This window comes from Hemicordylus capensis, chromosome 5 (genome assembly GCF_027244095.1).
Source record: "Hemicordylus capensis ecotype Gifberg chromosome 5, rHemCap1.1.pri, whole genome shotgun sequence".
Taxonomy (NCBI): Eukaryota; Metazoa; Chordata; class Lepidosauria; order Squamata; family Cordylidae; genus Hemicordylus; species Hemicordylus capensis.
In genome coordinates, this window is record NC_069661.1 from 223,717,181 (window position 1) to 224,276,370 (window position 559,190).

At 44.1% G+C, this 559,190-nt stretch overlaps 4 protein-coding genes and 1 long non-coding RNA gene across 13 annotated transcripts; 3 read left to right on the forward strand and 2 right to left on the reverse strand.

The window, feature by feature from the left end:
* Positions 1 to 22,707: 22,707 nt before the first annotated feature.
* ABTB3 (ankyrin repeat and BTB domain containing 3) lies at positions 22,708 to 471,026 on the reverse strand. Of its 7 annotated transcripts, XM_053258099.1 has the most exons (21): positions 470,793 to 471,026; positions 411,634 to 411,730; positions 373,733 to 375,026; positions 160,229 to 160,378; positions 134,351 to 134,555; positions 103,216 to 103,368; positions 83,357 to 83,522; positions 75,450 to 75,539; positions 63,459 to 63,560; positions 59,697 to 59,790; positions 59,427 to 59,562; positions 55,090 to 55,128; positions 54,498 to 54,718; positions 51,559 to 51,737; positions 47,554 to 47,625; positions 39,098 to 39,203; positions 36,385 to 36,487; positions 34,990 to 35,071; positions 32,871 to 32,939; positions 31,903 to 32,016; positions 22,708 to 24,117 (listed from the first exon to the last, which is right to left on the reverse strand). In XM_053258099.1, the coding sequence occupies exons 3-21, from the start codon at positions 374,994 to 374,996 to the stop codon at positions 23,908 to 23,910; spliced, it is 3,555 nt and encodes a 1,184-aa protein (XP_053114074.1). In that variant the 5' UTR covers positions 374,997 to 375,026; positions 411,634 to 411,730; positions 470,793 to 471,026; the 3' UTR covers positions 22,708 to 23,907. The 7 variants fall into 7 exon arrangements, with proteins under 7 accessions (XP_053114074.1, XP_053114078.1, XP_053114076.1 ...); XM_053258103.1 differs by lacking the exon at positions 63,459 to 63,560; XM_053258101.1 differs by lacking the exon at positions 55,090 to 55,128.
* On the forward strand, positions 212,729 to 220,254 carry LOC128328276 (uncharacterized). The gene is made up of 2 exons (XR_008309110.1): positions 212,729 to 212,961; positions 219,754 to 220,254. It is a non-coding gene; the product is annotated as an uncharacterized LOC128328276 (long non-coding RNA).
* LOC128327449 (disks large-associated protein 5-like) lies at positions 420,584 to 421,746 on the forward strand. Its single transcript, XM_053256248.1, is given in 3 exon segments — positions 420,584 to 420,804; positions 420,973 to 421,265; positions 421,268 to 421,746. Coding segments are annotated over 3 exon segments (993 nt in total).
* Positions 465,144 to 465,370, forward strand: LOC128328275 (guanine nucleotide-binding protein G(I)/G(S)/G(O) subunit gamma-12-like). The gene is given in 2 exon segments (XM_053258110.1): positions 465,144 to 465,236; positions 465,239 to 465,370. Coding segments are annotated over 2 exon segments (225 nt in total).
* A 22,482-nt stretch (positions 471,027 to 493,508) lies between the features above and the next one.
* On the reverse strand, positions 493,509 to 532,103 carry CRY1 (cryptochrome circadian regulator 1). 3 transcript variants are annotated; one of them, XM_053258106.1, is made up of 14 exons: positions 531,158 to 532,091; positions 508,290 to 508,398; positions 507,464 to 507,606; positions 506,219 to 506,403; positions 505,113 to 505,201; positions 504,203 to 504,343; positions 502,947 to 503,258; positions 500,662 to 500,813; positions 500,360 to 500,562; positions 499,328 to 499,417; positions 498,886 to 498,981; positions 496,538 to 496,609; positions 496,347 to 496,454; positions 493,509 to 494,178 (listed from the first exon to the last, which is right to left on the reverse strand). In XM_053258106.1, exons 1-13 carry the CDS (start codon positions 531,313 to 531,315, stop codon positions 496,351 to 496,353), a joined length of 1,854 nt encoding a protein of 617 aa, XP_053114081.1. In that variant the 5' UTR covers positions 531,316 to 532,091; the 3' UTR covers positions 493,509 to 494,178; positions 496,347 to 496,350. The 3 variants fall into 3 exon arrangements, with proteins under 3 accessions (XP_053114081.1, XP_053114082.1, XP_053114084.1); XM_053258107.1 differs by lacking the exon at positions 496,347 to 496,454 and having other exon boundaries at positions 531,158 to 532,095; XM_053258109.1 differs by lacking the exon at positions 498,886 to 498,981 and having other exon boundaries at positions 493,509 to 496,435; positions 531,158 to 532,103.
* Between the last annotated feature and the right edge of the window lie 27,087 nt (positions 532,104 to 559,190).

A 559,190-nucleotide genomic window follows, 5' to 3' on the forward strand; every position in this document is an offset into this window, starting at 1 on the left:
CAGCATCCCCAACTGCAATGGCCTTTGGCTGGGGAGTATGGGAGTTGTAGTCAACAACATCGGAATCCCTGTTACAGGGAACACTGAACTGGTCTCCCCCTGCCCAAATAAAGGGTACCAGCATAGATAATAGTTTCTGCTTTTTATATCTAAACTGATATTTAGTATGGAAAATGTTGACAGTCTCAGCTTCAACTGCAAACTGAAAGGTGTCGCTATAATACTCTTTTGGCGTTAATGATTTTTTAGAAATTAAGTCTAAGGCACCCAAAAAGAATGTTATCCTGTGATGGCTTTCAATGTGTAATTGAAGCTGAGACTATTATCCTAGTCTTTCTGAAGCACTATGTTTCAGCAACAGCAACTGTTCAGCCTAAGCTGCCAATATCACCTACAGGTGAAACTCGGAAAATTAGAATATCGTGCAAAAGTCCATTAATTTCAGTATTGCAAATTAAAAGGTGAAACTGATATATGAGACAGACGCATTACATGCAAAGTGAGATAAGTCAAGCCTTAATTTGTTATAATTGTGATGATCATGGCGTACAGCTCATGAAAACCCCAAATCCACAATCTCAGAAAATTAGACTATTACATGGAACCAAGAAGACAAGGATTGAAGAATAGAACAATATCGGACCTCTGAAAAGTATACAGTGTACTGTGCTTGATTGGCCAGCAAACTTGCCTGACCTGACCCCATAGAGTATCTATGGGGCATTGCCAAGAGAAGGATGAGAGACATGAGACCAAACAATGCAGAATTGCTGAAGGCCGCTAATGAAGCATCCTGGTCTTCCATAATACCTCATCAGTGCCACAGGCTGATAGCATCCATGCCACGCCGCATTGAGGCAGTAATTGCTGCAAAAGGGGCCCAAACCAAGTACTGAATACATATGCATGCTGATACTTTTCAGAGGTCTGATATTGTTCTATTCTTCAATCCTTGTCTTCTTGGTTCCATGTAATATTCTAATTTTCTGAGATTGTGGATTTGGGGTTTTCATGAGCTGTACGCCATGATCATCACAATTATAACAAATTAAGGCTTGACTTATCTCGCTTTGCATGTAATGCGTCTGTCTCATATATCAGTTTCACCTTTTAATTTGCATTACTGAAATTAATGGACTTTTGCACGATATTCTAATTTTCCGAGTTTCACCTGTATAAGAAGAGAAGGCAGTTGCAGATAGATAGGACATGTTGGTCTTGCTATGCTATAGTCCATTGATAGAAGAAGAAGATAGTACATGAGCTGTCATAGGTTCTTGGGTGTTATTGAGATTTGCCTTGCTTAATATGTAGACAGAAGCGGTAGAGTGAGGTGATAAGAGTCCTGAGATGCTAGATTGGGTTGTCCCACTTTAGATGTAGGTGGTGGATGCATTAATGTCTTGCATTAAAAATATATATTCCCACATACAGAAAGGTAGCCAACGAAGGAGTGGAGGTAGACCTTTCTTCCCTATATATGAACTTTTGACTTGCAGGGAGGTCACTGGGTTTGGTTTGTTTTTTTAACCCAAAGGGTGAATAAAGATATTTCCTGGCCTGCACACTGAAGTGACACAATCTGTTCTACCACCACATTCTGGAGGATAAGTAAAGCAGGCTTCACTTCCAAGTAAATGTGCCTAGGTTCATACTGCACTCTTGTGAAAACTGTCTGCTTCATAACTTCCAGAGGGGAAGTCCACATTAGTTAACTGGCTTGTTGTGAACCTGGCTTACTGTGATATAGCCAGAGTTGCCATTCCTTTCCTGACAGCAGCTCTGGGTCCTTGCACAGCTCTGCAACATTCAGCACTTGCTGCTGTCTTGCATCACTGCAACTCCACAACAAAATCAGCAAAGTCTTGTGGTATCTTAAAGACCAACATATTTAATGTGGCAGAAGCTTTCATCAGACATTTGAAGTGGCTTATGACCAAATGTTTAAGCCACAATGACTTTGTTAGGAGTGCCACAAGACTTTATCATGGTTACAGAGTGCTCAAACCAGATTTACTGTGGCAAAAGCTTTCATCAGATGTTTGAAGTGAGCTTGAGTGGCAAAGATAAATGGCACAATCGTTATTATTATTATTATTATTTGCATTTATATCCTGCTCTTCCTCCAAGGAGCCCAGAGCGGTGTACTACTACATACTTAAGTTTCTCTTCACAACAACCCTGTGAAGTAGGTTAGGCTGAGAGAGAAGTGACAGGCCCAGAGTCACCCAGCTAGTATCATGGCTAAATGGGGATTTGAACTCGGGTCTCCCTGGTCCTAGTCCAGCACTCTAACCACTACACCACACTGGCTCAGAATACCCCAAGAGTGTTGTCATTTGGATACATAGTACTCAAGCCAGATTTAGGTGTTCCTGCATCTGTAATGCACATTGAAAACCCAGCTGCTGCTTGCAGTAGTTTTTAAATGGTTTCTTTTCTGTTTCACATTAATATGGGGTGGCCAGCACGCGGCTGGTCGCCTTAAGTGGTGTAGTAGGGAAATGGTTGACTAACAAGCAGAAGGTTGCTGGTTTGAATCCCCGCTGGTACAGCAGCGATATAGGAAGATGCTGAAAGGCATCATCTCATACTGCACGGGAGGAGGCAATGGTAAACCCCTCCTGTATTCTACCAAAGAAAACCACAGGGCTCTGTGGGCGCCAGTCTGAAGTCAAAATCGACTTGATGGCATACTTTAGCATGAGGCTATCAACCCAGCCATAATACAAACATTGAATGGGGGAGGGGGATTATGCCCACCAGGGATGCAGAGCTTGACTTAAATGTGTGTGTTGGAGAAGAAAGGCACTTTGTCAGACAAGGGGGGTACTCCTCAAAAGCTGCAGGGGGATCGGCACCTCTGATGCCCACTTTCTCCCTCCACACTTGTTGATCCAAAGGTCTGCATCGTTTCAGAACTAGGAAAAGAACAATGCATGGAGTTTAGAGAGCAAGGGCAGCAGATATGATCCTGCCCTCTTCTCTTGTTTCATCCACGGTTCCCAAATGTCTGGACAAGACTAGAATTCACAATCTGTTCCAAGCATGACATAGAATCCTATACAGATTTACATACTCTTGTTGTGTTTATGTGGGATTTGTGTTATGTGGGAGGTAACCATGTATAGGTTACCTCCAGTGAGCCCTCACTGCCATTGCTTCTGGCTGCTTGTTTGCCTGGAAGAGAGCTGATGAAGAAGCCGATGGCAACAAGTCTCTTGTCATCACAGGATTCTTGAGATCATATGTGAAAGGAGTTGCAAAGCATTTTCTCCATAGCAAACGGCTATAGAAATTATTAACAGCCAACATCTACCAGATTTCCTTTGTCAAATATTGGAAGGCATGCAGTTGCATAGATGTGGCTGATTAATGAGGATCTGGGCTAACAGAAAAGACCAGATGAGCAACAGGAGTTGAGCCAAGAGGCAGGAACTGGCACATGATTCATTGATAAAGTATTTGAAGTTGGATCAGCCTGGGATGCAGAGGGGAAAGGGGGGGCGTGTAATCCTTTCTACTGGTGCCATAGCCACAATCTAACTCACTTCTTCTCGAAAGGTGCTGTTAGCCACAGAGGGGAAAATATGATGCTCACTAAAATGATGCTCATATGTTTTTGCCTCCATGGATAAGAGTTTGGAGGGGAGTGTGGTTTAAGTTAGAAAATTGGCATGGAGAAAAGGGCTAAAAAGTTAGCAGTCCCACTAACTGGGCAAAGAGGCACCTTTCAAATGGTGGCATTCTTATGTTTGGCAATAGGAGGAATAACTGTCCCTATTCAGCCCACCACAGTGTGTCTTCCCGTGGCTGATGCTGTTATCTCCCTTGTATATTATTTTGTAAGTCTCTTGGGGCAGGATTTTCATTTTTCTTCTATGTAAAAGGCTTTTTGAACTTTTTGTTGAAAAGCCATATATAACTATTTTAAACTAACTACATTTAAACAAACGTTCCCCATCATAGTCCCACAGATACTTGGGGGGGGGGGGAGAAAATGACATCACATCTTCTTTAGCCCTCAGGTAGCCAGTCCTCAGGTAGCCAGCCCAAACAAATCTCAGACTTAGCTCAAGAGCACCACCAAGAGCATCTAAACATTTATTCCCCACAGAGTGCTCTGGATAAGTTCATTTCATTTAGTAGATACACCCTTAATCCTTTTTTCACAAAGGATAACCGGTACTGTCCAGACACACCTTGGCCACTTCTATACTGCAATAAAGTGCAGGATATCAAAAATGTTTGCACCTACTCCTTTCCCCAGTGGCCACAAAAGTAGTAATGAAACTGTATGGTCTTTCTTGCAATACGAGAGCTGGCCAGCAGGAGGCACTGTGAAAAATGTGCAAAGTCCCTGCTTGGCATGTGAACAGAGGGTATGATTGCACTAGGACAGGGTTCCTACCTGTGGTATTCCAGATGTTGCTGAATTACAACTCCCACCATCCCCAGCCACAATAAATTGAAGCTGGGGATGATGGGAGTTGTAGTTCAGCCACATCTGGAGTACCACAGGTTGGGAACCCCTGCAGTAGGAAGTAGCAGAGAAGCTAGCAGCAGTGTGTATACGGGGAGTAAGATTGCACTTGGAAAAGCTATGAATATCCCACCCTTTATTGCCAGTTGGAAATGGCCCTTTAATAAAACAAGTCAAAATCCATTTAGGAGGAGGAACCTAAGGTTTGGAAGGAAACTCCTAAATTCAGATTGTCCAAAGACCAGGGTCATATCAGTGATGCACCGGGCTTTCTCATTGGACCTAGGGCCTGTTCATCCCAGAAAAAGATGTGGAGCTTTCCCCTCTCTTTAGTTTCTATAAATATTTGAGTCTAGCACAAAGTTGTCATCACTCCTCATCTCCAATCTGGTGTCCAAAGATGGGAGAAGCTACATGAATTAATGTCTCCTTAGCTGAAGACTAAGCTAAAACTCAGTATTAGTTAGCTACTCTTTTGTGTTTTAATTCTTAATTCCTGCGTGCCTTTCTTCCCTCCCCTTACCCTATTTTCCAAATTGTATGCAACTCTTTATTAATACAAAACTTGTGTACTTAGAACTGGCTTCCATCTGGCTTTAAAAGGTTCCAGAGGAGTACTTGCAAAACTGTTCCCTGTGTGCTAACACATGGTAACCATGCTACTGTATGCAATTGTCTTTAGACTCAATTTGCCTCTAAAAATACTATCTAGAGCTGGGCGTTGTAGTCTCCAACTGCTGTGTCAGGAAGTCTCAAGCCAGACAGTTCTAGGATTGTTGGAGCTGTGCTGAGTCTGAGGAGTAACTCTGGCCCAGTCTTCAACAGGTGATACCCTACCTTGAAGGAGTGACATGTTCCTAACATAGGATCAGAACATCTCTCTACTGAGGTTGGATCCCAGGGAAATGTAACAGCCCTCTTCCGCCCAGTGTGTCACTGTCACCCCAGTATGGACTTCAGCCCAAGTGTGGACTTCCCCCCAGTGTGGGCTTCAGCCCAAGTCCCTGCAAAGCTTCTGCCAGACCAGTCAAGGGAGTCATTGGCAGGAAGTTTTTCTCACTTGGCTTTTAGTTCACATCTCCTCCAAAATGGAGGGGGTGCATTCACATGTTGGCCAAATTTACCCCAAATCCCTGTGAGCTATTGGGGAGCACTTCACACACAATGCAGGTTTTTCATTGCAGGTTTTTCATTGCATGAGTGTAGCCCAATTTATCTCCTGGGAGGAGCAGATTCAAGGCAGTTTAATTTGGGGGATTAGCAATAGCGTTTACATTTATATACCGCTTTATAGCCGGAGCTCTCTAAGCGGTTTACAATGATTTAGCATATTGCCCCCACATTCTGGGTACTCATTTTACCGACCTCGGAAGGATGGAAGGCTGAGTCAACCTTGAGCCCCTGGTCAGGATTGAACTTGTAACCTTCTGGTTACAGGGCGGCAGTTTTACCACTGCGCCACCAGGGGCTCTATTAGATGGACCGTCCACGTAGCTGTCAGCAACTCCTCACATTCCCTGCAATCTTTTCTCCTGTGTGCATTCCCACTGCTTACTCCAAGTTTTTTCTCCCACCAATCACATCCCAGGAGGAGGCACGAGATGCCTTCCGTCATTATTACTTTTTTGTTGGTTTGACAGACAGCCGGATTTCCACAAAATGGGCAAGTCAAAACAATAGAACCCTTAACCCAATAGACCCAATAGAACCCAATAGACCTGCCAAATCTTAGCCAAATCTTTGCTAGTTTTTATAATGAACCTGCCCTTGTGAAATCATTACTTTTTCTCTGTGATGAAGAAAAATCAGCTCAGACATGAAGGGCTCAGGTTACATCCAACCTGCAGTCTCCATTGTTAAGTTTCCACAACATCTGCATATGTAAAGGTGTGTTCCTATGATGACTAGGCTTCAATAAGATGAAGCTGAACTTGAAAACATAGGAATACCCACATTTTGCATGTGCTTGTGTTTAACTCAGGAATTTCTCCCTCCCCCACCCTCTTCTGGACTCCCTCCACAGAATTGCATCAATCTGCCACAACCCCTCCCGCGCCTGCAATTGCAAATAACTCAAGGAGCATACCAGAACGAGCTGTCAAACTATCCTTTGCTGACACCTGTGTTATGGAAATCCACCCAGCAAACATAAAGAAAGTAAGTAAGTGTGAGTTTGGAAAGAAGCTGAATTATCGGCAATGGACCCTCCACACATCACAGAAAAACTTCAGGGGATAACAGAAGCCTCAGTTGTTGTTTTTTAAAAGCCACTGAAAAGAGGATTTTTTAAAGCCGGACATAATTCAGAATGTGCCGCCATGATTTGGGGAGAAAGAGAGTCCTTTCTGTACTGGTTCCTGATAGCCCGCAGCGACTTCGGGGTAAATGCAGCTAATATGTGGACTGGCACACTCTATTCCAGAGGAGATTCGAACTAAAAGCCATGTGTGTAAAGCTCCCAGGGTTTTGTCTTTTTTAAATCCACTTTTTGTGTTGGGTTTTGGTGAGGTTTTTTTTTGGCAACTTTGAACTCACCGTAAAGCCTCACAGTGAACACGCGGTAAATCCTGCTGACTGGGAAAGCTCCTGGCCATGGAAAAAGGCAGCTGCATGATGAACAAGTTGACAGAACAGCATGAGCAACCATATTTGTGGGCCCAATTAAAATGAAATACATTTGGAGCCCCTCCCTCTGCAACTGCCTTGTGAAACTGTGTGTTCTACAGTTGATGCATGTCGAGTTCCACCTCCTCCCCAGCACATGGTGACACGTTTATTATCCATAAAAACATCTTTTAATGCCAACAACTAATTAAAGGTCATATTCCAATGTTGCTCACAACAGTAATTTACAATTTGCACAAAACATGGCTGTCTGACAAGAATGTTATGCAGGCTAACAATATATAGAGATAGATAGGTGTGTATATATTGGTATAGATATCTGTCTTATTAAAGAATGTTTTATGCCAGAAGTCATGCAAATAATTTCAGAGCAGGAAACACAGGAGGAACAATCACGTGTTGACATTACCAAAACCATTCAAATACAGAAACTTTAGGCTATAGATAAATATATACATAAACTGTAGTTTGTTTGTTTGTGGTCCCCTTCTGTGTTATACTGAAGCATTGCTCCTCCCCCCTTCCCACCCCACCCTCCCCTCCCCCTACTGAGTCCTTATTAAAGAGGAGCCCCAAAATGGGATCTGGAGTATTTTCTGCCAGATAGAGACCACCAATATAAACTCTTAGATTTCTACCTTAGATCACTGTAAAGGAGGCACTTAACCATTGGCTGAGAGTGGGGGCAGGAGTCAGGGGCACAAGTATCCATCTCCAAAGCCAATATTAATATCTGACCCAAAGTCCTTGGATCGTTTGAAGTGAGAGGTGGTCATGCCATACTCCTCTTTTTTGCCTGATCCCAAGCATGGCGTGCTTGGGTTCGAGCGCCCTTTAAAGCAGTGGTTTTCAAACCATGTTCTGCGAAATCTCCAGGTTCCTTTGAAATTCGTTCCTCGGTTAGCGAATCAGCAATGGCAGATATGATTTTCCCTGAATGACAGCTTTGTCCACCTCTAGAGAGCTTCCCTTGAAATCCAGAGTTGTAGGGTGTGTTCTAGGGTCCATTCTCAGTTGACATAGAATGGCAGTAAAGCCCCACATGAATTAGTGTGTGCCCTAGAACATGTCCCCAAATCCTCTGCTGGTTACAGGGGCTCAGTGGCAGATGGTCAGGGGTTCCTCAGCAGACACGTTGATGTAAAAGGAATTCCCTGAAGGCAGAACATTTGGAAACCACAGCTTTACAGTCACACAAGAAGCTGGATCCCCTAAAGCAGCAGTGCACAGCACCATCACCAAACTATCCCAGTATGAACAGAGGATGACTCGTATCTAACCTCTGCCCTTTAAATGTGCATATTAATACATACAAACAAGCTTTTCTTTTTTAAAAGAAAAAAAATTCAAGATGCAACACGTTTTACTATTTTATTTACCCTGGTATATTCCAAAGAATGTTTTGTTCTTTGCCTTATTTTATTGCAAAGTCACTAAAGCCATGATCCACACAGCAGTTAAGCCAGAACGCTGGAACCTGAAGCAGACAGGACCAATTTAGCTTGAGCCCAGCTCTATAAGCTTAACTGGTTTGTGCTGCAAGACCATTTACAAAATGCAGAGCCAGCCACCTGTTGGCCTACCTACCAGTACAAATCTTTTGAAGCAACATGCTCAGAGATGTCCCCCAAAAACTTTCTACGAATGCTGGATTGGATTGAACGGGCCACAGTAACCTCTAATGCACTCAGCTGACGCCCTTGTATGTATGGACTGGAGTGAATTGGCACAACATTGTGTTTCTGTAGGAAGAAACTGATTTTTCTGAAGCTAACTGATGGTTTGTGAGCGTGTTCATACCTTAGTGGCTGTGAACTCTACAGGCCAAATCTCACTCACCAAAATGTTGATGTTGAGGTAAAGCAAGTTAGATTTCATCTCAATGAGTCCATTGACCACACAGCAAAACTCAGACTGTCAAGTGTCATTTTCATCCTTGTTCCTGGCCTAGATAAGGTTTCAAAGAAATAGATGTTTGCCCCTCATATATTAATATCAATAATATATTGAAATATCAGTTAGAAAATAGACCAGCATGAAGTCCTAATATTATGCTTATATTCTCTCTCTCTCTCTCTCTCTCTCTCTCTCACACACACACACACACACACACACACACACACACACACACTCAGGTTGCTGCCTGTCTTTATTTGGTAAGGATAGCCCAGAAAATCTCTGAAACATCCTGAATAAATAACTATGGGTTTCAAAACAGATTGACATTTTGAATTGGTAAGGGAAATGCAGAAACTCCTGTTGTTTTCCACCTTCTTTAACCCAGTATCTCTCTGTCACTTTCCATAATATGATCAGAATTCTAATAATCTTATGTTCTGAATTTTGATGTTTGCATGTTGGTAAAAATGCACCGCCTCACTCTACACCTTTAATTGTTTCTATGCCACTAAGTTGTACGTAGGGATGATCTGACCTCCTGGGAAGGTCTAGGAGCTGAAGCAGAGTTAGTTGAAGTATGAGCATTGTAAGTGTGCGCTCATTTTTAAAACATTAAATAGCAATCAGACACACACACACCCTCACTGGTGCCAGGGCCTGCCCTCCCCTATCCAGCTGGTGCTCTTTAACATTAAAGACAGAAACAAACACAAGAAAGAGACAGAGAGACTGATGGAGAAAAGGGGAGAGGGAAGAGAAAGGAGAAAGATAAACATTTTTTGTAAATGTAGAGGCTGGATGCAGGTGAAGATAAATGGTCTAAACCAGGCCTGCTCAACTTTGGCCCTCCTGCAGATGTTGGCATACAACTCCCATAATCCCTGGCTATTGGCCACTGTGGCTGGGGATTATGGGAGTTGTAGTCCAAAAACAGCTGGGGGGCCTAAGTTGAGCAGGCCTGTTCTAAACTAATAGCAAATTGCTTTCTATATCATACTCCTTGTTGACTCAAAGGCTGCTGCTGGTTCTCTATGGAACTCTGGACCATTCCCAAAATATATTAGGATCTTCCTGTTTTGTTCACAAGATCACACAGAGACCCTTTAAACATGACCCTAGCCATGTGGAAGCTGTTCTGTGAGCAGCCGCAGCATGGCTAGAGTAACATTTAAAATGACCCAGCCATAGACCAGTCCTGATCACTGACTCAGCATTTCACCAGGAGTGGAAGCTATAGATTCCATAGGAAAGACCTAAGAGGTTTGTCCCTATCCATATGTATGGGTCCTTTCATGAGGCAAAGTGAAGCCGTTGCCTCAGGCAGCCGATTATTGGAATGCCAGCAGGGCAGCAAAATGTCCTCTGCTCCCACCATCAGAGCAGCTCTTCGAGACCCATCTGATCCTTGCAGACTTTACAAGGAGTGCCTTGCAAGAAGCACGAGGACAGAAGAGGAAGGCTGTTGGCAACCTTCCCTCCTCCCTGCCACTTCCAAAGCTTGCAAGGATCGATTTTGAAAGAGGGCTGACCCTCATCAGGGACGAGGGGCAAAACAGCATTTGACGCCCCACCTCAGATGTCACAATACCTTGGGCTCCCTCTGACCTTGAGGGGAAAAACTCAGTAACTTGCATGCCAGCCATACCACTCCCCTGCAACTAAGGTAATGTCTAAAGAGGTCTCTTCTATGATGAAAAAATACGGCATCAATATGGGATCCGTCTGTTAATGATTATATATAGGATCAAAGTTTAGCCTCTCTCAGCTCTTTTTTCCTGCTACTAGCTTTGATCAGTTAAGTCACGTAGAGGTGCTGCATTACTCTCAGGAAAAGAGCAAATGATTTTCCGCTTGAAGAGCAAATCAGATTAGCCCCCCTTTTAGCAAATGCAATTAAAACGACAACTTGCTTGTCTGAAATGTTGCTGTGCATTTAATATAATGTGCAAAATGGATTTGCAAAATTACATTTGGCAAAATATGGATCCTAATCTTAGTGGGAGGGTCAAAAAGAATGAGCAAGAGGGAGACTGGAATTTAAAATATTCCAAGGTGTGTGCCTAGAAAATTGCGTTAGAAAATGACCCGAGACATCCAGCATCGAACTGCGTAACGGAACAGATGTGATTCACTTCATGCCGCCTGCTGTATATATTATTCTGAAAGCAAAACCTTTGTTTTGACAGTTTAAAAAAGGCAATTCAATACAAACAAATGCTAGCATGACAGCAATAGTAAGACGGCATTCATATGCTAGATCTGGCATCCTGTACACAGTATCTCCTTTCTGCTTTAAAGGGGCATGAATAGAAGATATTGAATGCCATCTCTATTTCCTTAGTGCAGCCAGCTCATTCAATTACACTAATTCCATTATTGTCATTCCATTCCAATATCTGAAAAAGTCTATTCATTTAGAACATAACCTTGCAAATTCCACCTGCTTTCTGTGCAATGGACAGTACTGCACAATAACTAATGTGCCTCAAGCCTCAACATGTTCACTTAGAAGCCAGTTTTATGAGTTTCAGTGGGCTCTCCCCACTCCCACCCAAAAGGCAGTCCTGAAGGTATTCTAACAAGCCAGATCTGTTTTGCAGGATCACCAAAGACTGCAGTGTGACACTTTTCTAGCAGAACACCTCTGCACAGAGCGTTTGTTGCACTGGTGCTATGACAGGATTGTGATGGGGCTGCAGTCAGATACGCCACTGCAGATGTTTACACTTTGATGTCAGACAGAGAGCATTTAGAGGAAGAAACCTCCTCCATGCATTTTCCAAATTCTAGATTAAGTCTCTAATCAAGACCCCCCTTTGCTACATTAGGAATGGTGATCATGTTTTCCCACTCCCCATTCCCAATATTGGCATTGCCCCACTAAGATGCTGGCAGTCACTTCCTTGGAAATGCTGAATGGGCCCTCTTGCTTTCATACTGTGATCATAATCTGCTTGTAATGCCAGTGTGACAATTCTACAATATTGCCACATTTGGCAAGACTATGCTTGCACAGTCATCAATTGCCCCTCCAAGCACTTAATGCATCAGCAAGTAAAGTCCTAAGGTGCAGCGAGACCAGCCCTCTGCAATTCAATTTTTATCTATCAGTTTTGCCTTTCACTGTTCCAGAAAACAAAATGAACATGTTTGCCATACATACAGCACACACTTCCTCCTTTTGGATTTACAGTCTTGAGGGTGTCCCCCCCCCCACTTTAGAAATACTGTGTTTGCACAATTGCATCTCTCTCTCTCTCTCTCTCTCTCTCTCTCTCACTCACACACACACTTCAGTGTGCCAAAAAAAAAAAAAGCTCCAGTAATGACAGTAAGGAGTCACTGGCCAAGATTAGGAATAGCATCAAACATCTCTCCAGACCAATCACAGAAAGCCCTGTACCATTTAAAGATTTTTTTTTAAGAGGTGTGAAATAGAACAGGAATTGGGAGTCTCTGGATGGAGTGAAGACTCTGCTCCTTCCTCCTGAATATATCAACAGCAGAGCTGTTATCAACCAAAAAACAAACAAGCCTGCAATAAGGACTGAATCCATATATGACAAAATTTAAAACTAGAATTCATTAATGTAGACACCTAAGCTTTCTATAAAGAGACACATTCAAATATACGTTCAAATTGATAGGATGGCACAGTACCTATGGATATGGAGCTTGGCATTTTTTATTTCATTTACAGTTAATTTCCTCCTAAAATTAAGCAAAAATCTAGAATTTGTGTAGTCAAGTGCAAAGGAAGGATGCATCTCCTACATGCTTTTTCATTAATCATCATCAAATGGGTACTTTTCCAGTAGCTTTCAGCTGTAAGCACAACATAGAATTAGTTCTTCAAAGATCCATGGATAGTTGTAGGCTTAAATTTTTTTTTTAAACAGATGGAATCTGTCCGCTAAGTCACTGCAATCCAAGAAAGCTATGTGCATGCATGGGGGAGAACTGCTCCCCTCTACCTGGAGGTGACTTCAGAGTTTCTCTCAGTTTCCTGCATAGCTGAACAGGCAAGACATTCTTCTAATCTGAGACTGGATTGTCACTTCCGTCCAGTGAGTGGCTGCAGAAGAAATTCAAAGACACTGCCTGGGCGTTTTTCACACAGGGCTGTTAGCTCACTTCTCTAATGCCTTTTATAATTTTTGCTTTTATTGCTTTTTGTAATTTTTAAACTGGTTTGCTCAGTTTTATTAATATTTTATGCCCCCCTATTGATCATTTTCTCAGTTTTAAAAATCCTTTATAATAGAAATAGTATTTGTTAATTATTATCTTTTTTAAGTTTTTTTACCCTTTTAGTATTAATGCGTATATATGTGATTATTTTATAAACATAATCATTCTTAGTTTTGGACTTTTAATGAATTTTATGATTTGCAATCCGTAATTATTATCAGTCCCTTTAACACTAATCTGCATATGAAATTTTATGCTGGTCTATGACCGTAATAAAGGTTGATTGATTGACTGATAGCTCACTTCTCCTCTAGAATGGAAGGTGTGTGCCCACATATCGGCCAGATTTACCCCGAAGTCCCTGTGAGCTATCAGGGAGCACTTCACGCACGATGTGGGGTTTTTTATTGCATGTTTAGCCCAAGGTATGGCCAAGGTATGTCACTGAGCACCTTTCTTATGAAAGAAGAAAGGCTACAACACCTGGGGCTTTTTAGTTTAGAAAAAAAGATGACTATGGGGAGACATGATAGAGATATATAAAATGCATGGAGTGGAGAAAGTGGCTAGAGATAAATTCTTCTCCCTTTCCCATAACACTAGAACCAGGGGTCATCCCATGAAATTGATTGCCGGTAAATCTAGGACCAACAAACGGAAGTACTTTTTCACACAATGCATAATCAACTTGTGGGATTCCCTGCTGCCACAAGATGTGGTGACAGCCAACAACCTGGATGGCTTTAAGAGGGGTTTGGATAACTTCATGGAGGAGAGGTCTATCATCGGCTACTAGTTGGAGGGCTATAGGCCACTTCCAGCCTCAAAGGCAGGATGCCTCTGAGTACCAGTTGCAGGGGAGTAACGGCAGGAGGGAGGGCATGCCCTCAACTCCTGCCTGTAGGCTTCCAGCAGCATCTGGTGGGCCACTGTGTGAAACAGGATGCTGGACTAGATGGGCCTTGGGTCTGATCTAGCTGGGCTGTTCTTATGTTCTTAAGGTTTAAAAAAATCAACTTTTTGCATCGTTTTTTTTTGGCAACTTCAAACTTGTGGTAAAGCCTGCTGTGTGAAAAACGCCCAGGCTACATTCATGTCTCTGCCTCCTGCGCCCTCATCTTCTGGGAGAGGAAACTTTGGCTTCTGTGAGGATAGTAGAAGTCTGACTGACTGGCAAAGTTACTTACATCCCTTTATTATCCTCTTTCGTTCAGATGCACCATGTTTTAAAATGGGAAAGGTTGCTTGTCAATTGTTCAGCCTCTAAATGGAAACAAAAGTTTGGGTTGTTGGTTTTTAAAAAAATGAACAGCTTTCTTTCTTAGAATACCAATGCTTATCTTGTTCCTCATGCCTCATCTAAATTCCGACTTATAACTTATTCATAGATATTAAGTGTTAACACAATGATACATCTTTGGGGAATCATGGCCAATTAATGCTTATCATCAGGGCAAGGCGACTGCACTGAGATGCAGTCTCACTAGAAAACATAATTGCACGTTTCTAACAACTATCATATACCTTTTCCTATATAGGAAGAGATCACGGTTTATAAGACGCCCTTTAGCTTTGGCATGGTTGGACTGATCTTTAACAAGTGCTGCTAATTAATGGCCAGCCATCGTAGCAAATCATCTCAGCCAATCAGATGGCCAGTTCACATTCACATATAGGAGACTGTGATACCAGTTTGCTCAGGCTGAGCATAGGGTGCAAAGCAAGGACAGCCAAAAGCAGCCACATTTGAGTTGGGAGCTGGCAAAACTGCAAAGAGATTTCTGGGGAGAAGCTATTTGGGGGCTTTAGGGATTGTTGCTGCTGCTGCTGCTTTAGGACTTAGGCTACTATTCATCTGGCACTGTCTACTTCTACACCCCTGCTCTGTCTGGAAATTTCTACACAAAGAGATTATTGCAAAACACTTAGCTCTCTCCTTTCAAGAGGCTGCCTTGATCACCACTTCTGTTCCACTCACTGGCAACATTTCTGGGCCCTTGAGAACACAACAAACAGCAAAAGCAAAAACCTGGAATACGTTCTTGGTGTGCGCTCACAAGTCATATTTTGGTTGGCAGGGCGCTTTCCAGACTAAGCTGCTCATTAGCAGCAAAATGCCTCTGTTCGGGCAAGTCGCATTTGGGCCATAAACAGCAGGGGAAGCAGTCTCGCAGCAACGAACAACCCGAAAAACCAGCAACTTCTCCACTCCGGATATGCAATGTCCTTGCTCTATATTGCAGCGATAAAATCCGCAACAAGGCATTGGAAATGTGAACCCTGCTGTCCACGTAGAGACTGCGGTGTCACAACACAGGAAATGTGGAAGCACACTTCTGAGATTCGTCCTGACCCCATTGTAGGGTCTAGTCTGGAAAGCGCCCAGGAGAGCTACCTGTATATCTTTTGCTAATATAGTATACCCTGATTGATCACAGAAGGAGCCCTACAGTTCAGGACCATCATATGAACACATGAAGTTCTCTTCTACTGAGTCAGATCATTGGTCCATTTAGCTTGGTACTGTCTGACTGTCAGCAGCTCTCCAGGGTTTCAGGCAGGGGTCTTTCCCAGTCCTACCTGGAGAGGTCAGGAACAGAACTTGGGATGTTCAGTAAGCAAAACAGGTGCTCTACCATCCGCTATATTATGGGTGGTCAAGCATGAGTAACAGGGAGCTGTGGCACTCCTAGATTGGCGCAGGAGGCCCCATGGTCTTGGTTACAGGCTATTCCCCCCACATCTAATTGCTGTGTGCCCTGCATCTCATTAGGCCAGAGAGAAAATCACACTGAAGCTGAAGCAGGATGTGTATTTATTATAGTGTTCACTAGTAATTGCAGCATTTCATACTTTACTTACGACACACTTATCAGGAGAATTGGCCACCACTGCATTATGGACAGGGGATTATGATTATGAGGGCTGCTGCTAAGCAGTGACAAGAGCATGGAAGCAAAGCCCCTAAACTCCTTCCGTAACCTGGCTGCTTTAGGTGGAGCCATCCCACCTCAAGTGGGATCAAGTGCATGTGGTTGCTCTCACGAGCAAGGCTGGGTTGTTTTGGTGGTAGGAACATAGGAAGCTGTCATATATTGAGTCAGACCATAGGTCCATCTAGCTCAGTATTGTCTACGCCGACTGGCAATGGCTTCTCTAAGGTTGCAGGCAGGAATCTCTCTCAGCCCTAACTTGGAGACGCCAAGGAGGGAATTTGGAACCTTCTGCTCTTCCACAGAGCGGCTCTATCCCCTAAGGGGAATATCTTACAGTGTTCACACATCAAGTCTCCCATTCATATGCAACCAGGGTGGACCCTGTTTAGCTAAGGGGACAAGTCATGCTTGCAACCACAAGACCAGCTCTTGTGGTATTTAGGCACCCACAGATTCAAGATTGGCTATGCCCCAAATAGGCACAGTTGTTAGTTAGTGAGGTAGGTTGCTATTCCCATTTGAGGGAAGTGAGGCTGAGAGAGTGTGCTTTGCCCAAGGAGACAGTATGTCCACGGCAGAGGTGGCCCTTCAGACCAAGTCTCCCAGATCTAAATTCAACTCCCTGTCCACTGGACCACATTAGCTTAACAACCATGCATGTATCCAAGTCATCAAGGCTGGGGGCTGGGAGGGGGCTAGATGGGTTCTAAACTTGGCAGATTAAACTTTACTCACCAATCCATCATCAGGTTGTCTAGTGACAAATAAATGATCACACTGTAAAACAGGCTCCACGTGTCCCTGGCTCCTGGGATGAGCCCAGACTACTTGGTGAGGAGCTATGATAATGCCAAGGTGATCCTCAAGCAGCACATTATCGATATGGAACACCAGATAGATCTAAGCCGGGCATCAAGCTACATGTGGTTTGGAGCTGTTAAGCCCTTGCAAAAACCAACTAAATACCTGTATAATCTGACATATTCAACACAGAGAAGAGCCCTGACATTAGCATGGCTGGATGTGCTGCTCTTTGTGGTATTAGAGAGTAGGTTTAGGAGAGTCCCCTATTCAGAGAGACTAGGTCATTGTGGGAATGATGATGTTGAGACAGTTGGCCATGTGCTTTTGTATTGTTCCTTCTACCGTGATTTGCGTTTTAGGTACATCGCTCCTCTTGTTTTTAGTAAACTTATTTCTTTCTGATAAATATACCAATGTCTCCCATCTGGTGGCCAAATTCTGTATGGCTGCAGTTAAGATCCACACATGATGTGTTAGAAATGGTTAATACTGGTTTTTAGTTTTTCTCATCCTATTATATTTTATTTAAATGTTATGTAATAAGGACCCTTTTATCTGGGTTTGGACTGTATAATTGATCAATGATCGTAATAAACTGAACTACTTGGTGAGGGATGTAACTCCCCACATAGAATGACTCTTCAATTTTCCAGTAATCGCTCCACAGAACATTCCACAGACCCTTAGAACAGAACACCACAGAACTCCAGAGAACACATAACAAAGTCCGTTCTTAGACCTCCATGGAAGAGAAGAAATGAGATGAATCACAGCATTCCAGTAGCAATTTACTCAGTGACTCCATAGAATGCAAAAAAAATGGTCCTCAGCAACACAGAACCGCACACAGTACTGCTTTACACATTTCCATGCAACAGAATGTCTGCACAGAACCATGGTATCTATAACAGAATCCCTGAGGGGATGGCAGAACATCACAGACAGAATATAACATATAATAGGGCCATACACCTTGGCGCAGTAGAATTCCCCAGAAAGTGAACTCCACAGCTCCTCTGTGTCTTTTAAAAACATTTTGAGCTGAAAATCCCATTTGGAACACAGCCCATAATAAGGGTTTAATGTCCCGCAGCACTACACAGAAGTTAAAGGCAGGAAATGAATACAATCTCTGTGGAATTTTGCTGAGCACAGTGTAACTATTGCAGCTGGAATCTGGCAAAGACGGTATGTTGACAGCTTTAACCTCTTCCAGTCGAAAGGGTTATTTAATTGTGACAAGGCCTTGAAAGGTGTCACCTTCAGCCATCTCTACTCATGTGCCTGCACAATAATCTGATGCCACAAAGGCAGCAATGCCACCTTCTGAGTTAACTACACTGATAGCGTACATGCATCTCTAGCGGCTGGCTTAGCCTCAGGTTCCCGATAAAACAAACCAGATTGTGAGATCGTTTTACCTTAATATAGTGCTTTCATTGTGGGGGAACTCAAATGGGAATCCCGAACTGAAACATTTAACAGCACGAGTGCAAAACAGAACAGCTGCAGTTCACAGGCGATTTGCTTTGAAGTGGCACCACTGAAGCACTAGGTTGGCGGCCTGTGGCCAGTCAAAACACAAGAAGCCCAAAGGAGTACAAAGACTGGGATGGTTGGCTATGAATATTCATGACACAAAAAACAGCTCACTGGAAAGTAAACACAAAACTCATTTAAGTGCCCTTGAAAACAAACATTTCAATATTTAACATATCCAAAGAAGGGTGCAGGAATAGCCATGCTAACTGAGCAAAGAGGCACCTTTCAAAGCATTGATTCTCTTATATTTAGCAGGCAGAGAGCAACAGGCCCTATCCAACCTCAGCACAGCATCCCTTCAGTGGCTGTTGTTGGTTTTTACCTTATATTTCTTTTTTATAAGGAAAATATACTGCCATACACTGAGTCAGACCATTGGTCTATCTAGCTCGGTATTGTCTTCACAGACTGGCATTGGCTTTGCCAAGGCTGCAGGCAGGAATCTCTCTCAGCCCTATCTTGGAGAAGCCAGGGAGGCTGGCGCTCTCTCTCTCTCTCTCTGAAAGCCATTTCACAAATTAAATCATGGAAAGATGGGTTTGCCACAGAGTGTACTCAGCAGGGAGCTGCAGCCAATCATAGCTCCTGACAAGTACCATACATGTGTTCATTGCATTCGTACTTCATATTGTTATGTGTATGCTTAAAACATTAGGCATACTCCTAAAAATGCAATGTGTGGACACATTCACCTCACCAAAGCATCTTTGCCCTGCCTAGGCATTCTGATGGCGCCTCCGTTATTTCTAGTTTGGACTGATCATTCTCAGCCAACTTTCTGGTTCAGCTGTAATTTTTAATCTTGTTTTTAAATGAGGCCATGTTCCTTCTGCTCCCGCCAACACAGAGTATTTCTATATGTATTAGTAGATTGTTCAAGGACTCCCCCTTTTGCTTTAGAAAAGCAGTGGGGAAAACAGGGTGTCACAAGGCAATGGAAATGTCACCACGGACATACCAGTTGCAGTGAAAAAAGGCTAAATGGATGAAGCCAGTCACCAGACCAATACATTCAAGGAAACTCACTTCCACTCACACAATGGAAATATTTAGATAACTCAAAATGAATTGTTGTATTTCATCTGATGCAGAAGTCTGTGCTGTGAAAAAAAGCGAACGTTTAACTTCCATGAACAGAAAAAGGAGAAACGAGGAGGGTGGAAAGTAGTTGGAAAGGGGAGTGCTCCGTGTTGCTACTCCATCCCTCTCTGCTATCTATTCAACGTCAAGAAAATCTATAGCTTTAAAGTGAGTAATTTTACAAAGGAAGTAGAGGGGAAATATTGCTACTAGAATTTGGATGAATCCTGCTGCAGTACAGTTGCAAAATTGTTTTGAGGATTTTGAGTGTAATTTGGTTACATCACAGGCACTAGCCAATTGACACCATCCAAAACTGGCTTTGCTAAAAGCTCATGGAACTGTTTCTCCTTCAGACCTTAATCCAGGGGCAGGGTGGAGGTGAGGAATGTACGTTTGTACTGAATAAGAGACAGATCTGGCCTTGCTGCTTGACAATCTTACATCTGTCTTCACTCAAAGCTTTTCCTAGGCTAATGTGATCTCCCTTTTTCAGACCTGTCTACCCTTCTGGGTTTACCCTCCTGTGCCCACTCCTTTATTTAGCCATGTCCTTTCCCTTACAGGACAAACTATCCATTATTTTGGAGCTTCATGATTGCAACTCCCAAGGTATCCCTCCCCCCGCCTTGTAAAAGCAGCTGTGGGAGACAGGGATTTGGATCAGGGCCATTTGGATCTAGGAAGGAGGGTTCAACCCTCCCTTTCCCCCATTCTGTGATTCAAATCATTCCCCAGAACTTCTGTTGGCCACAGGGATGAAAAATACAAGCATAAAATTGTGCCTATATGTTTTCTCCTCTGCAACTAATAGGAGCTTCGGGTGGGAGGGTTAACTTAGGGAACCAGTGCAGAATGGAAGAGCCAGACACCTCCCCTGTTCCCCCAAATTATATGAGGAGTTCCAGTCACAGAGCTCCAACATAGCCTGGAGTCTGGTGAAAGGATCTACTTTTGTTTTCTATATGTAGCTGTAGCATTAGTAAAGATAACCATCAGTGATCTTTCATGGCTCTGTTTTTCAAGGCTGTGTGCAACAATTTTCATCTTTAATTATAGTTTTGCCTAACAGTCATTTAAGAATGGAAAACTGGAGAATGGCACACATCCTCAGGGAAATGACATCTGGCAACCAGCTGTTATAATGATAGTTCTGGAACACCGAACAAGGGGCATGGTCCTTTTTCCTGAAAGACTTTGTGCTAGGCCCTTGAGAGGAAGCCATGTTCTTCTATCAAAGCACCTCCTCTACCTGACAATTTAAGGATAAATTGTGAAACTCTATGTAACCTTTAAAAGATACTCTTTCCACTCAGAAATAATAATACAAAACTTAAGTTTAAAAAAGTATGGAGGAAGAACTCTTTTATTGGGAGGCTGGCTAGAGAGACCACCAAGACATCTAACAGAGGTGTTTGAATAGGAAGGCAAGTGGAGAGAGTGAAAGATGGCAACATATTTTTCTAAGGGTTTTTCTAGGTTTTCGGGGAGTGAGAGAGAGAAAAGCTGAAACATAGGGTTGCCACCTACACCCCACCCCACAACAGAGGCAATGTGACTTCACAATGGACACAAATTCACAGGGTGCCACATTTGTTATCAAGGAAAAGCATTTCTATCCTGGGATAAAGGGCTGTATCCTGCCATGTATCCATCAAAGATCCAAGGTTTGCCAGAAATTTTTTTTTGCAAGCTTAACTATAACTGTCAGAAGCACTTATGCACATGAGATGCATTAAAATAACCTCTGGATAGTTACAGGGGCTTCCAAAGACCAACAGTTTGTCTTTGGGGGAAATATAACCTCTTATCAAGATCTTTTACATTCTAAACATCTCGGGAGATGAAATTCACTCAAACCTTTGGAGGAGGGAGGGAGAAAAGAGATATCCTAAATTGTCCTGTGACAGTAAACAAAGAGGCCTAGCAGCAGATTAGAATCGATCAGTTGCATGCACTCTAAAGCTAAGAGATTTGAGGGAAATGTCACATCTCTTACAATTTCTTGTAAGAACATGGAGAAAGCTCTGGAAGGATAATCAAAAGCATAATATGTTGCTGTAGGAAGTAATCAACCAATCCAATTGTCATGCAATGGCCTCTAAATAAACAATTAAGGATTTTTAAACTTCTTATTAAAGGGACTCACCTATAGATTTGTTTGTTTCCCTTTGGTACTGAAAGGCAAGTCCCACTAACATGAAAATCCTTGCCTATGCCTTAGGATGTTTTCACAAGTGTGATTAAAACAGCTTTTTGCCCTGGAAAGTTTCACAGAAGCTAAATTGAATGAAATGTGCACTCAGTTTAAAAATGGCCTGCTTCCAAATTCCCATTAATAACATTCAGAAATGATACATTCCAGAGTCTTGGTGTCACTTGTGAAAAGACCCATAGTCCTTTCCACTGCATTATTCTCAGTGCCCACAAGACACTCAAATGTCACAGATGGGTTACAGCCCATCTTTTGAGTTCTGCTGTTTTCAGTGACCATGGAAGCACAGCAAATATAATGGAAGCACCCCGGAGAAGAACAGCAATAATGAGAGTCAGCTTCTTGCCCCTCTAAATACTGCAGCATTCACAGAAAGGCAAGCTGTCATTGGAGATGTACTCCACACTACAGTCTTAGATGACATTATCAGGTGCAGGGGTGGGAAGAAGAGTGTTACTTCATTGAGTCACCATGCTGTGTCTTTATAACATTACAGATAGTTGAGGCAATTTTGTAGTGTTGCTGCAGGAATGGTTTCAAATGACCAAGGAGGATTTGCAGTTTGTCTAATACAAAAACTGGTTTTCTGAACATTTCAAAAATCTTTAAATATGAAGTAGCACCTTAAAAAAGACCTAAGATTTACATTGCACTGTCATCATGTCAATTTTTTAAAGTCTATTAACTGGCCATGATTTCCCCAAGGTAGGCTAATCAACACAATTTTGCCAAGGAAAACGTAGAGTGGAAAAGATTCTGGTGGAATCTTTACTGCAATTCCTGCATGAAACTGTCTGATCAAATGTAAATTGTCAGGAATAAGTGTGGCACTTAACAGGTTTGTTGGTAAAAATATGTCGCTAAATAACTTGAGACCTATTACAGACCTCCATAAGCACATAATCTGCACATTCTCAATTTACGGCAAGAAATCAGTCTATAGCACATATTTAATATATAATTAAAATAAATCATCTTCATCATAACCTCTGCCCAGTAGCAAAATACCAACATTTCCCTTGAATAAAGACCCACCTCTCTCATATAATAGCTAGAAATCATCCTCTTTAAAACTCTTCTATGTGGGAATTGTGGATGCACCCAGAAAATAAAACCCTGTAATATGATAATTTCACAAATGGAGTTTGACAAAGAACTAACATTGCATTTTTCTTCTTCTTGGCAAAATGAAGCACAAACGTAACATTTCACAGGTACCATTACCATGCAAAGGCATGTTGAATTTTGTTGCTGTTTTAAACCCCAAACCACAATTAGCATGCAGATTTTTTTCCACCCCAAACGATGGTAATATAGTCCTCAGTAATGCACCTCTTTGGTGTAAACACAGCCCCGTGGGCAAGATCACACCACCTTTAAGTAAAGCATATGAACAGAACCTTTTCAGATGTATGTTTACACAGTGTACATTTTACCATTAAAAACAATTAAAAACAAAACCCTAACTTAACATGTTACATACATTCTCAAATACAACTTGATTGAAAATGAAATTTGGAGCTTAAGAAATATTTTTAAACTACAAGGCCACCCCATTGTTATGAACAATTTTAAAAAGTTCCCACTACTAAAAAAGTTGCCAATATCTCTCCCCCCCATTATAACAGTCTTACCAGTTCTTTGACTCTTGCTAAAGAGCAACTATCAGGTCTTATGCTTCTTAAATGCATAATACAGTGGACTGTGGGATAGGGACAGTACATGTCTCACAAAAAAATATGACACTGTGTAACAAAAACAACCTGACATGTTGATTTTGTCAACTAATTGTTCCATGGCATCCTTGCTCTGTTAGGGGCTTCTGCTGTTTACAGGTACATGGCCCATCTTCTGTTGGCGTTACCTGCACGACAGCACTTCCTGTTCACAATCTGAACAGCATTTCACAGAACAGCAATATGTCCTTGTAGTTCCAAAAATGCATAGGTGCCACATCTACCACAACCTCTTGCCGAAGAGAAAATTCAAGTAAGTGACAGCACCTTTGGCCCACAACCGCAATATAATACTCCAGTAGGAAAGAAAAAGCATGTGGTATATTCACTTAAGAAAGGGCAACCGCAAAATTCCACTTGCAGCGTCTTTTCCAAATATCAGATCCTTCTTGAACTTTATACAATAGAGCCTTTTGAAGACGACAAATGAATTGACTGGATCCGTGCTGCCAACGTCCTCTGTAAATCTTGTAGTACGTTTTGGCCAGATGAGTCTCCATTCTTGTCATACAGTAGCTGTTTGAAAGCTTCGTTTTCAATTAGTACCATCATATTTTTTAGAAAGTATCCTTCACAATAGGAAGCTAGTTCTGTGACTCCAAGGAACTGGAGGAGAAAAATAACAGAAACACATTTTAGTCAAGTAACAGCCTGGGACCAAAATGACCACATGAGACTTATTCCCCATGCCTAATGGGACTTTGGTCTTGAATTTCTAAAATGGTAGCCCCATCATTCCATGTGACAAACAGTGAGTGAAACAGAGGTGACTTTCAGAAGCACCTTGTGATTTCACAGGGAGTAAGTGTTACTCAATGAAAGAACATCAGAGAATCCCACTGGACCTGTTCAAGCCCTTGGGTATGCCTTAAAGTAGCTCTTTTGATCCTGGCCACAGAGTTAGAGTATAACAGCTTAAGGGTCTACTTTTGCAAATCAAGGTTCACAGCAAGACATTTTGCAGATGGCTGTCTGCATCATTCATGAAGGAATTTGCATGCACATAAATCAGACAGCAATATCAAAAGATATTTCAGACAACTAAATCTATATACTTCAGGCTACTAAAATCGAATGACATGAGCCTACTCTACACAGGCTCAATCAAGATTCTCTTGGAATAAAGATTCAATGACTTTACTGCAAACATGTACTCTGACCCTTTCACACTTACTATCAGCAGTGTGAGAGTTGCTTCCCTGTGGTGTCTTCCCACACACACTGCAGAAAGCATTTGGGAAGAAGGGCAGTGTCAGCGTGGGAAGGACCCATGTAACTGACCCCACACACATGGTTCCTTTAGTGAGATGCTTCTCATAGTGGCATGGGAAGATGCAAGAGATCACCACATGCTAGTGCTGAGCGTGAATGAGGCGCCTGACCCTTACGCTAGCTTTCATGCATTCAAAAGAAAAACAGGTTGCTTACCTGTAACTGATGATCTGGTAGAGATCCGTCGATATCCATAAGAATGGGTTCTGCGCCTGCGCAGGAACCACACGGTAGCCATGCCTGAGCTCGTCGAAGCGTCTAAGCCACGCCCCACGCTGCTGCGTGCTATTTAAGGCGCGGCTAAGGCGCGTAGTCCCTCAGTTCTTGGACGACCGCCGCAGAGGACGATCATCTATCAGGTGAGTTCATCCATGACACAGGACAGAAGATCCGAAGAGGAGAAGCCACACACCAGTACGCACAGAGACGTAGCACTACTGCAGAGGGGAAGGTCGGGAGGGTCTTATGGATATCGACGGATCTCTACCAGATCATCAGTTACAGGTAAGCAACCTGTTTATCTGGTTCGAGATCCGTCGATGCCCATAAGAATGGGTGTTTAGCAAGCTCCAATAGGAGGAGGGAGCAGTAGTGGCTAATGTAACACCTGTTTTAATACACTTCTCCCGAAGGTAGCCTCCGCAGCAGAGCGTACGTCTATGGCGTAGTGTTTTATAAACGGGGATTCTGAAGACCAGGTAGCAGCTTTGCAGATGTCCCCAAATGAGACCCCAGAAAGGTGAGCAGCAGAGGAAGCCTGAGCCCTGATGGAGTGGGCTTTAATGGCCTCAGGAGGTGATTTATCCTGTAGACGATAAGTTAGCAGAATGAGTTCCACTAGCCATCCGGACAATCTTTGCCTGGAGATAGGAGAACCTTTGTTCGGTCCCGTATAGGATATGAATAGACGAGAGGAAAGTCTAAAGGGTTTCGTGCGATCCATGTAGTATAGGAGGGCACGACGCACATCCATAGCATGTAATGATTTTTCCAAGGCAGAGGAAGGGTTCCTGAAGAAAGTAGGTAAGATGATATCCTGGTTTAAGTGGAAGTTAGAAACAACTTTCGGTAGAAACGCCGGATCGAGGCGCATGCGGACTTTGTCTGGGTGAAAAACTGTGTAAGGCGAGTCAACTCTAAGAGCGGTCAGTTCACTAACACGTCTTGCTGATGTGACTGCAATCAGGAAGGCTGTCTTCCAGGAAAGTAGTTTGAGGGAGGACGTGGCCATGGGTTCAAACGGAGCCTGAGTCAGTGAAGACAGGACCAACGATAGGCTCCATGGTTCTACCGGTATCTTGACTGCAGGATATACTCGAGACAGGCCTTTCAGGAAGGCTTTACTTAGTGGATGTGAGAACAACGTACTTCCATCGTGTCCAGGATGGTATGCGGATAAGGCAGCCAAGTGGACCTTCAGGGACACGTTAGCAAGACCCTTGGTCTTCAAAGATGTAAGGTATCGTAGAACTTCACGGATTGAAGCTCGCCGAGGGAGAAATCCCTTGGTGCGTGCATAAGACCTAAAACGGTTCCATTTGTGTTTGTAGTTTTGGCGCGTAGATTCCTTACGCTGATTGAGCAGAATGTGAGTTAACAGATTATCCTCCATACAGTCAGATGAAGGGTTTGAATGTCTGGATGCAGAACGAGACCTCCATCCTGAGTGAGGAGATCTTGATAATAAGACAGGTGCTTGTAGCAGTTCTTTGCCAGTCTGCGTACTTGAGGAAACCAAGGTTGTCTTGGCCACCAAGGAGTTACTAGGATGCAGTTGGTCGGGTTGGAAAGAAGGCGGGCTACCACCCTGGGTATTAACGGCAGGGGGGGGAACATGTATGGCGTCTCCAGAGACCAATCCAACTGAAAGGCATCCCCCAGTGAAAGATTGTCGTGGCCTGCTCTTGAACAGAAGCGGTCGCATTTCGCATTTTCCAAACAAGCGAACAGATCCACAGAGGGCCTCATCCACTGGTTGAAGAAAGGAGTTATCACGTCTGTCCTGATTTCCCATTCGTGCTGGCGGTCCTGCAAGAAGACCCTGCTGAGGTCGTCTGCCAGAGTGTTGTCCAGACCCTTGATATGTACAGCCAGGGGATAGATGCGGTGTAGAATACACCAGTGCCACATTTGTACACTGAGAGCACACAGACTGCGGGAGACAGTTCCTCCTTGTCGATTTATATAGGCTTGAGCAGTTGTGTTGTCCAGGTGGATTTGGACAACCTTCCCTCGAAGTATTGGCAGGAAGGACTGCAAGGCCTGGAAGACAGCCAGAAGCTCGAGGAAATTGATGTGCAGCTTGGACCGTTGGAGGGACCATTTCCCTTGAATCTTGTGGCTGCCGCAATGGGCTCCCCACCCTTGGAGAGAGGCATCTGTGGCCATCCACACCGAAGGGGTAGGAGACTGGAAGGGCACTCCTTCGAGTAAGTTCCTGTGGTTTGTCCACCAGGTGAGTGATTGAAGGACTTCTGATGGAAGTAGAAGGCGTCTCGATTGATTGTCTCTGATAGGGTGAAAAACTGAAAGAAACCAGAGCTGAAGTTTCCTCATTTTGAGTCTGGCAAAGAAGATCACCGTATTGCAGGATGCCATCAGACCCAATAGGCGTTGAATCACCCTGGCCGGTTGTAGAGGACGTTCTTGAATTTGGAAGATAAGATTCTGGATGCAGGTGAATCTGTCTGCCGGGAGGAACGCCCTTTGTTGCGCCGTGTCTAGGAGTGCTCCTATATAGGAGAGTACGGGTGTCGGCGTCAGGTGCGATTTCTTCCAATTTATTTGGATACCCAAGTCGTGGAGCAGGTTCACTACATAATGGACGTGCGAAACTAACTCGTTTTCGTCCCTTGCAGACAGGAGCCAATCGTCCAGGTACGGATAGATTGACACACCCCTGGTCCTTAGATGTGCGATCACCACAGCCATACATTTCGTAAAGACCCTTGGGGCGGTGGACAATCCGAAGGGCAATACATTGTATTGAAACACTCTGTCGCCGACAGTGAATCGCAGGTATTTGCGATGACATGGACGTATATTGATATGAAAATAGGCGTCCTTGAGATCCAACGTCGCAAGCCACTTTTCCCCCTGAAGCAGCGGGAGGATCTGTTGCAACGTCATCATACGGAACTTTTTGGTGTGGATAAATTTGTTCAGGCGTCGGAGGTCCATGATGGGGCGGAGACCCCCATCCCGTTTCGGGATCTGAAAGTATGTTGAATAGAACCCCCCTTGCCTGTCTGCCCATGACACCGGGGCGATAGCCCCTTTCTCCAGAAGCTCCCTCACTTCCTGAAGCAGCGGCTCCGAGGCCGGAGTGAGTTTCATCCCTGTAAAACGTGGAAGAGTCCTGAATTCGATCGCATAGCCAGAGGATACTATTTTTAGGACCCACCGGTCCGATGTTATATGGTGCCACGCAGGGGCATGGCCTGCCAGCCTGATTAAGGGCTGGAACGGAAGGATGGAGAGATCCGTCAAGGCAGATGGAGGTGCCCCTGCTGGCGGGAAAGGGGGGATATGAGGAGAGAGGAGGCGGGCAGGTGTCAATGGGCGAACCAAAATTTCAAAGACGCTTTTGGGCATCTTGCGTCTTCGGTCGCTGGGATTGAGGAGTCTTCTTTCTCTGATAGAACTGGCGGCGTTGGTAAGAGGAGTAGGGCTTCCTAAAGTCACGTCTATCTTGAGGTTTGTAAGAAGATCGGAATCTACCGTAGTTGTTCCGGTATGAAGAGGACGACGTAGAGGTAGAGGTAGAAGGATGAGAGGCAAAGGTTTTTGCAGTGAATTTAGATTTTTTAAGCTGCTCCATCGTAGAATCAGTTGTTTCACTGAAGAGACCAGTGCCGTCGAAGGGCAAGCCTTCTATCTTTTCTCTCATGTCCATCTGGAGGCTGGTAGATCTCAGCCAAGCATGTCTTCTTAATGTTATTGCTGCAGTCATTGCTCGCGACTCACTCTCAGCCAAATGTTTGGCAATACTGAGCTGTCTGCGCGTTAAGTCTCCGGAGTTCTCCAGGGTTTGGCGGAACTTCTTCTTAAAGTCTTCAAAGGAGAGGCAGTCCATATCATTTTCTAAATCTTCCCACAGGCCGTGCGAATATTTAGCAGTGCATGCTGCATAATTTGCCACCTTGATGGAAAGGCAGGAAGTCGAATATATCTTTCTTCCTAGTAAGTCAAGTTTCCTGCCCTCTCTGTCTGGAGGCACAGTGAATCTCTTGCCAGATTTAGATGCCGCTGCGCAATCGATCACCAATGAATTAGGTGCCGGGTGTTTAAGGAGATAGCCGTTATCTTTGTCCTGAATTCTGTAGAGGTTTTCTAGTTTTTTTGAGGTCGGGGTAGAGGTATGGAGTACATCCCAAGCACATTTAGCCGCCCTTGTAATTACAGGTAACATTGGTAGGGCTACTGGAGCAGTTGATTGTATTTTCAACATGAAATTATACACAGGGTCATCAATAGTGGCCAGCTGGGAACGGACATCCAAGCCCAGCGCATCGGCCATGGCCCGAATTTGCTTGTGGTACGCTTTCATTTCATCGTTTGGAGAAACGTAGGTCACCGGAGCCACGTCAGTCGGAGGTTCGACAATAGAACCAGCGTCTTCCGGATCAGATTCGAAATCAGAAGATCCATAATGTTCTGAGGGAGAGGCAGGTGGCGGTTGGTCACCCTCATCGCGATGACGGGCAGTTTGAGTAGCAGCAGTAGTCAGAAGCGGCAGTAGATTCGCTTGTGTGGACGTAGACGCAAACTGGATTAACGACGTCTGTGTGGCACGGTGGATCACTGCGAAATGGTGTGTTTGAGTGGACACTGTCCCAAAGGTGGTGAAGGGGTGAGAAGGTGTAACCGGTCTCCAGGGCAGGTTCGTCTCATCTCTATAAGGACCAGCTGGAGAAGAGACTCCCAATGAAGGGTGGCGGTACCCACAAGAATGCCAAGGTGTCTGAGGTAAACGGCTGGAGGATGAAGAAGCAGGAGGTCGTGACGAAGGAGCTGTCACTTCTTGAGCATCTAAGCCAATTGACGGGAAACCAGTGAATGTCGAGCGGCCGCTCGATGTCGAGTCCAAAAGTGATAAAAGCGACCGGGTTGCAGCTGGTAAAGATTCCTCAGCTTCAGCATCGACCACCTGGAACGGTGGTATCGGCGCTCGATACCGAGGAGTGATTTGAGTTGAAGTCGAGAGGACTGGAGTGTGCAATGCTGAGGGAACAAGTATCGAAGCTTGTGGTGTCGAAGGCGAAGCAGAAGATGCCAAAGGCGTAGGAGCTGGAGAAAGACTCCTTGCTGTCGGCATCGAAGGCTGTGAAGAGTGAGGAAGGACCAAATCTTGTTCGACGTCGCATGAGGTCGATGCATGTGCAGAGACAGTCTCGGCGGATCGCTCGGCGTCTATTACTATCGATGTCGACGTGTCCGAAATGGGAAGCTGGAGAGCCGGGGCATCAATATCGATGACCATCGATGCCGAGGGAGTCGGCAATACCTGTGGGACCATCGTATGCGTCGAGGAGTCGGTCGATGTCGATGTCAAAGGTCTCGGCGTACTAACCGGTATCAATGGTTGAGCCGAGGAGGGAGACGGCGTATGGCCCCGTGGGCTCTCCCGGGTTCTCTGACGTTTAGAACCACTCGGAGTGGAGACATCTTCGCGTCGATGTTTGGAAGCCTTGTCACGTTCTTTAGAGTGACGGGAGGACTTCGAGGTGAAAGAGGAATTCTTCGATGAAGACCGTACCGACACCGAGCCTTTCTCTGATGTCGAGGGGCTTTTCGACATCGACACAGTTTTGGCGGGAACCGCATCAGAAGGTTTACGCGCAGTCGACGTCGATGAGAGTTTCGGCGTTTTCGGTGTCGGAGTGGCACGCGCGGTAGACGTCGAAGGTCGAGGTGTGCCAGGTGTAGAAGGGCTCAGAACATTATCATAAATTGCCGCACGAAGGCGAAGAGCCCGATTCTTTCGTGTCTGTTTTGAAAAGGACAGACAGATTTTACAGGAGGAGACGTTATGCTCCTCACCAAGGCACAAAAGGCAGAGGTCGTGGAGGTCTTTAGAAGGCAACTTAGCCCTGCAACCCTCGCACCATTTAAACGATTTCTTTCCGTCAGCCATAGTCAGTGGTCAAAGCCGTTCCGCGTCCGCTCACCAGAAGTCACCAAGAAAACAGTCCGAGTCAAAGCCAGAGAATCACCGTATGCCGTTCCGTAGTCAGAGCCAACGAAGTCCAAAATTCCAGTCCGTGGTCAAGAGGATAGATAGGATGAACGAAAGAGGTACTATGTACGACGAAGAGGCACAGACCGCAGGTCCAAGACACAAGGCGGTCGGAAAAGAACTGAGGGACTACGCGCCTTAGCCGCGCCTTAAATAGCACGCAGCAGCGTGGGGCGTGGCTTAGACGCTTCGACGAGCTCAGGCATGGCTACCGTGTGGTTCCTGCGCAGGCGCAGAACCCATTCTTATGGGCATCGACGGATCTCGAACCAGATCTGAAGTCTCAAAGCAGCAGGTCTTTAACAAGATAAAGGATGCACCGTAATCCAGGTATGAAAAAACTATATTGGGTTTATAGAGTATTGGACTGGTACAGAGCAATGTAGGCAGGGTCTATAAAACTATCACAGAGGTGAAAATGAAAATGAAGAAACAAAACTCTTCCTTATAAGTACCAAAAGTTGTAAATGTAATGTCGTTACAGACCATTGATGCAGGCAGATTTGTTGAGCATCCTCCCACTAAGAAATCACAAAAGTGCATTTTTGTTTCTATACAATGCTTAACATTTTGGTGATGATGCCAAAGCACAGAATGCCCATTACTTGCTGTGGTTCTCCATACTTCATATGTGAGGAGGGCAGTACTGGAGCTGAGCCTGAAAAAATGGCAGTCTGCCTCAGGCTCACCTAGTGGGTTCATATCTAAGATGAGCCTTTAACTAGGGTCTTCCTGACTCATGGCTTATACTCTCAGCAAACTGAATATGGGTTAACAATGTAAATCAACTCCATTCCAAAGCAAAGGCCCATCATCTTGATATAAAAAGAGGCAAGACAAAAAAAGACATGAGTGCCTAAGTGCAAGAAGTTATGTCTTACCTTGGCATGATTATAAATATCCACACTATTTTCTGTGTTGATACTTTTTGCACAGATGATCTCACAGTGTCGCTGCAGTGCTTCAAGCTGGAAAAATTTAGCAGCAGATAGAAGCTGAAAAGCAGGAGGAAAGATTATTACAGGATCTTGGGAAAGAGGGACAATAACATATTTTTAGTGTCTAGTTATTCTTCTCACCCTTCTACTTCCTCTTCTTTTTTGTACACCTATTCAGTCCAAAAAATAGAGCTCAACTAAATTACCAATTGCCATAATCTTTGCATTGTGTCATCAGGAACATTTCCTTGCAAATTCCCCCTCTGGCTACTACAAAGAGGAAATGGTATTGTGAGACCAAATGAAGAGGACCCATTATCAATGAACGGCAACCAGAAAACAAATAAGATCAAATGCAAAGCTTCAGTGAGGTAAACACAGAAGTTAAAGAGTGTATCTAATCTGTGTGAGAAAACCAGAGAGTCCGTTTCACAATTATTTGTGGCGTTCTGTACCAAAATGTTTCAAGTGTTTTCAAAACCTGCAAAAATTGTTTAACCAGACACCAGTGTGGGTCAGGAAAAAATGAATGTGTAGGTAATGACAGCTCCATCACACTGTTTCCAGGTCTCTGAAAAATTGTTGTACTTGCACAAAGTATCAAAGCCAGGTAAGAAAAGGATTAAGTGGGACTGTGGTTTCTTCTTTAAATTGTGTGAATGAAGCTTTCTTTGTTTAACTCCTATTGAATAATCTCTACATTATTTTCCTGCAGTTTTTCTTTCTTTCTGTAATGGGAAATTACAGCACTTTCTTAGACTTCAGAGTGCAACAGAGGATATTTATTTGTTTGTTTGTTTGTTTGTTTAAATAACAAAATATATAACAAAAACAACAGCCTGAGGAAAGCTTGTTTTTTGTTCCACGGTCTCTTTGCACATGTATACATTGTTGATGCTAATGCCTCTTACCTCCATTATTTCATTGTTTTTAATGAGAAGTGACTCTGAGCCTCCATAGTAGAGATACTGCATAATAAGCTGAAACAAAAATAAAGAGTCCACTTGATCACAAAAATACCACTGTAGATTCCTGTACCCCCATTTGCATCACCTATTTATTACTCGGACAATCTTTGCTTTAGATGTTGTAGCGCACCAAGAGAAATGCAAAAGAGCTTTTATAGGCACATCATTCCAAAATGGAAGTGAGAAAAGAGCATACAGTATTTTTAAAAAATGAATGGTGATGTCACACTGTGACCTTTGTATTAGTGCCAAAGAGCACTTAAAACACCAGCAGGCCTTCTGTGCAAGATATACGCATTTTGGTGGAACAGAATGACGAGCCCATACAGCTCAAGTTAAAGATGGGGCAAGGCAAGATGGGGCGGGGGCAGCTGGGTGGGAGGGAGGGAGAGAGAGGCAGACCATTCTGCACCTACCCAGCCCATTCTCCGCCCCCCACCCCACTCAGCCCTGATGGCATTGGCTGCCACCAGTGTTCCCTGTAAGAGGGAATCCCAGATGTTGTGGACTACAGCATCAGCAGGAACAAGCAAGGGACAGGAGGAATGGCAAACCCAGATGCATCTGCATCCCGTCATCATATCTCAAGAACACTCAAAATTGGAACTGGAAGCAGAATTCCAGCTTTCACTTAAAAAAAAAAAAAGGACCCTTGGGGTTGCTGTGCAACATGAAAGGCAGCCCCTGTCAGTGTTACATGGCAGGGCAGTTTATTTTATTTATTTATTTTTCAAATTTATAGACCACCCCAAACCTCCATCTCTGGGCAGTTGAGCAACGGCTTTAAAATAGTGTCCAGACAGCTGCACACCGCCACTTCTCTTGGAAATAATCTGGACGCTGCTTAAGCATGCAACTTCCCTGTAGCACAACACTGGGGCTTCCCCAGAGGATCCCTTACGCCAGCATTCCACGGTCTAGAATGTCAGCCAGGGTTTCTCGTGATCACATGAGTGGTACTTCAGTGGCCTGTCTAAATTGCCCCTTTAGTTTGATAGATCTGCATAATGTATAATGGATGGGTCCCAGATTTCCATTTTCCTTTGCAGAGCTAGGTCACTTTAATGCAGACTGCTGTTTTTTTCCAGCTCTCTGCAAATCCTGCACAAATGTTACACAGCTGCACTACACAAATGGACCATAAACCTAGATAAATACCATTCACATATGATTTGGCACCAGTCAGGCCCTGTGAAAGTACATGGTACTCTTGGGTGCTCAAACACCCTAGAAGGGGCCCACTTTGATGCCTGCCTTGGGACAAGCTGGGAGGATTGGGCTCAGCCGATCAGCTGTCAGTGGATGCCGGCTCAGTGGGCTACATTTCCCTAGCCTTGGGGCAGTGGTTTGTTACTTCCAGCTCTGGCAGTGGAGGGCTCACAGCAGCAACAATGGTGTCTGAGCCAGCAAGTCATTAGTTGCCATCCGCCATGTTGATGCTACATGGAGCATTGTGGGGGGGGTGGGGGTGGGTGGGGGTGAGACATGGTGGCTGGCAGCCAGCAACTGCTGGCTAGATCATTGTTGCTGCTGCTGGCAGCAAAAAGCAGCAACAAACTGCTGCGACACCAGCTACCAAAGGGGATACCAGGAATATGACAATGAATACAACAAATATTTATAAACCGCTCTTCAACACAAGTTTCCCAAAGCAGTTTGTTTAGATAGATAGATAGATAGATAGATAGATAGATAGATAGATAGATAGATAGATAGATAGATAGATATGAATGAATAAAATGGCTCCCTGTCGTCAAAGGGCTCACAATCTAAAAAGGAAACATGAGGCAACAGCCACTGGAGGGATGCTGTGCTGGGGATGGATAAGGCCAGGAGGTGCCCATCCAGGTAGAAAGGGGGCCATTAGAGGGTATCTTGCTGAGGGTCCCCTCAGACCTGGAGCTGGCCACGACTTCATCTGGCAACACAAATTAACAGTGCCATTTAAGCACAGGGAAAACTGTCCTCATCGATCCCTTATAGGATAAGATATTATTTCCCCCCACCAATTATCTTCTGTTTTTCTTGAGCTGCTTAAAGTTCTAAGAGCACTCCATTTTACCTGGAAAATGGGATACTTCACATAGCTGATTTCAATGCAAGTGCTGTCAGATGCAGGCTTGCTGGACAACAGGGCTTTGAACCTAGGGAGATATGCAAGTAAATTACTTTTATTATGAACATATATAGAGATTCTGAAAGCAGCACACCCTCAAATGCATCCTTAGGTTGGAGCCAACCAGCTTGCAGAGCAACGTTGCATGACAACAGCATTACAAGGATGTGCGTATATGGTTAGAGGTTATGTTGTTATGATGTTTCAATTGTGTTATTGTGGGAATAAATTCTGTAGAAAAGGAGATAAAAATAATTCAAACAATTTGCTACACAACAGTCAGTCAAAGACCACAACAGTTAACCAAAGGTCAGTCTAAACAGAAGGGTCTTAACTAAACTAAGAAAGATGGCAGGTAAGTAGGTGTGGAAAGCCTCCTTAAGGGCAAGGAGTTCCACAAGGATGGGAATTCTAAAGAGAAGGTCTTGCTCCTTTCAGCTTCCCACCTACGTGCTGGATGTACTTACACAAGACGACCTCTCTTTGATGACCTCAAATTCTTGCGGCAAATAGCAGCCACGAAGCCTCCCAATCTAGACTGGGAACATGATGAGCACAAGGGATAAAGCCCTTCTCCTTGCCACTACACTCCCAGTTCAAATCAGGGCCCTGCATGGCTGCTATTTTTATTGGAAAAACAAACATGCAGACCTAGATCACAAAATATCACCTAGTTTGACCTTAAGAGAGGCATCTTTGAGGCGGGAACTACAGTTTACCTGTGTCCTGACATCATGGTGATGTATGTTTCCCTACCCACCCTAGCAGCAGCAGACTAGGAATGGAGCATTGAACTATACAACACTGGAATGTCAAGACACAAATAAGTTATACCATGTCTATGTCACAGGGGTGTGTGGGGGGAGCTAGTACATGGCTGCCACTATGCATATATTGCAATGACTACTTCCTAATTTGGAGGAGGCTAATATTAGACCAGGGGGCAGAGGAAGGGTTTGGCTGATCAGTAATTCCCTACAAAACAGCCCACCTAAAGAGAGGGTTTGCGAATGGGGAAGAAAGTGACAATTGATTCGTGCACATCCCTAGTAGCAATCTCCAAGAACATATATCCTCTCCTGCCGCCCCTTTGAAACCTCTACTTTCATTTCAACCGGATGTTTCTAAATCTCATTGTCTTTTCTGAGCAAGACTTGCCTATTTCTATTATTCTAAGATACAGTCCACTGGGAACGTTTCCTGCTTATGAAGCATTTCATACTGGTGAAATATAACCTCCACTGTAAGTTCCTGTAGTGTAACCTATAAACACTTCCTGCTTCATACATCCCCCACTAATCGAATTAGTATTGTCATGCTAATTTATAAATATATATTTACCTTGGGGATGCAGTGAACAGTAATACTCTGTGTGCATAAAAAGGTCTTCCTTCTACAAGGAATGTAACATCTGACATTTCCTTATTGTTAAGAAAATGGGGATCTGGAATTAAAACAAGAGAAAGTGGGTGAGAAGAAAGTTTAGTTGAGAGCAAAATAAAACGTTGGCATTTTTGATCCTAGATTCACGGTAAAGGTCAGTCGTTTTAGGAGATAACTGGAGTGTGCCTTTGAAATTATTCTGAAGAAGTGATATCCTGCTATATATTTTAATTTGTACCAAGAATCCCCTAGACCAGCCACCTAATGGTGCAGAGGGGAAATGACTTGATTATCAAGCCAGAGGTTGCCAATTTGAATGCCTGCTGGTATGTTTCCCAGACTATAGGAAACACCTCTATCGGGCAGCAGCGATATAGGAAGATGCTGAAAAGCATCATTTCATACTGCATGGGAGGCGGCAATGGAAAAACCCTCCTGTATTCTACCAAAGACAACCATAGGGCTCTGTGGTCAAAAGGAGTCAAAACTGACTCGACGGCACACTTTAGCTTTATCCTCTAGAGCAGTGGTTCCCAATCTGTGGGCCTCTAGATGTTGCTAAACTACAACTCCCATCATTCCCAGCCACAATAAATTGTAACTGGAGCTTGTGGGAGTTGTAGTTCAGAAACATCTGGAGGCCCCCAGGCTGGGAACCACTGCTCTAGACCAATGAAAAGCAACATATATTTATCATATGCAGTGTTTTTGTCCAAAGAAATGCATAAGAATCAATGCAACTCAGAGATAAGTATTTTGAATCAATAAGAATCTCTTCCTATTCTTCAGTAGCTATTCTTGCCTTGCCTAAGCATATTCCCAGAGATCAGATTCCTTTTATACACCATTTCACTTTCCATTACTATGGCAGAATAAAGGAGCTGTAAATCTGGTGCCACTTTCATGGCAAATAAAATCCTGGCCCACTTGTGCACAATTAGTATGGACAATTGCTTTAATTTGCTCTGCTTTGTCAACAGAGTGATGCCATAATTGAGAAAAAGACCCCAAAGAGAACTTCATCTGTAGTCAACCCCCTTCATTAACTGTAATGGAAGTGGTGGGTGGAAAATGCAAGACTAGTATTTCCTGTTTGCTCTGCTAGTTATTCATTTGGTTCCTCATGCTTCCATGTTCTGTCTCAGGTACAGAATAGTGGTGTGCACGGAACCGCACCTCCGTGGTCCGGAACTGGGGAGGGTGGATCTTCAAAAGCCTCACTGCGTGTGCGCATGTTGTATGCGCCACGTCCGTGCATCGCACGCACACACGACACAAGACGTGATGCACGCACGTGATGTGAGGCTTTTGAAGCCATTTGATGAGGAATGGGGGTGGGGTGGCAGGAAGGTACCCTGCCACCCCAAATGCTTACAAAACGGGGAGTGCTGGAGGGGAAAAGCGGTGGGAGGGGTGAGTGCACCCTCCCCCACCCTTAAAGATCCACCCTCCCCAGTGCCGGATCGCTGGATCGGCCCGGAGGCCCTTAGCATGGGCTCCGGACCAGTCCGTGTACATCCCTAGTCCAGAACAAGGTGGTAACCAAAGGTGCAGGACAATGTCCCTATAGTATCAATTTCAAAAACAAAGAATGGAATCCCATCATCCCCTAGATGTTTCTTTCTGGTCATTTTTTCAGACAAAGAGAAGTATGCCACCCAAAATCAGCTCCATCGTTGCTTTTTGATGGCTGGGAATCAACAGGCATGCTATCAAGATGCTGCACTAATCATACAGACCCTCCTCAAATTTCCACACACTAAGGCCCAAACTACAAAGGACATCAGTCACCATCATTAGCCCTGCCATGCTTTTATTTTCTGATGGGAATCATGCAAGGGGGAAATGATCTGGACTGGGACCATGGCGAGAAGAGGTTTTAACTCCACTCCTTACCCCACTTTGTAGTATAAATCTGAATTGCGCCTAAGGGAACAGTTTTTGTGAGGGATGCAGGGGCCAGTCAATCAGCTAGTCAATAATCAGCTACCCCTGCTAACTGAAGTGGTGACTCAGGGGGAGAGCAACTGGCCTACCCATCCCTAGCACATCATCACTCCAGTGGCTGTTGCTGGTATATGCCTTCCGTTTCTTTTTAGACTGTGAGCCCTTTGGGGACAGGGGGCCATTTTATTTATGTATTATGTATTATTTATGCATTGTTTATTTTTCTATGTAAACCGGTTGTGAACTTTGGTGGAAGAGCTGTATATAAATATTCATAGTAGTAGTAATCAGTGCTGTACTGTCCCACACAGGATGGTGGTGGCAACAGTTTCGTGTCAGTCCAGACTGAACTCCAGTCAGTCAGAGTGCTGTCAAACAAGAGTGCTGTGCAAACAAGGGCACTTCCAGAGAGAGCTTACTATGCTCTCTCCAGAGAGAGCTTCACAGTGCATGTATGTACACACCTTATATGTATGTACACACCAAGTAAAATGCTAAGCGCATCCAATTTTGCTTGAATGGCAACAGGAAATACAAACTTTGACTCCGACTGCTAGTCCTTTCTGACTTTGGATTGTATGAAATTTCAATCATGGTTACGCCTCCTGCCCCTGTAGGAGCATATATTGTTATCTTTGTTTCTCCCAGTGGCCTTTAACACCAGAACAAAAGCATAGCCTAGCAAATAGCACCACAGGCAGCCTGCAACTCACTGCATACTTACCTAAACGAGAGGTCTGCTTGCGTTTGATTTCAACAAGTTTTGGAATAGGATAGGGTCCATAGCAATGAGTGAAAATGACAGCCAGTTGTTGACTAATCACTTCATTCTAAAACAAACACAAAATAAAAACACAGGTGACATTTGCATGCTTGAAGAGTCACTCACAGTAGTTGTCGGAATAGTATACATGCTCATATGCTCCTGAAAAACTAGTTTACAGGTACCCTAACTTCCTCTGGGCTGATTCTCACAATATTTTTAAATGTTAGAAGGAGTGGAATCTAGAGCTTTCTGACCCACGCATGCTCCTGTTTTGCAATTATGAGAAATCATAAAAGATTACTGCCAATCAGTTGGCAGCATCATGCTACTGAAGCTCCTCCTCCTCTTGACCATCAGTAAACTTAGATCTGATGTCAGGAGGAGATGCTTAGGTTGGTACATTGCCAACTCAGCATCAGCAACCTTTCCTGAGTTCTCATAATCGCAAAACAGGTGTTTGTGCGTCTCTGGAAGTCCTAGATTCCACTCCTCCTGACAAGGAAAAGATCGTGAGAACCAGCTCTCTGCCAAAATCCTAAAGAAGTCTGTTCTTAAACTAGATATTCCTGTAGCTGCTGAAGCTGCTTGACTGGAGCAACAGTAGATGAACTGTGTAAGTATCCTAGGTGTGGAGTTGATATTATATCCTTCATCAGGCAGGCTAGCTTTATGTTGAAGTATGATGGGCTACAGAAAACTGGTTTGAGAAGTCAATCAATCTTGGATTCATATTCTGGTTTATTCCAGAAAAAGGTTGCACAACTTCAACCCAGCTGTTTTTGATCTACAACTCCCATCATTCCCAGCCACAGTAGCCAATAGTGAGTTGTAGTCCAACATCTACAGGAGGGCCAAGGCTGTGCAGCCCTGTTCCAGAACATTGACAACAATATGCCAGGATTATTTGGTTCATTCTTAATGAGTGAACCTGGTTAGTTCCTAACCAGAAATTTGAGGCAGAATGCTTTTTGACTTTCACAGAGGTAGAGAGGGAGAAGAGCATCCATTCGAGGCTTGGGGACATTGCATGAAACTAGGATATAATCCTGACTCTGCATTATGTCACAACCAGCCCATCATGACAACAGCTATACAGTGTTTCCCGAAGTCTGTGAAATGATCTCCCCTCTCTTAAATTTAATAGAATTTCTGCACACAATTTTTTTTAAAAAACCCTCTTCCGATAGACTTGTGAGAAGGAAAAAAAATCCTTTTTTAAATTTATAGTTTAACATCTTTCTATAACAGTTTCTAAGAAACATTAGGTATACCCCATGGAGCCTGCCTCAGTTGCTGTGAGACAGGCTCCCTGTGAAACACCTTCTATTGCTTGGATAATGGGGCTCTCATTATCGGCTTGAGCCCAGTCTTTTCAAACGCAATACGTTTTCTCCCAGAGTGATAAGAAAGCTGATTAATAGGTGTCCAGGTATATGGGGATCATTAAGGGACATTTTAAGCTGCGTTCATGCACATTTGCTTTTAGTGATTAACAATGAAGACCTGGCAGAAACAGCTTCAAAGCTAACTTAGTTGGACCCAAATTGGCAAGTGACACTAAATTTCAGTCCTCCCCAGACAAGAATCTCAAACCAAAATTTTGCCTCCTGAGCATCTCTTTGAAAAAAGAGGTTTGCCTACTGTCACAAATCACCCATACAAAGAAGTGCTACCATTGTTACCGAGCAACAGTAATGCAAAAGGATTTCCAAATGCCCCGCCATGAATTCCTGCAGAATGCCCCCCTCTCCGGTGGTCTCTTCACTTATCTCCTTGAGTCATGCAGCAGATACAATAGCAGAAGCAACAGTGGGGAGGAGATATGGCGGTCTGAAAGGCCTCCCTTCCCCCTTCTACTTCAGATATCAGTGCCCTGGGTTCCAGGGTCCCTGGGAGATGCAGTCCTATGAACTCCTGTTCCTTAGGGAAATTATGTATATCTCCTAGGGTCCCTGGCACCTGGGGCATTAATGTGCCAGGCTCCTGGGGGCAGGCTTTTCAGGACTCCAAAACTATTACCACTGCTACTACTGTTGTTGCAGAGCAGAGGAGTAAGTGGGAAGACACAACAGGAAAGGGTCTGTGGTTGGGCCATTCTTCTCCAGGCTCAGATTACAATCCAAGCTGAGGAAAGGGCGGATGGTGCTTGGTTCAGAAAATGGCAGAACACAACAAGCTGGGCAAATTTTCATTCCAAACAGCCCACCCCACCAAATTTCAGTAATATCACTAGTCATCCTGTTCCATATCCAGATGTGAGCCCTGTTCACTTGTTATGGAATCTGCGGACACTGCCTTTGTGTACAGCATCTCCAAAAGCATGACTGCCAGCACCACCCCCACCCTGATGCAGTCTGAAACCCCGCCCCCAGTCTCCACAGTTACAACGCTTTTGCGCAATTCTCAAGGATGTGGGAAATGAGCACAAGGCCCCCAACTTCTAACAACTCAACAGGGTTTAGGCTGACGGTCAATCTAACAACTTCTAAAGCTTTAGGGCTGGCTCATCAACTTTCATCAATTTAGAGCCAGGGTAAAGGTTAGAGTTGCATTTGTCTTTTGGTTTCTTTTCTAAATTGCCTGCTTTTGTAGATGCTTTTCTCTCTCTGCGTTTGCCACTATTTTTTGTTATATGCTGTACACTGGTACACTCCTACAAGCTCATTAACACCTTTTCAGCCATAGATGCTCAAGTAATGTTACTGGTGTGGAGGCTGGGAAGAGCCTCAACCCCTGAAATACGGCATCTCCCCCCAAATAAGAGGGAGCCATAAACCTATATTCAGAATATACTGTTCTAGAAAATATTTTCAAAGGCAAACCCTGCTTTTGAGTGGAAATCAGCTTGACCTACACTTGCAGCATAATGAGGTAGCAAAGTCCTGAAATACAAGAAAGTTCTGTGTCATTTGAGACTGTAGATGTGGGGTGCCATTTCTAAATGCTTTGCCTTGTCAAATCTCCCTGCAAATAGAGAGGTGAGATAATGAACTGAGATCAAACTTCTCTTCCTGATGTACAGCTTTTTAATTCCTATTTGCTGGGAATGTTTGTTTCTGGATGTGATTCTAGATGCTGGCTATTATCTTTAAAGCCTTTTCCAGCTTGGTTACTTGAAGGATCACCTTCCCTTGCATGAATTTGCGTGCCCTTTAAGATCAGAGAGGGAAGGCCCTTTAAGACCAGACAGAGTGGGCTTTCTGCATGTGCCACCCATATCTGGGGTTCAGTGGCCACAGAAGATAGATCCTTTTCTGTGGTGGCCCCCTCCCTGTAGAACTCCCTCCCTTAACAGGTCCATTTTGTCTACTCTTGTCTATGTTTTAGACACCTAGTAATGGCATTTTTATTTAATGAAGTCTTTCTGCCAATAGGTTAGTGTATATTATGTTTTTAAATGATTTAATCTCTCAAATCTGTGTGGTCTTTATCCCTTGAATAATGACTAGGGTTTTTAGATTTTGTGGTTGTTTTTAGTGTGTGTGTGCATGAGCGGACGAGTGTGTGCATAAGAGAAAGAAAGAGAATGATTGTAAGCCTGAGACTACAGTGGAGGTGCAGAATAAAATATCTGAAATCTCTTTTTTAAAAGTGTGTGTGTGTGTGTGTGTGTGTGTGTGTGTGTGTGTGTGTGAGAGAGAGAGAGAGAGAGAGAGAGAGAGAGAGAGAGAGAGAGAGAGAGAGAGAGAGAGATGGATGGTGGGAGTGGGGGAATGAATGCCATCAGTCCAAACTGATACAGGCTACTTTACCACCTTATAATTCTCTAAAAAAGAATTAGAAACCTCCTTCTGTACTATGTGTAGACCAGGCCATAGTCTATATGGATTTATTGGCAGTGAAAAAACTCTATGGCGAATCCCAGAGGAAAAGATTCTAGTCAGAAAAATCACAAGTCCACATTTCCTCAGGTGAGCACATTTGTGACATCACTCTTGCTCATCTTGGTTTCTACACCTCATATGCTTATTCTCCCCTTCCATTTATCCACACTCTCAATTTATTTATTTACCCATACTCTTTTTAAATTTATCCACACCTCCCGTATTCTAGTTATCACACACAGATGGCGACACTTTATCTCTAGAGTGAGCAATCAGGTAGCTAAACTAGACAATGTGCGTGATTGAGATCTACGTACTTGATTTTTCTAATGCAAATAGCAGAAACAGAGAGCAATCCAGACTGGAGCTGTGAGAGGCAAAGCGTTTAAGCCTCTGTTCCTCCATGCTCTGGTCCCAATCTGGATTGTCTTCATCCCATACTGTTGGAATAAGAAAAATGAAGCATGGTTTTTGCAACACACATATTGAGGCTGTTGTCATGCACAGTCTAACTCAGGCTAGGGAAGCCAAGCCTGGGTTAGGCTGCATGTGAGAACTGGGATTGGGCCCAATTCCTGCTGGGCAGTCCCATCTAGCCCGGCTTTTTAGCCTGGCTGTTAGCCTGGGTTAATGGCGCCAACGTGCTGTTAGCCCGAGGAGAAATACGATTGTGGAGCCTTGGTTATGTTTAGCCTGAAGAGACACAGAGATGGACGTCTAGAGCAGGGATTCTCAACGTTGGGTCCCCAGATGTCATTGGAATTCAGCTCCCATAATCCCCAGCCCCAGTGGCCTTTGGTTGGGGATTATGGGAGTTGAAGTCCAATAACATCTGGGGACCCAACGTTGAGAATCTCTGGTCTGGTTTGTCCCCTCTTTTCACAAGTGAAGTTGCCACTAGGCATCTTGAAAACCTTTGAGCCTTGACCATTTTATTGGTTTTTTACTCATATGGCATGTAAAAATGATTGTGCCATTGCTCCCATTTTGATTCACACTGATCAGCTACATCTAGAGCTTGGCCACTAGCCAAACCAAAACCTCATCACTTGCCACTAAGCAGGAGAGGAAGCCAAATGTTTAATCATTTACTGGAAGTAAGAAAGGGCAGAGGAGTGACTGCATCTAAAGGAGCTGTGCATTCCTCACAAGCATCTTTCCTCAAATAAATCAAATGATAAATGATAACATGGCTGTTTATTTACATCTGGTAGTGAAGTTTCACATGGACTGACAAATATGCAAGAGAGCCTACAGGAGCTGTTCAACAAAGGGATGAGAACAAAAAGAAAAGCCGCCAAGATGTTAAGCATCTTGGATTTTCCACCCAAGACTTGGAAAGAAAAGAGGAAAGTTATTAAAAACAGCGCATTCTTGTTCTCACACACCTGCAGGTCTTGGTGGACTCTGCATACTGGATGTGCTTTATTGCAGTCTGCAGATTCTAACAAAAGACCAGGCCAACAGAAGCAGCAGCAAAGGTGAATTAAACAGAAAGAATTCTTTGTTGCTGCTAGGAGCCTCTTAACCCAAGCTGCTTGGCGAACAGAAAGGTGGCTTGTAAGAAAAGAAAGTTGGGCCATATTCTGCCTGAAATAGTAGTAAATAGCATGGCAAAATAGCAGCCACACAATCAGTCAGTCCAGATTGGGAGTGTATGTGTGTGGAGGGTGGGGTGGGGTGGGTGTTAAGCTCCCATTTCCCTCCAATTAAGTCTCAAATCAAGGGCCCCCAATTTGGTTGTTATTGACTAAAGACCATCTAAGTCCATCTGGGAAATGACACTTTAAACATCACATGTAGAGGCTATTCCCACGATCACTGGAAACTGGGCTTAGGGAGCCCAGTCCGGATTCCACTGATTGCCAGTTCCACGGCAGCTAACCCACCTAACAACCCTTCCCCTTAAACGAGGTGAATGGAGCAAGCTCTCCATTAACCCCATTGGCTCATTATGGATTGTCTTCATCCCATACTGTTGAAATAAGAAAAATGAAGCATGGTTTTTGCAACACACATATTGAGGCTGTTGTCACGCACAGTCTAACTCAGGCTAGGGAAGCCAAGCCTGGGAAAGCTCCATTAACCCCATTGGGGAGAAGGGAGGGGGGACCCCAGGAAGGCACCGCACACTCACGCAGTGCCTTCCTGGGGCTCCTAGGCAACACGCAGCGGCACTCCCCTTCCCTTGACCCCCCCCTCCCGGAGCACCACGGCTGGGCACAGGAGCACCCGACTGAAGCCACCGCTCATCTGGGCAGCCAATCTGGCCACCTAGCAGCAAGCAACTGCTCATGTGCGGGGAGAGAGGACTAAGCCTGCTCTCCCCGCTGAACCCTCCTCGGCTCCACACTTTGATCATGTGTAGAGTCTCGTAGTTTGCTCTTATTTTTAATCACAATCACTTGACTGGTAACTAAGGAAAGTTTGCACCTAAACCTAGGGTTGCCTATTCTGACTGAAATTATTCTTGGAAGGTACATACGAAGCTGGGCTTTCCCCCAACATTTTCTCCCAGTAATGCTCACAATATCAAACCATTCAGATCTCCAGGATCGCTTTCAATAGTCGCCTGGAGACTAAGGCTGATTCCTAGAAGCTCTAGCCAGTCCTGGAGGCTTGGCAGGCAACCTTGCCTGCACCTTAACGTATACCAAAGAGCACAGAGAACTCAGAAGACTGTTGCTGCTATCCACCTAAGCAATAGATGCAAAATAGAGGGTAGACAAGCATATTCTAGAATAACCCTCAGTGGAGAAGTTATATATACGTTCAACAAAAGATGTGTTATTCACAGGAATACAGTTGTGCATTTTTATGAGCATTAGAAAGAAAACATTGGGCAGAATCCAGCCTAAGTTAGTCACGACTAAGTCCTACTGAAATAAATGAGACAAGTTAGTCATTTCAGTGGTGCTCACTCACTAAACAGCAAACTATCAGCTAGTTAAAAAGAGCTGCTCTTTCTTCTTCCCTCTTCATCTTTTCTTTCCCTATACCTTAGGACTCCCTTCCCTCACACTCTCTTCCTGGGAGCTCCTTCACTTCTTGTACCATATTTTTTGCATTGTGCCTCTGCTCTGTAAAAAAATAAACGTTATTTCTCATTTTTCAAAAGTCTTTGCCCCTGGGTCTTTAGAGTACCCCTTTAGGGTACTCGGTATCTTGCCACTGTCTGGACTGCAATCCACATGTTATCCATACTTGCAGATATGATATGCGATAATTCCCCCATTTTGGTCTCATAGCACAGATCAGGGTTGCACAGCTTCAGCCCTCCAGTTGTTGTTGGACCACAACTCTCAATATCCCCAGCCACAGCAGCCAATAGTAATGGATGATAGGAGCTGTAGTCCAACAGCTGGAGGGCTGAAGTTTTGCAGCCCTGGCATAGATGCATGTGTGTGGGATACATGGGTTTGAGCAAGCGTGGTAACAGACCAGAGAACAGAAAAAATGGACTTGCACGAATATATATATATATATATATATATATATATATATATATATATATATGGACTGTAGTGGTGACTGAGGTGGAGGAAGATCTATGGATGTCTTTAGTGAACTTGTGTAGAATTTCCTTCCATGTTGGGAGGGGAAGTGATTCTGAGGAACTGATCTTTCACCCATGCTACATTCTACATATACAGCCAAAGAAACTCTGGCTGCTAACAGCTGTTTTACATAGCTCTGTGGAACTAAGGTATTGTGATGTAAAGTTCCTTACTAATGTTGCATGCTATTCTTAGAGGAGGAACAATTCTTTGAAACAAGATATGCTCTTTAAAACAAGTGGGATTGGACAACCATGATTCTTCTGGCAACAGCATATCGCTGAGCTTCAGAAATGGACTCTAGGAATCCAGCTTGACAGTATACCTCTGTGCTGCAAATAACTAACTTTTGCAGTTAGTTGCACCCATGCACTAAAATGGAGGGCAAGTGTGAGGGCACTCTGAGAAGCCTTCTGCACAGGAATTTTTCTCGAGTGGTGAGATTCCCATTGACATTCTTCTCATATGATGTCTCATTCTCAAGGTGGTTCTCTGATTTGATTCACATATGAGCTGCGTGAAAACTGATAAAACATAGCGTTGGAAGCATGTTCTTATAAGACCAAGAAGCATGTATTTCATAAATAGTCAACATTTGTGTGCTAGGAAGGCCCAAGAAGTTGGAGATAACAGGTAATCCACAAATTGTCCTTTGGTGGCAACTGAGAATAATATAATGCCAAGACTCTGTTCTGAAGGACTTTAAAAACCACTTTGTGTACTGAAAGCATAGATCCAGGAACAGAGTCTTATTTAATTCATGGGTCTCAGAGCAGGGAGAAGGTACCCAAGTCCTAGCATTAATGAACCCTGGTTCCAATAAGTCTCAGCAAAATTCCCTTTTCATGAAAAACAGTATGTATTTGTGACTCCACTGTAGAAATATCCCTTGGGAGAAATTATGACTAAGAATGTAAGTGCAACATCATCCAGTCAAATTCAAGGTTAGTCTTCAGATGAATCCATGCTGCTACACACAATCTCTGTGACCCTTGTTAATTGCACATCATATTAGTATGCCACTCGGGTGTACCTGATATTCACTTCTCATGTGGAGAATGCAAGATGCACATGTATGAAGAATTCGGGTCTTGGTTATCCTGAACTGTTTAGACACAGAAGTACTGAAAGTGATGACCGGGAAGACTACATGCCTTAACAGCAAACACAACCTGCCTCTGGGAGAACAAGAACACTCCAGGGTGAAATGAAAAGCCCAGTTAACTGGCAGGGGTTGCTCTATGTCTAAAGTTCCAACAATGTTGAGTTAGACATTTATCCAGATTCCAAAGTAACCAGGTTGGCACATTATGTCCCTGGAGAGGTCCTTCCTGAAGGCCTTTCCTCTGGACAATGCATGCTTCAGTATTATAATGCATAAAATGAACATTTGGACAACACATATACCTTGATTTTCCCTCCTTAAAAACCTAATCTCTTAAAAAAACCCACAACACAACCATTTTTTCTTAATAGCAACACTGTAATTGCATGTAAGCAATACTATAAAAGGAATCATGAGCTTTTAGTAGGGATGTGCAGAACGTTCTGTCAGTGGAACACTCTGGCTGGAAACAGGGTGTTTCAAGTGTTCCGAGCTCAAAACAGAACACCTTTCAAATGAAAGGCCTTTTCCAAGCTCGGAACAGAGTGACCCTGTTCCAAGTTGGAATGTTCCGAGTGTTCCAAGAGCCATTTTGGACTCCAAAATGGTGCTCTTCTGGCCTCTGCACATGCAAGGCAGTCATTGGCATAGTCAGCACCACCACACCAATGGCTACCGCACATGCACAGAGGCCAGAAGAGCGCCATTTTGGAGTCCAAAATGGCACTCGGAACGTTCTGGATACTTGTGTTCCATTTTGTTCTGAGCTTGGAATGGAACACAAATAGTATCCCACACAGTATCCCTAGTTTTAAATGACTTTTTAGTAGGGCTGTGCATCACAAATGGGTTCTCTACTTTTTTGTAACCTTTCTGTTGCAAACATTCACCATAGATACCCCATAGACACACATTGTCTATGTGTGTGTGAGAGAGCGAGAGAGCACATGTGTGTTTGTGTGTAACACACACACGAGTGCACGCACACACACTTAAATGTTACAGTTATGAAACTGGCTACTGCAGTTACTGGCTTACATCCATACTAAGTTACTAATGAGTACTCCCATTAAAATGTATGAGACAAGTCCAATTAATTGTAATGGGAGTACTAATGGCTAATTTTCGAAAATCTATCAGTCAAGCTGAAGGATGGGGCTTCAGCATGTAGCCAGCCAATCAAGAGCAGAGGAGGTGGGTCTACACCCTTTTCTGTCCCTTTCTGCAGAACACGCATAATGGAGGGCGCATTGGCTTCAAGCCGGTGATCCTCAGATGGGGAACAAATAGTGTGTCTGCAATGTGGAGAAGCAGGAGGGCTCTGAGTACCTCCTGAGAGTCCTTTAGTTATCCCTAGTGGTATACCCACTGTTGAGAAACCCTGGCTTAGAACAGAACCTCCAATTCCGATCAAATACACCTATTCACTGATGCACCAGGGAGCACCTGCATCGAACTGAGCTGATATTGATTATCAGAGGCCTTACCTGGAGGCAACATGGTTGGCTCTCCTTTCTTTTAACTTGAAAAACGCTGCTGCCTCAACAGGTAGTGACAGCAGCATTTAAAAATCCCTCTTCCTTCCCTGGCAGCTGGCCCATAAAGTTCTGCAGAGGGAAGCAATGTCTCATCCTTTCCTCATGACATTACTGTGGGGAAATGGCCGACACAACGTTGCTTCCTTCTTTGGAGCATTATGGGGCAGCTTTTAGAACATTAAAAGCAATGTTTTTAAACTCTGCTGCTGCCACCTATTAAGGCAATAGCTTTTCCCCCTGAATTTTTTTATTTTACATGTTTCAGTTTTTCATACACATGCACACATACACAAATAAATAAAAATACAGGAGGCCCTCATTTTTTGCGGGGGTTATGGTCCCACCTACAATTGCAAATGCCAAAATGGTAATATTGGAAACCTTGTACCTATGGGAATCTTGGTGTTGGATTCCACAGCAAATTTTAAAGTGCTAAAACTTCTCCCCAAAAGTGGGGAAAGCAGAAACAAAAGAAGTACAGCACAGTTTGTTGAATTCTCCAGCACCTCCAGTAATGGTCCCACAAGCCCCTAAATCCTCTGAGTTTAATTTTTAAAAAACCAAACAGGTGAAAAATCCTCTAAATACTGAGTGAAAAGCCCCATCATGTCCCCAAGCGGGAAATGACACCAGAAGTGTGAAACATACATGCAGGAACCACGAATAACCAAAAATTGCCACCACAATAATGACAGTCGGGTGTCTATAGCCTGACCACGAATAGTTGAAACTACCATGGGATAACCTGCGGAAAACTAGGGTCTCTTGTATACTATATGAAGCAGCAGCGTTTTCATGTTAAAAGAAAGGAGAACCCACCACGCTGCCTCCAGGTAAGAGGCATTCTCCACCAATCCAATCTAATTTGATACAGGGTGAATTGGACATCCTTGTATCTGATCCAATTGGCTCAGACCCTATCAGGCAACTTTTCATTGAACACAATCTGATGAAAAATTGTTTAATAGTTTCACACTAAATCAGGTCTGATCAGTGATTATCAATTTTATTTGATGCACATCCCTACTTTTTCGTGATCTTCTATGGTCGCATTTTAAGAACTACTTAAAAATATGTTTTGGATATTTAACTAGAAAGAAATACTTTTATTTTCTCACTGTAATTCAGTGAATGCATATACTCCCTAAATTGTACTACTACCTTATTAAATTATTTTTTATGAACAATAATATGTGCAAAACTAAAGCAGACTTTGCCAAATATAGTATGCTGTATGGCACTTCTTACTATGTCAGGAATGGAGAGGGGTAAACAATGGACATAAGGAATTTACATCCCAGTTTGTGTGTGCCTGTGTGTGTAAAAAACATACTTCAGTTCCCTGATATTCTATGAATCTGCTTTCTTCATGTGCCTTAGCAAATAGAGATGTGAAAGCCCAAAAAGGTTTAGGAAAACACACATGGTACAATTAATCTCCTCCCACACGGACAGAACATAAAGTAGCTATTTCCTTCCCTTCCCATTTTAATGTACTACTAAAGTGTCAAATGAAGTTTAAGTTGGATAAATTAATCAGTGCTGTATATATCTCAGTTTAGCTGCAAATGCTGGCTTTTGGGAGGAATATTATATGTTGGCAACACCCACATTCCTTCTCATATTATTGTACTTCCAAAGGAAATTGTTCAGGTGATACCTAAGGAAGTGGTTCAAAACCTGAATGCTTATGTCTGTCTCTAAGTCTTTAGCAAGGAATAGCAAATGGCCCTGGATAAAGATTGCAATAATCTTCTAAAAGGTGATTTAACAACAGGACCAAGGGAGTTACATGAATCTAGTCTACTCCCAAGATCAGCAAAACACAATATGAGAGAGGATACATTTTGGATCTGAAAACTGCCACAGAAAATTCTAAGTAAATATGCATAAAACGTTGCTTTTGTCATTCTAAACTGCCAGCTAGATAAAGTTGTTCTCTTAGCTCACTTCCTGATGAGCCTCTCTTGTCTGTACTGCCTCACCTGAGCGACTCCCAGTTTTACCACAAAACTTCTGTTCTCTCTCGAGCATACTTGGATTTTTAGACATGGCTTGTTCCCGAACTAAACCAGTGAGGGAACAAGCCAGGATATGAATCCATCAAGCCAGGATATGAATCCACAATCAGTTTGTTTTTCCTAATTGTGGTTTGAACTAAACCTCCCCCAACCCCAAGTAAAGCTTTCCTTCTCTTCCTCATGCATGCAAAAGAGTTGGGAGCATGTCAGCCTGCACCTTGCAGAGGCTCATTGACATAATGGGAAACTTGTGTTTCTTGTTACATCTGAAATTCAGCCAGTATGTCTGAACTTCAAATATCCAAATACTACAGCTAGATGAGGGAGAAAATTGTCTTTTAATTGTGGTGCAGCAATGCCACCATTTCACCTACCTTGCTTGCCTTCAGGATCTCAAACATCAAAGGCAACCCCTGTGTGATAAGTTCTTCAGTGTATTCCTCCTCCTGAATAGATTTAAATTCTTTTAGTAAACACTGGATGAGAGGTCTTCTGTGCTGCTGAAAGGCAGTTCGCAAGGACTCTAGCCATGTATGGAGAGTCCATGGGACACCTGTTTAAAATAAAAGCTGAGGATCAGTATGTATCATCGATGCATGCCACAGATATCCCAAACTGGACCATATTCTGGGGACTAGTCTTTCTGCAAGGCTTACCAGCTTACAACCAGCCTTAGATCCCTTTGCATGCAAGACTCTTAAAGCAGAGAAGAGACTCCTCGGTGCTTCTTCCCTTATTTACTCCCCCAGTTGTTATAGCATGAATTGTAGGATGCTTTTTGTCTTTAGAGACTAACAGTACACATATGCCTACATACTTCCTCCCTAGGCATACTTCCCCTTACTTAGAAGCTCAATCCTTCAGGGTGTCTTCCGCCTTCTCCTCCTGCTGAAATTGCATGGAATGCCATCGGCCATATGTTGTATAAACTTTCTAATACCTTTCAGATGGAGCTATTTTTATATTTAGAGAGGTTCTTTTGGAAAAGTAAAGATGTCTTTGATAATAATGTTTCACACTAGCCTTGTTTTAGACTACTTAATGTCCCTTAATCATAGCACAAATAAGTATAATTTCTGAGAGGTATACCACTTTGTATACATATTGATGTCATAAATTAAGATGTGTTTTTAACATAGGTTTATATATTTGTTTACCAACTGCAGATGTGTTAAATTTTATCTCTTAAAAAAGAGTTGCCTTTGAAATGTGTTGGGGATAAAGTAGTCTCTGTACACTTTTTGGGGGGGTTTTCTTGGGAATTTTTTAGAACTGTTTAACACTGATTTTGTCCAGGACTCTAACCTGCTCTTTCAAGGCTAGAAGCAACTTTCCCAAGAAGTTTCTCATCTAGTCTGTTTCACTCATAAGGGGAAAAGGGTCCTCCGGTTCCCTTAAATGGGAAGATCGACTAGAAGAGAAGATTGCTGCTTCTGAGGATCTGCTTTGCAGTGAGGGATATAAGCCAGCAATGTCAAGTGGAGCCCTCCCCACTAAAGGGGAATAAGAACTCCATCCTGCTACTTAAAGTAATGTGACAGGTTGGGACCCATAAAAGCAGGGCTGCAATATTCAGGGTCTAGCTAGGCAACAGTTCATTCCAACGTGAACACAAATTCCGATGGGAGATTTTACGGGGCATCTACATGGCATTTAAACACATCATGCAATTCCTTAATGCCATCTGCTGGCTATCTGCTACCAATCCGTGGAAAAACCCAAGCCTTGTAATACCACTTTCATTCTGACTTGAAAAAGGCACCGCTTTTTTTCATGGATGGACAGCAGATGGCGCTAAGAAATTATGCTACCTGTTTAAATGTCATGGAGACGCCCTGTAAAATCTGCTGGAATTTGTGCTTGTGTTGGAATAAATTGCTGTCAAGACAGACCCTTAGTCAATTGTTTTATTATTTAATCAATGAATCACCATTTGATTAATTGATGTCCCTGATCAACTGAACCAAATATTTTTAATTATTTCGTAATGCAAGTACTTACAAATTCATGAGTGGCAGGTGCCTTCTTAGAAGAGGCATTCCTTCTTCCCTCTCTCACAGGAAGGAATACCTCTTCTGAGATGTAGCCTGTTGTGACACATGTGTGTAACCACAAAGAAGAGTGATACCTTCCTCAGAACTATTGCTTGTGCAAATGTATGCAGACCAATTTATTAATTGAGTAATTAATTAAAACTCAGGCAATTAATTGGTCATGAGTTATTTAACTAAGTGACAGCCCCACTTAAAAGAAACTCTTGTGTTGCTCTTTCTGTGTGTGGGCTGCAAATGCACAAAGCACACCAAAACCAGCATAACACAATGGTTAGTATGTTGGACTTTCAGGGGAATTTCAGGGGAATCTTGATCAAACTGCTCTGGTTAAACAGCATATAACCCAAACAGACAATTCAGTGCTGGTTATCTATTCTGGTTAAATGCTGGTTAGCCAGTTTGACCAGACTTGCCCCGAAATTCCGGGTTCTCACAATCAGCTTCACAGGACTCACTAATCCTGATTAACTTTTTAACTAGGATCCTTATGATTGTGTGAACCCAGCCTATGAAAAAGAAAAGAAGAGAAGCACTGGTCTGAATACAGCCAAAGAATCCTTCTGATAACACTTAAGTTAGTGTTTCAGTTTATATAGTCACTTTGTACAGCACATTCAACATAACAGTTAATTTCATCCTAAAATTAAAATTGCCACATTCAAATACAGGACAGGAATCCCAAAATACTGCAGAATTCATGAGGCCTCTGAATGGGAGGAATTAAACACCTAGTTGTCTTCGTTTCTTTTCAGCACTCAAAACCTCTTTCTGCCTTCTCAGTCACTTTTTTAAACATTGCCAGATTTTTGCCTTGACAAGAACTTTTTCACACAACGCATAATCAACTTGTGGAGTTCTCTGCCACAAGATGTGGTGACAGCCAACAACCTGGATGGCTTTAAGAGGGGCTTGGATAACTTCATGAAGGAGAAGTCTATCAACAGCTACTAGTCGGAGGGCTATAGGCCACCTCCAACCTCAGAGGCAGGATGCCTCTGAGTACCAGTTGAGGGGAGTAACTGCAGGAGAGAGGGCATGCCCTCAACTCCTGCCTGTAGGCTTCCAGCGGCATCTGGTGGGCCAGTGCGTGAAACAGGATGCTGGACTACATGGGTCTTGGGCCTGATCCAGCAGGGCTGTTCTTATGTTCTAACAGATCAGGAATTGTCAGTGGAACTGACAGAGGCCTCTCCCATCAAACTGCAGTTCTGGCAACCACCCCTCATGGAAGATAAAGCACAGAGGAAGCCAGGACTGACCTATACTCCTGATGTCAATGGTTACATCCACGTATCCATGTTCGGCACTGTGATACATCGCCTCTTTCAGAGCTTTCAGTTTGGCCTTGCTGTTGCGGGTGGCACATAAAGGAGCTGGAGCACTGTCTGCCAGGTCAGTCCCCTCAGCCAGGATCTCCTCCAGGGACAGGATATCACTCTTCTCCTTCTCTGGCTGAGCCAGCAGCTTACGAAACACATTTCTGTCAGTAACAAGGCAAAAAGAGAGGGGGGTGGGGAAGGCCACCGGGTTGGAACAGTTAACAGTGAAGCTGAAGCTCACTAAGCATCTAGCTAATGCCAAATCTAGTTAGCTGATCTAACTAGATCCTCTAGCAGACCAGCTTTCAAGCAATGCTTTTTCTTTTTCTTTGCACTGTATTATTTATTTGAGCTTGCAGTTGCAAGGATCGAGCATCCGAAACAGAGACTCCGGACTCTGTTCATCAACAGGCTTATACCTGTGTGATGCCATTATTCAAGTTCCATGGAGTCGCTCCCAATTGATTAACTGCTAGAAACAATCAATTCAATCAAGCCCAGTGTGCATCTTGTCCCTTACCTCCCCACCTACCTTATACGCTTACATCTTGCTAGCTGCGCATGTTCAGTCCTGTGGGGGATAGAATAAGTAATGTATCCAGAGCAAATGGGCTAAAGAATGTGTGTGTGTTTCTAGACGGAGGAAAGATACATCTCCTGAAAATCCAGATGATGGGCATGTTATATCATGCAGTGTAATAGAGTGAGAGTGGTTTGATACTCTATATGGTTTGATACTCTATACCACAATTCAGTGTCTTCAGGATGAGGTCAGATGGAGTATTGAAGAGAAGGCACAATAGAATTCTTCACCCAGTGTGTGAACCTGATTTCCTCCCAGCTTTGCAAGTTGCATGATACTGTAGATACATGCTACATCAAGTTGAATGCATTCTTACCTACTACAATGCTGCAGAAGGTCTGTCACCTCTTTATGAGACTGCTACAAGTACTCTATAGTATAGCTAAAGCTGTTAATTTTCTGCAATTCTATGCAGAATTCAGTAAAGGTAAAGTGTGCTGTCAAGTCGATTTCGACTCCTGGAGCCCACAGAGCCCTGTGGTTTTCTTCTGGTACAATACAAGAGGGGTTTACCATTGCCTTCTCCCACACAGTATGAGATGATGCCTTTCAGCATCTGCCTATATCGCTGCTGTCCAATATAGTACGAGTGGGGATTCGAACTGGCAACCCTCTGCTTGTTAGTCAAGCATTTCCCCGCTGCGCCACTTAAGGTGACACAGAATTCAGTACAGAACAGGATATCTAGAAACCTGCTCTGAGTTTATAAAAAGGGGTACATTTTTTCTTTACAAAGATCCACAAATCTGAAATGTGAGTTTTGACAATGGAACTACTTTTCCACAGTGGTGTCAGACCAGCCCCTGAATGAATAAAAGTCTGAGGTGGACTTTGGCAAGAAGCGAAGGAGGGAGGAACAGATCTTTGTAGCTAGCAAATGCTGGAACAGTTCAGGAGTAGGGAAGAAAAGTAGGAATGGTAGGCAAGAGAAGAACAATTCAGATGTCTGTGGGTCATGGGCAATAGCCTTCCAATTGGCCTGTTTGCACCTTGCAGACATAAAACTATCATCTCGAAGCAACTGTTCCCCTGTGCACATATATCACTTGATGTCTGAATCAAACAATTACTTGTATGTGTGAATGAGTTGTCACCACAGAAAAGAACTTTCCTAATACCCAGTATTACCTTAAATGTAATCTTGCTCAGTGCTGAAATTAGGAACATCAGTCCTATCAACACTGATTCAGAATTTCTGTCCTTCATGCAGTTATTTTTTAGAGAGAGGTCATGCAATTGTCAGCCTGTTCCATACCAGTGCTTTCTCTGCTGAATTCTCATAGGAACATAGGAAGTTGCCTTCTACTGAGTCAAACTTCTGGTCCATCTAGCTCAGTATTGTCTAAACAGACTGGCAGTGGCTTCAAGATTGCAGGCAGGAGTCTTTCTCAGACCCATCTTGGAAATGCCAGGGAGGGAATGTGGAACCTTCTGCAGGCAAGCATGCAGGTGCTCTTGCCAGAGTGGCCCCATCCCTTAAGGGGAACATCTTACAGTTATTATACTTGTAGTCTCCTATTCATATGCAAACTAGGGCAGACCCTGCTTAGCAAAGGTGACAATTCATGCTTCCTTCCACAAGATCAGCTCTTTCAGGCATGATTTGTGGCAACTCTTCTGTATTTGACCACAATGGAAGCACTCGCCTGTCTGGAGTGGACAGATACAACACTACTGGTGGAGAAATGGTCTCTGAAACTCCAGCATTGGAACCCCCAAGTTAGCACTGGGGAAAGCAAAGGTAGGCAGAAGGTGGGGAGGAGGAGAGATTTAGGACACAGCAGAGCAGAATCACACCTGGGACAAGGAAGGACTGGGCTGCTGCTGCCGCCGCCACCACCAATACCTTGCTGACAGGCCAAAATTCTAGCTTAGCAATATTATCCACTTTTGCCTGTGCCATGAGGACAGGAATTGCAATATGTTGCTTAAGATAAAGCACTATATTAATCGTCATGTGGAACCACAATTTTAATTGCGCTTTCACCTGATAGTGGAAGAGCAATGTTCCAGCAGCACTCAAGACTCCTCGTGCGGAACTGGCCCAACAGAAATTGGAGTTTCTCCTGGCCAATGGGAACAAGGAGATTTCTTGTACAGCGGCTACTTTTGACTTGGCTGCTGCAGAGCAACAGCAACAATACTTTGATTCACGGGTTGTAGAATGGAATCATGACGTTTGCAGCTGAGCATTGGCATTGGTTGGTATTGGACTGTTGTTGGCTTATGGGGTCCCTATGTGTTTCTTTGTTTACTGCCTAATCAGTTTTATTTTATTATTTTGGGACATTTGGTTTTACGCTTTGGTACAGCCAATGGCAAAACACACGAATTGAACAGAACTTTTCAGTGGAACCAGTTCACACATTGACCAGCCAGTCATTAATTGCTGAGTAACCAAGCAGAATATGCAAATGTGAGAACCAGGCAGTCTATCTCATATACACATAGCTATGTGCATCTGACATGCTTATTTCTCCTCTCTCCAGCATCTTAAGCTTACTTTGCTTTCTCATGTCTCATCCCTTGTCCTGTTATGTTACTCTCCGTCTGCCTCAGTAATTCACTCTCCTAAGAGCAGATCTTAGCTTGATCTCCTGCCCTGCTGGTCCATTATCTCCAGTGGCACCCTCTGGATGGGATTTCTGGTCCATAGTCTGGTGCTCCACCATGGGGAGGGGAGGGGGCCCAAATTTTCTGCTGGGGTCCTGGGTAGTGGCTGTGCCGCTGGCCTGCACTGCCTGCCACCAGGCATCCTGCTAGCAGCCCGCCCACTGATGCAACCTGCCCAGCCCATATCCTCTGTTGTGGGGGTGGGGGCAGTGAGGCCCAAGTGTAGCTGAGCAGTCATGTGACGTGACATGAGGGCACGTGCGTCGCACGAGGCAAGGCAGGGCAGTCTGAGCGGAGGCTGTTGTGAGGGAGCTCCAAGTGAGCAGCACAGGCAGCAGCTGCAGAGAGAGAGAGAGAGAGAGAGAGAGAGAGAGAGAGAGAGAGAGAGAGAGAGAGAGAGAGAGAGAGCCCTCCTCACTGGGCCAAGAGGTGACTACAGGTGCAAGTGGAGCGGGAAAGGCAGAAGCAAATAGTAGCACCAGGCAAGCTCTTGCAGCAAGCCAGCCAGCACATGCCTCCCTTGCTTGCCACTATGAGAGAGAGAGAGAGAGAGAGAGAGAGAGAGAGAGAGAGAGAGAGAGAGAGAGAAAGAGAGAGATACCAAACCAGTCCAGTGAATAACAACAGGTAACTGTGAGTGAGAGAATGGGGGATAGTGCATTCAGCTATTTGAAGTGGCAAGATTGTCCATGCAAAATGTGGTATCTGCAGGTCAGTGGGAAGTATCTTATTCAGAATTTCTTCTTAAAAAAAAAAAAAAAAAGACTTTCCAGCTTTCCCTGAGCATGTTCTGGTGCAAAGAATACTGCATTGCAGCTGATCCTGCGGCAGCAGAAGGAAGAGGCCTTTAGGCCCAGACTCCAAAATTACCTAGGTGTACCTCTGATTATCTCTCTCTTCCCTAGGGGCTTTTCTGTGTTCATTTGGGATCTACCAATCCTTTAGACTGAAGAGCTCTTGGATTGCTTCCTGAGCTCAGCCCTGGATTTCATACACTTCTCCAAGCACTTTTCACAATTTGCCAAGCTTCTCAGCTGTGAATTGGAGACATGTCTGAGATCTCTCTCTTCTGCAATCGGCAGAATGGTGTATTTGCCTGTCAGTGTTTCACTTTGGAAGTAGCCGAAGCTTACATATTGCCCCAAACATGAAAATACTATCCAGAAAGCCACACTGGAAGCTGCTGCTAAGGAGGAAACCTGGTTCAGGTGCACATATGGACCATGAGATTGTGGCCCGTATCTTTTCTATCTATTTCTAGAAGATATTGAAAGAGGATATGCCCCCTGCCTTTACAGGTATTCTACTATGAACACAAGAAGAGCCCTCATGGGAGTCCCTGAATGATGCCTCTGTCTCTGCATGAAGGCAACAGCCCTTCCCATTTTTTTATACCCACCATCTGGTATTCAGGTATACATTCCCTGAACATGGAGGTTCCATTCAGCCATGCTCATAGCCATAAACAGAACTATCCTAATCTTCATCTCTCTTTTTAGTCAATTTTAGTCAAAACTGACTAAAACAGTGATAAAGATTAGGACAGTATTAATGTATGTAGAAATTAATGTACTAGATGGTAAAACAGTTCACATCTTTTTCTTGGTTTTTACACCATCCTCCACAAACAGATCACTCAAACCACTTAGCTAACAGTGCTGCCCCAACTTTACCTGTGTCCGTGTGCAGCAGCCTGACTGAAGGAGTTCATATCGCCTTGAGGAGTCATGGAAATCCCATTCCTATACATGGTTCCGATCATGGGATCAGCTCCTCGCTCCAAAAGCAAACTCACCAGTTCAAAATTGCCTGTAAATCAATAAAAGTGAGGGTTCTTTTGTTTAAAAAAAATGCACCATTCATCCCTGTAAATCAGACTTTCTTAGCGAAGGAATTGTAACGTATTTATTATTATATACGGTGTGTGATAAGAACATTCTTACCAGCAGCTGCTGCAAGTTGCAAAGGTGTTTCCGAATAGTTCTCGTCGCCATGTTCCAAAGAACCTTCTACTTTGGCTCCTGCATCCAGCAACAGCTATAAAGAAAACCCACCATTTAGGGCTAATGGCTAAAATCTGCTGGCAAGAACTTGGAAACTCATCTAATACAGGAGAATGTTCAGCATGCTCAAGATGCTCTGAATTCAGGGCTAATTCACATTGGGGTCCTGCAGGGCCCTAGTGCCAGAGCAATGAGGCTAGGCCTCAGAAAGAGGAACAAGCATACTGCAGCTAAGAAGTTCCATTCACAACCATTATGGCCAACAATAGTCAGAAAGGGGCTCCTCTTTCCTTCAGAGTGTTCCAAAAGTGCATTTTATAACCCTCAGCTTCCACCCTCCCCAGGAGTCGCCCAGTGATGACATCGACAGCTGGCTTGATATCTTGATGTTGCCGGCCTCCGTTCCCTAGGGTCCTACTACCTGCGCCTCTTACATATGGTGCTCTGAAGGTAAGGCTCTGTGAGACAACTGCCCTTCTTGGGAGATGTTAAGAGTGCCATCTCATCACATTCCTCCCCCCTCAACTTCATATCTGATTTGCACATAATGGGATCATGGGGGTTAGGTTCCCAGGGGTAAAAAAAGGTGCTCAAAATGAGTAATATTGCCTCAAAATCACAGGGGAAAGTGCTCTACTGTGCCCAGTCTGTCCCCAACTGTCCAGCAATGCCCACAAAATGCTGCAATTTGCTGTTTTTCCCTACAGGAAAAAATCACATTTTCCCATTTTTAAAACAAATACAAGCCAGAAAATGGCTCACTTACACAAGATGGTGGGCAGAAATGGCCTCGGAGGTCATTTCTGCCCACCTCCAACCCGCAGGTATGCAGATTTACCCCTCCTGCCATTTCTCCCCCATGTATACCAAGGTCAAGTGCCAATTACCCGACTGTGGATACATGAAACCATGAATGTTGAGTCTGCGAATAACAAGTTTTCCTGTATAATCAAACCATATCCTGTCCCAGTGACAAAGTGATTAGACAGTTGATTCATTCTGGGCACACCAGAATATAGGCTTATGAAAAACATTAGCTCTGAAAGAACACAAGAACAGATTCACACTTTACTTTTCAAACTTTTGAGTGCCCCTGCTTCCAAGTTTATTGTACAAAAACCTGGCCATTTAAATGTGTGTGGACCATTTACAACTCATAGCATCTAACTGCCATGCAACTGCCATGTGACCTGGCCTCCAATGCAATATTTTTATAAATTGTTGTTGTTGTTATTATTTTATTTATTACATTTCTACACCTCCCAATTCAATGGCTCTGGATTGACAAAGAGAAAGAATTACATGTGATGCTAAAAGTGTTGTCATGCTTTCCCCCTTTATTTTATCTTTTTAAATTTTTTTATTTTAAAAAGCAGCAGTGGAAGAGAGGTGAATCCGGATCAGGACTATCGTATGTTGGTGGGGAGTTAACCTCTCCCCTGTATCCTGCAGTCCTAAGGGAAATCACCCCACCAAATCTCAGTAAATATGGAGTTGGGAGCATGCGTTTTTGAGATAACATGTAGTTCTGTCCTTGGATATTCTCAGCCTTCCCTAGATTGCACCTACTATCTGGACTGCAACCACCATCTGTTAATTACTGTGAAAGTGAATGAGATATTGCTTTTCTCAGTTCAGGGATACAACTTCCCCAACTGGATGTCAGATAACTGTCATCCTCAACTGGATGTCAGATGACTGAATCTGCAATTTAGGCTTCTAAGCAAGGCATTGTCATGATGGATCAGACTACATTCTAAGGCGTCAGTGTAGCCAGACTGCATTTCAAGAGGAACAAGTGTACAATGCTCAAGTCATGCATTTAAAACCATTTCAGTCACATGCATGTATGAAGCTGCCTTCTACTGACTCTGACCATCTAGTCCACTATCGTACACTCCAAGTAGCAGTAGCTTTCCAAGGTTTCCAGCAGGGATCTTTCTTTTTCACTGGAGAACCCAAGGACTGAAACTGGAACCTTCTGCATGCAAACAATCCTTTCTTTTCTTTTTTTCAGAAAAGTAAATAAGATCATAACTGCTCAATATTTACTGTTAACTACAGTATTCAGAAAATTCAGCATTCAGAAATACACAATATCAACTCTCCTATGAAAAAGGAAAAGTAAGAGTGCTATTGGGAAAGAGTCAGGAACACATATTATTACAGGAGCAGTGTGGTGGAAAGCAGACAAATGGACCTGTATTGCCCTCTTCCTGTTATAATCAAGAAACAGAGTAGCAATTCAGTGGGATCTTACACACGCTTATTCAGAAATAAGCCTCATTGGGTTCAGAAGGTCGTACATCCAAGCAAACAAGCACAGGATTGCAGCTTAAAGTGTGCAGAATTTTCTTTATAGTTCAGCCACTTTAGCAACTACCTGAAAATGCAATCTAGTCTAGTGCATGTAATTTGCTTAAAATGGATAGTTCCAATTCCATCTTTAGAGCAGAGGGGTTGTTGGAAAATGCTATACTTTTGTAGGAACAATGGAAATCCTGTGAGCTTGAAATTGCAGAGCCTTAGAAGGTTTAGCTATTAAAATGGTGAGTGGGAAAGGACAGTACTAGAAGACCGTATGAGCTGCATTGAGTGGACCACTGGAAGATTGGGCATCCAATGAGAACACTGCAATAGGCCTACCCTATCCTGTGTGAATAGACAGGGGAGCAGAAGAGGCTGAAGAAGTGTGGACTGCAGATGGTGGAAAACTGCACAAGCACATTAATTCATCACAAAATAATGACATGTGGGCATGGCCTACAAAGGACAATTAATGTAAGAATTGCTTTCTTAGATAAGGATGGCAGCAATTCAAAAAAGTGGCATTCAACACAAACTTCAGGGTTCTTCCCAAAGAAAAGCATCTGAGAATGCTCAAGCGAAGACAAATGAGTTTCTGTAAGAAAGGTGAAAATTCTTAGGGAGTTTCTGCACATCCTTGTTTCTAGATCACAGAGCAGTCAGATGCTGCTCTGGAGCTCATAAACCAAGCAAGATAGAGAAAACTCCTCTCTGATTGATCCCAGCACCTGGTAATCAGAAATATAGTGCCTTGAATACAGATACCCCATGTTTACCTATCATGATTTAATAACCATTGATAGATCCGTCTTCTGTAAATCTATCTAACCACTTTTAATGCCTTCTAAGCTTGTGTCTACATCCAATAAATCATTTTATTTGTTCTAAATCTTTGGCCAACTAAGTTCACTGGATGGTCATAAGTTCTAGTGTGCTGAGAGAGAAATGTTTGTCTATTAATTCTCTTAACTCACACAGCATTATTCTTATCTAATATATGGCCCAGGTCAATTTTTGGCTTTAGAATGTTAAAAAAAGGTTCGGTGGGGGAATAGGAAAGATAGGAGACAAACATTATTTTCACTGACATTAGAAAAAGGAAAAAAGAATTAAACAAACATAAGATGGCCAAGAAAGAACAAAAAGAGTTGATAGGACATTACTGGGAAAACTTCATTTTAAAACTGCAGTATTTAAGCTTCATATTGGCTTAATTGTGCTTATATATAATAGTGGTACAGTATTATATATCACTCTATACATATATAGAGAGCAAACAAAGAAGATGCAGGAGGAACCAATATGACAATGTTGCCAGTTATGAGGTGAGTGCTAATTAAAACCTAAAAATGAGGAAACAAAAGTGAGATGGAGCAAAGGGAAATACAGCAATACCTGAACTACAGGAATATGTCCATGCAACACAGCAAATGTCAGAGCGGTCCAATGGCGGGTCTCAGGGTGGACGGATGGATATTTATGAGGAGTACTGACAACCTATAAACAGATAAAGTAATTTTCTTTTATAAATGGCTCTCCAGAAAAGCTATATGTAATAAAAACAAACTTGCCAGAATGCCAGGCACACAAGAAAAGAAGCCAGCATGCAAAAAGCCTTCTAGAAAATTATTATCTCTCTCTATGTGTATGTATATATATATTTAACCTAGTAAAGATTTTGCCTCACAAGACAACATCCTTCAACATGTTTCAGTGCCCTAAAATGAGAGTTATATACCTCAGTTATATACCTCAGTTATATAACTGATTGTTTTAATGAAAAGCGGTATATAAATTTAATAAAAAATAATAATAATACATAGCCATACACTTCAGTTATAACTATGATATTATAGTGGGTTACTGGGAACCCTCCTAAGCCACTAGTTAGGGGTGAGAGCTGCTTAATCACTTAGTCGAGTGCTTTTCAAACGGTGTTCCAGAAAATCCTGTGTTTCTTTGGAAGCTTATCAGAGGTCCTTCAAGGATAAGATCAGGAATGGTGGACAAGCTTTCCTGAAGGAGAACTTGCTCATCATTACCTAACTTTTTTTTTTTTTTTTTGCAGTGCACAGTTGAAGCAGAGTGTTGGGTATATTGTAGGGAGCATGTGAATTTTACTTCACATGATGAAGCAATGGAGAGGCCAATCTATCTAGCCAGTAACCTGCATGAATGGAGGGTACATCTTAGAACATGCTCCATGATCCTCTATAATATGCAGGGTTCCATGGCAGACATGTATGAATTCATCAGAAAATAGGTCAAACAGATTTCCCTGAAGACAGTTTGAAAGCCACTATTCTAGACTGTAATGTGTAAACATCACTCTCTCCATAGGTCTGGGCTAAAACATTTCTCATTGGCACAAGCTTCTTTTAATTGACTTCAATGGGTTTGGATTAAGCTCACACTGATCTGCCCCTTCTATTATTTTCTGTTCCATGGACAATTTGACAGCAAAGAAATGCCACAATGACTTTGGAGAGCAAAGGTTCCCCTCTCCCCTGCAAATGCATCACTACTTCAGGGAAGGGTGTGTGTGGGGGGAGTATTTCTTTCGCTACATCCAAACCTCACCAATTTGCCCTGTGCTAGCCAAGCACAGTAGGGTTTGGGAATCTAAAGAATGGCAGTGAAGGCTCACAGCCATAGTTGATCACTCCTGAGCGTGCCAGAACGGCTGCCAACCCATTCATGCATTTGTTTCACATATAACAAAGCACATCCATGAATTTTAACATCCACTCTGAGTACTCCTCAGTGGAGTCAGTTTGCAATGTTTGAAGATAAGCAAGAAAATTGAAAGGACAGCATAATATTAAGAAAATGTTTTTGTGTTTTCAGTTCTCACACTTGTTCAGTACAAAAGCAGGTGCCAGAGAGGGGGATACACATTCCTTGTGTTTGATAGAAGGAAACTTTAAAAACAGAAATATTTGTTCCTCTGCATTTTGGTACACACACGTGTGCCAAAATGTGAACTGAGTCTCTGAGATTTATGGAGAACAGAGAGTGACATTGTTGTTTTTTACAGTGCCCTGATGGAGAGTTATTGAAATGCATTGGGTTTAATACATTTATTTTCTGTTCACATTAGGGTACTCCTCTTTCTTCATATCCAAAGTCTGAACTGAAAAACTACTGCATTTGACAGTGAGAATTGGCCCACAAAAGCTTGTGCTGCAATACACTAACAGTGCGAATGAATAAGTAGCATTTAATTGTAATCAAACATCCAGCTAATTCCACCCCTTCTGTTGAAGCTGTTATAGCTAACCCCGAGACAGTGCATGTTTAAAAAATATTTCCTGCTTCCCCCCTAAAATAATATTGTAGGTTTAGAAAAATTGTGGCTTTGCAGTGTGGTGCATTTAGGGATTCCTGGAGGTCAGGACTCATTTTCCTGCCCTCCAAAGATCAGCATTGCCAGGAGCAGTGCAGATCGTGTGGGCGCAAGCTGTACACAACACAGAAGATTGTCTGCCGGCAGGGGGAGATAGATTTGGTCTCGCCATCCTCCTGCACCCTCCCTGCTGGGCTGCAGTGGTCATGTGTATGACCTTAATATGTGCCAACTGTTCCCTCCCTGCCACAACAGCTATCACATGATAACCAGATTTATTGGTCATGCAAGCTGAGCCGAAGGCATGTTTCACAAAGAATGCCTTTAAAATGGTCTGCACCTGTAATTTCAATGTTAATGCCAGTTGTGGTAAGAAAATATACTCCGCGTTGCATCCAAAGAAAGATATTGTTTATAATTAGGAATATTTATATACTTTTCAATGAAAAGTTCACAAAGTGGTTTACAAAGCAGAAGGGATGAAAAAATGAGGGAAAATAAGAAAAGTTAAGCATTACTAAGTCCCATTGAAATTAATGAGACCCGTTAGTCACAAATAACCACGAGTAACTTTTCTCATGAATTTCAGTAGTGCTTAGTCATAATTAACTTTCTTTGAATACCACTCAATATTTTAAACTCACCTTCTATGTCACACTGAGAACCTTCTCAAGAGAGGACGTCCAGGCTAGAAAGCATTTTAGCATCACTTGTGAAACCACTTTGAGAACTGACATCAACAATCTATTTCACATATCCCAACAAGCAGTAACCAGAAAATAATGAAGCTCTTCTCATGATTGGTGAGAAGAGATTCTGGTGGGTCTGTGGGGAGAGCGGGTTTAGCCCGCTCTACCCCAAATGAGCAGCTTCCAAGCCCTGGGCGGCCGGATCGGCCGCCCACACAGCTGCCAGCTGTCACAGAGCCGGTGGAGGCTGTGGGGATAGGGGGCCACACAGCCTCCAGAGGTTCCAGAATGCCCCGCACAAGTGCGCGGGGTATCCTGGCAAGACCCCTGGGACTGGGAGGCTTGTTTCAGCCTGCCGGTGGGGGTCTCCTCCTGTGTCGCCACGGCCCGGAGCCGCGGCGTGGTGGCACGCAACCAGAAAACCTGGGTTAGCGCTCTGCTCGCTCCACTAACCTGGGTTAAGTGGAGGGCTTCTTTGGCGGGCTAGCTGCCAGAGAACCCATGGGCTTGCCCATGAGCCCGGTAGTTTTCACAATGGGGGAAAACTGGGCTGGGCCCATCGTGAGAATAGCCTCAATGGCTTTCAATTGCTAGCAAACAAAACTGATTCAAAGTAATGACTGAAATGTCCAGGTTTCAATCCTGTTTCTGGAACTTCACAAAATGTATGTATGGCATTGTAATTGTATGGTATTAAAAAATCTGTCTAAAATTTCTACTTATGTCTACTAAGCAGTAGCTTAGTATGTTTAAACCCAGGTTATACTTGGTTTTTGCTCTTATAATGGGCTCGTTCAGACATTATGCAGAGTCTTGTTTCAAGTCGGACTCTCGAATGTCCTTTAGCCTTGGGAGATGTGATCTTCCCTTGACATGCCCATGCAAGCATCTACTTCCACTATAAGTTAAATAAACCAAAATTGCTTATGAAATCCAAGCCAACCAATCTTGGTTTATAATAATCTACTCACTTGAAATAAATCATGATCTGAAACTGATTTGAAATGAGTTACAGATCATGGTTTATTTCAAGTAAGTTGTGCTCTTGGGATCTGTAGTCTTTCCTGGGGCTGCAGCAATGGCCTCAGCCTTGGAAAAGTATCCAGATCCAGGAGCACCCATACCATTTCCCAGGACTCCATGGGAAAACCACTGATTATATTTGTAGAACCATTTCATGATAAAAATTGAAAAGAAAAAAGTGAAAGGAAACTAGTAACTAAAGCTTCCCCCTGTCCACAAAAATAGAAATTGACATGGAGCAACTATGAGACTCAAGTCGTGCAAACAGGAAGAGCAGGTTGCTTATCTGTAACAATGTTTCTTTGAGTGGTCTTCTGTGCATCATACACACAGGATTTGCGCCTGCGCAGACACCAGTCCAGAACCTTCTAGAGATTAAACAGAGATATTTTGAGGGTAGCCCCACCTCTTTTGTATCCACTCTGTGGCTGTCCTGCTCTGCTCCCTCTGCTGAAGCCACCACTGCAGTACCCGTTAGAGAGAGTAGGCTGCAGTGGGGAAGGTGGGTGGGTTGTGTGAATGCACAGAAGACCACCTGAAGAAACACCATTACAGGTAAGCAACCTTCGTCTTCATGGTCTCTGTTTATCACACACGGGAGCTAGCGAAAATCTTCCCTAGAAGCCTGGAGGTAGAAAAGCCTCAGTATGTCGCAATTTGGATGATCGTTGAACTAAAGGAAGCATCCTTTCTTGCTCTCAGGTTCAAAGCATAATGTTGAATGAAGGTAAAAGTCTGGGACCATGCAGCAACTCTACAAATTGTGTCCAGAGGGATTCCGAAAAGAAAAGCAGTAGAGGCTGCTACTGACCGCACGGAGTGGGCATACATTGAGACAGGTGGGGTCTCTTAACCACTTTGTAGCACAGTTTAATCATAGAGTATATCCAGGTGGATAGCCACTGAGAGGTCTGTAAGCCTCTGTTGGGTCCTGTGTAACAGATGAATAGCACGCTGGAAGGTTTTAGTCCTGTGGATGTAGAAGGCTAGAGCCCTGCAGTAATCTAAAGAGTGCCACCTTCATTCTTCAGCAGATTGAGGTTGAAAGGAAAGCACTGGGAGGGCAATTTCCTGAGATAGGTGAAACTGTGAGACCACCTTAGGCACAAAGGTTCTATCAGGTATCAGTGAAACCCTGTCCTTGTGGAAGAGAAAAGGCACCCTGTCCTTGTGGATTAGAAAGGCACAGGCTGATGCCACAGCTCCCAGGAAAGTCATCTTAAAGGTAAGTAAACAGAGGACAGCAGTAGCCATGGGCTACAATGGTTTCATTCATTCATTCACTCATTCATTCATTCAATTTATATACTGCCCTTCCAAAAATGGCTCAGGGTGGTTTCCCTGTCAACATGTTCAAAACTAACAGTAAGTCCCAGGAGGGAGCTAAGCAGTGAGTTGGTGGGGAACAAACAAACCAAGCCTTTGAAAAACGTTTTAACAGGACGTTTGAAAAAGGAACCTGTAATATGTCACGACGAGATGGCTGTGAGGTAGACCTTTAGTGAGGGGATGGAGAACCCCTTCTTCTTCAGTTCCAACAGGTAAGTATGGACGTCGTTCACTGATGAGTGTTGAGGCTCTAGGTGAATTTTGTCAGCGTATTGAGTAAAGTGTTTCAACTTGGCATTGTAAGATTGGTGCATGGGGTTTTTAGAGCATTGTGGAATATCATGTCTATGTGGAATAACATAGATCAAGATGCCAGGTCATTAGGGACAGAATTGAGAGGCTTGGGTGAGGGTAGTAGGAAGCCACCAAGAGCAGAAGGTCAGGGTGACTGGGGTGACACTGGTAAGTATCCTACACTGCTGACATGAGGGTGGAGAACTAATGTTGGCGCAATCACAATGGTGTGATCAAGATACAGCGAGTGCACTCATTTTGGATCTTCTGGAGGACTCGAGGGATCAAAGGAAATGGGAGAAAGGTGTAGATGTATTCCCTTGACCAGTTCGACAGGAGACTGTCTCCCTCTCCCTCTGAGCCTGTGCCTACAGTTCCCTAACTGAAAAAATGATGGCAGGGGCCATTGTGAGCATCTGCAAATGCACTGATGTCTGGCATGCCCCACTGTTGGAAGATATTGGAGACAGCATCCAGATGTAGCTGCCGCTCGTGAGATGGATATTTCTGCCTGCGGAGGGAGTCGGCCAGAGTGTTCTCCTTTCCTGGCATGTGTGCTGCTTTTAGAAAGATGTTGTTGACCAGGCACCAGTTCCACAAATGGAGGGTCAATCAAAGAAGCAATCTATATCTTGTTCCACTCTGTCGATTTATATAAGCTGCTGTGGTGGTGTTGTCTGTGAAGATCAGAACAAACTTGCCTCTCACAATGTTGTGAAAACTCATGAGGGCACGAAAAACAGCCATCAATTCCAAGTAGATATGGTGGTGTTTGATGGCTGGTGACCAGGTGCCAGAGGTCACTTGGGCTCCACAGTGGGCCCCTATCCCATGCATCTGTAGTTATAATGGTTTCTGGTGAGGGCGCTATGAAGGGGCGGCCAAATGAAATATTATTTATGTCCATCCACCATCGAGCCGCTCAAGCAACTGTAGGTGAGATCTTGAGTTTTTTCACTTGGCTTTCTGTGGAAAGAGAGAAGGTGTCTAGGAGCCAGGCCTGGATAACTTGCAAAGAAGAAAGTTTGGGGAGGTGTACAAATTTGATATAAATAAATAGATAGATAGATAGATAGATAGATAGATAGATAGATAGATAGATAGATAGTTTGGTGCGTGGTAGTACACCTAATGGTGCAGTGGGGAAATGACTTGTCTAGCAAGCCAGAGGTTGTAGGTTTGAATCCCCGCTGGTACGTTTCCCAGACTATGGGAAACACCTATATCGGGCAGCAGTGATATAGAAAGATGCTGAAAGGCATCAACTCATACTACATGGGAGATGGCAGTGGTAAACCCCTCCTGTATTCTACCAAAGACAACCACATGGCTCTGTGGTCTCCAGGAGTCGACAACAACTCGGTGGCACGCTTTAATTTACTTTACTTTAGTATGGCAATGATGGCCAAGGGCAAACTGTTTTCCGGAAAGCTGAGGACAGATGGGCAGCAGCAGCAATGATGTCCAAAATGTGGCTGGGTTAGAGATAAGCAGCAGAAAAGTGGGCATTGAGGTGGATGCCTATGAAGTCTATGCCACCTGAAGTTTATCCAGGAGTGGAGCTGAGACTTTTTGTGGTTGACCCGGAGGCCTAGGTCTTAGACCATGTCTAGTGTAATCTGAGTGTGCTGTTGAAGTAAACTCTCTGAGGGGACCAAGAGGAGCCAGTCATCGATGCAAGGGAGGAGCTCGACCCCTTGATGTCGAAGGAAGGCTGCCACAACTGCCATGGGTGTAGAGGTGTGGAGGTGTGGAGGCTAGGCCGAAGGGGAGCATGGTATATATGTGGGGATAGGCGGGGTTGAACGGGGTCTAGAACTTGGGGGTGTTGGTGTCTCAGTGAATTTGATACAGTAGCCGTGCTGGACAATGGAAAGGATCCAGTGGTCTGTTGTTATGGTTTGCCGCTGGGAAAGGTATGGGGACATCCTCAAATTTTGTGTAGGTAGAGTGATGTGGTTTAGGGATCGTGATAGATCATGCTGATGATTGGGCTGCAGGTTTATGAAAGGAGCTGTATCTGTTGCCTCCCTCAATGTGTGTCAGACTGTGGCAGGAGTTGCAGGAGGCCTTCTCCATTGTCTGCCCTTTCCATTGTCTGCCCTTTCCTGGCTGATGAGATGCTGCAGTTGTCATTCATCAAGCTGTTGATTTTAACTTCTGAATGCAATCTAAGGTGCTGTCAGTTTTGTCACCAAATAAGTACTCTTCATTGAAAGACAGGTCTTCAATTCTCAATTTTTCTGCAGGAGTTAGAGATGTAGATTTGAGCCATGCATGCCTTCATGAGGCAATTGAGGTAGTACTAGTCCGAGAGGCGCAATCTGCAGTGTGGCATGTGGAGTGGAATAACTGTTTAGTAATTTTCTGGCCTTCATTCAGGATGATGCAGGCTGCATCCTTTTGATCAGGTTGGGTAAGCTGGTCAAGGAACAATAAAAGTTTCTCAAAGAGCATATAGGCTTAACATGTCATGTAGGCCTGATAGTTAGCAATATGGAGCTGCAAGGATACTGTGGAATAGTTCCTCTTTCTGATTGCATCTAGCTTTCGTCCAACCCAGTCTGCTGGTAATGACAAGGGCTTCTGACGAGACCAAGGCTGAGACACTTCCACAACTACAGAGTTGAGAACAGGATGTTTGAACAGGAAGTCAGACTGTTGAGTGTGATGCATACTGTCCAGGCATCTGGCTGTTGGTGAGGATGTGGCTGGTTTGTCCCATGCATGCTTGACCACCTCCAATATGGTGGGAATGAGCGGAAATGAGAGTGGAGACTTGGCATCAGCCTCTCCATCTCAAGGGCTTTTGCCATACGTTCCACATTCTCAGAGTAGATGTATAGTTCTTCTGATGCAGTCTGACTTAGAATCTGGTTGTAAGGTATCTCCTGCTGGATCCAGAGAGGTATCTACAGAGGTCTCAGGTAGTAAAGATTGGGTATCCACATCTGACTCATACTCTGAGGTGGAAGCAGCATTATCAGGATTCAGGTCCATTGGGATAGCTGGGGCAGCTGGGTTGGCAGGCTCTGGCAGGGTTCCCAGGGGGACAGGTTGCCCAGAAACATCTGGCAGAGCTGGGTTGGAAGAGCAAGTTGGTGCACCCTCGGGTGCTTAAGAAGTAGTGTTTCCTTAGATACATTTGGAGGAACAGAGATGGCCCGATCTGAGTAGCTATGATGTGGGCTACGCCCTCTGCGGTGACTGTAAGGAGATCTGCTATGAGGCCAGCTGTGAGATCAGGGGCGATGTCTGACTGTAGAGTAGTGAAAGTAAGAGTTGTAGTCCTGCTCCAAGAAGTCCTCATGCCTGTTGTAGTCTCTCTCAGAGTAGTACCTGGAATAGCTGTGAACAGCATTCCGTGTGAAAACACTGGTACTTGCAGGGCTCTGAGGGATGGATGTAAGTTCCATAGCATGAATTGGAGTAACCTCTCTGGTGGAGATCCCTCTGTCCTTCGTCAGGGGGTGAATCATGAATGGAATCATGTCCTCGAGGTGAAAATTTAGTTCTCCCTTGTCATCATTGTTAGAATAACAATTGAGATCTGAATAGAGCTCTGGAGGGTCTAGAAGTTCATCAGAGGTCTGAGCCTCAGAGTCCGAGTCAGGCTTTGTTTTCCCGTTGTTTCAGAATGAGGGCTTTGTTTTTCCTTTGCCCTGGCAGCTGGAGGAGGCAGAGGCAGAGACAGAGATAGAAGAGAGTGGCGGCAGAATGGTTGATTGAACCGGTATGGCGCTCGAGCCAAGGCAGGAACCCTTCTGGGGGACCCAAAGATCATTTCAGCTGCTATGGAAGGTACAGGTGTAGGTCATATGGGGGATTCCGATGCCATCATGGGGGAAGTTGCAATGGCTATCCCCGTGGTGAATAGGGGAGTTGTAGTGGCTATCCCTGAGGGCTGAGTAGACTGGGCGAGAAGCGCTCATTCCCAAAGGAGGGAGCGCAGCTGTGTGGAGGAGCTGTCAAGTGAAGCCCTTGCTTCCACTCCATGTCCTTGCTTCCACCGTGTTTTCCCCCCAAGCATGCAGAGTATCCATCAGAGAGAGGTAGCTTGGCCGTGCAGTATCTAAAGGAGGCTTTACTAGCCATAAACTGAGGGCGGGAAAGAGAACGCGGAGGGGCGGGGGAGTAAATCAAATGCCAAATAGAAAGTCAGAAACAAGACCAAGCAAAGACAGAATAAAAAAGAGGGTAGAAATCAAACAGGTACTTTCCTTTATCAACTGCAATAGTCTCTCTAAAACAGCCCCCCCACCTTGCGAAGGCTTGGAGCGGTCTTGAGTCTATGGCGATTGGGAAAAAATTGAGGGAGCAGAGTGGGACAGCCACAAAGTGGATACAAAAGGGGCGGGGCTACAACCTAAAATCTATTTAACCCCTAGAAGGTTCTGGACTGGTCTCTTCACAGGCACAAATCCTGTGTCCGATGCACAGACACCAAGAAGAAGACTGTTTTAATTAATACTGGAAAGGATCCTTGCTGAATGGGATGTATTTGTGAGTAAATATTGCAGAAGGATCTTGCCCACTGAGAAAGGCATTGATAATATAATAGTGTATAATATCGCACAGCATTATAGCAAGTGTGGTGCAAAACCTCTAATTAAATTCCACTTCCAGCTAATTACAGAAAAGCAATGAGTCAGCAAGGCCAAAGGGCTCCAATCTGGAAGTAACCACTGATAATGCAGAAGCACCTTTATCATCAGGTTGTTTTTATTTATTTATTAAAGTCATATACAAAATCAAGAATTACCATATCATGAGCAAAAGTAGCTTTGTAAAGCTGTTGTGAACAATGCAGCAGCAGCAGATCTGCCCATGAATTAGAAGAGATTGGTACTCAACAAAGAGAAAGTCTGTTGGGTGTGTGTGGGGGGGGGGGGCGGTAAGGAGCTTACTTAAAAGCCAATTTATCCCTGCAACACATTCTTCCATTATTTGCTGCTTCTACTTGTGCAGAGATCTTCTCCTTGTCAAGAAACGTCACATGTGGATCAGGGCTAGTGACCCCAGGCACGGCCTGGATACCAGGGTAAGTGTGACCCAAAGAAGACTCAGAAAGGTTGAGGGTGTGTGTGTGGATCGTATAACTTTTGTTTCAATGCTCAACTTTAATGAGGTCAATTGCCTTGTGATGTTCCATCCCTCCTCCCCCCATCCCATAATTTTTTTTTAATTGCAGGGAAATTCTGACAGTGCGCTGGGGGCATTTTAACCCCATATTCCACTGAATGTGAAACTGAAACTGACAGCACCTGTTGTTCAGTGTTCAAAAATATCACTATTAAGACACCATTATCTTTGCTGCTGTTCTGTTCCTAGACTGCCAAAGGGAAACACTTAATAAAGAGTTGCATTTTTTCTTTGCAGCTGGTGTCATGCTCAAGGCAACCCACCAGAGTTGTTATTTTTATGACTTACTTTGGAGAATATTTGACATCAACACCAGACGAGTCAAGTCAACTTTTTATTCGGGTGAGGGTTTTAAAACAAAAGTTGAACAATTGAAATGTTTTATTTTAAATGGTGCATCATATGGAGCTCTTAGAAGAAGATCCCCCTTCACACGGACTCTGCATTGTCTGATCCTATGGCTAGGGATGTGCACGAACCAAGGTTCGTGTACAGGTTCGGCACTGCCGGGTGAGGAGTGGTGAGCAGGATCTTTAAAAAGGAGAAGAGCAGATCCTTACCGGCTGCGATGGCGCTTCCTGCTACAATGGCACTCCCTGCAAGAATCAGCACGCACATAGCATCTGCCATGTGCATGCTGGCACCATATGCGGGTTCCTGGGAGAGTGCCATCTCAGCAGGAAGCTGAACAGGGCAGCGGACAGCAGGTAAATTTGGGGGCCCAGACCGCCCCCACTGTGAGACCCCCTGAAATCTGATTTTTCGGGGCTTCCTGTCATGCCGAACCTACGGGTATTTAAAAAAAAATTCAGCCACCATGCGGCCAAGGGTTGGCTGCCGGTGGTGGGATGAGCCAAGAAATCCTCGCGCCTCCCCGTGCAGCAGCTGGAGCCATGCTGGGCCTGTCTGTTCGGCCCAGAGTCTCTTGCTAACTGCGAAGTGCACCTGCGCAGTTGAGAGGGATCGTCACAAGCCTGGACCTTGGTGGCCAGCGACTGGGGCTCCAAGGGCCGGGGTTAGAGCGCCTCTGAGAACACTACTTCTGGAACACTTCTCTTCAACATCTAATCTTCTGTTTTCTGTAAATGGAGGAGCATTCAGTCATGTGAGCTCCTACATTATAGTTAGGAGTGATAGAAGGTTTACTGCTACACCAAAAACAAATACTTTGCTGGATTTGCTAGCTGACCTCTGCTGAACATCTCAGTAAGCCCTGATACCAAAGAGCTGCTGCTTTTCACCCATCCATATATAATATGTTTCAGCAAAGGAAATGTGCCATGTGGGCCAGAGGTCTGAAGCTCCTGGATGTGGTTCAGGATGAGGGCCCTGTGTTGTTTAATCCAGAATGGACACTGAAGATAGATAAGATAAGATAAGATGATAAGATATCCCTCCATAGTAGGTTTTACTTGAATGGCAAGTTGTTTTGGTAAGATCCATTACTGACATTTCACTTTCAGACATTAGCATCCTTGATCATGGATTCCTGAAGCCCTTTAGAGCATGATTCTGTTCATAGAGACGTAAATATAATACAAGTAATCATAAGAATGGCCTCACCTCAGCATTCAGATCTGCTCCAGCATCCAGCAACATCTGGACCATGGCCTCATCACCCCGCACACAAGCGTACATCAGTGGAGTCATGCCCTGTATGAACATCAATGTCAAAAGATAAATACATTTTCAATATAATTAGTTTATGTACAGAACAGTGCTTTAAACATATCCTTTTAACAGAAACACAACACACATATCTGATCAAAATCACTAACAAATGTCACAAAAGTCCCTCACAGCAAAATCTTTATCATGACAGCCATAATCCTAACCAGGTAGAAGTATTCTATGTTGATTTCCTTGGGACTTCTAAGCAAGTATATTTAGGATTATAGATATAATGTTTAAGAAGGAAAGATTGAAAATCCAGCATACTTTAACACACACTAAGGTCATACACACGACCATGAGAGGAGTGGGGAGGGAGGGCAGGGGTAAGGCAGGGATAAACCTACCTTCCTCCCAGACTATCTCCTCTTTGGTTCACCGGTGTGCACACCCTCATGATCCGCACTGCTCTGAGCAGCATGGGTCACTGGAGGCCGGGAAAACAAGTCCCAGATTCCAGGAATCCCATAATGCACCACGTGACAAAGGCAGTGCATTCAGGAATTCCCCTGTGACTCAGGTGCTCTAGACACACATAACCCTGTACCTGGGGTAAAGGGCACGCTTGCGCCCTTTAACCCAGGTTAAAGCCCAGGTTTAAAACTCAGGCTTGTGGGGCAGGCAGCACCTGTGTTTGGATTTGGCTGCTCATGTGAACAGCCTCACTGGCTGACATCTAGACCAGTGGTTCCCAACTAGGGTTCCTCCAGATGTTGCTGATATACAACTCACAGCATCCCCAGCCATAATAAATTGTAGCTGGGGATGCTGAGAGTTGTAGTTCAGCAACATCTGGAGGAACCCTGGTTGGGAACCACTGGTCTGGATTAGTGAAGCATTAGTGCAGTCATCGTGCACTGCACACTATGGGTGAGAGGCGATTTTTATTAATCCCCCCCTTCCCTTCATAGCCAATTGTGAATCCTGAAAAGATGTCCGAGGCTGCAAATAAAAACTGATGAAAATTGCCTCTCTCCATAGTGCTGGCAGTGCACTCATTGCACTAGCACTCTGCTAATCTGGATATCAGCCACTGTAATTCAAACATCTGTGCAAGAGCATTTGATTGCTGCACAGTCACAACATTATTGCTGCAGCATGACTTAAAGCAAAACCATACATTCTAGCAGCCATGTGGGATTATTTAACTCATCCACAATTCAAAGTTTGCAATGGTTAGTTAAAACTCTCCTGAACTGTATGCAGAATCATATACAGAAATGGCTTGCCATGCAGAACTGCCTTCACATGGAGACATTTCACATGGCCACTAATGTGTCTTCTTGAATGTATTACCGAAGCCATAGAGTTGGGCAGTTAATTGTTCATGGCTCCCTCTTTGACTCTGGTCCACTGGAAACATCAAAACCAACCTTCTTATTCTTCTCTACTTAATAACTTTGGTCTGATTCAAATGTAAGATTGAGAGATAAGAGGATTAAAAAGATAATTTATATTCAATATGGAGTCCTCTTATTCAAGACTGGATGTGCCATTATAATATCAGAAATTTAATTGATGTGATGAACTTGGGATAGCTCTCAGGATCGGTGATGATTAAGTGATAAAGCTGAGACAGGCTGAGGAAGAAATGTGATTAAAATTCTGAAGAGGATTTTGTAATTGTAGCAGTTTTATGTCTTTTGTAATTTATCTAGATCTTATTTAATTAATTAATTTTTAAACCGCCCTTCCAAAATTGGCTTGGGGCAGTTTACAAATAAAACAAAGATAGTTAAAAATCAATCAACAATTAAAAATATAAAATACCATAAAACTATTAAACAATAAAACAATTCAAAAACCCTGAAAAACAGGTACATTAAAAACCCTTTACAACAAATTAAAAATCCTGGAAAGCCAGGCCAAACAGATAGGTCTTAAGGGCTATCCTAAAAACCAATAAAGAGCTCGAATTACAGATTTCTGCAGGGAGCGCATTCCACAGTCCAGGAACGGCTACAGAGAAGGCTCGCCACCAGACGTACTGGAGGTAACTGGAGATGGACCTCCTCAGATGACCTTAACATGTGGTGGGGATCATGCAGAAGGTGCTCCCTAATGTAGCCTGGACCTAATCCATTCAGGGCTTTAAAGGTAATGACCAGCACTTTGTACTTTGCCCGGAAACATATTGGCAGCCAGTGCAACTGTTTCAAAACAGGCATAATATGGTCTCTCCGAGTTGCCCCGGAGACCAGTCTGGCTGCTGCATTTTGAACTAACTGAAGTTTCCGAACTACGTACAAAGGCAGCCCCCACGTAGAGTGCATTGCAGTAGTCAAGCCTGGAGGTTACTAGCTGGTGCACCACTGTTTTGAGGTCGTCCTCTTCAAGGAATGGACGCAGCTGTCAAATCAGCCGAAGCTGATAAAAAGCACTCCTGGTCATGGCCTACACCTGAGATACCAGGGTAAGGCCTGGGTTCAGTAGTACTCCCAAGCTGTCTACCTGCTCCTTCCGGGGGAGTGTAAGCCCATCCAGCACAGGGAGATCTAACTCACCCCTCAGATTCTGAGCCCCTACAATGAGCACCTCCGTCTTGTTTGGATTCAACTTCAATCTGTTATCTCTCATCCAGCCCATTACTGCCTGTAGGCAGGAATTTAGGGAATGGACACAATTTCCTGATGATGCAGATGAAAAGGAGAAGTAGATTTGGGTGTCATCAGCATACGGATAACACCCAGCACCAAAACTCCTGATGACCTCACTCAGCAGTTTCATGTAGATATTAAAAAGCATTGGTGAGGGACTCTATATAACAGCTCTAATTTTGAGGCGCAACTTCCCCTCCAGGGAAGGATTCTTAAGAAGAGGTCTAACTATTGCCTCCTTCAAACATAGAGGCACCCTCCCCTCCCTCAGTGATGCATTTATGATATTAACTAGGCCCCCTCAACAATCTCCCTGCTAGATTAAAGCAGCCAATTCGGGCAAGGGTCCAGAGAACAAGTGGTAGGCCGCACCACCCCAAGCAGCTTGTCCACATCATCAGGAGTCACAGATTCACAAAATATTCACAGAGTCAGATTCACAGAGTCACAAAATATAATTGTAGTATACAGTTATAAATTTGCAAGTATTTTCACTATCCCCACCCCCAATGGTTAACTGGGCTGGAAGATCCTCTTCCCATGATGGAGGATTAGGCACATTCTCCTCGCCCCCTTGCTCATGTTGCAACATGTCGCGTGTGCACTCCACACTAGGGATGTGCATGCAATCAGTTGGGCTGGCTCAGTTCAAATCTGGGCTGGATTTGAACTGACCCGGCCTGGTCCTGGGTTTGGTCAAGAGCCTACCCGAGTTGGCTCAGGCATACTTGCAAAGGGGGATCCTTGAGGTTTATCTACAAGTAAAGGGGCATCCCTAACGTAAAGTTTAAACTTCCCTAAAGTTTAACGGGGGCGGAGGGAGTGAGAGAAAGTGGCCTCTGTACCTTTAGTGGAGGCCATGGGATAGACAGCATAGGCGGGCAGCGACGTGGCGCAGGTGGTGGCAATGCATTGGAGGCACCGGGGCTCTTCCTTCTCAAAAACTTTATTGAGGTTGGGGATGCAAATATGGACATCCAGGTGAAGCATCCATCATGTAATGAGCATGTTGGAGGGGAGATGTGCCCACTTGCTCCTCTTCCATAGGAACACAATATTTGGCCCAGATATGTATCTGAATCAGCCAATTATCTTGATGGGAAGGGGCCATGGTTCAAAGGAGAGCACATGTTTTACACGCAGAAGGTCTCAGCTTCAATCCAGGAGCCAGCATGGTGTAGTGGCTAGAGTGCTGGACTAGGACCGGGGAGACCAGAGTTCAAATCCCCATTCAGCGGTGAAACTAGCTGGGTGACTCTGGGCCAGTCACTTCTCTCTCAGCCTAACCTACTTCACAGGGTTGTTGTGAGGAGAAACCTAAGTATGCAGTACACTGCTCTGGGCTCCTTGGAGGAAGAGCAGGATATAAAAATGTAAAAATAAAATAAATAAAAATAAATAAAAATCCCTTGTATTTTCAGGGTAAGGCTCAGAAAGACCTGACTGAAAACCTGGAGAGTTGCTGTCAATCAGTGTACGTAATAGTGAACTAGATGGACCAGTGGTCTTACTGAGCAGAAAGCAGCCTAGTATATTTTAAAAAACAAATGCTGGATGTTTAAATGAATAATATTTTTAAAAATAAAAATCTTTAGGCTTTTTATGATGTTTCTGTCTTCACTGAGATGGACATTTAAATCCCACTGCCTTCTATAGCATTAGGATTATGCTCTATTATTCTTTTTTTGTATAAAAATCAGAACATTGGGCCTTTATTTCATGAAAATGTCCCTCTAGCAATTTAATGAGCTTCTTTTTGACAGGTCAGATTCCGGCACTTTATACTCACTGCCAATATTGTTAATGGTTGGGAGAGTAGAAGCTTTTGTACACTCGTCCACAGTACATAGTGACTTAATTTTAAATGAAGTGCCAGACAGCACTGTTGAAAGTTGCTATCTCTAGAAAATGCTGTCCTGTTTGGAGGAAAACTAGATTAGCTGACCCTTCACTACAGAGACTCTTGGCTGTAATTTGTATTAATCTGAAATGCCCAAATGCTTTGTCAAGGCAGAAAGGTGGTATAAAAATGCAACAAATAAATAAATAAATGTAAATAAATAGTCCGTGCTAACCATAGCTAAGGACTCACCGCAGTTTGGTGAGAACTAGGAACTCACCAAAGTTTGAATTTCCAGTTCTACAATAGGCAAACCATTGTTCAGAGCTGCTTGTCTACTTTTGTTTCCTATTGCTCAGGACTCAAGCTTTATACAGGTGAAACTCGGAAAATTAGAATATCGTGCAAAAGTCCATTAATTTCAGTAATGCAAATTAAAAGGTGAAACTGATATATGAGACAGACGCATTACATGCAAAGCGAGATAAGCCTTAATTTGTTATAATTGTGATGATCATGGCGTACAGCTCATGAAAACCCCAAATCCACAATCTCAGAAAATTAGAATATTACATGGAACCAAGAAGACAAGGATTGAAGAATAGAACAATATCGGACCTCTGGAAAGTATACAGTGTAGTGTGCTTGACTGGCCAGCAAACTCGCCTGACCTGACCCCATAGAGTATCTATGGGGCATTGCCAAGAGAAGGATGAGAGACATGAGACCAAACAATGCAGAATTGCTGAAGGCCGCTAATGAAGCATCCCGGACTTCCATAATACCTCATCAGTGCCACAGGCTGATAGCATCCATGCCACGCCGCATTGAGGCAGTAATTGCTGCAAAAGGGGCCCAAACCAAGTACTGAATACATATGCATGCTTATACTTTTCAGAGGTCCGATATTGTTCTATTCTTCAATCCTTGTCTTCTTGGTTCCATGTAATATTCTAATTTTCTGAGATTGTGGATTTGGGGTTTTCATGAGTTGTACGCCATGATCATCACAATTATAACAAATTAAGGCTTGACTTATCTTGCTTTGCATGTAATGCGTCTGTCTCATATATCAGTTTCACCTTTTAATTTGCATTACTGAAATTAATGGACTTTTGCACGATATTCTAATTTTCCGAGTTTCACCTGTACATGCATAAGCTGTCTCCCTTGTACTGCAGCCTCTTGAGGTGGAGCAATGTTTCTAACTGTGGTTTGTCTGTGGATTATGGATTCAGACACAACAGGAAACCATAATTAGCACAACCTGTGGCTTGCAAGCCAGCTTCAAATCATGGTTTCATATCCTGATTTGCCACTTCCAAACAAATCAGAGTTTGGAGACAGTCTTGGGTTCAGACATAAAAGGCTGGTTCAGACATCCCATGGAACCTCGGTTACTGCCAGGCTCCATGCAACTTCTCTAAACCTTGGGAACATGTGTTCCCCACTCCCATCTCTGCCTGAGCATCTACAGGCAAACCTCATTACTCATGGAACCACTCTTCGCAGTTTTGTGCGTTGCGAGTGTCTAATTGGAACCTGATTTCATTATCCGTAGAGACAAAAGGGTTAAAATCCACATATCCACTGTTCCTAGAGGGCTGAAAGTGACTGCGGAGGTCACTTCCGGCTGCCATTTTGACTGCAGGAGCAATTTTTGTGGTTCATTTCTTTTTTGTTTAAAGCATTTTTTCTGTGATTTTTCACAGTTTTTTGGGGGGGGATTTTGCAGTTTGAGGGGCACCACTAGACACAAGCAGGGCACAAGGAGACTCCACAGAGCACAGCACAGTAATGCCTTTCAGGGTTGTTGTTTTGCCATTTTCTGACTGTTGTTGTCTTTTTCCCCCATCCAGGAACTAACCCCATTTTCCATAGGCACAATGCCTCATTATTCGCAGTTTCATTACTCGCATTAGCAGGCAAGGAATGGAACCCCCCACGAGTAACGAAGCATGTAGGTTAGAATAAGCAGAGATTGGTGGGTTCAGATGACATTACCAATCTCTGTTTACATTAAACTAAATAGGAAGTAGACTCTTGCCCAGAGATGGAGGGGAGGGTCGAGCTATAATTGGGAAGTCATGTTCAAAGAACATGAGCTGCCCTGCTTCTGGGAGTTGCCTGGCTTGCCCCTCGCCTTGGCTAAACTCATCCCCAGCCATCTTCATTGGCAGTTGTGTGTTTTCTGCGTTCTCTCCCTCACTCTGAGCAAGGGAGAGGATGAAGAAAACACACAGCTGGTGCTTCTTTGATGGTTGGGAAATGAGCTCCAGAGGGCTGTGCATGGCCCTTCCAGGTGCTGGCCACGTCCCCTGTGCATGACATCACATGTAGGCTGGTATGCATGGCTGTCAGGGGTGAACATGAGCCAAATCTCCCCTAGCCACGTGCCTAAGGAGAGAGGAGCACTCATTCCCAGGTCTCAGAGGTGTCACATGGAGACTGAGAGACCATAAGTAAATTATTCTTTTGCATTGCATTTTAACCGAGCTAGACTGTTAGGCCTGGTCTACACTTACAAAAGGATGAGATGGTAGGATAAAACACACCATGTTACAATGCAGTAGGAGAGGTTTTTTTAACAACACACACACGTACGTTAAAAACTGCCTGCTGGGCCCATTTTCTATTTTCTGGGAAAGAGCTGGGCTAGAACTTTAATCTCTAGAATACTAATGTGCTAGTTTTCTGATAGTAAGGCATTTTTTGTTTTGTTGTTGAGCGTAACTATAATAGGGCAAGGGGAGATAGTTGTCTGGGCCCCACTGCCTTGGGCCCCCCCCCCCCGCAGAGGCAAGTCATATGACTAATTCCCCCAGCTGCGCACCCGCCCGGGCTTCCTTCAGTTGTATTCATCCTCCGAAATTGATGTGAGTGTTAAGACCTGGAGCTACCAGAACAGCATGTCTTTCTCTAGTACCATTAAATGACTTGCATCGTCCACAATTTACAAAACCCTTAAAAAAACAATTTAGGATGATGTGTGTATCTATCTATCTTTTACTATGCTTTTTGTTACCACTATTCAGCCTCCTTTAAGATTTCTTTACTTCATGAGCTAAGCTTCAGTGAGGCGGGGCATTTTAAAATCTTGTCTCTGGGCCCACTCCAACCTTGCTACACCCCGGCTGCTGCTGTTTACAAGGGGAACATTCAAAAGTAGAACCTTCCACCTGTAGCCTGAAGTGGTACAGTCCATTCTGCTACCTCATTCTGCTACGTGTATAGACCTGGCTATAGTTCGGTATGAAAGAATATTAGCAAATACTCATCAGGTTAAGAATTTCATGCATATTAAGAACAGACCATTGGAGGCTATTTTCTTTAATTAAAGGTTTCAATTTTTGTTCACCCACCTGTTCACTCATACTGTTAATTCCATCAGGCCCCAGCAAAGATATGGCCTGTTTGACCAGATCAGTTCGGCCACAGGTCAACATCCGGAATCCCAGGTCCTGCTTGAATTTTGCTTCTGTGGCTACTGCATCCAGTTTCCGAGAAGCACAGAAGCAGTCATCAATCCTGTGAATTGAGATGTAGCGACATTATTCTAAGAGACAACACTCTAAAAAGAGAATTTCACAATTCATTTTACTACTACAGCAGTCCGCCTTTGAATGACATCCACCACCATTGCTACACACAACTTCTATAATAATATTCTGTCAAAGAGACTATAAAGACATTGAATCCTACCCTCATTACAATAGCTATCTTTAACAGCCCCTTCTGTTAAATCCCTTAATGGATACCACTTTGTTCTGTGACAGGGGATCTATTCCTTAAATAGTTACCAGAAATTCAGCAAATGAAAATGTTTCAAGCATGGAGCTGCAACAATGGCAAAATCTCCACCTGTTGGATTTCTGTCCATTGAGCAGTTGTTAACTGCACAAAGCATCCATGAGGAGCAAAAGGCAGCCACACTATTTGGAGTTCTATGATTGTATGTACAAGTTCTACAAAGTGTACATATGATTATTTAGAATAATTATTTCTAAATTATCAAATTTCTAAATGCTAATAATTAAAATAATTTTATTTTAAGTTAAACATTATTTTATTTATCATATTTATATCCCACACTTCTTCCAAGGAGTTTCAGAGGTCTGAGCAATAATTTGGTTCACAATAGCTCTGAGAGATTAGTTCAACTGAGACAGAAAGAGATTTGTCCAAAGCAACTTATCAGATTTTATGACTGAGAGTCAAACTACACAAGATGCCGGAGATCAGTGACCAGATTTCCTGATATTTCTTTTTAAACAAAAAACAAAAGCAACCGTGGGACCCCTCAAATTGGATAAAGCCTGCAATGCTTGGTGAAGGGGTGTGTAACCATTTCCTGTACCATTTTCTCAATCTAAAGCACCCCTAATAGAAAGATGCACAGTTATGAATACCTGTTTCCCCAGCAGTACAAACTGCAGCGAGAAGTAGGGTAATTTAAGTCAGGAAAATGGGACGAGAGAAAGGGGTTAAATACCCTTGCCCAGATGCTGTGGGGTGCTTTGAACTGAGGCTATGGCATGGGGAGGGAGGGCTTTATTCTTTCTCTCTTGCTGTTTCCATCACCTCCCAAAGCTGCTATTAATTGCAGGGGTAGGGGAGGTAAGTACAAAAAGTGTCCCCACTGGACTAATAGCAGTTTAAGAGGGGGGATTTAAGAAGGGAAGTGGTGCAGGTGGGTTAGGAAGGGTTAACCGCCTAATACCATGGCCCCTCTCCAGAGTTCCATCACAGCTGCCTTAACCTTCCTGCTATAAAATTATCAGTTGCCAAACCTTGAACATTACGAACATAAAGAAAGCTCTGCTAGTCCAGGCCAAAGGCCAATCTAGTCCAACATCCTGCTTCATGCAGTAGCCAACCCGGTACATTAGGGAAGCCTACAAGCAGGGGAAAGAGGGCAACCATCCCTTTTCATTGGTTGTAAATTCCCTTACAACTTCAGGGGCATGCCCCTCTGATCTTGATGGAAATATACAGCTATCGAAGCTAGTAGTCAATCATAGCCCTATCCTCTAATACCTTTTTTTAAATAAAAAAAAATCTAGATTGGTAGCCATCATCCAGCAACAGTTAATTCCATAGTTCAACTATACATGGTGTAAAGAAGTACATTTTTTGGTCTGCATCTGCTACTTTTAGCTTCAACTGATGACCCCAGGTTCTAATATTATGAGTGAAGGAGAAAAACGTCCACTTGATCCACATCATGCATATTTTTATACACCTCTATCATGTCCCCCCTTACCTGCCTTCTTTCTTAAAAGTCCCAAATGTTGCAGTATTTCTTCGTAGGGGAGTGGCTTCATTCTTTCAACCAATCAGTTTTAAGGCATGGTAATTTGCAATCTTATTAGGGCCTGTTCAGACCCCTGCAACAGACTATGGTTTGAACATTCCCAAAATTGTGTATTCCCTAGTCTCTCGTTCTTTCCCTTCCTTTCCCAGCTCCAAGACTACACTTGATCTTAGACAAAAGTTTGCAAAGCGACTCCCAACTCCAATAGAGCTGTGGCGTTTAAATACTGGTTAGGTAAAACAACAGTAATGTTGATCATTGCTGCCGAATTTTCTTAGAACTGTTAATATATTCAGAATGTTTTCTTTCTAGTACTTGCTTAAAGAAATATCATGACACTGTTTTTCTTTTCTTTTATGTTTCAATAAAGTTGAAAAAAAGTTTGTTTTTAAAGGTAGAACGACAGGTAGAACAACAGCTCTGCAGTTTGTCTGAATTGGGAGCTATTGTTTAACTGTCACCTGTAAACCAGGGTGTTGCTGGGGGAGTGGGGAGTGGTGGAGGTAAAGGGAAAGAGAAGCATGTGGGGTTGGGAGGGCTCAAGCCATAGTGTGTTGATAATCCAAACCAGCCTTATGAAGGGAAACCTCCACGTGAGAGGAGAGCTGTTCTTGTGGAAGCAAGCATGACTTGTCCCCGTAGCTAAGCAGGGTCTGGTTGCATAAATGGGAGCCTAGACGTGTGAGCAATGTAAGATATTCCCCTCAGGGGATGGAGCCACTCTGGGAAAAGCAGAAGGTTTCAAGTCCCTTCCCTGGCTTCTCCAAGATAGGACAAGATTTATTTATTTTTAACAGGACAAGATTTTTTTATTGAACCAACAAACTACCAAAGCACAGGGCTGAGAGAGATTCCTGCCTGCAACCTTGGAGAAGCCACTGCCAGTCTGGATAGACAATACTGAGTGAGATGGACCTATGGTCTGACTCAGTATAGGGCAGCTTCCTATGTTCTTAAGTACATTTTTCTGGATTTTCAAGTCACTACATCCAAAACTGCTTTTAAGGGGCATTCAGCAGTTTTGAATTTGATTGAAGAAGGCAACGTTTGAGGACTCTAGTCAGAGATCACACTGACCACAATGTGAGTGCCTCTTAGACCAGAAAAAAATGAGTTTACAAGTACAGAAGGAAACAGGGTTTTGCAGCAGCAATGCATGAACTGTAACAATAGTGTGATTTTGACTACATAATAGAAATATACCTTTTTAAAAAGATAGAAACTCCATCTCAAAAAAAATTAAAATCTTAATGAGGCTACCACATACAGTCATGCAAACTGTAAAAGTAAAGTAAAGTAAAGTGAAGTGTGCTGTCGAGTCTGTGTCGACTCCTGGCGCCCACAGAGTCCTGTGGTTGTCTTCAGTAGAGTACAGAAGGGGTTTGCCATTGCCATCTCCTGTGCAGTATGAGACGATGCCTTTCAGCATCTTCCTATATTGCTTCTGCCTGATACAGGTGTTTCCCATAGTCTGGGAAACATACCAGTGGGGATTCGAACCAGTAACCTCTGTCTTGCTAGTCAAGTCATTTCCCAGCTGCACCACAAATGGAAAGATTTGATCTATTAACTGAGGGAGCCATGAGATGGTGCACTTCCTCTTCCCTACCTACATTATGGTTGAAGTAGTACACTGGCATCAATGAGGCTCTCCACATGAGCAGTGAGGAGAGCCTAACCGGGCTCTGCGGGGAGCCATTCCTGGGCAGCCTGCCGCCCACACAATTACCGACTTCATCATGGAGCCAGCAGGGGTGGCGGGGATCGGGGGCCACCTGGCCCCCGGAAGTCCCAGGATGCCCCATGCAAGTGCACGGGGCATCCTGGGGAGACCCCCCAAAGTTGGGAGGCTTGTTTTAGCCTCCCGGCGGGGGTCTCCTCATGAGTTGGTGTGGCATCTCACGATTGGGTAAACGGGGTCAGCAGAGCGTGCGCTCCACTAACCTCATTTAAGGGGAGGGGTATTTTCGGTGGTTTATGCTGGGAGCCACACGGTTCCCGTTGCAGCACACGACTCGGAGAAACCGGGCTAGGCTCCCTTAGCCTGATTTCTCCTGGTCATGGGAACAGCCTCAATGTTAACCATGGTTAAGAGTAACTAACCACCCAACTTTACCAAGATTTGAAGCTGGTATAGAACCTGATGAAACCTCAGACCTACATAACTGTGGTATTGTATTTAAACCTATGCTCACTACCTAGGGATGCACATATCAGGAGATATATAAATATGACAGGTAGATAAATGTGATAAACAAACTGATCTAACTAAAATGTTAGTTTAAATGTTGGGGCTATTCTCACAATCAGCCAAAATCGGGCTAGGAGAGCCTAGCCTGATTTTGGCTGATCGTGTAAACCACTGAGCTCGCAAGCGAGCCTGGTGGCTTACAAGTGACTAGCCCGCTTTTTTAGCCCTCCCCAAAGCCCGGGTTTGCGGAGCGAGCGCTCCGCAAACCCAGGCTTCCTGATCGTGAGTAGCCGCAGCGTGGCTCCGCACCGTGGCTACTCACAAGGAGACCCCCTGAGGGGAGGCGAAAAGCCACCTTCCGGCTCCAGGGGTCTTCCCAGTATGCCCAGGGCTCCCTTCCCGCTCACCTCACCCAAACCGGGTCTCACTGATCGTGAGACCCGGCTCGTTATCTTTTAAAAGTGGTTAATGCGGGAGGGGATAATTTGCTCCAGTATGGGGTTCCTGCTGTTGATTGATCTATGACTGGTCTTGTTATGTTTGTACTGGTCCACTGTTGTACAACAAGTATTCTAATTATTTGGAACATGCAAAAAAAGGATGAATATTGTATTGAAAGTCGTATAAGAAATGGTTAAGTAAGGTAAACATGTACATCCATATGTTTCAAGTGTCGGTTGAAGTAATGAGGTGTGAAATTGGGTGTGCAAAGGAACAACTTTCTACAAGGGCAGTTGAAATTTCAAGACAAGCAAATATCTGGGATGCAAATAGTGCTGAAGTGCCCAAATGCAGTTGCCCAGATTTACAGATCTACTCCTGGAGACTGCTAGCAGGTTTTGAAATACTACAAAAACACAAAGACTGGCTGCTTGCTAGAGCCATTTGTCCAAAGATAACACCAGCCTTTTGCAAGAAATTTCCCTTGGCAAGAAAGACTGCTGACACATCAAGGAACTGCAAAATTCCATCTCACCTCCATCACACATGTGCATCTCATTTCATCTATTATTTTACTGTAGCTGTTGAGCCTGTAGAAGCTACAGAGACAGAAACCAGGTTTGGTTTTAGCACCTGAAAGTTTCTTTTTCTTTTTAAACATAAATGTATTGGGGGTTCCTCCATTTCCATATTATATATGGTACACTGCTGGTGGGTGAACCCTCCACACCAGTTCATGTCAGGTTGGCTCAGAAAATAAGCCAAGCTACCACCCAAAAAAACCAGAAGTAACAGCTTGTTTTCTGAGCCTATCTGACTTCGGAAGGTGTCCATCCACTTCCTCTGGGTACAAACATTTCCCAAGGGTAACTGGAACTGTTCCCTCTGGCATTCTACCAATGTACTAGAGAGGGGAGGGGAGGAGAGATCAACTCTCCCTCCTCCTCTTTCCCCCCATTTGGAGTGCTGTTGCCACTGCTACTGTGGCGAGTAAATGTTCTTTAAAGGGAAGTGGGGCTTGGGGGGATCAGGGCCTGGGTTAGTAAACGAGAAATTCTCTCTAAATCAGATTTTAATTCAAGCTAGAGACAAATTCAAGCATCTCATAATACTCACCTGCTCTTTGCGGTGAGCATTATAAGCCCCTACCTACGAATAACAAACTTCACCAGCATTTCTAATGCAAATGGAACTGGAAAGCAAGTATGGTGTAATGGGGAGAGTGTTAGATTAGGACCGGGAGTCCTGCATTCCAATTCCTTCTTGGCCATGAAGTTCACTGGGTTCCTTGGGACAATCTCACAGTGTAATGATATCACTGGGTTGTTTTGTAGATAAAATAGGATAACCTCATCCCCTTCAACATTTGACAGACACAAATAGGGACACTATTATGATCAAAGCACACCCCTGCTTTCAGACCAAGGATTGTTGCTTGAAAAATCTACACAATTACACATTGCTGAAAGGTCTCCTCTGCCTGCTACTTCTGTACTCATTTACGCTGAAGTAGCTCTTCCTCTGGAGCTTTCTGAAGTAGATGTGTCAGTCAACTGACACAACAGTTCCTTTCTTAGAATTTAAGAATACTCTTGCAATTAGTCTAAATAAATTCGGGTCAAACTCACAGCAAGATTTACCATCTGGGTAGGCAGTTGTGGAAGGGAAACTAACACACTCCACAGAACAGACTAACAAGCTTAAAAACAAACAAACAAAAGCTTTCCCCAAAACAAAACAAAGGTAGCCACCTAGTGATTTACTAGGAACAGGTACCAGAAAACTGAGGTTATCCTTATTAAACAGGGATAACTAGAGAATGAGGCGCTTCACATGATTAGTGTGAAGTGCCACGAGGGCTTCTGTGGGGAGAGCGGGTCTAGTCCACTCTCCCCTCAAACGAGCAGGCTCTTAGCCCTGGGCGGACAGATCGGCTGCCCACACAATTACCAGTTCCATCACGGAGCTGGTAGGGGCTGCAGGGATTGGGGGCCGCATGGCCCCCAGAACGCCCCACACAAGTGCGTGGGGCATTCTGGGGAGACCCCCATGGCCAGGAGGCTTGTTTTAGCCTCCCAGTCGGGGGTTTCCTTGCAAGTCACCGCAGCACAGAGATGTGCCGTGGCATCTCACAAGCAAGAATATCAGGTTAATGGAGCGCTTGCTCCGTTATCCTGGTTTAAAGGGAGGGGTTCTTAGGTGGGCTAGCTACCGTGGAACCACTGGGCTCACCTACAAGCCCGGTGGTTCCCATGATGGGGGAGAACTGGGCTAGCCTCCCTTAGCCCGGTTCTTCCCCATCGTGAGAATAGACTCTATATGTAACCCAATGTATGTTACCTCAACTAAGTGGGGGAAAAGGGGCAGATACAAATGGAGGAAGGGCAGGGGATGAATGAACTGTGAACTGCATGCTTGCCTTCAATCACTTGACAATGAATCAGTTCACAATAATCATCTAGTTTTGCGTTAGCTAATACATTTAAACCCTTTGAATTTGCTGACAATTCTGGAAAGTTTCCCATAGCCAGAATCTTCCTATGCTATCCATACTCAGTGCCACAATGCCAGATTCTGCACTCACAATACCTTAACTGCTGAGCTCATTGTAAATCATGCAAATTAATAAAATTTCATGCTTACTTTGCCTGTCTACTTCATCCTGCACGCTTTGTTTTCCATATATCTATATGTTTGCAATATTTTTGCTGTTATTGCAAAAATTTATTAGTGTGAAGTGCCACGAGGCACATTTATTATTATTATTATTTATTGTTGTTGTTGTTGTTGTTGTCAAGAAGTGGTGTTGTGCCAGGAGGAAGGATATGGGTAAGGCTGAGGTCACCCATGAATGCTTATCAGTTAAGGACTGTCTTGTCAAAGGATAACCTATATGTGTTGAATAGGTATAACATATGAACCAGCCCAGTCAGCTTACACATTACTTCCCATCACCTCCTACTCAATCTTTTCAATGAAGACAGTTCATATGCACAACTGCAAATCATCAGGTGATGAGGCACTTAGTGACAAACATGTATATGTGTAATTCATGAGTAATATCCAGGTGTATCCTTGAACAGTGGAGCCTTTTTCAGACACTTCCCCTAGTCTAGCCTCTTGCTGCAGGCACAGGGCTATAGATCAGTGAATGACCTGCATGTGTAAAATAGCATCAGGATTAATAGTGAACCAAACATTTGCTGAAGATAATATATCTGATGAATTTCAGGATGCTGGAGGATGGTTCAGGGACAGGAGGAACTTTGGCGTATTTCAGAGAGGCATGAAATCTTCGTACCAGTGCCATCACCACCTGTCCCAGAGGCATGACATTTTCTGTGCAAAAGTGAAGTACGCTACCCCACCACATTAAGCTTTTAGAACCATTTGTCCCCCACTTCAAAACTGATACGTCCCGGTCATTGTTGCCATCTCCAAAAGGGGTACTGAAAATAAAAGAGTAATTTTGGGGCAGCAATAGTCAGAAACACAGTCTCTGCAGTTCTAAGCACATCTTTGCTGCAATAAACACCAAAAAGCTAAGAACATAGGAAAATAAAAACAGCCCTGCTGGATCAGGCCCAAGACTGATCTAGTCCAGTATCCTGTTTCCCACAGTGGCCCACCAGATGCCTCTGAGAAGTTCACAGGCAAGGGATGAGAGCATGCCCTCTCTCTTGGTGTTGCTCCCCTGCAACTGGTACTTGGAGGCATCTTGCCTCTGAGGCTGGAGATGGCCTACATAGCCACCAGCTAGTAGCCATTGATAGACCTGTCCTCCATAAATTTGTCCATACCCCTTTTTGAGCCATCCAAGCTAGTGGCCATAACCACATCCCATGGTAGAGAATTCCACAGATTAATTATGAGCTGTGTGAAAAAGTACTTCCTTGTTGGTCCTAAATTTACTGGCCATCATTTTAATGGGATGATCCCTCATTCTAGTGTTGTGGGTGTGAGAGAGAAATTTATCTCTGTCAACTCTCTCTACTCCATGCATAATTTTATATACCTCTATCATGTCTCCCAATAGTCACCTCTTTTCCAAACTAAAAAGCTCCAGATGCTGTAGCCCTGCTTCATAGGGAAGGTGCTCCAGGACCCTGATCATCTTGGTTGCCCTCTTCTGCATCGTTTCCAGTTCTACAATGTCCTTAAGATATGATGACCAGAACTGTACGCGGTACTCCAAACGTGGCCACACCATAGATTTGCATAAGGGTATTACAATATTAGCATTTTATTTTCAATCCCCTTCCTAATGATCCCTAGCATGGGATTTGCCTTTTTTTACAGCTGCGAAACACAAAGTCAACACTTTCAATGAGCTTTCCACCACAACCCCAAGATCTCTCTCCTGGTCAATCACTGACAGGTCAGATCCCATCAGTGTATATGTGAAGTTGGGGGTTTTTTTTGCTCCAATATGCATAATTTATATTGCTTAGACTGAACCACATTTACCATTTTGTCACCCACTCACCCAGTTTGGAGAGATCCTTTTGGAGCTCCTCACAATCTGTTTTGGATTTCACTGCCCTAAATAGTTTAGAGTCATCTGCAAATCTGGCCATTTCGCTGCTTAGCCCAACTTCTAGATCATTTATGAATAAGTTAAAGAGCACTGGTCCCAGTACAGATCGTGGGGAACCCCACTTCTTACTTCCCTCCATTGTCAAAACTGTCCATTCTGTTTCTACCCTATGTTTTCTGTCCTTCAATTAGTAATTAATCCACAAATGAACTTGTCCTTTTATCCCATGATTGTTAAGTTTACTCAAGAGCCTTTGGTGGGGAACTCTGTCAAAAGCTTTTTGGAAGTCCAAGTATACTATGTCAACCAGATCACCTTTATCCACACGCCTGTTGACACTCTCAAAGAACTCCAAAAGGTTGGTGAGGCAAGACATGCCCATGCAGAAGACTTGCTGGTTCTCCTTCAGCAAGACCTGTTCTTCTATATATAATTTTGTCCTTAATTATGTTTTCCATCAATTTTCCCAGCACAGAAGTTAAGCTAACCGGCCTGTAGTTTCCCGGATCTCCCTTGGATCCCTTTTTGAAAATCAGAGTTATATTACTATTTTCCAGTTCTCTAGCACAGAGCCTGACTGTAGGGATAAGTTACATATTTTTGCTAGGAGATCAGCAATTTCACATTTGAGTTCCTTCAGAACTCTTGGGGAGATGCCATCTGGCCCTAGCAATTTGTTAATTTTTAGTTTTCCCAAGACAGTTTAGAACTGTTCCGGCAGACGTGCCTCTGGTACCATCTGGTCCCGTTGTGTTGGATTCTTTTCAGTTGGTGTGGCCTGAGGATGTGGACAAGATCCTGGGCAGTGTGCGGGCGACTTCGTGCGCTCTTGACCCTTGCCCTTCATGGCTAATAAAAGCTGCCAGGGAGGGGACAGGCAGATGGCTGGAGGTGATCATTAATGCTTCGTTAAGGGAGGGCAGGATGCCATCGTGCCTTAAGGAGGCGGTGGTAAGACCACTATTAAAAAAGCCCTCCCTTGATCCCTCCAGCCTGGACAATTATAGACCTGTGTCTAACCTTCCCTTCTTGGGCAAGGTGATAGAGCGTGTGGTGGCGTCCCAGCTGCAGAGGGTCTTGGATGATACGGATTATCTGGACCCTTTTCAATCTGGCTTCTGCCCTGGGTATGGGACTGAGACTGCCTTGGTCGCTCTAGTGGATGACCTACGCCGGGAATTAGACAGGGGGAGTGCATCCCTGTTGGTTCTGCTGGACCTCTCAGCGGCGTTCGATACCATCGACCATGGTATCCTTCTGGGCCGCCTCTCGAGTATGGGAATCGGAGGCACTGCGTTGCAGTGGTTCCGGTCCTTTCTTGAGGGGAGGGTCCAGAAGGTGGTGCTAGGGGACTACTGCTCGGCCCCGTGGCTGTTGGCCTGTGGGGTCCCGCAGGGTTCGGTCTTGTCCCCCATGCTGTTTAACATCTACATGAAGCCGCTGGGAGAGGTCATCCGGGGATTTGGACTGAGTTGTCAGCAATATGCGGATGACACTCAGCTCTATCTCTCCTTGTCATCTGATCCTAGGGAGGCGGTGGATGTCCTGAATCGGGGGCTGGAGGCCGTGATGGGTTGGATGTGGGCTAACAAACTGAAATTGAATCCGGATAAGACGGAGGTACTGTTGGTCAGTAGGAGAGCCAATCGGGATGAGGAGATTTTACCGGTTCTGGATGGGGTTGCACTCCCCTTGAAGGAGCAAGTACGCAGCTTGGGGGTACTACTGGACCCGGCTCTGCTTTTGGAGGCTCAGGTGGAGGCGGTGGCCAGGGGTGCCTTTGCACGGCTTCGGCTGGTGCGCCAGTTGCGTCCCTTTCTCGAGAAGGCAGATCTGGCCACGGTTACCCACGCCTTAGTCACGTCACGGCTGGATTACTGTAACGCGCTCTACATGGGGCTGCCCTTGAAGAATATCCGGAAACTACAGCTAGTGCAAAACGCGGCAGCGAGGGTTCTATCCGGAGCTGCCCGTTGGGAACATATCACCCCCGTTTTGAAAGAGCTGCACTGGCTGCCGGTTCGTTTCCGGGTCCAATTCAAGGTGCTGGTTTTGACCTTTAAAGCCCTAAACGGTTTGGGCCCGGGGTATTTGAGGGACCGCCTGCTCCCAAGGGTTGCTGCCCGCTTGACTAGGACATCTGGGGGGGCCCTGCTCCGGGTGCCGACAATGAGGGAGGCCCGGCTGTCGTGCACTCGGGACAGGGCCTTCTCTGTTGCTGCCCCTAGACTCTGGAATGCTCTCCCGGTGGCCATTCGTTCCTCAGACTCCATCACAGCTTTTAGAAAGCTTTTAAAGACTTGGCTTTTTACCCAGGCTTTTACATAATTGTCTTTTACTGCTGTTCTTGTGTGTTTTTATCTGTTGTCTTGTTTTTATGCCTGTTTTTAGCTTGATGTTTTTACTGTTTTTTACTGTATGTTTTTAATTTTTGTAAACCGCCTTGGGGTTTTCTTTTAACGAAAGGCGGTATAAAAATGTAAAAATAAATAAATAAATAAACATCTTCTCTTGTCACTTCAAATTGGCCCAGTTCTTCAGCCTCCAAGCCTGGTTGGTTCCAGAGTGGTGATGAAAGTATCTTGGCTGACTTGTAGCTCCTCTTCCACTGAGGGTTTAGAAGTCAATCAGCCTGGTAGGCCCGCAGATGGGCACGTAGCTCCCTGCGGCTGCCCAACATTTCTGACCCCTGTTGTCTATTTATAATAAGGGAATAATAATACCGTCCTGCATTACAGAATCGTTACAAAGATTACTGGGATAATGTACGTTCTGGAACTCCTTTCACTTATACAACACTTTCCCCAAGTAGTAGTATTCATTATTTGGTTATATCCCTTTCCCTTGAAATATTGATTATTTGGTTAGATCCCATTATTTGGTTATATCCCTTTCACTTGAGGAAAGGTAGTGGGGGAGATGCTTTCTTTTCAAAGGACTGTTTGTATGGCTTCCGTTTTTTGGGGGGGATGCATATCCATTGTATCCAATCCTATGCTCAGTGCCCATGCTCACTCAATGAAGCACTGTGGTTGTTCCTAACTGCAGCTATACAATGCACACCCCTAGTTACAATGCAGAGACAACATGAGGGCGCACTAGGCCTATTGTTGATCCTATAGGTTGGATTTGCAACCGAACATATCCAGAACAGAAGCAACCTACAGCAAAACCTTAGATCCTTAGTAGCTGGGATCCAGAGACCTTTGTATTTTTGTGGAAACTATTTTATGCTAGTGATGGAGGAAGCTGCCTTTTACTGAATCAGACCATTGGTCCATCTAACTCAGTACTGTCTACACTGCCTGGCAGCAGATCTCCAAGGTTTCAGGCAGGCGTCTCTCACAGCCCTACGTAAAGAGGCCAGGGAATGATCTTGAGACCTTCTGCGTGCAAGCAGATGCTTTTCCACTGAGCTACGGCCCCATCCCCTAAGGGGAATATATTAGAGCACTTGCATGCAGTCACCCATCCAAATGCAAACCAAAATGGACCCTGCTTAGCAAAGAGAACAATTCATGCTCGCTACCACAAGACAAGCTTTCCTCCCCTGGGCCTAGACAGAACACAGAAGATATGTGATCAAATCTTCTGATGTTTCTGTTTTCTTTAAAGAGTTTCAGTGGTGGTTGTGGATTGGACCAAAGCTATAGTGCTGGAAGTGGGGATTGTAAGTATTTCCCACATGCCATTTTATTGATCTAAATTGCCCCCTCCAAAGCTTCTATTTGCCCTGCTGAGAAAAATATATACATGTTTGTATGTTTTCCGCAGCAGGTTTTGGGAGAGAGATTTAGGTTGGGGAAACATTTGGACATTTGGGCTTAGGAGAAGAACAGGATACACTCTGCAGTGTTTGTGCTGCAGCACTAATACTGAAATGAGAATGGGGAGAGGAGAGCTAACACTTCAGTAATTCCTCATTACTAGTGTTAGATGCTAGGCTGGCAAAAGAGGATGAGATTTCCAACAGGAAACCTGTAAGTGGCTTTATAAGTATTCAAATCCCCTTCATCCTCTGGAATCGTCTGCACCAAGGGACTGTTGAGTTTCGTCAAGGAGTTTGTTTGCAGCCACATGCTGGGCTGGTGTTTTTGTACCTAATTATTGCAGCAGCCATGTCTGGCATTAGAGGATTAGTCAAAATTTGGGATGAGGACAAGGACACTGAAGGAGAGAAGCATATGAAAGGGTGCTGTATCTAATTATATGGAAGAAATATCTTTTATTATTATTATTATTATCCAGTTCCATCAAAAGCTCCTGTTTCCCCACCCCATCCAGCATATTGTAAGTAAAACTCATGTTATAAATGATTTCTGTTCCCACTCCTTGTTTTTTTTTTTTACACCGAGTATCTCAGTTCTGTGTTTTATAAAATTCCTTACAGATAAGGAAGCAGTTTTCAAGAAACCTGCGTATAGATCTTAACCGTGAAGCTATCATACACAGCTCTGTTTTGCTGTGCATACACACATCCTGGGAAGGTATCCTGTTCTAAGCTAAGCTACTTCACCGAGGCAGGGAACCACGAGTGACACAGACCTTGGTCAACTCTGAGGGCAAAAGTCTAGTTAGAATCTTGGTTAGCACTGAGCAGGAACACAAGCTGAGAATAGCAACATTAAAAAGCTGTTGCAACAGTAGCTTCTTGCAGCAGACTGCTCCGTTTTTATAGCTGCTTCCAGGCAGAGTGAATTGGCTCCACCCCTTCCCTAGGAAGGCTCTGTTTCTTAAAGGGACCTTGCCCAATTTCTTAAGTGCTGGCTCACTGGGGAAGCCTCTACTAGGATTGCTAAGTCATCAGAGATCTCCTCCTAGGCAGGGCTGTGTCCTCAAGTCATGGTGGAGGTACTGAATGGGGTTATCTTTGTTCTCTTGATGTGGGGGGTTGCAGTGCCATGGGGTCACCTTGGGTCTGGGTTATGGGGTCTTCCCACTCAGTCTTATTGTCTCAACTGTTGGCCTTGTACCCCAGTTGTGAGGGTTTCTGGATCCAGGGTCATGACAGAAGGTGCAGCTGGCCATGGTTTCCAGTGCATGCACAGGAAAAGGCCCACATACAGGACTACTACACTCTGCATATGGGTTTCTAAGTTTTTACACATAGGTGTTTCCCATGCAGGAATGTTTAACATGTATAAAATTATCACCACTCCGGTTAGAGGAGGGGTCCAAAGACTCCAAGGATGGAGATGACTAGGTCCCTAAACCACCACAGAAGGCAGTCAGTTTGCAGCTATCTCCCTAAAAACATCCTTGGAGGAGGAGGAGTGCCAGAAGACAGCATGGCCTCCACCCTCTGCTCCAGAGAAGACAGTTCTCACCCCACTCATGTGTGCCCCTTGGCATCAGCCCTGTGACACAGCAGACTATGGGTGGAGGTGTAGGATCATTGGCAAGTTCTCACACTGTGAAATCCTCCCCCATATTTTATTTTATTTATTTATTACATTTCTATCTCACTCTTCCTCCAAGGAGCCCAGAGCAGTGTATATGGTTACCTCGAATTGAAATATTGCCACTAGACCTGCTTCCAGGAAGGCCTGGCCATGGGATGTGTGGCACATGCACACACACCCCATGAATTCCGACCCTGCACTTCCAAATAAGCAGGCCTCCAAGCTGTTTTCAGTCCTACAGAAGTAGAAATTTCCAGCCCATTGTTCAAATAATTGCACAATCCCCGCAGTGTCTGGAGCCTGCATCCCCACTGGACAAATATATTCTCTCTCAAAGAATATCCCTTAGAATCTCTCCCTGCACACATTATTTAAAAAAAAAAATAGTGCAGAGAGTTATAACAATGGCTTCAATGGCAATGGCTGCAATCATAACTTGTTACCTCTCATCTCTGAATTATTTGTCCTGCTGTGGTTAACTGGACAAATCACACTGGTTGTCCAGGATGTGTACAATCTGATCTGATTACCCCTTAAACCCATCCAGGTAGCTTGACAAGCCCAAACCGAGTGGCAAATTCTGCTAAATCTAATATGAACCATTTCTAATAGTACATAATCTTTTTAGAATCCATGTTATTTTCATAGTTGATCACTGTAATTCTTTTAAAGCATCTACTGGTGCTTCTGATGGTGCCTTGATTTGTCTGAAACACAACTGAACATTACTTCTTATCAAATCACTTTTGCATTCAATACTCAAGCATTTGAGTTGGGTCAAGAAGGGCAAATCTCTTGGCAAAAATATATGAATGTATCATGTTTTTCTTTGGAAATGACAATGCTGTGTTCTATTTTCTACAATTAACATTTTGAAAAAGCTTTGGTAGGATACCAAATAACATGAACACAAATCACTGTTAGCCTAAAACACTTTGGAGATTGAGACTACTTCTAAGGCTGCAAGTTTTCTTAAAACTGGACTTTTAAAAACTTTCTTAAAAGTTTTAAGAAAACTTCAGTTTTTTAAAGCTGGACTTTTTAAGAATGTGGGGAAATACTTCTTATAAAGACCTCAGAGTGCTGTTCTACCCCAGAACAACCCTATGAGATGGAACATGCTGGAGGCACCATTATTTGCCCAAGGCTATCCAGTCAGTTTCATAGGTTTTCCAGATCCAACTCACTAGCCTAAAATTTATTAGTGCAAACTAAAGATTGTCTGCAAAGGAGCTTCCAGTACAGCACTTAAATGTTAAACCAGAACCAAGGAAAGCAAAGGCACAACACCCTGATGGTGCCGGAGGGTTGGTGTTTCCTCACATCAGGTCCTGTGAGACAGACCAGCAGGTGGTAGGCAGAGGCACGGGGCCACTGTGAAGCCCAAAATGTATGTGTTCCCTCTAATTTTTTCCATCTGTGTGTGGAATGTGGAATTTTTCATCAATGTGTGGAATTTGTTCTGGGAGACAGCATCAAGGCAGTGTATGTGCATGTATATTCAGAGCGGGGCCTTCCTGATTAAACCTGAGCGGGTTTTGAAATTAACTGAGTGGACATCAAAAAATGTGTGCACACATACATGTGTATACCTTTGCAGGCCTGCTCAACTTTGCCCCCCCCCAGTTGTTTTTGGACTACAACTCCCATAATCCCCAGCCACAGTGGCCAATAGCCAGGGATTATGGGAGTTATAGGCCAACATCTGCAGGAGGGCCAAAGTTGAGCAGGCCTGCCCGGGGGGGGGGGCGGGGGGGGACACTGGTGCACAGCTCATATTTCCTTTTGTCTATCAGGATAACAGATAGAAGAATTGATGCTGGTTGTCTTGGAGCAGGTTTTGGGGGGAAAGCCCCATGCAGAGGGGGGAAAGCTCCATGCACTCATACCATGGGGACATCTATTTTGTTTTGTGGAACTATGATGTTCTGGAATAAGATACGCGCCTAGGAACATAGGGATAAAAAACCATGGGGACCTAGTACCTGCAGCAGTTCCATAAAGGAAACTACCACAGCCATAAAGTGTTCAGTATCTGCTCTCTAAACAGTTATTAGACCCTGCATGATTTGAGCTCTTGCTTGTCACCAGTCATATGACAGTTCCGGTGTAGAGTATAGTGAAAGTCCTAAATTTGGTGAATATTGACAATTTCAGAATCCTATGGATGTCTAAAAGCTCAGTGATACCACTAGTGAATGCTGATAGTCACCTTCATGAGACTGACAGTCTGCATCAGCAGATGTTGAACAAGTGAATGACGATATTCACAACATTTGTCTGGAATCATCAATGTTCATACATGAACAATGACATTCAGAACAGTTCAGAAATTCACTGGAGCATACTCAAAATGTCTTAGGAAGTAACATACTTTATAGAGACTGATGTTTGATTGTACCTCTAAGAAAGAGAAAGAGCTGAAAATGTGTAATTCCAAGTACAGAATGGAGAGAAAATAACTTCAACATAAAGGGAGCCCTGCTGGATCAGGCCAAGGCCAACACCCCATTTCCCACAGTGGCCAAACAGTCGCCTCGGGGAAGTCCACAAGCAGGAGACGAAGGCATACTCCTTTCCCACCAATACTCTCCTGCAACTGGTTTTTAGAAGCATACTGTCTCAGATCCTGGAGGTAGCACCAGCAACTCCTGGTGCAAACACTTAAAAAAAGAAAGAAATTAGCACTGATGCTGAATTCCGTCCCAGCTGCAATTCTGAAGGTTCTAGTTGTAGCAGAGTGTTTACAGGAGCATTTTCTGGGGTTCATGGTTGCAACTGCATTATCTGAGAGGCCCTCTAGCCACCATTGACAAGAAGGTCATTCTCATGACCATTGCAGCCTAGGGTGTGGGGAGAAGGCAAGATCGATCTTACCTCAGATGACCAGGAGCCTTGTGTGGGACGTGCACCTCATGCACCCACAATATCCGGGCTGCTCTGGGCCGGAAAAACTCAGCCCAGCCTCCAGATATCCCTAAATGAACTGTGCAAGGAACATGGTGAATTGTGGGATTCCCCCCTCAAGCTGGGTGCTCTATGCACCTAGCTCTGTGTCCACTCGGGTTGCCTGGGGAACCTGGGCAAAATTCCCGTGCTACCTGGCACTTCACATGAGCAGCCCCACCCACATAGGGCTGCCCAAGCCTCGGTAGAGCTGCTCATCTGAACAGCCCCAAGTCTAGTGATGGGACCAGCTTTCTAGGAGGAGGTCCAGAACCAGATGGATTCCACTAAGGCAGGGATAGGCTACCTTGGCTCTCCAGCTGTTTTTGAACTACAGCACCAATTTTTCCAGGCCACAGTTTATTGAACCTGAACTCCAAACTGAACCCAAACCCAAAAACTGGTTGAGAGATAATGAACTGGAAATGAAACCCTAACCTAGAATCTGTTTGCTGTCTTGAACCACAACTTCACTCCTAAATGCAAAAAGTGGTAACTGGTTCAAAGGAAGAGGTTCGGTAATTCGGCACTCAGATTTCAATTGTATGGTTCATGCTCCCCCCCGCCAAGTACCCTGCCATAGGTATTTTGTTAGTGAACACCTTCAAAAATTCAAAATCAACAGTTTTTGAAAGAATATTTTTCTCAGATTAAGTAGTTATTGTATCTTTCAATGGAGCTATACTGCAAGCAAAAGAACTCAATATTATTCTGCATTAAATGTATCCAAACAGGTTTAAACCCGGCTCAAAGTGTCTCACCAGTTACCAAACCAGTTTTGAAAATAAGTAACAGAATCAGAATTGAACTGGAAAGTTAAAAGATACTGAGGAACCTGAACAAGAATGGAACTCAAATTTGTAATGGTTCGGCTGGGGGATTCCTCTCCTAAGATGGTCCATACCAGTGGCTGCCATCCTGACTGAATTATTCAATGGAAGTCCCACTGAAATTAACAGGATATACTAATTTACCCTATTAATCTCAATGGGACTTCTGTTGAGTAATTTAGTCAAGATGGCAGCCAGGTTTTATAAGTTCTTGTATTACAATGGCTAACTTAAAAATAAAAAGTATGTGTGTGTATATCTATCTATCTATCTATCTATCTTTAAGAAAACGCATAGGAGCATGTGAGAAGCTAAGCCAAGAAAAGGACAGCAGCAACCTGTCTCTGATATGGTTGCCAGAGCAGAATTTTAAAAATAAGGGAAAGATTGCAGAAACAAGCCATATCTGTTGTGTCCTTTGGAGGCATAACACTGAATAAAGAAGCACCTAATTAGTATGAGATAACTGCTGTAACAAGGGACTTCAGGAAAGTTAATCAGTGATGCCATGCTGTTGCCATGGCTAGTTGCATATACAATCTCGGATGCTTCTAAACAACATGAGAAATGTACACTTTTGCTTTACAGCAAGAAACATCAGGACCGGCTAATACGTAGGTTGCTGTAGCAAGGGATATGAATACAGTACAGTCCTATTCTCATATAATGAGAGGCTCTTTTGCAACTGATTGAGAAACTGCTGGAAAAAATAATATATGGTCTGAATTCACTGGTCTCTAAGGAAGAGCCTGAGGAATAAATACCAGCTTCACTGTGCTCTGAAGCTCCTAAGCAACTAAATTACTAATTTCTGCCTTGACAGCCTCATCGTAGCAAAGCATCAGTCATAAAGAGCAAAACCAAAAATTTATCCCACAATGATGCATCGAAATTCGATGTTTTTATGCCTCCACATTTATGAGTGCAACACGCTTTTTGTCCAAGGCAGAACATACATATTTGCAGCACCATTAGGAAATTGCTAGACACAAATACAGTTCCTTACTTATTCTATTAAAAGCAGGAATCAAAACCTTTAGCAGAGCAATCTCCTTTTCCCCAAACTGACTTCAGTGTGAGAAGCTGAACCTTAAAGCAGGAGCTGGAAGTACTTCCCGGTGCAAATATATGCTATTGCAATCTGCAGCAGGGAAGGGAGAGAAGCCAGTTTTGCAGCCTTCTAAAATAGCAGCTCCGAATTTTGCAGAGAAGTACAGCGAGACAGAGATAATTAGGTGAGCACTTCAGTCTCTCACTATGAAAACAGAATCTGATGCCAAAGGGAGGGCGGGGTGGAATGCAAACAACATTCAAAATAAAGGTTTAGGGCTTGATCCAGCTATTTAAACATGCAGTTGGGCCAGTGAGTCTCACAAATTCTGAAACCGGTTCACACAGCCATGTGAAAGAATGACAGTTGCTGATTTTTTAAGCTAAATAAGGGGGGAAACAACTCGTACATCTGCATATTAAGCACGTAACTGAACAGTTGGCCCTGCTTGTTAAACCAGAGCAAATTGCTTTCTCGAATCATCAGATAATTTCTTTGCACAGACTTACTTTAACTGCCGAGGTTCACAGTCAACTCCTGGTAGCAAGAGCCTGGCTGCTTGCCGTACATCATCGCTATCCACGGAGAAACTGCGACGGTGCCCTGCATGAGCCAGAGCGACTCTTATCCATTCCATCAGGGGTGGCAGCACTATGAAAGGCCTAGGAAGAGCAAAACAAAGAAGTGATTGTTTCCCTCCATTATCAAAAGCAAGATATGTAAATATAACTCAGAAGCACTGGAAATTGTCTCAGGGAATTTCAGGCAGACCCAAGCCAAATTGGCGTTCGCTGTTTTTCTCAAAATGGTTCGGTTTAATTGGCTTCCCTGAGGTAGCAAATCCCAAATGTTTGCTCATGGGTCTATGCTCTTTCCCAGTTCATATTTCTTTGCTTTTGGGATTTGCACACCTTTCTGTCACTCTGGGACTTAATCAAAATGTATGACCCCAGTCATAACGAAAGAAACTACTGGATTTCTTTAAAGCCAGAAACATGCCTTTTAGACAAAGGCCTTTTTTCCAGATTATAAAAGGAGAAGGGAAGCTTTAAACCTATGCAATTAAATTTTAATATTTAAACTGATGTAATGTCAAATGTTCACCAGAATATTGAACTTATGTCCAATTGATATTAAAAATGCAGTGTTCTTTAAACTATCCGGAAAGATGACACTGTTAGAGTTTTTCACGGATAAATGATATCTTTCTTGTTAGGTTGCAATCAAGAGAAAATACACTGGAATAAATAGTTTTTAGAATGATAGCCACTGGCTGTGTGTGTGTGTGGCCAGACCCAAAAGTGCAGAGGGAATTACAAATGCTGTAATTCCAAAACTGTAACCAGGGAGGTGAGCACTTGGCAAACAAGTCTCCAGAACTGTAGGAGAGCTGGTAGCAAGCATGACTTGTTCCCTTAGCTAAGCAGGGTCTGCCCTGGTTGCATATGAATGGGAGACTTATTGTGTGTGCACTATAAGGTATTCCCCTTAGTGGATGGAGCCACTCTGGGAAAAACAGAAGGTTCCAAGTTCCCTCCCTGGCTTCTCCAAGACAGGGCTGAGAGAGATTCCAGCCTTGGAGAAGCCACTCGCAGTCCATGGAGACAATACTGAGCTAGATGGGCCTATGGTCTAACTCAGTATATGGCAGCTTCCTATGTTCCTATGACTCCAGAGAGGCAGCTCATTGAACTCTACTTACCCACCCCATTTAAAGACCACCTGCAGTGTGGCATGGACGGGCAGATGATGCAGTTAGAGAATGACAGTAAAGCTTCACTGTGTGCACAAAAAACTATGCACACACTTGAAAGTACTCTCTGGTTATAAGAAGTTGATGCAGCTAAATTAAGGAATTAGGGAGCTTGGAGCTCCCTTCAATCTAAATGCCTAGGCTAAATATAACCTCAGAAATGTGGTCTTCATTCATAATTCTTCATCTCTGCAGCTGCTGTCTTCCATTTCCCATTACCTAACTTACCTAGCAACAGTAGCAGCATTAAGAAGGGCTGCTGCTTCGGTCTTCTTTGGGTAGCAATAATAATACTGCAGGCATGCAGCACTACCTCTGGGAAATGTAGTTCTCCGGGGATTTTGAGTCTTTAGTAAGCACTCAAGAGCCCAGGAAAACTACCATATCTAGAGATCCTGGTGCCCATAACATTGCTGTGAGCATGCTCAGCAGCGCTGTGGGCAGCTGGACATGTTGGGACTTGTTTCCCAAGATTCCTGAGTTCTTTCCAATGAAGGCTGCAATAGCAGCCCTTTCTGTCAGTGATTATGACAAAAAACATTTTTGGGGAAAGGTGCCACTGTGGGTGGGATCACAAGAGGTTTGGGAAATGCTGCAGTCACATACTGTTCTTGATGACATCACTGGTAGCAGCACAAGGCCTGGAGCTCAAAATGAGCTCAATTTTATCTTAAAATGATCCAGACTGAGCCCATATTACCTTATTTTCAGTGACCACATTTCAAATCCAGCCCAGGAAAGCATTCCCTTCACTTAATATAAGTTGAGCTAGTTTAACATCCAAGTCCCTCCCAGACCCAAATCCAAATTCCTGATGAATAATGCAGCTCACTGAGTGTGACTTTGGATAATTCAGAGTAATGTACCTCATAGGATTGTAGTGAATAAAAGATGGGAGAAGGGGTAGGAAACAAATGTAGCACCTAAGCAGACCAGTAAACAAATAATAAACAAAACAATGCATCTTTTATCAGAGACAAAAGGGATCTGGCTTCCTTTATACTATTGAAACAGCATCTCTCTCAAAGTTTCATGGACTTTCTTAACTCTTTCAGCCTTTTAAAAAAAAAAGCACAATTTGCATTTTACAACTAGGAGTCAGGCATCTAGAAATAAAAGATGGCAGAGAAATGATAGGAAGCAAGATTACTGGATGTTAGTTTTAAAACAAAAACATTAATAAATAAATAAAAACATGTCCTTTATCTACATATGTAACTGTTCTCAGCACGATCTTTGCACAACCATATATTTGGGGCTGCATAGGCACATTCTCAAATCAGAAGGTTCTAGAGCTTTGATAGGGACAGGCAAGGCATTCACATGCCCACTGCTTTGCTAGCACATTGCTATTGAAATTGCAGTGGCAATTGGATTATGCTTAGCCAGAAAGTAAAGGATTAATCTTACCTTACCTTTAGAGGTGAAAGGATTCATATGTAAATGGATTCTCTATATCCTAGCTTTCTGTCACGTAGGCACACAGACACATTTTTATCTCTCCACCAAAACAGACATGTAACCTAGTTAGGTTTTTCTTATTTTAAGTAAAGTTTTGGAGGAAAAGCCCAAAATGGGGCCCCCAAACCCCACCACCCCAACCAGCTCCATGATGGAGCCAGTAATTATCTGGGTGGCCGATCCAGCCGCTGAGGGAGGGCTCCCTGCTTATCTGCGGGGAGCCCGCTCTCCCCGCAAACCCCCTCTAGGCTCTCCACACTGCTTGTGTGGAGAGCCTTTTGGTGTATTTCACCTACTCTCTACTTCAGCAGTACACCACTTCACTTCTGCACTACAAAAGTAGTGGAGAGTAAACTAGTTCTGTTTCTTTCGGTGCATCATCACCTACTGAGCTGATATACTTTTCTCTTGGTTTACTACTGCAATAAATTACTGATATTTGAAAGGACTGGTGTGAACCCACAGAGAGAGAGAGAGAGAGAGAGAGATTTTTTCTGTTCTGCTGCAAATTAAAGAACTGAAATATGCGATGCTTTTTACTTGCCCTGCATCCAGCTCATCATAAGCTGCATATGGCAAAATAGGAGGGGGTGGGTGAGTGCTCTTCATTTTTATCAAAGTTCTAGAACCTTCTACACTGGGGTTGCCAATTCTGGCTGAACCCATTCCTGTACACACACACACACACACACACACACACACACACTCCCCCCCCCCCAATCTCAAACCATTAAAACCTCCAGGATTGAATTCAATAATCACCTGGAGATTAATGCAAATTCCTGGAAACTCCAGGGCAGTTTGGAGAGTTGGCATGCAGTCTTATTCTACATGGTGGTCTGTATGTGAGTGATGTGGACTTGGGCCTCAGCCCAAATGGGAGAGAGAACTATCGCCTTTATTTTTAAGTGGTTGTAGTACAAAATCTATAGTAAATAAAGCAAGAAATCTAGGCAGACTTTCCCCCTTTCCTTTTCAAGGGTTATATGATCAGTACAGCAATCTGAAATACTGTCCTGTGATTTCCATTCATTTCAATGGAGCTGCTCAGTGGATTCTGCCATAATCGCCAAGATCAATAACCTTTAGGGGCTCCATATCTATTCAGATTTTCATTTAGATCATATTTCCAGCAATCTCCCAGGTTTCCTTCCATTGGATCATTTTTCTGGGGGCTTTTCAACGGTTTTAGTTGTTTCCCCCACATTGTATCAGTGTTCTTATCTAAATGGCTGGGTGGCTAATCCCACAAGCTTCCCTGTTATAACAGCAAACAAGCAAGTTTTAAACTGGTTAGACCAAGTTTTGTTTTGTGACACAAATGAGAAACAGAGATGCACTTCTTTGACAGAAGTAGATTCTTGCTACCTGTTCCAACTAGATATAGACCAATCATTTCCCTACAAAAACATCACCAGGGGAAGAAGGATGGAGTTGCAGGTTGCCTCAAGCAATCTCCTTTGTAGTATTGACTGGTACACTTTTTGCCCTCACATATATGTGGAGAATAAAAAGCTGCAGAGTTCCAGGGAAAGGTGAGCTCAGGTCATTAAATAACAACAGGAGTGCACAAAATGACAAGCTGAAAAAGTTTCCTGAAAATGTTTGTTTATTGACTTTAAGAATACAAGAAGAGCCCTGATGAAGTTTGTTTTGCTTCCTAAAAAGGGTTTCCAGATTCCTCAGAGCATATAGGCAATTGCTATTTCTCCCAAGTTACTGGTATTCAGTGGTTTACTACCTGTGAATGTGGAAGTTCTATCTAACCATCCTGACTATTCAAATAGCAAAAAAACCCTTGGGTTTAAAATGAGACTTGAGGTGCTTACAATTTTTCACTCATGATCTAAAAAGCATGGTGTAACAATCAAAGGGAAGGGAATACAAAATCCATTTTCTAATATGAGCAGATTTACCTTTCCAAGGGACTTTCTTCCTTATTTGGAGAAACCCACCCTCCAAGCAGTTACTCAAATTGAGTAAACCACACTACTTCCTGTCGCTTCCAGACCAAAAAGGGGATGGGGCAGCAGGGAGGAACACTGCCGGCCCACTGGTCCGGTTTTCAAGGGAGCGCCGGCAGGGGAAATGCTGGGGGGGGGTAAGTGCAGCCTCCCCCATCCTTAAAGGTGCCCCTGCCCCTGCGTTCGAACCAGTTTGAACGCAGGGTTCCAAACCTGTTCGGCATTCTAGGAATAGAACACCGAACAGGTTCGTGCACATCCCTAGGGAATTGCTCTTCTCCTGATAAATAAAGAGAATCACTGCTTTTAAAAAGGTGCCTCTTTGCTCAGTTAGCAAAGGATGTGTCCAAGCAGAAATTCAACAGGGTTGGCTTCCCCAATAACTTGCTAGAGATGAATCTGATGAATTTCTGCCTTATGCATCTCTTTTTTAAACAGGAGTAATTTTTACAACAGTTCTGCAATGCTGTTCACTAAAGAACTAACACAGTTTCTACTTCATTCATACTGAAAACCTACTTCAATATAGTCCTCTTACCAAAAAGAGAAACAGATTAGCAATTCAAAAAATATAAACTGAGTTAAGAGTACTAGTGCCAGCCAGGTACTCTGCAGTTAGCTATTGTGCAACAGCAACCTTTAAGAAGGAATTATAGATACTCTCTCTACACTGGTCTTGGGTTTCTAAGTTTATGTGTTTTAAATAAAATTATGGCCTTTTTAACCACACATACTGGTGTGTGGCTCTGGCTGAACTCAGCTAATTCCAACAAACCAAGGTATGCAATTGTCTGTAGCATCGCCTTGCGTTTCCTCCACATCTCAGACTGGGGAAACCTCAGGTTCTGCATCGTGTGTGAACCTGCCCTTCAATTTATAACATTCCTTTGTGTTTAAAAATGTTCAGGGCTTCTAATGGAGAAATGCAGCTGTAAGCAGCTGGTGCTGGCACACAATCAGGTAAACGGGGTTAAGGGAAAGTTGGTTCACTTAACCTCATTTAAGAGGCGGGTTTGCCACTGAGGTGACGCTGGGCACTGCGTGCATCTGGCAGTTCTTACAGGCAGCCAAGCCCAGGCTGCCTTAGCCTGGTTTTTGCTGCTCATGAGAACAGCCTCAGTAACTGATAGAAAGGAACTGGGCTTCAGATCCCAATTCAGCACATGATGTTAATTGGAAATGCTTTGGTTAAGTCATTGTATCTCAGTCTAAATCCCTAAATTGGTAAAACAGGGATGACAATGAGCCACCTCACAGGTAAGTTTTGTGGGAATTGGTAAAATAACAAAAGGTCAATAGTGGATTTGTGCTTTCAGGGTATGTATGATAAGATAAAAACTGGCCTGTCACTATAAGGTCCTTTGTTCTCATTAACTGGTTGAGCTCATGAGAATGCTCACAAACATTACAGCCATGCATTGAAAAGAAAGTGTTATGTTTTTCTAAAACAAAGAGGCTATTCACACATTGGAGGAAAGCTGGGCTAAGGGAGCCCAGCCTGGTTACCCTCCACTGTGAGAACCACCGGGCTCATGGGGAAGCCCGGTGTTTCAACGGCAGCTAGCCCGTCAAAGTAGCTCTCCCCTTAAACAAGGTTAGCGGAGTGAGTGCAGCTTCGTGCTGCAGCGACTCACAAGGGGACCCCTTATTGGGAGACTACAACCAGCCTCCCGGCCTCGGGGGTCTCCCCTGAATGCCCCGCACACTCGCTTGGGACATCCTAGGACTTTTGGGGGCTGGGTGGCCCCTGATCCCTGCCGCCCCTACCAGCTCCATGATGATCCAGCCACCCAGGGAGGGCGGAATGCTCGTGTGCAGGGAAAGCGGGTCAAGCCTGTTCTCCCTGCACAAGCCCTGCAGGCTCTCCACACTGCTTGTGTGTAGAGCCTCAAGGTATGGCTTTTTGAAAAAATATTATCCCATCTTTGCTACCTGCCCATTTGTTTAAATGTAAATGAATCATCATACTAAAGATAATCATCGTACTTTATACAAAAGATGAGTTGCTTTTGAGGCCTTTGCGCAATCCACAAACTGGTTACTGAATCTAGAATGGACTGATATGAGAGTACCCTTCCAGCTTCCACAAGAAGACTGCTGAACCACTTAATTTGTACTGACAGTGGTGGTGGTGGTCAGCGCTTCAGGATTATAGTTTCTCAAGCCCTTAAAAAATTAAAAAAAAAACACCCTGCAAGATACATGATGGCGGGGGGGACTTTGGCCCATTACAGAGGCATTGATTAGTATGTATGCTTGTGGCCAAAGAAACAGGCAAGGTCTATTTTGGAAACTTTAAACCTTGCAATCTAATAAATTATAGATGAACAAGCAAACAGATCAAGGCTTTGCCTTGGGGGTGGAGAAAAGGGAAGGAATAACATGAACATTCTCTAGGTATAAAAGGAATTTCTAAAACTTCCAAGATCTTGACATTTTATTCCAACTCAATCAACAATAAGTTAACAATGTTTCTTTCCCCAGCAGGTAAGCTCACTGGTTGTGCTGGTGACATCACGGATACCTACTAGACAGTACCTATGATATCAGTGATGGTAAGTGGCCAACAGCTCCCTCCCTGCCTATGCATATTATGAATCTTCAGCTTCATTGGTTACTGCTCCGCTGCTGGGCTAGATTCAAGGTGCTCGTCTTGAGCTTTAAAGCTCTACATGGCTTGGGGCTGGGGTACCTGTTGGACTGCATTCACCCATATGAACCTGCCAGGGCCCTCTGCTCAGTATCTCAGGCCCTGCTCATGGCCCCCACCACTAACAGAGATCCAGCTGGTGGGGACTAGACAGCGACTTTTTAGTTGTGGCCCCTCGGCTTTGGAACACCCTCCCCAAAGAGCTACTCCATGCTCCCTCCCTCATTGCTTTTAAAAGCAATTTAAAACACATCTTTTAAAAAACGTTTATCTGCTGCTTATATCTGGTAGGTTTTTTAGTTCTCAGTTTTTAGCTTTCTATTAATAGCTTTTAATTTTAAACTAGCCGACCCCGCACAGAGCATCTGTGCGCTCTTTGGGGTTGGTGGTTATCACTCCCCCCTCACACACACACACCTTCTGCCCCAGTCTTTGATTCCGGGCTCAGCCACCTCTCCTCCCCACCACCACTTCTGCCTCCGCACTTTCTTTCTCCCTCCTGGGCCTTGCCTCCACAGTCGGGCCAGGCCCGCTGCCACCTCTGGCCTCCACGGCCAGCCCGCCGTTGTGGCAACCAATCCTCCTGGGTGCACCTCAGCCAATCAGGTGCGTCCGCCACCCAGCCAATCAGCTGGGTACTGGGACGCACATTCCAAGGCACATCCAGGAGAATTATATATGTAGATGTGGCTTTAGTCTGTTTTTTTAACTTGTTTAACTGTATTCATATTTTATTTTGCATTGTATCTGTTCTGTTGAAGTGAGCCGCCCCAAACAGTAGGGGCGGGTTATAAGTATTTTTAATCATCATCATCATCATCATCATCATCATCATCATCTAACATAGCAGTACTTAAACAGTGGTCACAAGCTCACTCTACTGAAGAAGCTGACCAGAGATTTATGACACAATAGCCAGTTGGAATTGTAGCTCAAGTTTCAGCTTTACTGATAAATTCTGTTTTAACAGTCTCACTATGAATACAGAAACGAGGAGTGAAAGCACGATAGACCCAGTACATATCTGATAACCCAGGCTTTCTAGTAAAACTTCAGATGCCCACTCCAGAGTCACAAACTCTCCAACAAAAGCTCAAAGCAGATTAGACATGTTGTTTCCAGCAGTTTGTTCATTGCCAAATTTATAATCTGCAGCCACGTGCACTTAAACAACACTCCACTCCCGCCAGCTGCCATAGATTCAATCCAGCTCTTGCTGCCTTCTTGTCAGTCAACTACTTCTCCGTTATTCCCTCACCTGCTGTTGACATGTTCCCCGCCTGCATCCTCAAGGAGATAGTAGCCGTTCCATCTCTGGCTCAGATTCTGATCTTTCTCTCCCAAGATCACGCGGTCTTGCTGGCCCCTCCTGAGACAATCACACACCCTGGCGTGTCTCAACTACTTCCCTATTCAAATCACCAGCCTGTTCCTCCTCAGCTGCCTCCCCACTTTCTAGTAAGTCCCCTGCCCCCCACTCCTCTCCAATGTCCTTGAGTGGGGGCATGACAAACAGTAGAGTGTACCTCCTTTGGAGGTCACAGGACACCTGAAGGGAAGGCATACATATCCACCAAAGGATCAAATCCTTAGGCAGGTTAAACATTCCTCCCTTCTCTCACCAGCCAAAACATGAGTGGATTAAATGTGCAGATAATACTGAGCTAGATAGACCAATGGTCTGACCCAGTATATGGCAGCTTTCTATGTTCCTATGACTTTACCTGAATCACAGTGGATTGTGGGATGATTGGCACTGTCTGCTCCCCTATTTCATTGTCATTCCAAACTGATTTGGGAGAAATTGCGTCTGTTTTGTATTTCCTTATGCATGATTTTAGGCATGGAAATGTCCTTCTCTATTCTAACTAGTGTCCCAGCCCACAGAACCAGACACACAAGAGCGAGTTGCATACATATTAGTGTGTGCAAGGTTGTTCTTATGCTCACTCTTGGAATCTGTTGGTGTTGCGTGCTCACCTTCAACCATATTCGTGCTGGGCTGTGGGTGAGCAGAAGGTGTACAAGTATAAAAGAGGAGCAGGTGGGCTCAAGAGGTTTAAGAAACATTGCCATAACATCAGCACTCAGACTGCAAAGAGGAGAGCATAAGAACTGCCATGCTGGATCAAACCAGTGAAAATGGGATAATCATCTTAGATGAACAATGATCTCCTGGTCAAGTTATATTAACTTTCATCAAGAAAAAAATATTGTTACAGTTACTAATCGTTCCTTTTGGTAGATTACTGGCTTAATAACCTGGAATGGTCTACTTATGAGAGCTAATTCTTAGAAGACAGTCTTTTGATATCTGGAAATCAATCTGGTGGAGATGGGATTGTGGGAAAACCATCTGAGAACATACTCTGTTTTCCTTGGGAGGAATCCTGACATTCTCTTTGAATCTGTTTCTTCTTGGGAGGAGCCCTGGAGTGTTCTTTTTTCACTGCAGCGGAATTTCAGTTCAGTTAACAACTGAAGTATTGGAGAAAGTGACCACTGCCCCCACCCCCACCCCCCGCTAAGGAAAAGGATGTGGGGTGTGAGTGTGTGTGTGTGTGTGTGTGTGTGTGTGTGTGTGTGTGTGTGAGAGAGAGAGAGAGAGAGAGAGAGAGAGAGAGATGGCTGAAGACTGAAAACATCGTAAGGTACAGGATCTCTTCAGCTATTTGATGAAGGGAAGTGGATCTTCTGCCTTGTAGAAGTGCCTGCTATTTGCACTAACTTATGCTCTACTTGTATATTGGTAAATAAAGGAAATATCACAACATCCCTGGTCTCCAGTGCTTGCTCACCCAAAGAAATCCAAATCCAACAGCATTGCTTTTGTAATATCTCATGCTCAGAGATCTAGGGAGCATGTGACACTATCTCCAGACTTAAAGGGGAAGGAGAGAAAAGTCCTTCTATCCACTCCCCACACGCTGGCCCACATGTTATGCAGCATTACATGGGTGTGTAACGGCTTACGCTTCTCATTGGCTCGCACTTGCACCTGCGCCTGCACAAGAGTGGAACTACTTAACATGGCATGCCAGCGCTCTGGAAGCACAACTTACATTGTTTCGGATATAAGTTGTGTTCCTAAAGTGCCAGCTCGATACTTTAAGTATTTGTGCACTTGTGCTCTTACACAAGACCCCCAGTGCTTCCTTAGATGCCTGCAGCAGCATGGGTTGCTTGGAATCACCCATGTAATGCTGCAAAATATGTGGGGCACTGTTCATAATGTTACAAGCCTCTGGCATGTGATTCCTGCTACCACGTCACTTGTTTTTCCATATTAAAAAGCCTGAATATTGTAGCTATTATTTTTAGAGAAGGTGAGCTAATGCCTCAGTCACAAATCAGCAATGTGGAAAAGACATTAGTTTCACCCATTACGGCCACTCTTTAGATTATTCTTCAAGATTTTAGCTGGCCTTGCTGCAGAGGTGAAACTGTGAAAGGGCTTCTCTAGACCTGACATGAAGACTTTGCCTTGAGACTAATCAGTTTCAACTCCCAGGAGGCTTTACTGACAGGGCTGTTACCCTGAATCTCCTCTGGAAGAGAGGGTGTGCATTCAAACACCAGCCAAACTTACCCCGAAGTCCCTACAAGGTCCTTGGAAGCACTCCACACACAAATTGGGCTTTGTCTTGAGAATTCTAGTTTATCTTGGTGTATTTCAGGGTCTTTAAAATGCTGGTTTTAAGCTACTTTTTCTGAAAATGCCAGCGCAAATAGGGAGAGACGTAGAATCATTAGCATGATAAGAGGGATACTCTCTTTAGAAATGCAGATATAGCTCTTTAGAAATCTCTCCCCTCGCCCCATTGACTAGAAGGAAAATGAGGACTAGAAGGAGGCATGCGACGTGAACTTGCACCAAAACAAAACCTGAGAGCAGAGGGGAGGGGCTGCTTCCCTCAATGCTGCAAGTGGCAATACGAAGTGGCTTCACTCAACATTTACTCCACAGCATGAAGCCATGTGCGAATAACTCCCAGGCAAATCTTCTCTTTCCTGGCTTTGGCATTCCCCTTTTTATATGCTGCAGCATGTCATCCAGCTTTTCTTTTCTTTTCTTTTGTAAAGGCCAGCAGGAAGGCTATCCTCCTACCCAGAAATTGCTCATCCATTACATGTGAAATGACTATTGTTCATCCATTACATGTGAAATGGATACTGAATTATTGTCTTTGAGTCAGGCCTATCAAGCAAAAGCTAAATGTGGTAGGGGATGCTTTGGAATGTTTGCCTGGATAAGTCCTAAATAAAAGTTGTTTTCTAATGACACATTAAATAATATGAACAGCATAAAGATATTGGCTGACACGCAGACTAAATTACTCATGAGCAGTCCCACTAAAATTAATGGGACAAATTAGTACAGGAGACCCTCAATATTCATGGATTCACATATTTGTGACCAGGTCATAGGGACCCAGTCTCTTTATTTGTGGGGTAAAAATAGGGCTATTTTTTGCCTATCTGCAGTTTCTGAGTGGCCCAAAATGACTACCAACATCATTTTCTGCTGCCATTTTTGTAGTGCATTTTGTGGCTCTTTTCTGCAAACAACAAACAAAATCACACCAAAAAAAGAAAGAAAATTGGAGGCTTTGGAAGTTGGGGGAGGCATAAGAGCTGTAGAGCAAGGTGCTTATTTCTTCTCCCCCTCCTTTTCCTTGTGATTTTCAGCACACTTCAATGTGCTTAGGAGCCTAGCCCCCCCCCCCAATCCACATAGAGTTAAAGTCTCTTTATTTGCGGTTTCGTTATCCACAGAAATAGGTGGAACAGAACCCCTGTGAATAAAGAGGGCCTCCTGTAATGACTAATTTATTCCATTAATTTCAATGGGACTATCAGGAATAATCTAGTCTTTCTGTCAGACATCTTTTTTTTTAAAAAAAAAGTGAAACACAAAATAGGTCTGCACAACCAATAACCCACCAAGCTGAGAGCAGAGCCCAGGAGCTTGATAGGCTTCCTGTTTTTGCAGTCTGCCTAGAATGTCTGACTAGTATGCCAGTGAACCACCATGTGTGTCTGGTGTGCTCTGCTTTCATGGGTCTCAAGTAGTGCATGACTGAAACACCATCATAGACTTTACTGACTGGATACATGCATTGTCTGTGCGTAGAATCAAACACGGGCCATCAAAAGGTCCTAGGGCATGGTGAAATCACATGATACAGAAAACTTGCTGAAGATAAGCAGGGTAGGGTTTGAATTTGAATTTGAATTTGACTTCCTAGGAATCCTATGGACACCATTTCATAATGGAAAAAAGGTAGGATATAAATATGTTTTAAAATGTTAATGATGATAATGGATGATGATGATCCGGGTGTATTATGGGTTTATGTAATCTTGTGTAGAAAATAAGGAAGACAGATTAAAATGGAACTGTAATTTGAAAGACCTCATGACAAAAGCAAGCTAAAGATTACGTTCTACATATCGTGTTTAATTAACGGTGTAAGCAATTGGTTTGTCTTCGCTACACAAGTGGAGCTATAACTAGGATAGTCTAGCTGCTCTAAATGAAGATGTGTGCGGATATATCTAAACCCTTTGTATTAATTAGAAACTGTGCATAAACTAATCACACAGATTCTCTTAAAAAGAAAAAAAAACAAGTAATAAAGACGAAATGCTAAGTTCATAAAAGATCTATGAGTGAAAGTGTGGTCTTAGGGTGCATCCAAAAGAGGAGAGGAGAAATGTTAATCCATCACTAATCTGTCCCACACAGCTGGACACTGCCTGTGTACAAGAAAGTAGCCATGAATGCAGGACTGGCATAAATCATGTGGGCTGCACAGAGGGAACTGAACAGTGATTTCACAAAAGAAGCCCCCCATTTCCATCTCTCTCTCTCTCTCTCTCTCTTTCTCTCTCTCTCTCTCGGCTGGCTTCCTGTGCTTTGGGTTTAGAGCAGGAAGTTGCTTTCAGGATGTGACCTATGAAACCATGAAGCTGTTCTGACGATCAGCAAAACTGGACTAAAAAATCCAAGCCTGGTCTTGGCTGATCCTGGCGGCAAACCTGTTTCCAGAGCCCACCTTTAAAATGAGGTTATGGGAGCAAGCACTCCCTTATTATTTAAGAGAATGTCTTCTTTGCTATTAACTACACCGCCCATTGAGATTATCTGGAGAGGTTTGTCTGCAGTTGCCACTGGCTCATCTGATGGCTACTTGGGGACGGGCCTTCTCCATTGCTGCCCCGAGGCTTTGGAACACACTTCCTGCTGAAATAAGAGCCTCCACATCTCTTACAACTTTTAAAAGGGCAGTCAAGATGCATTTGTTCACCCAGGCTTTTAATTAGATACTGTTTTAATTGTTTTTTTAAATAGTTTTATCTTTTAAATCTTACTTGTTGAAATGTTTTAATCTTTTTATTGGTTGTTTTTATTCTCTTGTAAACCGCCCAGAGAACTTGTATTTTGGGCAGTATAAAAATATACATACATACATACACTGATAAAACCATTTTTAAACTGCCTGCCAGCCCCAGCTGTTTGCTACTGGGGATGGGAGACTGTCATGGGAATCCCCATAATGCACTGTGCACTCACACAGTGCATTATGGGAGTTCCAGGGGCCTCACGACCCTCAAACTTCCCTGCTGCTGGCAGCGGCCAGCAATCGTCTGGGCAGGCAATCCACCCACCCAACAAAATGACAGAGATAATCTGTGGGGGAGGTAAGCTTTGTGAGGCTTCCTCCCCTGCCCCTTCAAGCCCTTTCTCGTGGACTGTGAGAAAGGGCTCCATTTCTCTCTTTGGAATTCACTGGATCACATAGCAAGGGCACTTTGCTCCTGTGGGCAGTTTTGTCCCATCTCAATGAGGCTTGTACTGGAGGACTTCCCAGAGGATTATGCCCCGGGTCAATCAGTGGGAAAAGAGCCATTTTGACTTTCTGCTTCAGGCATCAAATTCCTGTTTTAACTGAATGCAACACTTTCCCAAAACAAATGATCCCTCTGCAAATCTACACAGTGGCAAGTCCCAAGTTGAGATATATTATTATTATTATTATTATTATTATTATTATTAATAATAATAATAATAATAATAAAGTAGCAGGGATGATACACTGGAACATCTGCAAAAAAAACAGGTTGCTTACCTGTAACAGGTGATCTGGTAGTGATCCGTTGAATCCATAAGTAGATGGGTTCTGCGCCTGCGCAGGCACCTCTCGGGCCGACTAGGTAGCTCCTCGCGACGCCCAACCGCCCTTCTGCACGTGCTACTGATCACTACTTATACTGGGCGGTGGGCGTCTTCCGTTAGTTTTCTGTGCAGACCGCTTTGCAATCTGCTTCCCAATGTTCTATCTGAGCCTCATACTTCTGCAGTGGGGTTGGTTTCTGGGCGGGTCTTATGGATTCAACGGATCACTACCAGATCACCTGTTACAGGTAAGCAACCTGTTTATCTGGATCGTGATCCGTTGATTCCATAAGTAGATGGGTGATTAGTTAGCTGCTCCCCTTTGGTGGCGGGTGCAGAAGGATGCCTTCTATGGCAACACCCTTTTCAAAACACTTCGCCCATATTCCGCCTGGCGCGCCATGCGGAGGTCCACTGCATAATGTTTTACAAACGGCTGCTGTGAAGACCAGGTTGCAGCCACACAGATGTCATCCATCTTAATGCCGGAAAGATGAGCTGCTGATGTCGAGTAAGCCCTGGTAGAGTGAGCTCTTACTGTCTTAGGTGGGGTAACCCCCTGCAGCCTATAAGTTAATAGGATCAGCTCCACCAACCAATGTGCAATACGCTGTCTAGACACTGGTTTTCCCTTACACTTGCCCTTGTAAGCCACAAACAGCTTATTTGTCTTTCTGAATTCTTTTGTCCCTTTCAAATAGTACAACAAACACCTGCGTACATCCAACGAGTGAAGCGCTATCTCCAATGTTGTCTGTGGGTCCTTAAAAAAGGTCGGCAAGACCACCTCCTGATTCAGATGGAACTCTGTGACTACCTTAGGGCGGAAACTAGGATCAAGCCTCATAACTACTTTATGTGGGTAGAACAGGGTGTAAGGCTTATCTGCTCTCAACGCAGACAATTCACCCACTCTTTTCGCTGTGGTTATTGCTATGAGGAATGCAGTCTTAAGTGTTAGCAACCTCAGGCTAGCCTCATGCAGTGGTTCAAACGGTTGTTCTGTCAATGCCGAAAGAACCAATGACAAACTCCATTGCTCTAAAGGTTCCTTAAGCGGTGGGTACATATTATTCAGCCCCTTCATAAACCTTCTACATTCGGGATGTGTAAATACAGTCTTTCCATCCCATCCTGGGAGTTTAGAAGATAAAGCTGCCAAATGTACCTTCAAAGAAACATTTGCTAAGCCCCTTAATTTTAGACTTGTCAAATACAGCAAAACCTGGCGCACTGATGCCCGCTTTGCATTGAACTTATTTAATTTTGCAAATGCCCTAAACCTTCTCCATTTACATAAATAACTACGCCTAGTTGACTTCCGTCTACTATTCAACAGAATAGTTCTCAGAAGTTTATTCTCCACGCTGTTAATTTCAGTGTTTGGATTTCTGGGTGTAGTATCCTTCCCTCCGCCCGCTGTAGGAGATCCGACACTGCTGGTAGACGGTAAAAGTCTCCTCTGCACAGGCGAAGCAGCAGGGCAAACCACGCTTGACGTGGCCACCACGGGGCGATCAGTATGCAATTGGCCCTGTCCCTCAGAATCTGTGCCAACACCCGATTGAGAAGTGGTATGGGCGGAAATAGGTAAAGGAGTCCCCTGTTCCACACATATTGAAATGCGTCTCCTAGAGACCCCACACCTATCCCCGCACGAGAACAATATCTCTTGCACTTCTTGTTTCCCTCCGTGGCAAATACATCCACCGCGGGGGTACCCCAGAGACTGAAGAGATCTCTGACACACTCCAGTTTGAGTTCCCACTCGTGTTTCTGGTTGATCTGCGTGCTCCGACTCAGAGCATCTGCTATGTGATTGTCCACACCCCGGATGTGAATTGCCACTGGATAAATGGCATGCATGATGCACCAGTTCCACAATTTCATTGACAAGGTGCAAAGTGTTGGTGAGACCGTACCCCCCTGCCTGTTCAGATAAGCTATTGCTGTAGTATTGTCCAAGTGGATTTGCACCACAACACCCCTCAGCTGGGGTTCGAAAGCCCTCAGTGCTAAGAACGCGGCTAACAGTTCTAGGTAGTTGATATGTAGTAGAGCCTGTTGAGGCGTCCACTGCCCCTGGGTGCAATCCTGGCCGCAGTGTGCTCCCCATCCCTGAAGGGAAGCATCTGTTGTGACCCACGCCGTCGGAAGAAGAGGCCGGAATGGTACTCCCTTTAAGAGATTTGCCTCTGTCCTCCACCACTGCAGTGAAGCAAGCACCTTCTTGGGGAGTCGCAGTAGCATGTTTTGGCTGTCTACATTGGGCCGAAAGTGGTCCAAGTACCACCGTTGCAGGGGTCTCATTCGAAGCCTTGTGTAACGTACGGTCGTGTTGCACGAGGCCATCAGGCCTAACAGCCTTTGCACGCTTCTCGCCCTTTGTGCAGGATTGGAGAAGAAGTGACTTGCCAATGAAGTGATCTGACTGCATCTCTCCCTTGGCAAGAACGCTCTCTGCTGTTCCATATCCAGGGTAGCCCCTATGAAGCTCAGTTGTTTCCTTGGTACCAAATTTGTTTTTTTCCAGTTCACAGTGACCCCGAGGTCCTCCAAAAGATGCAGGAGCATCTGTATCTGTGCTTCCAGTAACCTCCTGTCCTTGCTCACCAGGAGCCAGTCGTCCAGATACGGGTAAACCACCAGGCCTTGAGTTCGAAGGTAAGCAACTATTACTGCCACCACCTTGGTAAAAACCCTTGGGGCCGTTGACAATCCGAAAGGGAGGACTGCATACTGATATATCGCCTCCCCCACTGTAAAACGAAGATACTTCCGGTAATTCTCTTGGATGCCCACATGGAAGTAGGCGTCCTTCAAATCTAACGTTGCCGCCCACTCCTCCTGTTCCAGGAAGGGTAGAATTTCCTGCAACGTTGTCATTCTGAACTTCCGGGTCCAGACAAAATCGTTGAGGTCCCTCAAGTCCATGATTGCCCGAATCCCTCCATCCCGCTTGGGTATTTGAAAATAGCGGGAGTAGAATCCGGTCAACCTCTCTGCCCACTGCACTGGAGCAATCGCCCCTTTTTCCAATAACACCTTCACCTCCTCTTCCAGCACTGGTGTTGACTTCGTGAAACGCAGGCCTGAGAACGGGGGCTGGGTTGTGAACTCTATTGCATAACCCGTTTCCACTATTCTCAAAACCCACTTGTCCGATGTTATGTTGTGCCACGCTATAGCATGGCTTGCCAGTCTGATGGATGGGCTGGCAACTACAGGGCCGATGACAGTGGTCCTGGCAATTGATCTTAAATGCAGTGGGCTGACAGAGTAATCAAAAAGATTGCTTAGTACTTTCTTTGCTGTTCCTAGCGCTTTGGTTTTTGCTCTTGATGTTGTTGTTGAAGCCCCTTGGTCGCTGATAGGGCCTATTCTGCCTCCTATAATCTCTCCTATCCTGATAACGGTATGCACGCTGTTTATTATAACTGTACGTGCGAGTACTAGGTGCTGAGGTAGGTGCCATAAACGTTTTTGCAGTGAATTTAGATTTTTTTAGAGTCTCCATAGTGGCATCTGTGGTCTCATGGAAAAGTCCCTTTCCATCGAAAGCCAGGTTCTCCACCCGGTCTTTCATGTCCCCCTGGAGCGATGTTGCGCGCAGCCAAGCATGGCGCCGCATTGTGACTGCGGTCACCATGGCCCTTGACTCTGTCTCTGCCAAGTGCTTGAACGTGCTCAGTTGCTGTTTTGTCACCGACGTTGTCTTGTCAAACACCTCATGAAGTTTCACTTGTAGCTCTCCTGGGGACATTGATGTTGAATCATGCAGCAAGTTGTCCCACAGCAGATGGGTGTACCGAGCCATACAAGCTGCATAATTTGCTATTCGTATAGCTAGGCTCGATGTGGCGTATAATCTACGACCCAAAACATCTATCTTCCTCCCCTCCTTGTCCGCAGGAGTTGTATGCCGGCGGCTGCCTTTTGATGTTGACGCGCAATCCACCACCATGGAGTTAGGATCCGGGTGGCGTAACAGGTACGTATTCTCTTCATCAAGGATCCTGTATAAGTTTTCTATGCGCTTTGATGTCGGATTAGCCGATTGTATGCTGTCCCATGCTGATTTAGCCGCCTTGGCAATGGCAGGGATCATTGGTAGAGAAACAGGGTGGGAAGATTTCGACTGAAACATCATGTTGTACACAGGGTCAGCAGACTCCGTTTCAGGTAGTTGCAAGTCCAAACCCAATGCCTCTGCCATTTCTCTGATTAGGGAATGGTAGGCCTTGAGTTCTTCTGTTGGGGATCTTGATAAACGCGGTGGAACCTCAGATGAAGGCTCCACCTGCCGACTGGCGTGATCTGAATCTGAATAGTCAGACTCAAAACCCCGTTGCGTCGAAGTTGGAGACGATTCCTTGGATGAAGGACTTGGAGGAGGCGGGGTGCTCTTTCTCTTTCGCTTTCCACTAGGCTTGTCCTGTGGCGCCCTCACAGGCACAGCCTGCTCCTCCCGGGGGGTGTCTTGTACACCTTCTCCATTCCCAGGTGCAGGTGACACATCACCTCTCACCACCGGTTGTTGTAGGGCAGGTTGCATGGCCTTCCACCTTAGGTACTCAGCATAGTCATGCGGCAAAGAATGTCTGAAACCACAAGTGTGCTCAGGCTGTGAAGTGGGGTGGCGTATACTCCCATCCGCGACGCCTGCCAATGGTTGCACTACAGCCATGGGTGATTGAAGTAAGCTCTCAGCCGCAGCCCTTGGGGAAAGTGATGGAGTCTTAGGAGGTGGAGGACTCTCTACCGCTTCCTCATCATCCTCTTCATCGTCCAATCCGGCACTCAGGAAACCCTGAAAAGTGGACTCAGCTGGAGTGTTAGGGCCAGAGTCCATCAACTTCCTGAGAGCCGAAGTTGCGCTCCCATCAGAGCGTTGGCTACCTTGTTGCCTTGGGGTTGATGGAGATTGCTGTGGTGTATGAGCTGGCGACAGTGAGTGGCGCCTTCTCAGATGAGAGTCCTCACTCGGCCTCGATGTCGAGGAGGCTTTAGTCTTGCTCGCCTTCGATGTCGAGGGTGTCGCAGCCGAGCGATCCTTTCCTCTTTGCTCTCCCTTCGATGTCGAAGGCTTCGATGTCGAAGGCGTCGATGTAGAAGGTGTCGATGTCGAAGGCTTCTTCGATGTCGATGCCGGAGGAGGCTTCGATGTCGATGCTGACGGGGTGCGCGTGCTCTGCGAAGCCGTAGCATCCGCTACTGGACTAGAAGCTTGCACCGATGATGGTGAAGGGGTCTCACGCCTATGTTCACTCCGATTAGAGTGCCCCGTACCAGCAGCTTCCGCAGCCTCCTGACGAAGCCTCTTTTCTCGCCGCTTCTGTTCCTTAGAAGAGATCTGCAAGGGTCTCTTAAAAGGTGTAGCGGTGGACACGGTTTTAGACTGTGAATCTACAGCTCCGTGTACCTCCCTCCCCGATGCCGATGTCGACAGTGTTTCAGGTCGAGGGGTGGGAGGGCGCAGCGCGTCTTCATACAGGGCCGCTCTCAGACGCAGAGCTCGGTTTGTCCTCGTCTGCTTAGAGAAGGCACAACAGATCTTGCAAGCCCCTGTGTTGTGCTCCTCTCCTAGGCATAGCAGACAGGAATCGTGGTGGTCGGTGGAGGGCAACTTAGCCCGACACCTCACACATCGCTTGAAGGTCGTTTTTGTCTCCATTTCTCAAGCGTTTGTCGTTAACAGTCCAGGTCAATCCAAAAAATCCGTCCGATCTTTCTCCAAAACTAGTCCGTAAAGCCTTATTCCAGTCCAAAAACACAGTCCAAAGTCCAAATAGCCGATAATATCCGTCAAGAAAATAAATTACTTTTTGCTACCGAGGAGCCCAAACGAGGTCTGAACGCTATGGCGGTCAAACAGAAACTAACGGAAGACGCCCACCGCCCAGTATAAGTAGTGATCAGTAGCACGTGCAGAAGGGCGGTTGGGCGTCGCGAGGAGCTACCTAGTCGGCCCGAGAGGTGCCTGCGCAGGCGCAGAACCCATCTACTTATGGAATCAACGGATCACGATCCAGATATACAAGCTACCTGTAGCCAAACATTGGTGGGACCATAAAATTGAAAAAGTTGAAGAAAATGAAGATGTAAAAATATTATGGGACTTCTGACTACAAACAGACAAACATTTGCCACGCAATACACGAGATATAACTGTAGTCGAGAAGAAAGAAAAACAAGTCGAAATAATCAACATAGCAATACCAGGGGATAGCAGAATAGAAGAAAAAGAAATAGAAAAAATCACCAAATACAAAGATCTACAAATTGAAATTGAAAGGCTGTGGCAGAAAAAGACCCAAATAATCCCAGTGGTAATTGGTGCCCTGGGTGCAGTTCCAAAAGACCTTGAAGAGCACCTCAACACCATACAGAGCCAGTGTGGTGTAGTGGTTAGAGTGCTGGGCTAGGACCGGGGAGACCCGAGTGCAAATCTCCATTCAGCCATAAAACTAGCTGGGTGACTCTGGGCCAGTCACTTCTCTCTCAGCCTAACCTACTTCACAGGGTTGTTGTGAAAGAGAAACTCATGTATGTAGTACACCGCTCTTGGCTCCTTGGAGGAAGAGCAGGATATAAATGTAAAAAAATAATAATAGGGGCCACAGAAATCACCATCAGCCAATTACAAAAAGCAGCTTTACTGGGAACAGCCTATATTCTGCGACGATATCTATAACAATTGACAATAAAATTCAGCCATCCCAGGTCCTTGGGAAGGACTCGATGTCTGGATAAAACAAACCAGTCAATAACACCTGTCTGACTGTGTAAACAAGAAATAATAATTCTATTTCTATACCACCCTTCCAAAAATGGCTCAGGGCAGTTTACATAGAGAAATAATAAATAAATAAGATATGGACTACATATCCTCCAAGCACAAAAAACGCCTCCCAACTGTATATTTAATTCTCTTAAACTATATATTTAATTATCTTAAATGTACCCATCGCTAATCCCATGTGTGGCAGCTCTCACAAGAGTTCCCAAGCAGCTGCTGGATAGGATAGCGATGGGGGCGGGGGAGAAAATAGGGATGCTGGGTGGTGGCCGGAGGAGGCAGTAGTGCACCGGCCCAACCGGCGGGACAAGGAGCGGCGGCAGGGTGGGTCTGCCACCGGGAGCAGGAGGTGGCAGCAGGCTGGCCTGGCCCAGCCGGCAGGAGGAAGCTGCTGCTGCCAGGAGTTGGGGGGTGGGTGGGAGGAGGTGAAGGCCCAGCTTTTTGGCTGGCCCACTAGCAAGAAAGCACCGGGGAGGGAGGAGCCAAATGTGTGTGTGTGTGTGTGTGTGTGTGTGAGAGAGAGAGAGAGAGAGAGAAGCGGGCCGGCCAGCCAGAAAGCCGGGCAGGCCGGTGGGGGTCGGGGGAGAAAAAGGCAGTGATGGTGGGTGGGTCGGCCGTGCAGATGCTCTGCACCCGGCCCAGCTAGTTTGGGCATATTGTATAAAACATGGCATTGTGATATTCAGAGTATACACATTCTCCATTATGGGACATTGTTAGAGATTTGAAACCTCATTTTTTTTTATAACTTCTCAGGCTAATAAGGATTCTGTAAAGCTATAGAGAAACATTAAAAACTGAGTGCTAAAGAGGGATGAAAAATGTGACCCAACTGTCTAATATGCTGCTTTCTATTGCGTCTGGGCCTATACCTGTATTTTTCTTTTAGAAATATTGAAGCTATAAGAATTAATCAGTTTTTGTTTATACTTCTAAACTACAAGATTTATAGCATTCATGCATTTCCATTATTCAACAAGCAAGATATTAAGCTACCCAAAGGAATAGCTCGATGGCTGTGGAATAAGGTTTGCCAACAGGAAACCTTTAAAATTACTCGCAACACACACACATTTGTATAGAGGTCCCCATCATGACCCCTGGTATCTCCATGGCAGTGCCAGCAACAAGCTCTGTAAAAGATAGGGAAGGAATGCCAGACTCCAAAAGGCTGCCACCATCCAGACAGGGAGGCAAAGCCCAGGAAGGGGGCAGTCTAAGCTCAGAGGTACTTAAGGGTTCAGCCAACCTCAGCCTGCTATCGAATCAATTTGCTCCTTGGACCTCTCCAAGGTCCTGCAGATGGGCCTCTGCTTCTTCACAGAACATTAGTTCCCCAGGTTCTTATCAGGAAAAGCATTACAGCTAAAACTGATTTAAGTTTATAAGGCAGACATGCCCAGGCAGAGGGGAATAGCAATATAGTTATGTCACACTGATCAAGGATAGGATGATGCTTAACTATGACAATACACCACTTGGGAAACTTCAGTTAATGCAGATTTCTCATGACTCAGGTATATGATTGTGTGTGTGTGTGTGTGTGTGTGTGTGTGTGTGTGTGTGTCCCTTAGGAATACTGACCATAGCCACATTTATTTATTTATTTAAAATATTTCTACCCCACCCTTCCATTACAATACTGCTTGCGGTGGCTCACAACAGTAAAAGTAATATAAAGTTTAAAACAACAAATAAAACCAGCAGAGAATAAAATCAATTAAAACAGACCCAATTAAAACTGAAAACCAATAAAGATAAAATTAAATTAAAAAGCTCATCAATTTATAATTTTTAAAAAATTAAGGTCTCTCTAAACAGATGGGGTTTGAGAGATATTTTAAAAACCCTAAGGGAGGGAGTGTGGCAAAGTTGTTCTGGAGGCATAGCTGAGGGGCCACAACCAGGAAGGCCTCATCTCTTGTCCCCACCAACCAAATCTCGGTCAATGGTGGGGCTGTGAGCAGGGCTCGAGAGGGGTCCTGGCAGATTCATATGGGCAAATGCGGTTTCAGAGATACACTGTCCCCAAACCATGTAGGGCTTTAAAGGTCAAGACGAGCACTTTGAATTGGGCCCAGAAGCAAACTGGCAGTCAGTGAAGCTGCCGCAGGATAGGTGTGATCATCAAGGAGTGACTAGCACCTACGAGTATCCTTGCAGCAGCATTCTGGACCAGCTGCAGCTTCTGAACCGTCCTCAAGGGCAGCTCCATGTAGAGTGCACTGCAGTAATCCAATCTGCATGTTACCAGTGCACGTGACCGAGGTCAGGTCTGACTTCTCCAACTAGGGTAACAGCTGGCATACTAGCTGTAGCTGGCAAAATGTACTCTTGCACTCCGCTGCCACCTGTGCCTCCAAGGGCAGCATCGGGTCCAGAAGCTCCCCCAAGCTGCGAACTTGGTCTTTCAGGGCAAGTGTAACCCCCATCCAGGACCAGATTTACCTCACCTCTTGGTTAATCAGTTTTACTGACCCAGAACACTTCTGCCTTATCTGGATTAAGTTTCTGTTTGTTTGCCCTGTCCAATCCAGAATAGCCTGTGGAAACCGGTTCAGGACATCAACTGCCTCCCTGATGTTAGCTGACTTAAATGATAGTTAGAGCTGGGTATCATCGGCATACTAATGACACCATACCCCCATATCTACGGATGACCTCTCCCAGTGGTTTCATATAGATACTAGTGGTTTTGTAGCCCGTTGGATAACGGGCGCTAGGGGAGCTCTGCGCTCCAGACCACCGCCGCCATTACCCCTCCCGCCCGCGGCTCTGGCCGGGCCCGCCACGCACCGCCGCCCGCGGCTCCGGCCTGGTCCACCGCTGCCCGGGCCCACCGCCGCATTGTCTTCTCTGCCGCCTCGTCCGGCGGCCATCCTGGGCGGCCAGAAGCGGCCGCCCCGAAGAAGCCGGGTAAGCGGCAGCACGGCCAGGCCTCGGCCATGGCTCTGCCGCCTCCTTGGCCTCGGCCAGTGTCCCCCGTCGCCGCTTACCCGGCTTCTTCGGGGCGGCCGCTTCTGGCCGCCCAAGATGGCCACCGGGTGCTGGCGGTCCTGGCTCCCTGGCTCTGTTCTGGCCATGCGCTTCGCGCATGCCCAGAAGAGGCCAGGGAGGCACGGACACCAAGCGTTTTATAGATAAGGATTAAACAGCATGGGGTACAAAACAGAACCCTGTGGCATCCCATAGGCCAATAGCCAAGGGATAGAGCAAGTGTTTCCCAGCACCACCTTCCGGGTGTGACCCTCAAGGTAAGACCAAAGCCACCATATCACAGTGCTCCCAAGTCCCACCCCAAAGAGGTGGCCCAAAAATGGTCAATTGCATCAAAAGCCACTGAGAGATACAGAAGAATCAACAGGGTCACACTCCTCCTGTCTATCTCCTGGTGTTAGTCATCCACCAAGGGAACCAAGGCAGTTTCTGTCCCATATCCAGGTCAGACGTCAGACTGGAAAGGACCCAAGTAATCAGTATCATCCAGGACTACCTGGAGCTGAGATGCCACCATGCTCTCCAATACCTTGCCCAAAAAGGGAAGGTTAGAAACTGGCTGGAAGTTGTTTAAAATGGTTGGGTCCAAAAAGGAGCTTTTTCAGGAGTAATCTAATTACTGCCTTTGAGGGCACCACCCCCTGATTCAGGGAGGCATTTACCATCCCTGCCACTCACAGACCCAGCCTCTCTCTGGCTGCCTTCACCACCCACTAAGCGAAAGGATCCAGCACCTATGGAGCAGATCTCAGACTTCGAAGCAGGTTGTTCACCTCCTCAGGCATCACAATCTGAAAAGTATCCAATTGCATAGGTCCAGACGGTACACTGGCAACATTCAATTCTGTTTCTGCAAAAATCTTAACACGCAAGTCAGCCCAGATACAAGCAATTTTATCTGCAAAATGTAATATATATTGGTCACAGCAGGCTGACAAAGGTTCAGTCTGATGAAACCTCAACCCTCACCAATTAGCCCTTGAACCACGTGAAAAAGCTCCACTGGGCAACACTGAGTGATACAATGATGGCAGAGATTTCTTTGCCACCATCACTGCCACAGAATAGACTCTAAGTTGGGCTCTATCCATCTGTGTTTGATCATGTTCATTCTGAGTTTTCCGCCAACAGTGCTCAAGCCATCTATTGTGTCTACTGGCCTGCTTTATTGCCCACAACTCTCCTATATACCAAGGGGCCATTTGGGCTTGGCGGGTCAGGAGAGGGCACTTAGGTGCAATTGTGTCATTCGCCCTACTCATCTCATCATACCAGAGAAAGACCAGGGTGTTGACAGGATCGTCTGCTCTCTCAGCAGGAAAATCCTGCAGAGCCATCAGGAAACCATTAGGATCCAAAAGCCTCCTGGGATGGACCATCTTAACTGGTCCTCCACCCTTGCAGAAGTGTGCATTCTTCTAAAACAGTTAATACCAGTAATGAAACTACCATGGCAATTAGGCCATGCTCATGGTGGATACACCACTTGGAGATTTCTATATCAGACTGTATAGAAATACCATCAATCAATCAAATCATAAATACAGTATTTTGTTATATAAGCATCTTGGGTCATTGAAATCTTCTCTCTTACAAAAGAGTATTGTTAACATGCATTATGAAGCTTGGCCAAGCACACACTCCTGACAGGGATTAAGAATATTGGTGATATACTATCTCAATGATACAATTCCTACATGGTCACCACACACAAACCCTCCAGTGGTTTGTTGTTAATTTAATGTGTCTGCTTATTTTCTTCACCGCCTATTAACCTTTTATTTCTTGTCTATTCATCATATTATTTACACATTTCACACTGCATATTAAGGACTGAAAACTATCTCCGCACATTGTGGTATATATTATGGCTTCATATGAGCTGATCAACATTCAACACCCTACACACACACACACACACACACACACGGAAGAAGTCTGGCTGAAAATGGAAAGGTGGAACAGGTTGGCAGACAGAATCTCTCAAGTCAGTTAAGGCTTCAAGGGGAAAAAAACAGAAGACAGCAAAAATAGTAGAATGAATTTTTTGCCCAAGGGCCATGGGATGTGCACCTCCCCCAGAAACCCCCCCCCCAATCCACCAAAAAATCAACACTAGAGACAAAGCACGATATACAGCTGAAGAGAATTAATGCTGATGCTGAAATGGCTAAGCTACTAAACTACATTTTCAGGGAGACATTAATAGGAAAAGAAATCCTATACGATGAGTTAGGAGGTAATGAGTGTCTTGTCAATATGGTTGTTTCATAAAAGGCAGATGAGAGACCTCTTAGAAAAAGGAACACCATACAAATTAGCAAGCAGAGACACGGTACTTCACAGCTGAACCCCAGCAAACACTTTAGAAGCTTTACCAGGAAAGCACACTTTAGAAGAAAAAGGGGAGACATCACTTACTTTGATTTAGTCATACCGACCCTAATGGGACTATGGAAAAGAAAGTAGTTTCAGGAGTGACGCAGCAGTACACATATTTTCATGGAATGATAAATGCAAGCAGGACCAGCTGACTTATAACTAACAGATATAAAGTACATAATGCATGTAAATTATCTGTATGTGTCAATAGCATGCCACAGCATCACTAGGGAATAAAAGTGCTTCCACACTTGTCTTTTTGCCTGGTAGTGATATTATTTGCTCAAAAGGGCATGAGCAGGATATTGACCAGACACACCACCCACCAGGAATGCACTGCCCTGTTCTATCCTTGCCATGGGGCCAGAACTTGATAGAGATTAAAAGAAGCCATTATCAAATTGATAAATGTAGAATTAAGAGGAACATCATCAACTGCAACAGACTGAAGGAGAATATCACATGAGGAATATTATAGGGCCCTAGTGTAGAAGCACTCTGATTTATAGTATGTAAATGACATTTCATTACAAATAATGTGATCATTCCCAGGCTTGCTTCAAAAATAGTTCTATCAGTTTGAATAAATATTTCAAAAGCCCTGATCAACTGAAAATATTTACCATAAAAGAGGATGGCAGAACAGACCCTAGGAGGAGGAAGAGTGGGGTGGTACATTTATGCCAACTTAATCTGAGTATTTGGATACTGGAATGGCATTTCTAAACTATCACCAGGGAGAGAGATTGCAGAAAAGCAAATGCCCCACAACACACTCTCTCTCTCTGAGCCACTTTGAGTTGAGAAATGTATGAGACCTCAAAATGGTGCTCAGTTTCTGCCCCAACCACTAGCCCATATCTTTCAGTTCTTCTCCTCTTTGCAAGTTAAAAAACAACATTAAAACAAAAAACAAAAAAAAAACCTTTGAGAAGGGATAACTGGTGGTGGGAGTCTGGTTCACAACCACACAGATAGGCAAATGGATGCAGGCAAACAACCAACTCTTAGCACAGGAATTGAAATGCTCCTTCTGAACATGTTGGGCAGAGAAAACAACAGATTGGTTGATCCTGGCAGGAAATGGTGCTTCTGAGCATGCTCAAAAGCATCATTTACTGTAAATTAGGTATGGAGTCAGCTGGGCAACCAGATCAACTGCCTTCCTGCCTGGGTAGTGTGAACCTGGCACTCCCCTGCCACTGGTTACTCCTCCTTTGCAGTGGCAAAGGGTTATGGGATTGTGGTTTTTGCGGGGAGGGGTTGCTTGTAAGTGAGGAGTGGCAGGTGAGGTGAGTCTCTAACACGCCATCTGGGTCTTGCAAGCACTCCTTGTGAGTACTTACAAAACCCTCAGAGGGATTTCAAGTATTTGCAGGGAATGCTTGCAAAACCCAGATGGGTTGAGAGGCAAGCAGCCACAGTGCTCTGGGGTAGTTCTAGCTTGTGCAGGTCTAATCAATAAACAGACAGATTGAGTAGCCCATGGATAAGAGTAGCAAATACATCAGGATTGGAGTATGGATGGAGGCTGCATGGCAACAGGGCAGCCAAAGGGGACAGGACATTATCTCTCCCACAGAATACAGCAGCTGAAGACAGACATAATATAAAAAGAGAAGTCACAGCAGGTGAACCCAGCGTCCCCTTGGTTCCAGAATTTGCATGAGAGACATTCAAACCAGCAATCTTCTCTATTCAAGCTCTACCATGCTAAAACCAGCACTCCTTTTCTTTTCTTTCTTGTTTTTTTTTTTTAAGAGCTTGCCTCAGGACAAAATAACTATATCTGTTTACAAAGAAGGAAAACCTCCTCCATCACTCTCACAGCAATACACTCATACATAGCCAGAGAAGCTACTTATACAGGCAGCACCCAAGGATTTCTGCATGCCACAAGAATTCTCAGAGGGTCAAATGCAGTCCTGCAGAGAGTTACAGCAGAACAGCCAGAGAACAGAAAATAACCTGGTTGCTTTCTTTAAAAATAATTTTTTTAAAAACCACCAACATGCAAGCAAAATGAATAAGGATCGGGGAAGACAGCTGGAACCCAGACAAATTAAAGCAAAGAACTTAGAAAAACTATAACTAAAAATAATTCCATTCTTGATTTTTTTTTAAAGTGGAGCTGCTCTATTCATAACGGAAAGTGCTAGCAATAAATCATCACACCCTAGAAAGAATGGCTTACAATAGGGAATACCGCTGCTATCCCTTTAGTGGAAATAAAAATACAGAGAGAAAAACTTTTCAAAGTCCTAAAAGAAGCCCCTTTAAACCAATCATTTTTGTGAAATGGCATGAGAACTAGAACAAAAAAAGAAAGCAGATTACATAACTCAGTCCCATGGAAAGAACAGGGCCTCTACAATATCCTTTGCGCTTGAGATTTCTGGTGCTAAACGCCAATGCACATCTGATTATGTAGCAGAGGAATCTCTGTTCCTCCCAAAATCAACCACAGGTTACTGGCAACAATACAGAAAGCTTACTCTGGCCTTTACCACATTGCCACAATTCCTAAAGTGGTTTCCCCCACCCCCTCAAAAAAGGAGAGAATTGGTTAAATAGTTTTATAAGGAACAGGCCTTCCTCTGGTTTTTATACGATCCCGATTCCAATGGCTTTATAAATACTAACCAATAAAAATAAGCACAGCAGTTTAACTAGAGGAGTAACTGCCTACAAAGTTTTAAACTAGCCTGGCCAGTGGTTTTTGTTTTGTTTTGTTTTTTTTAACCATCCAAACATTGCTGTGGTGCAGTGATCTTCACTATTTTTCAAGCCAGGGCCACTTGGGCAGAAAAACCTTCAAAGTGAGAGCCATAATGTGAGAAAACATCACATGGTGCTGCGCTTTGCTGAAGCTGGTATGGCCCTTTAAGAGAACTGATACCCTGTTGAGCCCCTGTGCCATCTTGGAAGGTGGGAAGTATAGACCTTCCTAGTGCTTTCCCCATAGAGCTCCATGGTGAAAAGCTGGAAAGAAATGCACTTCCCAGTGCTCTGTGTTCTTCTTCCAAGATGGCACTGGGGCTCGAGGGGGCTCCATTTCTCTTAAAGGGCCTCACCAGTAATGGACAAAGTGTAACATAACATGATGGAAACATTAGCCTTTGAGCTGTGCCAGGGAGCTGTGTAGAGTATTCAACTTCAGCTGAAGCTTCACACACAACTAGCAAATGATTAGTCAGGGAGTTGCACTTAAGGTAAATGAGAGCTGCCACATGTTCTCGGGCTTTGCAATGAAAAACACTGCTATAGTATTACCTGGCATATGCATCTGTGCACAGCTCTGTATGGCTTTTGTGTGGGAATAGGCATGCTGAGTGCTGAGAGCTGGGTAGAAGAGCCATGAGAGTTTTCATGAGAGGGAAAACAGGGTAGGAGGCCTCTTCTCTCCTCCACCCTCAGTAAAAAGATGGGTATACAAAAGCTGGGTACCCCTACCAGGAGCAACCTGGGCTGGAGGGAACTGTGGTGATTCTGACGATCATACAAATTAGGGCAACCCACCTCCTACCCTAGTTTCAACAGCCATGAGAACCAGCCTACTCTGTTGCAAATTGCCATCTAGAACCTATCTGGATATAGCTGGAAGGCAACATAGTCACAAAGCAATCTGGGTTATCTTTGAGTTTGCTGGTGATTTAAACAACTGTCAGAAGATTCCCTCCTATTCCAATTCATTTCTCAAGGCAGAATATTGAAGCTGCCTCATAAAACCAATGGCCTGTCTAACCCTCTTTTGTATATTCTGATGGGCAGTAGCTCTCCAAGGATGCAGATGCAGGTCTTTCTAACCCTACTACCCGAGATCCTTTTAGTGGAGATGTAGGGAACTGAAACTGGGATTTTCCTCAAGACGACTGGCTCTTTATGCACAGGTTAACCCGAGCTCTTTGCGCCACACCTCTTTTTGTCCTCAAAAGCTTAACCAAAAGAATATAGCAGCAACAATGGCCCAAATGATGAGTATGTTTCACATTCCGAACGCCAAGAATCATTATTAGTGCACACTCAACATGGCTACTGTATAATATACTTAGCAAGCTCTTTACATACTGTATTCTATCCAGTCCCCATTTGCCAAATTACAGCTGCAGAAGCCCATTAAATTTGTAAAAAAATATATTTAAAACCAAACCTGTTAAGTTACAAACAGAACCTCTAATTTTCCTTTCCAAAACACAGAGCAGGCCAAGAGACAAAGAAAGCCAGGTTGGAGGATGGAGATCTCTCCAAAATTCACATCTGGAACCCATCTGTAGCATGTAGCCACTGGGTGTCACTTTTGATATATTCTGGGTCAGCCATAGAACACTACATGGCAGGCAAAATTCATTCCATCTAGAAAAGCAATCGTAACCAAAACAGACTGAGCAGAGAGGTCTATGGCTCCTGCACTTGGTAATAAACACAGAGGACGTGATCTGTTCATGAAACAGACATTACCTTTCTGTCTGTAGTGTGACTTTGGAAGGCTCCACGTTTGGGTTTTCCCATTCCATCTGTGGGCAGTGCATGAAGTAACAGAGTGTGTACAACGCTTCGGGTTCCCAGTAGAGCGAGCCCTGCTTGTGGTGCATGGGAGTGCTGTTGCTGTGTTGCTTTGCGCTGAGTGGCTGGAGGTGATGCATTGCTCGAGACACCAGGTCACCTGGAAAAGAAGAAGTAGGATCACTGCTATGGTTGTTGTTATATCTCAGCCTCAGATCTTCCTCTGTTCAAGATTCAATCAGAGAACATACACACTGCAATCACATAAACAAAAGCAAGCAGGGTTAGGCTGTCCTGTGGGGTAGAAACCTTACTACTGTACTGTACACACACACACACACACACACACACACACACACACACACACACACACACACACACCTCTTATGTGGGTCAATTTGGGTATGCTTTACCAGGGCCCAAATGTGCCAAGGGATCTGGCTTAGGATGCAAGCCTATTATTAGCTTCAGAAAAGGTGAAACTGTGGGTCACACCTAAGGATTTTATGCAAAACCTATTTCCCTGATATCAGGCTGTCCAGATCTTGTAAGACTGCTAGTCAGAAACAATGTTAGAAGACAACATGTAGCATTCTGAAGAAGGAGATGCAGGCTCCAGCTCTCTTCTAGAAGACCAAGAGTTCCTATGTGCTTGTACAGGGAATGACAGAAAAACAGGCAGGTTTGTGTCTCCTTATGTGACATGCTTTCGAAAGTACTACAAGTCCTAGACCTCTTTAGTTCCTTGGTGGGATTTTCCTGTGCACAGGCAGAAAGCACCTGGCAGCAGGAGGAAAGAACAAGCACCACTATAAATGAGGATCACTGGGGAGAGGGAAGCCAGACCTGATAGGACTGATAAGCAGCCAGAATGTATGTGGGTAAATGAGTGCATAGAAGAACTGATATTAGATTCTGGAGACAAGGAGCAGTGTCTGATACTGATCAATTAACATATAATTCTGTATACATGTATGACATACTGCCATGACTACCTGTGCATGCAAATCAAAAAGCTAGAAATGTAAGGCGCTTAAACAAAGGGAACTAAAAGATTCTAGAGGGCATAGATAGATTTTTCAAGGCCTTTCTTGTCAATTTTTCAAAACAGAAGAGATATGGGGTGTTACAAGTTTATAGCAGGCCTAGAGAAATGCTGTACATACCAGTGATGAGTGAATAGCCCCCTTAGTCTCAGAACTGCTCAGAACGTATCCAATTTCTTTCTCCCCGAATCTCGGAAAAACCATCTAATTTCCCAAACTACTCTGAAGCTCAGAAAATTACCCTTCTTCTCCCCCAAACACCCTCCATGCCTGACCCCTACTCTGAAACAACTCATTTGTTCACCCACCAACTTATCATTCCCCCAGGGCAAGCAGGAAAAGCACTGTCATCTCTTCCTGGTCCCTAAAAATTGCAAAGACATAGCAGGAGACCACGACCGTCACCACTTCCTGCCATCACTACAGAGGAAGAGGCAATACTTGATGCATTGCAGAAGACTACAAGTCAGCCTTCCCCTTAATCTCCTGCTGGGAGTAAAGTTGGGGGACGGAGGACAAGGACCTCTTCCGCCACAGGCTTTTACTCCTTAGAAACCAGGGAGAAATGCAGGTACTTCGACTGCTTGCTCTGGGGGAGTGGTAAGTAAAGGGTAGGGAGGGACGAAGATGTTCAAGGGTAGTGGGCTGGTGTAGAGGAGGTGGCGGGGTGGGGGGAGTGATGCAGGAAAACTGCTTCAAGTGGAGAATAATTTAGGGACCAGAGAAAGGAGTCATGTCTCCTTTTAGCTGAGCCTTTCCAAGAACCTAACTACTATTTTCTGAGAATTTTGCTATCACTTCTACCAAAGACAACCACAGGGCTCTGTGGTTGCCAGGGGTCGACACTGACTCCACGGCACTACTTTACTTTAGTACACAAACACCTACTATATGGGAGCACATTCATTATTTTTTCTTCCCCAGTGGGAATATACTGCAGCATCCCTCCTCTACTGTACATTCCAGAGAGGAAGCAATCTTCTCAATGATGGTTTAAGGCACTTTAGAAGGTGTAGAGGAGACCCAGTCCTGAAAACGGTCATATGAATGAAGAGCGCAGCTAAGGAGTACATTTTAAAGAGGAGTTGGGATTCCTGCTCTCTGTGATTTAACTCGGAGCTATCTCCTACATACATGTTACCTTTGATAAAGAGAAATCACATTCAGTTTAGCATGAAACTCATGTGTTGCTTGTCTTGTGTGATGCATAATCATCAGATACATCTGTGATGCCGGACCCTGAAATGGCTTAAATTGGTTGCTGCATGATAACCGCAGTGTTTGGTATATCTTGCAATCCCCATGTCTTGATGGAATGGGTGGGAAAATGGCCTATACATATTAATACATGCTTGAAAATAGGTGGGCAATGCCTGCTGAAACCTTAGGGCCAAACTACACAATATGCATTATTATTGCATTATTACAGCCTGGATGTGGTGGCGGTGGGGCTTTAACCCTCTGCTCCCACCACCATGGCATTCCAGATCAGGCCCCCATCGGGTTGTTATTAGCAAATAACAGCGGCAGCCCCACCCCAGTCTGAATCACAACCACAGTGAGAGCATGCCACTAAAGACCCTCCCTTCCACCATTGCCCCAATCTAGATTAGGAGCCTCTACATGATTTATTTATATATGATTTTTTCCTAACATGTCATCCCAATTGTGCAATAGGCATATTGTCCAGTGGGGCCTTTAGAAGTCAGAGAAGCAGATGAGTATGATTTCCAGTGGTTAAGGGTTAGGGCTTCAGTGGTCTGCCAGCTCCTTGCCCCTCTCTATCACTAGCAAAGCCAGAATAAATGATGCAAAATGAGGAGGGGAAATCACAGAATAAAAAAGAGAAAGATTTTCCAATTTTTTTCCAAATTCCAAGAAGTTTTTTCCAAAAGAGAAATTATGTGAATGTGTCCAATTTTCCATAAATTACTTTAATTCCATAATCCTGTGTGTAGAATTTTATTCATTTTTAATGTGGAACACACACAACCATGAATATGCAGTATTATGTAAACACACTGACAAATCTACAATCTCCTCTCCTGGAGAGGAGAGCTGGTCTTGTGTTAGCAAGCATGACTTGTCCCCTTAGCTAAGCAGGGTCTGCCCTGGATGCATTTGAATGGGAGACCACAAGTGAGCACTGTAAGATATTCCGCTCAGGGGATGGAGCCGCTCTGGGAAGAGCAGAAGGTTTCAAGTTCCCTCTCTGGCATCTCCAAGATAGGGCTGAGAGAGATTCCTGCCTGCAACCTTGGAGAAGCCACCACCAGTCTGTGTAGACAATACTGAGCTAGATGGACCTATGGTCTGACTCAGTATATGGCAGCTTCCTATGTTCCTACATTCCTTTTCAGGATCATTTATTTATTAGCACATTCATATCCTGCCTTTTGGGCAACTCATAGTCTCCCGAAAACAATAATCAATAAAGCCATCACTGGTGATGGTGATGATTCAAAAAGCAAAAATGGTGATGATTCAAAAAGCAAAGGAATGGCAAGCAGCAATTATAACAAACAGACGACACAGCAAGAAGAGGCTGGTTGCATCTTTTGCAGCAGGGAGCACCAGAACCAAGGCACTCCTGCCCTTTATTTCCACTAACCCAGCTCAGATGGTGGTAGGATATGGAACAGGACTCCCACTAAGAACTTAAGTGTGTGGTCGTGTTCATATGGGGAGACATGGTTCTTCAGATATCCAGGACCCAAACGGCTTTAAAGATTAAACTAGCATTTTGAATGGGTCTGGAAATAAATCAGGTGCTAGTGAAGTTGGTACAATATTATATAGCTGGTATGTGATCAGAAGAATAGGCTCCTGTCAGTAGTCTAGCTGCTGTATTTTGCACTATCTAAATGTGGTCTCCCACACTGCATGCATATTTTAAAGATGCCCTCACCAGCTGAAACGGCTGTTGCTCTTTTTCTTACTAGGAAATAGCGGCATCACACATGGAGCATATGTTGTACCCAAATCAAAAACCACAGTTACTGAATCAGATGACTTCCTTTGGCAAAAGGAACCAGACACATTCCAACATGTTGCTCCTGGCAAGCAATTCATTCCAGCACACAGTATTTGTTTTCCTTGTGACTGAAAGCATATGCTCAAATTCCACCTCTATTTCAAGAAGCAGAAACTCTCTTCTTTCCTCCTTCCTCCACTAATCTTCTTTGGAGAGCGATGACTGCATAACCGAGATTTCCTAGTATTTATGCAATATTTAACAGGAACATATGTGCAATTAGAATGGGTTTCAGAATATTTGTGATGTTAATATAACTAAGCGGCAGCTAAGAGAATAGGTGTGAGGGACAAGGGGCTAAGCCTGTTGGCTACAATCCATTATCAGGATTTTAGGTTTGAGTCTGACTTGGTCTCATATGGGATAGCCATCTTCTAGCCAACTGGCTATAAAGTGGGGCTGGATCAATGATATGAAGAAAAGCATTCCAAGATGTGGATAGAGATGTCTGATGGAACAAGAGATCCAGAGCTGGCTATGCTACTAGGCAGGATGAAGAGGACCACCGCAAGCAACAGCTTTAAAGGGAAGCGTGATGTCAATTATTTACAGCTTAATCCTATGCATATTTATTTGGAGGGAAGGCCTAACAATTTCAAGAGGTACAGATTCATAAGACTGCAGCTCTAACTTGTTATTCTGTTGTTACCACCATGCGAGTCTGCCATTTGGATTTTCTGGCTGAAGCACTAAAATTTATTAGATAGTCTCTGAAGAGATTTTGCACTTCACAAGCTCAGGCTGGAATTCAACAAGAAACCAAGGAGGAAAGATAGCACCGGTTGCGGGCTTGCTATAGAAAGGTTCCGCTAAACAGCACCACCTCCATGATAAATGGGATGCAGCCAGCATAACATTTAAACTGTGCAATGCTTTTAATTTAAAGATTAAATTACAATCTCACAATCTGGTCTAGTCAGTTTCACTACTGGTAGAAACAAGCTTTCTCCCATGCAATTTAGGCTCCCTCTCATTACATTTGCACGTTTATCAGTCTACCATTGCTGGATCACAACCAGTGGCGGAGCCACCATTGAGCAGCAGGGTTCAAAGAACCTGGGCCACCAATGAAAAGGGTTGTGTGAGATGCTCCATGCATGTGAGGTCACGTGCCCATGGGTGTGGCCCAATCACCGGAGGACCCAGGCTGGAACTGAGCTCTGGAGAGCTCGCACAGGCTCACTGGATGGAGCCCTGAACATGCCCCTTTTGTGTGTGATCAGATATTTTGGTTTGGGGCGGTATAAAAATCCATTAAATAAATAATAAATAAAAATAAATGGGACATGTCCAGGGCTCTAAAGAGCCTGTGTGAGGTCTCCAGAGCTCATTTCCAGCCAGCATTTGCTGCCTGCCTGCATTATTTCCCTTTCTCTCCTTTGCTGGAAGGAGAGGAATGGAAATAATGCAGGGCATCAGCAATAATGCAGGGCATCAGCAAACACTGGCGGGAAATTAGCTCTGGAGCAGAGAGCTCACACGGAGAGCTCTTCAGAGCCCAAGGCATGCCCCGTTTGTGCATGACATCATGCGCACGGGGTGTCACTTGTGCACGCAGTGTGCCCACTGTGGGGCCGCCTTGGCGGGACAGAACAGGGGCTGCCGTTCTGCTGGCTCCGCCACTAATCAGAACTAATACCCCACATATAGAAAGGGGCTTCCCTGTTGGTCTACAGCAGGGGTGGAGAACCTTGGCCCTCCAGCTGTTTTTGAACTACAACTCTCATCATCCCCAGTCAATGTGGCTGGGCATGATGGGAGTTGTAGTTCAAAAACAGCTGGAGGGCCAAGGTTCCCCACCCCTGGTCTACAGACATGACAGCCTATACAGTTCTTTACAGCAGCCTGATGGGTACAAAAAGAGCTACTGTCACTGCTGAAATGAGTTGCAATTTCAAAAAGCAGAGACAAATTCTCCAGAAATATACAAGGCTGTTCACATGAGCAGCCCTGGTAGAGTGACTCATGTGAAATACTGGGATTGAGGCTGATCCCGGCACTGCCTCCCCAGGTAGCTTAGGATTGTTACCCAGTGATCATACCCTTTTATCCATGTCCGGGGTTGCAGCCTGAGCAGACACAGTGTCAGGAGGTGTCTAGAGTACCCTGCTCATGGGAGAATCCCCCAGTGCACTGCATTCGTCACACAGTGCTTTGTGGGGTATCTGGAGACCGGAATGCATTTTCCCAGCCTCCAGATCAATGTAGCTTGCCCATTGTGTGGGTGGACAAGCTACATGGCTCAGATCACCGCTGGATCGTCTGGGGGAGGTAGGCGCTATCTTGCCTCCCCACCAGTGTTCTCTCTAATTTGTTTTCATCTGTGTGAGGAATGAGTTTTCTTCTGGGCGGCAGTATCAAGGCACTGTGTGCACATGTGCATTCAGAGTGGGGCCTTCCCTGTTCAACCTGAGCAGGATCTAAAATTAACTGAGCGTATATCAAAAAACGTCCGAGTGCATGCATGTGCGCACGCCCTAGAGGGAACACTGCTCCCCACCCACACTCCCTCCCCGGCCCAGCAAAAGGATATGCAAATAACCTTTGTCTTAAAAACAAAAACAAAAGATGCCTGCAGATATGGGTGTGTGTGCATAGTCCATGATTTCAGAGTATTGCAGTTTTTGCTTGCTTTACAATATTCTTTTGACTTATTAAAAATGTGGTTTTGTACACGTGGCACAAGGCAATACCAGAAAAAGGGGTAAAACTGAGGATTATAAATTATTTATGGTACAAAGAAAGTAGAGAGACAGGAATTTTCTTCCTATCTCATTAACACTAGAACTTAGGGTCATCCACATAAATTTATTATTTCAGACACACACACACACCCGCCCAGTACTTCACACAGTGTATAATGAACTTACAGAATTTGCTGCCACAAGATGTGGCAAAGCTTCCATTTAAAAAAAATATTATTTTTCTTTTCTTGCTGCCAGAAACTGACTATCCTACATCCCTTGGATATTTATAATTCCAACTTGATTGAAATGGAGAGAGTGGATTCTGTGTGCAGTCACCCTCCAAACAGATATGTTCTCCATTGAATAACAATTCACTGTAGCTATCCAATATTATGTAGCAAAATTCCATTACCCAACTTTCATCAAAATACAGAAAATAATGAAGAAAGATCCTGTGCATCAGGATGCATAACCAGATTGCTTGGAATGGGTTAATTATTCTTCAAAACCCCATAACATATTTTCTGTACTTATAACCAGAGTGGTTCAACAGCATGCTCAGGAGTGAAGTAGATACTGAACACCCATTAACAATTATGAAATTGTATAGATGAGAGAATATGCAATAAGAGTATGATCACTATCTGGATTAATTAAAACAGTATAAAAATGTGGGTTTGTACATGTGGCACAGGGTAATGCCAGAAAAAGGGGGCAAAATGACTGAGGATTATAAAACTATTTATGGTATGAAGAAAGTAGAGAGACAGAAATTTTCTTCCTCTCTCATTAACACTAGAGCTTAGGGTCACCCACATAAATTTATTATGATGTAAGACAAACAAAAGTACTTCACACAGTGTATAATGAACTTACAGAATTTGTTGCCACAAGATGTGATGGTCATTGCTTGAAAAAGGAATTGGGCAAATTAACAGAGGATGGGTCTATCCAGAACCGTTGGCCAAGAGAGCTCAATAAAGCCTCCATATACAGAAGAAGTATGCTGGGGTGCACACAACGAGGGAGGGCAACTGACTTCATGCCCTGCTCGGGGCTTCCCTGAAGCTTCCAGAAAGCATCTGGCTAACCAGCATTGGACACACTAGATGGGCCTTAGAGTGCATTGGACTAGACAGACCCTGGGTTTGATCCTGCAGGATTCTTCTTATCTTCTTATAGTCACAAGAGAGTGTGACCCACATATTCTTGTTGTATTTTATATCACGAGCCTGCACAAGTCGTGGTCCACCTAGCTGAATATATGCCACCAGCCATATATAGGTTAATCAAACCACCAGGGACGCATTAAGCCTCTGAGGTTGTTTTCTGACTGCTAGAACTGCACAGACTGGAGACTGGCACTTGGCAAGTGGCTGTCCGTACTCACCCTTACTTCCAGACAGAAGTTTGCATGAGTGATACCTCTGTCTCCCCCTATATGTAACACTCCACCAGCATAATTCATAATTCTGTAGGCAAGTAAAGGCTGATTTGTTTCAGCGCAGCTTTGAAGAATAAGAAAACCTGCAGTATGACCTTCTGTGTTTGTATCTATGGTATTCTATGAAGTTTTAAAGAGTGCTTTAATTATGTTTTTTGCATTTTAAATACCTTTTATATTACCTTGCTTTATTGTTTTAATATACTGTAAACGGCTTTGGGGCTATTTTAACAATAAATAAATAAATATTAATCCTTCCACGTAAAAAGTGCTTTACTATGGCCCTTTTCAGAAATTACGTACCTGGGTACAGGAATAACGTGAATGTGCCAGCTAGGCTTGCCTTCCCCGCTCTCCCCAAATGCAGCATTAATCTGCAGTGGCAAATGCAGCACCCAGGGGGTTTCTCCCCATGATCTGGAAAACTAGGTGCTCTCTGTCCCACATCGGGGGGGGGACTCTCCCCAAGTATATTTTCCACTGTAAACAAATGCTGTACTCAGGGGGAGTGGGACTAAAGAGAGTGCATCACAGGGGGCACAGCTAGTAAGAATGTGCATGGACTGTTTGCCTCAGCTCGATTTGAATCCAAAGCGAATTCGGACTGAACTACAGGTAGGTGGACTGGTTCAGTCAAACTGGGCCAGTTGGTTTGATTAACCAGCTTGAACAGGCTCAGAGTAATTTGCAATCAAACCACTCAAAATGGCCCGGTTCGTGGTGGTCGAGTTCGTGATCGAACTGGTTCTGCACATCCCTAACAGATAGTTAGCATGCTCACTTTAGCCCTGTGTCCAATTACATAGTTTCTGAATGGGCATTCTTTCATTTTGCACCTGAACAACATGGCCAAAGAAGTTAGACCAAGAAAGAGTGCTTTGCCTAACATAACACTGTTGAACTTCATGGTTGAGTAAGGATTTGAAGCTTAGCTTCCTCCATCCAAACCCAGCAATAGCCACTGAACTCATAAACGACTTTTCATTTTCTTAACTTTAAATTCTTCTTTATGCTTGTTGGTTGGTCTTTGGCATTTTATACTGCCTTTCTATTAAAACATATAGATTCAAAGGGGTAGTATTTTTTAAGTCCCTGTTGACTTCATTTTAAAAAGCCAAATTTCCATGAATTGTTTGGCACATCAATCTGGTGTGGTTAAGTTACAATAAGTCTGAGGAATAGAGTATAAGGGACAGGCTAGATGCAAGTTTAATCACACAATTGGCCCTGGAGAGCTTGCTTTCCCTCCCCAATACCTGGGGTCCCCCCCCCGGACAAACAGTATGCACACTTTCCCTAAAGTGGATCAGGACCACAGCAGGAGAGTGTCCTCCTACCAAACCCATAGTTCAGATCTAGAACAACCTTCACAAGCTTATCATTTACAGGAAAAAAATGAAAACCCTCCAGGACCAACAACGTTACTAAACATCACATTTTGTTTGTCCCCAAGCTATGCACTGAATGAGCTACTGATCTAGTCATGCTAATGTAATACATATTTCATCAATTCCATCCACCCAAATCGGCTAATAAACATCTACCGATTCTGCTGTACACAGACGATATGGTCTTGCAAGCACAGACTCCAACTGGGCTGAAGTGGGCGCTTGCTGCATTAAGTGCTTACTGTGCAGAAGAGGCACTAGAAGTCAACTATTCGAAAACGAAGGTGATGGTCTTCGCCAAACAAGCCAAGTCTCACTTACAGTCTATGAATGGCCATATAATCGAACAAGTGAGGATCTTTAAATATCTTGGAGTTGTTTTTCACTCTGCAGGAGGCTGAAGAGCGCACTTCAATTACGTAATCCAAAACACTCAGCAATCAGCTAATGCTATCAAGTCCTTTTACTTTATCAGGGGAGCCCTTTTCATTCCAGCTGCTATAAAATTTTTTACACCTAAAGTTTATCCGCAGCTTTTATATGGTGCCCAACTAGGGCCCCTTGAGAATTTTACCCCCCACCCGGACGTAGTACAAATTTACTTTACTTTATTATTACAGCCAATAGTATTGATTAATACAACAAAACCACACAAAAAACTATACATCACATCACTGGCATCAAAAGAAACTGCAAGTACAAATTAATTTTTAAGAACAATCTTCCAGGTACCATGTTGTGTTCCCAACACTGTCCTGAGACGTGAAGCAGGAGTCCTTAGATTAGAAATGAGATTTTGGCTGAGCATCTTTATGTTTTGGCTGAAGCTGATCTTCTCCCAAGTGGGGTTGGCTCCCCTACACTTGTCGACAGTTATGCCTCAAAATGGAAGGTGGCGCTGAGACACAAGTTACAGTCTTATGGTCTCCCCCAGGAAGAGCTCATCTGGATGGGGTATGATCAAGCCACATGGGTCATCAAGCAGCGTGTCTTAGATATAGAACTGCAAGAAGAATTAGCAAAGTTGCCGAGAGGGATTTATATAGGCAATCAGTCCTTACATGTAAGGCCTGCCAAATATCTAAACAGTTTAACCACAGCAAAATTTAGGAGAGCTATGACTCTTGCTTGCCTAAATGCACTCCCTACTGCAGTTAGGGGAAGTTCAAGAAACTGCCATATACTGCCTACCTCTGCCCTTACGGCTCGGGAGCTATAGAAACTACAGCACACATAATTTTTAATTGCACATTTTACAAGGATAGTCATACAAATTTTATTTCACCATTATTAATGGAGTTTCCTAGGCACTTATGAGTTTTATTTAGATTACCTGCTGTCCAATTTTAAAGAAACAGTCTCTAGCAATGTGGCCAAGTTTTGCTACAACTAGTAAAGAACTTACTACTTGATTGGATGTTGTTATTGTTTATTTATCTTGCTGGTCAATGACTGAAATAAAGTATCTCTCTCTCTCTCTCTCTCTCTATCTCATCAATTTTGATTTGCTATGTGAACCACTGCGAGAGCCTTTTTGTTGAAAAGCAGCATATAAATATGGTAAATAAAGATAGTAATACTCTTTATTTTACATCTGCCATGCTGATTTAATGTCTATTATGCTCAATTATTTATTATGCCAACTGTAGAATATAATATAATAAACACTTAAAACTCTTATTTTTCTGCAGCACACCCATTTGAAGCACCTATTTTAGAAACATAATGATGCTGTTCTCCAAAACAGATATTATGGACACTAATCTGCATCCTAAAGATGTTAAGTAGCAAGCAGTTTATGGGTGCAAGTGCCATGTGTGTAACTGATTGTGCTGCAACACTGTGCTATTGAAGAACATTGTATTGAGACCCAAGAGTCCTGGCCGTCCTTCCTAATCCAGCTTTCTATGCCTCTGTTTCCCTTCCCACCATTTGTCCTGCTTGTTTAGTACCAAAGCAATCTGAAGCAGGGACCATTTCCTATTATTAAGCTAAGATGCCTCCTAGTCTTAAGGAGGCAATGATTAGATGGCTTTTATTAGAAGCCTGCCTCGGATCCCTCAGAACTGAGTAACTACAGGCCTGTCTCCAACCTTCCGTGGCTGGGCAAGGTAATTGAGTGTGGTGGCCTCCCAGCTCCAGACACTTTTGGAGGAAACTGATTAACTTGACCCATTTCAAACTGGCTTTCGGGCTGGCTATGGGGTGGAGACTGCCTTGGTCGGCCTGATGGATGATCTCCAACTGGCAATTGACAGAGGAAGTGTGACTCTGTTGGTCCTTTTGGACCTCTCAGCGGCTTTCGATACTATCAACCATAGTATCCTTCTGGAGTATCTGAGTGGGTTGGGGGTGAGAGGTACTGCTCTGCAGTGGTTCCGCTCCTACCTCTCAGGCAGGTTCCAGATGGTATCCCTTGGAGACTGTTGTTCTTCAAAATCTGAACTTTTGTATGGTGTCCACCAGGGCTCCGTATTGTCTCCGATGTTGTTTAACATCTACATGAAACCGTTGGGAGAGATCATCAGGAGATTTGGTGCAGGGTGTTATCAGTATGCTGATGACACCCAAATCTATTTCTCCATGTCAGCATCATCGGGAGAGGGCATAACCTCCCTAAATGCCTGCCTGGAGTTGGTAATGGGCTGGATGAGGGATAACAAACTGAGACTGAATCCAGATAAGACGGAGGTACTCATTGTGCAGGGTCAAAACTCTGTAGACGATTTTGATCTGCCTGTTCTGGATGGGGTCACACTTCTCCAGAAGGAACAGGTACGCAGTCCGGAGATGCTTCTGGATCTGAGTCTCTCCTTGGTGTCCCAGGTTGAGGCAGTGGCCAGAGGTGCCTTTTATCAGCTTTGGCTGATACGCCAACTGCGTCCGTTTCTTGAGATAGATAACCTTAAAACAGTGGTACATCTGCTGGTAACCTCCAGACCGGATTACTGTAATGCGCTCTATGTGGGGCTGCCCTTGTATGTAGTCCGGAAACTACAATTGGTTCCAGGCTGGTCTCTGGGTCTTCTAGGAGAGACCATATTATTCCCGTATTGAAGGAGTTACACTGGCTGCCGATATGTTTCCGGGCAAAATACAAGATGTTAGTTATAACCTATAAAGCCCTAAACAGCTTGGGCCCTGGGTATTTAAGAGAACATCTTCTTCATTATGAACCCCACCGCCCACTGAGATCATCTGGTGAGGTCCGTCTGCATTTGCCACCAGCTCGTCTGGTGGCTAATCAGGGACGGGCCTTCTCTGTTGCTGCCCCGAGGCTTTGGAATGCTCTCCCTAGTGAAATAAGAGCCTCCCCATCTCTGATGGCTTTTTAAAAGTCTTTAAAGATGCATCTGTTCACCCAGGCTTTTAACTGATACTGTTTTGATTGTTTTTAATGTTGTTTTAGAGCAGGGGTGTGGAACCTTGGCCCTCCAGCTGTTGTTGAACTACAACTCCCATCATCCCCAGCCTGTGGCTGAGGATGGTAGGAGTTGTAGTTCAAAAACAGCTGGAGGGCCAAGGTTCCCCACCCCTGTTTTAGAGCATTTTTTTAAAAATTAAATTGTTGTGTTTTACATTTCTTGGTTTTTTTTAAACTAATGTTTTAATGTTGTTTTTATCTTTTGTAAACCGCCCAGAGACACAAGTTTTGGGCAGAATAAAAATACGTAAATAAAAATAAATAAATAAATAAATAAAATATTATGGCTTGCCTAGCAATAGCAGTCCCTAATCAAGGATGGAACATATACAGAATGAAATACTGATGTACAAAGAGTAAATTATTATTGCTGTAAATATTTCCTAATACAAATCTGTTACTTTGATTTATTCCAGTAACAACAGAAATATGTAACGTGTGGACAAAATGAGTATTCAATTGCTGGGGTGGGGGAAGGGAAATAAGCATAAAATTAAGCTTATAGAATAAAGATAGGTCAAATTCACTACCCAAAAGCAATGAAATTCAATATTGGACATTTCCAGGCTTCAAGGACCAGCACAGTAACTTTAACTGTTCTGAGCCTTGAAGTGACAAAAGAAAAAGAGATTAATTCATTAATCAGTTTGACACCATATTAAAGGATCAGAAATGCTTAAATAATGTTTTAGAGTATACCACCTATTTTAAACTTTCCTGCTGCCAAGTATTAATCACATGGGTTTTAGAAGAAGTATGCAAGTAGGAAAACAGTGCAGATATTAATTAAATGTAACATGTTTGTTAAGCAAGTTTCCTCAATTATGCTGAAGTCTGACTCTTGTTTCCTTTAATGACATCATGTAAGAGACCAGAATTAAGGCTAATATGTTAGCCATTGAGACTGGAATAGTTCTGCCTTGATTTTGAATGCTTTCCGAGAAGTCTGTTGTCCAAGGTTTGATGCTTTAATTTGTTTTTTACACTCTCTGATTTTGCAACAGCTTATCGCCTCTTCATACATCATGGACTTCAAGCATCCAGCCAACATTACACATTTTCAGCTCCCAGTGATTTCAATAGGAAAAAACTGAACAAGTACTTAACCTTCCCAATTGACATAAACGGAGGATAGTAATGTGACAAAGCTATAACTATACAACATAAATCCAGCCTTTACAGACAATACACAAGAAAAAAGTGTTCTTTTACTGCACAATATCTCAATTGTGAGAAATAGAAATACCAAGATATTGTGAGGCACAGGGTTGCAAATACCCCCTTAAGCATTTGAGGAGTCCCCATCTCATGTTAACTGAACTCCCCTGCTGCCAAACCAAATAACCCATATTCTTCGCCACTGCAACAATGTCTCCCCCCCAAAAAAAAAGTTTGAGGAGTTGCTCTTCCAGTTTTCCTTCTTTCTGTAACCTCTTGTTGGTCATCTTTAAATATTTGATCAAAATACCAAATACATGATTGACTGACTGATTGATTGATTAAGTGCTGTCAAGTCGGTGTCACTTCTTAGCAACCACATAGATAGATTCTCTCCAGGGTGATCTGTCTTCAACTTGGCCTTTAAGGTCTCTCAGTGGTGCATCCACTGCTGTCGTAATTGGGTCCATCCACCTTGCTGCTGGTCATCCTCTTCTTCTCTTTCCTTCAACTTCCCCCAGCATTATAGACTTCTCAAGAGAGCTGGGTCTTTGCATGATATGTCCGAAGTATGATAGTTTGAGCCTGGTCATTTGTGCCTCGAGTGAAAATTCTGGATTGATTTATTCTATGATCCATTTGTTTGTTTTCCTGGCTGTCCATGGTATCCTCAAAAGTCTTCTCCAGCACCAAAGTTCAAAAGCGTCAATACTTTTTCTGTTTTGCTTCTTCAAAGTCCAGCTTTCATATCCATAGAGTGTCACGGGAAAAACCATTTTCTGAATGATTCTAATCTTTGTAGGTGTAGTCATGTCACGGCATCTAAATATCCTTTCCAAGGCCTTCATTGCAACCCTACCAAGTGCTAGTCTGCGGTGTATTTCTTGACTGCTGGATCCTTTACTGTTGATAGTCGATCCTAAAAGGCAGAAGCTATCCACCACTTCAATGTCTTCATTGTTAATACCAAATACATACTGCTGTTAAACAGATATTAAGCTGAAATCTTGGCTTTTAATCCAGGTTTTAATTAGTGTTGTTTTTGTTGCTGCTGCTCATATTTATTTTATTTATTTTATGACCCTATTGTGTATGTTTTTTAAATGTTTAATTAGATTTGTATTTTTATATTCCAATTTAATATTTTTATTGCATCACTGTTTTAAAGTCATATATTGTTTTAAAAGTTTTGTAAACTGCCTTGAAATGGTTTTAAGGAAAGGCAGTATGAAAATCTAACAAGTAAATTAATTAGATGAACTTTATGTTCAGAAATATGACTTGGTGCAGCTGATATCCTGTACCTCCTGATACTAAGCTGATGTGAAGCTGGACAACACCACTTCAACCTACAAGTGAAAGAACCAGAAAAGGTCCCTGAATACAGAAAACAGGGGGAAGGCTGCAATAGAAGTCTTCTCTCTAACATTCATCTTCCATACATAAAGGTTTAGTGTTATTTAAAAAATATATATGGGGAAGCATTCAGAAATGCAATCTTCCACTTGCAGAATGAAGAGGTATTATCTCCAAGAGGGCTCTGCCATGTGGTATTTCTAAACATGTAGACCAGTTCCTAGTTTTTCCTCCACGGAAAAGTATGCATGCCTCCATGGAATCTGTATCCCATTCATGATGCTTTATCAGGTGTATTTCTCTATAAGCTATTTTCTCATTTTGAGAAACAACATTACTTTGGAAACAGGCTAACAGCCCTAAATGGACATGAAGACTGCCTGTCAAGTAGGATACTGGAAACTGCCAATCATCCCCGGGCAAGCACCTTTGTTTCCAAACCCAGGTTTAACATCTTGTTTAAACGATTTTATGTAAGATGTATGTGCAGTGAGGAAGCCCAATCCCTTACTACTAGACAGAAGCAAACTAGGTTCACCAGAGCTGACAAGAGTATAGCAGGAAACTGCAGCTGTAAAAAGCCACATCCTCAACTGTGAAATGGGGAACATTCTGCTGATCAGTCGTTTGGCAGGAGAGATGCTGCTACATACCTGAAATATGAGAGAACTTTTGAGTGATGGCAGTTCAGCAAATATAAAAGAATGATATTGGGTGGGGGCTAACAGCAGGGGAGGGGCTTGACAGAGCACCTGCTTTGCATGCAAAACATCCCAGGTTCAATCCCTGGCATCTCCAGGTAGGGCTGGGAAAGGCCCCTGCCTGAAACTTTGGGAGAGTTGGGCGCTTTCCAGGCTAGCTGCTCAACAGCAGCAAAATGCCTCCATGCAGGCAAGTCACATTGAAAACACGAACAGCAGGAGGAGCAGTCTCGCAGCAGCCAACAACCCCCCAAAACAGCAACTTCCTTACGCCGGATATACATCATCCTAGCTCTACATCGCAGTGATTAAATTCGAGACAAGGCATTGGCAGTGTGAACGGCACCCTGCTGTCCGCATAGGGACTGTGGTGTCACAATGCAGAAAATGTGAAAGCACATTTCCGAGATCCGACATGACCCTGTTGCAGGGTCTAATCTGGAAAGCAGGATCTACTCAGGAGAGGTCTGTTGCAGGGTCTAGTCTAGAGAGGTCCAGTTATGGTTGCCACTGGCTCATTTGTTGGCGACCCAGGACTGGGCTTTCTCTGTGGCTGCCCCAGGGCTTTGGAATAAGCTTCCTGCTGAAATAAGAGCATCTCCTTCTCTGTTTGTTTTCAGGAAGAACCTCAGGACCCTCCTGTTCTTTCAGGCTTTTAATTAGAATTAATTTAAATAATTTAAAATAATTTAAATAATTTAAAATAATTGTATTATTATTTTAATAATAAAATAATTTAATAATTATATTATATTGTTTTTATTGTCATGTATTTTAATTTGTGACTTTTAAATATTTTAAATTTTGTACACCACCTGGAGATATACATATCAGGTGGTATAAAAATATGATAAATAACATAAATAAATAAATAAATAATGATAATAATAAAACAATAAAGCACCCTGCTGCCAGTCAGCACAACAACCTTGTGAGTTTGGTTAGGCTGTGAGAGATGAACTGACCCATGAGGACCTTGACCAAGCAGAGATTTGACCCCATGTCTCCCAGATCAAAGTTGGACACTCCAACCACTGTACCCCATTGGTAGTTTCTCTGCTACTGCTGTTTATTTTCTCCATGCTGCCATCTTGATAAAACTACTAAAAAACATGCATGCCAGGATGATGCTGGAAGTACAGGGGAGATTGCAGAGGGCAACAAGGGTTGGCATGAGAGAAGACCACATCACAGAGCTTGTTTTATAAAGCTAGATGCACATCTACTGCACTATATTTTTAGAGCATTATGTCCCCCCTTACTGCAGCTAGAAAGCTCTCTTTCACCACTTGCTTGGCTGTCAGGCTCAGGGTGAAAGAGAGAAATGCACCGGCACGTACAAAAACATTCTTGGTTCCACTTGAGTGACAACCTTTCATTGCACTGCTGAAGGATCTCCTAGGGACCCCAATATGAACTGTCACAAACTAAAACACAACAGAAACAGGAAAATAGCTTTAGAAAAGGAAAATAAAAGAAAGAAAAAGAATGTTTATAAAGCTGAAGGGAATGGAATGTAGGGGACATCTGCTGCTATATTGCAAACGCATGCTGCTCACCAATGACGGAGTTAAGGAAAATTGTATCAGATCTGAGGCTGAAAAAAAGATCAATCTAATGTGGTATTCCCTTTCACATATATATCGAGAGGAGAGTGGCATTTCCCTTGAATCACAATTGTGCTTTTCGGGAATCCAGACAATGGGACAACTATCTAGTGCTCAGGCAAGAAGGTGATACAACATTTGATGAATTCCCCTTTCCCTTTCTAGTCCCCTGCACCACTCCCCCCTAAAATTCTGTTGCTACGGGTCCCCCAACCTTGAGAACACATTTTCAAGTGCTTCATGGGACTAGAGAAGGAAGAAGAATAAATAAAAATCATTCCCCCATCCCTTTGTGCAAGAGAAGGTGAGGGAATGGATACATCTTGAAGGCTGCATCCTATGCACATTGACCTGGAAGGAAGCTCCATTGAATATTATGTGAATTACTTCTGCGTAAATATACATAGGATTGAGCTGCACAGGCAGCTGCACATTTTTAAAGACTTAGTTCTTTTGTTACGAGCCTACAATTATTTAATTGGCCTGTTTCAAGTGTGTTGCTGTCCTATGTATTTATTATTTGGGTCTTAAATTTTTTTCCTTAACAATCTAAACCAAAGTTGCTAACAACAATCTCAGCAAAACAGCAAATTAAAACCACAGAAACAGCAAAAAGGATCAAAACATTTTAGGTCCTTTTGTGAACCACTTTGGATACAGTTTCATTGTAGAAAAGCAGGATACAAGTGCATTAAATCAAAGAAACACATCCATATATTTCTCTATTGATAAGGAAGGACATGTTTATACCATGCCTTTCCAGTTCTAGAGCAGAACGCTAAGGCAGCCAACATAAAAATACAATCTTAAGAGAAAGTTTTAAAAAGAGAATATTAGATTTAAAAGCTTAAAAAAAAATACAACCTCAAATACGAAGGCAGCCAAATAAAGGCAAACAACTATGAGGCTCATCAAAATAAAAACATTCCCACAAGGCAGTGGAATACCATCAGAGTACTGGATATCCCTGGGATGTACTGCTCCACTCTGGAGTTCCTCAGATAAAATGATCAGTAATTCTGCAGCAAATTGCACATAGATAAACTTGCACACATCTACCTAATTCTGTAATGGAAAAACCCAAACCCCGTCTGCATAATTCGTTGCACACTGCAACGTGATAGTACTTTGTTTTTTATGCAAGTCACTCCGAAAGCCTGTTTGGCAAAAATGTGGGGAAATATGGTTCTATACAACATTAGAACAGCCTTCAAAGATGTGTCATCTATCTGCAACATCTGAGAAAAAATGTACATTTGTTGCAGAATAATCTGATTCTGCAGTGTAAGATTTTGTGTAGTATTGCCACAGAATAAGTCCAAGCAGACAGAGAGCTCTTAACAAAGTACTTTCATTGAGCAACAATCACACTAAGTGAAGCAGAGTGTTAAAGCAGATACAACAGCTTGGTAGATTCAGCGTATTCCAGTAGAGTGAAACCTAATTGCAGATTCACTAAACAATTCAAACATACCTAATATGTTGTAGGGCCCTAAATGTTTTGGTGGGAATTGCCCCAATTAAACAGACTCCAGGAAATTGAACATGCACGTTCTAAGGCTACAGGGGCCTGTAGCCAATAGAGGCATGTATGAAACTGGTATGCCTGGTTCGGTTCGAGTCCAAACTGGACTCCAGCAGAACCAGACATGCTTTGTTTGACCCCGCTGAACAGACCCCCCAGTTCATCTCGAATTCGAGCTGGTCCAGGCATTATAATGGGATTAAAAAAACACAAAACACTCACCTCCTCCGGGGCGAGGGGGCGCTGCCATGGCCACTGATAGTCCCCCCTCCCCCCAGCAGCCAGACTCCCCTGGTTTCCAACTGACCCGGTTTGGGCTGTTTCCCAGCCATTTCTGGCCATTTCCAGCCATTTGGGGGCCTCTTCATCCTGGCGGCTACTAAAATGGCCACCAACAGCATGAGGAGGCCCAGAACAGGCAGGAAATGGTAAAAAAACTGCCTGAACCAGGCTAATTGGAGATTGAGGGAACTGCTGGAGGACTCCCCACAGTCAAAGCAGTGCCCCTCAGAGGCACTGAATTTTGTTTTGTTTTTTAAAAAATTGTTAGAACCCCCAGGAGGGTTCAGCTTGAGTTCGAGTTGAACCAGGTCTGGTTTGGCTCAAGGGTGAGCCGAGGGCAAGCCCTCGACCCAGCCAAGTTTGATGTCAAAGCGGATTGAGGTTGAGCCAGTTCGCACATCCCTAGTAGCCAATGTTTTGGCTCTGTAAATACATAACTTCATTGCAATAAACAGACTGTGGGAGAATCCCAGCCCCAGCTCTTTTGCCTATTTCTCTCTCTCCCTCACCTTCTCAACTGTTTTTGTTCTGGTTTACATCTTGCGGGCAGCAAGCCTCATGTATGGGGACAGCTGATAGGTGGCCTTCCCCTCTACCATGCATTCATCAACCGGGTGAACCAGGCGGGTCTAGAACAATACCTAAGCAAGCAGGGGTCTTGTCCACACATTTCTTCCCTGCTCCCAGTAAGATAGTGGTGTTGTAATGATCAAAAGTGTCGGGAGAGATACAAAATCTGTCTGTGAGGAGTCTTGGGTAGGCTACCACCATCTACTTTTTAATATTATAATATATTTGCTTTAATATAGCAAATTCACCCTTCCAAGGGAATATTCCAGGAGAGTAAAGTGGAAAATCCCTCCCTACAAGGCTTGAGCAGCCTTAGGCCTTCAAGAGCATGTGACTAGGGCAGGATACAATACGGAATGACACTCTATAACAACAAGGATTTATTAATAATTGGATGATAAAGGAAATTATAGAGGCATCAACAACTGCTTCCATTCAAGTAAAACCCTTCCCCAAGAATTACAAGAACTATGTAGTCAGATCCAAGTCCTTAAACAAAGATAATTTCCCTGACGCATCTAGTTAAACTGCTCCCTATCAGCGTTCCCTCTAACAGGGATTCCCAGATGCTGCTGACTACAACTCCCAGAATCCCCTGCTGTAATGGCTTTTGGTTGGGGGTTATGGGAGTTGTAGTCAACAGCATCTGGGAATCCCTGTTAGAGGGAGCAATGCTCCCTATCCTTCCTGCTTACTAGATAAGGAATTTTCTGTTGATTCCCGGCCCAAGGCTGTTAGTCTCCCCTTTTCTTACCATAGTTGCTGATCAGTCCAGGGAAGAATTGAGCTCTAACAACTTGGGCCCTCCAGCTGTTTTTGGACTACAACTCCCATAATCCCCAGCCACAGTGACTAATAGCCAGGGATTATGAGAACTGTAGGCCAACATATGCAGGAGGGCTGAAGTTGAGCAGCCCTGCTCTATAGGCTGTTGTCCAGTAAACCCTGCCCCTCTGGACTGGGCCACAGGGATTTGATTCTCCCATGCTTTCTTACTTATTTGGAGAAGCCCACCCTCGAAGCAGTTACTCTAATTGAGGCCTAGTTCTCCTTCAGGCCTGACTACACAGGTCTGCGGACTAGGCTACCAGGTGAACAAACAGCATTGTGGAGGAGACCCTGACTCATACATGGTTGGAAGGAACGGTGGAGGATAGCCTCCTCTGCTATCAGCATATTTATTAATTACATTTTTATTCTACTACGACAACTGCACTTCAACCACAGTTCTCAAAGTGGTTTACACAGAAACTGTTTTTACTGCTTTTCTACCCAAACAGAACACAAACTGGTATATAATAAAGATAGCATGTCACTTTAAAAAACAGTATCCTGATACAAGAGCAACCAAAGTGAAATACAGAGTGAACACTAAATTGCAGGGCTAAAAACCAGCTCAACATCTCTCAAATGCCTAAAAAGAAGAGAAGTTATTACTGCTCAGCAAAAGGCTGTCAGACAAGAAGCCTGCCAGTATTCAAGGGGGAAGGAGTTCCACAATCTGTCTCAAGTCACCACCAATGGAACCTCTAAAGGTAGCAGAGACATGAAGCACTCCCTCCCACTGACTGGTGTCAGTGCTCAGACAGATTCATACAAGGGGAGGCAGTCCTTCAAATATCCTGGTCTGAAACCATTCAGGGCTTCAAAGGTGATAACTAGCCCCTTGAATTGTGCTCAGAAATGAATCAGGAAGATGGTATAACAGGGGAGTCACTTAATCTCTGCACTGATATCAAGCTGGTATTAATCTCACACACACACCCCGCCTGCGTGTACACACACACACACACACACACACAAACACACTTCTATTACCACCCTTTCCTCCTCCATGATGCAGGCTGTTTATGACAAGGCTCCACTGTTACAAGCACAATACAACACAAGGCAAGGCAAGGCTATCACTCTGCTCTGTTGGCAATACTGTATTGCTACTTTTTCTTTTCTTTTCTTTTCTTTTTGGCCCTCCTCTTGTGCTTTTAACAGCAGATAGGCTTGCAGACATTTAGAAAGGAGAGCTTTTCCTATCACTTTATGGCCATTGTCCAGCAAAATCTGCTTCAGGAGCAGTTCTAAAGGTATAAAGCCCTGCTGGGGGATGAACCATGGACAGAAAGGAGCGTCATTAATTCCTGCTGCTCTCCTCCACCCGATTCAATTGATTAACATGCCTGCTGCAACAAAAACTCTCCAAGAGCACAGAACCTTTAAATAAATTCTAAATATTTTGAACTGAATAGTAGGGCCTATTATCAGCATTTTGGGAGACAGAACATGCCGATTCATTTGCCTATTTTAAGAAATGTAGAATCAGCACATCAGTGAATAGGTGCCTCAGTGATGAAGGCACCTATACAAGGACTTTGGAAGTCCTTCAGCAGCAATTTGAAGGGGCAGAAGAGCTGGGTGAAAGACTAGACTAGCATTCCATTTTGCTTCTGTTGTATAGAAACGGGGGAAAGATTTCATTTTTCGCTTGGTGTATATTCCATTTTCTGGTCTGCCTGCTGCCCCAAACAACCGAATCCACCTTTCAAACAGATTACAATAACCTCTCCAAACTTCTCAGGCTGTTTTCCACCCCCTGTCACGTACACGTTCTTACAAACATGCATGAAATGCATGGATGTGTGACATGTGGGTAGTTTTACCAGACTCTTACCCCTCACTTCTCCATTGTGAATTCCACCCCCCCCTAAGCTGCTTTTTAACACACAGGTGTCATATAGTTTGGCTCAACGGAATCCAATTGTGTTTTAGACTCAACACATCTAGCAGGTCACATATTCGATCTGGATTAACGGACGTGATCTTTGGGCGAGGAAGTACTGATTAATTCCTTCATCACAGATGGATGGTCTCCTTAGGGGCTTTTTTTTTTTTTTTTTTAAGATCTTAAAACTTACTTGTTTAAAGAGGCTTTTTAATGAGTTTTACTACAACCAGATGGGTTTTAAATTTTTAATTAGGCTTGTTTTAATTGTTTTTATTCTACAATGTGTTATATTTGTTTTATTGTTTTAAATTTTATATTACTTTTATTGTTTTACTGTTATAAGCCATCCCAAGCAGTATTGTACTGGAGGGGCAGAATAATAACAACAATAACAGTAACAATGACAACAACAACAACAACTAGCTGGGCCAGGCACAGAGCATCTGCGTCTCTAGTTTGCCGCCACTTTCCACCCCGCCCCCGTTCCCCCCACCTGCGCTGTTGCCCACCCACCCACGCACCGCCGCTGCTTTCCCTGCAAATGCCCACCTGCTGCCGCTGCTGTCATTGTTCTCTTCCCGCCCAGCCTCCACCACCTTCTTCTGCCGCCCGCCCCCACCATTTTCTCTTCCCACCCATCAGCTGGCTGCCGTTCACCACCGTCTTTTTCCCCTGCCGGACCCCTGGCCAGGCTGCTGCTGCCGTCGCCATTTTCTTCCCTCCCGCCCATCCCCGTCACTATCCAGCAGCTGCTCGCAAACTCTTGCGAGAGCTGCCACACATGGGATTAGCGACGGGTACATCTAAGAGAAATATCTAAAGAGAGATAATAGCAGTTCCATGTTAAAACCATTGAATCATAAGAGCTGAACGAGATCTTTCAGGCTATCTAATCCATCCTCCTGCGTGATGCAGGAAATCCAGAACTAGAGCACCCCACCCCCCAACAAATGGCTTCAAGCTTTACTTGAAGACCTCCAGTGAGGGAGAGCACATTGCCCCTCTAGGTAACTGTCCACTGTCTACCACTGAAGGCTAATGGATCTGGATGGTTTATACACAACCCTACCTGAGTACCTAGCTGATTCTGCCAGTTCTGTCCTAATGGGTTCTTAGAAAAGGGAACTTACTTAGATAGCAAATAATGGAGCTATTCACATGTAGTTTTGCCAGCACATGTTATCCAGTTTTGCCAGTGAGTGTGAACTGCCAGGAGCCGCACAGCTCCCGGTGGAGGCAAACCCACTTAGCCTGGGTTTGGGGTGCAAGGGCACCCTTAAACAAGGCTTAGTGCTCGTGTGTTGGTGCCGCGCAACTCCGCACGGCATCTACAGGCGAGTAGCCTCCTGGCCAGTGCTGGGTGGATATTGCGTGGTGCATTATTGGAGTTCCAGGGGCTGGGATCCACCCACCCAGGAAGGAGCCCTCGCTCCCAGGAAGGACTGCCCTCGCTCGACTGCCAGGCATTATAAGGCTTCCTCCCCTGCAGACTGGAGCCCTTTCTCACTGATCATGAGAAAGGTCTCCATGGCTTTTAGTAATTATCTCCCTTTGAAGGAGTCTCGGCATCTCCCTGACTGAATAAAGAATTGTAGGCAATTGAGCTCAGGGGTAAGAGCTAGGGTGCAAATCAAAGTGTACAATGTGTAGGAAGAGACAGGTTCGAATTCCCACTTAGCCATAATGCGCACTTTGAGCAGTCATTCTCTCTCAGCCTCTCCTATCTCACAGGGTTGTTGTGAAGATAAAAGGGAGGAAAGAACTATGTCTACTGCCCTGACTTCACTGGGAGAGGGTGGAACATAATAAAGGCAATCAGTCATTAAATAAATATGAACGGGGCTAACTACACATTGCAAACTATGTAACTTAGTTCCAGTGCTTTTTTTTTTTTAAACATCTTCTTCTTCAGGTGCTATCTCCTACCAGAGGTTAGCTATCATTAAGGCTATTCTGACTTTGGATCCCATACTTTTGATTTTTCATGCTTTTTTTAAACATGAAAAGCAGTTTTAAGAAATGGGAATCTAGAGCTGGTCTTGGGGTAGCAAGCATGACTTGTCCCCTTTGCTGAGCAGGGTCCACATTGATTGCATATGAATGGGAGGCTACATGTGTGAGCACTGTAAGATTTTCCACTTAGGGGATGGGGATGCTCTTCCTAGAACAACCCCATGCTTGCATGCAGAAGGTCCCAGGTTCCCTCCCTGGCATCTCCAAGATAGGGCTGAGAGAGACTCCTGCCTGTAACCTTGGAGAAGCCGCTGGGAGTCCATGTAGACAATACAGAGCTAGATGGGCCAATGGTCTGACTCCGTAGAAGGCAGCTTCCTATGTGTTTCTAGAGTAGAGAAGCTGTGAATGGACAGCACTGGCCCTTGACCAATGGGCACCCCAAGTGAGGAATGTCTTCAGCGCCCCCTCTACATGTTCATCTTTTGTATACTTTATTTCTATCGCATTTGTAGCCCAGCACTACCACCCTGCCCCCCAAGTATGGCTCTTTAGGCAGTCACTTTCCCCTACATCCTGCTCCAGGCAGAGGGTTTACCACTAAACCCTTTCCCCACTCACTGTTTGTTTCATTCCAAATCACACACTCCCCTACAAGGTTCCAAAAGCTCCTTTTGCTAACGTCTATTTACCCCCAAACATGCTAGCAATGCTGAGAACAAATTTACAATGTCTCACACTGCTAAGTGGTTAACCACTACTGAAACTTGTGTTACAAAGCATTTAACCAACGGCATACAGTGTTGCTGTGCTCATAGTGCCACAGCAGGTTCTTTCCACAGCCCTCCCAAAAGCCAGTGTGTTTTTTCCTGTGTAAAATGGCACTTAATTGCTCACACAAGTAATGGAGAAAGGGATTAGGAATGATTTTGTACTTACTGAGTTCTGCAATACTTCCCACACGCGTTGCAAGTAAAGATTGCTCGATGGTCCGCAACTCGGATTGGCTAAACATCTGGACTTCCCCTGGTGTATTTGACCTTTGCTGCTCTTTGTGAAGATTCAGCGTTTCTGGCAGGCAAGGAACGCCTGGAGTTAAAAGAGAAGAAATGGCATTAAAAAAATAAATGTAATTTTACAATCCCAGCAAGCACAGCTTTTAATTTTGTTGAAAGTAAAAGTGTCTAAAGAGTCTGAACACATGAAGGCGCTTTGTACTGAGTCAGACCATTTGTGCATATTTGGGAAGGCCATTTGTGAATACTTGACAGTGGCCCTGCAGGGTCTTAGGCAAAGTTCTTTCCCTAGGATTCCTGCTGCCTAGGATTCTTTTTGAACTGGAGATGCCAGGGACATAAAATGAGACTCCCTGCAGAGTCTGTGTGGGTTCCTAAGAAACTAGTTAACCCATGAGCTCTCGAATTTGGGTCTGTATGACGTGTCTCATCAGGCCCCATTTACACCTTTTCCAACCTCTTTCCTAAATACACCTTGAAAAGATGAAAAGTAATGTGAGAACAGGCCTAACTTCCAGAGCATTAAAGAGAACCCTAAATATACATCAAAAAGCAAATTCAGCAAAAGGCAGGTTTCTCCTCTCAACACACCTTTTCTCCCCCTCACTGGTATATTCCACCTTTGTCATGATAAAGGAGGAGCAATTCAATTTCTCTGGCCCATTAAATCCCTGACCTTTCTCTTATGAGAATGCCGATATTGCTGCCTTTGAGAAAGACAGTTGTACCTGTGATATTTGCAGTGTGTTTACCTCTGGGATTAAACAAACTGCAAGAACTCCTGCATAGCAGTTACCACACCACTGTCCGAAGATAATAGTCCATGAGCCAGGACAATTTTTGGCCAGCAGTACCATCTCAGGGGACAAATGCTCATTGTGGTTTTTGGCAACATCTACCCTCCCTGGAGATGGAAAATAGTACTACTCCTACAACAAATATTTATATACCACTCTTCAACCAAAGTTCTCAAAGAGGTGTACACAGAAAAATAAGTAATACATAAATAAGATGGTCTCCTGTCCCCAAAGGGCTCATAGTCTAAAAAGGAACATAAGGCAGATACCAGCCACAGCCATGGAAGGGATGCTGTGCTGGGGTTGGATAGGGCCAGTTGCTCTCCCCCTGCTAAATATAAGATAATCACCACATTAAAAGATGTGTCTTTGCTCAGTTAGCAGGGGAAGATAGGTGACAGCATTGTTGCAGTCACCCCTTTTTATCCCTATCCCCAAACAACTAGGGTAAAATTGCAGTCATTTTTCCACAGAAGAAATGGTATTGTACTTTCTCCATGGAGTAATCTCTGGAGGACATTCTTGCCAAGTTTCATTTCCATTCCTCTGACAACATCAATAAAATTTTATAGTAGTTTTTGTTTTTTCAAAATGTTTAAAAGCTTTTAAAACACCATTGCAAATGTGGCTGCTGCAGGCCTGATGGCCAGGACAACAAATTAAGCATGATAACACACTGAGAGTGAAAGTATCACAATGCTGACACCTATTTTCAATCTCTAGGTATGCAGGCCTCGTCAAAAATCAAAATGAGGATTCGTCCCCCCAAGATGGTCCTGGCCATCTCAGCTGACTGATGTACTATAAGGATTTGGGAACTATGGTGGCTTGATCATAGGAACATAGGAAGCTACCATATACTGAGTCAGACCATAGGTCCACCTCGCTCAGTATTGTCTTCACAGACTGGCAGCGGCTTCTCCAAGGTTGCAGGCAGGAATCTCTCTCAGCCCTATCTTGGAGATGCCAGGGAGGGAACTTGAAACCTTCTGCTCTTCCCAGAGCGGCTTCATCCCCTGAGGGGAATATCTTGCAGTGCTCACACATCAAATCTCCTATTCATATCTATGCAACCAGGGCGGGTCCTGCTTAGCTAAGGGGACAAGTCATGCTTGCGACCACAAGACCAGCTCTCCTCTCTTCAGGACTCTAGACTCCATTCTCCAGACTGAATGGGCCACACATTAAGAAGTCAACAGTCCGAGTTTTGTGAGGGCAGTCCAGAGGTTTAGAATTATGTACTGTACATGGTTTTTCAAAATCCTGCCTTCTGGGAATCCTTTTGACATACTTTTATTTGTGAAGCTGAAGAAGAAACTCTGTACACCGGACATGGAATCCCTGTGCTCTGCAGACAACTGTGCATGCACTTCAGGACCGAACCATAACTTGTAATGCATAGATGGGGCAGAGGTGGGGGGCAGTGCAAACACTCCCATAAACAAGTAGCCCCTCCCCTTGCCCCATAGCTAGTTCCATCGTAAAGTGGAAATTAAAAGAAGGCTACAGCCCCTACGAATGCTTACATGGAAGTTAAATTCCGTCCAAAAAAAAGGATATGCTTCAGAGAAAACATTTTTTAAAATGGGGGTGCTAAATGTGAAATATGCTGCTATTCTCTTGCAGAAACCTGCCATATGGGACAAAAACTTTACCGTTCTCCAGCACTATACTCTGTTTCTTCTGTGCCCCTCAACCCAATATTTTTCCGGTGCTGCCGCTTTTACAAAGAGCACCAGCTAAGCCTGTTTGACCAATCTGTTGTATTACTTTGGAGGAGAAAAGTGAACTCAATGCTATATTACAGAAGAACAGCAAAGAAAGTGTGGATTATATGCATACTTGCACTGCAAAAAGGATATAACAATAATTATGTATGGAACAAACCTACAAAAAAAAGGTTGTAGCTAAATATAAAGAAAGCCACAAAAATTCTAACCAAACATACTTAACAAGAATATAAAAATAGAAATCTCATGTCTACAGTCAACTTTGCACGCAACAAACTTGAAGCAGCTGTGACACATCCACTGATCCAGTCAACTGTGAGTTCTCTAAGGCAGGTTTTCTTAACCTTGGGCCCCCAGATGTTGTTGGACTACAACTCCCAGAATCCCCAGCCACAAAGGCCATGTCTGGGGATTCTAGGAGTTGTAGTTCAACAACATCTGGGGGCCCTAGGTTAAGAAACCTTGCTCTAAGACATACAGTCTCAGTCTAGTTCTGTTGGGAAGTCAGTCCAATAACCATTCTGGTTCCTCTCTAGCCATCCCTACATCCTCTGAAATGGTACAGTCCAGCAACAGATGCATCAAGTGTAGTTGATGACTGTGCAGAACTCTCTTTATCATGTCTTATGAAGGTGCTACTAACATATCTTATTATAAATAATATGCTTGTGAATTAGCGGCCCTGAGTGTAAAACACTGGCTTGCATACCATGAATTGGGAGGATTTTCACAGCACACTAGTTTTATTTTAAAATGTATTAGCTATGTTTTGGACAATGGCCCTTGAAGTGGTATAGAAATTTAAAACACAATGAGGCTATTCACACGATGGGACGAAATCAGGCTAGCCACTGCTAGCCTGATTTCGTCCCCTTAGGAATACTTAGTTTAGTTGTTTAGTTTAGTTTAGTTTAGTTTAGTTGTTTATTTACGATCTTAGATCAAACATCAATATACACAGAATATACATAGTAAAGAGAGAAAACAAAAAGGAAACAAAATCTAAAATGCCCCGATTTCGTCCCATCGTGAGAACTACTAGGCTTGGCTGCGAGCCCAGTGGTTCTTAAGCGGGTCACCCGCTTAAGTAGCCCTCCCCGAAGCCCAGGTGCTCCGCTAACCCTGGCTTCCCAATCGTGAGTTGCCGCGGCATGGCTAATCATCAGTAGACCCCTGGCCAGAGGCTGAAAAGCAGCCTCCCGGCTTGGGGGTCTCTCCAGCATGCCTTGCGCGCTCATGCAGGGCATGCTGGAGCTTCCGGGGGCCGAGCACCCCCCAAAATTCCCAGCCCCGGCTGGCTCCGTGACAGAGCTGGCAGTCATGTGGGCGGACGCTGCGGCCACCCAAAGCAGACTATCTGCTCATCTGCGGGGAGAGCAGGCTAAGCCCGCTCTCCCTCTCCCCGCAAACCGCCTAGAGGCTCTTCTCACTAATCATTAATAGAATGTAGTCTAATAATAGCAGCATAAGAGATCTCAAAGACAGCAAGTTGGTGGCTTGTGCTTGTGGAGGCCATATCATTTATATGCAAGGCCAATGCCGGCGGTCGACATTGTTGGGCAGGTGCCAAGAGCCCTCAAAAGCTCACTGCTGATCCCTGAAGCCTATAGCATATGGGTGGTGATGATGATGAAGCAACTCTCTTGGGACTCAGTAGGGCTGGCCCACTCGTGAGGCATGGAGGGGCAGTCAAAGGAAGTGGTGGGTTGGCAGACTGGCTGCCTCTACCAGTCTGCCACCAACTCAGGCTCCCTCATCCTGCCCAGACCCACCGCTGCTGCCCTCTAAAATATTCTTCATAGCAGCTCATCAGCCACTGCCATTGTCCTTCTCTCCTAAGTCCCACCCTGCCATGTTCAGCAAGCACTCTGCCCATTCAAAAGGGAGCGGGCAGGGAAATGGGAGTGACACAAAGTGATTAAAGAAATTTCCTGCCACTCTAATTTCCCTGCCCTTTGCTTTTTGAATAGACAGAGGGCAGGACATAGCAAGGAAGAGAAGCAAGAGTAGCATCCATCACTGTAACTGGGGACTCACTTTGCGGTATGGGTTTGCAAGGATCAGATCAGGAGCTTCCAATCTGACACTTTGAAAAGGAACAATGCAAAGAGGGGAGCTGCTGGGAACTTTCCTTCCTTGTGTGCTGCCCTGGAACAGCCCTGCAAGGAGCAGATCAAGAGCTCCTGATGCAGTCTTTCCAAGGACACTACACTAGAGGAGGAACTGGTGGCAACTTGCTTCCCCTGCTCGGTTACTTTAGAGAGCCTTGCAAGGGATGGATCAGAACAAGTACACCCTATCAGACTCTGTCGCCATTCTCAGAAAAAGATAGGAGGAAAAACTGTCCTGTCCAGCTGGGGATTAGCAAATGATCAAAACCCCTGCCTCCTACCTTGTTTTACACTCACAGACTATCACAAGACAGGCACGTGCATAGCTCCCAAACTTGGGTAGGATGTGTCTCCTTTCGAAGTACTAATCACGGGAACTACAAAACTGAGTCAGACTATTGGCCCATCTAGCTCAGTAATGACCACTCTGATCACCAGTGCTTCTCCAAAGGTTTCAGAAAGGTCTTTCCCAGTCCTACTTGGAGAAGCCAGGAATTGAACCTGAGCTCTTCTGCATGCAAAGCAGATGCTCTTCCACTGAACTGCAGCTTCCTCCCCATTATTGTTCACAACAAACTGTGCAGTCACAGCAATCTCTGGTGCTGATCATGTATTTTGCCCCAAAAGAGAACATGAGAAATGCTTACAAGCCTGCCTAGCGTAGTGGTTAGAGTGTTGGACTAGGACCAGGAAGACCCAAGTTCGAATCCCCACTCAACCATGAAACTCACTGGGTGACTCTGGGCCAATCATGTATCTCTCAGCCCAACCTACCTCACCGGGTTGTTGTGAGGATAAACATAACCATGTACACCGCTCTGAGTTCCTCAGAGGAAGAGCAGGATATAAATGTAATGAATAAATAGAAATAAATAAACAAAAATAATCAATGAAGGAATAATATTTAGAGAGCCAGTGAGTGCTGCATTTGTACTAGTGAAACCTGGGTTCAAACCCCCACTGTTCACAAGGCATATTGTTTAGCTCATCCGAGGCTTGATTAGCCTCTTAGTTTTGGTGTGTGCCCGGGACTGCAAAAACTGAAAGGTAGTTGAATGCCTGATAGGCTGCATGGCATATAGCCGGAGAGCTGAGTGAGTCACAAGTTGTGTAGGTCTGTCATAAAGAGATGACACTTGGTTGGCAAGAAAGAGTGGCTTAGACGGAAAACAGTCCAGCAAGTGGTTGTGTGAATCAGCCCTTAACAAGGCATATTTTAGCTCCCTCACACCCTTTACAGATGGCATGTGTAGGACAAACACATATGTTCTCCAAGAGCCAGAATGTGAACTGACATCTATCCAAACCTCAGGACTACACTGGCTCTCTCTAGAAAATTATAATGGTGAAAGCCAACCTGTTGCAGTTGAAAAACCCAGCAACCCTGAAGAAGTTATCACTCAATATGTCTGTTCTCAGTTCAAGGTCTTTCATATCTCAATACAGTTGAGTTGTATATTTTTCTGCTCCAGTCACATGGTTTAATCTGACAAACAGGCAGAAACCTCATGCTTCCCTAGCCTGAATAGGGAAGACTTCCGTTTTCCTGGCTAATATTGCTGTATTTTTGCCTGTCATCCTGAATCAAAGATTTCTGCACAACGTCTCCATAAACTAACTGCAGAATCTGCTCTCATGTGTCACTGGGAAATTATGTTAATAGATGTCCTTTCTTTCAGCTGTCCTGTTAATCAGTAGTGGATGCTTCCTTGTATGCATCGCTCCTGCCTATCAGCCCTTCCACTCAGCATACCATTAAGTGAAGGTACAGTAAACACAGTATAGCACATGCTCTGCATGCAGAAGGGCCCAATTTCAATCCTTAGAATGCTCAGGTGGGGCTGGGAAAGACCCTTGCATGGAACTTTAGGGAACATTGCCTGTGTAGGTAGAGAATACAGAGCTCAGTAGCACATATGATGAAAAATAATGCAAAACTGCAGTGCAAACATAGGAAGCCGCCATATACCGAGTCAGATCATTGGTCCACCTAGCTCAGGATTGTCTACACAGTCTGGCAGTGGCTTCTCCAAGGTTGTAGGCAGGAATATCTCTCAGCGCTATCATGGAGATGCCAGAGAGGGGACTTGAAACCTTCCACATGCAAGCATGCAGATGCTCCTCCCAGAGCGGCTCCATCCCCTGAGAAATATCTTGCAGTGATTCATATGCAACCAGGGTAGACTCTGCTTAGCAAAGGGGACAAGTCATGCTTGCTGCCACAAGATCAGCACTCTTCCCATGATACAGAGCTTACCAGGCACTGAATCAATAGTCTGATATTGGACCAGTGCTCAGGGGCGTAGCAAGGTTGGAGTGGGCCCAGAGACAAGATTTTAAAATGGGCCCCCAGCGCCTCAAAGTCCAGGGCCTCCGCACACCCCAGGCCCCCAAGGATTTAAGTCTGATATTCCAAAATAAGTATGCTGCCTGCAAATACATTTCACTGAATACACACACACATGTCACAATATATAGTGATATACATTGAGTACTATACATTTGTATTACTTTTAATGCCTAGAACACACTAGAAAGATGAATTATTAAAATGGGCCCCTCGCTGCAGATTAGCAAAGGAGACTTTCAACCATGCAGGGTGAACCTATGTTTGTTTTCCCAGAATTCTGAACAAATTCAGTCAAGTTTGATTGCAGGAGGTTTTTCACAGGAGGCTTTTAAAGCCCTTTAAGACACATCTCCTCTGGAATGGAGGTGCTGCATTCACATGTTGGCCAGATTGACCCTGAAGTCCCTGCAAGTTATTGGGGAGCAGTTCACACACAAGAAAAATAAAATAAAAGCACCACACATGCTTCACAGTTCTCACTCAGACTTTCTGGGTTACAAAACAACTTGAACATAAGTGCATTTATAAATGAATGAATGAATGAATAAATAAAATTAATAAAATACTGTTCCAGAAGTTTTTGCAATTTTCTGCCATGAAACAAGCCACTTATAGGACTTTTTAGATAGTTTTTTTTAAGTCAGCAAATTTTCCAAGCTGTTTCAAAATAAATATTCAGAGACTTCTCGGTCCCTCCCCCCCCCCCATATCCAAGCCCTATGGCAAGCAGATCCCTATATATGGGGGGGGGGGCGGGAAAGGTAACCACAAAAAGGAGTTCACACTCTACCTGGCAAATGCTGGTCTGGGTTAAGCAGGGCCGCAAGGGATCTTCTGCTGCAGAGAACACTCTGGCTGCCTCCTCCTTCCTGGCTGGCTTGGGCCCTACTCGAGTTCAGGCGTCACTGCGGCCTACACAGAGGCCTCCGTGGAAGCCCCGCCCACCCGCCGATCAGCTGAGAGGCGGGAGAAAAGGAGCTCTTTGCAGCTTGCCTGCTGCTTCGATTGGGGGCCAGCAGAACAAGCAGGAGAGACGGCGAACAGGGCAAGTAGCTGAGGAGCCTTGGGGCAGGGCAGGGGGCAATGGGGAGTCACATGAGGTGCCTCTGGGGTGCCCCTCCAGGCAGTGGGGCCCCCAGACAACTGTCTCCCCTTGCCCTATCATTGTTACGCACCTGCCAGTGCTCCAACTCAACAGAAAGCATTTTCACATGTTCGAATGGATAACGTTAAGAAACCCTAGAATTCTTGATTTAGAAGGATTTGACAGAAGGTTTGGATGGCATGCGTATTTGTGGTATGAAAAAAGTAAAATACATAAAGATTTTTTGAACCACTATGTGAGAAGGAGTTTAATGAGGGTGTGGTTAAAATACAAAAATTGGTTTGAACCTAAAACTCCTTTATGGGTATGTCCTATTGAAGCCTTATCACGTAAAGAAGTAAATATGCAAATGTGCTGGGGTACCTATAGGGATTTGTTACATTTTCAGGAAAAGGATTGTAAGTTAAAAAGCTTAACTGAAATACAAGATTTGGTTAGAGATTGGTTTCAGTATCATCAGTTAAATGAGATGTATAAGAAGGACCTTAATGTCGGATTTGAGGACCAGACTTCAAATTTCAAGAAGGAATTATGTCAAAACGATGAAAAATTAGTATCTAAAATGTATAAACTGTTGCTTTTGGAGGAGACAAGAGAGGAAGTGGTTAAAACGACTATGATAAAATGGGCTCAAGATGCGGGGCGTAATATAGAAATGGCAGCCTGGGAAAAGTTATGGAAAAATGACTTAAAATTTACTGCATGTTATGCTATCAAAGAAAATTATTATAAAATGATGTATAGATGGTATCTGACACCAAAAAAACTGGCATTAATGTATAAAAATGTTTCAAACAAATGTTGGAAGTGTGGACATTTTGAAGGCACATTTTTTCATATGTGGTGGACCTGTGGGAAGGCTAAAGCCTATTGGGATATGATATATAATGAATTAAAGAAAATATTTTAAATGACATTTCCTAAGAAGCCAGAATCCTTCCTGCTGGGAATAACACAAGGTGCAATCTCTACAACCAATTTAACATTTTTTATGTATGCCTCCACGGCGGCTAGAATTATATATGCACAGAAATGGAAGTCTAGTGAACTGCCTTCAAAAGAAGACTGGCTGATAAAAATTTTGGAATATGTGGAGATGGCAAAACTTACAGCACTATTGAGAGATCAAAACTTGGAATGTTTTAAAGAAGATTGGAAACCATTTTTGTTGTATCTAAAGAATTACTTTCCTACTATGGACTTGACAGCAGGGTTTGAAATTTAGTATAAATCGCAGGTTGGTTAGATTAATTATGTTTGTAAGGGTTTGAACTTATGTTTTGATTTATTATCATAGCAAGGGTAAATTTTATAGTTGTTGATTCACGAAGAAATGTGAGCGGGAAGTCCTCCCTTTTTGTGTGTATTTTTAATGAATGATAATATTGTTATTCTTAAAATCAATAAAAATTGAATTTGCAAAAAAAAGAAAAAAAGAAAGCATTTTGACATGTTCAACACCACACATTTGGACAGCACACTTTTGGCCTAAGCTCTCCAGTTTTCTTCAAAAGCTCTGTGACATGCCAGTGACCTACAACAGCACAAATCCCCATTTCTGATACTGAAATATTAAAGCTTATACACACTGGCGTAGCTAGTGGAGCAGCAGCCTGTGTTCTGGCCCACCCTAGGCATGTGACGTCACGTGCAAAGGGGGTGGGCCTGGGCTCCACGGACCCCATGCAAGCTCTCCCAGTCATTTGCAGCATCTATTCCTTCTTCTCCCTCCAGCAAGGGAGAGGAAGGGAAATAAACGCAACCCAAAGCAAGCACTGGCTGCAAATGACTTCAGGAGGGCTCGCACGGACTCCATGGAACTCTGCCCCCTCCCTTGCACATGACATCACACGCAATGGGTATTTTGATGGTCCTTTCTATTGGTGGCCTGGGTTCTTTGAACCTATTCACTCAATGGTGGCTCTGACCCTGCTTATTTTGATTGATGGATTAAGTGCCGTCAAGTCAGTGTCGACTCTTAGCGATCACATAGATAGATTCTCTCCAGGATTATCTGTCTTCAGCTTGGCCTTTAAGGTCTCTCAGTGGTGCATTCATCGCTGTCGTAATCAAGTCCATCCACCTTGCTGCTGGTCATCATCTTCTTCTCTTTTCTTCAACTTTCCCCAGCATTATGGACTTCTCAAGGGAGCTGGATCCTCGCATACTGTGTCCAAAGTAAGATAGTTTAAACCTAGTCATTTGTGCCTCGAGTGAAAATTCTAGATTGATTTGTTCTATGATCCATTTGTTTGTTTTCCTGGTTGTCCATGGTATCCTCAAAAGTCTTCTCCAGCACCAAAGTTCAAAAGCATCAATGCCTTTTCTGTCTTGCTTCTTCAAAGTCCAGCTTTAATATCCATAGAGTGTCACAGGAAAAATCATTTTCCGAATGATTCTAATCTATGTAGGTATAGACATGTCACGGAATCTAAATATCATTTCCAAGGCCTTCACTGCAACCCTACCAAGTGCTAGTCTGCGGCATATTTCTTGACCGCTGGATCCTTGACTGTTGATGGTCGATCCTAAAAGGCAGAAGGTATCCACCACTTCAATGTCTTCATTATCAATTCTTCTGAGGCTGGTTGCTGTGCCCGTTGTCGCCAGTTAAGTCTTCTTTACATTTAGTCATAGTCCCATTTTTTCACTGTGCTTATGCTGCCTATACATATACACATTATCTTTTCAGCATTTATTCCATTTTTAGTGCAATATAATCCACTAAAAAAACCCACTTACCTGGTCAACTTTAGTGAGTAAGCACTGACTCCAGATGAACAGGCAAGGGCACTTTCGTAAACTGCAAGACGATTTGATGGTGGCGGCACTGGTTCTGTGCGGGATAACTCTAAATACAGAAGTTGGTAACAAAGAATGGGGAAGGGCCTGTTGCCCTGCCCCCTCTTTGTGGGCCTAACTCAGACAACACCTGCTTTATTGGGAGACATCCAGCTTGTGCCTACTTGGTTTATTTTAAAAAATATTCATTTTGAAAACTTTAATATAAATAATACTACCTGGGGAGAGGTTGTACATAATTGCAGTTAAGGTTCAAAACACAACCATGGGGGGGGCAGTGTGGGTCAGGGCCACTATGTAGGGGGAAGTCTTAGTCTTTTGCCCCTAAGCCACACCCTTGATCCAAATTGCCCCTTCTTGAAAGTATTAGCTGAGAATGGAAAATGTACAGGCACAAGGAACGTTTTCTACTCTGCAATTAAGCCTTCAGGAGGCCACTTGGATGGGGTGGGGCCACTTGGATTGGGGCTACAGCTTGAAGGAAAAGGAAAAGCCCTCCCTCTACATTGTGGGCCTGATCCAATTCAGTTCCCTGGGGCTACTTTTTGTAGACAAAGAAAATGCTGAGAGTCCCAGTCACGATACTCCCATGTCAGACCTAGTTTGGCCCAATGCTTTTGAGTTGGCCGGAAGATATGACAAAACTAGACTACTACCACCCTCTCAAAAGCATACGTTGTTGTCATCATTACTTAAAGAATAAACTTGACAAATGCTATGAAAGGAATAGCTGCCAAGCGTGAAGTGCAAATGAGGATGGGAAGAGGGAAAGAAGACAAAAAGGCCAGGAAAGGCAAGGTAGTCACTAAGAAAAGGTAAGTGTATTCTGTACCATGGGGTAAAATTGCATGGAAGTTGATGTCAAAATGAAGTCAGGTGTTACTGTTATCAACTGTAAATAAGCAGATATAGTTTATTGCTACTTTTAAAAAGAAGCTATAGATGCAGCCTCACTATCACATGATCAGCAGGAATTTTCTGTTTTTGCTGAGATAATGAGACAGTGATCAATATTATTTTTCTTCCGTCTACATGGTGCTGGGATTACAAACAATAGGAAAGATGTTCTGATTTTGGCATTTCAAGTAGTTTAATTCTGTCACTTCCTCATAAGTTTGTCCCTCCCAATACACTGTATTCAACTACAGTGTGTTTGGTAGGGACCAGCTTATGAGGAAGTAGCTGAAGAATTAAGGTGGATCAGAGTGGTTTTGTTAAGAAGCTGTAATAACTAAGAGAAGTGCCTACAAGTGGGAACAATGAAGGCAAGAATGTCTGGATATTCAGCAATAGAGATAACTATCATAAAGAGATAGTTTATGCCAGATATCAAGCCCTAACCAGAAGTCCCATTCAAGATTCCGGGCAGGTGTAACAACATAGTTTCTCCCTGTAAACCATGGTTTGCAGACTAGGAGCTTGTACATACATCTCCTTTCCTTCACCAGAGCAAATTCTTCCATCTTTTCCCTTCCTGACATTAGCTACGGTTTTGCATGGCATGTACACAAATACAAACCAAGTTAAGAGCAAACCAGATGTATTTGCAGTTATGGCTGCATTCACACGTCACATGGAACCCCCCCCCCCCCATCGCTCTCCTGTCTACATTCAGATGACAGCAAGAGCATCCTCTCTGCGGTCAGCGAGACTGCAGAGAGGAGGGGGAACTGGCTATGTGGGCTTCCTTCTTTTACTTGAAGGGCTGTGACAGCCTGCACAGCCAATCAGGGAGGAAGAGAGGGAGGAGTTTCCTCCCTCAACTCCAGTCCAGCCAAATGCAGCCTCCAGTGCAGCATTCAGATGGAATGGAGGCTCCGTGAACCCTTGGTTTTGAGCAGCAAATTGGAGTCTCCTGAGCAAAACCTTGGGCCACGCAATGGACGGGACTGGAGTTGCACGCATTCGGATGGAATGGTAAGAAAACCACAGGTCCCTGAAACTCCAGTTCCCCAAATGCGACCTATGACATGCATATTTACTTCAAATCGTGGTTTAGGTTCCTGGGCTATGAAGGAACTATGGCTAGTGTTGACCTGCATCCATGCACATAAAGCATGAAACCATGGTTAGTGACAGGAGAGTAATGAGTGGTGGAAATTGCTCTGGGGAGAGAAGAGAAGAAAAAGGAGCATACAAGCCTTCAGCCTGCTTCCAACCCCTTCAGCATGCTTCAGGGATAGAAGTTTTAAATCTTCATGAGGGATCAACTCACTGTTTGTGCCCAAAATTACAAAATGAAGCTATCTTAAGGAAAAACCATTTCAGATTATGCTTGCTGGACACGATGAACACCTTTGTTACATATGTACTTTAAGTTGTTTTTTAAAAAACAAAAACCAACCTTGTTGACACAGAAGCTGTGACAGATTATTTCCTGTTGAGCAACTGAGAATTATAAGAATCACAAAGGCAATGATGATGGTAAAGCATAAAACAAAGCAAAAGCAAAGCCAGGTCTGTCTAACCACAAGTGACTAAGCATGAGTTGGGACATTAACAGGGTGAACTAATGAACTATTGAACTCCCACATTTTGAAAATCATTTTGAACTTTCTTCTTCACACAAAACGGAGGAAAGCTCAGTAAGATAATAAAGAGGCTCTTCTCACGATTAGTGAGAAGAGCCTCTAGGGGGTTTGTGGGGAGAGCAGGCTTAGCCCGCTCTCCCCGCAGACGAGCAGACAGTCTGCTCTGGGCAGCTGCTGCGGCCGCCCACACGACTGCTGGCTCCGTCATGGAGCAGGCCAGGGCTGGGGAGTTCGGGGGGTGCGCGGTCCCCGGAAGCTCGAGCATGCCCTATGTGAGCGTGCAAGGCATGTTGGAGAGACCCGAGCCGGGAGGCTGCTTTTCAGCCTCCCGGCCAGGAGTCTGCTCATGAGTAACCACGGCAACTCACGATCGGGAAGCCCGGATTAGCGGAGTGCTCGCTCCACTAACCCGGGCTTCGGGGAGGACTACTTAAGCGGGTGACCCGTTTAGAACCACCTGGCTTGCAGCCGAGCCTGGTGGATGAAATCTGTCCCATCGTGTGAACGGCCTCACAAAGATCCCTCACACCAAATTCATCCCCATTACTTAAAAAGAAAATCCTGGATCTCTCTCCTGACTCTTGGTAGACTAATACCTATTGCCACATACCTAGCATTGCTTGCAACAGCTTTGGAAAAAAATTGGGTCTTTAAATTTGTGCTGCAGATTATGTCTGGGTTTCGTGGAGCCTGCAAACACAACTAAGGTGGATTGTTTAGAAATTTGTCAGAAAATTGTGTGGGAAGAACAATGCTAACCATCTCTCTCCTCCTCTAGCACCATTCTTGCCCATCAGCATGGACAGTTGAGGTTGCTAACAGATCAGGAGCATTAAAAACATGGAAGTAAAATGCAGCCACAGAGCAACACAGTTAAGCCTTCTGGAAGAGCGCTAGATCAAAGTGAACTTCTTGAGGTCAGGAGCTTGAAAGTTTTGGTGCCAACATTAAGAAAGACCCGTCCTCAATAGCAAGGCTTTGTACTTCTGGTTTGGGGGGGCACCTGTAGCAAGGCCTCCAAGGAAGATGTGTGCATAGATCCATGATTAAAGCACGCCTTCAAGAATCCTGGATACCCAGACTATTAAGGGCTTTAAAGGTTAAAACCAGCATCGAACTGGGACTATGCAGCTGTGATATGTCCCAAGCAGCCTGCTCCAATTAATAAACTGGCAGCTGCATTCTGCACCAGCAGTTGTATTTTCCAGTCTTCAAAAACAGATCCATGTAGATTGTGTCACAGTAGTTTAATCTAGATGTTAATAGGGCATAAATTACTGAAGTTAGGTCTTTCCTCTCCTGTGATGGGAGAAAAATTACCATATACTGCTTCTCAACTGCCTATGGTTCATTCATTAAATGCTCATCACAGCTGAAGGTTGCACAGGCAGATGCCCAGAAGAAGAGTCTCCCTTCAGCCCCCTCCACACACAGAAGCACAAAATGGTAGTTGCTGTTCATGAGAACGGGCAAAAGAAGTAGTTCTATATTATGATGTATGCCCCCATTTGCTTTTTAATGCCTGTAGATTCTTTCACCCAGTAACAAGAGTAAAATTCACCTACTGCAAACAGAAGACTCTGTTTATCATCATGTGTTATTCAGGCAATCCTTTCCAGTATATTTAACTGTTCCACGAAACTCCAGGACTGTGTTTGATTGACAAACCTTTGAAATCCGCACCATATAAAACATCCTATAATAGCAGATGTAACTGTGATTAATAAACTAGCAAGTACATCAATCAGCACCCTTTATTTCTAATCCTACCCAAAGATAAAAACATACTGCCATTCCAGTTATGGTCTAATTAGTGGAAGGAGATAAAACATTCATTAGCATGAAAGAGATTTTAAAAAATCCTTTCCTGCATTGTTGTAACAATAATATAGTGACAATGCCAGAACTGCATTCTGCATTTAGGTCATTCCTGATGACATAAAGTTTGCCTCAGAAAAATAGATTCTCTATTCACTGCCTCAAGTTTAAGCATCAGCTAAACCCTGCACCAATTTTTAAGGAGAGGATTGGAAAGAAGGCAAATACAGTGCAATGCAATATCTCTCCTCAAGACCCAGATATAAGAATGGAACTTAGGGCCAAACTAGATGTGGTGCTAATCACTTCGTCTGGCCTTTCATTTTTGCTTGTTGGGTTTTAAAATGTTGCAGGGTGCTCCAATCCAGGTCATGGCTGCAGTGTTCTAGGGGCAGCCAGAGGCTTTAAAGCAGGGCTGCACAATTCAGCCCTCCAGCTGTTGGACTACAACTCTCATCATCCCTGACTGTGGGCCACCATGGCTGGGAATGATAGGAGTTGTAGTTGAACAACAGCTGGAGTGTCAAAGCTGTGCAGGTTTGAACCTCTGTCTCTGCCATTGTCCCAGTCCAAATTGGGAGGGGGAGGGCATGCATCTATTTGCTTCAGGAAGGAAGCTGGTATTGCCACCAAAGCCATTTGCAAGGGAGGGCTTCCAATGGGTCCTTGGGGAAGGACTGTAGCTCAGTGGAGGAGCATCTGGTTTGCATGCAGAGGGTCTTGGGAAGGGCTGGGAAATACCCTTCTGGCTTCTGAAATCTTAAAAAGCCACTGCCAGTTAAGTGTAGAGACTACAGGGGTAGATGGACCAATGGTCTGACTCAATATAAAGCATCTTCCTTTGCTCCCTTCTGGTTCTGGAGGAAGAAACCCCTTTGGGTGCAGCCTACTAAATATTATTTACATTAAGTACATACACACATGCAGAGCCAAATGATGTGATCAATGTCACGTCTAGTGTGGCCTTTAGTGTGTATGTTCAGGACATAATTAAGACCATAAGAAGAGTCCCGCTAGATCAGACCAAAGGTCCATTGAGTCCAGAATCCTGCTTCTTACATTGGCAATTAGGTTCCTCTGCGAAGCCCACAAGTGAGGCTTGAGGATAATTGCTCTGCCCAATTTTGCCCCTGGAAAGTTTGGTGGCAATACTGCCTCTGTATAGGGTCCATATAGCCATCATTATGAATAACCATAGACAGACTTCTCCTCTATGAATTAGGTGGCCCTTTGAAAGCCATCAATCTTGTGTCAATCACACAACTTTAAATGAGTCTGTTTTAATTTGTAAATAGCATACATGGGAGTGTTCAAACCAAATCAAAACTGCAGCATGGGGATCGAGGGCTTTAACACTTTGCCCCTAACACAATTCCCTACACATGCACCTGCAGCCAAAAGTTTACATGGCGGGGGGGGGACTACATTGGTGCCAATGGTGGGGGGGGGAGTGCCAATATCCTGTTATAGGGTGTCCACCAAGAAAGGGATCCAGGAGTGCACCAGACCTCAGAAAGGACCTCGGCTAGCACTGAGCAGGACAACTAGAGCTGGGTACTGTCCTGTTCTGTCCTTGGTGCCCACCCCTAGGGGCTGAAGCGAAGGCAAGTCAGACTTGAGTCCTCAAATACTCCAGAGCTCAGGCCACTCCTCCCAGGCTCCCTGGGTGTTCCCCTGTATCATGGAGGGCTTACGAGTTCCCCTGGGTGTTTCAGTGGCTCAGAGACATTCAGGCTCTGGATCTTAGATTATTCCCATCCCATCTCATTCCCTGAAATTTCTACTTCATCCCCCAATTTTGATGGGATTCCAAATCTGGAGTCATGACACTTAATGAAAAAGCTTCCATTTGCGCCAAGGAACCCTTTCTCCTAACCTAAATAGCACATTTAGGGGCCTCTGATCCAGATAGCAACCACAGTGGGGGTGAAGGGTTAAAATCTTCCTCCGTCCGCCGACGCAGCAGTTTCAGTTCAGATCTGTGCACCACACACATAATATTTACAAAATAAAGCACGGACACGCAGGGTCAACAGACACATTTAAAATAAAAGCAGTTTGATTCAGCCAGTGGCCATCACCACATCTTTTGCCACTGAATTCCACACGTTAAATTATGCATTATTCGAAGAAGAATCTTATTTTGTCTCTCGTGGATCCATTGCTAATCAGTTTCATTAGGTGACCCTGAATTCTAGTGTTATGAGGGATGGAGAATAAATGATCTCTATCAACTTTCTCCACACCATTTATAATTCATAAGCCTCCATTTTGTCCCCTGTCCTTCACTTGAAGCTCAAACACATTAGCTCAACTCCTCACACCTGTTTTCAAGGTGGGGTCAGGATGCGAAACAGACCAGAATATGAACAGGCAAGATAATGTTGAGATATCAAAATGGCACATGACATATACACATTCACAACATAATTATCCATTCGAAGTACAAACACCAGCATGACCCCCCACACCTGGCTTTAATCCGGCGGGGGGAGAAATGACATAACAGAAATTATATTGCATAATCTAAAACAAACCTCTCAAATGTTGACTTTTACTAGTTATTATTGGACCTGCCAATTGATATTTTGGGTATCAGAGACACCTAGTTTCTATTTTAGTTTTTGCAACTTCTGGCTAATAGTTCCCCTTGGTTATTTTAATCCTTACCTAAAAGGGCCACTGGCAGAAGAAAGTGTCACTGAAGTTATTTTTAAGAGGTACAAGAACACACCTGGGGGCTCTGAAACACCACATGCTATTTTTATCTGCCTTGGAGAACAGGCCTATCTTTCACTGCCGATTTTCAGAGAAGTGCAGAGGTCCTGAACTTGAACCTCCTTCCTAGTTACCAAAAGGTGCCCTACAGATCATCCTTCCCACTATCCGTAAACCTCTATCTTTGATACTGACACAGCATGCTTTCAGCTTCTAAGTCTCAGAAACATGAAGAAGTACCAGGCATGTGAGAGACTAAGCCTCAAGCTATACTAGTCTCTCAACCGACTTGCACCATTTCTGCCACGAGCACTGCAGGGGGCGGGGGCGGTTGTTCAGGGGACGGCACTCCCAGGGAAGATGTTCTGGGGTCAGCCCAGCTGGAAGGGCCTTGTAAGAGGCATGATTCCCGGCACCTCCCCTATTCTGCACTACTGCCCTTATTCTAGTTCTCTTACATCTCACTGACACTAGCTGAGGGGATATAAGATGGAGAAGGGCGATGGGCAGGCAAAAAAGAAATCAGACACCCATCTTGGTTTTTATGCGGTGGCCCTACACATTTCTATCCCACCCTCCCAATATTAAACTATTGATCAGGGAAGGAAGGCAGCACCAGCACCAATAAATACCAACAAATACTTGGGATGTGCAATGCATACTTGGCACTTTCAAGGGTTCACACATATTATCTGGCTGTAACCTACACAGCATCTTTACCTTACTTCAGTAGCACAACCACCATTGAACAAGCGGGAACAAATGTCCCTGAGCTGGCGCGGTCTGAGGGTAGGCACAGTGCTCCCTCCCTCCTCCTGCATCTAGTCGATGAACAAAGCGCTCCCCAGTGGCTGGGAGCAGGCAAGGATCTGCACACCCCCATTGCCAGGTGCTGGCCACGCCCCCTGTGCTGATGTGCATTGTAGGTCGATGCAGGGGGCGTGGCTAGCATGGGTGAGCAGCAGTCTGTTCCTGGGCTACTGCCAAGCCTGCTATGCCCCTGCTTTACTTGTAACCTAAGTGAATATTACTTTATTTGATACTAGCTTAACCCACGCACAGCATCTTCTCACTAGTATTTGATTGCTCCCCTCACCCCCTGCCACAGCCCCCCTCACCTCAGAGATCTCTCCACCCTCACCTGAGCCGCACTCCTGCTTCTCCTCCATCTGGTTGCTTCCATCCCTCTCACCCCTCTTGGTCGCAGCTGCAGCATCGCTGGCACCTATTGGTCAAGCTGCAGCCTCCTATCCCCAGAGACCTCCCCACACTCACCCGAGCCCCGCTCCTGCTCCTCCCCACAGGAGCAGCAGCAGCGGTTGACTGGGCCCTTCCTTGCTGCTGCCACCACTATGGCCGTTCGTTCCCCTCAGGCCACTGACAGACCTGGGCCTGTCCCTTGCCTCCGCCAAAGGCCTCGGTAGCTCCAAACAGCAGCAGTGGTTGACTAGGCCCTTCCTTGCTGCCAAAACGTGCCACCATGGCTCCGGCCGCTGCCAGGCTTGGGCCCATCCCTCGCTATTCTTTCTTTCTTTCTCTCTTTCTCTCTCTCTCCCTTGTTGAGTTAACAGATCTTGTTTCCTCATATAATTCACACAACAGCAGCCTCCTTCTCCTGAACAGGCTCTCTCCTCCCTCACAACCCCTCTCTTCACAGACCCCTGCCCACTATACTTTTATATATAGAGATTCCTCTCTTCTACAATCAAGAACATCTTCCAAGCAGTAACACTTGCATTTCCAACTGACCATAACCATCACAGGCTCCTCTTCTCTATCTGCACATGGAATCCCCACTGCCCAATCACCACAGTGCCACAGGCTCCTCTTCCCTATCTGGATATGGAATCCCCACTGCCCAGTCCCCACAGTGCTTCTGCTTGCGAACTCTCACGAGAGCTGCCACGCATGGGATTAGCCACGGGTATGCCTTAGAGAATGATATATACAGATATATCTGGCTTTTGAATGTTCAAAGTGCTTCATATGTATTATCTTGCTGCAAACCTTACAATACCTTGCAGGGATATTATATTGCAGGTGTGGGACTGAAGTTGAGTTGAGAGAGGGTGCACTGTCTAAAGCCAGCTAGAGAGTTCATGGCAGTCACTTCTCTCTCAGCCTAACCTACCTCACAGGGTTGTTGTGAAGAGAAAGCTAAGTATGTAGTACACTGCTCTGGGGGCTCCTTGAAGGAAGAGCGGGATATAAAATGAAAATGTAAATAATGGCAGAGGTGAGATTTGACCTGGAGACTTCCTGATTCATAGCTCAGTCTATTACATTACACCAGGTCTTTGAGCAAAGGGGAAGACAGCTGTTAATATAAACTGAGCGACCCTGCAGTTGCAAGGGGAAGATCTGCTCCTTCATCTGCAAGTTGATCGTGAAAATACAACTTTTTAAGGGTAAAGAGTGAAATTTGCCTCCAGTTTTAAGAGAAAATAATGACTCCTGAGTATCAAACGTTGGGGGTAGACACATTGGTAGAGGGTCGGTTTTGAGGTTTTGTTTTGCATGGATGCGGGAATATGCCCTACTAATAGCCTTTGGGATCTTGCTGAAGTAGCTCACATTTCTTTCTAGGTCTCAAACTGATTACAATGACTAGAAGCATGCTCTTCATATGGATGGCAATACGAAAACATTTTTATGCAGCAGATAAAAATGCCAAGACTGTATTATGCAGAGGAGAAAAGCAGAAGGGGAAAAATATGATTAATATAGGTAATGGTTGAAGAGTCAAGGAGAAATGCAAGCTCAAAAGGCTTTCTGATATTTCTTCTGAACCCTGGGGAATATGCAGGGTGGCAGTTTTTAATGGACAAATTCACTTGAGGTAATGTTACAGAGATGCATGACTGGAATGTCGGCACAGAAGACAATGATTTGAAAAGAACGCAGAAAACACGATTTTGTCTTTACACACACACACGCACTCACTCAAATACTGCAAAACTGAAAAGTTAAAACAGGGTGAGGTAATATGAAAACAAGAGCAATATTTGCTTTCTCTTTCTGGACATCATGAAAGAGAAAGGACGTAGCAGCAGCGACTGTGTTCATATCTTCCAAGTCTCCCAGTTAGTCAAGGACATGCCTGTTTCAAATCTAGACCAGGATGCAAAGGGCTGTGTAGCGAGCAGCAGAGACCTATGCATGCAGCCAGAGCTTTGCTCTGCAGGTTTACAGCAGCAGAACCCACAGCTTGAGACACATGCCTTTGGATCACTTCTGAACAGTGGTATCTGCTGAGTCTATTCACACAGGCATGCAAAACTGGGCGAAGAGAGCCCAGCCCTGTTTTGAATGCACGTATGAACCATGCACGTATGAACCAGCGGCACCATGGCAGCAAACCTGCCTAAGAAGCCTCCCTTCAAAACAAGGTTAGGAGAGCGAGCGTTTTTTTATTGTCTGTCAGCCATGGCTTGTGATCGTCTTGCAGCTGCAGCAGCTAGACTGCGGGGAGCCTGGGGAGGAGAAGGAGATCCCCATGATGCACTGCACACCAGCACAGTGCATTATGGTATTTCTGAGGGCCAGGATGACACATCCCGGTCTTTGACCCTCCCCGATGCCTGGATGCATGGGGAGCATGCCCAGCACAGGAGGAACGGTTGCCTGCGGGGTTGGTAAGTCTAACCCACCTTCCCTGCAGCCCACTCTGGAGCCCTTCTCACCAGTCGTGAGAAAGGGCTCACTCTATCACAATAAAAAAATTCCACTTTTTTTTTTTTTTTTTGGTAGTCTTGGGGCCAGACATTACAGGCATGGACCTGATCAGTGATTAGGTGGGAGGAGAACTGGTCATGTGGAAGCAAGCATGAATTGTCCCCTTTGCTAAGCAGGGTCTTCCCTGGTTTGTATTTGAATGGGAGACTACATGTGAGCACTGAAAGATAATCCCCTTAGGGAATGGAGCTGCTCTTCTAGGATGTATAGACAATACTGAGCTAGATGGACTAATGACCTGACTTGGTAGAAGGCAGCTTCCTATGTTCCCATGACACAACTGAGAGCCCCTGTTGTTAAGCTGCTTTGATCACTCTAAAGAGCAGCATGCAAATTAAATAAATACATAAAATATGTATATTTGTGAGCAGGAGTGGGAGAAATGCAGGCTGTGCAATCTGACATGCCGCTGGAGGGGATGGGGTGCCATTAATGAAGGCCTCAATTAAATCTCTGTAGAACCCATACTTGTAGCACCACATCGGATAAATTTCCTACACACAAGTCATCTTTGTGCAGGAATGCACATTAATCCCATGTGTCAATCTTACAAATTGACACATAGGATTATGCAGGTAGGATTCAACACAAATGCCATGAAGTCTACATTCAGAAAAACTGCACATGTGATGATATGTACCCAGTCACAACTCACTCTCAGCTCTGGACCCACCTGAATTCCTGCTTTTCTTTTCCCTCTGTGGTCCGGATACCCTGCCCATGACTGGTCCTTCCATGCTTCTCTAAAGTATTAGATCCTTCCCTCTTTTATCCTCATATTCCTGAGCAGCTGAAGCACACTCACCCTGGCAAAGTGCCACCTGGTATCATCCGTTAATGCTAAGATCTGCTCTGCCTCCAACAACGGCAAGAGATGATTTTACTATTTTGGCTTTAGAGATGGGGTGGGAGCAGCTGCGTATTTTGGTGAGAGCTTTGCGGTTTGTTAGTCCGTTTATTTAAATTGGCACAGTGCTTGTGTTTGATAAGTACATTGGTGTCTTTGTTTTACTGCAAGAGGCTTAACTACCTCACTTGAAAAGAAGAAAATGAGATGTATGGCTATAATAAAGGAAGCAACATTAATCTACCCCTCCCTCCCTCTCCCACCCACCCCCTCACACACACACCTATACATCTTGAGAACAATTAACAACTATTATACAACTAATCTCTGTGATACACCAGAAAAGTAGGGAAATCATATTACTTTACTCATCTCTCTCCATTTCCCCTTGGATAGCTTGCAACACAGAAGCATTGAGCTCAGGATAAATACACTCAAATGGTTTGCACACACAACTGCAAAAAGTTCCACTGTGTCTTTCTCATGGTATGTGTGCCATATGTGAATGTTCGAAAGCAGAAGGGATGAAATAAAACAAGAAGGTTCACCTGCAATTAATTACAATTCCTAGCAGAAGGGAACTATTTGTAAATCAAGAGTAAATTCTAGCCAATACGTTCTCATTTGTGTTATAGATCATTTCATGCAATAACTATTTTAAGCCTCTCATGTGAAAATGCCCTTCATCACAAGGACAGTCATATGAGTCGTGTAAAACTGGAATAAAGGATGTGCTTCATTCTCTGTTACAGAAAATTCAAGCAACGGAACTGGGCATTTCTTGTACTGCCCAGTAAAATCTAGTCATTACAAAAAAAGGTGAACAAAAATAGTGTAATCAAAATAAAAACTGAAGTAGATTTCACAATTTGCCATGGCATTATAAAGCTTTCTTCCTTTTTTGCAAGTCCCCCAGAATGCCGCTGAAGAAGGTGGTAAAGATGTGGCAAACTTTTTAATTTCTTTTAAAACAGGGATATTTATAAAGGCGAGGAAAGATTGTGCCATGGTGTCAGTGTTGACTCCTGGCAACCACAGAGCCATGCGGTTTTCTTGGTAGAATACAGGAGTGGTTTCCCATGCAGTATGAGATTATGCCGCCTTTGCCATTGTCACTGAAGTGAGCCTCCGCCTCCGGCACCTTCCTATATCGTTGCTGCCTATTTACTAGGCACAGTCTGGGAAGCACACCCGTGAGGATTCAAACTAACAGCCTCTTGCTCCCTAGGCAAGCTGCTTCCCCGCTATACCACCACAACTGATGGGATATTTATAGAGAAGTTCAAATATATGCAAACCCATATAGAGCCAAATTTAAACAAATCTAGATGCAGTCAAAAACAAAAGGGGGAAAACTAGATTTGACTAGGCAGGGGAGGAAATACATCTTTTCCTTCTAATGATCAGCTTATGTGCTCAGAAGAAGTAAATTATATTTAGAATTGCAACAGCAGATGAAGAAATAAATCTTTACATGTGTTTATGCCCAGTAGCCCAACAGTATTTCAGACAAATCCCATCACAGTCAGGCAAATCAAGAAATACATCTTCTTATATCTTAGTTCTTTCCCCCCGCCTAATGTCTGAATACACCCAGAGGAAGGAGCATATCTAATTTCAGCATGGAAAATTTTGATATGCCCTCACCTCTAGATTTGCCCATAACCCATGCACAATAATAAGATTGGCAATGCACAAAAAGTAAATGTAAAAAAAAAATCTCTAACTTGCATCTTCTAACTTTATACAGCTTCAGTTTGAAATGAATGTTTAGAGCAACTTTCTTCAAGATAGCACAAAAATGCAGTTTTCTTGTAGAAAAATATAGATGTGAAAGTGATTTAGTGAGAAATTCTAAATCACTGGAAGAGGGGGCAGGTTCTATTTTCAAAGATTGTTATTTTCCTGTGATGAAAATCGTTCTGTCTAAAGGCTTTGTAGTGCTAACCACAGGAAGCAATATCCACATCCTCATGTAACAGAAGAAGAGAAAGAACAGTTTTGCTTTAATATATACATGTTTCTTTTTCTTTGTTTTAAAGCAGGTGTGGATATAAAGGCCAGAGAATATAAGTGTACATCTAACAATAAAATAAAGGCAGGGTGAGCAAAAGTTAAAATAAAATAAAATATCAGTACGGCATACTAGGTTGTGACGGACATACTAGGTTGAGATGTCACCGGTACTATCCAATAGGTGCCCATGCCATAATGCAGGCCTGCTCAACTTAGGCCCCCCAAGCTGTTTTTGAACTACAACTCCCATAATCCCCAGCCACAGTGGCCAGTAGCCTGGGTTAATGGGAATTGTAGGCCAACATCTGCAGGAGGGCCGAAGTTGAGCAGCCCTGCCATAATGGAAGCACCATCCACACAGTAAAACAGGCACAATAGTTGTGCTTGCCTGGTCAACAATAGAGATAGCTGAGCAGTCACCCCAAGAAAACTATGGTACCTGAAAAAGCCCAGAACCTGAAGAAAATAAAGGGGGGGGGCTTTTCTAAACAAGTTATGAGTGTTATGAATCCATCTAGCACTGTGCAGCTGGGTTTGAAGTGCTTAAGTGGAGTGGTCTATTAGTTTTAAAGGTTATTTTGCAAACATTTCTACTGGTGAAATTATTGTGCTGCTTCTTAAGTAACTCCTAGCTACTCAGTCAGAGGTTTGTAGCAATGCTTCTTTGTATTCCCTGCCAGAGAATCTATCATAATCATCTGCTTTTGTTTAAACTTTGGCACTCTCCTTTATCATTTTTTCCGTTAAAGGAAAGCTCATTCAGTCTTGCTAATGGACATTAAAAAAAAAGATGAATATTGTTCAATGGTCAAAATGCAGGGAAATATTGATAATCAGAACATATGCAATGTTTCATGAAATATTACAAAAAAATCATTAATGAGATGCAGCCAAGGGTGACAAATTCAAAGTGTTATCTTCCTTGAAACAGTGAGTATTCATTTAAAATTAACCTTGTTTCTCTCTGGAATGCCACTTTCTCCCCACTGTTCACGTTAGAAGAGTTATAATAAGGTTTGTTTGTCCAATTTAATGCACGGCAGTGTAGACACAGGGTAAAGGCAAGTTCCTTCAAAGGCATATTATCAGTTCAGGATATCCATTGGGAGGAGTCCTGAGGGAAGCTCGCATTCACACAAACAGAGTCATGCACAGTCTGGCCTTGATGGGTGTTTTAAATCGCTGCAAGGTGTTGAGACTGTTGCAAGGGGACAAGAGAATCAGCCCCTGCCCAACTCCTCCCTTTTGTTCAAAAGCAGAGGATTCTTGTTCTTTCTGTCCCCACTAGCACAGTGGCAGCTGGAGGCAGAATTCAAAGGAGCTGTCGAACCGGCAAAAGAGAGATAGAGGAGCCAGAAGCCACTGAGACATAAGAACTCTTCCAATCTCCGTCTGGCCCTGATTCAAAACAGATATCTGAGCCGGCTTCCTCTTCCTCCCAAGTAGGCCTGTTGGGAGGGAGGCCCTAAGTTGCCAGGTGAGCACTTTGCCTCTGGTGTTGGAGGGCAATCATGGCATGGCATCGCCGCTGCTCCTGGAGTCCCAGGGGCAAAGGAGAGGGTTCTGGGGACAGGACAGAGGCCTTGCTGGGGAGGCACTGCATCCACAGACCTCCATGCTGCCTCCGCAGGGGTGACTGCAGGAAGGGTAGGCAGTTTTAATCACCCAAGGTTTGTTGATCCAGGGGCTTTCAACGGGGCCAAGGTCCTTGGCTGGGGTGTGCTCCTCCTACTCTGAAAGGGTCTTCCCCAGGTCAGATTTCAAGTGGGTCCTGAAAACTGTTGGGCAAGAGGCAGGTGATGCTTAACTTCCTCACCCAAGAGAACATGGCCACAGACCCCTTGTTCCACAAAAGGGCACTTGTGGTATTCTTGAATAGCTACAAACAATCTAGAATGGTATTTACAGTAAGAGAGCACCTTCTTCTTCATCAAGCCCACTGTCTCTTGAGATCATCTGGGGAGGTCCAGTTGCAGTTGCCATGGGCTCAGCTGGTGGCAACTCAAAACCGGGCCTTTTCTAGAGTTGCCCCGGGCCTCTGGAATGTACTTCCTAATGAAATTAGGAGTTTCCCCTTCTCTCAATGATTTTAAGAAGGACCTAAAAACATACCTGTTTAGTCAGGCTTTTAGTTTATATTGTTAAAGCTTCAGGTTTTAGCATTTGTATCTGTATTTTTAAATTGTTTTGTGTCAATGTTTTAATGGTTTTTTAGACTGTACACCGCCCAGGGACATTTTTGTATGGGGCGGAATAGAAAAGGGAGGGAGGGAGGAGTTCAAGCTCACAAAATTCCACAAAGAATTTACATGGCAGTGCCTGCTATAATTAATCCAGTCCATACTATGAAATGTCCCTCATCTCTCCCTTCTACCCAACAGATTATCAGCTACTTTGTTCAGCTCTGAGAGCATTTTTAGGTGGTCCAGGGAAAAGTACCTGGACTGAGTCTGGCATCCATGCCCTCCTCTCCTAGCTTAATAGGTGATTGGGCTTTCACAGCCAACAGCATTAATCATCTGTTAGGGGGCATGCATGTGGAGCTATGCTCTTCCCCATATGACTCTATATGGTGGGAAGAACTACACTTCCGAGTGCTCTGTGTGTACCATTCCATTGCATATGAAGTGCAGCAGCACTTTGTTTATTAGTCATAACAAAATCTATACATTATGCATAGTAGCTGAAGCAGTTTACAAATTAAAATATACATTGGTGAGTTGCACAATCCCAAACATGTCAAAGCAAAAGCCAGAGAGGCTACTTTCTGAGTAACTGCCATATTGACAACGAAATTCTTTGTAGGTGAGGTACAAGATTCAAGGTTCTCTCCCTGCAACACATTCACATTCACACCACAGTCTTTTGCAAAAGACCTTGTTCCTCATCGCAAGGCCTGGGAGCCAGTGGTGGCTCTCATCAACTCTTAGGGCAACTCCCTAATAGTTTATTAAGCCTATGTGAAGCTTCAGTCAAACAGAATATTCTGCACAGCTCCATAACCACCATGTAGAGATGACCATTTCCACTGAATAATGTTGCACTTTGCCCAGCATTATGCTGTGGGGATCCTGAGTAATGAGGTAGGAATCTTTAAGAGAAATGGAACCATCTCAGAAGGCACACACAGAGCACTGGGAAGTGTAGTTCTTCTCAGCATACAGAGTCATATGGGAAAGCACTAAGAAGGACTACCCTTCCCAGTGTTCCATGTGCACTCTGTCTTCATGCCTTCCACAATGGTGCTGGGGCTGTGCTCTGCTATTCTTGGAGCACACACACACCCCACCCAACACAGAGACAGAACACTGGGAGAACCTAGCACTGAGCAGAGGTTGGAGCAGTAGGAAATGGCTCTCACAAGGGAGAATCTTTCTTTCTTTCTAAGTGGACCCTGCTTGAAAAAATAATGAAGATCACTGATATGAGGGCAGGAGAGATCCATGAGGGAACACCTGTTTCCACCTGCAGATCCCTCTTTCTGGATAGGGATAATCAGGCAGTTGCCATGTGCTCTCAAGCAGAATACTGGCCTGGCCACTGCCTCCATGGTGACCGTGATTCCCATGATAGTAGAAGTTTGAAAAATGTGTCACAGCCATCACAGGAATCTGGATAGTCATTGGTACATCATAGGAACATAGGAGGCTGCCATATACTGAGTCAGATCATTGGTCTATCTAGCTCAGTACTGTCTACACAGATTGGCAGTGGCTTCTCTAAGGTTGCAGGCAGGAATCTCTCACCCCTATCTTGGAGAAGCCAGGGAAGAGCAGAATCTTCTGCTCTTCCCAGAGCGGCTCCATCCCCTGAGGGAATATCTTAGAGTGCTCACATTTGGCCTCCCATTCAAATGCAACCAGGGTGGCCCCTGCTTAGCTAATGGAAGAAGTATTGCTTGCTACCAGCTCTCCTCTCCAAGGAGCATTATGCTTACAGATGAGCATTACAAGGAGCATTATGCTTACAGAATGTAAAGTTAGTGTGCCGGCAAGTCGATTCCGACTCCTGGCGCCCACAGAGCCCTGTGTTGTCTTTGGTAGAATACAGGAGGGGTTTACCATTGCCCCCTCCCGCGCAGTCTGAGATGATGCCTTTCAGCATCTTCCTATATCGCTGCTGCCTGATATAGTACCAGCAGGGATCCAAACTGGCAACCTTCTGTTTGTTAGTCAAGCATTTCCCCGCTGTGCCATAGGTGGCTATGTTTACAGAGGACACCCCTTAATACAAACAAAGCCTCCCACATGATTCCAGTCAGGTCATTATCTCAGCATCACCGCTGCACACGCCTGGGGGCAACGAGCCTGAGATTCTGACAGAAGCTCATAGTCTGTATTCAGTCATTCCAAAAGCCAAGTTTACCCACAGACTGGATTTTCCCTGCCCAGCATGAGTGTATCGAAACAAAGTAATGCCTATGTATACAGAGATGTAAACAGGAATGCTGGCAGGGCAACCACCTCTTTGGGGTTGTTATACCTCCAGTTCTAACAGGCCTATCATAGTTTGCTAGAGCTGGACATTAGAGTTCCAATCTGCCTCCAATGAAATCAGTGGGAGTACTACAACATATTTTAGTAAGCTCAGCATTAAACCTTACACTCACATTGCATGTCTCTACAAGTACAAGTAATCACAATGCATATTATAGCTCTCTTATGTGGAAACCCAAAGGAGCAGGACAAATCAGTTTCCTTGCAGAGATTGATCTTTTTGGACTAAATATTGCACAAAACTGTACAGAAAACCTAGGGAATAATTGAAAGGGTATTCTTGAAGAAAAAGGGCTACCTACTGGAATGGCTGTCTAACATAGGCTTCACTGCAGTTAAAAGCACCCTTTATGCTTTGTTCTATAATTCTAAAATTCAGGAACTTCTGAAGGTACGATTTGGCTTTGAAATCATTTTGAAAGTGTATTATCTTTCTTTGCAAGCGGTTTCCATGAAACTTTAAATTTAGAAAGTTACCATAATAAAGCAATGCTAAAACACACAAAGAACGCCTTAAAAACTGACCTATAAAGTATAGGCTTCCTGCCCATATCTGATCCACTAACACTTAATTCCTGGAAAAAAGGAAACTTCTGGATTAAAGTTATATTAGGCAATCCAATATAAAATAGGTGTTGGATCTCAGTTCCTATGACTGTATGAAATACCAAAGAAAGAAAATAAAATGCAGGCTAGTTTTTAGTTATTTTTAAATCAAAAGTTAAAATAAATCTTTCTAGAACATTCATACAGGTGTCAGATAACATCGTAAGGTAGCAGAATTCCTTTTGGATACTGTGGAAAGGATCCAAATGGTTGCACATGGGCTTTTCAGTTCCCCCTTTCCCCCACAACCAAATATCAGGAAGTCCTCTGAAGTGGTATTCTAGAAGGCCTGAGAGGCTTCAATCAGAAGGGAAATTGGTGTACACACACCATGCAGCATGTACGAAAGAGCTGTACGTGCATGCATGTGCACGTGTGTGTGCGCGCGCACACACACACACACACACACACACACACACACACACACACCACCTCTTTCAATCCCAGTTTGCATATATTAATACATATTCTCACTAAGATTGCATAAATAATCCAACCACTGCATTCTAACAATCACTACCAGGGCTGGTATCAGATTGCAGTGGGCTCACTTGAGCTGTGCCTCTGTCTCCTGATGGTGGGTTAGGACCCCACTCTCTCCCCTCCCTGATGGTATGTTGGGTCCCTGCTCTCTTCCTCCTGTGGTGCACTTAAAGGCTCTGCTCTCCCCTCAATGGTACACAATAGTCCTCACTGCCTGGGAAAACATATTGGACAACGGATGCTCAAGTGCTCCCTCTCATAGCTAGAGTGTCACCATTTTGGAGTTCTCAGATGCCCCAGCATTCTGAAGTCTGTCTGGGGGTGGTGTATGGGAAATCTAAAATGGCTCCACCACTAAAGGAGAAACATCTACCGCTTCTGCTCACTATTGCCTGGTAAGATTGCAAGACCTAGTGGAGGAGTATATTGGGCAGCAGTAGGCAGTAACACAGAGTTGCTCCTTCTTCAGTAGTGGAGACACTGCCGCAACAGGGACAAGATAATCCAGGTCTGTGGACATCTCCTCCCATCCTCCAAATCTGTGAATGGGGTTTTTCCCCCAGAGGCCCTGTATCATCACATGGAGTCTCTGGAGGAAAGGGATGTAAGATGGGTAATGAGAGAAGGCAGAGATGGAAATGACTCAGACAAGAGACTTTTCTGTTGGTTGACATACCTACCACACAAAGATGTGTTAAATAAATAGCAATATTTATTTAACACAAAGATGGGCACTCAGATTCCAGGTGTTGGCCAGTGTGTCCTCTGATGGATATGGGCCCCTAGCCGGTGCCTAATCTGGCCAACCCTGGAGCTAGCCCTGATCTGCAGATAAGTGGATAAGATCCAGCATGTGGTATGCTCCACTAGCACAATGTCACAAGATGTGGTACTGCAAACTGGCTCAGGAGGCAGCAGCACAACCATGAGGGTTGATGCTACCACAACAGAAATAGCCACCGTTCCAAAAGAAGCATAGTCCTGGCACTAGATGAAAAGAAGTGGAAAGGCAGGATGTAAGCAGGAGTAGAGAGATGAAACCATCCTAATACCTTCTGCCTACTATGGAGCAACCAAGTCAGCCCAACTGAATACCCTCAGGGTACAACTGAAATTCATCAATAGAGAATTCATGTAAAATTATGCACTTAAATCTATTCAGAATATTGTTTGGAATGACCAGGCAGCCTTAACCATGTGCTTTTAACAAACAGTCTGTACTTTATCTAGGATGTTTTGATAAATCATCCTAGGATTATTGCTTTCCACGCCACAGTAACAAGCATTTTGTATTTACATTCTATGTTTACTGTTCCAAGCCAGATGTTCTCCTGTAATGTTGTTTACTCCCATTATGGCACTTTCCCCCATAGAAGGTCCATTAAAATGTTGAATGCTGAACCTCCTAATACATTCTAAGCAAGAACATAAGATTTAAAACTACAATATCCACAATGCAGTCCAGCTAATAACAAAAATGAATGCATGATAATATCCAAGGCCCACATTAAACTGAATTAAGAATGCAGAAGTGATGAGAGTTTGCATGGAGCTGTTGAATTTTGAATGATGAACACGTTTCTTCAGGGGAATGGCCCGTAGTGATTCAAATAACCTTTATCCTCCTTTTTCTTTTACATATAGTATTATGGCTTCTGTGTTCTGGCAATTTGCTTGGTTTAATGTTACATTTTGCTTTTAAAAACTTGTAAGAGTCTTCATAAATTATACTCTTTTTTTTTTTTTGCTAAAAGTTGATACTCCTCATCATGCTTTTCTATTTTTCATGTGCTTGATGAGTTTCATCACCTCATCTAGGAGATCATCTGGCATCTCTCTCTTAGTTTGACTTGATTTTCCACTATGACATTGTTACCATGACTACTGCAAAGACTGACACAACATTTCTATATGTTTTGATAATAGGATCCCTTTCTTATCATTGTTCCATTTTTCTATTTGATCACTATCATGTGATGCTTACTACAAACCAGTATCTCTAGGTTTTACTGCTGTGATTGTTCCCCCCACCCCCTACAGCACAGGGTATTTCCTTTTGACCAACACTTAATAACATAAGTAGAGCCCTGCTAGATCAGACCAAGAGTTCTTCTAGTCTAGCACTGTGTTTTCAACCAGATGCCTCAAGAAGTTCCCAATCAGGGAATGAAGGCAATAGTCTTTCCTTTGCTGTTTATATGCCAACACCTCTACTTCAGAGATATACTGTCTCAGAATATAGAGGTTCCGTTTAGATATCATGGCTGATAGCTAGATGCGTCCTCCATTAATTTGCCTAATCCCTTTTTAAAGTTCTGTTTCATCCTGTAGACAAGAACCCACAAGGTCTGGAAGGTGGCAAATCGAGGCAGCTACCAAGAACATCTCCAAGGGACAAGTTGCTCTGGTGGCAATCAGAGGTAGATTGAGCTCTTAAATGCCACTGAGCTCAGGTTACTACTCTTGGGTTTCATCTGCCTGCCTGGATTGTGGAAGCCTTAAATGGGCAGCTTTCTGGTTAAAAGTTTGGAACTTTTCCTCTTCTCTATATGATTCTGTCTAACCTAGGGCAAGCACTAGTGTGCAGATAACCAGGAATGCAATGATGTGGGAGGGTATGGCTCTTCTAGGTCCTGAAGGTGCCATTTTGGGGGCCTCAGGCTCTCAGTTCTGGTATGTGTCCATGACATGATGCATTTTGGGAACTTCCCTGCCATAACTATACTTCATTGGCTGCCACTTCTGGGGACAAGGAAACATGATGGCACCACATCAGATGTTTTGTATTATTCGACATTTCTGGAGGAAGGAGGAGGCAGGGACACAAGGCTGCCAGTTCCAGTATCAGCCATGTGTTAGAGGTGTGCATGGACCAGTTCGCGGTCGAACCTGTCTACTGCAAACTGGGTGGTTTGAGAGGTTTGATCTCAAACAGCTCTGAACAGGTTCGTCAGTTTGATCGGCCCAGCTGGTTGGTCCAATGAACTGGATCATGGAGTGGCGGTTTGGTCCGAATTCAGACCGACCCATCGGACATGGTCAGTGCACACCCCTACCATGTGCATGCCATATCACCACATTCCAGATTAAGATCTCTATATGAAAGTCAAGAGATCTTCAAGGCAGAGAGAAAGCACCTCTCTAAAATCTAGGAGGTTTAGTTTATGTTTTGGTGGTGGGGAGAGGGTATTTGCTTCTTTTCTTTTCTGCCAGTCTCCCCTCTGAGTGTGAAGAAATGAGCAAACCTACTCTGGGGTATCAAAAACGTATTAAATTCCTATGATTCAAGCTTGTATTGCGAAGATATATGAAGGCAAGATACAAAAAGCACTTCTATGAGCTAACCAAGGTAACAGCTTTCTCTCTGGTAAGTAGGGCAGTTGAATAACCGATAAAAATTGAAAAAACATTCTGAAAAAATGTCTCTCCCTCTACTTGGCGTTTAAAATGTATTCTTCTAATGAAAAGCCATCTCATTATATCACACACGTTAAGGTCAATGTAAAGGTTCTTTGTTATAATAAGTAGCACCAAGTTTCCAAGAACCCTACAAATATTAATGTCCAGAAATCTGTACAGAGCTTTGCTTGAAATTCATAAGGATGATGACAGCGTGACATTTATAAACTGTGTCATTAATTCATTAATTTTATAAACTGTGTCATTAATTCCCAAACAGGAGAACTATGTCTTTCACTATCATTTTGGGGTTTTTTTTTGCTATAGAGAATTTTATTCTCTAAATCCGTTGTCCACGCCCTTATCAGTTGCTGATATTCCTGAAATGTGATTTCAGTCTCCTTTTACAGCCAAACAAGTTTATAAGGGAATATGAAAAAATATATAGCTCATGGGACACACCCTCAGTAGACCAGAATGGCTCCTGAGTTGAGTCCATCAAGTTCTTTAAAACATTCCGGCATTCTGTGGGGATTTGAACTCAGGTCTCCCTGGTGCTAGTCCAGCACTCTAACCACTACACCACACTGGCTCACCAAAAAACCAACAAAAAACCACCAGAGTGGTGTACTGCATACTTAAGTTTCTCCTCACAACAACCCTGTGAAGTAGGTTAGGTTGAGAGAGAAGTGACTGGCCCAGAGTCACCCAGCAAGTCTCATGGCTGAATGGAGATTTGAACTCGGGTCTCCCCGGTCCTAGTCCAGCACTCTAACCACTACACCACGCTGGCTCTCTAAATTAAAAAATACAAATACAAACTCTAAAACCTGAAGCTTTAAAACTATAAACTAAAAGCCTGAGAATTTCTGCCTGAATTTTCAGGTAGAAATATGTCTGGCCAGTGCTACCTGTGCTCTTTTTCTTAAAACTAGAGGTGCCAGGAACTGAATCTTCTACAAACAAAGCACATGCTTCATCACTGAGCTATGTTCAGGAGTGTAGCAAGGTTGGAGTGAGCCATGGGACAAAAGGTGATCTGCCCCATGGGTCCTATGCCAAAGATTTGCCTCCCCCTGCCTGCCTCCCTGATTTTTACTGCAGAAGAACTGTAAGAACATGATAAAAAAGAAAACATTTTCTGCATACCATTTCTCTCGAGCCTATTCAGATAATATCACATACTCCCCATCCACACAGACACTTCACAAAGACATCTGTGTGCACACATTTCCCTGCCCCAGAAACATTTTTTAGCATATATTGCTTGCATCCGTGCCTATTTGCACACCAGGATTTTGGCAGTTCTGGCAGATGTGCCTTGGATACCATCTTGTCCAGTATTCCCTCTGAAAGGGAACAGTTGCTGTTGGTAAGCAAGAAAGCCTACCGGGATGAAGGGATTTGACTAGTTCTGGATGGAGTTGCACTCCCCTTGAAAGAGCAAGTGCACAGCTTGGGAGTATTGCTGAACCCGGCTCTGCTCTTGGATGCTCAGTTTGAGTCGGTGGCCAGAAGTGCTTTTTCACAGTTTTGTCTAGTAAGCCAGCTGCATCCCTTTCTCGAGAAGGCAGACCTGGTCACAGCTACCCAAACCTTAATCACACCACGGCTAGATTACTGTAATGTGCTCTACATGGGACTGCCCTTGAAGAACATTCGGAATCTATAGCTAGTGCAAAATGCTAGGATTTTATCTGGAGCTGCCTGTTAGGATCATATTACACCTGTTCTGAAAGAGCTGCACTGGCTACCAATCTGTTTCTGGGTCCAAATCAAGGTGCTGGTTTTGACCTTTAAATCCCTTAACGGTTAGGGCCCTGGATATCTTAAAGCCCGCCTGCTCCCAAGGGTTTCTGCCCGCTTGACAAGATAATCGGACGGGGCTCTGCTTCACATGCCAACGGGGAGAGAGATTCGGCTGTCGTACACGTGGGATGGGACCCTCTCAGTCAGTGTCCACAGGCTTTGAAATCCTCTCCCAGCTGGTATCCCTCCTCAGTCTCCATCACAGTTTTTAGAAAACAAATAAAGCATGACTCTTCACCCGGGCTTTTATATGAGAGTAGAGTTTTTACTGCTGCTGCTTTGTATTTTGTGTGTTTGTGTTACATAGGTTTTTAAACATTTAAATAGAGATATATTGGTTTTTATATTTAATATCTGTAATTTTTTGTATTTTAATTGTGCATTCTTTTAATTGTTCTTCCTACAGCAGTACTGGAAGGCAGGTTTAAGGGAGTTCCGCTATTTTTACGACTTTGCCCATGTGGCAAAGGGGTTATAGAATCCACCTCGCATGTTATTCTTTATTGTGATTTTTATAGTGAACCCTGTTTAAGACTTATCTCTCCTATGTTAGATAATTTGCCTGGCCAGTCTGATGAATTTTATTGAAATTATCTTTTAACTAATGTGGACACTGATATTATCTCTGTTATGGCCAGGTTCTGTTATATTATTTGTACAACACATACTGGTTTATTGTAAATGTCCGCTAGTCAATGACCGAATAAACTTATCTCTCTCCCACTTTGGGATTATTTTAATGAAAAGTGGTATAGAAATAGAACAATAAATAAATACATACTTTGGCTTGAAGACGAGATGAATCCTCCAATCAGAAGCCAGCAACGCACCATTGAGGCAGGAGGCGGGAAATGAAGAATTAACTATTGCCTAACTGCTCTGTCCCCTGAGGGGCCCAGGGACATATGCCCTGCCTTATTCAATTAGAGCTACACCCCTAGCTATGGTCCTTCCCCTGTAAACAACAGATCCGCTATGACCTTCCTATCAATTCTATAGATTTTCCAAGATTCTTTTTTTAACTTTATTTTTCCTGTGGAGTTATTTAAGGCTTAGTCCTCACAAAGATGAGATTGCCGTACCATTTCAGACTGCAAGTGAGAGTTCCAAAGACCCAAACAAATGAACGAAAAGCTATGGACTTAGAGTCAAACTGTACACACCACTGTACCCAACAGTGTTTCCCTTTGATAAAACACAGCTATAGATGCTGCAGTCTAAAGCAGAAGATCAGCATGAGGTGAGAGAAGCTTTCTTAACCCTTTCCCTCTGGTGTTTCCCCCCACTAAAAATAATCTCCTCAAACATGTGCAAAATATCAAGCACATTTAAGTGCCACTGCCTTATTTCTATGAGAAAGATAAACTTAAATTGTTCCCATGTATTTAAGTGGGACTCAAACGTGCTTAATTTTGTCTGGATCGTGGCCAATGTAGTTAATAAGTAGTTTGGTTTCAGGCTTGGGGCTACCAAGCCACAACACTCACTCCCTTTGCAAAATATTTGAATTTTGCAATGCAAATTAGCAGTAATTGAAACCACTGAACAATTAGCATTCATAATTTTGAGACAATGCTTCTTGAAGGATTTATTTAGCAGAAGCTGTGGGAAAACACAAGGAAAAGATGACAGCTTGGCAGACAAACAGAATGAAATGGACTTTGCAACACACTGAGACAAGTAATGAGGGGGGCTTTTTTCCTTTTCTTTTCAATATCATTCCTTATTGTCCTCCTGTATTGCCGTGTGGCTGCCAACATGCTATAAAAGCTAGCAAAAAATATGGGATGTATGTAAAGAGATGGATGTTACTTCCCAGCTTGTTTTGAACAGGCAGCACGTAGCATTCACCTGTGACTTTAACATTGACAGTACCTTTTCCTTGCTCCATCTGAGCATTTGCAGCAAGTCAGTTTTTAGACTTGTTGTGTAACTTAATACTTGTCTGCCTTTTCTAGGCCATATTATATTGCATATTATATAGCGTGGTGTAGTGGTCAGAGTGCTGGACTAGGAGTGGGGAGACCCGAGTTCAAATCCCCATTCAGCCACGAGACTAGCTGGGTGCCTCTGGGCCAGTCACTTCTCTCTCAGCCTAACCTACTTCACTGGGTGGTTGTGAGGAGAAACTTAAGTATGTAGTGCACCGCTCTAGGCTCCCTGGAGGAAGAGCAGGATATTAAAATGTGTATGTGTGTATATATATATCTATATATCTAGAGAGAGAGAGAGAGAGAGAGAGAGAGAGAGATGGTAGCACTTGCTTGCCTAGTGAGCTGGGACCCTGGTGTGCATCAACACAAACATCTGAATCTAGGGACCAAACTATACATTATGCTGGGGCTCCATTACTAGAACTCCTCACATCATTGTTTTTTTTTCTTGTAAGCATCACGGCACAGAGGAGTGGAGGGTCTAACCCCATCGTGGCCGATGACCGTAGTCCAGCTCACCTCCATAATGCTGCTATTTCCTCAAAGGGGAAAAGTTACAGGCATAAAAAACATGTTCACACGTTCCTCCCCTTATTACTAATAAAATCTATAGGGAGATTGAAGTTGGGGAATCAGCACAAGAGGCAATGTTTGACCCCAATTCTCCTGCACTAGAACCTTAACCTAAACTGCCCCTCATGGCTGCTTTTCCAAGAAGAAAATGACACAGGGAGTTCCAATTATGAAGCCTCAACAAAACACATAGTTTTGTCCTCAGATAAGGCATCAGCTGGGGGAAAGTCATGCTCTTAAAAATCCTACTTAGCAGAGCTTTCCCATTTGTTTATCCAGAAATTCCTTCTCATCAACTCTGAGTTTGTTACCTTACAGAACACAGAAGAAACATCTGGATTTCATATGGTTTACACCTATCCAGTGTCAAATAAATTTAACATGCCACTTTCTAAACCCTTCATTTCTCTAGAGTTGCAAACCTATGCATACCTACCTAGGAGTAAGCCCCACTGAACATAGTGGACTTACTTCTGAGTAGGGTTACCAGGTCCTGATGGTGAAAAAAGTCAATATCCACCACCAAAATAGTGGAAATAGAGGACAGGTTTACCAAAAACTCTTCAAACTTTTGCATAGAAGTCTCCACTTTGCATAAAAATTGCATATGTTTACTGGTATTATATATGCACATTTTGATACAAAATTTGATAATTTGGGAATAAATACAGGTCACCACTGTGAAGCTGATGAGCCACTCGCTTACTGTTCTTTATGACTACAAACATTTATATTCAGCTTTTCAACAGGTTTCACAGTGGTTTCGAAACACAAGGTAATACCAGCATCAGCCACTGAAGAAATGCTGTGCTGGGGTTGGATAGGGCCAGTTGCTCTCCTCATGATAAACAGAAGAGATTCACACTTTAAAAGGTGCCTTTTTACTCAGTTAGCAGGGGTAGGTGCTAATTTAATAAAGTTAGTTAGCTAACTCTTAACTTCTCACTGCCGCCACCACATGAAGGAAGCAAGCTGCACCTGCCAGGCCCACCTATTCGTGCTCCTGCATCACATGACTCTGCAACCTGACACTAAAGCAGAACCTCCCCTCGGGCTTCCCCATTGGATAGATGGTCAGAAGGAGGGAAGGAGACGGAGGAAGAGAAGCTGCTCATGACAGCAAAGTGTTCTGAGTGAACAAAATTTTCCAACTGCTCTCCAGAACTTCAGACACCACAACACATGCAAAAAAATGTTGTTTGGTCCCCCAAATAGCTGCATGTCCTCTATACAAGTCCCAAGTTGGCAACCCTATTTCTGAGTGGGAAATACGTGTGGGAATATGCAAAACTGGGTTACTATACTGGTCTTAAATCTCTGTTTTAAAAGATTGCTAGCCTGTACTTGTAGAATAATTGCATTTGCTTACATAAGTTTTGATAACCCATGAAATGTGTTTACATTAGTCAGTGTAAATGCTTTTCTCCCCCTTTTTGCACTTATATGTATTGATTTTTCTCTGAAAAACTTGCATAGAAACAGGAAAGGAACACATAACACAACAACAATACAGTAACAATTACAAAATAACAACTCCAGTCCTACTGATAGTTTAATGAAGCCCAATATACATTACCAAAATAAGTATCTCCACTCTTTATAACACAGAAATAATGCATTAATTCTCAGACTTAGACCACTCTTGTTTATCGCATTCTGGATAACTCAGAAAGTGAGGCCAATTATCAATACAATTACTTGTCTTTTTTAAGACTGTAAGCTGTCTTCATAAGAGTCCTTCACTTTTGCATAATGCCATTAATACAGTATTTGCATGCCTGTTGTGTAGTTTCAAGAACCCAAACATATTTCTCAGCATCAAGGCTACAAATGACTTTGCTGCTATTAACAAGTAAATTAAAAGATCTTGGTAAGTTTAAATTTCTGTGCCTTTTCAACCAACATTCAACAAGATTAATTTTGGGCATAGGGGAATATCATAGCCTGCTGAGATGTTCTTAATCTGCTCCTCTATTTTTTGCCATAATCCACAAGACCAACATATACAGTATGCTTAGAAGTGCCTTTCTCTCCAGCTTCTTTCCAACACGCCCTAATATTCTTTTCTTATATATGTGTTGAATCAGCACAGGTGTTACATACCAGCTACACAAAATCTTATAAGCAACCAAGGGAAACACAAAAGGAAATGGCCACATTTTTCAGCTACAGATCTACCCAGTTTTCCTGAGTTATTCCCATTACTAAATCTTTCTCCCCATCGAATAAATATGTTATCTTTTTTTTAGCATACCCAGGAATCAACAACTGCACAGTTCCAGAATCAAACTTTTAAGTTTTCCGTATCTTATATACTCATTTATCAATAACATATCTATATTAGTCAAATCCACTCCTGCTCTAAATTCTTATAAGCTCTTCTCTCTTGATCAGAACACAAAAGCAAATGGTGAAACCAGAGAAATTCCAGGCTCCACCACATATTCAATTCCCATACTTTAAGCATATCCTCCAATGTGATTGTGTTCTCCATACAAGCAAAGATAGAAATATTTTTAATAATTTTCTCAAAATTTCAATACTTGTCAAGATTAGTGTTCTATTCCCCTAACTGAAAATGTATCTAGCACTGCAATCCTATGCACACTTACCTGAAAGTAAGCCTCACTAAACACAGAACTTCTGAAGAAATGTGCATAGAACTGTGTATATTGTACCACTGAGACTGTAAACTATGCTGCTTAGTGACATGAACAAATATTTGGCCCCCTCAACTTATCTAGGCCATGGTAACCAAATCCTATGCCCTAGACAGAGGATTTTATTGTTTTTGCTATAACTTTAAGATATCTGGAAATAAATCTGCCTGTGGTAGGATTTATCTCCAAACATTTTAAGAAAGTGGAGCTTCTCTTCTCATCCTCACCAGAGGACAATAGGATACTTACCATTGCAGGGCTGGTGAGCAGAATTGTGGAATCATGTTATGGGCAAAGCCAAGATGGATAAGTCACAGAGCTACAACCACTATCTGCTCTAGTGTGACTCCCTTTCATTTCAATGGGTGTAACTTAAGTGGCGCAGCAGGGAAGTGCTTGACTAACAAGCAGAAGGTTGCTGGTTCAAATCCCCGCTGGTACTATATCAGGCAGCAGCAATATAGGAAGATGCTGAAAGGCATCATCTCATACTGAGCGGGAGGAGGTAATGGTAAACCCCTCCGGCATTCTACCAAAGAAAACCACGGGACTCTGTGGTCGCCAGGAATCGACACCGACTTGACGGCACACTTTAACCATCAAAAGAGTGGGGCAATACAAAATCCCTCCTCTAGCTGTGAGGAGTACTAGGTTGGCTGCCACCATACACTTTTTTATATGAGCAGATTCTGGGAGAGTAGAGTGAAAAACACCTCCCTACAAAGGCTTGAGCAGTCGTAGAGCATGTGACTAGGGCAGGACCCCATAAGCAGTGACACGCTGAGCCCTTTCTCACAATCAGTGAGAAGGGCTTGAGTTCAGGAATTAGGGAAGGCTGCTCAAACTTACTTTCTCCGCAGCTGATCTGTCAGCCTTGCTGGGGGCACTACCTGTGCACCCAGATGACCCTCTGCTGGCCCAGACAGTGCAGAGAGTTGGGTGCCAGGACGCATCATCCCGGCCCCCAGAAATCCAACAACGTACCATGCGAGTGTGCAGTGAATTGTGGGGATCCCAGCAGTGATGGGCAGGCGCCTGTCACTGCTATAGCACTGGCTACAAGTAGCCGGTGCTGCAGATGATCAAGAAAATGGGAGACAGGGAGCATTCGCTCCCTTAACCTCATTTAGGAGGATAGCTCCACAGGCGAGTTTGCCACTGAAGCACCACTTGGATGAGGTGCGATCCTGGTGGTTCTTACGAGCAGCCAATATTTGGCTGGGCTTCCTTAGATACGGAATCTAAGTCTTGGATACTTGTGAGAACAGCCTCTCTATAACAACAAGAAGGATTTATTTGTTTGTTTGTTTATTATTTTAAAAATTATATCCCACTTTTCCTCCAAGGATCTCAGAGTGGTGAACATGGTTATGTTTATCCTCACAACAACCCTGTGAGGTAGGTTAGGCTGAGAGATACATGACTGGCCCAAAGTCACCTAGTGAGTTTCATGGTTGAATGGGGATTTGAACTCATCTCTTCCTGGTCCTAGTCCAACACTCTAACCACTACGCTATGCTGGCTGGTAACTGGATGATGAGGAAAACAACAGAGGCATCAACAACTGCTGCTTCCATTCAAATAAAACCCTTCCCCAGGAATTACAAGAACCATGCAGTCAGATCCAAGCACATAAAAATAAATTCCCTGACACGTCTTGCTAATCTGGCCCCTCTCTTTCCTACTTACTTCCAGGTAAGGAACTCCCAGTTGATTCCCAGCCCAAGGCTTTTAGTCTCCCTTTTCCCTACAGTAGTTGCTGATCAGACCTCACTCCGAGGCCTCCAGGGAAGAACAGAACTCTACAAACCTCTCCCCTACTTCTCTATAAGCTGTTTTCCAGTAAACCCTGCCCCTCAATCGGGACTGGGCCAGAGGGATCTGATTCTCCCAGGCTTTCTTCCTTATTTGGCGAAGTCCACCCTCCAAACATTTACTCTGACTAAGCCAAGCTCTAGTCCTCCCTAAAGCCTGACTATCACTACAACGGAGCTTGTCCAGAAAAACATCCTGGTAAATTTTGCCTTCTATTATTTTCTATAGTCACTTTCTGCTGCAGCATCTCTCTGAGATATTTCTAATCTCCACTGTCATTACTGTCACTGAGAAAGCAAAGACCGATGCACTGCACTGAAATGTAATTCCTGCCAAAAAGAACCCGCAGATGCAAGACTTTTATGCCATCTTGACAGAATATCATTTAACTCTCTCACTTTCTCTCCAGGGAGAGTGCAAGTATCTAGAAACATACGACTAATTATGATTATTATGGCTTTGGCTCCAGATGCAGTCTGAACAGTTTCCTCTATTCTAGATGAATTTTACATGGTACAATCTTCGGTGGCAAGGAACTCTCAATGTTTTAATGTAAAAGCACATCACACCTATACAGAAAACCACTCTATTGCATCTATGTGTATTTCAGCAACTGTATAAGAAAGCTTAGTTCTTTAGCTAAAATTATGTGCACAAGATCCCCATTCTACTGATTTCAATGAGATTGAAAACTACCTATGAGCAGATCGCAGCTTTTGATGCTAAAGGGGAATAACTATGAGCTCTATAGACCTTTCTTATTTGTTAGGTGTCTATCCTGGGAACTTCAATATGTAAGACTCACAATATAGTCTTGAAGCACCACTGGTAGCATGGGCACAATGCAGCACATTGGCCTTGTGTTGTGTTTTCCCCTCACACACCTACCCCCTACCCCCCCAAAAATTGTAGTGTCATTTATAGACAGAAAGGGGATCTATATCTTGCCATTAACACAACTTGTATCAACAGAAATGAGCTATGCAAACTTTAGGACTGAATCTGCCAGGAAAAAGGGAATCTGACTTTCTATGGGGCAATTCTGGGTAGGGGTGTGCACGGAACTCTCTGGCCCGGTTCAGACTGGCCTTGAACAGAACCGAGCCAGTCTGGTCTGGCCCCCCATCAAACCCACCCCCCAGTCCAGTCCGGTCCCAGAACGGTCCACAAACTTAATTTTTTTTTTAAAAAAGTCAATTAAATACCTGTAGCCCCTTTGGGGGGCTTGCTGAAGCCGCGGGGGGGGGGGGATGGATAGATAGATAGATAAACTCAGCAGAGTTAATTTCAAGAGGTTATCAGTAGTGAAAGAATCAAGTTGGTATGTTAGTATTCTCATCCCGTCTTGTAGGTGGATTTTGGTACATAGTGTGAATGCAACGGAAATGTTGGCTAAGGGATATGAGTGTGTGTGTGTTGCTTTTTTACTCCCTGTGTTGTGGTTTCAACCTCCTGTGGTTTAACTGTGTGGTGTAACAGTCATCAAAATTCCCCTCTCTGTGAGTGCAGAGGGCATTTGCGCATGCGTGGCAGCCAGCAAAATGGCAGCCGCTCAATCTTACGGAGGCCCAAAAGGGCTGAAAAGGCATTACTTACCCGGCCGTGGCGGTGATGACGAAGGCTGGCGGGGGCAGAGGGAACCCGTACGGACCCCCCTGCGGCTTCAGCAAGCCCCCCGAAGGGGCTACAGGTACTTAACTGACTTAAAAAAAAATTTTTAAGTTCGCGGACCTGCCGGACCAGACCCGGCGGTCTGGTTCCGGTATGACGGAACCGGGGGTGGGGGTGATTCGGTTTGACCACCAACCCCCGGACCAGTCCGCACATCCCTAATTCTAGGCACTTACAGTTAGATGCTGCAATGGCCATCTGGACAAGACAATGCAGATTTCACATCAACACAGTCAGTAACTACAGTTAAGAGATTGGAAGCAGATCTCAGAAACTGGGATCAGAATAGGGAGTTGAATGAAAGTTGAACAAACACTGGTACTGGTACTTCTTCAGTGAACCAGAACTGAACCTGAATCTAAAATCTCTTGCTTTGAACATGAATCTCTTGCTTTGAACATGAATACACACTCTCTCTCTCTCTCTCTCTATATATATATATATATGAATGAATAAAAATGAACTCTATCTATATATGTATGTATATGTATGTATGTATATGCATATGTGTGTATGAGTTATCATTATTTTTATCAAGTTACAAGCTTTGAACACCAGGTATTGCTCGGGCTTATGGTACGAGTTTCTCTTTGTTATTGCATACATATCTGTTTTGTCACTATACCCATTGTATATCTGTCTGTCTGTCTGTGTGAGGTGGTTGTCGGAGTTCCTGGGTACCCTACACCACTCACAGGGCCCTAGGAAGTCACTTTGCCAAATTTGGTGTGAGTTCCTATTTTTCATTGCATCCATATCCGTTTTGTGGATATACCCGTTGAATAATCTGTCAGCTGTCAGGGTTCCCAGGTACCCTACGTTATTCGTAGGGTCCTAGGAAGTCACTGTGCAAAATTTGGTGCCGTTAGCTCAAATGGCGCAGGAACATGCTTAGGGAACAGACAAACAGACATTCAAATAAATAAATACATACATACATACATACATACATACATACATACACACACTAGCTTTAAGTGCCCGGCATTGCTCGGGCTTATGGTGCGAGTTTCCCTTTGTTATTGGAGGCAACTGATTATCTAGACCCATTTCAAACTAACTTTAGAGCTGGCTATGGGTGTTGAGACAGCCTTAGTCGACTTGATGGATGACCTTTACCGGGGATTCGACAGAGGGAGTGTGACTGCTGGGTCTTCTGGATCTCTCGGCGGAGTTTGATACCATCGACCATGGTATCCTTCTGGATCACCTGGGGGAGTTAGGGATAGGGGGCACTGTTTTGCAGTGGTTCTGCTCCTATCTCTTTGGTGGATTCCAGATAGTGGAGCTTGGTGACAGTTGCTCCTCAAAATGGGAGCTGTTATATGGAGTCCCTCAGGGCTCCATTCTTTCACCAGTGCTTTTCAATATCTACATGAAACCGCTGGGTGAGGTCATCAGGAGTTTTGGTGCTGGGTGTTATCAGTATGCTGATGACACCCAAATCTACTACTCCTTTTCATCTGCTTCATCAGGAAATGGTGTCCATTCCCTAAATGCCTGCCTACAGGCAGTAATGGGCTGGATGAGGGATAACAGATTGAAACTGAATCCAAGCAAGACAGAGGTACTCATTGTGGGGGCTCAGGATCTGAGGGGTGAGTTAGATCTTCCTGTGCTGGATGGGGCTACACTCCCCCGGAAGGAGCAGGTGCACAGCTTGGGAGTACTCCTGGACCCAGGCCTCACCCTGGTATCTCAGGTGGAGGCTATGGCCAGGAGTGCTTTCTATCAGCTCCGGCTGATTCGACAGCTGCGCTCATTCCTTAAAGAGGATGATCTCAAAACAGTGGTGTATCAGCTGGTAACCTCCCGGCTTGACTACTGCAATGCGCTCTATGTGAGGCTGCCTTTGTACGTAGTTAGGAAACTTCAGTTAGTTCAGAATGCGGCAGCCAGATTGGTCTCTGGGGCAACCAGGAGAGACCATATGATGCCTGTTTTGAAGCAGTTATACTGGCTGCCAATATGTTTCCTGGCAAAATACAAAGTGCTGGTCATTACCTTTAAAGCCCTGAATGGCTTAGGTCCGAGTTATCTTAGAGAGCGCCTTCTTCTGCATGATCCCCACTGCACATTAAGGTCATCTGAAGAGGTCCGTCTCAAGTTACTACTGGTTCGTCTGGTGGTGACTCAGAGGCAGGCCTTCTCTGTAGCTGCTCCTGGGCTGTGGAATGAACTCCCAGCAGAAATCCGCAATTTGAATTATTTACTGGCCTTCAGGAGAGCCCTTAAAACCTAGCTGTTTGGCCTGGCCTTCCAGGGTTTTTAAATAGTTGTAATTGTTTTTAATGTTGTAACCTGTTTTTCAGGGTTTTTAATTGTTGTGATTGTTTAATTACTGTTTTATGATATTTTAATTGTTAATTGTTCTATACTGTTTTATAATTTCTGTTTTAATTGTTAACAGATTGTAATGGTTTTGCTTTGAATTGTAAACTGCCCTGAGCCATTTTGGAAGGGCGGTATAAAAATCAAAGGAACAAATAAATAAATAATAAAATTTTAATTGGAGAATGGGGTGGAGTAAACCCACATTTTAAAAAGGCTTGATTCTCTAGTTCAGAATGCATTCCTTCTGGTTAACCATAGTTAAGGATGGTCAATAACACCTAATTCTAGTGAGGGAGAGCTGAGTAGGGTGAATGTGTGTACATAACAGAACAGGGGCTGGGGGCAGCAGTGCATGATCCCATGATGTCTTGCACTGACCAGGAGCTAGGAAGCTGCTGATTGGATAAGCTCATTACAAACCCTTTAAATCAGAATCACATGAACCACCATAAAAAGTCATAATTTATAGATGCAAATAGCAAATCTATGCCCTGCAATATGCTCATCATACTGAAAGAAGCACAACTTGCATGTTAAATAAAGAAGGCAACACCTTCCAGATTTTTTTTAAAAAAATCACAGATTGCTGCAGTTCTTGTGATAAATAACCATATATGCAGGTCAACTGTTTATAGAAATTAAACCATTCATTTTACTCTGGGAAGCCATTTTTGCTCTGTGCCTTTTAAAATGGTTTTAGCTTGCTTTCAGTTAAACTTTAGGTCAAGGAGAAAGAAAGGTAAAATAATGAAATACAGTCATCAAGGCACTCAACAAAGTGCTCCTGTTGTAACCTTTTCTTCCTTCCTGCAAAAGTCACACCATTTGCTGAAGTGCAGACTCCCCCCTCTCCTGGGACTTAAGATGCATTGCAGACTTGATACATTTGATCTTTGCTACCTAAATAGGGAATTTTGGAACTGTTCCTGATCCTCAGTGGAAGGTGATTTTGTGAATAGGTTCAACATTTTTATTTTTATTTTGCTTTAAAACTTGCATCAAGCTTTTGATTTCTGATTCTTGCTTGGTGGTTGGTAGTGGAGCAACCACATATAGGATTATAGCTCATGAAAGGACAAAAACAGCCCACCTAGTCAAACCCTGTCCGAAGGCAAGAACAGCTGTCCATCCACTCACCCAAATCTCAACTCATACATTTATAGTGTATCACATACAGAGAGCAGGCACGCTGCAAAAGGTACTTTCAGATAAATAATTTAAACGTATTAATGAAAAGGTAGTAAAGTAAAGTGTGCCATCAAGTCGATTTCGATTCTTGGAGCCCACAGAGCCCCGTGGTTTTCTTTGGTAGAATACAGGAGGGGTTTGCCATTGCCTCCTCCCACACAGTATGAGATGATGCCTTTCAGCACATTCCAATATCGCTGCTGACCGATATAGTATCAGTGGGGATTTGAAAATGGCCAGATTCAAAAATGGCCAGAAAAGAATCACTGACCCAGAATCCACTGCCAGTCACAGTGCCTGTGCTGCAGTAACATTATTGGCAAAAGTTGCATCCTCACACACAATTATTATTCCTTACTTCCGAGCATTACAACAGCTGCCACTGCAGTACCCTTAGCAGCAAACATAGTCATAAGCTCAGCTAGAGCAACTTCAGCCACATTTTTTATGAGTACACTTTGCAATGAAGATTGCAGACCAGACCAGAGAATGAGGCTATTCTCACGCGCAGTGGAAACCGGGCTAAGCGAGTCCAGCCTGGTTTCCAATGCGCGTGTGAAGCAGCGGGAGCGTGTGGCTCCCGGCGGCAAGCCTGCTTAATTCCCCCCTTAAACAAGGTTAATGGAGTGAGTGCTCCACTAACCTCATTTTCCTGGTCGTGTGTAGCTGTAGCACAGCTCCGTGGCGTGGCAACTCACAAGTAGCCCCCTGACCGGGAGGCTACAACAAGCCTCTCCACATTGAGGGGCTCCCCATGCTGGGACTTCTGAGGGCCAGGAGACCCTATCCCAACCGGCTCACAGACAGAACCGGTAATCATGTGGGTGGCCGATCCAGCCATCCAGGGTGGGCTGCCTGCTTGCATGAGGGGAGAGCGGGTCAAACCCACTTTCCCCGCTAAACCTGTTCTGGCTCTTCACACTGCTCGTGTGAAGTGCCCCAGTGAGTGAAGCACAAGTTAGTCTCTAGGCCAGACTCATCACAGCAATCACGAAGAATTACTACACACACACGGCTCCCACTGTCAATTTCCCACCACAGCACTATCCTACAAACAAAACAAACCACAACTCAAGGAAGGAAGGCACCCAATTCTGCCTTTTGTCACTCTGAGATCCAGCAAATCCAGACAGTTATAGCAGCAACGGCACAGCATATTACACTCAGCAGTGAGAAAATAAAACCACAAAATCAAACTTTCCTTTCTTCTCTCCTGATGTATTCTCTTCAGGCACAGTATAAGGGATCTCTCTGACTCCCAGTCCCTTTGAAAACATTTTGAAATTCCCTCCATTTGTGCACCCTCAGCCAATGGGGGAACAGTTGCCTTTGAAAACACTTGACTTGTATTGTGGCTGCTCCTCCAGCAATTCACGTTGTGACATGGCCAACCAAGCCAACCAAGAAGCAAGTAGATCGCAAGCCAATTGGAAACCAGTGCCAAAAACCAATCAGCAAGGGGAAAACAGCCCTCCAAAATGGTGCTTGGAGCCTCAAAATGTTTCAATCAAAATCAAGTTGTTTTGCTCCAAGCTCGAAACAGGCCCTTTATTTGGAGAGTGTTCTGTTTTGAGCTTGAAACTTCCCATTTCGAATCAAAACATTTCAACAGCAAAATGTTCTGCACATCCCTATTCATCACCAGTCCCAAATTCAGAGACCAGCAAGGTCAACAATGGATTCCCTTTCAGTCTCTGCTTCCAGAAACTGTTGGGCCTCTAGGACATATAATTTGGCTTCCAAGTTCTACTAAAGAGACCCCTATTGAAGAAGTGTAGGAGCCAGGCCATGATATTCTTTTATGACTTTTGCGTGCCGAGAAATAGGATGCAATTCAGAGGATGTATATGCACTTACAACTCAATGCAATGTACCTATCCTTCCCTGCCCTCTTGGCCTTTCACACAATAAAGCCCCTGTGCTCAGTTAAACATACTGTGTCCCCCAACTGAGTCCAAGTCCTCATAAAAGTGCATAGCTGCTCTTGACCTCTACTTATCCCTAGGATAATCTAATCTTCCTTTCCCCTGCGACAAGCATTTTGCTTTCTTTCCTAGTATTTTTAATACCATGTGCACAGCCTTACTTTTATTTTATTTAAAACTAATGCCCAAGCTTAATTTATACACTACAGATCAGAAATGTAGATTGTATACAGCCATATGTCAAAGCCTTTTCATTACCTTCTGAATGTGAACTTAACATGATTTGTGCAGACACTAATGCTTGCAAAGATGTTCAGTCAGTCCATTCCTCCATGTCACAACGTGAATTGCTGGAGGAGCAGCCACAAAACAAAGACCTTTTCAAAACCTTATTTGAAAGGGTGGGGGAATTTTGATGACTGTTACACCACACAGTTAAACCACAGGAGGTTGAAACCACAACACAGGGAGTAAAAAAGCAACACACACACACTCATTTCCCTTAGCCAACATTTCCGTTGCATTCACACCAAAATCCACCTACAAGAAGGGATGAGAATACTAACATACCAACTTGATTCTTTCACTACTGATAACCTCTTGAAATTAACTCTGCTGAGTCTATCTATCTATCTATCTATCTATCTATCTATCTATCTATCTATCTATCTATCCATCCATCCGTCTGTGTATTTATTAAATATATATACTGCCCTTCCTAAAGTGGCTCAGGGCGGTTTACGTTAAAATAAAAAACACATAATAAAACAATCAAAATCAGAAAACATTTAAACCAGATTAAAACTCACTAAAATTCAAATTCAAACTAGATATCATTAAAAGCCAAGCTATAAAAAGATAGTTGAAAGAATTATTACTAATGCAAACCAAATCAGAATCCAGATTACTATTTCCCCCATTTCCCCTTACTTATTCATTAAGTCTTCGCCAACTATATTGTCATCACAATATTTTACTTTGCCAGTCTCCCTTACTCAACATGGAGAAGGTAAGCTTACTAATTATAATTGCTAACCAAATAAATCCAAATTACAAAAGAGCAGCCCCCTCCATTAAAAGGCATGTTTTTGCTACAATATATTTCTTAACACATCTGGGATGCATTTCTTTTTCACCCCTCTTTGTAATAGTTAGAGAACTGTAGTTGTTGATTGCAGGACAAAGAAACGTGGTCATTTGAGAAGACTGCCACCTATATCTATGCATTTTTTCATCCATTTTTATATGACCATATTTAAAAAGAAAGGTCTGTTCATTTGACAAGTGCAGAAGTAGCAGTTCTTGAGTGACAAGAAATTGGATCAGCAGAATGAAATGTGTTCATCAGAGCATAAGAAAACATCTACTAACATATGCAAAAGAGAAATGTCAATTTAACTATTCAAAACCAGGTATGTGCAAATGTTTTTGCATATGCAAGATAAATCTATATGCACAGGACTATGCTCGGGATACACATCTTTTCAACCTTCCAGGGTATCATATTCTGACTATATTGTCATCCCCTGCTGTGCATGGATGAATTCACAGTGCCATTAAGGATGTTGCTGTGTCCTCAGTGTCTCGTTTTGAGGCATCACTAGGAATATTAAATAGGTGTACCAAGGAATACGCCCCTATAGAGTATTTACAGCAGATAGGACTATACAGCCTAGTGAAACAATAGTGAGAGAAGTTCCTCACATACTCCTCCAACATGAAATTAAGGAGGGACACTCAGATTCTCGAATCTCAGTATCCCATGAGTGAATATATACACACATCTAAAGAGTGAAAGTCTCTGCTTCTATTAGTCCAGATTTCTTTCTTCCTGATTATGTTTGGGATTTATCTCCTAAGAAAAGGTCGATATTTAGACTCACACAGAGACAAATGTTGGCTCCCCTCTAGGGGTTATTCCGGAACAGATGCTACATCACTTTGCTACCACCTGCACACACAGAAGTGTATAGGAATGGATGAAAGAAGACTGGTGTCATGTGGCTCCCCCAGCTACACTCTGTGCATCACTAGGGGAAAAATTAGTGCCGGCTGTGACAAAGGACTTCAGGTCTTCTCACAAAGGTCCAGTGGGCACCCTTGCTGCCCTTTCCCAAGTTAATAGATTACCTGCTCCGTTCTCTCTCTCACACAAACATATCACAGACATTGTTTCTCCCCCTGCTCTTTTCTCATCAGTACCTTTTACTTTTCTAAAAACATTTTAAAGGAAATGTGTGCATATCTACTCATAGTGTGTGGGGAGGGGCAGGATTTGCACTTTGCGGGGGGTGGGAAGCCTCCCCACATTGAGCCCAAATTCTTTTGAATTCAGTTCCCAACCCAATTGCTAGCTAGGCCTTCTTGCCAGACCAACTTCCTTTGCAGCAAAAAGCTGTATTGCCTCTGGAAAGGGGGAGGGCATCACGGGCAGCAGGGAGGGCTCATTAGGGATCAGAGAGGCCTTGCTGGACTTAACTGGAAATGATCTTCCTGAGGACATGAAAAAGTAACATTTCCTATCAGGGATCATGGGATTTGTAGTTTCCTCTGTCTCCAAGACAAACTACAAACCATGGCTTCTTGGCAAGAAATGCAAAGGATGGGATTGACAATTGTCTCTGCTTTCTAGTACAATTCAGAAGGCAAAGGAACTATATATCACATGCTCCTCAGCAAGATATTGAGGCTTTTCACACACAGGTGCAAAACCGGGCTAAGAGAACCCAGCCTGGTTACGCACATGTGTGTGAACCGCCAGGATTGGGCCTGATTCTAGTCACACCACAGCAGCAAACCTTCCTACAGAGTCTCTCTTCTCCTAACCCCCATGTGTATGATCGTGTGTCAGCAGCCACAGCTGGCGGACGAGGGGAGGGGGAATCCCCTTAATGCCCCATGCACTCGTGCAGTGCCTTATTGGAGCTCCAGGGGGCGGGGTGCCCCATCACGCCAAGCCTTGGAGCTACCAGCAGGGGCCTGTGCTCATCTGGGCGGACGATCCGCCCACCCAAGGAAGGACGACTGCTGGTGTGCCGGGAGGGAAGTGCTTTCAGGCTTCCTCCCCACAAAAAGGGGTAGCCCACTGCCCATGAGAAAGGGCTCATTACCTTCCAGAACATGCCCAGGAAAGTCATTTCCAGCTAAGGAGAGGCCCCTTCTGTCTTTAATGAGCCTTTCTTGTTGCCTCCCTCTCCCCAAAGGTAAGTGGGGTCGCTTGGGAAGGGGGGAACTGGCAAAAGAGGGTGGCACATTTCACCCATTTGTGGTGTGTTGTGGGGTGGGGGAGGCTTTCTTGAGCTGTTTCTTAGTTTACTCAACTCCAGCTAATTCATCGTCACATGGAGACTGTTGTTGTTGTTGTTGCCTAAGCATGCCAGAACTAGTAAGGAACTGCAGGCACAGGATATATGCACACCGTAGTCCCTACGCCCTGTTCCTTTATATCTGCACTCAGTTACCTAGGGGTCTTGTGCTTGCTGAGGAAGTGAAAAAACGACAAGGAACATATTGGAGTTCATTTGTATTCATAAATAAATTATACTAAGAGGCACACAGACTTGCTCACTCCTGGGTTCCTCCATCTGCCTGAGAAAGATAATCTTCCAGTGAAGCAAACTTCTCCTTCTCCTTCTTCGTGTTGCACTCATCTTTGGCTCCCTTTTAGCAAGCTGCCACCTATTTGCAGCTGCAATTTGTCCTGAGCAGTTTTTCCTTGGAACAAAGGGTGGGCACAGTACATTTATTTCGTCCTATGCTGGGGCCTTTAATGTTGCATATCAGATTCTCATCTATCAGAGAGCATCAGAGAACCAACAGGAGTTAACTTTTTTGCTTACTCCACAAACATTCAGTAGGCAGGCTGCATTTCAAAAGCAAAAGGCAGGACTTTTCATCATATCTGCCCTGATTTTTTGGATGTATACCGATTAGCGCTTTCAACAAAGCTGTGACAATAGACTGTTGTTTTTCAAATGGCTCAGAAAGGATCTGGCCTTTAGAAGGGGAAAAGAGAGAGAGATTATGAATTACAGAGTTATTTGTTGGTTTTTAAGAAGACTTGCCCAATATTAGCATTCAAGGGGTGAGGAGGAACAATGCACTGTATGAAATGTATATAGGTCAAGTTGGCTGAAATGTTAATACAGTATGTACAAGCATAACAATGCAGATACAGTATTCAGCTTAGCACAACATTAGCTCCTTATACCAATTAGTATCTCACAGTAAGCCGACATCTGCGGGACTCACTCTTGGGTCTTTTAATTTAGCTTGTCTTCTAATTAAAGAAAGATTAAACGTATTTTAAATAATTGCTCCTCCCTCCTCTGCCAAACTCCACAAGGCTATATCTGTACTACTTGGGAGGGCATGCATCAAAAAAGCCCTTCTGGAGACCTTATCAAGCCTTTACAGTTAGCACAGAGGAATGCTCTATGAATCTCCGTACTCTAGTATGTATGAATTCAGAGAGGATCATGACAAGGATCCACTATTTCTACTGACTTCATAATATTTCTAATTCCATGCCCACTGGGCTTTCAAAATTCTGGGCTTGAGAATCATGTCAAGAATCAGGCAGATATTCCTTTCTTGATAGACTCCATTCTATACCACCAACGTCTTACTCTATATATGAACAGTAACTTCAGGACTCCCATACAGACTAACTGAGGCATTGTGGGTGGGGTCAGTCATGGCAGTCTAGAGTTCTTTGACAAACTCTTGCTGAAAAATAAATTGAGTGCAAACCAACCTCCCCATATGCGTACTTGTCAGGATTCTGAGAATATAGCCAAGAATCCACTGCTGCCCCCTGTGGTGAGTCACCAGAGTTACATGCTGGAGCATCTCCCTGGCCACTGAAGGGTTCCCAGATATACTGGTATGGTTCTACTCATTTATTTAATTTATTTATTATATTTCTATACCATTCAACTAACCAGTGTCCCCAAAGTGATTTACAAAAAGAACACTAAACAAAATCTAAAACTAAAACAAACCCTAAAACAATTCAAACGATCAGTAAATTGATACAGTCATCAGAAGACAAGAGAAGCAGCTTGTTTTTAATTTATAAATCAAAAGCTTGCTGAACCCCATTGTAACCCCATCCCTATTCCCCTCTACACCCAGTTTCCCGCTCCCACCTCATATCCACGAAAGACTGAGAATGGCCAAGGGGGCAGAAAGAAAGCAGCAGTGCTTAGACATTTATTGCTTATCAATCAAAGCTGAAAACCAGGATCGGAGAAGATGACAACTTTTGGAAACATCCTGTTCCAAGCCATGGGGTGCCAGAGATAAGGACTGAAATGCAGAGACACTTTGAGAGACCAGAATCTTGAAGGTTAGCTTCAAGGATGCCATGTTTACACCCCAGATGAACACAGGAACTGACTGCTGCCAAAGAGCATCAAAGGCAAAGGAGAGCTTAAGACTTTGGAGTCTGGGTCAGATCATCACAGGGCAGGTCCAGAAGACCCATCTTCACCCTCTCCAACGCTGCAGCATTCTTTGCACCCCAGCTTCTGCACCCTCATCTTTTCATCATACTCTAGCATCTGGATCATTGGGAGAACCAGCGAACTGGCCATTTACAGATTCCCTGCCCTTTGGTAATGAACATTCCCCTTCTCCCCCTCCTTTCCCTTCCCATCCTGCCTCTTTCACCCGTTAGATGAATTCACTTGAATCTAGATTAGGAGCAGTAGCCTTTTCCCCACCAAGACCTTTTTCTCACTGTAACTCTGAACCTATTTCTTAAGTAAATGTACAAAAAGACAATTTGGCCTGGTTCCATGTGTCTCCTCACATATCCACTGGTGTTCCATCCAAAACAGGGCAGTCCCACTCCTAGACCCTCGGGCCAGGACAGACCACCCCTGCTGGGTGCAGCACCCTTGGGCTCCTGAATGGGGTGCAGAACCCCTGAAAAAACCCCTCCTTGGTGAGGCCCCTCAGATCTCAAGTATTGGGCAGATGACTCCAGTTGGGTACAGCACCCCAGTGCATGTTGAACGGGGGCTATAGTCCAAGAAGGGCATGCAGTAGCTGAATGGTGAAGTCCCATCAGTCTCTTGGGACCAGGCAGAACCTTCCCAACAGCTGAGAGCTATAGTCTAGTTGGCTGTATTGGGAGGGGTGCCCCGTATCCCAGTTGGCCAAGTAAAACCACCTCTATTGGTGATGTCCCTTTGGGCTGGGCAGAACCTCCCCAGTTGGGAGCAGCACTCTGCAAGCCTTGGGGAAGGGACTATAGTCCAACAGATCGAGTGCAGCACCCCGTGGACCTTAAGACTGAGGACCCTGACCCCATAGTTTGTATCAAATGCACTTTATATCACTGAGGCTACCCAATCTTCAAGTATTGGCTTTCCTTAACAGGAAGGGCTATAAATATTTCCTGTTTAGGCTGGTTGGGGTTCACCAGCCTGAGATACTTACTGAGGTGGTCATCTCAGGAGGTGGACTTCAAGGTGTGTGAGCGAACAGCAGACACCACCACACACCAAGTACCCCTGCCATCCATTCCCCTGCTGGCACTAAACACTGCCCAAATTCCACCTCCTCTTCCTTCTGCAAGGACAGAGGAGGAATAAGAGTAGAGGAGCATAGTGAGGTGACACTCTAGCCCAGTGATTTTCAAAGAATAGGTCTTGACCAAGAAGGGTATTGCGGGATATTCGGTACTGGGTCCTTTGCTTATTAACATGTTTATGATCTCTTAAAATATTGATTAAAACATTTTAAAATAATACAGACAAAGGATTGATATGCCTGTTTCTGGTAAGCTTGCTAAATTTAAGCTTATGCATTATGTGCACAATGTTGCAGTTTTGAATACACAGGAGAACCTCATTAATTGAGGGATCACTATCTGCACTTTTGCGTATCCGCAACTGGGTATTTATTTATTTATTGAATTTATATTAAATTGTTTTTAATTGTTAATTGTTATATTGTTTTTAATTTGTTTTAGCTCTTTACTGTTTTAGTGGTCTATTTTAATTGTAAACCACCCTGAGCCATTTTGGAAGGGCAGTATACAAATCAAATAAATAATAAATATAGTAATAGTAATAGTAATAGTAATAGTAATAGTAATAGTAATAATAATAATAATAATAATTATTATTATTATTATTATATACCACCTAGTACAAAAATCTCAAGGTGGTGTACAGAATTAAAACATAATTAAACAGAATTAAAATATAATATATAATATGAAACATTTAAAATTCATAAAAAGATAAAAATCATAACAGATAAAAATACATTAAAATTCAAAGTTTAGTCTCAGCTGAAGGCCTGGGAAAACAGGTATGTCTTCAGGGTCCTCCTAAAAACAGAGAAGGAGATGCTCTTATTTCAGCAGGGAGCGTGCTCCAAAGCCCTGGGGCAGCCACAGAGATAATAGACACTCAACCTCCGTCTACGTTGGGGGAGGTTTAAAAAGGGGTTAGATCTATGTACCTGCTGCCCAGGGGTGGCCAGAAATGGCCTCAGAAGTCATTTCCGGCCTCCATTTTGACACAGGGAACCATTTTATGGCTCGTTTTTTTAAAAGGGCAAAAATTGGCAATTTTGGCCAATTCCCAGTCAATTTTCAACTCTTGGGGGCATTGCTTGGCTGCTGGGGACCCGTGGAGCATGATAGCCATCCCCTTGCATTTCTAGGGCCTTTTAGACCCCTCTTTCTAAAAAAGGGCAAAAATTGTGATTTTTGGCCCTTTTTTTAACTCTTGTGGGGTATTCCTGGACTGCTGGAGACCCGTGGAGCACATTAGGCCACCCCGACTTCACATTTCTTGGGCCTTTTAGCCCTATTTTTAAAAGAAAGGTGTTTTTAAAAATTGGCAATTTTCACCCAATTTTCCTCTTCTGGAACCTAGCCCCTGCGGCCCCATTGTACAATAACCCAGTATTCGTGGTTTTTGTATCCCCGTTAGTAGCGGAGAACAGAACCCCCATGAATACTGAGGTTCTCCTGTATAGCCAATCAACTAAGAATGTTTTCCCACTCACTGCTGTGGAGCCACAAGCTGCAAAATGCAATCAATAAGCACTAACATGTACTGCCCTACTATTCTATGAAAACTCTTAGGAGAATTAAGTATTCTTTTGGGTCATGGGGATATGAGATTTCCCTCAATTGGGTCACAAAAAAATAAACTGAAACACACTAGCTAACATCCAAACAGCTTAATGCAAGTGGTGTTGATTCATTCTCTCTGCTGTGGACTCGCAGTGAAGTGTCCATGGTCTTGCACTTTTGCACAAGAGCGCAAATACTCCAAGTAGTAGTAGATTGGAAACACATTGCTGAGGAAGCTGCCTTATATCAAGTCAGACCATTGGACCATTTAGCTCAGTACCACCTACACTGACTGGCAGTGGTTCTCCAAAGGTTCAGGCAGGAGTATCTCCCAATATGCCAGGGAGCGGGACCTGGGACCTTCTGCATTCAAACAGATGATCTACCACTGAGCTACTGGATCATCCTCTAAGAGCAACACCTTACAGCAGACAACACTCACATGTAGTCACCCATCCAAATCAAACCAGGATGGACTTTGCTTAGCAAAGGGGATAATCCCTGCTTGTTATGGCAAGACCAGTTCTCCTCCTCCTCTCCTGCTTGACCTTCCGCAATGTGCTTCGTCTAACCAGTGCTTTCAGAGTGTGTGCATGCTACTTGAAGTGTGTGCACTATTCATTCATTCATTCATTCATTCATTCATTCATTCAATTTCTATTTCTAGAGGAGAGCTGGTCTTGTGGTAGCAAGCATGACTTGTCCCCATAGCTAAGCAGGGTCTGCCCTGGTTGCATATGAATGGGAGACTTGATGTGTGAGCACTGCAAGATATTCCCCTCAGGGGATGAAGCCGCTCTGGGAAGAGCAGAAGGTTTCAAGTTCCCTCCCTGGCTTCTCCAAGATAGGGCTGAGAGAGATTCCTGCCTGCAACCTTGGAGAAGCTGCTGCCAGTCTGTGAAGACAATACTGAGCTAGATAGACCAATGGTCTGACTCAGTATATGGCAGTTTCCTATGTTTCCTATATCGCCCTTCCAAAAATGGCTCAGGGCAGTTTACACAGAGAAATAACAAATAAATAAGATAGATCCCTGTCCCCAGAGGACTCACAATCTAAAAATTTGACATGTTTTCCCCTCTCACAATGCTAGAACCAGAGGTCATCCCATGAAACTGAAGGCCAGGAAATTTAGGACTAACCAGGGTGGATTTGATTTAAATCAAACTGATTTAAATCACGATTTAAATCACGATTTAAATCACTAGCAGGGTGGATAAAAATAAAAAAATCTGATTTAAATAAAAAAAATCCGATTTAAATCAAAAAAATCCGATTTTTTTTATTTAAATCAGTTTTTTTAAAATTTTTATCCACCCTGCTAGTGATTTAAATCGTGATTTAAATCGTGATTTAAATCAGTTTGATTTAAATCAAATCCACCCTGGGACTAACAAAAGGAAGTAGTTTTTCACACAGTGCATAATTAATCTATGGAATCTTCTGCCATGGAAAGTGGTGATGGCCACTAGCTTGGATGGCTTTAAAAGGGGCTTGGACAAATTCATAGAGGACAGGTCTATCAATGGCTACTAGTCTGGTGGCTATAGGCCAACTCCAGCCTCAGAGGCAAGATGCTTCTAAATACCAGTTGCAGGGGAGCAACAGCAGGAGAGAGGGCATACCCTTACCTCTTGCCTCTGAGCTTCTCAGAGGCATCTGGTGGGCCACTGTGTGAAACAGGATGCTGGACTAGATAGGCCTTGGACCTGGTCCAGCAGGGCTGTTTTTATGTTCTTACGTATTTGGGGTTTCATGCAAAAGCAGAAGACTACTGACACTTCATGTCAGGCCTGCATCAGCACAGGTGGGTGGATTGGCATTGCCCATGTTAAGCTGCACAGGATGTCAGCTGCTGCTCATCTCCTCTTCTCCACCTATTTCATCTTGGCAGGAGCATGAAGACGAGCAGGAAGTTGGACAATGTTAGGTGATGGGGGGAAACACAGCAGCAGTACGACAGTCAATGTCAGCGGTGGAGGGGGAGTCATTCAATGACAATTCTGCAGGCACCCGAAGACCTTGAGTTGCCCTGGTTTCAACTCTAGATTTCTTCTGACTGAGCTTGTTTCATGGCTTGAGCTTCCAATTCCTGCTTGATCCCCTTGGTTCTTCTGCTGGCTTCCACTCAATGCCTGCCTATATGCTCAGTTCTCAGAGTCCTGTTCTAGTACATACAAGCAAACCTTGGCAGCAGAACTCTTCCAACACGAGAGTCTAGACAGGATAAGGAGGGAGGGCCACATATGTCAGGGCTGAGAAGAAGCCCATTTCCCCACATCTCAACTGAGGACCCCATCATGGTCTCTAAGGAGAAGCAGCGTCCGCTGCACTGCTTATTGATGCCAGCATTTTCCACTTAACTAGACATTGAAATACATATATTTACATCTAATTTCTGCCAACTTTCCTGTCCATTCACTGCTAGAGAATACGTGCCATGCCGCTTTCCTTGCGTACTTACTGCAGTATAAGCAGAATTTCTTGTATTATTTTTTGCAACTCTGCTGTCAAAAGATGGAGGGCAAATCTGTTGGATTTGCACAGCACTCTGTACATCTTTTTGGCAGGGCTCACTGTAGCTCGACTCCAAAATGACATTACTTTTCATTTGTCAGATGATTTACTTCCTTTTAGTTGGCACATACAAAGAGCTGGAAATGACTGGGAAGAAAGCAAAGGAAAGGATTGGGAAGCCTCTTAATTAAAAACCAAAAAAAGATGTGGAACCTAATTAATTTAAAACAGATGCTCTCTTTGACCAGGTGGTCAAAATAACAACATGCTTCAATGTAAATAGAGCAGCTGGAGAGACGGGTGCATAGTAAATGGGTTGTTATAACAAGCTTATTCATACAAAATGCAAAAGGCAGCTTGACTCGCACTTCAGATTAAAGGCTGATTTGTAGTTCTGTGCACAGCCTTTGGGAATGTTTTCTCCTAGGGGAGGGAGCATCTTTATGGTATGCACAGAGCCTCTAGGAGCACCAAGAGGCATGAAATTATACTGCAGCCATGAGAAGCTACCCTTCCTGATACTTAGCCTAATATTTTGGCACTTCGTAAAAGTCGTTTCACCAGAATCTCCCAAAGAGATCAGAAGACATTCAGAACAGAAGGAAAAGATCTCAAAAAGATCTAAGATAAGTCAGCTGCATTTACATATTTTTATGTGCTAAAGGTTTCTGGCTGCCACAGATATACCCATGCATGCCTTCGCTCTGGAGCACTTCTATGATGGCCATACTGGAATGTGCTCAGTACTATAGCAAGTACCTGGGAAACACAAGGGCTTAGTCTAATGTCCCCTAAATATACTACAATATTATTTCAGCACCAATGTTATCATTTACCATGGCTAGCCAAAACCTGGGTTTGCAAACCAGATTCTCACCTTGGCTGCAAACTCTGGCTTGAAACAAATTGCAGTTCAGGGGTGTGTTTAGCGTGGGTTGACATGTGTTTGCTGTGGTTCAGTCTGAATTTGGACAAAATTCGGACCGGTCCACAGGTATGCGAATCACTTCAGTTGACCTGATTGGCTGGACCGGTTGGTTTGACAAACCAGCTCAAAGTGGTTCGAAGCGGTTCATGATCAAACCAATTGAACCAGCCCGGTTCACTATCAAACCGGTTCTGCACATCCCTACTGCAGTTAATGTTGGTTCAGACATGCCATTGCAACATGGTGAATTCCAAAGAGAGAAGGGAGGGGAGAATGTACATGTAGGAAAAAGAGAGCAAACACAAGAAAAGGGATCGAAATTAAACTGCCAGTATCACAATGCCCTTATTTTTCCAATGGAAGTGGTGCTGTGCAAATGCTCAGAAACCACTTTAAGTTGCCTTGCAGCTGCCCCATCACAAGACACTGTTGGGGCTGCCTTTCTAGTTGCACAGCAGCCCCAGCGGATCTCTGTGCAGAGCATCACCTACTGAGTACAGCTCTGGCTGCTGTATCGCAAAGATACTGAAGAGCTGGGGAAGGTGCAGAAGAGAACAAGCAACATAATTAGGGGACTGGAGCATTTTTCCTCAGAGGGAAGGGTATCTGAGCTAATTCATCTTAGAAAACAGTGACTAAAGAGGGAATATGATAGAGGTTTGTGGAATTATGCATGGTGTGGAAAGAGTGGCTAGAGAGAGGTTTTCTCCATCTTGCACAACACTCTACCAGAGATTATCCAATGAAACTGATTGGCAGGAGATTCAGGACAGACAAAAGGGAGCACTTCACACAGCGCAAAATTAATTTATGAAATTCACTGCCACAAATGTGGTGATGGCCACTAGCCTAGACAGCTTTAAAAGGAGATTAGATAAATTCATGGAGCACAAATCTGTTGGCTACTCATCATGATGTTTATATGCTAATTCCAGATTCAGAGGCTACATTGTCTGATCCAATCTAGATCTTCTTATGACCATCACTGCAGATGGCAGTTTTAGATCTGAGTTTTTATCTTGAGCAATACGTACATGCTTACATATGTTTTGCTGGACATTATCTTTGCTATAGCAATTTCCTAGTTTTAGCTGTCAACTCTAGGCTTTACTGCAATACAAATATTTATTATGTATTATTATTAAGTATGCATTAACCCTTATATTAGCAAAGCAATTAACAGCACAAACAGTATATAATGTTTGTAGGCTTCCATTTGAAGTAATCGCACAGTCTGTCTGGATATTTCTTTTACCTATCAATGGCATATGCATATATAGCCAGAGTTATACTACTTGTGGTCTCCTACCATCTGTTTATTCAGTTAGGTTTCGATATGTCAACTATACAGAAAGTGACACACCACACCTGCTTTCAAGCATCTGCTTCAGGGCACATTGAATTTTTAACCACTCATTCAAAGTGTAAGTTCTGTTGCAATTAAACGTCCTCTGCCACAAAACTACCTTCAACAACAAAGCCAGACGCCAGCTCCCCTGACCTAGAAAATAAGTCACAATCACTGGTTCTTAATTTGCAAATCCTGTAGAAATTATTTTTCACATAGGTCAAAAGCAAGAGCTTATTTTCAGCTTCAAAAACTGTAACTGATTTTCAAGGTGAAGTATTTTGAGAGACTCAAGGAAAACACTTCTGAAGATGCTGATCCATAGCAAGGAGAAGGATGGCTACCTCAAAAACAGAATGGACTAGGAAAAAGCTGTCCTGTTTGCAGTAGCGGCCAAAGGTGTGCTTACACCATTCAGGGTAAATTAATAGGTGCTTATCTCCGCTCTCACCGTACGTGAATACTACTTGGAGCAGCAGCGCGCTGCCCAGCACCCCCTGAATTGGGCGATCACCTCTGCCACTTACCTGGCTGCTGGAGGGGGATCAGCTCCGCGGAGGCCAGGTGGAGGTGATCCCTTGCCGCAGGAGGTGCTGGGCAGCGTTCCGCTGCTCCAAGCGGCATTCAGGTGCAGCGGAGGTAAAGGTAAAGTGTGCCGTCAAGTCGGTTTCGACTCCTGGTGACCACAGAGCCCTGTGGTTGTCTTTGGTAGAATACAGGAGGGGTTTACCATTGCCTCCTCCCACGCAGTATGAGATGATGCCTTTCAGCATCTTCCTATATCGCTGCTGAAAGGCATCATCTCATACTGCGTGGGAGGAGGCATCCTATATAGGTGTACCAGCGGGGATTTGAATTGGCAACCTCTTGCTTTATAGTTAATCATTTCCCCGCTGAGCCGGAGGTAAGCACCTATTATTGTACACGTAAAGGTGCCTCTCGCCACCCCCCGCCCCGACAGCACCCTCACCAGCCACTACTGCCAGTGCCTGTTTGGTAAATAGGAAGCTGCTTTATACTGAATCAGACCATTGGACCTGCTAGCTCAGGATTGTCTACACTAACTGGCAGCAGCTCTCTAGCATTTCAGAGAGGAATCTTTCCCAGTCTTGAACCTGGATCCATTGATGCTTTACCACTGAGCAATGGCTCTAGGCCCTTATCAATATGCTGAGAGTCTAAAAGAGAGCCTTAAGCTCATCAGAACACATTTCACTATTACCTGAGATGCAGTCATGTTGATAAGGTGCAGGGCTACCGCTCAGTGGCAGAATACATGCTTTAAATGCATGCAATACCCGATTCATTCTGGCATTTCCACTTTAAAAAGCTCTCCAGTTGCAGGGATGGGAAACCCCTGTGCCGGAAACCTTGAGAGCTGCTGGTAGTTGGGACAGTTGGAACAAACAATCCTGGGCTGGACCAACAGTCTGACTGGCAACTTCATATGCCACAAGAGCAGAATGTTTCCTCATATTCAGTGGATATTCATATCCTGCTAACTGGGCAAAGAGGCACCTTTTACCATGGTGATTCTCTTTATTTAGCAGGGGGAGAGTAACTGGCCCTATCCACCCCCAGCACAGTACCTCCAGTGACTGTTGTTCTATGTTTCTTTTTAGAATGTGAGCCCTTTGGGGACAGGAAGCCATCTTATTTGCTTTATTTCTCTTTGTAAACCGCCCTGAGCCATTTTTGGAAGGGCGGTATAGAAATCGAATTAATAATAATAATAATAATAATAATAATAATCAAATGGTGAAGCAGAACTGAACTGTAAGGCCGCCACCCAATAAAACAACAGCACTTAGTTGATTAATCACATACATTAATCAATTAAATCTGCATAAGTATTCACATGTGGAAAAACAATGGGTGGCATGCAGTCTATTAGTCATAACTAATCACCACTGAAATTAATGAGACAATTCAGTCATGGCTAAATTAAGTCCCAATAATTTCAGTGGAACTTAGTCATGTAAAACTTAGTCTGGAAGCTGCCCAATGACTTTAAAGGACAAAGAGCATAATCTTTTTGTTTTTAGATGACTTCCTTGGGGTCACAGCAGCCATCATCTTGGAAGAAGCATTTCCCTTTGCTCTCACACAGCTGGGAATGCTTCTTCTAAGGTCTTTTTTATAACTACTTGCATTTTTAAAAAATGTTTAAAATGTATTGCTTGATTGAGACGACCTCTTCAGATGATCAAATTGTTTTACATTTTGTAAATATGCATAATAATAGATTGATGTAACTGACCAATCAGCTACATGTTGAAGGCCTACTCATTAATATCAAAAAATTATGATATTCAGGAAAATTGCTGAAGGTTTATGAACTGGGTTCGCTAAGAATTTAATTCACAACAATGTATTTGACAATATGGCCATCCTTCCCCTTTCTTGACCTTTTACTGTAGCATCACATAATATTTAACTGTGCAATTCATTTAACTCCCCCATCAAAATATATTACAATAAACTCAAAATAATACTGTTAACCGATAAACAATATTAGAGTGAGCCAAAGATGTACTTATATCTGCTGAGATTGATCCCTCCTGAGCAATCTCACTGCTGGACTTAAGCGATGCAGATGCAGCAGGCAAGTCCTTTATACACCTTGGCAAACTCCACATTATATATCTGGAAAAATCCTAGAATAAGACATCACCATTTTTTTAAAAAAAATCGGAGGTCACTGAAATAAGTATACCAGTAGTACAGCCAAAAGCGGCCCAGTTCTGGAATACTATTCTGTTTATGCACTGAAGCTTTATAGATTTAGCATGCACGTTAAATATGAATCCCTCTCTGATTCATGGAACAAGTATGGGCATCCTCCCTCACTCTTGGTTCAGTCAGTGCTTGTTGGAAAAACAGGAGGGAAAGGAAGCAGGAGTTATATATATTGCAGGTTCAAGTATGACTTTGGATGTGCAAAACGTAAAGCACACACTGCAATCCTACAATTACCATGCCCAGCAATATGATGTGCCATGAAGAGACACATGGACTGCGGGAACTGGATTTGTGCTGAATTTAAACAGGCCCCTTTCAAAATCACCCTGCAGATACTCATTCATTCATTCAGTTTATATACTGCCCTTCCTAAAGTGGCTCAGGACGGTATATATTAAAACAAAAAATACATAATAAAACAATTAAATTTTTTTAAAAACCATTAAGTCAGATTAAAGCTAAAACTAAAACTAGATATCATTAAAGGCCAGGCTAAAAAGATGGGTCTTTAAGGATCTCCTGAAGGCCTCCAAGGAAGATAATCCACTTATATCCATGGGAAGCAGGTTCCACAACCTAGGGGCAACAACTGAGAAGGCCCAATGCCAGGTCCCCACCAGATGAACCGGTGGCACCTGAACATACCCGTCCTGGTGATCTTAATGAGAGGTGGGGATCTTGGAGAGAAAGGCACTCTCTCAGGTAACCCAGACTTAAGCCATTCAGGGCTTTAAAGGGAATAACCAGCACTTTGTACTTTGTCTAGAAACATATCAGCAGCCAGTGCAACTGTTTAAGAACAGGTATAATGTGGTCTCTCCAGGATACCCCAGAGACCAATCTGGCATTTTGAACTAACTGAAATTTCCAAACTACATACAAAGGAAGCCCTACATAGAGTGCACTGCAGTAGTCCAACCTGGAGATTACCAGCCGGTGTACCACTGTTTTCAGGTCATTCTCCTCAAGGAATAGGCGGAGTTGTCGAATCAGTCGCAGCTGGTAAAAAGTGCTCCTGGCCACAGTCACAACCTGAGGACCCGAGTCTAAGATCACTCCCAAACAGAGGCGTAACTAGGGAAAACGGTGCCCGGGGCAAGCACTGAAATGGCGCCCCCCCCACCCCCCCCCAACATACTACATTATACTTAGGTTTTTCCTCACAAGCGCCCGCCACCGCCGCCAAGCCAGGCCACTGACTGGCCGCCAGGCGCCAGCAAAGCAATGGTGGGGGGCGAAGGCAGCACGGAAGGGACCGCTCGTGGGGAAGGGGGCACTGACGTGCTTCCTTGACTGCTGCAGCGCTGCTGCACTGAGCAGGAAACATTTGTATTAACAAAAAATTTAAATTTTTTTTAAAAAAATTGGTCATGGTGGCGCCCCCCACGTGACCAGAAAAGATGGCGCCCGGGGCACATACCCCCCCGCCCCCCCTATAGTTACGCCTCTGCTCCCAAACAACAAACCTGTTCTTTCTGGGGGAATGTAACCTCGTACAGAATAGTACGTTCTATCCCATCTTGCAGATATGACCCCCAATGAGTACTTCTGTCTTGCTTGGATTCAGCTTCAGTTTATTATCCCTCATCCAGTCCATTACTACTTGTAGGCAAGACATTTAAGAGGTTAATGCCATTTCCTGGTAGTGATGACAAGGAGAAATAGATTTGGGTGTCATCAGCATATTGATAACATCCAGCACCAAATCCCCTGATGACCTCACCCAGCAGTTTCATGAAGATGTTAAAAAGCATTGATGACAGAATGGAGCCCTGAGGGACTCCATATAGCAGCTCCCGTTTTGAAGAGCAACTGTCACAAAGCGCCACCATCTGAAATCTACCTGAGACATAGGAGTAGGACCACTGTAAAACAATGCCTCCTATCCCCAAATTGCTCAGGTGACCCAGAAGGATACCATAGTCTTCGGGTGCCACTGGTTCATTTAGTGGGGACTTGGGATCAGGTTTTCTCTGTTGTCACTGCTGGGTTGTAGAACATGCTTCCCATGGATATCTTCCTTAGAGGCCTTCAGGAGAGCCTCAAAGACCCATCTTTTTAGAACTTGCAGATGCAATATGCACATAATAAAATTGTTTCCTTGCTGCATGTATTGCCACAGCATAGGCCTTCAGATGGGCTCTATGATGTATCTTATCAAATTCAAGATGAGTCCTCCTCCATTTGTGCTCCAGTTGTCTACCTTGCCTCTTCAGCTCCCATGGCTCTTCTGTATACCATGGAGCTGATTCTGAAGCAGATTGGAAAGGACGCTTAGGAACGAACGTGTCTACTGCCCTGGTAAGTTCCTTGTTCCAGGTATCCACCAGGTCATTGACAGAATCACTGGCAGAACCAGCTCCAAAACCCTCAAAGGCCCTTTGGAATCCTACTTGATCCAACAGCCTTCTTGGGCTGGCCATTCCCATAGGTCCACCACCCCTTCAGGGGACAGACATGACTGTGAGACCAACCTTAACCATGATGTTGTCCATCCATGACAATGTGGAAACTACAAGAGACCCCACCCACGGAATACCCCCCGATCCGAGCGAAAGACCAAATCCAGTGTGTGACCAGCAAAATGCATAGGTCCTAGAACCTATTGGGATAGGCCCATAGTTGTCATGGCTGCTATGAAGTCCTGAGAAGCACCAGACAAGTCAGTCCCAACGTGGATATTGAAATCACCCAGCACTAATTGCCTGGGTAACTCCAACACCAACTCAGCAACTAGCTCTGGCAGCTCAGTTAGGGAATCTGTTAAGCAGAGGAGTGGATGATACACCAACAGAATCCTCAATCTATCTCAAGTACCCAACCTAAGTTACACACACTCAGTATAAGTCACTTCCCTCACAGAGATCCTATAAGGGAGATGTTATTCTTATGGACCACAGTCACTCTACTTTCCACCCCCACCTCAATTCCCCTAACCTGCTCAGCAACAGAGTACTTTGGGGGAAGACGCTGGGCCCACACAGGGCCACTAGCCTCCTCCAACCAGGTCTCAGTTATACAAGCCAAGTTATACAGGTTGGTTCCTTCATTAACAATCAAATCATGGATGATTTCGATCTTATTTTGAACTGACCTGGAATTACAAAGGAGCATGTGGAAAGTTGAAACTACTCCTTGAGGCCTGAGAGCTGACAAGGCAGCCAGAAGGAAATACAGTTATTAAATTACTGGACTCCCCCTGTAATGGCATGCTGGCCTGATCCTCTATTCCCCACCACTACCAAATTAGCTGCCCCAACCTCATCAAATTCAACCCCCCTCCCCGCTACGCTCCATCCTTAACAAGAGAACCCAGACACATCCCTGTGACCAGCTTGGCACAAACAACTAACACAAAACAAGAAAATTGGTCACGGTGGACCACTCGTTGAAAGTGTGCATGCAGTGCACGGCAGCTGTGAAAAAGGCAAATTCCATGCTAGGGAATCATTAGGAAGGGTACTGGAAATAAAAATGCTAACATTATAATGCACTTATACAAATCTACAGTACAGCCACATTTGGAATACGTCGTACAGTTCTGGTCACTGTATCTTAAGAAGGACATTAAGAAGGACTGGAAAAGGTGCAGAAGAGGGCAACCAAGATGATCAAGGGCCTGGAGCATCTTCCTTATGAGGCAAGACTACAGCATCTGGGGGGTTTTAAGTCTGGAAAAGAGGCGACTACAGGGAGACATGATAGAGGTGTATAACATTATGCATGGAGTAGAGAGAGAGAGAAGACAGAGAGAAATGTTTATCCCTCTCCCACAGCACTAGAACCAGGGATCATCCCATGGATCTAAAGGAAATTTAGGACCAACAAAAAGTACTTTTTCACACAGCGCATAATTAAATCTATGGAATTTTCTGCCCCAGGATGTGGCGAGGGTTGCATATGGCCTGGCTGCATATGAAAGGGAGACTAGAAGTATGAGCACTATAAGATATTCCCCTTAGGGGATGGAGCTGCTCTGGGAAGAGCATCTAGGTTCCAAGTTCCTTCCCTGGCTTCTCCAAGATAGGGCTGAGAGAGATTCCTGCCTGCAACCTTGGAGAAGTCACTGCCAGTCTGTGAAGATAATACTGAGCTAGATGGACCTATGGTCTGACTCAGTATACAGCAGCTTCCTATGTTCCTATGAGGGCCACTAGCTTTGATGGCTTTAAAAGAAGCTTGGGCAAAAAGGAAGTAGTTTTTCACACAGTGCATAATTAATCTATGGAATCCTCTGCCATGGAATGTGGTGATGGCCACTAGCTTGGATGGCTTTAAAGGGGGCTTGGACAGATTCATGGAGGACAGGTCTATCAATGGCCACTACTCTGGTGACTATAGGCCACCTCCAGGCTCAGAGGCAAGATGCCTCTCAAAACCAGTTGCAGGGGAGCAACAGCATGCCCTCAGCTCTTGCCTGTGGGCTTCCCAGAGGCATCTGGTGCGCCACTGTGTGAAGCAGGATGCTGGACTAGATAGGCAGATTCAGAATCATCTACAAAAGATTTAGCAGCAGGTTCCCCACAAATGCACAGTGCACTATGGCCAAGAGGCGGACCCCTTCCGGTCATGCTCTGCTCCCAAGGCAGACAACTCTCTGCACCGGGCCTGACAGCCCTGCTATCCGAGGCCAACCGAGGCTCCATGGTGCTACGGTATCGTTAGTAGGGCTGTTCTTATGTTCCAACTCGGCCTGGCCTCTGATTAATCCATTGGCTGTGCAAACCAGTTACAGAAGTCAGTTATACCCAAGGAGGTTTTGTGGAAATTTATTTATTCCATGTCTAACCTACCCTCACTCTGAGAGAGAAAGAGAACAAAGAAAACATCCAGCCAGCAAGGAAGCCAGCTGGGAAATGAACTCACGAGGGTTTAGCTGGGCCTTCTGGGTGCTGGCCATGCCCCCTACATGTGATATCACACACAGGGGGCATGGCCAGCACTTGGAAGGCCCAGTCCAGCCCTCCTGCAATCAATTCCCAGTTAGCTTCTTGCCAGTTGGGTGTTTTCTTTGTTCTCTCCCTCACTCGGGGGGTGGGGGGAGGAAAACAGCCAGCCCACTTCGTTGTCGGCTCGGAAATGAACTCATTAGGGCTGGGCAGACCCTTCTGATTGCTGGTCACACCCCTTGCATGTGACATCACAAGCAGAGGATGAGGCCGGTGCATGCGAGGGAGAGAGGTAAACACAAGCCCTCTCTTCCCTAGTTTTGCAATGGCATCTGCCATTGCTACAGTCCCTGTGTAAGTATCTAATAGGGATGTCCCAACCGGCTCGTGGTCAAGCCAGTTTCAACCCCTCTGGTTCAGCTTGAGGCCGGTTTGGGGATCTAAAAGTGGGGATTTTTTTTTAACTTACCGCTTACTAAACTTAACTTGAAGTTGTCCCCCCAAAAGATGCAAAAAGTGGATCAGACTGCACTCTAATGTGCAATGAAAAACCCGAACTGTGTGTGAAGTGCTCCTGGATAGTTTGCAGGCACTTCGGAGGAAATCTGCCCAGTATGTGAATGTATACCCTCCATTCTGGAGGAGATGCAAGCTAAAGTGCTTTAAAAGCCCTGTGTGAAAAACACTCAGGACCTTATTTTTAAATTATGTGAAATTACATTTTATTTTATTATTAACACAAGGAAATATTTTAAAACATATTAGACTGCTGTCTATATTTGTGTTCAGATTATTCTACAATGCCCATCACATTTCTGGCTACAGGCCTGTGAAGTATTTTGGATGAGAGAAAACAAACTGAAAGTAAATCCAGGTAAGACGGAAGTGCTCTGGGTCGGCAAAACTGATCATCTGAGTAGTGAGGTAAATCTGGACTTGGATGGGGTCACACTCCCTCTGAAAGACAAAGTCCACAGCTTGGGGGTGTTTCTGGATCCAATGCTGTCCTGGAAGACACAGGTGGCAGAAGTGTGTAGAGATGCTTTTTACCAGCTACGGGCAGTAGGCTAGCTGCAACCCTACTTGGAGAAGTTAGCCCTGACCTCAATCACTCATGCTTTGGTAACGTCCGGATTGGACTATTGCAATGTGCTCCAAGTGTGGCTACATTAGAAGATGGACTGGAAGCTTCAGCTGGTTCAGAACGCTTCCACAAGGATGCTCATGGGAGCAAGTCACTTTATTAGTGTCATACCCATCCTGGGGCAGTTTCATTAGTTACAAGTCTGCTTCTGGGCTAGATTCGAGGTGCTGGTCTTGATCTTTAAAGCTCTACACAACTTGGGGCTGGGGTGCCTGTCATACCGCATTCTCCCATATGAACCTGCTAGGGCCCTCTGCTTAGCATCTCAGGCCCTGCTGATGGCCCCGCCACATCTGGTTGGTGGGGATTGAGATTGATTGGGAGACAGGGCCTTTTTGGTTGTGGTCCCATGGCTTTGGAATGGCCTCTCCGAAGAGCTTTGCCATGCTCTGTGTTATGAGCCGCCCAGAGCAGTAGCGTACTGGAGAGGCGGTGTATAGATATTTTAAATAAATAAATAAATTGTAAGGAGTACAGATGTAATGTATGTGAGGTGCTTTTGAACACTCAACAGTGTTCTATATATGCATGCTAAGTGTTATTGTTTTGAAGACTAATTATCATACTATTAATGCACAAAACATATATAGGGTTGCCAACCCTCCACCACCGGCCTGGAGTCTCCAGGAATCAGCATCAATCTCTAGGAGATTACTGAAAGCAATCCTGAAGGTGTTAATGGCATGATATTGTGAAACACATTTGGGGTGAGGGGCAGGGAAATCTCCTGGAATAGCTTCAGTGAGTGTCGGCAACTGTAATAGGTTAGCCATTGTATAAAGCAAAGATTCTTAGATGGCACTGCCTTGGTGCAAAAGTGCTTATAGCTGGCTTTGTCTTCAAATGGCTTCCATATTTCCAACATTCTTAAAAGTTATTTTGCAAGAATGCACGGGTGGACAGGATCATGAACAAATGTTAAAACAGTCATCGGAGCAGAGACATTTGCTGCCCTCTGCCAAGGTGACACTGGATACCTGAGCCTACTGTGTGCTGGGCTGAATTTGAATTTGTCCTGCTGAATCATTCCTTTTGTCACAGAGAGCGGTTCTGAAAGCAGTAGCCAAAACCGTGTATATAGCCAGAGGTATAATTTGTTTTGTTTTGTTTTAATCAACACATTTTGTCCAAAGAACAGCTCCTGTGTGGAGCTGTAGCTTAACCCAATGAAAGATATTGTAATCCATCTGTGTGGAATGTGTGCACCACCCGTAACTCAACAGTTCCTTTTAAGTTGTGAGGCCCCTTCTTGCAAGTCTGAGATGGCTGCACTGACCCTGAGCAGAACTTTGAAGCTTCTGAAGAGGCTACTTTCAGTTATAGGCTGTCCTGAACAGGCTGCCCAATCTTGGTTGGAATGTTGTTTTCCTTCACTCATTTTGTGGAACCGAAACAACAACAGCATATTTAAGGATCCATTATGCACTGTCAAATCTGGTTTTTAGAGTGCCAGAGATATTCCAGTACAGACTGTGGATTTGGTGCTTGCCATCTGTGAAAATATGTCCATGTGCTTGTGACAATATACTTGTTCATACAGAGGTAGAAGAGTGACTCTTGACTCATGAAATTAGATTTTAACATATTTGAATAGGCCCATCTTCAGCCTCCCATGCCTGGGCAAGGTGATTGAGACTGTGATGGTTTCCAAGCTCCAGGAAGTCGGAGGAGACCGATTATCTGGACCAATTTCAAACTGGCTTTCTGGCCGGCTATGGGGTTGAGGCTGCCTTGGTCAGCCTTATGAATGATCTCCAATTAGAAATCGACAGAGATATGAATCTCTTAGTTCTTTGGATTTCTTAGGGACTTTCAGTACCATTGACCATGGTATCCTTCTGGGTCACCTGAAAGAGTTGGAATTGGGAGGCACCATTTTACCATCTCAGATATATTCCAGATGGTGAATCTTGGAGACTGCTGCTCTTCAAAGTGAGAGCTATCGTATGGAGTTCCACATGGATTCATACTGCCTCCAATGCTTTCCAACATCTACATGAAAGTGCTGGGTGTGATCATCAGGAGATTTGGCACAGAATCAGTATGTTTCCATGTTAACTTTTCCAGAAAATGGCATAACCTCCCTAAATGCCTGCCTGGAGGCGGAAATGGGCTGGATGACAAACTGAAACTGAATCCAAATAAGATGGAGCAGGGACATGACTTGACCAGCAAGCCAGAGGTTGCTGGTTCGAATTCCCGCTGATATGTTTCCTAAACTATGTGAAACACCTATACTGGGCAGCAGCAGTATAGGAAGATGCTGAAAGGCATCATCTCATACTGCATAGGAGATGGCAATGGTAAACCCCTCCTATATTCTACCAAAGAAAACCACATGGCTCTGTGGTCGCCAGGAGTCGACACCGACTCAACGGCACAACTTTACATTTACTGAGTGTAGGGGGTCGGAACTCCAGAGATGGTTTAGATCTGCCTGTCCTGGATGGGTTTACACTGCCCCAGAAGGAACAGGTACATGGTCTGGGAGTACTTCTTGATCCAAACCCTCTCTGGTTTTTCAAGCTGAGAAAGTAGCCAGGAGTGCTTTTTATCAGTTTTGACTGATATGCCAGTGATGTCCATTTCTGGCAGTAAACAACCTTAAAACAGTGGTGCAGTTGCTGGTAACCTCTAGGCTTGACTGCTGCAGTACACTCTACGTTGGGCTGCTTTTTTATGTAGTCCAGAAACTGCAATTGGTGCAGAATACAGCAGCCAGATTGGTCTCTGGGGCAACCTAAAGAGACCATATCACTCCTGTTTTAAAGAACGACACCGACTACCAAGGTATTTCCAGGCAAAATGCAAAGTGCTGGTTATTAGCTATAAAGCCTTGAATGGCTTGTGCCCGGGATATTTAGGAGAACCCTGCAGCCTGTCGAGATCATGAAGATTTACCTGCTCTTTACCTGTTAGAACCAGGTAAAGAGCAGACAGAAGGATGTGCTAGCTGGTCAAATAGATCAAATGGCATAAGATAGCACAAACCAGGTAAGAGATTTAGCATATAGGCTCTTATATACACTCGCTCAGGATTAAGTCCAAGGAGGTCGCCTTCTCTCCTGTTGGTTCCATGAACAATTGTTCTAGGACACAGTTGTTCAGCATATCTAGAAATCTGGCTTCTTTGTCATTGCTTGAATATGAATTTACCCAGTCTTTGTGTGTCACCCATTGTTACAGCTCTGTCTCTCTTTGATGCCTCCCTGATTTTCTTCTGCAACTCCCAGTCACTGTCAGCATTTTGATGAGGAGGGTGACAGCACGTTCCTAGTAACACATTTGTTTTCAGGTCTTGTACTGTCATCCACAGAGTTTCTGTGGAGGATTCTGGTCCTCCTAGGTTTTCTAGCTTGTTAGATTTTATCACTTATTTAGTATTCAGTGCTAGTCCACCCCCAAATCACCCTCCCTGTCCTTTCTATAGAGTTTAAATCCAGGTATAACAGCATACCACTGGTTCTCACTGTTTCCGTTACACCCACTAGCAATCAAGCATATGTTTTCATTAGCAATCAAGCACTTCAGCTCGCCTATCTTGGCTCAGGCTTCTGGCATTGGCATGTAAGCACCAATACGCTGAATCTCTGACCTAGTGTGTGCTATCTTTCTTATGGCCATTTGATCTCTTTAACCAGCTAGCACATCCTTCAGTCTGCTCTTTACCTGGTCCTACCAGATAAAGAGCAGGTAAATTCTACCTGGTTCTACCAGATAAAGAGAGTGTACAGCATCCAACATCATTATAACGAGAACATGCTTGTGTCTGCAATACTAAACTTCTAGAACAGGGCTGCTCAAGTTTGACCTTCCAGCTGTTTCTGGACTACAGCTCCCATAATCCCCAACTGCAGGGGCCAATAGTCAGGGATTATGGGAGTTTTAGGCTAACATCTGCAGGAGGGCTAAAGCTCTGCTCTAGAACATCAAAAAGAATCCAGAGCTAGTCAGTCTAGAGGTCAAGACCTTCAACAAAAAACATACTTGTCTTAGTGTATTACTGCATGTGCTGAATGGCCCACTTACCAGTCACACCTGAGGCGTTTAAAGCTCATAAATACTTCTGTCACTATTTAAGTAGCTGTAAGTCACCTTTAATATTACCATGCAATGTGTGAAAAGACCCTCTCACTCAGTCCAACCTCCCACACCCTCCATTACCCCTAGTGAGCTGTCATTTCCTACAACTCAAGTCAAAACACACAATTTGATCTTTTAAAAAATAAAGAAAAACCGCTGCTTCAAAAGTGTGAAATCAAACATGAAAGAAAGAAGCGGATGGCAGAACTAATAATGGAAATGAGGCTCTCCTGCTCATCAGCATGCAAAGCTTCAAGAATAAGAAAGGAACTCTGAAATAAGAACAGTTACCAAAAGAAATGGCATTGAATCTGCACTGGAAAGAGATAAAGACACATATCCTAAATTAATTTTTATATAATTAGGTCTGATGACCTGGAAAATTCCTGTCCTGGTCCAAAAATCCCACCCATTTTCACACCACTAAGTTTTCTCATAAGAATATAAGAACCCTGATGAATCAAACAAAGGTCCCTCGTGTCCAACATCAAGTTTCCCATAGTGGCCAACCAGAAGCCTCTGGGAATTCCACAAGCAGGAAACATTGTACCGTAATTTTTGGACCATAAGACGCACTTTCCCCCCCAAAAAAGTGGGGGGGGGAATGAGGGTGCGTCTTATAGTCCGAATGCTGTCCAGTAGGGGTGTGCACGGAACCGCAAACTGCGGACCGGCACTGGGTGGGGGGGTACCTTTAAGAGCGGCGGGAGGGTTTACTTACCCCTCCCGCCGCTCTCTCGCTTGCCGCCATAATTATTTGATTAATTGGGGCGGCAGGACACCAGCCGCCCCCGCCGCCCGCCCTGATTAGGGGCCGAATCGGCCCAAGCTACTGCCGCCGCGGCCGCAACCACCAACCGCCCGCCCGCCCTCCCAGCTGCCCGAGTCCTCACCACCTTCTTCGGCCCGTGTCAGTCGGGCCGATCAGGGACCCGCATTTGGAGAAGGAGAGAGGAGCTCGCAAACAGAGCTCCTCTCTCTGCAAAGCCTCGGCCCGAACTGGCGCTTTGGGCGCAAAGGACGCCTGGGAGTTCCAATGCTCTTCGGAACTCCCAGGTGTCCTTTGCGTGCAAAGCACCAGTTCGGGCCGAGGCTTTGCAGAGAGAGGAGCTCTGTTTGCGAGCTCCTCTCTCCTTCTCCAATTGCGGGTCGCTGATCGGCCCGACTGACGTGGGCCGAAGAAGGTGGTGAGGACTCGGGCAGCTGGGAGGGCCGGCGGGTGGTCGGCGGCTGCGGCAGCAGTAGCTTGGGCCAATTCGGCCCCTAATCCAGGGGGATTATTTTAGTATACCGGTACTATTTGGTTCAGAATATTTTTTTCTTGTTTTCCTGCTCTAAAAACTGGGTGCGTCTTATGGTCAGGTGCGTCTTATGGTCTGAAAAATACGGTATTTGGTATTCAGTGGCATACTAACTCTAAACCTGGAGATTCTATATAGTTATCATGATGAATAGTGGCCACTGAGAGATCCCACCCCTGCCATGAATTTGTCCAATCCCCTTTTAAAGCCATCTAAGCTCAGAGCTGTTACTATACCTCGTAGCAGCAAATTCTCTGATGCTCCCTATCTCTCCCACTAAGTCTGCGCTTGTGACAGCACAATCACCTAATATATAGAAAGCACTGCCATGGTTCTGGATTCAAGCTGATGAATGCTGGGGCTTTCATTCACACGAATGCTTTTAGAGAACCCTAACCATGTGTGGGGGATAATGAAGAACCTGCTTGTGGGGAGAGAAGTACGAAAAGAGCATTGACTCCTGCTAATTTTTACCAGTCTTCCCCCTGTTCATGAGTTATGAGATGACCTGAAAGTCAGATCTGGCCAGCTTTTAGCCTAGAAGAGTTTTTATGTCCACGCAGCTGAGCAGCTCAGTGCAAGGCTGATTTTCTCCATTCCTTGTTGGCTAAGACACCATTCAAGGAAAGACTTTTCTCTGTCTTAAACCCTGGAGAGCCACTGCTAGTCATTGTGGACAATGAACTAGATGGACCAATGGCCTTACAACAGCAGAAGGCGGCAACTTCCTGGGTCTCATATCAAGAAATTAAATATCTATTTCTGTGTTTATTTAAAAGATGCCTAACCTGCTCTTCAGTTTAAAAACTTCTCGAGTGGCTTACAAATTCAGGATAAAAACTGACACCGTGTCAGTACTCAAATGGCAGAGCAGCTAAAACTTGTCTCCTCGGCATTTTACTTTTGCCATCATCTGATGCTGAAACTTTTAAAACTGGCCTTTAGTCTACTGCAACTGGTTTTTGTAGTGCACATGTTTGGTTGCAAGTTTGACTCTGCGCATGTTTGTCTCTGACTGCTACTCTTTTGTGCTTTTATTGCATTTAATTGGTTTTATATTATTTATTGCAAATTCCTACTTTGGGATTTAAGTAAGCTACTTGGGAAAGGGGTATACATATTTTAAATAAATAATACAGTCAGCAGGCAGCATCATGGGAATTAAGACAATGTGAATATCTGGGTAAAGAAGTATTTGCCTAGCACTGAGAAAACATTAAATTTACTGCCAAGTGAGTCTCTCCCTCAAGATGAATTCCATAAACAGGCAACCACAACTGAATCCCTGCTAACTGGGCAAAGAAGCACCTTGCAAAAGTGGTGATTCTCTTTACTGAGCAGGGGGAAAGCAACTGGCTCTATCCATCCCCAGCACAGCATCCCTCCAGTGGCTGTTGCTGGTGTCTAGCTTATGTTTCTTCTTTAGATTGTGAGCCCTTTAGGGACAAGGGTCCATCTTATTTATTTATGTATTTATTTATTATTTCTCTATGTAAACCATTTTGGAAACTTTGTTGAAAAGCAGTTTATAAATATTTGTAGTGGTGGTAGTAGCGCAGTAGTTGAATGCTCCTTCCCCGGCCACCAAGCACCTAATCTCTGCCTGCAGGGGACACCAGGAAAAGCCTCCTGATCTTAATAGTTCAGCAGGTTCACGTGGCATCAGGTAATCTGCCAGATACCTGAGTCCCAAGCCATCTATGACAGAGGCAAGGGCATGTCATGGTGCCTGAGGGTTGAGCAGATAAACCTCTGATTATCATACCCTTCTAGAATGTGTATCTTGTACCTAACACTTTTGGAATTTGTCCCCTTTTGCTGTGATATCAGAAGAAAATAGCATATGGTCTTGGGAGTTTTGAAACATAAAATAAAGGCACACATTACACACCAATACAGTTTTAAGTCTCCATAGAAAGAAATTGTGAAAATTTATACATTTGCTCTTTATATGTAGACACTGACATTTTAAAAAACACAACTGCAGATAAAGATAAGATAAAAGATGCTACCAGCCAAGCTTTAACTGAAATGTACATTGCTGTGCAATCTAAGTATCCTCTCTATCCCACCTCCTTAAAAAATAAAAGAAGATGAAATGTTGGGTCAGATAGCACTGAAATAAGCTAAACAGGCAGCTGGCCTGTACATTTCTCCCTGCAGACTCTGCCTCAGAGGGCACTCCTGTCCTGTTCCTCCTTCTGTTCTAGCGCATCAGTCTGTCCTCCCCCTGAGAGGGAGGCTGTCAAGCACATTGCACTGTAAACAGTGAGATGAAATGACTTTGTGCCGCTGACCAATGAGAAGTAGCTAGAAGCCAGTAAATGCATGTCACTCCTGCCCCATCTCCGATTCCAAAGATGAAAGCTGAATTTTCCACTTGACTAATATCACTCTGCTCTTTTACCATCATAGGAAAATCTCTCTACTTGGCAGGCATAATAATCCTAAAAGTTAAACCTTATGGGGTAAAATATTCTAAGGTAGTTTTTACTCCAACAGTGCCTTTATAACAATGATTAAGTATTAGTTGCTGTGTCACTCTTATAGCCCAGCCAGAATCCCTTAGGAATTTTAGTCTGAAACATACACAACCCTCTTCCAAGCTAAGAAAATCCTTTCTGTTCTAACAAGATTGAATGCAGTTACTTTTTTTTAAGGGATTCAACCCATTAGCTGATTAAAAGCTATAGATCACACTGCCTTAGACACACTCAGGACATTATGAATACAAAGTGTCAAAAAAGCTTCCTCCAGCATAACCAGAGTCACTGAAATTACTATGGCTGGCTACAGTTAATAAAACTTCACGTCCAAATTTTTTTTCAGGTCTGAAATGACAACACACAAAGAATTTATGGGAGCCTTTTAAAAAGTCTTTTTAGAAATGAAGTATTAGTAGTTGACACCCCTCCCCAAAACTCCCCTGCAAATGTTATACAGAAAGCATTGTTCCAAGCCAAGGAAGTAAACAGGGGAAACACCACACTTCAAAAATGCACGTGAAATAGTATTTACATGTGTATGTTATTTATACAATGTGTATATGTACATTGTATATATAGAAGCATTTCAAACTTATTTCAAACAAAATAGTAATCACAATGTGACATTTTGAAATTTATGGCAATAGACCTGTTCTGGATTTCTTTCTTTCTAACATTTCTGTACTGCCATATATAGGACATAGGACATAGTAAGCTCTTCCCAGAGCGGCCCGATCCCGTAAGGGAAATTTCGTACAGTGGTCATATGCAGTATCCTATTCTTGTGCAAGGCAGGGCAGACCCTGCTTAGCAAAGGGGACCATTCATGCTTGCTACCACAAGACCACCTTGCCTTGCCAGTATGGGCATGCTTGCCTTGTCTTTCCAAGGCCACAACTGTAACTACAAAGATTAACACAAATCACTCAGAAGCTGAGTTAGTGGCTTGCCTGTAGATATGCAAATTACTATGATGAAGGGGTGGGGCAAGAAAGATCAATGCCTCATGGTGGTTTACAAAGCAATTTATCATAAAATACGAAAACATTAACAGTTTACATTTGGTACTATTAGAAGCCTCTGTTTTCCCTTTGTTCCATGGAGTGGTTTTTGCAATATCCACACTCCAAGGTCCATATGCTATAGGCAGCATTCAAGTAAACTAAGTGCCGCTGAAGTCAATGACACAAATTTAGTCAGGACTAACTTATGTAACTTGATTCCAGTGGGACTTAGTCATGACTAACTTAGCCTGAAAGATGCCCTAAAAACCTAATGTATGGGTTCAGAGCTCTCCATTGAAATTTATATCAAATTTGTTTTGATAGTTGACCCCTGAAATTGGTTATTTGTCCTCATCTTCCACCATTTATGTTGTCACTTCACCCCTGAAACTTGCATCAGTCATTTCTTTAAAAATTATTTTACTGTTCAGATACCATGACATTGTTTGTTTGTTTATAGTAGCATTTCTGTGCTTGGGATGCCAAAGCAGCTCCCAAAATGGCACACAATAACTGAGAAAAAAGTATATATTTTTTTTAAAAAATTGTAAATCACTTCAGCAAATAGCAACAACTAAAATCTAATAACTATAGGAGCAGGGCAATTATACAACAATCCTGGCCCATTTAGTAATTTTGCTCTGCTAGAAACACTTCAAACTAAGTTCATATTACAGCTGCCGTGCTTTGTTTCAAATACTGTCATTAGAAGGGAGCTGGGTCTGGTTAGATTCGAATCATGCTATTGGAGATCTATTATACTTTAGTGGTTAAAATTGGTATCACAAAAGTTGGCCTAGTACATTTAATTCTGGAAGATTCTTTTAAATCCAAATGGAAATTGGCAATTACAAAAAAATTACTATTATACGGATTCTCTCAAGAAGCTCTTATTAGATTGGGTTTCGATCAGGCTAGAAGAACAATTGTACAACGTATCCATGACGTGGAGTTGCAGATGGAACATGCAAAGTTATCAAGTAACATTAACACAGGAAGTCAGAGCATCGAGCTCAAGCCTGCTACATATTTAAGTAGCATCCTAATTCCAAAGTTTAGACGAGCTCTAACACTTGCCCATGTAAATGCTCTCCCAACAGGGTATACAGGGAGCAACAGGGCTCCATGAGAGATTCCAGGGTATACCATATGCATCAAGATTATGCCCTTGTGGATCTGTTAACATTGAAACAACTGCTCATGTTCTTCTTGTTTTGTGATTATTACAGAGACATAAGACGCCAACTAATTGCCCTACTTCTGATTAATTTTCCGCGTCGTGGAGATGATTTTTATTTAAACTATTTACTCACCAATCCTAATTCGGACGCTATTCATATTGTGGCCAAATATTGTTATATAATATGCCAAATGCGTATAAATGTAGTCTGTTTTTATATTATTATTTTCTTATTTGTTTTATATTGTTGTATTGCTGGTCTATGACCAAAATAAAGTTTTACTTACTTACTTACAACAATCCAGAAGGAAATCAATCATCATACAAAGTGCCAGGACAGGATAGACTTTTACAAGTGGTCTAATGGTAAAACGGGAAAGGGCCAGATAGGCTTTTAATGGGAGGGAATCACAGTTCCTGAACCTGGTTCTTGGTTTGTCCACTCAGTTCTGACCTTTGCTTTAGTTTTAGTTCTCCGCTGGTTTTCTGATCCTAGTTCCTGATTGTCTTTGCAGCTTCAATGCCTGGCCTTAGCTTCAACTCTTGCCCTGTTTCCTGATCCTGGTTAGTCTGCTCCCCTGCCACGCCCAACTTCAGCCTTTGTGCTATCCAGCAATGGCTGCCCACGGTCCAGCTCTAATACCAATCTAACCTCAAAAGGGGTGGGATATGGGACAGAACCTCTTCAATCTCAATGGGCAAGCAAAATCATGCAGGCCCAATACATGGCTCCAACACACCACAGGTTTGCTGCTGGCCTGCCCATAGATGTGAATCAGACCTCACTTTAATGCATGTTCAGTTCTTTACTTTAAAAAAGTATTTAATGTGTGAGACACGAACTTTGTAGAACATCAAGGGTGACGAGTCTTGATTCCTCATCTAATAGGCATAATAAATATCCACAGCACAAGGATATCATTCAGATGAATAATACAAGGAAAAATGTTACCTGTCTGAACCTAAAATAAATCTAAAAGTGTAATGATAGATCTAAAAGTGTAATTATTTTCTCTCCCACTCCCTTTGTTGAAGTTCTGCATGCTACACTCTAATCCAGAGTAGGTTGGTCACAAAGCACCCAGTGCATCACTGAAGCTGAGCAAGTGTGGATCTGTTCAGTGACTGGACAGGAAACCACTGGGAGGTCCACATATGTTGCCAATAGAAGGTACCTCCAAGCAGAAGAGCGCTTGGTCCCAGCTCCTTCCGTTTTGGTCCCTGGGACATTAAAAGATCAGTTGCCCCAGGAGGAAGGCAGTAGAGAGCACACCATCCAGGTCATAACCATTCAGAACCTACCAGAAGGAGAAGAGTATCTGGATCAAAAAGAAAAACCACCTTGCTGCCCCCTGCTTTGTACTGGGAAGTAGTTAAAATTGCAGTTTGAAACGTAAGCCACTTTGAGGGCCTGATGGGCAAAAAGCAGAACAAATCTATTAAAGAAAGCCCCTTCACCTTCCAAAGAAAGGGCAGGAAATAATACAATTTAACGAAAAGAAACAAATTGATGGATTTATATTTATTTCAGCATCCCCACCACCACCACACACACAAACTAATTTCAAGATTTCTAGAAGTTTTGACAGTGAACACAAAAATGCCTGAGGAAATAAGCATTCCCTTTTGCTTCAACATACACACAAGCACATTTCAATAAAATTAACACATTGGTAAAGAGATGAATAATTTTGCCTAGGCTACCAAATAAAAGGTTTCAAAATCCATGTGTACACTAGGCCATCCACTTATGCTGCTCATTTAATAGGACTCATGGGGTTCCACAAAACTAGTGTTATCTAAAATGAGGTTTTTATGTGTTTTAATCTTTATATGAGTCCCAAACCACTCCTGATGCACAGCATTAAACAGAAAAACAAAAGTTCTCAGCTGGTGTTCCAATGCATCACCCTTTGGAAGAAAAACTGAGGCATGTTGTTATATATTTTTTTTTCATTTGTACAAAATTAATAACTATAGCACATAAAGCTTCAGAAAGCATCTCCATGTCACATTTTCTTCTTTAAATAAAAATAAGTGACTTGAACTACAAAACTGCATGGAACCTAATTTTCAGAAAGGACTGCTGATTTCAAGAATTGTTTTATCAGCCTGACAACTCAATTGTGAGCACGTTTACTCAAAAGTAAGTCCCTCTGTTTATAATCATATAGGATCTGCAGTCCAAGACAAAACATGGGAATTTAATTTTCAGAGCATGGGTACAAAGCAACTTCAAGTAATTTCACATTTTTAACATGTCTCAGTTTAGGTAAGCCTAAACTGAGATAGGCATACTCCAAAATCAGATAAATTTCAAGCGGTTCTCTATGAGGTTCTAAGGGGTATTTCCCATGTTAATTTTGAAAAATATAGAGCCATCCTCAAAACTCTCCCAGAGCTGTGCATAACACACGAGACACGCACAGATATATTAGTAAAAGCTGATGTGTTTTAAACTAAAAATATGCTGTATCGAGATGATCCAAAACTGATGTCACTTTTCCCAGAAACTTCACTCAAAATGATTTATAAAACACAACTCAACCACCACTAATAATATGGATCAGAACATAATCAACCATCCAATACTAATTTTTATCAATACAACCATATTATATTTCATTTTGACAAACTGTTCAATACTTCACTCAAAAACTTAGCAACCTTTCAAAAATCAAACTATAACAGGATCAAATATAAATAGATGTAAAAAATATCAAGTACAAGCTAACATTTCAAAAAATCCTAACTCGGAAGCAAATTACAAAGATTGCATTAATATCCTAGAGCAGGTGGTAAGGTTTGTCTAGGGTCACACCCTCTTTTACAAGAGAATGAGCTGTGGAGGCAGAAATGCTTGAGTGGATGGAGAGCAATGGGGAGGGGAGATTATTTCCCCCTAGCTTCATAGTCTAAGCCCTCGCAACTATGAAGCTAGGTCCATCTCTGCCCTACCACCTATTGCTAAGAACGCCAGGCACAAAACTGCACTTAGACCACTAAGAGCTTCCCTGAAACTTTAATGAGAACTTCTCTCTTGAGGCCAATAGCCATTTTGAGGGGGGGGCGTTTTTGTCAGGAATGCATCATGAGCAAGCTCCCAATCCTGATTCCCCCTTCTGCAGTTGTTGTTATTTAAGTTGGAGGGGTTTATCATTGCCTTCTCCTGCACAGTATGAGATGATGCTTTTCAGCATCTTCTTATATCACTGCTGCCCGATATAGGTGTTTACCATAATCTGGAAAATATACCAGCAGAGATTCGAGCTGGCAACCTCTGGCTTGATAGTCAAGTCATTTCCCCGCTGCACCATTATGTGGCTCAGGAAAAACAGGGTATACAGAGGCTCATGTGGAGCCATGGGACCTGCTCCTACCCAGTGCCAGCTAAACCGGGAAGCTCAGCTTCAGAGCCCAGGCAGGACAGAACGCAGGCAGGACAGAAACTTACCCTTGTCCTACCTTGGCAGTGTATCATGTGCTTGATAGTTCTGGAGCTCCCAGACAGCCAGCTGCCAGTTTTAGCAACGAGTCAAGGGGAAAGAGAGGCCAGGTAGAGTGGAGCGGCAGCAATGCTGGAGGCAGCGTCTCCACTGCTCATGCATTGCATCATGGGATGTTGGAGGACTTCCTCCTCCCAATCCCAATTCGGGGCTCCGCCACCACACCAACCATGTGAGTGCATGAGCAGCTGAGCCCCAAAGAGGTAGCGATTGTGTGGGGGAAGGCAGGTAGGTTCCCAGCAGTCCCTAGCCCCAACGATGTTGGTCATGTGAACAACCTTAATGTGGCCTTCAGCTAAGGAAAGGCAAAAATGCAAAGAAAATACAGGCATTTAAGCACTTATTGAAGAAAAATAACTAATGTCATATGAGTTAAGTTTGACCATGGCTGAAGCAGGGTGGCTTTTCAACTCCTCAAGCCAGAATTTTCAAGATGCTATCCAGGATTCGCTGTGCAGAATGAGTCTACAACTTTACATTAATCAACATCACACATATCTACATTCTGCTGGGTTCAAGGATCTTAAACAAACTTTTAAAAGGCATGTGATTGTGGGTGCCATTTATAAACTAACCCATGAGGCAAAGCAAGGTTGCAGCATCCTGGATAGTTACCAATAATCAACTTGCTTGGACAAGGGCAAGAGTCAGAATGAGGTCTTTAATACCCCCAGGCTCTGACTGCCCCTCCCAGGTTCTGCCTCCCTGCCTGGAAAGGAAAGATTGTGCCATCGAGTCAGTGTCGACTCCTGGTGACCACAGAGCCATGTGGATTTCTTGGTAGAATACAGAAGCAGTTTACCATTGCCTTTCTCCTGTACAGTATGGTGTGATGATGCCTTTTGCCATTGTCACTGAAGTGAGCATCTGCCTCCAGCACCTTCTGATATCGCTGCTGCCTGATATAGGTGACTACAAATATATATTTACTAGGCACAGTCTGGGAAGCACACCAGCGGGGATTTGAACTAGCTCCCTAGGAAAGCTGCTGCACCACTGCAGTTGATAGGAGGGACGAGAAATCTCGTACATATTAAGTTGGGCAACTCCCTGAGAGAAACTGCAGTGGAGTTCCAACTTCTGAATGGAAGTAACTGAAATCTTGCAAAAAGGGGAGAAAAGTCTAAGCACACAATTTCTAAAAGAACCAGTGCAAAAGTGATGAAGACACCAAGGACCTGCCAGGTGTCAAGGAAGGAAAGGAAAGCTCTGTTAATAAGTATATCACATGTCCCCATTACAAAAAGTTTTGCCAATTAACAAAACCAATGAACTAGTCATGAGCCTTGTGTCTACATACATCATGCATATCATTCCTGAGAAAGAGGAAGAGAGCTGGTCTTGTGGTAGCAAGCATGAATTATCCTCTTTGCTAAGCAAGGTCTACCCTGGCTTGCATTTGAATGGAAGACTACATGCGAGCATTGCAAGATATTCCCCTTAGGGGATGGGGCTGCTCTGGGAAGAACAGAAGTTTCCAAGTTCCCTCCCTGGCCTGAGAGAGACTCCTGCCTGCAAATTTGGAGAAGCTGCTGCCAGTCTGTGTAGACAATACTGAGCTAGATGGACCAATGGTCTGACTCAGTATAAGGCAGCTTCCTATGTTCCTAAAACTAACCCCACCCCCCAGTCAGATATCTCATATCAATACAGGAGCATTACATAATTGCACCTAACTGCTAATATGAGACTCAGTTCCAAGCTGTCCTCAACAAATATTGCATGAGGATACACAACTGGTTCACAACTGAGGAGCAGCATTTTCAGTACAAAAGTGCAAGTTAGAAACAGACAAGAGGGCAAAGTGCCTCAAAAACCTTTTATTTGCTCAACACATTTTGGATTGCTCCTTTATCGGGGGCTCTTCTTGATGCTTGAAACAAATGACATGCACATAAATAAGGGGAACATTTATTCAATGCATTAACAGCCCTTTAAAAAGGAGCTGTCCAATACATATTGAGCATATAAAAGTTTTTTTCAGGCACTTTGCGATGTCCCCTCTTGCTAGTTTAGTTTTGTTTAGTTCAGTGCCTCCTCCCCACATCCATCTGATTTTTCTTCAGAGGAGAAAGCCTTGCACATGGTGGGCAAGCCCCTCAGAACTGGGTCATTGCACACATGCACCTAGAATCAGGTCCACCATCCATTCTTATGCGAAGGGGAAAAACACTAGCAGGTGGCCAGATGTAAGACCCACATCTACACTTATACATAATCTTTCAACTGATAATGGATAATCTTCAGTGAGAGCATGCACACATTCTCATTGTCTCGCCATGCCAGCATATATTCAGATCTAAACATCTCTGAAACGTCTGTTTTTACTTAAAGGTAAAGTGTGCCGTCAAGCGGGGTCGACTCCTGGCATCCACAGAGCCCTGTGATTTGTCTTTTGGAAGACAACAGGATGGATTTACCATTGCCATCTCCCACGCAGTATGAGATGAGGCCTTTCAGCATCTTCTTATATCACTGCTGCCCGATATAGGTGTTTCCCATAGACTGGGAAATATACCAGCAGGGATTCGAACCGGCAATCTCTGACTTGCTAGTCAAGTCATTTCCCTGCTGTGCCATTAGGTCGCTCTGGTTCTATTTGGCATATTCCAAAGACAGATTCATCATTTCTTTTTGGATATAAGCAAATGGGCAATCTTAAAGGGGCTCAGGGGGCTTGGACTAAGTACCAAAGGCGGACCTTCCACGGTAAGGAAGTGGCAAATTTTGGGATGTCAGCAGGGTGGCAAGATGCCCCCTACCACAATATACCACCTAACCTGCCTCCCACCCTCCCTCCCTCCCAGCATTGCAGCAGCTCTTTGCTGCTCCGCAAAACCACCATCTACAAAAAGCCACCCCAAGACATTCCTTCCATGCTACTGCTTCCTCCTACCACCTATGCTTGAGGCTAGCAATGAAATGCTTGTCTCATTGACTCTCTTGCCCTTTTATCATTTCCTCTTCTGCTTCTTTCCCCTTTTCATTACAAGCAAGGCAAGTGGGAGGGTGCATGCCAGGCAAGAAGGAGGAGGAGGTGGATGACCACACACACATCTCCATGCACATGTCTAGTGAAGGAGAGCTGGTCTTGTGGTAGCAAGCATGACTTGTCCCCTTAAGCTAAGCAGGGTCTGCCCTGGTTGCATATGAATGGGAGACTAGAAGTGTGAGCACCATAAATATTCCCCTCAGGGGATGGAGCCACTCTGGGAAGAGCATCTAGGTTCCAAGTTACCTCCCTGGCATCTCCAAGATAGGGCTGAGAGAGATTCCTGCCTGCAACTTTGGATAAGCTGCTGCCAGTCTGTGAAGACAACACTGAGCTAGATAGACCAATGGTCTGACTCAGTATATGGCAGCTTCTTATGTTTCTATGTAAGCTGCACTGGTTCCTGCCACCACCATAGCCAACAAAGAAGGTGCACAAGGGGGGAGATGTTATTTGTCACACTGCCTCAGGCATGCTGAGTTCTTGGGACACCTCTAGTAAGTATTTTTGAAGTTAAGAGGCTGTGGACCCAACTGGTGCCTGATGAGAGACCACTGGCAGTCTCATGTAAGCTCAATCTAAGCTTTATGAAGGAAGTGTAGAAGTAGATAATGAAATAGCAATAAACACACTTTCCTGCATTTAAATGTGGTTAAATGTTTTCCTTGCTTGTTTCTAAAAAAATATTCTGGGAGAGGTGACAAGTGTGAGGTACTTTTTAAAATTCTCACATTTAAATGAATTAAGATATACCAATGAGCAATTACTAAGGTGCTTTGGCTTTGGTTTTTTGCTTCAGGTTATATGACAATTGTACTGCAAAAATAGGGACCAGGCTGCATTTACTCATTATCAATAGATCAGGTACAAAACTTGACAACAAAGGACCAACGAACATGTGTTTAGTGTAGAGATTTCTCTAGAAATGGTAATAGAGCATTGTAAAGCCCTTCCATGGTAACTCTAGAAAGGTTTTAATTTGCACAAGGCATTCCATATAACACAGGTAGAATTCGCTTAGACAGGAGGGGGTCAAAGTCAGGGGCGGCCCTTTCATAAGGCAAGGGGAGGTGGTTGTCTCAGGCAGCAGGTTATTGGAGTGCCACTTATTAACCCTACTCTTAACCCAATTTGCCAAATTTCTAAATATTTAAGTTTCTCTTCCTGCCATCACATAGAGATCTGTGATCAGGAACAGTGGGTACATTGTTTAACATCAACACATATTAGTGCTGAAAGGAGGCAGCTATAGGTGAGTCAGAAAGTATAGGCAGTAGGGATGTGAATGGAACCATTCAGCGCTCCATTCTAGGACAAGCCAATTTCCCCCTGCCGGCACTCTCGTAAAAAGCGGGTCCGCAGGACTGCAGCATCCCTCCCTGTGCCCCGGTCAGCATCGCCACAGAAGTGGCTGATGCAAATGTGCACGGCAAGCTCACGCACGCGCGTCGGCCACTTCCATGGCGACACTAACCGAGGTGCAGGGAGGGACACTGCAGTCCAGTGCGCCTGCATTTTACAAGAGCACTAGCGGCGGGGGGAAGCAGCCGGACAGGGGCTGGCAGGTAGGCAGCGCCTCCCCTGCCCCTTAAAGAAACACCCTTCCAGGAGTGCACAGAGCCGGTTCCGTGCACATCCCGAATAGGCAGCTCTACTTTTTGAGATCATGATTTCAATGCCATAGATAAAACCAATCATACAGCCTATTCTGTAATTACTCCCATGGGGGTCGCGGAGGAGGATTCCTCAGACGAAGACTCAGAGCAGGGGGAGCAGGCTGAAACTCCAGTCAACTCAGCAGACAGGCCTGCAGGCCCCTCTGGCTTCTTCCCTTCCTCCTCCTGATGAAGCCTCCGAGGCCGCTGAAGTCGAGGTGCCTGCACCAGATCCCCGACAGTGATGTTTAGCCAGAGTACAGGCTCAGAGGAAGGAACGCAGTAGGCCGGAGAGGGTGGCCAGAAGGAACAGGTGTTCCAGCTCTGACTCAGTTGCACCTCCCTGACAAGGCCCAGCTTCAGTATTGGCGGGGGCCTCAGAACACTGCCTATTTAGAGAAGCCTGAAAGCTGGTTCTGTGCTGGAAACAACATCCGTGGTGACCAGCCCTACCGTGAGCAACCTTGACCTAGAAATCTGGACCTGTTTGTTGTTGTCTGACCGTGATTCGTCCCCCCACGCCCTGCAGCCGACCCTGTGGGATTCCCGGTGCTTGACTTCTGGCAACATTTTGCATACTCTCCATCTCTGTTCCTGTCTGTCGGCTCTCCCTTCCCCTCTGAAAAGAGTGGGTTTTTCGCAGCTGCTGGGCAGTCGGCCAAGGCAAGTCATTACATATTCTAGAAGTCAGAATTGCCCAGAGTTTTGCATTTGGATTTAAGATACATTAACACAAACCCTGTCACGTGTGTGAGCCCACGACGTGCACGCGCCCGTGCCTGGCACACGCAGATGCAACAGATACTTCCTGTTACTTCCAGTAAAGGAGACAATGGGGCAGCAGGGAGGTATGCTGCTGCCTCAATGGACTTTAAGAAAAAGGAGCACCAGTGGGAGGAAAGAGGAGGGAGGGGTAAGTGCACCCTCCTCCGCCCTTAAAGATGCATTCTGCCTTCAGACTGGTGGAACCGCCCACCTTTCGAACAGGTTCAGAGGCCCATAAAAGGCCTTCGAACCATCCCTACTAGTCCCCTCATGTGAAAGCAGAATGAGAAAGTTTCTGTTAGAAGAAACGTACACTGTTTCTTGATAAGACACAGCCATTTGTAAAAGAGAGTCTCTTGGCTCTCTTCTGGATAAACACAAAGAAGTCTCCTCTAACCTTCAAGTACAGCTCCAGGTCCTCAGGGGCAGTTCCACCATGAGGCCATGTGAGACAATGGCTTCAGGTGGCAAGTGCACCATGGGCTAGCGAGGGCAAGCACCCTACTCCATCCCTCACCTCAGTCATCACTCCACTAGCCTGCTGCCACTGTGGCCACCCCTGCCTAATCTGTGCTACTGTAATCCCTGATCTGTTTTTTCCTCCCACCTCACTGGCCCCGGCACTGCCTCTCTTCCCTTTCATTGGCTTCATGGGTGAACCAATGCAGCTCACAACACATCACATAAAATAACCACACACACACAAACACACACACACAATACAAAACAAAATTTGAAAACTTGGTCTTTAAAATCAATTTTAAAAAGCCTGAGTGAACAGAAAGGTCTTCACCTGACATCTAAAATAACAAAGTGATGGTGCCAGGCAAACCTCACTGGGGAGGCTGTTCCATAAATGGGGTGTGACCACCAAAAAGGCCCTCTCCCTAGTAGCCACCCACCTCTCCTAGTTTGGCAGGGGGACTCTAAGCAGGGCCTCTGAGAAGAAGATCTTAAGGTCTGAATTGGGACATATGGGGCAAGGAGATCTCTCAGGTAACCCAGTCGCAAGCCATTTAGGGCTTTAAAGGTTAAAACCAGCACTTTGAATTGGACCCAGAAATGGAGTGGGAGCCAGTGTAGCTGATGAAGCACTGGAGTAATAATATCAAATGCCAGACCATTTTCAAAGGCAGCCCCACATACAACGCATTGCAGTACTCTAAGCAAGAGGTTACCAGAGCATGAGTAACTGTGGCCAAGCTATCTCTGTCCAGGAATTATTGCAGCTGGCATATCAGCTGAAGCTGATAAAAGGCACTCCAAGACACAGAGGCCACTTGAGCCTCTAGCGGCAATGCTAGATCAATGAGCACCCCCAGACTGCAAACTAGGTCCTTCGGGGTAGGAATGTGCACGGATCGGTTCGGAGGCCATTCTAAAGGCCTCCAGACCGGTCCGGTCACGGGGTGGTTTTGGTTCGGGTGGGGAGTTTGGGGGGTTCCATCAAGGGCGGGGGGGGCTTTACTTACCCCTCCTGCGCTTTCCACACACTGCAGCTGTAATTATTCTAATAATCGCTCGTCTGTTGGCGGCTCCTCCGATGGCTCCTCCAGTTAAAAAAATGGCCGCCCCCTTGTAGTCCCGGCCCCCTGCTGCTGCCGCCCCCTTGAAACCCCCTCCCGCCCCCTTGAAGCCCCCTCCCTCCCCCTTAAATCTCGCCCCGGGCCCCGATCGATAACTTCAGAGGCGAGCGGCGGGGAGATATCCTCCCGCTCCCTTCCCTGCCGGGCTCAGGCTGCAAATGACTTTAGGAAGGCTTCTGCGCACGCAGAAGCCTTCCTAAAGTCATTTGCAGCCTGAGCCCGGCAGGGAAGGGGGCGGGAGGATATCTCCCCGCCGCCCGTTTCCCTGCCGGTCTGCAAAGGTAAAAGTACTTTTGCAAAAGTAAAAGTACTTTTGCAAAAGTACTTTTACCTTTGCAGACCGGCAGGGAAACGGGCGGCGGGGAGATATCCTCCCGCTCCCTTCCCTGCCGGGCTCAGGCTGCAAATGACTTTAGGAAGGCTTCTGCGTGCGCAGAAGCCTTCCTAAAGTCATTTGCAGCCTGAGCCCGGCAGGGAAGGGGGCGGGAGGATATCTCCCCGCCGCTCGCCTCTGAAGTTATCGATCGGGGCCCGGGGCGAGATTTAAGGGGGAGGGAGGGGGCTTCAAGGGGGCGGGAGGGGGTTTCAAGGGGGCGGCAGCAGCAGGGGGCCGGGACTACAAGGGGGCGGCCATTTTTTTAACTGGAGGAGCCATCGGAGGAGCCGCCAACGGAGGAGCGATTATTAGAATAATTACAGCTGCAGTGTGTGGAAAGCGCAGGAGGGGTAAGTAAAGCCCCCCCCGCCCTTGATGGAACCCCCCACCCCAGTGCCGGACCGCAGCTCTGCGGTTCCGTGCACACCCCTACTTCGGGGGAGTGCAACCCCATCTAGAACAGGCTGAACATCATTCACCTAGGCAGAGGGAACCACCAACTAGCAGTACTTCTGTCTTGTCTGGATTGAGTCTCAACTTGTTCACCCTCTTCCAGTCCATTATTTCCTCCAGGCATTGATTCAGGACAGTCACTGCCTCACCTGTGTCTGATGAAAAAGAGAGATACAACTGAGTGTCATCTGCTTACTGATGACACCTCAGGTCAAATCTCTGGATGACCTCTCCCTGTGGTTTCAGGTAAATATTAAACAGCATAGGAGAAATAATGGAACCCTGCAGAACCCCAAAGCACAGCTGCCATGGGGTTGAGCGGTAAATCCCCAGCACCACCTTTTGGAAATGAGCCTCGAGGTAGGAGCAGAACCACCAAGCAGTGCCTCCCACACCCAACTTGACCAGTCTATCTAAAAGGATGCCATGGTCAATGGTATCGAAAGCCATTGAGAGGTCCAAGAGAATTAACAGGGTTGCACTCCCCCCGTCTCTCTGTCTCTCTCTCCCCACAGGTCATCCCACAGAGCGATCAAAGCAGTTTCTGTTCCAAAGCTAGGCTTGAAGCCTGACTGAAATGGATCTAGATAATATTGCCACTTATTTCAGAATAACCAATAAAAACAGTGTGAGAGTAAGCAGGGTGTGGCAACACAGTGCAAAGCATGTCACCATTTAGCAAGCACAGGAATGGCAAGAAAACAGACAAGACCTTTTAAGATGAGGGTAAAGATAGTCCCACATGATGCACATTTGATGTATGACTTTACAGCACCTGATGAGGTTGACTAAGCATTGTCATACCGCAGGCACCGTTGCCAAAGAGAAAGATGTGTTCTATTGCAGGCTGTGTCTTAGGGAAACAAAACTTGCTCCCTCAAATCTGTTACTGCAATAATGTGTCATCCAGTTTTTCAGCAATGGATGACTCACCAAAACCAATATACTCTCCCCAAGTACTAGGTTTCTCAGCACTATCTATCCACAGTCACTTGGGTATTGTGCTTAGAAAGCAATCTGCAAAGAAGTTGTTGGTCAGAAAAAGGAAAAAGGAAAAGATAAGCAAGTAGACAGATGCATCCTTACATTTCTTTAAAAAGGTAGCTTTGTAGATTCTCTCTCTCTCCTTTCCAGTGTACGGCTATTAATTTCTTTCTGTAAACTGCATTTACCAATTGAGGCTCAGTCTCAATTCTGGCATTTATGTGTGGCAAAATATTGGCATTCCAAGTAAAAGAATTAAAAACTGCTTTATTCCCACTGGATCAGGACATTTCCTTCCTAGTACATCTCATCTCTAGGTAAAGACCTGGCAATGCCTTATATCCCCTTCTTCTGACCACATGCTTGAGTGACTCTCTGCCCCACCAACATCTCTTTTCCGTGCTTTCCACATCTCATCAAAATAAACCGAGATCTAATGCAACAACGTCAACATGCTGGATATCAGTTGTGACTGTATGCTGCGACTGTATGCATCAAGTGACAATCGCAGTTTTTAGAAAACAAGTAAAAATGTGGCTCTTCACCCAGGTATATGAGTACAGTTTTTACTGATGCTGCTTTGTGTTTTGTGTGTTTTATCTAGGTTTTTAAACTTTTAAATAGAGATATATAGCACTTTGGGATTATTTTAATGAAAAACAGTATAAAAATGGAATAAATGAATATAAAACAAAATAAACTGGCTTGAGCCATGCCATCAAACGCCACAAAAAGAACTTTCCAATCACACCAGGTTGCCACAAAGACAATGCTATTCAGCTGGTTCAGTTCAGGTGTTCAGCTTCTACATAGCAAGTGCTAATTAATCAAGTGGTGGACATACATATGAGAATGTGGCCCTATGGCCTTGATCATTTAAATTGCACAGCTTTCCCAACCTACCTATAGCAATATATATTGCTATAAGAGCCAATGATACTTAAGACAACTCAACACAGACTAACATGTGTATACCTAGGTAATTTTGGAGCCTGGACCTAAAAGCCTTTGGAGGGCCCCCTCCCCTGCAAATTAAGCATCATCATGCTCCACTGGGCGACCACGCCATCCGGGACAGACTAAAGAGGATTTGGCGGCCTCCGGGGCTGTACAGGCCCTGGACTTCGGCCCTGAAGTCCAGGGGTAAGAGCACCTCTGTGTTTCTAGCTAACGTTGTTAGCAGCCTCTGTGCATTCTAATAAACAAACAAACCTGACTTTCTTCTACAATCCGAAACATTATTTCCAATATCAGACTATAATTTCAGGCCTTCCACAATAACCCTAAGTGGTTAAAAATCCAAACAAAGTACTGTAGAAGGAAACCCTGTTGGTGTTTATCTTGTAGTGATGTAACACTTTAGCCAAATATCTAAGTAGTCTATTCTTAGAGTGTTTCTGGAGAGAGAGCAGATACAAATTGCTTTTGAGATTGGTTAACCATTATACCAGGTCTCTGCCAAAAATGACTGTAATATAAATTTCTTTAACAGACTGAAATAGAGGTCTCTTGTCTTTACTCTGATATCTGGATTTAAGACAAAAGGAGCGCCAATCCACACCTATTCATCCATTAACAATCCAATCAAATTTTCCACAAAGGAAAACTAATTGCTTGCTCACTGAATATTCAGGGACTCTGCACAGGTTAATACTGTTCATACGAGATTTGTTTTCTAGTTCTTAAATCCCTTCAGTTACTTTAAAAACAGAATGATCATATTTGTTAACTTTATTCTGCAAATGACCTGGGTCTTCTTCCATTGAGCCCACTGTCACACAAAAAGTGACGGGTGGTGCAATCAGACACTGATGGACCTTGACCTTGGAGTTCAGCTTGTATCTCTTTGGAAGTTGTCCTTGGCTTTTTGTCTACCATTCTCACAATCCTTCTGCCCATTCTGGGGTCAATTTTCCTCTTGCAGCCGCATCCAGAGAGGTTGGCTACAGTCCCATGGACCTTGAACTTCTTAATAATATTTGCAACTGTTGTCACAGGAACATCAAACTGCTTGGAGATGGTCTTATAGCCTTTGCTTTTAACATGCTTGTCTCTAATTTTCTTTCTGATCTCCTCAGACAACTCTCTCCTCTGCTTTCTCTGGTCCATGTTCATTGTGAGACACACAATGATACCAAACAGCAGAGTGACTACTTTTCTCCATGTAAATAGGCTGAATGACTGATAGCACGATTGGAGACATGTGTGATACTAATGAAAGAAAACAGCTAATTTGAAAAATCACCCTAATCCAATTATTTATTATCTTTTCTAGGGGTACCAACAATTGTGTCCAGGCCATTTTAGAATGTCTTTGTAGAATAAGCAATACTTTATTTTCGCACTTGCTTTGCTTTATTCGATGGCATATCAAAGGCATGCAGGTATACATGGGACAATTGCTTTTCATTTGATTGCTTTTCAGGAGGCATAAAACACTTTTATGTGTTTAAGGGTACCAAAAAATTTGTCCATGTGTCTATCAGCTCTTAAGAGCCCTTAAGAAGTATTTTTTTTAGCCTGGCTTTTAGTAATCTTTGAACACTTTAAATTGTTTCAAATTGTTGTTTTAACATTTTGTTTTGTTTTGTTTTTATTGTATCCATCTTTGTGAACCGCCTAGAGCCTTTGCAGTCAGGTGGTATATTAAATAAATAAATAAATAAATAAATAAATAAATTTGTAATATAGCCGTCTTTCCTCTCAATTTGAATTACTTCAAATTGAGAGGAAAGACCAATATGTTACAAATTTATATTTTGCTTTAAAAAAAATCACTTAAACTTATTTTGCCATTCATATATTGCTTTACAAAAATTGTACACAAAAACTACCATAGTTACTCCCTCATGGCTGTCAAAGTTAAGTGGCGGGAATGGACAAAAATCTGCCTTGTATGCAGCTCTTAAGGGTGCAGGAGCACCCTTAATGTGCAATGTTACATCACGCGCAAAGACGCAGTGAGGCATGGGAGGCATGGCCTCGAGCTCTGGAGAGCCCAAGCAAGCTCTCCCCTGTCATTTCAGGCAGCGCTTGCTGCCTGACAGCATCTATTTCCCTTTCTCTCCCTCGCTCCCCACTTTTATCCTCACAACAATCCTGTAAGGCAGGTTTGGAGAAAAGAGTCTCAGCTAAAGTCCCACAGCGAGTTTCATGACTGAATGGGGAATGCAAGTCCCCCAATCCTAAGCTAAACACTCTAATCACTACACCACACTGGTTCTCAACTGTGTGTGTATTGATTGCAGGAGAAATCTGATAAAGGAGAAAAGGGAGATTCATTTTTAATGGTGGAGCAAACTAGTGGGGAGGAGTGTGTTGGATACCTTTAAGAGAGCATGAAAGGGTTTATTAATCAAAATGTGGGGAGGCTGTGGGTCCAAGCTCTGTATCTTTTAAGTACCTAGCAACACTTCTGGAAGGAAGAGAGGAAGGGGGAAGAGTGGCAGGACTGTTCGTGCAAAATCTGGTATTGGCAGGTGTGTTCAGATTTTCTTCTAAAAATACCCCCCCTAAAAAAACCCCAATCTTTCCATGAGTATATTTTGGTGTAAAAAGCAGAGAATTCAGCTAATTTAATTGGCAGGGCAAGGGGCACAGGAGGGGCAGAATGAAAGAGCAGAGGAGGAGGAAGACAGAAGGTAGTGCAAGGTGAGCACAAGGCAACAGAAGATGGCACAAGACTATGGGGCGGGTCGCACGATTAGTGAGACCCGCTTTTGCCGCTTTTGCGGGGAGAGCGGGCTAAGTCCACTCTCCCCGCACATGATCCTGGCGGGAGCCCTGGGTGACAGAGCCATGACAGAGCCGGCGGGTGCTGGGGAGCTCGGGGGCTGTGCAGCCCCCGGAAGCCCCAGTATGCCCTGCATGAGCACCAGGGAGATCCCTGGAGCCGGAAGGCAGCTTTTTGCCTCCCCTCCGGGGGTCTCCACATGAGTAGTCATGGCATAGAGTCGTGCCGCGGCTACTCACAATCTTAAAAACCAGGTTTGCGGAGAGCTCACTCTGAAAACCAGGTTTTAGGGGAGGTGTACTTGAGCGGGTTACCTGCTCTAGAACCACCAAGCTCGTATCCAAGCCCAGTGGTTCTCACGATGACAGAAAATCAGGCTAGCGGAGGCTAGCCCGATTTTCTGCAATCATGAGAATAGCCTCTATTTTTGGCTCCCCTGAGATGTATCAGAATCCAATCCAGCCCACCACCAGATCTGAGTGACACTCCCTGACATAGTGCATTTGCAAGAGAAATAAAATCCAAGCCCCAATATTTTTATATATGGGGGGGAATCTTGTGGGGGGGGATTTCTGTCACACACCCTGTAATTTCCTGCTTGATCCACCCCAGAGAGTGGGATTGCCTACAGCCAGATTCAGGTAGTTATGAAGAACACCTTTCTCTTTCTCTTTTCTTTCACTCATACGCCTCTATCCTCCTTCCGAGTACAGTAACTTGATAACATGCCTAACCATCCACTTCTTCATTTCCTGTACCGCTATCATCCCTCAATAAAACAACTCTTGTTTCCAAAATCACATCACCATCTCCTTTCTTCCCCTTTCCAGTGCGTCCCCATCAGGGCCCCCTATCTTGCACAGCTCTTGAGTTATTTTTATTGCTGTTCACAGGTGTGCACCCTTTGACAACCACTCGAGCCAAAACCTAGTCACAGAGGGTGGTAGTTGACATGCCTCCTGCAGGCCTCGTAACATTTTGTACGTGTACGTCCCTGAGTCTGTGGATTGGGCGGCATATTACATAAATAAATAATAAATAAATTATTGGACTTACAACATCATGCCCCTGACTGCCTGGATGAGGGTTCTTTAAGTCACAGCTTGGTAACATATGCTTCAACTGCCCCTATCAACCAGGGACAGTCTCTGTTTTCTTGTCTGGGTCTCAAATAAATCCGTATCTGTTTTGTCTTTCTTTGTGCCTTTTGGGGATGCCTTGTTAAAAAATTTTAGTAAGAGTTGCTGAAGTTGTCATTCTTTCGGGTTCAGCTCCCTGCTCAGTGTCTCCAGGGTCTAACTGGGAAGCAGATGCATTGTCTCCAACGTCAACACATAAGAAAGAACACGAAGGCACCATACAGTTTCCCATTTTGCACACTGAAGCTGTTATATTATACTTGGAACTACTGATTACCTACTGCTGGACAATAAGGTTTTCTAGTATTTCTCTAACCTATGAGCAAACACCACCCTGGCTTTTCAATCAGAAGATAGGCAATTGAGGAGTAATGAAATATAACACTTTTTTAAAAAGCAGAGTAGAGATTGAGGCTATTCTCATGACCACTCGAAAGTGGGCTAAGGGAGCTCAGCCCACTTTCTAGTGGTTGTGAGAACCACCGGGCTCATGGGGAATTCTGGTGGTTCAGCAGCGGCTAGCCCACCTAAATACCTCTCCCCTAAAATGAGGTTAGCAGAAGCAGAATGAGCACTCCAACCCCGTTTCTGTGATCATGAGTTGCCATGGTGCAGTTCCACGCCATGGTGCGGCTCCACACCATGGCGACTCATGAGGAGACCCCTCACTGGGAGGCCTAAACAAGTCTCTTGGCATCAGGGGTCTCCCCAGAATTCCCTGTGCACTTGCATGAGGTATTCTGGGACTTCTGGGAGCCAGGTAGCCCCCGATCCCCGCAGCCCCAACTGGCTCCATGACGGGGTCTGTAATCGTGTGGGCGGCTGATCCAGCCACCCAGGGAGGGAGGGATGCTCGTGTGTGGGGAGCGCAGGTCAAGCCCACTCTCCCCGCCAAACCCCTTCTGGCTCTCCACACTTCTCATGTGGAGAGCCTTAACATCTGGTAATAGTAGGCAGTGATCCTTGGCATGAGAACTGGGGTGTTAGATATATGTCCTTATTTTTGTTTTGGAAATGCTGGAGGTTATGCAGCCGAAGCCGTCTGTCTTAGACTTAGCTCAATATGAAAATATCCAAACTCCTGACAAGTTAAGGTTTCAACAGTGTCATCTTTTTCCCCCCAAAAGCATGTGCCTCTTAAGGATGGATATTTTCTTGACTTTGGAACCTAATAAACAGGATTACCAAGCCGATATCTGGCAAAAACCTCTGGACATCCGTCGATTTTATACCACCCCTGCAGTTAGAATGCTACCTACTTCTGGATAGATTTCTGCATCTGGTTAAGCTAGTTTTACAGGTACAGGAGCTCTGTTCAGTCTCTGCCTGATGCCCTTTGAGGATAAATATAAAATTACTGTACCTCATTTCTTCCTCCTCTCCCCCACCCACCAAATGCTTTCCAAGGACTCCGGTGCTAGGTTGCTTTTTAAACTGACCTACCTCTAAAGAAGCAACTTGCAGCATTATTTATTCTGCATATATCAGTTGTAGTGGGCATTCCCCTGAGGAATTCCATTATCCCAGCCACCAGCAAGTAATTTTTTTTCCTCCTTGTAGGGGGATTTTAAAAACAAACACAAATCTTGGCTTCCCAACTGGCTTGCTCCTTTGACCCAAGGCAAGCCTGGCTTGTTTGCCAGCAGCCTCCCTTAGGTTATGCATTGCTGGGAAAGGAAAGGAAAGGAGAGCCTCAAAAGAGTTGGGACTTTTCTATGTTAATGAGTCCCACATTAGAATCCGACAGCTAATGGGGCGAGCACTGAGCAGAGAATTGCTGCAGGCGCTTTCTGCTCCCTCTCAGACTCGAAGGGGTGTGCAAGGACAGCAAATGAATAGCTTGGAGAAGCTTATTCCGCTGAAAAACAGGGTCACTGCAACAACTCAACCTCGACCTATTAATGGCTCATCGGATTTAATAAGAAAAATATGGACAAATAGGTCAAGGGCTCGCTCCACAATTCAGGCTGTTAGGTGCAATCTCACCAGACAGTTCCTTTCAGAGAGGAAGGGAGACATTTATCTCTTTTTTCCTCCTCCTCAAACATTAATCCACTGCTTTGTGCAGTTGTGGATGTGCAATTCATACACAGAGCTCCAGCAGAACAACTCATCAGGAGGGTTGCTGCCTCTCCCCCACAAGACACTGGATGTTGACACTTAAATCTCCAGCTGGAACAGAAGAAAAGACAACCATGGCTCCTCCACAGCATCCCATAAGCCCTTCCGATTGGTCCTGCTGTCAGCTCTCCTTCCTCATCTGCTGTGTGGCACAGAGGTGGACAACACAACTGCAGAGAAAGTGGTTGGGGGGGGGGGCAATGGAGGAGCCACAACTGAATTTCAAAGAGATTTACAGGGCAACTCCCAGTGTCCAGATTAAGAGTAATGAATAAGCAGCCCAATTGGCCATGGAAAGCAACAAGCTGTATTCTGGCTGCGAGGGCTCCAGAAATGCATCCCTCTCCAGAAAACACACCTGTTGCAGCCCTTCATTGGGTGTTGCAGATCCAACTGACTGGGCAGAGCTTGTTTCAAGCAGCAGAAAGGAGACCTCCAAGGATCTACTGATGAGTAAGCAGCCTATGGTATTTGAAGTGAACCATAATATATACAGCAGAGATCTGGTCTTTAACTGTAACTATCATTAAATGATGATGGTTCTAGTAACATGCACATTTTCCAGACTTTCATATCTTTCAGGCCAGGATGTCATTAGGGCCCCCAATGAATTGCTCAGAGCCCCGAATCTCATCAGTCACTTCCATCCTCTATGATCTCTTCCAGAAAGGTAATGTAGCAGTGGAGGCACCTACACAGAGCATGGGAAGAGCTCTTGGCCTCAGCTAGCTCTCTGATGCTTCCATCTTCATAGGTGCTGTATTACAGATGTTAAAAAAAACATATGTAATTATTCTTGTAGGGGTATGATTGAGTGGAATTCTCAAAAGGGGACTGTGGATCTGGGCCCCGTATCTTTTAAGTACTTAGCAACATCCCTGCTCTAAGGAGCATACTGAACCAGCAGAACCATGAAAACATGAGAGAGATATTATGGTGGTGCTATGTCATTTGCTTACAGTTGGCAGATGCCCAAATATACCTAGGCAGAGATAGCGAGATGGGACAGACTCTTATCTGAAACCCTGAACAGGCTCATCTTGGAAAGCCACTGCCAATCCATGTACAATAACGGGTGAGATGGACCAGTGGTCTGTTTCAGTATAAGGCAGTTTCATATTCGTTCACACTGAGATCCTATAGGCAACAGTATAGTGAGGAGTGTAGCTGATATTTTGATCTTAGGCCTTCCTTAGCCACAGAAGAGCTACCTTGTTCTGATGAAGGTTTGCTCTGAGCATGCCTGGTGAATGGAGGGACAGGGGAAATCCTTGCAGTCCTATTTCTAGAAATAGAACAAACATGAGTGTTCACTAGCTCGGTAGCTTTGCTTTATTTTGCATTGTGCTAGAGACATGTTTTCATCTAGACGATAAGAGTTGATCTTGGAGATTTAGGCTGATCTATTTAGAAATCCTTGGTACAGAAGATCTTGCCATACGCTGACCTCCAACCCTTCTAGACGTTAGTGCAGTAAGAGTATTCTCCATGTTATATTTTTGATCATGCACATTCTCCAACACAGAAACACATTCATTTTCATTTACTTCATTTCTATCCGCTGAAAACCATTTATTCCGCTGAATATGGTTGAAGCAATTAACAGTTTAAGAAGAGGAATATAATAAGAACAGTATGCCACGTAAATACAAAAATTACCTCATACCAACTTATGCCCATGGGGATGACAATGAACAACCTACAGATGGCCGTGTCAGTCCCTAGACATGTATCCAGAAGGGAAAAGAACAAGTACTAGGAGCCATTAAAATAACTCCACATCTCGGTTATTTTTACAAGCAAGTGTCCATAAATGCTGTCACCACAGTTGCCATGGTGACAGCCCTCCCCCAAGTGAGAATTCTGACCTTCACCTCTGACTTCACGCTGAGCTTTGCAGGCATTTAGATCCTCCCCACTCACACACTGACCCTGCTGTCACTCCCCAGAGTCCGGACTTTGCTCTGCACTCTGGAGGCATGCTGGATACATCTTGCCTGATTTCCAAATAGTCTACAACCATTTGAACAAAATTCTCTTAGCCTCATAATTTTCTTTTACAGTTTCCCACCCAGTGCCTATTTATGCAGTTATTGATATCGATATGGTGAGAATAGAAATGGGTTTTAGATGTCATCATTGATTTCATAAATACAGAGAAATGTTAAAAGTTAATGACAAGTCTCTAAGCTGTAATCTATCACGCAAAATAAACATTTTGTCTGAGTGGTACCACTGGAAGTTAACTCAACCAGGTGTAACTGATCAGTGATTTTGCACTTCAGAGGCATTCTGGGTGCCTCAAAAGTAAAGCATGATCTCAGAGAAGTAGTCCTGACTTTCCCTTGCATCCTCTGTACATGTCATAGTACTCAGAGTCAATGGCAACTGGAAATATTGGTTAGGTACCAAGGTCAGCAAAAATTTCTAGACCACTTTTTACAGGACATTTTCCTGTTAATGCTTTATGAATAATAACACAAAAGCATACTCTCTGTAAAAGATGTGAAGACTCAAATGTACAGTATGTTCCTCCAGAAAGCACGTATCTAAACCAAGTAATGATTTTTTCCTCTCTTCCATCTTGGATATCCTGCATCTGTGCAACAACTACGTGACTAAGGAATATCACTCAAATCGGGGGGGGGGGGGGGGAGAGAAGCATCAAGTCTTACACAACATAATTTGTTTCTACCGAATGACCCAGAAGGATCATTCATGATGGAGTTCAATACTAATTAAATTTTTGCTAAAGCTCACAACCAAACAGTCTCCTGAGAACTATTTGCTCTTTGTTAATGTGCTTGCAACACAACTCCTCAAAGTATGGGAAGTTGTCCATTCAGAAAAGCAATATACACAAGCCCAGGAGTGGTCAATACTACATTAATCATTTCTATAGCACTTGCTAGTGTGCAAAATCCTTTATAAGCATTTTCCCCATTTCATCCTGTCCAGGTTAGCTACTGTGTATTTTATTTTTTTATTTTTCCCCATTTCATCCTATCCAGGTTAGATACTGTGTATTTTATTTTTGATGTCAAATCGATGTGTGGACACCACTTTGAGGTACTTGTCAACCCTGTGCTGATTGAAAGTTCACAGATACAGGAAAATAATAAAAGGCATCCCTATTCAACAACAGCCTCTAAAAAAACCCATGTTCTCAACAACTGAGTCATGACAGAACATGAAATTCATAAGCATAACTACTAGGGTTGGAGGGTTGGTTGTGCATGAGTGCATGCAAATACCCCTTAATATCCCAAAGCTTTTGAAAAATACCTTTCACCCCTTTCCTCTTCATGTACTTTTTGTGGTAGTACATTCGATTTAATGTAATGAAAGATGCTTTTTGCAGAAGATGAAGCTGGCCTGCCCTCTGTTTCTATTCATGTTGCCAGGCTGTAGACACCTCCTCAAAACCAAAGACCCTGCTATTTTCCCTACGTTTCTCTTTTGCATCACATGACCCTTCTCCAAAAAGTGCACAGCCATTATCATTTATGTTGCCTAACATGCAGATTAATAAAGCAGCAGAGCAGCTCTGTTGCTGCTGCATGGGAGGATGATTTTAACTGATCTCCCCTTCCCCTGGAAGCATTCTATGTGACCGAGAAGTAGGTCCCTGAGGGGTGTGTGACCCTTGGGGACCTACTTCTGGGTTGCACAGAGAACTTTGTGAGGAAAGGGAGATTGATTAAAATTCCTCTCCCCACAAGGACACACAACACATTATTCTGGAATACTGCAGCAATGACCACATAGCACCAGAGTTTCTCACGAAGCACCTTAATTAGCCTGCATATCAGTTATTACATGGAATAACTGATAATATATGTTAAGCTTCATCTATGCTTTTATAATGTAATATGGACCAACACTAAGTAGGGCAAGACAAATTTATGCTGCAGGAACTTTAAAGTGAAGGCTAACCCGAGTACTGACCTGAGGACGATACAAAGCTTCTAATGTGAAACGTTCAACATTTATTGAATGACCGCCCAGAGTCGCAGGCTTATAAATATATATACATATGTTAAATAAATTAATTAATTAAATTAAAATGGAATGTATATTTTGATTTGGGGGAAATCAACAGAATAGATACCTAATTGTAATGTCAGATAAGCTGAGTTGCCTGAGGGTGGAGATCGCAATGGGTATGAGGCTTGAGTCTGGGATTGAGCTAATCAGGAGGCTCTGGTCCTTAATGTGCATTTTGATTAGTTGGTGAGGAAACGGGCTTTTACATTTGGGTGGGGAGATTGCTCTGTGGAGGAATTTTATTAAGGATGATCACCTTTAATTTTCTGGGCAAGACTTCTTAGAGTATGCATACCAAACTTGTTTGCAGTTGTCCTGGATCTCCCAAGTTATCTTACTTACTCAAAGACCTGATCAGTCCTTTTGTTATTGGTATCAAGCACGGGAGAGGGGCACTGATGCCAAATCTCTCTCATTCCATTGCAAAATGTCTTTATTCGCTTTGGTCTCTGATAATGCCAATGTGGACCTGAAAAGTCCTGGTATTGCCTGGGAGACCCATAAGCATATAGTATGGGCTGGAGAGGGGATTACTCCTAGAAGATCTTACATTAAAATAAAGAGTCTGAATCCAGCATAAATTCTTGGGGGGAAAGTCTCTCTTTGAAGTACATCAGGAAGCAAGAAGAGACACAGAAATGTCTGTTTCCCCCCTGCAACTTATCTTTGATGATTTATGTTTTCTATCTAGGCCAAGAGCCCTGGATCTCTTTGCATGGAACATGAGTCTAATTAAGGACATGAGATATCTGAAGTCTGTACAACACCTTTCATCCAAGGATCTACTACCTTTGATGAATATTTGCTAAGGATAATCCATAACACCAGTAATGTCAATGGTAGAAATCCTACTGACTTCAGTTGGTTGAAAACTGCATAGTAATTCTTACAGTTCTACCGTATCTCTGGACAGCAGCATACTTGTTTTTCCAAAAATGTCCATTTGCAGGGGAATCACCTTCCAGTCAATCAATCAATCATCTTTATTACAGTCAAAGACCAGCACAGGACAACATACAGATGCAGTATAATAAAACTCATGCTAAATAAAATATAACTCTAGAAGCGAAGTATGATTATAACAGTAAAATATAACTCTAAAAACTGAATGGAATTAATAAAATAAAATGCTACCAGATAAGCCTAAAAACCTGTAGAAAGATTAATAAATGAATAGCTATCCTTAGAAGTATGGCAACTAAAAGCATAAAATGGTTAAAATAATATATACAAACTGCATAAAAGCAACATAAAAGTAATGAAACAAAAGGTTAATTAAAATTATTATACAATCAAGCAAATAAAATACTCAATAGTCAGACATTTGCTGCCAGGGATATTAACTGGCGGTCAGGACCCTGCGGATCTTGCACGCTTCCCCACAGAATGACCGATTATCATCTGAGAGCAGCATCTTGGTGTAGACTTGACTAGAGAGGCTGGGGTATTTAAGAAACAGGGGAGATAGGAGCCTATCCCGACTGTCTTTATAAAAGGGACACGAGAGGAGCACATGGTCTATGGTCACCTTCCAGTCTGAACACCAACACTCTCCTTCAAGTGTTCCTGCCTTCAGAATGGAGAACAGACCTCTACCAAGGAGAGAGTTTTTTGCCTGTGGCATCCCACTTATGGAAGGCCCTTTGTTACGAGAACAGACTGTTCGGGGGCTACAAGCAGCACCCCTCTATATGATTTGGAACTGCAGGCTTGCAGTCTCCATCTTGGCTGCCCTGGCGAGCCCGCCACATGCCCATATTTGGTAAACTATCAAGTTAGTCATTTAGCATAATGACTGATTTGACACGGGGCAGGTAACCCTAGGTCAAGTATGGCATGTAAGGTGATTTCCCCCATGTGCCTCACTGTTCACAACACAGAGAAGGGTGCTGGATAAGCAGACTTGAGTTAAGGAGAACGATTTCTCAAGAGAATAGTAAAACTCCTCTTTTCGTAGGCACAAAGGACGAGTCTTTCTAATCACCTCAACAGGAACTCAGATAAGGCTGTAACACTCTCCCCTCACTATCACAGCATTAGGCCGGGATCAGAAGAAGAGGCTTGTTAGTCTAAAAAGAATTCCAATCTCCCCACCAGAAAGGTCTTCCTGATCCAGAAGATAAGTTTTGAGCTTGCCCATTTACCATATCCCATAAATGTTTTTCAAACCATTCCACTTTACGGTTCCTCAAAACTGCACACACTCGTGATTGAATCACACAACATGTATTCTCTTGTTAACCACGGACGTCATCCCTTTCAGCCAGGAGGGGTGACTGTGACCTATATTTGGCGCCAAGGCATGTTTTTGCCTATATCTACCCCAGATCCCAACAAATAAGTGTGCTGCTTCCTTGGAACCACCACCTGTGTGCACTTGTGCTTCTGCACTGGCCATACCATCAGCCAGTGGCTGATGGTATTCCATCTACCTAGCTTTCACTATTCCATCTAGTGGCTTTCGCTATTCCATCTACCACAGCTATTGCTCCAGCTCCTGGTTTGGACCTGTCTCCAGATCTACATACCATGCTTAGGCTGCCTTAGAGAACCAACCTCCCCTGGATTCTCACTGGAACTAGCCACTTGCCTGGTTCACTGGCTTGCAAGTGGCACTCTTGCCTCTCCTGCACCCCATCTTTCTGCTCAGTCCCTGGGAAGAAGTACCCCAACATTCCCTATCCTGCAAGTGTGACAGACACACTAACAGAAATTGAAGAAGGTCTTACTAATAATCTCCCCCTTCTCTTTCTTCCCTTCCTCCTAAGTTTAAAATCTGCACTCTACGTTCTTTCTCTGGCAACCCTAAAACTGATTTAGTTGCAATTCAGACCTTTAAGCTAAAATGCCTCTTCGTGAGTCTCTAATTGATCTAATTGATAGTCAAGTTTTTATTGCCTTTCACCACCTATCTATTTTTCATTTCCTGTACCCCAATAATCCTTAAATAAATCTGATTGTACTATATTCCTAGCTCAAGTCTATATTCCTGTCTCAAGTCTTTATACAGTGTCACAAACTGACACTGTAATGGACTGTTCATTCCAATATCGCCAATTCCCCACACAAGCCCAAAAGTAGTGTCGGGATATTCCACCAGCGTTCCAGAACAGTTCCATTAACACATCACAATGATTACTAGGCCTACGTTCCCTGATGCATCTGCAGTCAAGACAGCTGAAGCTTTTCCTGGTCATGTCATTCCCCCCCAAATGCTATGGCAAGCAGCAGGACTCCAACTGTGTACATTGGAAAGTGACACTCCTGCTGCACTGGGAAACGTAAAAGTTATGCACTCAGTGTTCAGTCTGCAATATGGCAACCCTAATCAAGAGGCAATCAAGTGGCAACTAAGGACACAGCAGTTTGGTGCCACAATGGGCTTCAGGCCATCATTGCAAGACTCTCAGTGCTCTTCTGTAGCAACTGGAAAATGCTGTTGCAACCAGGACTGCATTGCCTCTCTTACAGCACATGAAGACACAAGCTAATGCACTACTGATCACACACATATTTGGTAACAGAAGTAGGAATAGTGGCAGCAGCACAATGGAAGCCCAGGAAAAATTCCTCTAAAATATAGGTATGAATATGGTATACAATTTTGTAGTATACAATGGTACAAAATGGTGTGGGATAATCCTGTCCTGGCTTGGTTCGTTCTAATTCCCACCCATGAGCAATACATATGGATAAGTGCCCAGTAGTGTTCATGGGTGAGAGTCCAGCACAGGCTGAAGACTCAACATGAATGTTCAGCAAGGCTGTGTTAAGCATGCTTTGTTCATCTGACTGCCGCCTCCCCGCCCCCACCCCCACCCCACACACTCAGTACAGAAACACTCTTTAGTTGAAGACCCAAGCATAAGTATTCAAAGCAAGTCAGACATGCCTAGTAACAAGTAAACATGTTGAAGTAAAGTAAATTTGTGCTGTCGAGTTGGTGTCGACTCCTGGCGACCACAGTGCCATGAGGTTTTCTTTGGTAAAAGATAGGAGGGGTTTACTATTGCCATCTCCCATGCAGTATGAGATGATGCCTTTCAGCATCTTCCTATATCACTGCTGCCCAATAGAGGTGTGTCCCATAGTCTGGGAAACATACCAGCGGGGATTTGAACCAGCAACCTCTTGCTCCCTAGGCAAGTTACTTCCCCGCTGCACCATTAGGCAGTTCGGACTACAGTATTAGCTAGATTCATATACTGCACACTCGGTGTTACAAAAATTAGATTCTGTACATGTGAGGTTTCAGAGTTTCTCAATAGCAGCCAGAGGGCAGGGCAACCTGCTGGCCTAAGACTTCTCATGCTTTAGTATGCAATCTTAGATCTAGGCGCAAGCACATAATGAATATGAATACGACAAATATTTGTATACCACTTTTCAACAAAAGTTCCCAAAGCGGTTTACATCTAAATAAATAAATAAATAAATAAATAAATAAATAAATAAATAAATAAAAAAAATGGCTCCCTGCCCCAAAGGGCTCATAATCTAAAAAAGACACATAAGATAGTCACCAGCAACAGCCACTGGGGAGATCCTGTGCTGGTGATGGATAGGGCCAGCTGCTCTCCCCCTGCTAAAGAAGGAGAATTACCACTTTAAAAGGTGCCACTCTATTCAGTTAACATCTTTTCACTACTGCCCTACTGGTCACTGGGACAGGGGTGAGCATGATGAAGACCAGACACACGTTTTCTGGCTCCCTGAATTGCAGTCAGTGGAAAGAAGGTGATATTCAGGAAACAAAGCAACAGGACAAAGGCAGGGGAGGCCAGAGTCCTTTCAGAGCTGTCACTAAAGGATATGTGCTTGTGTTCCCGGGCATTATCCATGGAAGATGGAGATTGCCCTGGACATGGAAGCAAATTCTTGTACTGCCCGAGCAAATTCCGGATGTTTGGCCATTCTGCCCAAAAAATCTATAGCTGGAGGGAGGTCTAATGCCTTTAACAAGGTTCCTGTACAACGACTCACTCTGTTCATTCCTTCAGGTCTCCAGACTCCAGGCTTTCTGCATTACACAGTCATTGAACAGCATCTTCCCTGAGACCGTATTTATCTTGAGGGCAAACAGGCCGGCTTCCTTGCCCCAAACAAGCTTTTTTCCTCATTTTGCAAGGCCAACTGAAGAAATGTCAGGGTCTCCCAAGAGAGGAAATTAAGCTTGTATCTTACTGCAGATATCATTCTAGGTGATTCTGTCAAAGCTGTCTGCAGTTAATGTGCCTGCACAGGCTTATATATCATCCAGGCATCCAGCTAGAAAGTTAGAAATGCAGATTTCTGGTTTCTCACTGGCAAAGAAGAAAAACCAAAGCTTTCATTTCCAGCCATAAAAACCAGAGAACAATATTGTCTGGTCTTCTTCCTCTTCCTCCTCTTCTTCCTTTTAGAAAATGGCCCAGTGTATTTTCAGTTTGCAAATGTTTTTCGGGAGTATTTTCCTTGCTTAAGGCTTTCCAGAAAGTCTAGAGGCCTGCACACACATTCTGAAGCTGACAACAACCCAAGTGTATAAATGGGATCAGGATTACAGCCCCATCCCCATCCTCCACACTTTGATCATTCTTTATGCACAGAGCGCATGCATGTACAAGTTGAACATGTGTAGACCCTGTGGACAAAGAGCAGTTAGGAACATAGGAAACAGCCATATACTGAGTCAGACCATTGGTCTATCTAGCTCAGTATTGTCTTCACAGACTGGCAGCGGCTTCTCCAAGGTTGCAGGCAGGAATCTCTCTCAGCCCTATCTTGGAGAAGCCAGGGAGGGAACTTGAAACCTTCTGCTCTTCCCAGAGCGGCTCCATCCCCTGAGGGGAATATCTTGCAGTAATCACACATCAAGTCTCCCATTCATATGCAACCAGGGCAGACCCTGCTTAGCTAAGGGGACAAGTCATGCTTGCTACCACAAGACCAGCTCTCCTCTCCGTTGTATGGAGGGTGGGATTTGGGACAGAGGGCATGATTCTGCTCTGTGGGTTCATTGCCACTCGATTCAGAACATCTGCATAAGATCCAACTTCTCTTTCGTCACTTAGGGCCAAACTTTACATTAAGTGCCTTGATGGTGCGGACCTTTTCTATACTAAATGACAGCCTCAGGGCTCAATCTAAAGAATGGCATTGGGGGAGGTTTTGCCCCCATCATGGTCATGATGTTGACGGGGCTCCACATGACAATTTGCAGACTGATTCTGATTGGGACCATGGCAGGAGCAATGGGTTAAAGCATACCTCTCTCCATGCCATGGGCCTTATGCAGACTGGGCCCCCTCCTCTTAGTGGCTATTTAGTAAAGAAAAGTTATGGACGTCAGGCCAATGCTGTATTTAATGTTATACTAAACGTATCATTTGGACTTTATGAAAAGGGGTACACAAGGGACAGGAGCAGAAAGCTTGAAGCACACTGGGCCATTTTCTGTGCATTCAGTACCTTTAGAGATGTTACTTTCTGCTATGGATTGGAGTGGCTCTCTTATTTCTGGGCTTCATTTCCAGCAGCCCAATTGGGATATGGATATGACTATCATTTTCTTGCCTTTTGCTCTTTGCTCTCTGTAACAAAAAGAGGCTATCCCCACAATCACTGGAAAGCAGGCCAAGGGAGTTTAGCCCACTTTCCAGTGATTGTGGCTACCACTGGGCTCGCAGCCAAGCCTGGTGCTCCCAAGTCGGCTAGCCTGCCTAATTTCCCCTCCCCTTAAATGAGGTTAATGGAGCGAGCACTCCGTTAACCTCATTTCTTTTGCTCATGTGTCACTGTGGCGCTTGGCGACACAGGAGTAGACCCCCGAATGGGAGTCTGCAGCCAGCCTCCCAGGCTAAGGGGGTCTCCAGCCAACTTCCCGGGCTCCCTGGCTGCAGCCAGCCTCCCAGGCTCGAGGGTCTCTCCAGGATGCTCTGCACGCTCACGCGGGGCATCCAGGAACTTCCGGGGGCCACGCAGCCCCTGACCTCTGCAGCCCCCGCTGGCTCCGTGACGGAGCCAACAGTTCTGTGGGCGGCTGATCTGACCACCCAGGGCTGCAGCCTGGATTGTCTGCAGGGAGAAGCGGCGAAGTCTGCTCTCCCCACAGACCTGATAGAAGTTCTTCTCACAGATCATTTTACAACATATAAAACTGTTTAAGCTGTGCACAAAATTTTCAGTATCACTCTCATTTTGCTCTCATTTCCAACTTTTTCAGTTACTCCAGAAAAATAACAGCTGTATCCCAGTTACTTACTTACTTATTTGTTTGTTTATACACTTATATCCCGCTTTTCCTCCGCGTTGTACATGGTTATGCTTATGGCCCAGACCTAGAGGAAGCTATAGACCAGGGCTGCTCAAATTTGATCCTCCTGGGACTACAACTCTCATGATCCCTGACTATTGGTCACTGTGGCTGTGGGTTATGGGGATTATAGTCCAAAAACAAATGGAGGGCCTCAGTTGATCAGCTCTGCTATAGCCACAGCTATCAAGAGCAGGGTGTGGTATTTGAATCACTTCTGTGAGTGATTCGAATCCACTCGAATCACTTTTGTAACTACGTAAAATACATCGCAAATTTAATTTATGGTAGAGGAGCAAGTGTAAGTGAACACCCACCACAGTTGAAAACTGCACAACTTACCATTATACACATACCCAGCCTAAACCACAAGACGAAAAGGCAAGCACTATGAAACAATAGAAAATCCTTAATGAAAGGTTCTCTGCCAGTCAAATAATTGTGTCTGGCTCTCCTATAATCTCCCACGAGTCCAAGAGTGCTTCCAGAGATCACTCGAATCCAATAGTATGGAACAGGAAGTTCAACAGGTTGTATGTCAAAGATGATATACTTGCTGTTGAAGAAGTTTACAGATACCATTATTGTCAAGATGGAACAGTAGCTGTGCCACCTGAACCAGCAGTGAACAGCAAAGCGATGGGCACTATGAATGTGTTTGCTATATGTGGGTCATGCTCCGGGACTGCTACACCTGCAACATAGCACATCTGAAAACATCCCAAGTTGAGGTACAGTGTTTGAATCAAACAGGTGCCAGGAAAGAAAAGGAAAGAAGCAGATTTCCAAACATCTGTTTTTGCAAACTGGAAACTGCAGATTTGCGATGACAAAATTAAAAGATGCTGTTAGACATCTTTTCAGAGGAAAACCATGCATGAGAAGTAATCAGCCTTGATAATTTAAGTGGTTGATTTTTATACATTCTGCAAAATGTTAAGATTTAATCATGGCTAAATCTGTATTGCAGACTTCCGCTCAGAATAGAAGGAAGCAATTTTTGGTTTGGGCACAGATTTACACTGTGTCATCTAATCTTCCCATTTCTTTTTTCTTTTCCTCTTAAATGCATTATGATTAAGCTTATTGTTTCAGGATAAATCAGTTTTCAGTCCAAACATCACCATTATTAGATGCCTTTATACCAATAATGTTTCCCATGATCTAAAACTATATATAATCTCCCATCCTCCAACCATTTACTCTGAAGGTGGTCTCACCAGAGTAAATGGTGCAAATCCAGTCTAAGTGGTTTCGTTATTGCACACTGAATGTCTGAGTGTTTAAGCTGCCCAGTTAGTTTCTTAAGAAGAAACGAATCTCCCTGCTGGGTAATGATTCATAGCTCTGCTCTCAACTTTTTTTTGTGGTTTTACTTCAACCAGGAAAGACAGCAAGATGTGATGATGTCCATACTCCATTTGCTGACCCCAGCATGCAATAGTTGGTGGTACTGGGTTTTTTTTCTATAGGTGAGCTTGCAGTGTGGCATTTCACATTTTATGCCCTTATTTTGGGCCAAATTAGACATGATTTAGGATTCGAGTTCTATGATTGGAACTCCCAAGGTGTTTTCTTTAAATGAAAACAACAACACAGAGATGTGGGTCCCCTTTTTCAGATTTGAGCCATGATGTGAGAGGAAGGAGACTAACACTTCTCCACCACCACCCCACACGCGCGCGCGCGCACACACACACACACACACACAGGCCCGAATCCACACTGCCCTCCTCAGGGGCTTAGCAAGATTGTAGTGGGCCCAGAGACAAGATTTTAAAATGCACCCCCCCTCACTTAAGTTCAGCTCATGAAGTACAGAAATTTTAAAGGAGGCTGAATAGTGGTAACAAAAGGCATACACACACACACACCTATGTGCCACAATAGAACATCATCCTAAATTATTTTTTAAAAGGTTTTGTAAATTGTGGACGATGCAAGTCATTTAATGGTACTAGAGAAAGACATGCTGTTCTGGTAGCTCCAGGTCTTAACACTCACATCAATTTCAGAGGATGAATACAAATGAAGGAAGCCTGGGCGGGTGCGTGGCTGGGGGAGTCAGTCATGTGACTTGCCTCAGGGGGGGCCCAAGGAAGTAGGCCCCCAGATAACTGTCTCCCCTTGCCCTCTTATAGTTATGCCCCTGGTCCTCCTAAAGTTGCTATTAGCTGCGGGGGGCACCATTTATCAGCAAATATTGCTGCCTCTTCCCCCCGGTGTAAATATCACGGAAGTTCATTCCAGAGTTTTCCCCTTATGCACCTCAATGGTTGCAGTGTGTAAGGAGAGGAATTTCAGTAGCCCCTATGTTGCTATTCCGATCTGGAGAGAGCAGGAGACAGAGAGACTATGATTGTACCAATATTCATGTGAACAAGAGTGGCAGAGGTGCAGGGAGAGGGTCCTTTTCAGATGAGGGGCTAGACTGGGAGCCAGATGGGAATTCCACCTGGTCCTTCAGTTGCCTGTTCTTGAACTGCAGTATTCATACAAGTAGAGAGAAGCCACTGGATATGCGAGGTAACTTAGGCTGCGATATAGTGACTGGCCCAAAGTCATCCAGTCAGCTTTGTAGTTGAGTGGGAATTTGAGCCCCAGGTCTCCCAGAACTAGTCCAACATTATTATTATTACTATTACTATTATTTTACATTTATATCCCGCTCTTCCTCCAAGGAGCCCAGAGCGGTGTACTACATACTTAAGTTTCTCCTCACAACAACCCTGTGAAGGAGGTTAGGCTGAGAGAGAAAAGTGACTGGCCCAGAGTCACCTAGCTAGTATTGTGGCTGAATGGGGATTTGAACCCGGGTCTCCGCGGTTCTAGTCCAGCACTCTAACTACTACACCATGCTGGCTTTAAACCACACTGGCTGTTACCTAGATAAGGGATTCTCAACGTTGGGCCCCCAGATGTTATTGGACTTCAATTCCCATAATCCCCAGCCCCAGTGGCCTTCAGTTGGGGATTATGGGAGTTGAAGTCCAATAACATCTGGGGACCCAACGTTGAGAATCCCTGACCTAGATGTAGTCATATCACATTCACTACACCTGGTCCATGTAGGAAATACATTGTAAAAAATAACTGTGTTGTTACTTTGATATGTGTATATTGCTTGAGTTTGGGGTAGTTAGCTGGATGACAGTTATATTGACATATTGATATTGATGACAGTAAATCACTGTCTGGTGGCTCTGTTAATAGCTGCTCCCATCTTTTAAAAAAGACACCATTAGACATGTTTCTCCCGTGCCGGGGAGGTGTATCAGCAGAGGCTTATGGGAAAGTGAAGGATCATCGTCATCATCCCCCACCCCTGGAGGTGTGTCTAAGTCAGTAAAATAAACTGAGGGCAGTTCCCAGCAGAGACAGACTTAGAAAGCATTTCAAGAGCTTAGAACAGAGTAACCAACCTTAGCTCTCCAGCTGTTCTTGAACTACAATTCCCATCATCCCCAGCCACAATAAACTGTGGTTGGCTAGTATGGGAGTAGTATTCAACAACAGCTGATGAGACAAGGTTACCCACCTCTGGCCGAGATGATGCATGAGCCAAGCAGATAGTGGAGGTATTTTAGGATGCAGAGTTTGGATCTCTGATTAACCTGATTTTAATGATTTTTAGGAACGTTCTTTTTCCAACATCACTCAGTGTTCAGCCTATACATTTGTGAAAAGTATTACAATATTGAGACTATTCTTGCGATGGGGGAAAATCGGGTTAAAGGAGCCCAGCCCGGTTTTTCCCCATCGTGAAAACCACCGGGCTTGTGGGCGAGCCTGGTGGTTCAGGGGCAACTAGCCCACCAAATAAGCCCTTCCCTTAACCCAGGTTGGTGGAGTGAGCTCTAATCCGAGTTTTCTGGTCATGCGCCACCGCAGCGCAGCTCTGCGCTGCGGCAACACAGAAGGAAATCCCAGCCGGGAGGCTGAAACAAGCCTCCTAGTCCCAGGGATCTCTCAAGGATGCTCCATGCACTCGCAGGGGGCATCCTGGAACTTCCAGCGGCCGTGCGGCCCCTGATCCCCGCAGCCTCCACCAGCTCTGTGATAGACCTGGCAGCCCAGGGCTTGGAGGCTGCTCATCTGTGAGGAGTCTGCTCGTCTTAGATGGCTAAGCCTGTTCTCCCTGCAGACCCGCGGGAAACTCTTCTCACCAATCCTGAGACGAGCTTCACGGTGTAAGAGTGCATCAGCCTAGTAATATATTTACACATTGAAAACAATCGGCTTACTCTTGTGAAACTCAACGTTACCAGGCTGACATATCTTTGCAATCCACAGTATGTCAGCCCATAAGTCTGCAGTGATTCTCCATCCAAGGTAAACCAGAATCCAAGGCATAGCGCAAACCACTGCAACTTCCAACCACTGGGGGAAGTATGTCAACCAAAGCAGTGTAATAGTGGATGGGTTCAGACATGCCGAACCACGGTTTATTTTGTCCTGATTTTGGTTAGTTTGTATGCTTGAACCTTCACCTGTCAACAAATCATGATTTATTTCATGCAACTGAACCAAAATGTAAATCCAAGGTTTGAAGTTGGTTCGTTTGGCCTAACTGTGGTCTTGCTTGGTGTCTGAATATGCAATTTTGCTTTAATCTTTATTTGTTTCAATAGCTTCACCTTTTCACAACTCTTGTAAGAGTGAATTTTATTACAAAACCAGTAAGGCCCAAACCACTCATGACAGCAGTAGATCCATGCTATTTAACTGGGGACAGCACCAATTATATATAAAAGAGGAGGAAAGTGTTGGATTATAAGAGCAAATGGACATTCAGGTGAGGGTACTGAACCCTCTCCCCACCTGTGGCTTCTCTCTCCACAAACAGTCCCTGACACAACTTTCCCCTCAATCAGGTTCTCATAAGAGAGGCGAGCCCAGGTGGGAGAAAAATGGTGATGGAGGGGCATTGTTAGAGGGTACTGCACTCCTGTTAGAGGGTACTGTCATGTGACCCCATCCCACTCTTTTACATAAGAAGCAGACTGCTTGTGTGCAGAAGGTTCCAAGTTCCCTCCCTGGCATCTCCAAGATAGGGCTGAGAGAGCCTCCTGCCTGTAGCCTTGAAGAAGCCACTGCCAGTCTGGATAGACAATACTGAGCTAGATGGACCAATCAGGCCACAGTCTATACAGTCTACCATCCTATTTCCCACAGTGGCCAACCTGGTCTTGTGGTAGCAAGCATGAATTATCCCCTTTGCTAAGCAGAGTCCACCCTGGTTTGCATTTGAAGGGGAGACTACAAGGTCATTCACACAATCAAAAATTGTGTTCTACTCAAGTTTGGGAGCTGTGTGCGCTCCCAATATTTGGTTATGTGGAAGCAAGTTAAGAGGGAAAGCTGGGTAGAAGGTAGAAGCTCCTCCTTCCTTGCTTCCACACAACCAAAAATTGGGAGCACATACAGCTTCCCAAACCCGGTTGGTTTTGACTGTGTGAATGACCTCTACATGTGAGCACTATAAGATATTCCCCTTAGGATGGGGATGCTCTAGGAAGAACATCTGCATGCTTGGGTGCAGAAGGTTCCAAGTTCCCTCCCTGGCATCTCCAAGATAGGGCACAGAGAGTCTCCTGCCTATAGCCTTGGAGAAGCCACTGCCAGTCTGGGTAGACAATGCTGAACTAGATGGACCTATAGTCTGACTGGGTAGACAATACTGAACAAGATGGACCTATGGTCTGACTTGGTAGAAAGCAGTTTCTTATGTCCCTGTGTGGGAAGCCCACTATGAAGGCATACTTCCTCTCCTTCTTTTATTATTTGTTTAATTAGCATATTTGTATATCGCCCACTACTGAAGTCTCTAGGCAGTTTACAACATTAAAACAAAACAAAAATGTTTAAAACAATTTAAAACAAAGGTTTGAATAAGTTCAAATTAAAATAGCTAAAAACCACTTCTCTTTTTCAGCTGGTATTCAGAGAGGCATACTGCCTCTGAATCTGAAGGTGATCTGAACTTCGGAACCTGGACTTTGTGATGCCCAATCATCTAGTTTAGACTTAAGACACCCAATTTGATCAAATATTCAGATAAAGCTACTATTCTGAACCTTTCTTTTTTGGTGGGGCCAGGGCTGGGGCCGAGTCCAGGGGAGAAGGTTTGGCAACTCTGAAAATCAACATCAATTTGTGTACAATGTCTTGCAAAGCTTAATTTGCCAAAAAAAAAAAAAAGGATTTTGTTAAGCTTATTTGGCACTAATATTGTTTAAGAAATGTCAAAAAATCAACATCTTTTATCCCTTTAGATACAACTGAGCAGAACAGAAGCAAACTCGGGTTGATTGATTGATTTCTATAACGCCCTTCCAAAAATGGCTCAGGGCGGTGTACACAGAGGAATAATAAATAAATAAATAAATAAATAAATAAATAAATAAATAAATAAATAAGAAAGAAAGATGAATTCCTGTTCCCAAAGGGCTCACAATCTAAAAAGAAATATAAGATAGACACCAGCAACAGTCACTGGAGGTACTATGCTGGGGGTGGATAGGGCTAGTTACTCTCCCTGTGCTAAATAAAGAGAATCACCACATTAAAAGGTAACTCTTTGCCAAGTTAGCAGGGGTTGATGCAGGAGATTCCAAAAGAGCTGGGAGCCAGAAGTCATCCACTTTGGTACCAGTTGTTTATCGCCTTGTACACAGCACTATCAGTGTAAGTTCTAGCACTGAAGGATGTACAAGCTCACAAAAGGTAATGTCAGGTTTTGTTCCATTCTTGACATGGTAATTTTCTTAATGCCTTCTAGGTTCTTGCCTGCAATATTTTCACTCCTTCGCTATCCATTTGCACGGACACAGCATCATTTCGCGTCATGTACAAATTATAAGCCATTCAGTATCCTCTTTCTATCACCCCTTTCAAGTCTCATGCTTAGCCTCTTTTGTGTGTATGCTACACTTCTAAAGCACTTTAAAAAAAAAATTGTATTGATCCCTGGCTGCTAAATTCTCCTTACTACGCTTGCCTATTGAGACACAAATGTCTCAATAGACTTGCAGCATTTTGACAACTTGGTAAGGCAGAATGAACTACCTAAGCTGTAATTACAGGTTATGGCTAGCAAGCATTAAAGAAAAAGAAGTCCGTTTCTGCTAGCTAAAACAAAGATACTTTTATGGAGTCCGTCTATGAACAATGCAGTAGGGATGTGCATGGAACCGCGGAGCTGCGGTCCGGCACTGGGGTGGGGGGCTCTTTAAGGGCGGGGGAGGGTGTACTTATCCCTCCCACCGCGTTTCCCCCGCTGGCGCATTAGTTTTGAAAAGCTTTTGGGGTGGCAGGATACCTCCCTGCCGCCTCTTCCCCCAGTCGTCGGCAAAAGGCTTCAAAAAGCCTTTTTGAAGCCTTTTGCTGACGACTGGGGGAAGGGGTGGCAGGGAGGTATCCTGCCGCCCCAAAAGCTTTTCAAAACTAATGCACCGGCGGGGGAAACGCGGTGGGAGGGGTAAGTACACCCTCCCTTGCCCTTAAAGAGCCCCCCACCCCAGTGCCGGACCGCCCTCATGTCCGGACCGGTCCAGAGGCCTTCAGAATGGCCTCCAGACCGGTCCGGGCTCATCCCTACAATGCAGAGGACAAGCTGTTTGGGAAATGGCACAGCTTTTTAAAGTATCTCATGAAGCAACCATGGGGATGATAGCTTGGTGGTAGAGTATCTGCTTTGCAAGCTGAAGGTTCCAGATTCACTCTCTGACATCTCCAAGTAGAGAGATGTCTGAAGTTTTCAGGTTTCAGGTTTCCTGCCTGAAACCTTGGAGAAGTTGCTGTCAAGTCAGTGTAGACAACCCTGGGCTAGAAAGACCAGTGGTCTGAACTGGTATAAGGCAGCTTCTGATGTTCCTAACCATACATGCACTGCCACTAAGTAAGGAGGGCATTATACAGTAAGAGTAGTTGATAAGGGGATACCTCATTTCACCTAACGTACAATGGTAAGATTACATGTGGTAAGATACTACCAGCAATAATCAGAGGCACTAGTTGTGAATAGTCTCCTGAATGGTCATTAAAAGTACTGGTGACATAAGGCAAGCAATAACCAGTTGTGTGTATGGTGGTGTTTTTAACTTTCACCAGTAGTATGTGAGATCTTGATGATATATAATTTGATGTACACATTCCACACACTAGATATAATTACTGCTAATAATAGTTACTAGCTGACCCTGCACAGAGCATCTGTGCACTCTTTGAGGCTGGCGGTTACCTCTTCCCCCCGCCCCCAACTTCTGCCCCAGTCTCCACTTCCAGGCCCAGCCGCCTCTCCTCCCCACTGCCACTTCTGCCCCCCCTTTCTCCCCCCCTCCTGGGCCTTGCCTCCGCGGCTGGGCTGGGCTCGCCGCTGCCTCTGACCTCTGCAGCCAGGCCTGCTGCCGCTGCTGCAACCAATCCTCCTGGGTGCGCCTTAGCCAATCAGCTGGGTGCTGGGACGCACATTCCAAAGCACACCCAGGGCAATTATATATATAGATATTACTTGGTTGTGTGTGTGTATATTCCCAACACTGGTGGTTAATCTGATTATATCTACTGTATGAAAATCACTGCACAGATAAAGCTCCAATCAGACAAAGGGCTGATCAAACTACTACTAGTAGTACTACAAATATTTATATGCCGCTTTTCAACAAAAGCGGCTTGCCTACTTATGAGTGCCAAAAGATATGATAGTGTAAAACCTCTACTGCAGTCGCTACACTGGCTACCCATCCGCTTCTGAATTCAATTCAAGGCCCCGATTCTTACCTTCAAAGCCTTGTGGGGCTTGGTGCCTGTTTACCTACAGAATCGCCTCTCCCATCCAGTTACATCTTGTCCTGTTAGATCATTCCAGATGGCCCTTTTGTCAGTCCCTGATTTTCGAAAGGTTCGGAGTTCTAGAACCCACGAAAGGGCTTTTTCGGTTGCTGCCCCACTTCTTTGGAATTCTCTTCCCCTTCGGATTCATCTAGCCCCCTCTTTACCAGTCTTTAAATCCTTATTGAAGATCTTTCTTTTCCACCGGGCATTTGCCCTGTAGTTTACTTTATTTCCTTTCCATTATCTATATTAGTTTGCAATTTTTGATTGTAATTTTTGATTGTAATTTTGATTGCAAGACTCCACCCGGAGTCTTTGGAGTGGGCGGTATATTAAATGCTTCAAATAAATAAATAGATAAATAAATAAATGCATTCAAAGCAGTCCTTAGGACCTACCCATGGGGAACAATGGGGCATGGGCAAATCATGCATTTTTGCAAATTTTCATTTCGATTCGTTATGTCAGCTGGCAATGGCCAATCATTTCAATGAATTGATTTGAATTTTTGTGATTCAATTCAATGTTGAGTTGAATCGCAAAAATCAATTCACGCACTCCTCTAGTTCACACAAATTATCGCATTACCACCTGTGTGTCGGAATCCACCCATAGTTCCAACAATTTAGGTACAATATTAGGGGCCAATTACTTAGAAAGGACACCACCTTAAAGTGTGGTTTGAGCATTACCATTCCTGGAATAGCGTCCGAATAAAAAGTATTATTCTGGAATATTGTTTTCAATGAGAGATGAAAACAAACAGCTGGTAAACTGGAATACCAATGCTGGCAAATCCATCCTCTTTATGAAGAAAGCAAGATTAAGTATCTGTGAATTTAAAAACTGTATGGTCTAAGCCTTTAAATGCATACTCCTGCCAAGCCCAGTTTCAAAAACCAAATTTATTTCGTTAACAATATGTTTAAATCCTCCTGAAGCCAGAGGGATTTTAGCAGTGCTCAATTTATGTCATGAGTAGAGATGGATCTCTGAGTCAGAACCATAAAGAAAATCCATCACACATCTTCCTCTCCGTCCCCTAATATTCAGACTTGGATGGTGTTCATAGGGTGCTGCCAGTTACATAACATACTCTTTCCCTAGTTTGCTATTCCCTAACCACCGCTTTCTACTTTGTAGGCTAAATTAACTGTAGTGAAACAAGCTTTGATATTTTACTTCAGACAAGTTTTTCCTGCACCCTCTGGGCAGGCTAAAGCACAAATAGGCCCAAAGTAGTCTTGTAAAATGGAAAATTTTAGTTGTAGTCAACAGGTTTCCTACTCCCTTATAGAGAACCAAAGTTCAATCAGCAATGCAATATCAATGTGGCTCTTGTGTTGTGTTACATTTTAAAAGGTTGGGAGTGTCAGTCTTCCATGTTTTCACACTCTAGTCATTTTTGGTTTATCCTCCTTGCAACACAACATGGGGTAGAGGTGTGTGAACTGGTTTGAGTCGAACCGGCCTGGTTCAACCGGTCTGGGTTTGAACCAGGGTGGACCCCCAAAGGGGGTGCAAGTCCAAGTTAACTTGGTCGAAATCAGTGCGGGGCAATGCTTATAAAGGGGAATCTGCTGTGGATTCCCCTTTACATGCAAAAAGGGATTCCCAAAGGGTGGGGGAGGGTGGGCAAGAGGGAAACTTACCGTCCCACCAGCGGCGGGGGATCCTCTAACCCCCCACCCCAACCGCAAGCCTCCCCAATAGCAGCTTGGGCTGGTGACTGCAGCCCGGTTCAGACTTGTGCAGAGGCCACTAGAATATATAGCCTGGTGCTTTTGCACAAGAGAGTCCGGTGCCCTTGCATAAGAGCTATCTATTCTAATGGCCTCCACATGTGTGTGGAGGCCTGTTGCACACTCTGCAGTTACTACATGGAGGCTTGAACTGAGCCGCAGCTGCCGGCCAAGGTTATTGGGGAAGCTGGCGGGTTTTTTAGAGAAGTCCCTGCTGTCCCGCCACCGCCATCCCACCACCACAAGGAAGGTAAGTTCCTCTCCCCCCTCCACCCTTAGGGAATCCCCCTTTGCTTGTAAAGAGAAATCCTCAGCAGATTCCTCTTTACAAGTGTTGACCTGAACCGGTCCACTAACTGGTTCGGCCCAGTTCGGCAGTCAAACCAGACCGGGTACAGTTCGGCCAGAACCGGACCAGCCAGGTTGGTATGAATTTGATTTGAATTAGAACCGAACCGGCCATACTGGTTCTGTGCCCTAACATGAGGTATATGAGCTACATAGTAGTTGGCAGGAGCGTAATAATGACACACACATCTTACCTAAAATTGTAGGCTAGAGAGCACAATTAATGCTCAATTACAACATATAAAAATGTAAACACATGTGTAAAGGCTTGGGTAGTGATATAGCAACCAAGTATGTGATTGATTTATTATCCTGAGATAAAAATTTAATCCTTTTCCATCGCCAGTTTATTTATACCATCAAAGAGTTAATCAGAAGTTGGTTATGGTTAAATGCAATGGAAATAATTTCTAGATAATGTGGTTTTTGCTTCACTTCTCTTTCAGCTCAAGATAAATGACTGAAAGAAGCACTCGGGTTATTATCTGGTGTATATATATATATATATATATATATATATATATATATATGTATGTGTGTATATATATATATATATATATATATATATACACACACACACACACACACACACACACACACACACACACACACACATACATACATACACAGAGGTGTGTTCAGTTTAAAATTCACAGCAAGTCAGTGAGCCAGGACAGCAAGCAAAGATAGTGGATCAGAAACCTCTGAAATCACCTTGGGCATCCCAGATGGCATAATGCAAGTCCTAAAACAGGTATTTTATTCTTGCAAGGGTAAAATAAATCCCTTTATCTCCAAAAAGTGACTCTGCTCCGCTGAACAAAAATCCATGTAAAAAACCCCATTTCTAACAGTCTCACATGCGATTAAAGAAAAGGGCTGCATATATCGAATAAACATGGAACTTTATATTTGGCATCCTGAGAACTTAAGCTTCATCTTGAACAAATGTTTCTGAAGAAAAGTTCCCCACTGCCTGCATAACCAAAGTGTTGATTATGTGTCTCAGAGACGGAAAAAAGAAGCAAACACTTGCTTATGATCCCCAAAGGCGTTGTTTTGGTGCCTACACAGCAATCTGAACCTCTTCAAAATCTTATTGGCACCCCTCTTACACCCACATTCAATTATCTTCTGCTCCTTTTCTTGTTCTTTGCCATCCCAATTCTTGTCAACCAGTTCCAAATTACTGAAGACCTGTACCTTGGAAGCAGAATAAACTGAGCGTACTGCATATATCTAGGCAAATTATCTTATCCTCATATTTCCCTTAGCCACCTAATGGCACAGCGGGGAAGTAACTTGCCTAGGGAGCAAGAGGTTGCCAGTTCAAATCGTCACTGGTGTGTTTCCAGACCAGGCTTCCCCAAACTGCGGCCCTCCAGATGTTGCTGAACTACAACTCCCAGCATCCCTAGACACAATTTTATGTGGCTGGGTATGCTGGGAGTTGTAGTTCAGCAACATCTGGAGGGCCGCAGTTTGAGGAAGCCTGTTCCAGACTCTGGGAAACACCTCTATCGGGCAGCAGCAATACAGGAAGACGCTGAAAGGCATTATCTCATACTGCGCAGGAGAAGGCAATGGTAAACCCCTCCTGTATTCTGCCAAAGACAACCACAGGGCTCTGTGGTTGCCAGGAGTCGACACCGACTCAATGGCAAAACTTTACCTTTAATTCAAAAGTTTATAGAAGAACTAAAGCTTGAGGTCACTAAACCTCTTAGTGCGGAGGTGGGGAAACCACAGCCTGCGGGCCTGGTACAGCCCGTGTGACCTGTTTATCTGCCCCTGTGTGTGGCCTGTGTGGTGGCGTCATTACAGTGCACTGCAGCAGTTGGATCCCTAGCCGACTGCAGCAGAAGCAGCCACGCAGGCCAAACGCGGCAGTGGCAGAAGAGGAGAGAGCAGGCAATCGGAGCGAGACGAAGGGGGATAGCAGCAGTCAAGTAACAAAAACAGGTCACATGGGCAAAACGAGAGAGGCACACAGAACTATTCATGGCCCGCCATTCAATTTCTTGTACCCATCTGGCCCTCCAGCCCAAAGGCTTACTCATGCCTGTCTTAGTAGGACAAGAAAAAGCATCTTTGTGTGAGTTTAGGAATAAGTGCAACAAGTGGATCATAAAAGTTTAGCAACAATGGCCCACAGCCTTTAATGCGATGCTCCAACGAGCACTTGTCCTGAATTACTTCCACTCAGCTCACTTATTTAGTACATTTATACTGCTCTTTGCTTCTACCCAGGCAACTTACATGGGTTCCCACACAGTCCCCCATCCAGGCACCAATCACTAAGGTGGCTGTAATGGGTACCCTCAGACCACAGGAGATAAAATGACTTGGCAAGCCATTCCTGTAGCATCCAACATCAGAAATTGGTTCTCAAAATTGTGTTTTTTCTCCTTTAAGGAAGATAGGTTATGATTGCATCCCCTGATTTGAAACATTTCCGATGGACCTTTAATTTGCATTATATAGTAGGCTGGTTATAGCCCAAATGCTGCCTGTAGATGGCTCAACTGAGAAAAGACTTGCATATTCATCCACCCACATTATCCTCTCTTCCCACTCTGAATTCACAAAATCTTCCTCAAGGGGCTCAGGATAATTGGTTAATCAAAAACACCCTCCAGCTTTGGAGAGAAACAGCACTAAACTGCAAATGTTTTGTAAACCTAAAACTCCCAGACCCTATCCACAGTAACCTCAATTTTACCATGATACTTAAGCAATAAAATCACCATGTTCTGGGAGGGTTGAAGGACAAATAATATTTGCTATATATTTTTTTGCTATTCATATGGTTTTCTTATCATAATAATATTATTAAGAGTATAAGTCTATGTTCCTCCTACTCAATTATTTGAAGGGTGCCTCCAAATTCTACAGTTATGTTATTAAATATACAGGCCCTGTGCATCAATGTTCCCCATTGGAAACTGCACTACTCATTCTGAGCTATGGAAATTAGCTCTATAGTTTACCCTGCTCTGAGTCTTTGAATAGCCTGTTGGCTAAAAATTAAGTGCGAAAATGATTTACATATTCCGTTTGCTGAAGAATGCTAGAAGAGATGTTATGAAGAATCAGCCATTCCTTTTAGCTCTCCTGAGTATCCAGCACTCCATGATAAATTGATTGCAGGATTTTTATCTCTCTATCAATGCATGCTACACATTGCAATTTGCGTAATACAGGCAGTCTTGTCTTAAAGACAATAATCCATTTTCATTGTAGCAATTTATTTGGCTTTGGATTGCCTTTCTAAAAAGCTGCTACAGGTCCAAAGTAATTAAATTCCCTTAGTAAAGAGCTGGGAAAACTTTGTGACCATTTCCCACTAGAGAATCATTGCCACTAGCAATTATAATAATCTTCAGGTATATACAGATATTGTCAAGATGAATGGCCAGGTCCTTGATTCTGCCATCTGATTATCAAGTGGAGAATACACATATACATTTAAAAGAACTTCAGGTATGCATCTTGGAACTTCTTTTTCTCTGTGTGGTAGTGCTTTAGTGACACAATTAACCACATGTCTAATTTGACCCCAAAGTGAATTGAAATACAACAAGAAATTCTTGTCCGGAGGCACCTTTAGGCTGCATTTGTCACAAAGGAACCAATTTCAGCCAATTTGCCCTAATACTGGTTTTAGTCTCATAATCACCAACTAAATTTCCAGAATGGCCTACTGGAGAACATGATGATCAGCTTTTAAACACTGGAGTGGTCTTGATTAAACTTTTGTCTCACAACTTCAACCCATCATGCATAAAATGGGAATGAAAGCGGCAACACTCTCTGGAAAAATGACATGAGATTAATTGGGTTTACAAGATATGAACATTTTTTGGTGCTGCACTACTTCTCTTCCGGAAAGCATGATTGGGAAAACTCACAAGAGCATGGAGCTAAAGCAGTTTGCACATTAAACTGTAATAACGATGGTGATAATGAAGGACAGTTGGAGAAAGCAGCACTACTCCTGAATTAGTTGTAGGCATATATGACATTTTAAAAGGGGTGAATCCAGCAGCAAATGAATTTTTGGCCTTGTTGCTCAAGGACACTGCTACAGGGAAAGGATCCCTCAACATAAAGAACCAGAAGGCCTGAAACATCTTGATAATATGCTGTTTTCTGCACTTGGGGCAAAAAGTTATGACATCCTCTAGGATTTTTTATACGAATATTCTGAGTGCTGTCCCAGATGGGGAAAATGTGGTTTGTCATGGCCTGTCACTTCATCAAGAATCCCACATTCTTCCAAACAATGCTTTAAGTCCAACAATGACGTGTTGCAATCCTGAGGATCTTTACTTTTGCTGGACAGTATTTCAACTGCAGAAACTGCAAGATCTTTGTCGGCCACATCACAATGTGTTATAGAGATTAGGAGTCTGTTGGGACAGTTTGTCCCTTGTCCCCCGCCCCCGAGAATGCTTATCTTTCCATTCAATGGTAACCAAACTAATGCAAATAATAAAAACTAACAATGAGAAGAGAGTTTTTAAAAAATTTCAGATCACTCCACAAACATACATTTATTAAACCCACAAAGCTCCCACAAGGCAAGATACAATGAAGTATAGATCCTATGATCTCAGATTCTTAAAGGGAACTGAAGTTGCTTTTGTTTGTCTTCCACTGACTTTCAAAGGAAATTGAACACATAATCCTGTTAGTGTGTTTTCCTATAGACAACATACAAGTTTCTTATGAGTGCTGTGAGAGCAAATACAAGGTCATACTGTTTTACTTAGGATAAATTAATATGGAATAACTACCATGCTGTTTTCATACTAGAAACAACAAACTTTAAGAATTGTGTTCAATCTTCACATGTGCACTGAAAAAACAGGAAATCCACACTTTCACTCTGCTTTAATCATCTGACTACAAGGAAATCAAAGTGGATTGTGGGGTAACTATTCCAAAATGGGCTCCAAGTTTACCCAAAAAACCAGAGAGCACTCTGGAAATATAACTAGTGCCACAATCGGGACCTTTTGGGTAATTATTTGTTTTGTATTTTGAGGGTGGGGGAAATAGACTTAGGGACATTTTTCTCCACAAAGTTTAATGGCGTTAAAGTTTAATATCTGTATTAGTTGGAGAAGTGTGGTGTAGTAGAGTGTTTGACTAGATTTGACTAGATTTGAGACTCCTGAGGACGTGGACAAGCTGATTGGAATGGTGCAGCCTACCACCTGTTCTCTTGACCCTTGTCTGACATGGCTTATATTATCTGGCAGTGGGGTTGTTGTAGAAGGCCTGGTAGAGATTATAAATGCATCTCTGAGGGAAGGTAGGATAACTCCTTATCTTAAGGAGGCAATTACTAGACCGCTTCTGAAGAAGCCTACCCTGGATCCCTCGGACTTGAACAATTACAGGCCTGTCTCCAACCTTCAGTGGCTGGGCAAGGTAATTGAGAGGGTGGTGGCCTCCCAGCTCCAGATAGTCTTGGATGAAACTGATTATCTTGACCCATTTCAAACTGGCTTTCGGGTGGGCTATGGGGTGGAGACTGCCTTGGTCGGCCTGATGGATGATCTCCAATTGGCAATTGACAGAGGAAGTGTGACTCTGTTGGTCCTCCTGGACCTCTCGGCGGCTTTCGATACTATCGACCATAGTATCCTTCTGGAGCGTCTGAGGGGGTTGGGAGTTGGAGGCACTGCTTTGCAGTGATTCCGCTCCTACCTCTCGGGCAGGTTCCAGATGGTGTCCCTTGGAGACTGCTGTTCTTCAAAATCTGAAATCTTGTGTGGTGTGCCCCAGGGCTCCATATTGTCTGCAATGTTGTTTAATATCTACATGAAACCACTGGGAGAGATCATCAGGAGATTTGATACAGGATGCTACCAGTATGCTGATGACACCCAAATCTATTTCTCCATGTCAGCATCATTGGGAGAGGGCATAACCTCCCTAAATGCCTGCCTGGAGTCGGTGATGGGCTGGATGAGGGATAACAAACTGAGACTGAATCCGGCTAAGACGGAAGTACTCATTGTCCAGAGTTGGAACTCGAGAGATGATTTTGATCTGCCTGTTCTGGATGGAGTCACACTTCTCCAGAAGGAACAGGTACGCAGTCTAGGGGTGCTTCTGGATCCGAGCCTCTCCCTGGTTTCCCAGGTTGAGGCGGTGGCCAGAAGTGCCTTCTATCAAGCTTTGGCTGATACGCCAGGCTGCGTCCGTTTCTTGAGGTAAATGACCTCAAAACAGTGGTACATCTGCTGGTAGCCTCCAGACTGGATTACTGTAATGCGCTCTATGTGGGGCTGCCCTTGTACATAGTCCGGAAACTACAGTTGGTCCAGAATGTGGCAGCCAGGCTGGTCTCTGGGTCATCTTGGAGAGACCATATAACTCCTGTATTGAAGGAGCTACACTGGCTGCTGATATGTTTCCGGGCAAAATACAAAGTGCTGGTTATAACCTATAAAGCCCTAAATAGTTTGGGCCTTGGGTATTTAAGGGAACGCCTTCTTCAGCATGAACCCCACTGCTCACTGAGATCTGCTGGAGAGGTCCATCTGCAGCTGCCACCGGCTCGTCTGGTGGCCACTCAGGGACGGGCCTTCTCCGCTGCTGCCCAGAGGCTTTGGAATATGCTCCCTAGTGAAATAAGAGCCTCCCCATCTCTGACAGCTTTTTAAAAGTCTTTAAAAACACATTTCTCCACCCAGGCTTTTAATTAATGTGGTTTTAATGGTTTTAATGCTGTTTTAAAATATTATTTTAAAATTTTAAAATTGTTGTAATGTGTGTGTCCTCCCCCCCCCCATTTTTGTCTTAACGAATGTTTTACTTTGTTTTTATTCTGTTGTAAACTGCCCAGAGACATAAGTTTTGGGCGGCATAAAAATGTTTTAATAAATAGATAGATAGATAGATAGATAGAGGAGACCAAAATCACATTCGGCCATGAAGCTCATTTGGGCCAGTCAGTCTCTCTCAACCTAACTTATCTCACTGGGTGGCTATGAGGATAAAGGGTGGGGGAAGAAACATGTTTGCCACTCCAAGCCCTTTGGAAGAAGGGTGCATAAGCATACAATAAATAAAATAAAACAGCCAAATATGGAAACAATATTAGAAGCTGACAAGCAGCTAAGGAGCACAGGAGAGCACCAAGGAAATCCAGGGACAGGTAATGTAATGCTAGTTGTGGAAAATATTTTCTAGGAAACTGGTTTTTATTTGTGGCATCAAAAGGGGACAGAACACATGTACAAAGAGTGCCTTGGTTCAAACGTATATAGGCTGTGAGTGGCTGTCCCTCTGGACCAAGACAGGCTCAAGCTTCAAGGGGCAGGATATGCCCAAGAACTGCACACATTTGGCCACAAGCTCATCTCTAGATGCCGGGGAGGAGAAAGGGAGACTAGGCCCAGCCAGAAATACAGATGTCTGTGGCATGGCAAGGAAGAGCAGGAAGGTGGCAAGATGTGCACTTTCATGAAGAGAAGTGCAATCTTGGGAGAGAAAGGAATTGCACCACAAGACTGCTCAGGGTACTAAGAGCCCAGGGGCTATTTAGAAGAGAAATGGAGAACACCAGACATGGCTGAAGCAACAGCCTTGGCTCCAAGGGAGGAGTAAGGCTTGCAAATTAAACATCTGGAGGAGAAGGAGGGTGCATACAAACCCCATCTCGTTCATACTGAGCTGGGGAAGGTGACGTTCAGATGTCCTGTGGGCCAAGGCATGACAAGACATAACACCAAGACAGTTTTGTTTAGCTAAAATTTGGTTTTTACAACAAAAACAACAAAAACAAAATACAAATTATGGTTTGTTTGGGAACAACAAACCAGGATCTGAAGCCACAGTTTGAAGTTGATTTGTAAATCATAGTAAATCATTGTGCTACTTGTGCTTTCACATTACATCTGAATTCACAGGCTGATAAACCACAATTCGGGCCATTGTTTTGCCTCAAAAAGCTGTTTTGTGTCATGGAGACTGAACTGCATGTATGAAGATAATGCAACATAGGAACATAGGCAGCTGCCTTCTACCAAATCAAACCATTGGACCATCTAGTTCAGTATCATCTACACAGACTGGCAGCGGCTTCTCCAAGGTTGCAGTCAGGAGTCTCTTTCAGCCCTATCCGGAGATGCCAGGGAGGGAACTTTGAACCTTCTGCATCCAAGCATGCAGATGCTCTTCCCAGAGTGGCCCCATAAGGGGAATATCTTACAGTGTATACATGTAGTCTCCCATTCAAATACAAGCCAGGGTGGATCCTGCTTAGCAAAGGGGACAAGTCATGCTTGCTACCACAAGACCAGCTCTCTTCCTTATCAACTTATGATGACCTGAGCAGATGGGAAACAAAAGCAAACAAGTAGCTCTAAATCATAATTTGCCTGTTGTACATCTGGAAACAACCACAGTAGGAGCCCTCTCTCATGATCAGTGAGAAGGGCTACTGGGCACATGGGAAGGAAGGCTGCTAAAATCCTCCCTCCCTCACAGAGGCTTGCCGGATCTGTGCTGGGAGAATGGATCACGCACCCAGACAGACATCGGCTTATCCCGGCAGCGTGGAGAATTGGGGGCCAGGACATAGGAAATTAGGAAGCTGCCATATTAGGAGTCAGACCATTGGTCTGTCTAGCTCTGTATTGTCGTCAGACTGGCAGCAGCTTCTCCAAGGTTGCAGGCAGGAATCTCTCTCAGGCCTATCTTGGAGAAGCAGGGAGGGAACTTGGAACCTTCTGCTCTTCCCAGAGTGGCTCCATCCCCTGAGGGGAATATCTTACAGTGCTCACACTTCTAGTCTCCCATTCATATGCAACCAGGGCAGACCCTGCTTAGCTTAAGGGGACAAGTCATGCTTGCTACCACAAGACCAGCTCTCCTCGCATTGTTCTGGCTCCCGAAAATTCCATAATGCACTGCACAAGTGGGTGGTGTATTTTGAGGATCTCCCTAGCACTGGCCAGGAGGCTGCTCCTGTGTCAGCATCAACACGCAATCATTTAGCCCAGGTTACGGACTCTGGTTAACGGGCAGTCCTCTGTGGCAGGTTTGCCACTGAGGGGCTGCCAACAGCTGTGCAGCTGCCAGCAGTTCTCACGTGCAGCCAGTCCCAGTCTTGGCTGCTTTAGCCTGCTTTTGGCTGCGTGTGAGAATATGCAAGGAATTCTAAATTATGCTTAGCACAAACCATTGTTTCATGTTATAATTGGATCTATGCAGGGTAAACCATCCTTTGCAGGTGCTGCAGGACTAAAATGAGAAAAGCTAGCTCAGTTAAGGCAGCTAGCAAAACCTAGAAGAAATTTTAGAAATTCCTTTTAGTTTATGTTCAAGATGTCCTACTTAGCAGCATTTGCAGTTTTGTGGTGTTCTTTGCGTACCTGCAAGATTTACTCTCTTAAACAAAGCATGAACAAGTACACAGCTTTTTCAGGTCACCTTGACTTTAAAATAAACTCATAAAACCACCAACTGGAGTCATTAGACTGGGAAAGCAGAATTCAGGGGGAAGACGTTACTTTTTATTGCAACTATCTTAAAAGTGCCTACGCACTGCCTTATCCCATGGCTGCTAAGGGAGGCTTGCAAACAAGCCAACAAAGTTTACTAGCTTCAGCTTGTGAACATTTTAACTCTTCTGCATACCCCCACATATGAAGTCATGCATCAATCAAAGCACATCAATCGCTCAAAAAGGAGGGGGGGGAGGCATTTTTAAATTCATCTCCGATGTTTAGATTGTGAGGCCTATTGGAACAGGGAACCATTTCCTCATACCTTTTAATAAACCTTTTCGAGAACTTTTGTGGGGGAAATGGTATGTAATAATTAAGGACAGTACGCATGGGGTACTGTCAGGCAGTCACTCATCCAGACACTGTCCAGATGCAGACCTTCTTAGCTTCAGCAAAGCTGTGGCACCAGATACTGAACTTTCAGACTATGTCAAACTCTCTTTCAAGGACCAAAAAGCTTCCCTTCCTAGCCATTCTTACTTGCTACAAGAGACCAGGCTAGTGATTTACAAGTCTGTGCTACTGAGGAGCCTGAGTACGGATTGACTTTCCTCTCTTTAAATGAACAGGGACAGCAAACACATGCAGAAATTTAGTAAGAGCATCAGGGCACTTGCAGAACTCAGAATCAGGGGTGACTGGGTAATATTTCTATGGCTTTGCTTCATCTGTCTTATCTTACGCAACAACATCCAAGAAACCAGAGGGAGCTTTGCTTTAAAAACAACAGCACATTGTTGAATTTGGATGATGCTGGGGGAGAATTGCTCCCTGACAAAATTTTATAACACAAATGCACACTTAGGGTGCTCAAGTCTACATACTGATAGCACCGTTGCTTTCCTCCCACTAATTACTCTGAAATCGCATCCAGTCATTCCATGCATATTTAATAGCATGGGGAGCCTTTGGAGCACATTGCTATTATATGCGATATCGGCTACAAGTGTAAATTATTAACATCACCAACAAAACTTCTGTTGAATAAATTCATGTTGGTGATGCTTTTGATTTGCTTGTTGGGGTTCCCCCCCGCCACGGAAGTAAGGCAGGGGAACTGCCTCTGTTTGTGCCTCTCTCGGTCATTAGTATTCCATCCGAGTTTCCTACAGTGCTGTACTACTGGTGAGGATCATTGCTCTGTTTGAGATGAAGCCTCAAGGGAGGATTTGGTTGCTTTACGTCACTCAGCAAGAGCTTTAGACAAAACTGCATCCGATGCCACCGCTGACTTTTCCAAGTGCCAAAATGCTCTCTCCAATGTCATGTCTAATTTCATAGCTAATTATGCCTGTTTTTGTCAAGGACAGAGCAAATATCTTGAGGTGCTGAACAGCTTTGCTGCTTCTTTTTCTTTACCATAGGTTAATATTGTTAATATTAATCACATTGCTCTGGTGATACGCAAGACTTCTGTTAATCTCGAATGTCTGCTTAACCACCTCTGCTTTGTATTTTAAAACACTGGCAGGGCAGCGGGGGGCGTGCGATATATGACAGCCAGAAAGGTTTGGACTCTAAACTCATCTGCTCTGCAAATTAATCCCTCTATTCTCCAGGCCCAATTCATTAACAAGCAACAACAGGGTGAGATATTTATTCATTGTTCTCCAGGTATATGTAGAAGCTTGCTACTGCCAACTTGTCACAGCTGCTAGCTGGTATATAAAACACCTGGAACAAAATGAAAGCCACACAGTTTCAGAAAGTTGTATATAAAGCTTGTTTATACTGGGCCAAACTATGCATGATGTCCAAAGCATTACAACCCTGAGAGTGTTCCATGAGCAAATAGCAGCTGGATGAAGGGGCATTGAACTGCAATGGGAGGTAGGGGGCTTTAACCTTACCCTGCCATGATTCTGAGCAGTAAGGCCCCCTGATCCCATGGCAACTGACTACAGAAAATTAAGCCCATCAGGACAAATAAAGTTTTGAAGGCCATGTGTAGTTTGGCCCTAAGCTGAGGGCAAAACAGTATCTCCATTCAACTGATTTTTCACTGACCTTGAGCTGAGATGATTAATATATCACTAATAGCAGCATGGAATCTGCTTCACTGTGACTTCTTCCAATGCCATTCCAGTAACATGTGTATCCGGGAACCATACGGGCAGGGCCATTGACATGATTTCTCACTAACTCAACACTACCCCCTCTCCTGAGCGAGAGAACTGGGTGAAAATGAACCAAGCCAATGGCCCCACACACATGGCTCCTGGGTACAAACAATACCAGAGCAGCATAGGGAGATGTCATGCGGAAGCAGCTTCTACATCACTACCAGTAATAAGTGGATCAAGTATAGGGTCTTGCTTATCTATCGACCCACTTTCATTCATTTAGTTTCGATGTCATATTTCAACCAAGCTGGTCCTAGGACAGTTTACACATCCAACAATAACTATATACCACAATTAAAACATAGTAGATGATAAATAAGAACATAAAAGCATTTACTCTTCCAAGAATAAAAAAGTCTGACCTGCTACGGGCCAGACTGATTAGGATCTGCACTGCTGTTGTTTTTCTTTCTTCCCTCTGTTAGCTAGCAGCCCACTAGGGCTAGGAGAGGAATTTTAACCCATTTCCCCAGAATAATTCATAAACATCCTAAAGGTGCTGTAAAAGGTGGAGGAAACACGGGGGTCCTAAATGTGAGAAGCAAAATAGGTCCAGACTCGAGTGACTTTTTTTGGGAGGCAAGAGCCACAAGTGCGTCACTGATTTACAGGCTGACGTGTGTATATGCGGTTTTGCATATTCGCAGTCCACAAAAGGGCACCCTACTTCATTATCCATGGAAATGAAAGGGTTAAAACCCACATATCCTAGAATGCCGGAAAGGACCATGGAGATCATTTCTGGCCACCATTTTGTCCACAGGGGCCATTTTGTGGCTTAACAGGGGGGGGGAAGGGGGAGGAAAAAATCTGTGATTCCCCCCACATTTGGGACATTTGGGGGCATTTTTGGATGCCAGGAGACCCTTGAAGCATGGCAGGGCACTTTATTTGGCCCATTTTTGCATCTTTAAGGTGATTTTTCAGCATTTTTTGATGGGAATCTAACCTCCACGATCCCATAGACTTCAATGACTGATTATCTGCTGGTTCATTACCCACGGTAATCTGCAGGAACAGAACACCTGCGGATAATGAGGTCCACCTGTATTTATTATCTTTATACCCTGCTTTACAGACTGAATGGTCAGAAACGCTCCTGTTCAAGCAGATTTTTTCCCCAGTTGTGTTTAATGAGATTTGCCTCCAATATTATTTTTTTTTGCTATCTGCTGTTTTAATGTGTTCTTAAGATTTCAAAACTTGTTCCAAGCCACTTTGGACACCTCTTGAAGTGGGGAAGAGAGGCATCAGTCATTCTAAGATAAATAAGTAATTAATAGATTGGTTCCCCAAATGGATTTACATATAAAATGCGCACAAAGAAACCAGTATAATAGGGATATGTGTGGGTGGGTGTGGCAGAGTCTTCTGGTCCCTGGTAGCTGATGCTATAATCCAGGCTGCTTTTCTTTTTGGAAGGAGGGGGCAGGAGCTGCAGATGGGCTCAGGGGATGGCTGATGGCAAAGATGCTTGCCAAAGCAACATTTCCGTTGATTTGCAGAAACTTCTGATTCCTGCCTATCGGAGGACCCCAGGACAACAATATCACAGAACTATAGATGTGGGCAGTAAGAGTGCCTGAACATGGGAGGCCCAAATTTAAATATTTTCTCAATTATGACATTTATAGACAACCTTGGGCAAATCGCTCTTTTAGTCTAATCTCTCTCACAGTGCAGGGCTGTTGTGAGGATAATTGAATTAAGCATAATAAAACACCCAGCAGACTGAAAAGTCTTCAACATGCACTGTATTTTCACGGATATACCCTGCATATGGTTATAGCCCATATTATTACCCAGAACATTGGCATCCACTTAAAAATAAATAATATCCCACGCACCTGTATTGCCCACACCTGTCATCACCAGCCCCCTCACTGCCCCCACCTCTGCTCCCTGCTGCCACTCCCATTTCACAGCTGATTTGTGCAAGAGAAAAACCCAGCCAGCTCACACCATAGTAGCCAGCTGGGGAATGGCACTGGGCATTATGCCAAAATGCTGCAAAGTTTGGCATCAAGGGGCACACTGCACGTCCAGCACCACTCCACAGCCAGCTACTTTAGTGCAAGCTGGCTGGCTAGGTTTCTCTCTCTCATTTGCTCAAGAGAGCAAAGAATCCTCCCCCCACCATCTCTGGGAAACCAGCGGCAGAGGGCAGCAAGGCTGCAAAATGGCAGCAATAGGTGAGTGGCAAGGCGACCAGCAGTGAGGGTCTGTAAACAAAAATTCATATACCTTGCATTCATTTCGGTCCCCACCCCGACCCCATCATAGGATGCAAAACCTGTACACCCCACGGGTATATTTGGGGAAACACAGTACTTAATTTAGGCTCCTGTCCTGGTGTGCACAATCTAACCAAGTCAAAGGATATATGATGCACATGATAAGACACAAACCACCAATACTCCACCTAATCTAGCATCTATTTGTTTAGCTGTCACTCAAGGCACCGCTTAGAAACTCCAGTCCGACCTGGAGATGCCAGGGACTAAACCTGGGACTCCCTACATGCAATGCAGATGATTTACTACTGAGTCACAGTCCTTCATGATGTATGTACCATTTGACTGAACACCTGTGGGCTTTTGTTTTGCACGGATGGACAGGAAGAGCAGAAGCTTCCAATTTCTCTTCTCAAAGCCTTACCTTTCTCTCCCCTACAAAGCAGATGATATAAATTAAGAAAGATTAAAAATAGACATCTTTCTAAAATTAGGAAAACAAGCTCTGCAGAAAGACAATGAAGCCTTTGATTCTAACATTATGCAAGGGTAAAGAATTTTAAGCTGGTTTCAGTGCTTGCTCCAGCTGTTTGCAGGTCACTATGTGTTTGATGGGGGATCCTGATTATCTCTTCATAGTGGAGATAACAAGCCTGCTAGTGTTTACATGATAACTTATCCAGAGAAGAAAGAGTCAAGAGCTCCTGGCTTTATCAAGGGCCTTCTATCTTTTATTTTAACTCAGCCTCCGCTTCCCCTTGAATCTGTAAACAATTTAGAGAAGGTCAAGCAAGTAAAGGAGATAGCCTTTTTACTTCTGGGATAACCTAATGTGAATTGCTGCTGGGCTCAGTCCCAATATTACCAGGCCTAGGGCAACGACTCTGCCCATGGTTTCACTAAGGATACAATTCCAGCAGAATTCCTTGGAAATAAAGTCCTATTCAGACATATCACTGTGCAGGTGTCTGCATACATGTAAATATTTTTGTGTGAATGACAGTACATGAGTTCATTTTAAAAGAGAACTCGGGTACAGGTCCTCTCAAATGCAAGGTACATAAAGGAAATGTACTACTGTATATGCACTGAACACAATGGAAGGGTTAAGATGATACTTCTCAGATCAAGCCAACCATGAGTCAACCAGAGCAGTGCATACCATGAGTCCTAGCATGCTGAGGTGCCCCCTTCCCAAATTGAGTGGAAGGGGTATTAGCCCAGACCGCTCCTCTACACAAACTACAAATATACATTAGTATTTGAAGCATATATAGAGGAGCAGTTTGGATGAAACCACACACCCCATACAGTTAAGGAAAGGTACAGCTAGAGGGGGAAAGGAGATGTGCATTCACAATACGCATACATCTTTATCATGTGTGGTTCAGCTGGCCAGAGAAGCATCATCCAAACCAGCTCAATGTGTGAACAATTGTATATATGTACAGATCTGCTGTACTTGTGTACAATGCAGGGATGTGCACGGACTGTTTGCAACAGTGTTGGTGCGAATTCAGACCAAATTGCAAGTCTGTGAGCAGGTTCAGTCAAACCAAAAGGCTAGGCTGGTTGGTTCGACTAACCAGCTTGAAACTGTTCGAAGCAGTTTGCGATCAAACCGTTCAAGCTGGCCCGGTTCGCGGTGGACCAGTTCTCAATCGAACCGGTTCTGCACATCCCGAATACAATGCACACAGACTGTATTTGTGTTGAACATAACATGTGAACAGAGCTTTAGATTAAACTTGTTAAGGATCAAGTGGTAACCTGATCAGGTATTAGCAACACACAAGACTTGTTCAGGTGGGTAACTAATTTGGGACTACAGACTAAATATGCAAGTAGCAAAAAATAGAAGAAAAAAATAGCACATCATTTTCAAAATAAGAATAAAATCAATCACTGAAATGTGGGCTCCACTAACTAAGATCCTGTGAAAGGGTCCCTTTTCGTCTTGGGTCTTTAATTTTCTGTTTCATGCTTCTTCTCCTCTACCTTTAACCGGTTTCTTTCATTTTTGTTTTGCTTCTTTTGAGTGTGTGCTTCTCAGTTTATTGTTTTCTTTGCTCTTTTAACTTCATCTGTCAGGGCTGTCCTGTCCATAACGCATGATAGTTGAGTCACCACAGACGGCCAAGTTGGGGGAGCAGCACATCCCACTTGGAATCAGTGGCACCCTTCAAGCCTCCAATGCTATGGACTGCATCACTCAAGCCCAACTATGGGCAGAAATCCTGCCTCCTCTCTCTGCCTCATCTTCAGTGTCCTTTCACTTCTCCGTGGTGGCTACCTCTACCAATGACAACAGTCTTCTTGCTCACCACAAAGAGCAGAGTGAGTTTAAATTTGTACAAAGAAAGGTGCTGATGTTTCGGCTTGTCTCATCACAACGACATCTATTTCAGAAGCCTTGCTCCTTAATCCTTAGTGTATAGAGGAAGATTGCTGTTACCCAATGGTGCTATAAAAGCATTCTGTGCATGCTTAGAATCAATGCTATTTATTATTGAATGCTACCACAAATTACCCACTATTGACAACTCACACTTCAAGAGTTAAAATGTTTGTGAACATTCCATGACATTATTAAACTTATTCTAAACTCCCCCACACCATGCAGTTGTCAGGCAGAGGGATAACCCAGGCAAGACTAGGGTCTCTCCTGAGGATTAAAAACCCCATCTAGCCTGGTTAAACGAGTATTGGGACGCTAAACTGTGGGGACTTTCCCCACAATCAAACGTGAGGGAGACTGGGCAGGTGGGGAGGAAGCTTTGGAAAGCTTACCTCTCCCACAGATGATCACCCTGCTCGAGTGGGGCACACGAATTGTGCGCCCAGGTGCTCCACTGCTGACCCTGCCAGTGTGGAGGCATGTGGAGGGCGGGATGCATCATCCTGGCCCTCAGAAATCCCACAAGGCACTACACCAGTGCATTGTAGGGATCCCACAAGGCACTACAACGGTGCATTGTGGGGATCCCCCCCAGTGATGAGCAGGCACCTGTCAGTATTCCAGCACCGGCTGAAAACAGCCAGCATGACACACAGTCAGCTAAATAGGGTTAAGGGGGAGCTCCCAGCAGGCTCCCTAGGTGGGTTTGCTACCAAGACGCTGCCGAGAGCCAGACGGCTCCCAGCAGTTCCCATGGGCAGCCAAGCCCGGGCTTACCTGCTCAAGAGAACAGCCTCAACCTCTCTATACTATCTATACTACCCATCAAGCCATCCCAGTGATGGAGTATGCATGTTCGCCTCAAACCACCCTGACTTTCCTAGCAGCTAGAGCTAGTGTGTGCATGCCAACTAAGGGACAGTTCACATTTTACAGCTCACATGTCACATGTCACAGAGTTGCACATGTTAGCTTGGTACTAGGCTCTAAAGCAGCAATTAGGTATAGATGCCAGAAGTTGCATAAATCGTATTATCCCATGCTTTCTGTGTGCTGCCTCTTGACTGTTGGTTAGTATAGATGGCCAGTTATCAAGCAGGAATTTACTCTGGTGTCCATGTCCTTAACCAAAAAGAAAAAGTCACGAGTAATGTCCTGTCAAGTAGTGAGGAATACTTGGCTGCTCCCCTGCTTCTCCAGATTTTTGAGCAGGTATGTGGGGAAAGTCTCCTCTCCACTTGGCAAAATGATCCATAGGGTTAGGTTACAAATTAGTTACATGTACACTGTGATACCTTTGCATTTGGTAAATGGTTCATCTAATATGCTGCATGGGATGGGTCATAGTTTCAAAGAACACATGCTTTCAATTCTTGGCATTTCTACTTCAAGGGTCTAAGGTAGCAAGGCGGAGAACTTTGCCCGAGATCTTGTCCAGTCAGAGTAGACACTACAGTACTGAGCGAGATGGAGAAATGGTATGAAGCTGCTTTATACTAAAGTATATACTACATATCCCAATATAAAGCACTCCATATATTAATATGAAAAGAAGGCCCAATATGCCAGTAAAATTAGGGTAGTATGCCGCTAAAAGAGCACAAGCCGGGGGTGTGTGTGTCCACAATTTTATGGTGGTATCCACCAATTTCTACGGTGATGACCAGCCCATTTGTATGGCATTTAAAATGCCTAATCTTGTACGAATGCGTCTTCTGTATTCCAGTGCACATCTCTGATGGGTACACAATTAGTGTTTGAATACCCTACAAAAGAGCTTTGCATTATGTTATCCATGGTACAAGAAGAAACATTTTAGTAATTGATTATCTGCATCTGACACTGAATGCTTCCTTTAGACAAAGTTTTCATTATTTTCTAGATCTGTTTACTATGCTCGTGGTAATGTGTATGCTTTAAAAGAACAGTCAATAGGCCTTTCTTGCACTGGATTAAGTAGAGTGCCTTTTTAGAATGCTTTTTAACCCTATACAAACATGGATACAATGGGGAAATATGTACCCTGATCTGTGTAATTTGCATGCCTTTCACAATCTAGATTTTGGATCTAGGTTGATGGTGACTGCAGTGATGGCCATTGCAGGACTCAGGAGAGCCACATATACCGCACCAACGCAGAAGTGCCAGTTCACACAAATGGACTGGGAACTCAACACAAGTGTGCCCCACCCATGAGAACCGGCAGCAATATTCCCAACACAATCAGTTGGGGGCCATCTTGGGTTTTAGCAAAATCTGGAACAGAATAGGAAAAGGGAGGGAGAGAGAAATATATCTGTAAGGACATGTAGCCCTGGAAGCACTGGAAACAGCTGAAAGTTTTGACTACCAGAATCTCCACTAAGTTATCCCTCCCCCTCCCTCTTTTTAAAGCAGCATATTTTCTCCCTCAATGTCTGTTCTACTATGAGGGTTAGATACATGTGTTTCCAAAGAAAACAACTGATATCTAAGATAATGCACAAAGTACAGAATCCCATGAAATATATTGTGCTTTCTAACATGATCATGCAGATTTCCCAAGACCTGGCTGCTGTTTTCACTCTAGCTTTCCAATTCTTTATTACATGGCACTTTCAAAAACAATCCAATCAATTCCAAAATTGCAGGGAATGCTGTAGCATAGACATCAATTCTCAGAACTGGCTGTTTCAGTGAAGACAGAAAATTTAGACTGCTCCCACCACGAATCATTTACCTGACTAGGCGGGGGGGGGGGGCTCAGATGCCAGGCACTAGCATCAAATTTTAGTTATCTACCTTTCCCCCAACCCTACATTCATTAATCTTCAACCTTCAAATCGGACTCAAATGAGAAGGCAGTCTTTGAGGCTATTCTCACAACCTACCAAAAGCAGGCTAAAGGAGCCCAGCCCACTAAGGGAGCCCAGCCGTTTTGGGGAGATCATGAGCTGCAACAGAAGCCATGTGGCTCCTGGCAGCAAACCTCCTAATATACCCCTCCTCTTAAACAAGGTTAACTCCCCTAACCCGTTCTTCTGATCGTGAGTCATCATGGCGCAGCACTGCTGGCCTCCTGGCCTCCTGGGTCTCCCCAGAACGCCCTGTGCACTTGTGCAGGGCATCCTGGGACTTCCGTAGGCCAGGCAGCCCCCAATCCCCACGACCCCTACCGGCTCCATGACGGAGCCAGTAATCGTGTGGGCGGCCAATCCGGCCACCCAGGGCAAGCTCCCTGCTCATCTGCTAAGCCTGCTCTCCCTGCAGACTAGCCCAGTTAGGCTCTACACATGGATCATGTACAAAGCCTCTTTAGTTTATACATCTCTGGCACCAAAAAATGCCTTACAAATAATATAGAAAAGAAGCAAAAGATAACAGATCTGTAAGCCTTTATGGCACATGGAAAGCAGCTAACTTTGGGGAAATAGGGGAACTGGTAGCTGTTGTGAGCAGGGAAAGGAAAACCTGGGGTAATCAGAAGGCAGAGCAAAATGTATGCATTAACTCCAAAGGTACTACAAATTATTGTAATCACTCAGCTGGTCCTTGCTCCCCACCACCCCCGCCGGGATAAATAGCAACCGTAGGGGAACCTGATCTGGACTGGGGCCATGGCTATGGGGCTGAAAGGGGCTTTAACCCTTTGTCCTGATAAGGCCCCGATCTAGATCACACTCCCTCACGGTTGCTATTTGCTCTGATTGGTGCATTCAGTGCAAATAGCATTCGCAGCAAGGGAGGGATCCAGATTGGGACAACATCCTACACACCATGGTCCTGATCTGGATCACTCTCTCTCCACAGTTGCAATTTATCAAAAACAAAAATCAAGCACACAAGGGTCAATTTGACCGTTAGTTTGACCCAGAATTCATTCATTCTCTCTCTCTATCTCTATATGATGACTCAAAGGGAAATATGCACTTGAGGGCCTTACTACTTCCAAAGTATTCTCCCAAAGCCAGGTTCCAAAAGCCAGAGTGCTTCTCTTAGGAATGTACTGTCAAGAGTTCACCAAGTTAAAAAAAGAAAGCCAAACCCAGCCCTTCTGGATGCAAGGGTGTGGCGGCAGCAGGAATGCAGTTCTGATTATTGCAGACGATAAACTTTGGCTGAGTTCATCTTAAATAAGACCTCTGTTGATGACATGAATCGGGAAGCTTTCTAATAATTTAGGGATTTCATTGCTTGGGGCAACATTTCCATCCCATTCACTATATTAGAGAAGATCCAGGGGAAAAATAATTTAAAGTGCCAGTTTTCTAATTAAAGTAACTGAGACAAGCATCTTACCTTTCTCTTATTTTATTCTTGTACTCTTCCTTTATAAAGTTTGTGAGTATAACTAAAAAGTAAACAGAACCATCAGTATTCTAGTAACTGTTCTGATTTTTGCCCTCTTTAGGTAGCATGTTTCAAGCTCAGCGTTGTATGCACAAAATAATGGAATGCTGGAAGTCAGGTCAGAGTGAAGAACAAAACACTGTCAATTGCACTAAAGATTTCAGGGGAAGGATAGAAGGACATGGAAAGAATCAGAATAAGGTGTGTGTGTGTGTGTATGTGAGTATCAGGGGCGGGAGAAAAACTTCTGCCTGTCTACATTTGTGATGGCTTCAGATTCTGCCTCAATGTGTAAATATAACAGAAGAGGGGAAACTAGTATATGAAGAGATCCATAAAATATTTAGAATAAAAGTTCTCTAAACTAGAGTTCTCTAAACTGGTCCTAGCTTCAACTTCCCTCTGGGAAGTTCAACATTTTTGTTAATTAGTTGAATTTTCCCGAACAGCCAAAAACCACTTCTCCAAATGACTTCAGTAATGCACTCAGGCAGCCAGGATGTGACCACCCTGATGCAATGTTTTGATCAGAGGTTACAATATCTATTGGTTAGTTTACTGGAAGCTACTTGGGGAAAAGTTTCATTACTACAGTGAGAAGCCAATGCATACTATTTTTAAACTTTGATATAAGAACTATCTGAGTTTATCTGGCAAACTGCAATCTGGAAAAAAAAATAATGTGTGAATCTGCCCTTGGCGAAGATGACAGGAGGGATCTGACAACAAATTTAGCTCATTCGGTTGGTTGCATTCAAGAAAGGAACTGAAGGTTTCCATCCCATTTGAAAAGATCTGCAACTGACATTTGTAGTGTCCTTTCTTTGTTGCTCGTGAAATTTTAAACTGAATGATGGAGTCAAAGAGTAATGAGGCTATGCTCATGAGCAGCCAAGCCCGGGCTGGGCTGCCTGCAAGAACTGGCGGGAGCTGAGCCATTCCTGCCAGCACTGCAGCAGCAAGCCCCCCCTACAGAGCCTATCCGTTAGCCAAGGTGAAGGGGGCAAGTGTGCCCTTAACTCGGGCTAACTGCTCATGTACAAGCGCCATCTGCTCCCAGCCAGCACTGGCACAGGAGTGGGCTCCTGGCCGTCACTGGCAGGGATCCCCACAATGCACCACGCACTCATGAGGTGCACTGTGGGATTTCCGGGGGCCTGGAACATGCATCGTGACCCCTGCACCTCCGCACTGCCTGGGGCAGCAGCAGGCCATGTGGGCATGCAATCCACGTGCCCTGGCCCAGCAGCCGGATTGTCTGTGAGGAAGGTGTGCTTCTGCTGCCTTCCGCCACCGCCCGCCCTCAAGCCCTCTCATGCGATCGTGAGAAAGGACTCAATAAATATCACATTTGAGGATGAATGATCCAGATCTATGGATACTCCAGAAGAGACAAAAATACTCCCTCGCCTTATATAAATGTATAACCCATATTAGCATACATCACTTTTATAATTCTTTCTCAATAAATCTCCTGATTTCAATATAGGAGTCCCACTTTTCCATTGATATATCTTATCTAGGCTAAGTTTTATTGAAAAATTATGTGCTTGAAACGGAACATACATTATTTGGTTATATCTTACTTGTTTGAATGCACTTTTCTTTTTGTATATGATCTAGTGTAAAAAAAATGTAATCAATATATATATATTTTAAAGCATGAATATTTTTATATCCAGAACTGTTAAATCCACATGTATACCATCTAGCTGCTTCACACATGCCACAACAGTAGCAACCATGAGCTTTGATTTTACTGAATATTTCCAATTGCACTGAATTATAAAAACTCTTAAAGGGTGCAAATATTAGTTTAAGTGATGGCTGGTGGGGGGATGAAATTTCAGATCAGTTAGTTAACTGGAAAAGCCTTATAATTTCAGCTCAAGATTTAGGTTCAAGATGGACTTGCTAACAGCATTGGGCATACATTTGGAGCATTACTCTTGGTGGAAAGTCTGTAGTATTCCAGATAATGCATATCATGATCATTAATCTGACAGTACTACCTTTGGAGGTTGGCTCAAAGAAAAAGATGAAAATAAAATGGGAATTTCAATAAGAAAGCTATTTTGAACATGGAACAGATATGGAAAATTCAGCTGGTTTGGCTATTAATGCAATCAAATAATCTGTCATTTTGAGAATCCACTGACAAACCTCTCTGGGTCAGCTCATGTGGTTTATGAGATCACCAAAGTCTGAAGCAGAATTACACCCCTGTTTTGCACACATGATTATTTTAAACAAACCACAGTTTTTTAAAGAGGAATTCTAAAATCCAAGCCCTTAAGAGACTGAGAACCATGCAGCTAACAAAAAGGGAGAAGGGGGGGAATCGAACCAAACAAGAAGCAAATATGCCCCCACCCCACCCCCAAAGTGTCATATTATAAAATAATTCAGGCTAGAAACAAAGTCTAATGGGGTGACATAAGTAATTTACAGCAAGCTTTTATCCATGTCAAAAGTGTAAATGCACATGCTGCTTCATTTTTAGCCTACTTCCCAGTAAGCTTACAAGATCACCCAGCATTCTGTGCATGTCTGTCCATGTTTGTGTCCCCCACATCAATTTTGCAATGCCTGGTTCAGTATGAACCAAATCGGGTACAGGACACACAAGGACACCTCAATGGCAGTTTGTGGTGATGTTATCCATCCCAATTCAAGATGGCGGATGCCATCTTAGGGAAGAGAGCTGGTGCTGTGGTAGCAAGCATGACTTGTCCCCTTATGCTAAGCAGGATCTGCCCTGGTTGCATACAAAAGGGAGACTAGAAGTCTGAGCACTGTAAGATATTCCCCTTAGGGGATGGAGCTGTTCTGGGAAGAGCACCTAGGTTCCAAGTTCCTTCCCTTGCATCTCCAAAATAGGGCTGAGAGAGATTCCTGCCTGCAACCTTGGAGAAGCTGCTGCCACTCTGTGAAGACAATACTGAGTGAGATAGACTAATGGTCTGACTCAGTATATGGCAGCTTCCTATGTTCCTATGTGTAAACTTTTGAAGTGCAAGTGGGCTAACTTGTGGACCATCTAACTGATTTGAACCAAATTTGCTACAGGTGTAGGGATACATAGGGACAGCTCAAGGCCATAGTTTGTAATGATGCCATCCACCCCAGTTCAAGACGGCGAACACATGAACATCTGAGTAGAACCAAGTAGGAACTGATTTGGACCAAATTTGATACAGTGGTAGGGACACATAGGGACAAATGCATGAACGTTTGAGGTGGAAGTGGACTAACTTGTGAACTGCCTAACCAATTTGGACCAAATTTAGTCCAGTTGTAGGGATAGTCAAAGGAAAGTAGACAGATTAATTCTTACTAGAACTTGTTTTTTATCTCCAAAGATCAAATTCATTGCTCTCATCAGACACAGGGTAAGTCAAATGAGCCATAATTTCAGCTTTAAATAAAAGACATAGAAGAGATGCAACATTACACAGGAGCACAAAACAGAATGGCACTTTGGGGTCATCAGGTCTAACCCATGTTTACATTATGATAGAATTCATTCAGACTAAACCAGTGGTCTTCATCTAGACCCAATTGGAGAGCCTCAACTAGTGGGTTAAGACACTGCTCAATAACACACTCTGGATGGAGGACTTCTGGTTACTTCAGAGATACAAACACCTTTTGCATCACATTCTACGTGATACCAAAATTACTGCAGAAGGGGGTTAGCTGGAGAAAGAAGATTTTAAAAAGATAATCAAAGAACACTATAAAGGTTTGGAGGAGCAATTTTTGTCAAAACAAACATGTATTTGATTCCCACCCCTATCCCTTGACACACTATAGTGCCTTTCAGACACTGCAGAATTATAGGGTGGAAAGGCAGGAATAGTTGTCTCTTTTCTATTCCTGATTTTTTTTCCCCAAAAAGAAAAGCCACAGATCAATTGTGACAGCCTAAAAAAAATGCCACACAGCCATACACAAACAGCTACATTCTGAGGGTGGGCTCAAGGAACTGACATACACTGCTCATGGCCACTGAAATCCCTTCACTCAGCATATTTATGTACTGTGTGTTTGTTTTCCACATTAAGATGACTGCCAGTGCCTTGCAGGGCTCTATAGAAATCTTTATGGTTCAGGGGAACCCAGTTTTTACCAATTCCTGCCCAGTCTCTATAGATTTCAGCTTATATCAGTGACTCCACTGCTTTGAAAATGGGTTATATCCTGTCACACAGCAGCAGCAACAGCAGCAAATATTGAATTAGGGTGCAGGTTAGTGCATTTTAGCCTAAACTTAAAGTCAGGCAACCTGCTTAATAATTGTCTGTTGTTTCCACAAAAGGACAGCTTGGAAATATGCATTAAATGCACTTATCAGCACTGCTGGCTCCAGCCTGAGGCAAAACATCCTCAGTGGGCTACCTCCTCCCTTGCTCCCCTTGCTGTCAGTTGCTTCTCCTGCTCCTCCTTGCCACCATAGCCTGCTTGCTTGCCAGGGAAAGAGTTGGAGGGTAGATGGACAACTTAGCAGGTGGCAGTAGCTGCTCTTCCTCCTTGCTGCCTCTGCTTTCTTGCCTGCCCTCTCTGGGCCAAAGGAAAAGGGCAGGCGATGAGCAGGTAGCAATGGCAGGAGAGCAGAAAGAGGGAACCAGGGTTCCCTGGCAAGAGGTCCTCTGCAGGGACAGAGATCTTGGAAGCAGTGTTCCCTCTAACAGGGATTTCCAGATGTTGTTCACTATAACTCCCAGCATCGCCAATTGCAATGACCTTTGGCTGGGGACTATGGGAGTTGTAGTCAACAACATCTGGGAATCCCTGTTAAAGGGAACACTGCTTGGGAGATGCCAGTCAAGACCCACCTCCAATGCTGGTCCTGCAAATCACGCTGTCCTCACAAATAGAAGTTGAGGGGAGATATCTTACAACCTCCGCTGTCACAGCAGGACATCTCACAACTTATCACATCTAATAAGACTGTATATCAATGCTTGCTGAAAGATGTTTTGGAAGTCAAAGTATTCGAGAAGATTCCAGTCTTTCCAAGTTGCTGAACTGGAGTGATGGTGAATAGGTTTTGTTAGGTGACCGGCAGACCAGGGCCTCCTGGGATCTCTTCCTTTTGAGTAGGGTTGGTATCAGGGATCAACATCACTGGGCAGCTGCCAAGAGCAAAGGAACCACAGAAGGCCCACTACTGATCCCTGCTCATAGCTTTAATGCGGCGGCAGCAGAAAGAGTCCAGGCCCACCCAGGTGGGAGGGGGCTCATGGAGGGCAGTTGGCCAAGGACCCCCTGCAACCTGGAGCTGGCCCTGCTTTCAAGTTAATCTGCCTTTCCCTCAAGTCCTTCTTGCTCTTTCTGCTGCATTTGTATATCTGTTTTAATTGGATGAATGTGCCACATGGTTGTAAACATGGCACCCTAGAGATAAGTTCCACAAGAAGAGGCCCTGTGCTTTAATCCAGTCCCAACTTTGACCATGTCTACCTGTCATGATTGTACACATCAAGAAATTGGCCTTCTGTTTGACTCGTTGAAAAATAATGCATGTCACCATTTGGCTTCTTAAACTCCCCATGCTTATGTAACATCCTGGGAATATACAGACTGTGTCATAAGATTATTTAATGTAACAGATCTAGAAAACCACAGGGTGTGATTGTGTTGTAACCATGGAGCAATCTACAGCCCATAAACCATGAGATTCACCTCCCCTTTGAGAGAGTGGGAGAAGCAGGGGAGAGGGAGAGAATGAGAACAGGGTATAGCTCTCATGACTCTCATAAAAGCTGTAAAATATGAAGGCAATTTCCCTTAGGTTGTGTACAGGCTATCACTTTATCTGGCGAGCAAATGTCTTTCCCCTGAGCAATACAGTGAGCTCGTGACATAGTCATGGGGAGAGGATAAGCTTGCTGCCTTGTTAGTACCTTCTGGAGGACATGTTCTTCTTTTTTAAGTAATTAAAAGAAGTTAAACATGGATCTTAAATGACCAGGCATTGCAAAACAAATGGGGAGAGTGCTCTCTCTCTCCCCATATATCTCATCTGCTACAACAGGATAAGTGCTCACACTTTACCAAATTATAATAAAGAAATATTTTGTGTTGCGTGGGGTATGTGGAGGCAGGCTACGTGTGATATCATGGACACTAATTAGTGTTCCTGACAAGGGTACATACATTACTTTAGCTCTGGTTGCACTTCTGGGGACTTTGCTTTAAACAAGTGGCACAACAAATCCCTGAAAAACAAATTTAATAGTGCTTGAAATGTTACAGAGAAAACAAACATTTCCACTTCTCCAAAAAGGTATCATCTGTTCACATTCTTAAACGTCAATGTCAAATCTCTGATTGAATTTAGAGAGGCCAATATGTTATTTATTACATTTGGATTTATTTGTTACATATTTATCCCATCCATTCTGCAGAGGAATGCAGGATGGCATACATAAGAGCCCCTGGTGGCGCAGTGGTAAAACTGCCGCCCTGTAACCAGAAGGTTACAAGTTCGATCCTGACCAGCGGCTCAAGGTTGACTCAGCCTTCCATCCTTCCGAGGTCGGTAAAATGAGTACCCAGAATGTTGGGGGCAATATGCTAAATCATTGTAAACCGCTTAGAGAGCTCCAGCTATAAAGCGGTATATAAATGTAAGTGCTATAAGAACAGCCCTGCTGGATCAGGCCCAAGGCCTATCAGGTCCAGCATACTGTTTCACACAGTGGCCGACCAGATGCCTCTAGGAAGCCCACCAGAAAGAGGTGAGGGCATGCCCTCTCTCTTGCTGTTGCTTGCCTGCAACTGGTATTTAGAGGCATCACACCTCTGAAGCTTGAGGTGGCCTATAGCCACCAGACTTGTAGCCATTGATAGACCTGTCCTCCATGAATTGGAGATTCCACTACCATTTTATTCTCACAAACACTTCATGAAGTTTGTTAGGTGACTAGCCCAAGATCACCTAATGAGCATCATGAGTGGAGATTTGAACGTGGGTCTTCCGGATCTGCATTCAACTGCCTCTCCACTACACCACACGAGGTTCCCAGATGGTCCCTCATCCCGGTACCAAAGGGACTCAGACCTGCTTAGCTTCAGCAAGGCCTTCAGTCCATGCTCCTGCACTCCACAATCCCTGTTCTTTATCATAGATCCCAAGCACCACCCAAAACTACCTGTCCCCACCAATATCCCAGGAGTCCTATTGTTCCTTTGTCTCGCCATTTTAGACCCTGTAAGATACAAAATTTCACACACAAAAACCCCCAAACCCTACATTCTGCAAGCAAATCAATACAAAAATTAAGCAAACATGTCAGTCTTATTGCACAAATGTACATAATGTATTAACTTCTCTGATTCAGAGAAATTTGCAGAAAACATTTGTTGTGAAACATCATGAGGATGCCTGGTAGAAAACTATGCAATATATACAGGAAATGACAGAGAATTTAGGTAACAGGGGCTGGAAAGATGTTCAGGGACTGAGGTTTAAAATTTAGCCTTAAGAAGCATGAACACAAGATTAGGCAACCAACTTCTAGAGCTTTAGGGACTTCGACAAATGAAGTTGCTGTGAAGGAAGGCAGTCTCTTTGCTCATGTTAAAATGTTGTAATCAAACAAATGGGCTGATTTTTTTGAAAGAATTGAAGAGGAAATACCAATCCACAAAGCTAGTTAAATAGCCAGAGAGGGACTTGAGGATGCTGTAAATGCTTCCGTAGTTTGAACTGGATTTTGCAGAGAGACTGCCCTCTCTTTCCATTGACATAGGCCTCTCCCTGCTCGTTCTCACTCTTGCAGAGACCACAACAGCCCTCTTGCCCATCAACTATTAAATTAAATCCATAAGGCAATTATCCCAATTTTTAACAAGGAAACAGAGGATCATACTTGATGCTCATGTTCAAATGATCTGGCCGCCCAACTCACACATTAACTTGAAACAGGAACTGAGATTATAAGTCCCTTAAAAGGCTTTGGAGATTTCCAATTTCTTGTGTTAGCTTTAAAAAGAAAAACACAAATGAAGGCACTGGGAACAATAGATTCAGGAGCGAGCTGCATACATAAGGAAGCCTGAAGCTTTGTTTTGGTTTTCAAACAAGCAGCACCGCAGTTTCAGGGGGCAGCTGTTTTGAGCAGAGGAACAGTATGGGGAGGCATTTATCCTTTTCTACACTTTGCCCCTCAAAATCTCTCCTCATCACTGCTTTTCCACTTGCAGGGTTCCTTAAACATGCATCTGAAATCTCACAGGGGGAGAGGGAGTATGGGGGTGGTGATTTTGAGTAGAAAAACAGCTGGTGAGGAAAGCATTAAGCATCCCTCTGCAAAAAATTGTGACCAACTGAAGCTGCTTTTCATTTTCTTAAAATTAAAAAGAAAAGAAAAGTGGCCAGGGCTTTGTTATATCATCATCAATTTTATTACGGCCATTGGCCAGCAGAAATAGTAGTAACAAATATACTCAATATAACGATCAATAAAACAATGCTAAAACACAACATAACAGAATACAATCACTCATAATAAATTACTTAAAAACAATAGACAGCTCTCGCAATTAAGCACTTAATAGGGACCTTAACCTAATGGCAATATAGAAAAATTTAGCCACAATTGTTGTAATCCCGGGGCTTGAATCCGTGAGGCAGTAATATGTATAAAAGAGATCACACCTTCCGGGAAATTTGAGTAATAGAGGGGAAATAAGTTCTTCTCTAGCATCCCGATATAAAGAGCAATATAGCAATACATGGGTGACAGTTTCCAGGAGGCCAATGCCACAAGGGCAAAAAAAGTAACAGGATGATCTTTAGCAAACCTCTGTTCCAAAAGAGAAGAGGGCAATACATTAAATCGGGCCGAGCAAATGAAACCTGAAATTTAGAAAAATGCAGCGTTAAGTAATTAGCACCTCTATCTCCCCAAGGTGGCAAAATCCTAAAATGTAAAGGGGAGCAAGTCCTATTGGCCGAAGACATAAGTTCCTGCCGTTCAATATCGTGCAACCGGAGAAATAATATTTCCTTCACCTTATTATATTCCCAAGTGAGGAGTTCTGAAGGAGAAAGGCCCAGTTGAATAATTTTATTATTTACATATGTTAGCCAAGGGTTGGGAAAAGAATGTTATATGGATTCATCAAACATAATCTGTGTGTACTCAACCCCTCAGCAAGTAACAAATCACCATCTATTTTATCATACTGTGCATTCTGGAATATAATAAACTACTTTGCCACTTGAGGGATCTTGGAACAGGGTGGCATAAACTGGAATGCAAGTTCTGTTTCAGCAGCAAACACACTGTAGCTTCAGGTAAATGCCAAGAACCTCTCATTCTGGCACAGAGGAATCTAAATCCAAAAGACACTTCTTTCCACAACTATCTCTTGCTTCCAAGAGTATATTTTGCTACTTGAGGTAGTCTACTTCACCTCAGTGTCAGCTTATTTATTGAAATGAAATACTCCTAAGCCTCTCTTGTGCAAAGGACACTTATAGGGGGAAATGTGCAAAGCCACTGACTTTCCAGTAGACTTATGAGGTCACCCAGCATTCTGTCCGTTTGTCGCCCCCCCCCCACCCAGCATCAACTTTGCAATGCCTAGACCAAAATGAACCAAATCAGGTACAGTTTTAGGGACACACAAGGACACCTCAATGGAGTAGTTTGTGATGATGTCATCCACCCCATACAAGATGGCAGACGGGTAAACTTTTGAGTTGCAAGTGGGCTAACTTGTGGACCGTAAAACCACTTTGAACCAAATTTGCTACATTTGTAGGGACACATAGGGACAGCTCAAAGGCATAGTTTGTGATGATGTCATCCCCCCAATTCAAGACGGTCATCATGTGAACATTTGAGGCACAAGTGGACTAACTTATGGACTGTCAGACTGTGTGGGTCAACTTCTCCTTCTGTTATAATCAAGTGATGCTCTCCTTGGTTCAGGGCATGGATAGAAAGGAAACAGATTCCCTCAAGAAAATCACATTAGCTGATCTTATCACAGTTCAGCCCCATTTCATATGAATGAAGGAGGAGGGAGCAAGATAGCACAGCTGACCTGCACACATTCATAAGGTCTAAAAAGAACCCTCATGTACAAAATCTTTTCAGGAGGTTCAATCATGCAGAGAGAGCTCAGTATGTCAGTGCTGGTCCATGACATTTGGCTGCCTGAAGCAGAGCACAAAATGCCCTCCCTTCTCTCTTTTCTTGGTTTCTTTCTATAATAATGATACCCCCAACATCTTCTTACTTTGCAATCTCTCCCCCTTCCTTCATTTTCTATTGGGAAGAGGAGAAGAAAAAGACCATGGTGCCATTTTGCTTTCCTTCCTCTGCAAGCCATTCATGGGAGCAGTGCTGAGTAGAAAACCGTGCCACCTCTGAGAACTGACCCACAATTTGCTACCTGAAGTAGTCTGCTTCAGCCTCCTTCACAGTAAGGCTGCCTCTGCTACATACATATAGTTTATCCTTATTTATTTAGAGAATGTCTATCCCACCTTTCTAGTCACAAGAAAGGTGACATACCAATACAATTAAAACCAGAACCAATAAATCAAAACAATGAAAGTAACAAAAATTAAAATAAAATACTAATCATAATGCAGTACAAAACTCAATCACAAACAAAAGACCCAGCAAATAAAAACAACTAATTAGGCCTACTGGAAAAGCCAGATCTTTAATCCATGTCAGGACAGACTGGGGGGTTTCTTTTCAGACCCTAATGAGATCAGGCCCGCATGATCACACTCCCCACACACATACACCTTCATATAACATCTAAAACAAACATTGCAAACCGACAATGATATAAGTATCAAGTCCACAACCACACTAAAAAGAGGTATAGGCCTGTCCATCATATGAGCCACAGAAATATCGTACTAAGATATAATTCAGTTAAAATACATACAACTAATGTTTTGGTGGGGAAGAGCTGAAAAAGGATCATGTGCTTTAAAACCAAAGCCTGACACTTGTGACCTGGCAAACTGAATACTACCCATCAGACCCATCCTGTGCCCTCTCAGGAGTTGTTCAACCTGCCCCCTCTATTTTTGGCAGACAGCAAAAGGAAGAGGTTTAGCAAGGCTCTGGTGGACCACCAATGCCAAACAGGGCTCTTGGGCTTTGTGCAGGCCTGTTGTGAATTACTATTTTATGTAATTATATGTGAACCTTAGTCTACTGTCAAATTAATAATGGTTTATGGAACTGGCTAGAGAGACCTCTTTATTATACTCCTAGGCTTTTAAACATCTCCTCCCTCCTGCAGAAAGAACAGCAGGGGAAAAACCACAAGAGCAGGAGCTTGGAAAATAAATTTCGCAAGCTTGTTCTGCAATAGCACTACAACGCATTGTTCTGCTTTTTTTGTGTTACTGAGTTCAGGTAGGACTGCTACATGACTGCACTTTTTATCTCCCTCCACATTTCACATTACTGTTGTTACCCATCGATCTGCTCCTCACAAATAAATTGGTATTTTCATATTACTTTGTTAATCCCAATACTACTAGTCTTTGTTCAACTAACTAACTTTTCAACATCCCACTGGACTTCCAAGTCTTGTCGCCACGGGCCTAACATTTCTCCTAATTATACAGCACCAGAAAACTGGATTATTACTGTAAAACAAATTGTCACTACCTCTCCCAGGTCGTTTATAAATAACTCATTGTACAATTCAACCATGGCAGCTCCAAATCTGTATTTTGTCCATTGCCACAAAAATAATGTCTTAATATTGTTCACAAACCTCAGCAGTCTAAGTAATTTTCTCCATTAATGTCTTTTGAAAGAATAATATATTAAATCACCTTTTAAAACCCTGGAATGCTCAGTATAAATAGTCATATTTTACATATTCTTCAGGGAGGAATTGCTGTATTTCAAAATTGAAATCAGCAGACCAGTGTTCCCTCTAACAGGGATTTCCAGACGTTGTTCACCACAACTCCCAGCATCCCCAATTGCAATGGCCTCTGGCTTGGGATTATGGGAGTAGTAATCAAGAACATCTGGGAATCCCTGTTAGAGGGAACACAGCAGCAGACCCATGCTAGTTCTTGAAACATTATTAAACATGTTTACATAATAAATGCTGTCATAAGACCATAAATTGGTACTATGCCAGTCAGGCGTGTGGCCACCAATGATTATGGGATGACAAGTATCCCCTGGCCACCGCAGACCCAAGCACTTCCGGCAGCCACGAAAGGTTCGCCCCCCACTTTCCCCCACACTTTGGGGGGCCCACTTGTCCATCCTCCACATCAGATGCGCTGCACTGGACTTCATTCATGCGCCATTGGAGTTCGGGTTGGGAAGAGAGAGACCATATCCGCCCCAACCACAGCAGCTCATGAACAAGGCACTGAGTGCAGCAGGCAGACAGGCACCTCACCAGGGGTGTAGCTATAAATGAGTGGATGGGTTCAAAGAACCCAGGGCCCCCAGCTCCACCCCTCCCTATTTCCTTCATTATCTCCCTCACTCCAAGGGGCTGCTGGGCACAGGAGCGAACATGGGCCCTCTCTCCACTAGCTATGCCCCTGCACCTCTCCCATCTTTCTGCTGGTGACCACGCCCTCTTGTGTATGATATATGCAGGGGGGTGGCCAGTGTGCACTAACACACATTACCACATGGGCAGGGAGCCACCACCAGTCGAGCTCATCCCACAGCCGCCAGCGAGCTCCTTACTCCTTTGATGCCAGTGGCAGTCAGCAAAGCCACAAGCCTAATATCATATGAATGAACCCTAGCTATTTCCCTCCCACAAACATATACATATTTATGGGGAGACTGTTTTCCCCATTGATTTTGAGACAGAAATCCAACAGTTCTCTCCCTTTGCTGAAACGGAGTATGTTACTGCTTAGCAGAATGGTAGCTACAACAAAAGCAGAGCAAAGTTTCAGAGAAATGGCAAAACTGGCTCAGAAGCACCCCAATTTAGTGACACTTTAAGACAGAGATTTGACTTGCATTCCTGCCATATCTAGATCTATAACAAAAAACCTAATAATGCCACCCATACCTCATTCCCAAGGAATGCTTCATATCTGGGGGTATTTCTTTATTTTGCATGGACGTTAATATACAACATCCTGCAGTGTCCCTCAGTCTGGTCATGGTTCCACCACTATTCTGCCATAACAAGGGCTTTTAAATTCTGGGGGTTTTTTTAACCTTCATTGTCTGTAGATCATACTGTACCATAATTCTTATCACCAACAGACATCTCACTCCTTTCTTCCTTTCTTTAATACAGATAGGGGAGAAAGCATTTATGACTTTGCAGAATTTGGTTGCTTCACTATCCCTTCAAGATGTCGCACATTCCCCCCTCCTTACCTCTGTTTTTAACACACTTATCATGGTAAGGTGATGTGCATATTCAGAACTTTGTCTATGTTTTAGCCAACCAAAACAGCAACCTGAAATGCTGAAATGCGTACTGCATACAGATCAAAGCTGTCTGTATAATTCATCAACTGATGCCTCTGGACAGGATAATTTATTAAATAACTTTATCTAATAACTTGAATACAAGGAGGAACAGGGAAATGTGCAAAGGATAACAAAGAAGCACCATGGGGCAATATTTGTTTACACTCATTCCATCAGTGTGCATGGGGCCTTAGAGAGTTACATAAACAGAGTAAACAGCAAGCTTTTCTAACGCCATTTTATTTGCTGACAAGGTTCCTCAGTCCGTGACGCACCGATTCTGCTGTAAATTGCCATCACTTGGGTATTTCATTGGCACAAGGTCATTTGCACTGGCACGAAGTGAAGTGCACAGATGTGGAAGCAAGAAGCAAATCAATAGATAAACAGGCCATGGGATTTCATCAACAAAAATTAGACTTTCACCTGTGGCAAAAAGCAATGCACTCAACCAGCCAGTACAGCTTTCAGTAATGGCTGCATCAACTGATGAAGAGCATATTAAGTTTTGGCCACCAGCTGACAGATATGCACAGTCTTTGCTCATAATGTATGACAACCTGATACTGTTTTGATGTGCTTCATAAGGAGGTTTTTCCAGAAACAAACATGGACAATGTTCCTCACCAGTGTGACTGACCTCAAAGAGACCAGTAGCAAAGAAGAAGAAAGGAATGTGAAAAGCTGCCATGCAACAAGTCGTGCAGCAGTCTTAGCTCATAAATATTAGCAGGGGCATAGCAACCAGTGTACATAGGTGTACACTGAACACAGGTACTCATGCCCTCATGGGGCCCTGCCTCCTGCACCCTGCCCTTGCCCTCGCTCCCTCCCCACTCCAGCGGCTTGCCTCTGTTGCCAAAACAGCTTACATTGAGGCTGCAAACAGCACCCCTCTATAGGATTTGGAACTGTTTGACCACAGCATCCATTGTTGGATACCTGAGCTCATGGGTGAGTGAACTCTGCACATGCCCATATTTGGCAAACTATGCAATTTGGTTGATTAGCATAAGCAAGGCATGGGGCAGCTCTACGCCAAGATCACAATAACAAAGACTGAAAGGGAGTCACCCCCGTTAAAAAAAAGCTCTCTTTGTCTCTCTGTTGAAGAGAAGGACGCTAGCAAAGTAGGCCCCAAGTCAAAAGCATTCACTTAAAGGAGAGTAACAAACTCCCTTTTTACAAGAAAGATAAATCAGATAAGTGCAGCAACGCCCCACCCCACCATCAACAGCTAATGAGCTGGCAAGAAGGAGAAAATGTTAAACTTAGGAAAATTTATCCTTGCACCTGGAGAGACATCTCTTTTTCCAAATAAGCTTTAAGGTCACCCATTCAGACCTCCCAGTACACTTCTCCTAAACCATTCCAGCTTTTTGTTCAGTGGGTTCACACCCAAACCAACCAGTTCATGCAGCTATGAGCTTAATTGTTCAGCACGTGTTTCAGCCCCTCCATGTAGGGAGCATGCCCCATGCATTGTCCCTGGCCATGTTTCGGAGTACAGGTACTCATAGCCCAGCCACATGGCCTTAGAACCAGAGCTGGCCTCAGAACCAGGGCCAGCATCAGAACAGGAATCGAGATCTACATGGAAGTCTACTTGGACTTACAGCATACTGGTTCTCAGGCTTGCAAGTGGTAACTCTGTGTCACTGGCTCTTTCTTTTCCCCTGCTTTTCTGCTGTTTTTCTCCTGCAAGGAGATCTGCCCATGTGCACCATCTACAAGAGCACCAGATGCACCAAAAGATCAGGATAGGTAATACTAACCTTCCATCTCTCTAAATCTTCTTGCCCCCTTTTGTTTCTTCCTTATTTCTGCATTTTAGCCCTTTCTACCGTAAGCCTTAAGCTGCCTGATCTACAATTTGGACCTTAAGCTAAAATTCCTTTTATTTATTTCATTTATTTATTTATTTATTTATTTATTTAATACATTTATATACCGCCCCAAACCAAAGTCTTGGGACGGTTCACAATAATAAAACAATACAAAATGTTAAAATCAATTCAAACGCCAAAAAGCTGCCTAAAAACAAAAACAATTTACAGTATTTAAAATTACAAAAGTTAAAAGTTAAAAGGCCTGGTTAAAAAGATGAGTCTTCAAAGCTCTTTTAAAAACCGCTAGAGATGGGGAGAATCTTATGTCAACGGGAAGTGCATTCCAAAGTCTCAGAGCAACAACTGAGAAGCCCCGTCCCTGAGTGGCCACCAAACGACTTGAAGGTAGCCAGAGACGGGCCTCCCCTGATGAACGCAGTGGACGATGGGGATTGTGCAGAAGAAGATGCTCTCTTAAATACTGTGGGCCTAATCTGTTAAGGGCTTTACAGGTTACAACCAGCACTTTGTATTTTGCCTGGAAACCTATTGGCAGCCAGTGTAACTCCTGTAATATAGGAGTAATATGGTCCCTTCAAGATGACGTGGAGACCAACTTGGCCGCCGCGTTATGTACTAATTGTAGTTTCCGGACTATGTACAAAGGCAGCCCCACACAGAGCGCATTGCAGTAATCAAGTCTGGAGGTTACCAGCAAATGTACTACTGTTCTGAGGTCATCAGTCTCAAGAAACGGACGCAGCTGGTGTATCAAGCTGATAAAAAACACTTCTGGCTACTGCCTCAACCTGAGAAACCAGGGAGCGGCATGAATCCAGAAGCACTCCCAGACTGCGTACCTGTTCCTTCTGGGGAAGTGTGACCCCATCCAGAACAGGCAGATCAATATCATTTCCCGAGTAATGACCCCGCACAACAAGTACTTCTGTCTTGTCTGGATTCAGTCTCAGTTTGTTATCCCTCATCTAGCCCATTACCGCCTCCAGGCAGGCATTCAGAGAGGATATGCCTTCTTCTGTTGAAGCTGACATGGAGAAATAGATTTGGGTGTCATCAGTGTACTGATAGCACCCAGCACCAAATCCCCGGATGATCTCTCCCAGCGGTTTCATGTAGATGTTAAAATCATTGGAGACAATATGGAGCCCTGAGGGACCCCATATAAAAGCTCAAGTTTTGAAGAGCAACAGTCTCCAAGTGACACCATCTGGAATCTGCCTTAGAGATAGGAGCGGAACCATTGCAAAGCAATGCCTCCTACACCCAACTCCCTCAGACATCCCAGAAGGATACTATGGTCGATAGTATCGAAAGCCGCCGAGAGATCCAAAAGGACCAACAGGGTCACACTTCCTCTGTCAAGTCCTAATTGGAGATCATCCATCAGGCCAACTAAGGCAGTCTCCACCCTGTAGCCCGCCCAAAAACCAGTTTGAAATGGGTCTACATAATCAGTTTCTTCCAAGACCGCCAGGAGCTGGGAGGCCACCACCTTCTCAATCACCTTACCCAACCATGGGAGGTTGGAGATAGGCCTACAGTTATTAAACTCTGAGGGATCCAAAGTAGGCTTCTTAAGAATAGGTCTAATAATTGCCTCCTTTAAACAAGGGGGCATCCTGCCCTCCCTCAGAGAGGCATTAATAATTGCCACCAGGCCCTCTACAACAACCTCCCTGCCAGATAGTGTAATTTTTTTTCATCTCTGTGCAGAATGAGTTTTGTTCCGGGTGGCAGTATCAAGGCACTGTGTGCGCACATGCATTCAGAGTGGGGCTTTCCTAATTCAGCCTGAGTGGAATCTAAAATGAACTGAGCAGACATAAGACAACTTGTGAGTGCGCGCACATGTACACGCCTTAGATGAAACAGTGATTCCTGCCTCCTCATCATTTCCAGGATGCAAAACCTGCTTAAATTAATTCCGGAACCATCTGCTCCCCCAGACAAGCTAATTTCCCCACTTTAAACCAAAAAACACAATTAGAGTGTTTATCCAGCGCTCTGGAACAGTTCTGGTAGCACCTCCTGCCCTGCTACTGTTCACTCCCACCATTTGTCTCCTGCACTGCCACTCCTCACCCCTGCCTCACCCCCCTCTGTGAGAGCCAGTTCACGCAGTGGTGGGGTTGATGGCTCTCTCCTCACTCAAATAAGTCATAGAATCCCTCAGCACTGCGTGGACCAACTAAGAAATGAAAGGCTTGCATGTGCCAATGCCTAATCAGGGTAGGGGGCAAGCAGGCCTTTTCTGTAGCTGCTCCTGGTCTATGGAATGCACTCCCGGCAGATATCCGCAGTTTAGGCTCACTGTCGGCCTTTAAGAGAGCCCTAAAAACCTATTTGTTTGGCCTGGCCTTCCAAGGCTTGTAAAGTGTTATTGTTTTTTAAAAGTATTTTAAATGGTTTTAATTGTTTTTGAATGGTTTTATATTGTTTTTAGCATTGGGTTTGAATTGTGGGTTTTATGTCTTTTTTAAAAAGTTGTACACCGCCCAGAGCCTCTGGATAGGGTGGTTTATAAATGTAATAAATAAATAAATAAATAATAAATAAGCGGGAGGAGCGGCCAGTGGTGGAAGCAGCAGAGGAGGAGGAGCAACAGCAGTGACAGCAACTGCAGGAGTGGTGGCAATCGGTTAAAAAAATTAAGTGAAAATCTTTCATGGCTTCAAACAAAACTTTAAAGGGTGAGGCCAATTTCATTCATTGAACTGAGGCCCTTGTTGACCTTGCTATACCTCTGAATACTAGAAAATGGAATTCTGATCCTATGGGAAAAACCTTAAAGACGTGTAAACTTCAACAAATCCCAAAAAATGAGTCCTTTGCCCAATTCCTTTGAAATAAATTGTGGTAGCTTCCTTGCCCCCATTGGGCACTACCACCCACCACACTCCACTTTGGGCCACCCCCCCTCCCCCCCCGACGTGAAGCAATACATTTGCTGGAACCCCCATTATTCCCTATGGGAGGAATTAAAAAATGAAAAAAACTTCAAAAATTCACAAATAATTGCAGGAGTCTCCAATTGCTTTTCCTGGGTGCCTACTGCTGGGTGCTTTGCCTGGGTGTTTTCCCCTGGGTGCCTACCACACACTCCATTTTTTTGCCCCTAGGTACTCCACATAGGGCAATAATAATAAAAATTTCAAAAAATCATTAAATATTGTAGGAGTGTCCAATTGCTTTGGGTAGGCACCCATGGGTGCCTACCACCCAACCCAGTTTTGGAGGCTCAAACCAGCACAAAATGAACCAGGCTCAGTTCAGTTTGAATTCAAACCAGCAGGCCAAATCCAATGCCTGGTTCGGTTCAAATTTGAACCATCGAACTGAACCGGTTCGAATTCAAACCGGTTTGCACTTCCCTAGTTTCTGTGAGCCAATGCTGATATTATTTTGCAGCAAGGCACCCGCTTAAGAATTTGCCCTTCTTGTGCCTCCCTAGGATGCTGAAGTTATGTCCCATGCCTCTGCTGCATCTCCAAGCAAACAGGGCAATGCTGGCATATGAAGGAGACACATTATGGGCTTCTGCTTTATGGCATAGGCCTCCCAATGTTACCAAAGTAGCACAGAAGAGGCACCCACTGCAGCAGCCTGCATACTGATAAGGCAACTTCAGAAGCAGCTTTTAGTCTTTCTGCTACCCAGTAACTCTTTATGGATAGCGGGTAGAGCTACTTGTGCAGCTGTCAGGAGGAAACATGATTCACAGTCTGCATGAGAACTGGGGAAACAATCAGTAACGGAGAGGTGAAAGAACAGCTCTTTGAAATTAATGAGTCAATTTTCTCCCATTGTGAAACTCAAATAAAATCAATGACAGACTGGCATGACACAATATATGAATATGACCCAGATATGTCTAGCTAATTTCAAATTGCCATTCTTTTATTTCATCTGCCTTTAATGTATCCACTTAATTCATATGAATATATATTATTTAAATTATAGTTTCCCACTCCAAACTTTCAAGACTGGGTTAGCCACACATTTTTAATACATTTTTAAAATATGTTAGGAACATAAGAAGAGCCCCACTGGATCAAATCAAAAGCCTGTCTGGTCCAGCATATGAAAAGCCAACAAAATCTGCTAAAGCATGAATACAAGTTGTCTTTAAAAAATGCATGGTGTAAACCCATCAGTTATCATTCTTGAAATCCACAGAGAATGGACAAGACACCAGAAGCAAGTAGTACTATAGAGGCCAAATATATTGCCCTAGCAAAGGAGTTTAAAAAAAACAACAGATCAGTTGGCATACTGGAGAAAGAATGAAATATGAAAGCGACTGTGAACCACATGAGGAGGAATGGGCAGCTGGGGATCATAAAGAACTGTCAAGATCAGGCAAACATGGCAACTGACCAAGATGCGCTCTCTCTCTCTCTCTCTCTCTCTCTCTCTCTCTTTTAAACAAAGGTGCTACAGCTCCAAAGACATGTGTACTAGAGCATGACTTCTTATACAGGTTGTTCTTGCTTCACCTTAATTCTTGCTTATTGGCACAGTGGGGAAATGACTTGACTAGCAAGCCAGAGGTTGCCGGTTCAAATCACCACTTGTATGTTTCCCAGACTATGAGAAACACCTATATTGGGCAGCAGCGATATAGGAAGATGCTGAAAGGCATCATCTCATACTGCGTGGGCGATGGCAATGGTACACCCCTAATGTATCCTACCAAAGAAAAAACACAGGGCTCTGTGGTCACCAGGAGCTGACATCGACTCGACGGCACACTTTACCTTCATCTTGTTAAAAAATGGAATTAAAGTCATAATGTATCCCAGTAATGACATGCTGGCCTTCATCAGCAATGCCACAGGCAGAGGTGACCAGTGTTGTCTCTAATTTTTTTTCATCTGTGTGAGGAATTAGATTTATTCTGGGCGGCAGTATCAAGGCTGTGTGCACGCACATGCATTCCCGATTCAACCTGAGTGGGATCTAAAATTAACTGAGCGGACATCAAAAAATGCGTGAGTGCGTGCACATGTGCACGTCTTAAAGGGGACACTGGAGGTGACAAGGTAAAACCCAACTGCAGAATGCAGAGTCTAGACTGGATTGACTTTTTACATCCCATCATTTCTGCAAAGAGCCAGTCGAAATTCAGCTCTGCAAATGATGGGTGGGACCAGTTTTCACACAAACAACCCAATGCATCAAAGACATGGATTCAAGCAGTTGTGTAAATGAGCCTTCAGTATCCTAGGTATTGTCAGGTTAAAAATACTTCTCTGCTAATGTGGCTAAACGGCCTAAAAGCAACAGAGTATAACCAGAGGGAGTGCTTGGTACAGCTTCCATGCAATGCCTTCACTAACAGCCAAGAGGATAAAGGATACTGTCCTTTGATCAAGTCTATAGATAACGCTAAACTAGAGGGATTTGCCAATGCAGTGGCAGAGAGAGTGAAAGTACAAAATGATCTGAAGATCTAAGGGAGATGGGCAAATTCAAATAGGATAAGATTTCATTTAGATAAATGTACTGTAATGCACTTAGGGAAAACAAATCACAGCACAAGTGCAAAATGAAAGGCATTTGCTTAGACAACAGAAATGAAGGGAAGGGTTTGGGGGCGATAAGTGGATAACAAATTGGAATGAAGCTCACTGTGCCGCAGCTGTGAAGCAAAAGCTAGAATGGAATGCATAAATGGGGCAATTGCACAAAGACTGAGCTAAGAACGGCCATGTTTTCAGCTACATAAGATGGTGGCCAGAACTTCAGGGGTATACTCGTGAGTCAAATGGGCCGTAACCCAAAATTTGGCTTTAAAAAAGCCAAATCTGGCAACAGACTATGTCAAACCACTGGTCCATCAAGATCAGTATTGTTTACACTGACTGGCTACAGGGTCTTCTGCAGGCAAAGTATGGGCTCTACCACTGAGCTATGGCAGTAGGCACATTGTTGATTTTAGAAATTACAACATAATACTTCAGATATTCTCCCATTACCTCCACTGATCATGGTTTCTTTAAAAATAAATTTATAATAGGACACAGGCAACATCACCTTACATGATTAGAATGTTTTGTGTCCACCATGTCCAGACAGGACAGTAACATATTAAAAAAATGGCATACATGAAGAAGTCAGAAATCATTAGCTTACATAAAAACAACCTTGCACTGCATCTAACTCATGACAGCTGGCAGCTAATATACACAGCTCTATCCACATATACCATCCTTCTGTTTACTGTGGATAGTTGATAAAAATATTGATGGCACTGCCAAAGCTTGACATTAGAAATTATAACTCCACGGTTCATTTCTATAGCACCTATGACTTATGAAATACAATTATTCTGTACAAAAGCTAGGATATAATAGCTGAAAGTCAAAAGACCAACAAATGGAATTATGTTCTTTATCATCATCTTCATCATGGGAAAGAAATTAACTCTTTAAGCTGATCAGGTTTATTTTAAGCTGGGTGAGCATTTTTCTCCTTTTCAGGCTCAACAGTCCTCACGGAAATTTGATCCACATCATTGGTTTATATATTTATATTCTGCCCTTCAATATGTGCATTTCCAGGGTGGCTTACAAAAATTACAATAAAATTGAAATTTAAACAATGATTTTAAAACAAAATGTCAGCAGTATTAAAACATTATCAAAGTATGCATATGTGCTTTGTGTAAGTAATTATCAAAAATCATAATGCAGACAGAATTTAAAGAGATACAAGCCATGACTACCCCAAGGCAGAAATCTACATTCTGTCCTTGGTTACACTGTATGCAATCTACCTACCCCAATCCTCCAGTGACCCACTCACAGGGTTTCTAAGTCACAAACAGTGTTCCCTCTAACAGGGATTCCCAGGTGTTGTTGAAGCCAACCCCCATAATCCCCAAGCAAAAGCCATTGCAGCTGGGGATTCTGGGAATTGTAGTCAACAACATCTGAGATGGGAATCCCTTTTAGAGGGAACACTGGTCACAAACTGCTCTAAGTCAAAGAAGACTGGAAACCCCCAAGTTTGAACAATGTATTCAACAAGTGACTTCATCAGCCTACATGTCTTGGACACACTAGTGCTTAGCAGATCTTTTACTGCTGAAATATTCAGCAGTGCCCGGAGCCATTTTTGTCTCCTTCAGAGATTCTCCAAGCTAGGAGGATTCTCTCGGTGTTCTCCTTTTATTTTTTAGGAAAAGCTGCTTTCTTCCGAGTCCGACCATAGGTCCACCTAGCTCGGTATTGCCTACGCTGACAGCAGCCCTTGCAGGGTTTTAGAGAGAGGTCTTTCCCAACCCTGCCTGAAAATACCAGGAACCGGAACCCTCTTCATGCAAAGCATTGCTCTACCACTGAGCCATCCCCCCTTCTCTAACATCTTCTTCGGGAAATTAGGAGAGAAAATGGTTCATCTGTTCTACAGACTGTAATTCCACTTAAAATATCTTTTTATCCTATCTATACTCATCAAAAAGATGTGGTGGCTTTACTGGAGCCTAGGGAACACTGCTCTGTGGCTAGCATCCCTACAAAGCACCTTTGAGTAGCTGTTGAAGGTCCAGCGCCCCAGGAGGGGCATTATGCCTCCTCTAGCTCCCTGGGGTGGATTGGGCCCAGCCAGCAATTAGAACCACTGGCTGGGTAGGTCCCCTCCCCTAGACCAAGCCTGCTCAACTAAGCACCCCCCACAGCAATTTTGGAACTACAACTCCCATAATCCACAGCGGCCAACAGCCAAGGATTATGGGAATTGTAGACCAACATCTGCAGGAGGGCCGAAGTTGAGCAGCCCTGCCTTAGACAGTTGAAGGCAGCTTCCTAAATCAGACCATTGGTCCATCATACAGTCTACAGTGACTGGCAGCAATTCTCTAGGATTTGAGACAGGGATCTTTTCCAGTTCCACCTGATGATGCAGGAGTTTGAACCTGGGACTTTCTAAATCCAAAATATGTACTCTACCACTGAGCTATAACCCCTTAGGAAAAACAGAACCATTAGCTAGATCACATACTTCCGATATCTAATCAGAGCTGTAATCACTGTCTTTGATCTAGAGGTTTCAAATCTGATGGAATGCATTGTACTCCTTTTAGTTATGTACTTTAATATGTTTCAGATACTTTTCTTTTCCAGAAAGAGAGAAAGAGCGAGAGAGTGTGAGTGAGCACTAGTGTAGTAAAGTACCAATTTACCACATGTTAGAGCCCCTGGTGGCACAGTGGTAAAACTGCTGCCCTGTAACCAGAAGGTTACAAGTTCAATCCTGACCAGGGGCTCAAGGTTGACTCAGCCTTCCATCCTTCCGAGGTCAGTAAAATGAGTACCCAGAATGTTGGGGGCAATATGCTAAATCATTGTAAACCACTTAGAGAGCTCCGGCTATAAAGCGGTATATAAATATAAGTGCTATGTTAAGACTGGGAAGAATGATTGTTAAATGGTTACTATGGTTGCCACATTTTTTACTAACACAGATCCTCTGCCTTTAATTGCATCCTGACACACAAAATTTAGCAGGTTTCATCCCACTTATCACCATGTCAAGAGAAGACCTACCTGCTCAATTTCTGTGAGTCAGGGTGCAGTTAAAGGCACAGGAGCATGGCCTTAAACAACTGGCAGCCCTACTAAATTCAGACAAAGGATATTCTAGATGCACCATTAAACATGTCATTGTATTTGTCTTTCTTTAAAAAAAAAATGTGGAAAGCCTTCCTCCAGATTGGGACCATGGCACAGGAATTTAATCCTCCCCCCTCCCACCCACAACTGCCTTTTGCTCCAGAAGTTGAACTGCTATTGATGCTAAGAGCAGCTTCCCTTGGGGAGCAAATAATAGCAGTTTGAGGGGCAATTTTTGTTGCAACAGTGATGCATACGAAAATGGTAAAAAAAAACAAAAAAACACTTCTCCCCCATTCTCTGTGGTTCAGATCCAGATTGTGCTTCAGATACAGATTGGTTTCTTTTAAGAAAGAAAAAAGACTGAAAGACAATGACGTGTTTAACATAATGTCAAAGTTTGACCCTAATTTCAAATTTACTTTCAAATAGAGTATCCAGAAGCAAAAGACAGGCCTTCTGCCCCTTTAAGAGTTCTGTAGAAGAGGATGTTTTGTTTTGTTTTGTTGTAAACTACCCAGAGCCTAAGTTTTGGGCAGTATAAAAATGTTTTAAAAATAAAATAAAATAAAATGTTTTGACCTCTGAATGTCTTCCCAATCTTCTTTGTCTGACAAGATAAAAATACCCTTTTCTGCACAACTGCAGAAAAGTGCAGGGATCATATTCTCCATTGCATCTAGCCTCCCTGAGAGAAACCATTTTAAAATACACTTCTCTTAATCATTCCTCATTTCCTCACATTTGAAAAGAATTCACAGTATCACTTGTGTATATATATATATATATATATATATATATATATATATATGCTTCTTAGAAAGAGAGAAAATATAACATAGTCCAAAATTTATAGTCCAAAATTACACTGTAATATGCATATTTTAGTCATACTGATAAGTATGTGATAAGTGTTGCAAAGTGTTTGCTTTGCAGTAGGCGAGGGAGCTTCTGAATGACTCTCTGATACTCATCTCCTTTGTCCCATTCTTTAAATGGAAAAAAGAAAGAAAGGAGTTGTTAAAATGATGCTAATAGACCAATCCTCCAATTAGCTCTGCATGGGCACAGGACTGCTTTTCCAGATTGCATTGTACGAATTAAGCTAGCCATTATTTGCTCACCAAATGCCTATTTCTATGCCACAGACATGCCAACACACACAATTTAATAGTCACAATATAATTAGGAGCATAGGAAGCTGCCATATACCAAGTCAGACCATTTGTCCATCTAGCTCAATATTGTCTACACAGACTGGCAGCAGCTTCTCCAAGGCTGCAGGCAAGAATCTTTCTTAGCCCCGTCTGGAGATGCCAGGGAGGGAACTTGGAACCTTCTGCAGGCAAGCATGCAGGGGCTCTTCCCAAAGTGGCCCCATCCCCCAAGGGGAATATCTTACAGTGCTCACACATGTCTCCCATTCAAATGCAAACCAGGGTTGACCCTGCTTAGCAAAGGGTACAATTCATGTTTGCTACCACAAGACCAGCTCTCCTTTGCTGTAGGATTTGTGTTAGTTTCCCCCCCCCCTCCATCTTCAGCTGACAGAGCTTGTAAATTAATTTCAACAAATTTGATGAGCAAGAGTCAAGGGATTAAAGCAATCAAGCACAAAAGAAGAATTTCAACAAAATTTAAAGAGCAAGAATCAGGGGATTAAGGCAATCAGTGCCAAAGAGGAGAGGCTTCCTCACCCTTAAGAGTCACAAAGAACAGGCCATTTCAGGCAGTCTTGCAGAAGTGGGAAGAGCTATACCCATTTATATTCCCTGTTCCATACAACCAATAAACCTGTTCTACTTCATTTACTTATTTATATAATTTAGATCCCCTTAGGCTCCCAAAATGGCTAACAATATCAATACACAAAAAACAAGTAAATAAATAAATAATAATAACAATAATAATAATAATAATGGAACAGCAACAGTACAAACATTGAGCAGTGGATATACCAGAATCAAAACCTTGATTAAAAGGTCTAGGTGGATTTTTAAAAAGCATTTGCCCAGTGCTGGAATGATATCAGAGCAGGTGCTAGGCAAACATCCCAGAATGAATTTGGTGCTAATACCAAGGCCTGTTCTCCAGTCACCAACCACGTCGTCTCCGAAGATGATGAGGGACTACAGGGAAAAATCTATATACACTGACAGGATTGTGTGGGAGATGGCAAGCCTTCAGGTGCCTGGGCATGAAGATGTGTTTTTATTTTATTTATTTATTTTACATTTTATATCCTGCTCTTCCAAGGAGCCCAGAGTGCTGTACTACATACTTAAGTTTCTCCTCACAACAACCCTGTGAAGTAGGTTAGGCTGAGAGAGAAGTGACTGGCCCAGAGTCACCCAGCCAGTCTCATGGCTGAATGGGGATTTGAACTCTGGTCTCTCCAGTCCTAGTCCAGCACTCTAACCACTATATCACACTTGAAGGTTTGCCAACAGCACTTTGCTCAGAAACGGACTAGCATTGTCCTTGGCTACTACAGAATAGGGCAATAGACTCAGCCCTAGAAGAACAAGTTCCAGCTCATCAGTGCCACTGGAGTGACCTTGAGCAATTTACTACTGATCAATCTCCATACCTCATTGGTGACATGAGCAGAAGGAGAACATGTCTCAAAATGCACAAGGCAAGCATTTAAAAATGTATTAATATTTATCTTTAGGTCATTTCTTAGGCCAACCTCTGGTGTTGGGAGGAAAGATGAAGAGTCTGATGCTATAAATGTAAAGCAACTAAAGGTAAGATGAAAATATAAGGGATTCCACTGCAACAAGAGGGGACAGGAAGTCCAGCAATCCAGGTGAGTAACAGAAACCTATCAGGACTCTTTGGGCAAGGGATGAGAGAGTGAAGTTACTCACACAGTCAAAAACTGTGCTCTCCATGGGTTTAGGATCTGTGTGTGCTCCCAATTTTTGGTTGTATGGAAGCAAGGTGGGAGGAAAACCTGGGTAGGTTTTCCTCCTACCATGCTTCCACACAATCACTTCTACCAAGGGTTTCCTCCTACTTGTTTCCACGTAACCAAAAACTGGGAGTGCACATAGCTCCCAAACCCAGGTAGAGCAGTTTTTGATGGCGTGAATGACCTCAGTAAGCAGCAGTTAAGCTGTTGCAGTTCTGAAGGTAAAGGAAAGAAGCCTGTCAGCCTGTTGGTCCAAGAAATGGTTGAGTGCAATGACTTTCTAATTTACCTAGGCCCTCAAAGTATCATACTTCATGTGACCAATACCAAGCATTGGGAACTGGTGAGTAGGCCTTGCTAAGGTCTCCATGACAAAATCTTTCTTATACAGTAAAGTAAAGTGTGCCTTTGGGTCAGTGTTGACTCCTGGCGCCCACAGAGCCCTGTGGTTGGATTTGGTAGAATACAGGAGGGGTTTGCCACTGCCATCTCCCATGCAGTATGAGATGATGCCTCTCAGCATATTCCTATATCGCTGCTGCCCAATAGAGGTGTGTCCCATAGTCTGGGAAACATACAAGTGGTGATTTGAACCAGCAACCTCTTGCTCCCTAGGCAAGTTACTTCCCCACTGCGCCATAGGTCTCAGTAAAGTTGAACATCAGTTCAAGCCTACATAGCTGTACTCAGTTTCACCAGTTATAAAAACTAGTATCTCAGTTTCACCACAAGGAACAGTTATAAGAACTACTAACCATGGAATGTTACCAGGAATGTTGCCTTATGGTATGATTTTACTGTGAAAGCTGGTTTGCAAAGGACATCCTAAGGTGCATGGAACAGTTGCCTGATGGCCTGTTTATATTAGGGAAAGGCCATTTCAAGTTGGGGCTATCAGGAGTGGAGAAGCAGGGGGACTGCTTAATCCTTTCCCTGCCCATCATTTTCTTACTATAAATGGCCTCCCAAAACAGCTTTCCCCCTGTTGGATTTTATATGTGGGAACATGCACTCATTGCATTTGTATGCAACATATACTAGGTCATGTCACAGAACTTGTGAACAACCTCAAAGGGCTGCAGTATACCATCTGTCATGTATACCAGTTAGAATGAAATCACACTTATATCCATAACTATATTTGCAGGATACCTTTTCAAAACATACTTGTGTATCTGTAACTAGGGTGGCCAACTAGAAGATTCTGGTCTGACTTTTGCAGTGTGGTCAACAAAAATCAGCAGGTGAAGCTTTGCATGGCTTGGAAATCAGCCCTCGGCACCAGTTCTTGGGTGGATGGGTGTGTGTGGGGGGGGTGTGCGTGTGTGTGCGCGCACTCATAAATAGTCCCAGAATATAGCACTGCCAATTATTCTCTTCCCCGCTCTTGTATTGTACCCCTGAAGTACAGCACAGTGGTGTAAGAAAATAATACATAATACTGCACCCTGTTCTCCAAAGGACCTGAACATTGTGCTCCCCAAAATACTCAGTCTTCTTTGCTCATTGCATCTCATCCCCCAATAAACAGCTAGTCTCATAAGCTGCACTCCCTCTCTTGAATAGGAGTTGCCTGCCTCAGTGTTCATTTCCAAAAAGAAATGGCCTCAGACTGGATTTTCAAATTAACAGCAGCATCTTTTCATCTCTGAAGTGTCAGAGTTAATAGACTGGGAACTCACTCCCACTGTATCTTCAAACCAGTGTGGGCTAGTCATTCCCTGGTCACCTGCACAGGCTGGTAATTCCACTTTGTGAATGAGTAGCCTACACGGCTCAAGTTAAAGCTCAGCTGGGGAGGGCACCAAAATCCCTAGCACCAGCCTGGATTATCACCTGCTAATGCTAGCAGGTGATGACTTGCACTACACTGATGACACCACTCTGATAGCTGAGAATGAGGATGATCTGCAAGCTCTAGTAATGAAAGTCAAGGAGCACAGCGAAAAAATGGGACTATGACTAAATGTAAAGAAGACTAAACTAATGACAACAATCCCCTGCTAACTGGGCAAAGAGGCACCTTTTACCATGGTGATTCTCTTTATTTAGCAGGGGGAGAGTAACTGGCCCTATCCACCCCCAGCACAGTACTTCCAGTGACTGTTGCTGGTGTCTATCTTTTGTTTCTTTTTAGATTGTGAGCCCTTTGGGAACAGGGAGCAATCTTATTTATTTATTATTTCTCTGTGTAAACCGCCCTGAGCCATTTTTGGAAGGGTGGTATAGAAATCGAATTAAAAATAATAATAAGAAGAAGTACAGCAACCAGTCTCAGAATTGACAATGAAGACACTGAAGTGGTGGATAGCTTCTGCCTTTTAGGATCGACCATCAACAATAAAGGGTCCAGCAGTCAAGAAATATGCCGCAGACTAGTACTTGGTAGGGTTGCAATGAAGGCCTTGGAAAGGATATTTAGATTCCATGACATGACAATACCTACAAAGATTAAAATTGTTCAGACAATGGTTTTCCCCATGAAATTCTATGAATACGAAAGCTGGATGCAAAAGCTGGACTTTGAAGAAGCAAGACAGAAAAAGTATTGACGTTTTTGAACTTTGGTACTGGAGAAAATGATTGAGGATACCATGGACAGCCAGGAAAACAAACCAATGGATCACAGAACAAATCAATCCAGAATTTTCACTCGAGGCACAAATGATCAGGCTCACACTATCATACTTTGGACACATTATGCGAATATCCAGCTCTCTTGAGACGTCCATAATGCTGGGGAAAGTTGAATGAAAGAGAAGAAGAGGACGGCCAGCAGCAAGGTGGATGGACTCGATTACAACAGCAATGAATGCACCACTGAGAGACCTTAAAGACTAAGTTGAAGACATATCATCCTAGAGATAATCTATCTATGTGGCCGCTAAGAGTCGACACTGACTTGATGGCACTTAATGAATCAATCAATCAATACTAGCAGATCAAACTGCTGTTAAAGGCGGAGACAAAAGGCCAGTAAGAACAAGTTGGCAACTCTACCTATGATAAGACTGTACTTTTTATCCAGGAGTTCCAGAGTTTCCTTTGGAACAATATTATGTGAATCACAGCTAGAACAACCACTAGTAATTTTCCATGTCCAGGCCTGCAAGTCTTGTTTGCAGATTGTTCAAAGTGACAGAAGTCTAAACTGGACGAGGGTGTGGGAGGAAAAGAAGAAAAATGTAATTGGAGCAAATGTCTTCTCCTGTCAGACTCCTGTCCTGTGGGTATACAGAGAATGCCTGAATCTAGACACAGCAGGGATTCTAATTAATAACACATGGAAAGGCAGAATGTATGGAATGGGGCTGCTGCTGCCTATGCAAAATAATTAGTAACATGCCACATGATTCATGATACGCAGCATTGTATAGTTGGAAAATGCTAGCCAAATGCAGAAGGCAATAAGGCAAGGTTTTCTAGCAACATGGGGCTTTCGATAATGCAGTTCATGGAAGACATGCACCAAAGCTATGGTCAATAAACTGAATTCAGACTGGCCAGAATGAAATGTCTTAGGCTAAATAAGGGCAGATGCAGTGCTTCTTGCAGCTGCAAGTTATTTATTTCTAAATAAATTCTCCTCATCCAAGCTGAGGGTTAAATCTTACATGGAAAAATAGTGAAGAGGAAAAATCCTCACCAAAAGTCTGGAAGAATAAATTTCCATGGATGGCTACAAAAGGAAGTCCAGCCAAAATGTATATATAATGAGGTAATCTTGGTTAATGTTTTGCCAGAAAAATGTGGCAAGAGAGGGATGACCTTTTAATATAGACCAGGCTATTAATGGTATTTCCTACCAATCTTCAATAAGATGTACTATGATACTGCTATGTTGGGGGGGGGGGTTGTTTCAAGTGGGGAATGTTTGCAATGACTATGTGCACCTTAACAGTTATTTCAGTTTAACAAACCCTTGACATACTTTAACGTCTCACCATGATGCCCTTTAGACATTTTTCCCACTGTGTGCGAGCTACTTATTCAAAAGCAATTTCCATTCAACTGGAGATGTGCACGAATCACAATTCACAGCACATCCCTGGCACCTTTAAAACAAAGGAGAGCAAGTGCATACCTGCTCCTCCGCCACTTCCTATATCGACGGCGCTCCCCCCAACTATCATCACGCGCCGGTAGCGCTCTCCCCCATCCCCCAGCTGCCCTCGTGCAATGCTGGCACGCACATGGCCTCCACACATGCGGTGATTAGGCCATCTCTAATAACCTCTCCACCAGATGATATAAGCCATGTTAGACAAGGTTTGAGGGAACAAGGAACAGTATCTGGCATGGGGACTGTTGTAGAAGGCCTGATAGATATTATACATGCTTCTCTGAGGGAGGGCAGGATGCCTCCTTGTCTCAAGGAAGCAATCATTAGACCTCTTCTGAAGAAGTCTGCATTGGATCCCTCAGAGTTAAGCAACTATAGGTCTGTCTCCAACCTTCCATGGCTGGGCAAGGTAATTGAGAGGAAGGTAGCCTCCCAGCTCCAGGCAGTCTTGGATGAAACTGATTAGACCCATTTCAAACTGGCTTTCAGGCAGGATATGGGGTGGAGACTGCCTTGGTTGGCCTGATGGATGATCTTCAATTAGCAATTGACAGAGGGTGTGTGACTGTTGGTCCTTTTGTATCTCTCAGGTGCTTTTGATACTATCTACCATAGTATCCTTCTGGAATATCTGAGGGGGTTGGGAGTGGGAAGGCAGCGACTGCTCTGCAGGGGTTCCACTCTTCCTCTCAGGTAGATTCTAGATGGTGTCCCTTGGAAGACTGTTGTTCTTCAAATCTGAACTTTCATGTGGTGTTCTCCAGGGCTCCATACTGTCCATACCATACCATACGGAGAGAAGAGCTGGTCTTGTGGTAGCAAGCATGACTTGTCCCCATAGCTAAGCAGGGTCTGCCCTGGTTACATACGAAAGGGAGACTTGATGTGTGAGCACTGCAAGGTCTTCCCCTCAGGGGATGAAGCCGCTCTGGGAAGAGCAGAAGGTTTCAAGTTCCCTCCCTGGCTTCTCCAAGATAGGGCTGAGAGAGATTCCTGCCTGCAACCTTGGAGAAGCTGCTGCCAGTCTGTGGAGACAATACTGAGCTAGATAGACCAATGGTCTGACTCAATATATGGCAGTTTCCTATGTTCCTGTCTCCTCTGTTGTTTAACATCTACATGAAATCGCTGGGAGAGATCATCAGGCAATTTGGTGCAGTGTTATCATCAGTATGCTGATGACACCAAATCTATTTTTTCAAGTCAACATCACTGGGAGAAGGCATAACCTTCCTAAATGCCTGCCTGGAGGAGGTGATGGGATGGATGAGGGCTAACAAACGGAGGCTGAATCCAGATAAGATGGAGGTACTTATTGTGTGGGGTCAGAACTCGGGAGATGATTTTGATCTGCCAGTTCTGAATGGGGTCACACTTGCCCAGAAGGGACAGGTATGCAGTCTGGGAGTGCTTCTGGACCCACACCTCTTCCTGGTGTCTCAGCCTGAGGTGGTGGCCAGAGGTGCTTTCTATCAGCTACAGCTGATACACCAGCTGTGTCCATTTTTGAGATGAACTGTGATTTTATTGTTTTGTTTCTGTGTATCTCTTCAGTGAGACTTGTTTTGGCAGTATAAAAATGTAATAAATAGAAAAAAATAAAACATCTCCTTTTCCCACACATGCTCTGCTTTTCAAAGTGCTTAAGCCCCTCTCCCCAAAAAGGACACTGATTTTCTGTGATGCCCTATACTGGGAGCTTCTGCAGAGCTCTTGGCTGTTTGGCTGCTACCGTCTTTTAAGTGCTGTGCCAAAAAGAAAAGAAAAAGGCTCTCAAAGATGGTGTGTGAATTGTTAATCCTGGCACCTTCTCCAGCCCTTCTCTTTCATTATACTTGTGGGCTGCCTTGTAATTACACTATGGCCAATGGTTGGCCATATATGTTAATGTAACCTACTCTAAATGGATCTAGCTCTCCAAAGTTTGAGGGAGAAGTCTTTTCCAACCTTGCTACTTGAAATTGTGTTTAACTGCAAGTGTCAGTGATTTAACCTGGGGTTTTATGCATGCAAAGCATTTGCTCTCCAACTCAATTACAGCCAGCCGTACTACTCTTAAAATTACAGCCTCCTGCCTTTCTCCCACCCTGGTCGAGAGCAACCTTCAGACCAAACATCCAGGTTACCTAGCAAAATATTCTTTAGGATGTTCCCACAAAGGTGAAACTGACCAGAAAGTTTGTGTTCCCCTGTAATGGGTGCAACACCACCATTAACTGGGGCTGGGAATTTTGATATCATACCAGTGGTTAGTCAATTGCACTGGCTCCCAGTCTGTTTCTGGGCACAATTCAAATTGCTGGTTTTAACCTTTAAAGCCCTTGTTTGGGATTTGGGACCAAATTTCTGGAGAGAGCACCTAGCCCAATACATCTCCACCTGTACCCTGAGATCTTCAGAGGCTCTGCTCTGAGTACCCACACCTGCCAAATGATGTGAGGCAGGTGACTACTAGGGAGAGGGCCTTATTGGTGGTGGTAGCCCCTTTATGGAATCGTCTCCCCAGTGAGACTCACCTGGCACCATCACTTTGTTTTTTTAGATGCCAGGTAAAGACCTTTCTGTTCACCCAGGTCTTTTTAAAAGGATTTTAAAAAGTTTTGAAACTGTTTTTGTATTGTATTGCAACTTTGTTTTAATTGTATTTTCCCCCCATCACTTTGTTTTACTTTGTGAGCTGTCCAGAAAACAATCATTATGGAGCAGCCAAGAAATAATGGAACAAGACTTCAACCAAAGTTGAGAAATATAATTTCAAAGCATAATGGACATTAGCCTTGAAACTGGAAGAGTTGACAAATCTGCCTTTTTTCCACTTTGGAAGCAATAATAAAATATATATTGTTTCCTTTGGAGAGGGTCAAGCAAGTCTCTGACTTATGACAGAAAAAAGCCAGGCTCATTCACTTTATTTGCCAAGTTTCCATAACTCAGAATCTTCGTAAAATTAATACCGATTAAAACCAGAAGATTTTGCAAAAAATAAAAAAATCCAATAAAGAGATACATTTGTTTCAGCAGGCCAGCAAACTATTTTATTTGCACAATTGCAACAATATATGTCTTTCTCCTCTGTTGAGACAGGATTTTGTCAGAATTTGTGGTTCCCCCAGCTCTCAAGTTCAGGACTTCCTGGACGAGGTCAACTGTCTTGGCAAGATTCTGGAACAATCACAGAAGGAATTATAGGATGTAGATTTTATTGTTGCCTGAGCAGGCTCCTTGTACTGCCTCTCTGGCTAAACAAGTGCAAGAAACAGCTCAATCGGAGGAGAAGAAGGCCTTTAAAAAGAAGTGTCTGCTCCACCTCCAGTTCTCAAACAGGTCCAGCTGGACAGAAAATTGTCCAGCAATTTCACAAGATTAAAAGGATACTGTTCATCCACTCTACATTTTCTCCTTGCATAAAGCAGCTGAAGCAAATACAGTTTAGTTTCCATTTTGTTTCCATTATCTGCTCTGCTTCAGGACACAGAAATCTGGCTTCTTTCGAACAGCAAAACTATACAAATTACCACTTCCAGATTAAACTGGACCAAAAGTAAACATTACCCAGTATCAAGGAACAACAGACACACTGCAATGCCATTCATTTACTGTGCTTGAGACATAAATTTATAGAGTCCTAGAAGTAGGACTCCTGAGCATCAGCAACACCCAGATCACACTAAGGGCTACAAACAGAACAAGATCCAGCTACTCTCCATTTAAGCAACCTGCTGCTACATTTGGTACATACATTGATGAAGACAGATTGTAGAGCTGGTATAAGCAGATCCAAAGGTAGATTCAGAAAGCACTATTTCCAAAAGAGAGGGAAAATCCTTCTTGAGCTCTTCTAAGAAGATGTGAGGGGGGGCGGGGGCAGGATCAGCAATGAAGAACTGAGCAAGGCTAGCGAAGGGCAGGGGTTTAATGGTTTTAAGCACCACCTTTCTCTATTTTAGTTAATGCACATTAGGAAAGGTTGTGCCGTCAAGTCAGTGTCAACTCCTGGCGACCACAGAGCCATGTGTTTTTCTCGGTAGAATACAGGAGTGGTTCACCGTTGCCTTCTCCTGCGCAGTATAAGATGATGCCTTTCAGCACCTTCCTATATCGCTGCTGCCTGATATAGGAGCAGCAGGAAGCACACCAGCGGGGATTCAAACCAACAGCCTCCTGCTCTCTAGGCAGGTTGCTTTTACCACCATTCAAAAGTTATGTTTTTCTCACTTTTAATGTCACCACATACTCCCCAATAAGTGTGGGAGAAGACACTCAATCCCAGACACTTCCCAACCCAAATTGCTAGTCCATACTGCTTGGCAACTAGACTCCGATGCAATCCCATCATGTGACTGGTGACAATCTGACAGTGTGTAACCTCCCCATAGTCTGCTCTGCCTACCTGCCTGTTTGGGGTCAGCAGTGAAACTGACACAGTTTGGGGGAAAGCCCTGCCCATTTCACCCACTTTCCATTTCCTTCCCCTCTAGACTCAGGTGAAACTCACAGAGCTGCTTTTAATTAAAGTATTGGTGTGCCAAAAGGTAGGGGTGTGTGTGTGTGTGTGTGTGTGTGTGTGTGTGTGTGTGTGTGTGTGTGAGAGAGAGAGAGAGAGAGAGAGGGAGAGAGGGAGGGACATGACATTGACAAGGCTTTCCTTCAACCTTGTCAGTTTCACTGTATACACAGAAAGAAATTATAATTCCACAAATGTCCAGAAAAGGAGGAATCATATAAGAGAACTTCCCTCAGAATCAAAGGACATTTCTATATAGGTAGGAGAGATCCAATTCGGAAACAGCCATTCCCAAAGGTGTACAACTCTATGGGAAAATGGTGGGTGGACGACTGCTGGTCTCCCCTCCCCTCACCCCCTGCAAACAGAAGAACACAGCTGTTCACAAGTAACACAAAAAGCACAGAGGTGTCCAATGCCGGTGTAAACTTCCTCCAGGGACAATGTCAGTAGGTAAGTCAGAACTTGGTTTGAATTCTAAACAATGTGTCAGAAACAAGCAAGGCCCAGTGGGGACAGAACAGAAAGAGGAAAGAGTTCAAGAGAATAATGGAAGCAAATAACAAGATATATAATTGAACCCTGCCACTGGCATCTGGGTATCAGAAAACTGGAAAATGTTATGAGCCCTTAAGTGAAGGAGAGCTTATATGGTCCCAAATTAGATGGTGGTTTATTGCTATAAAGAGGTATAAGTCATCTCTGCTTCCTCAGGGGTAGGACACTGGCAAACACAAATTGCTATATAGACTATTGCCATCCACCATTCAGGAAAAACATTGCCAGTAATCACCGCAATTGAAGAGCTCACAGCCAGTTAGTTATTTATGCTGAACAGTAAGCAGAATCACATTATCAGATGGCAGAATATGGATTTAATGCCTTTAGGGTGTTGGGCACATCAATTATTTGGCACCCATTTAACTGTCATGGCTTTCCTCAAATAATTCTGGGAATTATATATTGCTGAAGAAGCAGAAAATTCTGTCAGCAAATACAGATTATTCTGTTTCAAGTGGTAATTTACCATAGTGTATGTTGTAATCACTTGGCCATCGGGTTGTTTGTCCTGCTTGATAAACTGATCCTGCTTGATAAACTGGAAGGAAGCTTACCACACATCAGTTGCAAATGTGTGGTAAAGCATGAAAGAATGTATGGTAAAATGGTTGTCTCTATGACCTTTTTTGCAGCTATTGTTGGTCTCCACTCACAGAACCACAGTTCCTACTGGGGAGAGAAAGATGATCAAAACCATTCAAGTCTGTATTGAACATACTACTATTACTGTTTATATACTGCTTTTTGATATTTAAAAAGTTCTTAATGCAGTTTGCATTTTTATTTTTTATTTTTACATTTATATGCTGCTCTTCCTCCAAGGAGCCCAGAGCGGTGTACTACATACTTGAGTTTCTCTTTCACAACAACCCTGTGAAGTAGGTTAAGCTGAAAGAGAAGTGACTAGCCCAGAGTCACCCAGCTAGTATCAAGGCTGAATGGAGATTTGAACTTGGGTCTCCCCGGTCCTAGTCCAGCATTCTAAGCACTACAGTAGTTCCCTTTCCCCAAAGGGCTCACAGTCTAAAAAGAAACACAAAGACCACACCAGAAACAACCACTGGAGGAATGCTGTGCTGTGGCTGAACAGGGCCAGTTGCTCTTCCCTTGCCAAATATAAGCAAATCGACGATTTTGAAAGGTGCTTTTTTGCCTATACACTTTGTAGGTGAGGAGAGCATCCATCTGAACATTGCTACGTATGTGTAACATGCTAAAGCTTTGCTATAATAACAACTCACGTCTAGGTCATTCATTCATTTTGTGCATATCATTTCAGAGGGTAGCCTCCTTCAACAGCAGCATTCAGATTATAACAAAGAACATCACTAAAGATCATCTTTAAAAGGGAAACCTGAATTTCAAGCATTATTTTCTTTCTGAAAGCGTTGCACATGCGCTGTAGAAACAATAAGTTTCGTTCAATAAATAGAAGCAGAAATAACAAATGATTGTTCTGATTTCCGAAAAGAAAATACATTATTTTCTAAGCTGGAAGAGACCATAAGTTTAGAGGCCTACTTTGGCCAGTGATCCCTTCTGGATACAGATGTACACAAAGGACTTCCCCATCAATTCCAGTGTAGAAAGCAGAGCCATACATATACATTACTCTATGATTTGCAATAATGGACCACTTTATTCTTACACAATAGCCCTGTTCAAGTATTAACAGCAAACTGCAGTACATGCTTAGAAGCACCAAAGTCCTACCCTGGCACGTCACTCACCCGCTCCACCATGGTTACAGAGGCATTTGTGTGAAGAGGGAAGCATTGTAATCATGAGGGTAGGCGCTTCTGTGATTGGCAGCATGGATCGCCCTAGTAACCCTGGTTCAACTTAAACTCCGATATAAAGCTCCACATTTCCATTGTTGGCCACTTGCAAAAACAAGTACTTGTTCAGGGCAATTGAGTTCAATGCAACTTACTCCCAGGTAAATACGCATAGGGATGCAGCCTTTGTTATCTGTACTCAGCTTTTGTTCCCAGGACCTTAGGGGCTTTATCTTTTTGAAACAAAGAAATACAAGGCAGCAAATAAGCATTTGATCCACAGCAAGCGTCTGAGTCTCATACTTTGCTGCACACAAAAAGTCAGAAGAATTCAGTGCTATAAAAATGTCTGTCCTTCACGATGCAGCTAAATGTGTCACCTGGTTCCTTTTAAACTAAATTCAAAGCAAAAACCCGGCTATCATTTCAACCTTAAAGGAGGGGGAAAGTCACCCTCCAGCAGATCTGTGCCACTTGAATTCTGCTCAGAATGTGACTGATCCAATTTCAAAGTGCAGTATAAAGAGCCATTATCAGACACCGAGGCTGTTCTCATGAGCAGCTAACCCCAGGCTCCGGCAGCCCTGACTGGGTTTGGCTGCCCATGTGAAGCACCAGGAGCAAGGCCCATCCTGGCGCTTCCTGCCCCACTAGCCTGACTTTTGAATCCAGCCTTTAGCCTGGGTTAGAGGGTGCAAGTGCACCTTCTAGCCCAGGTCTAGGGCCATGTGTATGCTCGGGCTGCACACAGAGCTGGGCACCTAGAGGGCCCTAATCATGGGGAATCCCCCAATGCACCGCGCTCATCACACGGTGCGCTGTGGGATATCTGAAGGCTAAGACAATTTTCCCAGCCTCCACGCTGCCAGCTGCAGTGTGGATCATGTGGGCCCATGAGTTGTGCATCTTCCACACATGGATTTTGCTCATGCGGGGGGGGGGGGCAGGTAAACTGGATCTTGCCTTCCCCTGTACCCACCCGGCCCACCAGCAATGGTTGTGTGCACGACCTTACTGTGTTATAAATGTATTATTATTTCTGTGTTTAAGACAGGAAGAGGACAGACATCTTAAGTCTTACTGATGTGAGAACAGCTGGAATTTTCCTCATCTAAAGTTAAGATCTGGTTCTTTATCCCATGCTAAGTTGTAAATATTGCATTCAGGGTTTCACAATTAACCTGTACAAAACAACATCATCAGCCAACAAGCTAGGAAACAAGCATGTGACTAATTCCTTTACAGGGATATGCACAGTCTACCTCCGTACTGGCCATCCTTTGTAGAAAGTGTGCCAAAGTAAGAGTCGGTATGACACAGTGGTTAAAGCAGTGGACTCTTGACTGGGAAGATTTGGATTCAACTCCCATCTCAGCCATTAAGCTCATGGATGACTTTGGGCCAGTCACTATCTCTCAGCCTAATCTAGCTCACAGGGTTATTGGGAGGATAAAATGTGAGTGAGTAACCTTGTAGGCTCCCTGAGCTCCTTGAAGGAAGGGTGGGGTCAAAGCCCAAAGAATACACTGTTGCTCCACCCCCAGCTATCAGAGGCGTATCTAGGGAAAATAGCACCTAGGGCAAGCACTGAAATTGCGCCCCCTGTCCAAACATCCAACACCCATCTTGCAGATAACTTTACCATATCAGCTCAAAAATACAAGTCAAGCTAGTTAATCTTTTAATATTTCAAAAACTATTTAGTTGTGGATGTAGCCAGACCAAAAAGTGCTGGAAAACTACAAATTTCAGTATGCTGGGGCTCATGAAATACCCAAATACTATGTGGAGGTGTACTTGGAAAACTAATGTCTAATTCTCTACTATGCACTGTAGCATCACAATTACGTAAGTTTTATATTAAATTTTAAAAAATACCTATAGCCCCTTCGGGGGCTTCCTAAAGGCTGTGGGGTGGGTCTGAAAAGGTTCCCCCTCCCCTCGCTGGCCTCTAGGACTTTGCAGGGACCTCGCTGGCCTCTAGGACTTTGCAGGGACATGCTCAAATGAGCATGTGCGGTGGCTATATATATATATAGCACCGCTGAAAACAAAATGGCTGCCATGCATGCTCAAATGGCCTCTGCAAGGCCTGGCATGGCCTAGGGCCTCACAGAGGCCATTTGAGCATGCACAGTGACAATTTTGTTTTCGGTGGCCATTGTTTAAAAAAATTTTAATTTAAGAAAATGGCGCCCCCCTTCAAGTGGTGCCCGGGGCACGTGCCCTGCCTGCCCTACCCTAGATACGCCCCTGCCAGCTATCCTAATGTCTTGGAATGATTCCCCTAAAACTACTACTACCACCACCACCACCAACGTCAAAAAATGTAACCAACAAATGCAATATCTAATAATAACACCAGAATTGTTAAGTGAAAGAGCAAAGAAAATTAAAAACTGGACTGCACCAGGTGATGATAAACTGCATGGCTTATGGCTTAAACATCTAACAGGCCTTCATAAACAACTATCAAAACAGTTCAATCACATTTTGCAAGGAAGTGATATTGAACAATGGCTAACAACTGGCAAAACTCACCTCTTAATGCACCTCTCACCTCTTATCCAGCAAAAGGTGCAGTTCCAAGTAATTATAGACTGAAAACCTGCCTGCCAACAATGTTCAAATTATTAACTGGCGTAAGTGCAGATGAAGTAATGCAACACCTATTAACCAATAAGCAGCTTCCAGCTGAACAGAAAGAAAACTGCCAGAAAACCATAGACACAAAAACCCAGCTGCTGACTGACAAAATGATTTTAGAAAATTGCAAAAGAAAAAAAACAAATCTAAGTGTTGCATGGATTGACTATTAGAAGGCCTTCGACTCATTGCCTCATATATAGATACTAAAATGTTTAGAAACAACTGGTGTCAGCAAAAACATTCAGATTTTTATTTTTAAAAAGCAATGAGCATGTGGAGTACACAGTTAACAGAATCAATGGCGAGACACTTGGACAGGTTAGCATCAGAAGGGGTATTTTCCAAGGGGACTCAGTATCCCCTCTGTTTGCAATTGCCATGACTCCACTTTCACAAATACTAAACAAAACAGGCCTCGGATACCAAACATCTAAAACATCCAGTAAAATCAACCATCTGCTCTACATGCACAATTTGAAGTTGTATGGAAAGTCCAAATCAGAAATCGAATCACTGCTAAACACTGTCCGCATATTCTGTAGTGATATAGCAATGGAGTTTGGACTAGATAAGTGTGCCATATTAATAATCAACAGAGGAAAAACAACAAATACAGAAGGAATAGAACTGCCCAATGGAAACAACATCAAGTTCTTTCTCTTCCAAGTTCATTACAAATACTTGGGCATTCTTCAGGTGATAACATCAAACACACTGAAGTTAATAGAAACATTGGAAGTGAGTACATCAGGAAAGTTAGAAAAATTCTAAAGTCCAAACTCAATGGAGTTTGGACTCAAACACCATATAAGCCATAAACACCTGGGCTATATCTAATATCAGATACAGTGCAGGAATAATAGACTGGACCCAGGCAGAGCTAGAGATGCTAGATCATAAGACCAGGAAAATAATGACCATCAATCATGCTCTGCACCCCCACAGTCTATAGGCTATACCTCCCTCGCAGTTCAGGTGGAAGAGGAATGCTGAAAGTCCATCAAACAGTAGAGGAGGAGAAAAGAGGCCTTGAAGAGTATATCAAGGACAGTGAAGAAGATGCACTTCAAATGGTCAAAAACAAGAAACTATTCAACACCAATGAAACAAAGCAGGCCTACAAGAACGAACAAGTCAAGAACCAAGCAGAAAAATGGAAAAACAAGCCACTGCATGGTCAATATTTGCACAATATAACTGGAAAATCAAACATCACCAAGACCTGGCAATGGCTTAAGAATGGCAACTTGAAGAAAGAAACAGAGGGTTTAATACTGGCTGCACAAGAACAGGCACTAAGAACAAATGCAATAAGAGCAAAAGTCGAAAAATTAAGAACAAATAGCAGGTGCCGCCTCTGTAAAGAAGCAAATGAACAGTGGACCACCTAATCCTCTGTTGTAAAAAGATTGCACAGACTGACTACAAACAAAGGCATGACAAGGTAGCAGGGACTAGACACTGGAACATCTGCAAAAAACATGCTACCTGTAGCTAAAAGTTGGTGGGACCACAAAACTGAAAAAGTTGTAGAAAATGAAGATGTAAAAATATTATGGGACTTCTGACTACAAACAGACAAACATCTGCCACACAACACACCAGATAAACTGTAGTCAAGAAGAAAGAAAAACAAGTCAAAATAATCGACTTAGCAATACCAGGTGACAGCAAAATAGAAGAAAAAGAAACAGAAAAAATATCAAAATACAGAGATCTACAAATCGAAATTGAAAAGCTGTGGTAGAAGATGACCAAAATAAACCCAGTAGTAATTGGCGCCCTAGGTGCAATTCCAAAACATCTTGAAGAGCACCTCAACGCCATAGGGGCCACAGAAATCACCATCAGCCCACTACGAAAAACAACTTTACTGGGAACAGCCTACATTTTGCAGCAATACCTATAACAACAACAGTATTGATAACAAAATTCAGCCATCCCAGGTCCTTGGGAAGGACTCAATGTCTGGATAAAACAAACCAGTCAATAACACCTGTTTGACTGTGCAAAGAAGAAATAATAATCATAAACTTTATTTGTTAGCCATCCCATAAATTGTTCTCTGGGCGGCTCACAACAGAGGATTAAAACATACAACAAAAACACAACACACATTAAATCATAACAGAGTAAAAAGAAAATACAATACAAAGCAGCTTAAGAACTCATTTTGAAATTAGTGAAGATCAGAACAAATCTGAAAACCCAGATTTAAAAAGCCTGGGTGAACAAAAGGGTCTTTACCTGGTGTCTAAAAGAACAAAGTGATGAAGCTCAGTGAACCTCACTGGGGAGGCTATTTCATAAACAGGGTGCAATCACTGAAAAGCCCTAATCTTCCTGAGCTAGGTAGCAGCACAATGCTATAAGGCTGACACTGTTGCTCTAGTTATGTCCATGTGGCCTCCCACTTCTGTACTTGTGGCACAACTGGCAATAGGAGCTTTCCTCCCAGTGTAATCAGCAGACAGATCAGGAATGTGGTGGGAAAGAAAGGAGAAAGCCCCCACCTCATGCTGTTGGCCCAATCCAGATCACGGCTCTGGATTGTTGATATTTTATATTACAAAGCAAACAGGTAGGCATATTGTCTAGGTTGATCTCCCAAACCCAGCAAACCACTGCCAATGACTCAGCATAAGACATCATCAGATATTTACTTGTGTCTACATGAATGCAAAAGTTAATGGAGATGTCTGCCTTTCATCAAGGTAACCATAACTTGAATTAAGAGTTCTGAATGTATTTTGTTTGTTACCAATTGCTTTATATAATATATTGCTAAAATTATTTAATGAATACATCTTGGTTTTACAAAAAATGGGGGAGATATATACACATTTGTTAAGAACATGTGATCTTAATTACATTTAGAAGTGCATGTTCCCCTTTAGAATGGTAACATGATGTTCTTAGGTTTTGATTCTGACTATTAACCTTTGGTTTGAATTCAACCCTCTAAAAAGGATATGCAACTACTTTGAAATAAATGGAACCAAACAGCTAATTCAATTGATTTCTACTCCCCACTTAAGAAGCTAGTAATGCTGAAAAGTACATTATTGCCAAACATAAGGCTTAAGAACTCAGTGTGATTATCTGACTAATTCACAGTTCAGAAAGCAATTGATTCCACAATCTATGTGCAATCACTAGAAGTTTTTGTAATGCTGCCTAGAAGAGGAGAAAATCAGACACATCTTTATATTCAACTTTTTCCTTCTGATCTCATTGTGCTACTCACTTGGTAATGACATTTATTGTATTTGTTTCTCATCCTATCTCATGGACTCTAGTTTTTCCAGATGCTAACAATTCTATCCCCAAGAGGCTCAGTAGTTTAGAGGATATAGGAGGCCAAATGAACACTATACGAGAACAGTCCCAATAGCCACCCAAAGAGCAGTGTTTCTGCATGGAGCCGATCTCTCAACGAGGCTCTGCAGAGGGGACCGAACTAGATAAGAACCTCAAAGCCAGGTGTGGGAGAGATGGTGTCTCTAGCTCTCTGGCCAAAAGGTAGAAGGATCTTCACTCCTAGGTCCATAGAGAGCTCTACTTCTGAAGTTGCAGCTCTAACTGTCAATGATGGCCAAAGAAAATAGTGCTGTGCTGGATGATGACTTAAGCTTGTGTTTCACATACATCCTGTTATACTTCTTTCTCTTTTCTCCCAATTCATGCTGAAAATGTCCAACAACCTTGCTGCTTAAAAGAACAAAAGTTTCTCCAAATGCTGAAAACTTCCAATTTACCCCTTTAATTATTGTGGGATGCTAGGACTTGCTGGTAAATCTTCCAGAAGTTAATGTCAAACATGGTATTTCCAGCAATAAACCCTAATATGAAGATTTAACACTTGTAATCTTTAGGTCTGTGCCACATTCAGCAACACTACAGTCCAGTGTGAGGTGGATGAATGTCCATCTTTGGGGAGAACCAGAGCACTTTGATTTAAATCAAGGCAATTTAAATCACTGATTTAAATCATGAAGAAAAAACATGAATTTAAATCTGTTGGCACAGTGATATTGGCTATGGCTGTAATAAAGGATTTGAATTTAAATCATTGACTGACATCAGTATTTTTCATTTATTAATGAAGACTTCTAAGCATTAGAAATTAGAGGCAACTTGCTACATCAAAAAGGAGTAAAAGGTCACCCAGATGGACCAGTGGATGACAGGTATGGTGTCTGGTCAGTCTTGGGCCCCCAGTATCAAACCATAGTAGTTACAAGCCATATATGAACTATTCTGCTACTATGATGACTGATGAAGAACTTTCCTCCACAGTTCTTTCTTTAAATTAATGAGTCACAAGTTCCATTTTGAGAGATTGTGTGTTTGCATTCAGTTAAGTTTTCATTTTAAATCAGTTTATTTTTAAATGAAAAAATTATAGTTGATACTTCTAAAAATTCAATATAAATGGGGGGGTCCTATTTTTTAATATTTAAAGTGCATGTTTGTGTGTTCTGACTCCCAGCTCCCATTTGATGCCAACCTAGAGCTCAGCATTCACAAGCCTAGAGTAACCAACCCATTTTTTGTTTTAATAGGTTACAGAAAGCTGTACCCAATGCATACCATATACCCAGGGCTGCACAACGTTGCCCTCCCTGCAGATGTTGGACTACAACTCCCACCAACCCTGACTGCTGGCCACCGTGGCTGGGGATGATGGCGACTGTAGTCCAAAAATAGCTGGAGGGCTGAAGTTGTGCAGCCCTGCGCCATATATCTAGGATCAGAAATGTGAAGGCGGGGGGCAGCACGGGGAAAAAAAAATCTCATGAAAGATTTTCTCTCTTCGAATGATGCATGAAATGCTTTACAAGGCATGGTTTTAAAATACTGTAATCCCTTCCTGCCCGTTGCTCTTCCAAAATGCAGTCCAACAATATGTAATATGTAGATAGGAACATAGGAAACTGCCATATACTGAGTCAGACCATTGGTCTATCTAGCTCAGTATTGTCTTCACAGACTGGCAGCGGCTTCTCCAAGGTTGCAGGAAGGAATCTCTCTCAGCCCTATCTTGGAGAAGCCAGGGAGGGAACTTGAAACCTTCTGCTCTTCCCAGAGCGGCTTCATCCCCTGAGGGGAATATCTTGCAGTGCTCACACATCAAGTCTCCCATTCAGATGCAACCAGGGCAGACCCTGCTTAGCTATGGGGACAAGTCGTGCTTGCTACCACAAGACCAGCTCTCCTCTCCTTTTAAATAAAATAATTCTGTATAATACAGACTTGTATATTAAATATAAAATAAATATATATAGAACTCTCAAATCCCAGATGCATTTCGATGGCTGTTTCTCACAAGTCACCCTGTCATCTTGACTAGAGGAACATACGGACCGAGGCCCTCCTTAGGGTTCTTCTTTGCTTAGAATTGTTGCCTGCTTTCTTCTGGCCTGCCTTCCACTTTGATCTGGAGAATGATGACTATACTATCATTCAGCTTGGCCTCATATTCATCTTGGACATACTCTCTCGCCTAAAAAAACTGTGATACTGTACTGTGTTTCACCATCCTAAGGGAAACAAGCAGCCGGTTTGATACCCTGGTCCTATTGTGTTCGGTGGAGTTTACTCATATACATGTACACAGAATTCTATGCTTAGTACATATGTTCAACCCAACATAGTACCCCTCCCAGTGGCTGTTGCCGATGCCTCCCTAGAGGCATCTTTTTAGACTGAGAAACCTTTGGTGGCAGAGAACAATATTCTCATTTATTTTGCTATAAATATCTTCCATAATAAACCAGTTTCAGTAGGGGGAAAATCTATATTATGACACTTGGCATTAAAAATAAACTCCATAATATAAAAAACCCTCTTCTCCAATCACTCCCTGTATTTTGTCTCAAATTTATAAGCAATCATTCTGTATTTTTCAGCTCCTGAATGCTGTTGAAAAATCCAGCAGTCTCTCACTAAAGGAAGCATTGCACAACTCCTCAAGTATTTGCCAATCCCCTCTTCATCGCAAGCAGCTCAGCAGGTTTTTATTATTATTATTTTACAAATCATCACCTCTACTTTTCTAGCTCCAGCAAAAGCAGAGGGGTAATTAAAGGACAAAAGCACAAAGCACAAATGGCACATGTGGTTGACCTGGGATTTGAATTCAACTATAATAGATATTACTGCAATTTTCAATCCACTACTGTCATGGCCTACTGCAGCAAGATGTCGGGGTTTGTTTAATTTTCCCCCCTAGCAAGAACTCTCAAATTTTCACTCAGTGAACTTCCCTCAGCTAAAGAATTGTTCAAGCTTGCCTTCATACACTCCAGCTGTCCCTACTTAACAGATAAGGTCCCTAATTTATTGGATCATCCCCGAAAAAACATTCTTATTTGGGCATTTTGGGAAAATGTAAAGCATGCCATTTAAGCATGTTGGCTTGGATCCAAAGGTGTTTGACATTGGTGCAAAAGTACATCCAGTCATGCTAGAGGGGTCTGTGATTTCTGCCAACTCCCCTTCCATCTGAGAACTCTGCACTGCACATCACACCATCTCTGAGGGACCCCTGACCCTCAGGATCATTTTTTTACAGGAGGTGCAGAGGGTTGCAGCACAGAAAGGGGCAGGAAAGTCCTATTTCATCTTGCCTCAAGTGCACATGCCCGCAAATAATCAAATGTATCAATGGGAGAGTAAGCATTCTATTAAAAATTCCTTACAAAGAGAGAATTTTATGGTCAATTTACTAAGAACCTCTGCTTCAGAAGCCAAAACAGGGTGGCCTGTTGCAGAGCAAACAAGTACAGCATAGCACAGCAGGAAGAGAAGAACCTTCAGCAATGCATAATAGGGCTGGAAGCATCTGTCAGTGATGTTTGGTGGGAAAACAGGCCTCGCAAATTCATGCAGCTCTATTTTCATCTGAGAAATAATGGCGGCGGCGGCGGCGGCAGCAGCAGTAATATGCCTTTCAAAAGAGGTGAAGAAGTGATGAGAGATGGAAATGAGAGCAACTCACACTTCCAGATCTCAAGTGAGAAGGAGTGAGGCACATGTATCCTCCATGGTGAGGTACAGGTTTTGTCCATTCAAGGAAGACTGCAAGGGGTATAGGCATCTCTCTCATTCACACAAGACTCGGAAACATGGGGCAGAAAGAAAGACTTGTGAATTAGACTTCCTGTGCCAAAGCACCCCAAGACAGGATTTCTTTGTTTTATTACTATATTTTTATCCCATTCTTCTTCCAATGAGCTCAAAATAGCGCCCCCCCCCCCAATTTATCCTAACAACCCTGTAAAATAGCTTAGGCTGAGAATGACTGGCCCAAAGTCAACCAGTGATCATGGATTTGAACCTGGATCTCTCAAATTCCAGTCTGACACTCTAACCACTACACCACACTGGCTTACCACCTCTTGTCCATAGCTCAGAAGCAAGTGGGCAGTGTAAAGAAAAATGAGGTAACCTTTAGTTTCAAAGTAAAAAACATAATGTATGGCACTCGTCTGAAAAGGTATACTTAAGTCGTGCATTTTACACTTGCTGAGAAAGCAAGAGAGAAGAAAAACAAACACTAACAATCTAGTTGCTCCAAATTGTTGTGATCATGTGCTGATTGCAATATGTAACACATACTTGATTTATATTGCAGCCACATGCTCCTGCATATTTTATGCTGGTTTTGCTAAAATTAAGAACATAGGAAACTGCCATATACTGAGTCAGACCATTGGTCTATCTAGCTCAGTATTGTCTTCACAGACTGGCAGCAGCTTCTCCAAGCCTCTTCAAACACAGGGTCAGCCAAACAAGTAAACACAAATCTTGTTTTTCATGCAACTCACTATTTGGGTGAGGTTGCCTAGACCGCAAGTGTTCTAACTTCTTCTCACACCTCCGTAGGCCCATCTATCTGCTTTCTCCTCCTGTGCTGCTTTGGCAGAATAGGAAGTGTGGGGTACCACTGGAACGGTAGTGGGGTGCATGTGTAAGCTCACAGTAGCTGTGAGCAGTGGGGTGCATTTGTAAGTAACACGACAGGGCGGGACTTCCTTTCCCTTCGCCTCCCTGTACATGGCTGCATCCTGGAATGCTGCCCCAGCAGAAAGTTGCATGGAGCAGTGGAGAGCAGATAAGGACCTGCTGTCCTCTTCCTTAAAGATCCTGCTCCCCTCCCTGCAGTGCTGAACTGGTGCTAGAACTGTGGTTCATGAACAACCCTACTCATATGTCCACATTTCTACATGCCTGCATATCATTTTCTGGGCATTTCATCAGTTTCAGCTATTGAGTACCTCTGTCCAATTGCATATATGCTTTGAACTTCTGAAAGGACAGGCCTGAGTACATAGTGCTACCATAACAGGAAATTCCAGGGTGGCCTTACTACATCCTGACAGCAATGGCTCACTTGCTCCTTAAGCTGAACTCCTTGTGGAAGCATAGCTCCAAAGGTTCTGCTACCTTTCTGTCTCACTAGTACTGAATAAGCTATGCAGTCCATGTGCCTGAGGTAACATTTAATTCCTTTGGCAACCGTGACTCAGAGTTGGAGAAGCCATGTAATCCATCCCCTATGCTCAATGTAGGAAATCCAGAACTGGAGCATCACCAGCAGATGACTGTCTCGCCTCTGCTTGAAGATTTCTACCAAGAGAGAGGGACAACCACCTCCTCAGGTAACTGGTTCGATTTTCAAAACTGCTCTTACCCATTAAAAAGTGCCTCTAAAGACAGGGAAAGTTTAAATTTCCACCGCTCCCAATTTTATAATAAGCCATTCCCCCGCTTTTCCTAAGCGATCTACCTAAATGCAGCCCCTTCCTTTATACATTTTATTGGCACTGGGAAGGCCAAGACCTTTTCCTCCCCTCACCATAAGAGTAACATGTACCATTGTTCGTCTTTCCAAGTGCAATTGGAGCAGATTGCTTTGGGCAAGCAGTGGAAGGGTAATTCAGGGCCAGACATCCTTTGGACAATGCTGATGGTATGTTTTGAGTAAAGCAGAGGATTTCTTTTAAATGAGCTGTCTGCCCCAATATTTGTCAGAACAGCTTAGCTCTGTAAAAAACATGGCTCTGCCAAACTGAAAAGATATGCAATCTATTACATTTTCTTAGAAGATTGTCTCGATAGATGTGAAATCCTCTTACAAGTAAAGTAATACATGCAATTTTCAGATTGTGTGTACGCACACACAAACCCACACGTCATTTGCATGACTCATGCACTTACAAAGGGCACTGGAAGGATACGAGAGGTTTTACCTTCGTTCTGCCTTGAGTTTGGAAGTGCCAAATTCCACATGTACTGTTATGTTTGTATTGCTTCTAAACTCTTTGCTCCTACCATTACCAACATTATGCGTTAAATATTATGGCTTTTTATATATATGGCCAAATTAGCATATGAAATACACATCTGACCAATACAAAATTACAAAAGATTCTGGCATGTTATCAAGGCTTTCCAACACACGTTCTTAAGAGACTAGATTTGGACAGTCCATTTGCATGTAACGGGAAACTGGAGTTGAAGGGGCCTGAGGTTAATTTTCTTGTATGCCTGAATGCATGCAACCACAGTTCGGACAAAAAATTGACCAGAGGTTTCCCTTTCCCAAACTCAAATTTGAACCTTAGATTTGTAGTACGTTTCACCACTCCTACGTGAGGTTCCATTCCAGGATTGTTACATCCAAATGATGCACGCTGGAGTAAAAGAGTTGAGGGAGGAAGCTCCTCCCTCACTCGGGCTGTGATTGACTGCTGGGGCTGTCCTTCATTCCAGAAAAAAGCCCATGCAGCCAGTTTCCCAGCAGAAGCTGCTGGTTCCCCCTCCTCTCTGCAGCCTCCCTGATTTCAGTTAAGGTCCTGCCGGTTACATACGAATGCAGACAAGTAACCAGGCAGTGGGCAGGTGGGGGCAGAACTGTGGGTCCATTGGACCCTTGGTTCCACATTATGTGCAAATAGGGCAGATATGACAAGGTAGGAACCACAACGTCATGAGTGTGTCATGGTTTCACCACAGGTCAGCTCAATCCACATAATAGAATACTAGTTCAGTTGGATCAATGGAACACTTAATACAACTCACTTTCTGTTTGGCTTTCCTTTCTCCTTCTTTGTTCCTCTCAAGGAAACTGCTCTTTCTGCTGCTCTTACTGCACATAGTCATTCCTCAGGGTACTGGCAGCAGCAGAATGAAACTGTCAATTATTATCAGTTTCACTCCACCGCTTCCGTAGGACCAAAGAAAGGAAAACATAAAAGAACAAGAACAGGTAAGATTTTCCATGACCAAAGGGTATGAAACAAGGATAATCCCCATTCTCCTGTCTTCCTTCTCTAGTGCTGGAGAGCAAGAGTGTACAACCTCCAAATCGCCACCTGGAAACACCTGTGTATGCACACCTTGTATCTGGTGCATATTACTAGTCTGAATCTAAAGCTGCCATCATTACTATAGATGTAGAATATCTTGGGGGCAAGACATCTCCTGTAGCATCTCCCATGGTTTCGTAAATCTTTAGACTGAACTTTAGCAGTCCTTATGAACATAAGTCCCAATTTATTGTCCTCAGCTAGCCAAAGGTATTAACAATTGGTACAAAACACCAGTTATGATATGCAAATGGGACAAAAAGATCCAAAATTAAAATGAAACAATTGCTTAGAGAAAAGTCATCATTCACATTTAAGAACTCCAGTTTTCAACCAGAACAACCTTGCATAATAATGCTTAAATCCTCTTAGGCAAAATACAAATATTAATAAAAATTAATGCAAAAGCAACCTAGTTACACTTACACACACACGTTAAGAGCTACATCATCAAGCAGACTTGGAAAATCTGGAAGCTGGAAACTTTCCAGACTGGAAGCCACATAAGGCCTGGTCTACTCATGCAGCAGAATCAAGTGGGAGAATGGACTGCAATATGGTGGAAGGTCAGATGTAAAGGAGAAAAGAGCTCCTTTACCTTTCTATGAGAGAATGTCGGCAGGTGCAGTTTGCCCTTCAGCGATGAGAAAAGCTGCACTTGCTAAAATTCTCTCTTCTATACAACCACTAAAGTGACCTAATTGCATCTGGTCACTCTAATGATAAGCTTTGCAAAACTGGGGCTGCTAGATCGAAGAGTTTTTGTCGGTTTAAAAATGCATGGCAAATCTTTTGTGCTGTAGATGCAGGTGAATATACCTGATTATATTATTAGAATATACATATATTAGAATATACAGATTAGAATATACATACAGAGCAATATACATATAGGCTGAGTTCAGACAAAACAGGAAACCAGATGTCCCTTCACCTCTGGTTTCCGAAGCCACACGTCCAAACTAATCAAACCAGAGATAAGGATGAAAAGGGACCTGTAGTTCCCCTCGCCAAACTTCATTCTGTACCTTTGGTCAGTTTCGCCACCCCTAACTCCAGTTTTGTGATGCCAGTGTTACGCTGGCACCACAGTTTGGGCCTGACGGGACTTGAGTTGAGGGAGGAAGCTCCTCCCTCACTCTGGCCCAATTGGCTGTGCAGGCTGCCCTTCTGTCAAGAAGGAAGCCAGCACAGCCAGCTCCCTCCATGCTATGTCCGAACGCAGCCATAGTCTATATGCAAAACTTTGCAAGAAGTCCTAAAATTTACTCTCTGGTCTTAAACAGCAATTGTGTAGGTGGTTTGTGGTTTGTTTTTGTTGTTTTGAGGTGTGCGTGTGGTTTTTTTTGTTTGCTTGCTTTGCTTTTAACATGCTAAATTGGTTCTGTGTCCAGTATTAGATATCACAGTTTAAGAAAAATGCCAGCAAATCAGAGAAGATCAATAAATTTAGTAAAATGTTTTTGTACTTAGGTTAAAGTGTTCTAAGTTCAAGGAATCCTCTCCCCACAGATAATATACTGAAAGGCAGACCACAAAACTGTAATGTTGTCCAGATATTTAGAAGGTTTTCATTTAAAAAAAGATGAAAATATCTGCCTTCCTTATTTCTTACCAGCTAGGATAGGACAAAAGGGTAGCAAATGTAAGCTTCAGGAAATTAGATTTAGGCCAAATATTTCAACAATCTTCCTAAGTGTAATAATAGCAGGAACAAGTTTTCTAGCATTTTCTATTCTGGATCTCATTAAGAATGCCATTTTCAAGCTTCTGACAGGATAGATTCCTTCCATAGTCCAGCAAGAATGAAACTAAAATGATTTCAAAAGCAGCCTTTAGCACTCTACGATTCCCCGAGAGAGCTGTGTGCTTGTAAATATAAATACTGTAATGACAACAGTATTGCTCTCTAGCCTAGTCCTATCAAATGGCAAAAGTTGGTTGATAGATAGGATAGCATTATTTACTTGCTCCACTTATACAAACCAGCCTTCTGTTGAGAATTTCTCCCATTCAGAAGCCCATCAGGCCAAGACCTTTTAAACTGCATAATATGTCCTCAGACCTTTCTCCATTTCCTCCATAGACAATACCACAGCACAGCAGTCTAAGCAAAACTCATACATCGTATGTATATGGAGAAGAAATCTGAGCAGTGCACTGGAAGAGCAGAGGAGAACAAACATATTGCCAATTAACAAGTTTCATTCTACCAACTATGGCAAGAGAGAGGGTTTTTTAACCTTTTGCCCCTATGCCACAACTTCAATGAAAATGGTTCCAATGAAAACAAAGTACACAAGGCATCTGGGAGAACAAATGATCACTGTAATTTTTGACAACGTCCACACTCCTAGGGATGGAAAATACTATTGCAAAATAGTATTGCAATAAGCATTAAGCAATAAGCTTTCAGGGTGTTACGTTTTTATTGTCCTGACCCTCAAGCCTTCAGCAGCCAAATTTGCAATGGTGTTTAAAAGCTTTAAACCGTTTTAAGAACTACAATAAATTTTTATCAATGATATCAAAGGAACAGAAATGACAATTGGCAGGAAAACATTACTCCATGAAGAGAGAACAACAATTTGTTCTCATCCCTAACCCTATCCAAACACTTTCCTCATGCAAAAATGACTGCAATTTTACTCTAATCATTTGGAGGTAGGGATAAAGAAGGGGTGACAACACCGAAAAGGTTGTAAGTGCAACAATGCTATCACCTGCTTTCTATATCGGTTACTTGCCTTGGGTGCTAAGCGCAGCTTCCCTCTCAAGCCAAATAATAGCAAGTCGCTGTAACAGTGCCAGCCCATGACATTTTGCTGCTTGAAGCGGAACACTAAATGTTATTCCCCCCTTCACTCCCCTTTCTCTTTTTCCCCTATTAAAACCACAGCCCCAGTTCCTTTCAATCTTTCCCTCTTATTTTCCTTTCCAATTATGAAGGGAACATGAAAAGCAGGTTGGTGCCGTTTCCCCCTCCTGCCTCGGCAAATCTTCCATGGGGACAGTACTGGATAAGGAGCTGTGCCACTCCTGAGAACTGGCCCACACTCTACCACCTGAAGCAGACCACTTCAACCCACTTCATGATAGGGCCAACCCTGCAAGAGGACCAAAAAGGAACATTGGAACTACTGTGAAGGGTTCTTTTCCCCTGTGATTGGAGCTCATCAGCATGGGTTGTGCACTGAGCATGTTCAAGAGGCAGGACTAAGACATGCAAGGTTAGTTTCCAGTTGCCAGAGGGCGCCATATCCCCAGTCCCGGGACTGTAGCCACAGAGTGTGGCACATATAGAGAAAGAGAAATAGCCTAGAAAGGCAACAGGTTAAATACACAGGATAATACAGGAGTCACAGAGGACACATACTAATGCTGTTATGTTCTGGAAGGTGGTTCCATTCAAGATAAAAGGAACCAACCACAATAACTATATACATCCGGAGGTGGGCCTGATGAGCACCAGTCACAGTGGGGAAAGAACCCTTCACAATAAGTTCAATGTTCCTTTCCCCCCTGTGTTGGAGCTCATCAGTATGAGACATGCCCAAGCAGTATGCAAAAAGAATTGGGAGGGAAGAATGCATTCAATCTACTTGTAGGAGGGCAGTGAGACCAAAGGTCACCTGAGGTATCTACAAGGAGGATATTTGTGGTGGTTAAGGAGAGAAACGGAGGTGCAGGATGGCTGCCATACCGATATCCAAGGAGTGTGTATTGAGAAGGCCATTGTGGCCACCCTGGAGTAGAGCCATAATCCTTCTAGAATCAGGTACTGAAGGAGATGAAGAGAGGTCAGATATGCTAAATCCTATCGTGAGCCTGATATAGATGTGTAGAGCCCAGCGAAGGTGTAAGCCAGGTCTTTCCCTGTGGTGAGATGGAATCAGGTTTAAGTACCATGTAGTCAACTTGGACATGCAGAGTCCTTATTTATAATAAAAGCGGTTACACAGACTCTGTGTGAGATGAAGATAAAGTGACCACAAGGATCTAGTATGAAAGAAACTAGAGAGGAGAAGAAGAAAAGAGTTTGAATGGCGGCAGAGGAGTAGCATTAAAGTCTGCATTCAAGTACCCTGATGGTAAAAAACACTGTGGGAATGTTGGACAGAACTGTCATACTATGAAAAGTTCAGGATCGAGGCCAGAACAAAGGCATGGCATTTGAGAGAATTGAAGCTCTAGACCAGTGGAGGCAAGGACTTCAACAACCCCCGTGGTCAGTGGATTAGTCATTTTCCATGTATCTAGAGAAGCTGCCCATGTCATCTGAATGGCCAGACGGTGGATGGATGCTGGGAAGCCCAAATGGAATCTTACACAGCTTGCAAGTAACTCTTGGCGACAAGGTTTGAGCACGCAACCCCCAGGTGTACAGTTGGAGCCATTCTGGGCCAGATGGGTGAGAGGCCCTTAAGGGAGAGGGTCCCTGTGGAGGGGAGATGCCGGGGTGGTGGACCACCCAGTTGTGAGAACCAGGGCCTCTAGAGCCCAAGGGATGCCACTTCGATCAACTCTACCTGCTGCAACACTTCTTAGAGGATCTTATGAAGATCGGGCTCCACCATTCAGGTTAATGATCTGGACCCGCCATGTCTGTTCATGTGTGACTTCGTGGGTATGTTGTCTGAACGTATTAACACATGACAGCCCTAGAGAAGAGGCTGGAATTGGATGAGGGCCAAGCGGGATGCCCCTAGTTCTAGCCAGTTGATGTTACTTCTTGGTGGCAGAGGAGACCAAAGACCTCGTGCATACTGGGTTTCGTATTAAGTGCCCCACCCTTTCAGTCTGGCCTCTGTGGTAACCGTGAGTCTTGGCAGTTCTGTTAGAGGGGAGCCTCTACTGAGGTTGGGGAAAGCCCCCATAAAATGGAGTGGGAAACAGTGGGAGCGAACCGAATCTACTGGTGAGTTGCCACCAAGGTGAGAGCTTGCAATAGAGAAAGAACATTGAAGAGGTGGGAGTGACATCTCAATCGGCAAGTGCACTCCATATGCACTACCATTGATTTCCTAGACTTGGGAGAGAAGCCTGAGGTCTATGGGGCGACAACGTGAAAGAGGCCGGATGAGCACAGAGATTTTGTCCCTCTTTTCCTGGGGAGCAATACAGAGGACTGAGCAGTATCAAAATTGCTCCCAGGTGTAGAAGAGACTGAGATGAGTAAAGATGGCCCTTTTCCCGGTTGAAGATGAATCCATGAAGGTTCATGCCCCGTGGCATTAGACTCGCATCTCTCTGTGTTTTCTGGAAGATGGATGTATGATCAGGGATCATGGAGATCAGGGTGAATGTGTCTGCCCTACAGATGGAGGTGTGTTGAGTGTTACCATTACATGCGCGAGCAGATGACAGTCCAAACTGGAACTCTGTGTACTGATAATGCAGATGGTTGTATGAGCATCTTAGGCATCTCCTGTGATCCGAACAAATGGAGATGTGGGAATAGGCCTCTGAGACGTCCACTGATGCCGTGAATAGATAGCCACCTATATGGCGTGAGGTCCCTTTCTGATGAACTTGTTGATTTTCTAGAGGTCTAGAACTGCCTCCCAGGAGCTGTGCTCTTAAAGGTGATGAATAAGATAGAATAAACTTTTCAACATATTTCTGTTGAGGGTACTGAATCAATTATCCAAGTCTGTAGGAGATGACAGATGGGTAGAACATCTGGAGATGTTAAACGGTCCTCTAGGGACACCATGTAATGGGGAAGTGGCAATAAGGTATAGGGAATAGGCCTGGGAATGGTGTCTTTGACCCAGAGGCCTTGGGCTGGGGGCATCCATGTGGAAGTAAAGTTGAGGAGTCTGCTTACTACTGGGTCAGAGACATAGTGTTCTAGTCTGCTGCAGATTGGGATGAATGTGAGGGACTCATGTATCCTAGTAGCCTTTTGTAGCTTGTTTCCACAGGGAGCGGCTCAACTCCTTGAATCTAATGCCCCAATAGAAATAGTTGTCTGAGTTAAATAATAGCCCCGATAGAAATAATTGCCTGATGGGGTAGAGTTTATTGTATCTTATTTTATTTTAAATCCCTGATCTCAATCGTGATCGGGTCCAGAGATGGTCCAAAGAGTTTGGCTCCATCCAAGGGAGAGGATGTAAGTGCAAGTTTGGACTTTGTGTTGACCTTCCATAGGGCTAGCTGAATAGATCTGTGTAATGCCACTCCAAATGCCAAGACTTAGAGGTGTGTTGTATACAATATTAGGCTGGAGTTCACCATCAATGCTGCTGCTCTTGGCAAATATTTAACCCCCAGCAAAGCTTGGAATTCTCAGGCAAAACAAGAGAAGTGAGTTCCCACACACCAGAACTGAGGCTCTTGCGAAAAAGGAGTTAGTGGTGGTTGCTTGACAAAAGTAGTGGATGCCTCGTGAGCATTCTTGAGGAGTAGGTTGCACGTTCTGTATCCTGGAGGCTCCAGCAAGTATTGTGCTTTTGAGCTAAAGGGTGAGCCTGAGGCTAGATGCACCCCAAGGGCATCAACATGGGGAAAGGTGAGGCAAGCCATAACCTCTGGGAGAGATGTGTAATGCCTCCCAGTGTAACTCCCAACTGGCCTAGTGGAATCGGGTTGTTGCCATGCTGACAACAAGACCTTGTGAAAGAGGGGTAAGGAAGGGGACTGGGACAGTGGTGACGGGAAAGGAAGGAAGGAAACAACTGATCTAGTCTTGTTGATGTGAACACATAACTGCAGCAGACATATTTATTACACATGTAGTCTCCCATCCCAATGCAAACCAGGGGAAAGCCTGCTCAGCAAGAGGAGCAACCCATGCTCACCACCACAAGACCAGCTCTCCTAGCTGAGCATTTTTTTTTTAACAGAGAGAGGTTAATAATAACCTACTTACCTTGGTAAGTAAGATCCCAAATTAGAGAGGTAGGAGGGGAGAGGGGAAAGTATTGTTGGACTACCCCCTCTTCAGATAACACTCCTTCCTCTTACCAGATCCCACAGGATTGTTTGGGTTCAAGGAGCAGACTGCGAGGCTTCAGGATCAGATGCTGGTAGCTGGCTGCTCACATGTGAACTCCCATCCAAATGCACACCAGGGGAACCCTGCTCAGCAAAAGGAGGCAATTCTCACTAGCTAAGATCAGGAAAATGAAACTAAAACTAGAAATTGTCAATGGTCTCATTAGGAATGGAAAAATGTTTAGGATTTAGGTTAAAATAAAAAGCTAAGATAGCTCCCTTCACACAATCCAAGAGGGGGAGGGTGGAAGGAGGTAGAGAAATAAAATCATAAAAAAGGAAAATGAGAAACTAGCCTGTCTTTCCCCCCAAATAAACAATGAAGAGTTTTCAAAGCCCTACTAACTCGATCAAGTCAGGACCGGAACTGGGGGTATGGCACCCTCTGCCAACAGGAAACTAGCCTCACATGTTTTGGTCCTGTCTCTCGAACATGCTCAGTGCACAATCCATTCTGATGAGCTCCAGCACAGGGGAAAGTTACAATACACATCATATCTAGTCTGGCCTTCAGTCAAAATTTTTCATGAAGCTGCAGAGGCTGCCTTGAAACAAAGGGCATAAATGTTTTTAATGGACAAACACATAGAAAGAAGATAAGAGGGCAACACAAAGTATGCTGACAATCACCGAGCACGCTGCTAATATTAAACATTAATATTTAAATGTTGCAAAGCACTGAAACAAAATGGAAGACGTTATGTAAGTTGGTTATGAAGCACTACAATATCAGTAGTACAAAAACTGTGTCATCTGAAAAAGCACACAAGAGCCTCAGAGGAAGTTGGAGGAGGAGGATGTCTGCCTCGGAGGAGGATGTCTGCTATCCAAACTGAAGTGCTACCATGTCATGGAGTAGCAACACCAGCAGCTAGGGTAGGTGGGAAAGAACTACCACCAGAAGCCATCTTCTGTCCCTATCATCATCAGCAGATATTCAGAGAAAGAACAATTTAGGTCAAGACATCTCCAAGGGACACAAGGACCTCATATCACCATGTATCTAATATGGGTTATTACTCTAATAACCATGCATCTAAAACTAGCAGATGGCCAGAAATGGCCAAACGAGCACAACACTATACATGCTCTAAGACCAATTGCTCTCCCCCCACCCGCCACCGCCTTTTCCAAACTCTGCTCTCTTCCTTCACCATTGTCGTAACCATATGACTAGCAACAAAACATCTCCTTAGGGCGTGTACAGACATCACATGGACACTCCTTGGTCTCCATCATGGCTTTTAGAAAAAATGTAAAGACTTGGCTTTTTATGTTATTGTCTTCATTGCTGCTTTTTTGTATATTGTATGGTATTTTTATGTATGTATTTTAAAAATTTTTTAATTAGATCTGTTTTTATATTTTAGCATATTTTAATTATGTAATTGTTATAGTCTTGTTTTAACTTTTTCTATGTGAACTGCCTTGTGATTATTTTAATGAAAGGCAGTATATAAATTTAACAATAAATAAAATATCTTATTGCCCTGTTCACAACATGAATGTGCACCCACTGTTCTCCATGCAGGCACACCGTTCTTCATAGCAGCATGCCCTACCATAGAAATTGTTTTTTTCACCTGAAAGTGACTTGGCTGCAGTTTAATCAAGCAAGGACGTCCCATCTCTCACCTCCTCCACATTCACTGTCCACCCATTCCTCCACTCCATCCCCTTCACATTCCATTCCTCATTCCTTCATTTCCTCCGGCTCACAGGCACCATTTTCAAACATTTATTCTCAGTGTTCTTCCTCAGAGTTCAGTGGCCCACGCTTTCATTGCAATAGTCTAAGTTATATGATTGTAGGTTTAAATGCTTAGGCATCCATTTTTCTTTTCTATTTTTCAAAAACACAATCCCCTGCAATGCAATCTTAGTTGCTCAGAAGTAGGTCCACTGAAAACTTACTCCCCAATACCCGTTTTTAGAATTGCAGCCTTATAATAGTTCACATATCAGCTGTTGCATACCAGGTGTGTCTAGCAAGGAGGCACCTTTTAAAATGGTGATTCTCTTATATTTAGCAGGGTGGGGGGAGCAATTGGCCCTGTCCATCTCCAGCAGAGCATCCCTCCAGTGGCTGTTGCTGATGTTTCCCTTAAATTTCCTTTTAGATTATGAGACCTCTGGGGTCAGGGATCTATCTATCTTTATTAATTTCAACAGCTTTGAGCACTTTGTTGAAAAGCGGTATATAAATACTCACTGCAGTAGCAGCAGCAGCAGCAGCTGCTGCATTTGAGTAAGCTGCTCTGCGCTTCACACCAACATAAGTAAGTTATGTAAGTTCTATGGTACTTGGCAATGTTTACAGCAGCTCAGTTCAGGCCTGCTTCCATGATCATCTGGTTATGTCAAACCTCTATTCAGGCAAAGGAAGTAATCTTATCTTAACTGATCAGTGATTTGAACAGAATGCCAGCAGCAGCAGCCTCTTGGAGCTTGAAGGACACATCTCTGTAGAGTGAAAAAATCGAGATGCTTCAGGGAAAGGTAGCAGGCAGCTCAACAATGAGGGATGATGCACTTAGATACACAGGAATAAAGTGTGTGTGTGGGGGGGGTGGATTCACAGTGAACAACACAGCTATCCTCTATAATAAAGAGCCAGGGTGTGCGCCCGTGTCTCTGCGCCCGTGTCTTTCTCGGCCGTTCTGGGCATGCGCAGAGTGCATGCCCAGAACGTCCGAGGAAGATACGGCCGCAGGCACCAAGCAGCCATATTCGCTCTCAGTCCGAAAGGAGGAGAAGCGGGGACTGGGGAGGGCGGATGCGGCAGCGGCAGGACCGGCCCTGCCGCTGAAGCGGCCATATGGAGCTCAAAGGCCGACATGTGGGAACCAGGAGGGGAAGTCGGCGGAGGCCAGCCGGCGGCCACATTGGCGGCGGAGGCCAGCCGGCGGCTGAGGCGAGCCGGCGGACAAAGCGGGGAAGGCGAGCCGGCGGCTGTGGCCGCAGCGAGGAAGGCGAGCCGGTGGCCACAGGCGAGCCAGCGGGTGGTCTCCGTGGTGGTGCGGCAGCGGCGGAGTCGGGAGGCAGGAAGCTGGAAAGGGGAGGCCAGTGGTGGAGGGGGGCCCTTGCCCGGCCGGGGAGACCGGCCAGGGCATGGAGGCTGGCGGCGGTGGGAGGGGGAATGGCGGCGGGGGCCCCGGAGCACACAACTCCCCTAGCGCCCGTTAATTTAACGGGCCTAAAATAACTAGTAGGTTATAACAGCTTTAAGTGCCGGATGCCTCTAAATATCAACTGCTGAGCACTTTCCAGATTAACTCCTACCTCAGTGTCACACTCTATCTGCTAAGTGTGCTTCCGTTCGTCCTGTGTTGTGACACCGCAGTCCCTACACTGTCAGCAGGGTGCTGTTCACATTTCAGATGACCTGTTTCAGATTTTATAACTGCAATTTAGTGCTATAATGTTGTATGTCCATTGCAAAAAAGTAGCTGTGTTTTCCATCGAACATTCTGAGGATCATTTTCAATTCTATCCTGCCAAGCTGAAGCATTTTGTCACAGTTGTAGATGTTAATCTGGAAAGTGCCCTGCTTGAGAACTTCCTGGATGCATCTGGTGGAAAATATGAAGCTGGACTAGATAGGCCTTGGGCCTGATCGACCAGGGATGTTCTTATGATTTGGGCTTGACCTGGGCCAGTTCTCCATTTTGCACAGCACCTAGTGCATTCTTGGCAATTAATAAACCTCAAATAGTAATTGGAAGCTGTAGTAGAGATCCATAGGATGAAGCCCTGGCTCAGTGTAATCAGTGGAAGTCACATCACAGTCTTTAATAGGAGGTACCCTATTAGTCTGATGCACTGATTACTCTTTCACCCCAGCTGAAGGACCATCAGGTTCGATTCAAAGGATGAAGAGTTCCAGTCCTTTCCCCAGTCGCAATCCCCTCCTTCTCCTTTCCCACTTCTCACTCTCTATCACTGAGGTCATTCTCTAAATATATTGGCCAGGTCACCCATTGTCAGGAATGGTGGACAAGTTTTGTCCTTCCCACTACACATTGTTTTCACATGCAGCACTTCATTCTCCCCATAGATTTGAGAGAAAGTAAAAGCACGATCTGAACTGAAGGACACAACTGGGGTAGGCACTAAAACCCCAGTATCTGAAATGAGAAGCAGGTTTTGCCCTGTAAAGTTTTGCCCCCTGCTCTGGGGGTCTCAAACCAGAAATTCTGGCAGCTCTGAGGCTGTGCACTACCAAAGCAGAGGGAGTGATGTGCACAAAACTGGTCCTGCAGCAATTCAACCTAGGTGACCTGGGAAACCAATAGGACCCTGACTATATAACAATTGCTCCAGGGCTCAAGTCCTCAGTCTGAGCAACTCTGACTGGGTAGCAACATAGTCTCATCTTGCCTGGCCCAATTCAGTCCCTGACCACCAGTCTGTCTTTGACCATGTCTCTTCCCTCTGGTCCCTTAACCTCATCTGTCCACACTAAAACCAAATCCTAGTCCATCCTGATCCCTGACAGTCCCCTCTCAAATGGGTCCTAGACTGCAGTTTGTTTGTTTACCCCAGATAACACAATGGGAACCACCAAGAACTAAGCCTGTATTGGTGGTCTGAGATTGTTTCTTGGTCCCACTAGTGTGTGACTGGGGGTGGAATGCTGGGAACCAGTTCTGTGGTTCTGTTTTTCATGGAACTTCAGAGATCAACATAAACACAAGATGGGTCAATGCTGAGCCCAGTAAATGGTCTAAGTACCTGAGGCTACAACACTGCTGAAGCCAAGCAAATGTGGATCTGACCACTTCCCTGGATGGGAGACCACTGGGAACTGCACATAGCAACAGAACATAATTTTAAAAGGTTCATGCTCCAAGCAATTTCACTGGAAAGGACTCCTGTTTGGAACCCTGGAGAACCACAGCTAGTCAATGCAGACAGTACTGAGCTAGAGAGAACCATGGTCTGACTCAGTATAAGTCTGCTTCTCTGCTAGAGCTGGGCTGGAAATTACAGCAGTGAGAGCAACAATAAAGAGGGTATGGAGAGGCCAGGATAACAAAGCATGAATGGCAGCCAGGGCAATAACACATACTTCACCTTTGCTACAGAGACTGGATTATATGCACAGTCACACAAACCCTCCTTGAAACATATCTAAATATTATGAAATAAAACAAATGGAAGGGGAAACAAACACTGTTCAGTGGCATGTTCTTCGCACCAAGCAATTCTATTCTCTTCATATGAAATATTATTTTGTGTCCTTTAAATGTGTCTTAACAGGTAACATGAAATAATAAGAATATAAGAACAGCCCTGCTGAATCAGGCCCAAGGCCCATCTAGTCCAGCATCCTGTTTCACACAGTGGCCCACCAGATGCCTCTGAGGAGGCCTCAGGCAAGAGCTGAGGGCATGCCCTCTCTCCTGCTGTCTCTGTGACTCCCCTGCAGCTGGTACTTAGCAGCATCTTGCCTCTTAGGCTGGCCTATAGTAGCCAACAGACTAGTAGCCATTGATAGACTTGTCCTCCATGAATTTATCTAAGCCCTTCTTAAAGCCACCCAGGCTGGTGGTTTCATGGGATTGACTTATTTATTTATTTATTACATTTATATCCCGCTCTTCCTCCAAGGAGCCCAGAGCAGGGTACTACATACTTGAGTTTCTCCTCACAACAACCCTGTGAAGTAGGATAGGCTGAGAGAGAAGTGACTGGCCCAGTGTCACCCAGCTAGTATCATGGCTGAATGGGGATTTGAACTCGGGTCTCCCTAGTCAAAATGTTCTCTCTCCACACCATGCATAATTTTATAGACCTCTCTCTCATGTCATCTTTTTTCTAAAGTAAAAAGCCCCTGGTGTTGTAGCTTTGCCTCATAAGGAAAGTGCTCTGGGCCTCGATAATCTTGGCTGCCCTCTTCTGCACGTTTTCCGGTTCTATAATGTCCTTTCTGAGGTATGATGACCAGAACTGTACGCAGTACTCCAAATCTAGCTGCACTATAGATTTGTATAAGGGCAAGTCTATTAAAATCTATCTTCTAAAATCTATTATATTAGTAGTTTTATTTCCAATCCCCTTCCTAATGATGCTTAGCATTGACTTTTTCTCAGCTGCTGCACTTTGTGTCAACACTTTCAAAGAGCTCTCCTACCACCACCCCAAGTTATCTCTCCTAGTGTCAGTCACCAACAGCTCAGACCCAATCAGCATACTTGTGAAGCTGGTTTTTTTTGCCCCAATATGCATCACTTTACACAAGTCCTTTAGGGTAACGGAGTGAGATGCTGGGTAGCTGCCTTAATTTGGCTCTCTTCATTCTCAGCATTCTGTTTCTCAGCTCGTTTTGATTTTGGTTTTGCCTCCGAGGTTACAGCAAAGAGTACATTTCTCAGCTAAAGAGAGGCACTTCACACACAAGCAGAGGTGAATTCTGTCGAATATCAACACAGTACTGCAGCCTTGCTCCATGTTAACTGTGCTGCGCATGCCTCTAGATAATATTGTGCATTTCCCATTCTGAGAATAATACCTGATTTGTCAGCAAGGAGGAGAGCATCAGAGTTTTGTTGAACACCTTATAAAAACCCATCCCTGAGAAGCTGACGCATCATCTTTGTTGCACCCTTCTGCCTCAAGCTTTCAGTAAACAAGCAGTGACATGAATGAAATCTCCCCAGCAAAAGACTTCTGTTTCACAGCTTCCACGGTGCAGGCTGTGGCTGGCCAAACCACTGCATATTATAACAAAGTTCTCCCTCTCTCTCTCTCTCTCTCTCTCTCTCTCTCTCTCTCTCTCTCTCTCTGTGCTTCAGTTACACTTCTACCATTTCCTGTGGGAAAATGCAGGCTTTTGATGTGTGTGTGAGAGAGATATGCAGCCCAGCCATATGAGAAGCCTTTACAAAAATATACACAGAAGGGGGGAAAGAGACAAAACAGAGCTACTCAGCCAAACACTCAGTTGTGAAGTTCACTTCAGATGTTATTGTAAATAATGCCTAGGCATGTCCCGCCCGCCCCCCTCCATTTCCCTGGTCTCCACTACCTCTCTCCCAAACTTGCAATCCTGAGGGAGGGGGGAGCCACATTTGCATGGGCTTCTGCAGGAATACTTGCGGGGGGGGGGAGGGACACACATGCATATACTAATACAAACAATTACTACTTCTCATTAATCTGGCCGTGAGCAATCCAAGCGGAGACAACTGCCCCCTTTGCCCCCTATGCAAATGTGGGATTTAGTACTTATCCTGTCATTGTCCCGGCACCCACACACGTACACCCTACAGAAAAGCAAAAGTCAAGAATGCCGCTGCTGCCACCACTACCTCACTTCCACTCCTTAACAAAATTGTGTACAACTTGGGAGATACACAAGAAAAACTCTGGTTCCCCATCTTTCTCCTCCCCCTCTGACATTCCTAGATCTGCATTATTAAAACCTTATGGATCTCCTACAGCATAGTACTTTGAATACAGAAGTCTGGGAATTTGTGGAAATGGGGACAGTGGATCTAGAGAGGGTCTGCATTCAATGGTGAGGCTGATGTCAATCCCAGATTCTCCATCTCTTCATATTCCACTAAAATTAAGAAAAGGTAACCGGGGTAGAGAGAGACTTGGAATTTGGAGAGGACACTGTAGATAGGGGATTTTTAAAAAGAATGATCTCTCCCAAAAGCTACATATTAGACTTGTGCCCGAAATGTTTCGGAGGCCATTGTAAAGGCCTCCGAAACGTTTCGGCGGTGGGGCAGGATTCGGTGCTTCAGCACCGGCCAGGGTAGTACTTTAAGGGCGAGGGAGGGTGTACTCACCCCCCCCGCCGGGTTTCCCCCGCCGGCGCTCTGCAAATTTCAGGCCCCTCAGGGCAGCAGCTTTCCTCCCTGCCGCCCCATTCCCCCCGTCGGCCGGAAGTGGCCGGAAGTGGCGAGAGCAAGTGCGCCTGTCATGAGCGCGCCCGCCCGCCTATCTGCCGTGCGCGTGCTCGCACGATGGGCACACGCGTGCTCGCAACTTCCGGCCGACGGGGGGAACGGGGCGGCAGGAACGCTGCCGCCCCAAGGGGCTTGAAATTTGCAGAGCGCCGGTGGGGGAAACTCGGCAGGGGGGGGTAAGTACACCCTCCCCCACCCTTAAAGTACTACCCCCGCCGGTGCCGAAGACCATTCGGGCACATTCTACTACATATGCCTAGAAAGAGGAGGAGGAGCTACATATCCCTCAGCAAGATGGAATGAGAAGGCATCAGACTGAGGCTTATTCATAATTGCCACAAGGCCAGTCCTAATAGCAGCCACAACCCTGCCACTGAAGAGTGTGGGGGGGGGGGGGAAAGCCAAGACTGGTGCATTAGAAAAAATAAGAGGAACCCCACTAGATCAGACCAACTAGATCAGGCCAAAAGATCCATCAGGACCAGCACCCTGTTTCAAAGACTGGCCAGTCAGATGCCTTCAAGAAGCCCACAAGCAGGGCTTGGGCCCAAATATGGATTACTCTAACCAAGTTTGGAAAGCACATTAATTCAGTTTTTAGAATCCACAGGAAGGTGGATTGATCTTTAAACTTCACTCAAGGTGTGCTTTGATTTGTGTGTTTCCTCTACATTCTGCCTGAAGCATATGGCTGGCCAGGATTGGAACCAAAGTGAAATCTGAAAGAGAATGTCACCTTTTCTCCCAAGCAGAAACATCAGATAATTTCTTCAGATGGTTTTCCCACATCCCTCCTCCATCTGATATTATTCCCATAGAGCTATGCACTTTCCAGACTAGGCAAGTGGAAGCATGTTCTCTCCACACCAACTGGCAGGGAACATGGTGACCATTACAGAAGAAACAATAGATGAGCATGAAATACTTCAGCAGCTAGTTCACTTGCAAAGAGATTTGTGCAAGTCGGCTAGAATAGTGGCAATGTCAAAGATTCATCAGCAATTGCTAAAGCTATTTTGAGTAGGAGAAGACCTCAACAAGCTGAGTGCCAGAATATCCACACCATGTGGACCGAGCTTGAATCCTGAAGCTCCTGGCTGACTGCAGAATATCTGCGAAGAGTGCAAAGTATGGTAGGATTTGGTGCAACTAAACAGCCCAATTCCCATAGGAACACAAGAAGCTGCCTTATTCTGAGTCAGACTATTGATCTGTCTAGCTCAGTATTGTCTACATGGAGTGGCAGTGATTCTCCAAAGTTTCAAGCAGGAGTCTCTCCAGCCCTACCTGAAGATGCCAGGGAGTGAACCTGGGACCTTCTGCATGCAAGTATGTAGACGGGGGAATATCCCTCAATGCTTCAGTTTGTAACATGAGTAGCTGTTGGGGAGGAGAGCTGGTCTTGTGGTACTATCTCACAGGGGAATCTCTTACAGTGCTCACATGTAGCTACCCATCCAAATGCATATCAAGGCAGACCCAGCTTAGCAAAGGGGACAATTCAGGTATTAGTACCACAAGACCAGCTCTCTGCCCCAACAGCTGCTCATGTTACAACCTGAAGCACTGAGGGAGACTCCTGTCAGTCAGGGTTGAGAATGGGTGGGTTTTTCAACAGATCCCTCAGACAACATGAGCAAAAAGATGCAAGAAAAAGGCAGAAGGCATTTGGTAGATGAGAAAAGTAACTCTCCTCAGCAGAGGAAGTGGGGTGAACTTAGGATGGAGCCATCCCGCAATGTTCCAGGGGTAGCTTGTATCCTTGTAAGATACAAGAGGAATGGAGTCCATCTGAGCATTGTTCCAATGAACAAGTTTTCCCCCACCCCAAGGCAGAGCATTGCAACATCACAGGTGTGCTACAAGGGCACCATGTTTCTGAACATCTGCACCACAAGCAGAGAAAGAGACAACCTTTCTGAAGGTGTGCAGTTCTTCTCAGCACTACATCCAGCAACTGGGTATTAGCTTTGCACGATATAAGCAACACAAGTGGGTACAGAAGTGCAATATTGTCCAGCATGGACATAACAGGAGGCACACAATTCACCCTTTTCTATATGGTAGATGCCATACAATCCTCAGCCCCGGACAGCTGACATGGGCACAACTGCCCTCCTCCACAGTAGCACTGCAGGGTACATCTTCTCACTGAAAGTGATTGCAGGCAGGCAGTACAGTCCTATTCAGCAGTGGAGGATGCTGTCTTTTCAATCAATCACCATACAACAGCTGAATATGGTACACAACCCTCTGTAGAGGGCAATCTTCTCCGAAGCCAACTAAAGGATACAGCTCTGCACCAAAAAGGGGCATCAAGTGCAGCCCTCTCCAGGATTGTGACTAACAGTAGACATAAGCACAGCTTTCCACAACACTACAACAGATGTAGCCTCAATGGACAAAACTCTTCAAGGGATAATTGCTCCACCACCACAAGCATTACCCATATTTTTACAGTACAGTTCACACTATCACTGGCAATTCAGTACGGCTGCCACTTTTTTCACACCAGGCAGAAACTCAACAGGTGTGCCTTTTCCCTGCAAGGAGAATCAGAGAGTCATAAATCTAGCAGGTTAATTATGACCTATCATACACAACAGGAGCCCTGCCAGTGGGAAAAGGTGGCAACCTTGCAGGATACAGTCCTCTACAGCTTGTTGTTATACTGTTACAAGCAAGCAGAAATCGAGTCTTGAAAGATTTATTCATGGGCAGTCCACGCTATTTCTACTGCCCGAGGCAAAAGACAAGACGTGGGGACACCTGTGGGTGGGCGATTAGCATTCTCAGGCCATGCTGCTGAGGCAGTGGCGGCCAGAGGCACTTTTACCCCTGGACTTCAGGGCTGAAGTCCAGGGCCTCCACAGCCCCTGGGGGCCCCCAAATCCTTTTTAGTCTGTCCCAGATGGTGTGGTTGCCCAGCTGAGCATGATGATGCTTAATCTGCAGGGGAGGAGGGCCTCCCAAGTAGGCTTGTGCCTGAAACGTTTCGGAGGCCATTATGAAGGCCTCCAAAACGTTTCGGCACTGGGGGTGGTTTCGGTGCCTAAACGCCGACAGGGTAGCACTTTAAGGGTGGGGGAGGGTGTACTCACCCCTCCCGCCGCATTTCCCCCGCCGGTGCGCTGTTGATTTTAAGCCCCTCGGGGCGGCAGCGTTCCTCCCTGCCGCCCCGTTTCCCCCGTCGGCCGGAAGTGGCAGGAAGTGGTGAGCGCACGTGCGCCTGTCGTGCATGCGCACATGGCAGAAGGGCGCGCACATGCACGCACGATGGGCGCACGCAACTTCCGGCCACTTCCGGCCAACCGGGGGAAACGGGGTGGCAGGGAGGAACGTTGCCACCCTGAGGGGCTTAAAATCAACAGCGCACCGGCGGGGGAAATGCGGCAGGAGGGGTGAGTACACCCTCCCCCGCCCTTAAAGTGCTACCCCCGTCGGCGCCAAAGATTTTCGTGCACATCCCTACTCCTAAGGCATTTAGGTCCAGGCTCCAAAATTACCTAGGTGCACCTCTGGTGGCAGTAACATGTACTCTCAGACTATGCCACCAACCCAGGCAGTGTGGGAGGGGTGTCCTTAGCTCAAGTTGTGGGGGTGGGGGGTGGGGAGAAGGAGCAAATGAACAGTGTATCCAGTGGAGTCAGGAAAGGCAGCAATAGACAGCAGGGTGATGCCATGGTGTTGGGGTCTGGTACTCTCTGCCCCCTGGATCCCTTTCTGCACCAAGGACTGCCAAAAGGGAGAGCAACCCCTAGATGTATTTGTAGATTAGCATTCACATGGATGTAAGTCAAACCACGCTGCAAACGAAACAACATAACAGCACCATTACCACTCCAAAAACAAAACAAAAACCCAAAAATCCACACCACCCCCTTCAAAACTTCTAAATCCATTCATGCATTCATTCATTCATTTTCAGAAAGCCAGATTACTTCAGATGCTTACTCTGAAGTAAATCTCTCCGAGCTCAACGGACCTTGCTCCCAAGTAGGTGTGCACAGAACCGCAACCCAAGGTTGGCAACCCAACTTGCGCACCCTAGTTGGGTCTTTCTTTCCCCGCTAATCAGACGCATCAGGTCTCCGTCCACACACTGACCAATGCTGAATACTATCGTCCGATCACAGACGGAAATGCCTATTAGCTGTTGTTATTTGGTCTGACAGAGGAAAAGCCTCCCGTCCGCGGGCCCTCGAAGGCGCAGGGCACCGATCTCTCTCTCCAGGGTGGGCAGGGCCGCACGCCAGCCAGCCAGCCAGCCAGCGCGCAGCCCTCCCCTCGGCTCCCCCGCCCTGGCACGACCACAACAGGTGGGCAGGGCCCTGCGCCGCGCTTGCCTGACTCACCGCTGGCGTTTTTCCCGCAGATGAGGTGCTGGTAGGGCTGCAGCAGCCCCCAGAGCTCCGAGTCGTTGTTGACCGTCTGCTCCAGAGACTCCAGCGTAAACTTTGGCGCTTCGTTGGTGGCGACGGTGGCGTTGCTGCTGCTGCTGTTACTCTCCCGGTCCTTGTTGTCTGCAGCGGCTCCAGGAGCAGGCGGAGGCAGGGCAGCGGCGGCAGTGGTGGTGCCAGAGCCGGTGGCAGAGCCGGGGCCCCGGGGGTGGGGGTGGTGGTGATGTTGTGGCGGCGGCGGCGGCGGCTGTTGCTGCTGCTGTGGCGGCGGCGGGAGACTCTGTTGTTGTTGTTGTTGCGTCTGCTGGTGGTGGTGCTGCTGCTGCTGGTGGTGGTGGTGGTGCGGCGCCGAGGCGCTGAGCCCGCCGCCTCCGCCGAGCTGCAGGACTCTGGCGTAGATCTCTCGGAAGAGGTTCTCCATGCAGGCGGTCAGGTAGATGGCGGCGTGCTCGTGGATGCGCACGGCCACGCGGCTGTCCACCATCCAGCGGTAGAACTTGCCCACCGAGAAGGTGAGGCCGCAGCGGGTCGACTTGCCTCGGCTGAAGCGGTCGCCGCCGCTGCTGCTCATGTTGTAGAGCGACAGGGCGCTGAGGGCGGCCGCCGTGCAGCCTGAGGCCAGGCTCCAACCCAGGACGATCTCCATGGCGCTCTGGATCTCGTACTTGGTGCATTTGGCGAAGCGCAGGCTCAGCCGCTGGGCCTCCCGGGCCAGCCTGATGAGCGCCCGGCTGACCAAAGTGGAGAGCCTGGCCAGCGCATCCTTGGAAGGGGGGCTCCCGCCGCCGCCGCCGCCACCACTGCTGCTGCTGATGGTGGTGGAGCTGGCGGCGCTGCTGGAGCTGGCGGCGGCGGCGGTGGCCACCAGCCCCCTGGCCTCTTTGCGCTGCAGGAGGAGCAGAGCCTCCACCTCGTCGGGGCTCCAGGGGACCTCCTCAAGGTCAGGCAGCAGCCTGGAGCAGTGCTGCCCGAAGCAGTCCAGCACCTCGGAGTCTTCCACTAGGACAGTGTTGACCGTGTCAAAGCTGTTGTGTCTACTGTGCATCGAGTCAGTTAGATGCTGCCAGCCGTTTCCTCCATAGGGGTACGCCGTGTGAGGAGAATCGGAGCAGCACAGGGACAAGTTGGAGGACCTGACGGAGTCTGCAGCACCACCATAACCCGAGTCGAGGGTCAGATCTTCTAGCGTCCTCACCACCGTCTTACCTCTCCTTGCCATCGCTGCACTTCATGCTGCACCAGCAGGAAACTTTTGAGAAAGAAAGAAAAAAAAGGGGGGGGGGAGAACAGATAAAGTAGGGGGGAGAATAAAAGGGGGCTGGTTACAGCTCCTCTCCCACGTCTGACTTCGCAGGCTTCTTATTTGGCACGCAAACAGATCAGATCCACCCCAAAAAAATCCATTCGCCCCAACCGCATTGACAGGAGAACGCGCCGCGAAGTCGCACCAAACGTCCCTCGCTCTCTCCCACTCCAAGAAGCCGGAGCTCTGCCTCCACTCTTCTTCCTCCTTAGCTCCCTGACTTCTGCACTGCACTAGCCCGCAAACCCAAACCAACCAAAGAAGGCAAGAGAGGGAGGCGGGGATATGCAAAGCACACAGAAAAACTCCCCAATGGGATGGCTAATGCTAATTTCATTGCTACCTTTCCCCCGCGCTCCCCGCCTTTCCTAGCAGCTGCAATGGCAAGGCGAGAAGCTTCACTTCTTTAGAATTCGTACTAGTGGGAAGAATCCACAGACTCCAATTTACTCTCCTCGATTCGCTTTGGCGAGTGCTAACGACTGGAACTGGACGGTGGGTTTGTTGTGTGGGTCTCTCAATCCAGCTCCAGTGATTTGTTTTGCGTTACTCTGCTCTTGGAAAGGAAAAGAGCCCGCAGGATAAATTTAGCTGATCCAAAATAGGAACGGGCAGTGATTTTCTTTGCGAAGACCAGCCTAAAATTCCAGGCTTGCATGTATCGGAAGCAGGTAGTAGAAATTAGAAACCAAGATAAAAAGGCTGCAGCAGCTGCAGATTCTTGTTAGGCTATCCACCCCCACCCCACATTCGGTTTACAGCCTTGAAATACTAACGAGCCAGCAGTAGGAGCTGGAAGACCTTTGTATGTGTGACATCTCCTCTGCAGGTGAGCAGATGCAATCGGAGTCCTTCGCTTCTCATTTAATTGCTTATATGTGGAGCAATCAGAAACCCACTGGCAGGTTAGAGTATGCCTAGTAAAATGGGAGCCAGTGAGCCCACATGGTGCAGGAACACACATTTGAAAACAAGAAGGATGGAGAGAAGTCCATATGGAGCAGAGCAATGGATTTCTTCAAATCCTTGTGCACCAGATTAACTAAGCCAGAGGTTGTATCCTGCCCAGGGGCGTAACTACCATTCGGCAAGGGGAGGCAGTCATCTTGGGGCCCCACTGCCTCGAGGGGCCCCCCAGAGGCACATCACATGACTCCCCACCCGCCCATAGGTCCCCAGGGAGGTCCCCTGGAGCCCCTATGAATTCTCTGCCACAGGATGTGGTGACAGCCAACAACCTGGATGGCTTTAAGAGGGGTTTGGATGACTTCATGGAGGAGAGGTCTATCAATGGCTACTAGTCAGAGGGCTGTGGGCCACCTCCAGCCTCAAAGGCAGGGTGCCTCTGAGTACCAGTTGCGGGGGAGTAATGGCAGGAGAGAGGGCACGCCCTCAACTCCTGTCTGTGGCTTCCAGTGGCATCTGGTGGGCCACTGTGCAAAACAGGATGCTGGACGAGATGGGCCTTGGGCCTGATCCAGCAGGGCTGTTCTTATGTTATGTTCTTAATTATGTTGAGTCTCTTGGAGAACGGCAGGAGCAGAGAGTAAAAAAACTAGATTCAATGTGAACTAGATATTCACCGTATTCATAATGGGGATGTGAGTGTGAGTGCACGAGCTATTGTGAAGTGTGTTTGTGTGCGTATATCAGCAAGGGGCCCATTTTAAAATCTTGTCTCTGGGCCCCCTCCAACCTTGCTACGCCCCTGATCCTGCCCAGAATAGTATGGAGTTCTCACTGATGCCACAATCAAACAGCAGGTCCTTTTGGGTAGAGCAACCTAGCCAAACACCTGGGGTGCTGGGTTTGGCGGGTTCCAAGCATTTGGGATATTCTTAAAATTAAAACACTTGTATAACATTAGAGGAAGTCTTGTTTTGTTTGTTTATATGTGGCATGAATAATAACAGCTTTACAGATTCTGATGTGCAGGTTTATCATAAGACAAGGATACATTATGCCTGCAAACTGTGCATCAAAGTCAGGAAAATAAACTATTGGACAAAGGGAGGGGGATGCCGAAGACAGACTGAGGCACGATTTGGCCCTACTTCTGGAGATCCAGTATGGACCAGGGAGCCACTCTTGCACTCTTAATTCAGCCCTGTCAGGGCCAAGAAGCCTCACATGGGGACATATTTAAAATAATTATATACCAAATGCATTGGGGCTCCTGCAGTTTCATAAAGATAATTGTTTAGTCTCCCCCAGCCATCTCAGTGCATTTCAGTGGCCACACAGAAGCATAATATTTTCGTTTGGGCCATTTGAGTATGCTCCCTAAGGGCAACTGTATAAACCAACAATTGCATTCCAATGGCTAACCCTAAATTCAACATTAGTCCTTCCAGGCTCCTATAATTTTAAACTGGAGACTGTCCTACTTCGGCTCATACCTATGGCTTGTCAGAGTATCATAACATCTGGTTATGGAAGAGACTGATTTTTCAGTGCTAGAAGAAGACAGCAACTGTGCTTGATATGGAAGATTGGGTGGCCGAGGTGCACCTAGGTAATTTTGAAGCCTGGACCTCTGGCCTCTGGAGCACCCCCCACCCCGGGCTTCAGGTTAAGCATCACCCCCCTACACACACTCTGTGACACATGCAGTATTCTTAACACATGAGTTCCTGAGAGCCCAAACAGCAACTGAACTACTACAACAAATATTTATATACTGCTTTTCAACAAAAGTTCCAAAAGTTCTCTATTTACATAGAGAAATATAAATAAATAGATAAAGATGGATCCCTGTCCCCAAAGAGCTCACAATCTAAAACGAAACATAAGACAGACACCAGCAACAGCCACTGGAGGGATGCTGTGCTGGGGTTGGTTAGCAGGGCCGGCTACCATTAGGCCAGCTGGGAAGCCACCTAGGGCGCAGACTTCAGAGGGGCGCAGAGTGTATCAAATCAATCAAAATTATTTGTGTGCCAAAATATTTTCTTTTCTATTTGAGAAAGAGAATCAAAAATTGATGTATTACCTATTCTTGCAATTTAAAATAAATTTAGCAGTTTCAAGTTTTGTGCTTTTCATTTTTTCTACAGAACATCTGTTTTTGAAAATCAAAGTTGAAAATTTGGGGGGGGGGTGCAAGCCTTGCCTAGGGCGCAAAATAGTCTGGCACCGGCCCTGTTGGTTAGGGCCAGTTGCTCTCCCCCTGCTCAGTAAAAAAAACAAACTACTTTTTAAAAAGTGCCTCTTTGCTCAGTCAGCAGGGGGAAACTCACAAAAATGTAATAGGGATGTGCAAACAGGTTTGACGTCAAACGTGTTTTGATGTCGAACCAGTTTGGTTCAACCATTCGGGGTTGAACTGAACCATCCCGTTTGGTCCAACCCCAGACTGAACATCCACTGACTGTTTGGGGGGTTCGCAAACTTTATAAACTTACCCCCTTCAGGGTAGTTGTTGGAAGCAGCGGGGGTGGGGGGGTCTGCGGAGGTTCCTCCTCTCCCCGCTGGCCTCCCTTCATGCCTCTACCAGCCGTTCAGCTGGCTCTTCGACCCATTCGGGCCTTCCCCCTCCGGCAGCCATTTTGGAGGTGACCGTGCCTGCGCAATTAGCCCCTGCGTGACCCAGGCGAACCCCCCAAGACCGAACCAAACCAGGGGGTGTTTGAGGCGGTGCTGGACTGAACTGGCCTGGTCAGTATTAAGGGGAGAGTGGAGGTATTCCAGGAACCACTGAAAACAGTACAGTGTAGTGGTTAGAGCGGTGGACTTGGACTGGAGAACTGGGCTCAAATCTACACTCAGCCATGAAGCTCATTGAATGAACTTGGACAAGTCATCATCTCTCAGCCTAACTGCTGTATTCTAACTAGCAGGCCTTTATGTTTTGTTGATTAGAAGTTTGTCCCAGTGGGGATCCTGTTGAGTCCGGTGCGGGGCAGGAGTCAGAAAGAAAACGGAGGGGAATGAGAAGGAGAAAATGGAGTTCTTTCTGGAATAAAAGTTAGACATTTAACAACAATATTTTGAACCAGCTAGGCATGTGACCAGCAAAGCTTGTGAATGTTGCTGCAACTTCATTTCATTGCATTACTGGGTGGGCCTACATTCTTGAACAGCTTTCTTCTATCACTGCTGCTGATTGTTTCCCCAGCTTCCTGACTTGCACAACTCCTGAAGGTACTTTTTTCCTTATCAGTCCTGAACTTGTTGTTCACTGGATATCCATTGCAGCATGGCTCAGATCCCACCACCACATTTTCCCTTTTCCTCCCCAGGAGAATCTGCTCTTCTCTGGAAACAATGGAGGTCCTATTTCTACAATTACCATCTCACTATACAGACCCCTGATTTTACTCCAGCAAAGCAGAAGGCTATTATTGCTTCACTGCCTGGGCTCTGAAGGCCAAAAAATATATACTCATTTGCCATTTCTTGCCAACTTGGAAGGGAATCCCAACCGTTAAGAAGCTGCTCTTCAAGCCTTAGATGATCATTTCAACCCTACTTTCAATGTGATTGCAGAACGTTACAAATTCTATTCTAGATCCCAACTGCCTGGTGAATCTATTGAGCAATATGTCACAGCATTGTGTGCCTTAAGTGTAACCTGTGAGTTTGCCAACTTTATTGATGGAATGATCAGAGATCGGATTGTTATGAAAACAAATAGGGGTGGGTCCGGACCGGTCCGGAGGCCATTGTAAAGGCCTCCGGACCGTCCGGACCAGTTCAGACCTGGCCGGTCCGGTCCGGGTGGAGGGGGTCCCTTTAAGGGCGGGGAGGGTTTACTTACCCCTCCCGCCGCTTTGACCCCTCCAGCGCCCGTATTTTCTGTAGAAATTGGGGCGGCAGGATACCTCCCCGCCGCCCCTTCTGCCTCCTCATTGCAAAAGGCTGCAACAAGCCTTCTGCGCACGCGCACGCGGCGCGGCGCGCAATCTTCACGTTTACCCGACGCAACGGGTAGACCGGCCTCGTCCCGGTGGGTAGAGCGGGCCTCTGGCGGTCGGAGGCTCAGTCTACCCGTCACGTTAGGTAAACGTGACGCTTGCGCACCGCGTGCGCAGAAGGCTTGTTGCAGCCTTTTGCAATGAGGAGGCAGAAGGGGCGGCGGGGAGGTATCCTGCTGCCCCAATTTCTACAGAAAATACGGGCGCTGGAGGGGGCAAAGCGGCAGGAGGGGTAAGTAAACCCTCCCCGCCCTTAAAGGGACCCCCTCCACAGTGCCGGACCGCAACTGTGCAGTTCCATGCACACCCCTAAAAACAAACTGCTCCAAACTTCATGAAAAACTGCTACTGGATTGGAAACATACCTTGGATAAAATTACAGAGATGTCTAGGAGGGTGGGAAATGCTCTTCACTGTGCCAAATCACTCTCTTTGGTACCCCAAAACCCACTTCTTGAAATTCAGACTGTTCACTCTAAATCCTTCCAATCCAAGTTTTCTCATATGGTACTGCCCCAGAAAGTAGCAGCATAAGAAAGGAAGTACTACTGCTGATAACGATGTGGAGATGCTGTCCACAAAGCCAATTTTGCTCACTGTCCTGTACAGAAGGTCACTTGAACATATGCAAGAAAAGAGGACACTTTGCTAAGATTTGCAAGTCTGCTGTCTGCTCCATTACTCGTTAATTTTTATGATAAGGATGAGGCAAATGAACCACTTCCTGACTGCGTTTTAAGTGTGACAAACTCAGAGCCTGCTTCTTCACACTGTCAAGTAAAACTTAATGGGCATGAAGTGCGGACGATGGCTGATTCTGGTTAACCGTACACAACCATTTCGCAAATGCTTTACAAGAAACTCATTACTACATCATATCTGAACTTTCAGCCTTCAGATAGCATGTGGATATGGAAATTCCTCTGTTGCCATCAATGGATACTTCACTGCTGTCCTGGAATACAAAGGACTGCAGAAGAGAAAATGTATGTGTCACAAAAAGGAGTCTCAATATTGGGCTGGAAACATGAGAAAGATCTACAGATAGTGTTAGACCCAAATAGCACAGAACCCATATTACAGATGATGGAGCATAGGGACATGAGAAGCTGTCATATACCAAGTCAGACCACTGGTCCATCTGGCTCAGTATTGTCTACACAGACTGGCAGCGGCTTCTCCAATGTTGCAGGAGTCTCTCTCAGCCCTACCTTGGAGATGCCAGGGAGGGCATGCAGGTGCTCTTCCCAGAGCGGCCCCATCCCCTAAGGGAAATATTTTACAGTGCTCACATGGAGCATCCATATGCTGAATGGATTGCTGATTTCTCAGACAATTTTGCTGATACTCCTGGCCATACATTTCAAACATAAAATCCAGATGAAGGCAAATGCAGCTCCTGTACAACACATACACATAGCATTGTGCCAACTGCTTAAAGAGGAGCTTTCAAAATTACAGCATCATGACCACATATTGTAGAACCTGTTGATTCATCAGAATGGGTCTAGTCTTTCACCTATCATCAGATTCCTCTGCTCAAATGTTCTCGCAAATACATTACCCCTTAGGGTCTTTTTCAATACAAAAGAGTGTTCTTTGGATTAGTCTCTGCAGCTTTGGTATTTCAAAGAATGATGCAGACGCAGAGCCTGACCGGCGGCGGCCCCCCCACTCACCCCACCCCCCGCATCTGATGTCAGATGCGGGGGGCGTGGTCTGGCTCCTGAATGGAGCTGCGCAGCTCTGTTCGGGAGTTGGAGTCTAGCCGGTGCTGCATTCACAGCGCCAGCCATTTCACCAGCCCAAGTCTAGCTCCGCGTGGCCCCATTAGGAGCTAGACTTGGGCTGGTGCTGCGTTCACAGTGTGAACTTAAAGCCTTAAAGGCATGGAAAAGCCGCTCCTGGCTGCACTGCGAGCACAGCAGCCATTTAACTCCCGAATGGGGGCTGCGCGGCCCCCGCTTGGAAGCTAAACCAGCACCCACACGTCTGACGTCAGACACGGGGTGTGTGTCGGGGCTGCAAGGTGCGGCCCCTGATTGGGCACGGCACGGGTTCTTTGAAGCTATTCGCCCAATGGTGGCTCCACCCCTGGAATGAGGCATGCAATTTTGCTCTGGATATACTGGGGCCTTTTGATATTGGACCAACAAAACAAAGATTTGTTATAGTGATGGGGGATTACTGTTCCAGGTGGCCAGAAGTTTCATTTGCTGACAGCATTACTACAAACAAGTTGATCCACTTCATGGTTGCAGTTTCTGTGAAAGAAGGTCTTCCTAAAGAACTGGTGGCTGACAATGGGACACAGCTTACCTCATCTGAAATGGAGCAATATTTGCATAACCAGGGGATAAAACACAAGACTATTTCCTTGTATCATCCTAGAGGAAATGGCTTAGTGGAAAGAACGAACCGATTAGTGAAAGTATCATTCTATTCTGGATACAATGATTCTACACAACAACCCTGGAAAGAGGCAATCTGTGAAACTCAATTTGCTTATTGAACTACTTCTCATTCTGCTACAGGAAAATCACCTTTTGATGGGCTGAGAGGACTTGTGAGCACTGTAAAGTATTCCCCTTAGGGGATGGGGCTGCTCTGGGAAGAGCCCCTGCATTCTTGCATGCAGAAGGTTCCAAGTTCCCTCCCTAAGCTCTCCAAGATAGGGCTGAGAGAGACTCCTGCCTGTAACCTTGGAGAAGCTGCTGCCAGTCTATGTAAACAATACTTACTGAGCTAGATGGACCAATGGTCTGACTTGGTATAAAGCATCTTCTTATGTAAGCTACCACCAAACGTATCAATGGCAACAACTGATAGGGCGTTCCATGTCATCTTACCCTGAGGATGCAGAGATTCGTGATTAGGTAAGGGAGAAAAAAGAAAAATATAAATTGTATGTGGATTAGAAACGGGGTGCAAAACAGCAAACATTTCAAGTGGGGGACTTTGCTCAAGTACAGCTGCCTTATAAAGTGAGAAAGGGGTGTTCCCAATATTCTGGACCAAAACAAATAATCAAAATCTGAGGAGATTCTGTCGGATGATGGAAATAAATGCAACAGTTTGAAACTTTCAAGTATGCATTATGAGAAAAGAGGGAAGAGAGTCTGATCTCAAGAGAGAAACTGTTGTGGAATTTGATCTTGCCTCCAGTTTTGACCTCACGGACGAGGCTGATGAAAGTGATGGACAATCCTCTGTACCAGAAAACAAATCACTAACAGCTCCTGTTCTAGAGTCCCCTGGCAGCCCCAGCAACTCCAGATATATTAGTGCATGCCATTAAGATGTTATCTCTCCCAAAACTAAATAAATACCTATATGCCTTTGTGCATGGAGACATGGACCCTAGATTGGATTTACTTAGGGGCAAATGGAACCTGGAACTTACAGATAAAATGTCATGAGCACAATGGCAAGATATTTTAGATAGTGTTAAATGCAGCTCAATGGATCTTAAATTGTACCTAATCCAACAGAAGATTATTTTTAGGGCCTATTGGACCCCTCTACATCTTAAGCCGATCTGCCATTCCTTTCACATAGTTAGGGAGGCAGGAGAGCTCTCGCCACCGTCCTGCTCTGCTGCTGCTCAGAGGCGGCTTAAAAGGCTCTTAAAATTTTAAGGTCAAAAAGCAGTAGAAATTGTGTCCCGAACGGGCTGAGTATTTCCCTGCTGAAAGTCGGGACATCCCACACAGTGTGGGTCAGTAGGCAACCCTATGCTTTGAGGTCTTCAGTGGAAGAGTGGGATAAGAATGTAATAATTACAATTATTAATTTTCACCCATTTCCAACTGAGGTGGTGAAACTGTGTCTGGGCAATAATAATAATAATAATAATAATAATAATAATAATAAATAAGGCACTAAGTGAGGCACTACCCTGGTGTGGTTGTGGGGCTTGTGTGCTCTGAGGAAGGTGAGAGCTATGCCAGAGAGCTATGCCAGAGGTCCAACCATACTGGACAGGTCTCACCAGAGGAGCCAGACAAAGAGTGCCTCTCCCATCAAAAATATGGTGAGACATAACTTTAATAAATCTATACCGGATCGGTCATCACCCGGGTCAACAAGGACTGCGCCAGGTGCTATAGTCCCTGGACATCTGGTGGCAAGTGGGATACAGGACTCAGGATCTTCAGTTGAGCAACCAGGGCTGAAGACAGCAAAGTTACTGGAAGAAACATCGCTTAACCGAAAAAAATATACGAAAAATGCCAACAAGGAAATAATGATCTGCTACTACAAGTCTAGTCCAACTAGAAGAGGTTATTTAAAAAGAATGTACCAAAAGAATGTACAAATTTGGAAAGAGAAGCATCCAGATACAGAAATAACAGAACAAAGGCTAGCAGACCAGAGAAGATTCATAACCAGAAATAAAGTATTCACAGGAGTTGAGCTGGAAGAACTGCAACGAGCAACACAGGCTCAAGATATGGAAGAAGAATTACCACCAACTGAAGAAGTTGCTCAGGCGCAGGTGGAGGAGGTGTCGGAAATTGAGGATGCCATTGTTGCTGAACTGTTTCAAAATCAAAACCAGGCAACCGCCCCTTTGCCTTCACCTCAAAAATCCAAATGCCATTTAACAGAAAAGCAACAAGAACGAAAGCAAAAAATAACTGAGCACATGAACCAAAGAACCACCATAGTTCGACTTCCAGCTCTAAAAACAGTTGCCAAAAAACAACTTGCTCAGGCATTAAAAGATATAAATGCTGCACTTGCAGAAATAACAACCAATAATTTGCAAGAAACAAACTAACTAATGTACAGTGCAGCAACAATAACAACACAAGAGCTCGGATATAAGATCAGTGGACCTGTAAAAAAAGAAAGCAGTACATCACCTAAATGGAAGATTAGATTAGAAAATAAAATCTCCAGGCTTAGATCAGATGCTAGTAAATTGAAAGATATGAAAGACAAGAAGCTGAAGAATGAAAACACCAAACAGTATCTGATCCAAAAATACCACCTAGATTCCAGGAAAATTAGAGAAGTCCTGGAAATAATAAAGCAGCAAATAACAGCAGTGTCAAAGAAGATTAGCAGATACAAAGCCAGAATCACACAACACAGGTAGAATCTCCAATTCCAGTCAAATCAGAGACGTTTCTACCAAAGCATAGAAGGAGAAACTGCAAGAAACATAGAAACACCAAATAAAGAAGAAACAGTGCCATTCTGGGGGAAATTATGGGACAACCCAATAGATTATAATAAAAAAGCAGGCTGGATGAAAGAGGTCAAAAAAATGTAACCAACAAATGCAAGATCTAATAATAACACCAGAATTAATAAGTGAAAAAGTGAAAAAGCAAAGAAAATTAAAAATTGGACTGCGCCAGGCGACGATGAACTGCATGGCTTTTGGCTTAAACACCTAACAAGCCTTCATAAACAACTATCAAAACAGTTCAATCACATTTTGCAAGGCGGTGATGTTGAACAATGGCTAACAACTGGGAAAACTCATCTCATAATGAAAGACCCAGCAAAAGGTGCAGTTCCAAGTAATTATAGACCGATAACCTGCCTGCCAACCATGTTCAAATTATTAACTGGAATAATAGCAGATGAAGTGATGCAACACTTATTAACTAACAAATAGCTTCCAGTTGAACAGAAAGGAAATTGCCCGAACACCAGAGGCACAAAAGACCAGCAGATAAAAAAGACCAGATTTAAAATTGACAAAATGATTTTAGAAAACTGCAAGAGAAGAAAAATAAATCTAAGTGTTGCATGGATTGACTACAAGAAAGCCTTTGATTCATTGCCTCACACATGGATACTAAAATGTTTAGAAACAACTGGTGTCAGCAAAAACATTCAGATATTTATTTAAAAAAGCAATGAGCATGTGGAGTACACAGTTAACAATCAATGGTGAGACACTTGGTCAGGTTAGCATTAGAAGAGGCATTTTCCAAGGGGACTCACTATCCCCTCTGTTTTTTGTAATCTCCATGACCCCACTTTCACAAATACTAAACGAAACAGTCCTCGGATACCAAACATCTAAAACATCAAGTAAAATCAACCATCTGCTGTACATGGACAATCTGAAGTTGTATGGGAAGTCCCAGTCAGAAATTGAATCACTGCTAAACACTGTCCGTATATTCAGTAGTGATATAGCAATGGAGTTTGGACTAGACAAGTGTGCTTCATTAATAATGAACAGAGGGAAAATAAGAAAAACAGAAGGAATAGAACTGCCCAATGGAAGCAAGATCAAGAACCTGGAAGAGAAAGAACATTACAAATACTTGGGCATTCTCCAGGCTGATAACATCGCACACACTGAAGTTAAAAGAAAAATTGGAAGCGAATACATCAGGAGAATTAGAAAAATCCTCAAGTCCAAACTCAACGGCGGGAACACCATACAAGCCATAAACACCTGGGCTATATCTAATATCAGATACAGTGCAGGAATAATAGACTGGACCCAGGCAGAGCTAAAGATGCTAGATCATAAGACCAGGAAAATAATGACCATCAATCATGCTCTGCACCCCCACAGTCGATAGGCTATACCTCCCTCGCAGTTCAGGTGGAAGAGGAATGCTGAAAGTCCATCAAACAGTAGAGGAGGAGAAAAGAGGCCTTGAAGAATATATAAAGGACAGTGAAGAAGATGCACTTAAAATGGTCAATAACGAGAAACTATTTAACACCAATGGAACAAAGCAGGCCTACAAGGAAGAACAAGTCAAGAACCGAGCTGAAAAATGGAAAAATAAGCCACTGCATGATCAGTATTTGCACAATATAAGTGGAAAATCAGACATCACCAAGACCTGGCAATGGCTTAAGAATGGCAACTTGAAGAAAGAAACAGAGGGTATAATACTGGCTGCACAAGAACAGGTACTAAGAACAAATGCAATAAGAGCAAAAGTCGAAAAATCAACAACAACAACAGCAAGTGCTGCCTTTGTAAAGAAGCAGATGAAACAGTGGATCATCTAATCAGCTGTTGTAAAAAGATTGCACAGACTGACTACAAACAAAGGCATGACAAGGTAGCAGGGATGATACACTGGAACATCTGCAAAAAATACAAGCTACCTGTAGCCAAAAATTGGTGGGACCATAAAATTGAAAAAGTTGTCGAAAATGAAGATGCAAAAATATTATGGGACTTGTGATGACAAACAGACAAACATCTGCCACACAACACACCAGATATAACTGTAGTCGAGAAGAAAGAAAAACAAGTCAAAATAATCTACATAGCAATACCAGGGGATCGCAGAATAGAAGAAAAAGAAACAGAAAAAATCACAAAATACAAAGATCTGCAAATTGAAATGGAAAAGCTGTGGCAGAAGACCAACATAATCCCAGTAGTAATTGGCGCCCTAGGCGCAATTCCAAAAGACCTCAGAGAGCACCTCAGCACCACAGAGGCCACAGAAATCACCATCAGCCAATTACAAAAAGAAACTTTACTGGGAACAGCCTATATTCTGCGACGATACCTATAATAACAACAAGAACAATATTAGCCATCCCAGGTCCTTGGGAAGGACTAGATGTCTGGATAAAATACACCAGACAATAACACCTGTCTGACTGTGTAAACAAATAATAATAATTAATAAACTTAATTTGCTAGCTGCCCCATAACAAATTGTTCTCTCTATATCACTTCAGCCTAAAATGGGGACTAACATGAATTAATCATCTTACAACAATAACAAGAGCTGCCCATTAAAAAAAATAGATGCTAGGGACCTGTATGAAATAACAATTCTGTCAGCATTTAAATATTTATTTATTTATTTACTTACTTACTTACTTACTTACTAGAAACATTTAATATACCGCCCACTCCGAAGACTCTGGGCGGTGTACAAAAACATACAGAACAAGACAGCATTAAAATTACATTCTAAGTTAAAAACTAAAGTAACTAACAAAAAGAAAAAAACCAAATAGGTAAATTACAGGGTAAAAGCCTGGCGAAAAAGAAAAGTCTTCAATAGAGATTTAAAAATCAATAAGGAAGGAGCTAAACAAATCTGAAGGGGAAGGGAGTAATATGAAGTAAGTGTAAGTGAAATATCTGCTGCCACACATCTGAGTTTGCAGTCGTAACCTGGTATGTGGTTTCTTAGGTGTGTGATATGAATAAGATACCTCAATCTAAAAAGCAAGTAAATAGTGATTTATTTTAAACTAAATATTTTTTAAGATACCATGTTTCCAAATAAATTGCTGCCAGCAATATATAACATTGATATATAAGAAATATATAACATTTCTTCTTTCTGCCTCTTCTTTATATTTTTAAGGTACTACTTTATAACTTCTCTCTTAACATTCTAATCCTCCCAATCCTAGCTGACCCATCCTTTTCCTGCTTGCTTGCTCGCTCTCTCTCTCTCTCTCTCTCTCTCAGGTGTACCTAGGTAATTTTGGAGCCTGGACCTAAAGGCCTCCTCAGCTACACCCTACACACACACACACACACGCGCGCACACACACATTTATTTATTTAACATTTTCATACCACCCCAAACTTACGTCTCTGGGCAGTTTACAATAAATACTGTATGTCACACAATACACCACAATTTTAAATGCAGTATTTTCACACCACAATAGGCTCAAGGAAAAGAATATGCTCAACCCACTGACCTGCAGCTACCACATTTTGCATTGACAATCCTGCCAGTCCGGGCTGCACACAGTGGGCGGGGGGGCGGGCTGTGGGTGGCGCAGCACTCAGACGCTGCCCTCTCCACAGTCATGCTTGGCTGCCTGGCACAGCATGGGCTGGCAGCATGGCACAGCCACCAAACCACCCAGGACAGGCTAAACAGGTTTTGGGGGCCCCAGGGGGTGTGGAGGTCATGGACTTCTGCCCAAAGGTCCAGTGGGAAGAGCCCCTCTGTCTGAGGAGACAGATATCCTGACAGATATCCTTTTTCATCCCCACTCCCCAAACCCAATACTCTCTCTCAAGCCTGCCTCAACCGTAACCTCCAGCTCTCTGCCAACTGTCGCCTCTTTCTTTCCTAAGATTCTTTCTAACAGACGTTTCCCTGCTTCTGTACAGGAGCTCTTGTCTATCAAACACAGGATTGGTTCATCTTCAAAACTATCTAAACCTTCTTACCAAACACATGTTAAAGAGAAGAGAGCTGGTCTTGTGGTAGGAAGCATGACTTGTCCCCTTAGCTAGGCAAGCTCCCTCCCAACAGCTGGTGTGGTGGGCAGGCAGTAACAATGGCGTCCCTGCTGCCTCTCCACTTTCTGCAGCGCCTTTGTGCAGCCGACCCCAGTCGGCAAACTCCCTCCCAATGGCGGGTGTGGCAGGCTGGCACTAACAACGGCCTCCCTGCTGCCCAACCGCTTTCTGCAGCGCCCTCAAGCTCCTTGGCACATTTTGAGGCAGTCTCAAGCTCCCTGGAGGGTTTGGAGGCAGTGAACCGCCACCCGCCCCCTTCTGCCAAATTCCCTGGCACTTTATGTTGCAGCCTTCCACAAACTCCGTCCCCAGTCGCCAAACTCCCTGCTTCACGACCCCAGCTGGCAAATTCCCTGGCTTTCCGAAGTGGCCACCCGCACTCCTCTCCGGCTGCTACCTTCTCACTTTCCGAACTCTCGCAAGCTGTCAACCAATCGCCTCCTCCCCCTCTGTCAGCCAATCGTCTCCTTTCTGCCACGTCCCCACGCATGGCCCGTCTTAGAGAAATAAGTATATAGATATTTATAGTGAACACTTTTCAAGAAAGAGTTCACAAAGTAGTTCACAATGAAAACTGAAAAAGAATAAGAACATGATTCCCTCTTCAAAGGGAGCTCAGAATCTAGAGAGAGAGAGAAGCAACAGATCAGCAACAACCCTTTGGGAGGGGTGCTATGCGGGAATGAATAGGGAAAGTTGCTCTCCCCCCCCCGCTAAGTGTAAGAGAGCTACCACTTTCAAAATATACCTCTTTGCCCAGTTATTAGACACTTTGAAGTGATGAGTAATGGCCAGAAGGAAGAGGATGTTACAGAAGTCAGGGCAGGACTGCTAACAAGCTTAGAGGCATGTGCTCAGATGCAGACAATATATGCCAGCAGCCAGGGGATATATCCTGTACCTTTAAGACATCAGCAAACACTTTCAAATCCCTTTTAAGTACAAGAGACCAGCAAATGTGTTTCTCCACCCTGCCAGCCAGCATAACCAAAATTCTTTAGCAGGCAAGGCTGGTCATGCAAGAGGTTTTACTTTCCCAGGTAAAAATCTGGCGGGCATCAGCATAAGTTTCCTAAGTCAACAGCATGAGCAAGATGGCTAATGATATTCTAGCGTAACATGTGGTCTAGCATTATTTATTTATTTAAAACATTCATATACTGCCGTTCAAATATGAAGTGTGTGTGTGTGTGTGTGTGTGTGTGTGTGTGTGTGTGTGTGTGTGTGTTTACAGAAGTTAAAACTGGAAGCTACAAACTAAAGCCCTTAAAAGAACTAAGAGATTTTTTAAAAAACAAAACTTCATCTGGTACTGAAAACATAACAGCACAGGCACCAGGCAAGGAGAGGCACCAGGCCTCTTCCTGTCTGGAGAGGAAGTTCCACAAATAGGGTACCACAATAAAAAGTTTCTTGTTCTCTCCATTCACCACCCACCACACTTCAGATTATATCTCACCATTCTTCCAAGGAACTCAGTGTTCTGTACTTGTCCCCCTCCCATTTTATCCTCACAACAACCATATGAGGTAGGTTAAGATGACAGAGAACTACTGGCCAAACTAGAAACTGGGGGGCAGTATCATGAGATACAGAGCAAAAATGGAATTACCCAATACTGCTATGCAAATAATACAATTAAAACACTATGAGGCTCTTCTCATGATCCGTGAGAAGAGCCATGAGATGGTTTGCAAGAAGAGCAGGCTAAGCCCGCTCTCCCTGCAGACGAGCAGCTGCCAGCCGCAGCGGCCGGCCACATGACTGCAAGCTCTGTCATTGAGCTGGTGGAGGCTGGGGAGTTCGGGGGCCATACGGCCCCCAGAAGCTCCAGCATGCCCTGCGCAAGTGAGCAGGGCATGCTGGAGAGACCGCCGAGTTGGGAGGCTGCTTTTCAGCCTTCCGGTCGGGAGTCTCCTTGTGAGTAGCTGCAGCGCAGAGCCGCGCCGCGGCAACTCACAAGCAGAAAAACCGTTTTAACTGTCGGGCTACTTAAGCGGATGACCCGCTTAAGAACCACAGGGCTCACAGCCAAGCCCAGTGGTTCTCAGGATGGGAGGAAATCGGTCTAGCCTCTGCTAGCCCGATTTCCTCCCATCGTGTGAATAGCCTCTATATATTGTTTCATTGTTCAATGTCTTTCAATCTTGTAAAACATGCTTCAGCACATAATATTAAAAAATGATTGTGGTGATGGGACAATGTACAATGACAGGTCTAGAACAATTTTTGTGTATCTCCTAAGAGATAATAGTAAATGTCCAAAAGTAATGGTGTGTCCAATTGCAATGGCTGAATACGCCATGATGAGTTCCACACGATATCATGGCTATGGAGCTGTAGTCAGTAATCTTCTTGATCCACTTTAAACTTCAATCTTTATTTAATATAGTTATTCCAGAAAACTACTGGCCCCAGGTTGTCCAATGAATTTCATGGTTAAGTAGGGATTTGAACCTGGGCTTCCAAGTCCTAATCTACTATTCTAGCCACTGCACCACACTGCCTGCTCAGATGGCAGGAGGAGGGCCTCTACAGTGTATAATCACATGGGATAACGAATCTGGGATCAATACGCTAGCCAAGAGAAAAAGGATCTGACCAGACAAGTTCAGGGTGCTTTCCAGATTAACCCCTACCAAAGTGTACTTCCGTACTTCCTGTGTTGTGACACCACGGTCCCTATGCTGCTAGCAGGGTACCGTTCACATTTCAGATGCCTTCTTTTGGATTTTATCTCTGCGATTTAGTGCTATAACATCATACGTCCGTTGCAAAAGGGTAGCTCTATTTTCCCGTTGTAAGGAAATTTTGTAGATTCTGGGGGTCGTTTTCAGTTCGATCCTGCCAAGATGAAGCATTTCCCCACAGTTGTAGTGGGTAATGTTCAAAGCACCCAGGAGAACGTCTTAGAGATATTCACATTGGAGAATAGTACGAGTTGATCCACTAAACAGCTAAGCTGATTTTTAAAAAAATTCAACTCCCTGCTTGGGATGAGCAGGTCATGCAGTCAGCATCATTGGGCAGCTGAGGGCCCAGAAGGGCCCACTGCTGATCTCCAAGATCCCCTCTGTACCCTTTGCCTTTGTGTGGTGGTGGGAAGCAGCTGTCAGGGTTCACCCAGGTAGGAGAGAGCCCATGGAGGACATTTTGCCAAGTCCCCTGAAGCCTGGAGCCAACCCTAAGTTCATGCAACCTGCTTACCAGTCATGAACCTCATGCTTACTGTTATAAGCCACTTCAGTGAGATGGAGTTCCAATGCATTGACCTTTTGCACCAACTATCCTCATAACTACTAGGGGCACTGGGAGTAGAGATAGAAGTAAAGGCCTCCCGAACTGTTCTACCTGTCTCTACTCTATGACCCCTGATATTACTCTTCAGGTATTTCCTGTTGAGTCTCACAATCCTTCCTTTCCACTTAGAGAACAGATGGAAACATCTCTCTCTTTCCCTACTCATTCATTATGTAATTCTGTAGATTCGGATTAGGTCTTTCCTATCAAAGGGTACTTCACCAATAGATACTTAGTATTGGGTTCTACAAGAATCTCTGTGTTTTCCTTAAATAGCTGCAACAACCAAGCCCTGCAAACTACTTTGTAACCCTGTGAGTGGGTGCTCTTCCTTAGTGCTCTGCTGGTTACTACTGGGTGGTAAACATTAACAATCCCCAACACCTCATGCTTACTGTTATAAGCCACTTCAGTGAGGGTTGGGAGTAATGCTCAGATCTGGAAGCTTCTTATAACAATTGACCATTTTGCTTCGGGAGCCCACTACGGGCCTTGGAAAAGAAGCAGCCTAGAAAAGGATCCTAAGAAAAATATAGATTGGACAGTTGCAGGGGCGTAGCTATAATTAAGCGAAAGGGTTCAAAGAACACGGGCCCCCAGCTGCTGAGGGCCCTCCAGCTCCATCCCTCCCTATTATCTTCATTGTCTCCATCACTCTTGGGGGCTGCCAGAGAGAGGGATGAACAAGGGCCCCCTCCCCCCTAGCTACGCCCCTAGACAGTTGGTTCATCTAGTCCTGCGCCGCCGTCTCCCTTGACTGGTAGCAGTCTTCCTGACTAACTGAGCAAAGGCTTATCCCTGCTAACTGAGAAGAACGCAGCTTTTAAAAGTGGTGATTCTCTTTATTTCTCTTTATTGAGCAAGGGGAGACTAACTGGCCCTTTCTATCCCTTGCACAGCATCCCTCCAATGGCTGTTGCTGTTGTCTGTCATAGGAACATAGGAAGCTGCCATATACTGAGTCAGACCATTTGGTCTATCTAGCTCAGTATTGTCTTCACAGATTGGCAGCGGCTTCTCCAAGGTTGCAGGCAGGAAGCTCTCTCAGCACTATCTTGGAGAAGCCAGGGAAGGAACTTGGAACCTAGATGCTCTTCCCAGAGCAGCTCCATCCCCTAAGGGGAATATCTTACACTGTTCACACTTCTAGTCTCCCATACATATGCAACCAGGGTGGACCCTGCTTAGCTAAGGGGACAAGTCATGCTTGCTACCACAAGACCAGTTCTCCTCTCTTATGTCTTATGTTTCATTTTAGATTATGTTTATGCGTATTTATTTAACACATTGCTATACTGCCCAAAACTCACGTCGCTGGGCAGTTTACAACAAGCAAACAAACAAAAAGTTAAAACCTTAGTTAAAATAAATGTCAATTTTTTTTTAAAACAGTAGTTAAAACAAAATAAATGATACAATAAGTGGCACAGTGAGGAAATGCTTGACTAACAAGCAGAAGGTTGCCGGTTCAAATCCCCACTGGTACTATATTGGGCAGCAGAGATATAGGAAGGTGCTGAAAGGCATCATCTCATACTGCACGGGAGGAGGCAATGATAACCCCCTCCTGTATTCTACCAAAGAAAACCACAGGGCTCTGGGTGCCAGGAGTCGAAATTGACTTGATGACACACTTTACCTTTAAAAGTTAAAACACTACACAATTTAAATTTTAAAAAACATTTTAAAACAATGTTAAAATGTTTAAAATTTATTATAAACAATTTATTGTATATAATTTCAGAAAACATTGTGAGTCCTTTGGGGACAGGGCGCCATCTTCATTTATTTATTTTTATTTATCTATGTAAACTGCTTGGGGAACTTTTGTTGAAAAGCGTCCTAGTAGTAGTAGTGTTGTAGTAGTAGAAGAAGCAAGCCTCAGCCCAAGGTATTTTCCAGCTGTGTTGCCCAAGATCCTTTCACTGGATCAGACCTGAGACCTCATTAATACAAAGCACATATTCTATCACCGAGCTATAGATCCACCCCTTTCTTCACACATCACAGGCATTTTAGTAATGTCTCGTGGCAAATCCCAAACCCCACCTTCTTGGGGAAGAGAAGCACTTGGCCCACTGACATTGACAGGTACATTGACATTCCTTCTTTCACTGCTCCTTAGACTAAGGAGAGAGTGGTGTCAGAGCTAGTGGGAAAACACATGCCATGAGGCTTGCCAATGAATGCATTGCCTCTTTCCCCTAAAGAAATCCATCATATTCTCCCTCTAAGGCCACGTCTGAAAATTGTCTATGTGGCATTGCACCATTGACCTGTACGAGCTGCACTACAGCATGGACCAGTTTTATATAATCTGTGTGCCTATGCACAAATGAGACTTGAAGATCTACACAGCAGACCACAACACTGTTAGTGAAAATTCAGTGTCTCTATTCCTGGTAAAAGGTATCTCACAATCCTTCCTTCCACTTGCTATCAGACTGACAGTGACAGAGGGTGCAGATACAGCTCAAGCTTGTCTTTTTTACTGTGTGTTTTTAATTTTTAAATACACATAAATTATATTTACATTATTGATCATAAGTATATTAATTTTTAGTTCTATATTAATATATTAAGGTCTATTGTTAATGTTAGGACTATTGTTAATATAAAAGAACATTAATATAGATGAAATTATATAACATATATTATATAATTTATTGTATATAATTTCAGAATACATGAAATAATGCATTTATATCGATCTCAAGACTAAATGACGAGTTGTTTAGTTTTGATTATATGCTTTATATTTCCACACTCATACACACCGAGGTCATTCGTACAAACACTGTGTTCTACCCAGGTTTGGGAGCTTTTTCCCAATTTTTGGTTGTGTGGAAGCAAGGTAAGAGAAAAACCTGGGTAGAAGTGATTGTGTGGAAGCAAGGTAGGAGGAACTCCTCCTACCTTGCTTCCACACAATCACTTCCTCCTACATAAACTCCTCCTACCTTGCTTCCACACAAACACTTCTACCCAGATTTTCCTCTTACCTTGCTTCCACACAACCAAAAAATGGGAGCACACACAGCTCCCAAACTGCGGTACAACACAGTTTTTGATTGTGTGAATGACTTCACAGAGTCTCAGGCAACCTGTTAACATATAATCATGTGGGTTGTTGTTACATTAAAATCTTTTTTTTAAAGCTTGTGTAATGGAGTAATGGCAGACTATCTGCTTGCTTACAACATGGGACAGGAGAACTGCAGCAATGTGTGTGTCTACTAGTAACCATAATCCTTCCATACAGGTCGACAAAGGACATGGTGGGAATGCTAGAGCTCGGGAGGGAACACTGAAGCAACCAACTATCTTATCTCTTCATACCTATCCAGTTTTGGCTGCCAATAGCATTGTGCATTATTAATTACACTAGCACAATCAATGTACATATCACTTTATAAGATTAAATAAGACAGAGCTAAAAGATCTAGAGTATAAAAAGAGAACGGAGTGGATTTCTGAAGTACTGCAAACAGCATGAAGGACACACGAGTCACCCCACTTTTTTTTACCCCATGCTTTTCCATGGTTGCAAGGATTAGGTGAAGAGGACCTCTGACTGGTGTCAGCAAAGGATTGGCAGCATTCAGTTGCAGACCTTAACTTTTTTTCTAAAATCCCCTATGATGAGAATTATTCTTGTGAGTCCCATAAACTGCACAAGGTCTGTTATGCTGCAGTTACCAGTGCCTTTTATACCTATGTGGCTCTGGAGACTTGATAAATTGTACAGTGGGAGTAAGGCCTACCGGAGTGTATAGACTACCCAGGGTCCCTTGGACAGCCTGCTGTTACTATTAAATGTGAAATCTCTTTAAAAGCCTGAAACCAAACAGGTCAGGGAGATCTCAGATCAAGAGGGGTAGGAACAGTCACTGGATTCCCCAGACAAAACACATCTGAAAACATAAACAAATAAATATTTATTTCAAAAAGAAAGAAAATAGTTCTAACACCAAAAGCAATTGAAACACTTTAAAATAAACTCTCTATATTATACCATAACTGTAATATTAATTTTCTGGTAGACAACGAACGTTGCAATCCAGTAAAGGTGTTTGATGTGTGGAAACAGATTTCTATGTATTGGTGGTACTCTGGCTCAAATAACTACATGTTTTATAGCTGCTTCCCCCATAAAGGAAAGGAAAGATCATGCTGTCAAGTTGATGTCGACCTGGCAATCACATATCCATGTGATTTTCTTGGTAGAATACAAGAGTGGTTTACCATTGCCTCCTCCCGTGCAGTATGAGATGATGCCTTTTCCAGCACCTTCCTATATGGCTGCTGCCCAATATAGATGACTACGAATATATAGTTATGTACTAGGCATAGTCTAGGAAGCACATCGGCAGGGATTCGAATAAACAGCCTCTTGCACTCTAGGCAAGCTGTTTCCTCACTGCGCCATCTTTAGGGGCTGCTTCCCCCATAAAGTAAAAGTAAAGTGTGCCGTCAAGTCGATTTTGACTCCTGGCACCCACAGAGTCCTGTGGTTTTCTTTTGGTAGAATACAGGAGGGGTTTACCATTGCCTCCTCCTGTGCAGTATGAGATGATGCCTTTCAGCATCTTCCTATATCACTGCTGCCCGCTAAAGTACCAGCGGGGATTCAAACTGGCAACCTTCTGCTTGTTATTCAAGCATTTCCCCACTGCACCACTTAAGATGCATACTCACAAGGAAATCTTAAGTAGATTTAACCAAAGCTTTATTGAGCAACAATTCCATTTTCTTCTTCTCCTTTCCCTCTTAACTGCTCCCCCACAGTCTCTACAGAACCCCCTTGGGACAAATGTCCAAACAAACAAACTGCAAAATAACAGAATACAACACTACAGCTGGGCTAAGAGGTATTCTTTGATTATCCTAACCCAAGGATGGCTAGCATCCCAATTTATCCCTCAGGCAGTGATCCAGGACCCAGAAATGTATTTTCCTGCACAGTCCCTCTTGAGTAGTCAGGATCTAGAATAAATGTATTTATCAGCTGGTGCATTGCCAGACAGAAGCAAAAAGTGCTGGAAGAACACTGCTTTTTCAAGCATGATTTTACTTGCTTTCCACACATGTTAGCAGGCTTCCATTGTCTGAGTCTCTGCAAATCTACACCTTGGACAGGAGGGCCCTAGTGTGATTTTTCCCCAGCACCACCTGCTGGCCAGCTCTTGCATTTTTATGAAGAACCACCATTCACCATAAAAGTAAACATCAGTGCAAGAAGTGACCAACAGCTGGTGCTTTTGAAAATCATGCTACAACCTTCCTGCCTATTTGGACAAAGCATCAATTCGTGTAGGCTCACACAACAGAACCCTCCTGGTGTGTAAGGAAAGTGAGTAAAACGGCACTTGCAAAAACACTGTTCCATTAAATTTTTTTCCTGCTCTCTGAAAATACCCATTCCACACTAAAGTGGAATGTCAGATATTTTTAGAATGCACTCCCTTTTTATCGCAAGTGAGACTGTAGGCAACATTTTAAAATATTCTGATTACTTTTGGTGGGTCAGTATACCATTGCTAGCGCAACTACAATGTCATCGTTGGCACATTAATCTTCATACAAGGCTGCAGGGGACTGGAGAACATTTATTTGTGGGCCACCAATTGTGCATACCTGCTCCTAAGCAATACTGATTAGCCAGGGGAATGTCTCCACAAATTTTAATCATAACATGCAATATTTCCAGATATCAGATTGTATTTCACCAGAAGAGGCTGGGCCGCATGTAAGACACATGTAAACTGATTTGGAAGCAATGAACAGCAACTTCAATCTATCAGGAAGGGAGAGTTAGCATGTCAAAGGGCTTCTACAAAGAGTTGAATTTCATAATGGGAGTCCAAGGTCCATTTTTTAAAAGAAAGAAAGAAAGAAAGAAAGAAAGAAAGAAAGAAAGAAAGAAAGAAATCTGTCACATTTAAATAACTGAAATTAGTAGAAAGGCTTTTGTTGACTCTGGGTCAGCAGGATTCCATCATGACATTGCAGGGGCTGGAGATTTAGTTTTGTTAAGAGGAACACAGAGAACATTACAAAACAGAGGCTGGGAGTAGAAAAACACTGCAGAATCCTTTCCCTGAAAAACAATCCTAAGGAAAACATTGGATTGTAAATCATGTTTATTAATCAGGGAGTATTCCATCTGCATCAGACACTTCCAAACTGTACTGGCAGGAAGAGAGGACAGCTAATCTCAATGTGAGTTTTTGAAAATATATTTTGATTGGTTCCAGAAAAAAATCAGCCAAGCATTTTTAAATAGGAGCATCCAGACAGCAAACAGAGGGAGCATCTACAATCCACATCAGGAAAAAGAAAACACTACTGCTAAAATATCTCTTATATACTATTATTATTATGGTCTCATTATTTGGTCAGGGCTACGGGAAACAGAGGCCCACCCTGGGAAAAGGGGGACGGAAATGAACACAGCCAGAGGTAACTCCCATCCCCATCCAAAACAACTAACTCATTGTGAATAAAACTGAAAGAAATCAGTACGATTTAAATTTAAAAGTATTTTTGTTACTTTAGAGATCTTTTCTTCGGTTTCTCTCCCCTCCTTTTGAAATCTGATTTTATCTGCATAACTCTTGTGGAAACACTATCATACCTATAGCATTATTTGGTTATATAAACATTCTCCTTACACTCGTTACCATTTAGGTATTAGTGGCAATCAGCTACAGTGAGATCAAAGAAGTTAGTGCTTCATAGTTAGGGGCATGCACCTGTCCATTCTATGGTACAGAGCTGTTGTAACATGCCCCCCTCCTTCCCTTGAGAAGGGTACAGAGAAAAGCAATGCAAACTATAGATGAAGAATCAGCAACTAGAGACCCAAGGTCAAATCCAGCCCCCACAATAATTTTTTATTTTATTTTTTTAAAGGTTTTCTTTCTCACCCTTCAGTTTTCCAATTTTCAGAATGGCTTACAATGCAAAATCCAAACAGACAATAATTTCCCATACTGGCCAGACAATATTAGCCAAAACAGATAGGCAGATTACTGATGAATAACCCGCAATGTCTTGGGGATACATCTTCAAAAGGAGCAAATGGTTGGAAGATATCTAGAGAACTCTCTTGATATTATCCATCAGAGTTTGGAGAAGGTAGTCCTTCCAGCTATGGGGAGGGACAAGTACTTGTGTATGGTGTGTGTGTACACATGAACAAAATAATTTGCTTTGAGCAGACAGATAGGAGCAGAAAGAAAGAGCTAAGAATCAGCTGCAAGTGCCTTGTGGGAAGCAGGGCCTCCCTCGGGATCTGAAATGAGGCCCATTTTTTAAAACCAGAGCTGGCAAAATAAAATATGATTATTCTAAGTCCCCCAATGCAATATGGGCAGTTAAAAGTTTGACATAATTTAAGGTTAGGATAATCCCAAATACATACATAAGCCATCTCTTATTCTGTCCGCCCACCTCTCATGCTCCATTCTGCATCTTGCAACTGTTCTGTGCAACACCATTATGTTATTGCAGCCTTGCCTTGTGCTGCTGTGATGGCGTGGACATCCTACATAATGTCAGTGCATCCACAATACTGGCACAGAATGTACAGTCTACTCATGCACTGGTTACATCCAGGCTAGACTGTTGAAATTCCCTCTATGCAGAGCTACTTTTAAAGACAATTCAAGAACTTGCTGGTGGGAAATGCAGTCACCAGGATGCTGGTAGGAGCAAGAAGGTCTCCACATATGTTTATTATTAAGAATAATTTATATACCATCCTTCAACAACAAACATTCTACAGCATACCTAGCAGTTCACACAGCAAAAGAAATGAGAAAATGGTTTCCTGTTCCCAAAATACTCACCAAAAGAAAAAAGAAAAGAAAAAAAACCCAAGTTTCAAAATCAATCGAGCCATTTTCTAACTATAAGTCATAGCATCTCCTGCTCCCCCCCGCCCCCGGTTTCTGGTTATGATGGCAGAATGCTAACTGTCTGTCCTTAACCCTAACCCTATAAACAAGGGAGAGGTCAGCGAAATCAACTAGAGGAACACTCTACTAGACCAATAGCCAGTGGGGATTGAGGTGGGCAGCCCCCTCTAAATTTTTCTCTGCCCTCTCAAAGCTTTTACAAACAAATATTTTTTAAACTGCTATACAGAGAGCAAATAATATGATAAAACCTGTCCCCCTTACTTTTTGGGGCCCCCCCTCCCCCGCCAAACCTTTAGGCAGGCTATGGGACTGTACTGTACTGGGTTGGATCGGGATGGTTGTTGTCCCCCTGCTAAACATAAGAGAGTCACCACTTTTAAAGAGTGCCTTTTTGCCCACTTATCCTACAATAGTAGCAATGGTTACCAATTTGTTTCCAAGCTCAATTTAAAGTGAACGCTTCTCTGGCAGATCACTGCCTGGCTCCCCATTAACTCAGATCTGATTGGTAGGTATCAGAGACAGAGAAGCTCTTTGCACGATCAGTGAGAAAAGTTTCGGGCGGATCTGCAGGGAGAACAGGTTAACTTATCCTCCCTGCTGATGATCGCTCATCCATCCCTGGGTGGCCGGATCGGCCGTCCACACAATTACTGGCTCCGTCACAAAGCTGATGGGGGCAGGGAGGATTGGGGGCCACCTGGACCGCAAGTGCGCAGGCCGATTCTGGGGAGACCCCCGATGCCGGGAAGCTTGTTGTAGCCTCTCGGTCTTGGGTCTCCTTGTGAGTCGCCGTGCCACGGAGCCATGCCAACTCACAATTTTAAAAAAACTGGGGCTAGCAGAGGGCTCGCTCCGCTAACCTCATTTAAGGGGAGGGCTACTTTGGCGTGCTAGCCACCTTTGAACCACCAGGCTCACTTGGGAGCCTGGTGGTTCTCACGATGGAGGAAAACTGGGCTGGGCTCCCATAGCCCAGTTTTCTTCCATCGTGTGAATAGCCTTGGAGCCTTTTAAGTGGTGTCCTCAGAGTTATGAAATTTTCTCCCTAGGGACACCCACACCTTCTCATTTTTAGAAGGGGTCTGTCCTGCAAGGCATTTAATTATTGATTTTACTATTGCCAACTCTGAAATTAGATTACTTTTTAAAAATGCTGATCGGTTTTGTTTTGTTTTAAATTACGGATTGTATATTTTTATATATAATTTATCTTTATTATCCAATGTGGGAAAATGTATTTTTGAAGGTGGTGTGCATGCATAATTAAACACCCCTCCTAGCAAATACATACATAAATACCCCTCCTGGAACTTCTTAGGTGGCACAGTATGATCAGGTCACATGATCAGGTCACAAGTCTGTCGAACAGGCTAGAGAGTGCCTGGAGAAACTGTATTTGGTTTTTTAACCACAGTATCAAGCTCAATGTGCAGCAGGAAGAGGTGGTTAATGGATGACTGGATATACCAAGACAAGGCAAGAACAAGGCAGCACATGAACACATAAAATAGTCTCATGCGTTAACAAGCTGATCAGAGCCATGGCTGCTCAGACAGCTTCTTGCTTGCTGTCACAATCTTTAATAATCCTGGGCCAGGATCCAAGAGGAGTGTGCACGTACATTCTGTCACTGTGAGCACATCCAATTTATTTTTTCAGTTTTGAGAAGGTGGCATTTCTTCCTCCTCATTTTGTTCTGGAAAATTACAAAATCCAAAAGCAGTTTAGGGGGAAAGTCTGAGGAAATAGAACAAAGTGGGAGAAACAGGGTATGTGAAGTGACAGAACTATTTTTTCCCTTTGAAAAGTCTCGGGCCATCCCAAACCCCACCCCACCCCACCCCTACATACCAGTAGCAAACTATTTCGAGTATGGGAATGGATTGTGGTTTATCCACTTTACACAGCTGGTGACTTAAATGGAGCTTCATGTACTTTAGGAAATACGATCTACCAAGCTGCCACTTCCAGTTCTTGTAACTTAAATATTCCTCAAGTCTGCAGATGTCTAGAGGCTTAGTATGTGGAGAACACCAATAAAGTGCCAGAGTGTGTCTGAGTGAAGGGAGGGGATATACTTTCTTTGCAGCACTATGGCTCCCAAATGGCCCGTACTTGAAACAAATGCCTACAAAACATGCTTCAGTGCTAGTGTTCTAATAACACCCTTTGACACAAGTGCTCACTGCTATTCAAAATGTGGTGATACTCAAATCTACAAGAGTGGCTTCATCACCAGACTTGGTTGTATCAAGGCTAAGAACACCATTTGATGAAGAATCGGGCCAAAAATAATAATAAATCTGGATCAGAAACACGTAGGCCCTAATCCAGATTCAGTCCTGCTTTACATAAGAACATAGGAAGCTACCTTATACCGAGTCAGACCCTTGGTCCATCTATCTCAGTATTGTCTTCACAGACTGGCAGCGGCTTCTCCAAGGTTACAGGTAGGAGTCTCTCTCAGCCCTATCTTGGAGATGTCAGGGAGAGAACTTGGAACCTTCTGCTCTTCCTGGAGTGGCCCCATCCTCAAAGGGGAATATCTTTACAGTGCTCACACACAGTCTCGCATTCAAATGTAAACCAAGGTAGACCTTGCTTAGCAAAGGGGACAATTCATGCTTGCTACCACAAGACCAGCATTCCTTTGTTGTATGCAACTAGTGATTATGAAAGGGGTTGAACATACTCATCCACAGTAGGGATGTGCATGGAACCACATTGGGGAGGCTCAAAGGTGGCAGGGGTGCTGCTTTAAGAGCGGGGGAGGGTGCACTTACCCCTCCCACCGTTTTCCTCCTGCTGGCAGCATCTGCTTACTTCCAAGCCCATTGGGGCGGCAGCGTACCTCCCTGCCCCCCATTGCCCAGATGTGACTGGAAGTCTCCAACATGCCTGAGTGCTCCGGCACAGGCACACACACGTCGCATGTGCACATGAGCCCTTGAGCCCTTGCCAGCATGCACAAGCACATCAGAGACTTCCGGTCATATCTGGACAACGGGTGCAATGGGACAGCAGGGAGGTATGCTGCCGCCCCGATGGGCTTGGGAGTAAATGGACACCGGCGGGGGGGAAGCGGAGGGAAGGGTAAGTGCACCCTCCTCTGCTCTTAAAGGTAGACACCCCCACTGTCAAACCGGCGGAACCACTGGTTCTTCAAATCGGTTCAGAGGCCCATAAAAGGCCTCCGAACCGGTTCTGTGCACATCTCTAATCTACAGTAGGGCCACCAAGCAAACTTGCCACAACTATGTTAATTTTTATACAGGACACAGAAGGGTGTACTAATTTAAGCAGCACAAGTAAAACAAGAACTTTTATTTATTTTAAGTTCATATTTTTATGCTGCTTTTCAACACTATACTGCCCAAGCAGCTTAGAATAATTAATAACAGGTGCATAACTAGACAAAAAATTAAGAAACTAACAATAGGTTCAGGAGCACAGAAATGTAGACCTCTGATCTGGTAAAAAGGTCTTACCAGCAGTGCAAAGGGACATCTTATGCACAGAAGCACCACCAAAGTCACCACCAATGGCCCATGTTGCATCTCTTCCTAGTTGCCGATGTAGTAGAATCACCCACACTCCCAACACTAACACACCCTTGCATCTTTCAGAAGCTATAGTAAACTTATCCTCTCTCATGTTTAGCAACAAGTGGAAAAGATTTATCCAACTCCACCTTGCTTCCATTGCACGGGATGGTGCTTTAGACACAGTAGAACACAATTAATAGGATCAGTCTGTCAATATTCCTTTGTTTTGTTTTATATACTGGAGGAGGATGGGGCAAATACTTCTATGGACAGATACAGCTGTACTTACCATGCAATCCTAAGCACATTTACTAAAAAATAAGTCACACTTCCTTACAGGTGTGTGTTACATAAGAACACCCCTGCTGGATCAGGCCCAAGGCCTATATAGTCCAGCATCCTGTTTCACACACTGGCCCACCAGATGCCTCTTGAGAAGACCACAGGCAAGAGGTGCAGGCATGCCCTCTCTCCTGCTGTTGATCCCCTGCATCTGGTATTTAGAAGCATCTTGCCTCTTGGGCAGGAGGTGGCCTATAGCCCTCAGACTAGTAGCCATTGATAGACCTGTCCTCCATGAATTTGTCTAAGCCCCTTTTAAAGCCATCCAAGTTGGTGGCCATCACCATATCCCATGGCAAAGAATTCCATAGATTAAATATGTGCTGGGTGAAAAAGTACTTCCTCTTGTCTGATCCTAAATTTCCTGACCTTCATTTTCATGGGATGACTCCTGTTTCTAGTGTTGTGAGAGAGGGAGAAAAATTTCTCTCTGTCCACTCTCTCCACTCCATGCATAATTTTATACACCTCGATCATGTCTCCATTTAGTTGCCTCTTTTCCAAAGTAAAGAGCCCCAGATGCTTTAGTCTAGCCTCATAAGAAACGTGCTCCAGGGCCTTGAACATCTTGGTTGCCCTCTTCTGCACTTTTTCCAGTTCTACAATATTCTTCTTAAGATATGGCGACCAAAACTGAATACAGTACTCCAGATGTGGCTACACCATAGATTTGTATAAGGGCATTATAATATTAGCATTTTTATATTCAAATCCCTGTCTAATGATCCCTAGAATGGAATTGACCTTTTTCACAGCTGCCACACACTGAGCCGACATTTTCAATGAGCTGTCCACAACCCCAAGCTGTCCATCACAACCTCCTGGCCAGTCACCAACAGCTAGATCCCATCAGCGTATATGTGAAGTTGGGTTTTTTTTGCCCCAATATGCATCACTTTACACTTGCTTACATTTAACCACATTTGCCATTTTGTCACCCACTCCCCCAGTTTGGAGAGATCCTTTTGGAGCACCTCACAATCTGTTGTGGATTTTACTACCCTAAATAGTTTAATGTCATCTGCAAATGTGGCCGTTTCATTGCTTACTCCAACTTTTAGATCATTTATGAACAAGTTAAAGGGCACTGGTCCCATTACTGATCGCTAGGGGACCCTACTTCCTACTTCCCTCCATTGTGAAAACTGTCCATTTATTCCTACCTTCTCTTTCTTGTCCTTCAAACAGTTACCAAACCACACATGAACCTGCCCCCTTATCCCATGACTGCAAGAGCCTTTGGTGCAAAACTTTGTCAAAAGCTTTTTGAAAGACCATGTATGTCTTAGTGAATTAGTGAGTCAAGACTTGCCCTTGCAGGAACCATGTTGGTTCTCCATCAGCAAGGCCTTTTCTTCTATATGTTTAACAATTATGTCCTTAAATATGCTTTCCATCAATTTACTTTCCATCAATTTGCATCAATTTTCCATCAATTAACTCTGGCACCAAAGTTAAGATAACCGGCCTGTAATTTCCTGGATTCCCCCCGGATACTTTTTTGAAAATCGGAATTACGTGGGCTACTTTCCAGTCCTCTGGTACAGAGCCTGATTGTAGGGACTATTTTTGCTAGGAGAGCAGCAATTTCACATTTGAGTTCCTTCAGAACCCTTGGCTGGATGCCATCTGGCCCATGCGATTTGCTAATTTTAAGTTTTTCAGGACAGTTTAGAACATCCTCCCTTGTCACCTCAAATTGGCCCTTCAGCCTCTAAACCTGAGAAGCTCAGTTTTATAGCTGCTTCTTTTGTAAAGGTCTGCTGGATAGAATACAACAGTGTGCTTAGGAGTATGGCCTTATACTTAAGAGAAATATACCCTTCAGTCTCACTCCCCGAAGGCTTTGGCAAACCTGATACTTCCTCTGCTGGTTGGTATCCCTTTCAACATATGAACTTTCTTCCTAAGCATCTCTCCCATGCCTGCCTTAGCCCACTAGTCTTTGTAGAAAGACACACTTGGCTAAGTATGTGTGTGTGTGTGCTTATACCTTGACGTTCAATTTAAATTGTAATTTTCATTTCCTATGGTTGTGCTATATATTTCTATCTCAAAACTTCACAATCTCTTTTAATTTATATATCCATTTAGCCTTTGTATTTTGTTGAACATGTCGGTAAAATGATGATTAAAAAATGTGCACTGGGCAGCATCCAGACTAAATTGCTCTTGAGCAGTCCTGTTGAAATTAAGTAATCTTATAGAGTAACTGAGTACTACTGAGTAACTTGGTCTGGGTTCTGCTCCCTGAATTTGAGTTCATTTCAGTGCTGATGTGATGCACAGTGTTACAGACAATGGGAGAAAGTGCCTGTTCTGTACAGCGCTGTGGCCTTACAAGTCCACAGCCGCCCCAGGGTGCAGTGCTACAGCCCCATAACACTGTGCATCATGTCCCCCACTGACATTTCCCCCCCTAATGGGTAAGTCTGAAAACATTGATTATGTACCTTAACTGGCAGCTAGCCACCTTGAAAAGGGGCTGGTTCTAAACTCAAAAAGATATCCAGAGCCTGAGAGACTGATGATTCCAGTAACTTTAACCTAGTTGTTGCTAGAGTCCCAGCCTTTGCAGAATAGGAGGAGGAGGGAACAAAAGTAATTGCATTGATTTGTATGCATGCAAAATGAGTTACCTGGTAGATGAAAAGGAGAATTAAAAATTGCCATGATCTTAAAAACGTAAGCTGGACCTTATTGGCCTTGTAACTAGAGCATTTAAAACTGTCTACTGACTGACACTGTCCCCACAATAAAACCATCCTCGAATCAGCTGGTCTCTGTCATTCACAGAATGCAGAAATAATGATATTAGCACCTCATACAAAATTAATTGCTCTCCATTTTGTCTGCCTCTGTGCTATCTTTAATGTGAAGCAACCAAAGTAAATGCAGCAAAGTAAATACAACTGACAATGTCAGTTCTTCATAACGTCACTCTGTTTGTGATAAATGCAGCTGAACATCTTAATGGGGGCATGGGAGCACACAGGGCAAGCTTTTTGAGTTGTGCCTTCTTGCTATGCATGGTATGACTACAGATGACCTCTTTAGCTTCCAGCATAATATGCACATGGGGCATCTTGCTTCCGGTGATGTCTTAGGAAGAGAGCTGGTCTTGTGGTAGCAAGCATCACTTGTCCCCTTTGCTAAGCAGGATCTGCCTTGATTGCATATGAATGGGAGTCTACATAATATGAGCACTGTAAGATATTCCCCTTAGGGGATGGAGCCACTCTGGGAAGTGAAGGTTCCAAGTTCCCTCTTTGGCATCTCCAAGATAGGACTGAGAGAGATTCCTGCCTGCAACCTTGGAGAAGCTGCTGTCAGTCTGTGTAGTCAATACTGAGTTAGATGGACCAATGGTCTGACTCAGTATATGGCAGCTTCCTGTGTTTCTTTGCTCCTAGGTGGGACCTTTCAGTAGCTTGCCTGAGTCTCTGGTGCTCCAGCATATCAATGTAGTTAGCTCCTAGCCTGCACAACACCTTTGTTGCCCCATCTGACAGTTGTACTACCTCTCAGAGCAAACTCAAGGATAATAAATAGGACACAGTGGGAGGTACTCTGGAACATGCTCCCAAAGGAAATCAGAACCTCCCCATCTTTGGTTGTTTTTAAACAACATCTGAAAATACACCTGTTTTATCAGGCTTGTCGTTCTTAAGGTTTTAAAAGTTTTATTGATAAGTTATTTGAAATGTTTTAATTGTTGTTTGTGCTTTTAATTTATAAACCACCTGGGGATTTTATATGGAGTGGTATATAAATGTGATAGATAAATAGAATGACAAATAGATAGATAGATAGATAGATAGATAGATAGATAGATAGATAGATAGATAACCTGAAGTCAGTGGCTAGAATTGACTCTAAGAATTTTGTGAAGATTAAAGGGTTCTCTGCTTCACAGAAGGTTACTTCTCTGATGGTGGGTCACAGCAGCAAAAGCTTTTATGGATGCTCTTCAAGTTATGACTCAAAATACTTAGGAACTCTGTTAATGGATGGAGCTTCAGAAGCTTTGCCAGATATAAATATATATATCAAATATTTTAGGGTAGAAATATGGATTGATGCACTTTTATTTAATGTCAGCTTATTTGTTTTGATGTGCAGCTTGTGAATTTTCTGTTCCTCTGCATAAAAACATACTATTTTTTGAAGTGGGGGAAAAAATAATTGTATAATGCCTGAGAGGGTCTGTTGACTTGTGAATAAAGACAGAGTGGAACAGCAGCACCATGTCAGCACTGGGGTATAAGTATTCTAAATAAATAAATAAATAAATAAATAAATAAATATTATCTGAACAAATGTTCCTATTAAGGTAACTTCATATCAGCAGTGCAAATAAACACTCACTGGCTGATATTCTGGCCAAATTACTCAACTGAAGTTCTATTGAAATTTAGTAGTCCTTTAGAGCAGGGTTTCTTAACCTTGGGCCCCCAGATGTTGTTGGACTACAACTCCCATCATCCTCAGCCACAAAGGCCATGTCTGAGGATGATGGGAGTTGTAGTCCAACAACATCTGGGGGCCCAAGTTTAAGAAACCCTGCTTTAGAGTAGCACCTGAGCGGTGCTACTAAGTAACTCAGTCTGGACATCAGCAGATGTCAGTCTGGACATCAGCAGATGTCAGTCTGGACATCAGCAGAGGGTCCAAGGTTCAAACCCTAGCATCTCCAAGTAGAACTGGGAAACACCCCTGCCTGAAAAATGAAGCTGGATGCAGGTCATAGGAACATAGGAAGCTGCCAAGTACCGAGTCAGACCATAGGTCCATCTAGCTCAGTATTGTCTACCCAGACTGGCAGCGGCTTGTCCAAGGTTGCAGGCAGGAATTTCTCTCAGCCCTATCTTGGAGATGCCAGGGAGGGAACTTGGAACCTTCTGCTCTTCCCAGAGTGGCTCCATCCCCTAAGGGGAATATCTTACAGTGCTCCCACATCAAGTCTTCCATTCATATAAAACCAGGGTGGACCCTGCTTAGCTAAAGGGACAAGTCATGCTTGCTACCACAAGACCAGCTCTCCTCTACTGAAATCCATGATACAGATAGGAAGTGTTCTACCATACATGCTTTGAACATAATGTGTGAATAATTGAACATGTTTACGGATCTGTATGTGCATATACCATACAAAAATTGTATAAGCATTGAACATTGTATGTGCATACCTGCACAATGGCCCACAGCACTATGCAATTCCACCCATGATATAATGCTTATCTCAAAAGAGCCTATACTGAAAAACTAGAAGTTATCAAAGTTTCTTCATTCCTATGAGGAAAGCCTGGGGGAATGATTAGTATTGTGGTTCAGCCGCCTGATCTCCATTCCTTTGATGTGGAATTCTAGTTTATTCAATGGATTCATGTACTCCCAACTGGGAAACTGGGTTGTACTATATGGGAGCTTCTTTCTGTTGCAGTATGTATGCTCTTAATTACTAGAAGAATTGTACCAGATGTTAACTGAATGTTTTCTTGGATAAGAATTGCTAACTTCAGCTGTGAAGACATTCTGTGCATGGAACATGGAGCAGCAGAGGAGAGCGCAGCTGTGCCTACTTATCCCAGCATAGCATCCCTCCTAGTGTGGCTGTTGCTGGTGGTGTGTGTGTGATTTTTTAAATTTCATTTAATTTTATTTTTTTACTGAGAGCCCCTTTGGGACAGGGAACCACTTTCTCATCCCATTGGCTATGTAAACCCCTTTGATAATTATTTGCTGTTGTTGATGATGATGAAGATGAAGAAGAAGAAACGCAGCATATTACTGCAATGTGTTCAATGTGAAGCTGTCCTTGAAAAGTATTAGGAAATTACAGATGGTGTAGATTGCAGAATGTAATGGCTATATTATTATCAGGAGCTACCCATCGTGCTCATATTACACTGATATTGAAGGAATTGTCCTGGCAGCCTATCTGTTTTTGAGTACAATTCAAGGTGCCGGTTATCACCTTTAAAGCCCTACACTGTTTGGACTCCAGATATTTTAAGGATCACCTGCTCCTGGATGAATCTACTTGCCTGAGAAGATTCCACCAACAGGGCACTGCTTTGCCTGAGGAGGCACATTTGTTGTGCGCACAAGACAGAGCCTTCCTGGTGGTAGCCCCCAGGTTGTGGGATTCTCTCCCAGGGGAGATGAGGGCTTCCCTGTCTCTTCAGGTGCTGTTTTGGGCAAAGATGGCCCTATTCACTATGGCATTTGGCATTAATTAATTATTTTTATTGCTGCCTGGTTGTTGTTTCTGTTCACTGCTACTTTTACTTGTATGTTACTTGGGAGAGGAGAGCTGGTCTTGTGGTAGCAAGCATGACTTGTCCCCATAGCTAAGCAGGGTCTGCCCTGGCTGCATATGAAAGGGAGACTTGATATGTGAACACTGCAAGATATTCCCCTCAGGGGATGAAGCCGCTCTGGGAAGAGCAGAAGGTTCCAAGTTCCCTCCCTGGCTTCTCCAGGATAGGGCTGAGAGAGACTCCTGCCTGCAACCTTGGTGAAGCCGCTGCCAGTCTGTGAAGACAACACTGAGCTAGATAGACCAATGGTCTGACTCAGTATATGGCAGTTTCCTATGTTCCTATGTTCTAATTTGATGTTTTGAGACTGTTGTTAACCTTGCCCTAGTGTCTTAGGATGAAGAGCACTTAGAAATGCAACAAACACACACATATTCTTATTCATAGTAATAATAGCTGGGGGGACATACACCCTATATACATTATCTATTTTTAGCAGATATGAAGCATTTGTGGTATTTTACATAAGACTGTGGCACAAGAATAAATTCTGCTTCAGACTTAAATAGTGGGTGCTGAGAGTTGCTCTTGCTGATGAGCGTAAATCCCTGTTGAGCTGCATGAATGAAGCTGTTTCTTCAAACTCTGGATAAACTCTTGTGCCGCTAACATGCATGGGTCACATTTGTAATACCTTTCCCTCCATACTACCCTTTTCAAACATCCCTTGAACATTGGCATCAAAATTGTGTGTACTGTCACCACTCCCAGACACTGCATGTTCATCTAAATAGAGCCTATGCATGTACAGGTTGTATGTGTGAAGGATCTCCCTTCACACATGCAGTGTGCAGCTGGGAACCCATCATCATTCTAGTATATGGTCCTCAGCCAGAGATCTTTCTCACTGCTATATGGGGATGCCACAGAATTGTACCTGCACATACAAAATGTGTGCTTTACACTGAACTGTGGCTCCCCCCTCCAAAAAACAAACAAACAAACAAACAAACACCCAAACCCAAAAACTCACCCTTGCATTAAATTGTAGAAATCTTCTCTGGATTGATAATAAGCTCAACTGATTTTCCTCGAGCAGCCTTATTGAAGCCAGGCAGGTTGGAGACATCCTTGCAGAAAAACACAAACGAATTTGCTCTTAGCAATTCCTAATCAGATGTATCAGTGTAACATCATAATTGAGAGCAGGGAAGGAGGTTGCTGCTAACAATAAGCCCTTTCAGCCATATTAGTCTTTTCTCTGACTGATCCCTGTTGGTGGGAATTATTAGTTTCTCTTCTTCCTGGAAATATAAGTGATACATTAGGTCCCAAATCAAGCTACCGCAGGATCTCCATCTGAGATGATAATGGGCAAAGAAATAAAATAATTTAGCAAAGTTAACACTGCATACAGCGTATATTCAAAACCCAAAGGCACAGCTTGAGCAAAAGCAATAATGGAGACAGCCACTGTGACACCAGCCGTCATACTCCTTCATTCATTAATCTGCTGTCACACTGACTTGTGAAAGTTAACCAGAGCTTGTTTCAACCTAGGAGAACGGAGGTAAGTAGAGAGCCCAACTGTAATTGTGTTGCTTAATTCTTTCTAATATCCCAAAGCTTTCAAAGTGTCCCCAAATAATAGCAGCCATTAAAACTCTCAGCAGTAAATCCAAAAGATAAAAGGCAAATCGCTCTAAAAATGTTCTGCCACTTTTAGTACGGTTTGGAATATAACTGCTCACTTACTTTTAAGACACTTTTGTATTTTCCATCAAGAGAACAGCACTGATTTAAATTCATATGACATGCACAAGCTCATACAAGCGTCATTATTTTAACGTTCTCCACCCCCACCCATGGAAATGGGTCCTGAAGAGAACCCAAAGCTATATAAGGAGGGTCATACATGCCTAGTTTTCACAAATAGCAGTAGCAGAGGAGGGTAGCAGTAGCAGTAGCAGGTCATGGTTTTTCAACTGTACCACTTCAGACTGCAGGTGGGGGAGGCATGAAAACTACCTGCATGAAGAAAACTAGAAGGGACAGAGGAGGAAGCCTCATAAAGCTTACCTCCCCTGCACATGATCCTCACTGCTAGTCTGGGTGTGGAGATTGCATGCCCAGATGTGCAGCTGCCTCCTAGGGCTGTGCGGAGGGTCGTGGGCCAGGATGCATCACCCCGGCCACTGGAACTCCCATAATGCACCATGTGAGTGTGCGGTGCATTATGAGGATTCCCCCAATGGCAGCTGGGAGCTCCGCAGTCTCCCAGGCCCAGCAGACAATCAGAAAACTGCACTAGCTCCCTTAGCCCCGTTTAAGAGGCTGGCTGGCTTGGTGGCTTTGCTGCCGAGGCACTGCCGGGATCAGGCACAATCTTGGTGGTTCTAATGCATGGGCAAGGCTGGGCTTGGCTTCGTTAGCCCAGTTTTGCCTGTGCATGAGAACAGCCTCATTATCTAGACGGGTTCTACACCCTAATCTTAGTCCAACATCTTGTTTTCTATGTGGAGGACTTAAGGTTTTTGTATGTGTATGGAAGGCCATCCCATCATGTGAATGCACACTCGTAGTTTGAAGTCGTGCAGCCCAGGCACAGATTTATCTTCCTATTTTTCTATGTAATTCTCACAAACAGCAGATAGGAAGTTGCTTGATACCAAGTCTGACTGTTGGTCTATCTAGTTTATATGATCCCCACCGCACATTACAGTCATATGGAGAGGACCGTCTCCAGTTACCACCGGTTCGTTTGGTGGCGACTCAGAGGCGGGCCTTCTCTGAAGCTGCTCCTGGGCTGTGGAATGCACTCCCGGCAGAAATTTGTAATCTTAATTCTTCACTGCCCTTCAAGAGAGCCCTTAAAACCCATCTGTTTGGCCTGGCCTTTCAGGGTTTTTAATTAGTTTTAATTGTTTTAATATTAACCTGGTTTTCAGGGTTTTAATTGTTTTGATAGTTTAATTGTTTTTTAAGCTTTTAAATGGGTGTTTAAATTTGTATTTCTGTTTTAATTTTTTTTAATGATTTCTGTTTTTTTAATTGTAAACCGCCCTGAGCCAGCTCGGAAGGGCGGTATAAAAATAGAATTAAATAATTAAATAATTAAATAAATAGTTCAGTATTAGTGATGTTCACGGAACCGCGGAGGTGTGGTTCGACGCTGGCAGGGGTCTCCCTTTAAGGACAGGGTGATTTGCACTTACCCCTCCTGCTGCTTTCCCCCCGCCGGCGCTCTGTTTTTAAAAAAAGGTTTTCAGGGCGGCAGCGTTCCTCCCTGCCGCCCCTGCCCTGTTGTTGCCCGGAAATACAGGAAGTATGGGCTGCGTGTGTGCCTGCCGCCACCCGCCTGTGCCCACCACACACGTCGCATGTTGAATGCGTACATCACGCATGTAATGTGTGCATGCAACATGTGATGTGCGTGGCAAGCACGCACACGTGGCAGCGAACACACGCACAGCCCGTACTTCCTGTATTTTCGGGCAACAATGGGGGCAGGGGCAGCATGGATGAACACTGCCACCCCCAAAACTTTTTTTAAAAAACAGAGTGCTGGTGGGGGGCAAGCGGCAGGAGGGGTAAATGCAACCCCCTCCCACCCTTAAAGGGAGACCCCCCTGCCAGCGTCGAACTTCTAACCGGCACAAGCACGAACCAGTTCGCAGGCCTCTTGCATGGCCTTCGGACCTGTTCATGCACATCCCTGTTCAGTATTGTCTACACTGACTGGCAGCAGTTCTCCGGGGTTTCAGGAGGTTTCTTTACCAGCCCCAACTTGAGATGCTAGGGATGTAACCTGGGACCTTCTGCATGCAAAGCTCAACCACTGAGCTATGGCCCCAACTCCTTTAAATCATCCCTTCAGAGAACGTTAATATTTTATTTGTAGAATGTTTTCTACCCTGCCCTTCACTCCCAGGGTGACTATATAAGTGACCTGCAGAACTAGCCATGACCAACAGGACCCCTGTGGTAGAATGGACAATTCAGCATCCCTCAGGTGATGCTAAACTGTCCGTTCTGCTGCAATTAGAATATGGAATTGTGGAAACAGCTGCTGGAGGAAGGCACCTCTGTAGCTCTTGCTATCTTGTCTGGCCCTTTTGGCTCCTTAGCTCACCAGTTTGGTTCCTGCCAGAAGGGCAAGAGATGCTGTACCTTTCATGGGCATGGTTGTTCAGGGACAGAGTATCTGCTTTGTATGCAGAAGGCCCCTGGTTCAATTCTTGGCATGATAGTGTAGACAGTAGTGAGCCATGTGCTTTATATTTAAATGGTGCTTTACACTGAGTCCAGTTTCCTGTGTTGCTTCCTTATGGCAACCATGGTTTTAAGATGCACTTAACATAAGGTATATAGCTTGGTCCTTGACTGCAAAAGCAATTTGCCATGTGACACTAGGAACTACTGTTCAAGGAAAACACATCAAAAGCCCCCTTGAGTTCCCAAAAGTAGTTTTATTTCTTAAAACATTTTTATCTTGCCTTTTTATTGAATGACCCTTAAGGCAGCTCACAATATCAATTTAGAATCAGTCAATAAAAACCAATTCAACAGTGATAAAACAGCCAAAGGAACAGGACTGAACATCCAACAGATCAGAAGGAATAGCAATGTTAATTTAGCCTCAAGGCCTTCTTTAAAAGCTATGTGTATATTGTGAACCTCCCAGGGACTCGTTTGTATGGGGCGGTATATAAATGTACTAACTAGCTAAATAAATGTTTCAATGGTTATCTGGATCCTGCTTGTAATCTCTCCCTTCTATTTCAAGTTAAAAAAACTATTGACAAGTATGAACACACACATAGGGGCTATTCACACATGCAGGCAAAACTGGGCTAAGAAAGCCCAGACCGGTTTTGCTGGCATATATGAACCGTTGTCAAACCCACTTAGGTAGCCTGCTGCTTAGCCTGGCTTTTGGCAAGAGGGCACACAGAAACCAAGCTATTTGATCATGTGTCAGTGCTGCACAGCTCTGTGCAGCACCTACATGCAAGCAGCCTGGCCAGTGCTGGCAGGATCTCTGTAATGCTCTCGCACAGTGCATTATCGGAGTTCCAGGGGGTGGGAAGACAAATCCCAGCCCCCGACCCTCCATGTGGCCAGCAGTAGCTGGCAATTGTCTGGGTGGGTGGGTGAGCCACCCGACCACAAAGGAGCCTTCAATTGCCTGCCAGGGAGGTAAGCATTTCAAGGCTTCCTCCCCTGCAGATCGGAGCCCATTCTCTGTGATTGTGAGAAAGGGCTCATATTTCCCCCCTGAATTGTGTGAATGGACCCAGAGCCTACATGCATACAAGCTACAAATGGGTTGCAACAATCTACTCAGCCTATACCATGCAAATATGCCCCTCTACATGCATGCCAAATACCTGTTCAAACAGGTATTTGGAGTGCATGTACAAGGGCAATTCAGATTATCACTTCCTTCATGGGTTTAAGGGATGCCCTGAGACCATGTTGGGATATTTTTCTGGTGACACTGGGATGAGCACACTCTTGGCACCAGCTCCATGTCCATTGAATTATCCAATTTATTTTGGTTCTACTTGGTCCAGATAAATTGGTTCTACTTGGTCCAAACCAGCTCTACGTCTGTTGGATTATCCAACTTATTTTGGTTCTACTCGGTCCAGATAAATTTTGCTTAATGCAGAGAGGTCTGTGATAAAATCTGGTCATCCCATCCTTTAAAATAATCTTCTCTTAACACAAAAGAGTCTGTGATTAAAATACTGATGAGATGGTATCAAGCACTGGTACAGCTAGTGCACATGAACTCAACATGCTGGAGGAGATGTGGCCAAATAGGCTCTTACATCCACATGTGGTGGCTACCGTATTTTACAGAGTATAAGACACACTTTTTTCCTTAAAAAATATCCCCCCAAATTCAGGTGCATCTTATACTCCGATTCAAAATGGTGGCCGGGGAGAAGTTGAAAGTTTAGGGCTTGTTGGGAAAGAGAGGGGGAGGAGGAGGAAGAGGAGGAGGAAGAGGAGGAGGAAGGGTTCGGAAGGATTGGGGTTGGGGGTTCCATTAAGGGCGGGGGAGGGGTTTACTTACCCCTCCCGTGCTTTCCCCACTCCGGCGCCGTATTTACTTTACAAATCGGGCGGCAGGATACCTCCCTGCCGCCCCTTTCCTCGCTGGCTCCTTGTTCTGTTCAAATCGAGCAGCAGGATACTTCCCTGCTGCCCCCTTCTCCGCTGGGCTCCTTTTAGAAATCGGACGGTATCCTGCCACCTGATTTCTAAAAGGAGCCCAGTGGGGAAGGGGGCGGCAGGGAGGTCCCTGCCACCCCTTAAGAAGCCTTTTGAATGCGTGCGCGCAAAAGGCTTCTTAAAGACTTTTGCAGCCAAGCCTGGAAAGGGGCGGCACGAGCCCACACAGGCGAGCACCAGCCTGCAGGAGCCGCCGGAGGCACAAGGTGAGGGAGGTCCCAGGCGGGCCCCGCCGGCGGCCACGATGAGCAACAACTAGTAGCAGCAGCCACCGCCATGGGTCACCAACGTGGGCTTGCTGCTGCTGGCAGGAGGGAAAGGACAGAGCGGGGCTCGGTGGGATGGCTTGGAGGGGAGATGGAGGCGAGAGGAGAAGGAAAGCTCGAAAACTCAAAAACTGGATGAAAATTTAAGGTGCATCTTATAGTCTGTAGTGTGGTCTGCTGGAGTTCTTGTTGCAGTCTAATGGGGTCCTGAGTGAGAAGCACAAGGGAACACTGAGATGTTTTGCAGTGGGAGTCCCAGATGTAATACACGAGGAAACACACTAAGTCATGGGGTTAGGGATACTTAAAACGTGCCTTGCGGACAATTTGCTGCTGTTATACTCTGCTGAATAGGGGAGTCCATACAGGCTCTTTCGGAATGTGTCTGATTTCCCTTCCTGGGTGAGGTGTGTGAATCGTCTGTTGTATTCAAGGCTGATTGTAATGAAAACTAGAGTGTGCTGGTGCGTCAAAAGAGTATCTTGTGCTGGGACTGACTCTCCCAATAATTCTATCAAAAGTTTCAATTGGCACCTCTTCAAAGTTATGTCACTGCTTCATCCCTATTGTAATGGAGTCTGCTGTTGCACCTGTCTTATCTGCCTTCCCTTACTGGCCTAATTGCTTTGTTAGCAACAGGTGTTATCTCTCTTGTGAGAGGATGAGGAGAATTTAGATTTCATTCCAAGGCTGAAATGATCTCGAATGCCAGACACTTGCAGTAGCTAGTTCTGGAGTCTGTGTCGTAAATCTGCCGGGCTTAGCCAGACGCAGCCAGAAGCATAAGGAGAATAACAAATTGCTACAGGAATAAATTGTCCAAACCAGTCCATCAATCCGAAATTCAACAAGGTCCAAAGCGAAATCCAGAGGCAAGGTCAGTCAGTCCAAGGTCTAAACACTTCCAAGGAAAAACACAGGAACGCAGCCATGTAGCACGGAAGAAACTGTTGTTGCTATCAGTAGGGAAGTTCTGTTACAGGCGTCTTAAATAGGCTGAGCCCCCTGGTACTGTCAATTAAAAGTTGCTGAGTCAGCATCTTTGCCTGTTTTACGCATGCGAGTTTTTAGCTCTTGTTGTCTTTTGGATCAGCGCCTCTCCACAATTGGGATTGGTTGCGCCTCCTCCACAAGAGCTGCCTCACCCGGCTGTAATTCTTCTTCTATTCCCTGTACAGCAGACCCACTCTCCTTAGCAAGCTCTGGTCCTTGCCCACCCTCATCTGCTGTTTGCTCTGTCTCAATCTCCAACTCCTCTTCGGAGTCTTCCAGCGTGCCCATGACAGTCTGCTTACCTGGGGCCCTCTCATAGAAAGAGGGAGTATGAATCTAATCCCCTTTCCAATCTGTGGTGCTTGTAGCCAAATCTGGGTGCAACCAGTCCATTGCCAACTAAGCAATTTGTCCCTATGTATAACACAGACTGGGAGCTCACTTTGCGGGGCAGCTCCTGAGCATAGCAAAGGTGCAATCTTCACCTGGAGATGCAGTTGCAACCAGGGAGGCTTCTGGGAGCAGGCAGAATAAGCTCAGCTGGTAACAAGTTTCAATAGTATTGTTCTTGGTAGCAATCAAAAGTGTTATAGCAAAGCACTGGAAAGATTTAAAAGCCCCTAGCCCTGCATTATGGTTCAATAAAATATGGACAATTTTGGTACAAGTCAAAATCTCCTCACAAATTAAATAAGTGTTACACAAGTCATACATAAATTATTTCTTAGAAAGATGGTAGCCCTATCTGAATTATGTTGATCAGAAGAAAAAACATTTTGACAAGCCAGAAAGATTGAAATCATGTTTATTTTGTAATTGTCATGAGCTTGCCTGATGGCCGACGCCTGACCAGAAATTTATGCCACCGGAGCCAGTAGCTCTGGTTTCAGGTTTCTTGCAAGGAAAGCACGGGTCACAGGAGTCAGAACAGAGAAGCCTGGAATTTAAAGGTGCAGAAGCTCCGACAAAAGAGCAAGCCCAGCCAGCATGTTGTTTCCAGCGGTTGTTCGCTGCCCACGCCACCTGGTTTATAGTCCTTGGCCTTAATTAACGCTCCACCCCTGCCAGTTGCTAGAAATTCAGCATCTCTCGTGCTGTCTTTCGCGGAGATGCCGAATTCTTCACAGTTCCTTCACTTGCTGTTGCCGTCTTTCTTGTCGGCGTTCTTGAGGAGTCAAGGGCTGCTTGCCCTCTGGCTTAGGGCCTGACCCTTCACCCCCAGGGTCCCCTGGACCTGACAGACCTTCCTGTACCGAACATTCGCCCTAACCCATCTCAGCTATTTCTTGATTCCCGACATCAGATTGCTCTCCTTCAGGTACCTTCCCACCTACTAGAGGACTGCCTGCCCCCCACTCCTCTTCACTGTCCTCAAGCGAGGGCATGACACTACTCCCCTCCCCAGGGACCTTCTCCACGGAAGTCGGAGGTCCAGGCTTAGCAGGATGCGCCGGTGTAATTGGCGCATTAACACGGGTGCATTAACATCCTCGGCATCTTCCCAGGAGCGATCTTCAGGACTGTACCCCGGCCAGTCGATTAGATATTGCAGCCGTCCCCAACACCTATGGAAGTCCAAGATTTCCTTGACCTCATATTCTTCCTCACCCTCTACTAATACTGGAGGCAAGGGCGCCTTCTGTTCATGCCAAGGATGATCAGGTGATGCTGGGACCAATAGCAGATGGTGAAACACAGGGTGAATGTGTAGGGAGGGTGACAGGCAGAGGTGAAAGGTGCCAGGGTTGATCTGGGCTACGATGGGATATGGCCCACGGACCAAGCATCCTGTTTCCGGCAAGGTCTGCGCGCCGAAAGATGTTGTGTTGACAGCCACACCTGGTCACCTACTTTCAGTGGAGGTCCTGATTGTCTCTTGGTGTTGGTTGCATGTTTATAGGCATCCTTTGAGTGGTCCAGTTGCTCCTTTAGGACATCCTGGATAGCCCAAAGTTATTGCAAAAACTGATCTACAGCGGGTACAGCGGAGGCAGGAGCAAAGGTGTTTGGGAAGAAGCGAGGATGGCATCCATAGTTAGCATAGAAGGGGTTCTGCCAGGTCGAAGCATGTGGGGTGTTATTATACACAGATTCTGCAAGGGGCAACTTTGTTGTGTAGGTGTGGTGTCTTGATTCTGCTCTGGCTTGTGGTCTCCCTGTTTTTGGACTTTGACCCTGCCTGCTTCTAATGGATTGATCTTTGGCTTCTGACGTTTTCCTATTTTGACTTGCCTGCTCTTACTGGACTGATCTCTGGCTCCTAATCTCCTGTTTGTTGGACTTTGCCTGCTCCCCCCATTGTGCTTCCTGCCACACGTGACTTGCCCAGGACCTCATGAGGCAAAACCACTGACTTGGCTCTTCAAGGAAATTTGAAGACTGCTATACTGAGCACAATTTCTGTCTATTTTCAGGGGCTGGATTTGGAGCCAACACCTGCTTGTTTGTGGAGAACCTGTACTCTCCTTCAGAATATATAAGATGGCTACCTATTTTGCCACTCTGTATAAAAAGGATCTGAGTTTCAACACTCTCAAGACAAAACTTGTCCGCCAAAAGTCCATTAGGCAGAAGGAAAGCCAGTACATTCAGTTCAATAAGGGTAGGCAGTTTGGACTGATTGATGTGAATACCCAGCCATCAAGGGACTGGGAACTTTTTTACTGGAGGAAACAGATGGAATACCTTCCCCAAAGAACAAGGCAAAGCTAATCCAAACCGGAAATGTCTCAGTCAAGACTCGTGGCCAGGCACACATAGAAATGCTGCAGCGTTACAAAGCTGGAGCCCCACAAAGACCACCAGTGAAGACACAAAAGAAACCAGACCACAGGACTGACCTCTAAAAAGTCAGTCTTCCCCCACTGAAGACGGAACAGAGAACATCCCAGAGTGTCAGCCTGCACTGGAGTCGCTGGGAAAAGAGATGGAAAGTGTGGTGGGTGCCATTTCCTGTGGAACCGAGACCTCTCTGCAGCATGTCATCCTGTAACTGAAACGCCAGAGCCAGCAGGGGAGCTGCAACACGATGTGCCCTATTTCAGAAACATCCTTCAATCTGGGACAGAGAGGCTGACATCTCATTGTCTGGAATGGGGCGGAACAGCTGAAATGGACATACCAGAGGATGCAAGAGACCTTGTCCGCACCACCATTGGGCAAACTCACTGCTGTTGTCAGAGAGATTCATAAAGTTTGCAGGGCTAGTAGATAACTGCGAGTTCAGACATGGTGAAAAGGAGATAACGTGTGCAGATATGGATGGATTCTGGGACATGGTGAACTTCCAAGTAGAAGATGTGAATAAAAAATTTGAGAACTTAAGGAAGCTTCAGGAGAATGGATGGCAAATGGCACGTGATGTCCAGGCCAAGAGACCTGCCAAGAAGAAGGTATCCTCTCAAAGGGCAACCAAAGCAAAGGATGGCTCTGCTGAAAGGACTGCTGCCCAAAAACACCTTACAGCTATCAAAATGCTCATGAAGAACCAGATGAAGCAGGAGGAGATGGCAACGGAGGCTGCAGGCCCAGCAATGCTGCAGCAGGTGGAGAAAGTGACATTTCATGGCGGGTTCTTCCAAGTCAAATCTCCTATCAAAACCTTTGCAGGCTGGACTCCTAAATCTACTGGCAGAACTCCCTGACGGTTCTCTACATGTACAACTCCAAGATCTGCCAGCAGGACATTGCTTCAGAGTTGTGTAGGCACTTGTGTTGTAAGACTAGGCACTCCAGTTGCATCCAACTCTGTTCCCCCTCAACCAGATCTGAATGCATGCTTGACTTTTGCTGGAGCTGACCACCTCAGTTGCATTCCTGAACAAAGTGACACACAAGCTGCAGAGGAACCTTGTGCCATGGCAGAAGACACAGCAGAAGAATCCAACAAGGCACAAACAACCACCAGTGACTGGGGATCACCCTCAAAAGAGATGAATGGCTCAGTTTCTGTCCGTTCTCAGGGGCTGGAAACAAACTGTCACGAGCTTGCCTGACGGCCGACGCCTACCCAAAGATTTATGCCACCAGAGCCGGTAGCTCTGGTTTCAGGTTTCTTGCAAGGAAAGCACAGGTCACAGGAGTCAGAACGGAGAAGCCTGGAATTCAAAGGTGCAGAAGCTCTGACAACAGAGCAAGCCCTGCCGACGTGTTGTTTTGAGCTATTGTTTGCCGCCAACACTACCTGATTTATAGTCCTTGGCCTTAATTAGCGCTCCACCCCTGCCAGCTGCTAGAGATACAGAGTCTCTCTTGCTGTCTCCCGAGGAGACACTGGCTTCTTCGCAGTTCCTTCACTTGCTGTTGCCGTCTTTCTTGTCGGCGTTCTTGAGGAGTCAAGAGCCGCTTGTCCTCCGGCTCGGGGTCTGACCCTTCACCCCTGGACCTGACGGACCTTCCTGTGCTGAACATTTGCCCTGGCCCATCTCAGCTATCTCCTGATTTCCGACATCAGACTGCTCTCCTTCAGATGCCTCCCCACCTACTAGAAGGCTGCCTGCCTCCCACTCCTCTTCACTGTCCTCGAGCAAGGGCATGACAGTAATTAATACTCTGTAGAGTGATTATACACAAATTTGGAAACAGTTCTTTGACAGTTGTTGGGCAGGAGGTAGGTAGGTTGTGGGTTTTGTTTTGTAAAACATGGTCAGAAACATAGATCTATTATTTATATAAGATGTAAAAAAGTTAAATAAAAGGTTTACTACACCAACATACAAACAAGCGCACACCGTTGACAATGGTGAGTGGAAGAATATGTATGAAGTCATATTAAAGGGTTTAGGAAAGGAAAGGAAAGGAAAGGAAAGGAAAGGAAAGGAAAGGAAAGGAAAGGAAAGGAAAGGAAACTAGTAGGGATACTGAGAACCTTTTCCAATTATAAGAAGGTTAGTGTCTCTTTAATGAAGTATTAATTTTCACTTGTAGAAACTACAGAACAATAATGGATAATCAATAATAGGAAATGGATGAAGTGGAGACCATTAAAAAAATTAGCTGATGTACATTTCAATGTGCGTAATTTAAAGTCATTTAGAATAGCACTTAAGTGCTGAAATAAAATTTACAAATCCAGCTGTACTCCAAACAAGTAGCAGGTTTTCTCCCATAACTGCTTTCCCCCTACAAAACTCCCAACAAGCAAAAAAACCCCAAATTAACAATCTCCATATTAATTCCGCCAAGTAAAGAATCATGGATCACTTTCAACATTCTACAATAATGCACTCAACAAAATGTAACAGAATCTATTTGCCCATGGGTAGACTGCCAAATAAAGTTCAAGTATGTAAGAAAGGGGACTTCCAATTTAGATACAAAGCTTTATTTTATGTATTTATTTATGTATCACATTTGTATACCGCCCAAAACGCAAGTTGCATTATGAATGAATATTCTAGGAGTAAGATGTGGGTCATCTTATCAAATGCAATAAGTAAAAGTGTAGCTAAAAAAAGATTAACTCAAATATTGATAGTGCCAGTTATACCATACAAAGCAGTGATATATAAAAGGCTGTATTTTTCTGCAGCTGTAACAAAGTCACTAGCCCCTTAATTGTCTATTTTGCTGTACCAGTTTAAGAAGGTTTATTGCACGACTAATTGCTGTTAATTTAATTATAACATGTAGTATTTTTCCTAAGTGCTCAAACAACTTCAGATACACTAGCTAAATTGTAAACAATACTTTCAAGAAGCCTGTAAAGCAGGGCAGTATTAACATTCCCATATTATAGGTGGGGAGGACCAAGTCTGGGAGAGTGTGGGTTGGCTAAGGCCATGAAGAGAGGTCATGGTAGAGATGAGCATAAAGCTGAACTAGAGTGACTTCTGGTAAATATTGAAAATGACCGCTGGTCATAATTATCTGTGGCTCCATAGACATGGAGAGGAGAGCTGATGTTGTGGTAGCAAGCATGACTTGTCCCCTTAGCTAAGCAGGGTCCACCCTTTTGCATATGAATGGGAGACTAGAAGTGTGAGCACTGTAATATATTCCCCTCAGGGGATGAAGCCGCTCTGGGAAGAGCAGAAGGTTTCAAGTTCCCTCCATGGCTTCTCCAAGATAGGGCTGAGAGAGATTCCTGCCTGCAACCTTGGAGAAGCCGCTGCCAATATGTGAAGACAATACTGAGCTAGATAGACCAATAGTCTGACATGGTATATGGCAGCTTCCTATGTTCCTATGCCATAATTAAAGATAACTATTTTTTCCCTTGCCAAATAAGACCCAAGTTTGAAAAAGCGCCTCTCTTTGATGATTCCTTTTGTTTTTGGGAATGGGGGAGAGATTCACTGCTGCTCAATCACAGCTAAATTGAAATCCTGGATTTGATTTCTGTGGGCAACTCTCCCTTTTGTCCCAGAGCAATTTCATAATGGCTGCTCCCATTTAAGTAACGAAGTGCCCTTTATGAATAATTGGATTCTTCTTACTGGTGTTTTCTTATCTTTGTAGGGGCAAGATTCAAACCTGGAGATACTTCCTGCTCACAGTTTGTTTTAAAGTGATGATTCTGTTTTTTGAGCAGGGGAGAGCAACTGATCCTATCCATCCCCAGCATAGCATCCCTCCAGTGGCTGTTGCTGGTGTCTATCTTACATTTCTTTTTTAGATTGTGAGCCCTTTGGGGATAGGGAGCCATTTATTTATAGCTATGCAAACTGCTTTGGGAACGTTTGTTGAAAAGTGGTGTATAAATATTAATCGTATTGATATTCATATTCATATGTTGTACCAGCCCTAAATCATATGCAGAGACTGGGAAGTTAATATGTTGCTTAGTATTTTCTCCAATACTTTCTTTCAATGTATCAAACTACTAGACCATCTATAATATCTGTGCCATTAAAATGCCTTCTGATGTGTGGTAATTCATTCATCCTTTTAAAATGGACCTTGAGAATAAATTGCAATGGAAAGGGGAATACAAACATTTGTGGGGTGAGGGGAGAATCCAAATGAATGGTTTGAAATTTTAAAAAAAATTACTGTAAATTTTGTTACTAATGGCTTTATATATAATCTGGTTTACTCTCATGGTAGCTTGTAAGCACTTTGGAATTAAGTGTCTTGCTTCTGCCAAATCACATGCTTTCAGAAAGAGAAGGGAACTCTGTGTAAGAATGATAAATGGTAGTTTTAGGTAAGGGAGTGAATCTGAAGCCAATTAGGCTCTTGATGTTCTCTGAAACATCAGAGAACACTCTCTTCAGGGAAGGGAGCTGGTCTTATAGTAGTAGCATGAACTGTCCCCTTTGCTAAGTAGGCTTTGTAGGCTTTGCTAAGTAGGCTTTGCACTGATTTGCATTTGGATGGGTGAGCACAGCCTGCTGTAAGCTTAGGGCAGGACTGCACAACCTTGGCCCTCCAGCTGTTGTTGGCCTACAAGTCCCATCATTCCTGACTATTGGCCACTGTGGCTAGGGATAAGGCCATAGTATCTCCAGGTAGGGCAGGGTTAGGTTTAGGATTCCTGCTTGAAGCCTTGGAGAGTTGCTGCCAGTCAGCCAGCAGTGCTAGCATATCTGTAGCGAATAGCAGATTTAAGCCCAGCCTTTGTCTCAAGGCAAGCCCACATGGGAGAAAGAAAAATGCTGATTCATTCCCCCCATTTGCTCAACAAAGGCTATTCCTTTAAAACTTAAATTGGTAGAAAATATGCTGCCACCACACCCTAATTACAGAGTTTAACTCCTCCCTGGATTTGGGTGAGTGTCCAGGGAGACTCTCTTCCTCTTTACCAATGGAAAAATACAAAAACCCCTCCACGTGCAGCTTCCATGTGGTGAGAGAACTTCGTAGGTTGCTGAACAATTAACATTGAGGCATGTCTGCACCAGAGTAAAACCCCTTTTTCCCTTTTTCCTATTCAGAGGCAGGTGAAATGTAAAGAACAAAAAAAGAAAAGCTTTATCCAAAATACTACAGACTACTTCAGTCTGAGGCTCTCTCAGCTTTGAGTTACAGGTAAAAAGAAATAATCAGTACTTTACAATATTACTTCCAAAGAATACCCCACCTGGTATTTGGAGTGGCACACTTTAAAACTTGTGATTATCCAGCTGCAAAGATAATTCAAAAAGCACCCCCAGTTGCGAGGAACCTTTAAAAGCAACTTTATAGTGTACAGAGACTTCTACAGAGCCCTGGTTGGATAAAAGGGCTCAGATCCAGTTCCTTTTAGTTACGTTACAGATAAAAATACTATAGACCAATTGTAAGGATTTGCAAAAGCACAAAATCAAAAGAAATCTAACGCAGGCTACCTAACACACTGTTCCCTGGCTAAACCTTTCCTGGAAGCCAAAGCCCTTGGCTTCCTTTTCCCTTGAATTCATCCACTGTTCCCTCTAAGGCATGCACGCATGCGCACACTCACAAATTTTTGGATGTCCACTCAGTTCATTTCAGATCCCGCTCAGGTTGAATCAGGAAGGCCTCATTCTGAATGCAGGTGTGCACACACTGCCTTGATACTGCCGCCCAGAACAAAACTAATTTTGCACAGAAATGAAAAAAATTAGAGGGACCACTGAAATCACCCCCAAACTCCGGGAGATAATTCAAGTTTCCTGCAATCCTGTCTCTCAAGGATCTGCAGATGTCCTTCTATGACAGAAGTCTTCAAGCTCGCTGATGGCCATGAGGCAGAAAGACTTCATTGCTGGTGCTCACGAAGCCTGCTCCGCATCTTCTCTCATCATCCTCCTGGCTCCTCTGAGCACAAAGACCCCCTTCACTTCCTGCCGGCAGACTCTCTAGGTCCCGGTCACCATGTGCTGAGTGGCTGATCCCCAGAGGTCACTGCCTGACAGACAGGACAGGGTTCACTTCTGGTTCACTCTTTAGGGTAAGGGAGGGGCTGATTGCTACAGTATCTTTGGGCACATGTCTGCCTTTTAACATCAGATTTCTCAATGAATATGGAAGCAGCCCATTAAGCCACACAGAAAAACCAGTGTGTTGCCTGCAAGCAGTTTGCCGAGTTTCTCGCTTGTCCTCCTTGCCTCCTTAAAATGCTAATTGTTTTCTTGGTCTTTGTTATATCCCACTCAAGGACAGAGGTTTTAAAGTGTTAAATAAAATAAAATAAAATAAAATAAAAAAGCCAGCCAGCTTTGTAGGGCCTGCAACAGGCTTGAGCCATTAATGAGGCAAGTCTTACAAAATTTTGTTTTATTTTTGTGTTTTGAGGGTTACTTGTAAAAAAACTTCTTTTTTCATAATTTTCACTTCCCATATTATTTAAAAAGAGTTACTTTGAGCTCCCTGCCTTTTTAGACAAGTGAAAGATTACCCAAGAAAACTATCAGGTAAGGCATATGTCTTATTGAATAGGCATATATGCAAGTCAGCTCAGGTGCATAGGAAGCTGGTGGTGGTGTGGGTGCAACCTGTCGGCGGCAGCCCCTAGGCACCGTAGCTACGCCCCCTACATCTGACATCAGACACAGGGAGTGTGACCATATGTGGAAACAGTGCCGTGTGGCCCTGTTCGCAAGGCACTTCAGCCAGCGCTGGGTTTCCAGCCTGGCTGGGAGTGGCTTTCTCTTTCTCGAAAGGCAGAGAGATGCGTTCCCAGCCAGGGAACTTCAGCACTGGCTGAAGTGTCTCACAAACAGGGCCATGCAGTCCAGTTTGTTAGAAGTCACTCCAACTTCCCTGAGGAATTCCACTAGGATCTCTGCATATATGGAAGCACAGAGAGAGGTACAACCTGAAAGAAATTTCTGAGACATCATGTTAATCGACAGATAATCCAGACTAGGATTCCCAACCTCGAGTCTTCAACTCCCCAAAAAGGGATAGTAGATGGGAAAATGTGTTTATTACAAAATCCCAACATGTTTCCAGCTATATGCCCTTCATCCGGGAAAAGAATCAAGAAATAACAGAGTTTAAAAAGATACTTCTTGCTTTAGCATAATGATCATCTTCTGGAACTGGCTTGGATCAAGTACCATTGGCCAACATAGAAATCAGGGTGTGTTTGGCTTTTTAATTTTTTAAAAAGAAATATTGAACACTAAATAATGCATTTGATGTTCAGAGGTATGCTGTCTCTGGATATTTAGCTATCATGAGTTCTATTCAGATGTTCTGTTGTACATTTATTCAGGTTGTATACAAATACATATATTTGTGTGAATGACTGTATGTGCATTCCTTTAAAAAGTGAATCTGATACAGGCTTCTTAAAATACAGCATACAGATAGGTATACTGCTGTACATGCATTCAAAATAACATGTGAATAACTGTATTATGTACAGATCTGTATGTATGTATACTATACACAGATTGTACTTGCGTTGAACACAATGTGTGAATAGGGCTATGGTGCACAACCACTCAGTTTCCCTCCACTGTCTGTCAGAGCAATAAAGGAAAGGGGAGAAAGGATTTCGGTATGTAATTTCCTTATCAATCTTCCCATTCATTTTGCTCCCAGTTGGACATGGCTGCATTATTTTCCACACTGTGAGAGGTAAGTATTGATTTTCCTGACTCAAGAACCTTTTGGTGGGTATTTGGTATTGATTAATATATTATAGTGTAATAAATGAAATACACAGTATAAATTAAAGCTGATTAGGATATTGCCATTCCCTGATGATCTGCTATGCCTCCCAGGTGTGCTGCCGCCAGTTTCTTCCCCACCCAAGTGACTAGGTACAGGTTTACCTTTTTTTCCAAACTGGTTCTTGTATTTTGCATTGGGGTGGAGCTGTAATGGCAACACCCACCCACTAGGGACATGCTTGGCGTTCGATTCCTAGAATGCCAAACTGGTTCAGAAACCCTGCATTGGAACCGGTGCGTACTTGGGGGTGGGGGTCACTTTAAGGGGCAGGGATGGTGCCCTTACGTCCCCTGCCACACTTCCCCCTCCAGCACTGCTTCAAAAGCCGCTGGTGTGGGGAAGCTGTATACCCTCTTGTCACCCCACACCAGCGGCTTTTGAAGCAGCGCCAGAGGGAGAAGCACAGCAGGGGAGTTAAGGGCACCCTCCCCATGCCTTAAGGCAACCCCCCCCGGGGGGTGCAGGGAACCAGTTCTGTGTACACCTCTGCCACCCACCCCTTACGGCGGTGCCCCTTCTCTACCCACCACACGCGATGGTCAGATGAACGGCAGGGGCAGATTAAACCTTCTGCCAACCATAAGGGGCCAAGGATTTTCTGCCCCCACCACAGCAAGGAGGGTGGGGTGGTGGCGAGGATGAAGCCCCCCCCTTTTAACTTCTAAATGCTGCTGCATGAGTGCACGCCCGGAAGCAGCCCATTTCTGGATGGGCTGCTTTGGGGGCGAGGCTTGCACTCATTTGAGAGGGAGGAGGGGAGCTGAAAGGAGCTCTCCCTGGCTGCTCGTGTTAACTGTTGGTTCCTCCACGTAGCACCAGAAGCTGCTTTAAGGTAAAATGGGGAATTTCCTTCCCCCACTCTCCCAGTCCCCGCTGCAGCCAGCTGCCCCATTCCGTCCAGCGACATTTTAATGTAGAAGGGGAGCGGACCTGCCTCTCATCCCCCGCTCCCTGAGGCTGCTGTGGAGGCATTTAGAAGTAAAAGAGGGGGGCTTCATCCTCACCACTCCTACCCTCCTCACATGGCAAGAGGCTTAATCTCTCATCACCGCTGCCAGCAGCAATCTTGAAAGTTTTTTAAAAAAAGTTTTCCCCCTCCCAAGATCTGCCGCTCTTCCAGGATTCACCACCATAGGCAATTGCCTCCATTGCCTCTGCGGTAATCCGCCTATGGGCAGGGCAGCCTACTACCCCAGGTTGTTCCATTAGGGCCATCGCTATGTGTGTGGCAGGGAGAAAAAGGGGTGCTGCCACAGGGGGTGCTGCCACCACTGGGGGCGGGTGGGAGGTCCAATCACGGGCTGCCTATGCCCTCCCTACACCACTGTTCTGCATTCCCCATTTCCACTTTTAAACCTGGTGGAGCAGAAGAAGCAACACTGGCAGGTCGGCAGGCCATTGCAGGGAAAGGGAATTCAAAAACTTAATTACTGTTTCCCCTTCTGGCTTTCCTGCCAGTTCTTTGACCTTGGGGAGCAGAGCCAACCACCCAAAGAGCCTCACCTTGCTAATTTGCAATGCCAGGTTGGTCCAAGATAAACCTGAAGGCATCCATGATCTAATTCTGGATGAAGGGGCCGACCTGGTATGTATCACAGAGACTTGTTTGGGGGAGGCTGGTGGCCTAGTCAGCTTCTCCTTCCAAGGTACTCTGTTAAGGAGCAGGTGAGGGGATGTGGGCAGGGAGGTGGAGTGGCTGTGGTCAACAAGAATCTCTCTCTTGCCAGGATTCCTGTTGAAGTGTCTGACCATATTGAATGTGTGTACTTATGTTTGGAGACCAAGGATAGACTGGGACTTCTGTTGGTGTATCCATCACCCCGCTGACCCTAACTGACCTGGCAGACTTGATGTCAAGCCTGGCACAGGAGTCTCCCAGTCTTGTGGTGGTGGGGGACTTCAATGTTCACTTTGGGACTAATTTGTCTGGGGCAGCTCAGGAGTTCATAGCAGCCATGACTATGGGCCTATCCCATGCGTTCTCGGGACTGACACACATTGCTGATCACATGCTTGATCTAGTCTTTCACTCTGAACAAGGTGGTGTTCCGTGGGTGGGGACTCCTGTGATTTCCACATTGTCATGGACACTCCAACATCTGGTTAAGGTTGCACTCATGATTATGTCCCACCTCCGCAAGGGCGAGCAGCCTATTAGGATGGTCCACCCGAGAAGGTTATTGGATCCAATAGGATTCCAAGAAGCCTTGGAGGGATTTAGTGTTGAATCTGCCGGTGACCCTGTTGATTGGAACAACCAATTCACCAGGGCAGTGAACATAGTCACTCCTAAGAGTCCTCTCCAATCTGCTTTGAAACTGGCCCCTTGGTATACGGAAGAACTACGAGGGCTGAAGTAGTGAGATAGACAACTAGAGCACACGTGGAGAAAGACTCAACTCAAATACAACAGATTATTACATAGAGCGCATTTGAAGATCTATGCTCAAGTGATACATGTGGTAAAGAAGTGGTTCTTTTCTGCCCGTATCATGTCTGTAAGTTCACATCCAGCTGAGTTGTTCAGAGCTGTGAGGGGGCTAGTGCGTGCCCCTTCCCCCTTGCATCAGTATTTGGAACCAAAAATTATTTGCTATGATTTTTTAAATGAGTTTTTTGTGGACAAAATCCCTCATATTTGGATCAACTTAGTTTCAAACTGCACAATTGTTACAGTGTCTGACACTGAGGTGTCCAGCAGCTCCTCTTATGTGGTGACCCTAGGTCAGTTTCAGTTTGTGACTCCTGACACCGGGATGTGCACGAACTCATTCGGGGTTCTATTCATAGAACACTGAACAGGTTCGGAACCCCCGCATTCGAACCGGTTCGAACATGGGGGCAGGGTGGCTTTAAGGATGGGGGAGGCGCTGCGCCTCCCCCCTGGCGCTCTGTATATAAATAGTCTGGCGGGGCGGCAGTGTACCTCCTTGCCACCCCATTGTTTCACTGACTGGAAGTGTCCAGGAGTGCCGTGTGTGCATGTGCGTGTTGCAGGCACATGCATATTGCCCGCAAAGTGCACATGGACACACGGCACTTCGGGTCAGTGAAACAACAAGGCAGCAAGGAGGTATGCTGCTGCCTCGCCGGACTATTTATACACAGAGTTCTGGATGGGGGAGTGTGGGGGAAGTGTGGGGGGGAGCATGGCAGGGAAGGGGGGCTAAGTGCACACTCCCCCATCCTTAAAGCCACTCCACCCTACCATAAGCTACTAGGATGTGAAGCCCATTCTTGACTGGGCAAAATCATTTTGTATAGATTAAACTTATTGAAAAGTCAAGAAATTAAATATATCACAGAATTTTTAATTAATATGCTTGCAAAAGGGAGCCAGTTCCATGCACATCCCTACTGAGGATGTGGACAAGTTGCTTGGAATGGTGCGGCCTACCTTCTGCCCTCTTGATCCTTGCCCAACATGGCTTATACTATCAGGTAGGGAGGCTGTTGTAGAGGGCCTGGTAGAGATTATAAATGCTTCTCTGAGGAAGGGCAAGATGCCTCCTTGTCTCAAGGAGGCAATCATTAGACCACTTCTGAAGAAGCCTGCCTTGGATCCCTTGGAGTTAAGCAACTACAGGCCTGTCTACAAACTTCCGTGGCTGGGCAAGTTGATTGAGAGGGTGGTGGCCTTCCAGTTCTAGGCAGTCTTGGAGGAAACTGATTATCTAGACCCATTTCAAACTGACTTTGAGGTGGGCTATGGCATGGAGACTGCCTTGGTCAGCCTGATGGATGATCTCCAACTGGGAATTGACAGAGGAAGTGTGACTCTGTAGGTCCTTTTGGATCTCTCAGTGGCCTTCAATACTACTAATCATAGTATCCTTCTGGAACATCTGAGGGGATTGGGGGTGGGAGGCACTGCCTTGCAGTGGTTCTGCTCCTACCTCACGGGCAGATTCCAGATGGTGTCTCTAGGAGACTCTTGTTCTTCAAAATCTGAACTTACGTATGATGTCCCTCAGGGCTCCATACTGTCTCCAATGTTGTTTAACATCTTCATGAAGGCTCTGGGAGACATCATCAGGAGATCTGGTACAGGGTGTTATCAGTATGCTGATGACACCCAAATCTATTTCTCCATGTCAATCTCATCAGGAGAAGGCATAATCTCACTAAATGCCTGCCTGGAGTCGGTGATGGGCTGGATGAGGGATAACAAACTGAGGCTGAATCCAGATAAGACGAAGGTACTTATTGTGTGGGGTCAAAACTCAGGAGATGATTTTGATCTGCCAGTTCTAGTTGAGGTCGCACTCCCTCAGAAGGAACAGGTACGCAGTCTAGGGGTGCTTCTGGATCCGAACCTCTCCCTGGTTTCCCAGTTTGCGGTGGTGGCCAGAGGTGCTTTCTATCAGCTTCAGCTGATATGCCAGCTTCATACATTTCTGGAGATGAATGACCTCAGAAAAGTGTTACATATGCTGGTAACCTCCAGACTGGACTTCTGCAATGCGCTCTACGTGGTGCTTCCTTTGTACATAGCCCAGAAACTGCAGTTGGTACAGAACATGGTGGCCAGGTTGTTCTCTGGATCATCTCGGAGAGACCATATTACTCCTGTGTAATATGGAGTAATTGCAATGGCTGCCGATAGGTTTCAGGGAAAAATACAAGGTGCTGTTTATTACCTATAAAGCTCTAAGCAAGTTAGGACCTGGGTTTTTAAGATAACGTCTTCTTTGCCATGAGCCCCATTGCCCATTAAGATCTTCTGGAGAAGTTCATCTACAATTGCCACCAGCTTCTCTGGTGGCAACGGGCCTTCTCCATTGCTGCCCCTGGGCTTTGGAATGCACTCTCTGTTGAGATAAGAGCCTCCCCATCTCTGGTAACTTTTTAAAAAGCACTGAAGACATATTTGTTCACCCAAACTGATAGTTTTAATGCTTTTAATGTTCAGTTTTAAATGATTTTAATGTTAATGGTTTTAATATTTATATGATTTTAATTGTAAACTGCCCAGAGTTGCAAGTTTTGGGCGGTACAGAAATATGTTAAATGAAATGAAATGAAATGAAATGAATAAACCAAAGGCCTTGATCTTTTCCTGTTTATATTGATGCTATTTTGAAAAAACTGGATATCAGCAATTTGGTTAGACTAAATGTAAGTATACAAAAGTGGTTTGCATTCGAGAATGCTGGCCTCTTGTTACTTCAGGACAAGCACTCCCATTTATGTTCTTGCTTTGGTAACCCTATAATTCTTGTTCGACCTGTTCATTTATTAACAAAACAGCCTGTTAACAATGACACTATAGATCTCCTGTGCTCTTTCCTATATTTTTCCTAAGGTGTCTCAATATATATTATTGAGCCTTGTGGCTACAGGCTTTTATCATTCCTACAAGCATACATTATTTATCAATTATTATTATTATCATTATTATTAGATTCTGTGCTCTCCCTTTGACTTCTTTAGTTCATAAAGTATATCAGCTGTTGGCTAATCTTAGGTTCTCTTCCAATTGGTTGCATAAGGTTCAAAAAATCAAGCTTGCTAAACTGATGGTAGCCCGGGTTTCCATTGTGTGTTTAAAGGACCTTGTGTCATGTCGATCTCCATTATGACGTGACCTTAGAAGATTTACACTAGGTCTCCATGAAGACTAATGACAGATAAGGTATCCAACAGAATCATGTTCCGGACCCTGTGGTGAAATGTTATTACATGTCCCAACCAATAGATGGCACTAGCATTGGTTAGAGTTGGGGGCTGGCCAGAGGGAGCGTTGCTGGTGTTCATTCTGCCCATTTATGTTGCACAATGAAGAAGTCTGCTGTCCTCTGAGCGCCCGTGACAGACCATGAAGCAAGTGACTATAAAATAAAGGGCAGTCTAAGTAAGTCAGTGGTAGACAACTGGCTGCCCTCAAGTCAAATCTGATTTAGAGAAAGTAACTGCCAGGTCTGCCTTTTCCTGTGCTACAACCACTCCTCAGAAACCCACCACGTTCAAGGTCCTGGCTAGCAGACAAGGTGGCTCTCATGTACTGCAGACACAGCAGTCACAGCAGTGCTTCGGCAGGTTCTTCTGGGTTATCCAGAAGTGCAGGAGATCCACTGAGCTGCCAATGCTGGAAACAGCATATCCATTTCCAGTTCTGCTACCTTTCCCTCCTCCCACGCTGACCAAGCAGCCCTCCCACCTAGAAAAGGTCGTAATTGCCAACTGGATTACAGGTACAAAATCATCTTGCTTTCATGTGTCAAGAAAACGCAAAGAGTGGGCAGACAGATGCAGTGAATTCTGAGCGAGATGTTTCGGAGGGAAGGGAGACAGATTTGGCTGGGCGGTGCCAATAGGATAGATTGAAGAGGTAGTGAGGGGATGGTTCTCTTCTTGTTTGGCTGAGGGGGGCTTTCCAGGGCCTTAGGGAGAGGCCTCAGCTCCATATTTTCTGCTACCGATTCTGCAAAAAACATGCTTTATATCCAGTGTGTTCAATCATTTGGTTCCTTGCATTCAAGGATTTCTGGTACATAGGGCTCAGAGTTCTGCCCGAGACCTGAAGAGCCATCTAGTTCAGATGAACCAATGGTTAGTGTACAGGTCAGCATCATATGTTCCCTATTAATAGCCCACCACCTTTCACTGCTTTCCCAGAAGAATGGCCAGAAATGTTGTTTACTGCCTCTTTAAAGAGGCAAGCCCAGAAAGCCTCAGGATGAGAAAGGCCACGTAAGATAACTGAAAAAAAAACAGTTTCAGTTTTGCCACAGACATCTGTGGGAGATCTATAGGATCTCAGGGGCCTGAACAGTCATAGGCACAGATGGACTAGAAAAAGTCCTCAGATAAATTGTGCTTGGGTAAAAAAAAAGAAATCAAAGATGTATACACTGGGCTTTTCCAGTGAGTTTTAAGCAATAAATATCTGAGTTGTTAGAAGAGATCTTGTATGTGTGCTGTCCTCACATATCCAGTAAGCAGTTCCAGGATGCAGATCACTACACTGATGAGTTATAACATCCAGACGGAGAGAGAGTTATATAATTAGGCCTAGATATCCTGTTCAACACTTGCCATAACTAGTGTATACACAGACCTACACTGGTCTCCCACTTGTCCACATAGCTGCCAGGGAGAAGTGTAGGCTGTACAGTTAGCTGCAAAACCAACTTCCATCTGAATGCTGCTTGCAGTGACCTTTGTAAGGTGAGTACACCATGCAAACTGGTCCCAAAGCAGGTGTGCAAGCCGGTACAAAACTATTGTCAGGTCAAATCAGGACCTAGCCATGGGCACAGTAACAGGGGCAGATATTGGAAGAAGAATCTCTCCTTTCCCTTCCTGCTTCTTTCATGCAGTTTCTCCAGCACAAAGTAGATTGGTGGGTTTCAAACATTCTGCCTTTAGGGAGCTCTTTTGCACAGCAATTTCCATAGCAATTTGCCTGCTCAGGAATCTCTGTGTACTTCAGAGGATTGCAGGGGCATCTTCTAAAGCAGGGATCTTCAGCGTTGGGCCCCCAGATGTTAGTGGATTTCAACTCTCATAATCCCAAGCCCCAGTGGCCTTTGGTTGGGGATTATGGGAGTTGAAGTCCAATAACAACTGGGGGCCCAACATGGAGGATCCCTGTTCTAAAGGACACAGTCAGTTCACATGGGTCCTGGTCAGGCCTGCATGGGCTCATGGTTGTTCCACATGTCCTAGGAATGCACCCATAGATCTGCCCAATGCGGCACTTCATCAAGAGGCAGAGATTTCTAAAACTGAGACACAGCAATTGCTAAGTAACTTTGATCTACAGGTATGGTTAAAATTGAATTTCCATCCTTCGAGTTTGGCAGCACTGGTACTCACAGATGGTTTTCGATCTTATTGGAAACAAGCTGTGAAGAAGAAGTTGCTGTACCATGGGCTGGCCCCAAGTTATTTAAGCTCTATGAAGTTTTTAAAAGCCAAGTTGATAGTTAAGCGACGTGTAGTAGATAGGGAGAACCAGATAGAGCTTAGTCACATGCCAAGAGGAGTTCTCTTGGGAAACCAAGGTGTCAATAATGTCAGCTAGATACCTTGGCATAATAACTATTCCCAAGTATCGCAAAGCTCTAACACTAGCTCATCTCATTACTATTACTATTTGTTACTCCTCATAAAAGAATTTGCGGGGCATTCAGTCAATTTTTATCTAAATTTGCTTTTAGTTGATACATCTGATGAAATTTCTTTAAATGTTGCCAAGTTTTGCTCAATAGATGGGAAAGTCTGTCAGAAGCTGGTAGCTTCATCAGTTTGTTGCTGCTGTGCGGTTGAGTCAGTGTCGACTCCTGGCGACCACAGAGCCCTGTGGTTGTCTTTGGTAGAATACAGGAGGGGTTTACCATTGCCTCCTCCCGCGCAGTATAAGGTGATGCCTTTCAGCATCTTCTTATTTCGCTGCTGCCCGATATAGGAGTTTCCCATAATCTGGGAAACATATCAGTGGGGATTTGAACCAGCAACCTCTGGCTTGCCAGTCAAGTTACTTCCTTGCTGTGCCATTAGGTGGCTGCATTCATCAGTTTAATGTAGAGTTTTAGTGGTGTTATTAGTTAGACCGTTAACTGTATTATGGATTTAAAGTGATTTTTCCCCTTTTGTTTTTCTCTACTGGGATTTTGTATAATTTTGTTTTGTGTTTGATTTTATGTTTTCTCATCAACAATCAAAATAAATGATTCATTCACTCACTCACTCACCCATTGATCAACCCCCAGCCACTGACCCCCTTAGTGTGGGATGTTCCTTTGGCTGTGCAATACAGAGGAAGGTTGAGGGCCAGTTCTCATAACCCTTACCTGGGTAGGAGGAGCAGCAAGGCTGGGGTACAGGAGCCCTGCATACTCCTGACTGGCCATCATGAACATTCTAGAAGCAAGGAGGAGAGCTGGTCTTGTGGTAGCAAGCATACATCATAGGAACATAGGAAACTGCCATATAACAGGAACAGGAAACAGGAAACTGCCATATAATAGGAACATAGGAAACTGCCCCCCTGCTAACTGGGCAAAGAGGCACCTTTTACCGTGGTGATTCTCTTTATTTAGCAGGGGGAGAGTAACTGGCCCTATCCACCCCAGCACAGTACTTCCAGTGACTGTTGCTGGTGTGTGTCTTATGTTTCTTTTTAGAATGTGAGCCCTTTGGGGACAGGGAGCCATCTTATTTGTTATTTCTCTTTGTAAACCGCCCTGAGCCATTTTTGGAAGGGCGGTATAGAAATTGAATTATTATTATTATTATTATTATTATTATACTGAGTCAGACCATTGGTCTATCTAGCTCAGTATTGTCTTCACAGACTGGCAGCGGCTTCTCCAAGGTTGCAGGCAGGAATCTCTCTCAGCCCTATCTTGGAGAAGCCAGGGAGCGAACTTGAAACCTTCTGCTCTTCCCAGAGCGGCTTCATCCCCTGAGGGGAAGATCTTGCAGTGCTCACACATCAAGTCTCCCATTCATATGCAACCAGGGCAGACCCTGCTTAGCTGTGGGGACAAGTCATGCTTGCTACCACAAGACCAGCTCTCCTCTCCTCTCCTCTCCTCTCCTCTCTGAAATCAAGTTCACTCCCTCACATCTCCAAGATAGGACTGAGAGAGACATCTGCCTGCAACCCTGGAGAAGCCACTGCCAGTCTGTGCAGAAAATGCTGAGCAAGATGGACTAATGGTCTGACTCAGTATATGTCAACTTCCTAGGTTCCTAAGGGAAGAGGAAGGGAAAATGCTCATCTGTGAGCTGGGTATGGAGGCAGGCAGCAGCAGCAGCAGGGCCAGAATTTGTACACAGCTCCAGTGTGAGGACAGAGAGAAAGCACTCCCTTTACATCTCGCCTCCATACCCAGCTCACGCAGATGATCATGTTCTCCTCCTCCTACCTTGATGGTAAAATGCTCACGATTGCCAATCAGGAGCGTGCATGGCTCCTTGGCCACTCCTCCTACCCTGAAGATGATACAAACACAATGAATATTTATATAGCGCTTTTCAACAAGAGTTCCCAAAGTGGTTTACATAGATATAAAAGCAAACGAAAAACAAACAAAAATGGCTCCCTGTCCCCAAAGGGCTCAGAATCTAAAAAGAAACATAAGATAGACACCAGCAACAGCCCATGGAGGGATGCTGTGCTGGGGATGGATAGGGACAGTTGCTTTGGCCCTGCTCAATAAAGAGAATCACCACTTTAAATAGATGCCTCTTTGCTCAGTTAGCAGGGGTCGTGAGAATAACCCCTAGTGGGCAGGTTTGGAGAGGGGATCTAGGAAAGATACATGCTATTATTAATCTTCTGCCTGAGCAACTCCTGGGTTCTCCAAAACACAATTAGAAAATGACCGACATAGTTGGGAAGCTGGTTTTGCTGCCTCCCCAGGCATTTGCTTGACACATGGACACTATTAACATTTTACAAAATGGAGCTGTGTCCTCCCCAAGGGCAGGAAGAACTGCTATGAAAAGAAGAGAGGCATCGTAAGGGTATTTCTGTTCTGTGTTCCCAGGTGCCCAACATGTTCCCTTTCCTGGAGGCTATGGACAGCCAAATACAAGCAGGTGCAACCAGAAGGATCCTTTAATTTACATCAGAGACTGCAAAACCTTTCAAAGAACCTTAGAATGGCAGGACTCCATCATTGGGAGTCCTTTCATATTAATCACCCTTCAACAGCACCCAAGGCAATTCAGAACCAGAAAGACTGCATCTGAAGCTGTAGCCTTTTACAGAGGTTCCAGCAGAGGCTTTTCTTCTCATGCCAGCAAACTCCAATCCTAATTGGCAGTCTTGCTGTCAGTCGTAAGGAGAGAATGAACATGTCTCACAGAAACTAGCCCCAGAGTAGGCAGGGACATCAGTTAGCTGTAGCATACATTACATTTTAAAGCATGCATTAAAAAAAATTAAGGTTGCCATCTAATTAAAAAGGCTCAGTCAATATGAGTTTTAGTAGACTGTTACAAAAATTGCTTTTAAAAACCCATAGTGGTGAAGAAAGAAGCATGCTGCAGAAGAGCTCAGGTTCAATTCCTAGCATCGCCCAGGAAGGCTGGGAAAGACGCCTGCCTGAAACCTTGGAGGGCCGCTGCCACTTAGTGCTGACATTGCTGAGCTAGATGAACCAATGATCTGAGTTCCTATGTTCTTCCAAAACTGAGATCTCAAGCTGGCTAATGATTTTGTTCAGCTTTTCTGTTCTCTTCCAATCAATCTCAGTGCTTTTGGGGAGAAATATCTAGCAGGGAGATTGTTGGGGATGGCTTAGTTAATATCATTAACTCATCGCTGAGGGAGGGTAGGATGTCTCCTTGTTTGAAGGAGGCAATGATTAGACCACTTCTTAAGAAGCCTTCTCTAGATCCCTCAGTGATGGACAGTTATAGGCCGGTCTCCAATCTCCCATGGTTGGGTAAGGTGATTGAGAGAGTGGTGGCTAACCAGCTCCAGGCGGTTTTGGAGGAAACCAATTATCTAGACCCATTTCAAACTGGCTTTAGAGCGGGCTATGGGGTTGAGTTTGCCTTGGTCGGCCTGATGGATTACCTTTATCGGGGAATCGACAGAGGGAGTGTGACTCTGCTGGTTCTTTTGGATCTCTTGGCGGTGTTCAATACCATCGACCATGGTATCTTTCTGGATCTCCTGACAGTTCCTCTTTCAAACGGGAGCTATTATATGGAGTCCCTCAGGGCTCCATTTTGTCACCAATGCTTTTTAATATTTAAATAAAACTGCTGGGTGAGGTCATCAAGAGATTTGGTGCAGGGTGTTATCAGTATGCTGATGACACTCAAATCTATTTATCTTCATCATCATCATCATCAGGAAATGGCATTCACTCCCTAAATGCCTGCCTACGGGCAGTAATAGGCTGGATGAGGGATAACAAATTGAAGCTGAATCCAAGCAAGACGGAGGTGCTCACTGTGGGGGATCGGAATTTAAGGGATGACTTAGATCTTCCTGTACTGGATGGGGTTACACTTCCACAGAAGGAACAGGTATGCAGCTTGGGAGTGCTCTTGGATCCAGGCCTCACCATGGTATCTCAGGTGGAGGCTATGGCCAGGAGCGCTTTCTATCAGCTTCGGCTGATTCGACAGCTGCGTCCATTCCTTGAAGAGAACGATCTCAAAATAGTGGTGCATCAGCTGGTAACCTCCAGGCTTGACTACTGCAATGCGCTCTACATGGGGCTGCCTTTGTACATAGTTTGGAAACTTCAGTTAGTCCAAAATGCGGCAGCCAGATTGGTCTCTGGGGTAACCCGGAGAGACCATATTATGCCTGTCTTAAAACAGCTGCACTGGCTGCCAATATGTTTCCGGGCAAAATACAAAGTGCTGGTTATTACCTTTAAAGCGCTGAACAGCTTGGGTCCGGGTTACCTTAGAGAGCGCCTTTAAAAAATTTTTTACATCTTATATACCGCTCTTCCTCCAAGGAGCCCAGAGCGGTGTACTAGATCCTTGGGTTTCTCCTCACAACAACCCTGTGAAGTAGGTTAGGCTGAGAGAGAAGTGACTGGCCCAGAGTCACCCAGCTAGTTTTATGGCTGAATGGGGATTTGAACTTGGGTCTCCTCGGTACTAGTCCAGCACTCTAGCCACTACACCACGCTGGCTCTTTCTTCGCCTTCTTCGGTATGATCCCCATCGCTCGTTGAGGTCATCTGGAGAGGTCCGTCTCCAGTTACCACCAGTACGTCTGGTGGCGAATCAGAGCTGGGCCTTTTCTGCAGCTGCTCCTGGTCTATGGAATGCACTCCCGGCAGATATCCGCAGTTTAGGCTCACTGTCGGCCTTTAAGAGAGCCCTAAAAACCTATTTATTTGGCCTGGCCTTCCAAGGCTTATAAAGTGTTGTTTTTTAAAGTATTTTAATTGGTCTTAAATAGTTTTAATCATTTTTGAATTGTTTTAATATTGTTTTAGCACTGTTTTAATTGTGGGTTTTATTTTTTAAGTTATTGTACACCACCCAGAGCCTCTGGATGGGGTGGTTTATAAATGTAATAAATAAATAATAAATAAATAAATGTGGCAAGAATATATATCAAGAAGGGACTACCACTGTTAAACAACAAAAAAGAATCACAAGTTTTCTCTCCAAAACTGTAAAGCTTATTTTTTAGGAAGCCTCTATACCTATTTATTTGAAATGTTGCAGGCTTCATGTTTACCTGTGGCTACTACAGCTACTATACCTATTGTTTTAATCCTATTCTTCAAAGAAATGAAGACAATGATGTATAGGCATTTTAGTGAGTCTTCCTATTATATCCTATGGACAAATATTGAGAAAAATCTAATATATATTCATACCTGAATCACCAAATCTGAATCAGGGGGAATCTGAGGCACACAATTTAATACTGGTGAACCCTGTTAACTACAGGGGTTCCCTTTGCTGCTACAACCACAGACAGCAGAATAGTGGATGAATCATTGCATCAATGGGACTGGGGGGGGAGGCTAAAAATGGCTGAAAGAGGTCAAAATAATAGAAACAAAGTGCTGTAACATGCTCTGCAGATCACCAGACTCCCAGCAATGCCCCCTCCCCCAAATGCCCAATTCCACAATTTTTTGGTGGAAAATCCTGATTAAAAAAAGTTTGAGCCACAAAATGGCTCCTGCCCGCAAAATGGTGGCCGGAAATGACCTCTGAGGTCATTTCTGGCCACCCCAAAATAATGAATAGGTGTAATTCAACCGCTTTTTGTTCTTCATATGCCAAGGTCAGGTGTAAATTACCTGACCACGGATACACAGAACAGCGGATGTTAGATCTGTGGATGGCAAGGTTTCCCTGTACTGGCCTACACACAGGCCTACAGGTGACATGAAGTTACATTGACATGAGGCTTTACAAGAAGAGATCACAGTCTGAGTAAACATAAAATGGGGATTTTATTGGACTCAATTTCATGTTCCATATGCCTATTTTTCCTTGGATGATTTCTCTGACCAGTTTCATGTAATTATCACAGATGTATGCTTATGAATGATATATTAAGATCTGTATCAGCTGGATATTTTAATCTGTCCTCCTAATTAAAACTGGTAAAGCTAGAGTTTTCTGTAATTATGCCCTCGGCCATTGCTCAGCTCCCATTTGCAATCCTGGGTCTGTGTTGAGACATCAAAAGTATGCTAAAGAAATATAGCTGATGCTTTTAATTGCTCCTAATTGCAGATATTGTTCTGGGGTTTTAACCGTACAAGGCTCAAGTTCTCTTCTCAGAAGGGTGTTTTATGAGTATAATTTGATCTTTATGGATGTACATGTGCTTACTCCTTTTAAAATTTTGATCTTCATTTGGCCTCATTATACACCAAATATCCTCATTTAGTATATAAATACCAAATAATTAGCCAGATCTGAGACCTGGTTGGGGGAGGCTACTGGTCCTGTGTGGGCCCAACCTCTTCCCCCAGGGCACCCTGTTACTTAGCAGATTAGAAGAAGAAGGCGGTATGGTGGAGTGTCTGTGGTCCATAAGAATAGTATCTCCCTTACCAGGATCCCTGTGAGATAATTTACTTATATTGAGTGTGTGTACCTTAGATTGGGGAATCGGGAATCGGGATAGATTAGGGATTCTGTTGGTGTACCATCCACCCTACTGCTTAACAGACTCCCAAACTCAGCTGACAGAGTTGGTTGCTCAGTTGATGTTGGAGTTGTCCAGGCTTTTGGTGCTGGGTGAATTCAATGCCCACTTTGGAACTGGCTTGTCTGGTGCTACTCAGGAACCAGTAGCAGCCATGACAACTATGGGCCCATCCCAATTAGTCCTAGAACCTACATATGTTGCTGGTCACATGCTGGTCTTTTGCTCAGATCAGGTGGGTGTTCTGTGTGCGTAGGGTCTCCTGTAGTTTCTCCATTGTCACACGGATGGACCACTTCCTGGCTGGGGTTGGTCTCACAGTCACGTCTGACCCCTGCAGGGGTGGTGGACCTATTAGAATGGTCCACCTGAGAAGACTGTTGGATCCACTAGGATTCCAGCCTTGGAGGGTTTTGGAGTTGATTCTGACGATGCCTTGGTGAATACCTAGAACAGGGAAATTACCAGGGCAGTAGACACAATTGTTCCTATGTGTCCTTTCTAACCTGCTTCAAAATCAGCTCTATGGTATACGGAACAGCAATAGGAGCTGAAGTGGCAAGGTAGATGACTGGAGCTCAAATGGCAGCCTCATTTGAATTTGATAAAACACAGCATAGAGCCCATTTGAAGGCCTATGCTGTGGCAATATTTGCCGCAAGGAAGCAATTTTATTCTGTGCTAATTGTGTCTGCATGTTCTCTTCCAGCAGAGCTGTTCCAGATTGTTAGAGGTTTAACTCAAGCCCCTTCCATTTCAAATGTGTTTCTGAAAACAATGTCTCACTGTGACGCATTCATTAAGTTATTTGCAGATAAAATCTATCACGTTTGGGCTGATCTGGACTCCAATATTCCTGCAGGGCCAGTTAGGTTGGTGTCTAGCAATCGGTCTTGCGATATTAGATTGGATCAGTTTCAGTTCATGACTCCTTAGGATGTGGTCAAGCTCCTGGAGTGGTACGGCATAACACCTGTCCAAATCAGCCATCAAAATGGCTGATTTCTTCTTGCAGGGAGGTTGTTGGAGCTGGCCTAGTTCATATCATTAATACCTCACTGAAGGAGGGCAGAATGCCACCTTATTTGAAGGAGGCAGTCAGTGGTTAGACCCCTACTGGATCCCCTGGTGATGAATAATTATAGGCCAATCTCCAACCTCCCATGGTTGGGTAATATGACTGAAGAGTGGTGGCTGACCAGCTCCAAATGGTATTGTTGGAAATTGATTATCTATACCCATTTCAAACTGGCTTTAGGGTGGGCTATGGGGTTGAGACAGCCTTGGTCAACCTGATAAATGACCATTGCCAGGGAATCAACAGAGGGAGTATCAGAAGACTCTGCTGGTTCTTTGGTATCAAAAGCTTTTTTGATACAAAAAAAAAAAAAAAAGATCCCATTGACCATGGTATCCTTCTGGATCACCTGAAGGATTTAGGGATAAGAGGAACTATTTTACAATGATTGTGCTCCTGTGACTTGGGTAGGTTTCAGATGGCGGCGCTTGGTGACAGTTCTTCTAAATGGGAGCTACTATATGGAGTCACTCAGGGCTCCATTCGGTCACTAATGCTTTGTAACATCTACATGAAACCGCTGGGTGAGGTCATCAGGGGATTTAGTGCTGGGTGTTATCAATATGCTGACAACACCCAAATCTATTTCTCCTTGTTGTCAATATCAGAAAATGGCATTAGCCCCTTAAATGCCTGCGTACAGGCAGTAATGGACTGGATGAGAGATACTAAACTGAATCCTTGCAAGTCAGAGGTACTGATTGTTGGGTGTTGTTATCTGCAAAAGGGGATAGAACTTCCTGTCTTGGATGAGGTTACAGTCCCCCAGAAAAAAATAAGTTCATAGCTTGGGAGTGTTCTTGGACCCAGGTTTCACACTGGTACCTCAGGTTGAGGCTGTGGCCAGGACTGCTTTTACCAGCGACAATTGATTTGACAACTCCGCCCATTCCTTGAGGAGAATGTCCTGAAAACAGTGGTACACCAGCTGGTAACCTCCAGGTTGGACTAGTGCAATGCAATCTATGTAGGGCTGCCTTTCGATGTAGTTCAGAAATTTCAGTTAGTTCAAAATGCGGCAGCCAGATTGGTCTCTGGGGTATCCCAGAGAGACAATATGTCTGTTCTTAAGCAGTTGCACTGGCTGCCAATATATTTCCAGGTAAAGCACAATGTGCTGGTTATTACCTTTAAAGCCCTGAATGGCTTAGAGAGTGCCTTTCTCTACAAGATCCTCACCACTCACTAAGATCATCAGGAAGAGTTTATCTTTGGGTGCCACCGGTTCATCTAGTGTGAACAGGCCTTCTCGATTGTTGCCCCTGGGTTGTGGAACACATTCCCCATGGATATGAAGATTATCTTCCTTGGAGATCTTCAGGAGAGCCTTAAATACCCATATTTTTAGCCTAGCTTTTAATGATGTCTATGTATTTTGAAGAGCGCAAACACACACACACAACCACAAAACAGTGCAGGGTTTCCTCCTCCATGGAAATGCTCCACTATTTTTTAAAGGTTTCTCTGAGGAGTGAAATTGACTAGACCAGAACCTCATCTAGGCTGTTTGATCTCCCAGTTCATTTGTACAGGACAGCTGCAATTATGAAAACAGAGCCAACAGATTTTCCCTCTTGGCTCTTCTCCCCTCCCCTATTATGTCTGTAAAGTTATCAAGCAATCAATGCTGAATCAGAGCTAATACCATGATAGTAACAAGAAGGAAGTTTTTCCTGTTCTTGTACAGAACAATCTGTACATAGGAAAAGCTTCACAAGAACATTAAAATACATCCTAAACTAGATGCGTTATTCAAGGTTATGAGCTAGGGAGAGCAGCAGAGCACACTGAATAGCTAGCTCCGGTTCACTCTGTTGCAACCTTTACCCTTCCACCACCCATGGTCTCCAAGTCCATGAAGGCTGGTTATAGTTGGAGATGCTGTATTGAAAGGTTGTATGGACTTTTGTCAGAGAGTTAAATAGTGCTTCCCCTGGAGATGGCTAAAAAGCAAGCTTTTGTTTTTTCACATAATTAGAGTATTTTCATATCAAAACAAGCACAGAATTGTATGATCTTAAATCAGATGGCTAAAGTTGCCACATACCAAGCTATGCAGGCCCCCTATATAGTACATCAAAATATGTGAGTGAATGGAGTATGTTACTATCTTCTAGACATGGATAAGAATATTCTCCAACCACTGTCGTCGTCCCCCACCGAATATTCGTCATATGGGGACAGTGAGAATGCTCCTGTTCCTGTTCTCAATTTCAGACACACTATAAACTAGATGGTAGGAGATAAGTTATTTACTGGTACAGTGCAAGAGGAGACGGTAAATTTTTTGGGACTGGGGAATAATATTTTGCTCATATTACCCTCTAAAGCTCCATGAGCATTGATGGTGCTGTATAAACAAGAGTTGTACATGGCCTAGAAAAGCCATACCATCTCCACATCAGAACCGGGTCAGACCCTGCTACTGATGGAATCACAGAGGTGCCTCAGAATAGATCTATATGACAGCTAAAGCCTGAGGTCATTAGTTAGCTTATTTTTGGTCCTTGTTTGCTCAAAGTCTGTTTGAATCCCATGGGAGTTTTCCCTTCTAAAAAATAAAGACAGACCTCAGGCTTTTATTTGTCAGATCAGTAGAACATCATGCATAGATTACAAGTACAAAGCAAAAAAGCACTTCTTCCCTGGGCAAATCAAAATACATGTTCTGTGGTCTACCCAGTGCTATCCATATAGATACTGCCTTCGAATTCAGAAAACGTACACACACTGTAGAGACTGCTGCTGTCATCCCTCAACCTTTTAGAAAAAACAAAGGGAAAAATATTTCTGGCGTACATTTAAGCATGTAGACGTTTTGCAGATCTACAAGTATAACATCGTGATTCATCTTATCCAGGCCGGTACAACATAAGGCCCAGATCTGGCCCATGGGGACTTTTTTGTTAGTCCATATGGAGGAATATCCTGCAGCAACAGCAGGAGCCATGAAGACCTCTTCAGCTGTCCTGCTGACGAGCACTGCAGTAGCGGCTCAATGCCGTTGGCTGCTTGAGATCAGATGTCCCCCATCCCTGGCCTGAAGCCTATTGACAACAGGAACATTGTTTTTACCATGAAGGGTTCTTTTCCCTGTGTTCGAAGCTCATCAGAGGGGGTTGTGTATTGAGCATGCTCGAGACAGGATTGGATCACATGATGTAATTTCCTGCTGGAAGCTACCACCCAACCCCAGTTCCAGGGCTGTAGCGATGAGTGTGGAAAGTCAATTGGAGAGAGCTGAGTTAGGTAGATCTGTACTAAGGAAACAGCTTGGATAGACAGGGAAAAGAGAAAACAGAGCATCTTGAGCAACAACAAGTGGCAGTTATAGGTGTACACCAAAAAGGAATAGGAAAAGAAAAAAGGCCTAAATACTGCAATGCTGAGAGCAGTCTCCCCCATCAAAGAAGTGAAAACGAAGACAAACACATATGTTTGTCTGTATGTTCCCTCCCAAGCAGAAAGCAAATGCAGGCTATACATCCGGGTGGGGCTGATGAACTCCAAACACAGGGAAAAAGGAACCCTTCAAGGTAAGCCAATGTTCCTTTTCCCCCTGTGTTGGAGCTCATCAGAGAGGGACTTACCCAAGCAAAGAAGAGTATATAGGGAGGGAAGGATGTATCAGACTACTTGTTGAAGGACCATGCGGCCGAAGGTAGCCTCGAGGGTAGAGAAAGAGGAGATCTTGTAATGCCAAATGAACGGAGAAATTGAGGACCATGTGGCCACTCAGCAAATCTCTGGAAGTGGAGTGTGTGAGGAGAAGGCCGCAGGTGCAGCCGCGCTTCTGGTGGAATGTGTGGTTATACCTCCCAGGGGAGGGAGATTAAGTAACCCATAGGCGAGCAGGATGCAGGACTTGATCCAACTCGAGAAGGTGGCCTTGGAGACCTTGTTGCCTAGGATAGGTGGATGAAACAAAACAAAAAATGGAGTCAGGCTTGCGAAGGTCCTTGGTGCATCTAATGTGCAAGGCCCTGCACACGTTGACTTTATGCCAGAGTCTTTCCCTGGGTGGGATGCAGAAGGGCAAAAGGAAGGGAGAACGATCTCCTGTGACCTATGAAAGGTAGAGTTGATCTTAGAGAGAAAGATAGGATCAAATCTATGGTTAACCGAGTTAGAGTGGAGAGTACACAGTTCTTTAAGTTTGGAGAGAACGCCTACCTCAGACACCCTATGGGCGGGTGTAATGGCTACGAAAAATAGAACCTTGAAGGTTAAGGTCTTCAGGGGGATAGAGGTTTAAAAGGGGCTTGGTCAGGGCATTCAAAACCTAGTTAAGGTTCCAGGATGGGAAACGCTGAACCAGAGGAGGCACTACTTGGCTAACTTGGCAAAGAGGCACCTTTTAATGTGGTGGTTCTCTTTATTTAGCAGGGGGAGAGTAACTGGCCCTATCCACCCCCAGCACAGTACCTCCAGTGACGGTTGCTGGTGTCTATCTTATGTTTCTTTGGGGACAGGGATCCATCTTGTTTATTTATTATTTCTGTGTGTAAACCGCCCTGAGCCATTTTTGGAAGGGCGGTATAGAAATCAAATAAATAAATAAATAATAAATAAATAAATAAATAAATAAATAAAGTTGGCGACTCCCCTGAGAAACCTTGAAATATGCGGGTGGAGAGAAGAGGTGCCCATAGAAATGAGGAAGATGTCTAGTACTGATGCAAGCACTGAAGCTTGACATCTCAAAGTATTGGGTCAGAGACATAGGCCAAACCAACTTGAAGGAAGGTGAGCACTTCTGGAACGCCAGCAGACAATGGATCCTTGTGATTGGCGCGTGACCAGTGGAAAAAAGCCACCCAGGCAGCCTGGTACACTCTGTTTATGGATTGTCTTCAAGAGGCCAGGATGGTGTTTCGTACTGGCTTGTTATAGCCCTGGGAGGCTAATTTTGCATGCTCAATCTCCAAGTGAAGAGCTGTAGCTGTCGACTGAGCCAATCTGCTTGGATGTTTTCCATTCCGCTGAGATGTTCCACAGCTATGGATGTCAGATTGGTCTCTGCCCAGTGGAAGAGAAGATTGGATTCTAGCATCAGGGATTTGGACTGTGTGCTGCCTTGTCGATTGATGTGAGCTTTGATGGTGACATTGTCTGTCCTGACTAGAATGTGGCTTCCCTAAATGAGATGCTGGAAATGAAGAAGTGCAAGATGGACCGCTCGGAGCTCCAGCCAATTTATGGACCTTTTGGCTTCTGTCAGAGACCAACGCGCTTGTGCTAGATGGCTTAGGCAGCAGGCTCCCCATCCAAGAAGGCTGGCATCCATCATCACTACAAGGCGGAGAGGCTCGAAGAGTGGCAGGTCTCTGAGGAGGGCCGGAGATAACCACCACTGTAGGGACTGTCTGAGGCAGGGGTATCAGGTGGCAGGCTGAGGACATGATCAGCTCATGGAAAGGAAGGAGCAACCATTAAAGGGGCCGGGAGTGCCACCTGGCCCACAGAGTACATTCCAAGCACTATCATGGATCCCAAGACCTGAGCGAGGTCCATGACGTCCGCTGAACGACAGTGGAGTAGAGGGCACAACTGGGAGATGATCTTCTCCCTCCTTTCTGGTGGTAAGTCCTGAGTTGTGTTGAAAAGGGCTTCCAAGTGTATAAGCGACTGGGAAGGGGTGAGGTGACTCTTCTCGAAGTTCACTACGAACCCATGATCCTTGAGACATTGAAGTGTGTTGCAAACATCCTCCAGGGCTTGATGGAGGGAGGGGACTGGATGAGGAGGTTGTTCAGGTAGGAATGAATGTACACCCCCTGGAGGCGGAGGTGAGCTATGAGTGCCACCATGACTTTTGTGAAGACACGGGGAGCTGAGGCGAGCCTGAACGGTAGGGTGCAGTACTGGAAGTGGTGACTGTCATATGAGAAATGCAGGAAGACTGTGTTCCGGCCTGATGGGGATGTGAAGATAGGCTTCGGAGAGGACCACTGACGCAAGATAATCTCCTGGGCGAATGGTCTCCTTGATAGTGTGGAGGGATTCCATCCGGAACGTCTTCTTTTGGATAAACCAATTGAGGAATTTTAAATCCAGGACTGCCCTCCAGGAACCATCCTTATTGGGGACAAGAAAGAGGATGGAGTACATGCCTTGAAATTCTTGTGTAGATGGAACACCAGAGGGTTTGGCAGACCACAGTGGCGTCAGAGATTCAGAGGGACCTTTAGTGGATCCAATACCCGACCCTTCTCCACCATGTAAATAATGACTCCATCCCCATAGGTGGCAGGTTGCTAGAATTTGCCACAACCTGTATGTCCACGTCCAATGACAGATGGGCCATCGACACAGTTCCCTAAGGCTACTCCCTTGACCCTCACCTTTACACCTCCCCAGTGTTTTTTCCTGTTCCCACGGGGATGGAGTCATTATTTACATGGTGGAGAAGAGTCGGGTATTGGATCCACTAAAGGTCCTTCTGAATCTCTGACGCCACTGTGGTCTGCCAAACCCTCTGGTGTTTTGGGGTCAGGGGTCACAGTACTGCATGGATGACTGGCCGTGAATTGGGACAAAAAGGCTGGTTTGGGGGGTCAAAAAAATCTGCAAGAATCCTTGTGGTTAGGGCATGGCTTTCTTCTTGTCTCTAGTTTCAACAAGGATATGATCTAGGGCTGGACCAAAGAGGTTGGTGCCAGAAAAGGGGGCTGAGGCCAGGGCAAGCTTGGACTTAGTGTCCACATTCCAACTTTTGAACCAAATGGATCTGCGTACTGCAACTCCTGCGACCATAGTTCTTGAAGACTGTTGAGTACAGTCTAGGCTGGAGTCTGCCATGAGGGCAGCTGCTTTGGCCATCTTGTTGATGCCTTGATGGAGTTTGGTGTTCTCAGGAGGAACCAAGGCTACAAGTTCTTTACCCCAGAGAACAGAGGCATGAGCAAAGATGGAGTTGGTGGTGGCTGCCCTAATGGCTGTGGCTGAAGCATTGTGTACTTTTTCCAGAAAATGAGTCACACTTCCTGTCTTCTTAACTGTTCTTGGCCCTCAGTATTAAGGATCGAGCCAGATACCAACTGGGCTACTGGGGGATCTATTTTTGGAGTCGCTAAAAGAGACATGATTTCTTGTGGTAAGGAATAGTGCTTTTTTGGAATATTGCCATTAGGTTTGGAGGATGCTGGGCATTGCCATTCGGCACACATCACTTTGCAGAATAAGGGTGGAAAAGGGACCACAGTAGTGGTATTACAGCCTGAAGGAAAAACATTCTGACCCAGAGTAGGAGTATGTCAAAGTCTGCTGACGAAAAAAGTCAAGAGGAACGGGGGGGGGGGGAATCTCTTTGTCTGATAGCTCTCCATCTTCTTTGTTAGAATCAGGAGGGTCTGCTGGTTCCCCTGCCCCAGAGCTGTCTTCCTCTTCGGAGTCAGAAGCAGGGATAGCAGGTCTGACTGGAAGGGGAGTGGGAGGGGAACCTGTGGAGCAGGGACAGCAGGAAGAGATCGAGGGGACAGAATAAGTACTGCTGGAGGCCCTCCAGACAGATGGAGGGGGCGGAGGGACGAGGAGAGCCCCTTGGACATTTTGGTCTGACTTCCTCTTCAGAGGAGGAGGAATGCCCATATTTTCTTTTACGCCTGAGAGGCAGGGCTCTAGGCACAAAAAGACCCCGTTCAGTGAGAGGGATAGCGTGCTTGCGGGGGCTAGAGTCTAGGGAAGAGGAGGACAGATGCTCTCCGTCCCTTCTAGGAGTGCGCTGGGGTGCTGGCGCTAGGTTAGGGAGTACATCAACTGGAGCCACAGATGGCTTAGCAATTGGAGCTGCCGGTGGCTCAAGCAGCTTGGCCACTAGACATTCGCTCCTAAAGAAACCCCTCAACCAATCCATGACATGCGAAGCAAAAGGAGGGGTAAGGGTACTTACAGGTGTTGGAGCATTCGGCAGCAAAGCATTCGAAGGACTGGCAGGAAACAGAAGCTCTGTCAGCAGTGTGGAGGGAATGCACGGACCAGCCAGTTCCTCCTCAGACACTGGGCCCGTCCTGGGCAAGGGCAGGGATGCCAGGGGATCGCCCGAAGGGCACTGGTCGTCCGCTCCAGTAGGTATTGGCTTGTGAGAACGCAGTTTTGGTTTTGGTTTTTTGCAAACCACTTTTATCAATAGCCGCTCACTGAGACACACAGAGCTCTCCGATCTTGAGGTAGGCGACTTCTTACATTTCTTTCTTTCTTTCTTTCTTTCTTTCTTTTTTTTGGGGGGGGAGGCTGATCCCTGCTATGCTTTGTTTTCTTTGGAGCTTTTTTGAAAGAAAGCTCCGACATTTGCACCTCTTGGTGCAAAATGGCGCGTGCGACGGGTGCGATAAGAGTCGATTCCGGCTGTTAGAGGGGGGCAGTGGATATAGGCACCAAGCTTCCCAGGTCCTGCGGCAGCTGAGATCCCTCTGAGAGGGAGCCCCTCAGGAGCTCTTTGGCATAAGCCAGCTCCATTTAGCAGTCGCCTCCAAGCAACAAACAGAAAATAAAATCTTTTGGAGTCCTATTAGCTGAATTATAAAGAAAAAAACTTTGTTGAAGGGAGAAAATTTGGATCCGATCTTGAGACTAGCTCCCCTCCCACCCTCGGTTGGGCCATCGGAGCATTTGAGTTGTACACCCCTAATCTAATCAATAGTCCTAAACACACACAGACACACATGTACAGCACAATACTAACCAAGGTAACCCCCAGCTTTCATGAAGTTTTCATGGGTCAGGTAAGCTTGCTTAGGACTGCAACCTAAGGAACAAAGAGCTTATCCAATGCAGATTTCAGTAGGCCTATTCAGAACTCCATGAGTCTGATCAATGTCTAATCTCTACAAGCCAAAAGTGTTTGCTGATCCTCCAATCATCCATATTGATAGGGGTCATGGGGGGGTGTTGTATTCTATCTAGCAGTCCTTTATATTTTGTTGATTACACATTTGTACCAATGGGGATCCTGTAGAGTGTAGGGATGTGCAGAATGTTCCAAGCTCAGAATGTTCTCACTCGAAACGAGCCATTGCAAGTGCTCCGTTCTTAAACAGAATGCCTTTCAAATGAAGGGCTCATTCCATCAGTCCAGGCATTTGCATTCCACACAAATGGCTGGAACATAAGAACAGCCCTGCTGGATCAGGCCCAAGCCGCATCTAGTCCAGCATCCTGTTTCACACAGTGGCCCAGCAGATGCTGCTGGAAGCCTACAGGCAGGAGTTCAGGGCATACCATAGAAACATTCCATAGAAACCAGGCAAGCCAATCGATCCATAGAAACATTCCATAAAAACAACCAGTGAGTCAATCGTTCCAATGGAACAAGCTCTTCATTTGAAGGGTATTCCGTTTTGGAACAAAACACACGCAAATGACCATTCTGAGCTTGGGATGTTCTGCATATCCCTAGAAGAGAGTAGGGGCATTAGAAAGAAAAAAGAGGGAAAAGAGAAGGAGAAAATTGAGTTGTTTCTGGAATAAAATCCTAATTAAACAAACATAAGATTGCTTTGTAATTCAAAGAATGATGCACGCAGTTCTGCTCTGGATATACTGGGGCCTTTTGATATTGGACCCACAAAACAAAGATTTGTTATGGTGATGGTGGATTACTGTTCCAGGTGGCCAGAAGTTTCATTTGCTGACAGCATTACCACAAACAAGATGATCCACTTCATGGCTGCAGTTTTTGTGAAAGAAGGTCTTCCTAAAGAACTGGTGGCTGACAATGGGGCACAGCTTGCCTCATTTGAAATGGAGCAATAGTTGCATAACCATGGGATAAAACATGAGACTATTTCCTTGTATCATCCTGCAGGAAATGGCTTAGTGGAAAGAACAAACAGATTAGTGAAAGAATTATTCTATTCTGGTTAGAATGATTTTGCACAACAACCCTGGAAAGAGGCAATCTGTTAAACTATTTGCTTATTGAATTACTTCTCATTCTACTACAGGAAAATCACCTTTTGAATAGCTGAGAGGACTTGTGAGCACTGTAAGAATATTCCCCTTAGGGGATGGGGCTGCTCTGGGAAGAGCCCCTGCATTCTTGCATGCAGAAGGTTCCAAGTTCCCTCCCTAAGCTCTCCAAGATAGGGCTGAGAGAGACTCCTGCCTGTAACCTTGGAGAAGCTGCTGCCAATCTATGTAAACAATACTGAGCTAGATGGGCCAATGGTATGACTTAGTATAAGGCAGTTTCTTATGTTCCTCTGATGCAAAGTTACCACCAAAGGTATCAATGGCAACAAATGATAGGGCGTTCCATGGCATCTCACCCTGAGGATGCAGAGATCCTGATTAGGTAAGGGAGTAAAAACAAAAAAAGGAATTGTATGTGGATTAGAAATGGAGTGCAAAACAGCAAACATTTCAAGTGGGGGACTTTGCTCAAGTACAGCTGCCTTATAAAGTGAGAAAGGGGTGTTCCCAATATTCTGGACCAAAACAAATAATCAAAATCTGAGGAGATTCTGTCACACTGGATGATGGAAATAAATGCAACAGTTTGAGACTTTCAAGTATGCATTATGAGAAAAGAGGGAAGAGAGTCTGATCTCAAGAGAGAAACTGTTGTGGAATTTGATCTTTCCTCCAGTTTTGACCTCACGGACGAGGCTGATGAAAGTCATGGACAATCCTCTGTACCAGAAAACAAATCACTAGCAGCTCCTGTGCCAGAGTCCCCTGGCAGCCTCAGCAACTCCAGATATATTAGTGCATGCCATTAAGATGTCCTTGCACCAAAAACTAAATAAATACCTATATGCCTTTGTGCATGGAGACATGGACCCTGGATTGGATTTACTTAGGGACAAATGGAACCTGGAACTTACAGATAAGGTGTCACCAGCACAATGGCAAAATATTTTAGGTAGTGTTAAATGCAGCTCAATTGATCTTAAATTGCACCTAATTCAACGAAGATTATTTTCAGGGCCTATTGGACCCCTCTACATCTTAAGCAATTAAGAATGCTCTCAAATAGTAACTGCTGGAGATGCAATAATCCTCACGCCAACTTAACACATATGTTGTGGGACTGTCCCATGATGCAAGGCTTCTGGAGGGAGGTTACTACACAAATTAACTTAGTGATGGATTTATCACTTGCACTGAAGGATCTGCATGTAGTGTTGGGGTATATCCCAACCCACTGGGGACTAAAATCCAGTCATCTCCCCACAACCAGCGCTGACTTGAGAAGGGAAGGTTGGGCACGGGGACAGGACAAGATGTTTGTAAAATACAAAATGTCCAAAAATATTAAATAAAACAATACAAGAAGAAATGTTCATGACCATCTAAAAAAGACTTTGTCACCAAATTGTAATGAATTCAATTATAAGGGGGGGAGTGTACCGTATTCTATCTAGCATTGTTGATTAGTATTGTATTCTATCTAGTTTTGTTGATTAGAAGTTTGTCCCAGTTGGGATCCTGTAGAGGGGGGTGTGGAGTCAGAAAGAAAAAAGGTGGGAAACGAGAAGAGGAATATGGAGCTGTTTCTGGAATAAAGACATTGTAGTTAATCATACATAAGATTGCTTCGTATTTATAAGGAAAGTAGCTATAAAACAGGGGGTCAGCATAGATGCTAGTAGAATCCATACAAAGGAAAGATCTTAGATTCCACTCGCATTGCCACACTCTCCCTACATTCTAGTTGGACACGACTGGAAACTGGAAGCATTGGAGTTAGTGAACTTTCACTGTTTCTGCTATACCACATCCTTGGCTCGGAGAAAAGCCTGAAGGACACTTCACTTCCTTTCAGCTGCTTTCTGTGGAGCTCTTTCCCTCCCAGATTCACTTGCCTATGGACTGCCTCAAGAAAATTGTTCATACCATTTCTGCCCCCTCTCCTACTCAAGACAGCTACACACACACTCACTCACTCAGAACTAAAAATAAAACCATATTTCATGATACTAAAGCCACAAGAGAAATAAAACCATAAATAAGCCAAAAGGGAAACCCACCACTTGCCAGCACAAACTTTAAGATACCTTCCTTAAAATTTGGGTTTTTACACAGCGTTTGAGGGAAATGTTGCTCAGCTTCCTCCTGGAGTTGTTTTTACAGTCTCAGAACAATCGAAGAAAGCCCAGCTCCCGCCGTCTGCTGGTTGGACTCAGGGGTGGCTCCAGAGTGGGGTGGGGGGGGTGAGTGGAGCAAAGAACCTGGACAAGCAGTTTGTCCACCACCACCACCCCAATTCTGTTTTAGAAATCTAATATTTGGGACACAGCTTCCCCACTCATAAATGCTCCTTCTGTGCCCCCTAGCTCAATTCCCCACCTCCGGGTGCGACAACTGGATGGTCTTCTTGAACACTGGGTACCATCACCAAGGCCCTCCCTGCTATGATGTACTGTTCTGATGTGGCTGTAGCTCTAGATTAGAACATCTGTTTTGCATGAAAAAGGCCCCAAATTCAATCCTTGGCATCTCCAGATAGAACTGGGAAAGACTCCTGTTTGAAGCCTTGGAGAAGCTGCTAGCAGTCAGTGTTACAGAGCTAGATGGACCAATGGTCTGACTCAGTATAAGGCAGCTTCCTAAGTTCCTATAACTTTGAAGCTTACTTGCTGTTTGATTTTCAGGGGCCTTCATATAAAACTGAGTCATTCTCTAGCTCTTGCTTGAGCAGCACAGCACCTATTTAGATAATATCCAACCACCACGACCCCTCACCGATCACATGGACATGCATGTCTTCCCCCAGCACCTAATTCAGACAAATCAACTCCTGCACAATAGCTGCCAGTGTGCTTGTGAGGAGAAACCCATAATTTCCCCCCATGTGATTGAAGGAGGCACCGTCAAGGCATCAGCACACTGTTATTCCATACCTGCCAATATGTCCCTATATATCCACTCAGGTGAATGGGAAAATAGGGACATGTTGGCAGGTATGTTACTCTGGGAATGTGACATTCAGTCCCCATACCGATGGAGTTCTCCTGGCAGAACTACTTCTGAACTAGGGCATAGTATAACAGGAAACCAATATTTCCTGCTTTGAGAATTGCCTTAAGAGATCCACGTGCTTGTGTTATGTATAAACCTGGAAACTGCGGTTTGATTTTTTGGTTCAAGCCACAGCTGGGTGTAACAAACCAGGATCATAAACCTTCCTGGTCTATTTTACCTAACTGCGGTTTGATTTAAACCGCAGTTAGGTAAAATAGACCAGGAAGGTTTATGATCCTGGTTTGTTACACCCAGCTGTGGCTTGAACCAACAAACAGTTTCCCGGAGTTTATATAGAATGTGGAACTTTTGTTTAGCTGGAACTGAAAACACTCTCTCTCCCTCACACACACTTTTTTTTAGCAGGCTGGGTCCAGGCTTTGTCCCCCACATCCATCCCTTTCATCATCATAATGCACTTAAAACTGCTAGATGCTGCACTGAAACTGTCATGATGCAAACCTGGACCATTTGGGTGCTATATGAATGTACCGTGCTAATTGATTTTATCCATCCCTTATTTAAAAAAATTAATACATTTATTTTTATGCTGTACATTTTGCTAAACCACCCTAAACCCTGCCCATATTTAGCCTACTAAGAGAAGAATGTGTTAATCCAGTAATGCAAATCCTTTAAAACTGAAGAACAGAAGAATCAATTTTGTTACTATCTGATGTTTTACCTTCTGCGCTGCTCTTCTTGAGTATTCACTTTATACATACATACAGAGAGAGAGAGAGAGACAGGTTAAGCAGCACTTTCAAAAGAGAATTAAGATTAAACAGAATTAAGTTGCCACAGGTTTTAAATGGCTTAGAATCCAATAGTTTTAAATAAGGTTTTACATTAATACCTAGCCTTTTATGGAACATATTAAGACTCAGAATTTGGTTTTCAAGTGCATTATCTTTTGCTCCATACTTTTTCACTACAACCCGATAACGTTCTGAGATTCAGATTTGTGTTGTATACTAATCTAGATGTCCCACTCCATGTAAGTCTGCCTCTGAAGGATTTGTGGGTATCCGAAAGTCAGCAGAGATAAAATTCATTAAAGGTTTCTTATTTCCACTTATTAGAGTCAGCATTTGCCCAGTTAAGGGTTTTATGTGGCCACAAAGTGACAGCTAGAAGCAAGTGAATGAAGAGTCATCTGGGTATTTGAGCATGTTCTGCTACCCATTCATCATCAGAGCTTCTGCCTTGAATGAAGTGCCCTTGTTCAGTAAAAGCAGTGCTTTGCATAGCAATATAGGTAGGTAGAGTCACATTTTTGCTCCCATGTACAGAACAGCACGAGCCACTCCCCTATACAGGGAAGGCAGATAAACCAAAAGGTGCATTCAAGCAGCGCTGGACAGGGGCGTAGGTAGGGGAGAGAGAGCCCGTGTTCACCCCCACTCCCTGGTGGCCCCTTGGAGTGAGGGAGATAATGAAGAAAAGAGGGAGGGGTGGAGCTGGGGCCCCCGGTTCTTTGAACCCATCCACTCAATTATAGCTACGCCTCTGGAGTTGGATGAGGTCCTGCCCAGCATGACATTGTATGCACTTGTGTGGCACAACATGCATGAAGTAGAGAAAGCAGACAGAGGGGTTTCTTGAGGACAGGATCTAAATGTGAATAATAGATACATAATAAATGCTGTACTAGGGCTCGGGGTCATCCATTGAAGTTGATTGGCAGGAGATTTCAAGACAGACAAAGGAAAGCTCTGCTTTACACAGCACATGATGAAATCGGCTGTCTCAGGGTGTGGTCGCAGCTACAAGTTTAGATGGCTTTAGAGGGGAATCTATATAATTATTTCTCTTAGTCAGCATGCGTGCCCAGGCGTTTTTGCGGCAGAACCCTTGCGAGATGCTGCAAGAGTTCCCGGCCTTACCCAGCTACGGTAATGGAGGTGGTGGCGGCCTGGCCCCAGTGAGGAGGAGGAGGTGGCCCCGGCCTGGCCACTGGGGTTAGGAGGCGGCTGGGCCGCCAGGAAGAAGAGGCGGTGGGCGGCAGTAGAGCTGTGCCACCGAGAGCAGAATGGGAGGGGAGGGGAGGAGAAGGTGGGGGGAGCAGAAGGTGGGGGGGAGGGCAGGAGAGACAGCCGCAGTGAGGAGGCGGTGGGTGGCGGTAGAGCCACACCACCGAGAGCAGCCCAGGAAGGAAAGTGCGGCCGGGGACGGAAACATGAGAAGACTGGGGCAGAAGGTGGGGGGAGAGCAGGAGAGACTGTGGCAGGAGGAGGGGGGAGAGGGAACCGCCAGCCCCAAAGAATGCACAGATGCTCTGTGCAGGTTTAGCTAGTTATTTATTTATTACATTTATATCCCAATCTTCCGCAGAGGAGCTCAGAGCAGTGTGCATGTTTATTTTTATCCTCGCAACAACCCTGAGAGATAAGTTAGGCTGAGAGACACATGACTGGCCTAGAGTCACCCAGTGAGTTTCATGGTTGAATGGGGATTCGAACAAAGGTCTTCCCAGTCCTAGTCCAACACTCTAACCGCTATGCTGGAATTAGACAAATTCCCAGAAAGTAGGTCTATAAATGACCGTAGAACCTATATGTTCAGAGGCAATATACTACTGAGTATCAGTTGCTGCTGGGGGTTGGGCAATAGTAGGTGCAACCTTACATAGGAAGCTGCCTTATACCAAGTCAGAGATTGGTCAGTCTAACTCGGTACTGTCTACATTGACTGCCAGTGGCTCCCCAAGGTTTCTGGCAGAAGTCCTACCTGGAGATGTCAGGGCAGGGGGTTCTAAAATTGGGTTGCCAGATGTTGCAGGACTTCAACTCCCATAATCCCCAGCCACAATTGTCTTTGGCTCCCATAATCCCCACTCCATAATCTCCAGCCACAATTGTCTTTGGCCATTGTGGCTGGGGAGTATGAGATGAAGTCCAACATCTGGGGACTCAAGTATAAGAATTTCTGTGCCAGGAAGTGAACCTGTGTTGGGACCTTCTGCATACAGATGCTCTACGATTGAGCTAAGGCCCTATCACTTAAGGGGAGTATCTCACAGAGCTCACATGTAGATTCCCCTCCAAATGCAAACAAAGATGGGCCTTGCTTAGTATAGGGGACAATTAATGCCTGCTACCACAAGACCAGCTCCAAGACCAGCCTTCAAGCCCTGTTTGAGGGGTTCCCAGAAGTGTCCATCTGGAGATTACGGGAAACAGGATGCTGGACTAGATTGATCTTTAGTGAAGTCCAGCAGCACTCTTGTTATGTTTATACTTCTTATGTTTATACAATATTCAGCATTGTGTCCAATAAACTTCAGCACAGAGGAAAGGTTATGACAACAGGCCCAGTCCCATCTGTTCCAGCTCTTCTTCCATAAATCTCATCCCTGCAATGTGATATAGTTGCAACATCTTCCAATAACTAGCTACATCCATGGTGGTATCTGAAAGTTGTAAGTTTATCTCCAAACCCCAGTGAGCCACAGATTCATCTACATATGGTGGTACCACATAGTGCCTGGTGTTTGGTGCCTCCCTTCTCCTTCCCTGTGCAAAGGATACCACTGCTAAACATTAAAAGATCCCAAATCTCTTTAATGCAAAAAGTCATGTGCCACCCCAAAATATGAGACCGTGGGCTGGGTCAGAAGATACACTGAATTAACCAGTGTAAACATCTGGGGGAGGAATGTGACCATGCACATCTCCCCTCCAGTTAGCGACCTCCTAACTGTGTGCAGGCAGTTAAGCCCCTAAACATGCAAATTTGCATGTTTACCGAGGTAAAGTTTGCATGTTTATCTGAGGTTGTACTCTGAGAGAGGCATGTACAGGCTATGCTTTTCCCCCCATGTATTTACACTGGCCAGTTCAAAGTATTGTCTGAATCTACTGACAAAAGTGCAAGATTTTTTGAAAAAAACTCTAAAATCTTGTGTGCTTCTATTTACTGTAAAAAAGAAAGAAAGAATAAGTAAAGAAAGAATTAGGAAGTAAAGGTTCCCAAGTGAAGGTTGTAAAGTAAAGGTTGGCAGACACTGCCAACTGAGAGATTCATGTTGAGAGAATCATGGCAGATGAGAAATAATGGCCTCCCTGCCCTCAGGACTATTTTCAAAGAAGCCAGAATTCCAAAGTGCTTATAAACTCTAGGTAATTGAAGTGAGCCCCTGTGAGGGTCTTCCACAAAAATGCACTTAAGGATATGGGTGTTAGTTACAGTTATCAATAGCAAATTACAGTACTACAACATCATAGCAACATTTAGATGTTTGTCTGAATGCATATAGAGAGAGTAACAGGAATGCAGCTGTTTGCAGTCACTGACCCTGCCTTTTGTCCAAAGACAGGCTACAGCTCTATTCACGTTATGCTCAACACACATGCAAACTTTATGGGGTACGAATGAACCGATTTGTATGCATGTACAGTTTCTCAGATATTATGTTCATCACACATACAGTAGTACATTTCTTATCTGTACCCTGTATTTGAGCTGGACTGTACCCAGCTTCACTTTTAAAATAACGCATGCACAGTTATTAGCACAAGCACATTTTCATGTGTACAGATACCTATACATACACATACAACAAAATGGATGAATAGGGTATTGCGTGTGTGTGTACAGTTTGTACATATGCAGGTTCCATCAGACTGTTCACCAAATACATAAAGGGGCTAGTAGTCCTGAGCAATCATAAACCCTTTACCTCATTTATGCGAGTTCAGATAAATATTTGCATCCTTGTCTTATTGTTATTCTGCTCCTAGGCTAAGAAACATCTCACCTACCCATACATAGCATATGATGTATTTTTTGTGTATGCTCACATTTGTAAAAACTAGATCAGGAGTTCCCAACCTTGGCTCCTCAGATGTTGTTGGACTACAACTCCCATCATCCCCAGCCACAATGGCCATTGCAGATGATGGGAGTTGTAATCCAACAACATCTGGGGACCCAAGGTTGGGAACCCTGATCTTGATTGTCAATTTTACTCTGTTCCTATAGGGATTAAACCAGAATAATGGTGCATATTTATTAATTTATTGTTTGATTTTTATACCGCCTTTCATTAAAACTTATGTTATGTTAGTAACATCCAGACTTGACTACTGCAGTGCATGCTACATTGGGCTGCCTTCGTATGTAGTCTGGAAACTGTAGTTGGTACAGAATGCAGCAGCAAAGTTGGTCTGCAGGATTAACCAAAGAGATCATATTACACCAATTTATAAAGAACTACACTGGCTGCCAATACGTTTCCAGGTGAAGTACAGGAGAACCTCAATATTTGCAGGGGTTCTGTTCTCTGCAATTACCACGGATACATAAACTGCAAATACTGGGTTATTGGGACAATGGGATCATGGGGGTTAGGTTCCCAGAGCCCCGGAAATTACCAAAAAATCACCCAAAAGGGGTTGAAAGGGCAAAATAAAGTGCCCTACTATGCTCTGCAGGCCTCCAGCAATCCAGCAATGCCCCCAAGAAGTGAGAAATAGTCAATTTTGTAGCCCTTTTCTGCCATTTTCCACCACATTTTTACAGAAACCAAGACACAAAATGGCTCAGTTTCACAAAATGGAGGCCATAAATAACCTCCATAGACATTTCCAGCTGCCTCTGATCTGTGGATATGCCGAGTTAACCTCTTTTCTGCCTTTTTAAAATTCACATATGCCGATGTCAGGTGTTAATTACCCAATGGCAGATACGTGAATGTAGAGTCCATGGATATCAAGGTTCTCCTGTACCAAGTACTGATTATCTATAAAGCCCTGAATGGTTTGAGTCCAAGGAATGTAAGAGAATGCCTTCTTCTTTATGAACCGGAACCCCACCACCTATTAAGATCATCTGGGGAGATCCAGTTATGGTTGCCACCAACCTGGTTGAGGGCAACTCAAAACCGGGCCTTTTCTAGGGTTGCCCCAGGACTTTAGAATGTGCTTCCCAATGAAATTAGAGCCTCCCCTTCTCTGCATGTTTTTAATTAGGACCTGAAAACATACCTGTTTAGTCAGGCTTTTAATCTATAGTTTTAAGTTTTAGAGTTTTTAATCTGTATTTTAAACTGTTTTAATTGTGTTAATGTTTTAATTGATTGTGAACCACCCAGGGACTTGCATATGGGGTGGTATAAAAATGTGTTAAATAAAATAAAATAAAAACATCTGCATGGCAGTGACTGGGTCATATATTCAGAGCTGCAGACATATGCCCCATTGTCATACTGTGAGAGGAAGCAGGATGATGGTTTCTCTTTTTTTGATACAGCATGACCACAGGAGTGGAAACTAAACAGAATATTCCACACATGGTTTTCAAGAACTTGCCTACATAGGATTAACAGGAGAGTGTATCCTAGAAACAAGCTCTCTTTATGACCTTTCTGAACCTCAGGGCACTTTCCTTATAGGTTCCCAAAGCCTGAGGTGGTCACACTTTCTGGGTCACAGAGCCATGTGATTTTCCCCAAGCATATAACCCACTTAAAGGAACTGTACACTCTGTTCAAGGAGTTGCCTGACAGCAAACTGCATCTATGCCAATTAGGTACATTGTAATATGAAGCCCAGCAAAACGTCTCTTCTTTGTGGTCTTGCAGGTTCTTTTCTGAGTTTCCCACCCTGACTCTTTACAAGTCCCCTAGTTTAATTGGATGTGCTCCAGATGGCATGCACCTGTACAAATCAAGTCTAATTAGGATGTACAAACAGAAGATTCGTTTAGAAGGAGGGAGGCAAGAAAGAGAAGACTGCGTGTCATTCTATGTTTATTAAATATCGTTCTAAATACTGCCCATTTCGCAAAATATAAACTTGGCTATTGATATATCAGCAGGTCAGCTGACAAACTGCAGAGGAAACTTCTATATCAATCATTACTATAGTCTGGAGTTTGTTCCATCTGTTTTTGTCACCACAGAGCACTTACCTGAATCTTGGACTTCTAATGGAAGTAGCAAGGGTCCTGAGCAAGTTCTCCTTACATTGCAAACCCACAACACAACAAGCCAGAGTAGATTCTAGATCATCTGAAGCTCCACAGAAGAGAGGCAATGAGTTCCCTTCTAGGGCATTTAGCCTTTTAGGTGATTTCTTGGGAAGAAGCTTGTTCTGATGGAAAGCCAAGGGTGATTGGTTGCAGCTATTCACTATGCAGCTATACACAGTGTCCCCGGGAAAAGACAGGAAGATGATGTCCCCACACAAGTTCTCCCTTACAGCATAGGTTCCCAGTTTTTGGTCCCCGGTGGTATTGGACTACAACACCCATCATCCCAAGCCACAATGGCCAACAGCTTTTGTAGCTGGTGATGATGGGAGTTGTAGTCCAACATGTGGGAACCCATGCCTTACAGGAATCAGCCCCACTCACACAGTAACACATTCCCTGTTGGGGCTTGGTTATATTAAATAAGCATTGTAGCTCCACCCCATATACACATTTATTTTGGAGCAGGTGAGAGGTCGGCCAGCTCCAATCACCTGTAGAGATGAAGGAGTTGTGAGAGCAACGGTGGTTGAAATGGAGAAAATGATGGCAGAAGGAAGGAGCAACAGCAGGTCAGGGGGCATGCCTTCATCTCCTGCTTGTGGGCTTCCCATAAGCTCTGGTGAGCCTCTGTGGGAAACAGAAAGCTGGACTGGATAGGCCTTAGACCTGATCCAGCAGGACTGTTCTTATGATTTGCCAAGGCCAAGTTCAGCATTTGCAGCAGAACAAGAGCTGAAAGCCAGCTCACCTGATTGCTAGTTGGTACTTTAATCACAAGACAGTTCCTGTCCTTCATACCAAGTGTTTGAAAGAGCTTACTGAATATGTCTAGCAAAACAGATGATACAACAAACAATATAGCTCAGGCCAGAAGAACTGTTCAGCAGTGGATAATAGAAGAAAATATCTACAGAGAGAATAAAGGAGTCCAAGGCCATTAGCAGATTTAAGGAGCTATTATGAGAAGCATGCCAGGAAGGAACCTTTACTAATGGCTATACCTGCTTTGGAAAACCAATTCAAGGTTAAAAAGACCTTTATTATCCTATAGCAAAGCAGCAAGGTGCCTTCAAAATCCTCCCCCCTGAAACCAACCAAGCAGATTCTTAAAGAAGTTACCCCAATATCACCTGGTACTAATTACATAAAAACAATTCATTTAGATTGTGAATGAATGAACTTCCCTATGCTTATTTATCACAATCTATTTTTAGACTGCCTAATATACAGTATGCATCTCATTTATCATTTACTTTGTGTGTGGGAGGGGACCCTAAGTGAATTCAATGGAGCTTACTCCCATACTTAACAGTTTGATCTCATACTGTTAGGTGCACCTAAATCCACCAGTTCAAATGAATTTAGGATCATGCATCTGCTTAAGATAGGCATACACAATAGTTTATTCTATTACAAATTTCTTCACCCAAGAAAGCAGATATAAAGGACAAGGACAAGTTTTAATTGTAATTTTAATGTTTTAAATTGCTTTATTTTGTTACATATTTTTTTAATTTTAGTGTAAGCCACTTTAGGAAGGGCAGTATATAACTCAAATAAATAAATAACATAAGGCTACTATGCCTTTAAGAGTTGTTTAAAAGTAGGACTTTAAGCAGGTGCAGCCTTTCTCACTCCTAGTTGATAAGCTGCATGCAATTTACATTAATTCTTAAAGATATATTACCCTTTGCATTCTTTCACCCCAGCTGCTAGCGTATTCCAATGAAGTGGACTGAAAAGGTGATCGGTATTTACATGTGTTGATATTGAACACAATAACCCCAGGGTCAGAGACCAAAATTCTTTGTAACTCCAGATAAGTCTCTCATTCTAGAGAAAGTGTGTTGTGAGTGACCCAAATTGAGATTTCCTGAGAGATAAAGTGAAAAATAAATAAGAGCTACTGTATTTACAGCCTTTGAACAACCCTCTTTTTCATTTTTCTGTTGTTGAACATTTTCTTTGCCTGGTTTTTCTGGAACTTTCTATAGCTGCATATCAATTTATTTTTCTTACAATTTCTGGATGTTCTTTCTATTTCACTACTTTCACTTGACTCGCTCAGTTCTGAAGGCAGCTTCTCCTCTTCACTTTCATCTTTTGTACTTTTCATTCCTGACCCCAATTGCTTTTTGCTGTCGTTCATTATTTCTGTATCTCTTGTACCTACCAGGAGCTTCCCAGTTCCAAGAACTCTGGGCCTTTCCAAAGGATCAGTTTCCAAAGTGTTTCCTATTGTTCACTTTAAACTGGAGCTAGGCCTAATCCAACATCTGTCGGGCAAAAGTCCCACCTGTGCAGCATGAAGAGAGGTGGGAGGGAGACACCTCGCTTACCTGCCAGGAGACAGCCGGTTGTTGGGAGTTTTGTTTCTTTTCCCTCCATGTTGTATGAAATGTGAATTCTAGCACTGTAAACTGAAAGGAGACTTCTTTTTCTGACATGGAAATGCAGTAATGGGAAAGGCTGTGCCTGTTTAGTTTCTGCTTGCTGCTCCTAAAGGAACAGGCTCTCTGGGGGTGGGGGGAGCAAACACGTGGTAGTTAATTGTTGCACCTGTGTTTAGTATCTGTTCTGAAGTAAGTCCTTTTAAAAAAACACCCTGAAATTCCCTAACATGTTTGCACATTGCAGATTCCACTTCAGGGGTCAATTACATGAGAGATGCAGGACTGGATCACCTGATGTGCTTTTTAAAAAAAGTAGCTGCAGAAGGGCAAATTTTGTACCAGGATTGTGATAGTGGTAGTAATACATAAGTACACAGGAGCTACCTATACAGAGTCAGACCATTGGTCTACCTAGCTCAGTACACTGACTAGCAGCTGCTCTCCACGATTTCAGGCAGGAGTGCCTCTCCCAGCCCTACCAGAAAATGCCAGGCAGTTAACCTGGGACCATCTGCATGATCAAATTCCCCAGGGTTCTAAGCAGCTAGCAAATACACAGATGTATTTAAAAACCGAATATAAAAGAAATAAAAATTGTATTAAAATGTTTTTAAAGAATACACACATGTAAGACTCACTAATCACCAGATCAACTAAAAGCTCGTCGGAAGTAAAAGGCTTTACAGCTTTTATAGACATTCAGCAAGGATATGGAATCCCTTATCTTCTCAGACCGGGCATTTCAGCGCCTGGGAGCAACACTTGTAAAAGCTCCATTCCTAGCTGTTAGTGTCCTAATCCAGCATAGAAATGGAAGAGAAAACACAGTTGCAGTTGGTGTGCTGGATGATGTAAAGTATTTTCTGCTTGGCAAGTCCCTGGCTTATAACCAGCTCTCCGACAACCAGATCTAATGTGATACTGGTCCTCTCTTGCTCCATTTCAGAGTCTGCCAGAAGTAGGGTTGTCCGTTGCAACCTAGAGGAAGGGCTTGCATTTTTATGAGAGACATCTATGGCAGGGGCATTGCTAGGTACTTAAAAGATCCAGGCCCACATTCCCAACCCCCCATTTTTATCATTATTTTTTTCTAAAGGAATTCAGAACTCAAGTCAGTGGTAGGGCATTTGTGTTGCATGCAGAAAGTTCAAAGTTCCCTCCCTGGAGGCTTTACAGACAGGGTTGTTATCCCGAATCTCCTTTGGAAGAGAGTGTGTGCGTACACACACCAGCCAAAATTACCCCAGAGTTCCTTTGAGATCCTTAGACCCACTCCACACACAAATCGGGCTTTGTCTTGTGAATTCTAGCTTATCTCGGTGTATTTCCGGGTTTTTAAAATGCTAGTTTTAAGCTACTTTTTCTGAAAACGCTGGAGCAAATAGGGAGAGGCACTGACGTAGAATCATTAGCATGATAAGAGGGATACTCACTTGAGAAATGCAGATATAGATCGTTAGAAAGTTCTCCCCCCCCACCACCACCCACAATTGGCTAGAAGGAAAACACAGAGGCATGCCATGTGAACTTGCATCAAAACAAAACCCAAGAGCAGAGAAGAGGGTCTGTTTCCCTCAATGTCGCGAGTGTGATTCAAAGTGCTTTCGCTCAGCATTTACCCCGCAGCGTGAAGCCATATGCAAATAACTCTCTGGTGGCATCTCCAGGTAGGGCTGGGAGAGCCTCCTGCCTGAAACCTTGGAGAAGCCGCTGCAAGTCAACGTAGACAATACTGAGCGGCATGGACCAATGGTCTGACTCAGTCTACAGCTGTAGTATCTTCCCCTAGGTAAGATTGTTAGGCATACTCACAACCACTCGCTTTGTGGGCCTGAAGGAGCAGAAGACCAAAGTGGGTTCAGAAGCCTTCTTTATTCAGACAAGACTGCAACAAACTCTGGGCAGCTTGCACTTAGAAAACAGACAGCTAAGCCACCCACAACCAAACACAACCTATCTTAAAGAGGCAGGACATATATACAGCAACCAGTTTCTTATGTTCCTATGTTTTTACTCTCTCTTGTTTTTGACACCATTAATCACCCATCTCCTTCTGCTGGGCAATTGCCACTGCCACATAGCTCAGCAGCTGTGTTCTTGCTGGGCAGGAGGCTGAAGGCCCACATGCCAAAAGAGCCAATCCCCAGAGCAACAGGAAAGGGAAGGGACAGAGAGGACTAGGAACTGGGGAGAAGAAGCTTGGCTCTGTCCCTCTCGTTCTCGTTACAAGCTTATGGAGTGGGGAGGCTCAAGGACTCCGAAGCCCCCGTGGGGCCTGGGTTTTGTCATTCCAGCCTAGAGAATGCCCCTTTCTCCATCTCCTCCTACCACAGTATAGTGTTGTCAGCACACCAGTAGTAGGATACTGCAATATTACTGAAGAAACATCCTATATAATAAAAGGCTAAGTGAGTGGCCGTGGCCTTGGAACGTTGGGGATCTGCGTCCCTGCCTCCCTGGGCTGTTCTGGGCCTGCGCGAAGCGCAGGCCCAGAAGAGCCCAAGGGACACAGGACTGCAGACACCAGTGTCCCAAAGCCACAGGCGGCCATTAGCCAGCAAACACCCGACCTCTCGCCACGGCCCCACGGGCGCCCATTACGGGCCAATCGCTGCCCGCCCGCCCGCCACCACCGTCCCGGACCCACCGGCGGCCATTTCGGCCCAATCCCCGGTCCTCTTTTCAAGCCCCCACGGGCGGCCACTTCAATCCAAATGTTGCCGCTGGCCCCCCGCCTGCCCTCCTTCCCGACTCCTGCGTCCCCGGTCCTCCTTCCACAGCCCCACGGGCGGCCATTTCCACCCAAATACTGCCGATGGCCGCCCGCCCTCCCTCCCAAGTCCTCCTCCCTCCCTCCCGAGTCCTCCTTACCCTGGCCATGTCCGTCGGGCTGAAAGCTACTGCATTAAAGAGAAAAAGAGGAGCTCGCAAGCAGCGCTCCTCTCTTTGCAACGGCTCTGCCCGAACTGACACTCTGGCCGTGAAGGATGCAATAGGCGTCCTTTGCGTCCAAACTGACAGTACGGGCAGAGGCTTTGCAAGAGAGAGGAGCTCTGCTTGCGAGCACCTCTCTCCCACTGACATTAGGCAGTTCTTGGGCGAAGGACTCTCCTCATGGGAGGGCGGCCGGGAAGACAGTGGTGACGGCTCCGTGGGCCAATTGCGCCCGGAAAAATATTCCAGACCTTCGGAGGAAGGGCGGCCAGGAGGGCAGCGGAGCAGGCAGCAATGGCACCATTTCCATGGGACGATCTGGACTTTAATACTGTGGGGAGGGGGGTGGGGGGAGTACCACACAAGCACACACACACCCTTTGCTTAATTATTTACTGTTTGTGAAGATGACTGTAATTGTTCAAAATTATAGAACTTTCCAATACTACTTTGCATACTGCACAGAGATCCACAGCTCTGAGATGTGCATGTACTGCTTGCAAGCCACTCCAAAGTGCAACCACTCTGGGGCCACTAAGCAGTGCATAATTCTAATTGTGATGGTACTCTCATTTTTCCCAATGGGTGTGCAAAACAAAGACAGAGAGAAAGAGAGAGAGAGACAGACAGACAAAAAAATAGACAGACAGCAAAAGACAAAACAAGGAATGAGGGAGGGAGACAGAACAATAGAGAAAAGAAAAGAAATAAAGAAGGAAAAACAGAGAAAAGAGAGAGATGGGAAAGAAAAGAGCAAAATAAAGAGAGAGGAAGGGAAAATAAGAGAGATAAAAGTGAAGAACAAAGGGAAAAAACAAAAGATAGAAAAAGAGAAAAAGAGAAAAAGGAAAACACACACACACACACAAACCCCACAGAACACACCCATTATAGAAAGAAGAGAGAAAAAGATAACGAAGAGAATAAAACATATAAAAAACAAAAAAAAAATATAGAAGGAAAAGGAGAACAAGAAAAGGAAGGAAAGGAGAGAAAGGAAGAGAGACAGGGACAAAAAAAAGCAATAGAAAGGAAGAACGCTTAAAACGGGGGGGGGGGGAGCTAGCGCCCGTTATTATAACGGGCTTAAAAATACTAGTTTATTAATAACAATCCTTGGGAAAGCAGCAGAATAATTGAACTTACCAGAGGCAGGTCCTTGAAGACGTCATCAGCCTGAATCTAGCAGCAGAGCAACATGTGGTCTAGCAACAATCCTTATAACTCCACTCTCCAGTGAGGACTATGAAGCCGGCTGAGGCCTTGTCTTAAAGCAACATTATCTTTCACACTTCCCACGATACGCAACACAGGCAGGCAAGAAGTTTGCACATCCAGCCACAGACTGGGGACAAGTACCTCTTGTGCTCAGTGCTAGCACCCCCAATGGCCCATGCTGATTGTGGAGGCCTGTGGTGTACCTCCACCCTGTTGCCATGGGCTACCAATTAAGGAGGACGGTCCTCCAAGGACATGGCAGAGTTTGGTAATTAAGCCCTTTGCCTGTACACATGCACCTAGAGCTTTGCACAGGTGCCTCAGTGGCACCAATTACATTTGTGCACTAAATGCCTTGCCCACCAAGGGTTTGGACAGAATAGAGGCCCTTTCTATGGATTGCAAACTGGCAACCCTAGTTCAAGGTAAGGGAAAGAATGGGAATGTTTGTCCTTGCATGAGAAAGAGTTCTGTGAAGCTTCAAAAGCCTGTACTAAAAAGTATAGCTATTTTTTCTATTTTCTCTTTCGTATTCTGGGACCTGAGTAACTAACAGTGACATTTCAGACAGCAGCTTTTGAAGTTAGGTGATAAAATAACCGGTGGTAAATAGGATTCTTAGCTACAGCCCCACAGACATGAATGGGAGTTTACTACAGTGATAAAATCTATGAACTGTACACATCTGATAATCGTCATATGAATTGCTTTTTCCTATTCTTGCTGCATTTTAAGAACAGAAAATATACATCAACTGATAAAATTCTAAAGTGGTCACAACTGCCCTTGTTCTTTGGCTTGCTTTATACATGCAACAGAATGTATTGTAGAATGAAATTCAGGTTGCAGGTGGAGGGATCACATTTTCAGTATTAAAGATGTTTTGCTATCGGAAAAGCAGCATAGCGGGCAAAGGGTTCAACTATAATCTTGGTCCCTGATGATCTAGTTTTCTGTTCGCAGGGAATAATTTGCATGGGGGAGCATTCAAATGTGTCATTGCTCACCTGGAGGTTTTACAGACAGGGCTTCCTCTCCCCACCCCACCCACCGCCGCCCTGCCAAGTCCACTCCTGATTGGAGTGGGCTAGTCCACATATTCGCTGGAATTAACCCGATCTCCCTGCGGGCTATCAGGGACCAGGACAGACAGGGCTTTGTTTTTCTCCAAAGAGAGGCTGCGAATTCTGGCTTAGCCCGAGTTATGTCCGGGGTAAAAAAAATCCTCTGTTTCCAGAAGCTTTTGTGGGGGAAACTCCGCAGCTTCTGCATTCTCTAAAGGTGTTGATGGAGGTGCAGATGGCTATGTGAATGGTCGATCTAATCCCTCGAATTAAAATGCCTGCAAAGCAGATTCGCTCTTCAGATACCTGAGGTATAGAGCCATGTGTGAAAAACCTCCTGGATAGGGATGTGCACGGACCGTGGAGGCGTGGTCCGACGCCGGGGTGTGTGTGTTGCTTTAAAGGAGGGGGGATTGTACTTACCCCTCCCGCCGCTTTCCCCCCTCCGGCGCTCCATTTTTAAGTAAAATCTTCGGGGTGGCAACGTTCCTCCCTGCCGCTCCTGTCCCCTTGTTGCCTGCAAAATGTGGAAGTAACTCCCGTGCATGAGCGTGCTACTGGCGCGCGCACACACGCCACACACGTCACACTTGCTGTGCAGTGCAGGCGCTCGTCAGCAGCGCACGCATGCGTGGGAGTTACTTCCACATTTTGCAGGCAACAAGGGGGCAGGGGCGGCAGGGAGGAACATTGCCACCCTAAAGATTTTACTTAAAAGCGCCGGAGGGGGGAAAGCAGTGGGAGGGGTAAGTACACCCCCCCGCCCTTAAAGCAACACACACACACCCCAGTGTCAGACCACGCCTCCACGGTCCGTGCACATCCCTATCCAGGAGGTTTTTCACACATGGCTCTATACCTCAGGTATCTGAAGAGCGAATCTGCTTTGCAGGCATTTTAATTTGAGGGATTAGATGGACCATTCGCATAGCCATCTGCACCTCCATCAACACCTTTAGAGAATGCAGAAGCCGCGGAGAATGCAGAAGCCTTCCAGTGTCGGACCGTCAGACCGGGCTATTTGCAAACCGGTTTGCAGGCCTCTAGCGTGGCCTGCGGACCAGTTTGCGCACATCCCTACTCCTGGAGCTTTTCTAGATGGGTGGCTTTACTACAGCAGGAAGTGCCTTGATAAGCCATTTTGACCACTGCACCAAAGTGCTGCGTTTTTTAGATGCATGTAATGCACAGCAATGGCAAATCATCGGGGGGTGGGGGGAGCTGAATAATGCCATTGGCTGTGTGAATGGCACCTTCTGTCGCTGTCCTAATATCGCTGTAAATGGTTCCTTCGTACAAACACACACACCACCACCACCACCTAAGTGTAGGGAAGCTGCAATCAATCACAGTTTGGAGAGCTCCTTGCAGACCAAAGTGGTACAGGCCATTCTACCACATCGGGACCTTACTCTTTTGAAATGCAGACCTAGCCTTGGTTTGGTAGTCAAATAATGGTTTTTATGCAGCTACAGAAAGATAAAAATTGAAGTGTATTGAGCTCCTTGCCTTACATTTAATTATTATTTACCCTGTGGGGCAGCTGCTATCTAAATGTGGATGGTCATAATTTTGGTCATAATTATATCATACCTTCATGTCCTATTCAGTCCCCACACACATCCAACGAGGAAATGCAAGACAACCAAGAACTTATAATACTGATGTTTTCGGACAGGATTTGTGCAGTTCCTCTACATTTGCTGTCATTGTGCTGCTTTAGTTCGGTGCACTGTTTCCCAGTAGTGTGACAGGTTAATTGGCACAGCAGAAAAAGACAATGGGTGACATCTTGTACTATTATTGTACAGATCCTCTTGAACGAACATTATAGCTGTTATCGACTCTGCATTAAACACATGGAGCTCCGTCCTGCAATTTGCTTTGCCTTCATTGGCTCTAATCTGTTTCTGTAGCCCCTTAGCACATGAAATCAAGGGTGCCCATAGAAATGTGTACACTATTATTAATAGAATGTCATTGATCTGCACAGCATTTTACAGGAATGAGAGGAGAGGTCACTGCTGCAAAGGGTGACTCACGTAACCATCTCTGGAGCTTATTTTCACCTCTGCTCAGAGTCTGTAAGCCCAGGCCTAATGAGCCTATGCTTCCAGTTTACCACATTGCTCCTGCTGGTTCAGTTCACTTTTTAAATCTGCATTTAGCACTAAAGCAACTCCTTCAGGAAATGCACATTTAACCTGGATTGGTATAGGCTCAAAATAAGCCTCAAGGGTAGGTTGCATAAGCCATCCTCACACTGTGCCTTCGTAAGCAGGCCAAGTCAGAGTGTGGCCCAAAGCTTAGCTTGAGTGCAATAGAAAATTGCGAGCGGTGCTTGTTAAAGGAAATAATTCCTTGTATGGAGATGGATTGCAGCATGAATAAGAAAACAGGAGTTGCAAGTTCCTTTCCCCGCTCAGCCCACAGTTGTTGAATAAAATGGAAATGTTGACCACAATGTTGATCTGCAATGAGGATCAGCTAGTCTGATTAGCAGCAGCTCTTCAGAGTCTGATATGGGTCTTTCCCAGCCTTATTTGGAGATGTCAGAGATTGAACATGGTACCTTCTATCTCCATCCTCTTTTGTCCTGTTCATTGGCACTAGGTAGCTGGGAAAGAGGATTAAGAAGTAATTGCTGTAGAAGTGTGGCAGGGTTTGCACGCCTGTCCTGCCAACCTCTCTAAAATGCAGTCAAAAAGGTAAATGGTTTAGACCCCCCAGTAGAGCTCTACTGATTTCCATGTAGACAGTGTTAGCTAACTAAGGACCTGGCCCTAATTATTATAGTCTCCCTGCTCCCTAGGGGAGCAATGGGAGTGAAGATTCCCAAGTCTTCCTGACCACCAGACATTAGTGTGTGAATGATGGGCCCGTGTGGATGACCAATAAATGACTAGACCATGCTGTAAAAACCAGCCTATGCTGGTCTGAGAATACAGTGGGATAGTGTTCTCAGTCTGTGATGGTGGCAAATTCTAACACACTAAGAATTGGTGCCCTAGGTGACTGCCTCGTAGGGATGTGCAATTCGATTCTCCTGCAAATTGATTTGCAGTGAATTGGTGATTTGCGGATTCAACCATGAATCGAATCGCCTCGTAAATGAAGGGACTGATTCTACTGTGAATCAAAATGCCCCCAATTGGTTGCAAATCTATCTGTGCAATTTGTGTCATGGACGCCATTTTGTCTCCGTATTTTTCAGTCGCCGATTGGTTTTCTGGCACTGGCTTTCGGTTGTCTTGAGATCTCTTTGCTTCTTGGTCGGCTTGTTGTCTTTCAAATCAAGTGTTGTCATGGGCAACTGTGCCCCCATTCTTGTTGGGGGGGAGGGCGCAGAGAGTGGGGAGGTCAAAGGAGGAAGTTTCAAAATACATTTAAGGGGCTGCTTGGAGGCAGAGAGAGCCATTGCTTCTGTGACTCAGGAGAGGAGAGAAGAATCGGAGACAGAGAGAGGGAGGGCAGCAGTACTGAGAGCAGAGCAGAGCAGAGACTGTGGTCTGGGCCCAGTGGCTTAACTAGGGAAAACGGCACCCAGGGCAAGCACTGAAATTGCGCCCCCCCGCCGCACCCCCCCGCCACCCCACCCCCAACATACATCTGACTGACACACATGTTTCAGAAAACTTTTATTTTAAAAATTTAAAAAAATTACAAAAATTACCAATATCATACATGTGGTCAAGCTCCTATCTACCACTTCAGATTTATTTTTTAAAACTATCCAGATTGTGGGGCTATCATTAATTTGTTTGGATAGCTCAGGTTAAAATGCTGGAAAATGACAAATTTCAGTATGCTGGGCCTCATGAAATCCCCAAATATTATGCGGAGTTGTACTTGGAAAAACTAAAAGAAGTGCCTGTCTAATTCTCTGCTATGCATTGTAGCATCACGATTACATAAGTTTTAAAAATAAATGGAGAATTTGACTTTTCCCAGATACTCTGAAAATAATTAAATGATATGCAGAGTAAACTGTGTCACTGCTTGGAATATATTCTAGTATTTCAGAAAGACAGTAAACATGAGAGAAAGAGCAAGAAACTCCCAGTGGGCCTTAATACTAAGGATTTCACATTGATTCAAAGACAAACTCACCATTAATAGCCATATTATTAAGACATCACATTTAACTCACTTATCACAAGAAGCAAAGAGAGAGCAAATGGATACAATCTTAGCTCATAAACTTCAGCTCAGTATTCACAAGCCCTTATTCTCTGTACATAGTGCCAATCTGAATATGTGTACAGTGACATATTATAGTAGTTTTTAAAAAAATTACCTGTAGCCCCTTCGGGGGACATCTTAAAGGCTGTGGGGGGGTCTGCAAAGTTTCCCCCTCCTCCCACTGGCCTCTAGGGCCTCACAGGGACCATTTGAGCATGTGCGGTGGTCATTTTTAAAAATATATATATTTTTTTAAAAAGGCCGCTGAAAACAAAATGGCCACTGTGCATGCTCAAATGGCCTCTGCAAGGCGTGGCATGCCCTAGGGCCTCACAGAGGCCATTTGAGCATGCCCAGTGGCCATTTTGTTTTTGGTGGCCATTTTTTAAAATTATTTAATTTTAAGAAATTGTGCCCCCCCCTTCAAGTGGCGCCCGGGGCACGTGCTTCCCCTGCCCCCCTATAGATACGCCCCGTCTGGGCCGGGTGGCTGGCCTGCCTGTCTGCCTGGCCCAGCAGTGAAGTGGAGAGAGAGTCAGAAAGGGACTGCTCTCTCTCTCTCTCTCTCTGTTTTTTAACTTTTTAATTGCAGTGCCAACAACTGCTTTGCTTTTATTTTCTTCTTACAATTTTTTTTTAATTGTACCACCAGCAGCAGTGGCTTAACTGGGTGCTGCTTGGAATTTTTTTTTTTAAATTACTCTTGCATGTAGCTAGCCCCACCCCCAGTGGCTTTAATAACTGAGTTGCTGTGTATGCTGTCTCCCTCTATTTATTTTAAAATAGTACCAGCAGCCCCAGTGGCTTAACTGGGTATTGTTTGGAATTTTTTTCCTTGTGTGTGTTTCCCTCACACAACCTTATTGCTTTTGGACCACCACCCCCCGCAAGTGTATTGCTTGTAGTAGCTATCCCCCAGCAGCTATAATAACTGGGGTGCTGTACAAGTCCACCCCCCACCCCCACCCCTGTGGCCCCAAGCTGCACCTCCGCTGCTCAACTGAATTTTTATTTTTACTTTTTTGCAGGCTGGTGTGCTGTGACTTCTGTCAGGTGACCAGGTGCTCTCTGACTGTCTCCCTTTTTTTCCAGGTTCTTTTTTGTTTGGGGTGGGTTCCTGTCTACCTGGTACCCACCTATTCCCCCCCCGCCCAGCTGTGGGTTCTCAGTGTCTGCTCAGCCTAAGAGTGCCTCTGAGAGCAACACCTGGCAGACACCAGCCAAGGATGCCTCTTGAAGCCCCCAGCCAAAAATGCCAGATGAGTGAGCCCCGCCCCCACCTCAGTCAGGTAACGGGTTAGACTTCTTTAAATAGGGCTTGCTAATTTGCGGAAAGGAGGGATTAGGCGGCAGAACTGGAGGGCAGGAGGGATGGGTAAGAGAGAAGCCCTGTCCTTCTTTGACTTCCCTTTCCTTCTTCCTGCCCCATTGTTGTTCAGTCCCCTCCAACCCCCAACCCCCCCAATAAAGCCTGCTTCTTTATTTAGGTATTTGTTTTTTTATTTTTCTAGCTTCTGTGTGTGCACCACAGTGCTCTGGATAGTGCCATGTGTGGCACACAGACCATAAATGGACCATCTCTGACCCCACACCCCCTTAAAGGTTGTTCTCCCCCACACACACACAAACCAGGGCTAAAATTTAAACAAACTCCATGATGTCTGGGAGGGTGCAAAGCAGAGTCAGGAGCACAGTGGCAGCCATAGGAAGTAGTGATGCTGCTAGTCATGGTGGGCGACAGTGAGAGGGGCCTGCTCCCTGAGTTGTCCCCATCCCCACTGATGTGGTTGTGCACAGGCTCTCCTTTCCGGAGGAGCCTGGCCCCATAACACAGCCGCCTGTGATTGAAGAAGTAGAAGTACTGGGGAGGTCCTCCCATGTTGGGGAAGAAGCTCTTCCCATGGCAGCAGAGGAGGAGGTGTCATTGGCTGCTTGCCCAGCCAGATCACTCTCTCCATCCTTCCCAAAACCCATTGGTGGTGTGACACCCCATCTGAGACTGAGGAGGAGCATAAGGAAGCCATTCCAGTTGTTCCTGGACCTTCTCAGACCTAGACAGGGGGCACTGGTGGTGGCCCCCAGCAGCCCCAGTACCACCACTACCAAAATGGACCCAGGCCAATAACAGGATGTTGTGGGACCACCTATAGCTCCATCATGGTGAACCATACCATGCTGTCTCCATCTGGACACTGCTCAGCAGGGGTAAGGACCCCAAGCATCACCCAAGATGCTGTAGCACCTGCGATGGCATCAATAGGCCCAGTATGCCCTTGACTAGCCCAAGCAGGGGAAGTTGCCTGTGCAGTGGGTACAGTCAGTGGGCAAGCAGTCTGGTCACCCAGAGCCTCATCACCTGGGCCATGGTGGAGATGATCGCTTTGGATGACCAGCCATTCCAGGTGGAGAATGCTGGCTTCCACTGGATGCTTCAACTGCTTGACTCCGACTACAAGATCTCCTCCTGCACCACCTTCAGCAGACAGGTGGTGGCCTCCCTGTACTGGGCATGCAGGGAGGCTGTGTTGGGGCTGCTACACACAGCAGCTCCTGACACCAGCATGCACTTCACTGCGGAGCTGTGGGACAGTCCCAGTGGGACCCATGCTGCTTTGCTGTCCCTCACAGTGCACTGAAGAGCGAGGGGACAACGGCTGGTGGTGGTGTGGCCAGCCCCTCCCATGCAGCGACGCCTACTCCAAACATGTGCAGATGGCATTGACCGTTTGCACCAGTAACCCTAATGACCACTAGTCAGGGTCTCCTTCTCTTTCCTGCTTATCTCTGCCTGTAAGACTCCTCTATTGATAGAGTGTACTCAGGAACTTCTTGAGAGTGACTTCCTTCTTCTCCTCCTCACAATGCTTCTAGCTCTTTCTCTGAGCACCATGTGTCTATAGGTCCCTTTCTGGCCAACATGTAGCCAGAAGTTGGTTATAGGTCTTTTTCTTTCACCATGTACTTCTGAATAAAGTAGATTAGTTAAACCAGGGGTGGGGAACCTTGGCCCTCCAGCTGTTTTTGAACTACAACTCCCACCATCCCCAGCCATTGTGGCTGGGGATGGTGGAAGTTGTCGTTCAAAAACAGCTGGAGGGCCAAGGTTCCCCACCCCTGAGTTAAACCTTACATGAATCTCCATGCTTATCATTTACAAGCTGTTGCCCCTGAGACCGTTAACCTTTGCTGTAATGGGAGTGAGTTAGCACCTGAAACACTCTATTTAAGTAATTGCCCCCAACAAGACCCAGATGTCTCAGTCTGCCCACTAGTGCTGCTGACACACAGAGGCATGCATGCATGCTAGCGCCATGAGATAGGGACTGGTGCCGTGACCACTGTGTCAGGCTGTCAGCCAGGGTCCAGCACCAATCTGAGGCCATGGTGTGTTATCCATGCAGGCAGGGATGTACACTTACGAAGGAGGAGGAGGAAGAGGAGCAGGAGGACTTCTTCTTATGGTAAGAGATTATCTCCATTCTCCATGTCTCGCTTTGAGAATGACTTGTGCTTCACTCACTGCTCTGTGCTCTGCAGTCTGCATTGCAAAGTGTACTCACTCAGTCAAAATGTGGCTTAAAACATTGCTGTAGTTGAGCTTGTGGTTGTGCTGCTGTGCTCTTGCAGCTGTTGCAAAGTCATAATTGTGTGTGAGAGAGCAACTTGTGCCAATGAGGCTACTGCAGTGCAGACATGTGGCTGGCAGTGGATTCTGGGCCAGTGATTCTTTTTTGGACATCTTTGGACTGTGTGTTTGGCAAAATATGGTGTTCTGTCCTGTATTGGGAGGGACTATGTGTACTTCTTTTCTTTTCTTTTTTTTCTTTTTTCTTTGCAAGGCAGGGTTGCAAAATGTGTGTACTCTGCTTGTTTTGTCCATAGAGAACAATGGGGAAAGCTAATCACCCTATTGTTCCCTGTGGGTAGGTCCTAGGGATACCAAAGTGGGTTGGGTGTTAGGGCATGAACCTACTACCTACTGCCCAATCCACAAAACAATTAGGCGGTTTTAAATACATTTTCAAATTATTATGTGGATTAGTAGGTCAATGACCTATTAATCAAGACAATAATTCAAACATTTATTTAAAATTGCCTGATTGTTTTGTGGGTTCCGTGGTAGGTGGGTTGCATCCATCATGCCCTACCACCCAACCCACTTTGATGTCCCTAGTGTTGGAAGTTAAGGATTTTGCGCTGTCTCGTCTCAGACAGTGGAGGACAGACTAGTGAGTCAGAGGGCTAGAGGGTCAAGACATTGGTCATCCCTTCTCCACTGCTCTGATACTATCCCTTTGAAATGTAGATTGCTAATCTCAGGGACTAACTTCCTTCCTCTTCTCTCTTCCCTACCTGCCCTTCTACCTTGCAACATGGCAAGCCTCTCTCCCTGCACCATGTGTGCAGAGAAGATGCAGAATCCATCTGCATCCAGCTAGATAGATAGATTAGAGATCCTAACTCCTCACTTTCCTATCTAGAATGGAGTTCTTTAATAAATGCCTTTTATATTGATTTGAAACTATGAATTGGCTCCAAGTTACTTTACTCTCAGCATACACGCATGCTGAACTAAACTACCGCTGTGTTGTGCCTCTGTGCACTCTGATATAATGAGAAAGGGATTCTCTCACCACAGAGAATTTCCAACACCTAGGATCTACCCATTGGGAACAATGGGGTGATTTGAGTTTTCCTTTGTTCCCTATGGGCAATGGGTGATTCACATTTGGGGGGGGTGAATTTCTGATTCTCAAAAAATTCACTATGGCCAGCTGGTTCGACGAATCAAATTGATTTTTTGTTATTCGAGTCAAGGTTCAGTCAAATCATTAAAAATTATGTGTTCACATCTCTACTGCCTAGGTTTGCATAGTGGCTAGGCCAGCCCTGTCCAGGGCCACTGCAACACTGCTATGCCCCTCGTTCTAGGACATCTGCTTGCATAAACTCCCTGGTCGGGACAAGAATGGATGGGTAACCATCTTCAATAGCCCTTCAGAACTGCAGAGCCTATGCCCATGATGGCACACAGGGGGGAGACTGTACAATGTGTTCCTGTTCCCCATGATGCTAATATAGCCTTAAAAATTAAAAATAAAAGATTACAAGCAATTCCTTTAAACACTTACTTTTGAAGTGTGTTCATTTGAAAACAAGAGCCAAGATAGAGATTTTGTTTAAATGCTGTCATACTGGCAAGTGTTGGAAGAATGAAAATTTGACCTTTCTTCTGTGTATTTTCCCCCCAATAGTGATTGAAATATCCAGCTAACTTCTTTTGCATTTTATCTAATGCACCCAAAACACCTTAATTCTGACTTTAATATTTGCCTCTTTAAAAATTAAGGGCTTGAATAACTGTTGTGGATTACAGTAGCAATTGGTAACCACATTCATTTATGTAGGACAAAGAAAAAGACAAGAGTGTGGGCTGTTATATAAAGTAAATTTCTTGCCCCATCCCTCTTACAGCATCCCTCCTTCCATCATTATTATCCCTAATATGTGCTAATGAGTCTACAACTAGACAGAGGAGACTGAATAATCCTGATAGTCCCCTCTGGCCAAATGAAACTCTTAAGATCTTCATAATTAAAATCCATACAGATTTCTTATAATTGCAGGAAATGAATAGAACTTCCCTATAATTAACTCCTTCACTCAAAGGCTTCCCCTCATATATGGAAAAGGAACTGTGGCTGGGCAGCATCAGAACTGGCCATAAGATATTGGTGCTTCTGCTCTCTGTCCTCTCTATTTAGGACCCTAGTTCATCTTATTGGCTTAACAAACTTTATAACTTGTCATAAAGTGCTTGTATGTATTTTAGGCTTACACTTGCTAACCCACTCAGCGTTTCTGTATTCTGAAAGCTGTTTTAAATAAATATTTGCACGATTTGATGAGCATCTTACTAGTTTGGATATACCTCTCATGCTCTCTGTTTATTGAAGTTATTTGTCTTCCCCTGTTCACCTTCTCTTCATTCTCCTCCTATTTTTCTTCCAGGTCTTTCTTTCTAGATTGTGAGCCTTTTGGGGCAGTGATCTGACCTTTCATCTCATCTTGTTGTAAAGCACCATGCACATAGATGGCAACTAATGAATGAATGAATGAATGAAATTAAATAGGATAGCACAGTTCAGGCCAAGGCTTCTCAAGCTAGCTCACATACAATCAAGATAATCAAGCCTCCTGACTACTATTGCAAAGACAGCTGCAACTAGCTTTTAAAATTGCAAAAGGCTCACATAAAATAGCCTGGCAGCAGAGGACAGTTACCCAAGGGTAGGGATGTGCGCACTGGTTTGGTTTGGGGGTTCGGGGTCAAACCAAACACACACACACCCCGGTTCCATCCGGACCGGAACCGAACCCCCGCAGCCGTTCGTGGGGAAAAAAATTTTAATTCAGTTTTTTAAAAAATCATTTTTTAAAAAAATACCTCTAGTCCCTTCAGGGGGCTTCCTAAAGACTGCAGGGTGTGTGTGTCCCCTTCCCTTGTGGGCCTCTTAAATCACCACCACGGCCTGTAATATGATCTTTTTTGGCCTGTTTGGGCCTCTGTAATGGCACACGGTAGCCATTTTATTGAAAAAATGGCCATTGCGCATGCGCAAATGGCCTCTGAGAGGCCCTGGACCATGCCAGGCCTCGCAGAGGCCATTTGCATATGCGCGGCAGCAGGCAAAATGGCCACCACGCGCAATTACAGAGGCCTGAATGGGCCAAAAAAAACCCTTTTACGGGCTGTGGCGGTGATTTAAGAGGCTGGCGGGGGAGGGGGAACCTTCACGGACCCCACCCCCGCAGCCTTTAGGAAGCCCCCCCAAAGGGGCTAGAGGTAATTAAAAAAAAAAGTTTAAGAAATCATGAACTGCCCTAGACCAAGGGGTGGGTTCGATGGTGGCCGGACTGAACTGGCCCAGTCAGGTTCGAGTACGGTCCAGACTCGAACCAAACCAGGCCAATCGGTTCCATGCACACCCCTATCGAAGGGTTGGCAGTGATGCTTCTCTCCTGGGCCATAGTTGCAAGATCAGCCCCTGGCCACAGTGTGTCTCTCTCCTGAAATAGCTTCAGGCAGCGGAACTGGTTTGGGGGTGGGGGTGCTATGGCAATAGTCCTCGCTGCAGTCCAGTTGTTTCGGCAGCAGCTTGTTCTCCTGCATTGTATGTATTAGATATGACATATCAGCACAAACTTAACAATATTTTTATTTTAATAGTTCGCTGAGAGAGAGAGAGAGACGTGCGCACACACGCACACGCACACACACACACACACACACACACACACACACTGAATCAGTCTTTTAAAATGTTGTGTCCAATCTAGTCGGAAGTTCTGTGTGTGTGAGATGGGCTGGTTTCTTTATCCACTCACTTCAGTGCAGCTTTACATGCCCATTGTTATGTGCATAATAATCTCCGCTGAACTGCACAGATAAGCTCTTTGTAGGTGTGGGAGCTCCATGTTTCCCGGTGCTCCAGTGCCTGCAAGAAATAACTGGACTCTGTGGCATTGACATATGGGATAAGAGATCATGATAGCTAGAAAGACAATTAATTTGAGTGTATTTTAAAAGCAATGCTCAGAGTCGCAGCCATATCATTCGTTTCGTTTGCTTGAGGCTCCCGGATCAATGAGGAGAGCCTTCTCCTCTTCTTGCCAAGCTGAAAATGTGATCAATTATTAATCAAAGCAGACTAGATTTCACTGAAGATATGACTTCCTGCAGCAAGATACAAATCGCCCTGATCCAGAGAGAGAGCCTGCTGGCTTCTGTGTGTAGATTGCTTTCTCACATGTTTCTGACATTGCAGGCATAAATGGAAGCTTATCCATTTTTGGAATGGCAGTATAGAAATCAAATAAATAAATAAACAAATATGAGATAATCTATTAGTTTCATCAGAATACATATTCAGACATGCCCTCTCATCTACATTGGGATAAGGCTAGGGATATGAATGTGGAGGTGCATTCAGATAGACATACCATAGAAAGTATGAATTTTCTTCTTATGATGTATGCAATGGCAGCCTGCTCCCATGTATGGATTGCCTTCTGTGGATTGGGATGAATATTGTTTTATATGTTTGTAAGGATAAGTGAGACTACTCCAATAAGAACAAAGCCTCTGTCTGGGGAAAGGGGTCAGGACTAGAAATAACCAGGAATCAGTTTAAGGAAAAGCAGTGTAGTATTCTATCCAGTATCTTTTATGATTTGCTGTTCAGAAGTTTGTCCCAGTGGGAATCCTGTAGAAAGGGTGGGGTGGGGTGTGGAGCCAAAAAGGAAAAGGGAGAGGAAGGAGAAAATGGTGGTGTTGCTGAATAAATTCTTAGTTAAATCTATATAAGATTACTTTGTGTTTGTGAGGGAACCAGCTACAAAACAAGCAGTGAGTTTGTTGGGAGACTTAAAAAAAAGAACACTTATTTCTTAATCAAGCCACCTAATGATAACCATATATGTAAATATACTGTCTTCTGTTCTATCAGGTCTGAGACTTTGATCTGCACAAAGGAGATATTGTTCAAATGCCAGTATAGTTTGTGTGTGTGTGTGTGTATTTGCATCTCTGAGTGGTTTACAATTAAAATCACTTACACATTAAAATCATTTAGAAACCCAACATTAAAAATATTAAAATATAAATCTAATTAGAAGCCTGGGTGAACAAATATGTCTTCAGTGCCTTTTTAAGTTGCCAGAGATGGGGAGACTCTTAACTCAACAGGGAGCGCATTCCAAAGCCCAGGGGCAGCAACAGAGAAGGTCCATTCCGGAGTAGCCACCAGACGAGCCGGAGGCAACCGTAGACAACCTCTCAAGATTATTTCAACAGGTGATGGGACTCATGGCAAAGACGACATTTAATTAAATACCAAGGGCCTAAGCTGTTTAGGGCTTTATAGGTAATAACCAGCACCTTCTATTTTGCCCAGAAACATATCGGAAGCCAGTGTAGCTCTTTCAACACAGGAGTAATATGGGCTCTCCAAGATTACCCGGAGACTAAACTGGCCACTTACATCACATATTTCCTATTACTAAATATACCTGAGTTCGGAAAAACATTCATTTTCATAGTGTTTATGAATCATGTAAGTGTCAGCTCTCATATAAAATATGAGGACACTATCGGAGAGTACATTAAAAAGTGTTGTCTTTGGAGACTGACTAGCTTACTGTAGCATGAGCCAAGGTGACATTTGCTAATCCTAAAAACCAGCAGACAGAGGCTGGTTTTTAGCTTACCTTACTGACCCACTTGATTAGGAAGAGAGCATGTCAAAAGAATTAATCAACTCAGCTGATGGGTTAAAGTCTCCCATAGGTCCAGTTAGAGGCAGTCTGTACAATAGGAATTGTGACTTACTTCACAAAGTTGTTCCAAGAACAAACACAAAGCACTTTCCAAGCGCAGGAGAAAAGTGAACAAAAACAATGAATTGGCTGCATATAACTGTTTGGGCCCGGGATACCTGAGGGACCGCCTGCTCCCAAGGGTTGCTGCCCGCTTGACGAGGTCATCTGAGGGGGCTCTGCTCCAGGTGCCGACAGAGGGAGGCTCGGTTGTCGTGCACGCGGGACATGGCCTTCTCTGTTGCTGCCCCCAGACTCTGGAATGCTCTCCCAGTGGCTATTCGCTCCTCAGTCTCCATCACAGCTTTTAGAAAGAGTGTAAAATCTTGGCTTTTTGCCCAGGCTTTTATTTGATTGTCGCTGCTGCTGCTCTTTGTACTCTGTATTGCTTTCAAGCTTTTGTTAATTTAAATTTTTTAATTGATTAAGTTAAATCAATTAAATTTTTAATCAGATTTGTTTTATATTTTTAGCTTAATATTTTAATTGTGTCTTTTTTACAATCTTGTTTTTAACTTTTGCTGTAAATGGTCTTGGGATTGTTTTAATGAAAGGTGGTATATAAACTTAACAATAAATTAAAAAAAACTAGTGGGCCCGGGCACAGAGCATCTGTGCCTCTAGCTGGCCCGCTGCCTCGTCTCCATGACCTGGCCCGCCTGGCTCCCTGGCCTTGGCTGCCACCGCTGTTCTCCTGGGTGCGCCAGCCAATCAGGCGCCCCGCAGCCCAGCCAATCAGCTGGGCTGCCGGGACGAATTTTTCCCTGGCACACCCAGGAGAATTAAATATATAGATAAGAAACAGCAGCAGTGATGAACCTTCTGAGGAGCTGTAAACTTGTTCTGTGTCTTTGCGCAAGGCATATGGATGGAACCACCTGTAAGTGTGAGTTGGCCTTGCCAAGTGGTAAGGATTTTACAGGTTGAGTATCCCTTATCCGGACTGCTTAGAACCAGAAGTGTTCCGGATTTTTCCAGATTTTGGAATATTTGCATAATGAGTTATCTTGGGCATGGGATGCAAGTTTAAACACGGAAAGTTACTGTATTATTTTTTTTAGGCACCACCCTATGTTTGGGGCTAATCATGGTGGAATGTTGAAAACACTCCTCGTCTTAACTATACTGGCACTACTGAGCCCATACAAGGCAGTACTGGGGAGTGGGGGAGGAAGGAAACCCATTTACTCCTACAGTTTTGACTGCAGCCCACGACCACACTCGAGGTTCAACCAACAGAGGTGGCGGGGTAGAGCCTACTGCCAAGGAGGCAGCCCAGCATGGAGGAGCACGCTCGCTGGCCCGGTTAATCTGTAAAATGTGGTGATCAGGGAGTGGGGCGCGGGAGGAAACCCATTTACTCTTTTACATCCGTACGCACGCACAAACACACTTTAGATCAGTCGCATGTGTGAATCCACCCCGGGGGCTCTTGCTTACTAATGATGGCGGGGAGGAGGAGGAGGATTCATTCTTGCATGTGAGACATCACAATATAAACCTAGTCAATGGCATCGACGCCTACATACCATGTCTGTTTGGGACTGGGCTGCTCCTCTGCCAGGCCATACATTCCACTCCCCACTCTTCCAACTTCTCCCCTTGTGTCAACGGTGCCCCAACCGTTATTTCCAAGTTAACTGTGGCCCCAGCCTTGCTTCCCACCCCTCCTTGGCATGCCCCACCTACTCTCCTCCTCCCGTGACCACCCCTCTCCTCCACCCTCCCGGCAATTGGCTCCTTCCAAGTCGAGCGGGGCCTCCCATTCTCCCCTCTAGTCACCTGGCTGTCAAGGTTGCTTCAGTTCTGCACTCTATGCTAGAGTTAGCAGTTGGTGGGACGTGCCAAGCTCTGGCAGCACACAGGGGACTCCTCCCTTCTCTGTGAAGTAGCGGGGTGTCTCTTGTGACAACCGGTGACAGCAGCTCCAGATCCTCCTCCTCCTCGTCACTGGGTACCTGCTGGCAAGTATCCGGATTTTGGAGCATTCTGGGTTTCAGATGTCTGCATAAAGGATACTCAACCTGTACTACTTATCTGAATTTGTTGACAAGTTCATCATTTGACATGATACTACAGCAGATATAAATGGTTACACAGTGAATGATCAGGTGTGCAAGTCCTAATGAGGAGATGGTGGTCTACCCTTGGTAGAAACAGGTGAATTAAGTACAGACATTTTCTGGTCTTAACTATAAACTATATCATAAGTAGTTGCCCATCTAATTACGTAGTTGCATATTTGGAATATCCAGCTACCACATCTTTCTTTATCCAGAAGAATGTAGGGCAAAATCATAACCATAGAGAAAAGCAAAATTTAACTGTCAGTGTGGATTCTTAAATTACATGTGTGCAATTATTTCTGGAGACAATTCTGAAAGCAGGTTTAGGAGACTACTGTGGAGGACAATACAACAACTACTATGGATATTTATATAGTGCTTTTCAGCAAAAGGTCCCAAAGCAGTTTACATAGAAAAATATATAAATAAGGTGACAATCTAAAAAGAAACAGAAGATAGACACCAGCAACAGCCACTGGAGGGATGCTGTGCTGGGGCTGGATAGGGCCAGTTGCTCTCCCCCTGCTCAATAAAGAGAATCACCATTTTAAAAAAGGTGCCTCTTTGCTCAGTTAGCAGGGGAAATACTTTCTGGTTTAGGATTAAAATGAGAATACTTGCTGGTTTAGGATTTTAAAAGCATTTAAAAACAATTCTCTTCCGCTGAAGACAAATGGATAGCTTGTAAGGTATGGTTTTCAAAAATAAAAGGTTTCCTTCACTGGCACTTGTATTGGTTTTCCATTAAAGATGAAAGTAACATTTCACATTCCTCCGAAGGTAGTGATTTACCATCATTGTACTCTCTCAACAGAGAGAGATAAACTATAATAGTTTATCTGGGAATGTAGATTATGGGGCACATAATTTCAGCATTTTCTTTGCATAAGCATACACAAGCTTTGGCTGTTCCAGGCAAATGGGGGTGGGGAGTATCACACTTCAGCTCTCAGAGCACCACCTATAGGCCAAACTGTAGACAAGATCCGTTGAAAAATATAAATGCTAGCAACATTCATGACTGTTCATCATTTAGACTGAGACCAGTTCATTTTGACATATTTTATTTATTTATTTATTTATTTATTTATTTGATTGATATTCCGCCCTTCCAAAATGGCTCAGCCATTCTCACATCCCCAAATATTGCCAACACTGTGCTTCCACACAAGCAAAACTGACATTCGTTCCTTCAATCTTTCGAGAGTGTTTTGGCAAGACTGCTGCCAAACCACTGCATTACAGTATCCCCCCCCCCACTGCCCCAACTTGAATTGCAAATACAGTGCCAGCCTTTCACACGTGGACTAGCAACGTAATGATTAAGAATATTTATAGATCACTTTCAACAATGAAAGTTCAACACCGTTTACACAGCAAAGAAATAAGGGAGTTGAAGTGGGGAGGTAGATGACTAGAGCCAAAGTGGAGGAAGACTCAGCATGAATCCGACAGAGCACACTTGAAGATCTATGCTTTGGTGAGCAGCAAAGCAGCAGCGGTTCTTTTCTACTCGTGATGCTCCCACAAATTCACATCCCGCTGTCTAGGGTTGTGAGGGGGCTAATTTACGCCCCTCCCCCTTGAATTTGAACTTGGAACCATCAGTCACTCACTGCGATGTTTTTAGTGACTTTTTTGCAGATAAGATTTCTCGTATTTGGGCCGAAATGGGTTCCACAGTTATTGCAGAGTCCGTTGTAGAGGTGCCCAGCAAGTAACAACTCTTATAGTATTAGATTGGATCACTTTCAATTTGTGACTCCTGAGGATGTGGACAAACTGCTTTGGACTGTGCATCCTACATCCTGTTCTCTTGACCCTTGCCCAAATTGGCTTATTTCATCTGGTAATCATATTATCAGAGTGGGTCTGGTAAATATAACAACCGCTTCTCTTAGGGATGAGGATACCCCCTTGTCTTAAGATGGCTATTAAAGGACCTTAGTTGAAGAAACCTACAATGGATCCCTCAAAGTTGTCCAATTACAGAACTTTTTCTAATCTTCCATGGTTGGGCAAGGTAATTGAACGGGTGGTGGCCTCTCAGCTCCAGGTAGGTTTGGATAACACATTATCTAGACCCATTTCAAACCGGCTTTCGAGTGGGCTATGGGCTTGGGAGTGCCTTAATCGGCCTAATATATGATCTCCAATTGGCTATCAGCAGAGGGAGTGTGACTCTGCTGATCCTTTTGGATCTCTCGGCAACTTTCAAAGACCATGGTATCCTGCTGGGTTGGCTTGAGGGAAATGGGATTGTGTGGCACTGTTTTTACAGTGGTTCCCTACCTACCTCTCTGGCAGATTCCAGATGGTGTATTTTGGAGACTGTTGCTCTGCAAAGCAAGAGCTAAAGTGGGGAGTTCCACCAGGCTCCATACTGTCTCCAATGCTTTATAACATCTACATGAAACTGCTGGGAGAGATCATCAGGAGGTTTGGTGCAGGTGTTATCAATATGCTGATGACACCCAGATCTTTTTCTCCATAACAACTTCATCAGGAAATAGCATAACCTCCTTAAATGCTTGACTAGAGGCAGTAATGGGCTGGAAGAGGGATAACAAACTGAAGCGGAATCCAAATAAGACAGAGATATTGATTGTGGGAGGTTGGGACATGAGAGATCGTTTAGATCTGACTGTTCTGATCTGAAAGATCAGGTATGTCACTTGGGATGACTCCTGGATTCAAAATTCTCTCCATTTCTCAGATTGAGAGAGTGGCCAGGCTTGCTTTTTATCAGCTTTGGCTGATACATCAGCTATGTCCATTTCTAGTGGTAAATGACTTTAGAACAGTGGTCCATATGCTGGTAACCCCTAGGCTTGATTACTGTAATGCACTCTGTGAGGGGCTGCCTTTGTACATAGTCCAGAAACTACAATTGGTACAGAATGAAGCAGCCAGATTGGGGTTTTTTGGGAACCCAGGACCAGTCTTTCTCTGCAGCTGCCCCAGGGCTCTGCAATATGCTCTCTGTTGAAATAAGAGCATCTCCTTCTCTGTTTGTTTTTAGGAATATCCTCAAGACCTACCTGTTTTCCCAGGCTAACTGAATTTTAATACTTTTAATGCATTTTATCTTCTGAGATTGGGTTTTTCTTTGTTTAATGAATTTTAACTGGTTTTATATTGTTTTATATTTTGTGTTTAACTTTGTACACCACCTAGAGATGCACATATCAGGCAGAATAGAAATATGATAAATAAATAAGGTATTGACTCATTTGGCACAGAGGAGCAGCTGGTGGTAAGAATAGTGAAGTCCCTACTTTCCTGCACTGCTTGCCTTGCATTTCCTGGTTGTATCACCACTATTATCTGCCCTGCACTCATGGGGTTATTTCAAAAAGGTTAATATTCCACACATCAGTTGCTCAGGAGAGGGGAGCTGTTCAGGAGAGGGACCAGAGATTATATTCATCCTTCCAATCTCTCTTCCATGCCAAACAATTGATCAACAGGATTTCAACAGTTTATCAGTTTAATAAAAACTATTTTATTTTTGTGCACATTTGTTGCAGTGGTTTGCTATGGCTGGAAGTGGAACAGTAATGTGTCACCCACTGTTACCTTTGCAATGGACATTGCAAAATTGTAGTGGGGAATGTAGTACTATATTAAGCGCTCTGTAGAACCACAATAACAGAAATGCTTCCATTGCTCAGCAGTGCTAAAGGTCCCTAGTGTGGAAGGAGCTCTAGTACAACGCATAGGAGCTATCTACTTAAAAGGTAAAATATCACCTAATGATACTCAATATTAGTTTAACTCCAGTGATGAAAGCTAGAAGTAGTGGCAGATATTCAAGTAAGTGTCCAAAGGGAAGAAATAAAAGTAAATCACAGAAGAGCTACTGAGAATACACCTCTACAGATGGCCTTTGGAGCATCTACTTCGGGGCCGCAGAATTTCGGTCCTCTAGCTGTTAGACTACAACTCCCATCATACCCACTCACAGCAGCTAATGGTCAGAGATTATGATAGTTATAGTCCAACAACAGCTGGAGGGCTGAAGCTGTGCAGCCGATCTACTTGCATTAAATGTGTTGCTCCATCCTGTACTTGGAAAACAAAGAAAGCCCTGCAGCAAGGGAAAAGAACATGCTTTCCTTTCCACACCAGAACTGCTGAAGTGTTCAGGAGGGCAAGACTGGTGTGTGGAGGAGCTGCAGCACCTTCCAAACACTGAAGATATGCGAGATGGGCCGCCTGCTTGTTCTTGAGATTCAAGAGGCACCTGGCAAAGGTAATTAATATTTTAAAAATATACTGCATTTAAAAGGGGGAAGCCAACAAAATCCAGACAGCGCAAACCAGACACCTCTTTGATACTGGAGAAGTAGACAGACACACATGTTCAATGTAAGATATATTCACAAGATTTCAATTGCAACTCAACTCTTTGGCAATATTTGTGTTTAAATGCCGATGCTGGCTGTTACATTGCCACGTGTGTGTTGCCATTTTCCGCCAAGCAGGGGTGTAACTACTATTAGGCAAGGGGAGGTGGCTGCCTGGGTGCCCCCATGCCTCGAGGGGCCCCCCAGAGGCAAGTCACATGACTATATATTGTGAAGTGTGTGTGTGTATCAGTGAGAGGCCCATTTTAAAATTTTGTCTCTGGGCCCACTCCAGCCTTGTTACACCTCTGCCACCAAGCGTTTGCATTTTAAATCTCTCTTTTAAAATTGTAAATCTCTGATGCTGTTCTTGCCTGTACTCTGCCCTGAGTCTGTGGATTGGCCAGTATATTAAGTCTCTTGAATGAATGTGTTCTGAGAAGGATATTGTAGTACCATAAAGGTGTCTTAGCTTTGAAGGGGGGTGGGGGACATTGTTGAGCACTCTGACCAACACATCCAGTGCCTGGACAGTTCAAGGATTACCAATCTTTTAATAAGTGAAAATAAGCTTAAAGAGATATATGAAGAGACATATAAACACTGTTTTTTTAAGGAGGGATGGTGGGTGTAGGAAATCACAGCATCTGAAACCTGAACCAGAATCTCTTACATGGTTGAAGTCCTATTTGGCCAGCCCCATGCTAAAAAAAGGGAATAAGACAACAATTCCCATCTCAGCTCATTTAAGTACTTGTGCAAAGATGACCAAGAGAAAAATAGAAAATGAAGTATGAAATAGGGGCATCTTTCAGAGTGAGTGGACCTTCCCCCATCTGCTGCCGCTGCCACTACTACTGCTCCAGGTACCATTTTCCATCCTATTCTATTTGCCAATGTGTGCAGATATCCTTATCTTTACCATTGTATAAAAGCAATATATAGTTCTCAAGACAAGAAAAAACAGAGAGCATTTAAGCTTTGATAAACTAATCCAAAGAGGTCTTGTCCCTCCTCCCCCCCGCAAAAAAAGTCTGAGTTTTTTCATATGGGTTTGCTAGACTGATCTGAGATTAGGTTGTGGGTGCCTCCAAGCCAGCAGACTGGGAAGAAATGTGTAGCAGAAGCAGCCCAGAGACCAGGACACTGTCATAAGTTTTGCCCCCAAATCTGGTAGGGGTAGGGAGGAGGAAGATACTTCCAGGGAGAAATTTTTCTCTGCCCTACTACTCAGGTCAAACAGCAAAAACCTCAGTTCTAATTTGTTTGTAAGCCACCTTTTGCTACATGAGAACTTTGTTGACAAGCAGTATATAATCGTAATAAATTATGTATGAAACGATGTGGCTAAGCAAATGCACATTCAAGACAATCTATCATAAATTAAGTCACCCAACAGAATTTGCAGATCAGGGGTTACTTATGGTCAGTTATTCCCAATAAATAGTGATATTTGAACATCTGTTGACACACAAAATAATTCAAATTTGTGAACAGTGACTGCAATGGCTACTGTAAAATACTTTTTAAAAAGCTGTGCGCCTATAAGAATGGCAATGAAGATGCACAAAAATTAGGCTTAAGTGAAACAGTCTGTATACAGTATACTGTATATACATTTTTATTAACAATGGCATCCTCACTGTGATTGAACAAGGCAGTGGGAAATACAGGGACTGGACAGATTACACAACAACTTCTTTAACAAAAATATTGGCATATGTGGGTTATATACAGCTGTATTTCCATACAGTAACAACTCTATTGTATTTTATACACAGACTTACAGGAGTTAACATTTGAAAAAGAGAGTGCTTCAATCATAAGGTCAAAAATCCTGTCCCAAGTCTAAAAATATTAAATCTAAAAAGGATTGTCTTCATTATCGCGTGGACACTTTCCATTTTACATCCATCCATTAAAGCCTTTACTGAAAGCCATACATGACATATCAAAAATATATTGATGAGTCTATCACTAATCATTAATGCTTATATTTACATTGTTACCAAACTCATCACCAGATGCTTTATTTACAAATCTCTATTTGCCCTTTGTGAAAGTCATTAAAAGTTTAAAAACCATAGAAATGCCATTAGAAACAATGCATTCAAAAAAAAAATACTTGTTTACAACAATTCAGACTGTGTGAAAATAAATGTATGAAAATGCACATTTTAATACACATACTCTCACAAAAACTATTAATTCCAATATGAAGTAAAATAATTCTGCCCTGAAATTTTAGGGTGTGGATCCTTCTCTTTCAGCAATGCTGTAAGACAAAAATGAATCAATCCATTAGGAATTAATTCTTAGAAAATCTTTGTTTTTTTAAATACGTGTTAATATTGATATCTATTACCACACCACTGTGTTTTATAAAACACTAATATTTGTTAAATAAAATATTTTAATCTTTAATGACCCTCATTTCAACTGAAGTCATATATGCCTACAAACTAAAACGATGCTTGGCTGATGTATGGTACAAGTTGCATGGCACATAAAGTGCCCTAAGATTGCAATATAATAGGGTTTGTTGTTTTTTAACTAGCAATGAAAAAAGTCCAAACAAGCAAGAATGGCAAGAAAGCAAGGAGAGATTGGCAAAGACCAAAGAATCAGAGATTTCAGATAACAGGTGAACAAAGGGATGTATGCCAAAGGAGTCCTAGTGGTCATTGGAATGAATATGTGGAAAGGGGACAAAATGCATTCACAGAATAAGATTTTTTGTGAAAGATGGACACAAGAAAATTTGAAGACCTATTTATAAATCCAGTGGGGAGCCAAAGACAAAAGAGAATCAGATTCTATGTCCCCCCCCCCCACGCCCTTTTTCTCCAAGAATGATATTTTATGCCAACCCACAGTACTTGATGCATCTACTAATTTATACAGGCTCCACCCAATGTTATATCAGACTTCTTGCATAAGCAAAGAAAACTTCCAAAAGTAAAGCTTCTATAGAGACTCTCGTGTTTTACAGCACTGGAGAATGAATTGACAAGATTAGTCATAACTGACCTAGAACTCTTGACCTACAGCTAGGGTCTAGGAAGCCCATTGATCTGCTCAAAGGGTGAAAAGAAGAAGCCAGCACAGACACAATGAACACACAACAGGATAGAAATGTAGTGCTGACCAAATGGATGTATCTTCCTTATTCTATAAAACTGACCAGGAAGCTGCACAATAGGAAAAGGCAGGGGGACAAGGAAGCTGATTTAATTTGATGCAGACACCAAAATTGAAGCGAAGTTTGACCTTATGTAAACCCATAACTAATACTGGCTTCATAGTGTACTACTGATCTTAATACCATGCAATTTTAAGAAGAACTAAAGAAATGAACTTAAACTTTTAAATTACTGCTGAAACATTTCTTTGTGTTTACAATGGTTCAGGCAGAGAGAAAAATTCAAAATAAACTGTTCCACCTTCCTGTGCTAGCTGGTAAGAATCAGTAGTAGTATGATTATTTAGGGTTCCTGTATGGAAGCGACACTAAGAAAGATGGTGCTCCCCAACACGTTATTTGTGCAGAATCCTTTTCTCTGAGTTGCTCAAAATCTAAACCTGAGATGCGAGAGCAAACAGATGGTCCCTGCTATTCTGAACATAAGAAGGCTGGAACAGAACAACTGCTTCAGAACAGGATTTCTTCGGAGCAGGCTTGGCTACAGATTCTAAATGCACATGTAATAAACTTATTGTCTGATGCACATTTGCAGCAACAGAAAAACTTACAAAAAATAGAGAAAATATTGTAACCTACCTAGGTAAATCCATGTGCAGTGTAGCTATAGACTACTGTGTGTGGATATGGATATTCCCTCTTAAGGGAGAGCAGAATGTGAGTATCAAGGAAAGGAATAAAAACTGAGCTGCAATGACAGAATCTGAGGCCTGTTGCAGCTTAGAAAGAAAGAAAGAAAAAGACAGCTGCAGGAAAGACAGCTGTAGAAGGTGACAGCAGTAGAGAAAATGACAAAAAAACATTTATCCTCTCGATACAAGGACTATGAAGCAAACAAAAATTAACAAATCAGTTCAGATTGAACAAAATAAATACTTTCCCCACACACACTACACAAATGGTTGATGGGTTTCAAGTGGATGCTTTTTTCACTTAGCAAGTTCAAAGAAAGGCCCAAATTAATACACAGTTTAATGGAAAATAGAAGCCAAGTGTAGCTGAGCTGGTATACAAGTCATGCTCAGGCTATCCCTAAATAAAATTGCTAGAAGCATGAAATGAATGGCAGGGAATTCTTGGCTGCTGCCAGATAGGATGTTGGGTTTCAATGATGTTTGGTCCACTCCTCCACTGAAGTTAGGTTCTCAACTAGTCAGCAAGATGCTGAGTTTCTCCTTGCAACACTTGAATAGAGCATGCAGTATCCTATCAATCATTTTCTTCAGAATTCTTATTTTTACCCAATTAATTACTGCTCTGTCGCTGGACTTTTGGACCAATGCTCTGAGTGTTCTCTTCTGGATTTGGGCGTTTCCCTGTGCACACTCCACTACCAAGGGATGATCTTCCTGCAAATTATAAACAAAGACCTACTTTAAGAAATCTGTTTGGCCTTCACATGACAATGCCACCATATATATTTAGAACATACCTTGCTGGATTAAGTGTGTTTTCTGATTGTCTCCATAAGCGTAATGTAGAATACCATTCCCTTGAACGTAACCTGTTAACACACACATTTAAATGACTTTTAAATGTATGGAAGAGCAGCACTAAACACCTGACAGCAATTCAAGAAAAGCTTTTCACTAAGATATTATAAAATGTCATGAGCAGCACCAATCCTGCTGTCAAATGTGTAATCAGTTTAATATATTCTTTCTCAATCATGTCACATAAGTAGTCAGTTAATATACCAGCAACATTGTTACAAAATATACTGGCTCACATTCTGCACAGTGTTACTAGGGCAAGCAGAGCAGCATGCCTGCAGAAATGCTGTCTTGGAGCTCAGCCAGCATGTTGCGGAGCAGTCAAATGTCAACAGAAGTGGGGACAATTTTTGCTGCTCTTTCCTTCCTCCAAAAGTACTTTTTGGCTTCAGAAATAAGTCACCGAGGGTTGCACAAATTAGTTCAACATGTAATGTGTGTGCTGCTCATCCTTACTAAAATAATCTAGGAGGGATTGGAGAGGAAGATGGGCCTGTGGAAATGCGACCACTAGATTTCATGATTTCTTCAAAAACTGGCCATGTTTCAGAATTAGAGATTTCCATTACCCTCATACTCATAAAAACAGATTAATTTGTCTTAACCGTGCAAAGAAGCTTTGTAAAGCCTGCACCACTGAAGTGGCCAGTTTTCTTCTTTGCTCAAGAGAGCCAATATTTCCAACACTGAGCTCAATAATAAAGGAGATATTGCTACTTATCTTCTGGAAGTGATGCTGCTATGTCAAACATTAAGCTCTTTGTTAATCTTTCTTAAGTTTTACATTTTGATTTTAAAAAGTCAGCAGGAGTCATACATCAAGGATTTCCTAAGGCCCTGCTTACTGGGCAAAGAGGCAACTTTGAACATGGTGATTCTCTTTATTTAGCAGGGGGAGAGTAACTGGCCCTATCCACCCGCAGCACAGTACCTCCAGTGACTGTTGCCGGTGTCTTTCTCATGTTTCTTTTTAGATTGTGAGCCCTTTGGGGACAGGAATCCATCATTTATTTATTACTTCTCTGTGTAAACCGCCCTGAGCCATGTTTGGAAGGGCGGTATAGATCGATCAAATAAGTAAGTAAGTAAGTAATGGTTGGGACAGACAAACAGAATGAACCAATCAGTTGAACTGGCTAGTTTAAGGGAGTTTACCATTCCCTCTCATCCTAGGCTTCTTAGTCCTCAATCTGGTCAACAGGTCACACTGTAGTCCACTCAGAGCTATGGGTAGATGAATATGTTTCCTCAGCCCACTAACATGATTATGATTCAGAAGTAAAATCTACTACACTAAGACGATTACAGCATTGCCAGTTCAGAATGATGCCCCATACTAACCCTTATTTTTGTACACAAGTAGATCTTAAAATGTTTTTAGGGTGTGGGTCTTATTACAAACCAGCTGCTTAATACCCAGGAGCCCTAAGCTTGATTTTTTCAGGTGACTGGGAAATCTGTTAATATTCCTAGCCTAGTCTTGGACCTAAAACCAGAAGAATCTCTTTGTAAGTGGAATTATTTCATTCTGAGACAGTAAACAGTCAAATAGCCAGCTCTCGGGGTCATACCTTAAGCATGAGAGGGCGGAGTGTATGTTCATGTAAATTGTCCCTCTACATGCATACCAAATACCTGTTCAAACAGGTATTTGAAGTGTATGTACAAGGACAATTCAGATGAGCACTTTCTTCATGGGTTTAAGGGATGCCCTGAGACCATGTTGGGATATTTTTCTGGTGACACTGGGATGAGCACACTCTTGGCACAATCAAATTATTTTGGTTCTACTAGGAAAGGTCCAGAAATTTTGCTCAATGTAGAGAGGTTCATTCTAACAAGGATTAAAGGCCCTTGTCCTAGAGAAAGAAATCTGTGGGATTCTCTATCTTGTGATATGCATGTGTGTGCAACTGCATAAAGCAGCAGTATGCTAGGGAGTCTACTCTCATTATTCAACTGGAAATGCAGCTCTGTTGTGAAAGTAGAAACTAAACAAATAGGAATATGAGAAATTTAACTGTGTGATGCTACCTCCCTTGCTAACTGAGCAAAGAGGCGATTCTCTTTATTTAGCAGGAGGAGAACAACTGGCCCTATCCATCCCCAGCACAACATCCCTCCAGTGGCTGATGTTGGTGTCTATCTTTTTCGAGATAGTGAGCCCTTTGTGGGCAGGGAGCCATTTTATTTATTTATATCTATATAAACTGTGCTTTGGGAACTTGTTGCTGAAAAGCAATATATATATTTGTCATATCCACATGCTGAAGGAATGCTGTCATACCTTGTTGCTGAATTCCACTTGTTCCTGCATGAGATTCTCCTAGGCCACATGCTTGAACATTCCCTATATGGCCTTCACTTGTTCCCATTTGAGATCCTGCAGGAAAGCAAATCCACAGTGTCAGCTCTTCTTATTTGGGGTGTGTGTGGGAATCACAGTTTGTCAGGTGTACAGGCTTCCTCTCAATAACCCACATTTCTTTTAACAGTATCTCTGCCCCAGTGCAATATAGAAACTGGCCTGGCCTGCACTAGATTAAAAAATCATTTCGAGCTGGACTGATCAAATATCCATAATTAAAGAGCAGGCTTGTTTCCTTTTTTTCCTCCTACAAGACAGATTTGCTCCACATTTAACAGACCAATGCTAATGGTCTCTTAAAACAGATTTTCTTATTTCCCTTTCCTCTGATTTCTTTTATGAGGGTAGGAATAAAACTTACCATTTGCACTGGTACAACCAGGGAGGTTCTCCCCTGGTGAATATCCCATTAGGCCACCATTCCCATTTGAAGGCACTGATGCAAGGAGGCCTAACAAACACAAGATACATTAAGATCATGATGGAAAACATACAGGTTTCTGCTTAGTAAACTTATCTCCCCATCTTTTCAATGTAGGCTTCCCTGTATTTTATCAAGACACAAAGATCTCACCAGTAACCAAAAGAGGGAATTAGACAGTTCAAGATAGTCATTTTAAATACACAACAGTATACCCAAGCGTGAAAAGAGAGTGCTAGCATACATAAAGAAATGTAGAGATCATAGAACAGCAGGGCCAGAGCAACAAGTAGAATGGTAAAAAGTCACCAAAGACTGATAAAACAGACAGTCCTGCTGTGGAAAGAGTAAGTTCTACCTATGTATATATGGATACGCAGCCTTTTTTTAATAAAAAGATTTTCAAAGAAGCCAATCTCATTTGGATCAAGAAAAGCATCTCTTATCCACTAGGCAACACACAGTGCCTCCTTTCATATTCTATGAAGCACACACTTCCGAGCCAGGTAAGTCAATCTGGACCACCCGATGCCATCCAAGTGAAGGACCACCCAATGCCACAGATACTTTACAGGAGGTTCTGGAACTGATGACCCATGGCAGTTGTCCTTCCTCCTGCTTTGAGGTAACAAGCTAGCCATCCCACATTTGTGCTGCCACTATGCATTTGGCCCTTTAGGCAAGTATATTAGTGGCCTATAAGTGCAAAGAAATCTGCTTGGCATTTGAGCTCTAAATTAAAGTGCTTTGGACACTAAAAGTGATATGTACTTTAGAAGGCTTTTAAGAGGCCAATATAAAGGAAAAGACTTAAAGTCTTCATTCCCGTATAACCTTTAGAAAGTTAGTTAAGCTAATTTACTATCTTGATGTCAAACTAGCACTGACACTGGCAAATACCTAGGCCCAATGGCTAAAGACAAACTATCATGTAAGCAAGCAGATTTCAAAAAATAAATAAAACTTCCATACCCAATCCTCTGTATCTTGACAGTTGCTGGTAGATTTGTTTCATCCTCTCAATATTCAAGCGACTTGCCTCAGCATGATTTACCATTGGTTTAGGGTAATTCAGTCCTATCATACATTTTGCAGCTTTCTGGACACCCTCAGGGGCATTCCAAGGATCATATATGTATTTTGCAGGGAAACCTCTGAGTACAGGCAGATAGCGTCTTATAAAGAAAAGAAAAGGTTTAAATCAGAATCGTTTGATACAGCCTGATTGACTAAAATGTTTAATATTTCTTCAATGTTCAACAATGTTGCTTAACCTGATATAGTCCCCATTGGGATCAGTTCTTCTGCCAAAACCCACAGGACAGTAGCAATGGAAAAACTGCTGGAAGAAGGAGCTACAGGACAGCCACATCCAACTGCCGGCATTCACACTCCAGTCAGCATCCAGAAGCAATTCTTCAAATACCTTAAGAAAAACAAACAGCAAGTTAAGCTAAACACACAGATTTTTCAGCAAATGCTAAAAACACTACTGCTTTGAAAGAATGGTACAAGGCATGTGATTGCATGCTGTTAAAAAGTTATATGACAGTTATACAGAGCTATAACTATTGACATAATGGTACGGAAACTTCATTTTGAATTCTTGAAGCAAGCTGTATGTGGATTATGTATAGCAGAACTCCCTCAGCACTTGAACAGAATATGGGTGAGGAAAACCAGTTGGCATTATTTCATCTGTGTGCATTGTTAACTTCCACATGGTATTATATAGAAGACAAGCTATATTATTTGAAACTATTAAGATTAAGATATCAGAACCAGTGCCACTGCAAAGCAGATATAAATGCTCCCATGGCGCAGTGGGGAAATGACTTGACTAGCAAGCCAGAGGTTGCCGGTTTGAATCCCCACTGGTATGTTTCCCAGACTATGGGAAACACCTATATCAGGCAGCAGTGATATAGGAAGATGCTGAAAGGCATCATCTCATACTGCATGGGAGGAGGCAATGATAAACCAAAGAACTACAGGGATCTGGATCGTGATCCGTTGAGCCCATAAGTGAATGGGTTCTGCGCCTGCGCAGGCACCTCTCGGGCCGACTAGGTAGCTCCTCGCGACGCCCAACCGCCTTTCTGCACGTGCTCCTGCATTCCATCTATATAGTGCGGTTGGGCGTCTTCCGTTAGTTTCTGTTTGACCGCCACAGCGTTCAGACCTCGTGTGGGCTCCTCGGTAGACAGAAATAACAAACTTTACTTATACGGCTTGAAAATTGGATTGAATATTGGACAGGATAAACGGAATTGGATATTTGGCTTGACGGACTAAGTTAGACGACAGATTGGACTGATTTATCTGGCTTTACCTGGACTGCTAAACGGAATCGGAAACTTGTTTAACGGACTAGTTTAGACGACAGATCGGACTGATTTCTTTGGCTTTACTTGGATTGTTGTCGGATTTTGCAAACTGCTTCACGGACGGTGTTGACGAAGGATCAAACAGACGGACTGCTTACGGAAAATGGAGAATAAAACTACGTTTAAGCGTTGTGTGAGGTGTCAGGCAAAGTTGCCATCCACCGACCATCATGATGCCTGCTTGTTGGTCGCCAGGAGTTGACAGCGACTCGAAGGCACACTTTATTATTATTATTTATTTATTTGATTTCTATACCGCCCTTCCAAAAATGGCTCAAGGCAGTTTACACAGAGAAATAATAAATAAAAAAAGATGGATCCCTGTCCCCAAAGGGCTCACAATCTAAACTTTACTTTATGTTGATGGTTAATTCCTTTCTTTGCTGCAATTAACTTATGCTGTGCAGAGAAGTCTTGGCTTTTCAGAGCAGGATCCCATCTGTTGGGAAGCTGGCGCAGATGTAAAGTGTACATTGACCAAATGTAAAAATCAATAATAGATGTGCCCACTTCCTGAAAAGCAGGGCAGTAGTAGAAGAATCTGCCCCCTTGCTAGGAATAGCTTTAAAAGCAGTGACGCAAGCAACTGTTTAAGTAACTGTTGACACAGTCACTGTTTAACTGATTTTAAGGTTTTAAATGTGATTTTTATGGAGTTTTATTGTATTTTAACTTTTGTAAACCACCTTGGATGTTTTATGAAAGGTGATATAAGAACAGAACAAAAACAAACTGCTTATTTGTAGAAACAGTTGGCATGTTTTGATACTATATGTGACTGTGTACTTCCAAAAAAAATGAACACAGAAGACAGTGTGACATGCAATCATATCAGTTCTCCACTAGATGATGCTATTAGCTAAACTTGTCAAAGTTATATAACAATGTGTTGTGTGTACTGTTTTGACTAGAGACTATATATTCCATGCCATGGGCCTACCAATGTCTACTGTAAGGCTAGTTATTCAAAAGGCAGGCAACTACATGGCCTACTGCAACAAGAAATCAACCCTTGATAGGTTATTTAACAGGAGTTGCCTTCAGGCTGCTTAAAAACCATTTACATAATAGATGCCAGCTTTTAATCTGAAATGGAGACATTAGAAACTAGTAGAAAAATATAAAGGAAATGAAAAAAGCAACTAGTAGTAGTTGTGTTTTTTTAAAAGTACCTTCATTCCTTCTTCCCAACTAATCCACAGATCACCTCGAGTCAAGAAGCATGCCACAGCATGTCTGGCCAAATGGTGGATCCAGCCTTCCTGGCGTAGCTGGGTCATAATTGCATCAATCCAAGGAAACCCTGTCCTGCCCTCTGCCCATTTTGCCAATGCCTCAGGATTCTTATCCCATGGAATCTGCACACATATGGGATTGCCTTCCATTTTATCAAAGCGGGGATTGTTAGTAGCTGCTGTGTAGAAGAATTCACGCCACAACAACTGACCATAGAGGGAAAGGGGAGGAGAGCTGTTCTTCTTTACCTAGGAATACAAGCATGCGAGAAATAATCAGATGAAGCTTCAGATTTTATTATGCACTAGCTTAACCCACGCAGAGCATCTATGCACTAGTACTTGATTGCTCCCCTCACCACCGCCAAAGCCCCCCTCACCTCACAGATCACTCCAACTTCACCTGAGCTGCACTCCTGCTCCTCCTCCTCCATCCCATTGCTTCCATCCCCCTCACCCCTCTTGGTTGCAGCTGCAGCATTGCTGGTGCCTATTGGACAAGCTGCAGCCCCCTGTCCCCAGGTACTTCCTCATCCGAGCCCCGCTCCTGCTCCTCACCACAGGAGAAGTAGCAGCGGTTGACTGGTCCCTTCCTCACTGCCGCCACTGCCATGGCCACTCATTCCTCTCAGGCTGCTGACAGTCTTGGGCCTGTCCCTCGCCCCTCCTTCTTTCTCTCTTCCCCTCTTTTTCTTTTTCTCTCTCCTCCACTCGCTCTTCCCCTATCTTTCTTCCCCTCACTTCTTTCTCTCTCTCTCCCTTCCTGAGTTAACAGATTTTGTTCATCTTGTTTCCTCATCTAATTCACACAACGGCAGCCTCCTTTTCTCCTGAAGGGGCTCTTTCCTCCCTCACGACCCCTCTCTATGCAGACCCCTGCCCATTAACCTTTTCTAGATATTGATTCCTTTCCTCTACAATCAAGAACATCTTCCAATCAGTAACAGTTGCATTCCAACTGACCTTAATCACAGGCTCCTCCTAGCTATCTGCATATGGAATCCCCACTGCCCAATCACCACATGGCACAGTCTCCTCCCCACTATCTGCATATGGAATCCCCACTGCCCAATCAGGTGCTTCTGCTCTTGAATTCTCGCGAGAGTTGCCACGCATGGGATGAGCCACGGGTACATTTTAGATAGATAGATAGATAGATAGATATCTGACAGCTCAAGATGACCGGTCCGTACCTTTTTGTACAAGTCTGTTAACTTGAAATAAAAGAGTCGGCAAGACAAGCAACCAAATCGTAGATAGGGACTAAGTCCTGTGGGACTTGCAAGAAGAGAATTTGCATTCATTCGTGGTCTTTCAAAATTTGCTACCCAAGCCTTAAAAACAAAAACAAAAACAAAAAGATTATCTGAATTTTTAATTCAATGTTTTCTACTTAAGATTAATAAAAAAGGAAGTTCACAATGGATGGCTGCAACATTTTACATAGGTTATTCTAGTGTACAAGCCACTTTAATTTACAAGAGGACACATTTTCACTCTCAGCTGCTTATAATCAAAATTTGACACAAGGGAGACAAAGGATGGGGAGCAGGGTAAAAGGACAGTAAACAGGGGAAGGAAGTAACAGAGGAAGCACCATACAGGTGTTCTGGGAGGCAGTTCCAAACAAGCGGCATCAGTGGAGAAAAGATGGAGTCACGTGAAAAAGCAGGAGTTCTTCAGCTAGTAGAAAAGCAGAAGGAGCAAAGGTCACAGGCAGGGAAGCATAGGAATACAACAGGAGAGATATTAGGAGGCTTTTGAAGGACAGCACAAGTAGTTTGGGCTGGTTCCTGGAACTGGCAAGCATCTTAATCTTAATAAGCAATTAATTTTTAAAAAGAGGCCTGGTTCAGACAAGATGTCTGCCAGTACACACAATAAAGAATGGTATCACATTGAGACTGCACCTGCCAGGACATCAGGGGAAGAGGATACCAATGCACTCTTGGCATGTCCCTTTATTGCCTTAAGGGCTGTTCATCTGAACTGGACCTCTAAACATGCTCCCAATATGTGTTTAAACAGGTTTAAGGAATGCATGTAAAGAGGCAGTTTTGAAAAATGGTATTCAACAGGTATCATTGAAGTTCAGCAACACACCTTTCTTTCCAAATGTCTTTCCAATCTTGTAAGAGCTTCTGTTTCTCCACCTGGCCACACAGCAGAAATCAATCCATCTGTATCAAAACCTGCGGGACAATAATGTATTATTGCTGTGGCAGTCAAGCTATCTTTTCAAGAACAACAGGCAGCATCCCAACTAGTACTTGCACGAACACCATGCACTGTCCACACACTTTCAAGGATTTATTTGCTAGAAACTCTTAAAACATGAAATTGGAAATTCTGAGGTCAAATTCTGCATCCATTACTGTATTTTCTGCTTTTGGCAATCCCACAGAACTGCGGGCACACACAGCTCTACTTATGGATCATCAGCTAGAGAGATACGTGACAATATTATTCTTATTGGCAACAGAAATCTTTTTGTATATACAACGTCTACAGCTTCATCAACCACTTTTCTTGCAGTTGGTTTTCCTGTCTCAAGACCTCCAAGTGAGGGAGAAGCCAAAACCCCATGGGTAACTGATTCCATTGTTGAACGGCTCCTACTATTAGAAGATTTTTCCTAATGCTCAACCAAACTTTATCCTCCTGTAACTTAAGTGCATTAAATCTACTACTGAAGCAGCAGAGAACACAATTTTACCCTCTTCAATCTGTCAGCCCTTCAAATATCTGGAAAGCACTATCATGATCCCTCTCAGTCTTCTTCAGACTAAACATTCCCAATTCCTTCAACCTCTCCTCATAAGGCTTGTTTTTAAAGTGGTTGACATCCAAAGCAGAGATTTGAGAGAGACACTGCTCTCAGAGGCTTCCCAAGCATCAGAGTACACACGTAGGGGGACAGCAGAGTGATCTTCGCTGATCTCCCTTGCCTTGAGCAGTGCTTTTTGCCCTTCCAGAAATATGTCCTGGGGGGTCACGCAAACCCCTGGGACATATTTCTGGAAGGCAAAGAGTACTGCTGGAGGCAAAGGAAATCAGCAAAAATCACTCTGTCCTCCCTCCGCATGTGCACACTACTACCCGAGAAGCTTCTGGCTGTGAGGATTCAGCTCCTGTTGCATCCCCAAACCACTGCTCTGTATGTTAGTCAATTTTTTTAATATTGTCCAAGAAATAACACTCTGAAATACCTAGTTCTTCCAGTGATGGGACACCATATTTCTCATCATGGTCGTCAGAAACTGGGGTGGTACACTTTGACATTACTTCTGCAGTAATAGTTTCCACAGGCATCTCCAATGGTTCCATTCTACTTATTAGAGTCTGGAATCTTTTATAGGTAAGAGGTGGCTGTCCTCCATTTAACTCTATAATCCTATGGACACAAAAGCCAAAAATGTAGTTAAGATATGCTTATTAAAAAAATATTGCATGTTGTATGGTTGTACATTTCTTACTTTTAATATGAATGTTCTTATTTCTAAAGTTAACACTCGCTTTCAGTTATCACTACAGTCACTAAATTCTGCACATGGCATAGCCTAATGAGTACAGTCAACGCTATTTAAGATTGCAGGGTCAGAAAATGTTATCCTCGGAAATAAAGAATGAATAAGGATGTAAGAAGTACCACCTATCTTAAGCTACAGGCAAGGAGGCTATTATAAATATATAAACTGTAGCTAGCTACCATTATAGGTCTTAAACTTTACTTGTGCAATAAAACTGTAGCAACTTGACAGCTAGAACTCAGGTTTATCATCAGACAATTGAGAATTACAGTTTTTGATTATTAGTGGTTTATGCACATGCAAAATTTTCTATACTAGAAGAATTTCAGCATTCATGGGTTGATGTAATTGGAAGAGGGACAATTATTTAGTTTATGTCCCTCATTTTAACTAGGACTAAGCTAAAATGAGATCTATTTTATGAACACATTTGCTTCCTATGAAGTGTCCTCCCTATTGAGGAAGGAGCATGCTGTAGTAAAAAGGTTCACAGCATTGATCTCACCTCAACATCTAGAGCAGGATGCCCAATTTCAGTCCTCCAGCTGCTGGTGGACTTTGACTCCCATCACTGGGACTAGTGGTTGCTGTTCTGGGGATGATGGGAGTTGTAGTCCAACAACAGCTAGAGAACTGAAGTTGGGCACCTAGACTTAAATGAAGAATGATGCTTCCTCCTTTCATTCAAGAATTGGATTTCCAACACAGTTAGATAGCCAGAACATCATGCTCGTAACACAATACCTGAATGGCTGGGATCACAGCCTCAGGAACAACAAGGGGTAGCTACATTCAATGGAAAAAATAGAACAGCAAAGAGGGGCTGTAAATCCAATAGACATGAAAAAGATAAATGAGAGTGGACCCATTGTTGCATAATCAACATGTTTCTCTATGCTTAAACATAAGAAAGTGGTAACATACTTGTCTAGGTCATATAGAGTATGTGAAATTCGAACAATGACCTCCACTCCTGCTTCACTAGCCAACTTCTTAATTGCTGCATCTCTCTCCTTCCCAAATGGCTCAGAATCATATTCAACAGAGAGCTTTGTAATGTTCCATTCCTAAAACATGGAAAGAGACACACGATTTTTAAAAGGTAACTGGCATTGCTAGTACTTAAACTTTGGGAAGGCTATCCACCTCTTTCTCCTGGGATGTTGCCATCATGTCCTCCACCGAGCTCAGCAGCTGGGTTGCTGCTAGTCATGAGACCCCCCTCCTCCCACAGCCTTCTCCACCAACCAGAGGGATTGCCTCAACAGAAGAATTGCCACTGAAAATAAGGGCTGCCTGCCCACCCATCCCCCTTGGAGTGCACCTGCACTGCGGCTAGCACAAGCGTTGCCCACAGCACCCTCCACCAAGTCTGGCAGCTGGGTTGATGCTGTGCATCAAGTCACCCACTGGCCCTCCATTAAGCCCAACCATTGGGTTGCCACTGGACATAAGGGGCTACCTGCAACCCTTTTTCACCATTCTCAACAGCTGGGTTGCAGCTGGATGTGAGGACCACCCACTGTCCCTTCTCCATGCTTTGACAGCTGGGGTGACCTGTGCGTAAAGTCACCTGCTGGCCCTCCGTCCAGCAGCTGGGTTGCCACTGGACACAAAACTGTAAAGGTTTTCTTTAACAGCTTCTTTCCAGAGCTCTGTGTTACTTGTATATACTAATAATACAGACGCAACAAGAAGAGAGGCGAGCACTGCAATCATATCTACTTTACACTGAAGAATCAGAACGTACCTTAAAGAGTCTAGGAAACACATCTGCAGGCTGTCCTCGAATCACAAACAAACGAGAATTTAACTTTCGTAAGTTGGCATCCAAGTCTTCCAAACACTGAAGCAGAAACCTATAAGAAAAATGAAAAGCGAAAAGGTTTGCTTCAAGTTTATAGAAGCAGTGAGTGCATAAAGGGTAGTCAGAATCAGCTGCCTGGGTTCTGCAGATAGATTTGTACGCAAACCAAACAGGTGCTTCTCCTTGTGATCAAAGCACTTAACATAATTCTTGTAAGTAACCCTTACAATTACCCTGCAAGTTGAGACAACAATGCTGACATCAGTTTAAAAGATGCAAGACAAAGTCAGAGACAGTGGCTTGCTTAAGGTTATCCAAATAGGCACGTGGCTTTAGGCACTCATTTACAATGCAACTATGCCAAGCAGGTTGGAACAACATACCTATGCTCTAGGCAAAAATCAATTGTTGGGGGGTGGGAGAAATTAGCAGTATACACTTTCTCATAGTGATCATTCATTGTATTTGTGAATTGAACTGATGATCAAGCTGTAAACTACATAACTCTATCATCTGAATTTCCAAACTGACATTACACTGAGGCACAATTCTGAAATTCACTTCTTAGTAGAAATCGTATGCTAACAGTTATTTTAAGACATATCAATCTTCAATTAAGTTTTTAATGCTTTGTTAACTAAAAAGCAGTACACACTATGAATATGATCCAGCCCTTATGAATAGAGAATGGATAGTTGTCCATGCAACAACAGTTTGTTTTCAGGTCCAATTCAAGGTGCTGGTTTTGACCTTTAAAGCCCTTAACAGTTTGGGCCTAGGATACCTGAGGGACCACCTGCTCCCAAGGGTTGCTGCCCGCTTGACAAGGTCATCTGAGGGGGCTCCGCTCTGGGTGCCAACAATGAGAGAGGCTTGGCTGCCTTGCACGCAGAACAGGGCCTTCTCTGTTGCTGCCCCCAGACTCTAGAATGCCCTCCTGGTGGTTATTTGCTCCTCAGTCTCCAGCACAGTTTTTAGAAAGCGTTGAGATCTTGGCTTTTTACCCAGGCTTTTATATGATTGTCTCTACTGCTGCTTCTTTGTATTTTGTATGGTTGTCCGATGCCTGTATTTTAAATCTTTTTAGTCAGATCTATGTTTTTATACCTTAGCTTAGTATTTCAATTGTGTAATTTTTATAGTCTTGTTTTAATTTTTTGTATGAACTGTCTTGGAATTGTTTTAATGAAAGGTGGTATACAAATTAAATAAATGGAAAAAACCTATGAGGAGGGGGTCCTCCAAGGGTAGGCATAATGCCTACTGGGATAGAGAAGGAAGAAGCCAGATTGAGATCAGGTACCAGCAGGACTGTAGAGAGGGATCCTCAGGAGGACACACATCACAGCCTACCACAATTTTGCTCCAGCCGACAGTCACAAATGTGTTATACTGTATGTGTGGGCCAGTCAAAGTTTGTAGCACTGGGTTACCTTCTTTAGGTTCACCACATCCTAGTGCAACAGTGGTACGATTGTTTTTCCATCTCTGCACTAGGGTCTGGAGCCCTGAAGAAGAGAACTGAGTTCTACAAACACTGATTGCCCCCCACACATAGTAAGATTAAGAATAGCAGAGAAAGTTGTTATTAGGAAAAGTATAACACAACCAACCATGCAACTTTGAGATATGAACAATTACTTTAACTAGGAACCAGTTCAGACTTTGAGAAGTGTGATGACTATGGTAGGGCATAAACCCAGATCTCATGATAGTATGCACTTACTGCTTAGCAGCAAACGTGTTTATCAACACAGATTATGCATTCTATTGTCGCCATCATTAGGTCCAAATGAGAAGAAATAAAGCCAAAATCAGCTAACAACTGGTGTTGCCTTGTGCTTGGTCTTGTTGTTTCTCAATAATATTGGGGAAACTGTCTGACTCATTGCATCAGAAGATTATTTAAGCTTTTACATTGGTATTAACATTCTCAAATCACAAACTGTATATTAGCTGCACTTTACAGAAGAAAAACTGAACTTTAACAAACAGGATGTAGTGATCAGTCACTGAACAGCCCCTCCTTCCACTAAAGAGTGAACCGGAAGTGTACCCTGTCCTGACAGACACCCAATGACCTCTAGGGATCAGCCACTCAGCACACAGTGGGTGGGACCTAGAGGGCCATGAGGCAGGAAGAGAAGTGTGTCTTTGTTCAGAAGCAGCTAGGCGGGAGGTGAGAAAGGTCGGGCAGAAGGCTTAGTGAGGAGCAATGGAGTTTTGCTGCCTCATGGTCAAAAGCTAGCCTGGAGAATTCTCTCATGGAAGGACATCTACAGATCCTTGAGAGACAGGATTGCAGGAAGCTTGAATTCTCTCCTGGAGTTTGGAGTGAGTTCAAAGGGGAAGGAAACCAGGGCTTTTGGCTTCTGGAAGTTTAGCCTAGGTAATGGTTTGTTAGTCAGTTTGCGTTAGACTTCTATTTTCCTTTCGTGTGCTCTGTATATCCTTGCGATGGGTCTAGTGTTGTTTTACCTAGAATGCAACTATGCTAAGGAAGCAATAGCCTGTGCCCATCCATCTACCTAGGGCATTGGAAGAGTCTATGTAAACTTTAAAGGTGCTTTTGTATTTTCTTACATCCATATTCTTTGCAACTGAGTAACCACGATTTTTAAAGTGCGCCACTCCAATATCAGCTGGAGGACTTTTTTTGGAAGGAACCTTGTAATAAACTGAGTATTTTTACCTGTAACTAAAAGCTGAGAAAGCCTCAGATCGAGACTGTCTGTAGTATTTTGAATAAAGTTGATTTTTCTTTTTGTTCTTTGAAAATTTTAACCAGCCTCTTTGAGTGGATTTTTAACTCAGAAGGGGGGGGGGTGGAAAGGGGTTTGCTCTGGTGCAAACACACCTCAATTTGACCATTCAGCTACCATGGTTTCTCACCATGTGTAAGGTTTTTGTACTTCTCAAAAGAGAAGGAAAGTATACATGGAATTCCACCCAAATCCAGCAGGGTGTGTGTGTGCGTTTATCTCTGTAATAAATGGGTGGTGGTGGCGGCAGCAGCAGCGAATAAGCTACTGAGCACAGGAAGATTTAAAGGAACAGCCTTTGTGGGTGAAAGCATAGAGAGGGGAAGATTCAGCATTTTTCTTCCCCTCATGTGGGCTGGCTTTAAGACAAAGGCTAGGTTAAATCCTCTACACAGGGTAACAAAAACAGTTATTTATTTTATTTAGTTAGATTTATATGTCACCCTAATCCCATAGGACTCAGGGTGGCTTACAAACAATAACATATACAGCAACACAATTCTATAAAATACATCTTACATAATGTCATAACCCCAAGCCCATAAAGTACTCACTGCGCATGACATAGTGACCATGGATTACAAGATCACTCTACGACCAGCTATCTCAGCGACCAAACACCCAACGGAACATTTCAGTCTTACATGCCTTACAGAAAGCCAACAGATTGTGGACAGCTCTGATATCTGGGAGACCGTCTGCAGTTTAATATCCCTAGCGCCCAGGATCAACAAGTTATTACTTGTGGCCAAGCTCAGGACCCGGCGAGGGACATATCGAACAAGGTGGTCCTGGAGGCTAGATTTTCTGCTCCCTTCCACCATTGTGTTATGAAGACCGAGAGCCATCTTGTTTTTCATATTAGTGATCATGAAAAGGGAGGTGGAGATGCATTTTTGTTTCAAGAAAGCTAAGAAACTGTCTGGTCAACAGAACACAAGCTTTTTTAGACTTCCCGCCATAGTCTTGCCATCTTTGTTTCTGGCCTCTTTGCTTCTCTGTGGAAGCAAAACACGTCTCTGTGGGAGATGTACATATACATATACCAGCTTCTCCAATAATCAATGAGTTCTTTGTGAGATACACTTCCTTAAATATGTGTACTACATGGAGACCAACTTGTTGATATTCGTTTGGTATACTGGGGAGCATGAAGTGTTTTGTCTTAACCATCCAAGATAGTCAGCTAAAGCATTTCTCAAAATACCCAATTTTAAGGCACTGTGCTACAGTCCCTAACACAGGTGTCTGTACAATCCACAAGACACTGTGTGCCAAGTATTGCTATTAATATGTTTCTATGGGAGAAACATATTAATGCTTCCCCAGAGGAGGCACAGGCAAGGAAAGGAGGTAGCAAAGGCAGGCAGAGTGAATGGGGTAAGGAGGCCAGCCTAACCTGATTGTTCTTCCTGAAAGCTTCCTGTCTTTGGAGTAAGTAGGAGAGCATAACTCATCATTAAGAACAATGACCTCCTACATTGTACGAGAAAGTATTATACACCCTGCTACCATTTCCTTTTCAATCATTATACAGCTCAACATGGACCAAGTGCAAAGTACTTTGGATATAAGTTCAAATAACACCACACTCAACATTTTAAGAGACCATTCAAGTCACACACCCCAAACAGATTTGTACAGGTAAGCCAGTAACCCACCCACCCCCTTTATTTTTGGCTACCTAATCAGAAAAAGCAGCTTGGATCCAAGGATGTCATTCTGTTAGGAGAAACCTTGTTCAGAAAAGGGCTGTTGCCAACCCAGCAGAAAAGTATTGCATGAGAAAAGTAATTATTCTGTTTGTGGAAGCTCTTGGTCAAGACTTTGCACACATTCTTTTCAAGAGGTAAGCCCTAGAGTCTATGTGTTACTGTATCTTTCTTAATTCTCCTGATACACTGTGGTGCTGCACTGCAAGAAGTCTTCCACTAGTGCTTATGTAAGACTTTACAGAACAGCAGTAATTCTACTTCTGCTCATGCTTCTTTGAATCCAAGTCAGCAATTCCTACGTATAACAGTAAAAAAGCTTAGCTTTTGTTAGGATGTTTCCAGGCAGCATCTTTTCCTAACAGCAACAGTAAGAAAGAACTGGAAGAAAATGCACCCCACTGAAGTACCAACAAGTGTTCTGTTACAGTGCCACCCCACCAATCATGCTATTAGCTCAGGATAGAGGACAGTCGTTATGTGGGTGCACCGATTCAGTATCTTTATAACTCTCAAACTCTGAAAGAGTCCTTAGGCTAGATTTTCTATAGATTTCACGCACCAGTTATGAAACACTTTCATATTTCATCTTTATTTCCTTCTTGTTCCTTATTTCCTTAATATTTTCTTTCCATTGTTTACTACAATTTGTCAGGTACCTAAACTCTGCTTCGTACAGAGAAGCTCAGGAAGATTACATGCATGGGCATAAGCTTCAACATTCAATTCCCTGAAGCCATCTTTAATACTAGTTAGTTCATTTTTGTTTGTTAAAATAATCTTGTAGTTACAGTACTTAATAGTTCACTTTCCGATTCTGATTACTTGTCATTATCTTCTTTCTCCTCTGCAAACCAGTAAGGGCACGTTCAAGTATTGACTAAAGGAGGTAAATCAATTATTGTTTTTAAACACACAAAAAGAGTGGATTAACCTTGATTTTCTCAAGCCAATCGCAGTAAACACACGCGCACACATACACACACACACCCCATAATCACCAAGAGGAAAGGATCTATTGGTCTAGGTAGGTCCTTAAAAATAGAGAGAGAGAGAGAGAGAGAGAGTGTTCCTATAAACTTCTATGCAGCCAGAAAACAAAGTGGATTTTGTCAAACCACAAAAGCAGTACTCTACACACACTGCCAAAGATGTCAGCAAATTCACAGAATACATAATACCCTGGTGATATCAGTCATTGAGTATCAGGACCAATATGTACTTGTGGGAGTCTTAAGACGATTAAGCTCAGACAGGATTTAAATGTTTTGCATGCTTCACAACATCATTTAGCTATCAAATACACCAGCAATGGCCAGCGAGGCTGGCTCTGAGAGGGGTGAGAGGCATGCGCGATTCCTTTTTAAAAGCCACTCTTTGCCACCTCAGACACTCAGCAGCCTGTGGGAACCAGTGGTAGCTCACCTGGCATTCAGCAGGGAGACTGCCTTGCCTCCACACCTGTGCAGAAGCCCTTTGAGTAGTCAGCACAACCATGCTGTCAGTATAAGGTGGCAGTATGTCAGCTTGTTCTGGATGGGGTTGCACTTCCACTGAAGGACCAAGTTTTGTAGTTTGAGAGTGTTCTTGGACGCAGCCAGGTTCCTATGCTTAGATAGCGGCTATGGCCCAGAACACTTTTGCTAGCTTTGGCTGAGATCTAACTGTGTCCATTAGTAAGTTCTACCTGGCCATGGTTACATCCCAGACGGATTGCAACAACAAGCTTTGTGTGGGGCTGCCCATTAAGGCCTTCAGAAGTTTCAAATGACACAAAAATGCAGTGACTAGGAGTTAATGGGTGCCAGTCACTATGATACCACACCTGTGTTTCAGCTGCAATGGTTTGCCAGTTGATTTTCAGGTGCAAAATGGCTGGTTGATTGGTGGTTACCTTTAAGGGACTGAACTACATAGATTACCTTCCTTTATACAAGAAAGGATCTTCTGCGATGTCCTCCTTAATGCTCCATAGTCTTCTGAGGTTTGGTTGAAGGCAAAGCACGAGAAGAGTTTTCCTGTGGTGGTATCTAATACATGAGTACACCCTGAATGTGAGGTATGGTTGGCTCCTTCCCTGCCTATATTTAGGCAGAAGTTGAATGTGCTGTTTCAGCAGGTATTTCCTGATCTCCTGTGACTACTGGTCTTTATCTTTCTCTGAGTTTTCTTTGAATGCTTTTGCTACTTTTTGTTGTTGATTTGCTAAGTTTTATTGGTGGTTTTTAATCTGGTGGTTGTAAGTCATTTTGGACCATTTTGAGGAGAAAAGTAGGATAAGTACCTTCACTTCAAGAAATCTGTTCTCTCTCTAGGGGCAAAGTCAAGCAGCCACAACTGTAATTATAGCTACTGGCTCTGTGGTTGCCAGGAGTCGACATCAACTCAACAACACAACTTTACCTTTATAAAGAGTTAAGCTATCCAATCCCAACAGCTTGGATGCACAATAGTCAAGCTAAAGCCTGGCCTATCATAATTTACTTTGTCTCTTGTTCCTCCTGAGCCCCCTCACACACACCCCATGATGTCACTATAAACTCTGTTTTCTAAAGGAAGTGCCAGATATTGTCTATAGCAGTGCTTTTCAACTATACTTCATAGTACACCTAGTAATACTTGGGCCTGCTGCCCCAGAGACCACATGAAACTGAGCCACCCTGTCCAATCATAAGTGGAGATGACTGAAGCAGCACTGTGACAATGACAGGCCTGGCCTTTCAAGAGAGGCATGGGTTGGGCAAGGATGATGCAGTATGGAGGAGAGATCAAGAAACAACAGCAACTAGATAAGCCTTTCCCTCACTGCAGGGACAACTAACCACGTACTACTGTACGTAGCAGCCATCTCTGGTGGCAGTGGTACTTGGAAATGTGGTAGTTGGTCCGGGGGGGTAGGGGGGGGTTGACATGCTCTACAGTAAGTGGCTCCTAATAGAAATCCAGAACCATGTGAAGCAACTATTAAAACACAAGCTCTACTGACATTCTTTACTATTCACCCAGTACCCCCCTCAGAATTTTCTCACTCCATCCAATCCACACCTCCAGCTGCCTGGTACTTCTGCTTGGATGCTTCACCAAATGCAGTATGTCCAAGACTAAACCTTCTGGCTTTCCTCCAAAGCATTCTTCTCCTTGTATTCTTTCCTTATCCATGGACTTGTCACCATTCACTATTTAGTTGAATAGGCACAAAGCCTTACCTACCTTTGATTCCTCCCTCTTCTTTATTCTGTCTTTAATCCACTCTTCTGTTGCCAAGTTATATAGCTTCTCTCTTTACAACACTGCAAAAATACAGCTCTTCATCTCTTTCCTCTGACAAAAACTTTACCTCCTCCTCTCCACTGTTCCTCTATTTCACCTTAGTCGCCCTCGCCATAATGCAGCATGATGTTTTCAAAGTCATTTACCTCTCATCCTTATGCCTTTGTGACACCTCCTTAAACCATAACAGTAGCTTCCTGTCTGTGCCTGGTCCCAGCGTAAGCTCCTGGTCCTTACTTTAAAAATCCTCTATGGCCTTGTCCCTTATTTATCTATTCTCATAGCCCATTATACTTTTGTCTGTGACCTTTGCTCATCTACAACAGCCCAAAGATCATCTGCTTCCTCAAAGTCTCTGCCCTTTCCCTTTGCTACCTCCTATGTTCAGTACAGCCTCTCAGAATATCCTCACAAAACATCCCCGCAGTGTTTGTTGCTGGGTCTACCTTGTGTTTCTTTTTAGAATGTGAGCCCTAAGGGGCAGGGACCCACCTTCACCATTTCATTCTTTTTAATGCAAAATTCTTTGAGAACATTTATTGAAAAGCAGTACATTATTTTATTTTTATTTATTTATTTACTTACATTTTATATTCCGCTCTTCCTCCAAGGAGCCCAGAGCAGTGTACTACATACTTTCTCCTCACAACAACCCTGTGAAGTAGGTTAGGCTGAGAGAGAAGTGACTGGCCCAGAGTCAACCCAGCAAGTATCATGGCTGAATGGGGACTTGAACTCGGGTCTCCCCGGTCCTAGTCCAGCACTCTAACCACTACATCACGCTGGCTCTCATAATAGTTGTAATAACAGAATATCCATGCAATTCTTTGTTTATTTCTATCTAATCCCTATTTATAGGAACATGGGAAGCTGCCATATACCAAGTCAAACCATAGGTCCATCTAGCTCAGTATTGTCTTCACAGACTGGCAGCAGCTTCTCCAAGGTTGCAGGCAAGAATCGCTCTCAGCCCTATCTTGGAGATGCCAGGGAGGGAACTTGGAACCTAGTTCCAATAACCATACCACCCACTGAGATCATCTGGAGAGGTTCGTCTGCAGTTGCCACCGGCTTGTCTGGTGGCTACTCAGGGACAGGCCTTCTCCACTGCTGCCCTAAGGCATTTGGAACACACTTCCTGCTGAATTAAGAGCCTCCCCATCTCTTACAACTTTTAAAAAGGCAGTGAAGACACATTTGTTCACCCAGGCTTTTAATTAGATACTGTTTTAATTGTGTTTTAATAGTTAACTTTTTAATTCTAATTGTTGAAATGTTTTAGTCTTTTATTGGCTGTTTTTATTGTTTTGTAAAGCGCCCAGAGAACTTGCATTTTGGGAGGTATAGAAATGTATTAAAATGTATTAAAAATAAACAAACAAACAAACAAACAAACAAACAAACGCCCTTCCCAGAGCAGCTCCATTCTCTAAGGGGAATACCTTGCAGTGCTCACATTTCTAGTCTCCCTTTCATATGCAACCAGGATGGACCCTACTTAGCTAAGGGGACAGGTCATGCTTGCTACCACAAGTAAAGTGTGCCATCGAGTCAGTTTCGACTCCTGGCGACCACAGAACACTGTGGTCTTCTTTGGTAGAATACAGGAGGGGTTTACCATTGATTCTTTCAGCGCAGTATGGGATGATGCCTTTCAGCATCTTCCTATAGTGCTGCTGCCCGATATAGGTATTATAGATATTATAGGGTCAATAGATCGTTTGATCTTGCAAGACCTGGGGGGCCTAGGTTGGAATAGCTCTTTTTCACTGGGAGGAATAACCCCCCTAGTGGGGCTAGAGCCCGGCAAAGATGGCAAAAATATAGGCTTATTAGTCAGGCTCACACTATTGGGGGGGAGCTGGAGGTATGCAGGCCATTTCAGATCTGAAAGTTTGTGAGCCACTACTCAAATTCTGGTGCTGGTTGCTTAAATTGAGTCTCCATTGGGGGAACGAGGGTACTCATGTTCAGCGGCAGTTGTAGTTGTGGTGCAGGGTTAACCGCAGCCTGTGCAGAACTTGGGCTGGTAGAGGTGGAGTTTGTAGAGTGGGTTACGGGGGGGGGGGGTAAGCTGGCATCCCTTTCCCCCACAGGGTTTCCAGTGCCAGAATTCGCAGGTATACGCTGGTTGCCCATCCCAATTTGTGCTTCCAAGGAGCCCCCTTGGGCTTGGATAAGGGCAGGCGGAAGTCTCCTGGGCAGGCGCTACTGGCAAACTGCTTGTAACAACAGGCGTTCGCTAAGGCACGCCACCAGCGGTTTCATTTTTCGTTTATGGCGTCTCTGCTTTTCTGAGGCGTCTTTAGGCTTATTTAAAGCTTTTCTGCCCTCTGCTTTGCCATGCTTGCTCTTCTTGCGAGCCTAACATGGGGGAGCCTCTGCCCCAATAGGTAGGGAAGTGATCCCTTGAACAATGGAAGTCTCGGCGGGGGTGCTCAGCTGATCGGTGGTCAGCGGGTGAAGAGCCCGCTTAGAACCGAGAGAGCCTGATTTGCAGGGTTTTGGACTAGGGGTGGCTTAGTTGGCCTCAGAGGGGATACCCTCTGAAAGGGAGGTGCCCAGAAGGTCCCCGGCCTGAGCGGGATCCATGAGGATTGGAGGGGGGGAATAAACCGAGAAAAAACTCAACTGAAAATAAAGAGCCCAACTGCCAAATCAATGAACATAAAAAGTGGTTGGAATTTAATAAAATAAACCAAAATCTTCCTTCCCGCTCTTGCACATAAGAGGAGAAAACAAGAAAGAAAGAGCAAACAAGCCTGAAGAATAGGGAATTGCAGAGCCTTTCCAAGAGTGCGCTGCCTGAGGCGAGACAGGAACGAAACTGGAGTGGAAGGGAGCTCCGCCTACCTTCCTACAGGATATTGCCTACAAAATTGAGCTGCATTTCATGTCTTCCTGGGGCATGATCACAACCCATTCTGATGGATAAAATCAGACAACTGCAGAAAAAGTCTGTGCTCTAGGACAATGACTCCCAAACAGTGTTCCCTCTAAGGCGTGCACATGTGTGTGCTCACAAGTTTTTTGATGTTCACTCAGTTCATTTTAGATCCTGCTCAGGTGGAATCAGGAATGCCTCATTCTGAATGTATGTGTGCACATACTGTCTTGATGCTGCCACCCAGAACAAAATTCATTCCACAAACAGATGAAAAATATTAGAGAGAACATTGCTCCCACACCCTGCACTATGAAAGCCCACCAAGTTGATTGCTTTGGGGTGGTTCCTTGCCTGCACAGCATGCACCTTAATCTGCAAATTCTCACACTTAAAGCCCCGGGGCAGCCACAGAAAAGGCCCAGGCTCAAGTCGCCACCAAACGAGTTTGCGGCAACTCTACCTGGACCTCTCCAGATGATCTTAATAGCCGACAGGGTTCACGACAGAGAAGGCGTCCTCTTAAATACCCTGGACCTAAGCCGTTAAGGGCTTTATAGGTAACTAGTGATTTTTGGCCCGTTAAATAACGGGCGCTAGTGGAGTTGTGCGCTCCGGGCCGCCCGCCGCCATTCCCCCTCCCGCCGCCGCCAGCCTCCATGCGGCGGCCGGTCTCCCTGGCCGGGCAAGGGCCCCAAAGTCTCCCCCCCGCCAGGCCTCGGTGGTGGCTCCACCACCACCTCGGCCGGCTTCCCCCGCTGCCTCTTCCCCCCGCCCGGCTTCAGCGGTGCGGCCAGGCCTCGGCCATGGCTCCGCCGCCGCCTCGGCCAGTTTCCCCCACCGCCTCTTCCCTGGCTTCGTGGGGCTTCCCCGGCTTCTTCGCAGCGGCCGCTTCTGGCCTTTCCGTGGCCGGGCAATCAACCGCCCAACATGGCCACCTGGTGCTGGCGGTCGTGTCTCCCTCAGCGTGTTCTGAGCATGCGCTCCGCGCATGCCCAGAACAGCCGAGGGAGACACAGACGCACGCCAGGCATTTGACACGGGTGCACACTTAGGCTTTTATTATAGAGGATAACTAGCACTTTGTAATTCATTCAGAAACATATCAGCAGCCAGTGCAGTTCTTTTAGAATTGGCTCAAATGTGCACATAGGCCAATCTACATCTGATCAACCCAGTTACTGGAAAGCCCTCCAAATGTCAGCTAATTCATTATACAGACATACACCAAATAATTTGCAAAATCAATTTAGCATGTTGGAATCAACTGAAATCTTTTACAAATTAAAGTAGAAAAATGGGTGAGGAAATGTCAGCATTTGGAAATTTCAGTAAGAGGAAGGATAATTCACCTTCTGAGTAACCAGTCTCAGATCTGTTTTATAATTTTTGTCATAACATGCAAGGAAGGTTGGATATGTTGATTATAGTTCAAGTTAAAGACATGCTAGTTTGTTGTAGGGGAACACTGGATATGGTGCTTTAAGAAAATACATACCAGTATAAAACAAAGGCCAAGGGGTAAGGAGAATCTCTGATGACAAGTTACACATATTTTCAAAGGCTCCCAATAGATTATCAAGGAGGAAAGGTAGGCAGGTAGTTTAAGGTAGTTTAACATATATTAGAAACAAACCTTTGTCATTATTGCCATCTGAGTATAGCTTTTCATCCGTTTCCTTGTATGATTTCTAAAGGATTGTTTCAATATGAATATACAGAAATAGTTTCTTAAATAGGTCATTGCTCTAGCAACCAGTAGGCTGTTTGGACTACACCCAGTCACAATGACCTACTTTAAAGATCATGCCACAACACAGTTTCATAACTAGAATTTCAAGTTCGTCACTGCAACGTTTTGAAGAGATCACGCTGCACTGCCAACTACAAATAAATCAGACCTTTGCTGGAAATAGATTAAAAGGTATCTTCATTGAACTATTCCACAACTTTTACAGTCTTGAAGAACAAAGGCATGTTTAAAAACACAGCATTTCAGATTTCAAGACTCGTGAATAAAAATTACATCCACTATAGAAGGAAATTGTACAGGACAGCCATGCAACCTAGTGTTCCTCTCAAGAACATGTACTCAAAACCAGCATCACCAACAGCAATATTTATGTGTTTCTAGATCTATTCAGAATTATATTCACACAGGAACAGCTGACAAAAATATCCTCTAACTCAGACTAAAGCACAGTCCTTCCCTTATGGTCAAATGTAAAATAGATCAAAATACTAGATGCCAAAATAATCAGATTTTCTACCACAAGAGTTCCACGAGTTTGATTTTCCACAGAAACTCTCTTAAGCCTAGCTGCACAAAATTTAAGCCTAAATACAGAGAAGTCAGCATGTGGACAGAACTGGTTTAGGAGAGAGAGAGAGAGACTCTCTCAGGATTCCAGATTGCATTCATTATAATTGTTCAAATAATTAAGCCAAAAAATATTACATTATTCTGCAGTAATGATATCAAATCTAAGAAATAAGCTTGCTGTTCAAAAACTGAGGTGCGGGAACTTCACTTTTATAAATAAGTTAGCAAATACCTTTCCACCAAGCATGCAAATCTCATTCCCAAGTTATTTAAGGAAGCAACACTTGGGGTGGGGGTGGGGGGGCGGCGGCAGTGCATGGTCATTTGTTTTCAGGAATCCACAAATTAGCTCACTAGTCAGCCATTATTTGTGCTTGCCAGCAAGCCCCTCTCTTCTCCCGGCACGCAAGCAGAGGGCTTGAGAGAGAACTGCATCTTCTCTCATTTACACTGGGATACTAAGAGGATAAGAAATAGTGGGAGTTCTCTCGCAATGCTGAAGAGGGATTCTTGCCATTTCTTACTATCAAAAATTAGGGATGTGCATGGTCCAGAGCAGTCCGGACCGGCACCGAAGGGGGGCCTTCCTTTTAGGGCGGGGAGGGCTTGCTTACCCCTCCCGCCTCTTTGCCCCCTCCAGCGCCTGTATTCTATTGTATAATTGGGGCGCTGGAAACCAGCCGATCGGAGGCCCGGTCTACCCGGCTTCTTCCCGGCGGGTAGACCGGGCCTCTGGCGAAAGTTCCATTAGATCCGGAGTCCTATCGCGCGTGCGCGCACGCCCAAGGCCCCAGTTGGGCCTGAGACTTTGGCAAGAGAGGAGCTCTGTTCGCGAGCTCCTCTCTTTTTTTGGCAAACAATGTGGTGAGCACTCGGGGGGGGAGGGAGGGGCGCGGGAGGGGGGCAGTAGCTTTCCTTTGCCCCTAATCCGCTCGCGGGGGGGCGGCGGAGGCGGCTGGTTTCCAGCGCCCCAATTATACAACAGAATACGGGCGCTGGAGGGGGCAAAGAGGCGGGAGGGGTAAGCAAGCCCTCCCGCCCTTAAAGGAAGACCCCCCACCCGGACCCGGACCGGCCAAGTCTGAACCGGTCTGGAAGTTCAGAGGCCTTTAGAATGGCCTCCAGACCGGTTCGGACACACCCCTATCAAAAATGGCACTGGAAATGAGACCTGAGGAGATCTGCATGGTGTTGGGTGTCCTGCTCGTCAGAGAGCAGGGGCACTTGCCACTGACAAGCTAGCAAGTGGATTTGTGGGTGCCTATTTGTTATACATTGTCCACATAACATTCCTAAAATTAGTGCCTGTTGGAATATTGCATTTTCCTACATTCTAACAATACTATGTTTTGTATGGAAAAATGCACTCTTTCTCTAGATAGCATATCTATTGCCATTATGATTACAGCATGGAACCTAGCTGAACTAATGCCACAGGAACTCACTGGGATACAAACATTCATAAGCAGCAAAATATTTCTCCCATTGCAGAATCCAGAGTAGCTAAATAAATCACATTTAAAATGCCTTCTGAATGTAAACACACACACTGAGGTCTGTATTAATGATTTCCTACAACTAAACATGTGATCCTACAAAAACACACTGAGTTCAAGCTGTCTTTTTGATGTACTAAGACCCCCCCCCTTGGTGCCCCCTTTCCAGGATAAGGCAGATGGTGACTGGAAAGATGGCTTTCTTGGCAATGATGTGGGTTTTTGGGAAATTATGGATCTGAAAGGTTTCTGGAAACATGCTCCAAATAGATTGTGATCTGATTTGGCAATTGTATTTGAAATTTATTTCATAAATTAAACTAAGTACTCTACGTTAATTTTATGCACTGGATAAATACTATAAAAGCATTCCTTTTAATTTTAATCTTGTTTAAATCGTTTTTTAAAAAATTGTTTTATTACATGTTTTTTATTTTAATGTAAATTGCCCTGAGCCACTTTAGGAACGGTGTTATATAAATTGAATGAATGAAGTCTCCAAGTAACTGAACTGAAAGTTTGATTAGGGAAGAAAATCACATTTAATGAATGTAGGAAAAAGATTTAATGTGCTTATTTTTATTCAAACGAATTCAAAGCTTTATGCTGAAACAATTTTTAAAAGGTAAAAGACAATGCAGTGGTTTATATAATACACAATAGTGTTTTCAATGCTATGATATGTCCAACCACCCCAGCTCAACAAAAGAAATGACACAGTGCTGTGCATCTGCTTGAAGTGAAACAAAGAACTAATCCCAGTCGTTTCTCTTTCACTTGCAATCTGAGAATTATTTTTACATTTTACATTTACATTTACATCCCGCTCTTCCTCCAAGGAATCCAGAGCAGTGTACTACAAACTTAGGTTTTTCCTCACAACAACCCCGTGAAGTAGGTTAGGCTGAGAGAGAAGTGACTGGCCCAGAGTCACCCAGCTAGTTTCATGGCTGAAAGGGGATTTGAACTCGGGTCTCCCCGGTCCTAGTCCAGCACTCTAACCACTACACCATGCTGGTGCAGGAGGAATTTTAGTTTTGGATTTGATTTGCACAACCAATCAGGTGAACTCATAACCTGACTTTTGGCTTGGATTATCATGTGTATTTGTTTTATTTTACTCCCCATTTAAAAATCTAGAAAATTGTGTGTATGTGTTTGAAATCTCTCTCTCTCACACACACACACAAAATGATCACTTTAAAAAAAAATGACAACTTTGAAACTACCCAATTGCCCAGTACTATATTGGTATCCATTCATTATGTTGTATTGTTTCAAAGGTAATTCATATTTTTAGGAATGGAAAAGTTTCTACAGAAGGTACTTCAGTTGTCTTAACTGTTTGCTTATAACAGTCACTCTTGTCACATACCATTCTTGTCAGAAGGCCCCCAATCCTCAGGGAGAGACTTTTGGAGGGTGGGGCACAGAGGAAATTCTTTGGATCTAAGAGCCAGCCTCAAACTTTAGAGTCAGACAATGGACACTTGACAAAATTACTGGATGTAGTGACAGACTGTGGGCTTCTCTTTATTCCCTTTACAAGTAACATACGGTACTTAGAAGAGAAGCCAGGCAGTCTAGCACAAATAAAGATTTTACTAAAATAACTCTACCTCACAATATCCAAGTCTAGGTGCCACAGCTGCATTTTAGGGACAAATTACTAATACCTGGAGTGTCAGACAAGCAGCATGGATGTTTTCCATATCACGAAGAAACACTGTTATTAGGGATGTACACAAACCTGTTGGGCAGCCCTTTTACGGGCCTCTGAACAGGGAGGTTCAATGTTCGAAAGCGGGGGGGGGTCATACTTTAAGTGTGGGGGAGGGTGCACTTACCCCTCCCTCTACTTTCCCCCGACAGCGCTCGGTATTTGCAAAGTCCTATGGGGTGGCAGCATACGTCCCTGCCACTTCATCCACTCCCTGGCCAAAAGTCGTCGGAAGTAGCTGGCGCACATGAGCCTGCCCAGACCAGCATGCACACCAGCTACTTCCAGCCAGAGAGCAGACAAGGAGGCAGTGAGGTACGCTGCCATCCTGTAGAACTTTGCAAATACCGAGTGCCAGCAGGGGAAATGCAGAGAGCAGGGGAAATGCACCCTTCCCTGCCCTTAAAGTGCGAGCCACCCACCCCCGCCATCGAACCACCCCGCCTGGTTCTGTACACACACCCCTAACTGCTATGCCCAATAACCACCAGCCCAACTAATTTTCAAAGGCCACTAAGGAAAATCACTTATATGTATACAGAATTTTTTTTATTTCACAGCTTCTCCCTTAAGTGTGTGTGCACACAGATGTGTTATTCTATATTGCAAAAGGTTGAGTGGGCTGTATGTCTACTACCTCTATACACCAGACTACAGAATGTGCAACATTTTGTATAATATCAATATCTGCTTTATGAAGAACAAATTAGTCTTCTTCATTCTACCCTATTTTCATATTCAGGTTTACATTCTCTAGTTCTCAAAGCATATGCGCCTTTAAAAGATGACTCATTCTGTTATACAACTAAACCAGACAAGTGGTTCAGCTGAAGCTCCTAGTCAAATATGTTAGAGCACATCAGGAACAATACAGTGTTTAGAGTTCATTCCTTCTACCTGTTCATTTTGCAGGAGCTCTAACAAATATGACATCCTTGACAGGAGTGCCAAGCTGTGCTAGAAAATCCTTTAGCAAGCTAAAGTATTTCCGCAGAGTCAGAACCTTGCAAATTGGGGGAAAAGAAAAAGCCCTCTCACTAGTACTCATGGAGGCAGCTATTTATTTTATTTTATTTTTATATTTTATATCCCGCTCTTCCTCCAAGGAGCCCAGAGCGGTGTACTACATACTTTGGTTTCTCCTCACAACAACCCTGTGAAGTAGGTTAGGCTAAGAGAGAAGTGACTGGCCCAGAGTCACCCAGCTAGTATCATGGCTGGATGCGGATTGGAACTCAGGTCTCCCCGGTCCTAGTCCAGCGCTCTAACCACTACACCATGCTGGCTCTAAGATGATCACAAATAAAAGGTATTCCATCCCATTGATTTTAACATGTAACTTAGTTAATCAATACTTGTACTGTCCATCCAGAATTAATCTTAAGAATCACACAGAACGTTTAGCTTCTTATTTTGGTTAAAACTAAAGCCCAACTTCAGAGGCAAAATAAAAACAAAATCAACACCTTAGTTGGTTCACTAATTAACATAGCTTTCCAGGGAGGAGACCACAAAATTTTCCCCATATCTATTTCTCACAGTATACTTCCTGATGGGACACACATGCGGCTAAGTATGCCAGCTTTCTGTAACTTGACCAAGTTAATAGAATTTACAAGTGCAGTAGCACCACAACCATTTCTGGCCTCTTTTGCCCAAGTTGCAAGTATAATTGTTTCACCAGTACTCATTGCTACACTGACCTTTAATGGCCATGTCAGCACAGCATACCACTATTCCAACTATTAGCTATTACTGCCACCATCCATCCTTCACGTACTTGCCCAAAGCTAATTACTATTTATCCCAGACAGTGGCGTTTTAATTCCTACACTGTTACCACCAAGACCTATTGTCAATCTGAAGCACATCATGTACAAATGACCTTTCTGCAGATGCTAAAAACTTCTAGAAATCTGTAGGCATGGTGTTTCATTACTGTGTTCAAAACTGTAGCAACATACTGCTAGTAAGGAAGGTGAATCAGCCCCACATCAGACAGAAGCAAAGTTACCTACATAATAGAGATAGGTGGCCTTAATACTTATTGTATAGAAAACTCTTTTCAGCAAAAGATCAGACACACTTGTAAAGATAAGCAGCTTGTACCTAATTCTTTCTACATTTAAATCATTGTAGGTTTAGTTCACAAGTTATTAAAATGATACCTTTTAGAGGACAATCTCGAGACAAAATGCAGGAACCAAGTCACAAGGCACCATGTAGGCTATTCTTGTTCAGAGGCATTTGTTTTTCTGAAATGCCTAAAAAAGTTTGAAATGCCAAAAGGAAGATGGCACTTGCAGCTTTATTCGTCTCAGTTAGCAGGTTTTTAAAAAGTGAACAAGAAAGGGTGGGCACTACATCCACCATAAATAGTGACTCTTGTCATAAAATATGCTTCAAGTTCTTTAAAAGAATAACCAGTGCAAAGAATCTGAATTATTGTTAGCAAGAGTAACAATCCGGTCCAACAGAACCGGGGTGGTGGTTCGGTTCGACCCCGAACCGGACCGGTCCGCACATCCCTAATGCCCTGCACTTTAGGGGGATGGGGAGCTTTGCTTGTGACGATGCTATGGGCAGTCCCCTGCTGGCTCAATATGCATCAACAGTAGTCAGCTAATACCTATCAAGGTAGCAGGTGTTTCAAGAAGGACTACCCCACCATGTTGCCACAAAAACCTTCCATCAACCCATTTCAACTGGTTATATCAGGCAACAGTTTTTCCAATGGTCCCAATTCTATGAAAAAATTAATGTGTGAGAACACATTGCACATCAGTTTCAATTATCAAACTGACAAGTTCACTGCACCATCTACTAAATCATTCCTGGGAATGTGTGTTTGTGTTGTAATGTAATGTTACACATATGTAAAAACCAATATTCTACAGAAGCAGAAATAAATGTAATAGAATGAGTAAATAAGTAGTTCTGGATAGGGCTGACACATTAAAAGGCTCTGATAGAAGAAATGTAGCAACTGCCCCAAATTATTGCAAGAGTTTGGCAGGTAGACTGGCCCAGTTGTTGGACACTAGTCAAGTTATTTCTATTTCTAAGCCTTTATAGTTTCCTTTCTTCAGAACCACAACATATGTGGGACAGTATTTTTCTTTTCCTGATTAAAGGTCAGTGTTAGGTGGAGGACCACCTGCAAGTAATTTACAAATTGTCAGAACCTGTCATTGGTTCTGATCTGGAACCATTACAACACCCATCATGCAAGCTGTGTGAACTAAACTACAGCACAACCAATTTTCCAAATGCAGTGTCTCAAAGTTTATTAATGTTTTAACATTAATGAACAATTGAATTAATGTTAACAAGTAGATGTGCTTCAAAATGGCTTTTCTTTCTAATAATGTTTTCACTTGATGGCTAGCAAACAACACTACAAAATGATTTCATTGCCTTAAACAAAGGAAAACTGAGCGCAAAACTCTGAACATTTAAGCCATGGTGCAAGAAAAATTATTTACATGTGCAAGATAGTACAATTATATGCAAATCCAAGTCTGGCCAAAAAGGATGCCCGAAAGTGATGGTTTGTATTTTGAACAATTCAGACACTAATTTGTGTGTGTGTGTGTGTGTGTGTAGCTTTATAATAAGATGTTATTTTGCACCTTGGGTATATATAATAACCAACTGTATCTTGAGTATATACAATATCAACTTTAAAATCTGCTCATGGTTACAGTCATTGAAATAGCAATATGGGTAATTTGGTTACCCTTGGATTTGCCTAGTTCTTTGACTGGGGCCTGATATATATGAATTTGAGTTAACACACAAGAGCTCTCTCCCAATGCACCTATTTGCTTACTGAACAAGCACGGTTACTACATAATGCATTTGTCTAGCACTAGGCTGAAATGGGAGATTAGTTCTCAGTTCATTCAGAATTCATCCTCACAATGCCCACCCCATACTCCTTGAGGCAGCTCATAAGTATTCACATTTTACAGATGAAGAACTGAGGCCATGAGATTGAAGATACTCTTGATGGCCAAGCCAGAATTTAAGCCCAGGTCTTCCAGGTTCAAGTATGTACAACATACACTGCACTGGCACCATATAAGTGGTCACAATGAGTTTCCCTAATGTAGTCAGTACCCATGACCAGGTTAGCACAATATGAGACACATTGTTTTGATGTTACTCTTATCTTAGATCCACAGAGGTTCAGAGTGCCGCTTAGACAGATAGCAGGAACGGCTCATGGAGCTTCTATATCCACCCCCTCAGCCATTTAAACAAGTGAATACAATGTATATTTTAAAATCAAGAATGCACTACACTTCTGGCCTCTGAATGTCAGCTAGAATAAAGATCAGAAGAGGTGGCCATCTATGAACTACCGATCCCTTCATTCTGGCTTAATTACTGAAATATTCAGCAGTGACAAGAGTTCAGAAACAAAGTAAAAGGCCCTACAATGTCAATCTTCTACTATTACTAACAATTTAAAAAGTTAACAAGAATCTGTGTAAATGAATTATCAACTATATAAAATTTATTAGATAGAAGACAAGGAAACCTGAATACCACTTCAGGAAGCAATAGCCAAGCATCCAAACTGACACACATTCAATATTCAGTATTATTATAAAAAGACAGCACTCACTGTCACATCCCATAAAAATTTATGTCACTTCATGATAGTAGCTCAAGCACTTTTTTGACCTGTAACAGCATGACTGATTTTAGCTATGTACTGTATTCATTTTTCAAAATTTGGAGAGGAGGTCTATATCTATGCTGTCTCCCACCAAGAAACAAAACAAATTGATAACAGCAGTGCTTGAATGCCAGAGTGCCCAAGCTCCCTTATCTTTTGTGATGCCACTCTTAACTACTGTTTTAGAAGGGGGGGGGGAGATGATTTGGCAAAATAATGGTGGGAGTGAAATTGAATTCATAATGAGCTCCTGGTGAATCTTGCTGGCTACCAAACAAAATTTAGCCACATTTTAAGATATTAAATCATTCTGGTCAATTAGAAGATAATCAAGATAAGAAGAGTCCATATGACCTGGATGACAACTTATAAAAGCAATTCTATATTTGTGCCGTAGATACGGAGGAGCACATGAGCTCTAGTTTTGATATTTCCACAATTACAGTGGCAAAAACATTAATAGGGAATTTTTAAATATCTCCCTTCCAGAACTGCTGGAAGATTGCAACATGCGAGCATCAAATTTCTATAGTATTTTGGCATTATAGTACTTTTTGTAATCGAGTTAAGGTATCTATCGGGGTTAGAAAATGGCTCAAATTTGCCATAAATATTCAAGAAAGGTTTCATTTTACTCTTCATTTATCTGTGAACAGGCCATGGACCATGTTCACATGGATATCCTAGCAGTTCCTGCTTAGCAACCTAGTCATTTATCTCAAAGCTGCCAACTTCCACCATCACTGGAGCTGGACCTGGCTAGCTAGAAAATTTCAGATGAAACATCCAGACATCCTTTACTGGAAAGCCTGATATTTTCACATGTGTGAAGCACAATAAAGGCAAAGTGAGACATTTTGTTGGTCTAATAATGCTTGCCATCAACACCATAATAGCATTCATTGTACTTTTTGGGCAACAATAACTGCCCATAAAGTTTGCACTCACCAAGATAAATCAAATAACTAATATGGTTTACATTAGCTAACTTATTATTCTGGATGACACAAAAAATCTCTCTCTCTCTCTCACACACACACACACACTCTTCTCCAATACTTTATTCCAAGCAATTTCTGACAGGTCTCTTGCTGCCACAAATTTTGTGGCTGGAAAAATGAACTCAATAGCGGTTGCAAAACATTTAAGTGAGGTGTCTTGTTTTTCTGTACAGCAAAGTAGGGACTGCATATATAATTGGTTCTGTGTTGCCAGCATCAGGAACGACTTGGAAAAGGTGCAATTAAGAACAAGTCATAGCAAGTGGGAGGAGACAGGTCAGCAGCAGGGTCATATATATAAGCTGGTGATGACTAAGTGCCTATCACCCAGTATGTAAATTAAAAATTACTAACAAATACAGAATGACCACCACTTCTGGGGGTCCTCCAAAGATGTTGCTTGCCATGTTGATCTCAAGGATAAGAAATGCAAAACAAGTAAAGCAATATCTTTTTTTTTCCCCTGGACCAACTTGGGTCCAGCAAAGTGTGCAGACATATGCACACTTTTGAGTTACACGGAACCCTCCATCAGCACCAGGGAGTAGAATTTTTATTATGCAATATTTCCATTCACGTGCAAAATAAGGAAGCGTCACCCTGCAGAACAGCCTACAACACAATCTTGTGCACATTTACTCGCAAATGAAACCCACTGCATTCAAACAGAACGTACTTCGCATACACAGAATAGCAGCCTCAGAATCTTTAATAATAATAATAAGCAAACAGTCGAGAATCTCCTTTCCCTACAAAAAGCCAGTGTGACGAGATACACCCCCCTTTTGAGCATTAGGACGTCAGAATGGCTCAAGGGCGTTACGAGGTGCCCACATCGCCGTTGTGTAACCAGAAACATGCGCGTGCGCACACCCCTTCGAGTCCTCGGAATAGGATCTAGAAATAATTGGAGAAATAAAACAAGCAGCCGCCTCCGCGTCCCCCCATTGGCTCACCTCCACCGGTTGATTCCCACGTTGGAGGATCCCGCGAACCAAGGGTCCAAGATATAAACGCACCGCACCGTGTCGGCGCCCTGGATGCACTCCCTGAGCGCCGGGTTGTCGTGGAGCCGGAGCCCCTTGCGGAACCAGTGCACCGCGTTCACCCCCATCTTCGAGAGGCGGCCCCGCTCGCTCCCCCTCAGTGTCGGCGGTGGACTAGGTGGGACAGAACCGGAGGCAAAGGGCGGCGGGGTGGAGTGGAAAAGCGTCGTCGGCCGTTCAAGGATAAACGAAGTTGGCGTCGCGGCTCATACCGAGCCGAAGCCCGCCACTGAGGGGAGACACCCTCAGAGGCGAGGGGTGTTGGGGTTCGAGAAGGGCTACTCCCCGGGGTCTGCGGCCTTAGGACCCAGCGGAAGCAGCGGCCGCGGCAGTGGAAGCAGCAGCGAGGGCGGCGGTGGAGTCGGCGGCCGCCGGCGAGAAACGCATCCCCCTGTCTTTTGCCTCAGCCGCGCGCGCGCCCAGTTGCCGGGGGTGGGGTCTTCGCCAAGCTCGGAGCCAGAAAGGAAGGGCGTCTCGCGCTGAGCCGGTGGCGGTTGGGCTGGACACCTGGATTTCCTCGGTCTCGTCTTCGCTCCGCAGCCGGCCGCCTCGCCGTCCGCCCTGTGACTCTACGCAGCAGACTCGAACAACGGGAACCGCCAAGCCCCGCCTCGCCTCCCCATTGGTCGCCCCCACCCCATGTGATCGGCGCCCCCTCACGTGTCTGAAATGTGTTCACTGGCTTGTGGGGAGCGGGTTGCGGGCCTACTCAGGGGAAAACCGGGAAAAGGTGCCGGCGGGAACCCCTAATTCGAGTCTAAAAGTTGGTCCACAGAGATCGAAGGGGGAACGGAAAGCTTTCAAAGAAAAGCTCGCGCTCTCCCTAGACCCTGTTACCCACCAAAAAAGGAGGGCAAGGGGCGGGGCTCGAGGACGTCTTAGCCGCGCCCTCCAGAGCGAGCGCGGGGTACCCGGATGAGCACGGGGCTTCCGCGGAGGTTTTTCGGAGCGCGAGACGAGGGTTCGCTGTAGCCAGCGGCGAAGGTGGCAACGCGCCTGTAAGCGCGAGCTCCCGGGCACGCGCTCAAGGTTGTGTGGAATGTGGCGCGTTCCGTGCCCGCGGAATATTCTCGGTGGGAGCGAAGAGGAATTGCGCGCGCGTGCACATTTCACTCCCCGTTCCCGCCCTGCCTAACCCAGGGCTCGTTTGCATGCGCAGCAGCGTGAGGTGTGTGGGCCCTTCGGCGGTGTTTAGGCCGTTGTCGCACGGTTTGCAGGGATACGATAGAGAAGCAAATAACGAAGAGTGCTGCAAGAGGCATCGCCTAAAAGCCGTGCATCAGCCTGCTCCCTTTTTCTAGATTTAATGCTTATATAACAACCACGTGAGACGGCCCACTTAAAGAGATACTATCCCCTTTGCACTGGCTGCATACAGTTGTCCCTTTTGTTATTAGATAATAGTCATGTCCGAGGCGTCCGTTGCACTGTTAAAACAAAGTGGGCCTCAGCGTGGATAGATGGTCAGAGTCCAGGCGTGTAAATCTTACTCACATTTTCATGAGAGCCAACTTAGGGTTAGCAACTCTCCTTAGCTAAGCAGGGTCTGGCCGGGTTGCATATGAAAGTGTGAGCACTGCAAGATATTCCCCTCAGGGGATGGAGCCACTCTGGGAAGAGCAGAAGGTTTCAAGTCCCTGGCTTCTTCCAGATAGGGCTGAGAGAGATTCCTGCCTGCAACCTTGGAGAAGCTGCTGCCAGTCTGTGAAGACAATACTGAGCTAGATAGACCAATGGTCTGACTCAGTATATGGCAGCTTCCTATGTTTCCTAACCCTACAGATGTTAATGACTTAAGAAAATATTTTTCCATATCTTGAAAAATACTGGGAGGCAGAAGAATCTCGAAAAACAGCTTCAGTCAGAAAATGACAGCCCTCAGCAAGCTCTATTAAACTCAGTGGGACTTCTAAATAAATAACTGAGCTTTAAGAAAGAGAATTAGATACTAGCAGAGGTGCTCTTACCCCTGGACCTTGGAGCCAAGATATGGAGTCCAGGGCCTCCACACTCCCTGGGGCCCCCCAAATCCTCTTTAGTCTGTCCTGGGTGGTGTGGTTCGTGCCCTCAAGAACCTACGCAACGTGTTAAAAAAGGATGCTTAACGTGCAGCAGGGAGGCCTCCAAAGGCCTTTAGGTCCAGGCTCCAAAATTATCTAGGCCAGGGTTTCTTAACCTTGGGCCCTCAGATGTTGTTGGACTACAACCCCCATCATCCCCAGACATGACCTTTGTGGCTGAGGGTGATGGGAGTGTAGTCCAACAACATCTAGGGGCCCAAGATTAAGAAACCCTGATCTAGGGTGCATCTCTGGATACTAGTGTAAAAATAATAGTTTGCTCTTAATTATTGTATTCAACTGGACAGGAGAACAAGTTGGGTATTCAACAAGTTGTATTCAGCTGGATAGGAGTACACTACTAGAGCTTATTCAGAGCCTCTTGAATTTACACGGGCCATGGAAACCCACCATCACTTGCTCACATCCATGCCCACAGCAGGGGTATAGCTCAGTGTTCCCTCTAAGAGGGATTCCCAGATGTTGAGTACAACTCCTATCCCAAGCAAAAGCCACTGCAGCTGGGGAATCTGGAAGCTGTAGTCAACAACATCTGGGAATCCCTCTTAGAGGGAATAAGTACAGCCCTGCTGGATCAGGCTCAAGGCCCATTTAGTCCAGCATCCTGTTTTGCACAGTGGCCTACCAAAATGCTGCTGGAAGCCACAGGCTTCCTTCCACAGGCTTCCTTTCCCCCGCAACTGGTACTCAGAGGCATCCTGCCTTTGAGGCTGGAGGTGGCCTCTAGCCCTCCAGCTAGTAGCCGATGATTGACCTCTCCTCCATGAAGTTATCCAAACCCCTCTTAAAGCCATCCAGGTTGTTGGCTGTCACCACATCTTGTGGCAGAGAATTGCACAAGTGGATTATGCGTTGTGTGAAAAAGTACATCCATTTGTTGGTCCTAAGTTTCCTGGCAATCAATTTCATGGGACAACCCCTGGTTCTAGTCTTATGTGAGAGGGAGAAGAATTTCTCTCTATCCACTTTCTCCACACCATGCATGATTTTATAGACCTCTATCATGTCTCCCCACAGTCGTCTTTTTTTCTAAACTAAAAAGCTCCAGGTGTTGTAGCCTTGCCTCATAAGAAAGGTGCTCTAGGCCCCTGGCCATCTTGGTTGCCCTCTTCTGCACCTTTTCCAGTTCTACAATGTCCTTTTTTAGATGATGTGACCAGAATTGCACGTAGTACTCCAGGTGTGGCCGCACCATAGTTTTGCATAAGGGCATGATAATAGCCGTTTTATTTTCAACCCCCTTCCTAATGATCCCTAGCATGCAATTGGCCTTTTTCACAGCTGCCGCACATTGAGTTGACACTTTCAATGAGCTGTCCACCACGACCCCAAGATCTCTCTTAATAATAGCACACATGCTTGGACCCAGAATGTACTATAAAAGTCTTAAATTCAACTCTTCATGATGGCACCATAGTGCAAAAAAGTAGATTCAAGTTGTATTCTCATTTTGCACCTGAGCTCTGCCATGAAGTGCTGGATCTGCTCTTTTTACCATGCAACCTGTGTGCATTGATTTCAGTGGCAGTGGTGGCTACTTCTTGGGAATCTGGAGGGCAGAGGGGAGGGGAGGGAGCCAGGGGTATCCATAGGCGGGGCTAATCGTAGGCAGGGCCGACCCTGTATTTTTAAAAAGTGAGTCACCAGCCCATTATTTTCTCCATCTGTAAAGTTGCTTACATCCTTAACCAAAATCTCCATCATTCACACCAACACTTGGCAGCCAGCTAGTTAATGCATTGGTTGGCTGTGAGTAAATGAATCCTGCCATTAGAGTGATTCCTGGTGGGTGTCAATGTGGAAAGTAGCAATGCCCTCTCACACGAGCGTCCCCATGCCTCTTCCCCTCAGTAGCTCTATCCTTTCTATCAGCATTGCCTCCATTACTATCAAGCAAATTTATGTGGTCGCACACAAATGGCCTCCACGCGTGCACAGAGGCCAGGCAAGCTCCCATATGGGATTCCAGCTTGCACAGTGCCAGTGTTACCACTGGTGGTAAGAGAGAGCATCAACCTATTTAATTTTTAAAGGACCTGTAGGTGCTTCTGTTATTCTAATGTTAAAAGTAACTATCGCCACCTCCCCGTGCCACTCTCACTATCTTAGTTTTGAAGAGAGAGAGAAATTTGAAACATTCTGAATGGAATGGACTTGTTCCTTCGAAACACTGGGTCGCCTCCTCCCCCCATGTTTTGGTTGGAATGTTTGGACCATTTGCATTCTGAGCTCAGAAGGGAACACAAAACCTGTTCCATGCACACTTCTAATGAAGAGAAAGCAATACTCTCAGAGTTTGGTTTGAATCTGAACCAGACCTGAACCATACCAGACCAGTTTGGTATGGCACCCCCTCAAACCCTCCCCCTTGGTTTGGTTCAGTCTTGGGGGCTTGCGGACCTAGTAGTAGTAGTAATAGTAATAATTCTGACTTAACCCCTCCAGGTGGCTTCTCCAAGGCGGCTGGGGTGTGTGTGTCCGCTGAGGTTGCCCCTCCGCCTGATGGCCTCCGTTCTTACAGCCATCGCCCAGTTTGGGCCATCTTCAGTTCTTTCCGGCCCTTTCCCCCAGTGTGGTGGCCATTATGGAGGCTGCCATACATGTGCAAATGGCCCCTGCATGGCCAGGTCATGAACCCTTTCATATCTGCAGATACTGGAAACAGCTATTTATTAGACACTCTGTGGATACGCAGTTCCGTGAACAATGAGGTCCTACTGTACTGCTTTTAGGAATTTGGTTTAGACAAGCTCTAGGGGGGGCAAAGTAAATCCCTTTTCAGCCCTCCATTCCTGAGTTAAAAATCCACATAGAGGTTTATCAAAATTTCAAACAACAACAACAAAAGGAAAACTTTATTCAAAAATATTACAGACAGTTTCTGTCTGAGGCTCTCCCAGCTTCTAGTTACAGGTAAAAGAAACACTCAGTAGTTGCAAGAAGCCAACCATGCTGAATTGTTTTTTATAAGCTCAAAGGGAATGAGGTTGCTGCCAGGAGCCTTCCTGGGTCATAGCTGGGAGATCAGGTCCATGATCTCGGCTGGCGCCATGGTGGCCACGAGGGCAAGTCCTCTGTATCTTGCTGAGGGCATTCATGGTCCACCTTTTCATCTTTGTACAGTTTACTGAAGTACCATTCCCAGGCCTCTGGTGGGATGAAGCTGTCCAGATGTGTCAGGCCATTACATAAGAATATAAGAACAACCCTGCTGGATCAGGCACAAGGCCCATCTAGTCCAGCATCCTGTTTCACAGAGTGGCCCACCAGATACCTTTGGGGAGTCCACAGGCAAGAGGTATGTGCATGCCCTCTCTCCTGCTGTTGCTCCCCTGCAACTAGTATTGAGAGGCATCATGCCTCTGAGGCTGGAAATGGCCCACAGCCACCAGACTAGCAGCCATTGGCGGTGGCCAGAGTGCCTTCTATCAGCTTCGGCTGATACGCCAGCTGCATCCGTTTCTTGAGGTGAACGACCTCAAAACAGTGGTACATCTGCTGGTAACCTCCAGACTGGATTACTGCAATGCGCTCTATGTGGGGCTGCCCTTGTATGTAGTCCAGAAACTACAGTTGGTCCAGAATGTGGCAGCCAGGTTGGTCTCTCAGTCATCTCAGAGAGACCATTATAACTCCTGTATTGAAGGAGCTACACTGGCTGCCGATTTGTTTCCAGACAAAATACAAGGTGTTGGTTATAACCTATAAAGCCCTAAATGGCTTGAGTCCTGGGTATTTAAGAGAATGTCTTCTTCATCATGAACCCCACCACCCACTGAGATCAGCTGGAGAGGTCCATCTGCATTTGCCACCAGCTTGTCTGGTGGCCACTCAGGGACGGGCCTTCTCCGCTGCTGCCCCGAGGCTTTGGAATGCGCTCCCTAGTGAAATAAGAGCCTTCCCATCTCTGACAGCTTTTAAAAAGTCTTTAAAGATGCATTTGTTTGCCCAGGCTTTTAATTAATATTGTTTTAATGGTTTTAATGCTGTTTTAAAATATTCTTTAAAAAAATTTTAAATTGTAATGTTTTAATTTTTTTGTTTTAACTAATGTTTTACTTTCTGTTCCTAATTTGTTGTGAACTGCCCAGAGACGTACGTTTTGGGCGGTATAAAAATATGTTAATAAATTAAAAAATAAAAAATAAAATTGATATACCTGTCCACCACGAATCCGTCTAACCCCCCTTTAAAGCCATTCAAGTTGGTGGCCATCACCACATCCCATGGCAAAGAATTCCACAGATTAATTATACGCTGTATGGAAAAGTATTTCCTCTTGTCGGTCCGAAATTTCCTGACCATTGCTATGGCGGTCTGCCATGCTGTGCCAGAATAGGACCGAGTCTTTGGTTCTGACTCTTTGAGTAAGGTGTGACCAAGCGGTCACACCTTTCATTGCGTCTCTTTTCTTGTGTTTGAGTAGTTGCTTGTATTGCCTCTTCTGCTTGAGGAGGTCCTGTGCCATCACTAGACTTACGTTGATGTGTAGTTGTATTTAGTGATGAGGGTTTGTTTTGTTTTTTGCTTCGATGCATTCAGAGGGTGTAGAAATTGATGTGAGCAGTGATTTGATGGTAGATTGGGGGCGTATCTATCTATATAATTCTCTAAGACGTGCCCGTCGCTAATCCCATGAGTGGTCGCTCTCACGAGAATTTGTGAGCGAGGGGAGGATCAATTGCGGGGTGGGGTGGGGACTAGGGGCACAGATGCTCTGTGCCAGGTCAGCTAGTTCCTCTATAAACTACGAGGATCCAGATCTGTTACTCTTTTCCTGTTCAACCTATGGACAACCTTTAAATCAAAATTCTCCATGCTTTTTACCACAAGTTAGCATTAATGCATTTATGGCTGATGACAACAGCAGCAGCTGTCCTCCACTAGCACAGCAGTACACAGAAGATCACTTGCAGAAATTTAACAGGTACCCCTAACCTGGCTTACTTCTGTAAACATGCATAGGGTTGGGCTTGTAAGCTAAATATTGCATCTGTTGAATTTCTCTTTGCTGTGCAGTTGTTTAAAGGCACAGAGCTCCTCTCAGGAAATAGGTGACCATTCTAAATAGGGATGACCCATTGTTCTCCCCATATTTAAATCACACACACACATACACACACTTCTGTTACAGCTGCCTGTCTGAGCCACTGGTAGATATTCATAGCGTGAGGGGTTGCAGTCAGTCACGTAGCGTGGGCAAGCGGCAGTAATCAGTTTGAGTTCTGCTATAGAAGATTTCAGAGCAAGAGAAAAATACAGTGGGCACTGCAGCAAGAATGCATAGGGAGATCTAAGATATCCAGAAAGCCCTTTCATTACTGGATTTACTGATGGGAACAAGGAATTCACATCAGGGTCTGGAATACTGTAGAATACAATCAGAAAAACAATTTGCAATGAGATGGAAATGTTTTTTTAAAAATCCTAATCAGTCCTATCATCTGGATTCTGTGTGCTGTTTTAGGACTGCAGCCAACAGCTATATTATCTCTAATCCTTTAAAAACCAAACTCCCATTTTAAGCAAGGGATGTCTTCCCTTGCCTCAGGTTGGAACGCTTAGGTTTGCCTTTATAGCTAGCCTTCTAATTTAATTAGAATCTGTGCTTCGGGACATTGCATTCTCTGAGCTGTGTTTACATACTAAACAGGTCAATATAAAATAAAGATGGATCCTATCCTTAAACTAGCACTGGTCTTCTTACAGTTCTAGTATATCACTACATGGGAACAGCCTCAAGCAGCATGAAACATCAAGGAGCATCACTGTAACAAAATTACTTATCACAATTTATTTATTTATTGTCTAGCTATAGGCCATTGCGATTCAGGATCATCACAATATACAATAACAAAGCTGCATACCATAACAGCCAATATAGTTGATGTTTGTTGTTATAACAAACATATGTTAATAAAAGTATAAGAAAAAAATACATTCCATATAACATTTAAAATCCAGCTTTCTAGCTCTGTTTTCTTGCTGCCATAGCAAACAACATGTGGCTCATAATCTAACAAAAAAACACACACAGAGCCATCTCTGCTGAACAGACAAATGTTTTACACATTTTAAAAATCCATCAAAAATGGATTAAGGGGCTCTACATAAAGAAGATAGGGATGTAATGAATAGTTTCTATTTGGTTTGAGTCACAAACACGTGATTCCAAGGGGATACTCCTGTACGAATGCAAATATGGCAAATATTTATATACTGTTTTCCAATAAAAAGTTCCCAAAGCAGTTTGCATAGATATAAATAAATAAAATGGCTCCCTGTCCCTAATGGGCTTGCAAGCTAACAAAAGAAACATAAGAAACCAGCAACAGTCACTGGAGGGATGTTGTGCGGGGATGGATAGGGCCAGTTGCTCTCCCCCTGCTCAATAAAGATAATCACTGCTTTTAAAAGGTGCCTCTTTGTTCAGTTGTACCAATCTTCTAATACAGCTGAAGGCATTATGTGTACTTGTGTTTCAGTTAATTAATATGTTATACCACCTATATGGTGTTTACAAGAATGAGAGGGCAGGTTAACAAGAATGAGAGAGGTGAGTTAATCGGGAAGAATGTGATTATTTTAGTTACATATGCTTCTGCTTCATTATAGTGAGGGGGACTAGGGGGTTGCAATGCTAAATGAGCAAAGAGGCATTTTTTAAAAGTGGCAATTCTCTTTGTTTAGCAGGGGGAGAGCAACTGGCCCTATCCATCCCCAGCACAGCATCCCTCCAGCAGCTGTTGCTGGTGCCTATCTTATGTCTTTCTTTTTTTAGATTGTGAGCCCTTTTGGGACAGGAGCCATTTCATTTGTTTGTTTATCTATGCAAACCGCTTTGGGAACTTTTGTTGAAAAGCGGTATATAAATATTTGTCATATTTGTATTCAGCCCCAGAACAGCATTCATTGCATTTTTTGTTGATGATGATAATAATATTATTTCTTATGTAAACGGCTTTGAGAATTTTCTGTTTGTATATAAATAATATGATAATCCTTTTCTATATGAAAAACTCTTCTCTGTTAACACAAAACATTGAATTGCTCTCTGACTTTTGTAATTGTTGCCCATAAAGAAAACACAGATGTTTCATTTTACTGTTAAGGATAATGCTATTTGTTTATTTGTTATATTTATACCTAGGGTTGCCAACATATACCAGGTCCTGTTCCTTTAAGAGCAGCTTGATTTGCAGACATTAACAGATGATAATACTTATTTCTGACTATTATCAAGTTGCAGTTCAAGTGGCTGTTATGTATGGAAGCAAGCAAGGCCTTGGTTCTATTTAGCTGACAACTCTATTTGTATTCCACATTTTTCCCGAAGAGTTCATGCTATATATTTTAGCCTCACGATAACCTTGAGAGATGAGTTACGAATGAAAATGATGAGGATAACAACAACAACAAATATTTATATACTGCTTTTCAACAAAAGTTTCCAAAGTGGTTTACATGGAGAAATAATAAATAAATAAGATGGATCCCTGTCCCCAAAGGGCTCATAATCTAAAAAGAAACATAAGACAGGCACCAGCAACCGTCACTGGAGGTACTGTGCTGCGGATGGATAGGGCCAGTTGCTCTCTCCCTTCTAAGTAAAGAGAATCACCACATTAAAAAGGTGCCTCTTTGCTCAGTTAGCAGGAGTTATGCTAACTTATGCACAGGGTTGTTGTGAGGATAAGCATAACCATGCACACTACTCCGGGCTCCTCAGATGAAGAGTGGAATATAAATATAGAAATAAAATAAGCGACATACCTCATCTACACTGTGTTCCCATCATTTGTTTACTTGCAAACCTACTATCCTACCTTTTTACAGACGTGCTCAAGGCAGTATTCACACCCCCACACCAAAAAAACCCCACCCAAAAAACCTGCACATGCATGACTATTGTGTTTTGCTATTTTTACATTTTTTAAAAAACACTCATGGAGTGTCTGCTTTGTATGAAAAGATCCCAGATTCAGTCCCTGGCATCTCAAGACAGGAGATGGAAAATGCCCATCTGAAACCCGGAGAAGCCATGGCCAGTGAATAGATAGTACTGTGGGAAAATATTTGAAAATGTGCTTAAGCAGCAAAAAGAATTAGTTTGAATATGTAGCAAGCTAGCTGAGATAAATGGCGCATTCCGTATCTGGTACATTCTGTTCCTTGCCTTGAAGGTGCTTGTTTATGTCTATGTGGATGAGGGCACTTGAAAGCATCTGGGACCTTTTGAGTTAAAGGGGGATGTGTTGGCTTGTATGCAATGTGCAAGTGTGGAATGTACTGTTATCTCAGTATAAAAGAGACATAGAACCTGCTAGAGTGCGCGGCCGCCCCCAGTGAGCTTTGATTGCTAGCAAAAACTCTAATAAAGCTCTGTTTGAAAATATGATACTGGTGCCTGGTGTAAATTACCCAACCAAGGAACGAATGCAGGTAGAACCCCTGACTTCCAACAGTACTGAATTAGATGGACTAATGGTCTAACTTGGTAAAAGGCAGTTTCCTGTGTATGCTATGTCCCATGTCAAGGTCCCAGCATCCTGCTTGCCAGAAGAATTTAGGAGGAGGAGAAATAGCAGTGCTCCTCTGGATTGATGAAGTGAGGTATAAGTCCAATATCTAGTCTTTATCTGATCAACCAGACAGAAGGCCCTGCCTCTTATTCCTAAGGTTCCTAGAACTTCAGCTCCCTGCTCAGAGTTTCTAGTCACCAGCAGAGGTGCTCTTCCCCCTGGACTTCTGTCTGGGCCTCCACAGCCCTTGGGACCCCACAAATCCTCTTTAGTCTATCCCAGGTGATGTGGTTGCTGCACCACCGGCCCATGTTGCACCGGGCGGCTGAGCATGACTGTGACATGCACCAGGCAATTGAGCATGACCTCTGCTTTAGAGATGGGGGTGGAGAAAGAAATATGTGGGGTGGGGATATGTTAAGTTGCACGTTGAAATGTTTCTGCAAATGCATATTTGCATAAAATATACCGGTTTTATATTCTTACATTGTTGTGAGTTCAGTTGCTGGTTGTGCCAATAACCCATGTGTTAAAAATACTGCATGTGTCACTCTGTGTGTGTGTGTGTGTGTGTGTTTAGGAGGAGGAGCATGCTTAACTTGCTGAGGGGGAGGGGTGTGGTGGGGGCCCCTCCAAAGGCCTTTAGGTCCAGGCTCCAAAATTACCTAGGTGTACCTCTGGTCACCAGTAAGCCGGCAGGATCATACAGGAGAAAATGGTTTAAAATTTAATCCCAGAATTGTCATGGGGAGTTAGATGATCCATCCTACCGCACAGCCATTAAAAAACCAAAACAAATCAAAACCCAGAAGCAGTATGTTCTCCAGTGTTGCAGGGAGGGAGCATACAGCCTACACGTAGGGAACACTCAAACCTGGTGCTTAGGAACAGGCTTGCCTCTAGAGACACCTACCTTAGGCGATTGCATTTTACGCACTTGACAGAATGGAAGGCAACAAAAGGCATGTTTATTAGTGTCTTAATAGGCCCTACCTAGCACTTCAATGTAAACATTATGCAGAGCCCTGTTTGATCTGCACTTTCAAACAGTAGCTGCTTTAGGCTTAGGAAATTATTATCTCCCTGGGCTGGAGGGAGAGAGAGGGGGGAAAGAAGAGAAGCAGATCAGACTGAAAAAGAAGGATTTATTCAAGCTCTCTCAAAGTAGTGATTAACAATCTGCTGAGATTCCTATTTGTACTGGCCGGCACTTGCGTTGGTACACAAAGTCTCACTTGTTTGCATCTCTCAATCTCCTCCCTTCCCACATCTACACACACACACACACACACACACACACACACACACACACACACACACATCCACACAACTACAGAGTCTGTTGTACTGGTTCCATGAGAAGGAATCATATGTTGCACAATCCCATCTCGAAGGCCTCGAAAAAGCATCTCTAACATGATGACATTCAAAACCCATTGGCATTCAATGGGTCAGCTCATATGCAGCACTTCTAGGATGCTGCCAGGGATGCACAGCACTGACGAAGGGATGCTGTGGCCATTGGGGAGATGCAGATCTACCATGTGGGTTACCATTATCCGGAAGCACATTTTGGTGGCTCCCATTTGAGCGTTGTAGTGTTTGCACTGGCCCTGCATCTAAGGATTTCCAATATGAACTGTGGAAGAGCGGCATTCTGTAATAGGAGACAGCCCTTTAATGCAGAGTATCTGACCACTAGGCTATATCTGCATGGTAATGTTGTCGTGGGGTCGGCCACACTCTCTTGCCTACGTTTTTCTTTCTCCCTGCCCCCATTCTGAGCCTCCTTAAAATAAGATTGAAGAAAGTCAGGTGGCTGGGATAAGTTGCACAATCCATATCTGAAGCATCCATTGTTGCTTACTGTCACCAGTAAAATTCATCTGCTGGATGAAATGGATGACTGAGCCGATGTTGTTTGTAAGCAAAGGTGGACAACAACAGGAAGTGCTTACCCATGGCAGAGAGAATTAGATTAGGCAAGGCTATCCTGTATTTTTCATTTATGTATTTTCCATCAAAATAAGCCCACACCCAATTATTTCTAACCACATGGAAGACAATGTTTTAAAAATAGCAAATCATTTTTAGAAGGATTTGTTCCACTGAATTGTTTTTGGAAATAACTGCAAGCTGCAAAGCTATTCATATACCCCCACCATTTTCCATAGTGGATTTCTCTTCACCTGTATAACAGCTGTAACAGCTTCTTCCTTTGTCCTCGAGCATCCACACTTTTGGGAATAGGCCACACAGACTAACACCCAGGACCAATCTGAGAAGCAATTCCATCGCATCTCAAAATGCTTCAGTGAAAAGCTAAAGGCTGTCAATGGAATATCTTCTCCCTCTCAGCTATGGTAACACTATGGTGATCCTTAAGAGGCGTATTGTTGAAATGGAACGCCAGAGAGATTTAAGCCAGGCATCAAGCCTCGTAAAACTTGGAGCCACCAAGCCCTCACAAAAACCAGCTAAATACCTGTATGACCTGATCTATCCAGCACACAGAAGAGCCCTGACACTGGCTCGGCTGGATGTGCTGCCCTCTGCAGAACTAGAGGGTAGGTCTAGGAGAGTTCCCTATTTGGAGAGACTGTGTCCTTGTGGAAGTGAGAATACTGTATAGAGGTGGTTGGCCATATGCTTCTGTATTGTTCTTTCTACCGTGAGCTGCATTCCAAATATATTGCTCCTCTCATTTTTAGATACCCTGACTATTTGGATGAGTTTTATATAAACTTATTTCTTTCTGATAAACACACTTGTGTCTCACACTCAGTAGCCAAATTCTGTACAGCTGCGATTAAAATTCGCTCATGGTGTGTCAGAAACGGTCGATTTTAATCGTCCCTCCTTTCTTTTTAATTTTGTTTTATCCTATATATTTGTATCTCAATCTTCTATAATAATAATAATAATAATAATTAATAATTCGATTTCTATACCGCCCTTCCAAAAATGGCTCAGGCGGTTTACACAGAGAAATAACAAACAAATAACTGAACTGAAAATGCTAATCAGTGTTGCCACATGAGCTAGGCGCGACTGTTAAGGGAGGGTGGTTGGAGCATCCCCCTTTGCAACCGCTGCTGAGTGGTAGGTAGACAAATGTTTTAATTGTTCCAGCCATAGCAGCAACACACGCAAATCTCTCTCTCTCTCTCTCTCTCTCTCTCTCTCTCTCACACACACACACACACACACACACACACACACACAGAGTGTTTACAGTAAAAGAAATTGCTTGCAACAGATGAAATCCATATTTTAAAAGAACAAACGTGTGTGTGTGTGTGTGTGTGTGTGTGTATAACACATACATACACATGTATATATAAATAATTACATAATATGTATAAATAATTACACACACACATCTCTGGCAGCAGTGGCCCCACCACAGCCGCCCAAGCAAAGCCTGCCACCCACAGCAGAGTCACCTTACCATGAGAGACCATTAGAAGGTTGATCTTCTGTAGATCAGACCAGCAGGCTTAGCTTTCTCCTCCAAAAGAGAACCGAAACGTTTTTAACCGCTGAAGAAACCAGACAGTGAAAGAGGTAATGAAGGGCATCCTCTGCAGATCCACTAGCACAAGGACAGAGATGAGAATCATACTGTTCTTTCATAAAATGGCCATCAGAAACAGGGTGACTGTAAAGGAAAGGTGGTTGGAGCATCTCTCTTTAGTTCCTTTGCGACCACTGCTGAGTAAACACCAGACGTTTCATTTGTTTCTCCCTCTCTCTTCCAACCAGTGCCTGGGGAGGGGGTGGGAGGAGAGAGAGAGAGAGAGAAATTGACTTTTTAACAGTGCAGTTTAGTGACTTTATTTTAGGAATTCAAAAACGTCATTTAAGCACTGCAAATCTTGTTTCTGTTGTACAGACTGAAAAGGCTGCCATCTCTAGGGTTTTTTGTCATTATGATAGTGGGTTATACATAATGGGAAATTCGGTTTCTCTGTCTAAAACTACAATGGATTATACCTTGAGTCACACCCTAGGTTGAAAACAGCCCGAAGAGGCTTTGGAGGGGGGAAACCATTTGGATTCCAGTGTGCTGGAAACTTGGCTTGGCTTTTATAGGACTGAAATGATGCTGAGAATCAGGTATTACCTGCGTGCTTGCTTCTGCACCCTCAGTAATACCTGCTCAGCCTGTCCATTTTCAATTAAATGAATGACAAGTCTTCCAAAGGAAATTGACCCTGTAAAGACTGCCCTGCATTGTATGCGATTCAAGGGGCAACAGGAAACAGCATCCCACACTGACAGGAAGCTGGGAGGTGGGGAGGGTGTACCTTAAGAAGTACTGTGTTTGGTATGTCCAGAAGTACAGCTCCTGGCATGTGATTGCATAGCCTGTACTGGTGAGCCAGCAATTGTGGCTCCCTGTGGTGTAGATGGGCAGTAACAAGTGTAAACAAAATAGGATTGTGCTACAGAGGCATGTTACTCACTGGGGTTAGATGTGCACTGGATGCAGTCTGTCTCCATACCCTTCAAAGTAATCACAAGGACACAAACAATACTGGGAAAATAACAAGGTACAGCTAGCATGGCCAATGGTCTGTGGTGGTGGTGATGATGATGATGTTGATGATGATGATGATCTTGTTTACACAGTCAGACAGGTGTTATTGACTGGTTTGTTTTATCCAGACACCGAGTCCTTCCCAAGGACCTGGGATAGCTGAATTTTATTGTCAATGTTGTTGCTGTTGTTATAGATATTGTTGCAGAATATAGGCTGTTCCCAGTAAAGCTGCTTTTTGTAATTGGCTGGTGGTGATTTCTCTGGCCCCTATGGTGTTGAGGTGCTCTTCAAGGTCTTTTGGAACTGCACCCAGGGCGCCAATGACCACTGGGATTATTTGGGTCTTTTTCTGCCACAGCCTTTCAATTTCAATTTGTAGATCTTTGTATTTGGTGATTTTTTCTATTTCTTTTTCTTCTATTCTGCTCTCCCCTGGTATTGCTATGTCGATTATTTTGACTTATTTTTCTTTCTTCTCGACTACAGTTATATCTGGTGTATTGTGTGGCAGATGTTTGTCTGTTTGTAGTCGGAAGTCCCATAATATTTTTGCATCTTCATTTTCTACCACTTTTTCACTTGTATGGTCCCACCAATTTTTGGCTACAGGTAGCTTGTATTTTTTGCAGATGTTCCAGTGTATCATCCCTGCTACCTTGTCATGCCTTTGTTTGTAGTCAGTCTGTGCGATCTTTTTACAACAGCTGATTAGGTGGTCCACTGTTCCATCTGCTTCCTTACAAAGGCGGCACTTGCTGTTTGTTGTTGATTTTTCGACTTTTGCTCTTATTGCATTTGTTCTTAGTGCCTGTTCTTGTGCAGCCAGTATTAAACCCTCTGTTTCTTTCTTCAAGTTGCCATTCTTAAGCCATTGCCAGGTCTTGGTGATGTCTGATTTTCCACTTATATTGTGCAAATATTGACCAAATATTGTGCAAATATTTAAATATTATTGTTATTATTATTAATTTATTTATTTACATTTATATCCTGCTCTTTCTCCAAGGAGCCCACTACATACTTGAGTTTCTCTTTCACAACAACCCTGTGAAGTAGGTTAGGCCGAGAGAGAAGTGACTGGCCCAGAGTCACCCAGCTAGTTTCATGGCTGAATGGGGATTTGAATTCGGGTCTCCCCGGTCCTAGTCCAGCGCTCTAACCACTACACCACGCTGGTTCTCTGTGATGGTCCCTAGATCCTAGTCTAGGTTCCCTCACAGACCAGACTGTGGTATTTCTTGTCTTTTTTTATTCAGCAGTTGGCTTCCATTATTTGTATAATGTCGGAAGAAAGACATCTGCATGGTCTTTACCACATTACAAAAATAATCCTCTTTATCCACACACACACACACACCCCGCACCCCTGCCATATCATACATGGAAGCAAGATAGGAGGAAAAGCAACCCAGGTATTCCTCCTACCTTTCTTCCACACAACTGAAAATTGGGAGCACACACAGCTCCCAAACCTGTATTAGAACACAGTTTTTGATTGTGTGAATGACCTCTGTATTTCACCCTCCTACAGAGAAACAGGCAACCTGTTGCCCTGCCTGTTTGTGTGGAGAGAATCAAAAGAAAGTCAGAGGTAGCAGATGCTACAAGGGGCTGCCTTGTTCACTGTCAATGGTTTTTATTTCACTTATTTTCAACTAGCAAAATATCAGACATGCTTAGATATCTCAGCTTGCAGCAGCTAGCAGGCTGACCTCTAGCTCTACATATACTTGTAAGTATTGTTTAGTCTACTTAATATATTTAAAAGCATATAGAGCTTAGTTTTATTATTTAAAAGGAAAATCATCTTCTAACACAGCTGTATGTAATTCATTTTATGTCTTTGAAACTGTAAAGCAGATGTAATTAAGATTCAAGTATAAGCTTTGTATAGCCACCTAATGGCACAACGGGGAAATGACTTGATTAGCAAGCCAGAGGTTGCTGCTTGGAATACCCACAGTACGTTTCCCAGACTATAGGAAACACCTATATCGGACAGAAGCAATATGGGAAGATGCTGAAAAGCATCATCTCATACTGTGTGGGAGGAGGCAATGGTAAACCCCTCCTGTATTCTACCAAAGACAACCACAGGGTTCTGTGGTCTCCAGGCGTCGACACCAACTCGACGGCACACTTTAACCTTATAAGCTTTGTATGTATTTCAGTTTTCCCCAATGTTTCCATTTCTTCCCCACCCCATTTTTTTTCATGGCATCAAGATTTCCAGCGAATTTACACTTCTTTTTTCAGCCCTCCTACATGAATATGATTCGGTAGGTATGCAGGCCTTAGTCATAGACTCATTGGGTGGTCTTGCGTGTTCTCTCTCTCTCTCTCTCTCTCTCAGCCTTGGTTTCCTGTCTGTAAAGTAGGCCTAATACCTTTCTGGTTCACAGGGGCATTGCAAGAGTGACAGAGACAAGGAAGAGATGTGCCTTGCCCTGTACCTTAAGGAAAGGGTGGATTATATCTATGTGCATTTGGCTCCTTCTCAGTCCTTGGGAAATGGTGGGTTGTTAAGTGTAAATAAATGAGCAGTTGAGGCTCTACAACATGACTTTTATATTTCCCCTTCTCTTTGAAAGGGAAACATTTTGGTCCTAACATGGCACCTATGGAAGTCTATGGCTGTCATCAGAACCAAGTACAGCATTTATTTATTTTTTAGAGTCTGTACTTAGTCTTAACACTAGCATCTTTGACATAAACAGTGTAAGATTCATTACTTCCGTCTCCCCTCTAGCCATTATGGGAGCAGGGCAAGGTGGGGTATAGAGCTACTTTTAATCTGTGATTAGAGTTTTAGTTGATTAGTCGACTGCCACTTAAAGAAATTAAGCTTGCAACCAGTGCTAGCAGGAACCAGTGGTCACCACTGCAAGGTAGTCAAAAAGGAAGGCAAAAGCACACCCTTGCTAAAAACAGTCAGGGGGTAGCAGTGGGGGAAGTCCACACCATGCAAGCACATAGTCTTGCAGCTTTTAAAAACTTGTTTTTAAATTGTTTGGCTATTTAATTGGTGTTTTATGATGTTTTAATTGTTTTATGCAGTTTTACAATTTCTGTTTTAATTGTTAATTGATTTTGATGGTGTTTTAATGTAAACCACCCTGAGCCTTTTGGAAGGGCGGTATAAAAATTTTAATAATAAATAAATAATAAATAGTCGTTGACTTGCTAGCAGTCCCCATGAAGGGCTACTCGTGTCCTATTTACACCAGCACAGAAGCCAGTCGGCTTGGAGTCCGGTGTTCCCTCTAATAGGGATTCCCAGATGTTCTTGACTACCAGAATCCCCAGTTGCAATGGCTTTTGCTTGGGGATTCTGGGAGTTGTAGTCCACAACACCTGGGAATCCCTGTTAGCGGGAACACTGCTGGGTGTCACAGGCTTGCAAGTGCCATGAGAGGAGCTGTCCTCCCATGCAGAGTGCTGCAGTGGTGCCAGGGCCCATGGGCACAATTGCTGAAACAACAGGAGAGCTGTCCACAAGGCAGCTGAAGCAAGGCACTGGGCAAGGTGGGTGCAATACCAGCACCAGCCAGGCAGCAACGGAGGGGTCATAGAGCAGGCCTTGCTGCCCCACCCTTCCTGGAACATTGGTGGAAGTCCTCTCAAGTCAGGGTCACGTCCCCAGGGGGCGGAGCTGATTGAAATGAGGTTGTGTGCTACCAAGCAAGACCCCCAGCCAGTGTTCCTTCTAAGGCATGTGCACATGCACAAGGAGTTTTTTAAAAAAATGTCCGCTCAGTTAATTTTAGATCCCGCTCATGTTGACTCAGGAAGGTTCCACTCTGAATATACATGCACATACATTGCCTTGGTACTGCCTCCCAGAACAAAACTCATTCCGCACACAGATGGGGAAAAAAATTAGAGATAACATTGCCCCCACCTGCTAAGGGTGGCTTCTATCTGTGTTCACTGCACACTTTGTTCTTGGGATCTCAGAAGTGGTCATGGGGGTCTTGTGGCATAGAGGGAGTACAGGCATGTGGCAAGGGGTACACAGCTTAGTGTTGCCTAGCTTTTATAGCTGCCATCTTGGAGTCTCCAGAAGAAGGAGCCATCTCCTTCTGGTCTTGTGGCAGCAATCATGAATTGTCCCCTTTGCTAAGCAGGGTCTGTCGTGGTTGCATTTGAATGGGAAACAACGTGTGAGCACTGTAAGATATTCCACTTAGGATATGGGGCCACTCTGGGAAGAGCGTCTGTCTGCTGTCTTCCATGCAGAAGGTTCCAAGTTCCCTCCTTGGCATCTCCAAGGCAGGGATGAGAGAGGCTCCTGCCTGCAACCTCGGAGAAGCTGCTGGCAGTCTGTGTAGACAACACTGAGCTAGATGGATCAATTATCTGACTCAGTATATGGCAGCTGCCTCTGTTTGTTTCTATGTTACAGCATGTACTGCAATGAGCGCCTCTTCCAAGGAGACGACATCCAACTCAGGCTTCGGGAGTGGGCAGGTCTTAATGAGCTAAGAAGCAACCATTTGCTTGCACAGTCAGGGGCGTAGCTATAATTGAACAAAGTAGGGGGAAATGTCCCTGGGCCCCTGGGGGACTTGGACCCACTAGCTGAGCAACAGCTTGCTCTTCGCTCTTCCTCCTTGAAGGAGGTGGGAGGGGGCAGAGGCCCTTCTTCACGTTTTGTCCCAGGGCCCACTCCAACCTTGCTGCACCTCTGAGCATAATACTGATTGAAATGCCCCCATCCCCATCACTGCCTTCTGTCTGCTTCTGGGGCATGCTATCCTCTCCCTCCTTGTTTGCCCCCCAAACGGCAGCACGTAGTTATTGTTCGAGCAACATCTTGCAGGCCACTGCTGCTTGCAGTCATACATGATTATAGACCATGAATATAATTTTAACATGGACGTTGTTCCACGTAGACATCGATGTATATAGAAAAATGCGGCCAGAAGAAAGTATATTATTTTTAGACTCTATGCTCCAAGCTCTAAAATAGTAATCATGTCAAAAAAGTAACAATGTGGGATTATATACTCCATACTACAGCACTTCTGTTCATAGGTAGCACTTTTCCTGCACAATCTTTCAAGCTATGTACCAACAGAAGGCAATATTTGAGACTACAGCTACACTTCCTTTGGAGTAAGCATCTTTGAACTCAATGGGACTGCTCACTAAACATGCATATGATTAGGGTTGCCATCAGTCCCGGATTAGCTGGGATGCCCCATATTTCTGGGGGAAAGTGGTCATCCCATCTGGGACACCGTTTCCCCCCGTATTTCCCCCTGTGCACACTGCCAGGGAAGCTGTAGGTGAGCCATGGGGCAGCTGGTTGCTGCAAGGTCGGGGGTAGTGCTGCTGCTCCCACCGCCCATGGCCAGAGGAAGTGCCATGCCGGCAGGTGAGGAAGACTGGAGGCTTTCCCACAAGGGCTTCCCTCTCCTGGAAGCAGCGCTGTTGCCTGGCCTCCTCTGCCATGCCCCCATGAGGGCTCTTGATTCTGCAGCAGCAGCCACCATCTGAGCAACATGGCCAGCAAGGGCTCTGAGGGCAAGGCCCACCCACTCAAGGCTGAGGTGGTAGCTATGGCAGCAGCAGCTGGGGGTGCTGGACCTCAGAGAGGAAGCTAGGTGAGTGCCTGCAGAAATGATGGCCCCGCCCCTGAGATGGCCCTACCCCAAGATGCCCCCGACTTGTGTAACATGTTGTGTCTCAGAATGTTGGCAACCCTACATATGATTTTGCTAAGGGGGTGGAATTGAAGAACCCATGGGATATCCAAACATTTTTTTAATGCAAAGTGTTAATAAATTGCTTTGCAAGATATGCAAGCTATTAGGAGGCAACATACTGTATTTGAAAACTATGTGACCACATTTTGCAGGAAATAAAGAACAATTATGTGAACCTGGGCTAGGAACTCAATGTTCTCTCTCTCTCTCTCTTTTTTTTTTTTTGCTTTTAAATTTTTTATTGATTTTTACAATATCTTAACAATCTCGTTACATCCAATTAAACAAATGTTGACTTCCCGCTTACCAATCTGCGCGAATCACTAACTATACAATTCAACCATTGCTATAGTAATTCAAAACATATATCCTATACCTTACAAACTCGATTTTACTCTACTCAACCTGCTAATATTACTAAATTTCAAACCCTGTTGAAAAATCAATATTAGAAAAATAGTTCTTTAGGTATAATAAGAATGGTTTCCAATCTTCTTTAAAACATTCCAAGTTTTGATCTCTTATCAGTACTGTAAGTTTTGCCATCTCAGCATATTCTAAAATTTTTATCAACCAATCTTCTTTTGAGGGCAATTCATTATCCTTCCATTTCTGCGCATATATTATTCTGGCCGCCGTGGTTGCATACATAAAGAATGTTGAATTTCTTGTGGAAAACTCTCCTTGCGTTATTCCTAGCAGGAAGGATTCTGGTCTCTTAGGAAATGTCATTTTAAAATTTTTCTTTAACTCATTATATATCATCTCCCAAAAGGCCTTTGCCTTCCTACAGGACCACCACATATGGAAAAAAGTTCCTTCACAGTGTCCACATTTCCAACATTTGTTTGAAACATTTTAATATATTAGTGCTAATTTTTTAGGTGTCAAATATCACCTGTACCATAATACCATAATTTTTCCCAAGCTGCCATATCTATACTATGACCCACATCTTGAGCCCATTTTATCATAGTCGTTTTAACCACTTCATCTCTTGTCTCCTCCAAAAGCAACAGCCTATACATCTTAGAAACTAATTTTTCATCATTTTCACACAGCTCCTTCTCAAATCTCAACATTTGATCCTCAAATCCAGCTTTAAGATCCTTCTTATAAACTTCATTTTACTGATGATACTGAAACCAATTACTAACCAAATTTTGTACTTCAATTAGGTTTTTTAATTTACAGCCCTTTTCTTGGAAACATAACAAATCCCTATAGGTACCCCATTCCGGTTGCATATTTATCTCTTTACGTGCTAAACTCAATGTTCTCATCCTGCCAATCTCCATAAGTCTCTGAGTCCGGGGTGTAACAAGGCTGGTGTGGGCCCAGAGACAAAATTTCAAAATGGGCCCCTTGCTGATACACACACACACTTCACAATATATAGTCATGTGACTTGCCTCGGGGGGGCCCCTCGAGGTGTGGGGGCCCCTAGGCAGCCGCCTCCCCTTGCCTAATAGTAGTTACGCCCCTGCTCGGAGTACATGGGAGGATAATCTTTGCTCTGGAATGTCACTCTTGCATGCTCCTTCACTCACACAAAAGAAGTTAGATCACAATCATAGGTAAAATTGCTGCTTACTTCCATGCAAGCCAGGAATTCCAAAATTCCACAGGTGAGTTGTGGAACTTAAACCCTGTGTGAAAGTTCCTAGGATGCCAGTAGTAAGTAGAGGGTCAGAGTAGTAGTCAGTGCCTCCAACCTTTCTTGGGCATCAAATAAGTGTGGTTTCTTAAAGCAACATACAGTACTGTACTGTATTAACAGTGACCTAGGGAACAGACATTTCATTTTCTATCCCACCCTTTACAAAAAGGTTTAGGGCAAACAACAAGAGTTTATAAAAACACAAAAACCAAATCAACTGAAAATCCACTGCTGAGAAGACAAACCATTATTTAAGTCAAAAAGCAGCTTGGCTATTTGTAGTGATAAGCTTGAGGGAGGACTAGATCTCAATTAGATAACTACTTGGAGGGTGGGCTTCTCCAAAAAAGGAAGAAAGCCCAATCCAAAAGGAAAGCCCAATCCAGAGTGAGAGGCAGGGTCTACGGGACAACAGCCTAGAGAGGACTAGGGGAGGGGTGTATTAGAGTTCAGTTCTTCTCTAGAGGCTTCTGAGTAAGGTGTGCTCAGCATCTATGGTAAGAAAACGGGAGACTAACAGCCTTGGGCCAGGACTCAACTGGAAGCTCCTTGCTTGGAAGTAAGAGGAAGGATAGAGACCTATTTATTTATTTTTCTATCTATTTATTTATCAATCAATGAATGAATCAATCAATATTTTAATACCACCTGATATGTATATCTCCAGGCGGTGTACAAAATTTAAAATATTTAAAAGTCACAAATTAAAATACATGACAATAAAAACTGAATAAAATTATTAAAACAAGTTTTTTAAATTATTAAAATTAATTCTAATTAAAAGCCTGAGAGAACAGGAGAGTCTTGAGGTTCTTCCTGAAAACAGAGAAGAAAATGCTCTTATTTCAGCAGGAAACTTATTCCAAAGCCCTGGGGCAGCCAGAGAGAAAGCCCAGTCCTATGTCGCCACCAAACAACAACAATATTTATATACTGCTTTTCAACAAAAGTTTCCAAAGTGGTTTTACAGAGAGACTGACTGACTAAATAAATAAATAAATAAGATAGCTCCCTGTCCCCAAAGGGCTCACAATCTAGAAAGAAACATAAGATAGACACCAGCAAGTCACTGGAAGTACTGTGCTGGGGGTGGATAGGGCCAGTTACTCTCCTCCTGCTCAATAAAGAGAATCACCACATTAAAAAGGTGTCTCTTTGCCCAGTTAGCAGGGGTAGCAAATGAGCTGGTAGCAACCGTAACCGGACCTCTCCAGAGGATCTTAACAGGCGGCAGGGATTATGACAAAGGAGGCACTCTCTCAAATAGCCTGGACCCAAGTCATTAAGGGCTTTATCGGTAATAACCAGCACTTTGTAGTTCACCCAGAAACGTATTGGCAGCCACTGCAGTTCTTTTAGAACTGCTGTTATGTGGTCCCTTCATGTTGTCCCAGAGACCAATCTGGCTGCCACATTCTGTACCAATTGTAGTTTCTGGACTATGTACAAAGGCAGCCCCACATAAAGCGCATTATAGTAGTCAAGCCTACCAGCATATGTACCACTGTTCTAAGGCCATTCACCTCTAGAAATGTACGTAGTTGACGTATCAACTGAAGCTAATAAAAAGTGCTCCTGGCCACCGCCTCAACCTGAGAAACCTGGGAGAGCTTTGGGTCCAGGAGCACTCCCAAGCTACGTATCTGATCTTTCAGGGGGAGTGTAACCCCATCCAAAACAGGCAGATCTAAACCATCTCTCAGGTCCTGGCCCCCCAACAGTCAGTACCTCCGTCTTATTTTGATTCAACTTCAGTTTGTTATCCCTCATCCAACCCATTACTGCCTCCAGGCAGGCATTTAGGGAAGATATGCCATTTCTTGATGAGGTCAGCATAGAGAAGTAAATCTGGGTGTCATCAGCATATTGAGAACACCCTGCACCAAACCTCCTGATGATCTCTCATGTAGATGTTAAAAAGCATTGGCGACCGTATGGAGCCTGGTGGAACTCCCCACTTTAGCTCTTGCTTTGCAGAGCAACAGTCTCCAAAAGACACCATCTGGAATCTGCCAGAGAGGTAGGAGCGGAACCACTGTAAAATAATTCCACCCAATCCCACCTCCCTCAGGCGGTCTAGAAGGATACCATGGTCGATGGTATCGAAAGCCACAGAGAGATCCAAAAAGTATCAGCAGAGTCACACTCCCTCTGTCAGCAGCCAGTTGGAGATCATCCATCAGGTTGACCAAGGCAGTCTCAATCCCATAGCCCACACGAAAGCCAGTTTGAAATGGGTCTAGATAATCTGCATCATCCAAAACTGCCTGGAGCTGAGAGGCCACCACCCGCTCAACCACCTTGCCCAACCATGGAGGATTAGAAACAGGTCTCTAATTAGTGAACTCTGAGGGAGCCAGCGTAGCTTTCTTCAAAAATGGTCTAATAATAGCCTCCTTAAGATATGGAGGCATCCTGCCCTCCCTCAGAGAAGCATTTATAATATTAACCAAACCCTCTCTGATAATATGATTATCAAATGGGATAAGCCAAGTTGGGCAAGGGTCAAGAAAACAGGTTGTAGGATGCGCAGTTTGTCCACTTCATCAGGAGTCACAAACTGAAAATGATCCAACCTAATCCCATAAAAGGAGTTGCTGGACACCTCCACAGTAGACTCTGCAGTAACTGTGGAATCCAGCTTGGCCCAAATCTGAGAGATTTTATCTGCAAAAAAGTCATTAAAGACGTCACAGCGAGTGACCGAAGGTTCCAAGTTTAAATTCAAGGGGGAGGGGGTACATACTAGTCCCTTCACAACCCTAGACAACTCTGCTGTACCTGAATTTGTGGAAGCAATTTAGCTAGATGCATTCGGAATTTTATTATTGTTTAAGTGCTTGGACCTGACTGCATGGTTCTTTTAGTTCCTGGGGAAGGGTTTTACTTGAATGGAAGCAGTGCTTGTTGATACCTCTATAGTTTTTCTTATATATCATCCAATTATTAATAAATCCTTGTTACAGAGTGTCACTCCTAATTGGGTCCTGCCCTAGGCACACATTCTTGAAGGCCTAAGGCTGCTCAAGCCATTCTTGTAGGGAGGGGTTTTCCACTTTACTCTCCCAGAATATTCCCTTGGAAGGGTGAATCTGCTCGTTAAAAAGTGGATGGTGGCAGCCTACCTGAGAATTCTCACAGATAGGAGAGATTTTTTATATCCCTCACCTTTGATCATTACACTCTTCAGAATGGGGGAAAACTAAACGAAGAGCTCTGAATGCATGCATCATGCTTTCCTGTGTATACATTTCCCTTCTTCAGATCCTTGCCCAAATACTTAATAAAACTATTTCAGAGCAGCACAGCAGAAGAGAACCTTACATATTTCAATTTTGAAATGTCTCATTTTTTAAACAATATAATATGGGAATCAGATTCCTGCAGCCCTCCACCATTCTTTTGCAGTTCTGTCAGATACTGCATACAACTCACAAGCACTCACAGAAAAACAAAAAGGGGGGAAATGTCCTACAAACCAACCTCTTCCACATTCCATTTATAAATAAATCTGTCATCAGCACTCTGTTTATTTTATTAAGCTGCATGTATGGATCTTCCATAACTTTGTCATCAGAATTGTGTCTCATCGAGATTTATTTATTTATTTTTTAGTTTTATACCACCTTTCATAAAGCGCCCCAATGTGGTTTTCAAAAGTTAAAATACAATAAAATTCCATAAAAATCATTTAAACCCTTAAAATCAGTTAAACAGTAAAAACCATAACACAACAAAAAGCAACCACCATAAAAAAGACAACAGAAACAGGATTGCTGAGAGGTCTGGCAACCCCTAAGGGGTAAAAGCCTGAACAAATAAAAAGGTATTTGTTTTTTAAAGCAGTGACTGATGTCAAGGAGTGGATGTTCACTGGGAGAGCATGCCAGATGGGCAGAGGATCACTAAAATCATGATACGGTTGTGAATGGTTGGTTGTCCCAAGGGTTGCTGCCCACTTGACGAGGTCATATGATGGGGCTCTGCTCCGGGTGCCGACAATGAGGGAGGCTCGGTTGTTGTGCACGCAGGACAGGGCCTTCTCTGTTGCTGCCCCCAGACTCTGGAATGCTCTCCCGGTGGCTATTCGCTCCTCAGTCTCCATCACAGCTTTTAGAAAGCATGTTAAGTCATGGCTTTTTACCAGGGTTTTTATGTGATTGTCTCTGCTGCTGCCCTTTTGTACTTTGTATTGCTTTTATGCTTGTGTTTTAATTTTTTTTAATCAGATATGTTTTGTATTTTTAGTTTAATATTTTAATTGTGTCTTTTTTTTACAATCTTGTTGTTAAATTTTGCTGTATCCTTGGGATTGTTTTAATGAGAGGCGGTATATAAATTTAACAATCAATCAAATGTAGTGATTCTCAGCTTTGTACTGGGTTCATGAGAAATCATCATCATTCTTGACTTCCCACATTCCTACACTTAGATCATTCAAAGCAGCTCCAATATAACAAAATGCGGAGGTTTATAGATAAAAGGCAGCTTATATTTAGCAGAGACTAGAAGGGGCACTGGGTGGAGGGAGGATGGGTCAAGGGTCCTTTTTCAGGACAAAAGAAGACAGTGACATGTTTGAGTACAGCAAGGATGGAGCCATAGGAGAGTGACAGGCAGATGGTGTGCTAGAGAAGGAGAATGGCCAGGGAGACTGCGACTAGCGGTCAGGAATGGATAGGATCATGGGGAGATTTTGAAGGATTTGATACGATGAGAACAGAGTACTCAACTCAGCAAGTGAGAGAGAAGAGGAAAGGGTAAGGGAGGTGGAGAAAGGGAGACCAGATTGGATGCTTTCAATTTTGGCATTAAAGAAAGGAAAGTCCTGGGCAAAAAGTGAGGAGGGAAAAGGCAGAGGAGCAGGTTACTTAGCAAGCTATCGAAAGGAGAGAAAAGGCACAGAGGATTCCTAGACCTGCTGTAGATCATTGCGGTGCAGCAGCTCCAGCCAGGAGGATTCCACCAAGAGAGGATGCACTTGAAGTGGATGCAGACAGCCAACTCTTTTGTTTGCCTCCAAACGAAAGGGCATGAAGAAAGATCAAACTGAGGGAGTGAGACAGGGCTGGGGACAAGAAGGGCAAATATGTCGAGACGTGAGGTCAAGAATAAATTGAAGGTGGACAGTGCAGAATCTAAAGAAAGTGTAGAGGTGACAGAGGGGAGGACAATGCTACTGAGAAAGTCATACCAATGGTCACGGAAGGAGCAGGAAGTAGAATGTGGAGGGTGGACTGGGTGCAGTGCTGGAGGAAATAAGGTGATGATCAGAGAGAGGGAATTCCACAGCAGAGAGGTCAGAGCATTCTTGGTGATAAGATCAAGGAAGTGCCCACGGAAGTGCACAGGGCAGCCTGTCCAAAGGAGGAGATCAAAGAAGACAGGAAGCAGCTAGGTCCAAGGGATCATCCAGATGACTT

Bases quoted from the DNA above. Each gene is read 5' to 3' on its own strand.
- ABTB3 (XM_053258099.1), bottom strand. From the start codon at position 374,996: ATGGCAAGGAGAGGTAAGACGGTGGTGAGGACGCTAGAAGATCTGACC. The intron at 47,626-51,558 runs GTAGGTGAAATG...GTGTCTAAACAG, and splicing joins AGATCCTGAAGGCAAGCAAG to TTCAGGATAACCAAGACCCG. The intron at 32,940-34,989 runs GTAAAATGGAGT...TTTTTGTTTCAG, and splicing joins TGAAGTATCCCATTTTCCAG to CTTATTATGCAGTATCTCTA.
- CRY1 (XM_053258106.1), bottom strand. From the start codon at position 531,315: ATGGGGGTGAACGCGGTGCACTGGTTCCGCAAGGGGCTCCGGCTCCAC. The intron at 505,202-506,218 runs GTATTTCAGAGT...ATTGTCCCGCAG, and splicing joins CCCATCACTGGAAGAACTAG to GTTTTGATACAGATGGATTG. The intron at 496,455-496,537 runs GTATGTTCTAAA...TATAATTTGCAG, and splicing joins AACACACTTAATCCAGCAAG to GAAGATCATCCCTTGGTAGT.